Source organism: Doryrhamphus excisus, chromosome 1 (genome assembly GCF_030265055.1).
Source record: "Doryrhamphus excisus isolate RoL2022-K1 chromosome 1, RoL_Dexc_1.0, whole genome shotgun sequence".
NCBI lineage: Eukaryota > Metazoa > Chordata > Actinopteri > Syngnathiformes > Syngnathidae > Doryrhamphus > Doryrhamphus excisus.
The window spans coordinates 16,824,618-17,245,688 of record NC_080466.1 but is presented as its reverse complement, the minus strand read 5'-3'; the positions used below and the strand labels follow the sequence as shown (position 1 = coordinate 17,245,688).

The 421,071-nt window shown below is 44.1% G+C and overlaps 30 protein-coding genes and 1 non-coding gene across 63 annotated transcripts in view; 15 read left to right on the top strand and 16 right to left on the bottom strand.

Moving 5' to 3' along the window:
• The first annotated feature begins 28,850 nt into the window (after window positions 1–28,850).
• Window positions 28,851–65,317, top strand: myo15ab (myosin XVAb). The gene is given in 70 exon segments (XM_058086963.1): window positions 28,851–29,011; window positions 29,086–29,604; window positions 29,729–29,926; window positions 30,008–30,249; window positions 30,350–30,743; window positions 30,864–30,946; window positions 31,038–31,101; window positions 31,175–31,284; window positions 31,369–31,443; window positions 31,550–31,640; window positions 31,826–31,929; window positions 32,478–32,541; window positions 33,600–33,713; window positions 33,997–34,164; window positions 34,228–34,341; window positions 34,428–34,486; window positions 35,743–35,866; window positions 35,958–36,053; window positions 36,437–36,568; window positions 36,797–36,922; window positions 36,984–37,061; window positions 37,130–37,281; window positions 39,045–39,090; window positions 39,173–39,297; window positions 39,374–39,491; window positions 39,577–39,752; window positions 40,923–41,007; window positions 41,787–41,819; window positions 41,905–41,986; window positions 42,092–42,222; window positions 42,325–42,420; window positions 43,380–43,508; window positions 43,585–43,691; window positions 44,619–44,797; window positions 45,320–45,392; window positions 46,164–46,355; window positions 46,443–46,525; window positions 46,591–46,664; window positions 49,613–49,715; window positions 49,796–49,864; window positions 49,941–50,005; window positions 50,082–50,456; window positions 50,988–51,066; window positions 51,173–51,268; window positions 51,380–51,440; window positions 51,541–51,634; window positions 51,700–51,817; window positions 52,050–52,165; window positions 52,466–52,525; window positions 53,683–53,758; window positions 53,859–53,974; window positions 54,048–54,166; window positions 55,075–55,216; window positions 55,302–55,413; window positions 55,514–55,588; window positions 55,748–56,141; window positions 56,215–56,284; window positions 56,359–56,431; window positions 56,512–56,585; window positions 57,899–57,981; window positions 58,078–58,208; window positions 58,360–58,454; window positions 58,536–58,613; window positions 58,681–58,777; window positions 59,464–59,624; window positions 61,188–61,321; window positions 61,740–61,873; window positions 64,049–64,182; window positions 64,274–64,414; window positions 64,505–65,317. Coding segments are annotated over 70 exon segments (8,757 nt in total). The 5' UTR covers window positions 28,851–28,867; the 3' UTR covers window positions 64,607–65,317.
• Window positions 65,318–65,512: 195 nt separating this feature from the next.
• On the top strand, window positions 65,513–69,518 carry alkbh5 (alkB homolog 5, RNA demethylase). Of its 2 annotated transcripts, XM_058086919.1 has the most exons (6): window positions 65,513–65,667; window positions 65,890–65,963; window positions 66,130–66,826; window positions 66,887–66,967; window positions 68,669–68,791; window positions 68,893–69,518. In XM_058086919.1, the coding sequence occupies exons 1-6, from the start codon at window positions 65,639–65,641 to the stop codon at window positions 69,050–69,052; spliced, it is 1,164 nt and encodes a 387-aa protein (XP_057942902.1). In that variant the 5' UTR covers window positions 65,513–65,638; the 3' UTR covers window positions 69,053–69,518. The 2 variants fall into 2 exon arrangements, with proteins under 2 accessions (XP_057942902.1, XP_057942910.1); XM_058086927.1 differs by lacking the exon at window positions 65,890–65,963 and having other exon boundaries at window positions 65,551–65,667.
• A 732-nt stretch (window positions 69,519–70,250) lies between these two features.
• On the top strand, window positions 70,251–73,901 carry mief2 (mitochondrial elongation factor 2). 2 transcript variants are annotated; one of them, XM_058075929.1, is made up of 8 exons: window positions 70,251–70,431; window positions 71,263–71,420; window positions 71,489–71,654; window positions 71,714–71,805; window positions 71,874–72,050; window positions 72,122–72,285; window positions 72,961–73,113; window positions 73,185–73,901. In XM_058075929.1, exons 2-8 carry the CDS (start codon window positions 71,283–71,285, stop codon window positions 73,684–73,686), a joined length of 1,392 nt encoding a protein of 463 aa, XP_057931912.1. In that variant the 5' UTR covers window positions 70,251–70,431; window positions 71,263–71,282; the 3' UTR covers window positions 73,687–73,901. The 2 variants fall into 2 exon arrangements, with proteins under 2 accessions (XP_057931912.1, XP_057931919.1); XM_058075936.1 differs by having other exon boundaries at window positions 71,224–71,420.
• Window positions 73,902–74,709: 808 nt separating this feature from the next.
• Window positions 74,710–78,684, top strand: smcr8b (Smith-Magenis syndrome chromosome region, candidate 8b). The gene is made up of 4 exons (XM_058089710.1): window positions 74,710–75,160; window positions 76,039–76,451; window positions 76,516–77,931; window positions 78,003–78,684. The coding sequence occupies exons 1-4, from the start codon at window positions 74,975–74,977 to the stop codon at window positions 78,394–78,396; spliced, it is 2,409 nt and encodes an 802-aa protein (XP_057945693.1). The 5' UTR covers window positions 74,710–74,974; the 3' UTR covers window positions 78,397–78,684.
• zgc:112980 (uncharacterized protein LOC503706 homolog) lies at window positions 76,927–90,126 on the bottom strand. 3 transcript variants are annotated; one of them, XM_058089698.1, is made up of 32 exons: window positions 89,975–90,126; window positions 89,503–89,642; window positions 89,326–89,434; window positions 88,366–88,456; window positions 88,085–88,235; window positions 87,917–88,007; window positions 87,626–87,751; window positions 86,634–86,696; window positions 86,418–86,540; window positions 86,189–86,344; window positions 86,078–86,131; window positions 85,773–85,996; window positions 85,627–85,706; window positions 85,471–85,551; window positions 85,312–85,389; window positions 85,124–85,228; window positions 84,914–85,019; window positions 84,187–84,250; window positions 83,802–84,028; window positions 83,645–83,724; window positions 83,461–83,550; window positions 82,926–83,003; window positions 82,714–82,818; window positions 81,684–81,792; window positions 81,524–81,590; window positions 81,232–81,458; window positions 81,088–81,167; window positions 79,854–79,940; window positions 79,677–79,754; window positions 79,488–79,592; window positions 79,072–79,171; window positions 76,927–78,980 (listed from the first exon to the last, which is right to left on the bottom strand). In XM_058089698.1, the coding sequence occupies exons 2-32, from the start codon at window positions 89,630–89,632 to the stop codon at window positions 78,910–78,912; spliced, it is 3,336 nt and encodes a 1,111-aa protein (XP_057945681.1). In that variant the 5' UTR covers window positions 89,633–89,642; window positions 89,975–90,126; the 3' UTR covers window positions 76,927–78,909. The 3 variants fall into 3 exon arrangements, with proteins under 3 accessions (XP_057945681.1, XP_057945674.1, XP_057945665.1); XM_058089691.1 differs by lacking the exon at window positions 89,975–90,126 and adding an exon at window positions 89,899–89,927 and having other exon boundaries at window positions 76,929–78,980; window positions 81,524–81,593; XM_058089682.1 differs by having other exon boundaries at window positions 76,930–78,980; window positions 81,524–81,593.
• Window positions 90,127–90,678: 552 nt separating this feature from the next.
• On the bottom strand, window positions 90,679–95,224 carry ptcd1 (pentatricopeptide repeat domain 1). The gene is made up of 8 exons (XM_058074460.1): window positions 94,660–95,224; window positions 94,265–94,405; window positions 92,657–92,875; window positions 92,481–92,582; window positions 91,806–92,414; window positions 91,619–91,735; window positions 91,289–91,471; window positions 90,679–91,208 (listed from the first exon to the last, which is right to left on the bottom strand). Exons 1-8 carry the CDS (start codon window positions 95,077–95,079, stop codon window positions 91,008–91,010), a joined length of 1,992 nt encoding a protein of 663 aa, XP_057930443.1. The 5' UTR covers window positions 95,080–95,224; the 3' UTR covers window positions 90,679–91,007.
• A 731-nt stretch (window positions 95,225–95,955) lies between these two features.
• fbxl18 (F-box and leucine-rich repeat protein 18) lies at window positions 95,956–100,974 on the bottom strand. The gene is made up of 7 exons (XM_058073844.1): window positions 100,547–100,974; window positions 99,712–99,914; window positions 99,269–99,618; window positions 98,776–98,911; window positions 97,353–98,431; window positions 96,463–96,681; window positions 95,956–96,394 (listed from the first exon to the last, which is right to left on the bottom strand). Exons 1-7 carry the CDS (start codon window positions 100,611–100,613, stop codon window positions 96,238–96,240), a joined length of 2,211 nt encoding a protein of 736 aa, XP_057929827.1. The 5' UTR covers window positions 100,614–100,974; the 3' UTR covers window positions 95,956–96,237.
• A 581-nt stretch (window positions 100,975–101,555) lies between these two features.
• Window positions 101,556–104,708, bottom strand: actb1 (actin, beta 1). The gene is made up of 7 exons (XM_058072482.1): window positions 104,565–104,708; window positions 103,726–103,851; window positions 103,422–103,661; window positions 102,828–103,074; window positions 102,555–102,746; window positions 102,310–102,491; window positions 101,556–102,225 (listed from the first exon to the last, which is right to left on the bottom strand). The coding sequence occupies exons 2-7, from the start codon at window positions 103,846–103,848 to the stop codon at window positions 102,082–102,084; spliced, it is 1,128 nt and encodes a 375-aa protein (XP_057928465.1). The 5' UTR covers window positions 103,849–103,851; window positions 104,565–104,708; the 3' UTR covers window positions 101,556–102,081.
• A 3,710-nt stretch (window positions 104,709–108,418) lies between these two features.
• si:ch211-14k19.8 (interphotoreceptor matrix proteoglycan 2) lies at window positions 108,419–116,833 on the bottom strand. Of its 2 annotated transcripts, none has more exons than XM_058089116.1 (12): window positions 116,743–116,833; window positions 114,969–115,050; window positions 113,097–113,444; window positions 110,767–111,795; window positions 110,617–110,705; window positions 110,488–110,546; window positions 110,240–110,403; window positions 109,645–109,810; window positions 109,387–109,578; window positions 109,087–109,296; window positions 108,817–108,976; window positions 108,419–108,749 (listed from the first exon to the last, which is right to left on the bottom strand). In XM_058089116.1, the coding sequence occupies exons 2-12, from the start codon at window positions 115,009–115,011 to the stop codon at window positions 108,675–108,677; spliced, it is 2,535 nt and encodes an 844-aa protein (XP_057945099.1). In that variant the 5' UTR covers window positions 115,012–115,050; window positions 116,743–116,833; the 3' UTR covers window positions 108,419–108,674. The 2 variants fall into 2 exon arrangements, with proteins under 2 accessions (XP_057945099.1, XP_057945090.1); XM_058089107.1 differs by lacking the exon at window positions 116,743–116,833 and adding an exon at window positions 115,151–115,390.
• pin1 (peptidylprolyl cis/trans isomerase, NIMA-interacting 1) lies at window positions 116,769–119,848 on the bottom strand. The gene is made up of 5 exons (XM_058089128.1): window positions 119,678–119,848; window positions 119,130–119,212; window positions 118,927–119,035; window positions 118,712–118,822; window positions 116,769–117,206 (listed from the first exon to the last, which is right to left on the bottom strand). Exons 1-5 carry the CDS (start codon window positions 119,733–119,735, stop codon window positions 117,097–117,099), a joined length of 471 nt encoding a protein of 156 aa, XP_057945111.1. The 5' UTR covers window positions 119,736–119,848; the 3' UTR covers window positions 116,769–117,096.
• Window positions 119,849–119,881: 33 nt separating this feature from the next.
• On the top strand, window positions 119,882–121,023 carry ubl5 (ubiquitin like 5). Its single transcript, XM_058089141.1, has 5 exons — window positions 119,882–120,039; window positions 120,344–120,412; window positions 120,528–120,611; window positions 120,703–120,740; window positions 120,823–121,023. Exons 2-5 carry the CDS (start codon window positions 120,357–120,359, stop codon window positions 120,864–120,866), a joined length of 222 nt encoding a protein of 73 aa, XP_057945124.1. The 5' UTR covers window positions 119,882–120,039; window positions 120,344–120,356; the 3' UTR covers window positions 120,867–121,023.
• Window positions 121,024–121,131: 108 nt separating this feature from the next.
• LOC131138755 (proto-oncogene vav-like) lies at window positions 121,132–141,695 on the bottom strand. 7 transcript variants are annotated; one of them, XM_058087983.1, is made up of 33 exons: window positions 141,302–141,691; window positions 138,357–140,180; window positions 137,727–137,894; window positions 136,130–136,390; window positions 135,767–136,016; window positions 134,313–134,408; window positions 133,749–133,865; window positions 131,787–131,903; window positions 131,323–131,381; window positions 130,835–130,900; window positions 130,019–130,127; window positions 129,833–129,922; window positions 129,692–129,760; window positions 129,517–129,617; window positions 129,341–129,440; window positions 128,498–128,593; window positions 127,810–127,878; window positions 127,656–127,742; window positions 127,507–127,592; window positions 127,157–127,292; window positions 126,966–127,075; window positions 126,587–126,688; window positions 126,415–126,509; window positions 126,305–126,327; window positions 126,188–126,224; window positions 125,313–125,449; window positions 124,309–124,374; window positions 124,206–124,237; window positions 124,003–124,113; window positions 122,367–122,454; window positions 122,144–122,276; window positions 121,335–121,486; window positions 121,208–121,261 (listed from the first exon to the last, which is right to left on the bottom strand). In XM_058087983.1, exons 6-33 carry the CDS (start codon window positions 134,397–134,399, stop codon window positions 121,208–121,210), a joined length of 2,529 nt encoding a protein of 842 aa, XP_057943966.1. In that variant the 5' UTR covers window positions 134,400–134,408; window positions 135,767–136,016; window positions 136,130–136,390; window positions 137,727–137,894; window positions 138,357–140,180; window positions 141,302–141,691. The 7 variants fall into 7 exon arrangements, with proteins under 7 accessions (XP_057943950.1, XP_057943966.1, XP_057943973.1 ...); XM_058087990.1 differs by having other exon boundaries at window positions 135,767–136,390; window positions 138,357–138,489; window positions 138,569–140,180; XM_058087999.1 differs by having other exon boundaries at window positions 135,767–136,390; window positions 138,357–138,489; window positions 139,822–140,180.
• sh2d3a (SH2 domain containing 3A) lies at window positions 137,936–149,823 on the top strand. 3 transcript variants are annotated; one of them, XM_058088047.1, is made up of 19 exons: window positions 137,936–138,106; window positions 138,185–138,276; window positions 138,360–138,477; window positions 139,916–139,974; window positions 140,062–140,219; window positions 143,769–143,808; window positions 143,878–143,994; window positions 144,070–144,213; window positions 144,389–144,663; window positions 144,742–144,827; window positions 144,991–145,110; window positions 145,180–145,334; window positions 145,401–145,565; window positions 146,680–146,841; window positions 146,995–147,110; window positions 148,641–148,812; window positions 148,905–149,016; window positions 149,239–149,424; window positions 149,511–149,823. In XM_058088047.1, exons 2-19 carry the CDS (start codon window positions 138,187–138,189, stop codon window positions 149,699–149,701), a joined length of 2,466 nt encoding a protein of 821 aa, XP_057944030.1. In that variant the 5' UTR covers window positions 137,936–138,106; window positions 138,185–138,186; the 3' UTR covers window positions 149,702–149,823. The 3 variants fall into 3 exon arrangements, with proteins under 3 accessions (XP_057944030.1, XP_057944022.1, XP_057944013.1); XM_058088039.1 differs by lacking the exons at window positions 137,936–138,106; window positions 138,185–138,276; window positions 138,360–138,477; window positions 139,916–139,974; window positions 140,062–140,219 and adding an exon at window positions 141,315–141,609 and having other exon boundaries at window positions 143,769–143,815; XM_058088030.1 differs by lacking the exons at window positions 137,936–138,106; window positions 138,185–138,276; window positions 138,360–138,477; window positions 139,916–139,974; window positions 140,062–140,219 and adding an exon at window positions 141,318–141,609.
• A 1,814-nt stretch (window positions 149,824–151,637) lies between these two features.
• LOC131138809 (cdc42-interacting protein 4 homolog) lies at window positions 151,638–165,608 on the bottom strand. 2 transcript variants are annotated; one of them, XM_058088059.1, is made up of 15 exons: window positions 165,439–165,608; window positions 160,080–160,195; window positions 159,947–160,000; window positions 159,699–159,846; window positions 159,561–159,623; window positions 159,237–159,341; window positions 157,868–157,996; window positions 157,654–157,800; window positions 156,359–156,520; window positions 154,937–154,960; window positions 154,219–154,328; window positions 153,435–153,567; window positions 153,279–153,367; window positions 153,098–153,213; window positions 151,638–152,124 (listed from the first exon to the last, which is right to left on the bottom strand). In XM_058088059.1, exons 1-15 carry the CDS (start codon window positions 165,589–165,591, stop codon window positions 151,979–151,981), a joined length of 1,695 nt encoding a protein of 564 aa, XP_057944042.1. In that variant the 5' UTR covers window positions 165,592–165,608; the 3' UTR covers window positions 151,638–151,978. The 2 variants fall into 2 exon arrangements, with proteins under 2 accessions (XP_057944042.1, XP_057944051.1); XM_058088068.1 differs by lacking the exon at window positions 154,937–154,960 and having other exon boundaries at window positions 165,439–165,606.
• A 6,057-nt stretch (window positions 165,609–171,665) lies between these two features.
• Window positions 171,666–240,966, bottom strand: LOC131138728 (noelin-2-like). Of its 4 annotated transcripts, XM_058087921.1 has the most exons (72): window positions 240,824–240,966; window positions 238,503–238,626; window positions 236,429–236,471; window positions 233,292–233,440; window positions 232,789–233,168; window positions 230,920–231,073; window positions 224,338–224,505; window positions 224,168–224,259; window positions 222,888–223,009; window positions 222,653–222,815; window positions 221,133–221,258; window positions 217,985–218,104; window positions 217,773–217,910; window positions 216,178–216,225; window positions 215,696–215,737; window positions 215,563–215,625; window positions 215,411–215,485; window positions 214,642–214,725; window positions 214,491–214,547; window positions 214,366–214,419; window positions 214,163–214,216; window positions 214,037–214,090; window positions 213,922–213,975; window positions 213,808–213,861; window positions 213,682–213,726; window positions 211,755–211,808; window positions 211,638–211,682; window positions 211,483–211,536; window positions 211,366–211,410; window positions 211,254–211,307; window positions 211,006–211,050; window positions 210,306–210,359; window positions 209,672–209,716; window positions 208,878–209,039; window positions 208,754–208,807; window positions 208,627–208,680; window positions 208,507–208,551; window positions 208,381–208,434; window positions 208,262–208,306; window positions 208,145–208,198; window positions 208,017–208,070; window positions 207,851–207,904; window positions 207,656–207,763; window positions 207,495–207,584; window positions 207,358–207,411; window positions 207,176–207,283; window positions 206,959–207,066; window positions 205,908–205,961; window positions 205,183–205,236; window positions 204,827–204,934; window positions 204,705–204,758; window positions 204,593–204,646; window positions 204,472–204,525; window positions 204,280–204,333; window positions 204,089–204,196; window positions 203,957–204,010; window positions 200,794–200,847; window positions 200,667–200,720; window positions 200,532–200,585; window positions 200,336–200,443; window positions 200,208–200,261; window positions 200,084–200,137; window positions 199,913–200,020; window positions 199,785–199,838; window positions 199,670–199,705; window positions 199,527–199,580; window positions 199,142–199,463; window positions 197,631–197,743; window positions 197,491–197,559; window positions 197,189–197,422; window positions 195,279–197,060; window positions 192,120–192,262 (listed from the first exon to the last, which is right to left on the bottom strand). In XM_058087921.1, exons 6-71 carry the CDS (start codon window positions 231,002–231,004, stop codon window positions 196,914–196,916), a joined length of 5,247 nt encoding a protein of 1,748 aa, XP_057943904.1. In that variant the 5' UTR covers window positions 231,005–231,073; window positions 232,789–233,168; window positions 233,292–233,440; window positions 236,429–236,471; window positions 238,503–238,626; window positions 240,824–240,966; the 3' UTR covers window positions 192,120–192,262; window positions 195,279–196,913. The 4 variants fall into 4 exon arrangements, with proteins under 4 accessions (XP_057943919.1, XP_057943928.1, XP_057943911.1 ...); XM_058087936.1 differs by lacking the exons at window positions 195,279–197,060; window positions 197,189–197,422; window positions 197,491–197,559; ... (66 more) ...; window positions 238,503–238,626; window positions 240,824–240,966 and adding exons at window positions 171,666–172,575; window positions 172,650–173,221; window positions 174,553–174,726; ... (3 more) ...; window positions 190,924–191,079; window positions 194,190–194,722 and having other exon boundaries at window positions 192,113–192,262; XM_058087945.1 differs by lacking the exons at window positions 197,189–197,422; window positions 197,491–197,559; window positions 197,631–197,743; ... (65 more) ...; window positions 238,503–238,626; window positions 240,824–240,966 and adding exons at window positions 172,600–173,221; window positions 174,553–174,726; window positions 174,887–175,063; ... (1 more) ...; window positions 177,520–177,739; window positions 190,924–191,079 and having other exon boundaries at window positions 192,113–192,262; window positions 195,279–196,906.
• Window positions 234,843–240,247, top strand: LOC131138820 (retinol dehydrogenase 8-like). The gene is made up of 6 exons (XM_058088081.1): window positions 234,843–235,097; window positions 236,605–236,766; window positions 236,865–237,044; window positions 237,924–238,017; window positions 238,595–238,778; window positions 239,582–240,247. Exons 1-6 carry the CDS (start codon window positions 234,992–234,994, stop codon window positions 239,807–239,809), a joined length of 954 nt encoding a protein of 317 aa, XP_057944064.1. The 5' UTR covers window positions 234,843–234,991; the 3' UTR covers window positions 239,810–240,247.
• palb2 (partner and localizer of BRCA2) lies at window positions 240,436–247,132 on the top strand. Its single transcript, XM_058087958.1, has 13 exons — window positions 240,436–240,481; window positions 240,857–241,083; window positions 241,286–241,381; window positions 241,492–241,551; window positions 241,617–241,746; window positions 241,836–242,744; window positions 242,906–243,696; window positions 243,758–243,913; window positions 243,978–244,060; window positions 244,125–244,274; window positions 244,342–244,458; window positions 244,519–244,606; window positions 246,093–247,132. The coding sequence occupies exons 3-13, from the start codon at window positions 241,304–241,306 to the stop codon at window positions 246,516–246,518; spliced, it is 2,988 nt and encodes a 995-aa protein (XP_057943941.1). The 5' UTR covers window positions 240,436–240,481; window positions 240,857–241,083; window positions 241,286–241,303; the 3' UTR covers window positions 246,519–247,132.
• Window positions 247,133–247,718: 586 nt separating this feature from the next.
• plk1 (polo-like kinase 1 (Drosophila)) lies at window positions 247,719–252,153 on the bottom strand. The gene is made up of 11 exons (XM_058075561.1): window positions 251,458–252,153; window positions 251,101–251,269; window positions 250,833–250,977; window positions 250,586–250,679; window positions 250,282–250,507; window positions 250,156–250,198; window positions 249,788–249,882; window positions 249,641–249,718; window positions 248,463–248,617; window positions 248,212–248,394; window positions 247,719–248,144 (listed from the first exon to the last, which is right to left on the bottom strand). The coding sequence occupies exons 1-11, from the start codon at window positions 251,818–251,820 to the stop codon at window positions 247,956–247,958; spliced, it is 1,740 nt and encodes a 579-aa protein (XP_057931544.1). The 5' UTR covers window positions 251,821–252,153; the 3' UTR covers window positions 247,719–247,955.
• Window positions 252,154–253,856: 1,703 nt separating this feature from the next.
• fscn1b (fascin actin-bundling protein 1b) lies at window positions 253,857–260,628 on the bottom strand. 3 transcript variants are annotated; one of them, XM_058085414.1, is made up of 7 exons: window positions 259,973–260,628; window positions 257,511–258,388; window positions 256,746–256,902; window positions 256,537–256,658; window positions 255,237–255,407; window positions 254,661–254,767; window positions 253,857–254,158 (listed from the first exon to the last, which is right to left on the bottom strand). In XM_058085414.1, exons 1-7 carry the CDS (start codon window positions 259,978–259,980, stop codon window positions 254,153–254,155), a joined length of 1,449 nt encoding a protein of 482 aa, XP_057941397.1. In that variant the 5' UTR covers window positions 259,981–260,628; the 3' UTR covers window positions 253,857–254,152. The 3 variants fall into 3 exon arrangements, with proteins under 3 accessions (XP_057941397.1, XP_057941378.1, XP_057941387.1); XM_058085395.1 differs by having other exon boundaries at window positions 253,857–254,767; window positions 259,973–260,621; XM_058085404.1 differs by having other exon boundaries at window positions 253,857–254,767; window positions 257,511–258,526; window positions 259,973–260,620.
• Window positions 260,629–260,782: 154 nt separating this feature from the next.
• On the top strand, window positions 260,783–273,530 carry iqce (IQ motif containing E). Of its 5 annotated transcripts, XM_058085365.1 has the most exons (24): window positions 260,783–261,098; window positions 261,178–261,288; window positions 261,595–261,722; window positions 261,799–261,837; window positions 261,911–261,950; window positions 262,017–262,163; window positions 262,310–262,393; window positions 262,465–262,523; window positions 263,992–264,105; window positions 264,179–264,229; window positions 264,779–264,849; window positions 264,922–264,994; window positions 265,188–265,228; window positions 265,991–266,142; window positions 266,248–266,303; window positions 268,228–268,490; window positions 268,562–268,624; window positions 268,722–268,829; window positions 268,894–268,989; window positions 270,209–270,407; window positions 271,865–271,977; window positions 272,057–272,148; window positions 272,230–272,298; window positions 273,058–273,530. In XM_058085365.1, exons 3-24 carry the CDS (start codon window positions 261,672–261,674, stop codon window positions 273,189–273,191), a joined length of 2,115 nt encoding a protein of 704 aa, XP_057941348.1. In that variant the 5' UTR covers window positions 260,783–261,098; window positions 261,178–261,288; window positions 261,595–261,671; the 3' UTR covers window positions 273,192–273,530. The 5 variants fall into 5 exon arrangements, with proteins under 5 accessions (XP_057941348.1, XP_057941339.1, XP_057941356.1 ...); XM_058085356.1 differs by having other exon boundaries at window positions 260,783–261,288; XM_058085373.1 differs by lacking the exon at window positions 261,799–261,837 and having other exon boundaries at window positions 260,784–261,288.
• Window positions 273,531–275,989: 2,459 nt separating this feature from the next.
• On the top strand, window positions 275,990–297,418 carry LOC131130054 (protein tweety homolog 3-like). Of its 2 annotated transcripts, XM_058074128.1 has the most exons (15): window positions 275,990–276,277; window positions 277,892–278,044; window positions 283,496–283,692; window positions 285,142–285,253; window positions 285,329–285,549; window positions 285,615–285,710; window positions 286,802–286,874; window positions 286,962–287,037; window positions 289,127–289,182; window positions 289,282–289,374; window positions 289,440–289,532; window positions 289,599–289,735; window positions 292,178–292,354; window positions 293,489–293,564; window positions 295,301–297,418. In XM_058074128.1, exons 2-15 carry the CDS (start codon window positions 277,919–277,921, stop codon window positions 295,433–295,435), a joined length of 1,668 nt encoding a protein of 555 aa, XP_057930111.1. In that variant the 5' UTR covers window positions 275,990–276,277; window positions 277,892–277,918; the 3' UTR covers window positions 295,436–297,418. The 2 variants fall into 2 exon arrangements, with proteins under 2 accessions (XP_057930111.1, XP_057930120.1); XM_058074137.1 differs by lacking the exon at window positions 292,178–292,354.
• Window positions 291,117–291,188, top strand: trnad-guc (transfer RNA aspartic acid (anticodon GUC)). The gene has a single exon. It is a non-coding gene; the product is annotated as a tRNA-Asp (tRNA).
• Window positions 297,419–298,655: 1,237 nt separating the features above from the next.
• Window positions 298,656–308,075, top strand: LOC131130062 (prostaglandin D2 receptor 2). 2 transcript variants are annotated; one of them, XM_058074159.1, is made up of 3 exons: window positions 298,656–299,232; window positions 299,365–299,500; window positions 303,107–308,075. In XM_058074159.1, the coding sequence occupies exon 3, from the start codon at window positions 303,114–303,116 to the stop codon at window positions 304,461–304,463; it is 1,350 nt and encodes a 449-aa protein (XP_057930142.1). In that variant the 5' UTR covers window positions 298,656–299,232; window positions 299,365–299,500; window positions 303,107–303,113; the 3' UTR covers window positions 304,464–308,075. The 2 variants fall into 2 exon arrangements, with proteins under 2 accessions (XP_057930142.1, XP_057930133.1); XM_058074150.1 differs by having other exon boundaries at window positions 298,656–299,500.
• Window positions 308,076–309,766: 1,691 nt separating this feature from the next.
• On the top strand, window positions 309,767–327,157 carry LOC131135966 (calcium-binding protein 2-like). Of its 2 annotated transcripts, none has more exons than XM_058082406.1 (7): window positions 309,767–309,949; window positions 310,036–310,218; window positions 322,658–322,688; window positions 323,167–323,301; window positions 324,102–324,211; window positions 324,312–324,459; window positions 325,477–327,157. In XM_058082406.1, the coding sequence occupies exons 1-7, from the start codon at window positions 309,782–309,784 to the stop codon at window positions 325,500–325,502; spliced, it is 801 nt and encodes a 266-aa protein (XP_057938389.1). In that variant the 5' UTR covers window positions 309,767–309,781; the 3' UTR covers window positions 325,503–327,157. The 2 variants fall into 2 exon arrangements, with proteins under 2 accessions (XP_057938389.1, XP_057938396.1); XM_058082413.1 differs by lacking the exons at window positions 309,767–309,949; window positions 310,036–310,218 and adding exons at window positions 318,053–318,539; window positions 320,382–320,603.
• Window positions 327,158–328,055: 898 nt separating this feature from the next.
• On the bottom strand, window positions 328,056–333,722 carry LOC131135950 (CD209 antigen-like). Of its 2 annotated transcripts, none has more exons than XM_058082388.1 (7): window positions 333,602–333,722; window positions 333,417–333,511; window positions 332,082–332,180; window positions 331,215–332,006; window positions 328,809–328,954; window positions 328,587–328,696; window positions 328,056–328,496 (listed from the first exon to the last, which is right to left on the bottom strand). In XM_058082388.1, the coding sequence occupies exons 2-7, from the start codon at window positions 333,484–333,486 to the stop codon at window positions 328,361–328,363; spliced, it is 1,353 nt and encodes a 450-aa protein (XP_057938371.1). In that variant the 5' UTR covers window positions 333,487–333,511; window positions 333,602–333,722; the 3' UTR covers window positions 328,056–328,360. The 2 variants fall into 2 exon arrangements, with proteins under 2 accessions (XP_057938371.1, XP_057938378.1); XM_058082395.1 differs by having other exon boundaries at window positions 333,417–333,494; window positions 333,602–333,688.
• A 4,076-nt stretch (window positions 333,723–337,798) lies between these two features.
• LOC131136453 (CD209 antigen-like protein C) lies at window positions 337,799–344,628 on the bottom strand. Its single transcript, XM_058083274.1, has 11 exons — window positions 344,576–344,628; window positions 343,832–343,945; window positions 343,628–343,699; window positions 343,291–343,389; window positions 342,958–343,167; window positions 341,525–341,670; window positions 340,634–340,743; window positions 338,682–340,545; window positions 338,162–338,314; window positions 337,998–338,069; window positions 337,799–337,875 (listed from the first exon to the last, which is right to left on the bottom strand). Coding segments are annotated over exons 2-8 (774 nt in total). The 5' UTR covers window positions 343,833–343,945; window positions 344,576–344,628; the 3' UTR covers window positions 337,799–337,875; window positions 337,998–338,069; window positions 338,162–338,314; window positions 338,682–340,409.
• Window positions 344,629–345,012: 384 nt separating this feature from the next.
• LOC131136429 (CD209 antigen-like) lies at window positions 345,013–351,079 on the bottom strand. 3 transcript variants are annotated; one of them, XM_058083233.1, is made up of 7 exons: window positions 350,922–351,079; window positions 350,697–350,840; window positions 349,886–349,984; window positions 349,019–349,810; window positions 347,275–347,420; window positions 346,391–346,500; window positions 345,013–346,304 (listed from the first exon to the last, which is right to left on the bottom strand). In XM_058083233.1, exons 2-7 carry the CDS (start codon window positions 350,800–350,802, stop codon window positions 346,169–346,171), a joined length of 1,389 nt encoding a protein of 462 aa, XP_057939216.1. In that variant the 5' UTR covers window positions 350,803–350,840; window positions 350,922–351,079; the 3' UTR covers window positions 345,013–346,168. The 3 variants fall into 3 exon arrangements, with proteins under 3 accessions (XP_057939216.1, XP_057939233.1, XP_057939223.1); XM_058083250.1 differs by having other exon boundaries at window positions 350,697–350,774; XM_058083240.1 differs by having other exon boundaries at window positions 350,697–351,070.
• Window positions 351,080–352,576: 1,497 nt separating this feature from the next.
• On the bottom strand, window positions 352,577–357,180 carry LOC131136444 (N-acetylaspartate synthetase-like). The gene is made up of 4 exons (XM_058083262.1): window positions 356,920–357,180; window positions 355,711–356,008; window positions 354,227–354,391; window positions 352,577–353,586 (listed from the first exon to the last, which is right to left on the bottom strand). The coding sequence occupies exons 2-4, from the start codon at window positions 355,925–355,927 to the stop codon at window positions 353,171–353,173; spliced, it is 798 nt and encodes a 265-aa protein (XP_057939245.1). The 5' UTR covers window positions 355,928–356,008; window positions 356,920–357,180; the 3' UTR covers window positions 352,577–353,170.
• Window positions 357,181–377,699: 20,519 nt separating this feature from the next.
• On the bottom strand, window positions 377,700–383,821 carry rtn4rl2a (reticulon 4 receptor-like 2 a). The gene is made up of 4 exons (XM_058091671.1): window positions 383,668–383,821; window positions 383,091–383,317; window positions 382,767–383,000; window positions 377,700–381,365 (listed from the first exon to the last, which is right to left on the bottom strand). Exons 1-4 carry the CDS (start codon window positions 383,723–383,725, stop codon window positions 380,511–380,513), a joined length of 1,374 nt encoding a protein of 457 aa, XP_057947654.1. The 5' UTR covers window positions 383,726–383,821; the 3' UTR covers window positions 377,700–380,510.
• Window positions 383,822–395,797: 11,976 nt separating this feature from the next.
• On the top strand, window positions 395,798–411,513 carry abcc10 (ATP-binding cassette, sub-family C (CFTR/MRP), member 10). 4 transcript variants are annotated; one of them, XM_058073347.1, is made up of 23 exons: window positions 395,798–397,938; window positions 398,844–399,042; window positions 399,175–400,198; window positions 400,412–400,537; window positions 401,548–401,775; window positions 401,969–402,125; window positions 402,209–402,339; window positions 402,545–402,624; window positions 402,692–402,863; window positions 402,967–403,065; window positions 404,314–404,503; window positions 404,587–404,664; window positions 404,748–404,942; window positions 405,160–405,292; window positions 405,355–405,544; window positions 406,610–406,953; window positions 408,368–408,537; window positions 408,622–408,782; window positions 408,890–409,143; window positions 409,222–409,367; window positions 409,494–409,591; window positions 409,653–409,765; window positions 410,778–411,513. In XM_058073347.1, the coding sequence occupies exons 2-23, from the start codon at window positions 398,867–398,869 to the stop codon at window positions 410,911–410,913; spliced, it is 4,401 nt and encodes a 1,466-aa protein (XP_057929330.1). In that variant the 5' UTR covers window positions 395,798–397,938; window positions 398,844–398,866; the 3' UTR covers window positions 410,914–411,513. The 4 variants fall into 4 exon arrangements, with proteins under 4 accessions (XP_057929330.1, XP_057929322.1, XP_057929339.1 ...); XM_058073339.1 differs by having other exon boundaries at window positions 399,175–400,537; XM_058073356.1 differs by lacking the exons at window positions 398,844–399,042; window positions 399,175–400,198 and having other exon boundaries at window positions 395,803–397,938.
• A 159-nt stretch (window positions 411,514–411,672) lies between these two features.
• The window catches only part of LOC131129633 (neuroblast differentiation-associated protein AHNAK-like), a 9,745-nt gene continuing 346 nt past the window's right edge, over window positions 411,673–421,071 (top strand). Inside the window, exons 1-5 of the mRNA XM_058073377.1 lie at window positions 411,673–412,857; window positions 415,257–415,314; window positions 415,394–415,514; window positions 415,616–415,785; window positions 416,915–421,071. The exon at window positions 416,915–421,071 is cut by the window's right edge and continues 346 nt beyond it. Of these exons, the coding sequence (XP_057929360.1) occupies window positions 415,312–415,314; window positions 415,394–415,514; window positions 415,616–415,785; window positions 416,915–421,071 (4,451 nt within the window). The 5' untranslated portion in view covers window positions 411,673–412,857; window positions 415,257–415,311. The remainder of the gene's footprint in view (window positions 412,858–415,256; window positions 415,315–415,393; window positions 415,515–415,615; window positions 415,786–416,914) is intronic.

The following is a 421,071-nucleotide window of genomic DNA, read 5'->3' as shown; positions in this document are numbered from 1 at the left end:
TGTTCCCGGTTAGTGGCTCCGTTCGCCCGCAGCTCGCTCGCCCGCCCACGCACCGCTGCTGGGCTGAAGGCACTTCCACGGCAGACTGGTTAATTAAACATGGGGACACCGGGCCCCAATGAGAGCACCGTGAGGGGTGGGGTGGTTGCACAGGGGGGTGGCTTTATCTTTCATTTATAAAACTGTATTGTATGAAGCAGGGGCGGCACGGTGGTCTAGTGGTTAGAGCGCAGACCTCACAGCTAGGAGACCAGGGTTCAATTCCACCCTCGGCCATCTCTGTGTGGAGTTTGCATGTTCTCCCCGTGCATGCGTGGGTTTTCTCCGGGTACTCCGGATTTCCTCCCACATTCCAAAAACATGCTAGGTTAATTGGCGACTCCAAATTGTCCATAGGTATGAATGTGAGTGTGAATGGTTGTTTGTCTATAGGTGCCCTGTGATTGGCTGGCGACCAGTACACCGCCTCATGCCCGAAGACAGCTGGGATAGGCTCCAGCACCCCCACTACCTTTGTGAGGAAAAGCGGTAGAAAATGGATGAATGAATGAAGCAGAAAATGGGCATTGCCATAATTTACTAAAGGGAGAGTCATGAATCGTCATTTGGAAGCATGTGTGCGTGTTACAGTAAAATATAGACAGTGATAGAGTGTGATAACCTAAGAAAAATACTGTATATTAGTTTGAAAATATGGCCTTTATCACATAAATGCTGTCCAATATTTTACAAACGCCAATAGTGTATGCACTATAGGCTACGTGCGTTCACACTGCAAAGTAGCTTAAAAAAAGCTTAGAAGAGTTAAAATGCTGAGTGTGCGGTGCCGTACACTTCCCACAGCTTCATCTCCAAATTCCTTGAATAGATATGTGGAGGGAGAAAATAGGATTGATACAGGACGAGCCAAACGTTGGCAATCATGTGCTGTTGAGTGGTTGCAATTTCTCATTAGAAAGGAGAGAAGAAGAACCGGACCGGAAAAAAAAGTACACGTTGTACGCAGCATAAGAGCATCCCGACATCCAAGTGTATAAATAAGCTAACCCTTGTGAAGAATATGACAGATTGCATACTCACTGAATGCAGAGGGAGATCAGAGTGTGGCGAGTCTCTTCACATTAACCTGCCAGAAAGATGACAGCACGTCAGATGGTTACTTTCACAATTAGCGTTACCACTTCGCATTAGAAAGTAGCAAGCAAATTGATATGAACTATGAATGCTAAATATTGACAATTAATATGTAGGTAGTATGTGAACGTCCCTCCTTTGTGACTTCCCAGACAGTGCAATGGGTCTGTTAAGTTGTGTGTCACATATTTGTTGACTTGTGTTTGTTTGGCAACATGGCTGTCTAAATGGCTGCATTTGAAAAGCTACTTAAACCTTAAAACTTAAAGTTTGTCTCAGATTGACAGACTCTAACGACTACTAACTACTACCAAGTCATATTGCCAGTCTGTATGTTAAAAGTTTAAATTCAATAATTTGGGACTGGTTGATCGGGGGTGGGCTGCACGGTGTATGTGTGGTTAGTGCGCAGGCCTTACAGCTAGGAGACCCGAGTTCAATCCCAGCCTCGGCCATCTCTGTGTGGAGTTTGCATGTTCTCCCCGTGCATGTGTGGGTTTTCTCCGGGTACTCCGGTTTCCTCCCACATTCCAAAAACATGCTAGGTTAATTAGCGACTCCAAATTGTCCATAGGTGTGAGTGTGAATGGTTGTTTGTCTATATGTGCCCTGTGATTGGCTGGCCACCAGTCCAGGGTGTACCCCGCCTCTCGCCCGAACACAGCTGGGATAGGCTCCAGCATATATATGTTGAGTGTTAAGTTGCTGTGTGATGAGTTTGGTGGGTTTTTTTGAGATGGCATTGTGACTCCCACTTTCAGCTGGGATAGACTCCAGCATCCCAGCGACCCTCGTGAGGATAAGCGGTAGAAAATGAATAAATGAATGAATAGTTGGCGATGGGGTTGGCGATGGGGTTGGCGATGTGGCCCCCGGGCCATAGTTTGCCCACCCCCGAAGTAGGGACATCATGGAATTATTCCAGTCAGATAATGGACACTTTATACTTAACAAGCAGGACCAAAACTAGCTGTCAGTGCTACTCGAGCTCTTTCCAAAACGGTGCATTCGGGTGCATCACCAAACTCCCGGGACACAAGTTGCCGCTGCATTCAGGGACACTTGTAAATCACAGCAAACACACCCACACATGCACATGCGGGCCAAAGTAGGTGAAAAACCAAACACTTGTTGCTCATACAACAATAAGAAAATATTAGAAAATGTTCTACTTCTCATGATAAACTAAGCTTTGGACAGATACTGCTTTATCATGATGAGTCACTCTTTCCCTTTCTGTTTGCTATGAAATGAATATGCAGAGTTAAACCGTAGTCATCCTGAGTGGACAAAAAAAGTGAAGCTTAAATGGAGTCTATTCAAATGAAATGATTGAAAGGGAAGGTTGCCAACATCAGAGTGGAATCAAAGATACGGAGGATGATAACTTCATTCATTCATTCTTTTTCTACCGCTTTTCCTCACAAGGGTCGCGGGGGTGCTGGAGCCTATCCCAGCTGTCTTTGCACGAGAGGCGGGGTACACCCTGGACTGGTGGCGAGCCAATCACAGGGCACATATAAACAAACAACCATTCACACTCACATTCATACCTATGGACAATTTGGAGTCGCCAATTAACCTAGCATGTTTTTGGAATGTGGGAGGAAACCAGAGTACCCGGAGAAAACCCACACATGCACAAGGAGAACATGCAAACTCCACACAGAGATGGCCGAGGGTAGAATTGAACCCTGGTCTCCTAGCTGTGAGGTATGCGCGCTAACCACTCGACCGCCGTGCAGCCCGGATGATAACTTATCTATCTAAATCTCTGAAAGAGCACGTGACTGTAAAAAGTTTTCGGAACCACTGATCTACATTCTCACCCAAGAACATTGGATAGTGACCGAAAGGACAAGATTACGGGTACAAGCAGCTGATTGTCCGCATTGAGAGGTCCTGGAGAGATGTTCAGAGCACATCCGACCAGACGCAGGCCTCGGGGAAGACCCAGGACAGAGGGAGAGGCCTGGGAACGCCTCAGGATCCACCGGATTTTACTCCTGTCCTCTCTCTGCACTGCTCTCACAATCATGGAATTGATCAATTGGTCTCTCTATGCAATTGAAAAGATCTTGACAAGAAACTCGGGTTCAGGGGATTCTGTCTGCCCTGACAGAATGGTCAACGTGGGCTGTTTAATGTCAGTTGGAAGAAGTGTAAGGTCATGTGGCTGGCGATTCTCCCTTCCGTTGAGGACATCTACCTATTCGGAACCATGATAACAGGTCTGGTATTGTTTGTTGCGCAGTATTCATAAGGCGGCGCTTCAACCGCAACAGTTAACAGTCCGCGTTTTACCCACACCCATTCTGTGAGTCAGAGGTCATTTCCTCAGGGACTATTACTATTACTATTATCAAAATGTAAACCATTACAAGCATGAACACAAAATTCCAATTTCATTTAGGGCAAAATCTGAAATCTGTTCAGACAAGAGAAAGAATGGACTTTGTAATCAATATGTCAATTAGACTTTAGACAATTAAGAGTGGGTCTTAAGGGCAACACACAAAATGGACAGTATCAAAATCCCAGCATCAGAGACTGATACAACACTGTGTTGTATGTGTGTGTGTGTGTGTGTGCGGGAGCGGATATTGAAATGTTCTATCTGTGCGCACTGAGCGGATGGATGCAAGATGTGTGATGCTGAGTTGGTCGTCACAGCATGCACACACACACACACACACACACGTCAATGAAAATGCGTTTGCCTTTAGAATGAGCCCACTAGCAGCTGATGATGTGTCATGTTCTGTGTTTCGTTAAAAAGAGGCGAGATGAGGGGAATTGGAGAGGCTTGCGAGCCGCATAGCCTCAATTAGTTGTAATTAGCAGATCAAAACTGCAGCTGGAGGGGGTGCACGATGGGGGAGGGGGGTTGGGGTTGATGTGTTCCTCGGGGAGAGCCCTCCCTCCTTCCTCTTATAGCGCCATCCTCCGAGAATTGCCTTGGAAGTCCCAGCGCAGACAGATGGCGTGCACGGGGTCATGTTGGCAGGCCCGGGCCCTCGCTGGGTCTGGCTGTCACGGGCGAACTTTCACTGAGCATTAAAGCAGGCTGGAGGGCTCATTATCAAGCAGCGCGAACCTCCTCCTCCTCCTCCTCCTGCTGCATCCCTGGGATGATATTTTCTACCTGTTGAGGTCCTCTATCCTCCTCCATCAGAGCTGGAGCCCGCGAGGCTCGCAATGAAAGAAGCAGACGATTGCGTAACGTGCACATAAAAGACGAAGACCACAGGAAGAGTGGATGATGGTCTACTTTTCTTTTGAGGAAAGAAATTCCTGGGGTTCCAAATAGAAAAGCTTTGTTTTTCTGTCAGTAGCCTGCATGGTTTCTGCCTGCATTGTGTCCTGCTTCAAGGGATAACATTGGGACACTCGAGACATTATCTCTTGACTCAAGGCCATTTGGAGTGACTTGCTTTTCTTCGGCGAGCCAAAAATTGTCCCCAGTGGAATAATTACTAAGCTGCCCTTGAATATCTTTACATTCTGCAGTGTAATATACATTCCTTGGAGCTGCAGCCTTTAAAAAACGTCCTTCCGCAGACCTTTCTGTAAAGTCCCCCTTGGTCACATGTTATACTCATACTTATACAGTAAACCTCGGATATATCGGAAATTCGCTCACAACAGACAGATAAAAAAGAACCGATTTTTTTGTAATGCATTTCCAATAAAAATTCATTGCATATATGGGATTTTTTATAACGGATTTCGCCTATTTCGGACAAAATCTCGAGTCCCGTTCCAATGCATTTCCATTAAATTTCCCTCGCATATATCGGATGGCCGCATCGTGGCGCTCCGATTCGCCGAATTGTGACAGGCCGCTATACAACGTCATTTGCAGCGTTTGCAGCGTTGCCTGCGCGTCCAGGTACATTGGAAACATAGTCAAGGAAGTGCCTTTTTATAACGGATAAAATCCGATTTACGCATATACCGGATATAAATCCGATATATGCGTAAAACGGACATTTTCCAGTATACGCATATAACGGATTTCGCTTATATCGGACAAAACCAGTGGGAACAATTGAATCCGATATATCCGAGGTTTACTGTACAAACACGGGTCGATATTTCTCATCATCATTCCTGGGTAACGTGCATATTTTTGGAATGTGGGAGGAGTACGCCGGAGTACCCGGAGAAAACCCACACATACACACGGAGAACGTGCAAACTCCACACAGTGATGTCCAAACAGAGATTCGAACCCAGATCTCCTGTGTGGTCAGCATGGTAACTGCTAGGCCCGAATTGGCAGACCTCTTTGAACACCCTGGACTCTAAAATTTGGAAATAAAGAAGTCTTTTGGATAGAAGGTAAAATATCTTCAACAACCAAGAAGAGTCCTCACTCCTTGCTTCAGTTCAAACAGGGCCAGTTGTGGACGGTGGACGAGTGGTTAGCGTGCAGGCCTCACAGCTAGGAGACCCGAGTTCAATTGCACCCTCGGCCATCTCTGTGTGGAGTTTGCATGTTTTCCGGGTGCTCCGGTTTCCTCCAACATTCCAAAAACATGCTAGGTTAATTGCCGACTCCAAATTGTCCATAGGTATGAATGTGAGTGTGAATGGTTGTTTGTCTAAATGTGCCCTGTGATTGGCTGTCCACCAGTCCCCCACCTCTCGCCTAAAGACAGCTGGCATAGGCTCCAGCACCCCCTACGAGCAGGGGTCTCAAACTCAATTTACCTGGGGGCCACCAGAGCTAGGTTCTGGGTGAAGCCGGGCCGCATTAGGTTTTCAAAAAAACCCCAAAACGCATTTATTAAAAACTGGAAAAAAAATCAATTAAAAAAATCTTCAATGCTTTTGCTTCTGCTATACCCTACACTTTTTCAGTACTTTGGTTCCGGTTTTCCACACCAAAATATCTGATAAAACATTCCACTGTTCTCAAATATCTTAATTTTAATTTTTCTATACACAAAATAAGATTTAAAAAAATAAATAAACAAATTAAGAATAAAGACAATAAATCAATCAATCAGTAATAAATAAGTAAAATAATAATGAATCAGCAAATAAGAAAAACGTAAGAAACCACATACAGTTGGTAGAGAATTTTTTTCTTCAGATTCAAATGTACAGTATTAACAGTTATTTAACCTTTAACATGAACATTAATGAAACTTAATAATTTTACCCAATTAGCAAGTTAGCATCGTACTCAGTTCCATCCGGGAGCAGCGTCGTAACTTTAACAACATGTTTGACGAGATGCTTTATCTTGACGTGTATTTTCCGTTTTATTCCAAATCATTTCCTGCATTTATTTGTACCCAGCGACATAAGCCTTTAGCTTCGTTGCTAATCCAAAGCAAAACAGGGCGGGGTAACAGGGTAGGGTAACAGTATGGGCGGGGCAAAATCATGTTAATTGTGTCCGGTGTGCACACAGCTTTAAGCTGTCATTTCAACATTAAACTTTGGTATCACGGTGGGGGCCTCAAACTAGCGTCTCAAATGCGCGGGCCACAAGTTTGAGACCCCTGCTCTTGAGGATAAGCGGTAGAAAATGAATGAATAAATGTATCCAGAATACTGGTGCCAGCAACTCATACAGTGGTTTGTATAGTGTGACCATACAGTATGTTGACTATGTTGACAGATATTCAAATGACACTGCAGTTTACTCAAAGATTAGGGTTAACTGAATCACAGACAGAACTGGCCAATAAAAACAGAATCTACTGTCAAATGAGACATCTGGAGGAAATTGGCATGGTGTGAATGAAATGCTGTCATGGTGAGGAGAGGGGGAGAAATGGGGGAAATATTGACATTCTGCTTATTCATGGTGGCACTAACCAGCTCCCTCCCCAACTAAACATAGCTAGCACGTAGCTAGTGGGCAAAAAAAAAAAATTCCAACCTTTTACATGTCACCGAGCATGAGATCAAGTAGCTCAATGGCCAGTGTAAGCTGGCTGGGTTAGCTTAGTTTAGCAGAGAAGGCGAGGCTAGGCTGTGCCATCTCTTACCGCTTGTTAATATAAGCCAGCAGTTTAGAATGTGCACTGATGTGCAAGTTGTGTGTGAAATAAGGGCAGGAGCCAAGGCTGCAGGAGGCGCCCACCTGGCCTCACTTAGCAACAGTCAAAAGACATTCACAACACCATTTCGGCCCTTCAAAATAAAAGCACCGCACAGTCTGTCTAATTGTGCTAAGAGAATAAGGGTGTCATAAAATAATTTTTGTAGCGATGTGCGCTGACTTGTGGATTTTACAAATAAATGATGTTTTTTTTTTTCATTTCATTAATGGACATTTTATTCCCAGATAAAAAGCACACATTTCTTGGTTGTAAAATAAATGTGTAAGATTAAAAAAAATACAATTTAGGGCCCTAAATGGTGCCTTATAATTTCAACACATTTAAAGTGTGCCTCCTCTGTTTTAATAGTAACAATCTGTATGAATATAACGCTTAATCAAAGGAAAGAACATTCAAGACATCTGCACAAAAATGATTCAAAAACACAATATTGATATCGATGGACTGCCGTTCACAACAAACAACATTCATTCATTCATTCATTTTCTACTGCTTTTCCTCACGAGGGTCGCGGGGGTGCTGGAGCCTATCCCAGCTGTCTTTGGGCGAGAGGCGGGGTACACCCTGGACTGGTGGCCAGCCAATCACAGGGCACATACGTATAAACAAACAACCATTCACACTCACATTCATACCTATGGACAATTTTGGAGTCGCCAATTAACCTAGCATGTTTTTGGAATGTGGGAGGAAACCGGAGTACCCGGAGAAAACCCACGCATGCACGGGGAGAACATGCAAACTCCACACAGAGATGGCCGAGGGTGGAATTGAACCCTGGTCTCCTAGCTGTGAGGTCTGCGCGCTAACCACACGACCGCCGTGCCGCCCCAACCAACAACATGTACATGCAAAAACTATGGAATCTGTAACTATATTATTTATAAATAATATAAATAAAACAATGGCTGATCATTCCAAAATTGATATTCATTTTCACATAATTTGATGTAGTTATCGACAAATGTAAATATCATTTTTTAACCACTGCAGCTTGGCTTCTGGCAACCCTGCCCACGAACCAGATCTCTCAAAAGGAGAGAAGCCATGAATCAGCCAGTTTTGAACATTTTAAACCCAGTTCAAGAAAATCTTCACCAAGGTTGTAGTTTTTAGTCACCTCAAGTCCAGCTTGCACAAGGTCAAAAGGTCCAAATATATTAAAAAAAAAAGACAGACAACACTGTGGCCCGAGTGTTCTGCACAACACTGGAACGACACACTGCAGGTGGAGTCTGAACCCACGTCCCTGTTATTATAACTGATTTATAACCGCTGCTCTCCGGCCTCATACATCTTTCATAAGCCTGAGGCACGTTGAACAGAAGTAACCTGGCCGCACCGCACATTTCCGTATGCGACTCCCAGCGTGCCGCCACCTCTTCCTTTCTGCAGTCCGATTGCACGTGGCTAATAAGAGGTAATAACTCGTACAAGTGTGTGATTATGAAAAATGTGAACAAGGCCGGCTCATTATGACCGTGTGGTGCACACACCCAGAAAAGGATTTTCCTTTGTATAATTACTGAAGGTTAGTTCATTCTGCTAACTATGTTGGGCTAATAGTCCAATGTTCCAGGAATAAACGGGCGGAAATGAAAAGAGTCCAATTAAATCAAAGCGGTTGCCGGCAATATGAAAGCATCAGGCAGGCACACAAACCGATAAATATGAACATACATAAATAGATTAGAAGGTTGAGAGAAAACGATTACACAAGGCCTCTGACAAAAAAAAAAAAAAATGATGTGGGCAATTTCTGGTTACCATGGTAACTACTTTATCAGTGTCACCACTTTTGAGAAGGCAGGAGAGCATCCCAGTTTACTCGGAAGCGGCGATTTCACTAGCTGCACATGTGTCCCGTTCGTAGACGGCGGCCGACGCGCAGCACCTCGGGACGCCAGCCGCTCATTCACACCCACCAACATGAGCACGCTATAGCCCAAAGGCCAAAACAGCCACCGAACCCGAGACTGCTAATGTATAGTAAAAAAGGTTTCCATGACAACAAGACCAGACGGTGCAACGCAAACACAAAAAGTCCATGTTCTCGTTAACGTGTGAATGCCGAGAGGCGACCATTCACACTATTGACACTGTGCTTCAAATACGCTTCCTACTCAGGAGTGTCAGTCCACATAAAGGTTTTAAAAGTGTGTTACAGTCGTCTCTCGCCATATTGCATTTTTTCAAAAATATGCAGAATTAATAAATGACGGCTGATTGACTATTGAAAATTACCGAAAGACAAGTTATATGTTCATTCATCACACATTCATTCATTCATTTTCTACCGCTTATGCTCATGAAGGTTGCGGGGGTTGCTGGAGCCTATCCCAGCTGTCTTCTTCGGGCGAGAGGCGGGGTACACCCTGGACTGGTGGCCAGCCAATTACAGGGCACATATAGACAAACAACCATTCACACTCACATTCATACCTATGGACAATTTGGAGTCGCCAATTAACCTAGCATGTTTTTGGAATGTGGGAGGAAACCGGAGTACCCGGAGAAAAACGAATTTCGGTGGAGATCGAGATATAGGTGCAGATTCAGGAATCCATTATTGTTTATTATAAGCGTCCAATTGGCACATTTCTTACTGTTTCACCTCAAATGCTTCTGGTCCAAATGAGTGTGATGTGAAATGTAAATAAAAATTAACTTTTATTTTAACAACCATTCACACTCACATTCATACCTATGGACAATTTGGAGTCACCAAATAACCTAGCATGTTTTTGGAATGTGGGAGGAAACGGGAGTGGAATTGAATCCGGGTTTCCTAGCTGTGAGGTCTATTCTATTAGTTTTGAATGGTATCTTAAGCCCTGTATATATACTGTAGATGTGTATCCACTAAGAGGTTTACATGTCCAGTAGGTTCGTGGTTAGGTTTGTCGTAGGAGACGTTGACTGACAAATAGAAGAACTGAGCAAACAAAGACAAAAGTATGATTCACTTGTTGTGTTTCCATGCAACTGGAAGGAGAGTGGCAGTGAAGTCGGTAGGTGGGCCGCACTCACAGCTCATGACGCCGCCGTGAGCTCCGGCCCACAAGACAAATTTCTGAGCGGCACACAATGATCATCTATGCTCGTTTATTCTCCCTGCTCTGCTATAGCGAGGACATGGCATTGTGGAGAGAGCATGGCTTTATTTAGACGCAGGAAATGAATCACTCCATCAATATATGGCAACATAACATACATTTATTCAAGGCTCGGAGCGGCGCCGTGATAGCTGGCATTTAGTGAGTTTGAGATAATTCACTCCCTCTCTCTCTCTCTCTCTCTCTCTCTCTCAGTCTGTCTTTGTCTCCCTCCCTCTCTCGCCCACAGTGAGTGACCTGGAATGAGCTTTGCTATAGACGCCTCCAACGAGCAGCAGAAGCGGTGAGGGTATTTCCAGGAGATGGCACCGCCCGTTCAGGCACCTTTAAAAAGTGCTCATCAAACAAACTGACGGGCGATTACTTGGCGTCACACTGCTGATCACAGTGGAAAGTTCACCGGCATGTGAGCCAAATCAATTATCTGGAAGTGTTGAACCGCTGTGTCCTTTTCACTTGGCCACATCAGCAATTATGTCCGAGCAAGTCCGTCAATAAGTTATTGATTCATTAAAAGTTAATTTTTATTTACATTTCACATCACACTCATTTGGACCAGAAGTATTTGAGGTTAAACAGTAAGAAATGTGCCAATTGGACGCTTATAATAAACAATAATGGATTCCTGAATCTGCACCTAGTATATCTCGATCACCAAAATTCATTTTTCTCCGGGTACTCCGGTTTCCTCCCACATTCCAAAAACATGCTAGGTTAATTAGCGACTCCAAATTGTCCTTAGGTATGAATGTGAGTGTGAATGGTTGTTTGTCTATATGTGCCCTGTGATTGGTTGGCGACCAGTCCAGGGTGTACCCCCCCTCCCTCGCCCAAAGACACCCCCGTGACCCTCGTGAGGATAAGAGGTAGAAAATGAATGAATGAATTATTATTATGTTATTATTAGCGTGTCTGTTGTGAGATCATTTCAAACTGAAATAAATGCCTATTCTGGCGATCACCTCTGGTCCTTATCTCACCAAACAATTACTGACACCTAGTGGCCAGTGTAGAATAATACATTCACAATTTGAATGCTTCTTCTGCTTTCTATTTTAGTTTATTTTTTCACTTCATTTAGACATTATTATGCTTGACAATGCTTAATTCAGGCCAACATTTAGGGACAATTTGCTTCAATAAGCATACAATATTTGGTTTTACTAATAATAGGATTTAATCAATGACAAAAGAGCAATCATTTATTGAGTGAGGGTATGCTAATGATGTCCAAAAATAGAATTCGTTCATTAGATGTGTGGCACATGAACGCCTTCCTGCCTGAATGCCAGTTTTAGACAACATGTTCCACATCTATATGGACCGGTAACACATTCTATTTATTGCCACTTTTTAGTGAGCCAGTATAACAACACCATAAAATCAAGTGAAAAGATATAAAAATATATCCACGGAGATACTATACAGTATACAGTACATACACAATGGCTGATAAATGTCGTAGGACTATAAAACAAATATTTTGTGGCTCTGTATTTAGCTGGCTACACATACTAAGAGAACTGGACACATCTGGACAACACACTCTACTGGTAGTAGTAGTAAATACAATAACACCACCGATAGATCACTCTAATAAACCACAAGGATGCAGAACACAATGCACAATTCTTTGGGGTCGAGCTCAAGTGTGGATAGCGCCTAAGGCTAGGATTCACTAGCCAAGTTTACATGACGAGTTTTTCTCTTTCCGAAAACAATGGTATACATGGAAAGGAATATTCCAATCTCTTGTCTACATGCGGCGCTATAATCAACCAGAATAGTCAATGGGGCATGCGCAGAAAAACATCAACATCACGTGATACCGACTTCCCTGAGTTTTTCTTTCGCTTGTTGGAATAACTCCGTATTGCCAGTTTTTCGTTTAGTCCAGTCTTGAATTTAGTTTGGATCAAAAACAAACTTTCCGCAGCAGTCCAGTGCCGATTGCTCGCCACCATTTTTAAAACTGAAGAACGTCTACATTGTTAAGTCACATCTGAACATGCGCTGAAAAAACACACCCGGGATAAATTTAAACAGGATTAGATACAACTCAATCTTGATAATATTTTATAATTAAACTCGGCACATGTTTTATATAGATATATATATTTTTTTTTTTATAAAACTGGACTTGTGAATAAAGAAAGGTGTTAGATTCTGTTCCACAGATGGCGCTAATGCACACGAAAGCTGCTTACCAACTGCCAATAAACAACAGAAGAAGAAAAACACCACGAAGAAGAACGCACCCTGACAAATTTCCGTTTGAGCGGGTACAAGATACCTCAATCGGATCGGGGAAAGGAATATTCCACCCCCGTGAATCCGATTATATATTCATTCGGATTGGCAATTTTCTTTCGGAATGAAGTGTATACAAAGGTTACATTCTTTCCGTTTGAGCAAATAAACCGAATGCAATTGGAATATTTGGGTCCATGTATACGTGGCTACTGTTGAGAGGAGTGACTCCCTAAATCTACAATAAAAAAACATGCCATGAATACATCAAGATTGAAGATATAACGAAAGGCCCCCTGTGAAAATCTCAAGTACTGTTCCAAGCCTGATCCAAATAAGACAGAGAATGGTGCTGTGCTCACAAATAAATCTTTGAGCACCGACCACCATGAATCCATCGTCTCCCCCAATGCACATACAATTAAAGTAAAACAATATTCTCAATCCTCCAGAAAATAACCTGCAGATTTCACAGCCCAAAGCTGGATTGATCACCATGGAACCATGGGGGTCTGCCTTGTTGCTTCATGGTGGTTTGGGGGGGGGGGGGGGGGGGGTGTTTTTTCCACACATAGAGTATGCCTCCAATGCACAACAGATTGCATAAATAACATGTATAGCCAGTCTTAGTGCACATATCTGGCCTTTAAATTGCAGCAGAAGCACCAGGGAATACCCCAGCACTCGCTTTGCGACGACTATATGAATCCATACATGAGGAGTGCTAAATTGTTTGGGGTCCTCGGAGTGAACGTTGGAGCAGTAGAGCATTTAAAAAGTTTGAGGCGGTAGCATAATCCAGCTAATTGGTCCAGTGCACTGAACAATTTCAAATAGGTCCTCTTGAGGCTGTACATTTTTACGGCCTTTCTATTATCAGCGCAGCCAGTGGGTGCATTAAATATCTTCCTGGCTGTAAGTAAAGTCTGAAAGAAGATGAACGCGGATCTCTTGATAAAAGGAAAAGCCCAATGCGCCCCCCCCCCCACCATACAAGATTTATTACAGACAGTTAAGGCTCTGACACAACTTATGTGTTTAAAGCATTAGCGCTTCTGTGAGTACAGAACTGCGTTTTTTTTTTTTTTCCAAACCAGAGAGATGTTAGATGGAAGCAGGAACAAACACTTTGGCTGCCAAACTCTGACACTCCAACGATATTTTTAGGTGGCCCTTGAGCTCCAACACAGCCACAAGCACACTTGTTTTCCATTAAAGTAAAGCTCTCCAAAACTGGCACGCAGTCATTTCAATCAGTCATTTAGGAAATGTGCGCTGTTGATAACAGATGAAGCGCCCGGTGAAATTTTTTCAGGGATGAATTTGAAATTCAGTCCCTCTCAGCAGGGCCATCAGCTAAAACACTGATTGAGTCTTTAGGCTGGTGGCAGGGAAGCTTGTTGTTGTTATTGTTAGAGCTTGGCCTCGGCTAAGCAGGCTAATAAAGTCAAATGCCCGGTTATTAGCTCCACTGTGATCCACTAGTTTGCAATCCAAAAGTAACACAGAGGGAACAACATTGTTCCATTATGCAACACTGACATTTTGGGAGCTTGAAAACATGTCCAAAGGGTGAAGCTATTTTTTTTTTTTTTTACACTTTCCTTGTAAATGCTAAAATAGTCAAGCACTTCACAATTACTGACTACGCAAGATGAACAAATAAAGCAGAGTTGATGTAAGAGGAGTTTTTCCTCACCTCCAAGTGCTTGGCTAATTTGGTTTTCTTTAATGTATGAGAAGAATTAAACAAACCGTTTGGCCGGGAGGTAGGAAACACTGCAGGAAGATCTAGAAAGCTTTCTGTGCGGGTTACTGTGTCGAGCTGCTCAATAGGACTCCACAACTCAATACAAAGGCCCGAAAATCAGTATAATAGGTCTCCTTTATGGGTGTAAAGTTGTGCGGTTGAAGACCTGTTTCATTAATAAATTCCCATTAGATAATGTCTGTTGTCAGTTGGCTCAATAAAAATGCAAAAGGTTCATTCATTCATTCATTTTCTACCGCTTATCCAACGAGGGTCGCAGGGGTGCTGGAGCCTTTGTGAGTGGGTTAAATAAAAATGTTTTTTTGTCCAGTCATAGTGTTTCATTGTACTTCCTGGTTGAATATGGCCTATTATATAGAAAAAATATATAGGCATATTGAAGCAAATTGTACTTATCCTTGGCCTAAATTAAGCATTTTAAAGCATTCATTCATTCATTTTCTATCGCTTATCCTCACAAGGGTCGTGGGCATGCTGGAGCCTACCCCAGCTGTCTTCGGGCGAGAGGCGGGGTACACCCTGGACTGGTGGCCAGCCAATCACAGGGCACATATAGACAAACAACCATTCACACTCACATTCATACCTATGGACAATTTGGAGTCGCCAATTAACCTATCATGTTTTTGGAATGTGGGAGGAAACCGAAGTACCCGGATAAAAACTCACGCATGCACGGGGAGAACATGCAAACTCCAGATAGAGATAGCTGAGGGTGGAATTGAACCCGGGTCTCCTAGCTGTGAGGTCTGCGCGCTAACCACACGACCGCCGTGCAGCCCTGCAAAAGGTTTAAACATATGTAATATTTTCTGAATTGAAATGCTAATCACAAGGGTTATATTAACCTAGAATGTCGTGTGTTTTAGTTCATGCAACCTTTTCATTGTTCATCTGCTCGTTTTGTGTGTCTAAATTTGCCTAATTTTGTGACTTGATGCAAGCTGACGATAGCTTTGGCTCCATTTTTCTCCTAAATGGGAATTTGAGAATATTGTCCATCTGCTGCATCTCCTCCAGGACCGCTAGGGCAGAGAATAGCTGCGGCTACAATACGCAATCACGCACATACACACTCCTCGCTGTGATGGCGAGGTGACACTGTGGCTGTTCCTCGGCACGTATACGAGCGGGTCAATATGATCAAGGAATATCTCATTATCAGAGGTGCACTGTTTGTCACTGGTGAGCAGATTTATAGTCACGTGATGTCAGTGCTTATCCTCGTAAATGCCCACGTGAAGCTACAAACAGGCTGTCACAACAAGCTCACAGTGAGAACCATTCAAGCCTTTGGGGACGTGACTTGCTTAAAATGCTAAAAACACAGCTAGGAGGGCTAAATTTGTCATATATGCTCCCTGTGGACCACAGGATAAGTGGTGAAGAAAGGGTGCGAGTCTAGTCCTCCGTAACAAAGATGGATGATGTCACACGGGGTTACCTATTTAGCAGGGGGGGGGGGGGGGGGCGATGTGAACGACTCCGTGGGGGAGGTCCCTCAATGCTCATCCATCGTGAGGGGATTTCAAGTTGTCACAGTAATAGAGGATCCAGCTTCATCCTTTTCCGTGACTCTTTGGAGTAGCTCGCATCACTGAGGTCAAAGAAGGCACTCAAATGTACATATTAACAGATTACACACATATTTACTGCTACTTTGTATACAAAAACCCTTTGCTGGACTAGGTGGCTTTGTGCACATGTTCACTGCCAAGGAATAATGACTTAGCTACTGAAGTGTTGACCAAGTGTACCTGTTGATTTGTCCTAATCGAAAACTATGACGTGACTACTACCACATCAGGAGAACCAGACTAGACAGGGGGAGGAGCTGGGAGTGGCCCCAGCAAGGTTCACTGTATTCGGGCACACACTCTGAGCAGCCGGTGTGACGGCATGGAGGTTTCTGGTAAAACCTGTGCACTTTTCAAACACTGCGGTGCTGACGTTTTCAGGTGGCTGATAAGGTTTTTTGTGTGCTTATGTTTTTTTTTATCACAGAACATTTGGTACAATACCACATGACATGTCTTCCTCTGAAAGGGAATGTTTGATTACAAGTGAGGCAAAGGGGAAGTTACGACAGGCCGTTAAAAAAAGAGCTAGAGGCGGAGTGTCAAATTTGGGGGAAAACTTTATTTTTCTTGCAAACATTAACTTGTACTCTTCGCTACGTGAGACCTGAAAGCCGTCTCGCAACCACAACAGGAAGAGGAAAAACCCCCCGTCCTTTGCGCCCACCCCTCCGGGTGGCAACCCTTCCCCTATCGATCATTCCGGCGTGAATTATGTCCCAGTAACCTACCACTACAAGCGCTTGATTTGCTCAACTGCACAGTTTGGGTAATCTCGCCTCATTAATGCGTTTTGTTTTAAAGGGGACCAATATGCTCGTTTGTATCGAGTTGTGGACTCCTATAGAGCAGCTCCACATAGTAAGCAGCACAGAAAGCATTCTAGTTCTTCCAGAATCTGCACCTATTCAACCTATTCTTTGAATTTTGTGCTTCCTGCGAAAAGGGTCTGTTTTAATTTATTCCACTCAAGACCGTTTTGTTTTAAAGGGGACCAATATGCTCGTTTGTATCGAGTTGTGGACTCCTATAGAGCAGCTCCACATAGTAAGCAGCACAGAAAGCTTTCTAGTTCTTCCAGAATCTGCACCTATTCCACCTATTCTTTGAATTTCGTGCTTCCGGCAAAAAAGGCCTGTTTTAATTTATTCCACCCAAGACCTGCATCCAGGCACACCCACTTCCCTGTGGTTGGTCACACTCCCAAGTGCTCAGGAGGACTTCCGGGGCTGGTTGCCAAATCCAACTTTGATAAACAGTATAGGAGTTAATAATAAACGGTCATTCATCTTTCTATAATGTCGGCTTTTAACATACAGCCAAATGTGTTCGATCCTGACTCTGATCAAGAAGTAGAGACTGGACAGTCTGAAGTTTCTCAAGATAAAAGTTTACTCTCGATGGTAAATGTTAGGGATGAGCCGGATACTCGATACTAAACAAGTATCTGTTACGGATAATGCATTTCTGCCGGATACAAGTACATTTCGTCATTATCCGTATTCATGTTTAAAGAAAATGCTCATTATGTATTCACTCTTCACGCTCTGTGATTGGCCAGTCACACACAGCGACCGCCTCTCTCGAGACGGAGGCAGTGGCTCAGCTGTGCTTCACACGGTGCAATTGGGAAGTTGAAAACGGCGCGGCGTTTGTCACAACGCCTCCACTATATTAGATTTTCATCAGCTCGCCTCTATTTTGGTTTGTATTTAAAGTGACCTTGTAAACTTGTCCCGTAACATGAGCAACTATATATTGACTGGCCACAACATTAGGTACACTTGCACAGGAGCACAAGAGCTGTATGGCTCAATATTACTCCCCTCTCAATATGTTGCAGTATGCACCTTGCAATCTTAAACTTGTTTCTTAACTACACGGTGCATTTCTTTTAAGACAGGGGGCACGATTGTGCATCAGTCACTGACAAGATACAGATCCATAGTATCTGGCCTACAGTTCACGCCCATATAAGGAAGCCCGGCAATCACTGACATCACAGATGGCCAGTGTTAAAAAAAAAAAAAAAGTTATTCTTTAACGCTTGTTGAACGGAGCCCCAATGACGCACAATGGCAAGTCCAGTTTGTTTTTTCCCAACTATAGGTCCATTTCCAAATTGTCCAACCTTTGATGTGTTCCTATTGTACTGTATCCTTGCTGCTTGAGTGGAATTTATGCTCACAGTTAGTTCATCTCAGTGCTGGTTATAACATTCCCCCTGCAGAATAAGAAATGTTTTATTTCATTCCTGTTCATGTTATTCCAGAAAAGTAGCCTGCCACTGGAGGCACTTCTTGAATGATTTAAATGGCCCGGAACTGGACACACGCTCTGGAACATGGAGCATTTTAAATGTTTGCTGCTTCGGGGCCGTATGCTCAGTGCTGTCACGGGGGGGGGTGCAATTAGCAAAATATCATGGAGACTCAAAATCGAACCCACTCCAAAATATGCACCAATGCCGTTTTCTCTTACTTTTACACAAGAGAGCAAGCCAGTTGTGTAAATAATCAAATCTATTGGTTCTACGTAATTAAGTACATTGATTCCCTCTCATTGATTAAGAGTGGAGCATTTAACGCATGTGTAATAAAGCATTTGTTTAGCGCTACAGAAAACAAGCTGCACAGGATGTTTACACTAGTGGCGACACATTATCAACGCCGCAAAATGATGTGGCCACCAAAACACTGCAAATGTGTCTATTGGTTAAAAATTTATCTATGTCACTCCAGGAACGCTGCTAAAAATAGCTCAAATGTTGCCAAAAGGTTCAAGAAAGAAAAAGCCGATGACGTGTGGCATAAATCCTTTCCTCTGTGGGTTTTTATATCAAAAGCAGCTGCAAAACAGGAGGCTGCTGTGGGGGGAGAAAGCAAGCAAGGTCGTCTGGGTTGTGGAGAGAATCCGGAGGAGATGCTCACCAGCATCATCAGCTGCATCAGCACCAGCAGAGGTGTTTAGTGTTCAGCAGGCGGGGTCCCCCTGGCGGCTACAGGAGAAACTACCTGAGTGGAAACAAACACGTCCACCTTCATCTGGTATGCTCCATTTAGCCTTTAAGCCATCTCCTGACACACTTTTACAGACTGTGCAAGCCCAGACGAGAAGAAAGGGCCGATATATGACTAACCAGGCAGTAACTCCATAGTTCAAAGGCTCAAAGGCCAGTTTGTGGATGCTTAAATGTCATCAAGTTAACTTATTATACTCCAAGTTGCTAATCCACATTATAGCTAGTGTCATACATAACATAACGGCAATCTACTCACTGGAAACCTCATTAAATACACTTTGCAGCACAATCTAATGATATCCAGCTGTATCATAAATTCTGCCTCAACTAACAATGCTCACTTTTGATGCGTGTTTATTTTACAATACATTTATTATTAAAATTTGCAGTGGTTTAGAGGCACTCAAAACTCAGTGTAAAAGGCAGAACTAATCAAGTGTCGGTGAGTGTATTTGTTGTTATTATGGGGGGACATTTTGAATAGAAATTAAGAAAAACGCCAGCCAAATGTTAATTGTATCGTACAATTGTATTGTAATCGTCATGTATATCAATAAAGTTTTGTCTATATTGAATGAACATGTCCGCCGGGCAGTCTATACCAAACGATGTAAAAGTTAGCTATGGGAGTATTGACAGCATGTAAATATGTTCAAACTTTGCTTTGAAACAAACGTTTTATTAGAACTTACAATGTTTGCTCGACGTTGACCACCCACGGAGCTCCATTCTCCCCGGTGTGTGTGGAACTCAAGCCTCCAGGCAAGCCACCAAAGAAAGACGGTCGTTAAAAATTAATCCTCCGGTCCTGGCGGCCTAACTTTCAGCTTCATTTCCTCCACCCGGCCGGAGTAAACTTTTCATGTGGAAGCGTCGCCAGTGGGTTGAGAGGTACGACCAGTGCCGTTAAAGATTAGCAAAACCGACAACAATTGGATTTGACGTAATTTTGGCGCCCCCAGTCATTTGGATTCATCCCGGAAGAAGAATGACGGGTGTCACGTGATCAGGGAACTCCAGTGACGCTGACAAAAGGTGCGCACGTCAGGAAAGGTGGGTTTTCCCGAAGCTTCTTTTTGAATTTACTTTTGTTTTCAATCGTTTGATCAACTTTTACATATTCCCTTAATGTTTTTGATTTAAAAAAATATGAGTACACAACAAACTGGTATACTTTACAGCGCGCGCGTGTGTGTGTGTTCCTGCAGGTTAAATTCTAGACCACTAGATAGCAGCACTTTGCTTCACTTATGTGTATGTGTGCGTGTGATTGTGCGTGTGAATGCTTTTTGATGAACCCTCATGAAGTGTGGTTCTCTGCTGCGTGTTCCATTTCTTTCTTGTCCATCTTTTGATGAAGGTCTTCTGCTGCCATAGAGCAGGGCGTCTCCTCTCTGATTGGACCCTTTAATTCTCTTTCAAAGGCCAAAAATTTAAGCTAAAAATCAGACTCATTTCATGCCCCGCCATCTTACATGGTACACTGCCTCAAAGACACATGTGCTCTTTGCCGGCTGGCTCTCATCAGATAGACTTACGCCGAGGCCAAGAGCAAAAGATCACTATCTGGCAACCTAACACCTTGCTGGACAGATCTGGCAATCCGACCCCTTCCCCTCTGGAGGAGGAATAATTTGGTTGATGGCACTAATAATCACAGCCCTGACACCGATCCTTCTCAGGAGTCTGTGTGCCGCACAGAATCGTTCCCCTGATATTGATACCCGGCGGGAAGACGTCATGTGTGGGTGTTTCTCCCGCCTTCCGCCACTGATGTATGTGGAAGTGGGCAAGACGGATACCGGCTCGCATCGACTTCACTCTAATTTAAATACTTAAACAACATTCACTTATGCACATAAATGACTCAAGATGGCTCTTGCTGGGCCCACCAACCGATGGAAGGTCGGCTCCTATGAGCGATGCAGACGTATGTAGCATCTTTCTGTGCTGTCACTCAGCTTTATCTTTAGCATCCCGTGCCTCATTCTTTCTCTTCTTCCCCTGCGCTCTCTCTTCCTGCGCTGTCAACCTTTTGTATTATTTATGCCCCGCCCCCTCAGCAGGCCGGCTGCTCTCGAGTTTCACCTGTAGAGCCAGATGACAAATTAAGACTCCTTCTATGAGCTGCCGCAAGGAACTCCTCAAAAGGCATGCCTAAAGATACTGTACATATGCACATGGACACACACACACACACACACACACACTCGCACACACACAAGCCAGCGGCTCATCCAAGCCTCTCTTGTTCCATCTGACACACACACTGTCTCGCTAGCGAGCGTCCACAAACTCTGAGGAGGTCAATGTGGACAGGAGGCTGTGTTGAGTGATGGAATGTGCTGTCAATAGAAGACGGACTAGGCCTGACCTAAAGACTTCCTACTTTTTTTGGACAAGACGCTAACGATTAGGAATACTGCCAAGGTCCTGGCGACCGCTACGTTTGCCATCAATTTGGGAGGTGACTATGAAATGATGCCTGAGTTAGGGTATCATACTGTGTGTGTGTGTGTGTTTTTGGTTTGCCTCCAGCTTAACAGACAAGCAAATGCCACAGGGGTCATCCTGCAAGGGAATCAATAATACCATGAATCTGTTGTTGGAATGCACCCCGAGGTGAAGTTTCAAGAAGAATTTGATTTTTGGGAGGTAGCCAGACTTCAGTATTGACCTCAGTTTTGTACGGTGGGGATTAACTGTGTCAGTCGATCTCCCAGACAATCGTTGGAGACCTGTGCAGAGCTAACAAACAAGGGCAGTAGGTCTGGTGTGAGCTTCATTTTTATGAAAGGGATGACGTGGCCTCACATGTCATCAGGAGATGAGACAATACACGAGATTGGGTCTACCGTACGTGACAAGAAAATATTGTAACTTTACCTTTCAGAAAAGTACAGTAAACCTCGGATATATCGGACTCGGATATATCGGAAATTCGCTCTCAACGGACAGATAAAAAAGAACCGATTTTTCTGTAATGCATTTCCAATAAAAATTCATTGCATATATCAGATTTTTTGTAACGGATTTTGCCTATTTCGGACAAAATCTCCAGTCCCGTTCCAATGCATTTCCATTAAATTTCCCTCGCATATATCGGATGGCCGCATCGTGGCCAGATTTAGGACAAATATAAAAGTGAGTGACGTCAATAATACTAGCACAACAATGAATGAGATCTTAACCTCACTATTGGAAATAACGTAGGCCTGACGGGCGTAACAGGGCCTAGCTTAATTAACAATTTGTTATGCTCAGAGTCCAATAAAGTTAAATTCTCATTACCTTACGTCTCTTTTCATTGCCCAGTCCAGGTACATTGGAAACATAGTCAAGGAAGTGCCTTTTTATAACGGATAAAATCCGATTTACGCATATACCGGATATAAATCCGATATATGCGTAAAACTGACATTTTCCGGTATACGCATATAACGGATTTCGCTTATATCGGACAAAACCAGTGGGAACAATTGAATCCGATATATCCGAGGTTTACTGTACAATGAAGTGTTTGCTAGCGGCCCCTCCTCCACCCACCGAGACAAAAAGGCTCACACCGTTAATGCCGTTGTTCTATGGAGCAAAGGTGCTGAAAGCAGTGCACAAAGTGAACTCTCTTCCTTCCTGTTTGGAGACGGGAGACGAAGAAAACAGACACGTATGCACATGACAATATATTAAGGCAGTAAAAATTATCCAGTTAATTTTCATTTATTATGTGATTGATTAATAAATTAATTATGGTCCCAGGTCTGGTGCCTATGAGACAGTTTTCTTTCTTTATATTATTATTATATTATTATATTATTATTATTATACAAGAATAAAGCCGAAATATTAAGTTGTAATCTAACAACAAAAAGTATTATTTTATAAGCATAGCATAATATTCATTCATTCATTTTCTATCGCTTCTCTGTGTGGAGTTAGCATGTTCTCCCCGTGCATGCAGTTTCCTCCCACATTCCAAAAACATGCTAGGTTAATAAGTTATTGATTCATTAAAAGTTAATTTTTATTTACATTTCACATCACACTCATTTGGACCAGAAGTATTTGAGGTTAAACAGTAAGAAATGTGCCAATTGGACGCTTATAATAAACAATAATGGATTCCTGAATCTGCACCTAGTATATCTCGATCACCAAAATTCATTTTTCTCCGGGTACTCCGGTTTCCTCCCACATTCCAAAAACATGCTAGGTTAATTAGCGACTCCAAATTGTCCATAGGTATGAATGTGAGTGTGAATGGTTGTTTGTCTATATGTGCCCTGTGATTGGCTGGCCACCAGTCCAGGGTGTACCCCGCCTCTCGCCCGAAGAAGACAGCTGGGATAGGCTCCAGCACCCTTGCAACCCTCGTGAGGATAAAATGAAGAAAATGAATGAATGAACAAAACAAAATGTTTCTGTGGTTTAAAAAAAAAAACTCACATTTGGAGTCCTAAGACCAGAGGTTAGGTGGCCAGTGACAGATAGGCAAAGCGTATCAGCAAAGATGCAAAAATAAGAAACAACAATACATGTCAATAGACACGTCATTTTGTTGGAAACCATACATAACAAAGCGCGATTTGGTGCTGTTTTTAGTGATCAGCTTTGAAAGTCGTTAATGGGCATACACCAACCACATTCTTTATGTAAATCGGCCAATATTAATCAGTGGCCGATCGATCAGAGTATCTCAAGTATTTTGTTTTTTGTATTCTGATATGTGATATTTTCTTAGATTGGACGTATAATGCTCTAATGTATGTATCACGTTCTACCAGAAGGCTTCATGGCGACCAAGTTCAGCCAGTGTAGATGTGCCGTGGCAAGGCGCACGTGTCCTCACACAGATACAGCACCAGCAATGAGAGCCAGCACAAACTCACCCAAGCATATCTAAAGTCTATTCTAAAGGTCAGACTTCTGAGCTCTTTTTGTTTTTCTGAACATATCAGGTCATATTTGTCATCTTTTTTTTAACGTGAACCTGAAATACACCACAGCAACATTGTCAAAATGTCATGTATATGTGTTCCATTTCTTTACAGTATTTTGTCCCCCAGAAAGGGCATGGTGTGCTCCTATAGCTAACTTGTATAAACATGCCTGGAAAGAAAGACCCCAAAAAGGAAGCAAAAAAGGGTGGAAAACCAGAACCTGAGAAGAAGAAAGAGGAAGAAAAGAAAGGGAAGGATGACAAGAAAGGAGGCAAGGATGACAAGAAAACTGCCAAGGAGGATAAGAAAGCAGGAAAAGATGACAAGAAAGTAAGCAAAGATGATAAAAAAGGAGGCAAGGATGATAAGAAAGGAGGAAAGGATGATAAAAAGGGAGGGAAAGATGACAAAAAGGGAGGGAAGACCGATAAAAAAGGAGGGAAAGACGATGGAAAGAAGGGGAAAGACAAAGGAAAGGGAAAGAAAGTGGAATCAGAGGAGGAAGAGGATGTGCTTCTGAGTGAGGAAGAAGAGGAGTTCAGCGATGAAGAGGAGGAAGAAGATGAGGACTCTGAGGACTACATGAGAGGGAAGGGGCGAGGAGGCCGAGGGGCGAGAGGTAAGCAAGGGGGTAAGTCCAGACGGGGTGAAGACTCGGAAGAAGATGATGATGAGGACGAAGATGAAGATTACGAGGAGGACGAAGATGAGGATTATGAAAAGTCCAAAAAGAAATCCAAAGACCCCCACCGCCGTAAAGACGGGAGGTCCGATGCCGATCCCAAGAAGAAGGCAAAGAAGAGAGAGGAGGCGGAGCCAATCCCTATGAAGGACATCCCGAAGAAAGGCCTGAAGAACATGTCCAGGTTATTTATGAAGTTCTCAGGCTTCAAGAAGCGGCGAAACAGCAGGAAGAAGCTAAAAAGCACATCTCGCTTGTTCCTCGGCCTGGGGAAGAGAAGAAACCGACTGGCTAAGAAGAAACGACGCAAGTCCATGCTGAAGAACACGTCTCGCTTCATGATGCGGTTTAAGGCCAGCAAAAGGAGAAAAAAAGAGGCCAAGGAGAAGGCAACGCAGGAAAGCGGTGGAAAGAAGCCCACATACATGCTGCTCCGCCTGGGCGGTGGAGGGAATTCATCCGAGAAGAAGGGCGGCTTCTTCAAAGGCTTGTTCGGCAAGAAAAATGGCAACGGCGCTGCTGCCGGGTTCAAGCACAGAAGCGTGCTTCTTGGTAGGGTTGCTGCAGCAACTAATTGGCTGGCAAGACGTTTTCGGTCTACAAAAATGCGAGGGAATGCTGGACACAACGACTGGATCGGTCACAGAGAGCAAAGCTACCGACGTCGTCTACATGGTTACCATAACAACGGTTATGAGCACTGGGAGGAGGTGCAAGGTTATGATCAACAACATCCAATCCACCAAACAGGTTACGGACGTGGTGGTTATGGTGATGAGGTAGCTTACGCAGGCCAGGATCCATATGGTTACTATGACAACGCAGCAGCAGGAGACTATCAAGACTTGGGCTACTATGAAGAAGATGACCCCAATGCAGAATATTATGCGCAAGAGCTGTATGACGAGGACGCAGGGGTCTACTATGACCCCTATCTCGCTGCTCAAGGGTACTATGACAACCAGGGTTCAGATTACTATGACTACCAGCAACAACAAGCAATGCCTATGTATGAAGATGAAGGCCTTGACTACTACGCGCCAATGGGTGAGGATCCTGCATATGCGGTTGATGGAGTTCCTCAGGTTTATTATGATGAAACTGGGCAAGGGTTTTTTTATGGCAATGGACAAGTTGATCATTATGCGGCAAATATGGGAATGCTAGACGGAACGCTACCAAACTACCAACCTAGTTATAATGGTGCAGGTATGCCCTACCAAGACTCTCAGCAGATCATTGGTTATCCACCAGGAGGCCAGCAGTTCTTTAGCTTTGGAGGACAAGCAACGGACATGCAGGGTCTGTACGGAGACCAATTTGGAGACCAGATGGATCAATATGTGAGTGATGCTGTTGGAGTTCAGGGCGGAGAGACATTCCGAGTTCCCAGACCTCAAGTGCGCTTATTTGGGAAAGAGCGCCTAGATGTTCCGCTTCCGCCTCCACCTAATCTGCCACCAGATCCGGAATTTGAAGACATGTCAGATATCCAGTATGAAGACCAGATACCCCTCGCACCAGGTCACCCCACAACCATGATGCAACAAATGCCAATGCTACGTCAACAAATCATAATGTCTCCGCAGGAGCAGCTGAGAATGTCTTCCCAACAGCAAATGATGACGATGCCAGTGATGACACCACAGCAGCAGATGTTAGAAGAACAAAGTATGTTGCCCCAAATCATACCACCACAGATCATGTCGCCACAACAACAAATGCTAACTCCACAGCAACCGGGGATGGCACATGTAGAGCAGATGATGTCACAGCAGCCAGTGATGTCATCGCAAATGATGACTCCCCAAACAGTGATGTCAGCAGAACAGCAGATGATGTCACAGAAACTGGGAATGTCACCAAAAATGACAATTCCCCTATCAATGTCACCAGAACAGCAGATGATGTCACCGCAGCCAGTAATGTCACCGCAAATGATGATTCCCCAAACAATGATGTCACCAGAACAGCAGATGATGTCACAGCAGTCAGTGATGTCGCCGCAAATGATGATTCCCCAAACAATGACATCAGCAGAACAGCAGATGACGTCACCGCAGCCAGTGATGTCGCCGCAAATGATGATTCCCCAAACAATGATGTCACCAGAACAGCAGATGATGTCACCGCAGCCAGTGATGTTGCCGCAAATGATGATTCCCCAAGCAATGATGTCACCAGAACAGCAGATGATGTCAACGCAGCCAGTGATGTCGCCGCAAATGATGATTCCCCAAGCAATGATGTCAGCAGAACAGCAGATGATGTCACCGCAGACAGTAATAACAGACCCCTTGTCACAACAGCAGCAGGCTTACGGCCCTCCCTCGATCCCCACACCAACTGCAATGATTATAAAGCAAGCGAGCATGTCCCCCCTTCCTGTGCGTCGCCTACAACCCTCTCCAAGTCCATCCCGACGCTCCGTTATCATTCCCTCCCCTCAGGGACTACATCATCCAAATGCCCTGACTTCACCGGTCCCCTCCCCACTCCTACCACGGAGACAAATCCCAACTCTACATTCAGGCATGACAGGTGGCGGCATGAATGTCCAAAGACCCCCCTCTGTCATTTCAAGACAAATCTCACTTCCCACTTCCCCTTTTGTTCGTCAAAGGATGCATTCTCAGTCCCCCTCAATATCGCATTCTCCCCGCACCTCAGTGATTAGGCGAAGTCCTCCACCCTCACAGAGAGCCTCAATGATACAGCATTCTCCGCCCTCCTCACCCCGTGCCTCCATGAGAAGGCAAAGTCCCCCACCATCACCCACTCCTGCCCACAGTCCATTTGGTGGGAGAAGGATGAATGGTCATGTATCCCCCACTTTCTCTCCTCAACTCAACAGACGGCAATCTCCAACTCCATCTCGCCGAAGTTTGTCCCCTGAAGCTCCTCGAGCCTCTGCACCGTCCCCCACTCTCTCCCGTCGCTCCACTCGACTGCTCAGGGACCCCACACCATTAATCAGACCCAGAATGGGGGGAAGTGTTCCACTTGGCACTGTTAGACCCTCGCCTATGGGTCTTAGAGGGCGTCCAGTACCCCCACCTACCCAGAATGTTCGTCCATTCCGTGCCTCCTCTATAAGAAGCAATCGGTCCTCCGTTCTTACAATAGACTCCTCTCTTCACTCTTCTCCTTTCCAGTCACCTCACATGATCCACCGTGCTGCCCCTACGAGGAGTGAGTCTGGCCGTTTACCTCGACGTCCTGTAGCTCGTGGACGTCCACTCATGGTTCGGAATTCTTTGAGGAGAATTCCCCCTGCTTCACCACAGCCCTCGCTAAAGCACATGTCACATCCTGCATCCCCGCACCTCTCTCCTCGACATTCTCGTATCTCCTCCCCGCTCTTGCCGCCACAAGGCGTCAATCCACTTGCTCATGCGGTCAATCCGTACGCCTCAACCCCCTACTTGGATCCTTTTACAGACACAATTGCTGCCCCCTCGTCTCCCGTGCTATCTAGTGCATTGCAAAATCAGGCTATCAGACAGGCCTCTTTAGTTTCCCCTCTTGGCCCACAAGCAGTCCCAGTGGTTGGCATAGACGACATGGGGGCCCAGTATGCAGAGCCTTATCACGCCTCTTCCCCTTCACTTTCTGCTGCAATGCAAAACCAAGCCATCCGAGATGCCACCTTTGTTTCCACATTGGGCCCTCATGAGGCACTTATGCCCCCTTCCTCTCCTCTCCTGTCTGGAGCACTACAGAATCGAGCAGTCAGAGATGCATCTTATGTTTCTGCTCTGCAACGGCCAGTGTCACCTTATGGACAGTCCATGGCCCCTCCCTCCCCAATGGTGTCGAGAGCTTTACAAAACCGGGCAGTCAGAGAAGCCTCCTATGTGTCTCCCATTCCGAGGCCTCAGTCCCCTTATGCTACATCTGTACCGTCATCACCGCTGCTACCTGGGGCAATAAGGCATACTCAGGCACTCCAAGGTGTCGCTTCCTATCCAACTCCGCAGCTGCACTCACCATATGGACAGACATATGTTACTGCGTATGATTACATATCTGAACCTGGCCCAGCACCACTGCTCTACGATGCTTTGCAGAACCGGTCCAATTTGCAGAGTGTTGCTTCTCTAAGATCTCCAATGATGCAACGCCATAACGCTTACGCACCAGCTGGGCCAAAGCTCCATAGCGCACTACAGCAGAACCCAAATATCCGCCAAGCATCCTATCAGTCTCCTTTGCAACTGAAACGGTCCCCATACGGACCCCCGCCGCCTTCTTCACCGATGTTGGCCACTGCCCTTCACAATCCACAGTTGATGCAGGCATCATATCGGCTGCCGGATGGAACCTTGGTGTCGCCTTATGCAGAACCACATTCTTCACCACAGCTTGGTCAGGCCTTGCAAAACCAACAAATCCGAGGTGCTTCATACACTTTGCCAGATGGATCAGTTATTAGGGTGGGTATAAAAGAAACATGGAACTTCCATTTTAGTATGTCCATCTCATCATGTGGTCTGTCCCGCCAACACAGGACCCACGAATTCCCCAGAAGCCCATGTCTCCTAACCTTGCCAGAGCTCTTCAGAACCAGGATCTCAGGAATGCTACATATACTCTACCGGATGGCACAATTATAAATCAGAGACAGCAAGTAGGCAATTATTTATAATTCCTAAATCCACCTTTTATTGTCATTTTCCATTGTGTTTCTGTCTTTGCTCTTTTTCCACAGCAACCTGTTTCACCAGACTTGGCTAAAGCTCTAAAAAACCCAGCCCTCCGTGACGCTTCCTATTCGCTCCCTGATGGTACCATTGTCATTGACCCAAAGAAACCAAAATCCCCCAACCTTGCAGCTGCACTTCAGAACCCTTACTTGAAAAGCGCATCTTACACACTGCCTGACGGTACTATTATCATTGATCCACGGAAGCCCGTCTCTCCGAATCTTTTCAATGCCATTCAGAACTCCGCCCTCAAGAATGCCTCTTTTAACCTGCCGGAGGGAGTTCGTGACCCTAATACACCCATACCACCAGACTTGTTCAAGGTTTGTAAATGAATACAATAGTGGTGTGAGATCTTAATAATCCCAACTCTCAGGTACTAAAATGACACTTCTCAGCTAACCTTATCTACAACTTGTTCCCAACCTCATATAATACTGTACATAGGCACTTAATAACCCAGCCTTGAAAGGGGCAACTCTCACACTACCTGATGGAACCATGATAGTTGACCCGAGAAAACCAAAGAGTCCCACGCTTACGGCCGCCCTTCAGAACCCCTACCTGAAGGACGTATCCTACACCTTGCCTGATGGAACCATCATCATCGACCCTCGGAAACCACTCACTCCTGACTTGTCCAAAGTATCTATCAGCTTGTTTTCACTGCATGCCTTTTCAAACTTTTTCAGTTTTAAAAAGATCCCAACCTGTTTCCACTTCTAGGCTCTCGGGAATCTTGATATTCGCAAAGCTACATACCAGCTCCCGGATGGTTCCCTGATCATTCCCGGTCAGCAGCCTAAAACTCCAAACCTTTCTGCTGCCCTGAGGAACAACATGGGCCTTCGTTCTGTAGATCTCTTCCATCTTCCTCAAAACTCTGTCCTGTCAGGGGCACCTAAACCCTCCACTCCAAATCTCGCCTCTGCCCTTACCAATGAAGACCTGCGTGCTGTTCGTTACAGGTAGGGAAGTAGACCACAAAATCAATAAAAACCAAGACAGACAATGTGAAGCTGATTTAGTAGTTACCAAAATCTAGCTTTAGGTATGTTTGCCCCACAGGTTGCCTGATGGTTCCGTTCTGACGAGACGGTTCCATAATCCCAATCTGGTCGATGCAATCCAAAACCAGCAGCTCCGCTATGCTTCGTACAGGCCACCGACAGGACTACAGGGTGCAGATAATCGATACGCCGTGATTCCACCCTATGGGCCGTATTCAGGCCACTGGGCCAGGAATGCCAGAGGTGGTGGGGAAGCAGGGGAGGACGTTTGGGCTGCAGAGAGAGTTTTGCCTCACGGTACAGTCCAGAATCTGGCCAAGTGGTCCATGTACAGAGAAGCTGGAGTCTTGGATGGATATTTACCCACACCTAAAGTTGAAGATGATCAAATTCAAGATCCAGACTGGACTCCAGTCAGAGAGAGGGTGCCTGGGCAAAGCTGGTATGATAAGGTGCAAACAAAAAATAAAAAATGTTCCTGTCTAATCAGTTCCAGACTAAGATCTTTTAAGGTATGATGATGTTTCATGAAGTGTTGGACTAATTACATGCCATTGTGTGTGTGTGTTTAGATCTACTCTGTCTTAAGCATGCCAACGACTGGCCACAGGGTGAAACGCTGGGCCGAGGGTGCAGAAGACTTGACGCAGCTGCCGTAAGCCAAAACGGACGAATAACTACCCTCCGTTGCACTGAACATGCTGTAAATGAAAGTCATTGAGCAGTTTCTGTGTGCTTTGTTTCAGTGAACTGAACGAGACCACGGTTCTGATGAATCTCAAAAAACGCTTCGACCAGGAGCTCATTTATGTATTCCTTGTCTTTGTTTTATTTGCAGTTTTAAATAACAAGTGCAATGTACCTAACAGTTCCTTTCATACAGACCTACATCGGCAGTATCCTTGTGTCTGTTAACCCTTACAAGTTGCTAAACATTTACGGCACAGACATGGTGCTCCAGTATGAGGGCCACGGCTTGATCGACAACCCTCCGTAAGACCCAGATTTAAAGTAGACGTGTATTGTGCTGTTGTCCAAAAAATCCAAATCCAAAAAGTGCATGTTTTTATCTTGCAGTCATCTTTTTGCCCTTGCTAATCTCTCGTACACAACAATGATGGATGCCAAAAACAACCAGTGTATTGTGATCAGGTATGTCTACATTTGTCTCTTTCTCTGTCGAACCTAAAACCTGAATCAGTAAAATGTTGAATTATACCGATTTTAAAGATGCATGTTCCATGTGCACCAATTACAGCGGTGAAAGCGGGTCTGGGAAGACAGAAGCAACTAAACTGATCCTACGATACTTGACAGCCATACATCACAAACGCAATGTAACCCAACAGGTAGACCTTCTGTGTTTAACTATAGTCACCAACAAACAAACAGTAGTGTATCCAGTTTATGGGCATTATGTGGCTCATGTTGTTGTGTTTCTTTCTCTCTCCCAACAGATAGAGGTACACTCTCAGCCTTCATGGGAGTAACCCGCATCTCTGTTTGAAGATAACAGTTTTGTTTAACTTATCAGATCCTAGAAGCCACACCTTTGTTGGAGTCCTTTGGGAATGCCAAAACGGTGCGGAATGACAACTCTTCACGATTTGGCAAATTCACACAGATCTGCATGGAGGAGTGAGTAGTGACTTAGTAGTCTTCCGCAAGTTCGGTTTTTGGGGCTGCATGCAGGCGTCACAGCTAGGAGACCGGAGTTCAATTCCACCCTCGGCCATCTCTGTGTGGAGTTTGCATGTTCTCCCCGTGATAGTGTGGGTTTTCTCCGGGTACTCCGGTTTCCTCCCACATTCCAAAGACATGCTAGGTTAATTGGCGACTCCAAATTGTCCATAGGTATGAATGTGAGTGTGAATGGTTGTTTGTCTATATGTGCCCTGTGATTGGCTGGCAACCAGTCCAGGATGTGCACCAAAGTGTGTTGTGTTCTGTACACATACTGAAGTAACAATCTAGAGTGTTTTTACATAATGATGGCGTCATTGATCACCACAACACAGTCCCATGTTACACAAACACACTTAGATGACTAGCTGACCTGTGACAAAGCAGACCTGCACACATTACGCATGCATGATTCGTTACTTAACTCTCAACAATGTGCATGTGTGTGTGTGTGTGTGTGTGTGTGTGTGCGTGCATGTGTGCACTCCAACCTAATTAACCAGGGGTGTAATCAGCGGTGCCATAACATCTCAGTACCTGTTGGAGACGTCCCGCATTGTCTTTCAGGTAAGCTGGACACACACACACACACACATACAGGTCAGGTGGCATCCTCTTACAACAAGTGAGTCAATGTGAGAAAGAGGAGATTCATGACTCAGTCAGCATGAGGTGTCAAACATGATGCTCCTCTCTAACGTCGCCTCTTTAATCCTGGTGTCCATCAAACGGCCATTATAGCGTCTGTCTGCAGGACTGGCCTGACCTCTGTCGCTACTCACACACACGCGCACACACACACACACACACACTGCTGCCAAAACCCTAACAGACTTGTCAACCTGGAGTCTTGACATTTTCTTGCAGGGTCTAAACTGCACTGAGTCAGAACTCAATTTGAGATTAGCTTTAAATCTATAAGTATATTTGTGGGTTTTTTTCTCAATTAAAATGTTATCATTGTTTTGGATTAGATTAGATTAGATTAGATTAGATTCAACTTTATTGTTATTGCTCATGTCACTGGTACAGGGCAACAAAATGCAGTTAGCATCCAACCAGAAGTGCAATTTTATAAGTACCTTAGTAGTAAGTAAATGTAGAAAAAAAAATGGACAGATCTATGTAAAAAACTATAACAGGCTATGACTATAATACAGTGAGGATATGTACAGGGATATAAATGACTATAATATGACTATTGTAGATTATACAGATTATAAACAGTATGGATGTGACAATATATAATAACAGTAATATGTACAGTATTGCAATGAAGTGACTAGAGTATGGCTATTGCCGATTATATAAATTATAAACAGTATGATCTATGAATGTAACAAGATATTACAGTAATATGTACAATAGTGCAATATGTACAGTAACCTTTAACCTATATAAAGTGTGTTTACCATGAAAAGAAGTTTCAAATTATTATTATTAATGTAATATTGCCTTTTAGATCACCTTTCTCTAAATATTGTTTGGATTTTTCAAAGGTTTTCATGAATCTTGCGTTATAAAATAACGTATTCATCAAATGGATGCCGGATGTGGCCCCCAGGCCGTAGTTTGGCTACCTCTGACCTAGCTTTCTAGCCATTATTTCAAACATTCATCCACAGGCCAAATCGGAGAGAAACTACCACATCTTTTACGAGATGTTGGCCGGTCTTCCTCCGCACGAGAAGCGCTCGCTATATCTGCAGGATGCTGAGACCTACTATTATCTCAATCAGGTACACACACACACACACATGCATAGAGCACAGCTAATCCATTTCTCAGTCTCATGAACAAATGACTTGTCATCTGTGTGCCAAGGTGACATTCATTCCACAACGTGATTAATGGCACAAACGTTATGGTATCGAACTGACCTTTGCAGCTCAAATGCGTTTGAACTGTGTGTGTCAAGTTTTGCTTTCATTTTAGTAACCTTACCATCAGCTCGAATTGGGTAGGTGACACACACCTTCAAACACAGAAACAGACATGTCATGTGTGTGTTTGCGAACGCAGGGAGGCGACTGTAAGATCGACGGGAAGGACGACGCCGAGGACTTCAGACGGCTGCTGAATGCCATGGACATCTTGCGCTTCGCCCCCGAGGAGCAAACAGCCATCTACAGACTTTTGTCCTCCATCCTCCATCTAGGCAACGTCTACTTCCAGTCAAACCAGACCAAGGTCCAAACATCTCCTACACACTCAGAGATGGTGATGATGCTGACAGATGTGTGCCCTCTGCAGGCCGAAGGTCAAGAGGCAGCGTCAGTGGTGAGCGCTCAGGAGATTAGGGTGGTGGCAGAGCTGCTGCAGGTGTCTCCCGAAGGCTTGCAAAAGTGTGTCACCTTTAAAATGATGGTGAGCACGACACGACACGCTTTATCGTCAACTTGAGGCAGTGACGGACAATTTATTTGTATTTGTGTGTCTTTATTCCCACACAGGACACGGTCAGGGAAAAGATCTACACTCCCCTCACAGTGGAGAGTGCTGTGGATGCCAGGTCAGTTGGAGTGTTTATACAAGATAGTCAATAAGTCATTATGCAATGTATATTATTACAAAACAATGTTACTTACTGTTAGTGAATTTGTTTGGTTAGCCGTACAGCAAGCAAGGACCCGTTTTTCAGAATAAATGAATCCTAAATGAATCGTTCACTTTACTCACAGTCAACACAGTAAAAGGGTGCTGGTCAGAAACTACATTCATTCATTCATTTTCTGCCACTTTTCCACACGAGGGTCGCGGGGTGCTGGAGCCTATCCCAGCTGTCTTTGGTCGAGAGGCGGGGTATACCCTGGACTGGTCGCCAGCCAATCACAGGGCACCAAACTACATTCATTCATTAATTTTCTACCGCTTATCCTCACGAGGGTCGCAGGGGGTGCTGGAGCCTATCCCAGCTGTCTTCGGGCAAGAAGTGGGGTACACCCTGGACTGGTGGCCAGCCAATCACAGGGCACATATAGACAAACAACCATTCACACTCACATTCATACCTATGGACAATTTGGAGTCGCCACTTAAACTAGCATGTTTTTGGAATGTGGGAGGAAACCGGAGTACCCGGAGAAAACCCACGCATGCACGGGGAAAACATGCAAACTCCACACAGAGATGGCCGAGGGTGGAATCGAACACGAGTCTCCTAGCTTGTGTGGTCATTTCATTCATTTTCTACCACTTATCCTCACAATGGTTGCAGGGGGTGCTGGAGCCTATCCCAGCTGTCTTCAGACGAGAGGCGGGGTACACCCTGGACTGGTGGCCAGCCAATCACAGGGCACATATAGACAATCAACCATTCACACTCACATTCATACCTATGGACAATTTGGAGTCGCCAATTAACCTAGCATGTTTTTGGAATGTGGGAGGAAACCGGAGAAAACCCACGCATGGAGAACATGCAAACTCCACACTCGGGTCTCCTAGCTGTGAGGTCTGCGCGCTAACCACTGACTGATCTGACTGAAAAATGGTCTTCCAATACTATCACCATAACTACAGTAAACTACATGTTGCTCACATACTGTATACATACACAGAACATTGCTGAGGAGTGAAAGATGGCTGACATCTTATTCCCATCTTTGATGGAGGCAGGCAAGGACAAAGGATGTCAAGGCTTGGAGGTGTCGGGGTGGCCAAGGGTTGTATTTTTTTCAGATGCCCTCTGTTGCCATAGGAACCAGGAATCCTTGTTTCCATAGAAACCATGTTGTGTGTGTGTGTGTATATATATGTGTGTCGTAGAGACGCTGTTGCCAAGATCCTCTACTCGCTGCTCTTCAACTGGCTGACAGAGCGCATCAACGGACGCGTGTACCCCCGCAACGAAGCGCTCTCCATCTCTATACTGGATATTTATGGATTTGAGGTCACGCTGGGAAAACACTTGCACTTGCATATTTTTACTCCTCACTAACACGACCTGCCTGCTTTCAAAGCCTCCTATCTTTACCCCTCAGGAGCTCCAGGTGAACAGTTTTGAGCAGCTGTGCATCAACTACGCCAATGAAACTTTGCAGTTCTACTTTAACAAAGTCATCATCCAGCAGGAGCAGGTCAGAGGAAACTTTTGCTTTTCAATTTTTTTTATGCCGATACACTGTATTGGGACACTGACTGTGACAGCTCTTCTGGGTTAAGAGTTTAGGCGGGTCTGTTTGTGAGTTCAGAGGAAACTGGAGAGAACATATGCCTTCAAGGACCTTGGTGCACTGGAACGGAAAAAGTCTTGTTAAGATGAAAAATGTAACTTTTTGATTCATTCATGGATTGAGATAATCATGCCAATTAGGGATGTACCGATGAATCGGCCACCGATTAGTATCGGCTCACACGATTGGCCGATCTGCCTCATGGATGATCAGTATCAGTATTGGCAGCATCAAACCCTGATGGGAACATCGCTTACTGCCAGTGTTGTTTAACGGATCTCCTACAGGAGGAGTACATGCGGGAGCAGATTGAGTGGCAGCAGCAGCCCTTCAGCCACAACCAGGCCTGCATGGACCTCATTGCCGCAAAGCCTCATGGGATACTGCGCATACTGGACGATCAGTGTGGTTTCCCTCAGGTACGCCTGTCAGTGGCTATTTTTGCAATCGTAATTGTAATTCGCCAAATGGTAGAGTGGCATGTAATAAGGGGGCATGGTGTTGTTGCCATGGCAACCCCAGATAACCACTTCTTTGGACAAGCCTCTTGTCTTGTATTAGCACCAGCTTCTCCATGAGCATGACCTGGAGTGGTATCATTTCTTTCATCCCATAATCATCCCTTGACCTCCTCAATTTATTGCAAGGCAACAGACCACACCTTCCTTCAGAAGTGCCATTATCACCATGGTAACGACCCTCTCTACGCCAAGCCAAAGATGCCACTTCCACAGTTCACCCTCCAGCACTACGCTGGGAACGTCACCTATCAGGTATTTTGGCCGTTTGTTGCTTTGTTGCTTGAAATGTCGGCTAACGTTTTGGGTCCTCTAGGTGCACAAGTTCTTGGACAAGAACTTTGACACGGTCCGCCAGGATGTCCTGGACCTCTTCATCCAGAGCAAAAGCAGAGTGAGACCTCCTCTTAGTTTCCGAGCGTGTATTTAGTCCGCCTGGTCCTTACATGTGCGTGTCAACAGATGGTGTCCGATCTCTTCCTCAAACATTCCGAGGCCGTGTCCCTGCAGCGCTCCCATGCACGCCGCAGCAGCACGGCTCGCCGCTTCCAGGCCAACACGATCAGCGCAAAGTTCCAGAGCAGCTTACAGGAGCTGCTGGAGAAGATGGAGAGGTACAACAAAACGTCCCATATTGTAGCACTTTTCAAACATTTTAAATAAGTGTCAGATGTCCCACAATAGCGGTTAGCGTGCAGACCTCACAGACCAGGGTTCAATTCCACCCTCGGCCATCTCTGTGTGGAGTTTGCATGCATCTCCCCGTGCATGCGTGGGTTTTCTCCGGTTTCCTCCCACATTCCAAAAACATGCTAGGTTAATTGGCGACTCGAAATTGTCCATAGGTATGAATGTGAGTGTGAATGGTTGTTTGTCTATATGTGCCTTGTGATTGGCTGGCGACCAGTCCAGGGTGTACCCCGCCTCTCGCCCGAAGACAGCTGGGATAGGCTCCAGCACCCCCGCGACCCTCATGAGGAAAAGCGGTAGAAAATGAATGAATGAATGAATGTCCCACAATAGCATATTGGAATTATCATGGCATTGAATTATTCAGGTTGTTGTTATACAGGTTGTTTTAGAAGACACTATGCCTCTTATGGTGTGTTTTTAGGGCTGGGTTGTTCTTTACGCACTCACGAGCCACACAGAAAATCTGCTTGAGAGACCGTGTATGACTTTATACTCCGTGCTGGCAAACTGCAGGGGGCATCGGGGACACACTCCTAAACTAGAGCAGAAGAAGTTTACCATTGCTTACTCGACTTCCAGTATAGCGACACCTTTTCCGTCTTTGTCTTGAAGAAGAGGAATTGTTTTGTATTTATTTGCTGCTGCAACAGAAAAGAAAGAGAAGGTGGTCCACTCGCAGCACGCCATTCTTCCCACCACTGGGACTCGTACCCCGCCAGGAGGTATGTGCTATGTGCTTAGAAAAGACATGCTGAACCTGGCAAAAGAAAATAAGCAACAAACAACTTGACTTAAAACACAACTCGTTACAGTGTCTCTTTATGCTTAAACTACTGTACGTCAGGGTAGGAGGCTTCAGCTGCAAGGATGTCCTTCCTGCTCACCTGACACTGGTCGACTGGAACGCAAAATGGCTTTGTTAGCTCATTAAGCTTTGAATTTCATACATAGTTGCATCCAATCATCTAATTCGAGGTATTGAAGGTGGCCAGTTGCGGTTTTATGAATCTCCTGTGACGGAGGTCGTCAAACCGGCTGTCAAATGAGCTGAAAAGGAAGATTGTTCAACATCACGGTCATCACGCAAAGGCTACGAAAAGCTATCAGAGATTTCAGCAATCAGTTTCCACAGTTATAGTCACACAGTCTTCGAGACGCTCCCCTCTGGCAGGAGGCTGCGGTCCATCAGGACCAAAACCTCACGCCACAAGAACAGTTTCTTCCCGTCTGCTGTCAGCCTCATCAACAAGGCCCGGAACCCCACCTGACACTCTTCACACCCCACCTCTGCCTCATCCTGCCACTTTGACACTTTCACTGTATGCATTACATTAACGCCCAGTTTGGACTTTTAGGAAAAACAATCAGACTGCACTTCCGGAACAACAAACAAAAAACAGACTGTGTACTTATATTTATACTGTTATTCTGTATATTTTGTATTTTTCATTCTTTTTTAATAGATGTGTCTGCACCTACTATACCAAAACAAATTCCTAGTATGTGTTTGATCATACCTGGCAATAAACCTTTTCTGATTCTGATTCTGACACGGGCAAAGACGAAGGATGGTGGGAACTGTCAAACGGAATTGTCAACCAACATAGGGACATATTGCTGTTAGAACGTGACGGGAAAAGTCCATTCTGCCATTTATTCACTGTTATATCCTTCCGTGTTCTAGGTGCAACCCTTATTTTGTGCGATGCATCAAGCCAAACCACCATAAGGTATCTGACAGCATGTTTGTTTATAAAAAAGAAATCAAAACATAACCCAGTAAGCGAGTGCGAGTCTTTGTCACATGTGCAGGAGGCCGGAGTGTTTGACACGGAGCTGGTGTGCACGCAGCTGCGTTATTCCGGAATCATGGAGACCATCCGGATCCGCAAGGAGGGTTATCCAGTCAGACTTCCATTTCACAGCTTCCTCTCAAGGTGGGTCGGTCGGATTCTCACCGAAATCTGGTTGTCCTCCACGATGGCATAGGCTCAATAAGACCACCTCAAACAGATACAAAGCCCTGCTGTGTATGAAAGAGCCTCCGCCCGCCGTGGGAGAAAACTGCGCCATCATGCTGCGCAAACTGGGCCCCGTCAAGGTCGGGTCCTTTCAGCTGGGAGTCAGTAAGGTCAGCGTTCACTCAAGGTCAGAGAGGTCACAAAAGGAAGACGATGCAGGTGAATGTATGTCTCTGTGTGTGTGTGTGTGTGTAGATCTTTCTAAAAGAGGATCTGCATCAGCTGCTGGAGGGCAAGCGTGACCGCCTGCTCAACATTGCCGCCCTCACATTGCAGAGATATGTGCGCATGTACTTCATCCGCAAGAACTTTGTTAAGTTCCGACGCTGCATGACACTCTTTCGGGCTCGCTGCAAAGGCTACGTGATTAGGTAACACCATCAATGACAGCACCCACTCGTATTTTATAAAGTACACCCAGTATCGCCTCAAAGGTCAGCACAGCCCTCATATTCAACCCCATCTTGTCAAGGGCTGATACTTCAGACTAGTCAGTGTAGTGCTTCTTAGGGTATAGAAGTACCATCAACTGAGAATGAGCCAACACAAGTGACTAGCAAGATAATTGTGTCTTTCCAACAGTCAAGGAAGTTGGCAAGTAGGGATGGGTACCGGTAAGGGTACTTTTAAGGTCAGCGACCCGATTCTATCGGTACTGCTCGCCCCCATTCACCATGTACAATGTTTTAGTTCCTAATCCCCAGTCTCCATGGAGTGTCATGGCTCTGCTGCTAATCCTATTCACAAGCGAAGAAGATAAAGCCAGGAAAGGGGGTCACCAATTTGGATCTTTCATTCATTCACTTGATTCAGTTGAGGTGGCTCGGGCATCTAGTCCGGATGCCTCCCAGACGACTCCCTGGTGAGGTGTTCCGGGCATGCCCAGCCGGGAAAAGGCCCCGTGGCAGACCTAGGACACGCTGGAGGGATTATGTCTCACAGCTGGCCTGGGAACGCCTTGGTGTCCTCCCGGTGGAGCTGGAGGAGGTGGCCGGGGGCCGGGAAGTCTGGGCTTCCCTACTAAGACTGCTGCCCCCGCGACCCGGACCCAGATAAGCGGAGGAAAATGGATGGATGGATGGATGGATGGATGGCATTCATTCATTCATTCATTCATTTTCTACCGCTTTTCCTCATAAGGGTCGCGGGGGTGCTGGAGCCGATCCCAGCTGTCTTCGGGCGAGAGGCGGGGTACACCCTGGACTGGTGGCCAGCCAATCACAGGGCACATATAGACAAACAACCATTCACACTCACATTCATACCTATGGACAATTTGGAGTCACCAATTATAATCTAGCATGTTTTTGGAATGTGGGAGGAAACCGGAGTACCCGGAGAAAACCCACGCATGCACGGGGAGAACATGCAAACTCCACACAGAGATGGCCAAGGGTGGAATTGAACCCTGGTCTCCTAGCTGTGAGGTCTGCACGCTAACCACTCGACCGCCGTGCCGCCCCTATTTGGATCTTTTTATTAGAAAATTATTACATACTATTACATAATATTCACATTTTTTTTTTGTTTTATTTGTGCAGAAAAAAGTTTTCACTAAGGAGGAAATACCTCATCAAGCTCCGCTCCATTGTGCTGCTCATTGTCAACCGGCAGCGCTACATAAGAGTATGTATGGATACGTATGTGTGCTGAACACATACAGTCAACACTTGATTGACACAGACAGGAAAATATAATAATACTTGCATGACTCCTTCCTGTTATTAATCATTATTTATTTAGTCCTCATGTTCTGTCATATGATGTATTTTGCCTTAACGGGATCACCTAATTTAAATAGTCTTGGGTGTCCGGGCATGTGAGTCTGACCCTCACAGTTGGAGGAGATCACCCCTCCCTTTGCATAATGTATTTTATATTAGCATTTTACAGACATGATCCCATGATGGTGTCTGTCTAGGTTATATTAGTTTTATTAAATTGTACCTCGGATTATTTTCAAACAATTTTATTTAACTCTATTTTGGAGTCAGTAGCATTAGTAGTATTAGAGTCAGTAGTATTTTCTCTCAACAGACTTTCATGAGATCACAGACGTCTTAGCACCCAAAAAATCCTGATTTGGATCAACACCAAATTGTGCACTTTCACATATAGCTTCCATATACTGTATGTCAGGTCTCCATATATGTCTTATATATGTATTTTTGGTACCGAGGTATCTGCACCATAATTGTATATATTCTCCCTTTGCACTGGAGTAACCTCCCCAAAATTGTTCAGTAAAGCCAGTTAAAGTGTTTTCTTGTGTCATCCAGCTCGTTAAGCAACAAACAGTCATTAAATTATAGCTTCCTTGTTGACAAGTGATTATTAAATAAGAGCACAAATGTGTAATTATTTTCCGAGAAATGTGACATGTGATTGTGTTGTCTTTTTACCAGACGGTGGTGGAGCCCGCGAGGAAGGCTGAGGAGGTGTGTGAGGATGAAGAGGAGGGTCACATGTCAAGACACGAGCACTTGCGCACGCTAATGTGCGCTTACGCGTGTGTGTCTGCAGGATCGCGTCAATAGAGAAGTGGTGAATGTCACCACACTGCCCATCCCCGCTGAGCTGGCGGCCCTGCTGCAGGCGGCTTCAGGTGAGCGTAGTACGTGCACGTCTGCAGCCCACGGGACAGTGCATCAGCAATGCTTTAAATAATAGTTGCCACTATTTCTGTGTGTTTGTGTTTGTGTGTTTACAGGTGGAGCGGAGCTGCACTCGGACTGCTTGGCGCTCGTCCAGGCTCCAAAGGTTCAGGTGGACCCACAGCTGACCTTGCCTCTGGACATCAACAACTACCTCATGACTCATTACATCCGCGCCATATTTAGGGTGAGCACACACACACACACACAAACACACACTCAGTGGTGTGTAGGTGTGGACTTTAAAATTGTTCAGTCATTTTGTGTGTGTGTGTGTGTGTGTTTTTAGGAGCCGTTGTTTGGGATGCTGACAGCCCCACTGGAGAACTCTCTGACTCGATTGGATCAGGAGCTTACACATGGAGCCCTCAACGTTTTTGTGCTGGTACCTCAGCTGCTGAACAATGCTACGTCATATATTTAAGCACACGCAAGGTGGTCCACGGCGGTACACACCAACAGTAGATATCAATAAATGGCCCACAATCCTTCACGCAGCTTTCCATCAAGCACTTCTGTTCCGTTTAGGCTGGCTCACACTGAACTAAAATACACTTCACACAGAAATTAATGTAAATAGAAATGATATGTTCTACTATATTAAGTCTACAGTAATATGGCATCGCTTTATCTGCTGATATCTGCAAAGGTGATGAAGTGCTAGATAATATTGATATTGATATTGTGTTGGTAATGATGTGCTGGCTGGTATCGGTTGATATATGTATTGATAACAAAGTCCTGGATATTATTGGTATCGGTTGATATTGTATTGGTCATGATGTGCTGGCTGGTATCGGTTGATATATGTATTGATAACAAAGTCCTGGATATTATTGGTATCTGTTGATATTGTATTGGTAATGATGTGCTGGCTGCTATCGGTTGATATATGTATTGATAACAAAGTCCTGGTTATTATTGGTATCAGTTGATATCATATCAGTAATGAAGTGCTGATGGTATTGGTTGATATCAGTAATAGTAATGCAGTGCCAGACAAAATCTGTGTTGTTTGATATCGGTATTGGTAATGAAGTGCCGGACAACATCGGTATATTGGTATCGGTTAATATGATATCGGTAATGAAGGGCTGCTGGTATCAGTACATATTGGTAATAGTAACATCATATACTGTAACTTGGACTGTATTAAGAAATGTATAATTGTTTGAACGTACCTCATTGTCATGGCCATTTTATTAGCATGCTTATTGTTATGTTTACTATTTTACGACTTTATATATTTACTATTAATGGTGGATGCGGCTCAGCTGTCTGCCACCCCTGTGAAATCACTTCCTGTCTGTGTTCTTCATCCTGTGCGCTGGTGTCTTGTATCAGATACTTCGCTTCATGGGCGATCCCGACCTGAACGGGGCTCAGGAGAATCTCTTTGGTAACTACATCATCCAGAGAGGACTTGCCAATCCCGACCTCCGAGATGAGATCTTTGCTCAAGTTGCCAACCAGGTGCTCATTCCATCCCACAAAAGTCATCATCTCATTACGCCGTTGCGTCAGTTTTATCTGGATACTCCTCTTCTAGGTGTGGAGGAATCCCAACGTGCTGAATTCCGAGCGAGGTTGGCTCCTGTTGTCCTCGTGTTTGTCCACCTTCCTTCCTTCTCAAAGGCTGACCAAGCACCTGCTCAAGTAAATACAACTAGAATGGAAATAAACATTGGCAGGGCAGTGAATGCTAAATCCCGAATGTACATGTTAGCACACATAGCAGGACACTGATCCATCTGTTAGATTTGCTTGGTCACTTCCCCACTTGACCCCATGTGTAGTTCTTATATAATCCTGCTAAGTACAGTATGTGGTTAATATTAATACGGTTGTCCATTCATGCATTCTTGTCCAATAAATGATACTGCAGCTAAAAGTCAACTCCCCAACCTCACTTCCTGTCCACACATCCAGAAGAGCACAAGTCTTATCTATTCATTCATTTTCTACCGCTTATCCCCACAAGGGTTGTGGGGGTGCTGGAGCCTATCCCAGCTGTCTTCGGGCGAGAGGTGGCCAGCCAATCACAGGGCTCATATAGACAAACAACCATTCACACTCACATTCATACCTATGGACAATTTGGAGTTGCCAATTAACCTAGCATGTTTTTGGAATGTGGGAGGAAACCGGAGTACCTGGAGAAAATCCACGCATGCATGGGGAGAACATGCAAACGCCACACAGAGATGGCCGAGGGTGGGATTGAACTCGGGTCTCCTAGCTGTGAGACCTTTGCGCTAACCACTCGTCCGCCGTGCAGCCCCTCTTATTTATGTCTTGTGGTTTATGTTTACTATGTTGGGTAATAGGAGTGTAAAGTTGACCAGAAATGTGTCATTTCCTGTCTAGAGGGCTCTAATAATATAACAAAACATATTTAGAAGGATATATATAATAGAAATATATATAATACCAAGATATTCTATTTTGAATGATAAATGAAACCTACTTTGCAGGAATTCACTTCCACTATCACCAGTGAACTAGCATAAATGAGGGATTACTGTTATTGGCTACACTAATGTTTGTTTCATTGTACCTAATCTGCTTTGGGGATCATTGCAGGTTCGTGTCCGATTACGGCCCGGAGGGCTACGACTCAGTGTGTCAGCACCGTCTGCTCCAGGCTATGCAGCGGTGGAGCGTGGGGCCGGAGTGCGTGCGCACATACCCGCCCTGCCTGCTTGAGTGGACCGCCAACCGCAAGAGAGCGCACACGGTCCTGCACGTGCACTCCTTTGATGGTGAGAAGTGTATGAATAAGAGCAACCATCTAAATCTGTCCTGAGGCCCATCATGCATCACACATACCAAAGGTCGTTGTCGGTATTGGTTGAAATCATACTGGCAATGACCTGCTGGCCGGTAGCAGTTGGACAATATTGCTGGACAATATTGGCATTGATATTGGTTAATATCAATATTGCTGATGAAGTGCCGGACAATATGGGTATATTGTATTGGTTGATATTGGGTGAAGGAAGGAGACGATGCTAAAAGTGATGTTCATTTTTTACCATGCATGTTTTTGGAATGTGGGAGGAAATTGAAGTACACACGCACAGGGAGGTGCAAGAACTAAAAAGACCCATAATCAGTCACTTGTGAGCCTACAAATAGACAAAAAACATGGTCAAATCTTGCAGAAAGTATGTTGTGGCTCCAAAGAAAAAGAAAAGAACTCCTTGTTATCTGTACTTTTCACTTCCTGCCGTTTTCCTAATACTTTTGTTTGTATCATCTACTTACTTGTGTCCCGCCTCCAGCCGTGTCCGTCCTTTGTCCTGTGCACTCATGGACTACCGGGGAGGAGGTGGCCAAAGACATTCTAGCACACAGGTAACATGACTTTATGGCAAAAAAAATTCCATTATGTTTATTATTCATTCATTCATTCTCTACCGCTTATCCTCACGGGTCGCGGGGGTGCTGGAGCCTATCCCAGCTGTCTTCGAGTGAGAGGCGGGGTACACCTTGCACCGGTGCCCAGCCAATCACAGGGCACATATAGACAAACAACCATTCACACTCACATTCATACCTATGGACAATTTGGAGTTGCCAATTAACCTAGCATGTTTTTGGAATGTGGGAGGAAACCGGAGTACCCGGAGAAAACCCACGCATGCACGGGGAGAACATGCAAACTCCACACAGAAATGGCCGAGGGTGTATGTTTATTATTTTAAATGCATATTTTTTCGACAAAAATATATATTTTTTTCCACATACAATGTATCCCATTCACCATAAGTTAGTTATAATTTATGAGTATGTGAAAAATAACGGAGGGTGATATTTTCCTCCATAATATTAAGAGTGTATTTTTTTTCCTCATCCAATTTCAAATTTTACTTTTTTCCATAATACTTATTTTGTTTTATATCCCATATTACCGCTTTGTTAGATGACCTTATAATTTTCCTAATTGGCAAAGACTACATTTGGAATACATGAAGTGACTAAAGTACTGCAACTGATGTGAAACGGATAATAAGCTTTGCTTCTTCCTACTCCTTTGGGCAAGTGGAACTGCCATGTATTCCAATGTAACCCTTCAACATTGCGGTGAGTTCAGGCGTGCGTACGTGTGCATGTGTTTGTTGGCAGGGGTGTGACAGAGGGTCGTCGGGGGTGGTCCATTCTGTTGAAGGAGTCTGCCCAGTTAGTGGAGCTGGAGGGGTCAGACCACGTCCTGGACCTGATGTCAGACCTGGAGCTGCCGGCAGACTTCCCTAAACACAGCAGCTACTTCATCATCTCTGCACAGGAGCCAGGCAGAGTCAGGCCCAATGCCAGCATGTACGACACACACACACACACACCTGCGTTTTCCCCTCCGAGAATCAGTCCTGTTGGTTTTTCATTGACTTTATCACATTTCTGTAGAAGTCTTCTGGGTGGCGGTTTTGACGGCAACGATGACGTCATGTCGTCAGCCATCAGCGCCTGTGATGGATCGGCGAGCCAGGGTGAGCGCTCCAGCACACACACGCGTCTGTTCGATGGAATCAGGTGTTAATGCTCCTCTCCTCAGATGCAGAGCCTCAGCGAGGGATGGATCGTTACCTGGACAGCCTGTTTGAACCCGTGCTGTCTGACGGGACAGCGGTGAGTTGCGACTAACATGGAAACATAAGTAACTCCTTTTCTGTGGCAGCATGTCGGTCGTGTGGTTAGCGCGCAGACCTCACAGCTAGGAGAACCGGGTTCAATCCCACCCTCTGAGTTTGCGTGGATTTTCTCCGGGGACTTCGGTTTCCTCCCACATTCCAAAAACATGCTAGGTTAATTGGCGACTCCAAATTGTCCATAGGTATGAATGTGAGTGTGAATGGTTGTTTGCCTATATGTGCCCTGTGATTGGCTGGCCACCAGTCCAGGGTGTACCCCGCCTCTCGCCCGAAGACAGCTGGGATAGGCTCCAGCAACACCCGCGACCCTCGTGAGGATAAGCGGTAGAAAATTAATGAATTAATGATTTATTTTGCACTTGAGGAATAATTAGGGCTGTCAGAAAGAGCGAGGTAACGATGGTAGCTCATTGATTTCATGGATTACGTTAACATAACATCGCCACTAGGGTAGTGAACGATGCAAACCGATGTGACCGGATATCCGGGTTGAGGAGCAAGAGATACGGCTACATCTGTAGTAGTCTCCTGTATCAATAACCTCTCCTTGTTGGGAGAGGTTTGTTATTGAAATGCTCACCTGAAGACACACCTGATGTTCGTGTTCAGATGTGTGTCTTCCGGCCGTCCGCTCGGCCTCCGTCATTCCCCCGCCGATGTGTCGAATGTAAGCCGCGCTATCGGATGTGGCGGACAGGAATTAGCGTGTATCAGATGTGTCGGACAGACCTCTCCCTGGCCTATTACCTTACCCAGTTACCGTAACTGTCAGAGGCACCAGATCGCCACGCTGATTTGCCAGCCGGGGCAACGTGCAGATCTGCTTACCAGGAACTGACACGCTCTCCAAATGAAGGGCGGACTTTTCAACGAGACCATGACCTGCAAGAGCTCGCTTGTCTGCGAGATTTATGGAGCTGCAGCTAATTTCTCATCTTCCTGACAGCAGACGTTGATTCAGGATAAAGTAATACATCTTTCCCCACGGAGTGTAAACATCTTTCTTCTTCTTTCTCATCTTCTTCACATTATCTGTCCACACATACATTCACTCTTTTTCTGACTTTAGTTTATTTACTTAGTTCATTTAGTTCTTCTATGCTTGAAAATGGGGCTGCACGGCGGGGAGTGATTAGCATGCAGGCCTCACAGCTGGGAGACCCCAGTTCGATTCCACCCTCGGCCATCTCTGTATGGAGTTTGCATGTTTTCTCCGGGTACTCCGGTTTCCTCCCACATTCCAAAAACATGCTAGGTTAATTAGCGACTCCAAATTGTCCATAGGTATGAATGTGAGTGTGAATGGTTGTTTGTCTATATGTGACCCTGTGATTGGCTGGTGACCAGTCCAGGGTGTACCCCGCCTCTCGCCCGAAGACAGCTGTGATAGGCTCCAGCATGCCCACGACCCTTGTGAGGATAAGCGGTAGAAAATGAATGAATGGATGCTTGAAAATGCTTAAGTTAGACCAAGGATAAGTACAATTTGCTTAAATATGCCTATATTTTTTCCTAATAATAGGCCATATTCAACCATGAAGTACAATGCAACAGTATGACTGGACAAACAAACATTTATATTTAACCCACTCACAAAACAAGCAGGTGCTTAGGTGTGGCAGATTTAACCTCAAATCAATATCACGATAAATGTGCAAATGGAGGCTGCACGGCGGTTGATTGGTTAGCACGCAGACCTCACAGCAAGGAGACCAGGGTTCAATTCTACCCTCGGCCATCTCTGTGTGGAGTTTGCATGTTCTCCCCGTGCATGCGTGGGTTTTCTCCGGGTACTCCGGTTTCCTCCCACATTCCAAAAACATGCTAGGTTAATTGGCCACTCCAAATTGTCCATAGGTATGAATGTGAGTGTGAATGGTTGTTTGTCTATATGTGCCCTGTGATTGGCTGGCCACCAGTCCAGTGTACCCCGCCTCCTTGTGAGGATAAGCGGTAGAAAATGAGTGAATGTGCAAATGGTTTGTGTATAGGTTATGCCATGTGCTAATGCCTATATTTGTGTAGTATTTTTGTGAGGGTAATGTCTCTTGTAAACATATACTGTAAATATGCCATGTGCAAAGCAGGTAGTGTACCTTGATGATAAATAAAATGAAAAAATGCAACACTGCTGGCATTTTAACAAAGAAGAGGAAAAACACAATGGAATTCAAGAAACAGCTCATGAAGTGAAAAAGAGGAGTGGTCTTATATTGGCGTCAGTACGGTAAAAAAAAAAAAAAAGTATAAAACGTCGGTAAGAAAGGTTTGCATTTTCCACCACCCACTCCACATGCCCGGTGGACTCCCAGCAGCATTTCCAGATACACCACTTCCATTTTATCCTGCTTCATTATTTATCACCCTGGTGCTTTTCCAAAGCTTTCCCTCAAGGATATCTGACAATGTTTTATTCATAGCGTACGCTGGGAGACAGGACCGCATTCACAGGATTTGGCCTCTTGTGAGCGCTCTGACCGACCCACTTCCACGGCCACCTCTTCTTCCGACTCTCACTCGACGATTTGGCTCCGTCAGCAGGGCAAGATGTCTGTTGGTTTTGCATGAGTGCCAACTCGACAAAAGTGAACTTGAAAGGCAAATCTGCGCACTTTCAGGGGTTGTCAATCAATGGCAGACTTATGTTCATGTTCAATACTTATATTGCATCTTTCTATTTTCTGTGCATTGTAAAGATACACATAAAGATATACAAAAAAAGATGGCAAAAAGTTTTCTTGGTTATTATCAAAGTTTGCGCCATCCTCCAATTAACGCTTCTTGGTCTACAAAAGCAAATAACCACTCCTAATTAGTACATTTTGGCATTACCAGTCACGGCTGTAGGCAACATCCTGATGTAGTTTTGCAGAATCGGAAGTATCCATACTTCAATTTAACTTTAGTACACTTTATCCCTCACAGGAAGTGGACTCTGCCGCCGTTCTCTCCAGCAGGATGAAGGGTGCCGGGGGAGTTGGGTGGCGCGACCAGGACCAGTCCGGTGGCCCCCCACCTCCACCTGGAGGTCAGACTGGCAACACACACCTGGAAATTGTTAGAAAATGTGAGAAAGTGGCGAGAAATGTGACGTTTGTGTGTCTGCAGCCGTACGCGTCCTTCCTGTGGGGGGTGTGATGTCGCCCCCTGTTGTAGCAGTGGCCCCTGTGACACCTGGTGGGTGCAGAGTGAGGAGAAGGCTGGAAGAACTGCTCTGATGCAAACATCCTCCTCCTCTCCTCTCCTCCTACAGAGGCCCAGCAGGCGGTTCTGGCGCAGCAGCAGCAGACCATCGCCAACCAGCAGGCTGTCATCACGGTGATCTGATCCGCTCTGGTTCCGAGTCAGGGCGCCTCAGAAGAGACGACCTCACCGTGTCTGTGCTGCTCCTCAGGCCCAGCAGATGACCATGCAGGCCATGGCCATGGTCAGCCCCGTGTCCAGCCCCCCGACTTCACCCATCACGAGCCCTCCCACCAGTCCCCAGCTCCACCATCCCCCCAGCCCGTACGCCGCCGTCCCGCCAAGTCCGTACGCCAACATCCCACCCAGCCCGTACGCCAACTTCACGCCATCTCCCTACACCGCCGTCAGCCTCCCTTCCAGCCCGTACCCTCCTCCCTCGCATCACCCGGCGGCGCACACTCCATCGCAGCTCCCGGATCGACCCGTGCCAGAGGCTCCGACACAGCCCCAGAACCCTCAGACGAACCCTGCTGGAACCGACAGAACTGGGTCGACGCCGCCGGAGAGTAATTCGCCCGTGCAGGTCAGCGAGCGTGTGCGTTTCAGAGCATGTTGCATCATCGCTGTGCCAATCAGATTTTGAACGGTTGAGGATGTTTTTGCAAAGCAGAAAAAACACTTTTGCATCTTTTTAGCCATCACATGTATTTACATATTTACATGTATTGTGTAACATATATTTTGCTCTATTTTTAGCTTCAAAACTGAAAACGCTCAACGTAAAACTTCACATTTATTTGTTAAAAGTATTTTTGTGCCATGTTCTGTGCAAAACAACACAATGAAATGTATTATTTTATTCATTTTTAGCATTTTATTCTGCAGGGTGTCCTTCAAGTAGACATGGAATGGACTTTCAAAAAATATATATTTTTTACATTTTAATTATTTTATTATTAAACATGTTATTATTTTTATATTATATATTATTATGTAAAAATCATTCAAATTAAATAATTGAAACAATTCAAAATAATCCATTAAAAATTTGACCCACCAGTATAGGTAGATTAATACCAATTTTAGCATGTCTGTCCTTTGTATGTGTCCACAGTCAAATAAGAAGGACAGCATTCCTCGGAGAAGAGCCCCCACAATTCCCATCAACAAGAACAAACCTGCCAAAAAGTTTGGTAAGAGAGCAGCACCTTGAGTCCCTTCACTTTGAAATAACTGCTTGTGTTGCTAAATGTGTGTGTTTGCATGGTGTGTGTGTGTGTGTGTGTGGACAATGTGCAGCCCCAGTGGCCACGTCTCCTCCGCCCCCTGCTGGTGAGGTGGTGAAGTACTCGCCTTTGTCTACGGAGCACATTGTGCCCAGCCAAGACATTCAAGGTGGAATTTGCTTTTCAATTTGAATTCAATCAAAATGCTTCTGCAAAATAACATCAAAAGGCCAAAATATGAGAGACGTTTATTTTGCTTTTATCTGTTTACTTGTGACAGAAATTATCAAGAGGTACAACTCCCCACCGCCACCATTGGAGGCCCTTCCACCTGGCAAAAGGTGAAAAATGCATGAAATGTATTCCATATATTACATATATACATGTAACATGTGCACAAATCCTTCAACTGGACTGTTTGTGTTGGGCCAATGTGATCAGGAGACCAGAGGGTAAATTCAAGAAAAAGCAAACCCCTCGTGATGAAGCGCTGCAGATCCTAAAGCCTCAAATGGACAACCCTCCTGCTCCACAGGTAAGCACGCACGTACTGTATGTACACTTGCACACAGATAAATCACGCTAATGCCTGTGCATTAGCCTAAACGTCCGGTGGCCCCACCGCCTTCTGCTCCCGTGATGAAGGACACCACTTTAAAGCCCAGCAAGAGCACCAAGACCAGACCGCCGGCTCGTCCGGTTCCGGTACCTCCACCAGGTTGTGGCGCTGACACACACACACACACTCACATGACACACTTTTAAGCTAGTTTCTATGTAGTGTATGTCTGCACTGCGTCATCTAGGGAGCTCAGTTCCTTTAGCCACGTGGAAATACTCCAAGAAACGGGAGACACTTGTCCCAATTTTAGTCTGACCCAAAAACTTGTTTTAAGGAGGAAGTGTAAGATGAAGATGAATGTTAATGGTGTGGACGTTTTGCCATGCAGTGTCTCGAGAGCTGCCAGTGGAAGCAGAGAGCATCCAGACGCAACTGCAGCAGAGCAGCAACCAGGAATACTACACCTACACCAATGTACCCTGGAGACTTTACCTCAGGAAAGAGGTGCATGGCTGCTTTTATTCTGTCTTGTCCAGCTTTCTATTACAGTTGGGGAAGGAGGATGGCTTGTGCATCGATACTGATGCAGTATCAGTAGAAGTGTCAAATAGGAATTCCATTGCTTCTTTATGAGTCAATACTTTATGAGGGTGGCGCTCCTCCTCACAATTTTGGGAGTATTATATTTAGTACAATATTTAGTATTTAAATGATATTCAATGTATTGTTCTTTTTGTAGGAGTTTTTTTTCTTCTACATTGACACGTGGCGAAAGTTCATGCTCTGTTTATGTGTATTTTGCAGATTTTTTATCCCAAAGACAGCTTCAACGACCCACTGGTGCTGGACCTCATTTTTAAACAGGTGACTAAGAACAGTCAAGAATTCCCTGTAGGGAATACTAGAAATAATACTACAATAATCCCTTGCCACCGTGCACTTCAAATTACGCAGCTTCACTCTATCACGGTTTTTCAAATTAAATCAAAACCATCATTTATCATGCTGATAAATCAGATAACAGCAAAAATAGCTCCAATAATCGATAAAAAAAATTATAAATAATAAAATGAAGCAAGAAAATGCCCAAATGAGCTAAAATACAAATACTGTATAAGGCAGGAGTGGGCCACATTGTTTTTAACAAAATGTATGACTGGCCAGACTATATATTTTACACGTAACAGTCCACCTGGATGTATTGTATCTGTAAAAGTTCAGGAGCACTTTGTAAACAGCAGAAATTGCTAAAACAGCTACTTAAACCATCAAAAGATTGGCTCAAGCCATGATGCCAGGTTGTATGTTAAGTTTAAATTAAATAAATACAGGCGGGCCATATTCAAACACTTGGCGGGCCGGATGTGGCCCCCGGGCCGTAGTTTGCCCACCCCTGGTATAAGGCCTTCAGAAGACACATTCAACAAGCCTTTTATTTAGGGGAGCGTCCCAGCGTAGAGCCGGCACTGGTTGGAATCATACTTTCAGCTGCCGTCAGGTTGAGTTGTCATGATGCGTAGCGTCTTTGATCTGACCACAGATATGATGGGACAATGAATACAAGAATGTCCATGCTGGTTCAGAAATAGTGGTTTGCTGTGATTGTTTATTGCATTGAAATGTGTCTGACACTCTGAAAAACCTTTCTGTGAGGTTTTGGGGATGTTTCTGCACTGTGCGCCTGTCAACCACAGGGTGCGCTTTGCCTGCGCCAAGAATAGACCAGGTCGGAGCTGGTGATCTTTTGGGGCACGTTTGGCGCGCTGTTTTGTCACAAAATGTTCACTACACCAAGCTTAAAACATGGACACCTGCCCTGGTGTGCTGCAGGCCAATCAAAAACAGCCAGGAGCCACAAATGGACCGCACTTTGGACACCCCATGTCCAAAATGATATGTGCAATTGTTTTATCCACTCCATTACTTTTTTTTATTCCTTCCACCCCAAACACGTTTTGCAGATGACACAGCAGATGAAAGCTAACTCTCACCCGTGTGCTTAATTGTGTGCTCCCTTGCAGATAGTCAACGACACTCTGTCAGAGGCATGCGTCCGCATCAGGCGTGATGAAAGGCAGAAGATGAAAGCTCTCTTTGGTAGGCCCTCTCTTCTTCCTACACACGCTTTACACACTCCTTCAACAATGACACTCACCAGTGGATATGTACTGTGGATATGCATGTGTGTGACTCGCAGACGAGCATGGGGTCCAACAGAACATGGATCCAGTGGAGGAACATGTGAAGAAAACCATCGTCACGGCCGCTAGGGACACCTGGGAAATCTACTTTTCTCGACTCTTCCCAGCTTCGGTGAGTTTGGGACGCCTAATAAGAGAAATGGCTTTTCCTGTGTTACACTTGTGTTGTGTGTGTGTTTGTGCAGGGCAGCGTGGGAACCGGCGTGCAGGTCATGTCGGTGTCGCACAGCGGCATCAAGCTGCTGAAGACCGTGAGGAGCAGCGCTGCAGCTCCAGACTACTTCCGAGTCCTCAGAGCCTACACGTATGAACTTGAAATTTGTATTGCACAGCAGCACAGAGGACAGAACCAGTTAAACAGTAAAAACATAAATAAACCATCTAAAAATAAACAACCTATAAGTATTAACACATTTCCATAGGATTATATACAAATACAGAAATATGAAATGAAATATATGATGGCGGGCGGCACGGCGGTATAGTGGTTAGCGCGCAAACCTCACAGCTAGGAGACCAGGGTTCAATTCCACCCTCGGCCATCTCTGTGTGGAGTTTGCATGTTCTCCCAGTGCATGCGTGGGTTTTCCTCCGGTTTCTTCCCACATTCCAAAAATTGGAATTGGCGACTCCAAATTGTCCAATTTGAGTGTGAATGGTTGTTTGTCTATATGTGCCCTGTGATTGGCTGGCGACCAATCCAGTGTGTACCCCGCCTCTCGCCCAAAGACAACTGGAATAGGCTCCAGCACCCCCGCGACCCTCGTGAGGAAAAGCGGTAGAAAATGAATGAATGATGGCATTTCTTAATTGCAGTGTAGTTTGGATTGACATACGATGAAGCCTACCCAAGTTGGAGGTCATTATTGTCATTTTTCCTCATAAAATCATAGCCACTATCCAGCGCAGCTCTTAAGGTGTTAGAGAGTGATGTTTACACACTAGCTGCCATCCACTATACATACCTTTTTTTTTCTCGAAGTAGGAGGTGATATGAGCATCCAATGACATAATGGGTACCATAGTAAGTGTCAATATAGTGATATATATAGCACATCATGACTGGTTCAAGACTCTTCATCCTTGTATTTAGCAAACATCAACTGCTTGTATTGTTTCTTGAATTGGCTCATCGTTGTGCATTGTTTGAGGTCCTTACGCAATCCATTCCGTAGTTTGATTCCACATACTGAAATGCTATGGCTTTTTCAGTTTCGCAGACATCCTGTTTGTGACCATCCCGTCTGAGAACATGCTGGAGTTCAACTTGACCAACGAGAAGCTCATCCTGTTTTCGGCCAAGGCACCGCAGGTCAAACATCTGGTGGACACCTTCATCAACGAGATCAAGAAGGTACTATGCAAACACACGCACAATTCAAATCGATGTGCAAGTATGAAAAGTCATGACATATGCGTCCTCCTCCTCCTGCTCTCAGGATTCGGACTACGTGATCGCAGAACGGAACTTTGTGGCGGACGACCGCGCCATGCTCAACTTCCATAAAGGCGACATCATCAGGCTGCAAGTGCTGGATGGGCTGGAGAAAGGTGACACGCTGCTGCATGAAAAACACACACAGTATGTCCTCTCATCTTATATGTGTAATCTAATAGTGTGTGTGTGTATGTGTGTGTGTGTGTGTTGCAGGCTACAGCTACGGCTGTGTGGTGAGGAAGAAAGTGGTGTTTTTGGAAGAGCTCAAGAGGGACACGCAGGACTTTGGTGAGAGACATAGTCAACTTCCACCTGAGATCACCTCCAACTATCTGTACATGCATCTGTCCATCACTCCATCCTTATATACATCCATATATCATATATCATCCTTGCATCCTACCATCAATCCGTCCTACTAACTCTACATTCATCTGTGTGGGACAGGTTGGAAGTTCGGCGCTGTGTTTGGACGCTCTGGTGCCTTCCCGGCCGAATGCGTCCATCCGGTAGCACCTCCAGACTTCCTGACCCTGCCGCTGGACCGCAAGACCGAGCCTCGAGGAGGGGCGGGTCAGTTTGCCGTGTCGTCAGCGGTGGCGGTGGCTGTGGCGTCCACCATGGCAGCACATGAGATCGATCAAACCATCGAGGTGGGCTCCTCATATGTCCAGCCACATTGTGACTCGTGGAATGACGATGACGAGTCTGTGTTTGCTGCTCAGAGGGTTTCTCTGGACGGCTTCGATGGCGACGTGGACGAGAGGACCCTGCAGGACAGCAAATACGACATGCCAGAATTTGCCAAGAAGTACTTCAGACAGGCAGCCAGTGGGAGGGGGTGAGGCTGACACAAACAAGACACTATGAAGACGGATGACTTAGAAGCAACTGTGTTTGAACGATGCTTTCAGGGACTCCATGAAGAACAAAAGCAAGAGCCGAGACTCCAGGGTACCTGAAGAAATGGTCAAGTTCTCCAAGGTGCAGCCATTAATAACAAATATTGTGATTGTCGTGGTTGAAGTTTACATGAAGTGTGTTTATGTGGTCTACAGACTCCACTGAGCGAGTCTCTGATAGAATTCACTGACCCAACCATGAACAGAGTGGCGGCAGACCTCTTTCTCTGTAGGTCCTCCTGTGGTCTAATCACATCTTCTCACCATGACACCTTATCATCTCATCATGTTGTGTAATCATTTCTGTAGTGGTGATGCGCTTCATGGGCGACGCTCCGTTAAGGGGACTGACGGAACAGGAAGTGGTCAGCACGTTCCTCAAGGTGACACACACGTGTATAAAATAGGGTGCTCCGATCAATCGGCCACCGAAAAGTCACAATATCGATATTGGCCGATGCTTGCTTTAAAACGCAAAGTAGAGGGGGGGCAAACCTGCTTTTCATTCAGGTGTTCAGTGAATAATGTAAGAAGACTCAATATAAGTCATTTATTCATTTTCTACCGCTTATCCTCACGAGGGTCGCGGGGGTGCTGGAGCCTATCCCAGCTGTCTTTGCACGAGAGGCGGGGTACACCCTGGACTGGTGGCCAGCCAATCACAGGGCACATATAGACAAACAACCATTCACACTCACATTCATACCTATGGACAATTTGGAGTCGCTAATTAACCTAGCATGTTTTTGGAATGTGGGAGGAAACCGGAGTACCCGGAGAAAACCCACGCGTGCACGGGGAAAACATGCAAACTCCACACAGAGATGGCCAAGCAGGGAATCGAACCCGAGTCTCCTAGCTTGTGTGGTCATTTCATTCATTTTCTACCACTTATCCTCAAGGGTTGCAGCATGTTTTTGGAATGTCGGAGGAAACCAGAGTACCCATGTCCCATGTCTCCTAGCTGTTTGGTCTGCGCGCTAACCACTCTCCCACCGTGCAGCCCGACTCGATATAAGTGCATTGTGAAATACAAATGGTGAGTTGTGGACAGCTCGGAGATCGGAGTTCAATCCCACCCTCGGCCATCTCTGTGTGGAGTTTGCATGTTCTCCCCATGCATGCGTGGGTTTTCTCCGGGTACTCCGGTTTCCTCCCACATTCCAAAAACATGCTAGGTTAATTAGCGACTCCAAATTGTCCATAAGGTATGAATGTGAGTGTGAATGGTTGTTTGTCTATATGTGCCCTGTGATTGGCTGGCCACCAGGGTGTACCCCGCCTCTCACCCAAAGAAGACAGCTGGGATAGGCTCCAGCACATCCGCGACCCTCGTGAGGATAAGCAGTAGAAAATGAATGAGTTGTGGACAGCAGGATTTTGTTCATGTTCTGGTAAAACGAGCATATTTGGATTTGTTTGGCTTGAAATAAGCCATTAAAATAAATGTTACAAAAATTAGGAGCTTTTGGCCATTTTTATTTTATAAAAGTAGCAAGAAAAAAAACTAATATTGCTGATAGTACATTTAAATATACATTGCATGTATGTGATCGGTATTGGTATCAGCTGATTTCACTCATGGATTATCGGGATCGCCATCGGCAGCATCAAACCCTGATTGGATCATTCCTAGTATACACTGCAGTCAAGGTCCCTCTGTGTGTGTGTGTGTGTGTGTGTGTGTGCGCTGCAGCTGATAGGAGAGTTCACCTTGATGAGGGACGAGGCTTACTGTCAGGTGATCAAACAGATCACCACCAACACCAGCTCTAAACCGTACGTCTCTCTACATTACAGTGTATATTTGACAACACCTGTGGTGGACTGTGACCCGTGTGTGTGCACGTGTGTGTGTGTGTGTGTGTGATGTAGTGACAGCTGCCAGCGAGGGTGGAGGCTGCTCTACATCCTGACTGCTTTCAGTCGGTGCTCCGAGGTCCTCAAGCCCTTCTTGTTGAAATACCTGACACAGGCCTGTCTCGGCGCCGGCGTACAGTATCAGGGTAACGAAAAACACACAGTCACCTCGCTACATAGCGGTTTGAACTGTGTCGTACGTTTAAATGACCTGAACAGGAACAATAACAATAACATGATAATAATATATATGAGCAAAGCGACATCATCCTAACATCGTGCGATGCTGTGTCTTAGGTATCGCCAAAGCGTGTGAGCAAAACCTGAAGAAGACGTTCCAACATGGAGGCCGCAATGTTCCACCCGGCAACATGGAGCTAAAAGCAATGATGGTAAGTCCGTTTTTATGCTCATTGATCCATCATTCAGATGAACGACCGCTGTGACATGAGAATGAACGTGCACTTCCTCAGGCGGGCAGAAGCTCCAAACGTCAGCTCTTCCTCTTTCCGGGAGGCATCGAACGTCACGTGAAAATCAAAACATGCTCGGTAAGTGCTGAGCGAGATGCCACTCGCCGTGTACGCTTTGTGTTGATGTCTCTGTGTTGTTGTCAAGGTTTCCCTGGAGGTGATCGAGGAACTGTGTTACGAGATGGGCTTGCACAGACTGGAGGCCATCGAGGAATACGCCATATTTTTGGTCACCAGCAGAGGTAATTTCAAGGCAATACATCACAATGCTGTTTTGTCAACTAGGTCTCCAAATGGCTATGGCAGGGGGTGTTCAAAATGCGGCATGGGGCCATTTTCAGTCCACACCTCATTTTGTATGTCCTCTGAAAATTCCACAAATAAAATAGAAACTGTATGACAAATTAGGCTGCACGGCAGTCGAGTGGTTAGCTCGCAGACCTCACAGTTAGGACACCAGGGTTCAATTCCACCCTCGGCCAGCTCTGTGTGGAGTTTGCATGTTCTCCCCGTGCATGCGTGGGTTTTCTCCGGGTACTCCGGTTTCCTCCCACATTCCAAAAACATGCTAGGTTAATTAGCGACTCCAAATTGTCCATAGGTATGAATGTGAGTGTGAATGGTTGTTTGTCTATATGTGCCCTGTGATTGGCTGGCCACCAGTCCAGGGTGTACCCCGCCTCTCTCTCGCCCGAAGACAGCTGGGATAGGCTCCAGCACCGCACCCCCCGCGACCCTCATGAGGATAAGCAGTAGAAAATGAATGAATGTATGAAAAATTATTACATAATTATTAAATGATTAAAATAAATAAAAATTAGATATTGGATCATGGGGGTATTGTTTTTTCTTCCGATAATATCAACGGGAATTCTTGGTGAAAATGTTGGAAAGGGCGGTTTTGGGAATAAGCCCACCGTGTGCCCAGGTCAGAACGTGCGCCCTCTAAACAAGCACGAGTACATCCTGGATGTCGCCACGGAAGCCGAGGTCGTCGACAACAACTACAGCTTCTGGTTCCGAAGGGTGGTGTGGACTCAGCCTCTCAAGTTTGACAGTGAGCTCTACGTGGCCATGCACTACAACCAGGTACCGCAGACTCAGCACTCGGGAGCGAGGGATGTTCGACCAATATCGAACATCCAATACTAGCATAAAAGTGAGATATTGTTTTTTTTCTGCAATTAATACATTTCCCTTTGGATTGTAAATATACAATTTGCAATGAAATTGCTGCTCATGGGTAAAGGGTAAGACATCTTGCTTTAATACTTCTAGTCTGATATGTTTCCTTTATGCACCAATGAGCCTGTACTATCACTTCACTGATTGCATACGTTACGTTCTGGGCAAAACAACAGTAGGCACTGATATCAGTTGATACTGGTGTCGTAATGAAGTGTTGGACAGTATCGGTTTTGGTTGCTATTGTAACGGTATCATGCCCCCAAGTGTCAGTATCAGCCCGAGACCAAAGGTCGAGGGCTGATACTGGCACGCGGGGAATGATACTGGGCCTGATACCAGACAAACCATGTGATGAGCTTATTATCACATACTACAGTATTAATTGGCCCTGTACCCTACAAACGGCCCATGAATGATACGGGAAAATGCCGAAGTGATACTGTGTCAAAGCCCAGGGCAGTGATACTGATAAAATATAGAGTTTAACCATGTCCAGTATCAGCCCCCGTAGCTGTCCAATCAGAGCGCGCTGCTCTGGTATCGTGCCCGTGAAACAACCAATCAGAGAACAGCACACGAGTGCTTAGTGCCCAGTGCTTCTCCAGTCACCAAAAAAGTTTATTTGGCAGACATTCATAAGATAAGACTGTTGATAAAATATTATTGTTGAAATATTTTTGCAATTGTTGTGTTTACTCTGTTTAGATATAATACATGTCATAAACTGAACATTTAATCAAAAGACCATTTTGTTTCCAGAAAATGTTCAGTTTATGACATGTATAATATCTAAACAGTGTAAACACAATAATTGCAAAAATATTTCAACAATAATCAGGCTCGTATTCATCCCCATTTTCTTTTGTGATTGATAAAATAAACATAGACACGTATTTGTCTAACTCGGGGGGATACTTTCTACCAGTCTTCGTTCGTTCTTGCAGTTGATGAGCCTTTCAGAAAAAATCTTGAGGTCGCCCTTGGTTTTCCAACTTGTATTTGCATTTTTAGTTTTTTCTATCATTTCAAGAGTGTCCTCCTCATTAATGGTGATAAAACATTCCATTTCTAATATTCTCTTTACTATTTTCCCTATTTATCTTTCGCCGCGAGTGTCAACCGCTGACATGTTGACAGAGCACAGACGGCAGCAAAACAAACGCTGTGTGTTCACGCTCGTGCGCTCTTCTCTGATTGGTTGTTTCACGGGCACGATACCAGAACAGCGCGCTCCGAGTGGACAGCTACAGGGGCTGATACTGGACATGGTTAAACTCTATATTTTATCAGTATCACTGTACACAGTACAGTATCATTTCGTCATTTTCCCGTATCATTCATGGGCGGTTTCTAGGGTACAGGGCCAATTAATACTGTAGTATGTGATATGTGATATCGTTAAGAAAGCCAATATCGGGCATCTCTAATGAAAGCCTAACCTCGTTCTTTACGGTGTGTGTCTAGATCCTGCCGGACTACCGCAAAGGTCTCCTCAACGTTCTTCCACACGGAACAGTGAGTGATCAACAGTTCCATCAGATCTCCAAGCTGGCGGCCTTGCAGCACCGAGCCAAAGACATCCTCTTCATCCCCAGCATGTAAGGAAAATATCAACATTTATATTGCGGTACATAGCAAAATGATTCATGTCTCCGGTTTGTGGAAGTCTGCCTGGCAACAGGGGCATTAAAGTACTCCTACAATAAATGGATCAACACAAAATAATGAAAATAATGGGCGCTTGTGTTCTCACACATCCTGCTAAGATGAAGAAATAATAATGACTGCTACAGTATTGCACCATAGATTGAACATGCACCACTGTAATGTTCAACAAGCGTACAGGGGGAGAGACTTGTTGACAGGTCCAGGATCAGTTGTGGGTGCGGTTGTCTTCTCTTATCTCTGTGGCTCTCTTTCTCTGGAGTACATCAGCATCAGCGGAACGCCGCAGCTGGAGCAAAAAGAGATGAATGACAACGTGTTGATGTCAGCCTGTGATCTCGCTTCCTCCAGACACGAGCTGTCGGAGTACATCGCCGCGCCTCTCTTCAAAAAGCAGCCGCCCCAGCAGTGGGTTATGATGGCGACGCAGCACATGCAGCAAGTGCAGACCCTGAGTCCGCACCAGGCCCGAGCACAGTTCCTGGGTAAGATCGGTAGAGTCCGGTGGTTGTTCTTTCAACGTGATTATATTGTTCACCCGTGCCAGGGGTCCCGCAATAGCCTCCACGCTGAAACTAAGACAGTTTAAAAGTAATATATCAAATCAAATCAACTTTATTTGTATAGCACTTTTCCTGCAAGGACATGCAACACAAAGTGCTTTACAGAATTAAAACAATTACCACAATTAAAAGGAAAAAACAAAGAAACAAAAGAAAGCGCCTCCTTTCCACCCTCCATACTAGACCCACCCACACACACAATCACACAATCACACACAGTAGGGAGACATGGCATGGCACTGAGGAACAAGGAAACGCCACCTTTGGGGCCGTCCACACTGGGAGGAGCTGCAGGCTGTGCCAATGGAGGACCAGCACCCGGGCCCCCGACTCCGACAGACGGGCGGACCCCCACATTAAAGGGAGGAACCCCCAGCCGGCCGGGTCAAAGGGACCCAAGGATGGCACCCCCTCAGCAGACCCGACACAGCCCCCAGTGTGGAGGACCCCTCCTGGGGAAACACTGGAGTTAAAAGCTGAAGACTAAGAGCATAAAATAGGACGAAAAAGATAAAAACAGAACACTGGAGTTAAAAGCTGAAGACCAAGAGCAAAAGAAAATAGGACTAAAAAGATAAAAACAAAACACTGGAGTAAAAAGCTGAAGACTAAGAGCATAAAATAGGACTAAAAAGATAAAAACATAACACTGGAGTTAAAAGCTGAAGACCAAGAGCAAAAAAAATAGGACTAAAAAGATAAAAACAAAACACTGGAGTTAAAAGCTGAAGACTAAGAGCATAAAATAGGACTAAACAGATAAAAATAAAACACTGGAGTTAAAAGCTGAAGACCAAGAGCAAAAAAAAAATAGGACTAAAAAGATAAAAACAAAACACTGGAGTTAAAAGCTGAAGACTAAGAGCATTAAATAGGACTAAAAAGATAAAAACAAAACACTGGAGTTAAAAGCTGAAGACTAAGAGCATTAAATAGGACTAAAAAGATAAAAACAAAACACTGGACTTAAAAGCTGAAGACTAAGAGCATAAAATAGGACTAAAAAGATAAAAACATAACACTGGAGTTAAATGCTGAAGACCAAGAGCAAAAAAAATAGGACTAAAAAGATAAAAACAAAACACTGGAGTTAAAAGCTGAAGACTAAGAGCATAAAATAGGACTAAACAGATAAAAATAAAACACTGGAGTTAAAAGCTGAAGACCAAGAGCAAAAAAACAATAGGACTAAAAAGATAAAAACAAAACACTGGAGTTAAAAGCTGAAGACTAAGAGCATTAAATAGGACTAAAAAGATAAAAACAAAACACTGGAGTTAAAAGCTGAAGACTAAGAGCATTAAATAGGACTAAAAAGATAAAAACAAAACACTGGACTTAAAAGCTGAAGACTAAGAGCATAAAATAGGACTAAAAAGATAAAAACATAACACTGGAGTTAAATGCTGAAGACCAAGAGCAAAAAAAATAGGACTAAAAAGATAAAAACAAAACACTGGAGTTAAAAGCTGAAGACTAAGAGCATAAAATAGGACTAAACAGATAAAAATAAAACACTGGAGTTAAAAGCTGAAGACCAAGAGCAAAAAAACAATAGGACTAAAAAGATAAAAACAAAACACTGGAGTTAAAAGCTGAAGACTAAGAGCATTAAATAGGACTAAAAAGATAAAAACAAAACACTGGAGTTAAAAGCTGAAGACTAAGAGCATTAAATAGGACTAAAAAGATAAAAACAAAACACTGGACTTAAAAGCTGAAGACTAAGAGCATAAAATAGGACTAAAAAGATAAAAACATAACACTGGAGTTAAATGCTGAAGACCAAGAGCAAAAAAAATAGGACTAAAAAGATAAAAACAAAACACTGGAGTTAAAAGCTGAAGACTAAGAGCATAAAATAGCACTAAACAGATAAAAATAAAACACTGGAGTTAAAAGCTGAAGACTAAGAGCATAAAATAGGACTAAAAAGATAAAAACATAAGAAAAGTTTAAAAATATTAGTTAAAAGCCTGATTAAAAAGGTGTGTCTTTAATCTTTTGGTGCTTGTAGAGTTTGGTGCTTGTAAATTTGGTGATCAAATACCCTCAAGTTTGATTCCCCTCATTGTACATGTTACTGTGTGTATGCAGGTCTGATCAGTGCGTTCCCTATGTTTGGCTCGTCGTTCTTCTACATCCACAGCAGCAGCTCCACGTCATTTTACGCCCCTTGTATTGTTGCCGTTAATCAAAACGGTCTCCACTTCCTGCACAAAAGCACACACGTGAGGGGCACACTGTGCTGCGTTCACTGTACTTACATGCAGCTGCAATTCGGAGCTGAAGTGGTGTAATTGTAATTGTTTCCTGGAGCAGGAAGTGATGGCTACGGTCCCCCTGGTGGAGGTGCAGGCCAGCCGCACCCAGAGGCCCTCTGCTGGATCTAGTTACCCCTACGTGGACCTCACACTGGGTGACATGGACGCACAGCGGCTCATTCAGCTGCAGCTGGAGCAGGTAGCCCTGCGGGGGACGCCATCACACGTGACATTTGCTCAGTCCGTGTCTGCTTGTCCAGAGCTCTTACGCCCGCGTGTTTCTCCACAGGGCCTGGAGTTGTGTCGAGTCATCGCCATGCAGGTGGAAAACATGATGTTGGTGCGTGAAAAGAGGCTCACCCTGCCGCCCAGCGAAATCACCATGCTGTAGAGCGCGTGCATGCAATCACACTCACGTTTCTCAAACTAGCAGCAGATCAACACGCATTCTTGCTACCGCCACATGTTTACGCACTGGACACATTAGGCACACCTGCACGCAGATAGAGCAAATTACATCTTAGATACTGAGGCTGACTTTAAATATCAATTTAACAGTATTTGTATGTTTGATGGGACTTTGTCGATTAAGTAGCAGGATTACTCAAAAACAGCATCTTGAATTAGCGCCAATTGGAGCAATGACCCACTACATTAACCAGCAGGAGCTGGTTGTAATGCCAATTACTGCCACCTAAAGGACTGGAGTGGAAGCATCTTATTTAGCCATGAATTGACTATTTTCTAATGCTAAACTTATATTTTCTGTCATCTTTTTGTTTATAATCATTTATTTAAACTGCGCAAGTGTGCCTAATGTTATGGTCGGTGAGGGTATAACTATGCATATTTGTACCACTTGTATTGAATTGCTCAAATGTACTGTAAAGTAATATCAGGACAAATTGCAAACCAATGTACTTTTATTTGCTGATTCAATATGACAGATAGAGTGTATAAAAGTGGTTGAAGTATTTTGTATCTTTTTAAATTATTTTTTAAGTCCTTATTGACATTGTTTTCAGAAAAGTCTATTATATCTGCTCTGTTTTGTAAAATAGTGTTTTATGAAAATAAATTCAGTGGCAACACACTTATATAATATATACAAATATATGGTGTATTAATTGCCAAAAATGTGACTGATTGTTACAATGTACACATGCTTACTACAAAAATAAGTTGTTTTTTTATTTGATTTTATGGCCGCTAAATAGCTTCAGCTCAGGTTTAGAGTTCAATTTTCAGGGTTCCCAAAATGGACATGACGCTTTTGGGTGTCACGTGACAGTACCGCCCCAAGAAGGCGGCTCTGTTCACAACTGAGCATGCGCAGACCACTGGCAGGCTACACGAGTTTATTTTCAGCGTTTTCCTCCAAAGAGGCTCTCCGCCGCTAGCTAAAGCGGCCATTGCCGGAGGAATGACAAGGTTTTCCCTGGGTTCCTCAAGGTAAATCCGGGTGGGGACGCCGTTATTTGGAATTTAGCGGCGACTTGTGAGATGTTGCGGCGTGCTTTTGCTGCATTTCCAGGCGGCGACGGAGCGACCAAGCCAGGCTAGCTTGGCTAAGCTAGCTAGCGGTTAGCCGCTGTTAGCTCCGTTGGCTAACTACGTGACGACATCGAGTTTAACTTTGGCTTTCTTTGTTTGTTGGCTTCCATATCGCTCCAGGAATATCGACTGTTCTGCTGACGCGGACACTAAATCCCCGTGTCAAGTCACCGGCAGGACGAAAGGGGAAGAAGGTAGCTGTTGCTAGCTACTTTGCTCATGCTAGCTAACCGCTACACTATCACGGACTCCTTTTGACGTCGTGTCGGCTCGTAGCAACCCTGCCCAAGCGGATCCCGCTCCTCCGTACAGCGCTGACACATGATATCCGCCAGCTAACTTTGGAGTCAACTTCCACAGACATGGCCGCCAGCGGTTACTCCGACCTGAGGGAGAAGCTGAGGTCGATGCCTCCACACAGAGACGAGCACGAGACCAGCAACGGGAGGGGGCGGAAACGCCGGCACCGCGAGTCCGACGATGACGACTGCGAGCACAGCGACGACAGCGCCGAGCACCGGGAGCTGGAGGCCCATAGAGTGAAGAGCAGCATCCTTCAGAAGAGCATCTTCACGCCGGAGGAGTGCGTCCGAATCGAGGAAAAGATCGACCAAGTGGTGGCCAAAGGGGAAGCCGGACTGTACCGCGAGCACACAGTGGACCGGGCGCCCCTCCGCAACAAGTACTTCTTCGGGGAGGGCTACACGTACGGCGCCCAGCTGGAGAAGCGCGGTCCGGGGCAGGAGCGGCTGTACCGCAAGGGTGAGGTGGATGACATCCCGAGCTGGGTGCACGAGCTGGTCATCCAGCGGCTGGTGTCCAGCGGGGTGATACCGGAGGGCTTTGTCAACAGTGCCGTCATCAACGACTACCAGCCCGGGGGTTGCATCGTTTCGCACGTCGACCCCCTGCACATCTTTGCACGGCCCATCGTGTCCGTGTCCTTCTTCAGCGACAGCGCGCTCTGCTTCGGCTGCCGCTTCCAGTTCAAGCCCATCCGGGTGTCCGAGCCGGTTTTTGTGCTGCCGGTCAGGAGAGGCAGCGTCACGGTCCTCAGGTGAGTCTGAAAGTCTGAATAATCACATTATCACATTAAAAACATCAATTTTCTCCTTAGTGGTTATGCTGCGGATGACATCACCCACTGTATCAGACCCCAGGACATCAAGGAGAGGCGTGCTGTCATCATCCTTCGGAAGTGAGTAGATACATGAGTTTGATGTTTGTTATAGAGTAGATCCCGATATTTACTGGGGTTGTTACTCTCCAAGACCCCCCCGCCTCTTCCTGAATAGCAAGTCATTGAGACGCCCATGGAAATGTCTATTTCTGATACTCGAGCAAAGCTGAGTCGAATGCTATGCCGTTATGGCTCCTCCCTCTCAGATGGACGGAGGAAGCAAGCCGACTTGCTAGCCATCCACGTTTGTTTACATGTTTGAGAGGCGGTTTTCCTGTCGGAAAATATGGGAGCCCGTTTTTGCAGAGCTGCTGGAAATGTGTGCCATGGGAATCACTGTGATTCCCTGTCAGTGCCGCGGCTAAGATGAAAGTCAAACAAGGAAGTGGAGATTCTGGAGGTCAAACGTTAATTCAGTACCAAGTTGTCATGACCTTCATATTGTTATGTACTGAATGGCTAAGAGCTAGCGTCCCAGAGGCTGAGGTGAGGAGCTAGCCGACTTCAACGCAAAGGAGGTGGGCTAGCACTGTATGCAGGCCCACTGTGGGGGCATCCTGGCCACGTTAACATTCAAATGTCCATCTGGACAGCATTTTTAAATGACCGCTTTGCGGTTTGGGGGAAAATCTGATACCGATATCCACTGATATAGCATATTATTATGCTGATATGGGGCCAATATTACCGACTGTCCTTGCTACAAATTATTTTTTGTATGTGCAGTGGGCCCGAGTATGGACACGGCTGCTTTATTAAGAGTAATGAGCTGTGTTGTAATGAAAAGTTGTGTACTTGTGTTTTTTTAATAACAAAGCTGGCTCTTGTCAAGCGGTAAGCGCCTCAAATGTAATGGTTTAATTTCATTTGAACATGCATCAGATTACAATTGAATGCATCCCATAATCAGTTCACAGTTCCACATGTCCAAAAGGAGTAGGAAGAAGCAAAGCTTATTAAATCCTACCCCCCCATCTGGTACTTTTATAATCAGTAACTGTTACATTTGTTCACTTCCTGCTTTCCTAATATAATTTAAGTTTTTTTTATTTTAATTTTTTTAAATTAAAAATTCTATTTTTTATTTTGGGTCACATACCGAAGTACGAGGTGATATGACTTTTACAATCAGTAACTGTTACATTTGTTCACTTCCTGCTTTCCTAATATAATAAAAAATATTGTTTTTAAATAAAAAATGCTATTTATTTATTTGGTATTTATTTATTAAATTTATTTATTTATTTTGGGCCACGTACCGAAGTACGAGGTGATATGAGCATCCAATGACATAATGTGTATCATAGTAAGTGTCAATATAGTGATATATATATATAGCACATCATGACTGGCTCAAGACTCTTCATCCTTGTATTTAGCAAACATCAACTGCTTGTATTGTTTCTTGAATTGGCTCATCGTTGTGCATTGTTTGAGGTCCTTACTCAATCCATTCCATAGTTTGATTCCACATACTGAAATGCTATGGCTTTTTAACGTAGTCCTAGCATAGAAGTGTTTCAAATGTACTTCTTGCCTGAGATCATATTTCTCCTGTACGTCAAATGTATGTATAATATATTGCTGTCATCATTAAGAAGTCCATTCGATGTAATGAAATGTCGATGTTGCTTTTTGTGTTGATTTCACTCTGTGCTCTCTGACCACGATCTATACATGTGGGAGCATCCAGTGACCGTTTCTTTTCCACCCCGACAGGACCAGACCCGATGCCCCCAGACTTGACTCCGACAGCCCTTTAAGCTCCGCTCCCACAGAGAGACCCGCTCCCCTCAAAGCCAAACGCTCTCATCGGAAAGCGGACCCAGACGCCGCACACAGGCATGCAACCGTCGGACCTTTCCCTGCAACTCTACCTTATCCATCTCCTGTTTGGTTGTTAGACATCTTGTTTAAATGCACACCGTCTTTCCGCCCTGCAGGCCAAGAGTCCTAGAGATGGACAAGGAGGAGAACAGGCGTCCGTCGTCCTTCAGCCAGAGGCGTCACAGCATCACTTCGGACGACCACAGGAAGCGAGAGCACGACTATGACAAACACAGAGAGAGCTCCGCGCGCAAAGTAAAGATGAGACGCCACTGAGGATCGCACCCGACACGTTTCTTTTTAGGTGTTCTGATCTTCTCTCTCCGCTTCAGTTGTAGCCCAGCAGAAAGCACAGTACTCATTTCTTTGTTTCTGTCATCACTTCTACTTCTCATTCACCTTCAATTGAAACATTGTTTGAGAGAGGCACAGAGTTTGGCATGTTTTTGTTGATAAGGGAGGTGTAAATACCTTCCAAGCGAAAGTACTTGTAAATAATAAAGGAATCTGAGCTGTAATCTACCTTGTACAATAACGTTTGTGTAGCCTTTGAGTGAGGGAACTTTTATGATGAAAGACACCTTAGTTCTTTTCCACATCCTCAAACATTTATGACCTCTACCTTTTTCTTTTTCTTTCTCAGCAAACACCATTTTAGATTATGGAAAATGTGGGCCTTGTTTCTCGAAGCGTGTGAGAGGCCATGTTGCTTTTCTGTATTAAATCAGAATGTTCCTCATCACACTTGGACTGGTGTGTGTATCATTTTCATAGAAATTAAAAAAGTGCTCCGCCGAAAAACATCTGCTGTTGGAACTCAAACTGTTAATGACAAAATCTGATACATTTTTCAAATGATTTTAAGATTAATAAGATTAATTAAGATTATGTTATTAATAAGATTAATAACATTTTATACATTTGTATTAACAGCTCCAAATAAACTGCAAACTTAAATCAATCTATAAAAAATATCACATCTGCCAACTACTTCCTTAATAGTAAATCACACCAACAGTGTTATGAGCCTCAAGTGTTGCATTCAAAGACACCACGTAATATGAATTGATGTTTTGAGTGTGATGCATGTTCTGGGATTTCCATCGAATTGTACTTTAGTAAGTGATAAAAATATGCACGTTTTGTTTTTCTTTGTCTATTTGCGTAGACCACAAATACGTGTTACTTGAACGTGAATGTGGTTGTTTGTCTATATGTGCCCTGCCATTGGCTGGCCACCAGTACCCAGCCTCAGCCTCTCGCCCCAAGTCAGCCGGGATAGGCTCCAGGGTACCCGAGACCATAATGAGCATAAGCAGTATACAAAATAGATGGATGGGTTATTGTTTTACTACCTTATGCAGCACTTTGGAAACTGTAAAAAGTGGATTGGATTCCTTTGGATTGGTCAGTTCCTAGTAGTAGTAGTAGTAGTAGTTGCACATGAGTTCCTGCAGAGGGCGCTGCCGCCTCTTCTTGCCGCCTGACATTTATATTGAGGTCGAAGAAGATTTCCGACAACAGCTGTTAGCTAGCATGCTACAGTTATATGAATGTGAAGTTGAGCTATAGTACTTTAGTAGTTTCCTCAATTGTGTCTTTGACAAGACGAATGGTTTGGTGCCGCGCTGCTTTTGTTCACCATACACTGAGTGGTAAGTTATATTTAAAAGTTGACCGTAACGGACGAAATTAGCTGAGTGCTAGCAGTAGCAGCTGGCGTCTTCCTGGTCGCACTCAGTCAGACGGGAAAAAAACAACACTAAAGAAACAACAGAGTGGGCATATTTGCAGATAAATGTCTTTTCCACAGAACACGACGAGAGCTGCGGCCGCCAATCAGTGCTTTGAAACTAGCAAAGGTCTTAACTCTTAATCACATGACTGATTTGCATGTCGCATTCATGGACACTTTATGTCCGATTCGGGCTTTATTTAAGTGAAATGTTTCTGTCATGCTTGAAAAAATGACGGTGATGATTGACTCCGCCCACAAGAGGTCTTATAGACCGGTGATGTGCAATTCGATACTAAAATGTCGATACTTCCGATACCAGCCTGGATTTTTCTCAGTATTGGATGGGAATAATATCAGTGGTATCATTAATGGCACGTTCAAACGCCCTGAGAGAAAATGGAGTAAGGTTTAGTTCAGTGTAACCCGAAGAGGAAAGTTGTTAAATATTTCACCCCCACTGGTGTGACTCAGCCGGGTGTGCCTATAAATAGGACGCAATGCTCTGGAACTTTCTCTTTAAGCGATCACCTGTTGCCAATGTAGTTGCAAATAAAGTGGGTTTATATGTGTGGTGTACAATACTGACACCTAGTGGCCAATGTAGAATAGTAGCCTTTAATCTTCTTAATGGCTTTTATTTATTTTGCCATTTTTATGCTTGCGAATGCTTAATTCTGAAGTAACATGGCTTGTGTTTTTTTTTTTCTTGACCCTGAACACATCACATGACACGTTTGTTCCCGTGGAGGCTGACGGGGAGGAGCCACGATGAACTTCCAAGGCAGTCGGAGAAGAGGCGAGGACGGCATTGCCGTGGTGATCAACTTCCTGCTGTCCAACGCCCGCCTGGTGTTGGGAGTGGGCGGAGCCGCCATGCTGGGCATCGCCACGCTGGCGGTGAAGCGAGTGAGTACACGGAAGAACATCTGATGGCGTTCCTTATCAGACGTTGTGCACCGCTTGTGCTTGTCCAGCTGATTGAGCGTGCGGGCCGCGCCGCCGAGGAGGAGAAGGTGGAGCAAAAGATGTCCGAGAGCTGGGAGGAGCTGAGCTTGGTGTCGTCGTCGCCCACATTGATCAAGAAGGGTCTTGAGGGCATGGTCATGCAGCACGTCGCCAAGGCAACCGGATCACAGAAAGGTGAGGACACGTGTGTACGAAGCATCCTGCGTGACTCAGCGGCTTCTCTCGTCAATCAGCCGACCTCTGCGGACGAAGCCAAACATCTTCTGATGAACCCAAAGCTGAGCCAAAGTCCCACGGGGTCCACTCGTGTGTCCCCACACTGCAGGTAGGACCACACCGGGACCGAGACACCGAGCAGCGCAAGTCACGACGGTTCCACGTTTCTATGTGCAGGATCGTCTGCTGCAGTTCTACCACACCCGGGCGGCGCTCTCTCCGTCGGAGGTCCACCGGGCTCAGTCTCGGGCTCTGGACATCTGCACCGAGATCCAAGGCTTCCTGCACAGCCGTCTATCCGACATGCCGCTAGGAGAGATGAGCCTCGGCGGCTCTCTGCTGGACGACCTGCAGGTGAGCACCAACATCTGGTGTGTTTTTCCCAGCGTCCGTGCAACCGTTGTTTGATTCCCTGTGGTGTTCAGGTGGTCGGTGCAGACCATGCGTGTCTGCTGGTGCCTCTGCAGCTGGAGGCTTCTCTGTGGCGTCTCATCCCTGGAGAGGAGACGCTGCTCACACATCCTCTGCACTGGATGGTCCGACGTGTCAACATGGAATATTTTCCCAGAGGACAAAGCTACTGGGACAGGTGGGCCATTTTATGCTTTTAGTCACATTTTTCGAGTGGTTAGCGCGCAGACCTCACAGCTAGGAGACCAGGGTTCAATTCCACACTCGGGCATCTCTGTGTGGAGTTTGCATGTTCTCCCCGTACATGCGTGGGTTTTTACTCCGGGTACTCCGGTTTCCTCCCACATTCCAAAAACATGCTAGGTTAATTAGCGACTCCAAATTGTCCATAGGTATGAATGTGAGTGTGAATGGTTGTTTGTCTATATGTGCCCTGTGATTGGCTGGCCACCAGTCCAGGGTGTACCCCGCCTCTCGCCCGAAGAAGACAGCTGGGATAGGCTCCAGCACCTCCCACAACCCTCGTGAGGATAAGCGGTAAAAACTGAATGAATGTTTTTTTTTCTGTTGCCATTTTACACTTTGATTGGCAAGTTTTTTATCATCTTCCCAGACATTGTTTTATTAAATATTTTTATTATAATTTGTTGTTAATTTAATAACAGTAATACAAAGTTTTTAAGGACGTTTTTCTTGCCGTCTAATGTTTGAATGTATCTTTTGCCATATCATTTTGTGAATTTAATTAATGTTTTGCTGTCATTTTTATGATTTTTTTGTGTCATTTTTATGTTTTTATTATGTTTTGTACAGTAAAAGGGTAATATGCTAATATTTATTCCACTTCCTGCAGGTACCTGGTGGGCGGCTACTTGTCAGCAGAGGCTGTTGTTAACATGTTGAGCAAAGCGGTGATGGAAACCATGAACTGGCCGTCCATCAGCAGCACTTTGGACTGTCTGGTTCGACCGGTGCTGGGGGGCCCAGACCTGAGACTGGAGATTGGGTGTGTCTCTTCTCCACTCTCGCTGCAAAGTGTTGCTGATTATTTCTTAGTCGTCATTCCTTCGTTTCCAGGTGCACAAAAGAAAGCGGTTTAAGCGAACAGACGCTTTTTATCTCCGTGCTGCCTCTCCTGAGGGAGGGTGACGTGGTTCTGACCGGCCAGCCCGAGCTCACCGCCCCCTGGATGAACGCCTGGCATCTGTCCCTCTACCCCCTGGAGACGCGGCGCCTGGCTCAGTTGGACGCGGCCGACGACGGCTGCCGCAGACTGACCCTCAAGCTGCTCAAGGCGGTGTGCCGACTCAACCCCGCCCTGCGCCCTCTGGACTCCGCCCCCCTGGCCAACCTCGTTCTGCACCTGAGCGAGCGCGAGGGCAACTGGAGCGAGCGGAGTCTGCACCTTCGCTTCCGGCAGTGCGTCGCCGAGCTCATCGGCCACTTGGAGCAGGAGACCCTGCACAGCTACTTCAAGCCCACCGTCAACCTGCTGAGCGGACTGACGGACGACCAAGTGGACCAGATGGGCTTCATGCTGTACTGTGCCACCTCGGAGCCAGAAATACTGCTCATCTGACACGGTCCCATCCTGACAAGGCGTGCCCACAAATGGAATCATGAGGATGTGACGCAGGACAAAGATTAGGAAGTGTTCATCAGGTGGAATAGCTCTTTACATGCAAGTTGCCTCATTTTATTCTTCTTGCTTTTAAACGTGCAAATGTTTATTTCCTTGATGAGTGACATATTTTATGGGATGGAGTGAAAATGACAATAAAGCACTTGTTAATATTGTTGCCCTTTCCTTATTGCTAGCTATGTCTTCGGGCGAGTGGACTAGTGGCCAGCCAATCACAGGGCACATATAGACAAACAACCATTCACACTCACATTCATACCTATGGACAATTTGGAGTCGCTAATTAACCTAGCATGTTTTTGGAATCTGGTAGGAAACCGGAGTACCCGGAGAAAACCCACGCATGCAGGGGGAGAACATGCAAACTCCACACAGAGGTAGCCGAGGGTGGAATCGAACTCAGATCTCCTAGCAGTGGGGCCTGCGCGCTAACCACTTGTGCAGCCCCGGCCTGTTTTAACCACTGCAACAAAGGATAGTCAAAGATGACAGGAGTGCCCTGCTGTGTTGTTCTTAAGGAACTACTCCCTAAACACTTGTCAAAGATCCTCTATATCAAAGATGGTTTAGATACCAAGAGCTCACCAGTATTGGTCTGCTACCTTGTTCACTTACTCACTCCTCTGTGATGGGTGATTCAGGTCACTAGAATCCAGTACCAGACTCAAAACGTTCTTCACATATGTGAGAGAACATTTTAATTATGTGCCCCACCCCCGATATTATTTTTACTTTTTCTGTTTATATGCTCGTTTTAATGTAATTTGCTCACTCTTACTTTAGATAGTACAGTGACTTCTACAGAGCACTTCTAAATGAAATGTATTATTAAAGATAGTCTAAATAAGAAGAACGCTGTGCTGTTTTCTAAGAACATGATTCGATATCAGCGGATGTTACGTGTTCGTGTTTATTTTGAAAGCGTAGACCGGAAGTGGTTGCCTGTTCCCTATGTGGCTTCACGGTTAAAGTTGTTTTCGCAGATTTCGCAACAAGTCAGCTGCACTGGTGGTCGGTCACGTGTGTAAACATGCGCGGCCAAAGAAGTTTCATTTCACATTTTTTTAACGCCTTGGAATCTACAAAAATAGGAAGAAGGTATCCCAACTGGAACTAATCCGCGCTCACATGACTTGTTTGAGGAACCAACATGGTGGTCACAGTCCAAGTTTAGCTTCGCCGTCTCTCATGTCCAAATTGGACAGAGAAGTTCACCGCCGAGGAGATGATCTCATCGCCGGATTTGCTGCCCTTCACCGGGCCGGAGGGCTTCGGGGAGGACGCGGTGGAGGGTGACCCCGGGGGTCTCCCTGAGACACTCTCCGTACCGCTGTTTCCACCCAGACAGCCATGGAGCTCCACGGCCAGCTTCCACAAGGACTTTGTGCTGGTGGCAGAGTTCTCAGAGCAGGTCAGCCGCTTCAGTGCTAATATTTTAGATATATTATCTATATTTGAACATTTCAATGATTAAGCAAAGTGTTTTTTTTTTAACAAGTTAAAAGTATTAGGTGATTTAAAATGGTGGTGATTGTAAACTACGAAAAAATCTGCTGCGTTCAAAACATCAGCGCGGTGATTTATACAAGCCACCACAAGGTGGCAGTAGCATCCAAGGTGCTCAATTACCAGAAGGGTCAACGAAGTTGTAGAAATTGTTGAAAGTGTTTTCAAATGAGATCAGACTGGAGTATATTATATATACAAATAAACATTTATTCTAGTCTATCGGTTTTGACGGCTCAAATCCTGAATACGGTCTTTAAATAGATCTGGAAATTACGTGAGTGCCGTGAACGCACCACAGTGCTGAAACTGAACGAGAAGTCTGGTGACATCTCCATTAGATAGCATTCCAGACGCTATGTTTGGATCCGTTTTCATTATCCTCACTGCTGGAGCCTATCCCAGCTGTCTTCGGGCGAGAGGCGGGGTACACCCTGGACTGGTGGCCAGCCAATCACAGGGCACATATAGACAAACAACCATTCACACTCACATTCATACCTATGGACAATTTGGAGTCGCCAATTAACCTAGCATGTTTTTGGAATGCGGAAGGAAACCGGAGTACTCGGAGATGCACAGGGAGAACATGCAACTCCTCAGGTTCGAACCCAGTCAAAGCATTTACTATATTGTATTTATTATAATAAATATTTCCCATCCAGAAAAAATGTGACTTCCTGTAAGATCCAAGTACATAGCAGCGATGATAGCCTTCCTATGATTGTCATACCTCCCACAGCCACTAGGGGGCATCAGCATTTACTGTCATTGTGTGTCCAGGTGGGCCCGACGCCCGTGATGACCATCCCAGCTGACCCTGGGGTCATCGGTTCTTTTGACCTCAACCACTTCTCCGTTCGCATCATGTCGGTGGACTACCAGGCGTCAGGCCCCTGCCACGTTCCTCCCACCTCCCCGGGCCCCCGCCTCAGCTTCAGCGAGGACTCCAAGGTGGTCCTGGGTGACTCGGCGGAGGACGCCTTTGCGTATGTGCAGCATGTGACATTGTACGACCTGGAGGCACGCGGCATGGTGCGGCCGTTCTGCATGGCGTACGTGTGCTCGGAGGAGGCCAAGCTCATGGAGAACTTCTCCCGGCTGTCGTCGGGCTTCTCCCGGGCGTCCGACAGCCTCAAGACAGGAAACAGGCAGGCCTTTTCTTTGGAGCTGCAGAGGAAGCTACAAGAGCTCCAGTAAGATCTCACCATGCACCACTTAAGCTCCGCCCACAGAGCTGTGATCATGTGACTGTTTCAGGTATGCACGCTCGACGTTGCTGCGGGATGTTGCGGGAGGAAAGTCGGATGAGCTGGAAGCTCTGGAGCGCTCCATCTTCACTCACAAAGAACTTCTTCGCCAGGTGACTTCCTACCCAAACAGGAAGCTCCAACAGCCGGACTTCTTGCCGTACGACCCCGCCTTGACGGACACGACGGCAGTCCCGCCTCCTCACCTGTTACCACCCACTTCCTGCAGGTCAGAGCGCCACCTGAAGCCCTTAGAGGAGCTCTGCAACGCCTACTTCCTGTTGCTGATGCAAGAGCAGCTGGCTCACACAGAGCGCCGTCTCCGTGGCGACGCCAGCACCCTGCGGAGCGCTCACATCACACGCTCGCTTTCCAGGAAGCTACAAATCACCAACTTCCTCTTTGAGCTGTGGCGGCCTGACGACGAAGAGGAGGAGGAGGAGGAGGATGAGGAGAGCGCATCACAGAGAGCAACAGGAAGTCAAAGCGAGGAGCAGCCAATGAGTCCCGAGTCGTTCTGCTCCTGCGTGGAGGAGCTGCCAATCAAACTGGAGGCGGGAGAAGAGGTGACCCCTGACCCACAGGGCATCATGGAGATGACAGGAAGCGTCAGCAGCAGTGACAGCATCGAAGTGCTCGGGACGGAGCGCTCGTATCGCACGCAGCGGCAAGATGCCTCGGACTTTGAGGCGCCCACGGCGAGGAGAGGCGGGTCAGAGGCGGTCCCCCGGCGAGTGAGAGGATACACCAGACGAGCCAACAGCGAGGACAGCATCGAAGTCCTGAGCACCACCGAGTCAATCGTCCCCGAGGACCTCACCGCCATCACTGAGGAGGAGGCGGAGCCACAGCCTCTTAGTAACGGTTTCTCAGAGAAGTGGGAGGAGCCAAGAAATGAAGCAACGATGAAGACCTGTGATGATAAACTCGTTAGCAGTGACGTCACAGTGAAGGAGATTCTTTGGGGGAGGAGCCTGGGTGATGATGGAACAGGAAGTAGACCAAACCACCAGACGCTGCCTGACCTCCTGGTGAACTTTAGCACGCCGCCCTCCTCCCCACTCAGGGCGCATAGAGCAGCAGATGAGGCGTGGGACAGCGCCAGCTTAGCCGGCTCCTCGGACCCGCCCTCCCCGCACCAGAAGGTCCGAAGTGGCGTCCTCTCCGACAAACGGACACGAAAGAAGGCGGGGCGCCGAGCACTGCGCTTCCTCAAGCAAAACTCCTTTTCCCAGCATGCCGTGTTCTGTTTGTTTAGCGGGCGGCCGCTGGTGGTCGTCGGCGGCGATGAGGGTCTGCTGAGGAAGACTGTGGACGGTCTGAGCCTTTTCCTGCCTGCCCCCGGCGTTGGTGCGGTGATGCCGTGTTTGAGCACGCCGCTGCAGCTGAGCGACCTCCTCACCTGGAGGCTGATGGGCATCCACAGGTGACTTTAATTTTAATCCCATGAATGTTTTTTTTGTAGCGTGTCCTTGACATGTTCTTGTGGTCGCTAAGGTCGACATCATCATCTTCCGCCATGCTTCACTCCCTGAGCCGCTACAGTCGTTATCTGGGCCTGCTGGACTTGGACCAGAGGACATTACGCTGTCCGTCCTACGCCGGCTCGCTGGTCAAAGCGCTGGCCGACCGCTCCACCAACATCTCGCGTGGCGCCACCTATCTGCTGCACCTGGAGAGCGGTCTGACGGCGCTGGCCAACTGGGCTCTCCTGTTCACGTTCGGTTCCAAAGTGCCCGATCACGGAGAGGCTACCCCGTCCGTGCCGGGCGACTTGAGCGTGATGCGTTTCCTGTCCGACCTCATCAAACGGCACCACGCCGGACGTGGACCACCGGCGTTACGCTTCTCGTACGTGCCGCTGCACGTCCACAAAAACACCTCATCATAAAAACATTGAGACTGAGTGGTTAGCGCTAAGGCCTCACAGCTAGGAAACAAGTTCGATTCCACCCTCGGCTATCTGTGTGGAGCTTGCATGTTCTCCCCGTGCATGCGTGACTGAGGATCATCGCCTGTTTTAGTGGTTTAACGCTTGATTTTAATGTCAAGTCTTGATAAAAGATTTCAAAATAAGGCATCCTTTTGCAGGGGTGTTCTGAGGAACATAGCCACCCATAGCACTTTCAAAATAAAACAAACACCCAAGGCACATAATTAAACACATCTTGCATCAAAACATTCCATCTCAACTGTGTTATGTTTTTGATGTGGCAGTTATGGAAGCAGTGTCCGTCACTGAAGGGTATCAAATATCCCAATGCTAAGTTCACATTCATAGACATTCACTCTTAACAAAAGTCCAAAAATGGCAAGTGGTCTTCAAGAGGGGATCGAGGAAGGGGGCGTGGCTGCATAGCGAGAGGAAGAGCTGCAGGAGTCTCCTGCTAAAAAGCTACATAACTTACTGCTCCCAGTGTCTGCCGCGATGATCCAGAAGGTGTCTAATGGAGGTAAGAGAACTTGCAGGGTCCTCTGGGGAAGAAGAGGAGACAGAGGCAGACGTTTTCACGCACACACCGGTATTGAAGGGTTTGCTTTCAGAAGGGGAAAACAAAACACACACCAGTTGTGTCTTGCAGCTCCTGATAGATCTTCTGCATGATGGCGGCGTGGAGACTATCATCGCACAGATTCCAGAACCAGCAGAGAGCCCACATGTTCCTCTGGCATTGGGACAAAAAAACAATTATTTTGTATACTTAAGTCATTTTACCATCATTAAAAAACTTTTTTTTTTTTAATAATTTTTTTTCCATTCATTTTCTACCACTTTTTCCTTATGAGGGTCACGGGGGGCGCTGGAGCCCATCCCAGCTAAATAAATTTTTTTTAAGTAGTTTATTTTTCATTTGAGGACAATTTAATTAATATATTTTACACTTTTATTCAAGTTGCTTTCATATTTATTTATTACTTAATTTCTTTGATTTTGACTTTTCAGTCAACAGAGTGTGTGTGGGGGGGGGGGGGGGGGCGTACCTCAAAGGTCAATAGAATGGGTATGATTGGACTGAGATCAGGATGGCAGATGATCCGTCTCAAAGCTTCAGTGACCAGCAGCAACAGGGCTTGATCACAGTACATCTGGCAACCAACACAGACACACTGTTACTGTATGTGACCCATTAGTAAGCATGACATAATTAGCTCAGTTGCCGACGTTCGTACCAGCAGGAAGTGTCGCGGGATCTGCACGATGCCGCCAGAGTTAGTCTGCAGAATCACATTCACGACGCGTACGGCTTCCTGCTCAACGAGGATACAGACGGAACGCAGACCGCACGGAAAAAGTGGATTTTAAAAATGCAGACAGTTGGTAAAAAAAAAAAAAAGAAAAGAACTTACACGCAAGAAAACCTCACATGGTTGTGAGAGCCATTTGCGGTCGTACGCTCCACCCACGATGTTGAGCAGACTCACCCAACAATTAGACTGCAGGACACACAAGCAACAACAGTGCTGCTATTCATTGTCACATTACAATGATAACCGTCCAAGATAACGCTGGCAACTAATTTATTCTATTAATTATGTGACTTTTTTGTGTGTAAATAACAGAACAGATGGAAGCACAGTGGAGTGTCCCTTTCTTTTCTAACATTGGGAAATGAACACAATTTCAACACCGTATACGCTATGGATCTCTGACTCATGTCTCTAGTACCTTCATTCCTCACTCACAATAACCTGTGATGCCTTCAGGGGAGCTCTGAACATCACAAAAAGGGCTTTATAATGTGTGTGTATATAAACAAGATAAAATTAGAAAAAAAAACACACACACACAAAATGCTACATTTAAGTATCCTCGTACATTTACCTTGAATGACGTGATGTCCTTGAACACAACCCCTCATTGCTCATAATAACAGGGTTTAAAGTGTGATTCAAATGTTCTGCTATGAAAGAGTTGTCTTATCTTTTGGCTTGACTGACATATTTGGTGTATTAATACATACAAATACAGAATATATCATCCTGTCCTCTTCATTCAATACAGGCAAAAATGTTTCACACATATTTGCTACAGGGGATTAATCATCTTAAAATTGATTAATCTGATTGCGCTAATCACAGTGTCAAAATTTTGACCCATTTACGGGAAGGTGTGTGTGTGTGTGTGTATATGCCAGAGTAATTTGTTTTTTGCATTGTAAATAGGGCTGTCAATCGATTAAAATATTGAATTGTGATTAATAGAATTTTGTCTAGTTAACTCAATTAAGATAGAAAAATGTTAGAATAAGTAGGGATGTAAATCTCTGTGGTAGATTGGATACGCAACTAACTACATCAGATTTTATGTAACGGTATCAATTTACAAACCCTGTATGGCCCATACAGTATAGTAATCTCACTCTGTATACCGCCCTTGAACACACCTGACTTTGTCCCACCTTTTACTGATACTATACGATACTTTTATCTTCATATTTGCTCTCATATGCTGATGTGTGGGAGTTCAGTACACAACCCCTCTGTAGGCATTGTATTTTAATTTGATGATGTTCCTGTCCAACAATACATAAGATTTGTACCCAAAAAGAATGCATATGAAATCAAATAAAAGGTGACTTACATCGGTGTGGATGCGCGGGTTGCATCTATGGACTTGGAGTACAAAGCAGACCAGATGTGAAAGCGGCAACGGCGTCTCACCTGAAGCGGAAAGGGGTTAACTCATCTGAAAAAGACAGGTCGTTGCGGTCACGCTGATACCCACCTGAGATTTGCCCCCACGTCTTGTCAGAATAGCAGAGCTCCCTATTGTGGCCGATGGTCAGCTTCGGCGCCGTGTTGGTGCCGAGCATGTACAGGTAGACCCGGAACTTGTGTGGCAGGACACGCGAGACGAGCCCCGTCTCTGGCGGGAAGAAGCTCTGCAGTGCTGTTGTAAAGCGCCCCTCCAGGCAGAGGAGGAAAGGGAGGAGGTCGCTCAGCTGCATGTGGCTAGAAAAAGCAAAAGACATCAACAACACATTGATATCATTCACACAGGTAAAAGTGAAACTTACTGGTCCCAGATCTGGGCAGGTGGAAAAAGAACTTGTCTGGAGGACTGAAGACACACTGAAGCGTCTCCTACTGAATGAGTGAACAAAGAAGAAAGGATGGGAGCACACACGACCAGAGTAGCCAACCACAAAAGACTGGAAAACACTATTGGAATCACACCTGGCCGGTCTTCCAGCTCCTGGTAGATCTTCTCGATGATGCCGATGCGATAGTCATTGCTGGGCAGAAACTGGTTCCAGAACCAGTTGAGAGCCCACATTATATGTGGCTGTACAAAACATCAGAAGATGTGTTAAGACATATTTTAAAATTGGAATTCGAATTGGATGAGGAATGTCCAAACTTCTTCCAGCATAAAGAAAAGCTGAGCATTTTGTCATGAAGGATGTCAATACAAGCCATCTCTAGGTGTAATTAAAAATGGTGTAATATATACAGTGGTGTTAAAAAGTGTTTGCCCTAGGGATGCTCTGATTGATCGGCCACCCATCAGTATTGGCCGATATCAGTGAAAAAGAACTGTGGCGATATCGGCCAATACTTGCGTTCAAAGGCCGATCCAGAACGACCCTTGGCAGGGTGTGTTGACTTTGAGGCTGGCGATCCTCCGTCAGGCAGTGGCTATAAAGCCCCGGTCCCAACCGGCTGTACTTGCAAGTGTGGGCAAATTTTGGAGACGAGTACCGCCTCAGTGCGGATTTGGGAGCATGCAGACACTATATAGCACTTTCAGTGTAGGGGGACGAGTCGGACTACGGATGATGTGTGACGAGTGAGCGTTTGTGCACGCTGATATCGTATCTCCTCTCTGGGCTGCATCTTCAGAAGGCAGCGGATGCGGCTGGAGAGGCCCGGTAGAGGTGGATAAACCTGCTTGTCATTCGGGTTTTCAGTGAATAATGTGAGATGTGACCCTGTGATTGGCTGGCGACCAGTCCAAGGTGCACCCCACCTCTCGCCCGAAGACAGCTGGGAGAGGCTCGAGCACCTCCCACGACCCTCGTGAGGATAAGCGGTAGAAAATGAATATTGAATGTGAGAAGTGTAGAAAAGGTGAGTTGTGGATACCAGCATTTTTTTAAAACAAAATTTTGTGTTGTCATTGAATAATACTGTATTTACATTTGAAACATTTACGTGTGACAAACATGTCAATAAAAAAAGGAAAGGAGCAAACACTTTTACCTACCTTAAAGGTGCACAGAATGGGGATGATTGGACTCAGATCAGGATGGACGATGAGCTGATTCAAGGCCCCAACGACCAGCAGCAACATGGCCTGGTCTGGAAAAAGCTGCAAATCACACACACACACACACACACACACACACACACACAGGCGTAAACTATTCATGACACACACCAACAAGGAAGCTCGGTGTGGGATGGTCCCGTTCGTACCGACAGAAAGTAATGTGGGATTTTCATGTTAAAGTTGGACTTGCGCCACAGGATGGAGTTCACAATCTGGACAGCTTCCTGGATGTAAAGAAGGATGGGGGGGAAATTAGCAGTGTTATACCTAGATTTACAGCTAATGGGGTGCTAGTCTAAGGTTACATTACGCGTGTACCATTTCCCCATCCAATTCCCAACAATTAGATTTGCCATTACTACTCATACACAAATAGGAGCGTCTGTAAACTACACATCGACGTAGTCACAACGAGATTCTGCATCTGTTTAAATTGTAGGTGAAATTGGCCACAAGTAGTTTACGGTCCTGTGGGAAACACTGGTGTGTGTTTGCGAGGAATGTGCTGACAATATATTGACCTGTGCAATAGGAAATGTAGCCTTAAATGACTTTTCTTGTGATCCGACATTTAAAAAAATCAAATTAAATGATATTCACCTTCTATAGGGCAGAGCGGCCCCCTAACATTCAATACTGTTCATATTAAAGAAGGCGTGTAGAAAAAAAAAAAAAACCTACTTGCAGAAACACTCCACTTGGTTCTGAAAGACTGTTGCATTTCTTTTCAGGCGTGCTCAAGATTTCGAGCAGTTCAACCCAAGACTGTGACTGGTTGAAGAAAACGTGAGATCAGGCCACATTCTACTCATATTTAGCAAGTTGTTGCAACAGCAGGTCACATGTTGCAAAGTACCACACTTACATCCATGTGGACCATTGGGGAGCATCTATGTGCCATGATTGCAAAGCGGACCAGCTCCAAACGCGACAGCGGTACCGCACCTAAAACCAGAGATGATAAACTCTTGTGGGGCGGGGAGCGGGAAGATACACAAGATCACAATAAAAGCTTTCCTGACCATCGATTGGCTGCCGTTGGTGCACGACTGAACAAAGCCGGCCTTCATAACAAAGACTCAGCTTGGCCACCGTCGCCGTGTTGAACGTTTGGAGGTAAAACTGGAAGAGGTGTGGCGTGAGACGCGACACGGGCCCGTTCCCTTGCGGGAACAAAGTCTTGAGGGCCACTGGGAAGTTGCCCTCCAAGCTAATCAGAAAAGGGAGGAGGTCGTTCAGCTCCAGGCGACTAGAATAAAAGAACAAATGATTAGCAATTTGCCAGCAGACAAACATCTACCTCCTCGATCATGCAGTAAGGTCTGACGACGGGGGCAACACAAGCTGTGAGGCCCTAAAAGACGTCACGTGTCCTTGGCTAAGCTACTGGGATCCAACAGTACTTACTGGACCCAGTCTTTGGCAGCAGGGAACAGCAGTTTATCGATTGGAAAACACATCTGAGCAACTCCTGCAGAGAGGGAAGAGACAAAGACATCAGAGTTGTGGACTCCTATAGAACAGCTACGCACCATAATCCGCACAGAAAGCTTTCTAGATCTTCCAGAATCTGCATCTATCACAGCTGCATTTCTTTGGATTTCCAAAAGGGTCTGATTTCATTTATTCCACCCGCGGCCCGCCTCCACGCTGTTATTGGTCACACTCCCAAGCTCTCCCGAGGACTTCCTGTCTTTGTCGGGATAGGGGTTGATCAACGAATAAAGGCATTGGAGAGTTAAATGAAATGTGGCTAGGTGCTACTAGTAGCTCATAAGCTACTAGTTGGAGACCTGACTTACCACTATGAGTTCATAGACGGTAACGTGTGTCTACGTTTATAGAGTGCAGACAATTGTGACAAAATCGGTAGTGGAAATGTGGTTATTACATATTTTTTGCGGGACTACTAGACATGCCAATTGTAGTCAAAATGGCTATCAGCAACTCCGGTGAGCTCGTAGTTTGCATGCATGCAGGTAAGAAGCGCTGTAACACCACACACACACAACCGCTTACTTACACAAAATAAACACAGTTAGGACACTGATAAATGAAACCGTTACTGATAGCTAGCCTTTCTGACACACAATCCCTGATTCCAGCAGTCATCAAAACATTTATGCAATCATACCCGCATGGTTTTCCAGCTCCTGATAGATCTTCTTTATGAGGTCAATACGGTGTTCATGGCTGGGCAACAGGTAGTTCCAAAGCCAGCGGAGAGCCCACTGTTTTTTCTGCCATACAAGCAACATATCAGGTCTTACCACAAACTAACCGTTGGGATCATGATGCACAACACTTATGTATATTCCACTACCAATACAATAGTTGGACCAACCTGAAACGTGCACAGAATGGGATTGACTGGACTCAGATCAGGATGGAGGATTACTTGACCAAAAGCCCCAGTGGCCAGAAGCAACATGGCCCGATCCGGGAAATGCTGCACTTGGCACACACACACACACACACAGTTATGCAAACCACTATAAAAGTATCACGCACATGGGATGTTCATGTTCATACCGACACAAAGTGAGGCGGGATCTGTATCTTGCTGCTGGACTCGTTGTGCAGAATGGAATTGACAGGCTGGACAGCTTCCTGGATGAAAAGGAAGGAATAAATCCAATTGAAGCAGATGCGCGAGTAAATAAGGGCAGTAACTGTGGAGGACAAACCTACTTGTTGGCACGCCTGACTGGGATCCGGAAGAAAGGGGATGTCATCTTGCACGATTTGGAGCAGATAGATCCAACATTCAGACTGGACAATGAACATGTTGGTGCAATTTTTTTAAAGACAAAACTCAGAAGGTGATCATACGATAGGCACACTTACATTCACACGGACAGCCAAACAGCATCTATGCACCTCGAGTGTGAAGCGGACCAGTTCTAGAATGGTCAGTGGCGCCGCACCTGAATCAGAGAGGGGTCAACTTTTTTGGATACTAACCCGTGCATTGACACCAAACTCTTCCTAACCTTCTATTGGCGCCCACTCGTCCTGAAATGAGCAGAGCTCGCAGGTCTGGCTGATAGTCCACTTGGGCGCCATGGCTGTGCTCAACGTACGGAGGTACAACAGGAAGAGCTGTGGTGTGAGGCGAGAGGCAGGTCCGTTCGCTATCAGGAAGCTGCCTTGCGCCACAGTGAAGTCGCCGTCCAAGCACATGAAGAAAGGGATGAGGTCCTTCAACCGCAGCAAGCTAGGAGGGCAATGGAGAGGTGGAGGGGTGGGTGTCGACAAAGTGCTGCCATGTGGCGTTTATTTGCAACGAAAAACTTACCGTTTGGGCTGATCCGAGTGCACGGCTCTTAGGTAGCGACTTAACTCTCTGAACCTGCCCATAATTATAAGCCGCGATTATTATTATTCTAACTGAGAATGTGCTGTGTACCTTTTCTGTTCCAGGAGTCGTTCCACCCTCAGGAGAATCACCGCCATGTCTTCCAACATGGTGTCCTTCTTGCCTTTATTAGTGCGCACCCCCAGCACGTTTTGCCCCTTCAAGACTGACACTAGCAGGACGTCATCCCAAGGGCGCACGCTCAAGCTGCAGCACACACAGTTGCAGTGCAGTTACAGTTACAGTACACGCCATGCGAGAATGGAAAAGACACACGCACCTCAACCTCATGTTCTTCAGCTCAGGAGGGAAGTGCAACTTGCTGTAAAAATCCTGCAGTTTTTGTCTGAAGCATGGTAGGAAATCAGCCATCACCATCTGCCTCTGCAACGACCCCACCACCCTGAGAGAAAACACACACACACACACACACACACGGTTGAGGACACACATTTAAAAGTGACGCACAAGCCTGCTTTCAAGTAGGAGTCTCCACCTTTGCATCAGCGCCACTTTTGCGTTGTTGACATTAGCGAAGGGTGACTGAGATGCGGAAACCCTGCAAGACAAACAGAGGTATTATCAAGAAATATATATACCCACACACCAATGTATTAAGTTCATTGAAAGCGATCCAGTACAGTGTAATATTGTCATCTTCTAATGCAGCTAGATAAGGTCAAATATTAGAAATAGTTTGACGCAGTGCCAACTGCAACTACATTGGCACCCTTTGTTAACAGGGACCTATTATGCTCATTTTCAGTCCCTTGTGTGGATTCCTATAGAGCAGCTACACACGATAATCCGCACTTTCTGATGAATGAACACTTTCTAGAGCTTCCAGAATCTGTACCTATTCTAGTTGCTTTTCCAAAACAGTACGTTTTAATTTATTCCACAAACTGCTCGCCTCCAGCCACGGCCACTCCACTGTGATTGGTCACAATGTCAAGCTCTTACGAGGACTTCCGGACGACTGCCGAAGCCTCACTTTCCAATTTTGGCGGTATAGAAGTTGATAATAATGAATAAATCCTTTAGAGAACTACAGTACTTGAAAAGCGGTTCAGAGCTACTGGTACCAAACCCCTGACTGTATGAATTCAAAGAGTGGGAACGTAGGTCCACGTTTATAGAGTGCAGGCAATCTTGACACAACATCGGTAGTGGAACTGTGGTCATTACATGTTTTTGCGGGACTGACAACGATTGTGGTGAAAAAGTCTATTAGCAAGTCCCGACATGGAGTTACAGCTTGATCCTCTGACTCTTCAACATGACCAAAAAACATTTGAAAGGTGTCGGGCTGCGCAAAAACCTCATTATCTGACACTTTGGCATGGTTTAACACAACAATAAAACATTCAAAAGTTTCAGAAAAGTGGGAAAAAAAGCATAATAAATACCTCTCTGACAACATCAACCAAAATGGAGCAAGAACTTGTATTTGATTTAATTAAATTAAATGCGTGTGTGCTCATCTACCGTCCATCTCTGACATGTTGAATAAACGCCTCCGCTGCTGCCAGCCTCATGACGGCTGCAGCTCTGTCGTCTTCCTCGTCTGCTTGGTTCAAGAACGAAGAGACACACTCGTACACCGGCGTGTAGCTGTGAGGGAAGAAAAACAGCAGGTTGTGATTTAAACAAGTGGTTCTACCGGAGGAAGACAGACTAGCTCCTAATGAACATTATCTCATCGACTCGATGCAGCTCAAAGACGGTCCCGTCTAAAACGATTTTGAGGTAACATAGCATGTTAAGGGCATCACTTACTCGTAAACTAGGCTGTCGTTTACACTCTTGCCTTGGAGGAACAATGTGAAGTTATCTTTAAGCTGGAATTTGAAGATCTGCAACTGTGACTCTGTGGGAGGCATTCAGTGACATGAGGGACACACAAATGGTGAGCTTGTCGTGTAGGAGCAAGAGGAGTAAGCGTACCTGCGTGTCGGAGTTTGTCATCCATTTCAGACAAGGTGAACTGAAAGGCCTCCAGTTGACCCATCAGCAAACCATTTCGGAGTGCGTTCCAGAAGTCACTCTTCTTGTGGCTGTTGCAGTGGCACACCTGGCTCACAAGCCATTTTTCACACTGTAAACACACACACACACACACACACACAAAACCGCTAAGCAACTTCGACGAAACTTGCTATAGGAATTAAATATGTGGCATTTTGTCAACAATGTTGTTGATTCTGATTCTTCGATAGTTCACATACCGTGGATGCTAGCTTGTCACAGATATAGCAAAAGCACTGCTCGCATCGGTGCTCGTTCCCAGACACAGGATCGATACAGTTGTCTGTTGCACTGAGGATGACACAAGGCAGAGGACGTGTAGTGGGTAGAGATAGTGCATCAAACCAAATCAACTTTATTTGTAGAGCACTTTTCCTGCAAGGACATGCAACACAAAGTGCTTTACAGAATTAAAAACAATTACCACAATTAAAAAGAAAACAATTACAAAAAAAAGCCCCTCCCTCCCACTCTGCTTCATACTAGACACACACACACACACACACACACACACACACAGTAGGAAGACATGGCATGGCACTGAGGTCAAGGAAATGCCACCTTTGGGGCCGTCCACACTGGAATGAAGCCGCCGGCCGTGCCATCGGGGGACCAACACCCGGGCCCCCTGACTCCGACAGACGGACGGGCCCCCACATCAAAGGGAGGAACCCCCAGCCAGCCAGGTCGAAGGGACCCAAGGACAGTACCCCCATCAGCAGACCCGACACAGCCCCCAGTGTGGACGGCCCCCTCTGAGGAAACACTGGAGTTAAAAGCTAAAGACTAAAAACATAAAATAGGACTAAAAAGATAAAAAAGTAAGAAGAGTTTAAAATATTAGTCAAAAGCCTGATTAAAAAGGTGTGTCTTTAATCTTCTTTTAAAAATATCAAACAGTCTCTGCAGTCCTGAGGCTCTAGGCAGGCTGTTCCACAGGTGGGGGCCATAGTGGCTAAATGCTGCCTCACCATGGGTTTTTGTTCTGGGTTTTGGTATTGTTAAAAGGCCAGTGCCGGAGGACTACAGGGTCTGCGAGGGTTGATGTGGTAAAAGCAGATCAGATAAATAAGAAGGCACAAGGCCGTTAAGACATTTAAAAAATATAGTGTACTGGGTACACTACTCAAGTTATTATGTGGTGTGGAAAATGGCCTCACGTGAAAGGGTGTATGGGACAGTCGTAGCGCGCGTGCGGTAACAGCTCGGCAGGACGGGTGAAGGTGACGACTAAGTCTTCATTCATCTTGCTGGGAGACAGCGGGCAGTCTGCAACACAGAAGACAGATGATCTAAATACATTCAAGAGAAAAGACATTGATGGGAATGTAAATTACCCTTCCTGGGAACATCCTCCGTCTCCAAAATGACAACTGAAGATTCACAGCAGGATGCGTCCCGGTTGTCATCTTCGACGTCGTCATCACTAAGGATGATTATCTCTCCATTATCTACGGCTGTGCACATTACGAACGATCTGAAAAACAAGGACTATTCGTTAATTACGATATCCAATATCTTATATGTGACCGGAAGTAACAGCACAGATTAAAATAAGTATCAGTACTATAGCCTTACAGAACCGCAGCTATGTTAACATTAAATTCTTCCTTTTCTTTAAGTTGTTGAGGGAGTGTACCCTGACTGTTGACCACAATTTATTTTAACCCAGCTAAAGTCGTTAGCGAGTCGTGACTCGATAAATGAGTACCACAGGGTGAACATATACATACTCATATTTCTGTCACACTGCAGGGCAATTAGAGTGACTGATATTAAAAAATTGTCAACCAAAAGAACATTACTTACCGACGTTGTCAACGTTCTAATTTTTCGCGCCACTCTAACGTCACTTCCGCGTTTCTTCTTCGTGGGTTTTTTGTAGCGGTGGATAATCGATCTAATACGAGATCTAATAGCGAGATAGGGTCGTTATCATATCGATACTCATTTTTGCTTTTCTCTACTTACTTTGCACAATGGTAGCTAATAAAAGGGAACAATTGTGTATGATTTTTCTAATATTACTGTTTGGTGTGATGTATTGTTTGTGTTGCAAGGTGCTCATTTAAAAGGGTTACATCTATTTAAAATGCAATCGGAATCAGTTAATTGGGGATCGATTATCTATGTCTGCTCAGGCTTTCGGCTTTTAGGGGAAGCTCTTGGCGGCAGAGTTCCATTCTGGATGAGGCTTCGCGTCCGGCCATCCTTATTCATATATTTCCCCCTATGTCACGGGCAATTATATGTATTTTTACTGTACTGTAACATGTAAACATTTTGAGCATGTTTGGTGCATTTTGGGAACTTTTTAAAACAGAGTTTAGTACCACGTTTTAGATGCTACATGGTACTCTAAGCTAGCCAAACTGACGTCTGTTAGGAGGGTAATGGCACGTTTTATGTTTGATATATGTATTTGTTTATGTAGACATGTACAGTATATGTTCTTTTTTTAAGTAGGTGTGGAGCAGGTAAACAAATGATTCTTTAAAATAATAGCAGGCAACAATTTTTACATACATTTATTTCCATAAAAACAAGTTTATTTTTTATAATCTTTTAGTTGTATAATGTCATGGAGCTTATGTTTCATGTTAACTCAATTCCCTGAATTCCCAATGTTTATACACAAGCGGCCCCCAACACATTGTCACTGTTATTCATAGTTTCCCAGGAGTTAATAACTAATACATATCAAATAAATAAGAATAATCATGTATTGACAGTAATCATTAAAAATGAACTGTTTAAAGAATCACATTCAACGACTGAAGTGTCCATCTATGCCGGGTCACAGTCTGGTTCCGTGATGCTAATCTTGTTCAGAGGGTGATGTCTACTCGCCATTGCGCTTTGGTTCTTCGGGGGCCTCAATCAGCCCCCCCAGCGCATCAGCTCCCGTTGTCACATTTGCTACCAGCTGAGACTCAGAATGGAGCTCCGACCGCTCGTCCTGGGCCGGCATGGCACGCAACCACTGCTGGTAGTAACCGCGGAAACCATCGATCTGGACCAGGTAGTTGTTGCGGGACTTGTACTGGGGGGTGAGCGACAACTTAGCAGTTATTTACCCCACATGACGAGCGGCAACAGGTGACGTAGTGCGCCATTCCTTACCTGGTTGTAGTTGGGAGGGTACTGCGCGGCAAATTCCAGCTGTTTGACGATGACTTCATTAGGCCACACCTTCATGTTACGCATGCTTTTCAGGAGCGTTGTAAGGTAAATGTAATCCAGCCGGCGACTTGCCTGGCCAATCAGAGCGGAAAACACATGGACGTTGGGCCTTAATCCCGCCTCCTATGGGGAAGAAAAGATATTTTTTGAATGGGATACTTTATTTGTACATACTGTAGTTAGTAATAGCAACATCTTGAATAATTCTTATCAGTAGTACTTCAACACAAATTGTACATGTTATACGATATACTCGTCATCGTCACCTACCTCCATGTCTTTGAGCAGCTGAAGTCCGTCTTTCTGTCGCTGGCAGCCCATTGCGAGACTTCCAAACGTCTGCACATCCACGCCGACGTTGCACTTCCGCATCACACTCAACACATCCTGGAAGAGAGACAGTCGTATACAATTATCCAACATGTCCGCTAAGATGTGTGCGTGCCTGAGTGCCCACCTTAGCTCCATCAAGGTCACCAGTTCTGGCAGCCCTCCGAATGGCCGAGTTGTAAAATGCGGTGTCCAGCTTGATGCGATGCTGCTTGGCAACCTTCAAGAGCGTCTCCAAAGACTGGACGCCCGGCGCCATGGTGTCAGCCAGCAGGGTCAACGTCCGGATATCCGGCTTGAGACCGTTTGCCACCATCTTCCCCAGCAAACCTTCGCCTCCGCCGATGAGAGCAAGTCTATCAGCGGGTCCGTCCACGCTGCCGATGGAGATGGAGCCACCCCACTTTCCCTCCAGGAGGTCCAGCAGGTTGGGTGTGGAGATAGAAGGCAGCAGTCCAGCTTCATTTGGTCTGAATGGCACCAAAGAGTTTTGCATATCGTTCTCGTCAATGCCATGGAGATCAGGTTGGATAAACATCTCCCGCTCCAGGAGGTCAACATCGATGGGAGCTTTGCTTGACTTGACGCGGGACTCGCATTCTTCCATGTGTGACCGGAGCAGGATGCTGGAGGCTAGCGCTGGATCGCCCAACCCACAATCTCTTGCGGTCCTCAAAAGCAGGGTGTAGTTGTTGGAGTCTGGGAGAATCCCTGACTTCAGCATCTGGCGCCAAACCTGGAAAAATAATTTCCCATATAAGTTCAATTCAACCAAAAGAATTGAAGAAAATATGCTCCACACCTGCAAAGCCAACCGGAACCCAATGTCTTTGTCCTTCAGGCATCCCATCAGCAAGTAGTGAAACGTCTCCTGAGTGACAGCATGGCCGCTCTGCAGCATCTCCTGCAGGTGCAGACGCACACGTCAAATAAGTCCACACTGAAATGAACAACTTCACATTTCCACAAACGGCTAACCCTCAGCGTGTGCATGCAGGCCTGCAGGTGGTTACAGAGGGCGTGTGTCTTCAGGAGGGCGTGGTACGTGACGGTGCTCAGGGGGTAGCGTTTGCGCCGCAGTTCTTGCTCCAACTTGAGCGCCTGGTGGAGACCCACTTGCTTTTGGGGCGACTCGGCGCAGGCATTGAAGAGAGCCGTGTAGGTGGCGTCCGACGCCTCCAGACCTCGTTTCTTCATCTGAAAGTGTACACACGTCTATGTGACTGTACAGAATACAGTATCAGGGCATTGCAACCAGGACTGATCTCTTTTCAGGAATCTACAGCGAAAACACAAGTCAAAGATCCTCTACATAGCAGAAGTGGGCTGTTATTTTTAGGAATCTGCTGCAAAAATGCTCGTTAAAAATTGCCTATATTACTCGAGCTTGCTGCTGAGAACCTGATGTAAAAACAAACATCCTCTATATATCCTGCTGGTTTTAGGGATCTACTTCAAAAACACTAGTCAAAGATCCTCTATATGACAGGAGTGCCCTGCTGTTTTTCAGGGCCAACCGCAAAAATGCTAGCCAAAAATCCTCTATATGATGACACAAGTGATCTGTTATTTTGATGAGTCTACTTCAAAAATCCGAGCCAAAAATCCTCTATGACAGGAGTGCACCATTGCTTTTAAGAATCTGCAGCAAAAATGCTAGTAAAAAATCCTCTCTATGATGACACGAGTGCTCTGTTATTTTTATGAGTCTACTTCAAAAATCCTAGCCAAAAATCCTCTATATGATGACACAGGTGCTTTTATTTTGATGAGTCTACTTCAAAAATCCTAGCCAAAAATCCTCTATATGATGACACAAGTGCTCTGTTATTTTGATGAGTCAACTTCAAAAATCCGAGCAAAAAATCCTCTCTATGATGACACGAGTGCTCTGTTATTTTGATGAGTCTACTTCAAAAACCCTAGCCAAAAATCCTCTATGATGACACAAGTGCTCAGTTATTGTGATGAGTCTACTTAAAAAAATCCTAGCCAAAAATCCTCTATGACAGGAGCGCACCATTGCTTTTAAGAATCTGCAGCAAAAATGCTCGTCAAAAATCCTCTCTGATGACACGAGTGCTCTGTTATTTTGATGAGTCTACTTCAAAAATCCTTGCCAAAAATCCTCTATATGATGACACAAGTGCTCTGTTATTTTGACGAGTCTATTTAAAAAAATCCTAGCCCAAAATCCTCTATATGATGACACGAGTGCTTTGTTATTTTGATGAGTCTACTTCAAAAATCCCAGCCAAAAATCCTCTATGATGACACAAGTGCTCTGTTATTTTGATGAGTCTACTTCAAAAATCCTAGCCAAAAATCCTCTATATGATGACACAAGTGCTCTGTTATTTTGACGAGTCTATTTAAAAAATCCTAGCCAAAAATCCTTTATATGATGACACAAGTGCTTTGTTATTTTGATGAGTCTACTTCAAAAATCGGAGCCAAAAATCCTCAATGACAGGAGTGCACCATTGCTTTTAAGAATCTGCAGCAAAAATGCTAGTCAAAAATCCTCGATGATGACACAAGTGCTCTGTTATAGATGTGATGGGCGTGTGTGTGCTGTGTCCTCACGTCGTTGTAGAGCTTGAAGGCCTTCTTGAGATTTCCTGCTCGTCCACAGCCCCCGATGAGGACGCTGTAGTTGTACTCTTCAGGCTGGAGCCTCTCTGCCTGAAGCATGTCTGTGCTGAACATATCCAACGCCTCCTGAAGCTGAAAGCCGAATTCCCATTAGTTTTTATCATCCACATACTTTATTAAGATTATTTTTACGTACATCACTACTTATTATTGATAGAACTTCTATGTGATTAATTGTGAGTTAACTATGGACAATATGTGATTAGTTGCGATGATATATTTTCAGCAATGGACAACCCTACTCTCTACCTACAGTGGTGTTATTTATGGCTTCTGTGTTTGTATGTTATTGCAGTTTGTAGTAAGCTAACCTATATAACACTAACCTTTCCTGCTTTAATCAGCTTCTTGCATTGTAAGAAGTACCAATAGGTAGTATTTCTCCTCGCAGGCTTGCGGACAGGTTTCTCCGGCGTCTGGTCCTCGTCTTCTCGGTACCTCAAGTCAAACATTTCCGGGCTGCTTTTCTTGAAAATCTTCCGAGCGGATATGTCTGTGGAAAAAGAGCCGAAGTTCTCGTTTTCAACTGGGACTGAGGGCAAATCTTCACGCTGCCGTGATATGCACGACAATGACACCCATCGGACGTTTGGCTCCCGTGAAGCTGCTGGGAGGAAGAACATCACCGCGGGTGGCGAAGATAAACACCGCAAAGCTCCATTGTTGACCGCTGGTGAACGGAACGAAGCAAACCAAACCGAAATTGTGCCGTTTCGGGCGCAAAGCTTTGCTACGGATGGCAACATGATGAAATATTACAAATTAATTAACTAATCATATTGAAAGATCATATTTGCCCAACTTTTAATGACAAGCACTGCTTTGGTGCGTGTTTGTGGGCGCCGCCATGTTGTATGACGTAAACCACAGCAGACATGCATAGTCGATTTCGAACGAACACGAGCAAACACTCACCTGGCTGATTTATTGCATAAAAATGACAGCCTTTACGTAAAATTACGTTCAATAATAACCATCTGACCTCATTAAAAACCCTCATATAATCCAATTAACGTGTCCAAGCCGATCGACTACAGTGGTAATCGATCGATAAACCTGCTTGATGGCCACCAGCGCGAAATATGTGCTGAAAATGAACAATAATGAAAAACAAATGTAATAATTTTGAAGAAACAAAAAAGGTTATTAAATCTTGACATGACATGTTAACGGACAGGACCGTTTGGCAGACTTTTAATAGTAGTAGTATGTGTCACTACGCTATCCATAGCTGAAACACAATCGATAATGCGCATGTGCAGGAGGCACTACATCCGGTCACACGTCACATGGCATTTTTGTTTTGTTTTTTTTACATTTTAATTAAGGTCAACAACACTAAAATACAAGAAATGTAACAAGTAACAAATGAGAAAGAAATATAAAGATTAGAAACGTATAGGGAAAGAATGTATTAATAAATAAAATAAAAATATCCAAACAGTGGACGAGTGGTTAGTCAGCATGTAGGCCACACAGTCAAGACTGTGGGGAAGACCTGGGTTGGAATCTACGCTTGGGAATCTCTGTGTGGAATTTATGTATAGTAAATACATTAGACAGTGAATCCTGTATTTACTGTATAATGCTGAATATATATAAAAAAGAAAAAATACATTAAATGTGTAAAAAAAATCATTTATTGGAACTGTACATCTAATGTTTTAAACAAATATGTACTTTCATTTGGCACTTATGAGTCACAAAATTATTTTTGACCCCGCCCCAAAAATTGAAACGGTGGTTTTTGAAGCACAGTACTTGAACTCCACTACAACCTTTGACCTAACTGAAACCAGGTGAACCGAAGCTTGAAAGCAATCTGAAGGTAAACAACCCCATCAGCCTTTTGGACTGTAAACAAGTTTCAGCAGCACCAATCACACAGAGGTATTCTGTTGATGTCACCATGGTGATAAACGTGGCGGCTGGGCCACATGACTCTGGAACAAAGTGGTGCGATCCAGCAGCGTCAGTGGGATATCTCTGATGACAGAAGGCAGGTCTTCATGCTGAATTGGGTAAATGACCACTGACAAACCAGGGCGCGCTGAGGAAAACCTAAAAAACACGGTCACACTTATACCCAACAGCGTTCCTCATGTTGCCATGTTTACCGTGCCGCTCACCTATCATGGAGAGATTTCCGCAGATTGCGACACGCCACCAAAGTGCCACCCGTGAACATGTGGCACATGACCACGTGGACGCAGCGCTCCATGAACGCCTCGGCGGCCGGCGACTCAAAGGAGCCGTTACGAGAGATGAGGCAGAACCGTTGCAGGCAGGAGCAGCAGGAGAGGGCGTCGAAGAAGGATGAGTTGGCGTTCAAGTATGGCTGCTCTAACCTGAACATATTCAGACGTTAAATTCTACATTACAGAGCAGAGCTCCACCAAGAACAAACAATCATAAACAATGAAAACATAGTTGGAGGTGATGTTATGGAAGAGAACATGTACTGAGCATAATAATCCATTGTTAATTCATTGCATCTTGAATTGTGGCATATGGAGTGCATTACTTGCTGCAACCAGTGAAGGCGCTGTTGTGTAGAATAAAGAAGTACACATCAGCATGTCGGTTTCAGGGCTGCACGGCGATCGAGTGGTTAGCACACAGACCTCACAGCTAGGAGACCAGGGTTCAATTCCACCCTCGGCCATCTCTGTGTGGAGTTTGTTCTCTCATGTTTTCCCCGGGTACTCCGGTTTCCTCCCACATTCCAAAAACATGCTAAGTTAATTGGCGACTCCAAATTGTCCATAGGTATGAATGTGAGTGTGAATGGTTGTTTGTCTATGTGTGCCTTGTGATTGGCTGGCGACCAAAGACAGCTGGGATAGGCTCCAGCACCCCCAAGACCCTCGTGAGGATAGCGATAGCGGTAGAAAATGAATGAATGAATGTCGGTTTCTGTCGGAATGTCGGAGTTCAGCATCACATTAAGAAAAGAAAAATGATGCATTCTCCCCGTGCGTGTCAGTTACGGAAATGTAGAATAATGAAAAAGCGTCACCTGAGTTCTCGTAGCTGTGAGCACTGCCGGAGCACATCCAGCAGGGCGGAATTGTAGTTCATGATCTTAAGCGAGCCGATGTTGGCGAGCGACAGCACCTGCAGGTCCTTGCACTGCAAGGCAAGCCGTACCAGGCCCGTACCCGCCAGGACGCCAGGAAGCCCAGCCAGAGTCAGCCGTCTCAAACGAGGCAAACCTCCTAGCGCTGCCAAGTGGTGGTCGCCGATCCCCCGGGCCCACGCGCACATGCCACGCGGCTCCACGCTGGCACGGGTGCAAGGCTCCAGCCGTGGAAGAGCCGAGACGAAACCAGGACCGATGAGCTCGAAAGTTTCCAAAAAGAGGCAGCCGGCTGAGAGCTGAGCGAGTCCCGAGGTGCTGTCTTTTAAGAGACTCGGCTCAGAGTCGGCTTTGTAGTTCTGGACGCCCACGCGTGGAAGCTTCTTCAAGCCGCGCAGCGGAAAAGATGGAGAGGAGTTCGGTGCGGTGCTGTGATGCGCCTTCACGCCATCCGACAAGGCGCATGCCGGCAAAGTGAGCGAGCGCAGGTGCTTCAGTTGAGCCAGGCTGGCGCACAGGTGTATCTGAGGCGCCATTCCAGGTGTGTGCTCGTGGTGGTAGTGCGTGTGCATCAGGTTTAAGTGTTGCAGGTTAGAGCAGCTAGACGCCAGCCGCCCCATCGTGGCAGGAAGCAGCTGGTCCTCCACGCCCCGGCACTCCGAATACGGAACATTGTTGATCCCGCTGAGGTTGAGGCTGAGCAGCCGCGACGCGTCTCGGACGCCGCCCTCCAGCAGGGACTGGAACACTTGCGGCCACAAGGCGGGGCAGCGGCTGAAACTCAGGTGCTTGGGACTGTTGCCCTCCAGGGCGTGCTTTAAGGAGAAGGGGTCCAGCCAGGAGCGGGGGAGCTGCAGGGCCTCCAGGTCGCCGCGACAACCCAGACTCTGTGCCAGTGACGGGGCAGCGGGCCAGTGAGCCGGGTTGGGTCCAGGGATAGACACCAGGAAGATTCTGAGACGCTCCGGGACGTGAACGCTGAAGACCGCTAGGTAGAGCAGGAGCAAGGTCTGGTTCACCTGAGGTCATTTGCAGATGATATTATGATGATGTCTTTATTCATTACCGCATTATCATTTATCTGCACAGCCATTTTCTATGCATTGCATTATGAACTCATTCTATCCCGGCCATTTTTGTAAAGACATTCCTCTCATTATCGGCCATTTTTGACAGTTTTTACAGATTTTTTTAAGGCACACACAAGGCTATATACCAAAAGACTAATCTTTCGTTCGATAAACAAACAACCTGTTTCCGCTCTTTAGTAATCAGCAGTAGAACTACTATGAACGATTTACAATTTTCACATTTGGAACTGAACATGTATGAAGAAAATACATACAAACATCGGCTCACTCACCTCTCCAGGAGCCAGTCTGGCAGTGAACTCCTCCAACTGCTCATAATGCGGCACGCTGCTCTGACCCACCATCAGGTGGCAGCTGATGCCGAAACCCTCCCTGGTGACGTCAGAGATGTCAAACTGCAGCATTAGCCTGGAGCACACAAAAACACAGGAAGTTAAGCAGGAAGACTCCAGCGTCACCATGCCCGTCCTCACTTGTTAGCAACTTGTACCGCTTGTAGTGGATTCAGTCAACATTTACTTTTTACACTTGAAAATTAAAATGTGACACTAAGCATTACCTGTACAGTTAATAAAGCTTTGATGATGACCACAAAATGAAGATTTTTCTGATGTGATTTGTGTGGGGGTTTTTTTAATACCTTTATTTACCCAGGCAAGCAATTTAAGAACAAATTCTTATTTACAAATGCAGCCTGAACGGGAGAGGGGAGTGCTAAAAATAAGAACAACGTTATATAAAATTACAAAAATTACTACTGCTTACTTGCGTAGTTGGGCGCAGCACGGCACCACGCCATAACTGGGCGTCAGCAGCGTCTGCCGCAGCTCTGACAGACAGCTGAGTCGGTCCACGGCCTCGGAGCTGAGCTTGCTGGCGTCAAAACCCGACTGCACGTCGAAAGCGAGCGATCGGAGAAGCGTAAGCGAGGACAGGAGGCGGGAGAGACGCAGGGAGGTGAGGCGGCACCCGGTGACGTCAAGGTGCGTAACCGCCTTGCAGCGGGCTACTGTATCCATGATGGAACCGCTTAGCCAGTACACGCCATTGAGACTGAGAGACTGCACGTGATTGGCCAGCTGCATCAATGTGTGGCGGACTGTGTGGTCGTCCATCTGGAGTCGAGGAAAAAGACAAATATAAGGAGAGTTAATTTGTGGAGGTGTGCCTAATGTTGTGACAATAAAAGCTCATCAAGATGGCAGCACCGTATACTCCTCGGACAGGCTGACGTGTGCAAGCAGGGTCTTGTCCCTGCACAGCGTCTGCAGCCTCTGGCAGGCAGGCGCCACATTGGTCAGCAGGTCGCACACGGGAACGTGGCGGAGGATGCAGAGCAGGATCTCATCCGACAAGTCTGACATTCCCACCCAAGTGGACGCCATGGTATGGTCCTCAGGCAGGTCCTGGCCTGATAGAACAATGTGATGCCATTGTAAGGTAATGAGACGTCAACAACACGTAGTATCCTCTGTGCAAATTACGCCTGTCCAAAACCATTAACACAGCTAATAGCAAACATCTTGATTCATATTTGTACAGGAGATCTAAGAAAGAAAAGAGGGTTTTTCTCTTATAAATCATTTTGGCAAAATTTTAAATCCACAAATGCAAATTTTGCAGTAAAAAATCAATTTGTATTTTTCAATGAAAAATGTTGAACAATGTATTCAACTTACAAACAAATCTGCTAATGAAAAGGCTCTCAAAACATTAACAATTTGATCAGATTTAAATGTTTTTATTAATGTGGGGTGTTCTTTGTTTTTTGTACACTTGTTTGTTGTTAATAAAGATTATTTTTAAAAAAAACGAACACCTTGAAAGTCATTTTATTCACCCCTAACGTTTGGGAAAATTGACAAATACAATGTCGTTCACTTAAGAAGGCATATAATTTGATTTCTGATGTTATATACAAGTAGATATACAACGATATACAACAATATATACAACGTAGTAGGACACATTCCAGCATTAGCAATGGAGCTATTAGCAACAAGCTATACATGCAGCATATTCAAAAGCACTGGCGATCCCTACCTGGCCTTCCTTTGACATCTGATATCTCAGCGCCGCTCGCCATTGCCACCACTGAAACCATGGACATTTGTCAGGTGTCCATCACCCACCGGCGAGGCATGTTTCCTTTCCAGCTTCCACTTCTCGCCGTCGCCTTGTCTCCTGCACGGAAAGACTTGTTGCGCTGCACAATGGCGGAATCATTTGTGTTGCACACACTTCCTTTCCCAGCGAAGCCTGTCGCTTTCGCGTCTGGGATGTACAATCTAAATTACTCATCTTATGTTAACTTTTATTGGTAATGCTGACATCTGGTACCTACGTTTTTATATTAATATAATAATGGACGAAATTAAAATTTCTGAAGTTAGCGGAATGCAACTGGCTTGTGTTGAACGTCCGGTGTGTGACGCAAACACGCACGCATGCGCACACAGGCACAGAGTCAAATGTTGCGTTATATTATATTAGAATCCGTCTAACTGACGTGACCCACGGAGACCAAATATCCAACATGTCAACAACCTACAACAGCAAATGAACACGGGAGGAACTGGCTAGCTTGGAAAAACACCGGTGTTGCATGTGCGTGTCCCAGGGCTAGCGCACAAAGAGTGACAGCTGGATTGGCCAATGACACGCTAGCTAAAAATCGTCTGAGCCAATCAATGAGTTGTAGGCGGTCTAAAAGCTTCAGTTTGAACGATGTTTGGTCCCAATGACTGAGAAGTCAACTTTAAATAGCGTAACTTCTCGGTTCCCACGGTCGGGTCCGCCAATAATACAATTATCGCCTATAGTCACAATTATGAGCGCAGTCAGAGCGGAGAGGAGAGAGCATAAGGTTCTTGCTGAGTTATAGGTTTGACTATGTTGTGTCTAGTGTTTGTTCTGCTTGTACAGGATTCCAATTTGGCTAAAATAAAATGTCAAACTCACAAAACTTGACCATGCAAAATAGAAATTGAGCCAGAATCACCCACAGTACACTATATAAGTAACCGATCATAATAAAGAGGACAACCAAAAATCTCAGACATGTGCGCTTTATTGAGTTGTTGTGGAACCGGAGGCATGTTGCCTCATGCACAAACCTTCATAAACACCACCATTCAAGGTCTTTTTTGCATCTTGGAAAAAAAAAAACTGGACCAATACTTTAAGGCTGAAAGTACAAAAACAAAGTTTCAGATTACATAATTTACATATTAAGCAATACTACAGGTCTGTTGGGCGAAGGGGCCCAGCAGCAATTAACCTTCATAGAGGCAAATAAGGTGGTGAACAGACAAGACATTTTGAATGAACGACCGAAACAAATAAAGACAATGGACATGTTTCCTCACATTCACACTGCCAGGGACGCACTGTGCTTCACGCAGCGCTCCCTCCGCATCAGGGGGGCATGCTGCCATAGCCATCGTGATGAGGTGAGGGAAAGACGGGTGTTGCAGGCTCAGCATGTAGTGATGATGTTGGGAGTCATGTACGCAGAGCCACTTGTTTGGGTTTGTAGCAGTGTGTTTGGGAGGGTGGGGGCGGGTCCAACAGTCTCTTTAGAAGCACTTCCTGTGGACAATGCTGGGGCCGGACTCGTCATACTCTTGCTTGCTGATCCACATCTGTTGGAAGGTGGACAGGGAGGCCAGGATGGAGCCTCCGATCCATACAGAGTACTTCCTCTCAGGGGGAGCGATGATCTGCAGACATTTCATCCCAATTAATGCGCGATGCCGTAGCAAAAGACCTTTCTGGAAAATGTTAATCCAGTAGTTGAGGTTTACCTTGATCTTCATGGTGGTGGGAGCCAGGGAAGTGATTTCCTTCTGCATACGATCGGCAATTCCAGGGTACATGGTGGTACCACCGGACAACACGGTGTTAGCGTACAGGTCCTTACGGATGTCAACGTCGCACTTCATGATGCTGTTGAATGTGGTCTCGTGGATGCCGCAAGACTCCATTCCTGTGAAGTAGAGATGTATTCAAGTACTAGTCCACTACTTGAAGGGAAGCAGATGAGTCTTACCCAGGAATGAAGGCTGGAAGAGGGCCTCTGGGCAACGGAACCTCTCGTTTCCAATAGTGATGACCTGGCCATCAGGCAGCTCGTAGCTCTTCTCCAGGGAGGAAGAGGAAGCAGCAGTGCCCATTTCTTGCTCAAAGTCCAATGCGACGTAACACAACTTCTCCTTGATGTCACGCACAATCTCACGCTCGGCTGGAACAAAAACATGGCTTACCTCAGCCGTTCAAACTTAAAAAAAAAAAAATACAAAGTGCTGTAATTCGGCTTGCTCACCCGTGGTGGTGAAGCTGTAGCCTCTCTCAGTCAGAATCTTCATGAGGTAGTCAGTGAGGTCCCTGCCGGCCAGGTCCAACCTGAGGATTGCGTGGGGCAGCGCGTAACCCTCGTAGATGGGCACAGTGTGGGTGACACCATCACCGGAGTCCATGACAATGCCGGTGGTACGACCAGAGGCATACAGGGACAGCACAGCCTGGATGGCCACGTACATTGCGGGGGTGTTGAAAGTCTCAAACATGATCTGGGGAAGAAAAAAAAAAAACATTGTTAGACATATCACACCAACTAATCAGGTCAATTAGTCAAAAAATACGTCACAAGTCAGGTCAATTAGTCAAAAGTAGAGCACGCCTCATTAGAAATGGTCAACATGTCCTTTAATGTTGCATCATGCAGCAACCAACCATGTTAGGACTCTTCAAAAAGCATTGACCATGATGCAGTGCAGACTGAAATAAACCTAAGTACCCGCAGAGATGAAACGAGAGCTCAGGAGAGACACCTGGAGGTTCAAGGAGGAAACAGACTGAGCAAGAAAAAAAAAGCCCCACATGTTAAGAGGGAGGATTGCTTTGAACACAGCCCTACCTGGGTCATCTTTTCCCTGTTAGCCTTAGGATTAAGGGGGGCCTCGGTGAGGAGGACTGGGTGCTCCTCAGGGGCCACTCTCAGCTCATTGTAGAAGGTGTGGTGCCAGATCTTCTCCATGTCATCCCAGTTTGTCACGATGCCATGCTCGATGGGGTACTTGAGGGTGAGGATTCCTCTTTTGCTCTGTGCCTCATCGCCGACATAGCTGTCCTTCTGGCCCATGCCAACCATCACACCCTACAGAGACATGACAGGTCGTTAGAATAAAAAAATCGCACAAGGCTGCTTTTAAGTATTATACCTGATGTCTGGGACGCCCCACAATGGAGGGGAACACTGCACGTGGAGCATCATCTCCTGCAAAGCCAGCTTTGCACATACCGGATCCATTGTCAACAACGAGGGCAGCAATTTCATCTTCCATTTTCTGGAAAAAAAAGGATGTAAAAAAAAAGGCAGACATTGTTTTTAGTACAGACAGGCAGTTGGGACACATCTGCTTCAAAGAGTGCAGTCATTAAAGCCTTTGTCATGACGTGGACCGGACACTGGGGGTCGCAATGGCGAGAGACAAAAATGCCAGGAGGCTCCCAGGGTCCGGTCATGTCCATATAAGGCAAAAATGGGACCGCGGCGGCAGCACTGGGTCCATGAAGCCGCCCCTTGTATGCCAATGAGGCTGGAAAATGACCACTCCCTTCTACACCATCCTTGCCGATAACTTACATCTCAAAAATGGCAAAGCAATTCTCGCTTATCTATACAAGATACGGTACGGTTAACCTGCACGTCCTGTAACTCCCTACTAATTCCAAATCAAGCAGTCAGGGATCTAATAGTAGTAATAGTCTTCCAGGAGGTGTAATCCGCCTAATCCGTCTGGTGTGGCCGACCTCGGAGAAGCAGGTGGAGGCGATGGCGTGATAAAGGCAGGGGCGGGTGAGGGTCGACGGTATAATACGTTTGCTCTTTTAACGTCAGGCAAACGCCACGGCCACCTATCTTTGATTAACGGCTTCTGCCAAGCTAGCATGCGAAACGCCGGCAAACGATTTTACACGTCCCCAAACATCAATTCATATACGTTATATCTTCTATGAGGATTAATGTAATTGTGGCCAGAAATGGCAGCTTTCTTACCTTTGTGTAATGGAGTGTGAAGTCGTTTGAATGACAGCGAAGAAGCAGCGTTTGAAGTATCTGACCGTGACTGCGACGCAGAGCCGGCGACCCGCTTGCTTTTTAAGTACCCTCGTGCTGCGGCCCCTCTCCATATAAGGAAAACTTTCCTCACGGCGGCCCCTGATTGGTTCCTTATTGCCCAGGGGGCGTGGTAACATTTGGGATCGCCACAATCCCACTTTGTGGCGCAAACAAAACCTGCACAAAATTAGTAATTTGTGGTTTAATGTGGCACATTTAGAGCTTCAAGTAGTACTAATAGTCTTCAGTCGTGTTTTTTATGTATTTATTGTTTATTTATTCATGACATTAATGTGATGAATGGCAACCATTGATAAGTAAATGTAGGCTTTGGAGATAAAGTGACATGAAATGACACCGTGGCCGAGGGGGCAGGTTGTTGATCTCAGGGTCATTGACAGCAGTGTTAACACCCGCCATGCCAGTGCCCCCCCCACACACACACAGATTTAGAGTGCTGTTAACACTGTGGTATGCTTACAGCAAACACTTGTAAATCTCATCACTCATCACTTGCACACATGAGTGCCCGAGGAAGGCGGCGGGAATGGCGGTTTGGATCTTAGCCAATAGTTCTCTACAGGAATGTCCAATTTGTCGATGCAACACTGAACCGTTACCTGTGACACACCTGATTGGTGTCACACCCTCCCGTGATGATGAACGTTCTAAGCGGGTGGGTTCGGTTCTGGGTCAGCGGACAATGACCGTAAAGAATTCTCACAGGCTCTTGTGTTCCTAATAAGGATATATAGCAGCACGATCATACAGAAGTGAGACAGGAAGTGGCTTTTTCTGCACCTATCTACACATCATGCAGGAAGTCGCACCGAAGACACACAAAGGTGAAAGGTCAACAAGCTGATGAGGGAATTGACTCCTAGCAGACGGGATTTAGGCTCCCTCCAGACACACGCACACACAGCAGGGCAGCCATCTCTTTAAGAGTTCCTTTGGATGGCGTCCATATAAGGAGATATTGGAGGGCGTCACATGGTGGGGAAGAATGCACTGCTGCGAGTCATGTGATCAAGGAGCGGAAATGAATGAATCTCCCTTTAAGTGTGTGTGTGTGTGTACGAGAACACGTGTGATGCTACATTCTGATTTATATTAAAAAAAAAAAACACATGTACTTTTCCATTGTGTGCGTTTCATGCAATCTAAAGCTTAGTGTGTGAGTCATGTATGTTACAACACACACACTCAAGTCACACACAGGTCCCGGTTTAGTTTCTGGTGAAGACCCTATAAGGAAGAAGCTAACAGGTAGCTATGTTTCATGCTTCTTCCACTTCCTGTTCTTTATTCTGCGTGATTCATCCACTCAAGAGGGGTCATGACATCAAAAAGTTTGCAAAAAAAACTCACTAAATGAAAGTTGTCACTTTGATCAGGCAATTCTAAGAAATACAATACTAGATCAGTCCGTTCATTTTTGTCCCCCGTCTTTGTCTTTTGTGCTTTTATGGTCTCACAATCCAGCAGCCGCCACATGGAAAAGGGGGCGTGGCTGAGACGAAAGGTTAAAAGTCATAAAAGCATCACAGGTGTTGTGACATCATCAAGGGCGGGTCCAAAACAATTGCTTTATTTTAAAAACAATTTCAATGAAAGAGATGAAGTTGCACATCAGCACATCGGCAATGTAGCGCATCAACAGTGACCACACGCACCATTTCGTCCTTTGTTCAGATTTCGGTGATGAGAGTGGCGCCACTTAGTCAAGAGTTTAGCTTCTCACAACAATATGCGTTCAAAAGAGTAATGATATATTTGCATTACAAAAATGCATCCTGGAATAAATCTTGATATCGGACATCCTAATAATTGATATATCATATATCAATTTAATATCCCTGAAGTCCCCTGTACACTCCAATGACCCAGTATAAGACATTAATACACAAATAAGCGTTCAATTAGTAACACCTAGTAACCAGTGTAAAACTGTAGCACTACTACAGATCACATCTTTGAATGCGTCTTCTGAATGCCTTATATTTGTATTTTACTCACATTTGGGCATTTTTAATGCTTGAAAATTCTTGTTTGGCAAAAAAAAGTAAATTTTTTTGAAATATGCATCTGTTTTGTTAAATAAAAGACCGCATTCAACCACAAAATAGCATTATTTATTTATTATTGTCTTTCAAAACTTGTGCAGCAAGGTGTATTTATGTATTAAGTTTCATTTAGTAAAAGGTAAATTGTTGGTAAATATTGATGACTTTGTTGCATCATTCTTTATGTGTTCATATCTTTCATTTCCCTTGAAGGAGAGATGATGTCAAAACGTTTCGTGATGTTTTTGACAACAAACATTAAAGTTCCAAGCTCTTGCTCAAAGGAGGGTGTTGTGTGTGAGCGCCCCGGAAGCGAGCTGATGGTTCATCAAAGTGGTTGAATTAGATAACGACATAATTCTCATATAAACTCACATATAAAAACATTCTGAAAAAGGAGACTGAGTTGGAGTATTAAAACAAGTACTTCTACTAAAAGCATATTTGTAGCCTTTCTTTACAATTTTTATACAAAAAAAATATGAAAATCTTTTGAAAAGTGTGGACTTCACTTAGAGTAGTGGTCCTCAATTGTTTTCTGTCAGGCCTCCACTGGGGGACATGAATATGTTCACAACCCCCCAGGGGTGCTCGCCCCATTATTTGGGAAGCACTGACTTAGAGCAGCATGAACATTGATAGCAAGTGCAGTGTTGTGTGTGTGTGTGTGTGTGTGTGGTAATGGCGTCCTCTGCTGGCGAATTGTTACAACTGCACCTACAATAAATCATCGGTGCTATGACTTGACACACGGCATTCCCACGGATTGACCAACATTGGGGGTGATGAGAAGCAGTGGCGTCATTAGGCCTATTTTAGGGGGGCTTCAGTCCAATACACGAACTACAAATCAAAACCCATGGCTCTAAAAACCCACCAGAACAAAGACTGCCTTTTTAAAGTTCTTTGGTATATATGTAAATACATAATAACTCTAAACAAATATGCTCATTACCAGATAAAGTGTGTATTGACTTTTTATTCTATTTACAATCGTTTTAGTGGCAACCACGTTCATCTGCAATGCATTAAATGATAAACTACTACACGCTAACGTACTAAATGCTAAAGTGCTACATACTAAAGCATTAAATGCTAAACTACTACATATACGTATTCCATCTTATTTTCGTTGCGTTTAACTGCAGTAATGTCATATCTACAGCAGAGGTCACTGTTGTTTACTTTGTCAATTGTATTTCTATTGATTTATTTAAACGATTTTTTTACACTTCAAGTCGTTTTTTAAAGTTATTTTTTATTATTTTTACGCTTTCATTGCAATCATTAAAAAAATACTTATTTTTTATTGAAGTCATTTGTTTTTATTTTGTCATTTTTACACTTTGAAGTAATTTGTAATTATAAGTACTTATAATTGTATTTTTGTTTTGTTTTTTCCTGATTATTATTAATTATGAATTACATTTATATTTTCCACTTATGTAGTTCATTTAAACGATTTTTTACACTTCAAGTCGTTTTTTAAAGTTACTTTTATTATTTTTACGCTTTTATTGCAGTCATTTTTAAAAATCCTTATTTTTTTATTGAAGTCATTTGTTTTTATTTGGTCATTTGTAATTATATTTACTTATAATTGTATTTTTTTGTTTTTCCTGATTATTAGATAAGAATTTAATTTATATTTTCCAATTTAGTTCATTTTTTGTATTTTTTTTATTAATGATACTTTTATTGGAGTCATTTGATATTTATATTTTACACTGTAGTCATTTTTCATGTGCTTTAACATGAAAGTCATAAAAGACATTAAAGATAGAATTGTATTGACATGTATTATAAATATAAATGTATCATAATCATCATAAATGTATTGACAGATGAATCCACATAGTGACATGATGAATGCAGGTATCGTTTATGGGATGGTGATTTATTCTATTTACAATCATGTGACTTGAAATGAGTTGAATCGCTGTTGACGTGACGTTTTAGTAGCTACCACGTTCGTCTGCCATCAGGCGGTCCAGCTCCGGTTCAGGTCCGTCAGCTCCATCCCCTCACAGTATGAGCGCGGCCTGGACGGCCGAACCTGCGTGGACATCGACACTCGACCAATCATCACCGCTCTTGCTGGGTGCATCTTCACCGAGACTCACCGGGGCCGTCCTTTGCGAGGCCAGCTGGCGCAGGAGCGGGAAGGGGGTCCAGTGGATGGGTTCTACGGGCCAGCTGCACACCGAGAGGTCGCTGGCTTTACCCGAGTCCAGCACGCCGTCGCCCACGCTCATCTCGCTGCCTCGCCAAGCGTACTGGGAGCTGTACAAACAGCACTCAAGGAATATGGCCGACAATAGGGCTCACTGCATTCATGCCGTTGTTCTATGTTCTAACCCTCTTCCTGCTGGTGCTGAGTGAGACCTGTTCACCTGTTGGGGTAGATGGTGTTGAGTCGCGTGGCGTGGCTGGGGCAGGTGGAGGCCAGCGATAGTGTGTCGTCATGGTAACAGCAGGTCCGGTCCAGGGCCCGGAGGTGCAGGAGCTCGTCTGAGCGCGTGAAGGCGGGATTGTCCACAGAGTCTGCCGAGCGCTCCCAGAAGCGAGCCGACAGCTCGTCAAAGTGGTTGAACCTGCGGTAGCTGTTGGATCGGATCCACATCATCATAGCGTGCTAATGTGCGCTAATGTGGCAACACGTGACAACCGCATCAACAATAAATCACGGCTACCTGCTCCTGGTCTGGTCCACTTTGGCCTGGATCAGAGCGGCCCGGTAGCGTCTCACAGCCACCAAGGCCAGAGCGGCGATGAGCGCCACCGTGACGAGCAGGATGGCCGCGCACGTCCCCACCAGCCGTGCCCTCGTCATCCTCACATCGCATCTCGCTCCCATGAACCAGAAGTCTTCACCTGTCAGGCAGCTAAAGACACGCTAACGTGGAAGCGTGTAACGACCGCCGATGGGGCGTCCATCTACCTCTTCTTACCGACAAACAGGAAGTTGGCCGGGGTGGTGCGTGCACACGCCGTGGTGACGGCACAACTCGAAGTGGCAGGACGACGAGCAGCTGAAGTTGGAAGAACCCGGCCGAGACGTACACTGGAAGCCCGCTGGACACTCAAGCAACCAATCACAGACGTCCGCCTGCACGCCTGCAAGGACACGCGGGACACCGTTTCACGTACTTTCACTGTTGTTTACTTTGTCAATTGTATTTCTATTGATTTATTTAAACATTTTTTTTTACACTTCAAGTCGTTTTTAAAGTTATTTTTTATTTTTATTTTTATTGCAGTCATTTTAAAAAATACTTTTTATTGAAGTCACTTGTTTTTATTTGGTATTTTTTACACTTTGAAGTCATTTGTAATTATAGTTACTTATAATTGTATATATATTTTTTTGTTTTTTTTCCAGATTATTATTAATTATGAATAAAATTTATATTTTCCACTTATTTAGTTCATTTTTATTTGTATTTTTTCAGAGTCATTTGATATTTCTATTTTACATTGTAGTCATTTTTCTTGTACTTTTCATGTGCTTGCACAAATATTATTAGGATATAAAAAGGCCCTCACCTCCAAGCGTGATGTTGACCACCTTGGACCACCTGAAGCTCCGCCCCTCGCGAGTGGCCTGAGCCAATCGAGTGTTCTCCAGTAGCGAGGAGGCTCCCTGGGAGGCGAGCCACTGCAGAGCGCCTCTGGTATCGAACTCCAGTAGGATCTGCACGGCGTGACCGCTGCAACGATGACACCGTTGACGTTTATTCTGTGCGCTACATGTGTCACATGACACCTACAAAAAAAAAAAACACCACCCTCACCTGCCCCATACTCCTTGCAGCCTGGTGAACCCCGACGCCCTCTGAAGGTAGGGCTCCATCTGAAACATGGCATTTGGGTTTCCTGTGTGTGTGTGTGTGTGTTTAGGTGTGTGTGTGTGTGTGTCCCACCCAAGCAATGGTGTCCTCCTCCAAGCCAGGACCTGAAGCAGAAGCGGGCTCCTCCACGATGATCTGCAGCAGCAGTTGGATGGACTCCACTGGTAAGAAAAGAAGATCATGAGAACATCGTGAGGACATCATCAGGACATGCTCACACACCTCTAATGGCGGCAGGCTGGTCCGGCACCACGTAGACTTTGGGGGGCAGGACAGTGGCAGGGCTGAAGGTACTTTGTGTAGATGCAGACTGGACCTCCAGGCTTGGACCTGGTGCTGTTTGGGAGGTGGTGCCACTGTGGGACATAGCGGGGGTTCTGGTGGTGTGGTCCAGCGTGGAAGAGGGTGCTGAAGGCTGGAGTGTTGTTTCCAGACCTGTGGCGCGGTGGTCTGTGCTTGCTCGGAGGGTGTGTCCAGGTGTCTCCTGGGGAACCCGTTCCGAGCCTGCTGACATCAGGACATCTCCAGAAGCTACCATGCCGTCTCTTGTGGTCCAAAGAGAACCTGATGTCCACTGTGTGGCATCCGGGGAGCGTGTGTTCATGTTCCTTTGTGTTTTTGTTGCGTGTGAGGGTGTGAAAGGAATTTGGGTCAGCGGGTCTATCCCACCGGGGACACGGGATGAGTCAGTCTGGCTGAGGTTCTGGTGAGAACATGTGATAAGCGGGTGCAGCTTTGTCACGGGGGCCGAGGGGGGTTGTGTCCCCATGGAAGTGGGCAGAGTGAAGCCTAACGAGGAGGCCGGATCAGCACTCGGGTCATCAGTACTGGGAGGGGACCCGCTGGTAGCTTCCCCGTGGGTGCTTCTGTAGCCCCTGCTGGCGGGGGAAGATGTGATCGGTGGAAAAGTGGAGTTGTGGTCGCCACCGGAGCTGCTCAGGGTCTGACTTGTTGGAGCGCTTTGGGTCAGAACCGGCGTTTGAGGGCTACCAGATGCTTCCTCTCCATTGTTCCCGACTTCCTCAGGAAGAGGGAGCATTTCCCTATCGGTGCTCCCAGCCACAGTGATTCCCGTCCGGGGCGCGGTGGGCAGCAGCAGCCAACCTCCATGGAGGTGACCTCTGACCTGTTCTGTCACCCCCACAGACGTGGTTCTTGTGTCGCTGGACCCTGTCTGGGACGGAGCAGTGAGGTCCGGGAGAGAATGTGGGCTGGTGTGCTCCTCGGTGGAATTCTGCTGCTCTTCCTGAACTGGAAGACCAGGAAGACAAGACAGAAACACAAAGGGGCGGGGCCAGAAGGACACACATGCATGGTGATAAAAACATTCCAAGTGGACGATGCTCTCTCTGATCATCCACTGACTGAAAACAATTCCAACACAAATGTTATTAGGACCATTCCACCCTTGTGATGCCAGTTGGTCACACTGACTCAATTACTGGCTCATAACAACACTCACTCACTGGCCATGTTAGCGGGGGAGGGGGGCAGGGCAACCGAATGTTGCGCCAGGGGATGGCGCTGTGCTAAAGGTATGTATTACATTGTAAATAAACCCGTCTCTACATCATATTAAAAGCTGGTAAACAGGTTTTCTGTCTTATTATGTCTACTATATTAGGTAATTGTAGTGTAAAGGTGACTATAGGGGTGTTATTTCATGTCTATAGGGCTCTAAAAATGTTCAAAAGCGTATTAGAAGCTGGTAAACAGGTTTTCTCTGTATTATTTTATCTACTATATTGGGTAATAGTAGTGTAATAGTGACTATAGGGGTGTTATTTCATGTCTAGAGGGCTCTAAAGATGTTCAAAAGTGTATTAGAAGCTGGTAAACATGTTTTCTGTCTTATTATGTCTACTATATTGGGTAATAGAAGTGTAATGGTGACTATAGGGGTGTTATTTCATGTCTAGAGGGCTCTAAAAATGTTCAAAAGCGTATTAGAAGCTGGTAAACAGGTTTTCTCTGTATTATTTTATCTACTATATTGGGTAATAGTAGTGTAATAGTGACTATAGGGGTGTTATTTCATGTCTAGAGGGCTCTAAAAATGTTCAAAAGCGTTTTAGAAGCTGGCAAACAGGTTTTCTCTGTCTTATTTTGTCTTATTGTGTGACTATAGGGGTATTATTTCATGTCTAGAGGGCTCTAAAAATGTTCAAAAGCGTGTTAGAAGCTGGTAAACAGGTTTTCTCTGTCTTGTTTTGTCTTATTATGTCTACTATATTGGGTAATAGTAGTGTAAAGGTGACTATAGGGGTGTTATTTTATGTCTAGAGGGCTCTAAAAATGTTCAAAAGCGTGTTAGAAGCTGGTAAACAGGTTTTCTCTGTCTTGTTTTGTCTTATTATGGTGACTATAGGGGTGTTATTTCATGCCTAGAGGGCTCTAATCATGTTAAAGTGTATTTAGAAGGTGGTTAACAGGTTTCCAACTACCAAAATAATGCATTGATTGAAAGACAACTGGTTAACTGTGATAATAACGGTGCTGAATGAGACTTAGTGTAAATGCTTTGCGTTGTTCTGTCTTTAAAAAGACCTTACCGTAATAGAAGAGCTGCAGGGCCTGTAAAGAGCGTCCACTTCCTGTCCAAGTCAGGTTAGCATGCTCACAGTTGGAGAGTTGGACAGTCTTGCCGCTTGCCAGAACTTGAGTGTCTTCTCTCCAGAAGCACCGAAGGGAAACGCTCGCCCCAACGTCGGTCCACACTGGCTTTAAGAGAAGTGTCCTACCGGGCGGGATGTCCAGGGTCCAGGTGCAAATGGTGGCCTGTGGGGTTTGAGGGACGTCGAGGGCAAGTTCTGGCGTGGTGAGATTGAGGTGGTCTGCAGGCTCTTGGTCCAGGATGATGATTCCATCACATCGGTGCTGCCATGAGGCCAATGTTTTATCTGAAAAGGTAGAAACAGGAACAGATAAGCGGGGGAAAAACATATTAAATAAAAAACTGAATGCAAACAAGAGCAACAAAGGCTTAAACTTGGCAAATGAAGTCCTTTGTCAAGTGTTGGGAAAGCCATTCATTACCACACAGACCAGAGCCTTCAGTCATGAGCTACTACATCTCTGCCGTTTGACGCCCCCGCACCACCTGAATCTCCATTGTTCCATTGAAGGATGACGATGGTGGAAAACATCTCAGGTTATCATGCCAGTAATGTTGGAAGCCATCAGAACCATCAAGAGAGAAGAAAACTTTCTTCCACCTTTCAGTGTCCAAAGTTTGTTCATTCCAGACCAGGCCTTAGAACAGGGGTCTCAAACACGTGGCCCGCGAGCCAAATGTGGCCCGCAGGACACTAGTTTAAGGCCCCCGCCTTGATATGAAAGTTTAATGTTAGTGCGGCCCGTGCAAGTTTGATATGGATGCTGTATGGTATCATGTACCCAGAAAAAATTATTACGTTTGATTAATGTTCATGTTAAAGGTTAAATAACTGTTAATAGTTATCCTCCCTATCCATGTGGAAGCGGTAAGTTTTTGGCTATTTAAGTTTAAAGGAAATAACTTGAAGGCTACCGTTTAGGTCGCTAGCTCTCTAGTTTGCGAGCTAGCATGTGTCTCAAGACCCTGCAGTTGCGCAATACGCTGTAAATAAAAAGAGTATAAATGTGACTATAGTCATGTTTTGTCATGTCTACAGGGCTCTAATAATACTTTGTTAATTTTAATCTGAAAAAAATAATTTGTCTACCCACCAACTATATGTGGTTTCTTAAGTTTTTATTATTTGCCGTTTTATTATTATTATTATATTTATTTATTTATTACTGATTGATTGATTTTCTTTATTCTTGATTTGTTTATTTATTTTTCATCTTATTTTGTGTAGAAAAATAAAAAGAAATATATTTGAAAACAATGGAATGTTTTATCAAAGCTTTTATTGTAGAAAATTGGAACCAAAGCGAAGTTTAAAAAAAAAAAATTGTTTTTAATAATTTTTTTTGGAAAACCTGATGCGGCCCAGTCTCACCCAGACCCGAGCTCCAGTGGCCCCCAAGTAAATAGAGTTTGAGACCCCTGCCTTAGAAGATGTTTTGATGGTCTCTGATGGTTCTGGGACCGCACACTACATCGGTACCAACCTTCGTTTGGGCTCAGTATGGATGGATTTTTTAGTTCCATGAGCTTCAGGATGTTTGTGAGAAGAGTTCATGTCTTATTACGTCCAAGCTCAGCAGCAATGGACAGAGATGTTGCGTTTGCAGCCCAACAAAACAGACAAAAACGGAATCAGACCTGATCATAAAAAAAATCGGGGCGGTTTTCCTCCCATCTTCCACCACGTCAAGACCAAAATGGACATGATCCAGCTTAACTGGCGTCTCTAATTTCCCTATTAAAAAAATCCGTGTCGCTTTAACACGTCACGGTGTACAAATAGCATTTTATCCAGGTGTGACATTCCTACCTGTTGTGACGACCAGGAGCAGCAAACACGCGTGGAGATGCATTTCCAGTCCTTTTCAGACATTTCAGCATCCAGGAGTCTCCTGAAATGACAAACGTTGGTCCAACCTCAGCTGGCGTCTCCAAAAACTTTACTCCTCCATCGTAAAAGGACACTTCACCCCCCCACCCACACACACACACCTTAAATGAGATGCACGTGTGTCCATGTAAAGTGGACCGAGGGAGGACCGCCGCACCCCCTAGCCAGGGGCCGCTGTCTGCGGGGGTCGGAGATGAGAGGCGAGGAGCCGCCTGGATGCTTCGGGCAGCGGATAAAAAAAAAGCAAACAGGAAGGTTTCACGGCGGGAGGTGTCCAAAAACGACAGCGTCAGGGAACAGCCAGACACTGCAGACGCCCACCGGCAGACATCAACACCCAGTCTTGTTTTTCTGTCTCTTTTGCACCCCTCTCAGGCTGCACTCGGAACTGCACTGTGCATGACTGCCGTATCTTGGCTTCAAAACAAAACTTTAAAGCTAAAAAAATATCAGCTTCCCAAAAGTGTTCAAAAACGAAAGAAATAAAAAACTAATCCCTTTAAATTTGGCACTTCCTATTTGATTTCAGCATTAAAAATGTCTCAATAAAGTAAAATGGATATGTAAGAAATGATGTACTAAAAGAGGTGCTGATATGTGTACTATTATATTCTGGTCACTAGGTAACAGTAATGTTGCATTGATGACACAATAGCCACCACAGGATGTAATGTACACAGCAGGAAGTACAAAAAGAACATCTATATTTTCTCTTATTATGGCCACTATGGGCAGCACGGCGGTTGAGTGGTTAGTGCACAGACCTCACAGCTAGGAGACCAGGGTTCAATTCCACCCTCGGCCATCTCTGTGTGGAGTTTGCATGTTCTCCCCGTGCACACGTGGGTTTTCTCCGGGTACTCCGGTTTCCTCTCACATTCCAAAAACATGCTAGGTTAATTGGCGACTCCAAATTGTCCATAGGTATGAATGTGAGTGTGAATGGTTGTTTGTCTACATGTGCCCTGTGATTGGCTGGCCACGAGTCCAGGGTGTACACCGCCTCTCGCCCGAAGATAGGGATAGGGTCCAGCACCCCCCCGACCCTGAAAAAAATGAATGAATGGCTACTATGTTTGGGTAACAGAGTGCAACATCGACCATAGGGGTGCTGTTTTATGTCTAGAGGTCTCTAAACATGTTAGAGACCAGGTAGTAAACAGAGTTTCTATGTCATATTTTCTCATATGAGTGTAAAGGTGACTATAGGGGTATTATTGCAGATCTTGAGGGCTCTAATCATGTTAAAAAAATGTTCTAACTAATAAATTATTCTATTTATAAATAAGGAGCACAATAAAATGTCAAAGGAGATTCAAACAATAATCTCTTATTCACCTGCTGTGATTAGTGAAGTATTTTATCCTCCAGAGTTCATATTGGATTTCATACATCCTTTAGTGTGTCCGACCACAGTGCACCTTGCTGGGCCACACCAGGTGGCTCCACCCGTTCTCTACCCTGGTTCCGTGACCTCCAGGGCGCTTGCAGAGTGTGTCTGACCACAGTGTACCTTGCGGGGCCACACCAGTTGGCAAAAGTTGTGTTTTTTTTTTTTAGCCAGTCATGCAAGGACCAAATGAACCTTTCCATTCTGTTGGAAGACCTAGTCTGTTCTCAGTTTCCAAAGCAGCAGAAGAGCGACGGTGCTTGTAGATCTACCTTCCAACAGAAGACAAAACAAGAGACTTACAAAAAAAGGACTTTTATTTTGATTGAAGGAGGGGCCTCGAGGGGCGGACAGTTCCTGTGGCTGGTTGGTGAAATCAGCACGAGCTTCAATGTGTCAAGTCTTGCCACTGACATGATGCTAGGCTTGAGAAGTGAAAAGAACACGCTGCTAAAGCTCACACAAGGAATGAAAGAGGAAGACATGCACCTTTAACTCTTATGTACGGATCTCATCAAACATTTGCAGGATGCTCTGTTGAAATCATTCTGGATTATTTATCGTTTCATTCGTGTGATATAAAGCTTTGTTGTTACGCATTGGAGATTGCAGGCTCATTTGTGTGTGTGTGTGTGTGTGTGGACCGTGGCGCTTGCTTCAGCCGGTGCGCTTGATGATGTGCACTCCAGACTCGGTAAAAACGGGGCCGCTCATGTCTCCAATCTTGAGCGCAAAGGAGGCGTCTTCGAAAGGTTTCTGCATTTCACCTGAAGCACAAACACACCGTGTGCTTGACTAGCATACACACCTTGTCTACCGCATCCTGCCGATAGCTCACATACGCTAATCATCATATTTACATATGACATATGTATAGTACATGTACTATAGTACATTTTGACATGAGACATAGTCAACATTTTATTGTATAGTTCTATATTAATAACATACACGTAAAATTAACACCAAATAATATACCATATTTTCTGGACTATAAGTCGCATTAGGTAAAAAAAATAAAAAACATACATAAGTCGCAGTGGAGTATAAGTCGCATTTTTGCGAGTAATTTATTTTACAAACTACTTGACCAAAACAGACATTACGTCCTCTTGGAAGGCAAGTTCTAACAATAATAAAAGAATAGAGAACAGGCTGAATAGGTGTAAGATATGCTAACACAATGGTTATTCAGCTACATAGAAAATAAACATGAACAGAAAAGGTGTCCAGTGTTTATGTAACAAACAGTTTTTTCCTTTATAAGTCGCTCTGGAGTATAAGTCGCAGGAACAGCCAACCTATGAAAAATAGTGCGACTTATAGTCCGGAAAATACAGTAAATCTAACTACATGATATAAGAACATTAATATATTAATGTATCATTTTAATCATGAATACATTTCACATACACACACGTTTAACGACTGCATATACACACATATAATTAATGTAATAAATATTATATATATAGAAAATGTTATAATACATTCGGATCAAGCATGCCCAAACCCATTTTTGAAGTGATGAACAAGAACGGCGAAGCTACTGATTACCAAGTCCTACTGAGACATTTTGTTCTTCTGGTTTGGAGAGTTTTTTGTCATTTTTTGAGCAATCGTCTTAAACCTTTGATCAGCTAATACCTCCCTTTAATTATTCATTTTCTACCGCTTTTCCTCACGAGGGTCGCGGAGGGTGCTGGAGCCTATCCCAGCTGTCTTCGGGTGAGATGCAGGGTACACCCTGGACTGGTGGCCAGCCAATCACAGGGCACATATAGACAAACAACCATTCACACTCACATTCATACCTATGGACAATTTGGAGTTGCCAATTAACCTAGCATGTTTTTGGAATGTGGGAGGAAACCGGAGTACCCGGAGAAAACCCACGTGTGCACGGGGAGAACATGCAAACTCTACACAGAGATGGCCGTGGATGGAATTGAACCCTGGTCTCCTTGCTGTGAGATCTGCAAGCTAACCACTCCACCACCGTGCCGCCCCTTTTTGATAAATTACTTTTCTAAATGTGCAAAAAGTCAATTCTAGTTATTTTTACACTGGTCTTAAGATCTGTTTAAAATGTAGAAAGGAATACAGTCTTCTGTGTCAAAACGAGCAGGAAGAATGCTGATGTGATTTGACCATCATACTAGGACAGTGTTTTGCAGTGTTTAACAACTTCCAAAGAGTATACTTATACTTGTGTTCTATATTAATCAAGTAATGGAAAAAAAAGGAACATAAAAATAAACAAGGTCCTGACCTTTGCCAAAGAGTCCCAGGTCCCCACCGTTCTTTGCTGAACTGCAGTCGCTGAACAGGGAAGCCAAGACGTCAAACTTCTCTTCTCCGGACTTAATCTGCTCAATATATTCTGAAGAACATAAAAAAGCCAACCAATAAGCTGAATAGCTCGTGAACAACATAAAAAGCATCTCCAGTGTAATGCTAAAAGCTTCCTTGTGTGTACTAGCTTACTCTGAATAAGATCCACAGCCTCATCTTTGGATCTCGTTATGTTCGGTTCCCGCCAGGAGGATGGACGACGTGATTGGTTGTGTTTGACCAGGAGGTGGGAGCAGCGTACCTGAGGAATAACCACATTATAATAATAATAAGAGCCTCCATGGTGTACTAGGAGAGCATCTTGAGGAAAAAAATCATTGTGGAGACATATTTACCTTATCTGGCTCTCCAAGGCAGTCTCCTACTGGCCGCTCCCATTGGCTGGCATTGGTGGTGTGGTTGAAGTAATACACCTTGCCTGCATGGCACCATAAAGAGTGAATCCTTTCATATCTGTTATACTCAACTTGATTTATTTTTGATTATAGAACAATCTACGCAATCATTAGCTGGGAACTTTGCTTACCGAGCATTCACCATCACTAAACCGCTTTGGAAAAGACTATTATTGTGATGCAGGTGAGCTTTAGCGGCACAATGACGTCATATAGGCCCCATGGTGGAGCCTCTCGAGCCCCAACGTGACTTAGCAACTTATTCAACAAACAATGCAGACTAACAAACACAATATATGGCCCAGGTTGCCACAAACACCAACTTCGGTCTTTTTTCCCCTCGAAACTGTATAAAGTTTAATCGGCATGCTAGGCGTAATTAATCCGCAATACTGCGGCTGTTAGCATCGTACCCAATCGTACCTCGAACACGCCTCTTAGTGCACTAGAAACCTCTATTAGTCTTTCGTGGGTGCTTATTTAATCACCTGAGTTGCGGCTCATTCTTTTCTCCCAACCCGATGGTAAATTCTCTTCGTCTGCCATTATATTCCCGTAGCTGGTTTCACGCTAAAATATTTTCAAATTCAATCCAGCAGCGGCCGTGTGCCTGTCACTGTCATTGAAGCCCGACAGTTTGCGACAGCTGCCGACAGGTTTACGGCTAGCTTGTGTTCACCACTGAACCCGCCTTCCTTGGCCCAAGCGTTCCTTCAATTGGCTAATGTGCGAGTCAAGTCATCTTTACGCTGATTTGATTGGTTCACAGGCAGATCTGGCTTTGAAGCAAGCTTCACAGACAACAATTGCGGCCAAAGCAATATCTTGTAACTCCGCTGCCAATTCCCAGGTAATGTTGACGAAGACACGCAATATATCTAACTTATCAGGAATTATTGTCACGATGTTTAACTCCAGCTCGTACTTTTAGGATGCAAACGTAGATTTTACCGTGTGTTCGAACACCAAACACATGATAGCATCTTAGCTAGCGTTAAACGATACCCTTATGTTGAGTTAATAACCGACTTTTGCTTGTTATCATGCACCAACAAAGCACAATGGGAAGTTACATCATTGTTTAAATGTCATCCTGGTGGCTCTCACATAAACACGGGAGCGAATTAACACTTTTAGCACGTTCTCTTTGACAGACATTACTAGAAGATGATCGAGGTGGTGTGCAACGATCGTCTGGGGAAAAAAGTCCGAGTGAAGTGCAAGTATCCTTCAGCCTGCTTTGTTGAATGAATACTCGTTATACTTCAACGTGATGATTTTTTTTGCTAAGAATTGTTATCAAATACTCGTTTGTGTTACCTAACACCAACACTGTAGCTCTGAGGACACCATCGGAGACCTGAAGAAGCTCATTGCAGCCCAGACAGGAACGCGATATGACAAAATAGTCTTAAAGAAATGGTAAACACCTTCTCCTCCACCCCATCTGGATTAAGCATTAGCCTTTGAGTACCGGTCCGTCTTCTAAATGTTCCTCCTCTCTGTGCTGCAGGTACACCATCTTCAAGGACCATGTGTCACTGGGTGACTGTATCCTTTCCACTTAGCAAGACCTTGACATGGTCATTTTGTCAGCTTTGTCATGGCTTTGACTTGACCGTGAGCTTTGCAGATGAGATCCACGATGGGATGAACCTGGAGTTGTACTACCAGTGAACCAGATCAAGACCGACCAAACAGCAGACCACCACGCAAACACGACTTCTGTTGCCGTTTTAAAAGGGGGGGAAAAAAAACAAGTTGATGATGCGAGAAACTTGATGTCATGTGATTTTTGTTTTGCTATCATGGGATTAAAGTTGATTGATTTCCATCACATTGTACTTCTTTACTTCTACACCAAATGTGGTTCCTTACCGGATAAAAGCCTGGAAGTGGTGTTCACCCTTCCAGGTAGGTTAATAATAATAATGCTATCATGGTCACACAAACACAATTCTTTATTCACATCATGAGATGGCCAGCTTCTCATGGTGGCTCTACAATGGTCCACTTGGTCAGCTGTACTCGGAGAAGTCCTCTTCTACATAGTTGGCAGGGAAGAATCCCACCTGGCAACAGCACACACGTGAGTCTGTGGAAGTTGTTTTTGTGTGGTGTTTTTTTTTTTGTGTGTGTGCTCACCCTGCCGTACACCTCCCCTTTCCACCAGCCGCTGTGACCTTTCTTGGATAGGATCTTGATGGTGTCTCCCTCATGAAGCGACAGCTCTGAGCGGTCGCGAGCTGAGAAGTCATATCTGGCCTTGGCCACTCTGAAGCAGCGTGTGATGCCTCCTGCCAGGTGATCAATTACATTGGATGAGCATAGAGGTGAGCAGGTTCAAACAACTTTATATGTCACCTTGACATGGCAATTACCCAATATAGTAGAAATCAGAAGCAGAAATAAGACAGAAAACCAGTTTACCACCTCAATACACCTTTTAACATTAGAGCCATATAGACGTGGCATAACACCCCTATATTCACCTTTACACTACTATTACCCAATATAGTAGACACAAGAGAAAATAAGACAGAAAACCCGTTTACCACCTTGTAAATACACTTAAGATTAGAGCCCTCTAGACATGAAATAACACCCCTATAGTCACCTTTACACTCCTATTACCCGATATAGTAGACATAAGAGAAAATAACACAGAAAACCTGTTTACACCTTGTAAATACACTTAACTAGATTAGCGCCCTCTAGACATGAAATAACACCCCTATAGTCACCTTTACACTGCTATTACCCAATATAGTACACATAATAAGAGAATATAAGCATAAAATGTTATGATTGCAGGCATGTGCCTTCCTATGAAGGCACCATGACCAAAAATATGCTTATAAAAATGAGCAAGGCACTAATGCCATGTAGGTTCAATATTTAATGTGTGACTTACAGCCACGTTGTAGACTCTCAAAGAAGAATGAAAGGCAAACCTTTGGCGGTGTCGTTGGGCGTGTGATGAGGCCAGTTGCTCTGTTCAGCCTGCTTGTGAGGCGTGTGCAGCGCCATGTCCACGTCCTTCACGCACTCCTTCAGAGAGTTGTGCTGGTAGAACTCGATCATCTCCTAAAAAAATAAACCAAAACGCCAGGATGGATGAAAACATGGCTGAATGGTGATGGGTACAGAATGTTACTGATAGCCAGCGAAACTGACCACTAAACTCTTGAATGCTTTCTTGTCGTTGATGCGGAACAGGCCGTCACTGGAGGTGATTTTAATATGTTTGATGTCCATGTTGAACCTGACACAGTGGAGACGTGACTGACGTTAGCACATCTTAGTCCTTTCATTCAATCATAGGCCTGTAATAGTATTTACAGTAAACCCTCCTCTTGCACCTGACCATCCATTCATTTTCTATGCCACTTATCCCAGATGTCTTTGGGCGAGAGGCAGGGTACACCCTGGATTGGTCGCCAGCCAATCACAGGGCACATGTTCACACTCATTCACACTCACATTCATACCTATGGACAATTTGGAGTCTCCAGTTAACCTAACATGCATATTTTTTGAAATGTAAGAGGAAACTGGAGTACCCGGAGCAAAAACCCACACACGCACAGAGAGAACATGCAAACTCCACACAGAGATACCCAAGGTTTCCTCAAGTCTTCTGACTGTGTGGTCTATAATGCTGTTCATTGTCAGAGCATAGAAAACCTGTTCTTCTAAATATGCTTTGAACCTGATTAAAGCCCTCCAGATATGAAATAACAACCCTATAGTCACATTTACACTACTATTACCCAATATAGTAGACATAATAAGATAAAATAAGAAAGAGAAAACCTGTTTACCAGCTTCTAATACACTTTCGAGTATTTTTAGAGCCCTCTAGACATGAAATAATACCCCTATAGTCACCTTTACACTACTATTACCCAATATAGTAGACATAATAAGACAGAGAAAACTTGTTTACCAGCTTCTAATCCACTTTTGAACATTTTAGAGCCCTCTAGACATGAAATAATACCCCTATAGTCACCTTTACACTACTATTAACCAATATAGTAGACATAATAAGACAGAAAACCTGTTTACCAGCTTCTAATGCACTTTTGAACAGTTTTAGAGCTCCCTAGACATGAAATAATACCCCTATAGTCACCTTTACATTACTATTAACCAATATAGTAGACATAATAAGACAGAAAACCTGTTTACCAGCTTCTAATACACTTTTGAACAGTTTTAGAGCTCCCTAGACATGAAATAATACCCCTATAGTCACCTTTACACTTCTATTACCCAATATAGTAGACATAATAAGACAGAGAAAACTTGTTTACCAGCTTCTAATCCACTTTTGAACAGTTTTAGAGCTCCCTAGACATGAAATAATACCCCTATAGTCACCTTTACACAACTATTACCCAATATAGTAGACATAATAAGACAGAAAACCTGTTTACCAGCTTCTAATACACTTTTGAACATTTTTAGAGCCCTCTAGACATGAAATAATACCCCTATTCACTACTATTACCCATATCGTAGACATTATATGAGAAAATAAGACATAAGTCTCGTGTGTCATGTGTTTTGTTTGTAGGGGAGCGGCATGTGGCGCGTACAGGAAGTGATGACAGCCAACATGAGTGCCATCTCTTATGCATCTCTTATGCATCTCTTATCTCTTATGCATTTAGGAATAAATTGGGCATAAACGTGCTTAGCTGCCTACTGTTGTACAAATAGCAGGCTGCATTAAACCACATACGCCCCCTTGTAGTTGTGAGCACTTCAGGATTAGAAGAACAAGATGGACGGTGTAGAATCGTACTTGATGCTGATTGCAAACTCTCCTGCATCCTTCTGTCGGACCAGGTAGGTTCCGTCTGAGCGGGACATGAGTAGAGTCTTTGCGGCCGATCTGTCCATGTTCCCTGCAAACCTTGGAGCGCATTGCCAAGTTAGCATTTTGCTAAATGTCAGTCTTTCCAAATGTGCACCGAGCATCAAAGCTGTGGTCAGTGTTGAACTCACCAGCTGTAGGCGGACAGGTCAGGGGTGGGCCTCTGGGAAAAGGGTGGTTAGCTGAGGTGAGTTTGGGCACGTGCACACGTTGGCTGTTCCAGATTATACTCACACTCAAATAGGGCTGAACTTTGCTGCAGGGGAACCATCCCGTCTGACCTCCAGCCAGGTTCCTTCCCTGAGGGTTGCACACAGCACACCACGTCATCTTTTCACTTCCTGATCAGCCTGCTAGTAAATACTCGAAAACAATACAGCCAAATAATAGCAGCACGTTATCATCTCAATCACAACTTAGCATCAAATTATTTTATTTAGGGCAGGGGTCTCAAACTGGCCACTGGAGCTAGGGTCTGGACGAGGTTGGGTCGCATCAGGTTTTCCAAAAAAACCCAACAAAAAACACATTAAAAACAGAAAAATGAATAAACTTTGCTTTTGTTTCGATTTTCTACAAGAAAAGCGCTGATAAAACATTCCACTGTTCTCAAATATCTTAATTTTTATTTTTCTACACAAAATAAGATGAAAAATAAATAAACAAATAAAGAATAAAGAAAATCAAGCAATCAGTAATAAATAAATATAATAGTAATAATAAAGCACCAAATAATAAAAAACACATATAGTTGGTGGGTAGACAAATTATTTTTTTCAGATTAAAATGAACAAAGCATTATTAGAGCCCTGTAGACATGACAAAACACGACTATAGTCACATTTATACTCTTTTTATTTACAACATATTGCGCAACTGCAGGGTCTTGAGACACATGCTAACTCGCAAACTAGAGAGCTAGCGACCTAAACGGTAGCCTTCAAGTTATTTCCTTTAAACTTAAATAGCCAAAAACTTACCACTTCCACACGGATAGGGAGGATAACTATTAACAGTTACTTAACCTTTAACATGAACAGGTGGCTCCTCCCCCTCTATACTCTGCTTCTCCGGATAGTAGTCATATCAAAAGTCTCAATATTTATCAAAGTAGGCTTGAAGATGAAAAGTTGAAGAACGAAGTCAGCTTGTGCGTGGAGTGGAGGCTACAGGGGTGAAAAAGAAGGCAGGCGTCGCGCCGCCACACGAACCACAGGAAAGAAGAATCAACACTTTACCTCCCACCACGACAGATCCACTTCTGCCCGCGTCAGCTCCACGACGTCACCTTTGTTGAAGTGAAGCGGTCGACCGAACCCTGCAGGGGGCGGCGGCAAGCCGAAGTACTCCTGACACGCCTCCATCTTGGGAAACCCTGTGCGACGAGAGACCATTTTGAGCATAATTTTCAACAATTTAAGATTTTTCCTGAAATGATGAAATGCAATTGGTGACTCCATATTGTCCATAGGTATGAATGTGAGTGTGAATGGTTGTTTGTCTATATGTGCCCTGTGATTGGCTGGCCACCACTCCAGGGTGTACCCCGCTTCTCACCCAAAGAGCGCTGGGATAGGCTCCAGCGCCCCCCCCCCCCCCCCCCCCCCGACCCTTGTGAGGATAAGCGGTAGAAAATGAATGAAATGAATGATTAAATGCGGGCTGCACGGCGCTATAGTGGTTGGCACGTAGACCTCACAGCTAGGAGACCCAAGTTCAATCCCACCCTCGGCCATCTCTGTGTGGAGTTTGCATGTTCTCCCCGTGCATGCATGGGGTTTCTCCGGGTACTCCGGTTTCCTCCCACATTCCAAAAACATGCTAGGTTAATTGGCAACTCCAAATTGTCCATAGGTATGAATGTGAGTGTGAATGGTTGTTTGTCTATATGTGCCCTGTGATTGGCTGGCCACCATTCCAGGGCGTACCTCGCCTCTCGCCCGAAGACAGCTGGGATAGGCTCCAGCACCCCATTGTGAGGATAAGCGGTCGAGACTGGGTGGTAAATGAAAGGTATGGCTGCTGAGCCTTGAGGGGCGTTCACATTACTAAGTACTAAGTAAAACTAATGACTATTGGTTATCTTGCTAGCTAAGGAGGTGTCATTTCTTACCCAAGCCTGCGTTCCCAGAGGACCTGTGCGTCCTGCTCTACGGGGCAAAGACAAAAAGGATGATACAAAGCAGCACATTGCCATGAATGGATATTAAAGTCCTGATGTGATGCTAACCTTCCTTGCAGTGCTTCCATGCTCTGACATTGGGAGAGAGAAACAGAGCGCGGTCGTCATCCCAGTGATGAATCGAGGAAAGCTAATGACGCTGATGACAGGTGACTCACCTGAAGTGCGCCCACAGGCCGGGACTCTGGCCAAACACTCTTTATGCGCCGCCGCCTTGCAGCGAGTGCAGCGGTAGCCCTGGAAGAAAGTCCCTCTGAGGAAGAGACGCAGCGTTACGCCCACGCAGGAGAGGAGGAGAAAGGAAGATGAGGAGGACATAGCGTATCCTACCTCAGCATCATGGAGCACGCCTTGCAACACGCCGTCTCCTCAAAGCTGTGCATCTGGAAGTCGTGGCTGTTGGCCGTGGCGTTCTCTGGGCACAAGTTGGACCTGCCAGGAACACAAGACTGCTCAGTGGAGCAGAGAAGTTGGGAGCACACAATCGCTGTATCTTAACTGGGTCATATTTTTATTGCAAATGTTGATCCAACATGAGAGCAAGTGTTAGCTGTACATACATTAGTGTAATATCTAATAATAGATCTCATTAATCAATTAATTCATTCTATTTTGACCACATGCTGGAGGCCAGTTCTAATGCAAAAAAAGAACTGCGGGACAAAAACGGCCCCAGTGGCAGACTTTGGACACCCCTGGATGAACTCACAAAGCCATCTCAAACTGCTCCAGCCACTTCTTCTTCAGTTCTGGAGTTTTGAAGAACAAGTCGTAGCCGATCCTGCCGTGGGGATCCAGCAGAAGGAACAAGGAGGACCACTGTGGACACAAGCCCAGATCATCATCATCATCATCATCCTCAGCATTGTGTTAACACAGCGCCACAGGAACATGAAGCACCTTCTTCTTGTCCTTCTCCCCGCCCGTCTCGTCCCGTATTTGGTAGCGCTGAAGTTCGATGATCTCCTTCAGCTCAAAGGTCTCGCCGCTCTTCTTCTTGCACACAAAGACGGCCTTGTCGAAGAGGAAGGCGTACCTGCCCACAGGACGGACACAAAGCTGCCTGAAAGCAGCTGCTGCAAAAAGATTGGCCAAAGATCCTCTATATGACAGAAGCATTTAAGCAGCTACTGCAAAAAGACTGATCCAATGTCACAATGACAATGTCAAACCGATGACTCCGGACTTGACTCACCCGGTCTTGCCTGGACCTGCATGTCTTTACTCAAGACTTGACTGCAAAAACCTACCTTTCCTGCTTGGACCTTTTCTCAGAGCTGCAGATCTTCAGCTCTCCATCCATCTTGGGTCGCCCAAACAGGGCCAAGGACTGTGTCTGAGGATTAGTGAGGTGACATGAGGTCAAGTGAGAAGAAGTGAGGGTGAGGTGTGAGCTCACCATGTTCTCCATGGACAGCTGGAAGGTGGTGATCTGTCTGAGGATCTCGTTGTCTCGCTTCACCTCATTAACGCACTGCGCCAGATCCTGGCAGACCTCATGTTAATAACGCATACACACATGCGCACACATACACACGTGCACACACACTCACTCTCATGGCGTCAAGAGCCGCTCTCAGGTTGTCCTTGTCTGAAGGATCGGTGGTATGTTTGAGCAGCTCCTGAAGACCCAAACATTACTTTATTTCATTGTGTCTACACCTTGTACTTCACTGTCTACTTAGATAGATATCTAATACTTAGTTATTAGATAGAATAGATTGCCTTTATTGTCACTATACACATGCAATGGTAATGGGAATGGCTTCATTTCATTTGAACATGCATCAGATTACAATTGAATGCATCACATAATCAGTTCACAGTTCCACATGTCCAAAAGGAGTAGGCAGAAGCAAAGCTTATGAAATCCTACCCATCCATATAGTACTTTTACAATCAGTAACTGTTACATTTGTTCACTTCCTGCCTTTCTAATATAATTTCAGTTTTTTGTTGTTATTATTTTTAAAATTTGAATTTTGAATTTTTTGTTTTAAATTTTGAATTTTAAGTTTTAAAGTTAAATTTTCAGTTTTAAATTTAAATTAAAACAAATGTTTAATTTAGAAATTTCGAAATTTAAAAATAATAATTAAAAACAACAACAAAAAAAAATGTAATTAATAATTTAATTAATTTAAATTTAATTTTTTTTTAAAAAAATTAAATTTAAATTAAAAAAAAATAATAATACATTTAAATTTTAATTTTAATTTGAGATGTCAGTTTGTGTCCTACCTGTAAGAGCAGCGGGTACTTGAGGACCCTCTGCATGGGGACCATGAGTAGATCCCTGAGGGAGAATCTCCCGCTGTTCGCTCTCTTGGAACACTCCTGACAAATACAACAGCGGCTTTTATTTTGACACTGCTATGTACTGGCGCTCAGGGGGAGGGGCTTGTCGCATAGCATTATTATTATTATCATTATTATTATTTTGTACCATCAGTGCAAGGCTCTACTAGGTCGCATCTACTAAAGCATGTTTACGCTTTTCAAAAATCCTGTTCATCAGTGGTTCCCAAACTTAAACAGTCATCTACCCCTTCAGACATTTGAGTGTTAGCTTTTGGAAATACTGTGATTTACAAGTGTCCCTGAATGCAGCGGCAACTTGTGTCTCAAGATTTATGTGATGAACCTGAATGCACCGTTTTAGAAAAAGCTGAAGCAGCACTAGCACTTTGCTAGTTTTATCTGACTGCATAAACTTTCCATGGTGTCCCAACTCTAAAAGAAAAACATACATAATACAACCATCAATAGAGTCTCATTTTTGGGTCATTTTTGGGTCCACTCAGGCTTTCACCGCTGGGGCCGTGTGGGGATGAATTGGAACACCAATATAGAGGATATCTTCAAGATGAAACACCCTTAATGCACAAAGTCATCATTCGGACTTATTTGTTGATATGATCAAGGACCTGAGGAGCAAGGAACAACCGCTCTGTCTCCTTCCTGTTACAGTCCTCTCACACTGTGAGGCATTCAGGCGCACTCGTAATTTTGAGTCACTAATTTTCATTTTTATTCACGTACCTCGATGGCAATTGACATACTCATGGGTTCCCAGTTTCTTACCTCCAGCTTCATCCTGATGTCCTCCCTCGTACTCCACAGCTTGTCCAGATGTTTGCTTGCCGTTTCCACTTGACTACAGTAACGGCCGTACAGAAGGAACCTAAAACAAGAAAACAATTTCACAGAAAGCTCTCACATTTCTTATGTGTGTGTGTGTGTGTGTGTGTGTTCCACACCTCTCCTTATAGTTGACAAACACCTGGTGGAGGTTCTTGGCTCCATTTAGCATGGAACTCTGGATCTCCTCCAGAAATTCCCGGTGTGTTTTGGCCAAATCCTACACACACACCATGTATACAGTTGTGGTCCACATGTTGTGTAGATAGAATGGAGTAGAACAGAATACCATACATGGATGTTGATGAAGATGATCTCAATGTCTGGAGCTTGGAGAAACCTTTCCAGAGGCTTCTTAAAGTGCTGATTCAAGGAGAAGATTTTTGTTTGTATACTTTCACAGTACGTGTGTGTATAAGTGTGTGTGTTGCACACCTGTAAAATAGATTCCAAGGTATCCGAGTACTTTCCTTCTGTCTGTTTGATCTCCTGCAGGCAGCACTCTCGTTTGTCCACACCAGGCTTCTACCACACACACACACACACACACACACACACACGTATGTTGGAATACAGCCGGGTAGGGAGGGTACTGGAGGTAGCGGCATAGCTTCCACTGACAGGTTCAGGTTGTTCCAACATTCTCATCAAGTCTTCATAGATTTCATCCCCTTCGTCGTCCTCTTCATCCACACAGTCGTACAGATCCTCATCGTCATCCAATGTGTCACTAAAGAACAGGGCACATATGATGGTAATGGTAATGGTTTTATTTCATTTGAACATGCATCAGATTACAATTGAATGCATCACATAATCAGTTCACAGTTCCACATGTCCAAAAGGAGTAGGAAGAAGCAAAGCTTATTAAATCCTACCCCTCCATCTGGTACTTTTACAATCAGTAACTGTTACATTTGTTCACTTCCTGTTTTCCGAATAAAACTTTTCATTTTTTATTTTCATTTTGTTTTAATTACAAATTTTATTTATTTATTTATTTTTATTTCTTTTTTTTAATTATTTTTTATTTTCTATATTTTGTATTTTATATTTTATTTTTGTATTTTTTTTGGGGTGGGGGTCACATACCGAAGTACAAGGTGAACGTAGTCCTTGTAGAGAAGTATTGGATGACATTTTTAGCTAATTGGTTATTTTTAGCCTTATGCATTATTTTAGCTGTTTGAAAGTATTTGTCATTTTAGAAATAAGGAGTTAGTATGTTCTCTGTAGGCGGCATTATGAATTATCCTTACTACCCTTTTTTGCAGTACATTTAGCGAGTGAAGATTGCTTTTATAGATGATGAAATCATGGCTGACGTGTCATAGAAGGTACATGACGTTAGCGGCGTAGCATCTCAGCATCGGTACTAATGATGCCTCACCAGGCATCATGAGTCTGACATGATTGATATTTTAAAAAAAGGCCTACTCTATCTTGTCCGACAAGCCGTTGTAGATCTCCTCATCCGGAATGTTTCCTCCTAAAGGGAAAGGCCTGGAGAGGTGACAGGAAAAGAGAAACATATGAGAAGATAACATGAATAGAACTACAATTACAGATCTATCATATTGTTTTTTTCATACCCATAATGATGATGTTTGCTTCTCAGGACCGATATCAGACCAAGAACTTTTTTATACCATTTTTTTTATTTACATGTAACTGTACTTAAAATGCTTATGAAACATCATCTATATTACATTTTTAAGACCCTACTTCAAAAGCACTCATCAAAGATCCTCTATATGACGGAAGTGTTTTTAAGACCCTACTGCAAAAACAATAATGAAACTGAATGGTTGTTTCCAAGGGGAAGTTATGACAGGTCGATATATTATGGGATTTATTGGTATGATACAGTATCAGCGCACTCCCAACTATCATCTTTATTATCATTATTTATTATTATTACTCACTGGAGTCCTCTTTGAGTAGAAATTGAGGAGTGAGAGAGGATGGACAAGGTGCTGAGGACCTGTTAAGACACACAAGTAAACATCACGCTGTAGAACAATTCATCATATGCCAGATTCATAAAAAACATTCCATTCCATTCTATTTTCCTCCACTTATCCACTTGAGGGGGCAGCAGTCTCAGTAGGAAAGTATTCTGAACCCCTTAACAATTTGAACCCCCCGCCCGCATGGTAGACCCAAAGTTACGCCCTATGTCAAAGGGCCATCACTGGGTCTGCCATTGGGTTGCACAAATGAAACATAACACTGAGTGTGAACTAGCATGCTTGTGCTCGGCCGCCTCGCTGACACACATCATCGCAGCACTTCCTGTTTGGGCCAGTGTGGTTATGTATATGCAAGCAGGTGTGTGTGTGTGTGTTGTTCAGCCTTTAGTGAGTGTGAGACTGCAGCTAGAGGCTACCTTGGCAAAGTCGCGAACGTCAAACAGGTCAAAGGCCTCAAAGAGATCACTCTTCTTCAGGTGGAACTTCTCCTGGCAGACACCCAGGAAGGTCCGAATGTTCTTCAGGCACAGGAACTAGACACAAAGTACACACACACAATCCTTTGGATCATCTCCTGTTGTCTAACAAAAAAACATTTTTATTTAAATTCATGCAAAACATTTTGTCTTGGTTTGTGTTAGCGTGCAATATATGAGTGTGACTATAGGGGTGTTATTTCATGTCTAGAGGGCTCTAGTCATGTTACCAAGTTTATTTACAAGGTCGTAAACAGGTTTTCTATGTCTTATATTCTCTCATCATGTCCACTATATTGGCAAATAAGAGTGTGAAGGTGACTATAGGGGTGTTACTTTATGTGTGGAGGGCTCTAATCATGTTACCATGGGTATTTAGAAGGTGGTAAACACATTTTCTATGTCTTATATTCTCTAATTATGTCTACTATATTGGCTAATAAGAGGGTAAAGGCGACTATAGGGGTGTTATTTCATGTGTAGAGGGCTCCAATATGTATTTAGAAGGTGGCAAACAGGTTTTCCATGTCTTATATTCTCTAATTATGTCTACTATATTGGCTAATAAGAGTGTGAAGGTGACCATAGGGGTGTTATTTCATGTGTAGAGGGCTCTAATCATGTTACCACGTGTATTTAGAAGCTTGTAAACAGGTTTTCTATGCCATATATTCTCTTATTATGTCTACTAAATTGGCTAATAAGAGTGTAAAGGTGACTATAGGGGTGTTATTTCATGTGTAGAGGGCTCTAATCATATTACCACATGTATTTAGAAGGTGGTAAACACATTTTCTATTCTCTTATTATGTCTACTGTATTGGCTAATAAGAGTGTAAAGGTCGCTGGTGGTGAGTGCATCATGGCGCTCCGTCTCACCATATATCAATACCTCAATATCAATCTACCTGCCCATACGCTGGCAGACATGACAGTTGACATCACTTCCTCAAGCAGCAGCAGTGTCTGTGTCCGTTTGTGTATATGTGGGCATGTCTGTGTCCGCGTCTGTGTGTGTTGAGCAAAGTGGGAAGTGTCATTTGAGAAAAAGAAGAAACGCTGCGTTGTGACTGACACACATCATGGCCTTGTTTACGCTGGCAAAATGAATCGTGAACACACACACGCAAACACACAAGCTGTCAGCATCTGGAAGATCCTCCACTTGTGTAACACAATGAGTGTGTGTCATTGTGAGTGTCGTGCATTCCAGGGTATGATAGTCTGTTATGAAGCAGGAAGTGTGCTAAGCACTGTTAGCCACATAGGATTTCCCACAGTTACACATGTTGGTGACACACACACACACAATATGATGATGGTATTGCCACAGCATATCGGTCCGATTTTATTTTATTATACATGATATGAATGAAAGTCTGTCATCGTGAGGAGAAGGAACGTTTGTGTGTGGAATTATTTCTTCGGTGGTCCACTGAATCGCGCCTCCTCCCAAATTAAAGAGGTTGAAATGGCGATAAAAACGGGCGTTATAGTTTAACCTTTATTTTTAATTGTTGTTAGTTATTAGTTGTCTAACGGGTCACTTTCTCTGCTTCCTCTAAGCCTGCTCCGTCCTGAAACCTGACACCACATCGCTGCTCCTGGCTCATTTGCATACTAACAGTGACTGGATGTTTTCTGAGGGGATGGAGGGGGGGGGCTACCTGGGCCGTGGAAACACATGTAGCACCGCCACCGAGATGGGTGGAGCTGTCCTTTTCTGGCGGAGTTTTCACTTCTAAAATTTTGATTTGGGGGGGGTAAGCCATTTATTTACTGGGGCGATGCCCACCTCCCTAGACTCACTGTAGAGCTGTAAGTCTTTCATTGTCTTTCCAAACAAGTCATGCTGCTCTTGTCCAGGTGGATTAGAATAGAAGGTGTGTGTGTGTGTGTTACCTGGGACATCTGGGGACGCAGGTTGATCTCTCTCAGGTTGACGGCCTGCGGCAGCAGGTTGTTTAGCAACTGGCACAGCAGCACGCCGTCTCTCAGCGCTTGAGCCAGTTCACACACCTTCACACACACACACACAATTCAAATTAGGAGAATGCTTATCTATAAGCATGGGATAGGCTGTGGAAAATAGGAGATAAAAAGTATAACAAATTATTTAAAAAAAAGTTAAATAAATAAATACAATAAAATACATAAAAAAAATAAATAAAAAAGTATAAAGATAAAAATTTTGGAATAAAACGTCAAAATTAGGAGAGAAAAGTCAATTAACAGGAATAAGTCAAAATTATAACATAAAAAGTCATAATTGTGAAATAAAAAGTCAAAATTATGTGGCAAAAATATCAAACTTCGAAGTAAAAAGTCCTAACGATGAGATAAAAAGTCCAAAAAGTTCTGATGAAATTAAAATTCCTAATGATGACATAAAATCACGAGTTAAAAGGTCATGATGATGACATAAGTTGAAGGTGTAAAGGATACGAGTGTGAGCGATGCTTTGACCTGCGCTCCTTCCCATGTGACTCGGTGGGTCTCGGGTAGGACCCGGCACTCGATCAGCCATTTTGCACACTGACGCCACAGCTCCATCTTTCTTTGCTGGATGGACACAAATATTGGGACACAGCTCTTCACTCAGGGGTCATGCCAATGCTAATGCTAATGATTTCATTTTCTTTGTTCTGGTTCTCTCTTCCAGTGTAAATATTGTGATTGAGATATGTATACTGTATTCATCATACAGTAGAGGCAGCACGGCGGTCGAGTGGTTAGCGCGCAGACCTCACAGCTAGAAGACCAGGGTTCAATTCCACCCTCGGCCATCTCTGTGTGGAGTTTGCATGTTCTCCCCGTGCATGCGTGGGTTTTCTCCGGGTACTCTGGTTTCCTCCCACATTCCAAAAACATGCCAGGTTAATAATAAATAATTCCACACTGATCAGTCATTTCTTGAGTGTGTTGCGATGTTAAAAAAAACGAAGCTAAAATGTTTTTGTTTGACAATTACAATTGGCAATTCGACAATTGGTGACTCCAAATTGTCCATAGGTATGAATGTGAGTATGAATGGTTGTTTGTCTATATGTGCCCTGTGATTGGCTGGCCACCAGTCCAGGGTGTACCCCGCCTCTCGCCCCAAAACAGCTGGGCTAGGCTCCAGCACCCCCACGACCCTCGTGAGGAAAAAGCGGTAGAAAATGAATGAATGAATCATACAGTATGGATGGACAGGAAGTGAGCTCAAATGATGTAAACAACATGGCCATATGTGGACAGCACACCACATGATCTAACTTTATTATACACAAGTTCCAGACAGTGAAGCCATCTTTTTTTAGCTATGGACTTAAACCCTTTATCAGTTGATAAACAGCCCTTTTCACTTGAATGTTCCTTTGAAGTTCATCCATCCATTTTCTATGCCCCTTATCCTCACTAGGGTAGCGGTATGTGTGCTGGAGCCTATCCCAGCTGACTTCAGGCGAGAGGCGGGGCACACCCTGGACTGGTCATCAGCCAATCGCAGGTCACACATAGACAAACAACCATTCACACTCATATGCACAGCGAGAACATGCAAACTCCACACAGAGATTCGAACCCAGGTCTTTCAGATCTCCTGACTGTGTGGCCAACATGCTACCCACTCTCCACCGAGCGGCCCCGAGCATTTTTCCTATTTCTTTTTTTTTGCATTTAGAATCTCTACAACCTCCTTAATATCCAGAACAGTTCTTGTAATTTTTCAAGTGGTGAGAAACATGTGGCTCAAGAGTGGATGACTATGTTACATTGGTTTTAGCCATTTTCTTCTACTTTCACTTCCTGTCGGTAGTCCCAGAGCTTTAGTCTGTATCATACAAAGTCAGCCTTGTTCAATGTTAAACCACACTGATGAGAAACACACCCCAAAGAAGTCCATCCAGACCCAAAAGTAGGAAACTCAAGGAGCTCACCTTTGGATGGTTCTTCAGTCTTCAGCCCGCTTTTGTCGTCTCTTCATGACTTCATTGTCACACTCTACCGTTCCGCCTCTCTTCCGTGGTGGGTGTTGTTTTTTCGTGCTGTCGACGGCTTCGAGCAACTTCCTTTTTCCTTACACATGCAGTTGGGTAGACACGGGCACAGCCGTTGCTATGGTGAGCCCGGCCGGCTGAGTAAGGTCAAATCGTGTGTGGCTTTTCCAGGCTTTTGGACTCTGGTGACCTTGTGGAGGCGTAAGGATCACGATCACCAAGAACAGCCACATGCCAAAAGGTTACCAAAGTATCTGGAAATTAAAATTACACACAAAGCAAATGTAAAAAAAAGCAAGGTACCAGTTCTTGAACACTGAAGATTGTCGGCGCCTTTAGAGGTCACTGTGGTTCCTTACATCATGGTTCACTCTCACAAACAAACAGACACGGAGTACCGACCTCCTTGAGGGGAATACCATGTTGGAAAAGGGGTGGGAATCTGCAGCATCCTGACTGCACATGTACAGGTATGAAGTCATACTGTAAATACAGCAACAAGTTGTCAATTCCATCATGGATATTTGGCTCCACTTTTCTGGTGTTGCTCTTAGAGTACTGGTACTGGAAAGGAAATACATTAATTAGCCATACATGGTAATCTTGTGTACTGCCTTATCACAAACCAACCAATCAACGTAAAATACAGCCTATTATTGTTATTTCATGTCTAGCAGGCTCTAATCATATAAAAAGGTATATTTAGAAGGTGAACAGGTTTTCTATGTCTTATTGTCCCTTATTATGTTTGCTATACTGGGTAATAGGAGTGTATAGGTGACTATAGGGGTGTTATTTCATAACTAGAGGGCTCTAATCATCTATGTCTTATTTTCTTTTACTATGTCTACTATATTGGGTAATAGAAATGTAAAGGTAATTATAGGGGTGTTATTTCATGTCTAGAGGGCTCTAATCATGTTAAAAGGTGTATTTAGAAGGTGGTAAACGGGTTTTCTATGTCTTATTTTCTTTTACCATGTCTACTATATTGGGTAATAGGAGTGTAAAGGTGACTATAGGGGTGTTATTTCATGTCTAGAGGGCTCTAATCATGTTAAAAGGTGTATTTAGAAACTGGTAAACAGGTTTTCTATGTCTTATTTTCTTTTACTATGTCTACTATATTGGGTAATAGGAATGTAAATGTGACTATAGGGGTGTTATTTCATGTCTAGAGGGCTCTAATCATGTTAAAAAGTGTATTTTGAAGATCATAAGCATGTTTTCTGTGGAAAAGCTATGAAGATTTATTAATTTATTAATATTTAATCAAGTTTAAACAGGTTCATTTATTTGCAGATAGGTAGCAATGTGAAATAGTCCATTGCATGAGAAGTTGTTTGCACATGAGCACATGAATTAGACGCGTTTGTGTTAAAAATTTCCCTCCTCCGAGCAACACAGAGACGCCTGGAGTTCAACAGGAGGGATGGAGGCCCGGCTCTTATCAATAAACTACTGCCATCTTGTGCCCATTTTTTCTGCTGAAAATGGAACCGAGTGTGCTCTCTCCCATTGTGGAGTTGCATCATCACCTCTTAAAAGACGTATCAATATGTCTTTGGCCGCGAATAAGTGACATATAGAATGCCACTCAGCACAGCGCAGACCTCCACCAAGGCTGAACTGTTAAGCTAACGTTGTTCATAGTTGTGTTTGTTCATCAGCTGGCGACTTCCTGGTTCATGCACCTTTATACAGATGCTCATCATAGTTGAATGACTTCCTTTGTGGCATGGTTTTGTATTGTTGGCGCCATTTTGCTAACTGTATTAATTTACTCTGTCACTAAATAAAAATATAATTCAATTTATTTAAGAAATGTATTTATAAAAGGTACGTATGACGTACGACACATCAAGAGCTGCCTGACAGCCTCACATTTTCACACACCCACCTTCTCGTCTTCCTGGCCTCTGCTCTACCACATGCCGGGATCCTGCCCGGACCTGCTTCCCCTCTCCACCTCCCGGGGGCTCACGCTAACTCCTGTGCTCCAGTTGGCTGTCATGGTCTACCACGGTGCCACCCGATTGGCTGTCCCTGCAGGTCTGAGGCTTCGCCGCTAAGAGAAGGTTGACAGACAGACTTTGTAGGAGACATGACAACGTCTAGGTAGGGAAGCCGGGAGAAAGTGCAACATCTCCAGAAAGCGGGAGCGGCATCGGAGATTCCAGAATTCCTTTGGTGGATCCTGGTCACAGGTTGGTGCGACATTCTGGAGCATTTGGAGTGTAAACAACAGAGCTTGCTCAACCAAACCCAAACTTGCTGGAGGTCAAGACTTATTTCATTTTGCATACAGAATCGTGTGCTAGCATGCTTTGTGCTATCTTCATCTTCTTTGTTACTCAGACATGAACAATCGCTCCATCGCTTGGTGGCTGAAGCAGATTGGCCTGCCCCAGTACACAAAGACCTTGGAGAGGGAATATTATGGACTGGAGGTATGTCCATGACCTGTGTGTGTGTGTGTGTGTGTGTGCAAGTTTAGGACGTGGGTTGTTGACCCCATCTTAATCCATACCAGGGTTTGTTGAATGTGGATGACAACGAGCTGAAGGAAGCGGGGATAGAGGACGCCGCACACAGAGAAACCATCCTCTGTCAGCTTTTAAGACATCGGCAGAAACTGGACCCCCATTCTGGTAACGTTCAGCCTTAAACAAGCAAAAGTATTGTTGTTACGTGCACTTGTATAGTTTTGCATGCAAGCAATTCTCTGCAGGGGTTACTTACTGTGACACCTTCATGATTTATGTTACACAATGGAGCAGAGAAAAATGCATACTCTATATCATGGATGACTCACACAATACTTTTAGGTTAGGGTGAGAGGGCTAGGGTTAGAGGGTAAGGGTGAGGGTTAGGAGGTTAGGGTGACTAGGGTTAGAAGGTTAGAGTGAGAGGGCTAAGGTTAGAAGGTTAGAAGGTTAGAGTGAGAGGGCCAGGGTTAGAAGGTTAGGGTGAGAGGGCCAGGGTTAGAAGATTAGAGTGAGAGGGCTAGGGTTAGGAGGTTAGAATGAGAGGGCTAGGGTTAGGAGGTTAGAGTGAGAGGGCTAGGGTTAGAAGGTTAGAGTGAGAGGGCTAGGGTTAGAAGGTTAGGATGAGAGGGTTAGCGTTAGAAGGTTAGAGTGAGAGGGCTAGGGTTGGAAGGTTAGCGTAAGACGGCTAGGGTTAGAAGGTTAGGGTGCAAGTTAGGGTTAGAAGGTTAGAGTGAGAGGGCTAGAGTTAGAAGGTTAGGGTGAGAGGGCTAGGGTTAGAAGGTTAGGGTGAGAGGGCTAGGGTTAGAAGGTTAGAGTGAGAGGGCTAGGGTTAGAAGGTTAGAGTGAGAGGGCTAGGGTAAGAAGGTTAGGGTGCGAGTTAGGGTTAGAAGGTTAGAGTGAGAGGGCTAGGGTTAGAAGGTTAGGGTGAGAGGGCTAGGGTTAGAAGGTTAGGGTGAGAGGGCTAGGGTTAGAAGGTTAGGGTGAGAGGGCTAGGGTTAGAAGGTTAGGGTGAGAGGGCTAGGGTTAGAATGTTAGAGTGAGAGGGTTAGCGTTAGAAGGTTAGAGTGAGAGGGTTAGCGTTAGAAGGTTAGAGTGAGAGGGTTAGCGTTAGAAGGTTAGAGTAGGAGGGGTAGGGTTAGAAGGTTAATTTGAGGAATAAGGTTAAAAGATTAATGTGAGGGCTAGTGTTAGAAGGTTAGCGTAAGACGGCTAGGGTAGGGGTTAGGGTGAGAGTTGGGGTTAGGAGGTTAGAGTGAGAGGGCCAGGGTTAGAAGGTTAGGGTGAGAGGGCTAGGGTTAGAATGTTATTTTTTGTGCTCAGTTTGTGCTGTTTTTTGCAGTTAAAATGATTTTTTTTCTGCTTTGGTTTTTGAGTTATTTCAAAATTATTCCAGTGTTATTGCATAGGTCAACCAAAGGTCACCCAGCCCCCCAACATGCTCTGAATTGAACCAAAGTAGTGTCATTTGGATTTAGGAACCTTCTGGAAGGGTTCTATGATGCTAACCAAGGCATTATTGCACTTTGACCTTTGTGTTGAGCTTTAAATCAGAGCAGTTCATCGACTTTTCATGCAATTGAAATTCCCGCTGTTCTCTCAGGTATGCAAATGGAGCGTAGGGTGAGCCGAAAGTACTCTCTGGGATCCTCGATGGACTTGGTAAGACCATAAACTGTTCCAAACACACCATTACAAAGACGGATACAGGTGCAAAAAAACAAAAACAAAAGACCACTTCCTGCTAAGGTGAAGCCAAGGAAGGATCTGTTTCGCCAAAGCGTCCTGCCCCGCCTCCATCGCGCTGACAAAAAGCACCGCCTCTCCGCATCCTGCTCGCAGCTCCGCCCCCTGGATGAGGAACAGGCCTGCGGTGGGGTGGACGGCTGTCAGCTGAGCAAGCGCAGGTAAACTCACACACACACCTATGGCAGTTTCTCCACCATGCTTAATCATTAACAGTGAGCTGGTAAAATCCAAGTTGGTATTTGTCAAGACAAATGAGAACGATCACGCCATGACCGATGAAGGCCTTCTGCTTTTTCAGGAGAGAAAACAAGGCGTTTGAATGTTAACAATTTACTATTTCTATAAATGAAATGGGCCGATACCAATAGGCATAACATAGATGCAGTGTACATGTTTAAATGTACAACTGTTACTGGTACTATATACTATTTTCATAGCGTATTTCAAGCCAAACAAAGCCAGCTAATATGCTTGTTTTACCAGAACAGGAACAAAATACTGCCGTCCACAACTGTGGTTCCGATGGATCGGAACACGCCTGCTATTGTAGATTTATTCTAGATTTTTTTTTTTGAGTTTCACATAAAACAGTTACACACAAGCTTTTTTCAACACAGCTCCACCTGCTGGATCAGGTGAGTCACTGCCTCATCTGGTTGCATCCTTGCCCGACTTTCAAAAAAAAAAACAACTCACGGCCAACTCTAAAAGAAAAACACTCCACGGGAAATATTAGGTTTTGCTGTAGCGTTGTAAAATAAGGTCTTAAACTGGCAACAATGTGCACGAAATCCAACAGTGGCTCTCAGTGAGCGCTAACAACAGAAATGTCCATTTGGTCTAAAGTACACTTTCCTACAAAGTGCCTGTTCCTGTCATATTAATGATTTAGATGAATTATTAATATTAACCATAATGTAGAAACAGACTGACAGACAGCTACTAAACTAAACGAGGTTTTCAAGTTAGCGTATAGTGGCTGGTGAAGCTGCGATGCATGCTGGAATTGTCAATATAAAACAAAACACGCTTGGTACTTCCGCGTTTCTCGACTCTGATTGGCCCAGCACGCCTCACATCAGGGCTAATTTACATATTAATGAGCCACTCGGTAAATCCTCCAATAAAAGGCAACCATTGACTCAAAATGTTGACATTTTCTGGAATAGTTTGACTTCTCCTTTAAGAGTTATTTAACAGAAATGTCAAAGGTAGGTTGAGACACCAGGTGGCGGTCTACCTGATGAGAGAGGTGATGAGGCGGCTCGGCTTGTGTCGGTATCCGAGGAATGTGTCCAGATAGCGGCTTCAGGCCACCCGGCCCGGGGCGGGGGAGTGGGAGTGCCCGGGAAGGCCTGTGGGAACACGCCGGGAAGGAGGAGGAGGAGTAGGAGGGCGAAGAGAGAGAGAGAGAGGGGAGGGAAAAGGACGGCTGGTTGTGAGGGAGGGACCCGGACGGGTCCAAGGTTCGTCTCGGTGTTCCCTTTTTGGACCACAGACCGTCAACATGACCGGAACTAGGGCGCAGTGAACAGGGCTGTCAACCAGGTAAGAACATGACCGCCATTGCGTCTTGTTTTCTTAGTTGTCGAACCTCGCAAGTTCACGCGAGATGTTAAAAGGTTTGCTATTTACTGATTTGACAATTTGAGCATAAATTATATTTGTATGTAAGGTTTATATAAACAGTATTTGACATTCAGGCATTTAAAGGCGTTTAAAACCAGGAAGTACCGCCCCCACTCACGTCGTCCTCCTTTTTCCCTCAACTATTACACAATTTATGCTCCCAAATCAGTGTTGCGCTGTAGTAAGAAAAAAAAAAAGAGTACTTTCATGACATTTAGTTTACATTTGTTGTACAATAACAATAAGCGCCTATTCTAGTTTGGCTTCCTGCAGATAGGTGTTGCTAGGCAGACTTCTACCTCGTGTGCAGGTGTTTCAGGTGTACTGGACCAACGCCCTTCAGCATGAATGTTGCTCACAATTTTAGTTCAACATTGAGAATCACACTTTATCTATGCTCTTAACACTGAAGACACATCCAAGACATAAAAGGACAGCGTTACTGCAAACAGGGGCGTAGCTAAATTGCTGGGGAGTTCGGGCCACCACTGTTTGTCTGTTGGCATGATATTCTCATAAGGAGGTATTATAATTCATAACTTATTACTCTCTATAAAAGATATTTGTTCAAACTTTCGTCTTCTCGAGAATGATGTGGTACTGATGTTTTTATTTAAATTTTTCCCAATGAAATATCGAGTTTGCATGTTCTCCCCATGCATGCGTGGCTTTTCTCCGGGTACTCCGGTTTCCTCCCACATTCCAAAAAACATGCTAGGTTAATTGGCGACTCCAAATTGTCCATAGGTATGAATGTGAGTGTGAATGGTTGTTTGTCTATATGTGCCCTGTGATTGGCTGGCCACCAGTCCAGGATGTACCCGCCTCTTGCCCGATGACAGCTGGGATAGGCTCCAGCACCCCCACGACCCTCGTGAGGAAAAAGCGGTAGAAAATGAATGAATGACTACTATCAGGAGAAGCAAGAGTGGTGGCCCAGCAAGGTGCTCTGTATTCGGGCACACGCTCCGAGCAGCCGCTGTGACTCCACAAGGTCTCTGGAAAAGATTTATCATAGAAAAACTGCATTGTTGTAGCGGTAAAAGTGAAATGACTCATCAAAGCACAAGAAATTGAAAGTTATTTGTAAACTTTTTTTTAAGCTTGTTGGATGTTGCTGTGCTGGACTGCAACCAAAACGCCACATCCAAGGTCATGTTGGCGACCCTAACCTCCAGCATCCTGCACACATGATGTGTTCCACGTTGTGTTGACACGTGGCTTTCCACTTCCTGATAGCTGCGAGCTGTTTTGTTCACAAAGCCTGGCATGCATCGGACAGCCTGGTGCTAGCACGGGCGGGAGCGGGAGGAAGGAAAGAGGGGAAAAGTGGGGGGGCTGTTTGTCTGCTGTGGATGTTCCTGCTGCGTAATAAACATGGTCATTTCTCTACCACGGCAACAAGACATGCAAACATGCAGCATTATTTTGCAGGAAAATGCCCTGACATTTCGGTGCAATGTAAAGTTGAAATATTAATTTAAAAAATACATCTTGTTAAGTCACATGAAAAACAAACAAATTAAGTTCTAGTTTTTGGAAAAGTGGTTTATGAAAAATGTTATGTGAAAAAAAAGACACTTGATGTTATCCATCCATCCATTTTCTACCGCTTTTTCCTCACGAGGGTCGCGAGTGTGCTGGAGCCTATCCCAGCTGTCTTCGGGCGAGAGGCAGGGTACACCCTGGACTGGTGGCCAGCCAATCACAGGGCACATACCATTCACCAACCATTCACACTCACATTCATACCGATGGACAATTTGGAGTCGCCAATTAACCTAGCATGTTTTTGGAATGTGGGAGGAAACCGGAGTACCCGGAGAAAACCCACGCATGCACGGGGAGAACATGCAAACTCCACACAGAGATGGCCGAGGGTGGGATTGAACCCTGGTCTCCTAGCTGTGAGGTCTGTGCGCTAACCACTAGACCGCCGTGCAGCCCCACTTATGTTATATTATTAAATAATAGAAATAATAATATAAATAATATATTATGGGAATAATATGAGGAGAAAAGATGAGTAAAGTTGTAATATTCTCTGAGGGTCTTGTTTTTTTCAAATTTTTTTACAGCAAGAGGAGGAGCGTCGCCGCATACCTGAGCCAGCTGAAGGTAAAAGGTCAGCAACCAAGCCGGCTTTTGTCCAAATCCAGCTTTGATGCGAGCCGCTCTGCCGTGCAGGTGTTTGGCGCTCGCAAGGAGATGGACGTCCTGAAAAAGGAGCTGGAGGAGGAGCTGAAACTCAGCACCGAGGACCCCAGGAGCCACGCTTGGTACCACGGACCCCTGAGCCGAGAGGTGCCAAACGCAAAGAGGATGTCAGGTTTGGGAGCCGGACAGACGTGTCATGATGAGTTCCCGTGTGATTGTCAGGCTGCAGAGACTCTCTTCGAAAGGGACGGAGACTTCCTGGTCCGAGACTCGAGCTCGTCGCCCAGTGACTACGTCCTCAGCTGTTTTTGGAGGAACGAGCCCATGCACTTTAAGATCATACGTGTGGTGCTGCGGCCCAAAAAGGTGCGTTTTTATGCCTTCACCAGGTTTCGCCATCCATCCTGCCATATAGTATTGTATATATTTTATAAAGAGATGTTATATATTGTATATATTTCATAAAGAGACATTATATACCAGGGGTTTCAAACGTCTGGACATTACCCTGATGGCGGTGTTGCTCATGTGACTGTGGCAGGGTTACTCCCGTGAGCTGTTCCAGTTCGAGGAGGACCGCTTTGACAACGTGCCCGCCCTCATCCGCTTCTACGTGGGCGGGCGTCGGCCCATCTCTCAGGCCTCAGGCGCCGTCATTTTCCACCCACTGACCAGGACGCTTCCTCTGCGCATCATCGCCGAGCGGCATCGACCCCAGAACGACGGCCACGGTGCCGACGGCAAGAAGTCCCAACCGGAGCGCGGCAAGCGTCTGAGCTTCAGCGGCGACTCCCTGATGGTCAATCCTCTGCTGAGGTTAGGAGGGGCGCGGCGTGCATCGTGTCGGAACGCGGCCTGAATCCCAAATAAGGCCTTTCATTTCCTGTGTGGCAGGAGCGGAAGTCACCCCGCCAACCTGGAGAATGTCGGTTGCAGGCCTTGGCTCCAGTCGGCCCAGTCCGACAGCAACCTGAGAACCGGTACTGTACCTATGACGATTGACAAAAGTATTGGGACGAAAGGGCTCGCACTGGTCTGATGACATGGTCAAGTCGATCCTCCGCCTGTGTCCCAATACTTTTGCTAAGCAGGTGAGCATCATCCACAGGAGTGAGGAATGACGTCACTCCTCCTGCCATGCAGGTGCACCTCAGATCACAAAACCGGAGGCTACAGGCCCCGCCCCTATATCCCCGGTGTTCCGCACCGGGAGCGAACCACTGCTCAGTCCGGGTCCACGGCAAACACGAGGCTGTTATCCAGGTAACATGGCCACCTTTAAACATCCTCCGTTTACGTCCTCCATTATGTCATCAGACAACATCCTCACAGGCGGTGGCGCAACTTTACGAGGCTCAGACGGCCAGCTTCACCCCAGGGCACCTCCTAAACCTCTCAGGGTCTCTGCCCTCTTCCCCCGAGGCCCCCCTGTGCCATCGGACCAGGACCAGGACCCGTCTGCTTTCTATGACGAGCTAGTGGTTCAGGTAAAAACATCAAATCGATCAATCAAGGCTGAAAGTCCTCCTTCAATGCGGCGTGGTTATGTTCAGGTGCCTCAGTCACGGCGGAAAGGTCACGTGGACCGACTGAAAGCCGAGGAGAAGTGGCAGAGCCGTGCCAGGATCACAGAGACCTCCTTTGGCTTCCTGGAGGCCGACAACAATGACGCTGCCTCACGTCTGCTCCATGACAGGGACCACTTTCTACGGCCACACGTTTGTTGGAAGCCCCTTTTACACAGGAGCATTGTTATTATTCCCTGTTATAATATATTTACTATTACCATCATTTGGACTTATCACGGGCGGCACGGTGGTCGAGTGGTTAGACCTCACAGCTAGGAGACCAGGGTTCAATTTCACCCTTTTTGTTTGCATGTTCTCTCCGAGTTTTCTCCGGGTACTCCGGTTTCCTCCCACATTCCAAAAACATGCTTGGTTAATTGGCGACTCCAAATTGTCCGTAGGTATGAATGTGAGTGTGAATGGTTGTTTGTCTATATGTGCCCTGTGATTGGCTGGCCACCAGTCCAGGGTGTACCCCGCCTCTCGCCCCGAGACAGCTGGGATAGGCTCCAGCACCCCCACAACCCTCGTGAGGAATGAATGAATGAATGGACTTATCACCTTTAATTTCTTAAAATTCCACATTGTAACAAAAGAAACAAAAAATCTGAATTTTGACTTTGGATCTCATAATATAGACTTTCAACTTTTTATCTCAGAATTATGACTTTTATGTAAATGTATGTTTTTTTAATAATTTCTACTTAACCTTGTTTCCTTAAAAGGGAAAGAGGTGCAGCATCTGAAAGATCTAGAAAGCTTTGTGTAGCTGCTCTATAGGAGTCCACAACTCACAACAAACCAAAATCAGCATAATACGGCCTCTTTAATTTCCTTAAACTTAAATAAATATCATTCATTCATTCATTTTCTTCCACTTATCCTCACGAGGGTCGCGGGGGTGCTGGAGCCTATCCCAGCTGTCTTGGGGCGAGAGGTGGGGTACACCCTGGACTGGTGACCAGCCAACCACAGGGCACATATAGACAAACAACCATTCACACTCACATTCATACCTATGGTCAATTTGGAGTCGCCAATTAACCTAGCATGTTTTTGGAATGTAGGAGGAAACTGGAGTACCCGGAGAAAATCCACGCATGCATGGGGAGAACATGCAAACTACACACAGAGATGGGCCGAGGGTGGAATTGAACTCATACGTTAATCATACGTGAAAAAGAATAGTGACGTTTGCTCAGCAGCAAAATGATCAAATCACGTCTGATATGATTCCACTATCTCCAATCTCCCATCATCACAGGTGGAGACCAGCTCATGCTTCCAGTTGGAGCACTTTGAGTCCCAGCTGTTGCCAGACAACAACCGGCCGCTGGATCCCAGCGTCCTGCTGGCGCTGAAAGAACTCTTCAACCGCTCGGAGCCCAAAAGCACCGCCCTGCACATGCTCAGTGTGGACTGCCAGGTGAGAGTGTCATGTCTAAACATGAAGTTGTATGACATCCCCTCGCACTCTGACTCAAAGCCATTATTGGACAGAGGCAGCAGGAGGTTGTCTACAGCCAAAGCTGGCAGTGCTCATGTTTTTAGACATGGTTGTGTTGTTGGCTTCCCGAAGGTGGCACGCATGGTGGGAGTGACGGAGGAGCAGAGGAGGACAATGGGAGTGGGATCAGGCCTTGAGCTCGTCACCCTGCCTCACGGGCAACAGTTGCGCCAAGACCTGCTGGAGAGGTACATGCTGGACTTGGCATCCATCTTGGCCTCGCTGAGGCGATCCCGGCCAGCTTCACACTGCTCAAAACAACACTGGGATGGAAACATTCTCCCATCCCACAAAACACTGATTGATAGGATTGTAAAGGTGACTATAGGGGTGTTATTTCATGTCTAGAGGGCTCTAATCGTGTTAATAAGCGTATTTAAACAACCTATTTACCACCTTCTATGTCCTATTTTACCTTAGTATGTCTACCATATTGGGTAATAGTAGTGTAAAGGTGATTATAGGGGTGTTATTTCATGTCTAGAGGGCTCTAATCATGTTAAAAAGCGTATTTAGAAGATGGTAAACAGGTTGTCTATGTCCTATTTTACCTTAGTATGTCTAACATATTGGCTAATAGGAGTGTAAAGGTGATTATAGGGGTGTTACTTCATGTCTAGAGGGCTCTAATCATGTTAAAAAGCGTATTTAGAAGGTGGTAAACAGATTTTTTTATGCTCTAACTACCAAAATATTCTATTTCTAAATAAGGAACACGATCAATGAAGGATTACTGTACAATGATTGTAATGATACTAATGTTCGGTTCTTTATTTTCTTCCCACCGAAAGGGATCGCTAGGAGGACGGGTTGTTATAACTCAATATAGAAATTTTATTGATTTATTTTATTTATTTTTCTTCTCCGACAGACTTGTCTACAAATGATCAAAATACATTGGTGTAACAACAACAACAACACTGCTCATTGTACGTAGCACACAAATACAAAAATATATATACATATATACACACAAACATGCAGATATACTGTATGCATTTGTATAAATATACATCAATAAACCGCAGCATTTTTATAACTGTTATAGTTACAAGTAAGATAAGTGAGGGTTAATCTAGGTAGTCAAGATAAGCCCATCAAATAGTAGTGTGAAGTATTGTTGTGTACTGTAGTTTTATGTAGTAACACCGCACATTGAAATCCACCAACGATGACAACTAAACGACTACATTACCCAGCAGGAAGGCAACCAATCAAAAGTTACAACTAGCACCACAAACAGGAAGTATCCTTGTCTCAGTGAAAGCGCTACTAACTCTACGTGGCTTCCATTAACCCAACATCAATACACAAGGTTAAACACAACGGCGCATATACGCAATAGCGGTACAGCGGCACCACAAATGGACATAACTTAGCATTTGTTAGCTTACCGGTGGCGTGTCCTTTCGACGAGTCGACCTGCCGACTCGTGCTCGTTCCCGCCTAAAGCCCGTGCTCATTCATTTCCGCTCCAGTTTGTGAACCAATGAACTATCGAATCAGGCAAGTGAACCGCCCACCGTCAATCACCCAGACGTAACACCCCTACAGTCACCTTTACACTCCTATTGGCCTATATAGTCGATATAATGAGAATAAATAAATACCAAAATAAACTAAATACGGCTCATGCTGGTGTGGGCTACAGTACTGTAGTGTTATAGTTCATGTCTGAGGCTAATGAGGCTAACAACTAAAGTTTGTTTACGTGTCAGGCATCATCTCATGGCGCTGGGCGTGGCCGTGGACATCCTGGGCTGCACCGGCACCGTGAGCCAGAGGGCCACCGTGCTCCACAAGTTCATCCTGCAGGCTCAGGCTCTGAAAGACCACGCCCACGACCTCTACGCATTCTCTGCCTTCATGAAGGGCCTGGAGATGCCTCAGGTGGGCTCACAGTACCAGAAGTTTGCCTTCTAATTTAACATCAACACGGTGCGTTTGTGCGTATGTGTGTTTGTTTATGTTTGTGTGTGTAGGTGCTGCGACTGGAGATGACATGGCGAGCGCTCAGGAGGAACCACACGGAGAGCGCCATCTTGTTTGAGAAGACCCTCAAGCCCTTCATGAACTCTCTAAACGACGGGGACGGTGAGTGGAAACATATTCCGCTTTGGAAAGAAAGGGAAGAAGACAAGCAAGGAGAGGAAAGTTGTTGATGACAGTGCGGCCATCTTGGCTTTCACCAGTAGAGGGCAGCGCTTGGCGCTTAGTGACGTCGGTCATTTTGGCGAGGGTCTGAATTAGACGGCGGTCATCCATCGCACTTGGTCGCCGCCTTTCCGAAGTTGACGCATATTTGTCTTCGCTCAGACTCTGCGATTGATGGTCTCGTGGCCGTTCCTCATCTGGTTCCTCTGCTGATGCTGATGGAGGGCGACGACCCCGTGGAGAACAGCGAGCGAGGTTGCGAGCTCCTCTACGACGTCCTCCAGATGGCTCGCCGTGCCGCTCTGCACGCTCCCGACCACCAGCGACATGCAAACGCTCTGCTCACAGGTACGTGGCGCACAAGCTACCCAACACGACAACAAAACATTCCGAAGTACGCTCACCTGCTCCTCGCGCTCCTCCTCCGCTTGCAGGCTTGACGCCGATCCCTGAGATGCTGGAGGCGTTCCGTACCGAGTTTGCCCTGCGTCTCTTCTGGGGTCGGTCGGGGGCGGAGGCCGACAGGAAGGAGCGCTACGAGAAGTTTGACAAGATTCTTTGTGTGCTCTCCGACAAACTGGAACCTGTTGAGATCAGCCCCACGCAGCCCGGACAACTTTCCTGATCAAAAAACACGACGGCCATCTTAAATTATGCTGACTACATCTCGGCTCTTCCTGTTTGTATCTTTTATTCATGTGTGTAAATATGAACAACACTGTATTAAATCTTTATTTTTCTTTTGCATTCCTCTAATTCATTTTGTCCCGAGTGGCTTTCCAAGTTTCAGGTGTGCCCCGCCTCTCAGCTCCTTCTACTGATAAGATGATTCCTGCCCCAAGTGGAGGAGCTGAAGTACCTCGGGGGGAGGATGGGGTGAAGAGAGAGCTGAACCAATTTACTGGTCAACCTACGTTCTTACCCTCAACTCATGGTCATGAGCTTTGGTAGGACAAGATGGCGGGTGGCGGGAAAACAATTTCTCTGTATGCCAAGAGCTAAGGTGAGAGGCTGAGTAGAAACGCTGCTCCTCCACTTTGAGAGAAATACAGCTGAATAGGTGCAGATTCTGGAAGAACTAGAAAGTTTTGTGTGCTGGTTATGGTGTGTAGCTGCTCTATAGGAGTCCACAACTCAATACAAAGGGCCCACAAATGGATGGATGGGTGGACGGATGGATGGAGGGAGTGGGTGGTTGGGTGGCTGGTGGATTGGGTGTGTGGATGGATGGATGGATGGGTGGGTGGATGGATGGGTGGCTGGTGGATTGGGTGTGTGGATGGTTGAATGGATGGATGGGTGGGTGGCTGGATGGATGGTTGAATGGATGGATGACTGACTGGGTGGATGGGTGGGTGTATGGATGGTTGAATGGGTGGATGGATGGGTGAATAGATGGATGGATGGGTGGGTGGATGGATGGATGGGTAGGTGGATAGATAAATGGGTGGATGGATGGGTGGATGAATGTTGGATGGATGGGTAGGTGGATAGATAGACGGTGGCTGGATGGATGGAAGGGTGGGTGGATGGTTGAATGGGTGGATGGATGGTTGAATGGATGGATGGGTGAATAGATGGATGGATGGGTGGGTGGATGGATGGGTAGGTGGATAGATAAATGGGTGGATGGATGAATGTTGGATGGATGGGTAGGTGGATAGATAGACGGTGGATGGATGGATGGAAGGGTGGGTGGATGGTTGAATGGGTGGATGGATGGTTGAATGGATGGATGGGTGAATAGATGGATGGATGGGTGGGTGGATGGATGGATGGGTAGGTGGATAGATAAATGGGTGGATGGATGGGTGGATGAATGTTGGATGGATGGGTAGGTGGATAGATAGACGGTGGATGGATGGATGGAAGGGTGGGTGGATGGTTGAATGGGTGGATGGATGGTTGAATGGATGGATGGGTGAATAGATGGATGGATGGGTGGGTGGATGGGTAGGTGGATAGATAAATGGGTGGATGGATGGGTGGATGAATGTTGGATGGATGGGTAGGTGGATAGATAGACGGTGGATGGATGGATGGATGGATGGATGGAAGGGTGGGTGGATGGTTGAATGGGTGGATGGATGGTTGAATGGATGGATGGGTGGGTGGATGGTCGAATGGGTGGATGAATGTTGGATGGATGGATAGTTGGGTGGATGGATGGATGAGTGAATGGATGGGTGGGTGGATGGTTGGATCGATGATGGATGGATGGGTGAATGGATGAGTGGGTGGGTGAATGGATGGGTGGGTGGATGGATGGATGTGTGAATGGATGGGTGAATGGATGGGTGGGTGTGTGGATGGATGGAGGAGTGGATGGGTGGGTGAATGGATGGATGGTTGAATGGATGGATGGGTGGGTGAATGGATGGATGGGTGAATGGATGGGGATGTGGATATGATGTGCTTTTAAATATTTGAAAATACTGTAAGAATGACACTTGACTTGTATCCAATGGGATACTATGGTTGGTACACAGCTTGAGTTTTTGAAAACACAGTATTTGAATAGCATGGTTACCTGTGATCCCTATGGAATGGTCTACCCCGAATAGACTTACATATAGTATGCTTTAATGTACTTTGATCTCACAGATATACGTATGATACATAGATTTCAAACTCCAGTGTCAGTCAGGCTCTAGCTAGCTAACGCTGCACTGTGACTGTGACTTTTTAACAGCGAATAAAACAATCAAATGACACGGCGTGTATTTTCATATACAAAGGTCATGGGGTCAAGCGTGGAGTGGTGGTTTCCTTTAAAGTCTAATCAGCAAGGAGGGGTGGGGGTGTCTTCAGCAGGTTGTTTAAAAAAAAAAGGCACTGACTGCGCTGATGAACGCTTTTATCCATTCACAAGTTCCTTCCACACTCCGCCGATGTCAGGACGTTACGAGGAGCGCTTGATGTACGATGACGGGATGAAGCCCTCATCCCCGTTGGCCCTGAGGACCCTCATCCAGCCGTCTCCTTTGTCCTCCTCCATGATGCTCAGCAGCTCGCCCTCTGTGATGGAGATGGTGCCCTCGCTGTTGCCTGCATGGAAATCACAAACGCAAGAGATGTTGAAATGGAAGTAGGCAGGTGCATACATTTGCCCCCCTACCCCCAGGGTCCAGGGGTCTGGATTCTGGTTGAAGGTATTTGTGATCTTCTTTCCAAAACATCCCAACTTCAACTTTGTCACCGATTCTTAAAGAGGAACTGCACTTTTTGGGGGAATTTTGCCCATTATTCCCAATCCTGGGCTTCACGGTGGTCGGGTGGTTAGCGCGCAGACCTCACAGCTAGGAGACCAGGGTTCAATTCCACCCTTGGCCATCTCTGTGTGGAGTTTGCATGTTCTCCCCGTGCATGTGTGGGTTTTTACTCCGGGTACTCCGGTTTCCTCCCACATTCCAAAAACATGCTAGGTTAATTGGCCACTCCAAATTGTCCATAGGTATGAATGTGAGTGTGAATGGTTGTTTGTCTATATGTGCCCTGTGATTGGCTGGCCACCAGTCCAGGGTGTACCCCGCCTCTTGCCCCAAGACAGCTGGGATAGGCTCCAGCACCCCCGCGACCTACGTGAGGATAAGTGGCAGAAAATGAACGAACGATTCCCAATCCTTGTATGAAACATGAACACATATTTCGTTCCCATTTCTGTGGATGATAACAGGATTAAGGAAGTTAATATGAGCTAGCTAACAATGCTGTAATTGGGATACACCTATTTCCACTATGAAGCCCTTTAATATCCATGCTGTGATCCTGCATTAACGCTGCGTTCCTGGGGTCATGTTGGTTGGCCGGCTTATCCTGGGAATGTTCACCACTGTTCCATGTTTTGTCCGTTTGTGGATAATGGCTCTCACTGTGGTTGGCTGAAGTCCAATGCTTTTCCAGTCCTTCATGTTAGTGTGTTGTATGGACATGATACATGGCATGTATTACGTTGAACAAGTGTAGAGTTACGGTGCATACAGAGTACACAACACGGTACTTCACAAAGTATAAAGTGTACCTTCAAAGGTGTACAAAGCCGTGCATTGACCGATGGGCGTCTCAACGTCCTCAAACTCGTAGTCAAACTCCGTGTAGATGTTCTGGATGTGGTGGTTTTTGTCGTCGGTGACGAGTCTGCGGGATGATATAGTTGATGAGATGGTGTACCTAATAAAGCGGCTCTAGCCTGATGCTCTTACGTGTGCTGCGTGTCGTCCTCCTCGTTGTTGTTGTTGTTGTTGTTGACCACGGCACATTCGTCTCCTCCCACCGCCTCCGACAACCACGTCTGCGGGTCAACAAGCCACAGTGAAGAAGAAGAAGACGCTTGGAAAAGACGAAAGGGTGGATCTGACTTCGTATTTGGCCAGCTCGCCCCTCAGGTGTCCCATGCTGTGAGCCGTCTGGGCCATCTGAGGCTCCAACGTGGACGGGTCACCCAGCTCAGGGTTGTGCTCGTACACGCCCTTCATCTTCTCCAGAGCTTCACTGGAAACACACACACACATACCTTGTATCAGTTCTATCAGTTGTATCAGTATAGATGGTTGCGTGTCAGTATAGGCAGTTGTGTGTCAGTATAAAGGGTTGCATGTCACTATAATCGGTTGCGTGTCAGTATAGGCAGTTGTGTGTCAGTATAAAGGGTTGCGTGTCAGTATAGACGGTTGCGTGTCAGTATAGGCGGTTGCGTGTCAGTATAGGCGGTTGCGTGTCAGTGTTGTGTGTCAGTATAGACGGTTGCATGTCAGTGTTGTGTGTCAGTATAGACGGTTGCGTGTCACTATAGACGGTTGCGTGTCAGTATAGGCGGTTGCGTGTCAGTGTTGTGTGTCAGTATAGACGGTTGCGTGTCAGTATAGGCGGTTGCGTGTCAGTGTTGTGTGTCAGTATAGATGGTTGCGTGTCAGTATAGACGGTTGCATGTCAGTGTTGTGTGTCAGTATAGACGGTTGCGTTTCAGTATAGACGGTTGCGTGTCAGTATAGACGGTTGCGTGTCATTATAGACGGTTGCGTGTCAGTATAGACGGTTGCGTGTCAGTGTTGTGTGTCAATATAGATGGTTGTGTGTCAGTATAGGCGGTTGCGTGTCAGTATAGACGGTTCTGTGTTAGTATAGACGGTTGTGTGCTGTCACCTTTCCTCTTGTGCCCTGTTGAGTTTTCTGGTGATGTCATCAATCTTGGCCTGCAGACTCTTCTTCCTCTGCTCAGGAGGAAGGTGGGAGAAGTCCTCGGCAGCGAGCGGCTGCACAGACACACGTACACGCACACGCACACCAACCAAGGACATGACGTGAGTTGAACACCAGTAGCGTTGTTGCGTCAAAGCAAGGAGTCAAACATTTGAGTCGTCCCAGAAGGAAGACAACTCCTGAAAGTCTTTCTAGCGAGTCTTTCTGTGACGTCACACGTTTGGCCCAAGTCAATTTGAAATCAAAAGAAGACAATAAGCTCCAACAAGCACACACCATGTTGCCTGATATTGATGACAATGATTTGCTATTCTGTACACTTCATGAGGTCCACCGTGTCATGGCCTCTGCCTCCATGCAGTCCACCATTTATGATCAATAATTGGATTATTATGCCGTGTGCCAAAAGATTAGTAACAGGCCCACAGCAATAAAAGCTGAAAGCCAGCATGACCATCTTACATAACGGCAGGTGACTGGGTGTACCTAATGAAGTGACGTCACAGAGGAGGAGGCGTGTTCCCAAAGTGAGCACCGGTCGCACCAGCGTATGAACACCCGTCTTTGAAGCGGTGTTCCAGAACCTTCCGGTGCGAGCGGACGTCCGCCCAAAGCACCGACACATCTGGACGGCAGGCTGAATGCTAAATGCTAACCTTACCCTCTGCTTCTCAGCGTGCAACGTCTGGACACACACAAAGATCAGCATCAGCAAGGAGAACAGAATCCTTACGTCTTGGAAAGGAATCCGGTTCAGGTCCAGATTGGATTCAGGCTTGGATTCACACGAGACACCATATACAGTACTATATGCTATGTAGTAGTACATATATAGTACTATATGCTATGGAGTATATATATATATATAGTACTATATGCGATGGAGTATATATAGTTCTATACACTATGGAGTATATACAGTACTATATGCTATGGAGTATATACGGTACTATATGCTATGGAGTATATACGTATACAGTACTATATGCTATGGAGTATATATGTACAGTACTATATGCTATGGAGTATATGTTCAGTACTATTTGCTATAGAGTATATACAGTAGTATACGCTATGGAGTATATACAGTACTATACACTATAGAGTATATATAGTAGTTTAAGCAAAGGAGTATATATACTACTATATATTATGGAGTATACACGTACAGTACTATCTGCTATGGAGTATATTCAGTACTACATGCTATGAAGTATATATATAGTACTATACGCTATGGAGTATATACAGTACTATACGCTATGGAGTATATACAGTACTATACGTTATGGAGTATATACGTACAGTACTATCTGCTATTGAGTATATACGTACAGTACTATCTGCTATGGAGTATATACGTACAGTACTATCTGTTATGGAGTATATACATACAGTACTATCTGCTATGGAGTATATACAGTACTATATGTTAAGGAGTGTATATACAGTACTATATGCTATGGACTATATACAATAGTACATGCTATGGAGTATATGAAAGAAGTATTACTAGTATACACTATGGAGTATATACAGTAGTACATGCTATGGAGTATATGAAAGAAGTATTACTAGTATACACTATGGAATATATACAGTAGTACATGCTATAGAGTATATGAAAGAAGTATTACTAGTATACACTATGGAGTATATACAGTAGTACATGCTATGGAGTATATGAAAGAAGTATTACGAGTATACACTATGGAGTATATACAGTTGTACATGATATGGAGTATATGAAAGAAGTATGACTAGTATACACTATGGCGTATATGAAAGAAGTATTACTAGTATACACAATGGAGTACACTGTATGGTATCAGACAGGAGGGTTTTCCGCGGACAAGTCTGTGCAGGAGTTTCCACGGGAAGAAAACAGGAGAGGAATTTTATGCGTTCACTCGACAACATTCTTTCTAAGCTGGTAAACTGGTCCAGCGCTGTCGTCATGGCGACTGTTCAATAGCAGGCGCCACTCAGCCGGTGGCGTTTAGGCGGCAAAGGAGAAGTAGAAGCCGAGGTTGGTGTACGGGTGTGGGCGTGGGTGGGGTTGATTCGGGGCGTGAACGTTCACCTTGTGCTTCCTGCTGAAGGGCCACAGCTTGGCGCGCACTTTGGGGGGGTTGAGGCTGGAGTCGGAGCTGGCGGCTTTGATTCCTTGCGTGTAATCCTCAAACTCCACGTCGCCCGGACGCTCGAAGCCCGACTTGTGCTGCTCGATGAACAGCAGGGAGTCCTGGGAAAGAAAGAGCCAGAAAAAAAAACTCTTTACCTGCCAGACAAACACAGGAAGATCATCTTCTCATCTTCTACTGCTTTTAACTCATGAAGGTTCAACTTCTTCAACTACTAGCTAAGGTATTGGGGGCGTTCACGCCCCTGGTAGGGTCACCCATGGCAAACATCAGCATCAGACCCTAATAATGAAGAATAATAACAATGGACCATCCGTTCTGGAGCCACTCCTGGAGATGGGGCACCATGGTAAGCGTCCGGGGCCTTCACCAACAGGGCCCGGTGGGGCACAGCCTGAAAAGGTAACATGGGTCTCCCCTTCCATGAGGGGCGCTAATCCCAGAATTCATTGGTGGACACCGGCGTTAAGCGTTGCCGTCAAGATGAAGGAAGAGTCTAATCAGACAGGTTCTTGCAGGTCAAGCGGTTGGCGGTCTCGGAGGCAAAAACCTGGACATGGGAGGAGTTCGGAGAGGCCATGGAAAATGACTTCTGGAGGGCTTTAAAGAGATTCTGGACCACCATCCACCATCTCGGGGGGAGCAAAACCATGTCATGGTGTTCTGCTGACCTTGACACAAGACCTTCCAAGACCTCCTTGATCCCACCCACACCAATGAGGAAGCAGTGCCTGGGGACTCCATGGTGGGTTCTTCTATCTCCGGGCCTGATGTTGCCGATTTTGTCAAAAATCTCCTCTGTCCGGAGTTCCTCAAGGCCCTGGATGCTGTGGGTGTGTCTTGTAGAACCTCTGCTCCTCCACATTGAGAGGAACCAGATGAGGTGGCTTGGGCATCTGGTCAGGATGGCCCTCAAATGCCTTGTGGGGAGGCGTTCAGGGCACGTCCGAGTGGTAGGAGGCCTTGAGGAAGAACCATGACACCTTGGAGGAGACTACAGTATGTCTCTCAAGTGGCCTGGGAACGCCTCGGGATCTACTGGAAGAGCTGGATGAAGTGACCAGGGAGAGGGAAGTCGGGACTTCCCTGTTTAAGCCCCTGTGATCTGATCTCAGATAAGCGGAAGAAGATGGATGGATGTTTCAAATGATATCTAGCATGCTTGCGGCATAATAACAACATTTATATCATGTTTTAGCCTGGCTTTGGGGTTTTTGCCGTTTGTGTGACCGACCTGCTTCCCATCGATTTTTTCTCCTGCGGCAGAGATTCCGTCCAAACATTTGGCAATGATGACCTGCACCTTCTTCTCGATGTCCGAGAACTGGCAGTAAGCCTCGGCTAAGCGCCGGATCCTCCGCTCGTCCATGTCCTGCAGCTTCTGCTGGGCACACGCACACATGAGAAACAAAGCTGCACGTGTACCACCAATGCACTGAGGGCCTCACGTTGAAGATCTGCGGTATCTCCGCGTAGTAGTGCGCCTTCTGCTCCTTGTTGAAGTTCTGCAGCTGAGCGGCATAGTCGTTCCTGCACTCCTCGGCCGCGTGCGTGCGGGCATGCAAATGCTGCTTGGCCTTCCAGGTGGACATGGAACACGAGCGAGAGGGAGACGACTGAAACCACAGCACGCCATACCGACACCGGCATGTCATGCAAATGTGCCCCCTAGTGGCTGGGGGCTAAGTAAGTGCTATGATCTTCTGCTGCCTGGTCATATCACCTCGTACTTTGATGCATGACCCAAAAAATATAAATAAATAAATAAATATTTTTTTTTAAATTAAAAATGTATAATTAAAAAAAAAAATAATAAAAAAAATTAAAAATACCACCCTCGGCCATCTTTGTGTGGAGTTTGCATGTTCTCCCCATGCATGCGTGGGTTTTCTCCGGGTACTCTGGTTTCCTCCCACATTCCAAAAACATGCTAGGTTAATTGGTGACTCCAAATTGTCCATAGGTATGAATGTGAGTGTGAATGGTTGTTTGTCTATATGTGCCCTCCCCGCGACCCTCGTGAGGAAAAGTGGTAGAAAATGAATGAATAAATACATTTTTTCATAAAAAAAATAAAAATAAATAAATACTTAAATTATATTAGGAAAGCAGAAAGTGAACAAATGTAACAGTTACTGATTGTAAAAGTACCAGATGGAGGGGTAGGATTTAATAAGCTTTGCTTCTTCCTACTCCTTTTGGACATGTGGAACTGTGAACTGATTATGGGATGCATTCAATTGTAATCTGATGCATGTTCAAATGAAATAAAACCATTACCATTACCACTACCATAAGATCAGTTGTTATTGCGACTGTAAATTTGATGATGGATGCCTCTTTCACATGTTTTAAACGTAAAAAAATATAAGTGTGAATGCTTTCATTCATTCATTTTCTACCGCTTATCCTCACAAGGGTTGTGGGCGTGCTGGAGCCTATCGCAGCTGTCTTCAGGCGAGAGGTGGGGTACACCCTGGACTGGTGGCCAGCCAATCACAGGGCACATATAGACAAACAACCATTCACACTCACATTCATACGTACCTATGGACAATTTGGAGTCGCTAATTAACCTAGCATGTTTTTGGAATGTGGGAGGAAACCGCAGTACCCGGAGAAAACCCACACATGCACGGGGAGAACACAGCCCAGGGTGGAATCGAACTCGGGTCCCCTAGCTGTGTGCCCTGTGTGCTAACCACTTGCTAACCGTGCAAGTGTGAATGCGTCTTTCCCAGAATTCACTTTAATCCTTGTTTGCTAGCATTGGTGCATTCTTGGCACTGCCACAATAGAAAGTTGTTGTGTGTTTACTTTGTCCACATCGATCTTTGAGGCGTTGACATCGTTCTCTATCTTCTCTGCTTGCTGTGAGGCTTTTTCAGCTTCCGCCCACTCCTTGGCAAAGCGCTTCTTAGTCTAGAGACACACACACACACACACACACACACACACACACAAAGGTCAGAGTCCCTGATGACACAACAATAAAGACGTCATGTAGCTGGCTACATCTTAAAGGGACGTGCTCATCGTCTGAGGTCAGCATGGGTGGAGTGATGATGTTATGAAGTAATAACAGCACGTGAATAAAAGGAGATGAAATCCTCCAGAAGTCATCCATAAAAAGCTTCTTACACTTTCCAGGTGTTTAAAGCCGCTCTCCAGGTTCTGCTGGGCCTTCTTGGCGTCATAAAGATGCTGTGGAAACAAACACATCTCACTGACGCCATTCTTTTTCAAGCGGCCCCTCCCGCTTATGGACCCCTCCCTCACTGATTTGCGCTCCTGCTTAATGTCCTGCAAGTACTTGGCGAGCTCCCCGCACACGTTGGTCAACAAGTTCTCCGCTATCACTTCCCTCTGGCCCGCGTAGTCGTTCAGCTCCTTAACGATATCCTGGAACGCCGCGTGGTTGCTGAACCTGCACGTGCACACAAACACACAACACAAGCTGAATGTCCACACAACAAGGGACAACACAGATTGTGTAGAGAAGAAGGCATGTTGTGTAGTCATGTGACCTGCACTCCTGCTCTTCTTTGCTGCCTCGCTTGGTGTATTTCTTTGACAGGCTCCTGCCACACACAAACACACCATGATACACATGCACGCATATTGACAGCAGTGCACACACACACACACACACACACACACCTGAGCTGCTTGGCGTAGCTCTGTTCGATCTCTGTGCGCTCCTTAACAAACTTGATGTAGCGCTCCACCAAGTCCAGACCCGCCTGCGTGTGTTTGTCGATCACGTCGCATTGATCCTACAGGGGAATATGAACCATCACACAGAGGTGGGAGAGACGAGGGTTTGGGGTCTTATGATATTATTTTTCTCCTTTTAATATTTGTTTTTCTCTTAATATCTGGACTTTATTGTTGTAAAATTATTCCTGATTTGTTCTGTTTTTTAAAAGCCATTATTTTCCTGTTTCCTGTTTATTCACCCACAGACAGCTGCGTGGTTTTCATGTTGTCATTCATTTTCTACCGCTTATCTACCGCTGGAGCCTATCCCAGCTGTCTTCGGGCGAGAGGCGGGGTACATCCTGGACTGGTGGCCAGCCAATCACAGGGCACATATAGACAAACAACCATTCACACTCACATTCATACCTATGGACAATTTGGAGTCGCCAATTAACCTAGCATGTTTTTGGAGGAAACCGGAGAAAACCCACGCATTCACGAGGAGGACATGTAAACTCCACACAGAAATGGCAGAGGGTGGTATTTATTAATTTATTAATTTATTAATTTATTAATTTATTAATTTATTAATTTATTAATTTATTAATTTATTAATTTATTAATTTATTAATTTATTAATTTATTTTGGGTCACGTACCGAGGTACGAGGACATATGACCATACAATCACATAATGGTTACCATAGTAACTGTCAATATAGTGCTATATATATCACATGAAGTCCACATAGAGATAGCCGAGGGTGGGATTGAACTCGGGTCTCCGAGCTGTGAGGTCTGCGCGCTAACCACTCGACCACCATGCATGTTTTTCATGTTGTTTTTACCTCTAATTCTGCCAATAAAGCAAGTTAATGCCTGATGAGCGGCGACTTTCTTTACACATGCTAACAATAAAGATGATGTCCTACCAACACGCCCACAGACATCAATAATAATAATGATGATGACAAATGGCTGTTGGCTGTGTATGACCTTTCACCCTGTGATGTCATACTTTGATAGTGAGGGAGTGGTGTTTGTTTGTAATTTCAAAGCCTACATGAAAACATCAGGAAGCAAAAGCCAACCCGTCGGACCGGTCCCGCTTGTCTGCTTCCTGCGGAGTGCGGTGACGGACAGCACTCGTGCAGCCCAAGAGACAAAGAGGAAAATAGTTTGAGCGCACTCCCAGTAAGTGTCTTGTTGCGGAAGACAAAGAGTGACTCCTCCCACTCGCCTCCAGCACTCAGAAGGAAAAGGAAGGAAAAGCGTAAGACAATGGAGAGGAAGGGATGTTTATCCCGGAGAAGCTCAGGCAGGGCAAGCAGGAGAGCCAAGATGACACAAGAAGTCTTGCTGCATGTTAGCTCAGCCCGATCTCATCAACGCTGAGCTCATCTCACCCGCCGCCCAGTGGCTGACAGTCCCAGGAGCTCCTGGAACCGGTCTGACTCGTCCCACCCCTGGAGCTCACCCTGCCATCAATCCGGCCCCCGTCCGACTGTCAGCAATCTCAGTCGGGTCTGAGTCTCTGGAGGGGGGTTTGTCGTCATGACAGTAACACACTCAACACAAACGCACACACATTCACTCGTCATGATGCAACACCAAACCTCGCAAGGTCTCTCCACAATAAGGCTCCGTTCTGTTCCTTGTCACACGGTCAACTAGAGGGCCGTGTCAGGAACTAAGTACTGATCCAGGGACTCCCTCAGGCCAAGGGGTGTGGTGCAGCCTGAATTCACCACCGTCAACATCTTCTCTATCCCAACTGCAAAAACTCCATGACTGACTGACTGACTGACTAACTAACTAACTAACTACTGACTGCAGAAATCAACCCATTAATTAACAGGAGGATGGATGGATGGACAGACTGAATCGCCAATGACATAACTAAGTAACTAACTAACCAACTAACTATGGACTGCAGAAATCAACTCATTAATTAACAGGAGGATGGATGGATGGACTGACTGAATCACCAATGACATACGTAACTAAGTGACTAACTAACTAACTACTGACTGCAGAAATCAACTCATTAATTAACAGGAGGGTGGATGGATGGATGGATGGACTGACTGAATCACCAATGCAATAACTAAGTGACTAACCAACTAACTAACTAACTACTGACTGCAGAAACCAACCCATTAGTTAACAGGATGATGGATGGATGGACTGACTCACCAATTACACAACTAAGTCACTAACTAACTACTGACTGCAGAAATCAACCCATTAATTAACAGCAGGATGAATGGATGGACTGACTGACTCACCAATGACATAACTAAGTAACTAACTAACTGCAGAAATCAATCCATTAGTTAACAGGATGATGGGTGGATGGACTGACTGACTCACCAATGACATAACTAAGTAACTAACTAACTGCAGAAATCAATCCATTAGTTAACAGGATGATGGGTGGATGGACTGACTGACTCACCAATGACATAACTAAGTAACTAACTAACTGCAGAAATCAATCAATTAGTTAACAGGATGATGGATGGATGGACTGACTGACTCACCAATGACATAACTGAGTAACTAACTAACTGCAGAAATCAACCCATTAATTAACAGGAGGATGAATGGATGGACTGACTGACTCACCAATGACATAACTAAGTAACAAACTAACTGCAGACATCAACCCATTAACAGGAGGATGGATGGATGGATGGATGGACAGGCTGACTCACCAATGACATAACTAACTAACTAACTAACTAACTAACTAACTACTGACTGCAGAAATCAACTATTTATCTAACAATGAATTAACAGGAGGATGGATGGATGGACTGACTGACTGAATCACCAATTGCATAACTAAGTAACTAACTAACCCAACTAACTAACAATTTCCACCTGCAATCGCTTCAACTTTCTGGTCTACTACTACTACGACTACTACTACTACTATGACTACTACTACTTCTCACTGCACTGAGGAGCTCCATTCGTGGCAGGCTGTGCAATAACTGTACAATAAAGCGTGCAATAAAGCTGTGACTTGCTCAACATGTGTACAGTCTAGAGAAGTAGATAGAGTAGTCCTACATATCATACGACCACTTTATCCACTCTTGTACTTTCACTGCCATGAACCTGAAATTTCCCCTTGTGGGACTAATAAAGATATATCTTATCTTTTCTTACCTTCCACTACAGGATATAGTACACCCATGTTGTACGGGTATTACAACACCATGCTACTTTTTTCATGAAAGTTAAAATACAGGAAACTATTACAACTCAGAAAGAAGGGAAAATAAGTGAATTCCCCAGTGAAAATGGGAAGGTTGACAGGTATGGACCGGACTAATCCAGCTAACTAATCCACTGACAAACAACTGAATGTACTAACTAGGACAAAGTGCGCCACGGGATGTTGGGCATTGGCAGCCTGCCTTTCTATTTCTAATCTCACACCTTCTACATATATCAGGAAAACTACAATCAGCAGGCATTTCACAAGAATAAGATCTAAATATGAAGAGGAAAAAAGTAATTTATGAGAATAATAATATCAATTTCAAATTTAGTTTAAGTCACAATAATATTAGAAAACACCCAAACAGTTAGCTTGGGTTAGGTTGCAGAAAATGCAGTCAGAATTAGAAAAACAAAATGCAGAAGAAAGATGAAAAATTGTAAAATAAAAAACAGCACAAAATTGTGTAATTTCCCAAGAATTTAGTGAAAATATTAAACAGAAAAAAGTTGTCATTTCACAAGAAAAAGTCATAATTTGATGTGAATAATGTAATTTTATTAGCATAAGTTTGAGGAAATTAGATGATGGAAAAAACTATCATGTTATGAGAATAAAGTCAATATACTATGGAAATTAAATCATAATATCACTGAAATTGGAAGTTGATATAGTTGGAAAATTGTAAAAAAAAACAAAACAAAACAAGAACACATGTGGAAAAACTGCCGAAATATTACGGGAATAAAACTTCAAGGGAAAAACTTTTTTTTGTAGCATAGAGTTGAAATATAGTATATAAATATAAAGTTGTCATCAGGGTAATATTAGGGTAAGGGGAAAAGTCTCTCAAAACTCTCTCATACTGCACATAAGAGACAAAAAATTGAGCAATGTTCCAAGAATATAGTCAAATTAGCAAGAGAAAAACATTGCAATCTAACCAGAAAAAGTCGTCGTTTTACAAGAATAACACTGTAATATTAAAAGGACAGTACTGTTACTTTGCTAGCAAACATTCAACTCAGAAAATACTTAAAGTTGTAATTTTGAGAGAAATGAATAAAACAACAATAAAGTGAAAAAAATAAACTTTTATATGACTTTTGACGGCGCTCCTAAAAAGTAGTTAGTCTTCTAGACGACTTACATACACAGTACACACACAGCTGAATACTACCTAATGCATATACAGAAATGTTCAGTTTAAACCACGCCCACTTCCTGTATATGCCCCGCCCAGTCCGAGTACAGATACGGATGATTTAGATGAGTGGACAGATACACATACACATACTAGGATGTCCAATCTCATTAGAGCAATTCCCAAAAGATAAAAGCAACACTGTTGCCACCAATAAAGCGAGGAAGGACCACTGACCGATAATATGTACAATTAGATAGATACAAACTAGCAAACACCTGACAGTCCGTCTCTTAAACAAGCTAACTTTGGCAAAACTGAAGACCACAACAGATATACCTAGCGTTAGCAGCGCTAGCTAGCAACCGGGAAAAATTGTCAACACTTCAGCAAAAGAAGCTACACTGTAGCCATATAATTTATCTTATTTATTGTGTATTGCGTCAAAGTAAGAACTCAATCAACCACAATGAGGTCGAGGTCTCAAAGTGGACCAGGTGCCCTTCTACCATTTTAACAAATCCAGTACTGGGTGTCAGCTAAAGACAACCTAGCTAAAATGTTTTGACACAAAAAAGAGGCCATGAGAACAAAGACTGGCACTGCTAATTACGTCAAAAACACCTTCCATTTACCCTCAAGCGCCAACCTCACCATGGAAACCTTCAGCAACTTCTCACATATAACAAGTACTTTACGACATGTACTGCAAGAGTATTCATAGTGAGCAGTAAGTAGTGTACCTCCGTGATAGGCCAGGACTTCCTGTCAGGTTTCCACAGGTAAAGGTGAAGTTACACCTTAAAGGGACACCAACATTCGAAGGTATGCAGAAGGGATTGCGAAACACTTTTCACGCACGCGCACGGTGCTGCGTCACGTGACTGAACCTCAACTTTCTTGACAATCAGTAGATGTGAATGATTTTAATGAAAAACTCACCCATAAATCAGTCCCCCAGTCCATGTCTGCACCTCTCACACGTCCGCACCGTGGAAGCCCGTGTGGGACAGCTCGCAGGAGGAGGAAGGAGGGAGGGAGGGAATGTTTGCAGGAAGTTGACGCCTTCTCCTCCTCCTGCCTGCTGAAACTCATTTAGGTCCCAAGAGAAGAGAAGAGAAGGAGGGGAGGAGCTTCTGGAAGAAAACAAAGCAGCTCACTTGGTTTTTATTTTCAAGAACAAGCAGGACAAACCTTGAAGAAGAAAAATACTCATTAGCTACACACACGACATACACAATACACAACAATACACACACTTTGTAGTAGTCACAGCTTTACTCATCAATATCAACATGTTTACTGCTTCCCAACCCACAGAATAGAAACGCCCAATAAGGTGCAGTGCAAACCCACCACCACCAGCTGTCGCTGTTTAATAGAAAAAATAAAATTTTTATTTAAAAAAAAATACAAAACTGTAATGTTGTATTGAATAAACAAATCATTAAATATAAATACATAAAAATGTAATGTTATATTTAATAAATAAACAATAATGACAAAATAGCTAAAAAAACATATTGTGTGGCTGCATGGTGTCAAGTGGTTAGCGCGCAGACCTCACAGCTAGGAGACTAGGGTTCAATTCCACCCTCGGCCATCTCTGTGTGGAGTTTGCATGTTCTCCCCGTACATGCGTGGGTTTTCTCCGGGTACTCCGGTTTCCTCCCACATTCCAAAAAACATGCTAGGTTAATTGGCCACTCCAAATTGTCCATAGGTATGAATGTGAGTATGAATGGTTGTTTGTCTATATGTGCCCTGTGATTGGCTGGCTACCAGTCCAGGATGTACCCCGCCTCTCGCCCAAAGAAGACAGCTGGGATAGGCTCTAGCACCCCCGCAACCCTTGTGAGGATAAGCGGTAGAAAATGAATGAATGAATGAAAAAAGAAATACAAAACTGTAAAAATAAATACTAAATACTGAATAACAGAAAGTTGACAGATGAAGTCATTAATAACGGCAACTGGGGGTTCTGGTTTTGATGGTCGGCCAGTTAGAATGTACGTAGCGTACAGCCGATTCCGAACATAACCTTTAGCTTTGGATGGGGGTGACCTTTGGCCTCACTTCACAGGGAAAGTATGGAGGTCATGACACAAGCATGACTACTCCTGCATGTGTTTGGCCTTGTTACCATGGCAACACTGATGTCTGGGAGGGAACTAAAAGCTTCTTTTTTGGGAATATTTGAATTATTATTATTATTAAAAAATAATAGAGTAAAAATTTAAATTAAAATTCATTGATTATATATTAATAATAATCTACTAACATTAGTATATTAATACTAATACAATATAGTAATATTAATATAATGAATCATATTATTACTAATAAAATTATATAATAAATATTGTATAATAAATATTAATATTATTTATTTTTATTTATTTGATTTTATTTATTATTAACATGTCGAGGCTCCATGTGAGGAGGACCCAAATCCAGAGTTGGCAGCCATATTTGTTATTTTGGATGATTCAGCATTGAAAATGGTATTCTATTTATGATTGATTGATGATCTGTGGCTAATCCCTAATCCCTAATAATCCCCATGGGACGGCACCTGTTCATATCCAGACTAGGAAATACTCATCTACACGGCTGTGCTATAATTGTGGCCACTAGATGGAACTGCAGCTCTCTTCATCCATCACACCTTCTAGCCTCTCTCCATCCCAGCACAGGGAGATTCAAATCTGTCCACAGTGAGGATTATAGCAGATCGATAGCGGAGACAATCTTCTTCCCCCAAGCAAGTGTGCTTTGAAACAGGAAGAGCTGTGATTGCTCTCACTGTCCACTCCACACCTCCTCATCATCGTCTTCACACTCACGTATGAGCACAGCAGGACAAGGAAAGGACACAAAGGTTATAGCAGAGGAGAAAGGGTGGAAAAAAGACGGAGGGATGAGAGAGGGGGATTGAAGATGCTAGGAAAGGTGAGGAAGGAAAGACGTGAAAAAACAAAGAAGAAAAGAGTAGAGGAAAACAGAATGAAAGGAAGAAAATGCAAAAAGGAAGGCCACAGGGAAGGAAACAACGTCAAAGAAAGAGGGGAAAGAAGGGAAAAAAAGATAAGAAAGTCAAGGGAAGGAAAACAAGATAGGAGGAAACAAGAAAGGGAAAGGAAAGAGGAAAAGGGGACAGGGAAGGACAAGCGGAGAAATGTGAGGAAAGAAGGATGCAACAAAAGGAAGGGAAGGAAAGAATATGAGTGACTAGGAAAGGAGAGCAAATGTGCAAAGGTAAGGAAAGGAGCGAGGATGAGGAGATTAGAAGAGCACGAGGAGGTGAGTAGATAAGGAGAGTATAGATGAGGAGGTGAGGAGGAGAATAAGAAAAGAGGATGGGGAGGTGAGTAGATGAGAAGGTGAAAAGAGGAGGAGAATAAGAAAATGATGAGGAGGTGGGTAGATGAGGAGGTGAGGAGGAGAATAACAAAAGGATGAGGAGGTGAGTAGTCGAGGAGAATAACAAAAGGAAGAGGTGAGTAGATGAGGAGGTGAGCAGAATAAGATGAAAAGAGGATGAGGAGGTGAGTAGATGAGGAGATGAAAAGAGTTGGAGAATAAGAAAAGGATGAGGAGGTGAGTAGAGGAGGAGAATAAGAAAAGGATGAGGAGGTGAGTAGAGGAGGAGAATAAGAAAAGGATCAGGAGTTGAGTGGATGAAGAAGTGAGGAGGAGAATAAGAAAATGATGAGGTGAGGAGACTAAGAAAAGAATGAGGAGGTGAGTAGAGGAGGAGAATAAGAATAAGGATGAGGAGGTGAGTAGATGAGGAGGTGAGTAGAGGAGGAGAATAAGTAAAGGATGAGGAGGTGAGTAGAGGAGAATAAGAAAAGGATGAGGAGATGAGTAGAGGAGGAGAATAAGAAAAGGATGAGGAGATGAGTAGAGGAGGAGAATAAGAAAAGGATGAGGAGGTGAGTAGATGAGGAGGTGAGTAGATGAGGAGGTGAGTAGAGGAGAATAAGAAAAGCCGAGGAGATGAGTAGATGAGGTGAGTAGAGGAGGTGAAGAGAATAAGAAAAAGATGGGGAGGTGAGTAGAGAAGGAGAATAAGAAAAGGATGAGGAGGTGAGTAGATGAGGAGGTGAGTAGAGGAGGAGAATAAGTAAAGGATGAGGAGGTGAGTAGATGGGGAGGTGAGTAGAGGAGAATAAGAAAAAGATGAGGAGATGAGTAGAGGAGGAGAATAAGAAAAGGATGAGGAGATGAGTAGAGGAGGAGAATAAGAAAAGGATGAGGAGTTGAGTAGATGAGTAAGTGAGGAGCAGAATAGGAAAAGGATGAGGAGGTGAGTAGAGGAGGAGAATAAGAAAAGGACGAGGAGGTGGGTAGATGAGGTGAGTAGAGGAAAATAAGAAAAGGAAGAGGTGAGTAGATGAGGAAGTGAGGAGAATAAGAAAAGGATGAGGAAGTGAGTAGAGGAGGAGAATAAGAAAAGGCTGAGGAGGAGAGTAAGAGTAGAGATGTAAACAGGTTCCAACTAACAACACTGTCACGTCTAATAAACACTCCCTGCTGATAATAAAAGTGTGTGTGTGTGTTCATCTTTTATGTATGAGTGTTTGTGTGTTACTGCACCTCTACTGCACGTGCACACACACACACACACACACACACACACACACACACGCTCTAGTTCACACAGAAAGCTGCTACCATGGCAAACAAAGTCAGAAGCTTTTCAATGTGAATGCACATGAATGGACCTGCATTAGGGTGTGTGTGTTTGTGTGCGTGTGTGTGTGTGTGTGTGTGTACATAGTTCAGAGCGGGACAGTGTGCGTCTCTTCCTGACCAAATGTCCGTTTCCTGCGTGTCCAGCTGAGACACAAGCTGCCTACACACACACACACACATGCACAGCGGAGGAAGAGTATGGAGTCTGCGTGTTATTGGCCAGTCTACTTTGTGATGATCACATGACATCAGGATGGAGGATGCTTTACCGTGTGGTGATTTCCTCCTAAAGCGAGCGTGCCGTGCGCTTTTTCTTTGGCTTTTGTTGTTCCTTCAGGAGGAGGATGTGCATGAAGGAGGCGGTGACATGGACAGGAAGTCACAGGAAGTAAGCCCTCACAAAAGCAGTAGCTGGTGCCCCGCCTCTCCCCACTGGCTCAAAGAGAGCAAATAACTGACAGGAGGGTTCACTCACGCCGTTCATTGTGCTATAGAACCAACATGCCGAGTTCTTTAGACAGGCTGAGAGCAAATAACTGACTGTAGGGTTCACTCACACCGTTCATTGTGCTATAGAACCAACACGCCCAGGTGTTGAGACAGGCTGAGAGCAAATAACTGACAGGAGGGTTCACTCACGCCGTTCATTGTGCTATAGAACCAACACGCCCTGGTGTTGAGACAGGCTGAGAGCAAATAACTAACAGGAGAGTTCACTCATGCCGGTCATTTTGCTATAGAACCAACACGCCCAGGTGTTGAGACAGGCTGAGAGCAAATAACTGACTGTAGGGTTCACTCACACCGTTCATTGTGCTATAGAACCAACACGCCCAGGTGTTGAGACAGGCTGAGAGCAAATAACTGACAGGAGGGTTCACTCACGCCGTTCATTGTGCTATAGAACCAACACGCCCTGGTGTTGAGACAGGCTGAGAGCAAATAACTAACAGGAGAGTTCACTCATGCCGGTCATTTTGCTATAGAACCAACACGCCCAGGTGTTGAGACAGGCTGAGAGCAAATAACTGACTGTAGGGTTCACTCACACCGTTCATTGTGCTATAGAACCAACACGCCCAGGTGTTGAGACAGGCTGAGAGCAAATAACTGACAGGAGGGTTCAGTCATGCCGTTCATTGTGCTATAGAACCAACACGCCCTGGTGTTGAGACAGGCTGAGAGCAAATGACTGACAGTCGGGTTCACTCATGCCATTCACTGTGCTATAGAACCATCACTCCCAGGTGTTAAGACAGGCTGAGAGCAAATGACTGACAGGAGGGTTCACTCACGCTGTTCATTGTGCTATAGAACCAACACGCCCTGGTGTTGAGACAGAGTGAAGCCTCTCCTGTCATCCAGCCTGCTTGGAAGAGAGCGAGGTGGAAAAGAAACCACACATGCATGACAAGTTATCCAAATAATTAAGGTTTGATCATTTTGTGGGTTGGGGAGCAGGAGTTCTTCCAAATTTTTCCTATAATTAGGATTCGCCAGTGACGGATGGCACTGTCCTGGCCACGTTCCTGGAATGAAACGACCAGGCGTTGCTGTGTCAACGTGTGTGTTGGCCGCTGACTCCATGAATGCTAGGAATAGCGCTGACCAGCATTACCTGTGTATGCTCAACAAGGTGGACCCTCGGTCTTCAATCCTTCATGAATGAAACATCAGCACACCTCTTCCCCCCCCAGGTGGTCTCTTTAACGTAGATCTATTATTTATCACGCTGATATCCCAGGAGCAGGAGACAGAATGTGGAGGATGAGCTAACAGGAAGACATAAATAAATCACAGAGGTGGAAGGGATACTTTTTAAAGCCAAGCAGTCTCATCCACATCACTTTGGAAGGCTAAAGTGTCCGTGTATGTGTGGTGTGTGTGTGTGTGTGTGTAGCATGGTGTGAAAAGGGATTGCATTGGATCGATTGAATTACAAATTGTACACCTTAAGGGACATTCCACATAATATAACACACAACATGCATTGATTGAATTCCCAATGTATTCATTTTTTTTAATCGCTGTTAAAAAAATGAATTCATTATATCATATTTATATATTAAATTTAAAAATGTCATGTATATAATATGATTATAGTATACGTATATACCGTTGTTTAAAACAATTAATTATATTATTAATTGGCTGAGATGGTGGTCGAGTGGTTAGCATGCTGGTCTCACAGCGCGGAGACCCGAGTTCAATTCCACCCTCGGCCATATCTGTGTGGAATTTGCATGTTCTCCCTGTGCATGTGTGGATTTTCTTCAGGGATTCCGGTTTCCTCCCACATTCCAAAAACATGCTAGGTTAATTGGCGACTCCAAATTGTCCATAGGTATGAATGTGAGTGTGAATCGTTGTTTGAATATATATGCCCAGTGATTGGCTGGACACCAGTACACCAGGGTGTACCCCGCCTCTCACCCCCCCCCCCAGCACCCCTGTGAGGATAAGCGATAAAAAAATGAATGAATGAATGAATAATTGGCTGAGTGGTTAGCATGTAGGGTTGTTTGTTACAATCAGTGGTTAGCTGTTAATGCTAACGTTAACAGTCAGCTTGTGAGTACAATCCGGCAACGGGCAGCTCTGATGCTAACTCAACAATGCATAGATAACGGTTCCAATGATTCCTACAGGTGCTAGCTAACTTTAACAAATGCTAACTCATTTAGTAACCTTTGCCAGTTATAATTTCTAACGAAGGACAATGATGTGCGCTAACATTAGCCATTTAGGACAATCTGACATAACAGTTCCAATGCTAACCGACACTAACTCAACAGCGCCATTGCTAACGTTGGCTGATTATGTTCCGCTAACATTTCAGATGAATTTTACACTTTAACCAAATATAATCAACTGATAAAACAGCTTTTTATGAATTACTAACAACCTGGATCAATGCTAATGTTGGCCAGTTATGACAATGCTCGCTAACATAACCGTTTTATATGGTGTGCCACATAATGATGAACATTATTTAGCGGCTAGTAACTTGCTAGTAACAATTCTGAAGAATGCTAATGACAGTCAATCATGGTAATTAACAGCCCTGGCGCTATCTTAATATCTACTTTTGATCTGTGTGATCATTATTCTGAGAACTATCAAGTCTGATGAATGCTAACATTAGCTTGTTACTTAATGCTATTTTTTAAGCATGAGTAGCAGTAGTTACAACAAAAAACATCTAGCTAAAGTTAGCTTGCATGTATGGCCAACAACAGGGATGAATATTCCACCTAACCAGCAACAATCTGGTCACATGAATGCTAATGCTAATCCTACCTGAAGTCTTTCACTCACTTCCAAAAAGGGCGGCCATTTTCTTCAGACTGACTGGGGCTTTTTTAGTGAGCTGAAAATCTGTGAAAAAAGGAGAAGCGGTGGTAAAGTTTGGTGAGGTTTATTGAAAGAAAACAACCATGCTGACTGCACACCATCACACCACAAACCCAGAGAAGATCCTTCAGAGACTTGAAATGCCGTTTATCCGCTTTGTTGCAGCACAACGCTCAGACACGAGGGGGGGGAAACGGGGATGGAGGGGGTGGGGGGCAAACAGATGAGCTCAAGCAGGCCGTCTTTCTTCCCGAGGTGTCCTCAAGACGGCGGCGGCGCTCTGCGGTGACTCGTCAGAGCTGCCACCCAGTCGGCAGATGGCGCTCCAGCGGAGCAGGAAGCAGGTCGCCTACCCGTCAGTGCGTATGACGTGAAAAAGCGTGACATTGTAGAGAACCTGGTGTCCGTTGTTCCAGGTGTAGAGCGCCCTCTCACGGGGGTTGTAGTCCATCATGCTGATGTGAGAGTAGAGGTTGTGGAAGGGCACGTCCGTGTACTCGTACGTGGACGTGTTGGTGTTGTAGGCGAAGTGCACCTTGGCGCCAGCGAGGTGGGAGTTGGTGACGTAGAGGACGCCGCAGATCATGAAGGCCTCGCCGGCGCTGCGCTTGGGGAAGCCTGTGTCCCAGCTGCGGAGGACGTCCAGCGAGCGGGGGTCCAAGCGACTCACCTGCAGGACCCACAGCTCTTCTTTAGTCCGGCGAGCATATCATACAGCACTTTATTGCCGTTTTACATCAACGTTTTCCACTAACAACTTTGACCTCAGCTAGCTGGTGCCCTGCCTCTCCCCACTGGCTCAAAGATAGCAAATAACTGACAGGGGGGTCACTCATGGCGTTCATTGTGCTATAGAACCAACACGTCCAGGTGTTTAGACAGGCTGAGAGCAAATAACTGACAGGGGGGTTCACTCACGCTGTTCATTGTGCTATAGAACCAACACGCCCAGGTGTTCAGACAGGCTGAGAGCAAATAACATAGCATGGGATAGGCTCCAGCACCCCCCCATGACCCTCGTGAGCGTAAGCGGTAGAAAATGAATGAATATAAATATAGGGGTGTTATTTCATGTCTAGAGGGCTCTAATCATGTTTAAAGATGGTAAACAGCGACCATCGTGAGGATAAGCGTAGAAAATTAATGATTTAATTAATATTGTGTTAGCAATACCATGAGTGGTTAGCACGCAGGCCTCACAGCTAGAAGACCTGAGTTCAATTCCACCCTCGGCCATCTCTGTGTGAAGTTTGCATGTTCTCCCTGTGCATGCGTGGGTTTTCTCCAGGTACTCCGGTTTCCTCCCACATTCCAAAAACATGCTAGGTTAATTGGCGACTCCAAATTGTCCATAGGTATGAATGTAAGTGTGAATGGTTGTTTGTCTATATGTGCCCTGTGATTGGCTGGCCACCAGTCCAGGGTGTACCCTGCCTCTCGCCCGAAGACAGCTGTGATAGGGTCACCCCCCATGACCCTCGTGAGTGTAAGCGGTAGAAAATGAATGAATGAATATAACTATAGGGATGTTATTTCATGTCGGAGGGCTCTAATCATGTTTGAAGGTGGTAAACAACGACCCTCGTGAGGATAAGCGGTAGAAAATTAATGAATTAATAAATATTGTGTTTGCAATACCATGAGTGGTTAGCACGTAGACCTCACAGCTAGGAGACCTGAGTTCAATTCCACTCTCGGCCATCTCTGTGTGGAGTTTGCATGTTCTCCCCGTGCATGCGTGGGTTTTCTCCGGGTACTCCGGTTTCCTCCCACATTCCAAAAACATGCTAGGTTAATTGGCGACTCCAAATTGTTCATAGGTATGAATGTGAGTGTGAATGGTTGTTTGTCTATATGTGCCCTGTGATTGGCTGGCGACATCTTCTACTCTTCTCTCTCCTTTTCCTCATTCATCAACTCAACTGTGGTAAGTATAAGTAATAAATATAACCAAATACTTTAGAGTCATGCTAATAAGCAATTAATAATATGGTGTGTTACCAGTATGTTCCCAGCGTTGGGGATGGATGTGTAGACGGCCCACAGGCCCGTCTCGTCGGCCATGAGGTCGATGTCGGAAGACCCCCCCCAGCTGTAGGGGAAGGTGTTGTTGTAGCCTGCGCCGCTCAAGCTGCGCTGCAGCATCACGCTGCGTGAGCGGAAGTGGTATTGCACCTGATACACGACAAAAAACGCATGTCCATCACTGTAGTCCGATTTGGAAAAACACAAGGAATATTTTCACATACACTCGTATTCCCATTCAAATGTTAAGGACAGCTGAAAAAGAGATAAAACATCTTCATATATAAAATATCTTCATATTGCAGCCTACCAGGATGTTGCTCTGGTGCTTGTTGTAGTACAGAGAGCCGTTGTAGACCACATGGCCCGTCCCGGCCCACGGGTGCGGCAGCAGGTGCTGAACGAAGTTCTGGCCCTTGGTGAAGTCGGCCATGGTCCTGTACTCCAGCACACGCCTGCCCTTGTAGTAGCCGTCCATGGACCACACCTAGCAAGACACAAGGGACGCCCTCGTCTCAAGTTCCAATAGTTTTGGTGTAACAGGGTTATAATGTTATTGTAAACATTGTATATATGTTCATGTTAGAATTACACACATTTCTGTTTAATTTAAGTAATACCTGATGTGTTTGTGTTGTCATGTTTATGTGGAACGCTAAGAACGTCACTGTGTACCCCCTAATGAACTCCCAAACTGGATAAACATACTGAGCTTGTTGCTACGTGACACACATCCTCACTCACTCACTCATTCCACTCATCAGCCGTTTGTGTGGAAATGTTACAAATATGTCAAAGAAATCAATAATGGCACCTGGCATCCTTTGATTATTCAGTATGCAGCCCACCCTCGTGGTCTCTACTCCATTACTCCATACTCCATTCTAAAGGCCGTGTGGAGTGATTCTTTGTCAGACAAAAGACGCTACAAGAGGAGAGACTGCTCCATTATGACCTCATTATGCCAACAACAGCTGCAACTGGGAGTGACTGGGAATAAGCAGGAACAGCCCGGATGCCGCTGTGCACCACTACTTCACCTCTGCAGGGAGGCGCTCCAACAGGCAACAGGGTCACCATGGCGATGTAAATCACACCTTGCAACTGGGAGACAGTTGCCTTGACAACGGTCTTAAAGTGCACCCTGTACATAAAAAAACACGTGTGTGTGTGTGGAAATGATTCTTACAACGGCTGTTTTGTGTAATGCAACCAAATGGCTGTTAAATACTTGATAGTACACGCCGGGAATTGCTGAAATGGCAGAAAAAATACATTTGGAGAAGAGAGCGTGCATGCGTTCACACTTTCTTGACTTGTCAGACACACACACACACACACACAGTCTATGCACCTACCCTGCTGTCAGAGCTGGGAATCATGGCGTCTGTCATCCAGGAGCCAAAACGGGAGCCGGACGCCCTCACAGTGACAGGACCACTGACGGCTGTCAGACGGCCGCAGCCTGCTCACAAACGTGACAAAAAAAACAATACAAGAAAAAAAAAACAAGAACGTTGTGTTAACAATAATGCTAACGCTAACTTTCTTCCTATTTTCATTCATTCATTTTCTACCGCTTAGCCCCACGAGGGTTGAGGGGGGTGCTGGAGCCTATCCCAGCTGTCTTCTTTGGGCGAGAGGCGGGGTACACCCTGGACTGGTGGCCAGCCAATCACAGGGCACATATAGACAAACAACCATTCACACTCACATTCATACTTATGGACAATTTGGAGTCGCCAATTAATGTTTTTGGAATGTGGGAGGAAACCGGAGTACCCGGAGAAAACCCACGCATGCACGGGGAGAACATGCAAACTCCACACAGAGTTGGCTGAGGGTGGAACTGAACCCTAGTCTCCTAGCTGTGAGGTCTGCGTGCTAACCACTCATGGTATTGCTAACACAATATTTATTCATTCATTAATTTTCTACCGCTTATCCTCACGAGGGTCACTGTTTACCACCTTCAAACATGATTAGAGCCCTCAAGATATGAAATAACACCCCTATATTTATATTCATTCATTCATTTTCCACCGCTTACGCTCACGAGGGTCATGGAGGGTGCTGGAGCCTATCCCATGCCATGTTATTTGCTCTCAGCCTATCTGAACACCTGGGCGTGTTGGTTCTATAGCACAATGAACGGCGTGAGTGAACCCTCCTGTCAGTTATTTGCTCTCAGCCTGTCTAAACCCACGCATGCACGGGGAGAACATGCAAACTCCACACAGAGGGTGGGATTGAACTCAGGTCTCCTAGCTGTGGGGTCTTCACGCTAACCACTCGACCGCTGTGCAGCCCTCTTCCCATTTTGATTTTATTATTTTAACTGACTTCAAACTATCATTACATTGAATTGTATGTCGGGCTGCACGGCGGTCGAGTGGTTAGCGCGCAGACCTCACAGTTAGGAGACCTGAGTTTAATCCCACACTCCCCGGGTTTTCTCCGGTTTCCTCCCACATTCAAAAAACATGCTAGGTTAATTGGCGACTCCAAATTGTCCATAGGTATGAATGTGAGTGTGAATGGTTGTTTGTCTATATGTGCTCTGTGATTGGCTGGCGACCCCGCCTCTCGCCCGAAGACAGCTGGGATAGGCTCCAGCAACCCCCGCGACCCTCGTGAGGAAAAGCGGTAGAGAATGAATGAATGAATGTCAGGTTGCACGGCAATCGAGCGGTTAGCGCGCAGACCTCACAGTTAGGAGACTTGAGTTCAATCCCACACTCCCCGGGTTTTCTCCGGTTTCCTTCCACATTCCAAAAACATGCTATAGCGACTCCAAATTGTCCATAGGTATGAATGTGAGTGTGAATGGTTGTTTGTCTATATGTGCTCTGTGATTGGCTGGCGACCCCGCCTCTGGCCTGAAGACAGCTGGGATAGGCTCCAGCACCCCCCAGTATTGAATAACATTTTCGGTGTTGTTACCCAGTTTGTTCATGCAGCTGTGCAGCCTGGTCTCCAGCAGCATCACCCTCTGCTGAAGCTCCTCGTAGTCATACGCGCCAATCTCCTCCTGAATGGCCGTCAGGATGACGGACAGGTTGAGCAGCTCTGCGCGCAGGCCGGCCAGCGTCTGCAAGTCGGACCGGTACTGCTCCGCCGTGGACAGCAAAGGCTGCAGCTGAGTCACCTGACCCTTTAACTCCTGAGAAAACCAGAGGTTTAAGTCCACTTGTCACAGCTGCCATTAGAGAATGTGCAAAGAGCAGTGTGGAGGCAATAAACTAGAAAAAAAGAGGGTCTTTGTAAACACCTCAAAACTAGCTGCTGCTGATGTGATGTGAATTCATGTGACGGGAATCGGTATCGGTATTTAAAACGCCGATCCCCTCCACTGATCTATGATCTAATATGTAACATACGTCTAATGTAACTGGTAAACTTTGAAATAAATGAATGATTACTGTTGCACACAACTTCCTGTCTGTATTCTTCCTCTTTTCTCACCTTCTTCTTCACTTGATGAGGCTTCCTGCGGAATATGTGTCAGGGGAAAAAAAAAAACAAAAAAAAACGAGTGCGGCCTCTTAATTATTTAAGCATCTTCCGAGGGCATACTCAACAAAGTGAGACTCCGAAGGAGACTTGAGTGCCTTTCCCATCCGGCCAATTACTCTCCTGCTCTTTAGCTTGTGACCTGTGAATTCATAATAAATGTCAACCGCTCAGCTTGGAGCGCCGTGACGCCGCTCGGGAGGGGAACAGCCCTCCGGTCAAAATATGTCAGGTGGCAGCACAGAAAAACAAAAATAAAAAAAAATAAAACAGGCGTTCTAAGACCCGAGTAACACGGCCGAAGCTAAAAGGAACGTCAAAGAAATCGTTTGAGCACGGATCATGTGCTCACACTCGACATTTGATGAGCTAAAAGGCTTATTTTCCGTCCCAATTCCTCCATGTTGAGGCAAAGAGGCTGTTCAATCACAGCCGCACACTCTGGATGATGAGAATAGCATTTAGCATGTGCTCCCTTGAACACACACTCATGCAGATGTTGAGAACCTGTTATAAAATGCCAAGAATGCACATTTGGCATGAATATGGAACCAATAGAAGACTATAATTAATACACTAATACATTAATACACTTACAACTACCATGTACTAGTGGTTGCGTGTTGGCCGTCACAGTCCAAAAACAGCATATACTGCCACTGATGTTTGAATGGCAGGAGGGAATGTGATGGGTTGTCAAACGCCGCTAATGGTGATGGGGGAAATGCGGGAATGTTGGCAGCATAGCTCGTTATATCCATGGGAGAGTCCTCTGCAAAAAATGCACTGCTAATTGATATTTTTATAGGTTATCACATGGTTTGTCTGGTATCAGGCCAGGTATCATGCCCCCAAGTGTCAGTATCAGCCTGAGACCGAAGGTCAAGGGCTCATACTGGCACGCGGGGGCATGATACTGGGCCTGATACCAGACAAACCATGTGATGATGTTATTATCACATACTATTTAATCATGAGCTTATTATCACATACTATTTTTTTTCCTTTATTTGGGCAAATATATGAATCATTACAGTGCATTTCTTACATCAATCAAAATATAACTTTCCATTATTTACATTTTTACATTTGTATTCAACTATCTGATCCCAAGCCCAAAAGGAGTAGGCTGAAGCAAAAGCTTATAAATGCCTACCCCTTTTTGCAAGATATAATCATGTTCATGCCACTGTCTTGTTTCCCCTGTTATTATTATCGTTGTAATATTATTAATATCATTATCATTGTTGTTATAATCTTTATCATTATTACCATCATTATAATCATCATTAATATTACCATTTTCATCATTATAGTTAAAAATTTTGTGATTTTTTTACATTTTATTTTTAATTATTTAATTTACAGACTTCATTGCTTCTTGTAGAGTGCTGTATCATTTCATCTGTTATTTTCTGAAATCCGCAGACTTTGTGTGTCAATTTATTAGCCCACTTTTTTGCGACATTTACTTATTTTCTGGATTACATGTGTCTAATCTTATGCATTAAAAAACAAGAACTTGAGACTGTGTCTGGACAGGTGACCAACCCAAACATCAGTATCTTCTTGTTAAACCCTACCTGAGGTTTTTAGACGTGTTTATTAGTTTGTGTGTGTCTAGTCTTGTGCATTAGGAAGCAAGGTTTTAGGTCTGTGCTCAAACCAATTTTTGAAGCAATGATGTCTTGCTGTCCATTATTACTATTTTTTGTAAAGTAATAATTAATAATAATTAATGATAATAATAATGATAATCACTACCTCTATATTTATGTATGTTAGCCTAGGTACCTCTAACAATTTATAGTTACAAAGGAATTAAGGTAATATTTAATCAAAAGACCATTTTGTTTCCAGAAAATGTTCAGTTTATGACATGTATTATATCTAAACAGTGTAAACACAACAATTGCAAAAATATTTCAACAATAATATTTTATCAACAGTCTTATCTTATCAATGTCCGACAATTAAAGTTCCATTAATCAAGTTTGGGTTTTTTGATGACTGGAGAAGCACTAGGCACTAATCACTCGTGCGCTGTTCTCTGATTGGTTGTTTCACGGGCACGATACCGAGTGGACAGCTACGGGGGCTGATACTGGATATGGTTAAACTCTATATTTTATCAGTATCACTGCCCTGGGCTTTGACACAGTATCATTTCGGCCTTTTCCCGTATCATTCATGGGCGGTTTCTAGGGTACAGGGCCAATCAATACTGTAGTATGTGATAATGACAGAGTATACATTCATTCATTCATTCATTTTCTACCGCTTTTTCCTCACGAGGGTCGCGGGGGGTGCTGGAGCCCATCCCAGCTGTCTTCGGGCGTGAGGCGGGGCACACCCTGGACTGGTCGCCAGCCAATCACAGGGCACACATAGACAAACAACCATTCACACTCACATAACTGATTTGGCGCCGCTCTGGTGGCAGCCTGCTACAGCAGCTCTCGCTCTTCGTTGAGTTCTTTTCTTCTTTATTCTGTCTTTTTCATTCTTTTTCTAGGTTATTCTTAAAAGAACGGCTTCGTAAATGCTCAGTTCAACTGTCCACCATAGTGATAGTGTTGAGCTGGCATTTCTCATAATTTTTCGACGATGTTTTCGACCGCACGCCGAAACTCTATTGTTTACAGTAGGGACCAGCTGTTGGCGCTCCGCAACACAGCGGCGCTGCCCCCCGGGGAACCCCTCGAGGTTCCCCGGGAGGTAAAGAGGAGAAGACGGGGAAGCCGTGCCGGAGCCCAATGCCGCGACAAGAGGAGGAGATACAGACCAGTTCTCCCGTCCATCATCATGGGGAACGTAAGATCTCTCCCCAATAAGATGGACGAACTAGCGGCGCTGACCCGGCATCAGAGGCAGTTCCGGGAGTGTAGCGTCATGTTGTTTACGGAAACGTGGCTGGATACACGGACCCCAGACACGATCGCTACACTACACGGATTCACACTACTGCGGGCGGACAGGACAAAGGAGAGCGGTAAGAGGAAAGGAGGCGGGCTGGCAGTGTTTGTGAATGATAGATGGTGTAACTCTGGGCACATCACTATTAAAGAGCAACTCTGCTGCAAAGACATTGAACTGTTAGCCGTTAGCATGAGACCGTACTATCTGCCGCGGGAATTCTCGCACGTTATCGCGATAGCGGCGTACATTCCCCCCTCTGCTAACGCCGACGCGGCCTGTGACCACATCCACTCTGCCGTGGGCCGGCTACAGACACAACATCCGCAGGCTCTCCTTCTTCTCTCAGGTGATTTCAACCACGCTTCTCCATCCTCCACCCTGCCCACCTTCACCCAGTATGTCACCTGCTGCACTAGAGACAATAAAACACTGGACTTGTGTTATGCCAACACCAAGGAGGCATACAATTCAACAGCACTTCCTCCCCTGGGAAGATCAGACCACAACCTGGTACATCTCCAGCCTGTGTACAAACCTCTGGTACGCAGGCTGCCAGCTGTGTCCCGCACAGTGAAGAGATGGTCTGATGAAGCCGACGAGGCTCTGAAGGACTGTTTCAACACAACAGTGTGGGAGGAACTCTGCCATCCTCATGGGGACGATATAGACAGTCTCACTGACTGCATCACAGACTACATAAACTTCTGTGTGGAAAACACTGTACCCACCAGGACTGTACGGTGTTTCTCCAACAACAAACCGTGGATTAATCCGGACATAAAGGCTCTCCTAAAGGAGAAGAAGAGGGTCTTTAAGTCAGGAAATAGGGAAGAGCTGAAGGCTGTGCAGAAGGAGCTGAGGAGGAAAATCAGGGAGGGGAAGGACTGCTACAGGAAAAAGATGGAGGAACAGCTGCAGCAGAACAACGTCAGAGGAGTCTGGAGAGGCCTGAAAACCATCTCTGGCCACAAGGGGCCCGACTCCCAGGCTGCTGGGGACCAGGTAAAGGCTAACGATCTGAATCTATTTTTCAACAGGTTTGATCAACCATCTGCCCATCCCCCGGCCCAGCACCTCCTGCCGAAACTTCTGCCGAAACTCCCCCCATCGACACCTCGAGTGGACAGCCCTACCCCCACCTCCCCCTCCTGCACACAGCCATCCCCCACCACTTCTCACCTAATCAGCTCAACCTCCTCACTAACCTCCCCCCGCACACAGCCCCACTGCTCCAACCTGACCCTCACAACATCCCAGGTGAGAAACCAGCTCCGGAAAACCAAGGCGAGGAAGGCGGCGGGACCAGACGGCATCAGCTCCAGGCTCCTGAAGTCCTGCGCGGACGAGCTGTGCGGGATTGTTGAGCACATCTTCAACCTGAGCCTGAAGCTGGGGAGGGTGCCACAGCTGTGGAAGACATCCTGCGTGGTTCCTGTCCCCAAGACGCCGCACCCCAAGGACCTCAGCAGCTACAGGCCGGTGGCACTTACATCACACCTGATGAAGACCTTGGAGCGGCTGATCCTTGACCATCTCCGCCCCCTGGTGGGTCCTTCGATGGACCCGCTCCAGTTCGCCTATCAACCTGGCACTGGGGTGGACGACGCTGTCATCTTCCTCCAGCACAGAGCGCTCTCTCACCTGGAGAAACCTGGGAGCACGGTGAGAATCATGTTCTTTGATTTTTCCAGTGCGTTCAACACCATCCAGCCAGCACTTCTGAGGGACAAGCTGGAGAACACAGGGGTGGACCTGCACCTCACATCGTGGATACTGGATTACCTCACCAACCGTCCACAGTATGTGAGGACACGGGACTGTGTGTCCGACACAGTTGTCTGCAGTACGGGGGCTCCGCAGGGAACGGTCCTGGCTCCGTTCCTTTTCACCCTCTACACAGCAGACTTCTCCTACAACACACCAACCTGCCACCTGCAGAAGTTCTCTGACGACTCTGCAATTGTTGGCCTCATCACAGATGGGGACGACTTGGAGTACAGAGGACTGACACAGGACTTTGTGGACTGGTGCCAGCGGAACTGCCTCCAGATCAACACGGGGAAAACCAGAGAGCTGGTGGTGGATTTCCGCAGGCGCATCCACTCTCCTCCAACACCAGTGAACATTCAGGGAATGGACATTGAGATGGTGACATCTTACAAGTACCTGGGTGTTCATCTCAACAATAGACTGGACTGGACTCATCACACAGAAGCACTTTACAGGAAGGGCATGAGCAGACTCTATCTGCTCAGGAGACTGAGGTCTTTTGGAGTGCAAGGGGCACTCCTCAAGACGTTCTATGACTCTGTTGTGGCTTCAGCCATTTTCCAGGGAGTGGTCTGCTGGGGCAGCAGCATTTCGGCTGCGGATAGGAAGAGACTGGATAAGATCATCAGGAAGGCCAGCTCTGCACTGGGTTGCCCCCTTGACCCAGTGGAGGTGGTGGGAGAGAGGAGGATGTTGGCTAAGCTATCATCCATGTTGGAGAACAACTCCCACCCCCTGCAGGACACCTTGACAGCACTTGAAAGCTCCTTCAGCGATAGACTGCTTCACCCCAAGTGTGTGAAGGAGCGATATCGCAGGTCTTTTCTTCCTGCAGCTGTCAGGCTGTACAACCAGCACTGCTCCCAATAGACTTCTACACTGCTATGTACATCTGTGTAATACTTTGCTTTTTACATTCAGTATAGTTACTCCAGACCCCATTCACTGTGCAATATCTGATCAACCTCCATGTGCAATATTAAGGCTCTAAATGCAATATATTAAGTTCTATGTGAAGTATTTCTATAATGCCTCATATTAACTCACTAGCAAGATCTCAGTGTATAGACTGGTCATATATATCATCTCGTCTCATATTATCTACATACTGTATTGTATATAACTCTGGGAAAAACTGTTGATTTTTGTTAATACTTGAGTCGTTATATTGCTTATTTTTCTATATTGTGTATTTTGTACTGCTTAACTGATTCTGTACTCTTGCTGCTGTGCAATACAAATTTCCCCACTGAGGGACGAATAAAGGCATATCTTAATCTTAATCTTAATTCATACCTATGGACAATTTGGAGTCGCCAATTAACCTAGCATGTTTTTGGAATGTGGGAGGAAACCGGAGTACCCGGAGAAAACCCACGCATGCACGGGGAGAACATGCAAACCCCACACAGAGATGGCCGAGGGTGGAATTGAACTCTGCTGAACAGACTGTGGGGTCTGCGCGCTAACCACTCGACCGCCGTGCAGCCCTCTTCCCATTTTGATTTCATTATTTTAACTAAAAACTATCATTACATTGAATTGAATGTCAGGCTGCACGGCGGTCGAGTGGTTAGCGCGCAGACATCACAGTTAGGAGACCTGAGTTCAATCTCATCTTTGGCCATTTTTGGAATGTGGGAGGAAACCGGAGTTGAAAATGTGTTTTTCTTTGGAAAACAAAGAAATTTGCAAGTGATCCCAAACTTTTGTTTGGTAGTGTACCTCAGAATAGAATCACCCAGATGATTGACTGATTGACTGATTGACTGACAAGACTGAACCTGGTGACATCACAATATCTATCTCTAAGCATTTTCAATCTACAACCTTTCAAAATAGAAATATCAAAACTGAAAAAAAAACTGCTCCAAGGATTAAGGATGTTCTTGAGATTGAAAATGCAAAAAGAAGAAATGGGAGTGAGACAAAAAAGCAATTCATTACAAAGAAGCATTCAAGCGAAATAGGCTGTTAGACCATAGCTGAACCCCCCCCCCAAAAGAAATAAGAAGTATGAAAAGAGTGAGTGACGAGTTGCTGAAAAATGGGCTTTGCTTTGGGCAAGCTTGATGCCAGTGTTTCCAGGAGGCTACTGGGAACGATGTTCCAGGTGCTGAAGATGGCTTCACTGTCTGGAACTCCCATCCCCAAATGTTCGATGTTAGATGAGGGGAAGATGCAGAATGGTCCCGAAGTGGGATCTTATTCCTCTGGAAGTGTTGAAAAGGCCAGTCATTACCACACAGACCAGGGCCTTCAATCAGGACCAACATCTCCACATACCATACCATTCTGTGCTGGGAGGTGTGAAAAACACCCAAGCAGGGATGGGAAATACCGGAATACCCGCCGGAGGGATGGTGCATCCCATCTGCTCTGGATGGGATAATCCCACAGGAGGAGGTGAAAGAAAGCGGCAGCGAGGACTACTCAGGATATGACTTATGAGAGAAGATGCTGCAAGCCGGCCTCCCTCGAGCAATAAAACGTCTCGCTTTTTTTTGGGGAACGACTACACACAACTTGGCTGTGAAGAGTCTCTTAAGCGGGGCGGAATGGAGGCCAAGTGGAAGTGGTTGAAGATGCTTGAAGACGTGCCTGAGTGGAGTCCTTATGGAGGTCTTTTGTTGGCACTCTTACTTGCTGAGTCATTGTAGGGTTCCTGGGAGGGAAGTCAAGTGCATCCTCAAGCGATACGCTTTGCTTGACACTTTTCTGGAATGTTCTGTTTTCAAGGGTAGAACACTTTCTGCATCCTTGTGTTGATTTACGATGTGCAGTGATTTCTGACTAAAGGGGCGGCACTGCACACGGTGCAGTGTGTTGATTGGCCGACAGAAAATGGTCTTTATTTTGGTGGTTAGAGCATAGAAACCCTGTTTCAAACATGATTAGAGCCCTCTAGGCATAAAATAACACCCCTATATTTATATTCAGTCATTCATTTTCTACTGCTTAGGCTCACGAGGGTCGCAGGGGTGCTGGAGCCTATCCTGGACTGGTGGCCAGCCAATCACAGGGCACATATAGACAGACAACCATTCACACTCACATTCATACCTATGGACAATTTGGAGTCGCCAACTAACCTAGCATGTTTTTGGAATGTGAGAGGAAACCGGAGTACCCGGATAAAACCCACGCATGCACGGGGAGAACATGCAAACTCCAGGGTGGAATTGAACTTGGGTCTCCTAGCTGTGAGGCCTGCGTGGTAACCACTCGGCCGGAAAATAAGACATTCATTCATTCATTCATTTTCTGCCGCTTATCCTCACGAGGGTGGCAGGGGGTGCTGGAGCCTATCCCAGCTGTATTCATGCAAGAGGCGGGGTACACCCTGGTGTACTGGTTGGCAGCCAATCACAGGGCACATATAGACAAACAACCATTCACACTCACATTCATACCTATGGACAATTTGGAGTTGCTAATTAACCTAGCATGTTTTTGGAATGTGGGTGGAAACCGGAATACCCGGAGAAAACCCACGCATGCACGTGGAGAACATGCAAACTCCAGGGTGGAATTGAACTCGGGCATCCTAGCTGTGAGGCCTGCATGGTAACCACTCGGCCGAAAAATAAGACATTCATTAATTCATTTTCTACCGCTTATCCTCACAAGGGTGGCGGGGGTGCTGGAGCCTATCCCAGGTGTCTTCATGCGAGAGGCGGGGTACACCCTGGACTGGTGGCCAGTCAATCAGAGGGCACATATAGACAAACAACCATTCACACTCACATTCGGTATGAATGTGAGTGGAAGAACATGCACGGGAAGAACATGCAAATTCCATACAGAGATGGCCGAGGATGGGATTGAACTTGGGTCTCCTAGCTGGGTCTCTGCGCACTAACCACTCAACCGCCGTGCAGCCCCCATATATTTATATTTACAGTTAAATGATATTATATCTATATCTGCAAAACCTCTCTAATATTTACATTTATTTGATGATCCAAATGTGGTAAACATGCAATAAAGAAGAAACATGACATAGAAAGATATCTGCTGAATTATAAACGTTTTACTTGCTAATGCCTTCCTCTCATCCGGCACCCCCGCAGAGAAAAGCCCCTGCCCCCCCCCCCCCCCCATGTTGCTAAAAATAGCAGGTGGTTATTGATTATTGAAGTTAAGGAACATCAATATTCAGCAGCTGTGCTTCTCCGGGTGGATGGCAGGGTGGCGTATGCTGCATGCAGTGTATATCGCCATCAGAACTATGATTTCATGCTGGATCAATAAGTGTGAAGTATGTCCATAGCCACATGTTTTCCTCACATACAAAGCTACTATATGAGGTATTATAAATGCAATTATGTCACAGAACATACTGTCCTATCCTATCACTGCAACCTATCCACCAATCAGGGGCGAGGGTTGAATGGCGAAGACAGAAAACTCTACAAGCACGACCACTACCTTTTACATAAAGCCTATTCTCAAGAGGAAGTGATGACTTTTTATGCCTTTATTAGATGGAACATTTCTTGTCCTAATATTTCTTGCTGTGGGGTTTTCTGTTTTGGTTATTATTTTTGGTTTTGTGCCCCTGTTGTGTATGCTTGCTTTGTGTGTTACGGTGGAGTGGGCTGGGAAAAAGGAGGCTTTGAGTGAGAACAATAGTGGAATGTAGGTGGCAATGTGCCTGGCCATGGTACACAATGTGCAAGTGAGTGTTCCCTTGCAGGTTCACCATGATTCCAGGCGTCCATGCTTCCAAGCTTCCATACTTCCAGGCTTCCAACCTTCCATGCTTCCAGGCTTGCATGTTTCCAGGCTCCCATGCTTCCAGGTTTGCATGTTTCCAGTATTTCATACTTCCAGGCTTGCATGTTTCCAGGCTTCCATGCTTCCAACCTTCCATGCTTCCAGCTTTGCATGTTTCCAGGATCCCATGCTTCCATGCTTCCGGGTTTTGCATGTTTCCGGTCTTGCATACTTCCAGGCTTCCAACCTTCCGTGCTTCCAGGTTTGCATGTTTCCAGGCTCCCATGCTTCCAGGTTTGCATGTTTCCAGTATTTCATACTTCCAGGCTTGCATGTTTCCAGGCTTCCATGCTTCCAGGTTTGCATGTTTCCAGTATTTCATACTTCCATGCTTGCATGTTTCCAGGCCTCCATGCTTCCAGGCTTGCATGTTTCCAGGCTTCCATGCTTCCAACCTTCCATGCGTCCAGGTTTGCATGATCCAGGCTCCCATGCTTCCATGCTTCCAGGTTTGCATGTTTCCGGTCTTGCATACTTCCAGGCTTCCAACCTTCCGTGCTTCCAGGTTTGCATGTTTCCAGTCTTGCATACTTCCAGGCTTGCATGTTTCCAGGCTCCCATGCTTGCATGCTTCCAGGTTTGCATGTTTCCAGTATTTCATACTTCCAGGCTTGCATGTTTCCAGGCTTCCAACCTTCCATGCTTCCAGGTTTGCATGTTTCCAGGATCCCATGCTTCCAGGTTTGCATGTTTCCGGTCTTGCATACTTCCAGGCTTCCAACCTTCCGTGCTTCCAGGTTTGCATGTTTCCAGTCTTGCATACTTCCAGGCTTGCATGTTTCCAGGCTCCCATGCTCCCATGCTTCCAGTTTGCATGTTTCCAGTATTTCATACTTCCAGGCTTGCATGTTTCCAGGCTTCCATGCTTCCAGGTTTGCATGTTTCCAGTATTTCATACTTCCAGGCTTGCATGTTTCCAGGCTTCCATGCTTCCAACCTTCCATGTGTCCAGGTTTGCATGATCCAGGCTCCCATGCTTCCATGCTTCCAGGTTTGCATGTTTCCAGTCTTGCCTACTTCCAGGCTTGCAGGCTTCCAACCTTCTGTGCTTCCAGGTTTGCATGTTTCCAGGATCCCATGCTTCCATGCTTCCAGGTTTGCATGTTTCCGGTCTTGCATACTTCCAGGCTTCCAACCTTCCGTGCTTCCAGGTTTGCATGTTTCCAGTCTTGCATACTTCCAGGCTTGCATGTTTCCAGGCTCCCATGCTTCCAGGTTTGCATGTTTCCAGTATTTCATACTTCCAGGCTTCCAGGTTTGCATGTTCCAGGCTCCCATGCTCCCATGCTTCCAGGTTTGCATGTTTCCAGTATTTCATACTTCCAGGCTTCCATGCTTCCAACCTTCCATGCTTCCAGGTTTGCATGTTCCAGGCTCCCATGCTTCCAGGTTTGCATGTTTCCAGTCTTGCCTACTTCCAGGCTTGCAGGCTTGCAGGCTTCCAGGTTTGCATGTTTCCAGGCTCCCATGCTTCCATGCTTGCATGTTTCCAGTATTGCATACTTCCAGGCTTCCAACCTTCCAGGCTTCCATGCTTCCAAGCTTCCGACCTTCCATGCTTCCAGGCTTGCATGTTTCCATGCTTCCAGGCTTCCATGCTTTCAACCTTCCATGCTTCCAGGTTTGGATGTTTCCAGTCTTGCATGTTTCCAGGCGTCCATGCTTCCAAGCTTCAACCTTCCATGCTTCCAGGTTTGCATGTTTCCAGGCTTCCATGCCTCCATGCTTCCAGGTTTGCATGTTTCCAGGCTCCCATGCTTCCAGACTCTGTGCAGTGACTTTGGCAGTTTCACAGTTTATTGAAGATTTTTTTTTTTACCAATGTTCTCCCTTCAGACTTGAGCCTGCAGCTGGAATGCAGCCTCCCCGCTGAGTGTAAACCTCTTAAATTAGGACAAATACACACACACACTCAGTAAATTAGGCAAGAGAGCCAAGTCTCCTCCTGCCGCCGTTTCATAACTCAACATTAATAATACATTCTCACATTTATTCCCAAATGATTCCTGTTTTTTCCTTATTCTCCTTCCATCCACAGCTCAATGTTGTACTTAGTGCAGTGATGCAGGCGCCAGGCTTCCATGCTTCCAACCTTCCATGTGTCCAGGTTTGCATGATCCAGGCTCCCATGCTTCCATGCTTCCAGGTTTGCATGTTTCCAGTCTTGCCTACTTCCAGGCTTGCAGGCTTCCAACCTTCTGTGCTTCCAGGTTTGCATGTTTCCAGGATCCCATGCTTCCATGCTTCCAGGTTTGCATGTTTCCGGTCTTGCATACTTCCAGGCTTCCAACCTTCCGTGCTTCCAGGTTTGCATGTTTCCAGTCTTGCATACTTCCAGGCTTGCATGTTTCCAGGCTCCCATGCTTCCAGGTTTGCATGTTTCCAGTATTTCATACTTCCAGGCTTCCAGGTTTGCATGTTCCAGGCTCCCATGCTCCCATGCTTCCAGGTTTGCATGTTTCCAGTATTTCATACTTCCAGGCTTCCATGCTTCCAACCTTCCATGCTTCCAGGTTTGCATGTTCCAGGCTCCCATGCTTCCAGGTTTGCATGTTTCCAGTCTTGCCTACTTCCAGGCTTGCAGGCTTGCAGGCTTCCAGGTTTGCATGTTTCCAGGCTCCCATGCTTCCATGCTTGCATGTTTCCAGTATTGCATACTTCCAGGCTTCCAACCTTCCAGGCTTCCATGCTTCCAAGCTTCCGACCTTCCATGCTTCCAGGCTTGCATGTTTCCATGCTTCCAGGCTTCCATGCTTTCAACCTTCCATGCTTCCAGGTTTGGATGTTTCCAGTCTTGCATGTTTCCAGGCGTCCATGCTTCCAAGCTTCAACCTTCCATGCTTCCAGGTTTGCATGTTTCCAGGCTTCCATGCCTCCATGCTTCCAGGTTTGCATGTTTCCAGGCTCCCATGCTTCCAGACTCTGTGCAGTGACTTTGGCAGTTTCACAGTTTATTGAAGATTTTTTTTTTTACCAATGTTCTCCCTTCAGACTTGAGCCTGCAGCTGGAATGCAGCCTCCCCGCTGAGTGTAAACCTCTTAAATTAGGACAAATACACACACACACTCAGTAAATTAGGCAAGAGAGCCAAGTCTCCTCCTGCCGCCGTTTCATAACTCAACATTAATAATACATTCTCACATTTATTCCCAAATGATTCCTGTTTTTTCCTTATTCTCCTTCCATCCACAGCTCAATGTTGTACTTAGTGCAGTGATGCAGGCGCCAGCAGGCCCGCCCGATCTAAACACGTTTCCGTCCCCCTCCACAAAAGATGTCACGTGTCGCATGGCATGCGTGAAATCAACGTATGCCGCCAACATCAGCTGCCTCTGATGCGTGCGTGCGTGTGTGCGTGCACGTACCTGCAGACCCTTGGATGTCAGCGTGCGGGGGGTGCCCACATACGTATGCAGACGTCCATCCACCCCCCTGAGGAGCGGCTCAGACTCTCGGAAGTGCCGCAGGTCTCTGGAAGTCCGCAGGTGGAGTCCCTCCATGGACTGACTCAAGTTGTGGACCTGCATGGCAGACATGGTTCTTCATCATCATCATCATCATCATTATTGTGCCGTCAACGTCCTCTTCTGAAAGCCAAGGGGCGCTGCTGGAGCCTACCCCAGCCAATAGAACACCTCGTACACAGTCGTACACAAGGTCATTGCAAGTATTGTACACAATGGCGGGTAGAATGATTTCATACCATCATTCCATAAAACATCAAACCTGGAAGATCAGAACATCAAATTCCATCAGATGAAAAATTCATGAAAAATTATAGAAAAAAATTATAGAGGTGTTCTTCTGGCACCTCGAGCACGGCCTATGAGAGCTGGAGAAGGCGGGCCCTCCTCAGAAGGCTGGACATCCGTCCCTTTGATGGCCTTGGGAATGACATAGTAGCTCTCCATGGTTCTGAAGCTTGTTGCTGGCGTAAAATTATGTAATCATTCATTCATTTTCTACGGCTTTTCCTCACAAGGGTCGCGAGAATGCTGGAGCCTATCCCAGCTGTCTTCGGGCGAGAGGCGGGGTACACGCTGGACTGGTGGCCAGCCAATCACAGGGCACATATAGACAAACAACCATTCACACTCACATTCATACCTATGGACAATTTGGAGTCGCCAATTAACCTAGCATGTTTTTGGAATGTGGGAGGAAACCGGAGTACCCGGAGAAAACCCACGCATGCACGGGGAGAACATGCAAACTCCAGGGTGGAATTCAACTCGGGTCTCCGAGCTGTCAGGCCCATGATGTAATCAGGGTCATTTCCCCCGGCCCAGCTCTGATTTGTTCCATGAGTGGTTGTCATAAATGACTCCTGTGTGGAGTCCACTGTGTCTCAAATTTTGTGTGCTGTCCAAATCCACGTTTCGTTGACGCTTGTAATATTTAGCCGCTTCCTCGTCTTTTTCTCCACTTCTCAAGTTAGTCCCTCCTCTTCCACTTGGCAGCCACTGAGGCTGATCAGGGTCAGGTGAGCGCACCCACTGAGACAGCCTTCCACTCAGGATGTTCAATTGTATTAAAGAGTTCTGAAGCACTCACCTGTTGGGTCAGCAGGTGCAGTTGCCGACTGCGAGGATCTCGTTTGCAGAGGTTTCTCGCGGGGGCGACCACGGCGCAGACGCACCTGCCGTCTGGGTCGGAGGCGGTGCTGTAGACTTGCCACGCCTCATCTGAGTCTGGGTAGAAACCCTGCACACAATAACAGAACATCATGGAACAATGTTTAGGATTTTGGGCTGGGAATTAAAAATGTTTGAGCCTAATTGTGCTCCTGGTTGCAGAGCTGCATTGTCAGCATGGCTCTCACGCGTGCACTGGGAATCTCTCACGGCTAAAATAAGCTCTCACTCATGCCCAAATGCCGCTAATGCGCCTCTTGTGGCGTTCAGAGAAAGCTAGTCTGAAATCCCGGCCAGCAGCGCAGCACAACTTCCACTAACATGACCCAATGGATTTGATTTCATTTATTTTGGCTGACATTTCAACGTAAAACATGACGGAAATTACAGTGTTGAAAATAATGTTCATAAGAAAAACCCAGGGGTCAGCAACCCGCGGCTCAAGAGCCGCATGTGGCTCTTCAGCCTCTTTGTTGTGGCTCCCTTTTGCAATGCTTGAATATTATTTAGTTATATAGTATAGTTTTAAAAAATCCAACTTTGTGTGAGACCATGAATGCATCTTGACTTCTGACTGGTGATTGGATGAGCACAATGATGAGCAGACAGGATGCTATTCAGTTCTCTCTCACACAGGTAAACATGAGGGAAAATAAGTAATATTTGACAATTCTAAAAAATAAATTAAAGATCATTCCATGGGAACTTAAAAATCAGGTAAGTTTGCAGTAGTTTACACATACATTTATGTAATTTCATCACCAATACTAGCAAGAGTACTCCAACTCGTTTTTTCTTATCTGAACTACTTTGATACCCCAAATTCCCTCCAATGTTGTTTTAAACATACTATGTTTTGCGGCTATCCAGGCTATTTTTCTTCAGTGGGCAAGGGGGTAAAATGGCTCTATCCATAGTAAAGGTTGCCAACCCCTGGTCTAGCCGGTGGGCAGAGCCAATGCTAGCCCTCCTTCCCATTTTTTTCCTGCTCTCCAAACCTTGATCATCCATGGATAATGTGATAGCCTCATTGAGAGGTCAAGAAGTAAACTACCCTCCTTTTGTCAGCCAACCCTTTTGACGAAGTAAACGTCACTCGAGGGCAGGGTGGCCTCGAACCCCATGATGCAGAGACGAGACTCGTAACTCCAATCAGCAGGTGTGACTAACTAGCAACGTAAAAGCGACGCGGCAACACAGGAAGTCGTCTATGAACCCAAGATTCATTACAACCGTGCATGACTATTGCTAGCAGCTCGCCATCATACAACAGGAAATGTACTATACTCTTTCTTTTGGTAGCTTCCATGTTGATATAGCCATAAATCACAATATTCTGTGTCCCTTGAAAGTTTAAAAAAAAATTAAAAAATTAACTTAATTTGGGAGTTGTTTTGGAAAAATTACACACAACACAACAAGTCGAGTCAGGTTTATTTATAGCAATAGACAATAATAATAATAACAACAAACACCGGTTGCTATCAAAACTAGCCCTCTGACAACTACTGTCCTTTGTGTGTGTGTGTGTGTGTGAGAGAGAGAGCGAGAGCTCGGACAATCTTGGGCGTGTGACTTTGCTGACCTGGGAGCAGCAGCACTCCGCCTCTCCAGAACAGGAAGTTAAGCCCAAATATGAGCAGAAGGGAAATGTATGTACACTGTATGTGTTTGTCGTTGCTACGATAATCGATTTTGGTGCAAATAAAAACATCTCTAATCCACAATACAGTAGTTGATAGGGGGAGTGTGGGGGGGGTAATTTTTGAAGAATGTTACTCCACTTTGCTGCAAATACTCTCCTTGGCCACCTCATTAGGTACACCTGCACAGCCTGAAATGACCTAATACAATATACTGTATGCTAACAATAGGAAGAATTGCGGTTGCTATAAAAGAATCACTTCCTGCCATTGGCACACGTGACAACTTCAATTGATATAATACTGCAAAATAATGAGCTTGTGTGTGTGTGTGCGCGCGTGCGTCCTACGTACACTGACGATGCGCTCGCGCGTGCCCTCAGGGGAGATGATGGTTCCATTGAGTCCGACCAGTGAAGGCAGCGTCTGGGACATCCAGTTGGTGACCATGGCCATGGTGCTGAGCACGGCGCCGATCTTTAACATGGGCACGCTCATCTTCACACACAAGGATCTCTGAGCTATTTCACATCTAATATGCCACTTTCCGGGAAGATCTGCTAAATCCTCACGTGAAGGTGGTCCCGCCCCCCCCGGCCCCTACCGAGCAGGATGCGCGTCCCGTGTCTGGCAGGAGGAGGATGCGAAGATGCTCTCATGTGTTCTCCCTCTCTCAGACACACCGGCCCATCCCTCGCTCTCCTCCTCCCAAACCGTCCCCGTCAACCTGAGATGTGACGTCAAAAAGACAACGTGCCCTCTTTTCCTTGTCTTATCTCTCTAATGCTAATATCCTAGCTCCGTTTGTCCCGTCCGCCTCCTTTCTCTTCCTGTCCTTCCCTCTGTCCTCGCATATCGATTAATGCACGCCAGAGAGCACGATGATGTGAATTGATCAGCTGCTGCTCTGTTATTCTGCTGTGTGTGTGTGTTTTGCAGCAAAGGGTCGTCTCTGACTGGCGAAACACTGCCCCCGTGTGGACACAAAAATAAAGTGGGACATGATGGATTACATGCACTGGAGCAGTGCAGGTATAGTTTTTATTGTCCTAAACAGTGATACCTTGGTATAAGAGCGGCCCAACTAACTAGTGGTTTGTTTTTTTATTAATTTTTTACATCTTTGTTGATTTTGACATTGAACTACCAGCTAAAGTTGGAGTTCGAGCCGTGGCGGAAGTCCAGTGTTGTGCTAGCATTAGCACATTTAGCATGGAACTAGCTAGGGGAACATTTTCAACATCTGGTTAAAACATACGTACATTATCGCGATGTGATTAATCCTATTTATGATATATTGTATAAAACTATGGCAGGAACAACATTAAATAAAAGGCACTAAATGAATACAGAGCCACCATATTCCGCTTGGTGTACTTTGTTTTTCAGAGAGGTTGTGTGCCACAATAATGCACATTAGCACTCAAAGTTATCAAATCTTACCTTTATGCATTCCCACATAGTATCAGCATTTGGGAGCAAATATGAAGTGAAAGAAAAAGGGGGAAAATACATCCAAATACACCCGTACAACCCTCTGGGCATCGGAGAACTGTAAATGGTGCGTTCAACGACCGTCAAACAAAGTAGGACAAATCGCAGCTCGCATCAAACATTCAAAAACTGTGGGATTTCTTATTAATTGTTACGGTATTTTATTTAAAAAATAATTACTGTAATATAATGATTGATTTCTATGTATTTTAATACATTGAGAAATAAAATGACATTGAGTTTGCAATTTGGATGAAATGTTTTATGACTGTTGCCATGTGTTTTAGGTATTTTCATTTGTACATTTTATGAATGAAAGGTGAATTGAGGCAAATCTTTAATAAAAATCCTTTCTGAATGTTCCTAAATTGGGTTTTTGTTACTCACAAACATTTAGAATTAAAAACCAGCATCATAAATAAACTAATCTTATTTTGAGCTAACACTATCTGTGTCAGTGTGAGAGGTCTCACTCGCTCACATTTTGTATTTGCTGAACATTTTGGGGCGAATTTATGAGCTAATATGCCAATAATAAAGAAAAATAGGAATACAAAAATATGCTTTCTGATTGTATTGTTTTAAATAATGGCCCATAGTGCCGAAAATGATCCCCCATTACGTAAAATTTGATGTAATTATCGTTGTAATTGCACATCGACTCATTTACCACAAAGACCCCGACTTATTATAGATAAAAATGTATTTCTATCTGCGATTAAATGCAATTAATTCTGAGTTAACTATATATTCATCAAATATTTCAATCAATTGACAGCCCTAATATATATATATATATATATATACACACATAGAAACAGTATATATCTATATAATTGATGTCTACCATTAAACATGTGCTGCCTTTACATTAAAGTGGGTTGCTGTTTTTTTTTTTACTGCCTACAATAATTCACTAAATTTGTGACACAGTTACATAGGCACACAAATTAAATGATATGGAGAATACCGCATAATAAATGCTATGTGTCTGTAAGTAATGTGCAACTATGATTATATCCTGTGTGGATTGAGAAATGTAGTATTATGTTAGACAGCAGCGTTATTAAAAAGTGTCTTCTTCCACCATCTTCTGACATTTATGACACAAGCACGCTTTTGATTGTATGTGACTTATTTCAGCTTGTGTAGCTTTAATTTGTCTCTTTGTTGATGTAAACATTGCCGCATTACTGCTCTTCTTCTCATGGCGTCATAACACACCTACTAAACAAAGCCCGCTCTAATAATAGCGCCATTATAAATACTAAATGTCGCTTATATTTGTGACACATTGTTTGACTGACGGAGTACCTTATAGTCGTGAAGATGTATCACAAATCTGACTAGTCCAACAACATAGCTAATAATAACTGAGGTGGGGGTATTGAGCTCATTCAAGTGTTCCGAGGCGTTTACGTGGCGACTTGAGTGACGGGCATGCAGTGTGTGAACAACAGAAACAAATCAATATGCTTAAATATGAGGCAAGTAGTTTGTTTTTCCCTGCACATTAAAAAAAAAAAAAAAAAAAGAGTCCATTTTGCTCTTTCGTATGACACCGCTCCTCCTTCCAGTGGCCGATTAACCGCCATAACAGACCGGCCCCACCTGGAAGCCAAATTTTTGGCCTCCGTTCCCGAAATCGGCCACCGCCACATCCGTGATGGGGAGCGTGTGGGACACGGGGGCGTCAATCTCCAGCACCGTCCTCTCCTGTCCCGAGCGAGTCTGCGGCAGAGATGCAGAGATTGAACCTGAAACCTAATACTGTCATAGCACCAACTAACAACCGTGTTCCATTTAGTTCAAACTCTCCGGTTAAGCAAATTGTCAAAAAAATTGATTGAGCCGCTCACCTGACAGCCGTCGTACAGCGCTCTGATGTAATGCGCGCTCTCATGCGTTAGCTCCTCGCCGCCGTTACCTCGGAAGCGCAGCGCCAGCTCGTATCCGCTAGTGGCGCCGTGAAGCCAGGCGGCCGAGTTGAGGCAGTGATAGGTGAAGGTCTGCTTGGCCGTGACGCTGACCAGCTTCAGGAAATTCAGCTGGACGACGTGGATGGGAACGCCGTCTGATCCGGAGTAGGAAAACTGGAGGACCAACGCGTCATATTCCAAGGGGGCAACACAAACAACAAAAAAGAACGAAAACGGCCTACCTCCTTTCCTTTCCTAAATGTACTGTACCAGGTGCCAGGCTGCTCCCCTTTCCAGGCAGCCAGCTTCACCTAATGGTCAACAGACGCAGCCAATCAGCATCATTCAATTGTAACGTGGTCCTGTTAGCATGTGCACTGACCGACTGGAACTTCTTATCAGGGTACAAACACGTCTCGCCCTGAGCTGTGAAGTTGCAAAACACCTTGAAGGAGTCGCGATGGCAGCCCTGGTTGGGGTCGATCCAATACTCACCTAAGGGGCAGACAGTCAGAGCAGGACGCTAAACCATGAAGACTCGTTTGGTTCACCAAAACCCAATGAGTGTGCTGGCTGTTATGTAGGAACAGGGAATGAAGCCGTCCCACCAACCTTGGGTCCCCTTCTGCATGCATGAATGCTAAGCACGCCCGTTTCTCCCACCCTGGTTCGTGTCCGGAATAACGGTTGCTGGCATGACAATATTCCCACCCTCACCTATGGTCGTGAGCTTTGGGTCATAACCGAAAGAACGACATTGCGGACACTCAGTCATCCAGGACTGGTCCTTCAAATGGAGAGGAGCCAGTAAAAGTGGTGTCCTGGTGAGGTGTTCCGGGCATGCCCAGTCGGGGGAAGGCCCCAGGGCAGAAGACCCAGGACACTGGGTCGCTGGAGGGATTATGTGGTCAGAGACTGGGAAGTCTGGGCTTTCCCGACTGAGACTGCTGTCCCTGTCACCCGGATAAGCCGAAATAAATAACTAAATACATAAATAAATAAGGGCTGCACGGCGGTCAAGTGGTTAGCATGCAGACCTCACAGCTAGGAGACCGGGGTTCAATTCCATCCTCAGCCATCCATGTTTTTCCATGTTCTGTGTGGGTTTTTATCCGGGTACTCCGGTTTCCTCCCACATTCCAAAAACATGCTAGGTTAATTGGCGACTCCAAATTGTCCATAGGTATGGATGTGAATGTGAATGGTTGTTTGTCTATATGTGCCCTGTGATTGGCTGGCCACAGTCCAGGGTGTACCTCGCCTCTCGACAGCTGGGATCGGCTCCAGCAGCGACCCTTGTGAGGAAAAGCGGTAGAAAATGAATGAATGAATATAACTATAGGGGTGTTATTTCATGTCTAGAGGGCTCTAATCATGTTTGAAGGTGGTAAACTGCGACAGCTGGGATAGGCTCCAGCACCCCCGCGACCCTTGTGAGGATAAACGGTAGAAAATGAATGAATTAATATAAATATAGGGGTGTTATTTCATGTCCAGAGGGCTCTAATCATTTTTGAAGGTGGTAAACTGCGACAGCTGGGATAGGCTCCAGCACCCCCCGCGACCCTTGTGAGGATAAACGGTAGAAAATGTATGAATTAATATAAATATAGGGGTGTTATTTCATGTCTAGAGGGCTCTAATCATGTTTGAAGGTGGTAAACAGCGACAGCTGGGACCCCTGCAACCCTTGTGAGGAAAAGCGGTAGAAAATGAATGAATAAATAAATAAATAGATGGATAGAGGATTGATGGATGGATGGATCCATCCGTCCATCACCCTGAACTGGTTCCAGAGTCGTGATGTACTTCTGTGCTGTACTGGTACTGACTGTACTTCTTGGTCTAAAAAAGGCTAATGCAATGAACAGATGAGCAGGTAGAGTGATATACCATTGGTAAGTTCTGGATTGAGGAGCCAGAGCTCCTTGCAGGAGCGTGCAGGGCTGTGGTAGGTCCCCTGCGGTGTGCGCAGACCCTCCACCTCCACTTTCATGGAGGACAGCGAGGCAAAGAGCTCATCCACCCCCTTTCCCTCCTTCTCATCCTCCTCATCATTCATGGCTGGCTCCGCCTGATCCCCCTGAATCCACTCCTCCTGCCCACCATCCACCAGCTCATCCTCCTCTCCCTCCAGCGTGGCGCCGTCCAAGACATGGGTTCTCCTGCGCCGTCCCCGCTCCAACATCGGGGCCATGCCGACCGCGGGCAAGCCCTGATGAAAGAGATCATGTAAAGGTGCGAAAAAGTCCAGTGTGGATGGTGAAACAGAACTCACCGGAGGTCCTGGAGGTCCTGCAGGTCCACTGTCCCCTATGGAACCTGTTGGACCCTACGTTCACACACACAGAATGAGTCATCATTCATCAATCATCATCAATCAGGTCAGTCCTGGGGTCTTTTTGTCCAACAAAGACTTACTGGATTTCCTTTGGAACCCTTTATGCCAATAGGACCCTACAGGACAAAGATAAAGGCTGAATGGTGTCGCAGAGTTCTGCACAGAAGCAACATCTGGATTGTTCACTGTACTCACAGATAGACCTGTTGGACCAGGGGGACCGGGAGGACCTGGGGGCCCCACAGGACCCTACCATGAAAGACAAAAAACCAGCAAAGTCAATCACTAACAAGGAAGTCGTTGTGGTGGTGTTTTTTCTGCACCTCCTCCCCCTTTGAACCCAGCACTCCTTGGTTCCCCGGCAGTCCTCGGTCGCCCTTCTCCCCAATGTCCCCAGGTGGTCCGATCAAACCTATGAGGCCACCATGACCCTGTAGGAGTCACATAAGTCGTGTTGAGTTCACATTGACTGTTTCTGTTCACGGTGAACCCACCTTGTCCCCCTTTTTGCCGTGGTCACCCTTTAGTCCTGCTAGTCCCGGTGGACCCTGAGTGTGACAATCCATTGATTCTCTTCAGTTCTTGGACAAAGGACCCTATCTATCCAAGCAATCTTACCATTGGACCTGGTGGTCCCGTCTGACCAGGTGGTCCATGTAAGCCCTGCTCACCCTGAAAAAGTAGAAAGACACATAAATGACTTCTCCACCAGCACAACTATGGTTCCTCTTCCTCAGCTGACTTACAGCAGGACCCGGAATCCCTCTAAGACCCTGAGGACCAGGCTTTCCAGAGTGCCCCTGACGACCGACTGGCCCTGTTTTCCCGATGGGACCCTCCAATCCAGCGGCACCCTGACATCAACACAAAACAGGAAGACTTTAAGAGGATGCGAACTTTGGGGATCAAAGTTGGGGGATCGGAGTGGTTTGTTTTGCTCACCTTGACTCCTTTCAGGCCGTCCTTTCCTTCCTTCCCTGCTTTGCCCAGATGCCCCTGGGGAAGAAACAGAACAGTGATATAAACGAATACGACAAAGAACACCCTAGCATAAGCAAGTCATAAGTTAAAACGTACCCTTCGCCCTGGAGGTCCAGGTGGTCCGGGTTCTCCCGTAGCGCCTGGCGGTCCCTGTGAAGTGACAACCAGGCGGGTCTTTAACAGTGTTCTAGGTGTGACAGGATGTTGCGTGTGATTCACTCACAGATTTGCCCGGATCTCCCATGTCTCCTTTAGACCCGGGAAGACCGTCCACACCCTGAAAGACAAAAGATGCATGGACATCTCATAACACGACCGTGTCCGAACTGCAGAGACCGTATCTTGCCTAAAGCACGCGCCCATATAAGGAAGCCCGCCCTTCTGTGACATCACAAATGTATAGTTTTACAATGCCCTCTGAAACCGAGCGTTTCGAGCCATCCCAAACTTCTTTCAGCGCTCACTTTCAAATGCGCAAACCTCAGTATCTGAACCTTTGGCATGGTTTAACACCAGAACACAACTTTCTAACTACATTTGTAGGTCAGAAAAGTGGAAGAAGCATCATAGGTCCCTTTTATGGGAAGAAAATTTACAAAAGGAAAATAAAAATTTTTTTTTTTTTATTATTTTTTTTTCTTAATCATTTTATTAAAAATCAAATCAAATTAAATCAAATCAAAATAAATTACATTTAATTTAAAATTAAATTATTTTCCGTATATTATAACTTTTCCCCAACCTAATTTAATTTCATTTGTTTTTTTTTAAATCCTTTTTTTCTCTTAATATTTTGAGTCAATTATTTTGAAATGATTAAATTAAATTTAATTTAAATTATTTTAAATTTTATTAAAATTAAATGAAAATTTAATTTAAATTTCATTCAACAAAATTATTAAATTAAATTATTAAATTAATTAAATTCATTTAAATTAAAATTTAATTGAATTTAATAATTTCAAAATAATTGACTCAAAATATTAAGAGAAAAAAGGGTTTAAAAAAATAATAAAACAAATGAAATTAAATTAGGTTGGGGAAAAGTTATAATATACGTATATACAATATATACAATTACACTGGGGAACAATATTTTTTCAACTTTCTGTTGCATTGGATTTTTTAACTGATTCTGAATGATTTTTAGGTGCTGATTTCAAATCTGAAATTAGTTTTTCTCCATAAGCTCTAGTTTTCATGCAATTTGAGATAGATGAAATAGTCTAAATATATGAACTTACGTAACCCAAATCTATGCGTTTTGAGATTATATACATAGATTCCATTCCTGTTCCAGTTTTCAAAGGTTTGCCTTCATTAAACGATAAAGACATTGGACATGATACGAACGAGGAAGACAGTTGTGACAATGAATTGCCAGAAACTGAGTGGGAACAATCCGAGGAATGTTCTTCAGAGACTGAATCTCCCCCAGTCCCCAAGCCTCTTCACCAAACTGAACTGAATGACTTCGTTCGGGATTTAGGTCTTTCAAAGAAAGCAGCTGAGCTTTTGGCATCAAGATTACAAGGCAAAAATCTTGTTGATCACACAGTTAAAGTGTCATATTACAGAAAGCGCGACCAGCTTTTTGTGACCTTCTTTTCTGAAGACAGACAGTTTGTTTACTGCCATGATATCCCAGGTCTTCTCAAAGAACTGGGTGTTCCTCACTGTGATCCAACTGAATGGCGGCTCTTTATAGACAGTTCTAAACGCAGTCTCAAGTGTGTTCTTTTGCATAATGGCAATGTTTACAGGGCAGTGCCTGTAGGTCATTCAGTTCATCTGCGGGAAGACTATGATGACATCAGAATGGTCATGGAATTCTTAAAATATCGTGAGCACAACTGGATCATTTGTGTAGACTTGAAAATGGTAAACTTCCTTCTTGGTCAACAGAAAGGTTTCACCAAGTTTCCATGTTTCCTCTGCATGTGGGACAGTCGAGCACGAGACAGACACTGGGTCCAGAAGGACTGGCCTGTTCGTGAAACCCTTGAAGCAGGCATGCCAAATATCACACATGACCCAATTGTTGACAGAGATAGGATCATCTTTCCTCCTCTGCACATCAAACTAGGTTTGATGAAACAATTTGTCAAGGCACTGGATACCGAAGGTGAATGTTTCCAACACATATTCAAAGCTATAACAGGGTTGTCGTTCGAGAAGATCAAAGCGGGTGTGTTTGATGGCCCACAGATTCGAACCGTCATTCGTGATGATCAGTTTGTTGCCAAGATGACCGCCTTGGAGAGGGCAGCATGGTTATCCTTTGTGGCAGTCGCTTAGAACTTCCTTGGAAACAACAAGGCAGAGAACTACAATGAACTTATGAACAGAATGCTCCTCGCTTTTCGTGCTCTCAGGTGCAACATGAGCATCAAGCTCCATTTCTTGAACAGCCACCTTGACCAGTTCCCTGAAAACCTGGGGGCTGTGAGTGACGAACAAGGAGAGCGGTTCCACCAAGACCTAAAGATCATGGAAGAACGCTACCAAGGTCGCTGGGACAAAAGTATGATGGCCGACTACTGCTGGAGTATTAAACGAGATTGCCCAGATGAAGTGTACAAACGCAAAAGTTACAAACGCAAATTCCTGCCTGACTAAAATACTGTACTGACAGAAAGTGATAAGCGTTATTAGCTGTGATTGACTCTTATCTGAAGAACGTTGTAAATTATGCTTATCTCACGTTGCGATAAAGACTGTTTTCTGAGAAACGCTTCCAGAAAAACATATGGCACTTCTAACAATGGTGTACTTTAATCTAAAATCACATTTTAATGTTCTGTTTCTTTTGCCTTGTTAAATATACTGATTTGTGGCTGACATTGCAATATCCTATAATAATGCTCGATTTTTTTCTATTTTTAATAAAAATTAAAGATTGCATAAAATCTGTAGCTTGCAGAAAAAAACTAACTTCAGATTTGAACTCAGCACACTTAAATTGACTAAAAACAAGTCTTACTTTAAATGCAACATTTTGAGTGTTCCCCAGTGTTATTATTTAAGAAAAAAGGTGAAATGTTTTGAAAATTACAAAAAAGTGCAAAGAGTGAAGTTTATATTAATAAATAAATAATATAATTATTAACAATACAAACCTGAGATGCACTTGTTTCTTGAAGTATACACAGTAGAACTTCTTAGCATATCTTACAAAATAGCAAAGTGGCAAAGCCTTGAGTTTTCCACCGTGTCCCTCACCCCTGACACCCCCGTCATAGCTCATCAACAATAAGTTTAGAGATGGGGCCGATATGATCCAGTATCGGTATCAGGTAATGGGAAATGTCCAATATAATGTGATCAGCTATTCTGAGGATGGCAGTCATTGGTTAGGAGCAAGTAAAAAGACACGGTAGACTCACATTGGGTCCAGTTTCTCCTTGTTGTCCAATGTCCCCGGTGACGCCAATGGGGCCCTGCGGCAAAGACCCAGTTGCTGTAAGATGGCAACGTGACTACATTACTAAAACATGATGCTTTCTGGCAGAGTTTACAGCGTTGCCCTTGGCGCCGTCCTCCCCTGGGGTGCCCCGGGCACCTGGCGGACCAGCTGCTCCTGGAAGACCGGTGTCTCCCTTCTCCCCTTGGTCACCCATCTCTCCCTGAAGCAGCAACGAAGAAAAAGATGGCATCAAAGAAGTCGGGAGGCGTTTTTTTTTTTTTTACTGATTGGGTGCAAACTCACCATTTTTCCCGAAAGACCGACTGGACCAGGATCACCTGCCTCACCGTCCTCCCCCTAGGAGAAGAAATAAAAACTCTTCATGAATGAATGAGCGCCTCCATCTAGAGTTCTTCCTATGCTTCCAACTTTGGAGAAGACCCCGAAGCAAGGCGTGCTTGGAGGACTTCGGTGTGGAAGATGCCACCATGTTACCTTTTCTCCAACAACACCCGGCTGGCCCACCATGCCCGGTCGACCCGTCGGACCCTGTGCGACACAAAAGGCTTCAGAATGCGGAGCAGCGGCTCGAATAAAGATGTACTACAGGACGTACCTGCCCCCCAATTGGCCCTTGAGCACCGTTGGGCCCTTGCTGCCCAGGTGGACCCTGAAACCAGACACCATCAGCTGATGTGCAAAATGATAGAAGATGGATGCCAGCTCACCATCAGTCCAACATGTCCACTCTCGCCCTTTTCCCCTGGGAGGCCGGGCATGCCCTTGGGGTGGACGACACATCAAGGATTAGACGGTCACATCTTACCTGACACCTTTCTTCACATCTCACCTGTAAACCTATCGGCCCTGCCAAACCCTTGAAACCGCGGAGTCCTTCGTCTCCTTTGGGGCCATACATGCCCTGCTGGCCCCGGGGTCCTACCACTCCATCCACACCCTAAAATACGCACATACACACCACACATTATGCTTCTTTTATCCTCATTGAAAGGACATTTGGCTTCACAAAACACTTGGCTCTTATTCTGTGGAGCCAAAATGAACTGTGACCTCATTTTGTACTTTATTGCCATTTTTTTCATTGGAACATCTCAACAAAAAATTTGATCTTCACTGAAGACAATGCATGATATGCTGCTTGATGGCTGTACATGTGAAGAAGAGGAGAAAAACAATCTGACTCACAGGAAGTCCCGGCTGTCCGATGGGCCCCTGAGTGCCAGTGGGGCCTGGAGGGCCCTGTGGGGGAAAAAAAAAACACTCCTGACCTTTTCAACATCCTATCTTATCTTAAAGGGGAACTGAACTTTTTTGGAATTGTGCCCATCATTACCCCCCAAAAGATAAAAAAAATAAAAAAAAATAAAAATAAAACATAAAAAAATAATAATAATATATATTATATATATGTGAAACTAATATTTCCTTCCCTTTTCTGTGCATTCTAGAGTGAGAAACCATGAGCTAGCTAACAACGGACGTCATGGGAAATACCTAGCCCTAAAAGCCCTAAAAAAAAAAAAACTAAAAAAAAATAAACGGTGTTCCATTTCCATAGGTGACTTGTATATTAACCAAGCTACAGCCATATTGTTATTGTAGCAGCTAACATGGAAAACAACGATGGGCAAAATTCCCCCAAAAAGTGCAGTCCCCCTGCCCCCCCCCCCAACATCCCATCTCAAAATCTCATTTTATTATATATAATCTCATCTCAAGATTTCATCCTACCATCTCATCTCATCATCCAATCTCAACATCTCATCATGCCATGTCATTTCATATCTACATCTCACATCATATCATCACATCTCACTATACCATCATCTTATCTCATTTCATCATGTCATCATCTTATCTCAACACATCATTTCATCATGTCATCATCTCATCTCATAATATACACTCACAGATTCCCCTTTGTCTCCTTTACTGCCTTTCTGACCAGATCCTCCTTGCTCTCCCTGTGGACACACACACACAATTACACACACTTTTTTAATGGAAATAATACAATGTATACACCCATGCACGCACACACGCACACACACACACACACACACACACACATAGACACACAGTCCTTTCATGTGTGTTTTCCGAGAACAGGGGTTCCCAAACTTTACCAACTCAGGGCCCACTTGAAAATCTAAAAAATATCAGGACCCACCTTTGTCCTATAAACAGTACATAGACGAAATGCTGTGTTCTCAGAGCACTTAAATAATAATCATAATAATAATAGGGGGTGCCATCCTTGGGTCCCTTCGACCCGGCTAGCTGGGGGTTCCTCCCTTTAATGTGGGGGTCCGCCTGTCTGTCGGAGTCGGGGGGCCCGGGTGCTGGTTCCCTGATGGCACGGCCTGCGGCTCCTCCCAGTGTGGACGGCCCCAAAGGTGGCGTTTCCTTGATCCTCAGTGCCATGCCATGTCTCCCTACTGTGTGTGATTGTGTGATTGTGCGATTGTGTGTGGGTGTGTGTGTGTGTGTGTGTCTAGTATGGAGGGTGGGAAGGAGGGGCTTTCTTTTGTTTCTTTGTCTTTTTCCTTTTAATTGTGGTAATTGTTTTAATTCTGTAAAGCACTTTGTGTTGCATGTCTTTGCAGGAAAAGTGCTATACAAATAAAGTTTTCAAATTTGATTTGATTTGATTTGAATAATAATAATAATAATAATAATAATAATAATAATAATAATAATAATAATTATTATTATTATTATTATTATTATTAGGCTCCAGCACCCCCTGCGACCCTCGTGAGGAAAAAGCGGTAGAAAATGAATGAATGAATTATTATTATTATTATTATTATTATTATTATTATTATGGAATTGTGCCCATCACTCCCAATTAATTTATTTATAATTAATTAATTATAATTAATTAATATAAGGAACAATAACTTTATTATTATTATAATTATTGTTATTGTTATAATAAGAAGAAAACAGACAAATGACCTTATCGCCGTCGTCTCCTGCTGGTCCTGGAGGGCCTGTACCTCCAAGCATGCCTGCTGGTCCCTGTTCTCCATCCTGGCCTGAAGGTCCAATCGGACCCTTGTCCCCCTGGAACCCACACAAAGACACACACGCACATGTCACAGCAATTCATGCAAGTGCATTAGCATTGGTAGCAACAAGGTTGTATTCCGACAAACAGGTTTGTTTCCATTACCGGCTCGCCCTTCTCTCCCGTAGGTCCTGGTCCTCCAACGGCCCCGGAGCGTCCCGGCTGTCCAATGGCTCCAGCTGGTCCAGGAGCACCTCTCTCACCGGTTGGTCCCTACAAACACAAAGTCCTGGTAATCTATTGTGTTTGTTGGTCTGTATTCATTTGGAGGGAATTGTGGAACTTACAATGGCACCTGGGGCTCCAGAAGGTCCTGAACCTCCTTTCAGACCAGGAGGCCCCTGTGACACATGAAACAACTGTGATGTAGGACACAACTCCAATTGTTTAGTCGTTTGTTTGCTGTGTGTATTAATGAGGTTACCATGACTCCAGGAGCTCCTCTGCTCCCCCTGAAGCCTTTCAGGCCTGGGGGACCGTTCTTACCCGATGTTCCAGGTGAACCCGGATCACCCTGAGGACCGATGAGACCTTATAAGACTACTAAGCGATGATCGTTCTGTGTGAGTAGATTTTAGAACCCACCTTTCCACCTTCCTTGCCCGCTGATCCAGGCAAGCCGTGCTCTCCGGGTACACCTGGCGCCCCTGGGTGGCCTCGGTCCCCTGTGGGGCCGGGTTCACCTGATTTACCCTGGAACACACAAATAAGCATTGACGTAAAAGCAAGCAAAAGTCACCACAAAGACGTTGTGGTGCAGATCTGAGTTTTTGCATTCACCTGAGGGCCCACCACCCCCGAGGGTCCTGGGGGTCCAGTCTTCCCTTGGAACCCCTTTATTCAAAAACAAGATGGTGAGTATCGTGCCGTGGCCGCAGTCATCATTTCCTCGCTATCACTTCCGCTAAACGGCTTTGGTCATCTGGTATCATCTGTCCCCACTTACCGCCTCTCCTCTTTGACCCGGGTGTCCCGGAAGACCGTTTTTCCCGCCTGGGCCCTGCACAGGTCAGGTTAAAGAACGGTCCAAGCGATCACGTTTCTATGAACAAGTCACACAAGATGGGAACTCACAGTCGCTCCTTTGGGTCCAGGCTCTCCACTCCTGCCTAACGGCCCTTGTGGTCCCTTCACAACATATTCCGATCAATCAATACGCCAACCAGGTAATCAATTCCCCCAAATTCTTACCCTCTCGCCTGGTGATCCTGGGGGTCCATCGTTTCCAGAAGTACCCTGACAAATTGTGGACAAACAGAGTAAGTAAGTGAAGTTATAGTTTCAAAAGCTCGCAAGGTGGGTCAGCTGACCTTTTCACCAGATTTCCCCGTAGGTCCCCGGGCCCCCCTGCCCCCACGTGCACCCTGAAAGGACAGTTTGAATGCGCGTTTACTGTATAATCTCAACAGGAGTGATTAAATGGGCAAAGCACTCACGTTTGGACCCCTCAGGCCCGCACTTCCTGCTTGTCCCAAAGGACCCTGGGTAAGGACACATAAAATGGAATAGCAGGAATATTCGTCTAGACTCAAATCAAGTTAGTGTTTTGGACTCACTTTTTTGCCTTTCTCTCCAGGTGCTCCCACTGGACCAGGGAAGCCAGCAGAACCCTGAAACAGGACCTCTCATTAGATCCCATTAACAACAAATCCTAAATATTTTATAGCAATTAAATGTTTTTACTTTTGGTCCCAGTCGTCCAGGATATCCCGGTAGTCCAGGCACTCCCAGTTTTCCCTGAAAAACAGCAATAGTTAGCAATAGCAAGAGTTTTTTCCTGTCACTTTCTTAGCCTTTCACTCTGTACCTTCTCCCCAGGAGTGCCCACGGGGCCGGCCTCTCCTTGAGGCCCCATCTGTCCTTTGGGTCCCTCGGGTCCATCTTCCCCACGCCCTCCTGTGACACCGTTGTCTCCCATGTCCCCTTTGCCTCCCATCTCACCCTTGGCGCCGGGGAACCCGTCCTCCCCCTGCAGGCGAACGTAATGTTAGCAGCCATGCCGTCCAGTCCAATAAATTGAAAATATTATATATATATTATAAAAAACGTTGGAATTTAACGAGAACAAGTCAGAAATTTATGAGAATAATGTCCCTTTAGTAGCATAAGGTTGAAGTATTCAAGAAAAAAGATTATTTCCAAAAAAGTTGTACTATTATGACAATCAAAAAAATTCTATTGACATGAGAATAAAGTCAACATCTTATGGGAATAAAGTCATAATATCACAATAAGAATATTTACAAGAAAACAAAATGCTTTTATTTTAAAAACAGCAGAAATTGAAAAAAAAGTGCTTTAATTTTAAGAGAATAAAGTCAAATCTTAGCAGAAAAAAAATCATATTCTAACACGAAAAAGTTGAGTTTATTTTATGAAAATAAACTTGGAATAAATAATGTCACTTTAGTAGCATCAAGTAAAAATAAAATAAAAAAAGACAAAAAGTAGTAATATGAGATTAAAATGAAGACAAAAATTAGTAATATGAGATTAAAATGAAGCTCCTGGAATGCTAGCAGCGATGGCAACCAACCCAGACGGCGGCTTGGATGTGCACGTGTTTGTGCATGGAGAGTGCTAGCCTTGAGGATAGCTCACCTTCTCACCTTTGCTGCCCTTTAGTCCCCGGACTCCATCTGCTCCCTGTCACACAGAAAGCCACACAGAAGACGTGACAAGCTTAGCCACTGTTCCTGAGGCAGCTAACCCCATCCCAACAAACCTTTGAAAAGTAGACATGCATGCTTGAAGACGACTAACATGTATCCCACTGGCACAGTGACCCTATCTTCACTAGCAAAACCTTTTTTTTGCTTACTTTATTGACATCAATTGCATATTATCTTTTGGGGGTATTTTGCCCATCACTCACAATCCACAATCCTCTTTTCTGTGCATTCTAAAGATATAAAAACAGCTAAAAAAATAATAAAAAAAAAGATTGATACACTTAATGGGACGCAGCCTTTTTGGTGTTTTTTTCAGAAGGCTTTTTAGACAGAATTGGAGTGTCCTGCTGTGTGCATTAATTTGCTGCCTCTTTTTATATCTTTAGAACATCATGTCTCACATAAGGATTGCCGATGATCAATTCCAATTCAGAGCATTAAAAAAGGGGCCTGCTGCTGATGGGAGAAACGTGACACATTAAGACATATTTTGGGGTCAATAAAAACCTAGCAAGGTCATTGGTGTTATTTTCTAAACAAAAAAAAAACAGGGCATTCCCAACCTTAACTCCCCGTTGTCCGGGGTATCCAACGGGCCCCTGCACCCCCATGGGACCCTACAAGCAAACACACACATTTAGGACATCACTCAAATGTTATGCTTGACTCACAAAAAAGCATCTTTTCTCCCTCTTCTAGACAGGAACTGATATTTTCCTGAAACTTTCCTGTGTTCTCCTGCTGATTACTAAAAAACGCAAAAAGGTAGAAACTAACTTTTTTTCTCTGGTGAAAGACAGGAGTCTAATCTTTCAATCGATAGGTTCCATGTTTATTAATACATAATATTCTGTGAGATAACAGCTACTGAAGGGGTTGTCTTTTGAAAAATGGCTGGGCTGGAATGAGTTAAAAATAGCTCTGATAACCCATAATGAGGCGAGATGACCTGTAGTCTATGGATGAGCAAATCAAGCGCTCCTTTTTTCTCCTTTTTGTCGTAACTTTTCCCTGTACAAAAGTACAAAATGTTTGCCAGAGACCTCCGCGGCGTCACATCGGGTGCTTGAAGCGTGTGCCCAAATACAGTGCACCTTGCTGGGCCACAGGAGGTGGCTCCTCCCCCTCTATACTCTGGTTCTCCTGCTAGTAGTCATGTGTTATTAGTTATGTTATAATATTTCATTACGACAAATCAAGAGGTACAGTTAGCTGGTTAATGGACTCTTAAACAAAGACGGGGTAAAATGAGGCTCATCTTACCGGCAGTCCTTTCTCCCCTGGAGTACCTTCCCTTCCTGGATGGCCCTGTTGACATAAGGACACGCTCATATTGTTGGGAGCAGAACGGTTCCTGCCATCAATGCAGTCTCATTTCACCAATATGGGACCACTTTTTGGCACCCTACTAAAGAGGTGATACTTTTATATACCATGTGACCTTCCGCTTCATCATGTGGGGACTTGAGGTGGACTGCTAGGTTGGAAACATGAGAAAAATGTGTACTTACTGGAGGCCCGTCATTTCCAGCTAAGCCCTGCATCCCTTTCTTTCCTTGTGGTCCCTATGGGAACAAAAACTGGTTAATTCCTGACTCCCAATCCTCGCTTCTTCTCTCGTACCTTGTCTCCAGGCATCCCGACTAACCCCTGAGGACCAGGAAAGCCCTGAGGGAGATTTTGGAGCTTTTTTAGTCTTTTTTTCGTCTGACTTGAGGTGTGTGTGGGTGTGTCTTGTACCTGAATTCCAGGGTTGCCTTGCTGTCCAGGTGCTCCGATGTCTCCCGGCCCCCCCTAAGACACACAATAAAACCACAACAACAACAACAACAAAACAATGACAGGGCATCATGTCGCCATCGGGCTTGTTTTCCCACTGCAGTCAAAATACTCACAATGTTCCCCTTTGAACCCTGGACCCCATCCACTCCCCGAATGCCCTGCAAGGAGAAACTAGGAGATGAGTATTTCAAAGTGTGTGTGTGTGTGTGTGTGTGTAGAAGAATACTCACTGCCTGACCAGGGGGCCCGGGACGACCTCTGGGGCCATTCATCCCCCTTGGACCCTGTAATACATATTATATCCAGTTGTTTTTTTCATTCGGCATTGATAGAAATTGGGTGAAGACACTTAAAACATAACAAAACATTCAAATAGTCCTCTGTCAATCACCACTTTAGCGTGGTGGAGTGTGGTTTGAGTGCCCGAGTGATCCTAGCAGCTATGTTGTCTATGGGGCTATATGCCCCTGGTGGGGTCTACCAAGGCAAACAGGTCCAGAATCAAGAGTGATTCAGAAGACCTTTAGAAAGAAAGGTAAGGGGAGCAAGGATGTGGGATATCGGGGGCCTCACCCTAGATCCAGGCCCCGAGCACCTCGTGGTCGGTATCTAGTACCTAGTCATACTGGAGTCCATCAGAGGGATGCTGGAGAGCACCCCATCTAGTGACTCCGTTGTTCTACTGGGAGATTTCAACACCCATGTGGGCAATGACAGTGTGACCCGGAGGGGCGTGATTGGGAGGACCCGATCTGAACCCATGCAGGGGGGTGTTACTGGACTTTTCCATACAAGTACACTTGGTACCAGGACACCATGATGGTTGTGAGACAACAATTATGAGATTACATCGTTTGTACCTCATAGTTATGACTTTTTATCTTGTGTTTATGATTTATGATTCTGGTATTTCTTTTCTTTGAGTGGCAGAAACGGGCTTCCATTGTGGTTCAATTCCAAATAAAATCAAAAGAGAGATTTTAAGATTCTCTTACTGGTTTTTAAATGTCTCTTCGAGACGCTCCCCTCTGGCAGGAGGCTGCGGTCCATCAGGACCAAAACCTCACGCCACAATAACAGTTTCTTCCCGTCTGCTGTCAGCCTCATCAACAAGGCCCGGAACCCCACCTGACACTCTTCACACCCCACCTCTGCCTCATCCTGCCACTTTGACACTTTGACACTTTCATTGTATACGTTACATTAACGCTCAGTTTGGACTCTTAGGAAAAACAATCAGACTGCACTTCCGGAATAACAAACAAAAACAGACTGTGTACATATATTTATACTGTTATTCTGTATATTTTGTATTTTCATATTTTGTATTTCATATTTTGTATCCTCATTCTTTTTAATAGATGTGTATGCACCTACTACACCAAAACAAATTCCTAGTATGTGTTTGATCATACATGGCAATAAACCTTTTCTGATTCTGATTCTGAATCTGATTCTGATTCTGATGTCTTTAAAATTCATTCATTCATTTTCTACCGCTTATCCTCACAAGGGTCGCGGGGGTGCTGGAGCCTATCTCAGCTGTCTTCGGGCGAGAGGCAGGGTCGCCAGCCAATCACAGGGCACATATAGACAAACAACCATTCACACTCACATTCATATCTATGGACAATTTGGAGTTGCTAATTAACCTAGCATGTTTTTGGAATGTGGGAGGAAACCGGAGTACATGCATGCGTGGGTTTTCTCCGGGTACTCCGGTTTCCTCCCACATTCTAAAAACATGCTAGGTTAATTAGCGACTCCAAATTGTCCATACGTATGAATGTGAGTGTGAATGGTTGTTTGTCTATATGTGCCCTGTGATTGGCTGGCGACCAGTCCAGGGCCCGAAGACAGCTGGGATAGGCTCCAGCACCCCCGCGACCCTTGTGAGGAAAAGCGGTAGAAAATGAATGAATGATTTGATTTGTTTCACCTTTTTGGCATAACGTTTGTATTTTTGTCACGGAAGCAAAGGCTAGCGAGTAGAAAACATATCCATCATGTGGATACTTTGTGACACATGACTAAAGCTGTGTGCTTCCTTTATGTGGTGTCCACTTGCCAGTGGGCCGAGACCCGCCTCTTCAAGCCGTCCTAGCTCTTCAGCGCTCATTAGGATTCACAAACAAACCACACTAGCAGAACACTCACAGCATCGCCTGGTTGGCCTCTCGGTCCGGGCGGCCCCTCGGAACCCTGAAAACATCAAAAAGGTCAAAAAGGGGCAACAAATCCCACACTTTGCCACCCCCCCCAAAAAAACGCCCCAATTTCTACCTTTTCTCCAAGATCTCCTGCAGCACCCACCGACCCCGGCTTCCCCCTGTCGCCCTGCAAAGATGGCAGTTAGTGAACTGTCCTTCTGAGCGTAGCCTTCCTCCATGGGCTTACTTTATGTCCTTGGTCTCCGGGAAGACCAGGCAAGCCGTCGAATCCCCTGTCCCCCTGAGACGACAGTCGGTTTTAGCCAGAGCCTGAAACGTGGTGACCACCGAGTCTTCCTCACCTTTGCGCCTGTCTCTCCGATAGCCCCGCGTCCGCCGTCCGCCCCCGCTCGACCCTAACACGCACACAAACATTAGCGGCAGTCTTGGATGGGCACTAAAATCTTTTTGTCCGGTCAAGGTCACACCCTTTTCCCAAGACGTCCGTTCTGTCCTAGCGCTCCTGTCGCTCCAGGCAAACCCTGTGGAGGGGACACAATGTTGACATTATTATATTTAGGATTATATATATTAATTTGATTATATGCTCACGGAAATATATGTATGATATTAGTATCATTTGAAACTATTTACAAAAAAAGTGTGTTGCCATGGCAACCGTCTTGCTTACAGGTGGTCCCATTTCTCCGCTGTTCCCCTTCAGGCCTGGTGGACCCGGTCTGCCCTGGGAGAGATGACGGGTACTTTTATCCTCACGTCGAGTATGAATGCTCGTGTCTGATTGCAGCAACTCACCAGTGGACCAGGTCGTCCTCTGAGGCCCAGCGGACCAGGAGGACCCTTCATAGACAACTTGTAAGAAACAGGAAACAAAGAACAGATGATGATTCAATATGTAACTTCATTTAATGTAAGCTATTTTGTTTTGCGTGAGGTATTTTGGCACCTTGGTTTGCTGCAGGATAGCCTGAGCCTGAGCCTCCTGCGCCGAAACGATACCACCTGATTTTTGATCCCCGCCTGACCGAAACTGCACAAATGAACACACGTAAAAGACTCAAGACGCTGCCCTAGTGGCCAGAACACAGCACTGCCGAGTTCTTTAAATGATGCGTTCAATAAATCCAGGAGTTTGGAAAACACTTTCTGCTGGGGCAAAAAGCTGGTCGCCAATTAGCCCTAGCATGTTTTTGGAATGTGATAGGACACCAGAGTCCCCAGAAAAAACCCATGCATGCACCGGGAGAACATGCAAACTCCACACAAAGATGGCCGAGCAGGGTATCGAACCCGGGTCTCCTAGCTTGTGTGGTAATTTCATTCATTCATTTTCTACCGCTTATCCTCACAAGGGTTGCAGGGGGTGCTGGAGCCTATCCCAGCTGTCTTCAGGCGAGAGAGAGGCGGGGTACACCCTGGACTGGTGGCCAGCCAATCACAGGGCACATATAGACAAACAACCATTCACACTCACATTCATACCTATGGACAATTTGGAGTCGCTAATTAACCTAGCATGTTTTGGGAATGTGGGAGGAAACCAGAGTACCCGGAGAAAACCCACGCATGCACGGGGAGAACATGCAAACTCCACACAAAAATGGCCGAGGGTGCGTTTCCGCCATATGAATGTAAAATGTCGCCCTTTCAGCAAACATGTATTTTCCAAACTTTTCTATGGACTGACAACATATTCTCAATTCATTTCCTGTTACCGGTAAGACCATGATGTTCCCTGGCGGTCCCGGTATGCCGTCAGCGCCGTTCAGGCCGGGCAGCCCCGGGGGGCCCTAAGGGGGCCCACACAGACAAGAACATTTAGGGTGCAATGGCGGCACTTTAACAACAAAGACAGTACAATCCTGACCAGTTCCCCGGGGTCTCCTCGAGGTCCCACCGGCCCCGCCATTCCGGAAGGGCCCGCCAGTCCCTGCACATCCAAAGTAATGTTAGCCATCACTATTGGTGGAACAGGTTTAATGCTCGAAAAAGAAACCAACCTGAGGTCCCAGAGGCCCGTGTGGACCAACTATTTGTGTTCCCTAAAAGCATAAAACACACAAATGAACCTTGAAGTGACACATTAAAAGCCAAGAATAAAAGTACAGTACATTCCCATTTGTAGACTTTTAGTCCAAAAATATTATTGTTCATTTCTATTCTCTGGGAATATGAAGTTTTTCCCACAGAAGTACCACTGTACCATGAGGTACTGTGGTTAAAAAACTCCTCAGTGGCAAAACTCCTGGGGTGGGCTGCTCAGAGCGTGTGCCCGAATACAGTGCACCTTGCTGGGCCACAGCAGGTGGCTCCCCCACCCCCCTATACTCTGCTTCTCATGATAGTAGCCATGTCATTATATTTCATTAAGACTAATCTTCATTTATTCCACTCCTTCTTACCCCCTGGTGTGCACACACAAACTACACAGCCATCGACATTTAAAAAGTAGTGTGTGTGTGTGTCTGTGTGTCATTCTTACCACTCCCAAATAAGCTGGCTCTCCTTTTTCACCTTTCTCTGGTACATACTGATAGAAAAACAAGGACAGGTTTCATATGGATATTTTGTATGGAAAACTCATCCTTATCGAGGACCCCCCCCCCGAGGCCACAACATTAGGTACACCTGCACAGTCTAATGAGGTCCAGTGGAAGACTTTCATCCAAAAGGTTCTTCTTCACTTTTATCTAAAGCCTACTTTTGTCATTTTGTGTTTACAAAGATGCATTCAAGGACATCTTGTTGATATGTACTATACTTGTCACATCCATCCATCCATCCATTTTCCTCCGCTTATCCGGGTCCGGGTCCGGGTCGCGGGGGCAGCAGTCTTAGAAGGGAAGCCCAGACTTCCCGGTCCCCGGCCACCTCCTCCAGCTCCACCGGGAGGACACCAAGGCGTTCCCAGGCCAGCTGTGAGACATAGTCCCTCCAGCGTGTCCTAGGTCTGCCCCGGGGCCTTTTCCCGGCTGGGCATGCCCGGAACACCTCCCCAGGGAGGCGTCCGGGAGGCATCCGGACTAGATGCCCGAGCCACCTCAACTGACTCCTCTCGATGTGAAGGAGAAGCGGCTCTACTCTGAGCCCCTCCCGGATGGCTGAGCTCCTCACCCTACTTGTCACAAGGTTTCAGTAATGTTACTCTATTGAGATAATGACCACCACAAGAAGTAAAAAAGAAGTAACTCTCCCTATGAGTCTGTACTATGTCCCATTTTCACTTATTATCTCGACCATATTGGGTCATATGGGTGTAAAGGTGACTATAGGGGTATTATTTCATGACTAGAGGGCTCTATTCATCTTATAAAGTGGATTTAGAAAGTGGTGAACAGGTTTTCTATGTCTTATTTTCTTTTATTATATCTACTATGTTGGGTGATATGAGTTTAAATGTGACTGTAGGGGTGTTATTTCATGACTAGAGGGCTCTATTCATCTTATAAAGTGGATTTAGAAAGTGGTGAACAGGTTTTCTATGTCTTATTTTCTTTTATTATATCTACTATGTTGGGTGATATGAGTTTAAATGTGACTGTAGGGGTGTTATTTCATGTTTAGAGGGCTCTAATCATGTTATTAAGATGTGTATTTAGGAAGTGCTAAGGTTTTCTATGAATATACTGCCTATTATTAGCCAAGATATATGCATAATTAAAGGGGACCTATGTGCCTTTGGAAGTGAGCCATGAAAAAATAAATGAAAAGGTGCAGATTCTGAAAGATCTAGAAAGCTTTCTGTGCGGGTTATGGTGTGTAGCTGCTCTATAGGAGTCCACAACCCAATACAACAGGCCTAAAATGAGCATAATAGGTCCCCTTTAAGCAAATGTAATGTACTTTGAAGGTGGTAGGTGGCTTTCCATGCTCTTAACTATGTCGGGATTCACATATTATTGTCAAGTCAACAACCAGTTGACCACAATAAACGAGGGACGACTGTCATTTTTAAATGGGAAAATTGTTTGGAAACTAGAACACTTTGGAAGTCAACCAGCGTCACATTGCGCTGCACACTTCCATTGGATCTTATCAGAGTGAGTACCTAATATAGTGGCCACTGATAGCTGATACCTGCGCGTTCACACCATATCCTCCTTCCCTCTCAGCCGGCCTGTAGCGCTCATCCATTTCTTCGTCTTCGTCTTCGTACTCGTACTCGTTCACCTGGTTGTAATCTGTCGAGTTGTCGTAGTCCTCATACTCGAAAATCTGCTCCAACACACGGCAACAGTGATTGACACGAGGCAAACTAAAGGAGGCAACGCCGTCGCGCGACATCTCACCTCGTACTCTGTGGCGTTGGGGCCGGCGGCCACCGTGGAGACGGACATGTCGTCGTAGAGGTCGCTGAAGTCGTAGTCCTCCAACTCCGCTACCTCGTGTTTCTTTGGCGCTCGCTCCTCCTGGGAACAACGTGAGGTCATTTGTGACCTTATTTTACTCTGGTCCAATCTGCGCTACTGTATAATAATCCCTCCTTTATACTGGTTAATTGGTTCCAGACCCAAGTGTGATGAGTCAATATCCACCAAGTAGGATTCCTTATTTATAATAATAATAATAATATAATATTATAAATAATAATAATAATAGAATAATATTTGGTCAAATGCACTTTTTAACATGATATGACCCAATATAATAGACATAATCAGAGAAATAAGACATATAGAACATACAAAACATGTTTACAACCTTCTAAATTTTTTAAAAGATGATTAGAGCCCAGTAGAGATTAAATAACATCCCCATAGTGACCTTCACACTCCTCTTACTCGATATGGTCACACATAATACATAATAAGAGAAAGTAAGACATGAATAAGAGATCATTTGTTGTTCTGTCCATCAAGTCTGGTGCTTGTGTGTCACAGCCGACATTACAGTAGCATTACTGACACCTAGTGACCAGTGTACAATACTACATATCATCATCACAGCCTTATATTTCTATTGAACAGAATCTAACCATTTTAGTGCTTGAAAATACTTCATTTAGGCATATGCATGTATATGCAAGTCATAGGCCATATTCAACTACAAAACAGGATGATTTAGTAATATGCCCCGCCCCACTTTTACTCATGTTTTAACTGTGTATTAACCAATGAATGTTGTATTTTGGTGTGTCTTCTATTCTGTTTACTTGCTTTATTCAACTTCATTCTTCTGTAAAGTGTCTTTGAGTATTTTGAAAAGCGCTATACAAATAAAATGTATTATTATTATTAATATATCTATTTGAAAAACCATGATCCAGCAGAGCTGCAAAATTAGCGGTGGGGGATTACTGTAAATTTTTTCCCTCCTTCCTTTCATTGTCTCTTTGCTCTCACCCTTCCCACAAGTCCCAGTGGCGTTCCCACTGGTGTGAGCACAACAATAAACTGAGAAGGCATCCTGCAGCGCTTTTGAGCTGAGAGCCAGCCCGTAAATCACACAGCAGTCAGCGGAAGAGTATGTGTAATCTTTGGAAGTGTAAGGATGAAAAAACAGCTTTGGGTGTTTTTACAGTAAGAGGGAACGAATAGCAATAATGGGGAGGGGCTCTTGGAAAAATAATATGCCATTCTATGTAGTTTATGTATATTGATCCGTATTTACCTGCGTGATTGGGACAAAATGCGGCCGACAGCTGGTAAATGTGTTTTTATGCAGACATGCAGTTTTTTACACTTCATTCGTGTGGATGGACATTTTATTTACATCGGAGTGGATTTTTCGTATCTATTCATTCTCCATTCATTTCTGATCATCTGTGGATACACGACTATGGTTGTTTGTTTCAGTGAAGTCGTTGTTGATCAACCACCTCTCCGGCATTCTCTCAATGTTTGGGTAAAAGCTACACTATTTTATATCAACACAAAAACATCACAACGTGTGAGCTGATGATTTGCAGCTGTGGAATGGGCAGATGACGCACTTCCAGGCATGCTTTGCTGCAGTTAAAATGATGACTGTATTATGCCTCTTTAAGATGTTAGGGTATAGAGGAAATAGAGGGCATAGAGGAAGTAGAGGGCATAGAGGAAGTAGAGGCCATAGTGAGAATAAAGGGCATACATGAAGTACAGGGCATACAAGAAGCAGAGGGCATATTGAGAATAGAGGGCATATTGAGAATAGAAGGCATACAGGAAGTAGAGGGCATATTGAGAATAGAGGGCATACAGGAAGTAGAGGGCATAGAGGAAGTAGAGGCCATAGTGAGAATAGAGGGCGTACAGGAAGTAGAGGGCATATTGAGAATAGAGGGCATACAGGAAGTAGAGGGCGTACAGGAAGTAGAGGGCATATTGAGAATAGAGGGCATACAGGAAGTAGAGGGCATATTGAGAATAGAGGGCATACAGGAAGTAGAGGGTGTAGAGGAAGTAGAGGGTATACAGGAAGTAGAAGGCATAGTGAGAATAGAGGGCATACAGGAAGTAGACGCATAGAGGAAGTAGACGCCATTGAGGAAGTAGAGGGCATAGAGGAAGTAGAGGGCAAACAGGAAGTAGAGAGCATAAAGGAAGTAGAGGGCATTGAGGAAATAGACGGCATTGAGGAAGTAGAGGGTATTGAGGAAGTAGAGGACATACAGGAAGTAGAGGGCATTGAAGAAGTAGGGAGCATAGAGGAAGTAGGGAGCATAGAGGAAGTAGGGAGCATACAAGAAGTAGAGGGCATAGAGGAAATAGAGGGCATACAGGAAGCAGAGGGCATACAGGAAATAGAGGGCATAGAGGAGGTAGAGGGCATCGTGAGACTAGAGGGCATACAGGAAGTAGAGGGCATACAGGAAATAGAGGACAAAAAGGAGGTAGAGGGCATAGTGATAATAGAGGGCATGCATCTATCTCCAAGGTGCCAACATGTAAATGTACCGCAAGCATGACATCTAATGATAGCAATTCAGCAAAGTGTAGCTGCTAATGTGAGCTATCATCATGTGAATGTATTTCCTATCATAACAACAACATGACTGCAAATTATTTCTCAGGAATGTGTGTGTGTGTGTGGGGGGGGGTAATAGCAGCTTAGCAAACAGCCATGCATTGTACTAAAGAACAGAGGGTCATCAACTCCAACCACTATCTCATTCACAGACACAAGGCATGCTGGGAAGCCCTTACACGCTGCAATATGTTGTTTTGCCATGAAAGTTCGAATGAATAAGAAAAACAAAGGCGGCCATTATAGCTAGAAGCGCTACTGTCAATGAGTATTTGACTAATAAAGGTTATGGTGTATAAATCATTGTGGATTAGTCTGGGTTGAAATACTCAATCTTTTTGTCAAAGCTGCCTCTGAAATATTTCGTTTTTTTTTTTTAAGTGACGCTTTAGATTTACGACATCCAACACCTGTGAGAGCCTCACGTTGTCAAGCTGTGTGAGATGATTAGACCCTTTCGCCTCAGACCTGACACCGCGTTCAACTCACCTCAGCGCCGGCGTCCATCAGGATGCTGTCGTAAGGCAACGCAGCGTCGCAGTCGGGGATGAAGTCTTGGCAGTAGGTCTCGGCCGCAGAGGGGTCATCCGTCAACAGCAGCTGCTGGATGTCGCCCTGCGTCGCAACAACACACACAAGCAGCTTCGTGTGAGAACAAGACGTCGGTAGCTGAAAGTTCAAGAAGGAGTTGAGCGTGCAAGTCCTTGCTCGCTCTTGCACCGCTGTTTTCAACTATGGACATGAATCCAAGGCAAACGCCATCTGAAAGCTGCCCGCCTCAACACGCAACACAAAGGAGGGCAACTGATACCAAACTCTTCTTTTCATACTGCGTCTTATCAGTTAATCAAATTAATACATGAAGTCTTTCAGGCTGAGAAGAGGCGCAGTATATGGACTCTACCACACGGGGGCGGTGTGTGGAGGGGTGGTCACTGTCACCATCAATCAAACACGCAGCAACAAGCAGACTTCGATTGAAGCCCATTTCAACCACTCAAAGACAAACAATATTTCTATCTCATCATTTTCACTTTCTATCTCATAATGTTGACTTTTTAATCTCAAAATGTTGACCTTTTATCTCATAACGTTGAATTTTTGTCTAATAATGTAATGTTGACCTTTTATCTCATAATGTTGACCTTTTACCTCATAATGTTGACATTTTATCTCATAATGTTGACTTTTTATCTCATAATTATGACTTATAATCTCATAATGATGACCTTTTATCGCATAATGTTAACTTTTTATCTCATAATGTTGAATTAGTATCTCATAATTATGATAATTATGATTAATTATGACTTTTTAATGTCATAATTATGACCTTTTATCACATAATGTTGACTTTTTATCTCATAATGTTGGATTTGTATGTCATAATTATGCCTTTTTATTTCATAATGCTGACCTTTTGTCTCATTTTATCTCCTAATGTTGACGTACTTTTCACATTATCTAATAATGTTGACCTTTTATCTCATAATGTTGACTTTTAACTCATAATTATGCCTTTTAGCTCATAATTATGACTTTTTATCTCATAATTATGACCTTTTATCACAATATATTGACTTTTTATCAAATAATTATGCCTTATCTCATAATTATGACCTTTTATCTCATAATGTTGACCTTTTATCTCATAATATTGACTTTTAACTCATAATTATGCCTTTTAGATCATAATTATGATTTTTTTATCTCATAATTATGACCTTTTATCGCATAATGTTGACTTTTTATCTCATAATGTTAACTTTTTATTTCATAATGTTGAATTTGTATCTCATAATTATGCCTTTTTATTTCATAATGCTGACCTTTTGTCTCATAATGTTGACCTTAGGCTGCCTGTAGATGTGTTGCTGTAGCCGTGCTAGAATGAGCACATATTGAGCATATAGTAAACATGTAACTTACAGTAGAGAGACGGTATCTGTCCATATGCTCCTTCTTATTGCAGAAAGAAGAAGACACAGTATACACGGGATGGAACCCACCTCAAAGACGTCCTCCTCCAGCAGACGTGTTCCAAACACTGTGACGCCGTCGGTGCTGACATGGGGGTCGTGACCTCTGAGCAGCTCCAGGGTCTCCAGCTTGACGCAGTCCAGGTAGAGAGTGACCCGCTGACCCTTGACACTGTAGGCCACTCGGTGCCACCTGGTGGGAAGCAAAGCTGACTTCCATGGCCAGCGGGGACGCTTCTGTTGATAAAGTCTCCTTGTTACCTACTTGCCATCAGCCAGGTTGATCCTTCGAAAAGTGGGGTACAGTTCCGGGGCGGGCTGACCCTGGTGGTCCTCGTACAGAAACACGGGAGAGCGTCCGATCTCTAAACCCAGCTGCTGCGTACCCTGGAGATGACGGGAATTTATTTCAAAATTAGTTTTGAAACTGCACTGCACCAGCTTAGCATGTTTTCAATGGTGGTGCAAACTATTAGTATAGTCTAGCAGCACATTTAGTATACATGATATTATATTTCTCATATTGTATATTTCATTACCAAGCAACATGGACAATAAATACATAAAAAGAAGAGAACGTAAATAATTTAGTACTAGCTCTATCTTTTTATTCATTGATTCATTCATTTTCTACCACTTATTATTCACCTTCAAACATGATTAGAGCCCTCTAGACATGAAATAACACCCCTATATTTGTATTCATTCATTCATTCTCTACCGCTTATGCTCACAAGGGTCGTGGGGGTGCTGGAGCCTATCCCAGCTGTCTTCGGGCGAGAGGCGGTGTACACCCTGGACTGGTGGCCAGCCAATCACAGGGCACATATAGACAAACAACCATTCACACTCACATTCATACCTACGGACAATTTGGAGTCGCCAATTAACCTAGCATGTTTTTGGAATGCGGGAGGAAACTGGAGTACCCGGAGAAAACCCACGCATGCATGGAGAGAACATGCAAACTCCACACAGAGATGGCTGAGCAGGGAATCGAACCCGGGTCTCCTAGCTTGTGTTGTAATTTCATTCATTCATTCATTCATTTTCTACTGCTTATCCTCACTAGGGTCGCGGGGGTGCTGGAGCCTATCCCAGCTTTCTTCAAGCGAGAGGCGGGGTACACAGCTGGACTGGAGGACAGCCAATTACAGGGCACATATAGACAAACAACCATTCACACTCACATTCATACCTATGGACAATTTGGAGTCGCCAATTAACCTAGCATGTTTTTGGAATGTGGGAGGAAACCGGAGTACCCGGAGAAAACCCACGCCTGCACGGGGAGAACATGCACAAACTCCACACAGGTGGTATTGAACTCGGGTCTCCTAGCTGTGAGGTCTGTGCGCTAACCACGCGATCTTTTTTATTATACTGTATATATGTTATACATAAAAGTGTTCTCAGGGCAGTGAAGTGGTCCAGCAGGCCCACCAGCTCAGCGACTAGGTATGACAAATGCTAGTTTGACTAGATAGGATAGTTCTCCTCCACAGGAGGAGGCAAGTGTGCGTGTGCTTGCGTTGTGGTACACACCTGTGGGTCATAAAGCGAGAGGAGAAAGACCTGCGAGTCCTTCAAGGCTCGAACAGTCGTCATCAGTGAGAAGTCCTCGGGGAAGGGAGAATCTGGGGGTTACACAAGAAAAAGCTGAGAAAGATGGAGGACATAAGCAGTCCAGTCATAAGGGCGGGGTTGTCCCCTACCAGGGAACAACTGCTTGGTGGGGGTGCTCAGTTGAATTTTCTTGTTGATCTTAAAGGAGAGGTCCGTCTCTTCTCTGCCCTTCCTGCTGGTGCACAGCCCCGCCTCCAACGACACGCCCTCCATGTCCTCCGACAGCCCCAGGACCTTCAGGACATCGATGGGATAGGCTGCAAGACCACACAAACAATATTTTCAAATTTCTTGGAATTCTTAGCAACAACAGGAAGAAAAAAATGGAGGTTTGTCAAATGAAAATTGCTTCAATGAGGATTCAAATTTGGCTTCCATGTTGGTGACCAATCCTTGCCCAGCCAGTCTACACGTACTCCGGGAATATGGGGTACCGGACCACCTAATACAGGCGGTTGGCCCCCTACAGGAAACGAGTCAGACTTTGGTTGGCATTGGTGGAAATAAGCCAGACTCCATTCGTGAAAAATCGTGATAAAGTGAAGACGCAAAATTCAGAGCGTCAAGCTGCGAGGGGGGGGGGGGGGGGGGGCACGGCGGTCGAGTGGTTAGCGCGCAGACCTAATAAAGGTCAAAGGTGAAGGTATAAGAAGAGTACTTTGGAAAATGACTTTAAAATGAATGATGCCTATAGTATGATGCAGATCAGTGTCTGATATGCTAATACTATAGTCATAAAGATGGCAAAAATGCTACTATGCTAACTTTAGCAAGCTAGCGCTAACATGCTAACACCTAACACAGGGGTGGGCAAACTTTTTGACTCGTGGGCCACGTTGAGTGAACATATATTTAATATATATATATATTTAACATAGGGCGGCACGGTGATCAAGTAGTTAGCGCGCAGACCTCACAGCTAGGAGACCAGGGTTCAATTCCACCCTCGGCCATCTCTGTGTGGAGTTTGCATGTTCTCCCCGTGCATGCGTGGGTTTTCTCCGGGTACTCCGGTGTCCTCCCACATTCCAAAAACATGCTAGTTTAATTAGCGACTCCAAATTATCCATAGGTATGAATGTGAGTGTGAATGGTTGTTTGTTTATATGTGCCCTGTGATTAGCTGGCGACCAGTCCAGGGTGTACCCCGCCTCTCGCCCAAAGACAGCTGGGATAGGCTCCACCACCCCCCGTGACCCTCGTGAGTAAAAAAAGCGGTAGAAAATGACTGAATGAATGAAGCGGCGAGGGATTGGTGGACGCTTGTTTTGCCGTCTCTCTCGTAATTGTCGACTGTGCTGATAAACCGAACCTTGAACTAAACTTTTTCCTTCAGTAATCCAGACTTCATCTGAATGATATTTTTAGAAGACTAAGTGCTTATCAAACATCATGGCTGCACTAACAGCAACGGCACCACAAAGGCCGCATCACTGGGAATCCGTCCGGCAACAGGAAGAAACCACACGCGTGCACGTAGGCTGCGCGTTGAGCAGAAGACGACGAGAAAAGTGGTGAAAGACGAAAAGGAAAACGGAGAACTAATAAGTGGAAGACGTGCCCGGACTGGTGTGGATCATCTTCATGCGTGTTTGTGAGCATTACGTAAAGCCTACATGCATGCTGATGTCCAAGTCTGGTTGCCAGATGTGCATGTGTGTGTGTGTGTGTGTGTGTGTGTGTGTGTTTCTTCCCTTTATGTGGTTGCCATTGTGTTACTTTTTACTGCTTTGCTGGCTGACACACTTGTGTTGAAGTGTGTGTCTGTTTTGCTTTGCTCATCGTGTACAGTACCTTATTCCCCAAACTACCTTCAGCTGTAGTCAGGAAAATAGGATATTTTGCAGTAATACTACAGATAGATACTTTATACTTTAGTTAAAAAAAGACTAAATAAAATGAAAACGTACATGAATAAGAAACAGATGAAAAAAAGATGACATGCACAGTAAATATGATATCACTCCGCTGCATGCTAACATGCTAACATGCTAATCCAAATGCTAAATTGGCCTTCTTTTTCAGGGTAAAGGTTTGCTCGCCGAGCTGCATAAAGTCACGTCTGGCGCTCGCCGTTTATCTTTCACTCACACGTGACGACAGACACGGGCAAGACGAGACACGGGCAGTTCTCTCAAAGCGTTAAAACACACAAGCAACCGTTTGCACGTCACCTGCATAATATCCGCGTACACGCGCTGTGCTGTCACTACAAATACTGTACAACTAAAAAAAAATAAAAAATAACACCGACATGCTGACTGTATCTCATGTAGCCCCGCCTATGAACACCTTTACTAACGACTGACATGTAGACCCACCAAAGCACACCTTTACTAACGACTGACATGTTGACCCATCAATGAACACTTTTACTAATGACTGACATGTTGACCCATCAATGAACACCTGTACCAACGACTGACATGTAGACCAACAGATGAACACCTTTACTAACGACTGACATGTAGACCCATCAATGACCACCTTTACCAATGACTGATAGGTAGACCCGCCGATGAACACCTTTACCAATGACTGACATGTAGACCCATCAATGAACACCTTTACCAACGACTGACATGTTGACCCATCAATGAACACCTTTACTAAGGACTGACATGTAGACCCGCCGATGAACACCTTTACCAATGACTGACATGTAGACCCGCCTATGAACACCTTTACTAACTACTGACATGTTGACCCATCAATGAACACCTTTATCAACGACTGACATGTAGACCCGCCTATGAATACCTTTACTAACGACTGACATATAGACCCGCCGATGAACACCTTTACGAATGACTGACATGTTGACCCATCAATGAACACCTTTACTAACAACTGACATGTAGCCCTGCCAATGAACACCTTTACTAATGACTGACATGTTGACCTATCAATGTACACCTTTACTAACGACTGACATGTAGACCGACCGATGAACACCTTTACTCACAACTGACATGTTGACCCATCAATGAACACCTTTACTAACGACTGACCAACCAATGCAGAGTGCAATGAGTGGCCAATCCGCGGTGTAGTAGACCAACCAATGAGCGTGTAGCATCTGTGCACTCAAACAGGGTGTTACACTGTAAGTGGTGAGCTCCTTGAGAGATTCAACTATCTGAGGTCAGGAACTGAAGGACAAGTTCACACTGACGTTACCAGGTCCCCAAAGAGAGGGAGCTTGTCCTGGTTAAAGAGGACATGCGGCAAGACTAGCGTCAGACAGCATGACTCTGTATGATGCATTCCTGCAGGTGTCCTGCATGGATGCCTTGGGGGGGGGGGGGGGGGGGGGGGTTAGCTTGAAAATAGCTCAAGTGAGAATGAAGGTGCAGTGCATTGTTGATCATGTGACTGCATGTCTTTCCAAGTGTTGTGGTGCGGCTGACATGTTTACACTCTTTCTACATTTCATCCGTGATTCCACAAACTTGAGTTCAGTAAACACACACAGAAAGAGTAGAGCTGCAGCTGCAGTGCTTGAGGAGCAATTGGAAGAGAAAGACCTAATCTGTCAATCATCTCTAACCACTTCAACCAGGGGTGTCCAACGTATGGCCCGGGGGACATTTGCAGCCTGTGGCTGTTTTTTTCATTGGCCCACAGTTCCCACGTTCCAGTAGTATCATTTTGTATGAAAAGAGAAAAAATGTATAGCAACAGCAGCAAAAATTGAATTTTTTTTAATAAAGTCAAAATATAGTATAAAAAAAAAGCTGTACTTTTGTGAGAAGAATGTTATATTGTTGGAAAATGAAATGTACTAATGTTACAAAAATAAAGCAAAAAATATCATGGCATTAAAGTCATACTATTAGACAAAGAACGTTAAAAATAATGTCGTTTCACTAATATAGAGTTGAAATATGAAAGAAAATAGACTTTTTTTAGTTGTAATATGAGAAACAAGAAAACTAAATCCATTCATTTTCTACTGCTTATCCTTAAGAGGGTCGCGGGCGTGCTGGAGCCTATCCCAGCTGTCTCCGGGCGAGAGGCGGGGTACACCCAGGACTGGTCGCTAGGCAATCAATTAACCTACGCATGGCATGCGTGGGGAGAGAGAACATGCAAACTCACACAGAGCCCGGAATCAAACCCAGGTCTCCTAAATGTGTGGCCTTTGCGCTAACCAATCAACCACCGTGCAGCCATGTGGACAGCAGATGTGTGTGTGTGTTAGCTTCGTTGTGCTGCTGTTTGTGATGAGTCAGTCATTATGTCAACAAGAGTGTTTGCTGTTTTAGGACAAAACAACGCTGGGCCGCCGTCCTCCCACGTGTCCAAAGCACACATGGCAAGGACAAAGGAGGGATGAAGGATGAAGGGAACGTGTGTTTCCTTTTCCTCCGTGTTCAGCTGCCTCCCATCAAACGCGATAAAGACTTTCCCCCTGCTGTCTGGCACATTGTGGACCCAGTGTTAGCATTAGCATGTGGTGTTGGAATCCCGGTTCATCTCGGGTCTAGCCGTGGTGGCTCGTCTACGTCAACGCTTCAGGAGTGCGTATCTGTGTTCCATTACTGCTGTCTGCATTGCTGCAACATCACATTTATTCGCTCATATTCCTTTACGGCTATGTCAATAACATTTCATTAGTTTTAGAGGCCCTGGCATTAACATCTGTGGCTGTAGACAACCTCCGGGGTCATTTCTTTTCAATCATCTGGTCTGCTTCTGTCAATGGTGACTCAGCACCTGTGCTCCTAATATATCGGTTGTGTCACTGCTACTGTCAGTTCTACCTCCTTTTCCAATCCCACAGCTTCATTAATAATTAATCACTGCTTATGAATATGGCTTATTGTAATATGCATATTTCAGCAAATGTTTTGTATTTTTTTTCCAAATTATGAATGAACACCACAACAAATATCCGCCAAACCGTTGCGGAAGTCAATTGTGCAGTGGGAATTGAGAAGAGCCTTCCCCAAAGTGTTCCCACAAGGCTGGAAGCTTTGTGTGGAATATTCCAAATATTTTGGAACCATGAATGTCCAGCTACCTGAGCGTACCTGTCCAACATGAAGACCCCAGGCCACGCTTCCTGCCGACAACCTGGTGTGTGTGAGCGTGACCCCCAACACCGAGGCCGGCTAAACTGTGACGGACGCAACCGTAGACCGTGAACAACACAACAACATGAACGCTACTCTGCGACACCACAACATATCTGCTAACGTTACATGTGAGAGGAATATCAAGCAAATGATTGGCAGGGTTATTGGTGCTCATAATTACAAGTCATTGTTATTGCAAATGTTGAGCTGAAATGAGATAGTCCTGCGAGCAGGCAGCCGACGGTGACTTTCACTCAGCAGCTTTACGGCTTAAGTATCCACTAAAAGCAGGGGGGCCCGTGCCGCAGGTATGGAGGAACAAGTCCAGACTTCTAGACCACGTGTGTCGACTAAATGTGCACCGAGGGCCGAGCGGCTCACATTAATGAGACAGCTCACTTCAACAGGACTCACTCCTGCATCACCTGGCACGACCAAATCACCTGTCAGAGGACGGCAGACCTTTCTTTTACATTTTTATTTGAAACATATATTTATTAGTCTCTCCTCGGGAGGCCTATCTTTTATTGAATAAGGATTTGTACTTGAACTGCAAGCATAAACAAACATGTCTCATAGTCTTTATACTTCTGGTTTTAGCCCTCTTGCTTTTAGTGGGCGTGGCTAATGTGTGCCGATTTCTGTCATTGGCCAGTTATGACTGAGCCTCGTCAAGTCCACCTTGCAACAGTTCTGATTGAGACCTTTAAACTCCGCCTAGCAACGCATAGCCCCATTTATTTCATTGGTCAACGACTGAGACCAATCAAGTTCGCCTAGCAACACACAACCCCTTCCCCCAACATTAACGTTGCTATCATGCTAATGCTAGCATAACAGATTTTCAGCCATTTTTAATTTAAAAAAGTAATACAAATAGAAACAGTTAGCATAGCATTAACATTAGCATAGTGACATTGTTTTGTTATTTTTAGTGGTAACACTGGCAGACACATAGCACCATCACGCTAGCTTTAGCATGCTAATGTTAGCATCGCTGACATGCTAACATTAGCAAAGTGGCATTTCCTGCAATTTAAGAAAGACGGTTTGTCAGCCATTAAATATTTTTAAAATACAAATAATATATAATAATAATATAATAATAATAATATATTTTAATATATATATATACATATTTATATTTTTTTTAATCGTAAAAGTCATGTTGAAATCTCGTCTGGTTTCGTTCCCATAGACCAGGGGTCGGCAACCTTTACTGTCAAGGAGCTATCATGCCCACTCTTATAGACAGAAACACTAACAGAAACACAAACAAACAAACATGTTTGTGGATGTGAGTCATATTTCCACGGACTAATGACAACATTGACGTTCAACTTTCCCTTAGAAGTCCAAGATATAAAAAAATGTGAGTGTGTTGTCGAAGCGGACATTGAAAAACGGCGAGTGTTCTGCATACCGGGACAGCAACGAGCATGTGTGCATGCATGCTAGACAAAAGGTGGGCAGGAACAGTTCAACAAGGTGCCCATCAGCTCCTGGATAGGGCTTCAGGTGGAGGTGATGACACAAACCGGACTCACAAAATTAGGAAGCCACAAAACGAGACAGGAGTTGCCCGCCTACCTGCTCTTGAGGTGCGAAGCGCGGTGAAGAAGAGAATCAGCGTGCACGCCTCACGCGCTGAGCTCCAGCCGTCCATCCCGAGCATCCTTTCCCGTCGTGTCAGGGTGTCGCGTCTTCTGCTCCTCTCCCAGTCAGGATGGTGCGGACAGTCGGCCTGATGAATCAAAGTGGTCGGATAAAGGAAAGGACAACAGCGAAGGAGAGAAAAAAAATTCCCCAAATATAGAGATGGAGAACTTTCTTCACTTTCTCCTCCCTCGGTAGGTGGGACCCCCCCTCCTTCGCCGTCCTCCCTCCCTCTCGCCCTACCTCCAACATGTGCTTTGACTTCATTAGTCACTCCGTCTGCATTAGCTACATTACACACGTCATGTATTGAAAATAACACACAAGTACAATCATTCACGACTTGGGCTATATTTCCTTTAAACTCACACACACACACACACAAAAGCATGCTACGACAGGACAAAGCTGCTGCCCAACTAATAAAAATATGCTGCTGCAGATTCCTGTCTGACTTTGCCCACACCGGCCTACACACACACGCAGACACTCACTCACTCACTTGAACGCATCACCTCAAAGCCTTTCTTCTCCTCCAAATTGGGCCGAAGGACTCCAATAAAAGACCAAAGAAGCCATTTGCATGCAGGAAGACTTTTTAGGAGACATTTACAGGGAGGCAGCGCGGATTAGAGCTGCGTTCATGCGGACTCGCACACTGCAAACACCCGTACAGTTTCTTCCAAACTTACTCAAGTACAATATTCCCATTGCAGATCATGCAGCAACTACAGGATGGAAATGTCTCAAGACAAATGACAGATGAAGCAGGAAAAGCAGTGATCCCAGGAAAGAAAAGCAGAACGACTACATGAGGATGAAGGACACAAGAGGGTGGGGGGGGGCAAGTGATGGCAAAGCATGATTGAACGTAATAAAGGTCAAAGGTGAAGGTCTAAGAAGAGTACTTTGGAAAATTACTTTAAAATGAATGATGCCTAGTATGATAGTGTCTGATATGCTAATACTATACTCATAAAGATGGCAAAAATGCTACTATGCTAACTTTAGCATGCTAGCGCTAACATGCTAACACAGGGGTGGGCAAACTTTTTGACTCGTGGGCCACGTTGAGTGAACAAGTATTTAATATATATATATTTAGCATAGGGCGGCACGGTGACCAAGTGGTTAGCGCACAGATCTCACAGCTAGGACACCAGGGTTCAATTCCACCCTCGGCCATCTCTGTGTGGAGTTTGCATGTTCTACCCGGTTTTCTCCGGGTACTCCGGTTTCCTCCCACATTCCAAAAACATGCTAGGTTAATTAGCAACTCCAAATTGTCCATAGGTATGAATGTGAGTGTGAATGGTTGTTTGTCTATATGTGCCCTGTGATTGGCTGGCGACCAGTCAAGGGTGTACCCCACCTCTTGCCCAAAGACAGCTGGGATAGGCTCCAGCAGTGTTATACTATCAGCTATATGTTTTCATGTCAACTTTTTCAGGAGCACTTTAACCATCAGACCACATCAAACTATGAAATTGAATTTTCCAGTTTTGTTGGCGTTTTTTTTTTCTGAATACGACATCCGACTTACAAGTCATATTGCCAGCGTGTATGTTAAAAGTTGAAATACTTAAAAAGCAACTGGCGGGCCGGATTCAAACACTTGGTGGGCCGCATGTGGCCCCCGGGCCGTAGTTTGCCCACCTAACACGAGCACAGACCTGATCAAAATCTTAAGACCAATGTAAAAATGGCTAAAATATGCATTTCGGACGCAGGAAGACAGCCATTCTACATTTTTGGAAATATCCTGAGCATTACGAAATAAAAAAAGACCCCAAAAAATGACACCTGTGCTGAGCCGGAGTATCCGATGGGCTGTCCGTCAAGACACAGGGCGGTCCTGGACCCAAATGAAGGCCCTTACTGGTGCCGACTGCAGCCCAATAACCTTCAGACGGCATCTGTGGGAAAAGGCTTCCAAAGACTTTGCCAGGGAGCATCAAACATGGGACATTGAAACGTGGAAAAAAGTTTGATTCCCTGATGAGAATAAAATGTAACTTGTTACCAGATGTTGTGGCGGGCATCCCTCATGACCGAGGGCCCTGGTCTCTGTGGTAACAGCTGGGTTCTTCAACAGGACAACGCTGCAGTTCACAATGCTGGCTTGACCAAGGACTTCTTCATGGAGAAGAACATCACTCTTTGGGACCATCCCGCATCTTCCCCTGATTGACATACCATAAAGAACATTTGGGGATGGATGGCAAGGGAAGGATGCCAAGTGGTGAAGCCATCATCAAAACATTAGCTGATACAAAATAGCATATTGTCTTTTTTCAGTAACTTACACTTTGAATCTTCAGTGCAATCATACTGCAGTGACCGTCGTCTCTGCAGCCGGGCTAGCGCCGTTAGCGCTTCCATGTCACGTTCCCCCGAGGTCGGGTCTAAGGGTCGAGTCCGGTCTATAAATCTAAACGCCATTCTACACAGGAGGCTACAAGGGAAAAATGTTGCTGTGGACGATGAAACAAGTAAATTCTTGTCGTTGTAAAGCACCCTGCTCATCATTTATCACCGGAAAGCAACTTCATGCTACACCAGAACTTCATGCTATGATTCATAGAGAAGCAGCTTGCTATTCATTCATAAAGGGACACAAATGTTTGTTTGCTTTGTTAGAAAAGTGGACAGTGCTGAATTCTTCAGCAGAATGAAGAGACGGATGGAAAAACAGAAAGCACCAGGAAAGGCGGGAGTGCGGAATGATATTTTTTTGGGTCAAATTAAAATGTCATGTGACAAATAGGTAGTGAGGTTGTGAGGTTGGTTGGTTGGTAGGCAGGTAGGTAGGTAGGTAGATAGGAAGAGAGGGTGAGAGTGAGAGAGATCGATAGATAGGGAGAGAGAGAGAGAGAGAGAAAGAAAGGGAGATAGGTAGGTAGGATAGGTAGAGAGAGTGAGCGAGAGTGAGACAGTGAGTGAGTGAGTGAGTGAGTGAGTGAGTGAGTGAGTGAGTGAGTGAGTGAGTGAGTGAGTGAGTGAGTGAGTGAGTGGGTGAGTGGGTGAGAGAGTGAGACAGAGAGACAGAGAGACAGAGGTAGGTAGATAGAGTGAGAGAGTGAGAGAGACAGAGAGAGAGTGAATGTGAGAGAGAGTGAGTGAGTGTGAGAGTGAGTGGGAGAGTGGGAGAGACAGGGAGTGAGAGAGACAGGGAGTGAGAGAGACAGGGAGTGAGAGAGATAGTGAGTGAGTGAGTGAGTGAGTGAGTGAGTGAGTGACAGACAGACAGAAAATAAGGGAATGGAACTATGTAAAGTAGTAAAATAAAATAAAATAAAATATGATTTTTTTTGAATGAAAAGTTGTCATTTTGAAGTCCTGAATGAGTGGAATGGTTAGCCAGGAATCGCTCACCCTGAAGTATAGTTGATGGCACCTGCCATGACAAACTATGGATTATAACACCAGAAAACGAGTTAATTTCAGCTAGCTTACAATGCTGTCATTGGGATACACCTATTTCCACTATGAATCCCTCTACAAAAAACTCTACCAACGTTGCATGGTTTGTTATCCATGCTGTGATCATGCATTAACACGTACACTGATGATAACATGTAATAGTTGCGGTAAAATTCCCCACAATTTCCCTAAAATAAAAGGTATACCTAATCTAATCTAATCTATTTGGATGATTTAAAACACTACCCAAATTCTTTCCTAGCCGCATTGATACACTTGCTTATGCTGGTTCTGTCAACAACAGCAGCATAGATACATGACATCACATATGAACACCAGGTGGCGCCAGTTTACAAACACGACAGAGGCCTCGGGACTCCAGGTTCCGTCGAGTATCGTCATGAAAGGTCTGAATTGAAAAAAACACGACAAGCGCGACGGCGGGTGAGTCCCCGATAGTTAATCCCCGTCTTGCTAAGCGTCATGTGACTTTGATCCTCTTAGCGATGCTCTCCCTTGGGACGACGCTCATCCTGCAGAGTACTGTTTGTATACGCGCATCATCTGGACTGGTCCTACAGACATGGCGAGTCCTGGGCAGAAAGTGGTGCTGATCACCGGCTGCTCCTCGGGCATCGGCTTGAGGATGGCCGTGATGCTAGCCAAAGATGAACAGAAGCGCTACCATGGTAGGCTCCTTTTTGTTATGCTCTACTTTTCCCAACCAAATAAACTTTGGCTTGTAGTCAACATTCTTTGTAAGACGTACTAGCGCAGATAGAAATGGAATTAGTCCTCTCTCCAGATGTGGTTTCTTGTGTGATACGACAGCAGCATCACTTCTTGCTAACCCCTGCTTGACCTTTCCTTGCTATCTTTAGGACGTGTGTAGCAGCAGACAGTAGCTAATATGGCGCTCCAGCCTCGCCAAGGCTGCTTATCCTGGATGAGGGTGAGCTATTCCTGGCTAACGCTAAGATTTAAGGCCGTAGGAAATGTGCCCAGGTGACTTGAAGTCACATTTAACCACACACAATCTTTAGCATCAGCCAGGCGAGCGTGGACGCACGTGAAAAAGTGGAACTTCTGCTCTCTGTTGACAGATTAAAAAGTAGGGAATCAGGAACTCAAACCACTTGTGCCTGATGGTGGCACACTTTTTAGCAGCCATTGCTAGCAACGTAAACACAGAAGCAGAGCTTGGGGGAGGGCACAGAGTATATCTGGCCTACAGCCACGCCCATAAGGAAGCCCACTCCTCTGTGACACAGCAATAAGCTTCTTTCAAGGTTCACTTCCAAATGTGCAAACCTCATTATCTGAAACTTTGGCATTGTTTAACACCACAATGCAACATTCTAACGACATTTATAGGTCAGAAAAAGTGGATAAAGTGTACCCCACCTCTTACCCAAAGACAGCTGGGATAGACTCCAGCACTGCCCATGATCCTTGTGAGGATAAGGGGTAGAAAATGAATAAATGAATGTTTGCATGACTGTTTACTTTCTGTCAATGTTAATATAAAAATATGCTACTATGCTAAAGTTAGCACACTAATAATGCCAATATGATTACATTAGCATGCTAACACTCAACATGATAGTACAAAATGTTTGTATGAATTCTACTAATAAAAAGGACAAAAGATGCTACTATGCTAATCCTAGCAGGCTAACACATGCCAACATGCTAACACGCTAACGCCTAACATAATAGCACAAAGTGTTTCTATCAATTCTACTCCTAAAAACGGCAAAAATGCCACTATGCTATTAGCATGTTAGCATGCAATAGAGAGAGAGATAGACAGACAGACAGACGGACAGATAGCAGCTTCCAGATTTTGAAAACACGGGGGCATGCAGGGTTCAAGAAAATAAGGGTTCCATTCCTTTATTTTCTTGAACGTAAAGTAGTATAGTCAAATAAAATATAAAAATTTTTTTAAATTTGGAATGAAAAATTGTCATTTTGAAGTCCTGAATGAGTCCGGAATGGTTAGCCAGGAATAGCTCACCCTGAAGTATAGTTGATGGCACCAGCTATGCATCATAGGTCCCCTTAAAAAAAAAACAACAGCACAAAATGATGCACTGTTTTCTTGAAATGCTGTATGTACTCTAGAACTTCTTAGCAAGTTTCATTCCAAAACATGGACACGGCAAAGTTACATCCTTTCATCTGTGTCCACAGTCATAGCTACCATGCGAGACTTGAAGCGCAAAGACAAGCTTGTGGAGGCGGCCGGCGATGCCTACGAGAAGACGCTCTCTCTGGCTGTGCTGGACGTGTGCGACGATGCATCCGTCAAACAGTGCATCAACGGCATCAAAGATCGCCATGTTGACGTCCTCAGTGAGGCCACAGCGATGATATGAATGTGTGAGGCTACGCTGTCTAAGACCATGTTGGCTAAGATGTTTTTATACTCCCCCCCCCCCCAAAAAAAACAGTCAACAACGCGGGCATCGGCCTGGTGGGCCCCTTGGAGAGCATCCCTATAGAGGAGATGAAGAAAGTGTTTGAGACCAACTTCTTTGGCGTGATCAGGATGATCAAGGAGGTGATGCCTGATATGAAGAAAAGGAAAGCAGGGCACATCATTGTGGTCAGCAGTGTCATGGGACTCCAAGGTGGGTGCTGCATTCTGGAAGGCTGGGACCATAGATTTATCCAACAAGCGCATGGGAACACAAATTATGTACTTGATTGCATGATGCATGTACTTTATAATACTTCTAATATATGAGATAAGATATGCCTTCACATTCACACATTCCAAAAACATGCTAGGTTAATTGGCGACTCCAAATTGTCCATGTGAGTGTGAATGCTTGTTTGTCTATACATATGTGCCCTGTGATTGGCTGGCCACCAGTCCAGGGTGTACCCCGCCTCTCGCCCGAAGACAGCTGGGATAGGCTCCAGCACCCCCCGCGACCCTCGTGAGGATAAGCGGTAAAAAATGAATGAATGAATGTTAGCATGACTGTGTTTACTTTCTGTCAAAGTTAATACAAAAAATGCTACTACGCTAAAGTTAGTACACTAACAATGCCAATATGATAACGTTAGCATGCTAACACTCAACATGATAGTACAAAGTGTTTGTATGAATTGACAAAATGACAAAATGACAAAAGATGCTACTATGCTAATACTAGCATGTTAGCAATGCTAACATGTTAACACCTAACATAATAGTACAAAGTGTTTCTATCAATTCTACTCCTAAAAACAGCAAAAATGCCACTATGCTATTAGCATGTTAGCATGCAACACCTTGTATGGTAGCGCTAAATGTCTGTGTACATTAATACAAATGGCGCGAATGTTAACATGCTAACTGCTAGCATGCCACCACATAGCATAGCATAGCATAGCATAGCATAGCATAGCATAGCATAACTGCAGCATATGCTGAGAGCGTAAATTGTGATATCATCTCCACACAAACATATTTGGTTGCATGTTGAAGTACGAGTACAAATAAATATTATTTTCTTATGCAGGAGTGGTGTTCAACGACGTCTATGCAGCTTCTAAGTTTGCCATGGAAGGTTTCTGTGAGAGTTTGGCAGTGCAGCTGTTGAAGTTTAACGTCACGTGAGTGTCCGACCCCTGCGACCCTAGTGAGGATAAGCGGCATAGAAAATGGATGGATGGAGTGTCACAGACTGTTGAACTCTAGGCTTCTCAATTCCCACTCCTCTGAAATGAATACTAGACAATACAATGTCAGTGGATACTGCTGAATGCTGAAGCTAAATTTAAATGCTTTGGAAAAAGTACAAAAGTTGAAATGAAGAATGAATGTAGGAATTTTTTGGAAGCTGAAGCTGGACTGAAATGCTGTGGAAATATGCCGGAACATAGAATGAATCTAAGAACAGCTGGAAGCTGAGCTGAAGCTGGACTAAAATGCCGTTAAAATATATAAATGTTGGCATGCAGAACCTACAGGGGTAGGTGGTAGGCCACACGGTTGGGAGATGGGGAAGACCTGGGTTCGATTCCCTGCTTGGGCATCTCTGTGTGGAGTTTCCATGTTTACATGCCTAGCAACAGGGCCATTGTGTTGATGTACACACCTTTACTTGCTGACGCTTGTTGGCCGTCCATCACGTTGATAGAACCGCCTTCCTCGTGTGCAGCGTTTCTATTTTGTGGTCTTCTTCCTCAGGTTATCAATGATCGAACCTGGCCCGGTCCACACTGAGTTTGAAGCGAAAATGATTCAAGACGTGAGGCAGAAAGAGTATCCCGGAGCCGACTCGGACACGGTGCATTACTTCAAGAACGTCTACCTCCCGTCTTCTGTGGACATCTTTGAGACGCTGGGACAAACGCCAGATGACATTGCGAGAGTAAGTTCCCCAAAACGTCCCCACGGTGTCTTACCGTGTTGGCTAAGGTTAAGGCTGGGCGATATATCGATGTTTTTAAAATGTCGATATGTACTTTAAGCACAATATCAAAATCAACCATATTGTTGATATCAATATAGACAGGATTTGAGCTGTATCAGGGAGAAGGGGCGGAGCAGAAGCCCGGAGGCTCAGTTGAAGCTAACAGGCTAACTCGCAAACTAGAGAGCTAGCGACCTAAACGGTAGCCTTCAAGTTATTTCCTTTAAACTTAAATAGCTAAAAACTTACCACTTCCACACGGATAGGGAGGATAACTATTAACAGTTATTTAACCTTTAACATGAACATTAATCAAACGTAATAATTTTTTTCTGGGTACATGATACCATATAGCATCCATATCAAACTTGCACGGGCCACACTAACATTAAACTTTCATATCAAGGCGGGGGCCTCAAACTAGTGTCCTTCGGGCCACATTTGGCCCGCAGGCCACGTGTTTGAGACCCCTGGTTTAAAGGATATTTAACAACAATTAACCTAGCCTTAATTAACCTTTTTGGAATGTGGGAGGAAACCGGAGTACCCGGAGAAAACCCACGCATGCACGGGGAGAACATGCAAACTCCACAAAGAGATGGCCGAGGTTGGAATTGAACCTTGCTCTCCGCGCACTAACCACATGACCGCCATGCAGCCCCATGATATATCGATATTCAACCTAAATATATCAGGATATGAGTTTTTGGTCCATATCGTCCAACCCTAGCTGAGGTGATTGTCCCTCTCTCGTCTTGCAGTGCACCAAGAAGGTGATTGAAGCCAGCAGCCCGCGTTTCCGCAACCTGACCAACCCCTTGTACACGCCCATCGTGGCATTAAAATACGCCGACGAAACAGGAGGCCTGTCGGTCCATGCCTTCTACCACATGCTCTTCAACCTGGGCCCGCTCATGCACGTTAGCATGACCGCCATGAAGTACCTCACCTGTGGATGTCTGAGGAGCCGCACTGTTTCGCCAAACTAAGGAACTGGAGCACGGACTGGACTGAATAAATATACGACATGGCCACATCACACCTGCTCAGGGTAGTCAAGTCACTAGCTGGGATGAATAGTAAATACAACCACCTCAGGACATCTGTGTCGATTCATTAAGTGCTAACACATTTTCCATTTGCACACACACCACTGCTGTTCATTCATTTTGGGTGAGCAAGGAAACGAGACCAAAGAATCACGCAATATAATGGCGCCATCTGGTGGACTAAATGTTCCAGACTGGGTATTCCTCATTATACATTTCAACTTTTTCCTCAACGTCATTTTGCAAAAATTACAACTTGATTTTTTTCTTGTTTAGGACTTACAAATATGACATATTTTTTCTTTAATATTTCAACTCTATGTTAATAAAATGACATTATGTTTGCCTCGTATTACAAAATGGCGTCCTTTTCTTTCTCTTAATTTTTTTACTTTATTCTTTGAAAATTACAACTGTTTTTTACCCAACTATTTCAACTCACCTCTCGCAATGTTATGACGTTATTCCTATTATAACCTTTTTACCAAAATTAGTGACATGCTAACTAGTTTCCTTTGTTTAATTGGTGGTGAGTAAGTGAACGAATCAACACAGACGAGTGCCCATGAGTCAATTCAGTAAAACACTTGCAGGTTTTGAACGGCATTTAAGGTATGGTATGGTATTTAAGAATGTTCTAACAGCTAACAAACAACAAAACTAATGCTAACTAATATTAATTAATGTCGACATAAAATAAAAGAAACGCATTGTCACCAGGATCTAACAGCAGCATTATTGTAATTCTGGCTCATGTTATCATTAGCAGCTTTAGCGTGCTAGCTAATTCATTTCACCCCAAAATGGCCGCTTCAGCAAACATTAGCGTCCTATGTTTTATTAAATAACTTTATTACCGAACAGAATGGCATTAGTGCAATCAAGTAAAGAACATATTAACATAGAAACTGTTAGCTTCCCATGTTATGCGAATGACACTACTTCAGTAATTACCGTTTTTCGTGTGGCCTTTTCAACCGAACACAGGTTCCAAACTCCAGTTGATGTTGACTGTAGTTAAAGTCGCAGTGACCTTAACCCACTTCCTTTGTTAAAACTCACTCATCACCGAGTGATGACCGGCCGGCGATGGAGTTATCGGCGTTCCAGTGCTTTTGCCTGCGTTGCAAGGCAGTCGCGGGAATTTGGAACTGAATCGATGCCAGGCGTCATCGATCTTCACAACAACACAGCGGCAACTGCATGGAGTTGGTGTAAGTCTTTCGCTCACTTTGACTGCTTTAATTGACAACTAGTGGAAATTAGACATTTAATATTCTACCCTTTACCGATTACACCCAACGACAGACTTTTAAGTGTAGCCATTAGCCACAGAGCCGGCTGTTATGAACCTGATGTAGCCTACTGTAGTTTAGCATGGCGGCATGTCCTTTACTGAAGTGTTTTGTTTGTTAGCTACTGACAGCGGGCAGGATGCAGAGCAATGTTGGAGATGTCCTTCACTGTGAGGAGCTGCTGAGGTCCACACTCCACTGCGATGACAAGGACAAGGTAGGTAGTGTACTACAATGAAGGTGGAAACAAACACACCCACTCAAGACGCACAGCATGGCTGGCTTCTTTGCATGGTGCTCCATTTGTAGCATTTTTATTCTCCACAGCTACGCAAGAAGTTGGCCCAGCTTCGGAGGGAGTATCTCAAGACCGCCCAGAAACTACAAGTGAGGGTGACACTGTTGTAGTGATGTGTTGTTTTCATACTTCTAACACAAGTGTGTGTTTGCAGCGTGCCGAACGCCTGGAAGCCGTGCGGAACAACGTCCTGAAATATCAGGCAGATCGGGACCAAAGAGAACCGGAGGGGACGTCTAAGCATAGTCCCATCCCTTCATCGCCGCCACTGGACACAAGTAGCGGTAATGGGAATTTTTAATCCAACCCTTGTGTCCTATCATGAGGCGGTGCAGGTGTTCCTAATGTTGTGGCTGCTTCCCTGCGCCATCAGGTCCCACAGATGCCACCATCAGCAGTCATGTGACCAGAGACCTACAATGCCACAACGCCTCCAGAGGTTTTACTTCCAGTTCGGACATGCGCCTCCGGACCCGCCGCAGCCGCCTTCGCTGGCAGAGGCGGCGTGCTGATGATAACAAGGACGGAGCGCATTCTGAGGTAGCTGCGGAAGAGGCGGTAAGGTCTGGGAATGAAAGTCAGGTGTCTCCTCCAGAGTCTGGGTCGCCTTCGCTGTTGCTTTCACACTGGAGCACTCCTGATGAGGAGGGAAAAGAGGACAAGGAAACAGAGAAGACAGAACACGCTGAAAAAGGACTGTGTGAAGGGAAGCCTGATGAAGACATCAAGCTGTGCGATGGACACCAAACAGGACAAACCACTGCGGAGACGGCTGAAGCAGAAGTGAAGAACAAGGGCCTGCTGGATTCCTGCACCCTGGTGGAGGGACTGCTTTTCCCTGCGGAGTACTACGTCCGCACCACAAGGCGCATGAGCCTTTCTCAGAGCCAACCCGACATGAGAGCCGTCATTCTCTCCCAGCTGAACTCGGGGAGGAGACCCCGCGGGGGCCGAGGTCGGCGCTCTGACGCACAAGTGCGGCAAAGTTCTACCGACCTCAGCAGCAAGAGCGAGCATTCAGATCCGAAGTATGTCAGCAAGACCCCCACGGGGGCCGTTTCACCCTCTTTGGTTGGTTCCGCCCATCCAGGGAGGGGTCAAAGGAAGAGAAGAGGGCGTGGTAGGGGGAAGAACATGGCCCGGAGACGCACCCCAGCCTCAGCTGGCCCGTCCCAGCCTCCAGAGCAGCAAGCCACACCCCCTGAGACCCCTGGATCTCAGAGGGTCTTTCCCATCTTTCTGAAGAGCAGTCAGACTGTCACGCCCACTCCCACACATTCAGGTAAGACATACCAGTCATGTATGTATTTGTGGCGGCACGCCACAGACACATTTGGAGCGCCACAAATACAGTATATTGAATTTCTGTCCCAATCGCCAGCCGTTCTGCTTTCAGCTACATGCTAATTAGGTTATGTTTATTCAAAAAATGTGTCTGTTCAGGAGCCCCGAACTGGCGCTCCCTCCTCCTGCCCTCCCCAAGACCCGCCTCCACTCCATCACTGCCAGTCCACAGGCCGCTGCTCAGCAACCTGGTGAACTTTGAACTCCACCAGGACTTCCACTTGCCTGATGACCAGTTTGCCTTACTGAAGCTAAACAAATTGCGGCAGGTGCCCGCCAGGGAATCGGGAGTGGAACCTTTTGGGTCATCGTCCTGCGACACACCCGTTTGTGCCCCGCGGCACTCTGGCACGCCGGTGACGCCCCTTGTGCTGCCGCTTAGCTTCACGCCCACAGCTGTAGAATCACCTCCATTAAGAAACGCAGACCTGGACTTGGCTGGGGCCTCATGTTTGGGTCGAGAGCCTTTGTTCCAAAAGGAAACAGACGACGTCCGACAGGAAGTTCCTCCCGCCTGTGATCACCCCCTACATGGTGCCACGCCCGATCTTCAAAGCCTCCAGCTGTCCCCAAAAACGATGAAAATGGAGCACAGCGTCCACTCTCAACTGCGACTGAGCCCCCCAGAGACCTCGGCCCCACTGCACCTTCCCTCCCCCGGTCCGGCGCTGCCCTCGCTGGGCGTTACACCCATCGCCACAGTCGCTGCCCTCCCGCTCGCCTGCGACGCCCCCTCTCTCAGCCTTCCTCCCCCGCACAGCCCCTCCACCCAGGCCCTCGACCCGCCAACGCTGTCCCCACACCCCAAAGCGGAGGGGGCGTCCTCACATATGGCCTCGGCACCCAGAGCCCAAAAAACAGCAGAGAACCCCAGGAGGTGCACCATCAAGGTAATAAACATTGACAATGTGGTGGGCGGTTCCAATCCCAAATTGTCTGCCGTGTGTCCAGGCGCCAGCAGGAGGTCATCTGGTGGACGCGTGCTGCCTGCTCGACACGGACGGCGGTTTGTGCGTGGCAGCGGCCGGAAAGTGGGCGGTATGTCTTTGGAGTCGGGATACGTTGTCGCACGCTTGGACGCCACGGCACACATGGACTTTCACCGAGGTTGGCGCTGCCATCTTTTCTTATGTCTTCTTCCTCATGTTTTGATTTTGTTCAATGCCCACAGCCCGTGATCGGCGTGTTTCCTGTCTCAGACGCTTGCGGCCTGGTGTGCGTCACTCTGGGTCAGCTGGAAATCAGACAAGTCAGGTAAAAAAAAACAAAAAACAAAGAAATATTGTGTGGAATATGATGAAGACAAAGCGTACCACAGGGCGCTGTCGTGCTGTGGCTTTCGGTCCGCTTTGCTGTGTGACGGTGCCCTGCAGGTGGCGGTGGGCGTGCCCGGGTCCAGGGTGGTGACCTGCCGACGCTCGGCAACAGGCAGTACGCTGGAGGCGCTCACACTGTCTGACGACGGCAGGTAAGTCAGAAGACGTCTCATTCTCCTCATCCGTTTTGTTCACCGACGCCGTCACGTGTCCCACCAGCGCGTCCAGCTGCCGCCCGCTGGGGTCACCCGGCGTTTGCCTCGGGGCTCTTGCCCCCGTGGACGGACTCCCAGACGCTTTGATCGGCACCAATGAGGGGGGCCACCTCTTTGTGTGGTGAGATGACGCTCTATCTTTTCTACAGACGGACGCTATTTTTCAATCTTGTCTTTTTAGGAACGTCAAAACGGGACAGCTGCTGCGAAGAATGGACCTCAGTGACACTTTGTCTCACACGTCTTGTCTCAGAGGGTTCTCCGATGGGGTAAGTGGACGTACACGCGCCGGTGTCACTGTGGAAGGTTGAAAATCAAACCACTGAAAATCCCGAGGGGCTGCACGGCGGTCGAGTGGTTAGCGCGCACACCTCACAGCTCGGAGACCAGGGTTCCACCCACGGCCATCTCTGTGTGGAGTTTGCATGTTCTCCCCCTGTGCATGCGTGGGTTTTCTCCGGTTTCCTCCCACATTCCAAAAACATGCTAGGTTAATTGGCGACTCCAAATTGTCCATAGGTATGAATGTGAGTGTGAATGGTTGTTTGTCTATATGTGCCCTGTGATTGGCTGGCCACCAGTCCGGGGTGTACCCCGCCTCTCGCCCGAAGACAGTTGGGATAGGCTCCAGCAACCCCCGCAACCCTTGTGAGGAAAAGCGGTAGAAAATGAATGAATGAGTGAAAATCCCAAGCATTTTTTTGAAAGATAACGGAGCGTTTCCTGTCCAGATGCTTGGTTGCTAAAGTGCCAACACAAGGTTGCAAAGCTATGTGAGCTAAAGTGCTAACATTACATTCATTCATTCACGGGGGTGGTGGTGGGGGGGTTGGCGGTTTGGAGCCCATCCCAGCTGTCTTCGGGTGCATATAGACAAACAACCATTCACACTCACATTCATACCTATGGACAATTTGGAGTCACCAATTAACCTAGCATGTTTTTGGAATGTGGGAGGGAACCGGAATCCCCGGAGAAAACCCACGCATGCACAGGGAGAACATGCAAACTCCACACAGAGATGGCCGAGGGTGGGATTGAACTCAAGTCTCCTAGCTGTGAGGTCTGCGCAGTAACCACTCGACCACCGTGCAGCCATCTCAGTGACGTATTTCAGTTAATTTTGCCATTTTTTTTCATTCATTCATTCATTTTCTACCGCTTATCCTCACAAGGGTCGTGGGGGTGCTGGAGCCTATCCCAGCTGTCTTCTCCGGCGAGAGGCGGGTGTACACCCTGGACTGGTGGCCAGCCAATCACAGGGCACATATAGACAAACAACCATTCACACTCACATTCATACCGATGGACAATTTGGAGTCGCCAATTAACCTAGCATGTTTTTGGAATGTGGGAGGGAACCGGAATCCCCGGAGAAAACCCACGCATGCACGGGGAGAACATGCAAACTCCACACAGAGATGACCGAGGGTGGGATTGAACTCGGGTCTCCTAGCTGTGAGGTCTGCGCGCTAACCACTTGATCGCCGTGCAGCGCTAACATTACATTTTAACAGCAAACATGCTAGGTTAGCCTCTTTCATACTACAAAGAAAAACAACATAAACATACAGTTCTTATGTCTGTAGCTGACTTATGGAATGTGACTTATGACTTATAGATGTAATTTTAAGATGTGCAGCGAAGCCTGGAATTGGTGGGCGGTCTGATATCTAGGGGCGGGTCTCTCAAAAGGAAAGCCAACAAGTGAGGGAGATGATGGGTTTCTATCACTGCAGTGTGTTTGTGTTCCAGGGGGTGCTGTTGGTCCTGGTGCAGCATCTGTCTCTCTGCGTCCCCCAGCAGGAAGACAAGAGCCAGCACGGAAAGTTCCTCAAGGAAGAAGAGAAGAAGTCGTGCTTCTTCTCCTTGGTGGCGGTGAACCCTCTCAATGCTAAAAGCGCATCGACGGCACGTCTGGACCCACCCGCGTCCTGGTCCGGAGGTGTATGCGAGGTGGACGCCAGCAGGGCGGCGGTGGCCGGTCTGAGTCCGAGCGGCTGCGTGTGCGTGTGGGAGCTGCAGGGGCTGCAGCGGGGCGCTGTGATGTTGGCGTCCCCCGAGAGCGAGGGCTGGCAGCTGGCCCGCTGGGCAGAGGGCGGGGCCACGCTGGTCACGGGCCATCACAGCGGAGACATCACTTTGCACTTTGACCTGGTCACTCGGGATGGTTTTACCTGATTTTAAGTTTTAGGATAAAATGTCTCTTCAAACAAACATCTATCCTGGGACGTCAACACACTCAGAAAATTTTAAGTCCGATCACTCGTCGGATTTTATTACTCCTGTCCTGACTTCAACTGGGAGAAAATATGTTTGCTTATTTCTATTAAACTTTATGGCTTCTTAATTTCATTCATTTTCTACCACTTTTCCTCACGAGGTTGCTGGAGCATATCCCAGCTGTCTTCGGGCGAGAGGCGGGGTACACCCTGGACTGGTGGCCAGCCAATCACAGGGCACATATAGACAAACAACCATTCACACTCACATTCATACTTATGGACAATTTGGAATTGCTAATTAACCTAGCATGTTTTTGGAATGTGGGAGGAAACCGGAGTAAACCCACGCATGCACAGGGAGAACATGCAAACTCCACACAGAGTTGGCTGAGGGTGGAATTGAACCCTGGTCTCCTAGCAGTGAGGTCTGCGTGCTAACCACTTATATTCATATATTCTGGACTGTATTCTGTACAAAAAGCAACTTTGCTTGTCTTTCATTGGCGCTTGTTTCTTTTGTGCCAAAATGACATCAATATAAATGAAATATTTAAATATGGAATTAAATTAACAAAGTCCCATTAACACATTGGTGAAATAAAATCACTGCAAACCTGATAGTTGCTAATATCTATATCGTGTCTATATCTACTTTATTTGTGTGAAGTAAGGAGTGGAAGAAATTAGTAATCCTAATGAAAAATCATGACATGACTACCAACCGGAGAAGCAGAGTATAGAGGGGGAGGAGCCACCTGCTGTGGCCCAGCAAGGTGCACTGCATTCGGGCACACACACAAGTGCAGCCGCCGTGACGCCACGGAGGTCTCCGATTGTCAAACCTTATGTACTTTTCAATTAACGTGGTGCTTGATTTGCTCACCCTCACAGTCCGAGTAACCTCGCCTCATTGAAGCGGTTTTTAAAGATGGCTGTCAGAATAATATTTAAAGGGGACGTATTTTACTGTTATTGGATTTACGGGTATGACATAATACCCGGATAATCGTGCATCCCTACTCTAAATCTATAAAGTATATACTCTAGATTTCATGCCAAGTATATTAAATGAACCAATTAAATATTTTAGTCGACATCCTACTGATACTACTAGCAACATTGATAAATAATTGATGTAAAATGTATTAACCAGAAAAACTTTATTTAAACTCTGGTAGAAATTAATTTTACAACATACATTCAGTATGTAGAGTTCATACATCTGAATAGAAAACATGAAACATTTAAAATATAGGAATTTAAAAAGTGAAGTAGAGAGAATGAGTAGAGGGAATGTACAGAAATGAGAGATGAAAGGCTGCAATGTGGTTCCAAAACAGCGAAGAACAGGCAGAAAGGAGATAAAAGGCGAGGTTTGGAGAGGCGCCCCCCCCTAGTGGGCGGCGGGGATGCTGTCCATCAGCTTCTCCACCATCAGCTTGGCGTAGTGCATGCGGCTGGCCAGCTCCTTGCTGCAGCCAAACTCCTCCAGCAGGGACAGCTTGTACGTGCGGAAGTCCCGCTTCTGGTCGATGTAGGTCACGGCCCCCATCAGCGGGCACAGGATCAGCTTGGTGTGGTCCTGCAACACGCGGGCGTTTATGGTTTATGTCAGCGTAGGAAGCTTACGATGGTGCTTGACATCCCACCTGGAAGAAGTTGATCTGCACGGTTCCGTTGCTGAGGTGCAGCACGATGGCGCTCTTTGTGCGGAACCACAGGGACAGGTAGGGCAGACGCGCCAGCTCGTCGCCTTCCCGCCGCGCCATGTTGGCGCCGGCCTTCAGCAGGTGCTCGCTCATGTAGTTGCGGAAGTACTTGAGCAACGTTATCTGCAACGGCGACAAGGTGGCGGTGAGCATCGGGACCACGAGGAGGAGCCAAAAGTCAAAACACTCACCTTCTTGTTGAGCGCGGGCGGGTACGAGCGCATGCTCATGTACGACTCTGCCGTGGCTTTATCGATGTACTGCAGGCTGTCGCCGTCGGCGTACATGATGAGGCGCGTGTAGTCGTTGAAGAGCACACCCACGCTGTTGTCACACAGCTGGTATCCTGGGGGGGGGAAGAGACTCAAGTTTCACCGACTCAATGTTCGACCAGGGTTCAAGTTTCTGATTCACAAGTGCTCTATGAAGATTTGAGATTCACCGGTTCATCAGTGGTTCACGAGTTAACCGGTGCGAGACAAAGACTTGAGTTTCTCCGATTCACGGGTGCTCGAGGTGGACCGACTCACGGATGTTCCAAAGTTTGAGTTTCACCAACTTGCGGGCGCTCCGAGATTTGAGACCGACTGCGCCATCTTGAAAAGACTTGCGCTCAACACAGAACCCCGTTTCACCGAGTCATGGGATGATCAACACTTCTGTTCGACCGACTCAGGAGGTTGACAAACACTCGAGTCTTGCCGATTCCGGGTTGCTCAGCAAAGACTGTGGGTTCGCAAAGATTCAGATCAACAGGAGCTTGTCCTAAACTGACTCAGGAGTGCCTGACAAAGTACCCGGACTTGAGTTTTACTGACTCACGAGTGCTTGACAAAGTACCCGGACCTGAGTTTTACCGCCTCACGAGTGCTTGACAAAGTACCCGGACTTGAGTTTTGCTGACTCACGAGTGCCTGACAAAGTACCCGGACTTGAGTTTTGCTGACTCACAAGTGCCTGACAAAGTACCCGGACTTGAGTGCTTGACAAAGTATCCGGACTTGAGTTTTACCGACTGACGAGTGCTTGACAAAGTATCCGGACTTGAGTTTTAGTGACGCACGAGTGCTTGGCAAAGATTTGAGCGATTTTCGGGTGCTGGACGAAGGCTAGCGTGTCATCGACTAACAGGCGCGCCCCGCTGCACGTGCTTTGTGACGAGTGAGCGGAGTAGCCGCCTGCCTTGATTCAGCGAGCGATGATACACCATTCTACACGTAGCACCGTCAACACTTTCCATTCGAGTTGTCATCAAATCAACAAAAAAAAGACAAATTGACAGTTGGAAGCGGGTGTGGTTCCGCAGCAACGCCCACTAGATGTCATGCAATGCAGGCCAAGATGGCGCTCTGTGCCAAAGGCTTCCTACCTAATCCATATTTGTCCGAGTAGTCCACCCACTTGCTGATCCAGAAGATGGGGATGCAGGCGGGATCCTCCGCTTCCTCTGCGGGGACAAAAAACGTTGTCAGTCAGCCACCTCAGGGAAGAGCCGGTGAGACGGGGAGGCGCTCACCTTGGCGAACGAGGGGTCTCTCTGAGGGTTTGGCGGCCATGATGCTTTTCAGCTGCTGTAGCATGTCCTTCAGGTGTTCTGAAGGCGCCGCGTCCCTAAGAAGATCATCATGCATTTTAGATCCTACATTGATGGAAGCACTTCCTGTACAGCCAAACTACTGCTTAGATTATTATTATAATATTAGATTATACTCAACTAACATTTACACCCTTTACTACACAGAAAAGACATGATATTCCTGTCAATCAATGCTGTACAAATATAATAAAAACAGATCTTCAGGCCCCTGAGAATGACTTTGGGAAAACCTGTGTTAGGTTGTGTGATTCGTGTGTGTGTGTGTGAAGAAGTGAGCAGCGCCTCACCTTGGAAGCTGCTCATCCTTGGCTTCCACCTTCTCTGATCCGCCTAGCAACAACACAAGTGGTGAGCACAGCAGGAGGGGGGGGGAAAAAGAGGGGGGGACATGCCGTGAGGGGCGGTGGTCTGACCTTTGTTGTTGATGGCGCTCAGAGGTCGCCTCTGGGCGGGGTCGACGGCGGTGGAGGGTGCTATGGAGAAGCGTGGCGGCACGGTGAGGCAGGTGGTGGGCAGGCGCTGCGGGATGTAGCCGGTGGCGAAGAACTCGTCCGCGAGCATCTCGCCGATGGTGGGGCGCTGGCCGGGGTCGGCGTGTAGCATCCGCTTGATGAGAGACGTGGCCGCTGGGTTGATGTGCTGACGGTTGGCGGAAGAGGTGGAAACGTGAGGCGGGAGAAGGCGTGCTGCAGATAAAAGGTGGCGGTGGCGGCTTACCCATGGGATGGTGTAGCTGTTCTTCTTGATGCGGTTGTATGTCTCCTTCAAGCACGACGTCTCAAACGGCGGCTTGCCCACCAACAACGTGTACCTGGAATTACATAACACTTCCTCATATGACTCGGCAAGGGTCCCTGTGGAACATGAAGCTAATAAGGACGGCTATTAGCTGTCAGAGATCATGTATACGAGGAGCACTGTGCTGGTGAAGGATGTGATGTTGCCATCATGACAGTGTACCTACAGTATACATCCGAGGGACCAGACGTCCACCTCAAAGCTGTGCCCCTTCTTGCAGAGAACCTCGGGGGCGATGTAGTTGGGCGTCCCGCACAGAGTCTTCTTCCGCTCGCCGTCAAACTCGATCTTGGTTGCCAATCCGAAGTCACCTGCAGGAAACAGAGACGCCATGTTTTGGTCTTAATAGGTGGAAAGTGATCCGTGTGTGTTTCCTGTCGACACAATAAAAGTCTTGTATGACATTGGGGGTGAATGGGGGGGCCCTCACTCACCGATCTTGACGTCCATGTCGTCGTTGAGGAAGACGTTTCCCAGTTTGAGGTCTCTGTGGATGACTTTGTTGTCGTGCAGGTACTGCACGCCTTTGAGCAGCTGCATCATGTAGTAGCGCGCCTCGGGCTCCGTCACCGCCTTGCGACGTTTGTGCAGCTCCAGCAACGACTGCAGAGCAACAAAAACACATTTGATGGGAGGGGACTACTTCATCACCCATCTCGTTTGTCCAAATCATGAAAGAGGAGTCACGTAGGTATGAAAAGGAAACCTTTACAATAAACAACCTTCAGCTGTTTGCCTATTTATATTATTTTAATATAAATGTTTTAATGTGAATAATGAAGGCCACTCACTCTTCTCCTGCAGATCTCCAGCACCACAAAGACAAAGTCGTCGTCCTCGAAGAAGCCGTGGAAGCCGACGATGTTGGCATGGTGGAGGCTCTTGTGGATGGTGATCTCCGAGGTCATCTTCTCCCGCTGGTGCTGCTTGAGGATCAGCGATTTAGGAACTATCTTGCCGGCGAACACCTGCTTGCTTTCCACGTCGGTTATCTCGTAGCACTTGGCGAAGCCTCCCTTGCCGAGGAAGCGGCCCCGCGTGTAGCGTCTCATGGTTCTCTGGTCGACCAGGACTTCGGGGATCTCCTTGAGGGGAGCAGTCTTGGGGTCGACGTGTGTCGACGGGTTCGCCGGCTTCCCGGTTCCGGCGCTCATTTTGAACGAAAGTGCTTGTTTTAAAAAAATGGGGGAGGGTTGGTTTAAAACCGATAAGCTAGCTAAAGCGGCAGAGGGGAAACTGCTAGCTAAGCTACGAGGTACAATCACCACCAATTGTTTGCGTTGCCTTCAAATGTAACCGCACTAAAGTTACTCCGACACTTAATTAGACGATAAAATTGTCGTTTGAAGATTTAAAATGAAACCTGAGGTAGAACACGACACTCGGTATTCGGGCCTTCCACCACCACGACGTCGTTCCGTTTACTGCTGCTTTTTGACAACAGTCTCGCTAACAAAATTTAAAAAGCGGCATCTGGCGGATTGGAAGCCTCTGATTGGTCCGCTGGATTTGAATTCCAAGGGTTGCGGCAAAGCATCATGGGACAACTACGGCCAGCCAATGGGACACCGCGAAGGGGAAAACCGTGGAGTGTGATTGGTTGTATTAGTGGTGGGCAAAACTGTTCATTTCAGTGAACCGGATCATTCAGATCCGGTTCATACAGTAAAAAGATCAGTTCATTTCGGCCTGTGATCTCCCACTGTTGCATAAGCCCGGTCAGCCTTGTCGAGTCAGTTCGTTCAACTCATGTTCACGTTCGTTCCGACTCAACAGCGCAATCACGCAGCCGGCTCGACGCTGCGATTGTGTTGGACTGAACGGGTATTTTAGGGGCTGTGACTTCGTTCATTCCTTTCACAAAAAAGAACTAGTTCTTTTGACCCGTTCGTTCATGACAGACACACCACTAGGTTGTATGGGTTTCCTTTTAAGCGGTGATCATTGGGAATGTAGATGAAGGTTGCCGCTGTCATGACTGCCATGCTTTAACAAAGATTATAGTGACTTTGGTCATTTATACATACATATTTTATACATTTATGCATTTTTACATTATTGTGGCTGTAATTAACATACATACCACGTTGTACTTTTTTGTGATTAAATTCAATAATGTCTTTTTCACTTTTTATGTATTAAAACATGCATGCTTTTAACATGTAGGTCAGAGGTAGGGAACCTATGGCTCGGGAGCCAGGTAGGGCTCTTTTGATTACTGTATCTGGCTCTCAAGCGTTTCTTACCACAATAAAAATGTATTTTTGCTAACATTTTAAAGTAAACATCACAGAAATGACTGTTAAAAATAATCAACAACTTTCTTATGCATTTTAATCCGTCCATCTCTTTTCTACTGCAATACGGCCAACCATATCCATCTTTCCTGATGATATTTTCCAGGTCAAACACCAAAACTCGATTATTACTGGGTAATGCAGTAGTCTACCTGTCAACATGTAAATGCAAACGTTCCTCCTTTAGTCAAATAGTCACCTAGCTAAAGCTGCAGAACCAAGCCTTCTGACGAAGATGGCCAAAAGAATGAAATATGTGTACGGAGTACGGTGCAAAACCATGCAGCAGCAGAAGTTGCATTAATGGCAGCAAGTATTTGATTTATTGCTCACGAAAGTGTGCTGGCCACACCCCATTGGCGTGGGGTAGTGTGCCTGGTCTACGTAATTAGAGCCCATTATATCTAAAACTGTTGGTCTTACATAAAAATGCACACATTTTATTGCATTCAATGTTTAAAAAATGTATATGGCTCTCACAGATACACATTTTAAAATATCTGGCCTTCATGGCTCTCTTAGCCAAAAAGGTTCCCGACCCCTGATGTAGGTTAATTGGTGAGTCTAAACTGTCTAAATTGTACCCCGCCTCTCGCCTGAAATCAGCTGGGATAGGCTCCAGCATACCCCATCCACCCGAGTGAGGATCAGCAGCATAGAAAAAGAATGCCCATTGGATTTCATCATATGCTGTACTTATTGAAGTGTCCTGTGTGAGAACACATGAATAAGAGGTTTATTTTTTATATATGAATGTGTATCTTTGTACTCCCACACTTCATGTGTGCCTGGAGTTACCATGGCAACAAGCAGAGATGCTGCAGCCAGTAGGCGCCTTCCCATTAAAAAAAAAGAAAAGAAAAAGTTTGCACGCACACTTTTGCAATGACTGGAGTGTTTTATTCTGAGGAAGTGGAGCAGGTCATCTCCTTTTTTTTATCTTCCAACCCTCCTCCTCCCACACATAAGCTGTACTCAACCATGACAATCAAAAGTACTTCCTTGTTTTGTTTTTACTGATTTCAGTTGCAGGCTGACATCAAAAAATACATAAAAGGCACGTCCACAATGACTTTGATACTTAGATGCTGTCCCGGTTTTATTTGCAGCATCTTTTTGATGTGCTTATCACGTTTTTCTAACAGTTTTGTGCAAAAAGCTTGCTTCCTCCCCTTGGCTGGCCACGACATTAAGTCTAGTAAGCAAAAATAAGACATATTAGGCATAGAAAACCTGTTATCACCTTCTTAATACATTTTTTAACATGATTAGAGCCCCCTAGACATGAAATAACACCCCTATAGTCATCTTTACATTCCTACTATTCATTGTTTACACTGGATTGCACAACTATTATGTTCCAGGGACTCTCGGCACCAGGCAAAATAGCTAACAAGCTAACCAGTTATCCTCAAATGGATCTCTTCTAAGCTTATGAAAGGGGTTCAAACAAAGTGTATTATTTCCTATGGGAAACACGTTTTAGCGTGCAAGCAAAGTAGCAATACGTGTGGCATTGAACCTAAAGAGCATAGTGATAAGAGATTAAACTAGAGGAAAAAGAATTAGTCCGATACGAAATATGTGCTGTGTATTCCTCAGTATTCCCACAAGGTGGCGCCATCCAGGGAGTCGGCACTCGCCTTGAGCCCCCCGGCGTGGTCTCCTTTGAGATACTTCCCCCCCGAGACACGCACCGCCATCTTGTTCAGGTCGCAGAACTCAAAGAGGAAGTTCGCCGGAGCGCTATCGCCGCACGACACCGCCGAGTCGCTGCCGACACACCAGCGCCTCCCTTGGCAGTCTGCAAAAGCCACATTAGCGTACTTAGCGTTCTCTCTGGGAGAGAATTTAGCGTTTTTTTCTGTAACCAAGAAACAGCTCATGCAAAGACAGGATTAGCGACACATTCAATGACCAATATTTGCTAATGCTAGAAAATTTCAGCAGAAATTTTGATGGACATGTCACATGTTGTGTGAACACCTGGTTGCTAGCATGCCGTCGGCATTTTATACTGTACGTCCTCTAAGCTAAGCTAAGATGCTAAATGATGCTGAGCTAAAATAAGATAAGCAATGTTACAAGACAGCAAAAATAAGATAAGCTATGCTAGGCTAGGCTAAAATAAGCTAAACAAGGCTAAGCTATATAAAAGGTACCCTAAAAGGTAAGCCTAGGTCACATCAACAAGGCTACGCGAAGGTCAAATAAAACAACACCCTCATAGCTCATAGTAACCAAGGTCAGGCCCATTCAACATGGCCGCCTACCTTTGAGGGCGTACGCGCTGTTGAGGAACTCCAGCTGGAAAACATCGTAGGATGCACGGTTGGAGTCCAAGGTGGCCCCGCCCGCCTTACGTGCGCCGATGAAACCGTGCTCGCCACGGAGGACTATGATTGGACGGTTGATGAGTTTCATCAGGAAGTGCTCTGCCTCTCCTGAGGGCAGACGCTGGTTAGCGTACATCAATAATATCGATTGCTATCACTTCCTTACCATGTAGCACATCCAGCGTTTTTTTAATGTTACGCTGACATAAACACTTTGATGACATCACTATGTTTGCATTACAGGGAAACCTCGGTTAGCGTATGTTTTGGTTAACATTTACAGCACAAATATGCCTTGGTTTGTGTGCATTCTGTAGTTACTCCATAATGTATTTTTGTATGGATGCGAGTGTGAATGGTTGTTTGTCTATATGTGCCCTGTGATTGGCTGGCCACCAGCCCAGGGTGTACCCCGCCTCTTGCCCAAAGACAGCTGGGATAGGCTCCAGCACCCCTGCGACCCTTGTATAAGGATAAGCCGTAGAAAATGAATGAATGAATGAATGAATGAAAACATCCTTCCTTGTTAGCATCCTATAGCTAGCCAACAAAATGGCAACCGGAACTGGGAGTTACACCGTCTATAATGTCATCAGTAGTTGACTCACACAAAATATGCTTTTTTCGTTTTACAATGATAGTTTTCCATGGCCAAAACATTTCTAAATGAATAGAAAAGAACACTTGAACGTACTTTTACCTTAATTGAAAACATGAGATGATGTGCAATGAACGAATCGTTCGAAACTCATGAGTTTTATAACGAATCAGAACTTGTTCATGTACTCTCCCCCGCCACTAGCCAGGTAACATGTCAGGACGCGATTAAATGTGAGACAACTCCTGAGACGGGTAGGGTGGTAACTTGTGACTCTTTGATTCAAGTGAGTACCCGATTCCCTTCAGTGTGTGACTCATAAGAAGGAATCGGAATCATATATGATTTTCTGAGGCTTTGCAAGGTTCCAGTGTATTCGCTAATACTCGGTTTATAGTTAGCAGATGGCAAGTATCCGGTTTAGAGGGTTATTTGTTAGGTTTACGGCCCAACAAAGATGGCGGTCACAGGTTGTTTACGTACGGCTGTCTTGGATGTGATGTGGTCATATGGTTGGGTTAGTAGCTAACTAGCTAAAAAAAATGTTCTGCATGATGCATGAATTCTACAAAAGACAAAAACATTTTGAAATGTTATTTGTGGAAAGCGTGCGTGATGCCTTCAAAGACTTGGACAAACCTTGGTTGTCGACGGTTGCGGCTAACTGGCCGTTCCTCTTAGCCGTCACGTACTTGCCGTTGGCCGCACGCACGCAAACGCGACCGTCACGCCACTCCAGGTCAAAGTAGGAGTCGCCGCACCTTACGGACACACAAAGAAAGACGTAGCCACTTAGCATGAGGCTAACGTATGACGCTTAGCCGGTCAAATGCATGTTTTCCGTGTACTTGGCGGCGGCAGTGCACTGCAGTCCGCCGGCGGGCGTCAAGGTCCAGTATTTGCCGGCAGAGGTCCTAAAAGCACACTTCCTGTCCTCGGGGCTCATCTCCAGTTGGAAGACTTCCTGGTCTCCTTCCTCGTCCTGATTGGCTGATAGGTCCACACCTGGAGAAGCGGACAATTACGCATGTCATTATGTCAGCTGGTGACATCAGGTGGGCGACCCAATTGAAACAAAGATGATGTACATTTGGAAAAAAACAGCAGACAGACAGGCTCCATCCATCACAGTGGTGTGCTGTCTCCATGGCAACCAGACCTCTGCTTTACAGTCTCCTGGGATGGAAAAGAAAAAATCCTGGAGGTGCACGTGTAGAATTACTGCGGCAAAAGTGGCAAAGGAGACGCGGCAAGAAGAGGAAGAGGAGGGGTGGGATGATGAATACCGCATGGTGGAGACCAGGGCGTATCACCATGACCTTATTTATTACTCTATTCTTTGCCAGGATCAATCAATCAATCAATCAATCAATCAATCGATCAAGTACCCACTTGACGACAACATCTTTGACAAGCTTTGATGTAGAACATTGCTAAAACAGCAGCACGCTCCTGTCAATTAGAGGATCTTTGACGATCAATGTTTTTGTCCTGTAAGTGGACCATTTGGGGACGGATTGTGTTTGACTCTATAGGCTCCAGTTGATCCTATAAAAACAAAGAGACACCAAACAAAAGGGGGTGGGTCTGTGCCCCCCCATCCCTCGTCTCACCTTGCCGAGTGGATACGTTCCTGTCGTTGGCAGCAGTGAGGACAACTTGCGCATGACTCCTCTCCAGGCCAAACAGCTCATCCTTCCCCACCCTGGTCACCTTCCCGGCCTTGACCGTCCCCGTGGGCCCCGTCGGCGCCAGGTAACGACCGCTGCAGTCTCGGAAGGCCACTTTTCCGGAGCGGAACTCCAGCACGTAGCCGGTGTCCCTCTCGGTGGCCGGGACCAGGCCGCCGTCACTGCGCAGGAAGCGGTTGTCCGAGGTCTCCAGGTGGTAGCGTTGGTCTCGGTAGACCAGGGTGACGAGCGAGTCCACCCCCCAAGGGGCGTCCCGGTCCGCGGACACCTCCCCGCGTGAGCTGAGGTGGAGGAAGCGTTTACGCGCCACGCTGTAGAGGTTGACCTGAGGGTGCACGGCAAGGTGTACGCTCCACCTCTCCGCCGCGGACGCCGTCTGCGCGAAGCAAGTGATGCGGTCCTGGCTGCCGCCCAGATATCGGCCGTGCGGCTCCGACTGCAGCGACCAGCGGCCGTCTTCGTGCGCCGCGATGAGGAAGCGGCAGTCCGGGGAGCGCACCTCGCTGTCCGCCGTCACGTTGCCGTCCTTGTCCGCCCCCAGGTAGCGGCCCAGGTGGGACAGGAGGAAGACGACGCTGCCGTCCTCGCCGGTCTGCTCCAGCGTCCACGTCTGCTTCTTCTTCAGGCTGCCGGCTGAGGCGTTGATCTTAAAGCCGAACGTCTCGGCGGTCAGGTACTTGGCCTCGCTGTTGATGAGTCCCAGGGGGACCCGCAGCAGGTCTCCGCCGGCCCAGTTGGCGGACATGATTGAGAAGCAGAGGACGGGCTGGGTTCGGGACGGAGACGAGCTCTGCTGACTGCTGCTGAGGAGGAGGAAGATGATGAGGAGTAGGACGGGTGTCCCCTAACGGAAGAGAAGCTGTACCCGCCCCTGTAGGCAGGCAGGAGCGGACTGGAGCAGACCACTACAGTTCGGACACCTCCTCTTTATCCTCAGGCTGTTGGAAGAATGAGAGTAGCTTCCTAAAAACAGCAGACCATCTCAGTCGTATAGACAATCTTTGACTGGCTTTGTTGCAGTAGCTTCCTAAAAACAGCAGACCATCCCTGTCACGTAGACAATCTTTGACTGGCGTTATTGCAGTAGCTTCCTAAAAACAGCAGACCATCTCTGTCACATAGACAATCTTTGACTGGCGTTGTTGCAGTGGCTTCTGAAAAACAGCAGACCATTCCTGCCATATAGACAATCTTTGACTGGCGTTGTTGCAGTAGCTTCCGAAAAACAGAAGATCTCTGCCACATAGACAATCTTTGACTGACGTTGTTGCAGTAGCTTCCTAAAAACAGCAGACCATCCCTGTTGCGTAGACAATCTTTGACTGGCCTTGTTGCAGTAGCTTCCTAAAACAGCAGACCATCACTGCCTCATAGACAATCTTTGATTGCCGTTGTTGCAGTAGCTTCCTAAAAACAGCAGACCATCCCTGTTACATAGACAATCTTTGACTGGCATTGTTGCAGTAGCTTCTGAAAAACAGCAGACCATCTCTGCCATATAGACAATCTTTGACTGGCGCTGTTGCAGTAGCTTCCTAAAACAGCAGACCATCCCTGTCGCATACACAATCTTTGACTGCCATTGTTGCAGTAGCTTCCGAAAAACAGAAGAACATCCCTGCCACATAGACAATCTTTGACTGGCTTTGTTGCAGTAGCTTCTGAAAAACAGCAGACCATCTCTGCCATATAGACAATCTTTGACTGGCGTTGTTGCAGTAGCTTCCTAAAAACAGCAGAACATCCCTGTTACATAGACAATCTTTGACTGGCGTTGTTGCAGTAGCTTCCTAAAAACAGCAGACCATCCCCGTCGCATAGACAATCTTTGATTGCCGTTGTTGCAGTAGCTTCCTAAAAACAACAGACCATCTCTGTCGTATAGACAATCTTTGACTGGCTTTGTTGCAGTAGTTTCCTAAAAACAGCAGACCATCCCTGTCGCATAGACAATCTTTGACTGCCGTTGTTGCAGTAGCTTCCTAAAAACAGCAGACCATTCCTGTTACATAGACAATCTTTGACTGGCGTTGTTGCAGTAGCTTCCTAAAAACAGAAGACCATCCCATCGAAATGATCGTAATAATATAAAGTTTCACTTCAAAACCCAAGTGTTGACTTGTGTTGCCATTGACTAGTATTTACATTTGCTTGATCATCTCAAACATGGAAGTGTGACAAAAAAAGAAGAAATCAGGAAGGCGGCATTTGCAGAAAATAGTATTGTTTGTATTGTACAGTGGTCCCTCGCTACATCAGTTTTTCAAATTATCATGAATAGCTCCACTGACACGTGATTCATATTACGTTTGTGTTTTTTTACATAAAAGGTGCAATTTCATACTTCAGTCTGAGAGAGACACAAGAAGTGCGAGTTTACTCACCAAAACATCTTCTTGGGATCATGCAGACCTGGAAAAAGTCACTGAGCACTTGTACTCCCAAATCCACACTTGTTCATTGCAGCATACTATTAGAACATCATTGCAGCGTTGTACTTTTTTTTAATCCAGTTTTGCAGTAAAGTGACATTTGAGCTGTAATGGATTAGTTTCATTTAGCTTAGTGTAGTTTTATGGGGCCAACACCTGTGTGTTTAACCACGTGACCCAGAGGCAGTTCCGGTGGACAAGCCCACACACTCTGCGTGTTTATGCAATATTTTGAAGATGAGAGCAAGTAAAGGTGCATGTGGTTGAAATGATTTACTCCAATCAATACATTCTTGTATATGTCCTTCATCGTTTCGCTGCATTGTTTGAGCTCCATAGCCAATTTTCATCCAGATTTTACCCACTATTTCCGGGCTGCTATAAGCTAGCTAGACTCCCAAGACCCCCATATAGCGTCGCTGGACATTCTTCCAGGTGGCTATTTCACATTTTAGAGTTCCAACGATGTATTTCAATAACACTTTTCATGAACACTTTTCCCGTTATAAGGGACTATCTTAGTAAAAGCCAGTCTATACGGTTTTGGACATGACGGTTCCCTCCAATGTCTTTGAGCCGGGACTAAAAACGACCAGATATGACATAAGTAACTGGACGTCCATCTACTGTTTTCCCTCGCACTTTTCTCTCTTTGTATTGGAAGAAAACTCTGTAAGGCCCGCCTTTATTATTTTAGTAGCCAATAGGAAAACAGAAAGTGAACGGAAGTAAGTTTTAGACGCGAAACACAATACTTTGCCAAAATATTACATTTGGCTCCATATAATTACAACAGGTGTGGTTGTAATGATTTAGAATGAAAGCTCCACAATGAAGCAAAATCAATCAGAAAATACGTGACACGACGCAGGAGTTGCCCACGGTATTTCAGGCTCGAGCTTTTACTTTGTAGGCACGATTATAGTTTCCGGTAACCATTAACAGAAATTTAAGGTTTCTGTGCAGCGGTGCAGTCACAAACAAACGGTTGCTTGGTTGCCAGAAGACTCGAATCTCCTCGCTGAAGAGAAAACATGTTGACGTAGCTTTTGTGACACGTCGCTGAGAACCACCACCGGTAGAACCTCCGTAGAGAACGTGAAATGAGCAGCCGATGCTAATGCTAATGCTAACGCGAGTTCCATTTAAATTAAAAGGGACGACGGAGTGAGAGGATGGGCGGTAGTAGCGATGCTACTGTTTTATGAGCCTCCTCGTCTTCAAAATGATTTGATGGACATCGTGGCTGATGAGAAACGGGAAATAAGGTACAGTCGTGTTTTTAAAAAATCCTAGTTTGACAGCATACTTAAGCCTTCACCATTTGGACACAAAACGGACAACACTGTGACGTCACACAGACGTCCACAACAAACTAGTGACGCCATGTTCGCCCTCACGTTTCTACCTTAAATGTCATTGAATGATTTCTGAATATCTCTGGTTTGACCTTTGGTTAAAATGACTCCCCCACCGGTATATGGGTTGTTTTTTTAGGGGAGGGTGGCCAGGGAGTCAGGCCTTGTTACCAGTGGATACTGATGCTTCATTGTCATGGTGTGTGTCCCTGGCAGCCTCCTCATGTCTCCACTCCATGCCAGCACCAGAAGCTGACATGTCCGCCTAACACGCTCCCTCGTCGGCTGCCAACATGTCCGCGGGGGCCAGTGATGTTCTCACGGACGAAGACTGCGAGGTGCTGGTAAGTAATTTGACGCTGCTCTCAGTCAAAAGTACTACAAGTTCATGTGTGTTGTCGTTTTCTGTATACGCCTCAGCCCGAGGATGGCTCCTTATACTCTAGCGATTTGAAAAAGGTATTCCAACAAATACCTGTAAGTCATCTCTCAATGTCAATACTTCATATCATACCCTTTTGTTTTCCCTCAGACACCAAAGAAGAGATCAGGAAAGCCTCCTCCGCCCTTCAGTAAGTATCCTTCCATTCTGAATATTCATCAAGAAATGGCTAACTCCTGCCTCATTCTCCTTTCAGGGTCTCCGTACTTTTCCAGCCTGAATATGAATGCCAGGAGAGGACCACCGGCGGCAGTGACAGCCTGGAGGCTCCCGAGGGCGTCTATGTGCGACACCCCTGGGGAGACTGGCTCAGCTCGCCTGACGTCCCTCAGCAACCACCACGGTAGGAACAAAACACAAAGGTCCCGGGGCGCAGTCTATTAATGATGGTAATGATGGTGTTGCGCACAACAATGATGACACGAGGAGACACCACCTTGCAAAGTCAAGTACTGTAACATTTGACTATACTGTGTTTTTCTTGCGTAGATCAGATATCAGACTGGACTTTGACTCCGGATTTTCCCAGACATGCATTACCCCCGAAGAAACATCTTCATTCTTCCTCCAACGGTATGTCAAGAAGCGGGGCCTGGTTGGGAGACCATGAGTGTCCATCTTCATTTGTCCCTGCTCATTTTTAGGCGTCTGTGACTACAGAGAGAAGGAGGACATCCAAAGTGAGCTTATGCTCCTCAAGAAGGTACGTGTATGAGTATTACGCGCTAACGATGGATCTGCGCGATCGGTCGATAGCGCTGCGCCCGAGATCGAGATCGATTTCTGCGCTCACGATGGATATAACTGCCTTGCGCTGGAGACCGATGCTTTGACATTGCGCTGACGATATAATGACGATCGCTGATCTGCTAATTGCATACAATGACAGGGTTAGGGTTAGGCTTAGGGGTTCGGGTTCACCCCCCCCCCCCCCCCCCCCCCCCGCCGAGAACGGTAACAAAGTGAACTGCTTGACAATTAATCAAAGATTTGAAATTTGCATGCATCGACTTCTTGTTGATTCTCGTAAGTAACAACGCTCAGCTCTGCCATCTGTTGGCATCTAAACAAACTACACACATCCATCCCGGGCGCAGTAATATACCATCGATCGTGAGTGCAGAAATCGAACAATTTGTGCGCTAACGATGGATCCATCTCGGGCGTAGCGTTATCGATCGATCGCGCAGATCCATCGTTAGCGCATAACATGAGCAAGACAAGGCATAGCTTCGGAAAAATGCTTGGGATTATCTTTTCATGTTTGTGTTGTAGCTTGTTGCTAAGCAGAACATCTGTGGCACTTTAATGGCCTCTTCCGACCAATACTGATAAGAAAGGACAGGGAGACCTGACGGTATATGCTGTAATCGTAGCTGGTGTGTTTATTTAGCTAAACCGCTAAGAACAAGGTGTTCATTGGAATCACACAATCATTGGAGAGTCCTAAATGTAAAAACAAATGTAATCCCTCGTTTATGGTGGTTAATTACTTCCAGACCCAACCGTGATCGGTGAATCAGTGGAGTCACCAGCTGGGATGCTCTCCAGCAACCCCGCCTGGTAGACTCCAAGAAGGCCGGGTGATGCAGAGCCTTCATCCTGACACCCAACACTCACTGAGGCGTTTGGTCGGAACTGTGCAAAATGGTGCCCAAAATCATGGCTGAAGAAATGCTGCTCTTTAATACAGTTGAAAAGCCAGCGTTTCAAGAAATGCTGCAAGCGTTTGACAGAAAATGCATGTCCCAAACACCAGAAATTGACAGAGTGAAAGCTTGCATATGAAAGAAAATATTGCGTTATTGTGATATTATCATAATATTAGTGCTTTATTTGCTTTCCAAAAATGTTGACAATATCGTTTGTTTCAAAATGCACCAGCACTGTTTTGTTACTCGGTTAAATAAAGTTTGTTTGTCCAGACATAGTTTTTCATTGTAGTTTTTCTTAAATTCTCAAAATTTCGTATCGCCTGGTTCCCGTAGTCCCAGCCTGTGCCATCTTGTAATACGGTAATTATAAAAACACATGACACCAGGAGGTTGCCTCCAGCCACAGCAGCCCACACCAGTGGTTTTTGACTAGGTCCTAATTGGAGACCCTGGCGGTTGTTAGAGGTGTTCCTTGGAGCCTTTGTGTGTCATCAATGGCCGCTGCTGTCTGTGCAGAGTCTCCACGAGCAGAAGTCTGACAACCACAAATTGAAAGCCAAAATTCGCCGCCTTGAGGAAGACAATGCCAAACGAGAGAAGCAGCTGGAAGAGCTCCTGGATCCCACCAATGTAGGATTGTTCAGCATTCCACTTTTTTTTTTCATATGTGGTTTTTCCTCCTATCTATCACATCTCTTGACAGAAGTCGGAGTACACTCGCAGCTTGGTGGACAAGAAACATGAAGGCAGTGTGGTAAGGCAGTTTTCATCTGAATGTGCATCGTGAATTCCGAAGCGCACTTTCTTCTGAATTTTGCACATGATCCACATGCGTGAATTTTTTTTGTGCATTCTAAAGATATAAAAACAGCTAAAAAGAGGCATAATGGGACGCACAAATTCCCCCCAAAAATATGGGGGCAGTGCTCCAGTACCTTCTCACCTCTCTGTGGCACTCCATATACTCCCTAAGAAGTCAACTCACAGCAACAGCTAGTAGAAATAACTTTGGTTTTCCCGCACTAAGGCGTGGGCCGAGGGCCAAAACGGGACCAGTGCATGTTAACCAAATGTCCAAAAAAATAGTGCCGTTAAAGGAAATTTCCTTAAATGTGTTACTAACATGTTTTCCTTATTAGCCCTAATATAAACCAATGAGAGGTTTTTTGGTGGAATAGGGGTGTCCCATTACGCCCGTTAGCTACCTGCCTCGTTTTTATACCTTTAGAACCCACAGAAAAGAGAGAGGCATGTGTGTTCATCTCTGACCATAACATAGCATGTATACATCTGTCCGTTAAAGGTTGCCAACGGGCTGAAGCAGAGAATCCTGAAGCTGGAGCAGCAGTGTCGAGAGAAGGAGAACACCATCGGGTAAAATATGATCATCAGGATCTTGTCATACTATCGGATCATGACCTCTCTGTTTTTTTTCCCATTCCACAGAAAACTACAGAGCCAGCTGAGGGCCACCAACCTGGAGGAGATGAGGATGACCTTGAAAAACTATTGTGGAGAGGTGAGACAACTCAGACATAAATCGTGTCTCTCCATCCATCACAAGATTAGACTGGACTGCTTTTTATGAATTACGAATTCTTTATTGTTGCAAGACATTTTGGAGAATTTTTTTTTGTAATTTTCCTATTTTGTCATAGCTGGATATACAGCTTCACTAAGATGCTGTGTGTGTGTGTGTGTGTATCTTTCAGATCCAAAGACTGAGGTTGCTTCTCGAAGCTTCAGAGAAAAGGTTGGCTCAAGTTCTAATCTTCCTTTCAGGGCCTGTCTTATGTGTTTTTTAATGATATGCTGATGTTTTTTCCACAATACTGTACTGTTTGTGGTTTTCCTCACTGTACAGTAATCCCTTGTCACTTTGCGATCACGGTTTTTCAAAAATACACTGACGGTCAATAGAAACACCATATTTTTCAACATCATTTTCATTTTGAAGTCCTAAACTTGATATTCCTCCTATGAAATATTAGTTTAGGACAGTGGTTCTCAAAGTCTGGGCTGTGGTGGTACTGCAGGGCCATGAGAGGTCATGTAAAATATGATTCATTCATTCATTTTCTACCGCCTTTCCTCACGAGGGTCGCGGGAGGGGTGCTGGAGCCTATCCCAGCTGTCTTCGGGCGAGAGGCGGTGTACACCCTGGACTGGTGGCCAGCCAATCACAGGGCACATATAGACAAACAACCATTCACACTCACATTCATACCTATAGACAATTTGGAGTCGCCAATTAACCTAGCATGTTTTTGGAATGTGGGAGGAAACCGGAGTACCCGGAGAAAACCCACGCATGCACGGGGGGAACATGCATACTCCACACAGAGATGGCCGAGGGCTCTAACCACACGACCGTCCCAGCTCTAATCATGCTAAATTGTATTTCTAAGGTGGTTCTGTATGTGTTTCTAGTGTTTTGTATGCTCCCAAGTACAAAAATATTCCACTGATAAAAAATCCTATTTTGTGGAACACTCCCCCCCCCCTGTGTCCACAGCGGTATATCAGACAATAAAGTCTTCCGGAGGCAGCAGAAGGCGCTGAGTTCCACAGTTCTTCGTCTATCAGAGAACCTCAAACAAATTCAGCTGGAGAACGCCACGCTGAGGGAGGAGCTCGACACGGAGAGCCCTGCCGTCGGACTCAAAGGTCTCGAATTGCACTACGACAGTGGAAGACTCGTGTGCGCGTGCACACACACATGCACAAATGAAGACTGTCAACTTGTAGATGGTGTGTGTGTGTGTGTCCTAGGTTACAAGGAATGGAGCAAGTACAGGCTGTTGAGAAGACTGCTGGAACTGGAGAGGGTGAGTGGAAACTGCACACTTAAGGCTCTCATCTAATTGTGCACCCGTGAGAGGGGCCAGGATAGTGAATTGGAAGGAGAGATGCAAAAGTCCCATGTGTTTGTCCGTGCCTCCAAGGAACGCTATTGTGCTTTCATCCACTTTTCACATACAGTCCTCCCTCACCACGTCACAGTTTATTCAAAAAGATCTCATGAAAAAATAATGGTAATAACGAGGTTGACTAGGCATCAGTAATTTCATTAGACATTAGATTACATTACCTTTCACGCTGCACGGATGCTGGCTACTGAACCAGCAAAGACCCAACCCACTTGCCGCAGCTGGGGGCGGACGTGCCGCGGCTGAGATTGAGTCGAAAAACGGGTTCTCCTCTCATTCTGTGTGTAAGTGATAAGGTTTTGGCTTCTTTGTCCTTCTTTTCCACTCCGTTTGAAACACTAAGTTGATTGGAGAGGTTAACCGGATAGCTCGCCAGCAGGCTGTGACATGTTGGTGGCCATGTTTATGTCCCTACAGTGATCTTGTAGCCTGCATGTGATGTACACAAAGAATAGTCGGGGTTTAATGATGACTATAGGTGTGTCAATACCTGTCTACAGGGCTCTAATAATGATATAATCCTATATAACTGAAATGTGCTTATTAGGTTGGGTTTGGAACCAATTAACATAAATGAAGGATGACTGTATTGTAACTCTGCATAATGGATGCCATACAGTATATATAACATACACAAACGTAACATTAAGATGTAGGACAGGAGGACACAAATATGAGGATCTTGGGCATGTAAGTTGAAAAGTGCAAAGTTTTGCCAGAGAACTCCGCAGTGTCACAGTGGCTGCTCTGAGCGTGTGCCCGAATACAGTGCACCTTGACATTTAATAACGTTAGATTATCAGTACCGTATCCATATTAGCCTTAAAGAACAAAGTTTGAAAACAAAGAGTGCGCATCTCTACTACTATATTTGTGTGAACCAAAAGTAAGCTTCTGATTCTCTTCAGTCATGGAAGTCTTTGGACATCCAGATTGTGGAGCTCCACACTGGACCCAGAGTTTGAAATGTATCCTTTATGTGATAAATTGCCTTGCGTGAAGGTGGGGTATGAAAGGCTTCTTGCTCTGTGTTTTCCAACTTTCCAATACTGCTTCATTGTCCGCTTTATTTGGACTGTATTGTAATCGTTCGCAGTTCAGGCTTCCTTATTTCCTCTCATTCAACAGTGACTGATAATTATAGGTTATCACATGGTTTGTTTGGTATCAGGGTCTCGGGCTGATACTGACACTTGGGGGCATGATACTGGGCCTGATACCAGACAAACCATGTGATGATATTATTATCACATACTATTTAATCATGAGCTTATTATCACGTACTATTTAATCAAAAGACCATTTTGTTTCCAGAAAATGTTCAGTTTATTACATGTATTATATCTAAACAGTGTAAACACAGCAATTGCAAAAAATATTTCAACAATAATATTTTATCAACAGTCTTATCTTATCAATGTCTGACAATTAAAGTTCCATTAATCAAGTTTGGGTTTTTTTGGTGACTGGAGAAGCACTAGGAATATTTATAGTGTGTGTTCACGCTTGTGCGCTGTTCTCTGATTGGTTGTTTCACGGGCACGATACCAGAGCAGCGCACTCTGAGTGGACCGCTACGGGGGCTGATACTGGACATGGTTAAACTCTATATTTTATCAGCCCTGGGCTTTGACACAGTATCATTTCGGCCTTTTCCTGTATCATTCATGGGCGGTTTCTAGGGTACAGGACCAATTAATACTCTAGTATGTGATAAGGTGAAAGATCATGTAACCATACTTTCGAGCCCACATTTGCGTTATAGTGAACCTTTTTGAAGGGTCTCGTTGACATCATCATCACGTCCAGTTTGTCCTACTAGAGGCTGGAAGAGAGCACCAGAAATGCCAACAGGACCATACAACAGTGGGACCAGGAGTGTCAGACCACGCCCCCTGCCGTTCTGCACCAGGCATCTCAGACCACGGCCGCGAGGACCCTGGACCTGGCTGTTCAGACTACGCCCACCAAGACCATCACCACGGGGACGACGACGGAAGCGGACGAGGCGCCCGATCTGAGGGGATGCGTCACCCAATTGGAGGCGGAGAGGGCGGGGCTTCAGGAGTCGCTGTCAAGTAAAGAGTGAGTGGAAGGTTTTATAAGCCACGTAGAGGTTTGCTAATTAAAAATAACCTGTAAAACTATCTTTCCAGAGACGAGGTGCGACAGCTGAGGACTGAAAGAGTAGGGTGGGAAGATGAACGGCAGCTGCACACGTACGTGGAATCACACATTCACACTGACGAGATAACAACATCAACATCCAGCCATGTTTAGCACAGAAGCAGTAATTGCTGATTGTGGTGTCTGCAGTGAGGTAGTTGAACAACTGAAGATGGAAAAAGAAGAGCTGGAGCAGATGTTGGAACGCTGGAAAGCAGAGCAGACGAGCCAACGGGAATTGGACCGACGGCGGCACGAGTATGTGGGAGTGTTTTGCAGCTTTTGCTAGCGTTTAGCCAACCTTGTGCGTCTGTGTTTCCAGAGAGGAAGTGCAACAGCTGAGGACGGAAAGAGAACGACTGGAGAAAGAGTGCCAACAACAACGGCAGCAGCAGGACGAGTACCAGAGTTTGCTTGGGTACTCCACTATATTCCATCACACCTCGCCACGTCACACTTCCAATTACACACCTTCACTCTATTATTACACTAAACTATAGCATATTAAAGCAAAGTGTCCTTAATGGCCATAATGTCCAGAAACTGGAGAAACACAAAAGGAACAAGGAACTCTCCCGATGCTAACATGATTGAGTCCATACTGTGTTCTATTCATTCATTCATTTTCTACCGCTTATCCTCACAAGGGTCGCGGGGTGTGCTGGAGCCTATCCCAGCTGTCTGGGTACACCCTGGACTGGTGGCCAGCCAATCACAGGGCACATATAGACAAACAACCATTCACACTCACATTCATACCTATGGACAATTTGGAGTCGCCAATTAACCTAGCATGTTTTTGGAATGTGGGAGGAAACCGGAGTACCCGGAGAAAACCTGCGTAGAACATGCAAACTCCACACAGAGATGGCCGAGGGTGGGATTGAACTCGGGTCACCTAACTGTGAGGTCTGCGCGCTAACCACTCGACCGCCGTGTTTAATTTATTTATTAATTTATTTTTTAAGATCTTATGTATTTATTCAATTTTGGGGGGGGGGGATTTTGCCCATTATTCGCAATCCTTATGTGAAACATGAACACATATTTCTTTCCCATTGTTTGTGCATTCCAGTGCAAGAAAACGAGTTAATGAGCTAGCTAACAATGGAAATACCTAATTTAACGCTAAAGCCCTCACATTCATTCATTCACTCATTCATTTTCTACTGCTTATCCTCCCAGCTGTCTTCGGGCGAGATGCGGGGTACACCCTGGACTGGTGGCCAGCCAATCACAGGGCACATATAGACAAACAACCATTCACACTCACATTCATACCTATGGACAATTTGAAGTCGCCAATTAACCTAGCATGTTTTTGGAATGTGGGAGGAAACCATGCAAACTCCACACAGAGATGGCCGAGGGTGAACCCGGGTCTCCTAGCTGTGAGGTCTGTGCACTAACCACACAACTATACTATGTTCTATTTAGGTCTTATTTCCTCATTATGTCTACTATATTAGGTCATAGGAGTGTAAAGGTGACCATAGGGGTGTTACTTCATGTGTAGCAGGCTCTAATCATGTTAAAAAGCATAATTAAAAAGGCGATAAAGAGGTTTTGTACTTGGAATGACTCTCCGTACATACTAGTTCACACATTCATGCATGATATGTGTTGGTGTTTCTTAGGCAGGAACCGAGGCAGCTAAGGGTCCAGGCGCTGGAGGAAAAACACGAGCCGTCTGACCCCGCCTTGGCTGCTGCCTCTCAGGAGGACGACGCCGACGACGAGGTGGAGGAAGAAGATGAGGAGGAGGAGGAGGAGGGTGGATGTGAGCGTCCGAGGTGGGATGTAAACGTGATCAACAGGAGGAAGTACAGAAGTGAGGTATGTACACCTAGCATGTCTGTTCAATGAAGTGGCCCAAAGTCTATATATTCTTCTTTACATACATAATATTTAGTCTACTTCCTGCTTCCGTTTAGAGCAGGGCTGTCCAAGGTGTGGCCTGTGGCTCTTTTATTGGCCTTCAGGACATTACAAAAAATATCATTTAGGATAAAAAAAAGTAGTAATTAACAAGAAAGATGAGTAATTTTCTGCCAATTACCGTATTTTCTGGACTATAAGTCGCACAAGGCCAAAAATGCATATTTAGGTAGAAAAGTCGCACTGGAGTATAAGTCACATTTTTTGCGAGTATTTTATTTTACAAACTACTTGACCAAAACAGACATTACATCCTCTTGGAAGGCAAGTGCTAACAATAAAACAATAGAGAACAGGCTGAATAGGTGTAAGATATGCTAACACAATGGTTATTCAGCTACACAAAAAAAATAAACATGAACAGAAAAAAGGTAAACAGTTTTTTCATTTATAAGTCGCTCCGGAGTATAATTCGCAGGAACAGCCAAACTATGAAAAAAAAGTGTGAATTGTTGTCCGGAAAATACGGTAAATATCAGAATAAAATGGCGTTTTAGTGACAGAGTTGAAATATTAAAAAAAGAGGTCGCCATATGAGAAAGAAACAAAACAAAATAAAGTTGTAATTTTTGGAAAATTAGCTTAATTCTAATATTGTGGGAATAAAGTCATAATATTAGGAGAATCACATTTACTGGAAGACGGAAGGAAAAACAGTCATTTTACCAGATAAAGTCAAGATATTGTATTGTACAGAGTAAAAGTCAATAAAAAATAATGAACTCTGAATACTCTGATGCTGTCAAACTGTCAAAACAAACCAAAAAAAATCCTTCATTGTTTCCTACATTTTTGCTGCTGTTTTTATTTTCCAAATATTTCTTCTTCAATAATCTTCATCCATGTTATGGATAACACATGGTAAATATTAATAATACTATTTCTACTCTGTGCTATTACAATCAAATAATTGTTTAAATTCCTTTTACCCCTCATAAGATTTGGACTTTGGAGTCCCATAATGCGTTTACCCCAAGCTCATTTTCCCATTTTATGACACATGAGGAAAAATCTCATCTTAGTAGCAGAGTTGAAATATGAAGTAAGATTTCAAATATTCATAACATAAGAACCAAATGACAAGCTTATTCTCATCATATGTTGACGTTATTCTCATAACATTCTATCCTTTTCCCCAAAGATATCAACTGTTTGACTGCTAAAATGAGATTATTCCTCATATGTCATAATATTATGGGTAAGTTGATGGGAACAATGGAGACTTTGCTTTGACATAGGATGAAGCAGCAAAGTTTGACGGGGGGCGGTGATGGAGCGCTAGGGTGGCGGCGCAGGTGTAAAGAAGGCGGGGGGGAGGTGTTTGTGTTTCTAACATCTAACATGCGGTCTTTCAGGCGGGGGATTCCACACCACCGTGCCACAGCCAAGCGCTGGACGAGCTTTCCTTGACCGCCATCCAATCAGCATTCAGGGGCCATCTGGCTCGCAGTCAGCATATGACACACAGGTGACTGACCGGGACGCCGGCTGCTCTTGAAACAATGTCCAAAGGTGCGCATCTGTGAAGGCGTGTGCTTGTGCCACAGCTTGGGGTCCTTTGACTCGTCCGCATCTGGAAACGTTCCGACGGAGCTCGCACCCAGAGGACATCTGTCTGCGTCGGGACCAAACCCAGCAGGTGTGTGTCCAAGTTTTTCTCTGATTTCTCCTTAGCAGGGTAAGGTGTGCTCATCCTGTCCTGATGTCGTGCTGCACCTAGGACCCGCACCCCATACACACCAGACAGACACCCAAGACCCGTGGCCCGTCTCCGGGACGCCCCCTAAAGGTCCATCCATGCCATCCATCCATACATGGGGATACACATCTATAATATCCATATCAACGATTCATTCTTTTTCTTCTCATATTATGGCTCACAGTATTCATTCATCATCTCAATATTTTCACTTTATTGTCATATCACTTTTATGTTATTCCTGTCTCATACACATCTTTTTCACAACCTACATACGTAGTCTTCAACTTTTAAAAAAGCAACCACCACAATGAAAATGCTAAATAGGTAATTAATAATAATAGTCACAAATATGTAGCCTTTATGATATATATTAATAATATTATGATATATAATATGATATATTTATGTAGGCGGCATGGCGGTCAAGTGGTTAGCACGCAGACCTCGCAGCTAGGAGACCTGGGTTCAATTCCACCCTCGGCCATCTCTGTGTGGAGTTTGCATGTTCTCCCTGTGCATGCGTGGGTTTTCTCCGGGTACTCCGGTTTCCTCCCACAGTCCAAAAACATGCTAGGTTAATTGGCGACTAAATTGTCCATAGGTATGAATGTGAGTGTGAATGGTTGTTTGTCTATATGTGCCCTGTGATTGGCTGGCCACCAGTCCAGGGTGTCTGGACTGGGCAGGGTGCCCCGCCTCTCGCCCGAAGAGGAAAAGCGGTAGAAAATGAATGAATGAATGTAGTATTTATTATATATGATATTTCCATGTTTGTGGTAGAGATGAGGCCTTAGGCTGCATCTATGTGACAGACTCTGAGATGCGGTGCTGGTGTGTTTCCAACAGCGCAAGCAGAACTCCTGTGCACCGGCGAGCTGGACGCGGGAGACGACATCCATTCACAGGACTCGGATGATTCGGATGACATCATTGTAGCCGAGTCCTACCCTCGGAGGAACAGAGAGACCAGGATCTTGTGATGGTGACGGGACTGGGAGCAGCACCATGTTCCAACTTTGGACCTGAAGCTGCAGGACTTCCTGTCACGTTGGATTTCTTTTTTTTTCTTTTTCTGCCGTATCTTTTACCAAAGTGCCTATAAGCTAGGTATTGGAGTAGCTAGTACCGTACTACCGAACTGCTACCGCTACTTCGACTACTATAGCAATAATGCACAGAGTGAGTGAGAGTGAGAAGATGAGGGCGTCATGGTGAGTCATGTGACTTAGCCCGCTCTATTGAAGGAAGTCCTCCTTGTCAATGGTGGCTCTGCTCTACCATCACAACAATAAAAACACATTTGCTGTGCTTAGTTTTTACCCGACGCCTCATATGTCTTGATGATGATACTAGCTGCTTAGCAGCAGTCCATTGGAATTCCATTAGCATTCCTTAAGGATATACTTCTGTACTAATAATACTACTACTAAAGTGTTCTATTACATCCTGATATCCTAGCTTTAGTTCCACTTAGAAACCTTATATTGCTAGCATGAACACGGGACTCTCCCAATGCTAATAATAATTGTTTCATTCATCTTGAACATGCTCACAATCACAGTGAACACATCACACAAAACAATTCACTATTCTGCATGCCCAAAAAGGAGTAGGAAGAAGCAAAGCTTATTCATGCGACCCCTCATTCATTTTGCATCAATTAGCATTAGCATTTGTTCAATGTTCAACAGACTGGATGATGGTAATACATCATATAAAGTATAATGATAAACTCAGTACCTGATGAAGTAGTTTTCAGAGGTACAGTTTGATAATGAGTACAAACAGTGTAATTGGTAAGAGTGATGGATTAGTCAATGTAAGACTGGTTAGCCATAACGTTATTTTTTTCCTCACACATTGTTGTTGTTCTTATACTTTGTAAACATCAAATGTTTGTGGTGTTCATTCTTTGATTTCCTTTCTCGGTCCATCCCACAACTTCATTCCACACACACAAATTGCTGAGAACCTCTTTTTGATAACTGAGGTCGGAAAACTGCTCTGGAGTTTGGTAATTGATATTTATATCCATTATTTTAAACTGGAGCTACTTTAACTATTTTAATTTTGTGAGGGAATTTGCCAGTTTGGAATGATAAGTCACTGATGTAGGTCAGCGGTTCCGTAATAAGAGTTTTTATCATATCCATTCAGTTGTTTTTGTTTTACACTTATTAACGATATCAATTATTTCCTTTTTTGTTCAGTTGAGAAACATGGAATTAAGATTCCTGTGTATCCTTTCATTCCTTTTGTCTACCGACATGAGATTTTGGGTCTTTTCTTCCAATATCGGTCCAATATATACAAAGTATGTATTGAACCTTTCAACAACCTCGTTCGTGTTATCATATGTCACAAAATCATTGGTGAAAATATTATCAATTAATGTTGCACAATGATCTTTAATTCTGTATTACTATAAATCCTACTATTTAGTACATTCTTGCTTTTTTTCTTGACTAGTTTCTATGGTTATGCATTCTAAATGTTATCGATAACAAGTGAAAGGTATACAAAACTGTGGGGAGACCAGCCATGTTTGGCCTAGAGACAGGAGGCAGAACTGGAGGTAGTAGAGATGAGGATGCTGAGGTTATATGACTGTTAGAAGGCACACTGCAATTGTTGCATCCTGCAGAAAACCGTACAAAGTCATCCATTATTTTCTGCACGCTTTGAATGGGGGTCCCCCTATGGGGGCCCTCTATTGGACAAACATTAAAATGAACGTTTGAAAGCCACTACTGATGCATTATACATGATTGCATTACTTTACATACCCAAAGTGTTTTTTATTTTTAGGCTAGCTTCTCTCCAACAACCAGCCCCAATTCCCATGTCTAGTTATCGTATAAATACTGTATTGATTATATACTGCATATGTTTCACTTTATATCAACATCTTCATTGCGCTTCCGTGCCGCAAGAGTGCAGTACCAAGACTTGGGCGCCAGAGGGCGTCATATCTAAAGCTTTTCTCTGTCCCTTTCTCCCCCCCTTCACGTGCCACGGCACACACACACACACACACACACACACACACACGACATGGACGATACTGCACAAATCAAGTATCGACAGTGAATTCAGGATACTAATGTTTTTGGAACATTTTTCATTTGTTGGTCATCGTTATAATGATAATAATAGTAATAGAAAAAAACACACGACAGGTCTGCTTCCGGGGCTGCACCGTGAACGACTGGTTAGCATGTTTGGAAAAACCTGGGTTCGATTCTCCGCTTGGGATCTCAGTGGGCTGTCACATTCCGAAAACATGCACATTTTATTTAACGACGACTCCAAATTGTCGATAGGTATGAATGGGATAGGTTCCAGCTTAACCCAGGGGAGGATACCACCAGCGAGTAAGGATAGAGCGGTATAGAAAAGAATGTATGGACAGTCTGCTTCCGGACTTTGTAAGACCCCATGTCACGTGACATGCGCTTTGTACCTGATTGGCTGGCTCGGAGACACAATCCATTGGTCATATTTGAGCCAATTTTCTAACATGTATTTTTATTTGGACTCAATTTTATATCAAAACACCGTTTTATTGTTATTTTAGCAAACTGTCTGGATTTTTTTTATTTTTATTCAGAGACACTTTTGGCATAAAATTATGTAAATAAAATTCAGTTACATAAATTGTGTCGTGTCAACCAAAAGAAAGAAACAAATGAATCTTCATAATAACCGAACATCGACCCGATCGCCACAGTATCGATCCCATGCGGATACTTATTTCGGTACGATACTATCGACACTTGGATCGTTGAGCACCCCTAACCCCCCCGCGCGTGCACGCAGGCTTTTAAGTGTGATGTGTGTCCGGCGAGGAGGCGTCGGCGCCGTTTGACGTTCGAAGAAGCAAACATCCGTACACTCATTGCGACCAATCCCCGGACGTTAGGTCGGAGGCAGCCGGGCTGAAATGTGAACACAGGACCGCCGGTGGAGCGTCTCGGATGGATGAGACCACAGCGCCGCGTTGATGCGGCAGCGACCCCGGAGCGCCTTGAAACACACCGCAGGAGACAGCTCGTTTGCTCGCTTGGTAGGTGGGGGGCTTTGACGGAGTTTTGGGGCGAGTGGGGTGCTTTTTTCTCCTCCTGGTTTTGGTTGCCGTGGCGACTCGGCGAGACTGCGGTACTCGTCACGGACAAAGCGGGATGAAGCTAGCCAGCTAGCTAATGAGGATAGCTAATCCGAGGTTAGCTAACAATGAATGTGAGGTAAACAACATGATAGCAGCGACTGGGGTGACCTACTTGTGTGTGTGTGTGTGTGTGTGTGGGGGGGGGGGGGGGTGCGCGCGCGCGCGCTTGTGTGATGAGTGACAATGCGGTTAAATAGACAAAGGCTTGGTTTGCTATTGTCACGACTGAAGTTGCGTGTTGTGTGCATCTTTGTGCGGATCTTCCACCACCGCCATCACTGTGTGCTGTTCTTCGCACAAGAGCTGCTCACATGAATCTATGTGAGAGTCAACGGGTGTTCATGCAACACAGGTGATAAGAGATCAATCATCCACTCCATGCCCACGTTAGGCCAAAATAGATGTTCTATTAGTAAAATGGTAGAAATCAGCCATCATGCTTGGTCAACGTTTGTTTGCAGGAGAGCACAGGGGAAGTTAAAGTCATGGACAGGAGAAAAAGGCACTCTTGATTGGCTCACATTTTCTACCGCTTATCCTCACAAGGGTCACGGGCGTGCTGGAGCCTATCCCAGCTGTCTTCGGGGTACACCCTGGACTGGTGGCCAGCCAATCACAGGTCACATATAGACAAAGAACCATTCACACTCGCATTCATACCTATGGACAATTTGGAGTCGCCAATTAACCTAGCATGTTTTTGGATTGTGGGAGGAAACCGGAGTACCCGGAGAAAAAAAACGTGCATGCACGGGGAGAACATGCAAACTTCACACAGAGATGCTCGTGGGTGGAATCGAACTCAGGTCTCCTAGCTGTGTGGCCTGCAAACCAACCACCGTACCACCATGCAGCAGGGATTAATATGTATGATTTCACAATAGTGTTTATTACTGTGATTGTAATGAGGAAATGAAGTGATTGTGTTGGTTGTGTGGTATTATGGATAGGATATGGAATAATAGGAGATGCAGACAGTAAGAGGTGTGTGCATATATTATTATTATTATTATTATTATTATTATACGGGAGCCAGGCAATGACATTTCATTGACAATTTCACTGCTGTGTTATTGTGCAATAACAGTAAAGGAAGTCCATCCCATCCATCCATCCAAATATTCACAGAGGATAGCTATGGAAAACAAAAAGGCTTCACTACACATCTTAAAATACAGCTATGCCAAGAGCTACAGATGTGGGCACTATAAGTTTTTTTTCCAGCCAATTTATGCTAGGATGGCATGATGTTGTTGCGATGTTAGCATAGCATAACATCGTAGCTATGCTAGTGTGTCCTTGCTATACATGCTATACGTGATATACTGTATATCATGTCTCACATTGGACAGACCTGGACAGTGTCTTACGTGGAACAAAACACTTTACAGCACATAGTATACATGTAGACAGTAGACTTGTAGAGTATGCACTAGGAAAGGTGTATTGTGTACATTCTTAAGCCACATAATCCACATAAGTCATGGATGTTTGGTGTTTATTTCTTTGTAGGAATCGTGTGTTTTGTGAGGAGTAAGAATGGCAGCCGTGGTCAACTACTCGCCCCCCTGGTGGGTCAACCTGCTTCACCGTTTGCCTCATTTCAACCTGGAATTCCAGATGGTCAGCAGTGACTTCCGACCTCAAGACCCCGAATATCAGAAGGTCAGATCTTCATCCTCATCTTCATTTGAGAGTAGTCAGTGTGCAGCTTGTATGGATGCTCGCGTATCATCTGGCGACACGACAAGTCAGCTCAGATGTCATTGGAATTTCTGTCAAGTTTTTCTTCATTTGACATATTCAGACATGCTCCTCTTGGGACATGTTCATATCATAAACTTTGCCCCAAGGTTTTTTTCCGAAAATGACAACTATCATGTCTTTATTTTGGACCCCATTTCTGTCATACTTCCACTCGATGGTACCAAAAGGACATCTTTCCTCATATTAGGACTTAATTTGTTTTTATTTATTGTTATTTGTCTTGTTAGAATGCCATATTTGGACTTTATTCTTGTCAAATTATTTAAACTATTTCCTCAGCCTAATTTAACAAGGTGACAGGTTAGTTATGTTTAGCCTGTGTTCCATATTGCTCCTTATCGGTGTGATGTGATGGTCACGTGGGCCCTGGTGGGCCCTGGTGGGCCCTGGTGGGCCCTGGTGGGCCCTGGTGGTCCCTGGTGGGCCCTGGTGGGCCCTGCTGGGCACTGGTAGGCCCTGCTGTGCCCTGCTGGGCACTGGTAGGCCCTGCTGGGCACTGGTAGGCCCTGCTGTGCCCTGGTAGGCCCTGCTGTGCCCTGGTAGGCCCTGCTGTGCCCTGGTAGGCCCTGCTGTGCCCTGGTAGGCCCTGCTGTGCCCTGGTAGGCCCTGCTGTGCCCTGGTAGGCCCTGCTGTGCCCTGGTAGGCCCTGCTATGCCCTGGTAGGCCCTGCTATGCCCTGGTAGGCCCTGCTATGCCCTGGTAGGCCCTGGTAGGCCCTGGTAGGCTGTTCACTGACACAAGCTGGAGTTGTGCTTTACCCTCTTGTGTGTGTGTGTGTGTGTCTCCTTGATGGAGACATTGAACCTGCCTGGTTGTTGTTGATGAAGGCATGGTCGCCATCAGCTTGGGGGAGACATTGAACCTGCCTGGTTGTTGTTGATGAAAGCACGGCAGCCATCAGCTTGGCATCGAGCTGCAAACCTTGTGCGATAAATCTAACAAAGTGAGTCCAAGTACGTGAGAGTAGTCCGTGTACAGCTTGTGTTGCAGTACAGACGACATCTGGCAACAAAAAATATCGCCATCGCGATATCTGCACGTGTGATATCCATATCGGAAAGACGCGTGATAAATTCAACTTAATGCATAAGCAACACATTTCTTCTACGCTCACTTTGGCCAATCCGGTGTTACTTTATACGGGGGCAACCTTAAGATGCCGCTTTGCTATTCTCTCGTTCTCGGCGGAGGACCTGAAGGTTTAACAGAGATATGGATGGACACCAAAGCAGAGAGCAGCTTGTTCCTAAAAGACACTACACCACCGGAATTTGGGACTACTTTGGTTTTACAACACAGGACGAATCACAGACAAGTTATTTGCAAGACAACAACAAGGACCTTTTATGCTGTGTATATGCAATCTAAAACCGCACAGTCAGGTAAAACAAAGGCAAATTCTCAAACGAGCATTACTGAAAGTTGGAGAACAAGTTTTGACAGATGATCGTTTGTGACAACCTCGGAGACGGACAGAGAGCCAATCTAAAGATGGCCCCGTGTGAAAAAAGTGAAAGAAAGAAAGTCTTCTTTTCATCACTGCCTCCTCCTCCTCCTTGTCATTCTCACCCACTTTCCCTCCCCCGTCTAGCCACAATTAATGATTGCACCCTGGAAAGCAACCCCACACACACACACACACACATAGAAAGCCCTGAGGCAGGGCTGTGACCTTACCTCCACACACAGTATAGTGCTAAATAGGCACTGACACAGAAGTGGCAGCACACTACACTACATGCAACACACACACACACACACACACACACACGATGGACACCACCACATCGAAACACACTATTCACTACACACACACACACAAAGGGCCTCACTGAATGGCTGACAGGAAGTAGCTGTTTGGTCAAAGAAGAAGATCAGCCTCCTCCTCCTCCTCCTCCTCCTCCTCCTGGTCTCCACCATCATCATCATTCTCTCGCTCTCCCTCCCTCTCCTTCACTTCTGAGGGTGCCTTCCCACGCTTGCCTCTTCAACTCACATCCCGAATAAAGTAATCATGTATCCACCCATCCAATCACTTGTCCACCCATTGGCTCCCCACCAGTACAGAGTGTACCCAAAATCAGCTGGGATAGGCTCCAGCATACAGCTTAAATATTGCTAACGCAGGTCCCTCTTGCTACATCTTCTTATTCTGTGGCATGCTAGGCACGTATGAGGTGTGTTAACCAGGAAGTGCCATTATAATGTCTGTTTGTGGCCGTCCAAATGAATGTAGGGCAGACTCTGAAACTGCTTGTTCTCGTCTTCTCACTGGCCTCTTCTCCCTCCTTTCCTCCCTCCCTCACTCCCCCCTCCCTCACTCGCCAGCGTCCTCACGCTCTGCATTTTTTTTTTACCCCCAAAAGCTGCAATTGGAGAGAATGAGAATAGCGTGTGTGTGTGTGTGTGTGTGTGTGTGTGTGTGAGGTGCTGGAAGTGCAGAGTCAGCTAGCAGCAGCACAGCTGCAGAACATTACATGGGAGTCACATGACCTGTAATTGCACACACACTGCGGCTTAAAGCGGCTCTTTAATTGGCGTCCTACGCGGCACGTTTACAGTGTTGTCTCGCCCAGGCGCTTGAAACGCGATTGTGCCGTGTTTGCTTCCATTTAGAGAGCGAGCGAGAAAGAGAGGGAGGTGCGCTTGGGCAGCACTTTGACCGCATGACTCGGGTCAAACGTGAGGTGGATGAACTGGAGGTCAGTGAACGCCTCGGGTAAGAAGCTGGCGGGGTGGTTGTTGGCAAGGACATAAAAAAAAAATCCATAGAACCCTGGCAGGGAGAGTGCAAGGACAAGCCAGTGCAGTGGAAGTGATTGATCCTGGCAGCACACACACACACACACACACACACACACACACACACACACACACACACACACACACACACACACACACACACACACATTTAAAAGGACAGATTGAAAGTAGATCACGGTGCTTGGCCCTTTAGCCCCTCCCCCACTCGACAGTCAATCTGAAGGTAGCCAACATACACACACACGCAGAGTCATGGCTGTGCTTATTACAAGCTAATTGGCCCAGCCTTAATCTGCCCTGACTGTTTGTTGGCTTGACACGTAATCTCACGGTCGTCGTACGGTGAGCAGGAGACTCATTTGGGCGCCACAGTTCGACTTTTTGTTTTGGAAGACACGAGCGCAGGGGATAGTTGTGAGGAAAAAGTGACATGCCGCAAACGAGAAGAAGGAAAACAAACTCATTTTGACATAAAAGGAGATTGTTTGTCAATGAGAGTCATGATAGGGATTGCATGAGAAAGTGGACTACTCATTTGAAGAAGTACGGTGGTGCCTTGGTGAGCATCATTAAGCCGTCCCAAAAGTTCTCAATCAAACCCAGGCCAGCCTTCCCACAGTAAAGAATCCAATCCTGACATTTTTCCCTGCATAATTTTTATCTTAAAATTCCAGCTGTTTTTCCCTGGTCTGTTATCGTGTATTTTTCCAAATATTTCCAAATATTTTCCAAATATGTCAACTTTTTTCTTAAATAATGTGTCATGTATTTTTGGTACGATTTAAGACATTCATTCATTTTATACCGCTTTTCCTCACGAGGGTCGCAGGGGTGCTGGAGCCTATCCCAGCTGTCTTCGGGCGAGAGGCAGGGTACACCCTGGACTGGTGGCCAGCCAATCACAGGGCACATATAGACAAACAACCATTCACACTCACATTCATACCTATGGACAATTTGGAGTCGCCAATTAACCTAGCATGTTTTTGGAATGTGGGAGGAAACCGGAATACCCGGAGAAAACCCACGCATGCACGGGGAGAACATGCAAACTCCACACAGAGATGCCCGAGGGTGGAATTGAACCCTGGTCTTCTCGCTGCGAGGTGTGCACGCTAACCACTCCTCCACCGTGCAGCCCGATTTAAGACTTTATTCCCATGATATTGTTAGTTTTCCCAACCTAATTTTGAACATCAGGAAGTTGTCTACAGCCACAGCCGTTGTGTGACGCAATAGACGCACAAAAAAGCCCAAAGAAATCATACCAAGAAGGCAGGAAGTGAACAACTGTAACAGTAACATATTGTAACAGAAGTACCAGATGGAGGGGTGGGGTTTAATAAGCTTTGCTTCTTCCTACTCCTTTTGGACATATGGAACTGTGATTGTTATGTGATGCATTCCGTTCCCGGTGCGATTTCCAATAAAATGAAACCATTACCATTACCAAGAATGTATAAAATTAGTTTCAATATGTGTCTTTTTGGAGCAGTAGCAGGCCATATTGATTTATGAATGAATGTGTTTTTGAAGCAACGCTGAAATTGGCGAGGGATTACTGCAGTTGTAAGGAAGGAAGTTGTTGTTTACAGCATGTTTGTGAATGCAACACGAGCCCTGGCGTGTGTGTGGTGTCATGTCATGAAGTTCTTCCTGCGTTTAACAGTAAAAAGCCCAGTGAAATTCCTTGCGCTGTAATGCACGTTCCGCTATTCAGCTGCTGATGTTTGAAATGTGAAAGTCCAAGGGGATGAAAGAATCCCATCAGCAGCGCCGTGCAAGGCCTTCCGTGCTAAGCCTACAGATAATGGTCTGGGGATAATGCCAGGCCAGGATTCTGTGGCGTCTCCCATCAGGATCACCTCCGCCCATCCTCCACTTGTTGACTCTGTGAGGGCTCCGCTTTAGCAGCTTCCATTAGAAAGTGGGAATGGCAGCACCATTCCTGACTATGATGACAGTCTTGCTGGGGGTGGCAGGGGGGGTGGATGCATTGGGGATTCCTGCTCCTTTGTCTCAACTCGGCCACTGCAGAACCGGAACCTTTTTCTGGAACACGATGGTGTTGCATGGTGCTGCCTAACAATTACTTTTCCAGATGGTCCCACGGGGAGGGGGGCCGGAGGGTTGTTGGGGGGGGGGGGGGTTGTGGGGGGGCAAAGCAGTGTCTGCTTGCTGTACAAACATATTTCATCTCCCTTTTATGTGTTTTAAATCTGCTAAAAATGGAATGGATCGGTGGTTGCTAGTTCAATCCTCAGCCCACATGGCTCAATGTGTGAACATGAAGGTTTCTCGTTTAGAAAATGAGCCAATCCCGTGCCTCGTCTCATCTCGTGACATTCCTAGGCTAACCATCAGGACCCTCTTAAAGAAACCCCCCATTTTCCTAATTCAATATGTTAAATGACATTTTCCCATTTAAAATGAATGAATGAATGTCCATGTCGGCCCCCTATTGGTGGAAATAGATTTGACATTTGACTTTCCTGTGCTCCGTATGCGCTCCCCATGGGTTTTGTGTGTGCGCTTATTGTCGTGTGGAAGCCCACAACCTGAATCTGTCTTTGTCTGTCTTCCTAGTCGGTGCTGCTGCTCGGCGCCGTGGCCCTGCTGTGCTTGGGCCTGGATCTCCTCTTCCTCCTTTTCTACTCCTTCTGGCTTTGCTGCCGCCGCCGCAAGAGTGACGAGTCCTCGCACTCCCACACGCACTCCCGGCAGCCCAGCGCCGACTGCTGCTGCACCGCCTGGTGCGTCATCATCGCCACCCTCGTGTGCAGGTGAGACTTTTTCCTCCACCTCCCACCCCCGTGCACACACACGCACACACACACACACACTCAAAAGAGTCAAAGATGACAGCATGATGTGCATGTAATATGGTACTGAGACATTTGCTGAGTCATGAATATAGAATGATGAGAAGCATGCGACCCTGAGGTACTCCAGGCTGGCAGCCCACATATCGGGATTGGTACCACTCAGTTGATTGACACATGACAAACTTCCTCTTTGGCACCCCCACCCCCTTTCCAAGCCTCCTTGCTTCCTTTTCAGCCCCCTTGCTTGTTTTTTCTTCTATTTATTCTTCCTTCCTCTCTTTGGCCCTCTTGCTGGCCTAGAAAGGTTGCCATGGAGACAGAAGCAGATTGGATGTGGAGAGGAGCATGAATTATACAGTCAGGGACTCTGTGCTTAGTGTATTTCTTTCTGTAGGTTTTAATATTTCATTATTTGCTATAATATACGTATCATATTTATTATGCACGACTGGTGTGTCTGTGTGTGTCTTTGTCAGCCATCAAACATGAGGTCATCTTTGTATTTTTGGCACAAGACTGACTTGACTAACATGTGGTTTGATGGAATATGCTGGTAAAGGTAGCCCATAGAGACACGTTTCTGGTAAAGGTAGCCCACAGAGACACGATGCTGGTAAAGGTAGCCCACAGAGACACGATGCTGGTAAAGGTAGCCCACAGAGACACGATGCTGGTAAAGGTAGCCCACAGAGACACGATGCTGGTAAAGGTAGCCCACAGAGACACGATGCTGGTAAAGGTAGCCCACAGAGACACGATGCTGGTAAAGGTAGCCCACAGAGACACGATGCTGGTAAAGGTAGCCCACAGAGACACGATGCTGGTAAAGGTAGCCCACAGAGACACGATGCTGGTAAAGGTAGCCCACAGAGACACGATGCTGGTAAAGGTAGCCCACAGAGACACGATGCTGGTAAAGGTAGCCCACAGAGACACGATGCTGGTAAAGGTAGCCCACAGAGACAAGATGCTGGTAAAGGTAGCCCACAGAGACACGATGCTGGTAAATGTAGCCCACAGAGACACGGTGCTGCTAAAGGTAGCCCATAGACACGATGCTGCTAAAGGTAGCCCATAATCACGATTCTGGTAAAAGTAGCCCATAATCACGATTCTGGTAAAGGTAGCCCATAGAGAGACGATTCTGGTAAAGAGTACGGTAAGAAAAAGGGGTGGCCATGTTGTTTAGCTAGCATAGTGTGTGAATGCAGATGGAACATATTCCACCTGATTAGTTGACCTAGTGATTATTTCCACCCTGATTCATTCCTGGTAGTCATCCCGTACTCGCCCCAGGCTTGATATCAGGTCATACGTGTCTTGTGATGTCCTCTCCTGACCGTATGTGTTGTCGGTTTGAAGTGAACCACACACCGGTTTGCCTACATTTCTGTTTTTCTCTCTTAGTGCTGGCATCGCTGTGGGGTTCTATGGAAACGGGGAATCGAGTGATGGCGCCAGTCGCTTGGCCTACTCCCTACGCCATGCCAACCGCACCGTGTCCGGGATCGAGAAACTGGTGCGTGACGGACACAAAGCGGTCAGGTGGTCCACGTAATGGGACAGTAAAAGTCCACCGTTTCTTTTCCCGCAGGTGTCAGACAGCGCTCTGGCCCTCAACCAGACGGTGGAAGAGAACCTGGTCCAGTTGGAGACGGTCTACAAGGAGCAGACGGACTACGTGTCCATCGTCCAGAAGCTGCAGGGACAGCTGGACGAGCTGGTGAGGCTGATGGTGGATGTTCCCTTCTGGTCCAACACTGAGGTTTCTCTGGAGGACATGGCCCGTCAGACGGAAGCCTTTGACTTCTACAGGTTTGTGCCAACATTGGATCACGTGTGTGTTGATTTGCTCGAAACATGTTCACGTGTTCTCACAGGTGGTTGGGCTACCTCGGGCTGCTGCTCTTTGACGTCCTCATTTGTCTCCTGGTGCTCTTTGGTCTCATCCGAAACTCTCGGGGAACTCTGATTGGGTATGTGTCCACACCAACACGATGTTGTCTTTCTTCATGTGTTTGGGCCTAGAATGACTTGAAAGTTATGATTCCTGCACGACCTTGACATTAGTGGCGCCCCCTACGGGTTGGTGTACATGGCATATGTGTGGTACACGCATATCCTCCAAGTTTTATCACCATCATACATGCCAGTCCCCTGATGGTGTGGCAGAAGGTCCATAGCACTTATGGGGTTTAATGAGAGCGTGTGTGTGTGCGCATGTATGAGTGGTGTCCAAAGTGTGGCTGGGGGCCCATTGCTTTTTTTTTTTGTTATTTTGTTTGGCCTGTGGCACATTTTAGAAATATAATTTTAACAAGAAAACAAAAAATAAATGAAAACAAGAAAGGATAAAGTCAAAATATGAAGAAAGAAAGTATAATGTAAAGAGAAAAAGTAATCATTTAACAAAAGTAATGTAGTATAAGGGCTGCACGGTGGTCGAGTGGTTAGCAAATTGTCCAACCGCTGTGGCTGTAGACAACCTCCTGATGTTCAAAATTAGGTTGGTAAAGCAGTAACAATATCATGGGAATAAAGTCTTAAATCGGGCTGCACAGCGATCGAGTGGTTAGACCTCACAGCTAGGAGACCAGGGTTCAATTCCACCCTCGGCCATCTCTGTGTGGAGTTTGCATGTTCTCCCTGTGCATGCGTGGGTTTTCTCCGGGTACTCCGGTTTCCTCCCACATTCCAAAAACATGCTAGGTTAATTGGCGACTCCAAATTGTCCATAGGTATGAATGTGAGTGTGAATGGTTGTTTGTCTATATGTGTCCTGTGATTGGCTGGCAATGAGTCCAGGGTGTACCCCGCCTCTCGCCCGAAGACAGCTGGGATAGGCTCCAGCACCCCCCGCGACCCTCGTGAGGATAAGTGGTAGAAAATGAATGAATGAATGTAGTATAAGACAAAATAAGGTGACTTTAGTAGCATAAAGATGAAATATTCACATCTATAAGATGAAATGAAATTCCAAAATATGAACTTAGCATCCTGTCATTGTTCCCCACGTGGGCGTTAGGACACCCATATGTGTTGAGTTCATGAGTGTTTTCTCCTCCAGAGTGTGTCTGCTGGGCGTTCTGACGCTTGTCATCAGCTGGGGGTCTCTGGGCTTGGAACTGGCTGTCGCTGCGGTAAGTGTAACCATGGCAACGTCGCAGCGCCGCCTGGCTCTGCAGTGATGTCATCTCCTTCTCTCTGGTGTGTGTGTGCTCCATCAGTCCACCAGTGACTTCTGCGATTCGCCTGACACCTACATCGTCCGGGCGACCCAGGAGAACGCCGTCATCGATCAAGGTAGCAGCCAAGATGCTGAATGATGAGCGATAAACCGATTCCAATCTGACAAAACACGCCGCTTCTATTTTAGGAAACGTGTGCGCGCGACTGAGGGGATTGTTTTTGATTGACATCCTGGTATCCCCCTCAGTCTGGTGGCTGACTGCAATGCATCAGCCCGCACCGCCCTCGCAACAGCCCCCTCCTTTTTTCCTTTTTTTTTTTTTTTAGAGCATCATGTGGCTTTTTATTGCTTTCATATCACATGAAGCACACCTTTTTACCCCCTCCCTCATCTTTTAATGACATCTGTTGTCTCTCGCTCGTTTTCACTCTGACTGTCTGCTGCAGAGAGCAAATGTTTCCTGTGCGCGCACACACACACACATACGCAAACACGCATTGCCTCCAGTAGAAGAAACCTGAAATAAGCCTCTGAAGTCACCCAAAGTCAGTTTTTGACTTGAATGGTGTGCTTTGCTTTTTCTTTCTGTGATGCTGCCATAGGGCTCTTATTTTGTGGTGCAAAATGGCGGCGCCTGGTGGCAGAGCTTGGCACAGTCCATGCAGTGGTAATTTGGTCCGCTACTGTGAGCAGCCAATTTGGTAATTTGGTACACTGGGCTGCACCCAGATGGGCGTGGCAGCCCACCAATGGAGGTGTCCACATTTTCCGCTTGCCGCAGTGACAATTTTGTGACAAAACAGCTCGCCAAAGGTGCGCTGAAAGCTCACCAGCACTGACCAGGCACGTCACCAAAACCTCACAGGCAGGTTTTTCAGAGTGTCAGGCACATTTCAATGCAACCAGAAACCACTAGTTAATGTAACACTGTGCACACATGGAACACACTTCTGTGACCGTCCTTCAAAATAAGAGCACCCATGTCTGTGTAAATAAAACAAGGGTGTATATGGCATATCTTCATTCATTCATTCATTTTCTACCGCTTTTCCTCACGAGGGTCGCGGGGGGTGCTGGAGCCTATCCCAGCTGTCTTCGGGCGAGAGGCGGGGTACACCCTGGACTGGTTGCCAGCCAATCACAGGGCACATATAGACAAACAACCATTCACACTCGCATTCACACCTATGGACAATTTGGAGTGGCCAATTAACCTAGCATGTTTTTGGAATGTGGGAGGAAACCGGAGTACCCGGAGAAAACCCACGCATGCACGGGGAGAACATGCAAACTCCACACAGAGATGCCCGAGGGTGGAACTGAACCCTGGTCTCCTAGCTGTGAGGTCATGGCATATCTTCTATATGAAAAATGACATATTCCTTAATGACAAGCACAGGCATTATAAATACATTACATATACATATATATACATATACACATATAAAAATAATAAAAATAAAATAAAAATACCAATAAATACATACAATTTCAGATAAGTGCATTTCATCATATGGCTTAGGGCTTGTAGTTTTTATACAAGACTGTGCTGAATTTACATTTTATGGTCCTTTTTATATGGTCATATGGTGGTATATCCTTATATATGCTAAGGTCCATATCACCCAACCCTAGTTCTATCCTTTTATATGGCCGTATGGTATGGCAGGGGTCAGCAACCCACGATTCCAGAGCCGCATGTGGCTCTTCAGCCTTTGTTGTGGCTCCCTTTGCTATGCTCAATTATTTTTTTTTCCAACACTCGAATGAGGAAAATACGCATCTTTGTACTGAGTTTTGAAAAAAATCTGACTTTCGGTGAGACCGTATACTAGCAAGAGTACTTGTGGTGGTCGTGGACATCACAGAACACTGTCATTAGTGCATGCTTGTTAGTTTGTTGTTGTGACTTTCTTTAGGTTCGTGGATACGCCAACAAGTGCTATGCAAATGCTAAGGTCCATATCACCCAACCCTCGTTCTATATTTTTATATGACCATATGGTGATACATCCTAAAGATATTCTGATGTATGCTAAGGTCCATATCACCCAACCCTATTCTATAATTTTATATGGCCATATGGTGATACATCCTAAAGATATCCTGATGTATGCTAAGGTCCATATCTCCCAACCCTAGTGGCTAGCTTCTTTCTACACTTGTAAGATGTGATGTGATGCTGTTTTGCATGTTTTCCAGACGTCCTGCAGTACTACCTGCGGTGCAGCCCGGGCCAAGTCAACCCCTTCCAGCAGGTAGAAGGAAGTGCCTGCTGGTTTTGCTAGCATGTGTGATGTAGAAGATGCGGCATACGTCTGTGTGATGTCTTGTACGGTGTCCCTGCGTGCTTGCAGAGGCTGTCGGGGAGCCACAAGGCGTTGGTGGAGATGCAGGATGACGTGGCCGAGCTCCTGCGATCTGCCACGCGTGACTACGCCAACACCAAGGTGTGTGTGTTTTTATACCCCCCCCACACATATGTGCACGTGTGAGCTCTGCTTTGTGCACGCAGGGGAGCCTGGAGCAGATCCAGTTTGTTCTGAACTCCACCGAAGTGAGCCTCCACCAGCTGACGGCACTGGTGGACTGCCGCAGCCTGCACATGGTGAGTCAGTTGCCGAGGAACGCTCCAGGAACGTCAGCGTCATTATCCTCCTGTTCTTCCTGTTAGGATTACGTGCAGGCGTTGACGGGTCTGTGCTACGATGGCGTGGAGGGCCTCATCTACTTGGTGCTCTTCTCCTTCGTCACCGCCCTCATGTTCTCCTCCATTGTGTGCAGCGTGCCGCACACCTGGCCCGGCAAGAGGTGACACACACACACATGCGCGCTCACACACACACACACACACACACACACACAAACACACACACACACAGTAGTGTAATGAAGAGCTAACATGCCACTAACTCCACCCCTGTAAGCGTCCATGCATGTTTGTGTCCTTCCATGCATCCATCGCCACACTCCGGCTGAGGCACCTCATCTTCTTTTCCTCGCCACAAAAAGCCCAGCACCACATTTTCTCTTTTTTTTCCCTCCACATGCCCCACTTCCTCCTTCTGTTCCTTCCTCTCCTCCCCCCACAATGATTTGGAGTCGCTTTGTGCTTCAAGCAAATGCTGCTGGATCCTGAGGTGCAATTTTAAAGACTTTTATGCTCACATAAACGCCTTCTTCCAAGAACCTGGGGGTTGGGGGGTGGGGGACACACACACGACGTGACATGAGCACTGGAGCGTTCTGTGTTGTTGTTATTGTTGTTGTTATTGTTTGGTCAGCAGCAGCAATGCTAGCATATGACCTCCCAGCACTAATCCATATCGTGTCTGAATTGTTGGTGGGTTGCTTGCTTATCATTCCCATGTGATGGGCCTCTCAGCTTCACCTGGTGGCCATGCAGAGCAACAACTTCCTGTGTGGCCTTGGTTCTTCCTCTTCCACAAAATACACTTTTCACTTTGCATACTCGGTTGCTCAATTAGAACTCATGAATAAAAAGCATACGCCTTTTCTGTTTGCATATGCAGTTCTTCAATCAAAAACAAACATATTTTTATAAAAATTACTTTTGCAGTACCACCCTCGGCCATTTCTGTGTGGAGTTTGCATGTTCTCCCCGTGCATGCGTACTCCGGTTTTCTCCCACATTCCAAAAACATGCTAGGTTAATTGGCGACTCCAAATTGTCCATAGGTATGAATGTGAGTGTGAATGGTTGTTTGTCTATATGTGCCCTGTGATTGGCTGGCCACCAGTCCAGGGTGTACCCCGCCTCTCTCTCAAAAGACAGCTGGGATAGGCTCCAGCACCACCCGCGACCCTCGTGAGGATAAGCGGTAGAAAATGAATGAATGCAGTTTCTTTTGCAGTGTCAGCAAAATAAAAATTATTATTAATACTAAAATTAATACAATATAGACAAAAGCTTGTTAAACCATGACTTCTTCTTTTTGGGTATTCTGGTCAGTCACAACAAAAATACAATCAGTTCAACAAGCATTGTTTGTATATGCACGTGTGCAATAAAAGAACTAAAATCTTCTATATTCTCAATACAAATATACATACAAAATATTCATAAACACATACACACTTTTGTCTTTGTCTTCCATGAAAACAAGAAATGAAATGTTTTAAAAAGCTGGAAAGATTTATAGTATAAGCAGTTTGGCTGAAGCCCAAGGAGTCCTCGTTAGTATAGTGGACAGTATCTCCGCCTGTCACGCGGAAGACTGGGGTTCGATTCCCCGACGGGGAGGTGCTATTTAATTTTCCCCACTGAGGGACGAATAAAGGCATATCTTATCTTATTTTATCTTAAAAACATATACTGTAGTTTCAGCAAAGATAAAATTATCCTCATCAAAAGAGCACCGTGTGTGTGTGTGTGTGTGTGAGGGAGGGGGGTGGGGGTGTCAATCTAAATAAAAAGCTGGTGAAAGTCGTGCTTTGTTTTTCAGTGGTTGAACAAGCGTGAGAGATTGAAGAGCGAATGACACGAATGAAGAAGAGATGTTTGCGGCGTGGAGCCGTGATGTGATTGACGCACGGCTGAGTCGTGTAGTCACGTGACGTGCTGAGGTCTTGTGCGGCGGGAAAGCCCCCCCCAAAAAGGCCAACGTGGGCAGAATGAGTACCGGGGGGGGGCGCGGCGTAGGTCTTTGGCTCTGTTGCCAGAGGTGGGCGTTCCAAATCATCATTCCTGGGAAGAACTGGAAGCCTCATCTACCCTCTTACGTTGCCGGCTGCTTTTACATTTTTGACCATTTTTGTGTTTGGAAAATGGTTTGCACCCAACCAGCCATGTTCTCTCCTTGATTTCCTTCCTTCTTTCTTTTGTTTGCTTGGCGTTCCATAGAGCACTGAGAGATGCATGAGTGCTGACGTGAGAGATGTGGTTGTGCGGTGGGAAGGGAAGGAAGGGAGGTAGTGAGGGAGGGAGGGAGGAAGGGAGGGTGAAGAGGTTGCATGCACAGTGAGCGCCTGCATGATTCTAGATAGCTTGTGTCCTCTATGAGTCCCCATCAGGAAGGTTAGCGCGGAGTCGTGAGGCGCATGAATGCTGCTTTCCTGCTTCTTTTGGTGCTGGAGGCATGTCCTGACCCGGTCTGTGGACCCCATCTCGTCCACCCGGCCCTGTCCTGAACTCCTGTTTACAATCTGTTGTCTCCTCCCCCGTTCCTCCTGCCTCCCTCCCCCCCCCTCTGCCTCTCTCCCGCCGCGCCCTCACCCCCCCGTGACCCGAAGGACGGATGAGGAGGACGGAGAGGATGAGTCGGGCACCTCGCGGGGCGGCGGCGTACACGATAACCTGTACCGCGTTCACATGCCCAGTCTCTACAGCTGTGGCTCCAGCTACGGTAGTGAAGCTAGCCTGCCCGCCACCGCCCACACCGTCAGCAACGCCCCCGTCACTGAATACATGTGAGTCAGCAAGCACAGCTTCCTGTCGGGCCACGCCTTTCCACCAAGCGCTGCAGTACCACTTGATGGCCTCCCTCCGCTGGGCTGCTAAGGGGGCGGAGCTAGAGACAGCTACCGTGCGGGTATTCAACGGCGCCGCCCACAAACACAGACGATCCTTCATTGGACCCCTTTTCACCGGTCTTACTGTAAGTCCGTGTCGGTCCCAACCTTAGCAACACTAGCACGGCCAGCTGAAGTGCTAACGTTACGTTTAAGAGTTAGCATGTAGCCTGTAGCCTACTGACAGATATACATGGCAGAGCTTCATTTTAAGACGTGGTGCGAAGCCTGCTTTACATCACAGCTAACATTAGCGTTCGGCGAGCCTCTAAATGCCCTCGAGTCCAAACCACCACCATCCCCCAAGACATCATGTCAAACCTGACACTGATACATCATTTAAGATGTGTGGCGAAGCCTGCTTTTACAGACTCTCAGCATAATATTGCTCTTAATAATACATAATCATTATTTATTGTGTTTATTATTTATCAACAAATGATTAAAATTAGCATTTTTAATTGGATTTGATAACCAAAATAAAAACGTTTTTGTCACATTCAGCAAGAAATGCGAAGTAACATATATATTAAATATATATTATATATTGAAATAACAGTACCGTAATTATTTTGACAATAACATTGAAACTAGTAAATATAGAATTGGAAAAAGGATGACTTTAAATTGGATTTGACAAGAAAAATAGGAACAACAAATACATTCAACAAGAAATGATTTTTAAAATATGAAATAATATTGAGACTAGTAAATTATACTAAATATAAAAATAAAGCAACAGAATGACCGTGTCGCCATGACAAGCTACGGAACTGGACGCCTTGGTGGAAACGTGGCGTCAACGTGCTAGTAGCCTCAAAGCTAGCTTTGAGCTTTGCGTCTGCCAGAAAGAATGACGGGAAAGACCCGTATGATACTTTTGTCTATCACATCACATGGAGCCGTGCCTGCCGCTCTCTGCAGTTGAGCAGGCAATGGCCACTATAGGAGGGGTGAGAAGTACCAGGCGCTGTGCGAAGGCAAAGCTTTCTGATCGGATTGCAGTAAGTAACCTCTTATTCTACAATGCAGGAACCAGAATGCAAACTTTCAGAACCCCCGCTGTGAGAACACCCCCTTGATTGGCAGGGAGTCCCCTCCACCCTCTGTAAGTGCACACTTTCTAGCCCCCCCACCCCACTCCTTTTCCCATGCCCCCCCCTTCCCCTCCCTCCGTCCCTCGGGTCATTTTGTCAGCCTGGGGAAACAGGAAGTGGTGGATGATGTCTATTTCTGATGTCTGCTTGGATGCTCACAGGCCAGGGTTGTATTGGGGTGGGGGGCGTGGGGGTGCTGTGGTTGTCGGGGCTTGTGTAGCGAGACACGTCTAAGAATACCGTCAGTCCCCCCCCCCCCCCTCCCACCCTCTTTCCCCTCTCCACACTTGCCCCGCAGTGTCTCGTGCGTCCATTGAGGTGTATTGTCTCCTCTCTTCTTTATGTGACACCCCCACACCCCCCCACCATGCACCACTGGTGGGCGCCCTTCAACACCTCTTGCTGGAACTACTCGACCACTAACCTCAACCAACCAGGCTAGCATCAGAACTAGAATGCTAAGCTAACTCTTTAACCCCAATAATAATCATAATAACATCTCCACCCTATCTAATATGCTCATTCACTCTGTTTGATTGATTGATTGATTGGCTTTACCAAACCCCGGCTGTCCAAATGACTCTATATATACATCTATATCGACATATATACACTAGCTATCTATCTATATATACAGTATACTGTATCTATATACAGTAATCTCTCCTTTATGGTGTTTCATTGCTTCCAGGAAGTAGGATTCCTTATGAATAATTTTCATAGAAAGCCTGTTTACATGATTAGAGCCCTGTAGACATGAACTAACACCCCTGTAGTCACCTTTAGACTTAGCTACAATAGCTAGCGTAAAGCTAAAGCTAGCTGAAATCAGAATTGCCAGATCAAGGAATTGGTGATGGTCCAGCATATCCACCCTACTTCCTGTAGCGTACCGTACTTGTAGTGGCGGCTATGGTGTCGTCAGTGTAGCATGACGCCACCTTGTGGCCATTGTTCAACACTACATATCACAACCTCTTTCAATGCGTCTTGTCATATTGACATCATGGAAATGAAGGCAGCATAGGTGAATCCTTAGTGAGGTGTTGAGGAAGTGAAGCTGTAGAATTCGCCAGTGTGATGTGTTGAAGGATGACTTTATATGCCTCACTAGACAGGAAATGCTCCTGTTGGTTGTCACATCACCGCCGGGCTGTGTCTAAATCACATCTGTGGCTGTAGGCAACCCCCCACAAACTCCTCAAGGTGGCATTAACTGCATCAGGAGTCTCGCTCGACATGTGCTTTAAAATGCGGTGCGTGTCACACGAGTATCGGCGGCGTTCCAACATTGGTTGAGCATGCGCTGCACTCAGCAGAGTCGGCTGACCCAAAAAGGTGCAGGGGTGCCCCGCTGAATCAAAGTCACATTGGGCACCCCCGAGGCAGCTGCTGTTTTACCATCTCACCACACATTCTAAAAAATAGGCCATTGGCTGCATTGATTAGTATTACTGTTAAATGATTAGAGTCCTCTAGACGTGACATAACACCCCTAGAGTCACCTTGACACCTTTCCTGTTACCCAATATAGTAGACATCATAAGAAAAATTAAAAAACTGATCATTTCAGAAAAAAACTTCAACGAGGCCAGATTCATCAGCGTTTGTGCTTTTAGGAAACAAAATGGCGGCATGAAGGGCATTTAAGGTGTCAACTTACAGTAGTACACTCTCTAAACTTTTTCTCTTTTTTTTTTTTTTTTTGCCGAATGGATGACTCTTTGGCCCCCCACCCTCTCCTCAGTACACCTCCAGTATGAGAGCCAAGTACCTGGCCACCAACCGCCCGGACCAGAACCGCCGCTCCGTCCCCAACGACCAACTGGACCCAGCCAGCCGGCCGCACGCCACCACACGACCTCAATCCTCGGTCCACTAGGGACCAGAACCGCCCCCCCCCCCCCCCCCCCCCCACTTCCGCCACCTCAAGAAGCGAGGAAGAAGCACACACACACACGTTTGTCCACTTGACTTAAAAGCGCCTTGGCTCCTCCCCCTTTCTGCTCAATCCACTAGGGTCTGTACACTGCCCCCTAGTGGACACACACACATATGATGTAGAAAATGTAAATATCAAGCAGAGCATCATTTCATGAGCCATGCATCATTGGTGGTGACGTGCTGTGCCGTGCACTCCATCTAGCGCATCCACACACACACACACACACTGTAGAAATAATCATCATCCTCAGCTAGAATGCCAGCCATGCAACCACGCCGCACCAGGACTTTTACCAGGAATTCTTGAAAAAAAAGGTGCCAAAAGAAAGAAAAAAAAAAGCTTACAAGGGTGCCTGATTCTGTTCATGGACATATGGGAGGACAGACGCTTACGTTGAGATGGGACACAAAAGACGAGTAACAATAACGTCATAATGAGGGACGATAAGCTTGGGTGCTAACGTGAGGCCCACGTCTTTCCATTTTCTCGTGGGACTGACTGGATTTAATGCAAGCGATACTGTGACTAACTTTGACCAACTTGGCTCCCGACATCCTCACAAGCACAAAAGTTTTTTTCACGACGCTGCCCCGCCGTCTCCCGCTAACGTACAGCCTGTAGAAACCATGCTAGCCCGCTTGAGAAGCTAATTTCTGTTTACATACGTGCGCTAAAGGCGTCTTTATGCATCAATGTGCTGTCAAAGCTTTCACGTCGTGACAAAACTAGACCCATTCAAAAAGAAATAAAGGCTGCGGTGTGCATGCCAGGCCAGCAGGGGGCAATGTTCCTCTGGTAAAAAAAAACACCCACCTGGATAAAAGTGTTCTTTTTAAAGTAGCACAAATGCTCGCCCCGCACTGTGTTTCACCGTTTTTAGAATTTTTACGACAACTGGTGTTAAAATTTCCTCTAAATGCGCCAAAAGGGGAGCGGTTTTTTTTTTTTTTATGTCATAGCTGCCAGCGACTAAGAAGAATTTAGCCGCCATTTCCCGTAATTAGCGCAACATTCTCCTGCAGTTTCCTCAGAACGCCAGCATTGTGTTTGTTTCTTGACTTGAAAACCCTGACTAGCCTTTGCGTCATCGTCGTTGGCAGCTACGATGTTTTACGCTAACAATGCTACAATACGAGCCAAGTTCCAAGTGACAAATGTGCTTCGGAAATTTTGCAGTCGTGTAAATAAAAACCAGCGTTTTTATTAGTTTGGATTTGTTTTAGTTAAAGCTAATTAGCTTTTTTTTGTGTGGTGCAACATTTTCGATAACCCCACGGCCACTTCTCGTATTAGCGAGACAATCTTGTGTCATGACTTTGGAACATTTTTAACGCTAACAATGCGATTAACTCAGTTCTTGCACTTTGGATGCTAACATTTAACGTCTTAAAGGCGTCCCAATGAAAGGCCTTTCATAATCTTTTTTAAAATCGCCCTTTCCACCCTCATATTCATATCACCGACATCTTTTTTAAAATAACAACAATAAAGATAGCTTCCCTGTCTTGTAACAATGGACGTTAAAAGATAAAAATAGATGTTTTTGTAGGAGAACAATGTTCTTTTTTCCTCTGTAATTAAGATCAGTGGTGAGTGTTTTTCATTTTTTTGAATCATCATAAAATGATTCCAGTGACACACTCATGTCTTTCAAGTCCTGCCGTGTGTGTGTGTGTGTGTGTGTGTGTGTGAGAGAGAGAGAGACTGCCGGGACTTGAAATACACACGTGTCCAAATGTTAGCAGTGTTTTTCTATGGCTGTTTTTATTTTATGGTTGAAGTAAAACAACTACTATTATTAATAATAATGCTGTAAATGTCTAAAGTGTGTCATGATATCATTCAAGATGGAATCATTGTTTAAAAAAATGGAATTAAAGCAACTTTAACATCAAACTAATCGATGTGTGAATTTTAGCACCATCTAGTGGTCACACGTATATCCATGGCGGGGTTTTTTCAGTAGCGACATCTAGTGGTCATACCCGGTTACATCTCAGCAGAAATGACAGAGTTGTTAGCGCGACCGCCACACAGCTAGGAGAACCGGAGAGACACCGGTAGTGACGACATAAGTTACCATTGCTGTAGAAAAGCTAACGTTAAATGCTAAAGCTACTTACCATTGAGAGACATAAGGAAGTAACCTATTTTCTTGAGAAACTTGGTACTGTCCAGTCTCTACTTCCGGTCGGATCCGGGTTCCAACACAAATGGCTGTATGTTAAAAGCCCACATCAGAAAAAAAAACTCCCAAAATATATACAGTATATATTAAATATTTGTTCTAAGTAATTTCACTTCAAATCTCATCCCGTTCTCGTAGACCCAATCTTGTTTATGTGGAAGTTATACTGTAATATACGTGCTGAACGTGAACTTTTCTGACCATTCTATCCATCGGAAATGTAGCATCAAAACATATTTCAGTTTGTTTGTAATTAACTTTATTTTCATGATTAACAAGTTAAGTTACTTTTACAACAAGTATAACAACATTCCATACACATACGCCCACAGACTGTAGTCCCACGCCAAGAAAACAAAACTAAAAAAAAATAGAACCCTCCCTTTTCGATCACACTAGGTAACTTCCAACAGGAAGTGTTTGTATTCTCTTCCTGTAATTCTAACTAAAGCCAAGGATCTAAAAATAGATATCCCATAAAAGGAAGTTCCTTAAAGCATTAATATAATTCTCAGAACCCCCTCACGTGTCAATAATTTATTTTCAGTTTGTTAGTGACGTTCACAGTGTGGAATCCTACTTCACGGAAATTCACTTAGCGTGGTCTGGGAACAATGAACTGTATTTGCCTACACCGGTCTCTTTTTAATGGTAACACAACATTTGAATTACACTTTAACTGCGGAATTGCCAGCCATGATGAAGAGTTGCGTTCAAAGATACCGAAAATTTGAAGTTTGAGTCACATGTTTTGAGTGTAGATGTAGTTTTGTGGATTTCCGAGCATATTTAAATGCAGCAAAATGTATTTCTACAGTAATAGTTAGTGAATGACTAACTTATTGTTTTGCATCTATTTAGACAGCACTTACTGGGCATGCGTGGTAAAGACATTGGTACTGGTACATAATTCACTCCGGAACCCGGAACTATTGATGCGGGGGAAGTTGCCACCCGGATGGGTGAGGGGGATGGACGAGTTCGCTGTTGTGGTGTTTAGTATGCTGTTGTGTCTCACGGAGTTACGAGTTTATGTTCCACAAAAGAATAACGTTTGCTCCCGAGTTCGACACCCCACTTCAGACTTTACGCGAATAATGTCGCAAATTTATGTTATTCCTGTACATTTAAGAGATGACAGTCAGAATATTACGAGAATGAAGTAGTAAGGTAGTAAAGGAAGGAAAATTTCCTCTTGCTTCAGGGCAAGCTTTCATTTAAAAACGTGGCACAAAACAGCAAGTTTACGGTTTAGAAAGTTTTGTGATGCATTTATTTTTTGTTTTTGTCCGTGACAGGTAAAGCCGAAGTCTTTGTTTATGCTGTAGATGTGGTTTGTGTTCACCACCAGATGGCGACAGAGATGCTGTAGTCGAACTTTTTATGGCGCATTCTTGGACCGCCACGTTACTGTTGACCTTTTTTTGTTTTGAACACTCTAAAAAGTGAAAAGTAGATATAATTGTTAACCCTATTAGTGTTGGTATACAAATATTTCGTGCCAATGCAATGCATCGTCATTGTGGTCACGCAAACGTTTATGCAGGTATGAAGATCAGTTAAAAGACACATACAGCAAAGCAGTTCCTTGTCCAGGTCTACACTTTCGATAAGGACCTGGCTAAAAAGAGATGTCAGTCAAATTTGCATCTGTGTTCCCCACCCTGTTTCCTGTCAGTGTTTAGGGTGGAGCCAGCAAGATATGTGTACTAAAGTCACACAGTCGGAGACGAACACTCGCTCCCCGTCAGGCAACCTGACAACAGGAAGTAGCAATGGAAAAGTGGACCTCCTCACTCGTCTGTCAAGTTTAGGTGAGTTTTACATAAACTGCCAAACAAACTCCATCACCTTGACACCTCGCATGTGATTTTTTTTAAATTGTTGCATTCATTGAAAAACATTGCAGTGATGAGTACAAACTCATTCTGATTACATTCATTTGGAATAAAATGACACAGGGGTGTCCAAAGTGTGGCCCCTTTTCGGCCCGTAATACATTCTAAAAAATTAAAATTTAGCAAGATACCTAAAAAAAACCCAGCAGTAATTATCCAAGAATGTAGTCAAAACATTTTGAGGAAAATGTCGTCTAACAAGAAAAGTTATTATTTGTCAAGAATAAGGTTCTATTGCATAAAACATAACATTGTAATGTTATAAGGAAAAATAACATCATTTTAGTAGCACAGAGTTGAAGTATTAAAGAAAAAGGAAATGTTCAAAACAATGAACGACGTTTAATTAAAAAAAAAAGAGAATAAAGTATGTATGTTCAATATTGGCATTTTTGCTCAACTCTAAATTTCCGATACTGATATCACCCAATACCGACATGTGGAAAACGGCATATCTCCTGTGGTGGAATCAACACATACGTTTTTTTAATATTGGTTTCATGATCGGGAAAAAATCCGATACCACATTTTCATGCTGACATCCCCAGAATAAAGAATAATAATTACAGGGAAAATAATGAAATTGTTGAAATTGCAGCAAAAATAGGGGGGAAGCTGTAATTTTACTAGAATAAAGTCAAAATATAAAAAAAAGTTTTATTCTAACAAGTAGTATTTGTATTATCATGAGGAAAAAATACGTTAAACAAAATAAAGTTGTAATTTTGTAGAATATATAAGTTGGGGGGGGGGCAAAATGTATAATATTATAAGAATAATTTAACAAGAAAAAGTCCAAAATAGGAAAAATAATTTATTGGCATAGAGTTAAAATATTTTTTAAAAAGCACAAGTTATAATATGAAAAACAAAATAACAACTGAGGTTGTAATAATAATAAAACATTATGGAATTAAAGTAATAATTACAACAATAAAGTTGAAATAGTTGGGAAAAAAACAGCATAATAAATAACAAATATTATGGGAATAAAGTCATAATATTCCGAAAAGAAAATGTACAAAATAGAGAATAAATATTTGGAAAAAGAACCCCCAATTCATAATAATAATAATAATATGTGTTTATCTAGCTGATTCATCTAGATGTTTACAAAGCTGAGATGCAGTTTGTTTCTTTAAATATTGACATGTAACATCTTAGCATTGATTTAGAGAAGGTGTGGACACCCCCGCTTTAGGCAGACCCCCCTCCCCCTTACCTTACGTGCAGCACACGTAAGGTAGATGTCAGAATTACTTGGCAGTGAATGCATCAGTCAGCTATGCCAAAGTGAAAGCGGGGTCCCCGTTTGGCCTGCAACTAACAATTATTTACTTAGTCAGTTCATCTGAAGCTTGTTCTTCCCATTCAGTTAGTCAATTAATCTAATTAATCAGCAACTGTTTTTTTTTGTTTTTACTTTGATTAATAATTTTTTTAAATGTGAAAAATGTAAACACGGAAATATCCTGCGATTTCAACCCGGCCCATATTGATAAAGTCCCTGTCTCATTCCAATTCCGACTGACACAATACAAAGATCCTAAGTTCCTGCTAATGCTCTATTGAACAGCATTCCAGGTTGATCACATAGGTGTGGAATGTGGTTAGTCCACATGAACAGGCCTTATATATGTGGGTCATGTCTGAAAGGGATGAGAGAGGAAAAAAAAAAGCTTCCTGTTGGCTATGTAGAGCATTTGGAATGTCTCGGCTTTGCATGAAACAAAGGACAGATTGTAATATCACAAATATCATATTTGAAGTCATTTTTTTTACAGTCTTGACTTCTACTGTTAGATGGGGCTAACATCAGAGAAAGTAAAATAGTTTCAAATCATAAAATGATGTCATCAACTGATCTATCCAATCAGATAGCAGATGAATCAAACCTAGAAAGCTAGCCAGCTAACTAGTTTGCCTTTAATTTGTTTACTAAATTCAAGAAAGGGCTTAGGACAGAGCAGGAAGAAGTACAAAGGCGTTACCACTTCCACACTGAATAGGAGAACTTCTTTTTCACTCTATCATATCGGACATGCTATGAGACCGACTCCGTGCGGTGTTATGCTACATACACCTTTCGATATTTTTTACGAGTAAAATCACGAAAGATAACCGTGATGTAGCGAGGGACGACCGTACACGTCCAACGATGTGTCCCACGTTTATCGTAGAATGACTGGGAATGATGTCATGGATAGATTTGCTCACATGTCTGGATTGACATGTTGGGGCTTGTTCATCACATCACGCTTCTCCTTGCCGCTTGAGTGATGTCCATGGAGGATTCCTTATCCAGGCACATCTTGAACTCTTTATCACCACCCAATCTCCTGGTTCCAGAAGACGGCATGTATAAGATGGTTTCGTGTTGCATTTTCTTTCTCAACTCCATTCATCCATCTTCTTCAGTTGGGTCGGATCGGGTCGAATGGGCATCAACCTAAGGCGGAGAAGGCTAGGCTTCCCTCTCCCCAGCTTCTTCATCCAGCTCGTCCCTGTGGATCCCAAGGCGTTCCCAGGCAGACTAGTCTTCGCAACGTGTCCTGGGTCTACCTCGAGGCCTCCTAAGCAGTTGGACGTGCCCTGAACACCTCCCTATTTTGGCCACTTGTACCCGCCATGTTGTCCTTCCAGTCACTAGTCAAAGCTGGTGACCATAGGCGAGGGTAGGAACCTACTGAAGATTCATTCATTCATTTTCTACCGCTTTTCCTCACGAGGGTCGCAGGGGGTGCTGGAGCCTATCCCAGCTGTCGTCGGGCAAGAGGCGGGGTACACCCTGGACTGGTGGCCAGCCAATCACAGGGCACATATAGACAAACAACCATTCACACTCACATTCATACCTCTGCACAATTTGGAGTCGCTAATTAACCTAGCATGTTTTTGGAATGTGGGAGGAAACCGGAGTACCCGGAGAAAACCCACACATGCACGGGGAGAACATGCAAACTCCACACAGAGATGGCCGAGGGTGGAATTGAACTCGGGTCTCCTAGCTGTTAGGCCTGCGCGCTAACCACTTTGTCACCATGCAGCCGTTATTCATGTCTTAAACGGCTTATTTGCTCTGATTATGAATCTATATTTGGTAGTAGAAGTAGAAATGTAACTATAGGGGTGTTATTTCATGTCTAAGGAGCTCTAATTGTGTTAAAAAAACATATTCAGAAGGTCAGAAATTGATTTTCTCTGTTTTTGGAATGTGGGAGGAAACTGGAGTACCCGGAGAAAACCCACGCATGCACGAGGAGAACATGCAAACTCCACACAGAGATGGTGGAATTGAACCCTGGTCTCCTAGCTGTGAGGTCTGTGCGCTAACCACTCGTCCACCGTGCAGCAAATTGGGAGCTTTTCTCTTCGGCTCAGCTCCCTCTTCCCCATATGGGAACGATGTAGAGTCCGTATCACTGCGGAAAAATCATCATTGTCATCATTCCCAGCCAAACCAAAGCGTGTGTGAACATGCCAGTCCTGGATTTGAACCATTGTCTTTGTTCTTCCTTTCAGAGCACCGATGGCAAACGCAAACTTCACTGCCAATCCCTCGGAGGAAGAGCGGTTTTGTCCGCTGCTGCAGCTCATGCAGGGACACGCCCTGAACAACAACAACACCAAGACCAACTGGATTGTGGTCTGCTTTCACGGTCTGGTCTCCTGCCTTGGGATTTTGGAGAACGCCCTGATCCTATGGGTGGTCGGTTACCGCCTGCAGCGCCGCACCGTGGCCTCGGTTTGGGTGCTCAACCTGGCCATGTCTGACTTCCTCGCCACGTTGACACTCCCCCTTTTCACGCTCTACCTTAGCTCCTCCCACAGCTGGGAGCTCGGGAACCCTCTCTGCAAAATACAAGCCTCCATATTTTTCTTGAACATGTTCGTGTCCGCGTTCCTGTTAGCGGCCATTTCACTCGACCGCTGCCTTCTGGTGGTCAAGCCGGTGTGGTGCCAGAATCATCGATCGGTTCCACGGGCGTGGAGAGTGTGTATGCTGGCGTGGCTTTGGGCGGCAATCAACACATTTCCGTACTTCCTGTTTCGTTCTGTGACTGACACGGTGGATCAACGGAAGCTATGCTATCATAATTTTGCCTTGTATCAATGGTCCGAAGCCACGCTCGAGAGAGACTGCGAAGTAAGGCAAACGGCGACGACTATTTCCAAGATGTTGCTGGCGTTCCTGATTCCGCTTGTGGTCATCGCCGGAAGTTACATCACAATCGGGCTCAGCTTGAGGAACAGGAATCGTAGGAGGCTGCGGAGTACAAGGGTACATACGGCGTTAATTGCTTCGGATAATAACAACGGATCGGGAGCTACGAGTCCATCATCACGGAACGGCACTTTCAAGCCTACGTTGTTTGGCCGATCTTTATCCCTTTCGGCCGCTTCCTCGTCATCCTTCAACAGCCACAGCCAACTTTCCCAGAGCTTCACCAAAATGGTGACGTTTGTGATTGCGGCGTTTGCGATGTGCTGGGCTCCCTATCACATCTTTTGTATGATCGAGGTATCGGCGCTGTACTACGGGGACTACCTCAAAGCGGTGGAGGTGGGATTGCCTCTCGCCACGACCATCGCGTTTCTGAATCCGGTGTTGAATCCGATTCTTTACGCCTTCAGCTGCCCGCACTTTTGCGTGAGAATACGACAAAGTCTCGGAGCAGTCTTTGACGGACTTGTCGAAGAGGGAGGAGGGAAACTGTTGTCCCCCGGAAGGAGCATACGAGCTCATATCAGACAAAAAAGCGGACGAGCTTCACCGAGTCCGACTTTGCCGAAGACTCAGCCTGGAACCCTGCCCGTCTACGCCCCATCTCACAATCCAGGCACCCCCTCCTTCTACGCTCCATCTCACAATCAGTAAGAGGACTGAGATTCAGATAAAAACCGAAATTATGACACTTTTGATACTTTGTTGTAAAAGTCCAATTCCCTCCTGGTGAGCTTGGGTATATGATCAAATCCAATCATGGGACCGCATTCATCCACAGTTATGAATACTTTACAACAGGGGTCTCAAACTCAATTTACTTGGGGGCCACTGGAGCTAGGGTCTGGGAGAGACTGGGCCGCATCAGGTCCCCCCCCCCCCCAAAAAAAAACAAAAAAACACATTTATTAAAAACAGAAAAATGAATAAACTTTGCTTTGGTTTCGATTTTCTACAAGAAAAGCTCTGATAAAACATTCCACTGTTCTCAAATATCTTAATTTTTATTTTTCTGCACAAAATAAGATGAAAATAAATAAACAAATCAAGAATAAAGAAAATCGATCAATCAGTAATAAATAAGTATAATAATAATAATAAAACGGCAAATAATAAAAACTTAAGAAACCACATATAGTTGGTAGGTAGACAATTTTTTTTCAGATTAAAATGAACAAAGCATTATTAGAGCCCTGTAGACATGATAAAACACGACTATAGTCACATTTATACTCTTTTTATTTACAACATATTGCGCAACTGCAGGGTCTTGAGACACATGCTAACTCGCGAACTAGAGAGCTAGCGACCTAAACGGTAGCCTTCAAGTTATTTCTTTTCAACTTAAATAGCCAAAAACTTACCACTTCCACACTGATAGGGAGGTTTAACTATTAATAATAATTAATACAGTTATTTAACCTTTAACATGAACATTAATCAAACGTAATAATTTTTTCTGGGTACATGATACCATACAGCATCCATATCAAACTTGCGCGGGCCGCACTAATATTAAACTTTCATATCAAGGCGGGGGCCTCAAACTAGTGTCCTGCGTGCCACATTTGGCCCGCGGACCGCGTGTTTGAGACCCCTGCTTTACAATAACGTACACAATGACAGTAGTTAGTGAGGAACCAACCTACCTCACCCTAACCACTACTCGTTAGTTCTTCATGAGTTCCTCAGTAACTACACTATTTTGGTAGCTAGCTAGGTACATACTTTATTCAACCCCATGTTCCAGCATACTTGGTGTATACTTCATACTTCATTTTGTGTACCTTACTGCAAAGTGAGATGGCTTTTTTTTCTGTGGAAAGACGGCAGCGACAAGGACATTCCCGCTCACATTCGTCCCCCATCCCTTTAGGATGGAGCGGTACTACAAGTGTCTCCCGTATGACATTTCTATATTCATGTTATTGTTTCCGCAACATTATACGTATGGCGCCATGAGCCAACGCGGTGTGCACTCAGATAGTAGGCGGGGCTTGTCCACTAATGGTGGTCCCAACTGAGGTTTATTCCCTGTATTTACTCCGTAAATATCCACATTCCATGACTTTTTACTTCAGAAAATGCTCAAAGCGATTAGAACCGTACAGAAAACACATTTATAATAAAGTTCAATGGACAAATATTAATATCTATTTTGTTTTTATTTCTTTTGGGGTATTTTTCATCACCTGACTACTCAAAGCGCTTTGTAATGGCAATGGTTTTATTTCATTTGAACATGCATCAGATTACAATTGAGTGCATCACATAATCAGTTCACAGTTCCTTATTTTTATTTTTATTTTTATTTTTATTTTTATTTTTATTTTTATTTTTATTTTTATTTTTATTTTTATTTTTATTTTTATTTTTATTTTTATTTTTATTTTTATTTTTATTTTTATTTTTATTTTTATTTTTATTTTTATTTTTATTTTTATTTTTATTTTTATTTATTTTTTACTTGAATTAGCTTGAGTCTGTTTGCAAAGAATATGCTTCATATTTACCTCCATTTTCACACAACAAAGAACACTCACAGTGCAACTAAAACAGACTGATTCATAACCCGCAAGGCATGCTGGGAAGCACTTGCCCAATAGAAAGTTACCTAGCATGCCTTGCGGCTGATAAAATAGTATTTTTTGCATGTATATGAGTGTGTTCACATTTACCTTCATTTTCACACACCAAAAAACACCACTCACAGTGCAACTAAAACAGACTGATTTATAACCCGCAAGGCATGCTGGGATACCTTGCGGATTATAAAAGAGTATTTTTTGCATGTATATTCGTGTGTTCACATTTACCTCCATTTTCACACATCAAGAACATTCACCGCTCACAGTGCAACTAAAACAGACTGATTTATAACCTGCAAGGTATGCTGGGATACCTTGCGTATTTTTTGCATGTATATTAGTGTGTTCACAGTTACCTCCATTTTCACACACCAAAAAACACCACTCACAGTGCAACTAAAACAGACTGATTTATAACCCGCAAGGCATGCTGGGATACCTTGCGGATTATTAAAGAGTATTTTTTGCATGTATATTAGTGTGTTCACATTTACCTCCTTTTTCACACACCAAAAACACTCACCACTGACAGTGCAACTAAAACAGACTGATTTATAACCCGCAAGGCATGCTGGGAAGCACTTCCCCAATAGAAAGTTACCTAGCATGCCTTGTGGATTATAAAATAGTATTTTTGCATGTATATTAGTGCCTACTTGGGTCCACATACACTGCTAATAGACTTTCCATTTTCCATCACTAGAGGGCGGTCTACTGCCCCACCCCTCGCCTCATCCAAGGCATTAGCATAAAACATGATAAAGAAGGATTATGCTTTTCAGGTCCCGTAATCCAAGAGCACTATAAATCCGCACCGCTGAACATTTGACCACTTTTCAGAAAGACTGGATTTGATTGATTCCTATCAGATCCTCATTGTGATTGACGGTCTCATCGCCGCCGCCGCCGTCCAAATGGTCTGGTTACGCCAAACTCAGACGTACGCAGGCGGGGAGGTGTAATGTGGGTCACGCTGACGTGGGATTACCACGGAGGTGGTTGTAATTTGGAGAGAATATTAAAGAGAGAAGATGAGAAATATAAAAAAAAACGGAACAGGATTAAGAGGAAAGACTCCGACCCGCATCCAGTATGGTACACCACTCCCTTTTCATCCCTAGCCATTCCGTCCTGGCAGATTATCTGCCTGCAGTTGGGACATTTGTGACCCATTGTTCTCCTCTGGAGACCACGATGGGGCATGTAGAGGAACAGTATGTTGCATTAAAAATGTTTCTCTATCTTGACATTAACTGGTTAACTATTCACGTTACAGTTGCTAAAATTATTGTTCAAGTTGGATTTGAGCTAAAGAAGAATAGGACATTTAAAGCATTGCTTGAAAGGATTTCATGGACTAATACCGTGCTTATAGTTGACAGATGCTGCGTACATGTGTTGCATGTAAGCCATTTTCTTTTGACCACTGAGCACTCATGCAAGCGATGCTATATATATATATATATATATTTTAGTATTGTTGCTGTGTGTTAAATATTGGAATGTACACAGCTGAACAAAATCTTAAATTTAAGTTACCATATTTTCCTCACTATAAGTCGCACTTTTTTTCATCGGTTGGCTGTTCCTGCGACTTATACTCTAGAGCAGGGGTCTCAAACATGCGGCCCGTGGGCCCAATGTGGCCCGCAGGACACTAGTTTGAGGCCCCCGCCTTGATATGAAAGTTTAATGTTAGTTCGGCCTGCGCAAGTTTGATATGGATGCTGTATGGTATCATGTACCCAGAAAAAATTTATTACGTTTGATTAATGTTCATGTTAAAGGTTAAATAACTGTTAATAGTTATCCTCCCTATCCGTGTGGAAGTGGTAAGTTTTTGGCTTTTTTTAAATTTAAAGGAAATAACTTGGAGGCTACCGTTTAGGTCGCTAGCTCTCTAGTTTGCGAGTTAGCATGTGTCTTAAGACCCTGCAGTTGCGCAATACGTTGTAAATAAAAAGAGTATAAATGTGACTATAGTCGTGTTTTGTCATGTCTACAGGGCTCTAATAATGCTTTGTTCATTTTAATCTGGAAAAAATAATTTGTCTACCCACCAACTATATGTGGTTTCTTAAGTTTTTATTATTTGGTGTTTTATTATTATTATAATATTTATTTATTACTGATTGATTGATTTTCTTTATTCTTGATTTGTTTATTTTTCATCTTATTTTGTGTAGAAAAATAAAAATTAAGATCTTTGAGAAAAGTGGAATGTTTTATCAGAGCTTTTATTGTAGAAAATCAGAATCAAAGCATTGAAATGTTTGTATATTTTTCTGTTTTTAATAAATGCATTTTTTTTTTTTTTTTGGAAAACCTGATGTGGCCCAGTCTCACCCAGACCCTAGCTCCAGTGGCCCCCAAGTAAATTGAGTTTGAGACCCCTACTCCAGAGCGACTTATAAATGAAAAAAACTGTTTATGTTACATAAACACTGGACACCTTTTCTGTTCATGTTTATATTTTTTGTGTAGCTGAATAACCATTGTGTTAGCATATCTTACACCTATTCAACCTGTTCTCTATTCTTTTATTGTTAGAACTTGCCTTCCAAGAGGATGTAATGTCTGTTTTGGTCAAGTAGTTTGTAAAATAAATTACCCGCAAAAAATGCGACTTATACTCCGGAGCAACTTATAGTCCAGAAAATATGGTAATCTTTAAATTTAATCTTAAATTTAGAATTTCATGGCTTCACCTCCTATGTTTTTTTTTTTTTTTTCAAAAATATGTTATTATTAAATCATCACTGTTTTGTGGTTTCATTCAACGATTGCTGCAATGATGTCAGCCTCCCTTTGGTGCAGATTTAAACCTGGATAGTTTTGGCATGAACAATGGCAATAGAAGAGAAAAGGGGAGGGTTCTGGATTGGTCATTTGATACAAAATCGGAGAACGCCAACATCAAGCTAACTTTGGATAAAGCTTGTAGGGAGATGTGTGAGGTGTGTGTCCAAAATACGTCATTTTTATGGGCGTGTTTTTATCGTTTATTGTATTGACTGATGATAGTATAGATTCATGCTTGCTATGGCCATGGTAGCAGCTCCAAGAGAGAGCAAGAGAGAGAGCGAGAGAGAGATGGGATTATTGGAGATTGAACATGGCCAAAAATGCGTGTGTGGAATTTCTCTGACACACTTCTTCTCAACGTTTAAATTGTCCCGACATACATTATGATGTGCTCTCATCATAAACACGCATCCCGTACGAGCACGTCAGGTTATGTTAGCGTGTGTGTGGTTTGAACTGTTGGGTTGCGAGTTCAACACGAGATGCCCTGAAGCGGCACAAATGAAAACATGACGCGTGGAGCTGAGTGGATGAAAGTGAGGCAGGGATAACAGAAGAAGGAGGAGCGAACCATCAGGAATGAGATGCCCCTCAGATTATCAAGCGGTGTGCGATGCTCTACAGACAGATCAAAAGGACCGCCTGGACACAGCAGACGTCTCTGTGCGCCACGTTGGGGCTGCGAGGATGTCCGGCGGGAAGAGTACGTCATCCATGGATGTACCCGAGGGGAAGTTGGTGAAAAAGGTCCGTTGCCAATCTCATCCCAAGTGTTCCTCGGTTGTGATATCTCTAAACATCTTCGGTGGTTGAAACTTCATCTATCTCCACAGGGTTCCATCAAAAAGAAGATTGAGTCTCTCAGGCGCTGGAGTTCAGCGAGCATCAAGAGACCGCCAAAACCAAAGGCCAAAACCTTAAGCCTATCCTCCCCCGTGGGAGACCCCGATGAGCTTTGGCTGCAGGAGGGAGACAGGAGGAAGTTGAGACCCATCGTGGATTCCGTCTTCGGTCAGGTAGGACTGAAGGACCACAAAAAGTGTGGCCCGGGTGCCAATGGTTGCCAGCAAGAAACAAAAACAAAGAAAACAAAACAAATCAGCAGCCATTTTACAAGAATACAACACTAAAAGTTTCTATTCATTAGTATATTGCACCTTTTGTCACCTTTCTGAGGATGGCTTTCCTTTTCCTTTGCTCACCGCTGCTCAGGAGGACCGCCTGTGTTCCACTGAACTGTGTGATTTGTGTCACTTGTCGTGGATTTGAAAGGAAACATACTTTTCATGCTTTCTGATGTTGAAGATCTGTGGTGTGAAGTAGTCAGTGTGTGTGTGGGGGGGGGGGGGGGGGGGTGTGGGTGGGCGTTTTTTTTTCAACATCAAAGTTTGAGTCCAGGTCTTGAGCTGAACGGGTCATGAAAGTCTCATGAGGCTTTGGTTTCTTACCTGAGGACCCTTCATGACCTTATAATTCTTGTATTTGTAATGCAGAATAATTTGAGGCCTTCAACGGTCGGGGGCGGGGGGGCGTCTTAATAGCCAGGTGGGGATATGAATTGGATGTCCAGACCTCAGCATGATAAGTTTCCTTCTTTAGAAATGAAATAGTTTTTTAGTTATGGCAGAGAAAATCAATTTCTGACCTTCTGAATATGTTTTTTTAACACAATTAGAGCTCCTTAGACATGAAATAACACCCCTATAGTTACATTTCTACTTCTACTACCAAATATAGGAGATTTATAATCAGAGCAAATAAGCCGTTTAAGACATGAATAACTGCTGCATGGTGACAAAGTGGTTAGCGCGCAGGCCTCACAGCTAGGAGACCCGAGTTCAATTCCACCCTCGGCCATCTCTGTGTGGAATTTGCATGTTCTCCCCATGCATGCGCGGGTTTTCTCCGGGTACTCCGGTTTCCTCCCACATTCCAAAAACATGCTAGGTTAATTAGCGATTCCAAATTGTCCATAGGTATGAATGTGAGTGTGAATGGTTGTTTGTATATATATGTGCCCTGTGATTGGCTGGCTACCAGTACACCAGGGTGTACCCCGCCTCTTGCACAAAGACAACTGGGATAGGCTCCAGCAACCCCCGCTGCAACCTTTGTGATATTCATTTATATAAATGTCTTCCGGATGTATAGACAGGAAGTGGCGTCGGGGTTCAGAGTTGAATTTTAGCTGGATTTATTATTGGGATATTTACGGTATTATTATTACGGTGCCTGCTGTGAGATGGTTCGACTTGAAATTGTATTTCAATAGCATTGATAGCATGAGAAAAGTGTAACATAGCATGCGGCAGACAAGAGTAGTCGACTTCTATCAGGCATTTGTAGTTGCTCAAATGAGTCATCAATGCGCTCATCAACAGATGGAGCAGATGATGAGAAAATGAAAGGGGGAGGAGGGGGGGGGGGTCTGGGATGAGGGCCAGAGGGTGATTGATGTCACGGAGGAAGAAAAACAGAAGAGATTGATTGCGACTGAACAGGGATTAGCGGTTCAATGAGCGAGACAGCGAGACGGCAGGTTGAGACGTGGAGGCGGCCATGATGTGCTCTTGGTAGGAACGGATGAGCCACCCTTTCAGCTATAAACGACGCTAATTAGACGTACGTATGTCGCCACATCTGCCTGGCAGCCTGGCGGGGCTACTTTCGAATCAAAGCACCGATGCCTCTGATCTCCCCGTAATCGCGTGACTTTTTGTCCATTTGCGGTTGAAAGGCTGGCATGTTCCTTCGCAGGAGGAACGTCTATGCTGTACAAGCCTTTCCGTGGGGAATATCGATATGGACATGGATACTTCTTCAACATTTTGACATGTTTTTTCCATTTTCCGTGCTTTCTAAAGAGAAAAAGACGGTTAGCATCAGGAAGCTCACAATGCACCCAATCGGACACACCTATTTTGATCCTTCTGAAAAACAAAATTTTACGGGTTTTTAACATATTATGCCGTGACCATGCAGTAATTCAGTACATTCATGATACTGTGTAATAATATTGCAGTATTTTGTAATAGTTTAAACATTTTAAACATTAACTACTTTCCCGAGCGTATTGATTTCACATAGCGACATAGGAAGGAACGCTACACTGACACCTTTATGTCTTGTTTTCTTTGGTTCTCATACTTAACTTTTTTTGTTAATATATAACATTTATGCCACTAAAAGTAACATTTTTTTTGTAAAATTACAATGTATTTTTCTGAATATTTTGACTTTATTCTTGGAAAATAATTGTAATTAAAAAAAATTTTTTTCCATTATTTTGTTAAATTATAGCTACATAATTTGATTTTGGACACACGCCTCACACATCTCCCTGCAAACCCTATCCAAAGTTAGCTTGATGTTGGCGTTCTCCTCTGATTTTGTATCAAATGACCTCCCCAGAACCCTCCCCTTTTCTCTTCTATTGCCATTGTTCATGCCAAAACTATCCAGGTTTAACGGAAATCTGCACCAAAGGGAGGCTGACATCATTGCAGCAACCATTGAATGAAACCACAAAACAGTGATGATTTAATGATGACATATTTTTGAAAAGGGCTGCACGGCGGTCGAGTGGTTAGCGCGCAGACCTCACAGCGAGGAGACCAGGGTTCAATTCCACCCTCGGCCATCTCTGTGTGGAGTTTGCATGTTCTCCCCGTGCATGCGTGGGTTTTCTCCGGGTACTCCAGTTTTCTCCCACTTTCCAAAAACATGCTAGGTTAATTGGCGACTCCAAATTGTCCATAGGTATGAATGTGAGTGTGAATGGTTGTTTGTCTATATGTGCCCTGTGATTGGCTGGCCACCAGTCCAGGGTGTACCCCACCTCTCGTCCCAAGACAGCTGGGATAGGCTCCAGCACCCCTGCGACCCTTGTGAGGAAAAAGCGGTAGAAAATGAATGAATGAATGAATTTGAAATGTGGAGAAAAATGGAGAATGATGTGAGGATCAAACCAGCATCCAGTAATAAAAATTGTGTAAAAATATATTTTTTTACCAGTAGGGGGCGCTGTTTAATTTGTCTACTTGTCTTTAGCATACACACAGACACCTTTATGTCTTGTTTTCTTTGTTTGTCATACTTAACTTTTTTTCGTTAATATATGACATTTATGCTACTAAAAGTAACAATTTTTTCCTCAGAATATTCCAATTATTGTTGTAAAATTACAATGTATTTTCTCAGAATATTTTAACTTTATTCTTGGGAAATAATTGCAATTTTTAAATTTTTTTTCCATTATTTTGTTAAGTTAGAGCTATATAATTTGAAGAATGAGAAATGTGGAGAAAAATGGAGAATGATGTGATTACACGAGGACTGAGGATCGAACCAGCATCCAGTCATAAAAATTGTGTAAAAATATTTTTTTATCAGTAGGGGGCGCTTTTTAATTTGTCTACTTATTTTTAGCATGTTGGAAAGTAAACACAGCAACAGTTTTGTGTCCCTTAGCCTCGGATAGAAAGCAAGAACACACAGTTTTATCCTGCAGTATTTACAATGTTACACTATACGCTATTAATGTAGAAAACATTTAATCCACTGGATGTCCCAGACTGCGGAGAAAACATAAATCCCACTTTTAGGTCACTTGGAATACATAAATAAAACATAGCCAGGTGCAACAGGCATCAAACTGAAATGAGAGCAGGGGATATGGGACAACTCGGATAACCGTATGTGCTTGCAGTCTGTACAATGACGTCACATTAGACAAAATCCTATTTCTCTTTTAAAAAAATACAAAAATGTTTTTTTACATTTTCCAGCAAATGTCCCCTTTGAGTTCATGTTTTAGGTCGGCAATTGTTCCTCCAGTTTAATAGTCACAACCATGTAAGCCAGGTCTCTCCATTTCTTATGGATAAAACCTTCATTCATTCATTCATTTTCTACCGCTTATCCTCACGAGGATCGTGGGAGGTGCTGGAGCCTATCCCACCTGTCTTTGGGCGAGAGGCGGGGTACACCCTGGACTGGTGGCCAGCCAATCACAGGGCACATATAGACAAACAACCATTCACACTCACATTCATACCTATGGACAATTTGGAGTGGCCCATTAACCTAGCATGTTTTGGATAAAACCTATGAAATGCAAAATAAAATAATGAACTTTCTTCTGTCACTTTTTAAAAACTCTTTGAATACGTTTTTATCAACCCAAACACCCGCTCCCAACAATGTATTTAAGTGTCTTTTTTGTTATTTTTGCACCGGAGGCAAAAAGAGGTGACAACGCATTACAATTTTTAAGCCATAAAAACGACCACAAGATGGTAGAAGTCATTCATTCATTCATTCAGTTTCTACCGCTTATCCTCACAAGGGTCGTGGGGATGTCTTCTTCGGGTGAGAGGCTACCAGCCAATCACAGGGCACATATAGACAAACAACCATTCACACTCACATTCATACCTATGGACAATTTGGAGTCGCCAATTAACCTAGCATGTTTTTGGAATGTGGGAGGAAACCGGAGTACCCGGAGAAAACCCACGCATGCACAGGGAGAACATGCAAACTCCACACAGAGATGGCCGAGGGTGGAATTGAACCCTGGTCTCTTAGCTGTGAGGTCTGCACGCTAACCACTCGATCGCCGTGCAGCCCGATTTAAGACTTTATTCCCATGATATTGTTACTGTTTTCCCAACCTAATTTTGAACATCAGGAGGTTGTCTACAGCCACAACTGTTGGTGCAAGTGTGCCAATCAGAGACCACGCACCCGTTGAGGCAATAGATGCAAAAAAAAAAGCCCAAACAAATCATACCAGGAAGGCAGGAAGTGAACAACTGTAACAGTAGAACATGCAAACTCCACACAGAGATGCCCGAGAGTGGAATTTAACTCCTAGCTGTGAGATCTGCGCGCTAACCACTCATCCGTCGTGCAGCCGCAGTCCAAATGTGAAAAGTGTAAATACTTCATGCTGTTATGTTTGTCGATAAATTGTTATTTTTATGTAAATTTTAGTCGGGAACTGATATTTTCCTGAAACCTACCTACGTATGTTCTCCTGCTGATTACTAAAGAACAGAAAAAGATAGAAACAAACTTTTTTGTCCTGATGAAAGACGAGGGTGTAGTCTTTCTTTTGGTAGCTTCCAATTTGATACAGCCATCGAACACGACAGTCTGCGTGCATTGAAAGATTGCTCATTATCGTCTAAAATGGAGGGATTGTCTGGCTGGGATCGAATGACTTATTATTATCACAAGTCGGGCCACTTCCGACAATTCACGGCAATGGGTATCAAACTTGCCATGCCCCACCCCCTCCCATGATGATGGGGTATCTTTAGTTTAGCAGGCCAAGCTGCTGCACCAGAGACTATCTCACGTCGGAGGTCAGAAGGTGTTTCATGTCCGTGTATGACACTGAATGTAAAGAAAAAGAGTTCATGAGACTATGTACTATTTTCCCTAATTCAATGGAGTGATGTGCGTAGGTCGGAGTAATCACTAGCTACCGAAGTACTTTGTTTGTATGCATGAACACGGCAGCACAGCAACCAGGCCAACACAGGGATTAGAGTGTAAAATTATTTTGCAATCAGTCAATCAATTTTCTTCTGTGCTTGTTGTTGTTCTGGGATTGTTGTGTTCCGTTCTGGAATTTGTTAGGAAAAACAATGTGTTCTATTATTTGGATGAGTTTCTGCAACGCGAGCCTGCTACTAAATCATAGACTTCATCTAAACCTCATGTGCATGTGTGTGACAGTGTGTGACATGAACAATGCAGGAAGAAAAGCCCATTCCGCAGCCGACGGTTCCATTTATTAATCTGGATCAGTCAACTAAGACGCATGTTATATAACCGAGACAATGTTGGACATTTGTTTGTCATTGTGCTTCTTCTATGTATTTCTATGTATTTTATCTGTACTTTGTACTACTCAGAAAGGTCAGGAGAATCCTGATAGAGGAGAGAAAATGTATTTTTAAAAGTGTTTTCTAGCCTTTGAGCTGGTTGCTGCTTTTGTTGAAGCTCTCTTTTGATGACCTCTACTGGTGGTTGTATGGTATTGCAGCTAAAAGCAGATGAGCTTCCCAAAAGAATTCGATTTGCTGCACCCTGGTGGTGAGTTTTGACAGTGCAATATGGACAGGACAAATGCGTTCACACTTTTTCACTGAAACATCAAATATTATTATAAATATAATATATTTATGTAATATATAATATTTATACAAAATATAAATTTGATATTACTGAACATGTTTATTATATTATAACAATATACAATAGCACCTGTTCTTGATGAAATACCCTCTGCACCATCTTCACATAGCCAGCTGTCCTTTGACGCCCCTGCACAACCTGAAGCTCCACGCTTCCATCCTCGGCCCAAATGGAGTTTCCCATGTCCATGTCGGATCCCCCTGAATATTTTGGGGTGTCTGACACTTGTAGTTCAACAATCCCACTGTTTTCAAATAGAGAAGCTTTTTTCCTTTTTGCCATCAAACGATCTTAACCATGTGAATACCTGATGGAAAAGGCATAAGGATTGGATGGATGGATGGTTGGATGGGTGGGTTTGGATGGGTGGGTGGATGGGTGGGTGGATGGATGGATGGTTGGATGGGTGGGTTTGGATGGGTGGGTTTGGATGGATGGATGGATGGATGGCTGGATGGCTGGATGGGGGATGGATGGGTGGATGGATGGAAACATGGGTGGGTGGATGGATGGATGGTTGGATGGGTGGGTTTGGATGGGTGGGTTTGGATGGATGGATGGATGGATGGCTGGATGGGGGATGGATGGATGGGTGGATGGATGGATGGGTGGGTGGGTGGATGGATGGAAACATGGATGGGTGGGTGGATGGGTTGGTGGATGGATGGAAACATGGATGGGTGGGTGGATGGATGGATGGATGGGTGGGTGGAAGGGTGGTAACATGGATGGATGGATGAAAACATAGATGGATGACTGGATGGGGATGGATGGTTGGAAACATGGGTGGGTGGATGGAAACATGGATGGATGGATGGGTGGGTGGATGAAAACGGCGGTGGGTGGATGGATGGAAACACGGATGGATGGATGAAAACATGGGTGGGAGCATTGATGGATGAAAACATGGGTGGATGGATTGATGGATGGGTGGGTGCATGGATGGATGAAAACATGAGTGGGTGGATGGATGAAAACATGGGTGGATGGATGGATGTATGAATGAAAACATGGATGGATGGGTAGGTGGATGGATGGATGGACATCCAGTTATAATTAAGATGTCACTCTGATGATTGGAGCGGAGTGTCCGTGAATGCATCTTCCGGTTCAAGTGACATCGAGGAAGTGTCATTCCAAGGAGGATAGAGACGTGTTTGTGGGTTGGCGATACATGGGTGGATGGAATATGGAATATGGAATATGGAATATGGAATATGGAATATGGAATATGGAATATGGAATATGGTATAAAAAGTAAAGAGCGTCAGACTCCGTGTGACTGTGAGGATCTGTTCCATCGTCTTGCCATGAGTTCATTTAACGTAATTAAAAGTAATGAATTAGTCAATGCCATTAATGTGCCATTAATATTTGACAGCCCTAATGAATAAACACCAATGGATAAATAAACCTTATGATATATTACGTATATGATATATTTCTCTTCCACGGCCTCTGAATGTCCTGCTTCCAGAGGCCCGAGGATCCCAATTGAAGCCTTCACTCTCATGTCCAACATAACTCTTCCCTCTAATCTGAAACGCAGGGATTAACCAGACAGCCAACTCCCCATCCATAATTCTGTCCACCCCCCCCCCCCCCCCCTCGTGGAAGAGTAGTGCCAGACTCGTCATTTTGAGACTATAAACATGATGTTGGTAGGGGCCGAGAGAGGAAGGTGGGTGGGGTGGATTAGATTAAGTTGGTCCAAATTCAAGGGATCACTCGCGGGAGGCTGGGGTGACAGATCAAAAAATGTGTTGGTGTGAGCGAGCGAGCGAGAGAGCGAGAGAGAGAGAGAGAGATGTTCATGGTCATGCAATCAGAAATGCAGGTTGTTTCAGCCGCTGGTCATAATATTACCCTTAATTCTCCGTAACCCAGCCTCCAATAAGCCATTGGGGTTCTGGATCGGTTGCTGCGCCGTTCGGCTGCTTTGGCTTTTTTTTTTTTGGACCGACTGCAGTTTGGATTGTAACTTGACCACAAAGATTGCGTTCAAAGACATGCACTGGAAGTCGGACTTTGGACTTTAATGTGACGACTGAGCAGGGACGGGACTCAGAGAAAGGGGCGGGTGGTGATGGGAAACATCAACAAAACGTCTGGGAAAAAAAGTAACAAGGTAAGAAAGCATGTGTAAAAGACGAGTATACTTCAGTGTACTTCAAATACACAGTAGATCTCTGCTTTCCGTAGCGAACCCAGAACAAATACAGTTTTGAAGTCGACGCTCCCGTGCAATTTCGGATTTGCTATTTGATTGTTATGTAATCATTCATTTAGATTCAACTCCGGAACCCTACCCTTCTCTCTTCGATTGCCGCTGTCCCCTCGCCACAATGTCCGTGTTGAATTCAAATGTATGGCTCCTCACCACGATCCATGGAATCGGAGTCATGGTGTAGTCTGGTCGTCAGGCTAGGCGCAAGGGGCTGGACAAGGTGTCTCCATAATCCACAGCGCCCGCCTGCTGTAAATCCAGTAAGGATTTTCCAGCGATGGAAGCGAGTCAGCGTTTTACAGGTCTCAAGTCCGGTCTTGTCTACAGATGAGTCAATAGTTTCATCCGGATGGGAACGGATCATTTAGTGAACCAACGCTGTAAACGGACACACAGACAATAGATTTTTGTCTATTCAGTTCTACTACGCTACACTCTGTGTGTATGCTAGCTGCCCCGCCTCCACCCACAGAGAAAGAGACTGTATGAAAAGGTTTCATTCTGTTCATGTCATTTTTCCATGGAACAAACTTGCAATGCACAGCGTGAACTCTCTTCCTGTCTGTTTGGAGGCGGGACACGAAGGAAATGGACACAACGAAAAAGAACGAGAATTTGTAATCTCTTAAGAGCTTATGAATAAATATATTTTTTTTAATGTAACAATCTATTATTCCATTTGACAAATACTATGAAGACATATTCATTACATTTTCATGAATGAATGGTTTGAATGATTTGGTCAATTCGAGTCCAAAGTCCTCAAAATATTATTATCATTATTGATTATTATTAATATTAACATCATATATTAATTATTATATAAAATTATATAAAATATTAGTATATTTTATCATATTATATTATAATATTACTATTATGTCAAATAATATGAATTTGAATATGGATATGAATATGAATATTATGTTAAATAATATTAATTTATTTTATTGTATTAAAAATACAATATTTTATTTTATTTTATTATTATGTTAAATAATATACATTTTATGTTATTTTTGTATTATATGAATGTGAATATGAATATGAATATTGATATCAACATCGTATGTATTAATATGGATATGAATATGAACATTATTAATATTAATATTATATTAATGTTAATGTTAACATTAATATTAATAATGTTAATATTCATATTCATATTCATATTAATACATACGATACGATGCATACGATCTGGCTCTGTGCAAAGCCTTGTTTGAGGCCATTCATGTTCATGTTCATGTTCATGTTCATGTTCATGTTCATGTTCATGTTCATGTTCATGTTCATGTTCATATTCATATTCATATTCAATTCATATTCATATTCATATTCATATTCATAAGAGAATGGATTTACCATCAACATCACTGCACGTTTCGACGGCTTGTCTCTCACACCAAACCCGACTATGGTGAGTTCAGGGGCTGCCAAATCACAACGATTATCCATGAAAGACATAAACAAAATAAAAATTGTTGGCGTTTTTTGGTGCATGTATGCTGTACATTTTAACTGTGTTATTGCATATTTATCAATTATCATCCAATAACGGTGAATGCGGAAAAAGCGGGGATCCACTGTGTACATTTCAGACTCTTGAGTACTTGTGTATATCGGATGCGACATGTACTTTTACTGCAACTTAGACAAATATAGTAAATCCCAAGTCAATAACAACCAACCTGTTCTACAACCGCCTTTAGTTATTTCAACTGGTTCCCCTCTTCCAAGGGGGCGTCGCCTGTAGAGAGGAGCGGGGCCCCGCTGGCTGCGGCCATGCTGGGGGACCTGAAAGATGCAGGTGAGATGGACACCGAAGAAGATGAAGACAGAGGAAGCGAGCCGGAGTTCGACGAGCCGCTGTGTGCTCTGGTTAAGAACTGCAACATGCTGCACAACATTGTGGGGCCCGCTTGCATCTTCCTCAAGCAAGGCTTTGCACAGAGCCAGATCGTATGTATGACCTGACCGCACACACCTTCTTCCTCTGCCGTGGATTCATTTGGGGAATCTCAGGACGCAGCAAACCGGAATTCTAAGTTATTTTTCGCCAGTAGAGCGAACCACCCAATCAATTTCCATAACTAAACTATGTGACTCGTATATGTTGTTGTTTTGTTTTCATTGGCCCATGAAGAATTGCTATGAAAGGGCGGGCTGCACGGCGGTTGAGTGGTTAGCGTGCAGACCTCACAGCTCGGAGACCTGAGTTCAATTCCGCTATCTCTGTGTGGAGTTTGCACGTTCTCTCGTGCATTTCTCCGGGTACTCCGGTTTCCTCCCACATTCCAAAAACATGCTAGGTTAATTGGCGACTCCAAATTGTCCATAGGTATGAATGTGAGTGTGAATGGTTGTTTGTCTATATGTGCCCTGTGATTGGCTGGCCACCAGTCCAGGGTGTACCCCGCCTCTGGCCCGAAGACAGCTGGGATAGGCTCCAGCACCCCCACGACCCTCATGAGGATAAGCGGTAGAAAATGAAAGAATGAATGAATGAAATTACCACACAAGCGAGGAGACCGGGGTTCGATTCCTGGCTCTGTGTGGAGTTTGCAGTGCTCCCCTTGCATGCGTGGGTTTTCTCCGGGTACTCTGGTTTCCTCCCACATTCCAAAAACATGCTAGGTTAATTAGCAACTCCAAATTGTCCATAGGTATGAATGTGAGTGTGAATTTTTTGTGCTTGATGTGCAGCTGACAGTTTTGGCTGGAATAAAATCATTTTGCTTTTTTACTGTATGAAAGCTGAGAAGCGTTCACACATAAAAAAAATGTCCACCATTTTTCAACATGTCAAAATGTCAAAACAGGTCTTTAAAACTCCCATATTGTAATTCCATATTTTCTGTGACAGTTTTCCCATTGAAAAAGTGTGACATTCAACTTATTCTACAGGGTGACCCGGCTCGGGTGGTAGATGGGTTGCTGGTTGGATCCTCATGTGATCATTTGACATATTATAACAGTTTTTGGTCCTGTCACTACTCCACGTCTCAACCGTTTCAAACCAATTCCGACATCTAAATATCATTCAGGCCATTCAGTACAGGTCGGCTATTTATCAGAACTTTGCAAAAAAAACTCCCACATTTCCCATAGATTGATATTTTTGATTGATATCTGGTTGGTTGGCTGGTTCAGTCCTCAACAAGTTAGTCTGATGTTTGAGCGTTCTACTAACTGGCTGTTTTTGTATCATAGTGTTGCAGTACAGTTGATTTTTTTTAGGGTGGAGCCACCTAGACATAGTAGGTTCTGGATATGTTCTGGATTCTAATCAGACTTGGGTCTCCTTGGGTTTGCTTGCTCCGGTTTTCCTCCCAGAGTTCCAAACTAATATTTGGTTCATACTAGGTTTATATGAAAGTATACTATATTAGGTTAACAGGAGATATTTGCATGTAGGTCAATGTCAATGGTACTTCAGTATTTGTGGTATTATTGTATTGTGCTTAATTCAGCATATACACAGGTATATGAATGTTGACCAAAATGCAGATGAAAAAAAAACAGCTTGAGATGAAAAAATGAAAAAGCGATAATCCTTCGTGATTTGTAATACAATTTGCAAGCGTAATCCCCTTGTGTTGTCCCCTCAGCAACCTCTAATCCAACGCTGTATTATTTCGGCTGATGATGTCACAACAGTCTCCCAAAACATATCGTGGACACACATAGCCGGGTCTCACCTCCGTATCGAAACTTCAGACTCTTTTTCACGTGTTCTTTTACTTGCTGGGTGTACTTGTGTGTGAGTGTTACACTAATGTACCCCCAAAACAATGCTATATCATATTCATTTCTAACCCGCAAGTCATGCTGGGTAACTTCATGTTAGGGAAATGCGTGTGCAGGCTATATACGGGAATCCGCTGTATGTACAATCAAATGACTGCTGTTGTCAAGGCAACAATACTGTCTGTGTGATATGTGTATGCTTTAACCCGACATCTTCTTTCCGCCATCTTTTCATGCATCGCTCCGACGCAATCTACACCCTGCAGGACCGAGACCTGCGGCCTGAAGAGATGGAAGGTATGGAAGATCCCTTGAAGGCATCACTTGTTTTGGAAAAGAGTCACCTGACTTGCTAAATGTAGCAATAATCCTAAGTTGGCAACAATGATCCCTCCTGCTACATCTTCTTATTCTTTTTCATATGAGGTGTTTTAATATGTAACAAATGTGTCATAATTAGGGCTGTCAAATGATGAAAAAAGTTTAATCAAATTAGTCGCAGTTTGATTAATTAATTCATCATAATTAATCACCATTTGTAACTTTGTGTGAAATATTCCATTTCCCAGCAGCACAAGTACTCTAAATATCATTTTTTGTGGCTGAAATTTTTTCTGTAGTAACGTAAAATACAAAAATACAAAAACGGTGCATCACTGACAAGCTGGCAACAATCAGGCACGTCTAAGCCCTGGGTTGGGAAACGATTTTCTCCAAAAAGAGATCAAAAATTGTGACATTTTAACATGAGATTCCCGCACGTTTCCCCACACAGAGCTCCGTGAGGCGTTCAGGGAGTTCGACAAAGACAAGGATGGCTTCATCAGTTGCAAGGATCTTGGCGAGTGCATGAGGACGATGGGGTACATGCCGACAGAGATGGAACTGATCGAGCTCAGCCAGCAGATCTGTAAGTCCTGTCGTACAGCTCAGTGAAAAGCTGGAAAAGGGAGAGCGAGACGGGATTCCAAAATCATCCAAAAATCCATTATCCCAACAGGATGCGTGGGGGATAAAGTACGTCATTTCATTTCTCTTTTAAAACATTAAAATACACAGAAATTCCGAATTATATTACAGTACATATATTTTTGAATGTTTAATGTCAGCTGATACTTTGTTTGACAGTGATTGAACGCACCATCTACCGTTCTCCGATGCCCAGAGGGATGTATGGATATATTTGGATGTATTTTCCCCCTTTTTCTTCCACCTCATATTATGCTGACACTATGTGGGAATGTATAAAGATAAGATTTGACGACTTTGAGTGCTAATGTGCATCACTGTGGAACACAACAGCCCAAATTATTATTATTATTATTATTATTATTATTATACATTTCCACCACCTAATAGTCTAAAATTATAACCTTATTTTGGTTAAAAAATATTGAATATTTCGACATTTCATACAGCTAAAATCACATTATCTTTCTTGATAATATTTTACATTTATTATCATAAAATGGCTAATTTCTGCAGTGTTTTTTAAAAATGATTTTACTTCTTTTTTATATTTTCCTTTTGTAATTATGACTTTATACCCTTTATTCCCAATTTTTGACTCGATCCACCCCTGTCCAAGTGTGTTAATACAAAATAAAAAATAAAAATGCTGCAAAACTGGATAAAAAGGCAAGATAAATACCCTATACCTTACCCTGGACTCTTAAGTGTTGGATGCAAAATATGTTTCTTGCTCACTAGGTGGCGGCAGAGTAGACTTTGAAGATTTTGTCGAGTTGATGGGTCCGAAGATGTTGGCTGAAACCGCAGACATGATCGGAGTCAAAGAGCTTCGGGATGCCTTTAAAGAGGTCTGCATCATCATCCCATCAGGATAGCATCTGAGGTCCTTCACCCCCCCCCCCCCCCCCCCACACACACACTCTAATTTCTTCTTTCTCACTTTGCTAGTTTGACTCGGATGGAGATGGCCAGATCAGCCTCGGGGAGCTGAGAGAAGCCATGAAGAAGTTGATGGGCGAGCAACTAAACCACCGTGAGATCGATGAGATTCTACGTGACGTCGACCTCAACGGGGACGGCGAGGTGGACTTTGAAGGTGAGTGGGGCCGGCGGGGGGGTTGGACTTCAGTTAATAAAGCCAATAATAGGTAATTTGTAGGTACACAACATTAAGTACAACTACACACACACACACACATATATATATATATACACTTTGCGCTATCATGCTAGGTGTTAGCATGCTAACATTAGCATTGCTTGCATGTTAACATTAGCATACTAACATTTTTTACTATTTTCACATATATAGACACGTATGTAAATACTTGCCGCTATCGTGCTAGGTGTTAGCATGCTAATGTTAGCATGTTAACATCGCTATCATGCTAGTATTAGCTTAGTAGCATTTGTAGCCATTTTGATAGTTATATGTTTTTATGCTAGGTGTTAACATGCTAATGTTAGCATTGCTAGCATGTCATGCTAACAGTAGCATGTTAACATTGCTATCATGATAGCATTAGCATAGTAGCATTTGTAGCCATTTTAATAGTTATACATTTTTATGCTAGGTGTTAACATGCTAATGTTAGCATTGCTAGCATGTCATGCTAACATTAGCATGTTAACATTGCTACCATGATAGTATTAGCATAGTAGCATTTGTAGCCATTTTGATAGTTATACGTTTTTATGCTAGGTGTTAACATGCTAATGTTAGCATTGCTAGCATGTCATGCTAACATTAGCATAGCATTTTTGCTATTTTCACATATATGGACACCGCTATTGTGCTCGGTGTTTGCCTGCTAACGGTACCATGCATCATATCTACATAGAGAGAATGATTATTAATACACCGTAGCTAAAACAACAAACCGCTAATGTATGTTTAGAATTGTGTAGTATTGTAGTATGCAGTGGAGTCAAAGTAAAAAGTGAAATAGTTTCCTCCTGTAGGCCCATGACAACAATAACATGGTACAGCTGTGCCTAATGTTGTGCTCAATGAGTGTACATTACTTTTAGCAGTATGTCAGTGTCCGAATCCATAAATATATATATAGCATACATCTTCATGATGTTTGATAAGAATGTTTTGTTTTTGCAGAGTTTGTGCGGATGATGTCTCGCTAAACAAAACCATCTTCGCTGCACTGAATGGGGGCTGCATACCACCTTCTTGTCGTTCTCCTCCATATAGTACACATTTCCTTTTTATCCATCCTTCCATTCTCTACATGTTTTACTGTCATGTGAGTATTAACTGTGCTACTGTTGTAACATTAAAGGCAGGATAGAATGAGGTTAGGGTTCGGAGGGTGCGTAGGGAGAGAGATGACTTTGAATGTAACAAACCAGCAGTACAATTATGGGGTGTAGTATATGCTGCTATCTCATACATGTGTAGTTATTTCAAATAGCAAACAGACCAAAAATACATTGTGTAGAGGTAAATTCCCAGTTGCATGTGGTGAGGCAAAACATTTGTGTTATTACCTTTTGTGTGTATGAAGTACATACATGTACCCTATCCTTCTCCTGGGAAATCACACACAAAACGATGGCTCTTCCTTTCTATGGAAGGACGGCAGTGACAAGCACCTTCCAGCTAATGCACACAGGATGAGAAGAGTACTGCAATGCCTCCACGTATGACATTTCTATGTATTTTATTGTCTGATTATGGTAATGGTTTTATTTCATTTGAACATGCATCAGATTACAATTGAATGCATCCCATAATCAGTTCACAGTTCCACATGTCCAAAAGGAGTAGGAAGAAGCAAAGCTTATTAAATCCTACCTCTCCATCTGGTACTTTTACAATCAGTAAATTTAATTTAATTTAATTTAATTTAATTTAATTTAATTTAATTTAATTTAACAAAATATAACATTTATATAATTTAATTTCTTTTGTTAAACTGTTACATTTGTTCACTTCCTGCTTTCCTAATATAATTTAAGTGTTTTTAAATTTATAATTTTATTTTTTTATTAAAAATTATATTAATTTTAAATTTTAAATTTATATAATTAAAAAAAAAATAAAATTACAAATTTTAAATTTTTAAGATGCATTCATGGCCTCATACGTGGCCTAACACAAAATTGGATTTTTTAAAACTCATTACAAAAGGCGTGCATTTTCCCCACTCGGGTGTTAAAAAATATTCAAGCATTGCAAAGGGAGCCACAACAAAGAGACTGAAGAGCCACATGCAGCTCTACAGTCGTGGGTTGCTGACCCCTGGGTTAGAATGTTTTAAATGCACTTGGGATTTTTATTCCGGCTCCTTAGAGACATTGCACAGCCTGTACACAGTCATGGTCTATAATAAATGTTTTATTCTAAATTAATTCTATTAATACCAGTTATGAATTAATACCAATACCACAGAGATGACAACATAGCAATATTTCCATCCCAGTGGCTGTTGTTGAACGGTAATATCACCCTTGTGTTTTTTTTCCATCAAGTAGCCTCTTTTCACAAGCATGTTCAGTTCTACTGCTGTATCATACATACATTCTACTAGTACACAATATGTATGAAATATGCTTTTCATACAAACTAAATAACACAAATGTGTCTCCTTTATACCTCAGTGTAAAAGCTATACCTCTGTAAATACATGGAATACCTCTCTTTTCCTTGATCAGGTGGGAATGTACTCAGATGGTTTCAAATAAATATATTTGAAGTGTTTGAGGAAATAAATCTATTTTTACATGTTGTGCATCAGCTTAGTATGATAGGTCATTTGAAATAAATATGAATAGCATTGAAGATATGTGCTGTCCAAGTCATTCATGTGGGATACTTTGATGAGCTTCCGTCATTCATTTGCTTCTTTGAAGTATCGAAGTCTACTCAAAGATCCCTTTGAATTGTTCCATCCATCTTCCTCCGCTTATCCGCAGTCTCAGTAAGGAAGCCCAGACTTCCCGGTCCCCAACCACCTCCTCCAGCTCCATCGGGAGGACACCAAGGCATTCCCAGGCCAGCTGTGAGACATATTCCCTCAGGGCTTTTTCCCGGCTGGGTATGCCAGGAACACCTCACCAGGGAGGCATCCGGGGACTCACCCTGGAGCCAGGCCCGGGGGAGGGGCTCGCAGGCGAGCGCCTGGTGGTTGGGCCTTCACCCGTGGCCACATGGGATCCCCCCCTCATAGATCCACCACTTATGGGGGCAATCATAAGGGTCCGGTGCATTGTGTGTTGGGTGGCGGTCAAGGGCGGCTGCCTGGGCGACCTGGTCTTCGGCTGCCAAATCTGGTTCGTTTGAATTGTTAGATTTCGAAACACTATCTATAACCATACACCCAAATTCCAAAGTAAGAACGTTGAAAAAATGGCATGAAAATCTTAGTTATCGGAATTTGACCAATTTGTTCAGGGTAAATCCAAATCCAAACCAAATCCTCTAAAGTCACAAGAACTTGGTTGGGATTTTGAACCTGAATGACATCCCCAGTTTTACCAGACTTCAACTGGGCCAGCTTCAGATGTTTTGCTCTAAGCGGGAACACATGGCAGCCTCTCAGGGATTCCGCCCTAATGCCTCTGAATTTAATGTCCCAATGACATGAGAGGAAGACTTTGGTCAATCCAGTCTATATTCCATGCAGACTTCAGAAGTGTTGACACAATGAATGAACACAGTCTTGTTTTTTTTTAATAAAAAAAAAATGAAGACATTGTAAGTGTATACATCCGTGATTAACACAAAGATCTAGAGAACAAATTAACTCACCATTAACTGCAGTGAAAGAAAATCCAGTGTTATTTATGAATATAGCTGTGGGTGATTAGCAAATCCCCATTGTTTGAGGTTTTCTCAGGTTGAGTAGATTTAAAATTATTATTTTTTTTTTTTCGAATTTTTTTCGAACAAACCAAAAGAGCTACCGTATTTTCCGGAGTATAAGTCGCACTTTTTTCATAGTTTGGCCGAAAAATCCCGTACTCCTTAAATGTAAGCGTTGCTACATCTCACACACCCAATTTTTCTTTGAACTACATTTCTCATCGTTCCATTCAGCCTTTCCTGATGAGCGGTACCAAAACTCCACGCAGTCTTGGTCTCCATTGTAACTGTTGGGCTGGTCGTCAGCCCAGAACCTGCATCGGAAACAAACAAACAAACAAACAAACAAACACTGTCAGACCCAATCATGGCCAATGTAAGAAATTCATGGTTTTGTCACTCACGATATGGTCAGAGAAGTCCCATCCACCCACTTCCACTGGCCCTCTACACCCTGATCAGTCAGTCCCATCCAGACCTCCTTGCTACTTGAAAACAAGCCATTCACAAATTCCTAATAAGGAAGAAAAAATTTATATCAATGCTTAGAAGTCAGTATTTTACAGTACTGAGTAGTAGTAGTCGTCATAGAGAAGCCATAACAACAAATCAAAGGACCAACCCACCATTTCCTCTTTGCTGTTTATGATGACCAGGTCAGCTCCTTTTGCTTGACAGTTGCTTCTACTCAGGTACCAGGTCTTCTTGGTTGTAGAAGAATAATAATAACAGCTGGTCTCAAACTTCCTCCAGCCACTCGGACAGTTCTTAGCTGTAAAGGATATAAGGGTGTACTTTTTAAGCCCCACTCCATTCAAACTATCGTATTTTCCGGACTATAAGTTGCACTTTTTTTCATAGGTTGGCTCTTCTTGCGACTTATAAATGAAAAAAATTGTTTATGTTACATAAACACTGGACACCTTTTCTGTTCATGTTTATTTTTTGTGTAGCTGAATAACCATTGTGTTAGCATATCTTACACCTATTCAGCCTGTTCTCTATTCTTTTATTGTTAGAACTTGCCTTCCAAGATGGTGTAATGTCTGTTTTGGGCAAGTAATGGTAATGGTAATGTTTTTATTTATTTGAACATGCATCAGATTACAAGTGAATGCATCACATAATCAGTGTACAGTTCCACATGTCCAAAAGGAGTAGGAAGAAGCAAAGCTTCTTTTAATTTAATTTAATTTAATTTAATTTAATTTAATTTAATTTAATTTAATTTAATTTAATTTAATTTAATTTAATTTAATTTAATTTAATTTAATTTAATTTAATTTAATTTAATTTAATTTAATTTAATTTAATTTAATTTAATTTAATTTAATTTAATTTAATTTAATTTAATTTAATTTAATTTAATTTAATTTAATTTAATTTAATTTAATTTAATTTAATTTAATTTAATTTAATTTAACAAAATAAAAAACTTATTAATACCTTATTAATTATTACAATCAGTAACTGTTACATTTGTTCACTTCCTGCTTTCTTAATTTAATTTAATTTAATTTAATTTAATTTAATTTAATTTAATTTAATTTAATTTAATTTAATTTAATTTAATTTAATTTAATTTAATTTAATTTAATTTAATTTAATTTAATTTAATTTAATTTAATTTAATTTAATTTAACAAAATAAAAAACTTATTAATACCTTATTAATTATTACAATCAGTAACTGTTACATTTGTTCACTTCCTGCTTTCTTAATTTAATTTAATTTAATTTAATTTAATTTAATTTAATTTAATTTAATTTAATTTAATTTAATTTAATTTAATTTAATTTAATTTAATTTAATTTAATTTAATTTAATTTAATTTAATTTAATTTAATTTAATTTAATTTAATTTAATTTAACAAAATAAAAAAAAAACGTATTAAATCCTACCCCTCCATCTGGTACTTTTACAATCAGTAACTGTTAGATTTGTTCACTTCCTGCTTTTTTAATTTAATTTAATTTAATTTAATTTAATTTAATTTAATTTAATTTAATTTAATTTAATTTAATTTAATTTAATTTAATTTAATTTAATTTAATTTAATTTAATTTAATTTAATTTAATTTAATTTAATTTAATTTAATTTAATTTAAGTTAATTTAATTTAAGTTAATTTAATTTAAGTTAAGTTAAGTTAAGTTAAGTTAAGTTAAGTTAAGTTAATTTAATTTAATTTAAGTTAATTTAAGTAAGTAAGAAATAAGGAGTTAGTATGTTCTCTGTAGGCAGCATTATGAATTATCCTTACTTAATTATCCTTATTATCCTTTTTTGCAGTACATTTAGCAAGTGAAGATTGCTTTTATAGTTATTAAGTAGTTTGTAAAATAAATTACCCGCAAAAAATGCGACTCATGCTCCAGTGCGACTTATGTATGTTTTTTTTCTACCTAATTATGCATTTTTGGCCTTGTGTGACTTATAATCCGGAGCGACTTATAGTCCAGAAAATACTGTAGAACCACCTGCTTGGCTCTTCCCTGCTCTTGTCATGTTTTTCTACTTGTATCACGGTTTTACAGTAATGTTTTATGGTAGACGGTGGTCTATTATTAGTCAAAACATTGAAATACAAGTAATATGTAGTATTCTTGTCACTAGTCAGCAGTAATTATGCCAAACATTGAGACATTACCTTACGTTACATTACATTACCTTAACGGCCATGGCATGTCAAACAAGGTAAAAATGAAAAAAAGTTCCCATTGTGTGTACATATAAGTGGTGTGTTTATATACATTGATTAGCTGACTAGCTAGCGGCTGTGTCTAGTCCCTGCAGCGTGTGGTAAACAATGAATAATAGGAGCGTAAAGGTGTGTTATTTCATGTCTGCGGGGATTTTTATAATGTAAAAAAACATATTTAGAAAGTCATAAGCAATTTTCCTCTGCTCTAACTACTAAGATATTCCATTTATTAATATTGAAACCTTATAAATTAATTTATTGTGGTTTGGTCTAGAACCAATTAACCGCCATAAACGAGGGACGACTGCATGTGTTTTCGCGTCTTACCTTTAGTTGCGTTCAGTACGGTGATGGTCGCCTTCAGCTGTTCCACCTCAGCAGTCAGGTTGGTGATGACTATTCTCTGCAGGTCTCTGTCTGCCGTCACGTTTCTCAACGTCTTTTCAAGTTCTTGTTTGTCTTCAACGGTGGAATTGTAGGAGGCCATTAATTCATCCGTGGCTTTGCTGAGTGTCGTGTATGTGGCCTGCAAATTAGCGTTCTCCAAGGTCAGATTTTGGTGACTGTCGGTAAGGTGGTCCTTCTCTTTGGAGGAGGACTTGTAGCGCTCCTGTAGGTGTTCCACGTCCTTTACCAGGCTGATGTAACTCACTTGTAGTTTCTCCTTGGACCGTGTGGCGATATTGAACTGGTTCTGCAAGTGGTCCCTCTCTTTGGTCGCGGTGTCATAGTTAGCCTGCAATGTGGTTTTGCTCTTGATCAGTGAATCGTACTTTTGCTGTAGCAGGTCTCTGCCAGTAGACAAGGCGTCATTATTACTCTGCAACTGCTCCTTGTTGGCCTTCAGCTGCTCAAGCTCTTTATTTAAAGCGACGTTACTGACTTCCAGTTGGCTTTGACTCTCTTTCAGTTTCTTGGCTTCCGCAGTAAGTAGATTGTTGTTGGTTTCTATTTGGGTTTTCATTTTAGATAGGTAGTCATAATTGTGTTGCAACTGCTCCTGGCTGGAGGCAAGATTCCTCTTCTCGTTCTGTACAGTCTTCAGGTTCTCTTGTAAGTTGTCTTTCTCCATTCTCGTGGCTTCCAACTTATTCTCCGTGTCTTTTCTTACTCCCCAGTCTGCCACGGAAGAAATGAAAACATGTATGGTCCATTGTAGGAGTTTTTGATAAAGATGGCAAAAGAGGTACTCACAATGGACCGATTGACCGATGAGCCCGGTCACCAGGACAACACACAGCAAGCCAAGGAAGAGCGTAGCAGCCCTGAAAGGACTGTTTTTCAATGCATAAACTAAATGACAAACATGAACCGAGATTTAATATTGCATATTTTAGTTAGAGAACAATAATGACTGCAGTAAAGACAGCAGTTGACAGCAGCATGATATTTTTTTGTCTTATACTGATTGAGGCAACTGGAAGCTTGGAAGCTGGAAGATGTTTCACCTTTCATTTCAATTTTCATTGACAATGATGCCCAGTGGTGTCATTATACTGCTCACATTGTTAATTATTTCATTTAGTTTAGCTATTGCAAATTTATGATTTATTACTTTCTGCACCTGGGGTCCGAGAGGACGGAAATTTCATGTATGCTCTATGTCGAGCATGTATAGCATATTTCACAATAAATTTGACTTTGATATTTTTTCATTGATTTAAAAAAAATATATATATTTTTTTTACATTTCATGTTCTTAAGTCCCCCTAAATAATTAGATATTTGTAATATTTTTTTAAATAGATTTGTTTTACAAAAAATCTCTGACAAATTTCATGTTCTTAAGCCCCCCTAAATAATTTGATATTTTTTATTGATTTTTCTAAATTGATTTTTTAAACCAAAAAATCTCTGACAAATTTCATGTTCTTAAGCCCCCTAAATAATTTGATATTTTTTATTGATTTTTCAAAATTGATTTTTTAAACCAAAAAATTTCTGACAAATTTCATGTTCTTAAGCCTCCCTAAATAATTTGATATTTCTTATTGATTTTTTTTTTTACAAAAAAATCTCTGACAAATTTCATGTTCTTAAGCCACCCTAAATAATTTCATATTTTTTATAGATTTTTTTTTTAAACAAAAAAATCTCTGACAAATTTCATGTTCTTAAATCCCCCTAAATAATTTGATGATATAGTATAAAATGATGATATAGTGTAAGTGTTTTGCCACCAGGAAGGCAACAATAATTTATTGTCCTTCTCGCAGGACGGCCATTCTATTGTGATCTCACCTAGGGCAGACACACACCAGGGGCATAAATAGGAATACTCCATGTGTCAAATGAAGAACTAAAGAAACCTTTTGGACTAAAGGTCTTCCATAATTGAGAAGCATCCAGGTGCCCCCATTTGTGGATGACCTTGACCGGTATGACTGACGATGAGGAGATTGAATTCTACCAACAGTAGCTTTACATATACACACCCCTCATTTTGTCATTTTAGGTGTTTTTTTTCCATCCATATAACTTGATTGGAAATTAATATACATATGTCAAAGCAGTTTGGTGTTCCGTTACCTGAATGTCGAAGCTTGGCGCCATCCATTAGAAGATGCTTGTAGCCACCATTCCCATCCTGGACGTCCATTGTTGTCGCTGCACAACTTTTGGAACTTAGTTTTATTTTTGAAGCAAATAGTTGATAAGTGGCGCTTGGGCATTAATATTTGAGGCAATTACAGATATAAGGGATGAAAACTTACCGCTACTCGAGGAGAAGTCAGAAGTGTTTCTGGTTCAAAGTTTGAAGTGGAGTCAGATGCACAGATCTTTTTCCGCGCTTGTGATCCTGACAAATGAAGCAGTTTACTTTGGAGAAGAAATGTATGCAAACCGCAGCTGCTTATTTCGCAACATGAAACAACATCAGGAAGAAGCGATTTCACAAACCAAAGATGCTGAATGGGCAGTTTTTATACCGTCTTTCTATGAAAAAAATACTATGTATAGCTGACAGTGGGAAATCGTACCGGAGGCTGGAAATGGCTGGACTGAAAGAGGAAGCCAGAGTACCCGGAGATGGATGGAAGACACATCCCGACAGCCAGACCAATATCCTGTTGGACTTCCAGATCCAACTTCAAGGTAAAATAGTTCTCTGCTTGGTCCATGACGTTAATATTGTGGTTTATTCATTCATTCATTCATTTTCTACCGCTTTTCCCCACGAGTGTCGCGAGAGGTGCTGGAGCCTATCCCAGCTGTCTTTGGGCGAGAGGCGGGGTACACCCTGGACTGGTGGCCAGCCAATCACAGGGCACATATAGACAAACAACCATTCACACTCACATTCATACCTATGGACAATTTGGAGTCGCCGATTAACCTAGCATGTTTTTGGAATGTGGGAGGAAACCGGAGTACCCGGAGAAAACCCAAGCTAGCAGAGTGTTAGCATGACATGTCCCTCTATTCAACCAACATTTAATCAATGCACTTTTAAATGTTTATCATGTGTTTATCATGTGTTATAAAAAAAATACAATTACAGTGAGCTGCACGGTGGTCAAGTGGTTAGCGCGCAGACCTCACAGCTCGGAGCTAGGAGCATGTTCTCCCCGTGCATGCGTGGGTTTTCTCCGGGTACTCCTGTTTCCTCCCACATTCCAAAAACATGCTAGGTTAATTGGCGACTCCAAATTGTCCATAGGTATGAATGTGAGTGTGAATGGTTGTTTGACTATATGTGCCCTGTGATTGGCTGGCCTCTTGCCTGAAGACAGCTGGGATAGGCTCCAGCACCCCCCGCGACCCTCGTGATGAACAATCACAGTGAGACTGTAAAAGATGGCCTGTGGTAAAACTCCCATTAATCCTGTTATTATTATTATGGACCAGTGACGCTGCTTATTTGCAGCCATGGCAACCATAGCCAATGAAGTAATTTGATAGGAAGCACTGGATAATGGGAAGTCAAAAGTTCAAATTTGTTAAAAAAATAGTTGTTGTTTTCTATTTTTAACTCATGTTGGTATATATTTTATTTACTTACCTTGTGAGTGTTAAGTTGCTGTGTGGTGATTTTCGAGTTGACGCCTTGAGTCAGACAGTTATATTGAGTCATGAGTCTGTTGAGTTTTCTCACAGCTCATGATGGGCTCCCGTCAACGACCTGATCCTCCGAGACTCATGCGCTTCACAATATTTTTTTTATGACGTGGACATCTGTGGCTTATATTCCGGTGTGGTTTATATATGTACAAATCTTTTTTTCTCTCTAAATGTAGTGGGTGCGTCTTATACGTTGGAAATTATAGTATTAGTACTAGTACTGCAAACTAGCAGTGGATATTACACTCTTAGTACTGAAGATTCAGAAGCAAGAAATTGACATGCACGCTCACACCTCTCAGGGATTACGCACGAATGCCACTCAGTTTAATGTACCAATGAAAAACCAATGACAACTTCATGATTTTAAAATGGCTAGGACCTAGGACCCCAATGTATATATCATGCAGATTTCATAAGTGTTGACACAATGAATGAGAATCCACAGTTTTTTTTTATTTAAAAAATGCATACATCCATCATAACACAAAAATCTGGAGGAATAAAAGCAAGAAAATCTAACTCAACATTAACCGTACTGTGACATTTTTTTTAATGTTATCTGTGATTCAAGCTGTGGGTGATTTGCAAGGTTTTCTCAGGTTGTTAATAAATTTTGAATGTTAAAAAAAGTAGAAGAATTTCCCTTTTGAACAAGCCAAAACAACTACAGTGGTGCCTTGGTTAACATCACTCATCTGTTTCAGAAGGTCCGACTCAAACCAAAACTGACTCTAACCAAAGCTATTTTTCCCATAGAAAACAATGGGAATCCACTTAATCCATTCCAGACACCCACAAATGTTAACAAATAACACAGTTTAGAGATGCAAAAATAATTAGAAACGACAAATAAACATTGAATGTCACTTTTACAAAAATGTTGTTGGGAAAAATGTAAATGTAAAACGAGACGGGCAGAAAGACAGAGTGACATTCTGTCACATTTATTTGCCCCTGAAAAGATGGCAGATTTATTTTTAAGTCATTGCACCGTTGTCTCGGTACAGCCCATCGCCCATGCTCGATAACGCTGAACGAACGCAAATATTTAGCTGTGCTAATCGTAGCGGATGTTAACCAAGGTACCACTGTATTCTTTTAATGTAAGCTTTTCTGAACTTGAACTTTGAACTGCTTACATAGCTACATCTCACAAACCCAATATTTTGCCATATGACATTCATCGTCGTACCATTCAGCCTTGTCTGATGAGAAAAACTCCACGCAGTCTTGGTTTTCTGTGAACCCGTCGGGCTGGCCAGGAGCCCAATACCTGAATTGAAAAACAAAACAAAACACTGCAACACCTAATCTTGGTGGATTCATGTCCAAATAATACATTCATTGTTTTGTCACTTACGCTGTGGTCAGAGGAGTTCCATCCACCCACTTCCATTTGTCCTTTACACCGTGATTAGTCATTCCCAGCCAGACCTCGTTGTAACTTGTAAACAGGCCATTGACAAATTCCTAATCCGGAAGAAAAAACAGTAGCTCACCTAAATCACCTAACCCAGCAATCCCACAGATTGCTACTGGATACACGGAGTATCGAGGAATTACTGTTTTTCGGTTTAAAATACTTTTAAAGACACATTGTGACTTACTCTATGAAAGTTATGATCTTATGATCAGGTAACCCGCCTGTTTCGGGTTTCGAGAACCAACTCACCTTTTCTTCTGGGCTGTTTATGATGACCAGGTCAGCTCCTTTTGCTTGACAGTTGCTTCTACTCTGGGTCCAGGTCTTCTTGGTTGTAGTAGAATAATAATAGCAGCTGGTCTCAAACTTCTTCCAGCCACTCGGACAGGTCTTAACTATAATGTATAATAATTGCAGAGATGTGAGGGCTGTCCCATTTAAAGGACTTGCTTGGTTCTTCATGCTCTTGTCATATTTTTCTGATATAATACAGTCGTCCCTTGCAATATTGTGATTGGATTATTGCTCCGTCGCTATGAGTTTTTTTCAGAAATTGCTGTTTTTTGGTAGACTATTACACGAATGATATGTAGTATTTTTGTCACTCGACGGCAGTAATGATACATATACATAGCATTGGGATATTACCTTACATTGTATTACCTCAACACATGCCATGTCCGACATGATAGAGTGAAAAAATCCCATGTGGAAGTGGTTCGTTTTTGGGGTCTTGACTTTAGAAGAAATACATTTTAGGCTAACTGGTTAGCTCACGAGCTAGCATCCGTCTGAAGTCCCTGCAGCATAAGGGTTGCACAATGTGTTGTAAACAATGAATAATGCATTTATAAAGGTGACTACAGGCATATTATTTCATGTCTACAGGGATTCTATAATTTTAAAAACATTTTTAGAAAGTCTTCAACAAGTTTTCTATGTTCTAACTATGACAATATTCAATTTGTTAACATTGAACGTAATACGAAAATTCATTTATTGCAGTTGGTTATGGAATTAATGAACCACAATAAACGAGGGACAACTGTATGTGTTTTCCGATCTCACGTTTGATTCCTCTCAGTACAGTGATGGCAGCCCTGAGCTGTTCTACTTCAGCAGTCAGATTGGCGATAATGGTTCTCTGGAGGTCTCTCTCCGCAGTCACACTTTTTAAATTCCTTTCACATTCTTGTTCCTCTTCAACGGTAGAATTGTAGGAGGCCAGTAATTCATCTGTGGCTTCGCTGAGTGTTGCGTCTGTGGCCTGCAAATTTTCTTTTTCCAAAAATCAGATTTTGAGTGTTTTTATTTACTCTCCAGTCTGCTAAAGAAGCAAGTAAAGACATGATTGTACGACTTTGGACAACTTTTTACAAAAATAACAAAAGATTTCCTCACCATGGTCTGATTGACCGAGGTGCCCAGTCACCGGGACAACACACAGCAATACAAGGTAGAGCGTAGCAGCCCTGAAAGGACTGTTTTTCAATGCATAAACTGAAGGAAAAATATGAACCTAGATTTAATATTGCATATTTTAGTTAGAGAACAATGGTGTTTCATGATTATAATCATGAGGGGATCCGCTGTAATATGAAAAAAATTTTTTTTACAGTTACCTGAACGTCGACGCTTGGTGCCATCCATGAAAAGTCGCTCGTCATTCCCATCCTCTGTGTCCATTGTTGTCACTGCAGACGTTTAGTACTTAGTAATGTTATGCAGCTTTAGCAGTATTGGCATTACCATTTCATATTACAGATATTAGATGTTATAAACTTACCACTACTTGAGACAATTTTATGAAAAAAAAAAGAGTTACTTAGTTGGTGAAGTTTTCCTGGTTCAAAGTTTGAACTGGAGTCCGACGGATCTTTTCTGCACTTGTGGTCTTCAGAAATGAAACAGTTTACTTTGGAGAAGAAACCGCAGCTACCTATTTCGCAACATGTAACAACATCAGGAAGAAGCAATTTCACAACCACAAAGATGCTGAATGGGCAGTTTTTATATGGTTTTCTATGAAAAAAACTACGGGCAAATATTGGGAAATCATAATGGATGACTATCCGGAGATGGATAGAAGACAACCAGGCCAAGAATCTTCCAGATCCAACTTCTTTTCCCATTTCACACCCTCTTCGGGGTAGAATTGTTCAGTACAAGGTGACATGCTATTGTATTACTGTTACATTGTTTTCAGAAACCTTCGATATTATTTCTCAGAAATGTCTTTGAATGGAAACAAAACAAAAGTGTACAGAAATGCATTAACGTATTTTATTTTGGTAAACCAGAAGTACCTTATAATGAAGAGCACCCAACAGGATGTTAAACGTGTGTTCACCGTTCGCCACGTTAACTAAGGTAAAAACGTCGAAGTGTACGTTGCCGCTGCGTTGTACAATTCAATAAAAAATGTGAACATTTATTTCCAGCAAAGACATCCACCTCTGTCTTCTCTAAGAAGCTTTGGCTCCGCAATATTTGGGTGTGAAAGCCCTGGAAATATTGCGGAGTACGTTAGTAAGGCGCCTAGGAAAGAAGTAATCTACCCGGAAGTACCTGACCTGAAAAGAAGCTGCACGTGCCCCTGAATCCTGACACAGCATTGCAGTCATCACCCACTTCTTTAGATCTACCAGCAGGGGGCACTACAGGCAAGCATACGTTTTTAAGTTGAAAAGCTTGTGAACGGCATGTGCAGAATGCAGTTGGTGCTTAAGTGTTCTTTTTTTCTACGTTTGTATTCTGTCGCCCATATTAACACATTAGAATTATTCATCAGCAGGTGACACATTTAAGGACAGCATGAACACACACTGTCAAACATTCCACCACCATAGATTTTAATCCTGTAATTGCTATTTGGATTATGCGATACATTTTTTATTTAACGTATTTTTGGAATTTGTAATCATTTGACAGCTCTGATATAATCTCTTATTTACCTCCTAAATTGTCATGGGATGGGGCTTTTCAATGAAGAGTTGCTTTATATTGCTAATTATGGTCCAGACACGTGTTGTGTAGCTATATTAACAAAACAGAGTATTTATTTGATCTTTCAGAGGAACATAGTGTCAATGTCAGCTAGCTGCCCCCACACAGCAGCAGCATCAAACTCAGCTAGCTGCCTACCTGTTAGCGAGGGCGAAATGACAGACAGATACAAATCCACGTGCACAAATATTTTTGTGGTGATTATTCACTCGCTACACAATCCAGGTTTAACATCTAATTATGCCTCACACATTTATTGAACACAAATATATGTTAAATAAATCAATAAATCAATCGGAGGCTAACTAGTTGCTAACTCAGTAGCTTGCTATACGTCTAGCATGAGCATCTCTTATGGTGTAATTTCAATTATTTTCCAACAAAGACGTCTTGTAGCTCAAGTACATCAGACATGAATGTAAAAAGAGTCAACATTTATTTATTTAAAAATTGTTGTGGTCAGTTTATTTTACAGTGTGATTGGGTGAAGCAAATTTATACTCTTTTGGGCGGCCATTTTGGGAAGGGAGCCATCAGGTGGCACTGCGGCTCCTTTCTCGTCTTATTTCCTTGCTCTCTTATGAAGTCATCTTATCTTCCTTTTTGGTTTTTCCTTCCCAAGTTGTGTTTTCCGGTCGTAAATACCTCTTAGAATCCTGGGGTTATCGTGTCAGACTAGCAGGCCAGAAATTGTATCCTATGCGTCTGATATAATAGTTAGCATGCAGCAGGGGTGGGCTAATATTTTGATTTGCGGGCCATATTGAGTTAACAAAATTGTTTGGGGGTGGGGGGGTGGAGTAGAACATATATTTAACACACACATTATTTTATGCTTATAATTTTCCTTGAATTATTTGTCTAATTTTATCTGTAAAAGTTTGTATGTTAAAAGTTGAAATACTTAGAAAGCAACTGGCGGGCCGCCGGGCCGTAGTTTGCCCACCCCTGGCATGCAGAAATATGGTGGGGAAAAAACAATATCTTTATTTTATCAAGTGTATTGTATGTTGCCCTAGCTTACAGAGCTACATCTCACACACCCAGTATCTATGTGAACTACATTTTTCATCGTTCCATTCGGCTTTTCCTGATGAGCGGTGCCAAAACTCTGCGCAGTCTTGGTTGCCGTTATAACTGTTGGGCTGGCTATCTGCCCAATACCTAAATTTAAAAAAAAAAACAAAAAAACACTGTTGATAAAGCTTTACAGGATTGGCTGATTGAAGAAATCAACTGTTGTATTTCTTACGCTGTGGTCAGAGAGGTCCCATCCACCCACTTCCATTGGCCCTCCACTCCCTCATCAGTCAGTCCCATCCAGACCTCCTTGTTATTTGTAAACAAGCCATTCACAAATTCCTAGTAAAGACGAACAATCAGTTATGTTGGTTGCGAAAGTAATTTAACACCGAAATAACCCCAATCGCCCGATCCCAACAATGTACACTACCGCTCAACAGGTTGGGATCACTTGCAAATTTTTTTGTTTTCCAAAAAAAACACATTTTCATTCATTTCACAAACAATTTTTGCCATTTCACAATTTTTTTTTATCAATTTCACAAACAATTAAAATGAATGAGATGATTTTGAAAGAAGGATGTACATTTTTGCATAGAGGCCTACTATCAACAACTGTCAGTCGTCTGCATCAATCTCCTAGTATGGCTGCTAATCCAAGTTCATCATTTTATAAGGCTAATAGATTATTTGAAAACCCATCTAAAAAAATCTAAACCAAAACTAAAATCTCTTACCATGCTGATAACGACTCCCTTCAGAGAGCAGCACAAACTGGGTCTAACAAGGACAGAAAAATGCTGCACAACTGTGCAAGAAGACAAATATCTGAGAGTGTGTAGTTTAAGACAAAGACGCCTCACAGGTCGTCACCTGGCAGCTGCACTAAATAGTAGCCGTCAATCACCAGGGTCGGTATCAACAGTGGATGCTGGACTTCATGGCAGGACTGCCAAGTAAAAGCCATATCTCAGATTGGCCCAAAAAAAATTCCAAGTGATCCCAAACTTTTGAGCGGTAGTGTATTTATTTTTACGTTTTTTTGCGCAAAAGACAAAAAGACGTGATGATGCAACTCTGCACAAATGCATTTACTAATGAACATCCAACATCAACCCACCATTTCCTCTTTGCTGTTTATGATGACCAGGTCAGCTCCGTTTCCTTGACAGTAGTTTCTACTCAGGTACCAGGTCTTCTTGGCCAAAGACGAAGAATAATAGCAGCTGGTCTCAAACTTCTTCCAGTTACTGGGACAAGTCTTAACTGTAACGGAAAACTCTTGGTTAATTGATGCAAGCGTTATTTAGGGGAAAGAGCACACCTAAGAAGAGAGCGACGCATAGAAGTTTGCGTTGGTTTGTTTGTTAAAAAATAGGATTACACAAAAGATTGTTTAACCCTTAGATGCACGGGTGGACTGGACCCTACACTCTTCCATAAGTGGGTCAAAATATTAGATCCATACTAGAATCAATGCGTTTTTATGCAAATTTTGCCATTTTGATTAGGAATAATCACTTGTATGATATTTAGTATTATATTTAGGAGTTGATAAGTTGATAAGAATCAATGGATTCCATAGAAAATGCATGCACGTCTTTTTGACCCACTTATGGAAGGTTGGGGTAGTAACACAAAAACAAAAATGTCTTAAATTGTATAAAAGGTAAGTTAAAAATGTGAATGGCATGATATCAAAAACATGTTTTTTGAGGAATACCTGGAATATGAATTGATTAAAAAAAATGTAATTACAAAGATATTTCAAGAAAACAACCTGACCGGGTCATTTTTGACCCACTTATGGAAGGTTGGGGTAGTAACACAAAAACAAAAATGTCTTAAAATGTATAAAAGGTAAGTTAAAAATGTGAATGGCATGATATCAAAAATGTGTTTTTTTAGGAATACCTGGAATATGAATTGATAAAACATTTTCATTACAAAGATATTTCGAGAAAACAACCTGACTGGGTCATTTTTGACGAAACTTATCGGAGGTTGGGGTAGTAACACAAAAACAAAAAATTCTTAAAATGTATAAAAGGTAAGTTAAAAATGTGATTGGCATGATATCAAAAACATGTTTTTTGAGGAATACCTGGAATATGAATTTAAGCTAGCCGAAGTGAGCAACGCACTTATGGTTATTTTCACAAAATAAAACACCCTCTTACTTTTCCTCATACAACAAAAAAAAACATAGTGATAAATCACTGCTTTTACTCTGAAAAAAGGAAGCGAACCAACTCGCAATATATCCTGCTTGACACCGCCGATTGGTTCATCCTGCTGCTCGGTGTTCAGTCAACGTTTTTTTTCCCGCGGTGACGTCATGTCGCGTTGCATCCTGGGTAATTTGGGTATGAGTAGTAAGCTGATGATACATACTCAACATTTCTCACATACTTAAAAATCGCATACTGCGATCAAAGAGTTAGTATGAGTACTAAGTTAAGTACTCAGCCCATGACCCGGATGACTCGGCACTCCTGTTCTACTTTTCAATTTCCCTCATAAAAAATCTTCAATTGTGTTTTCCCGTCTTACCTTTAGTTGCGTTCAGTACGGTGATGGCCGCCCTCAGCTGTTCCACCTCAGCAGTCAGGTTGGTGATGACTATTCTCTGCAGGTCTCTGTCTGCAGTCACGTTTCTCAACGTCTTTTCAAGTTCTTGTTTGTCTTCAACGGTGGAATTGTAGGAGGCCAGTAATTTATCCGTGGATTTGCTGAGTGTTGCGTCTGTGGCCTGCAAATTTTCTTTTTCCAAAAATCAGATTTTGAGTGTTTTTATTTACTCTCCAGTCTTCTAAAGAAGCAAGTAAAGACATGATTGTATGACTTTGGACAACTTTTTACAAAAATAACAAAAGATTTCCTCACCATGGTCTGATTGACCGAGGTGCCCAGTCACCGGGACAACACACAGCAATACAAGGTAGAGCGTAGCAGCCCTGAAAGGACTGTTTTTCAATGCATAAACTGAAGGAAAAATATGAACCTAGATTTAATATTGCATATTTTAGTTAGAGAACAATGGTGTTTCATGATTATAATCATGAGGGGATCCGCTGTAATATGAAAAAAAAATATTAGTCACTTGTACATGACTGGATTCTATCAACAGTAGGTTTACACGTACACTCTCCTCATTATGTCATTTTAGTGTTTTTTTTTCTATTAGTAATTTAATTTACACATATCAATGGATTACAGTTACCTGAACGTCGACGCTTGGTGCCATCCATGAAAAGTCGCTCGTCATTCCCATCCTCTGTGTCCATTGTTGTCACTGCAGACGTTTAGTACTTAGTAATGTTATGCAGCTTTAGCAGTATTGGCATTACTATTTCATATTACAGATATTAGATGTTATAAACTTACCACTACTTGAGACAATTTTATGAAAAAAAAAAAGAGTTACTTAGTTGGTGAAGTTTTCCTGGTTCAAAGTTTGAACTGGAGTCCGACGGATCTTTTCTGCACTTGTGGTCTTCAGAAATGAAACAGTTTACTTTGGAGAAGAAACCGCAGCTACCTATTTCGCAACATGTAACAACATCAGGAAGAAGCAATTTCACAACCAGAAAGATGCTGAATGGGCAGTTTTTATATGGTTTTCTATGAAAAAAACTACGGGCAAATATTGGGAAATCATAATGGATGACTACCCGGAGATGGATAGAAGACAACCAGGCCAAGAATCTTCCAGATCCAACTTCTTTTCCCATTTCACACCCTCTTCGGGGTAGAATTGTTCAGTACAATGTGACATGCTATTGTATTACTTTTACATTGTTTTCAGAAACCTTCGATATTATTTCTCAGAAATTTGTTTGAAAACAAAACAAAAGTGTACAGAAACGTATTAATGTATTTTATTTTGGTAAACCGGAAGTACCTTATTAAGAAGGACACCCAACAGGATGTTAAACGTGTGTTCACCGTTCGCCACGTTAACTAAGGTAAAAACACCGAAGTGTACGTTGCCGCTGCGTTGTACAATTCAATAAAAAATGTGAACATTTATTTCCAGCAAAGACATCCACCTCTGTCTTCTCTAAGAAGCTTTGGCTCCGCAATATTTGGGTGTGAAAGCCCTGGAAATATTGCGGAGTACGTTAGTAAGGCGCCTAGCAAAGAAGTAATCTACCCGGAAGTACCTGACCTGAAAAGAAGCTGCACGTGCCCCTGAATCCTGACACAGCATTGCAGTCATCACCCACTTCTGAAGATCTACCAGCAGGGGGCACTACAGGCAAGCATACGTTTTTAAGTTGAAAAGCTTGTGAACGGCATGTGCAGAATGCAGTTGGTGCTTAAGTGTTCTTTTTTTTTTCTACGTTTGTATTCTGTCTCCCATATTAACACATTAGAATTCATCAGCAGGTGACACATTTAAGGACAGCATGTCACTAAAAATTGAGTCACTTGCTGGCTCGATGTTTCCATTGATTGACTTTTAGTCATTAGCTTATCGCAGAAAGCACAGTACAAATGACTGTATGCAACCCTGGCTTTAGAATAAGAACACCACCATATGTTACTAATAGCGGTTTAAATGAACACACACTGTCAAACATTCCACCACCATAGATTTTAATCCTGTAATTGCTAATTGGATTATGCGATACATTTTTATTTAACATATTTTTGGAATTTGTAATCATTTGACAGCTCTGATATAATCTCTTATTTACCTCCTAAATTGTCATGGGATGGGGCTTTTCAATGAAGAGTTGCTTTATATTGCTAATTATGGTCCAGACACGTGTTGTGTAGCTATAATAACAAAACAGAGTCTTTATTTGAACTTTCAGAGGAACATAGTGTCAATGTCAGCTAGCTGCCCCCACACAGCAGTGGCATCAAACTCAGCTAGCTGCCTACCTGTTAGCGTGGGCGAAATGACAGACAGATACAAATCCACGTGCACAAATATTTTTGTGGTGATTATTCTACACAATCCAGGTTTAACATCTAATTATGCCTCACACATTTATTGAACACAAATATATGTTAAATAAATCAATAAATCAATCGGAGGCTAACTAGTTGCTAACTCAGTAGCTTGCTATACGTCTAGCATGGGCATCTCTTATGGTGTAATTTCAATTCTTTTTCAACAAAGACGTCTTGTAGCTCAAGTACATCAGACATGAATATAAAAAGAGTCAACATTTATTTATTTAAAAATTGTTGTGGTCAGTTTATTTTACAGTGTGATTGGGTGAAGCAAAATTATACTCTTGGGCGGCCATTTTGGGAAGGGAGCCATCAGGTGGCACTGCGGCTCCTTTCTCGTCTTATTTCCTTGCTCTCTTATGAAGTCATCTTATCTTCCTTTTTGTTTTTTCCTTCCCAAGTTGTGTTTTCCGGTCGTAAATACCTCTTAGCATCCTGGGGTTATCGTGTCAGACTAGCAGGCCAGAAATTGTATCCTATGCGTCTGATATAATAGTTAGCATGCAGCAGGGGTGGGCTAATATTTTGATTCACGGGCCATATTGAGTTCACAAAATTGTTTGGGGGGGTAAAACATATATTTAACACACACATTATTTTATGCTTATAATTTTCCTTGAATTATTTGTCTAATTTTATCTGTAAAAGTTTGTATGTTAAAAGTTGAAATACTTAGAAAGCAACTGGCGGGCTGCCGGGCCGTAGTTTGCCCACCCCTGGCACGCAGAAATATGGTGGGGAAAAAACAATATCTTTATTTTATCAAGTGTATTGTATGTTGCCCTAGCTTACAGAGCTACATCTCACACACCCAGTATCTCTGTGAACTACATTTTTCATCGTTCCATTCGGCTTTTCCTGATGAGCGGTGCCAAAACTCTGCGCAGTCTTGGTTGCCGTTATAACTGTTGGGCTGGCTATCTGCCCAATACCTAAATTGCAAAAAAAAACAAAAAACACTGTTGATAAAGCTTTACAGGATTGGCTGATTGAAGAAATCAACTGTTGTATTTCTTACGCTGTGGTCAGAGAGGTCCCATCCACCCACTTCCATTGGCCCTCCACTCCCTCATCAGTCAGTCCCATCCAGACCTCCTTGTTATTTGTAAACAAGCCATTCACAAATTCCTAGTAAAGACGAACAATCAGTTATGTTGGTTGCGAAAGTAATTTAACACCGAAATAACCCCAATCGCCCGATCCCAACAATGTACACTACTGCTCAAAAATTTGGGATCACATGCAAATTTCTTTGTTTTCCAAAAAAAACACATTTTCATTCATTTCACAAACAATTTTTGCCATTTCACAAATTTTTTTAAATCAATTTCATAAACAATTAAAATGAATGAGATGATTTTGAAAGAAGGATGTACATTTTTGCATAGAGGCCTACTATCAACAACTGTCAGTCCTCTGCATCAATCTCCTAGTATGGCTGCTAATCCAAGTTCATCATTTTATAAGGCTAATAGATTATTTGAAAACCCATCTAAAAAAAATCTAAACCAAAACTAAAATCTCTTACCATGCTGTTAACTACTCCCTTCAGAGAGCAGCACAAACTGGGTCTAACAAGGACAGAAAAACGCTGCACAACTGTGCAAGAAGACAAATATCTGAGAGTGTGTAGTTTAAGACAAAGACGCCTCACAGGTCGTCACCTGGCAGCTGCACTAAATAGTAGCCGTCAATCACCAGGGTCGGTATCAACAGTGGATGCTGGACTTCATGGCAGGACTGCCAAGTAAAAGCCATATCTCAGATTGGCCCAAAAAAATTCCAAGTGATCCCAAACTTTTGAGCGGTAGTGTATTTATTTTTACGTTTTTATGCGCAAAAGACGTGATGATGCAACTCTGCACAAATGCATTTACTAATGAACATCCAACATCAACCCACCATTTCCTCTTTGCTGTTTATGATGACCAGGTCAGCTCCGTTTCCTTGACAGTAGTTTCTACTCAGGTACCAGGTCTTCTTGGCCAAAGACGAAGAATAATAGCAGCTGGTCTCAAACTTCTTCCAGTTACTGGGACAAGTCTTAACTGTAACGGAAAACTCTTGGTTAATTGATGCAAGCGTTATTTAGGGGAAAGAGCACACCTAAGAAGAGAGCGACGCATAGAAGTTTGCGTTGGTTTGTTTGTTAAAAAATAGGATTACACAAAAGATTGTTTAACCCTTAGATGCACGGGTGGACTGGACCCTACACTCTTCCATAAGTGGGTCAAAATATTAGATCCATACTAGAATCAATGCGTTTTTATGCAAATTTTGCCATTTTGATTAGGAATAATCACTTGTATGATATTTAGTATTATATTTAGGAGTTGATAAGTTGATAAGAATCAATGGATTCCATAGAAAATGCATGCACGTCATTTTTGACCCACTTATGGAAGGTTGAGGTAGTAACACAAAAACAACAAATTTCTTAAATTGAATAAAAGGTAAGTTAAAAATGTGAATGGCATGATATCAAAAACATGTTTTTTGAGGAATACCTGGAATATGAAATGATAAAAAAAAAATTCATTACGAAGATATTTCAAGAAAACAACTTGGCCGGGTCATTTTTGACCCACTTATGGAAGGATGGGGTAGTACAGTAAACCTCGGATATATCGGACTCGGATATATCGGAAATTCGCTCACAACGGACAGATAAAAAAGAACCAGTTTTTCTGTAATGCATTTCCAATAAAAATTCATTGCATATATCAGATTTTTTATAACGGATTTCGCCTATTTCGGACAAAATCTCCAGTCCCGTTCCAATGCATTTCCATTAAATTTCCCTCGCATATATCAGATGGCGGCATCGTGGCCGGTATATACGCATATAACGGATTTCGCTTATATCGGACAAAACCAGTGGGAACAATTGAATCCGATATATCCGAGGTTTACTGTAACACAAAAACAAAAATGTCTTAAAATGTATAAAAGGTAAGTTAAAAATGTGAATGACATGATATCAAAAATGTGTTTTTTTAGGAATACCTGGAATATGAATTGATAAAAAAATGTTCATTACAAAGATATTTCAAGAAAACAACCTGACTGGGTCATTTTTGACGAAACTTATTGGAGGTTGGGGTAGTAACACAAAAACAAAAAATTCTTAAAATGTATAAAAGGTAAGTTAAAAATGTGATTGGCATGATATCAAAAACATGTTTTTTGAGGAATACCTGGAATATGAATTTAAGCTAGCCGAAGTGAGCAACGCACTTATGGTTATTTTCACAAAATAAAACACCCTCTTACTTTTCCTCATACAACAAAAAAAACCATAGTGATAAATCACTGCTTTTACTTTGAAAACAGGAAGCGAACCAACTCGCAATATATCCTGCTTGACACCGCCGATTGGTTCATCCTGCTGCTCGGTGTTCAGTCAACGTTTTTTTTCCTGCGGTGACGTCATGTCGCGTTGCATCCTGGGTAATTTGGGTATGAGTAGTAAGCTGATGATACATACTCAACATTTCTCACATACTTAAAAATCGCATACTGGGATCAAAGAGTTAGTATGAGTACTAAGTTAAGTACTCAGCCCATGACCCGGATGACTCGGCACTCCTGTTCTACTTTTCAATTTCCCTCATAAAAAATCTTCAATTGTGTTTTCCCGTCTTACCTTTAGTTGCGTTCAGTACGGTGATGGCCGCCCTCAGCTGTTCCACCTCAGCAGTCAGGTTGGTGATGACTATTCTCTGCAGGTCTCTGTCTGCAGTCACGTTTCTCAACGTCTTTTCAAGTTCTTGTTTGTCTTCAACGGTGGAATTGTAGGAGGCCAGTAATTTATCCGTGGCTTTGCTGAGTGTCGTGTATGTGGCCTGCAAATTAGCGTTCTCCAAGGTCAGATTTTGGTGACTGTCGGCAATGTGGTCCTTCTCTTTGGAGGAGGTCTTGTAGCGCTCCTGTAGGTGTTCCACGTCCTTTATCAGGCTGTTGAAATTTATTTGCAGCTTCTCCTTGGACCGTGTGGCGTTATTGAACTTGTTCTGCAAGTGGTCCCTCTCTTTGGTCGCGGTGTCATAGTTAGCCTGCAAGGCGGTTTTGCTCTTGATCAGTGAATCGTACTTTTGCTGTAGCAGGTCTCTGCCAGTAGACAAGGCGTCATTATTAGTCTGCAACTGCTCCTTGCTGGCCTTCAGCTGCTCAAGCTCTTTGTTTAAAGCAGCCTTTCTGGCTTCCAGTTGGCTTTGACTCTCTTTCAGTTTCTTGGATTCGGCAGTAAGTAGATTGTTGTTGGTTTCTATTTGGGTTTTCATTTTAGATAGGTAGTCATAATTGTGTTGCAACTGCTCCTGGCTGGAGGCAAGATTCCTCTTCTCGTTCTGTACGGTCTTCAGGTTCTCTTGTAAGTTGTCTTTCTCCATTCTCGTGGCTTCCAACTTATTCTCCGTGTCTTTTCTTACGCCCCAGTCTGCCACGGAAGAAATGAAAACATGTATGGTCCATTGTAGGACTTTTGGACAAAGATGGCAAAAGAGGTACTCACAATGGACCGATTGACCGATGAGCCCGGTCACCAGGACAACACACAGCAAGCCAAGGAAGAGCGTAGCAGCCCTGAAAGGACTGTTTTTCAATGCATAAACTAAATGACAAACATGAACCGAGATTTAATATTGCATATTTTAGTTAGAGAACAATCATGACAATAATAAAGTCAATAATGAAAGAAGGAACACAGTGGTAAGAACCACATTTTAGTCACTCGCGCCAAATAAACAGAGATGATTTGGTATAGTCCTGTTTATTGCACAACGATGACTAAATTAATCAGTTCCTTTGAGAGTGTTGGTGCGTGTCATCAAGTTGTATGTACGCATGGCGAATGTGGAGTCCATTGTCCAGGTGAGCCTACATATGTGGCCTGAGGGGTAAAAACCATGTGACCTCCCGTCAACCACACCCGTGCCCTGTCACTTCGGCACTTAAATAGTATGCCAATAGAACCAAAATAAGCCAAATAAAATCGAGTAAATCAAAGCATAATTGGCTCCTACAATGGTATTTTTTTCATTATGTAAAAAATAAATAAAAAAAATTAAAATTAATTAAAAAAAACTTAAATTATATTAGGAAAGCAGGAAGTGAACAAATGTAACAGTTACTGATTGTAAAAGTAAACTGTATTATGGAAAGCAGGAAGTGAACAAATGTAACAGTTACTGATTGTAAAAGTACCAGATGGGGGGGTAGGATTTAATAAGCTTTGCCTGTTCCTACTCCTTTTGGACATGTGGAACTGTGAACTGATTTAATATTTTCTATATCTACATAATCAGAAAGTGTTGTTCAGTTACCTGAATGTCGAAGCTTGGTGCCGTCCATTAAAAGATGCTTGAAGCCACCACTGTCATCCTCTATTTCCATGGTGGTCACTGCAGAGGTTTGGTACTTAACAGTCATTTTTGCATCTGCTTCCGCTTTGTTTTGGAAGTAAACACCTGACCCAGTTTTGGCGGTATGAATATTTGCATTAATATGTGACTACATGCGAATGGCAGACACAAAGAAATAAAACTTACCACTCTTGGTGGAGGATGGTTTTACAAATCCGTCAAAATAGCTCTCTCAACAGATTGTGGAATAGTTCCTGGTCAGAAGTTTGAATTCCAGTCACGCCTCGTACACGGATATCTATACCGCGGTCATGATCGTGAGAAATGAACCAGTTTACTCTGGAGAAGAAATGTATGCAAACTGCAGCTGACTGTTTCACAACATGAAAGAATATACGGAAGAAGCGATTTCACAAACCGCAAAGATGCTGATTGAGCAGTTTTTATACCGTCTTTCGATGGAAAAAAAATGTTTGAGTCAGTTCTTTAACTTCTTTATTACACAAACAATGTGAAATATGCTGCTTAAATGCGTTCATCAAGGTGACTAAACATCCTGATTTCCCAGCGCATGTCCTGTGTTCTTTAGAAAGTGAAGAAAGCAGAGCCGAAACGTTGCATACGTAGTTTTCCATGCAAAGTTTGAGAATATGTGAACCAGTGTCGGCCTGCAGGAAGCTTTCAAGTGCAACGATGAAAATAAATACATGTAAAAAATACCAGTTGAGTTTGCTAACCTCCATATAGACTTCTGTACTGTATTGTTACCGTTTGGGCTAGAATGCTGATACCATGTGGGAATGCATCAAGCTAAGATTTAGATCAATATTTTATATTATTTATGCACAACCTCAAGTTAATTCATGCCAGTACTCTGTTTTCACCGCCACGCACATCAAACAGTGACATGATAATCTTTCTGGGTCTGTAATCATTTTCTGCTTTTATTTGTTGTAGTTCCTGTCTAATTTTTTACAAAATAGGACACATTAGATCATTATAATGTTGCCCCTCCCCCTCACCCATCATTTTGCCCATCATCCACAATCCTTATGTGAAAATGAAAACATGCTTTTCTCTTTTCTGTGTGGTCTAAAAATATACAAACAGATTAAAAAAAAAGTAATGGGGCGCACCTACGCCGCTGAAAAATTCATTCATTCATATAGACAAACAACCATTCACACTCACATTCATACCTATGGACAATTTGGAGTCGCTAATTAACCTAGCATGTTTTTGGAATGTGGGAGGAAACCGGAGTACCCGGAGAAAACCCGCGCATGCACAGGGAGAACATGCAAACTCCACACAGAGATGGCCGAGCAGGGAATCGAACCCTGGTCTCCTAGCTTGTGTGGTAATTTCATTCATTCATTCATTCATTTTCTACCGCTTATCCTCACAAGGGTCGCGGGGGTGCTGAAGCCTATCCCAGCTGTCTTCGGGCGAGAGGCGGGGTACACCCTGGACTGGTGGCCAGCCAATCACAGGGCACATATAGACAAACAACCATTCACACTCACATTCATACCTATGGACAATTTGGAGTCGCTAATTAACCTAGCATGTTTTTAGAATATGGGAGGAAACCGGAGTATCAGGAACAGGCAAACTCAACACAGAGATGGCAGAGGGTGGGATTGAACTCAGGTCTCCTAGCTGTGAGGCCTGCGTGCTAACCGCTCGTCCGCCGTGCGGATGTCCCATATTGGCTTTTTTGCCTGTATACCGAAATACGTGCCGATACTGATATCAGCCAATCCCGATATGTGTACCATGACATGTCCCCAGTGGTGGAATGAACACATACAGTATGTGTTGTAAACACATTATCACATCGCTTTTCATGATCTCGAAAAAAATCCAACTCCGATATAATATCACATATTTATGCTGATATCAGGCCAATAATTATCGGGCATGCCTAATAATTGCCCATTTAAGGAGATGTGTTTTCTGTCAGCCCACAAACACTCAGATACACCCAAATGCCTTGCTAGCACCATGCATGTTATTTTGTGGATGTTCTATGAACAAATAAACCACAACCACACATCATAAATACAATTAAAGGATTCCCTGGCTGGAATCTGACTATAGTGTCCCAACTCTAAAAGAACCACTATCCATTCTTCGGAGACTGAGTCACTGATGTGTGGGTGGGTGCTTTGTTTGTCGACACACTAGTTTGTTGGCCGTGCGATAACCGAGACTGTTTACGAAAACTGAAATTTCTCGAAAATCGTGGTGTAAGGAAACGTTTGAACTTTTGACAAAGTTTGTAGCCCTTATGTATCATCCAATGGACTAAAAGAACATTGTATTCAGACACATGAATCCCCATCATCCACGACGGCGCATACACTGCTCAGACTGCTATTATTCGTCCGGTCACATGATGTTGGCTATCCCGTGAATTTCAATAATGATGACTATGTTGTCAGCACTCCTACAGAAGTCTGTGGGTGGCGATGTATGGCTATATTTTTCACTTCCAGGCTGTAGTAATGGTGGCAGACCCTGTAAAATATTCTCTCGAAAAGAGACGACGTTGCACCGGGGGTGATATACCCATTTGTGACGCCAGTACATTGAAATCCCAGTCGTCGGTAGAGCTGGTGGGCGGAGGGTGAGTAGGCTGTGGTTCCCAGGACAACAGTCGAGTATCCCCGAGTGATGGCAAATTCCAGAACTTTCCACCCAAGGACCAAACCCACTCCACGCCTACGAAACCTGCCGTCAACTGACATGCGCTTCAGCTCGACGGAACTTCTTGCCTCCTGCTGGCCGACTGCTGCTACAACACCCACCACCTGGTCTTCTAGAACTGCAACCCACAGGCGGGAGTCTGAGGTGGGGTTCAAGAACACAAGAACAGTTCATGAGTGAAGGACAAGGAAAGAAGATGACATTATTCCGATGTTCACGCAGTCGGATCGTTGAGCTGCATAAGCAAGGCCTCTCACAGCGCACCGTTGTTGCAGAGGTTGGACGCCGTAAGAAACTTCTTCAAATATCTCAGCCCCGCAAAAATTTCACCAGCCATCAGCTGGCGTTTCAGATTGTGCAGGGGTGTCAAATGGTAGGTGCCAATGTGGATGCTGGGGTCATCCCTCGTAACTGAAGGCCCCCTCCATCTGGTACCTTTACAATCAGTAACTGTTACATTTGTTCACTTCCTGCTTTCCTAATATAATTTAAGTTTTTTTTTAATTTATTTTTATATTTAAAAAATTAAGAAAAATGTAAAACATTTTTAATGGCTGGTGACAATTTAAAATTTTTAAATAAAAAAAAATAATTTATTGTTTTTTGTCATCCCTCATGACTGAAGGCCCTCGTCTGTGTGGTCTATTTTAACAAGACAATTCACTGCACTTCACTAAGGACTTCTTTCAGAGGATAAGATCAAGTCTTTTGGACCATCCTGCATGTATCCATGATCTACATTGAGAACATTTGGAAATGGATGGAAGAACGGGACTTACTTGGTGATTTCATGTAAAATTCTTCAATGTGACCCATGTCTTTCTTCATGGCTTGCTTCAGGTAAGCATGAATCACACGCCTGCTGCAGAAGTAACGGCCACACAGCACAACGGCAGGGAGGAGTCCTATCACCCACCAACACGCCGTGACCACAAAGCCTACAACTGACCGTGGAAAGATAAGTGCATATTTTTCAGTATAAATAATACACACATCAGAGGAACCATGTTTTCCAACTATGCCCTTGAAACCCCTGACACAGACGAGCTAAAGGAAATAGAAGAATGCAAACATAGTATTCATGAACACAATATATTTATATTTTTATATTTTAAACATGAATTGCTTGCCATGGCAATTAAAGAGAGAAGGGTAAAGTAACAGAGCTGAATCTAAGTGAGTAATTCAAACAATCACTTTCAATGCTGAAATTAGAGGAGAAGGTCAACATCTCATAAAACCAACTTATTGGGCTGAACAAGAATGTTCTAGACCAGTGATTCCCAAAGTGTGGGCTGCAGCCCCCTGGTGGCCCGTGGTGGGACTGCAGGTGGACCATGAGAGATTAAAAATGAAAAATTACATTAAAAATGTAATTCATTTTTGCAAATATTATTTAAAAAAAAATTTTTTATTGTAAAATATTTATTGCACGATTAAAAACAATATTTATAGGCCTAAGTAATAACCAATTGAGTGTTATTGACCTGTCACAATATTTTAGGAACCTTATACAGTTTATGATTGGAACGTAGCTCTCATCATGCCAGTCTTGAATGTAGTTATGAAAAGTATGAAAATTAATTCTGTCTTGTGTGTACACCACATATTAAAAATTTGGGTTTGCTTTATCCCTCTGCTTTCATTTAAATTCTGAATAATAATAATAATTATTATTATTATTTATAATAATTATTATATATTTATTTAATTTATGTTAATATATGCTAATATATATTTATATATAGTATATTAATATATTGTATATATTGTATGTTAATTGTCACTGTAATTAATATATCTATATTAATTGTCAGTATGTATTCATGAATATATTATATATTAATACTTAATAATAATAAAAATTATTATTAATAATATACATTATATATTAATATATAATAAATGTAAATCATATAAAGTAATACTATATATTAATAATAATAATTATTATTATTAATATATAATATATTAATATACACTGACAATATAGATATATTAATTAGAGTGAGAATTAATACACAATATATATTAATATATTGTATATTAATATATTAATACTAATTATTAATATAATAATAATAATAATAATAAGTTAAGTGCTCTGAGAATGCAGCATTTCATCTATGTACTGTTTATAGGACAAAGGTGGGCCACAGACATTTTTTTAGATTTTCAAGTGGGCCCTGATTTGGTACAGTTTGGGAACCCCTGTCTTAGACTATAAATGCTGTAACGTGTATACAATGTATGTGTCTAGTACCTGCCATAGCTGAATAGAGCAGGAGACTCTCGGGATGACATCTCAGGCCTCTGAAGGCCGTGTCAGATATCATCTCCATCAGCCCCTCGTAAAAGATGCGTTGTACGTGCACTTGGTCCTTGGGTTCGAACTCGCGTACGACCACACTTGGCAGCTCAGCTTCTATTCCAGTTTGTGTTGTTGTCGTTGTTGTTGCGTCCAAGGATTTGTCCGCCATAGCAATGTTTCAAGTGCTCGCTGACGCTTGTAGAAGGTGTTTGATTGTGCCTCTGATTGATTGACAAGACGGCCAGGATCTCTGCAAGCAAAGTAAACATATTATTATTATTGTAGTAGATATTATAGTATTTTATAGTAGATTCATACATTCTGCGACCTCCAGTGAATGGTGAAAAAACATATGTATCTGATACGCCCGTGAATGCATTTGTTGGATCTAACTAATAACCAGTCATAGCACATCACAGTGGTGCTTTCAAGGATCGCCAGACAAAATTGGAACTCTCAACGCTTGAGGAAAACAGCAGTAAACCATTTAGTCATAAACACATAAAATCTGACAGCTTTTTTTAGACAATGGTACTTGGTATGGTAACAGCCTCGATTTTGTTAACTGGTAGGGTGAAGTCATGCTTTTATAGATGGATGGATAATAATTTAGATGGCATGCAGTTGGCGTAGAAGAAGTTATCCGATAAATTTAGGCAGAGATGGTAATGGTTTTATTTCATTTGAACATGCATCAGATTACAATTGAGTGCATCCCATAATCAGTTCACAGTTGCACTTGTCCAAAAGGAGTAGGAAGAAGCAAAGCTTATTAAATCCTACCCCTCCATCTGGTACTTTTACAATCAGTAACTGTTACATTTGTTCACTTCCTGCTTTCCTAATATAATTTAAGTATTTTTTAAATACATATTTTTTAATTTTAATTTTAATTTTAATTTTAATTTTAATTTTAATTTTAATTTTAATTTTAATTTTAATTTTAATTTTAATTTTAATTTTAATTTTAATTTTAATTTTAATTTTAATTTTAATTTTAATTTTAATTTTTTGTCACACACCGAAGTACTAGGTGATATGACCATCCAATGACATAATGGGTACCATAGTAGCTGTCAATATAGTAATATATATAGCACATCATGATTGTGATGAATAAACGTGAGCGATATTAGCCAAAAGTAAATAATTGGTACTTACCAGAAGCAACCATTTAAAACGTAAACGACGCCTTAGCTACTGGTGAGCACTCTTGAAGTCGGTTTCGGTTTGAAAGAAAATACACCAGCGATGGCTTCCATCCTGACTTCAGTGGAATGTCAGAGACACCTGCAAATGTTTGACTCGTCTTTTGTGTTCTCTGAGGACCCAACCAATCACCTCAACTCATCCCTCAACACCGGCCTGGCTTTAGTTTGGACTGGTTCACTTAAGAAGCACTTTATACACTGACATTTCAGAAAAAACACATTTGCGTTTACATTTGCGTACAAGCTAGACGTTTCCTGTAGATGGAGGTCTTGCCTGGTGGGGTGGGGTGGTGTCACGTTTCCTAGATAGCTCTTATCTCTTTGCATGCACATGTCTGACAAAAGCTTTCAGAGTCAAGACGACTAAGTCACTTGCAGCATTTAACCACTTTTCAGGTCATGGAAGCTTGTATTCGGATTAGTAGTCTTCACAGTAGAGGATCCAGACAAATTATTACTTATATCATTAATTATTATTCTGCCTTAACTGGTTGCTAGTTGGATCTCCAGTCCTCCAGTAATTGTCTTCAATCTTCAACATCACGGGGAGAACATGCAAACTCCACACAGAGATGCCAAGCGCAGAATCGAACCCAGCTCTTCCCGATCCCCTGATTGTGTGGCCTACATGCTAACCACTCGAACATCGTGCAATGATCACATTCATTCATTCATTCATTCATTCATTTTCTATGGCTTATTCTCACGAGGGCCGCGGGGGGTGCTGGAGCCTATCCCAACTGTCTTCAGGCGAGAGGCGGTTTACACCCTGGACTGGTGGCCAGCTAATCACAGGGCACATTTAGACAAACAACCATTCACACTCACATCCATGCATGTTATTTTGTGGATGTTCTACAAACAAATAAACCACAACCACATAAATCATAAATACGATTAAAGGATTCCCTGGCTGGAATCTGACTGTAGTGTCCAAAGTCTTAAAGAACCACTATCCATTCTTCGGACACTGACTCACCGATGTGTGGGTGCTTTGTTTGGACGCTTTGTTCGACATACTAGTTCGTTGGCCGTGCGATAACCGAGACCGTTAACGAAAACTGATATATCACATATTTATGCTGATATCAGGCGGATAATTATCGGACATGCCTAAATATTACCTAATAATTGTTTTCTGTGAGAAAGCAACCTATTTCAGAGAGGAAAAAAAATATATACTATATTATCAAAAATCTTCAAATTTGCAATGCTATGAAGGCTAAATGGTTGATGTGGTGCTGTGGTGTATTTAGTGAGAGGCTTTGAATAAATGCACTCCCTCCACCGACGGCAAACACCAACTGTTCCTCTGTTGGCACAAGGCTTGTACGGGGGCTCAGCGACATCATCCACACGCAGATACACATTATCCATGAGTGATACAATAGGAAGTCACTAATGCACTGAAGTCTTTTCATGATGTGAAAATAGACATCGCGGCAGTGACGACAGAAAAAAGTGGGGGGGGGGGGGGGGCAGGACGGGTGTCGAGAGTGACTCAGATGGGAAAACTCCATAAAAGTCTGTTGAGATGAAAAAGAAACACCAGCCCAAACACGCCTGTGACATGAGAGTGGGATCAGTTGGATTCTATATTTACCCGCTATGACGCGTGTTGGTTGTGATGCATGGAAAGTGATACAGGAGGGAATGTGAGAGTGGAGGAACGGATGCGTGGATAAAAAGAGGAGGAGATGAATATTAGAAAGAAATGATTGATCATTCCCAATTATTATTCAGTCTACGTAAAATGTGTCTCACTCATTATTCACGTTTCTTCTCTGTACGTCAAGATATGCTAACGCAGATACAGTGGTGTGAAAAATCCCCCCCCCCCTCTTTTCTGATTTCTTATTTTTTGCACGTTTGCCACACTTAAATTTCTCGTCCTTTGAGGTGGGTGTTTCCTGACAGTCAATAAAAGTCAATAAAAAACAGAAACAATAACACACACATCTACTATTCAAATAGCTGCCACCAGTGCATTTATTGGTCACTTACCCTTATTACATAATGCTACACCAGTAGCCACGTTTACATAGGAGTTTTTCTCTTTCCGAATGACCTTTCCGAAAACAATAGTATCCATGTAAAGGAATATTCCAATCTCTTGTCTACATGCGGCACTATAATCAACCAGAATAGTCAATGGGGCATGCGCAGTAAAACGTAAACATCAACATCACGTGATACCGATATCCTCGAGTTTTTCTTTCACTTGTCGGAATAACTCCGTATTGCCAGTTTTTCCTTCGTTCCAGTCTTGAAATTTAGTTTGGATCAAAAACAAACAAACTTTCCACAGCAGTCCAGTGCCGATTGCCTCAATTTTTTTAAAACTGAAGCTCCAGCAGACCATCACACTACCACCACCATATTTTACTGTTGGTACTAGATGTTCTTTTTATGAAGTGATACATTATTTTTATGCCAGAAGTAATGAGACACACACCATCCAAAATGGTAAACTTTTGTATTGTCAAACTTTTGGGAGTATTTTCCCAAAGGTCTTGGAGATCATCAAGATCTTTCCTGGCAGAATAGAGACAAGCGTTAATGTCAATTAGCCATGCAGGCCATTGCTCGCCTCCATTTTTAAAACTGAAGAACGTCTGGAGCTGCGTGTTACGTCATATCTGAGCATGCACTGCTAATATTTTATAATAAAACTCGGGACATGTTTTATATAGATATATATTTTCTTCTCTGCATGGGGAGAACATGCAAACTCCACACAGAGATGGCCGAGTGTGGGATTGAACTTGTGTCTTAGCTGTGAGGTCTGCACGCTAACCACTCACTGCCGTGCAGCCTGGCTGGACATTCTTCTTCAGCAGAATTCATGCTTCCATTTATCACAGCAAGTCTTCCAATTCCTGAAACAGCAAAACAGCTCCAGACCATCACACTACTACCACCATATTTTACTGTTGGTACTAGATGTTCTTTTTATGAAGTGCTACATTATTTTTTATGCCAGAAGTAATGAGACACACACCTTCCAAAATGGAAAACTTTTGTCTCGTCAGACCACAGACTATTTTCCCAAAGGTCTTGGAGATCATCAAGATCTTTCCTGGCAGAATAGAGACAAGCGTTAATGTCAATCTGCCGTGCAGGCCATTGCTCGCCTCCATTTTTAAAATGGAGCTGCCTGTTACGTCATATCTGAGCATGTGCTGCTAATATTTTATAATTGAATATGTTTTACATAGATTTATATTTTCGTTTTTAATAAAACTGGACTTGTGAATGGCGTATAGAAGGGTTTAGATTCTGTTCCACAGATGGCGCTAATGCACACAAAAGCTGCTTGCCAACCGCCAATAAACAACAGAAGAAGAAAAACACCACGAAGAAGAACGCACCTTTCCGTTTGAGCGGGTACAAGATACCTCAATCAGATTGGGGAAAGGAATATTCCACCCCCGGGAATCCGCATATATATTCATTCGGATTGGCACTTTTCTTTGGGAATGAGGTGTATACAAAGGTTACATTCTTTCCGTTTGAGCAAATAAACCAAATGCAATTGGAGTATTTGTGTCCTAAGAAAGCAACAACTGTCCTTGTTAGGGAGTGCTACAGTGAGTCAGACACCCGAGGTGGCCCAGCCAGCTAAACTGGCGAGTGGGCTATTGTGTGAAGATCCCAGTTCCCCCACCGAGCCTGTGGTCAGGTTGCATTTGCTGTTGTTTTTCCACCTATGGTAATCACCACCACAACCGTATGATGATAAGAAAATACATAGATACTGCCTTCACTGGAAACACATTTGAGTGGGATGTTGTGTTGAACCGACAAACTATGTCAATGCTTGTGGTGCCGGGAAAGGATCTGCACAGTTTCCATGAAAGCATTTCAATAAGGTGACTTACAAAGGTTGGAACTATCATTTTTCTTCATTCCTGCAGAATGTCAACGGGCAGCACACGGACATCCCGTCCATCCGACAGGACCGTCATCTGTCTCCAAGTGTTGGGAAAAAGAACATCTTTCAGTGGTGGCACTATCTGAGATGCGTAGGCCTGAGATCTCTGTGGGTGGCTCACAAAGGGGTTTGTGTCAGGTTTAAACCCCGACACTTGTAGAAAAACACTGCCTGTACAAAGGAAGACGCAGAGAGATGAGTTTCTTTTTACTTGCAAGGAGAGTGATCAGGAACCGTTCAGTAACAATTCGCCACCTCACTCTGAAGCAGTTCCTGCCCTCTTGCCTTTTTATTGAAGGAAGGCCCTGTACAATCAACTAGCTGAGGGAAGGGGGGTTTAATCATTCTAGTTAAAACCAGTTTCTTTGCACAACATGTTATCCATATGTGTAGATATCTCATCCTTGGCATGCGATTCTCCGGGGACACACACACACATACCCTTTGAGGTCATATCTACTTCTGACCCGTGCCTATGTCCCCTGAGGGTGTTAAAACTATCTGCTAAGGAATGTTCTGTCATGTTCTGTTTTCCCTTAATCATGATGTACACCACAAGTGCAGGCGTCACAGCATTAATCTTACATTGTTATGTGAGTGATATGAAACACATGTACAGAGTTAATCTTACTTTGTTATGTGGGTGATACGAAATGTTTGTAGGTCATAAGAAAAATAGGTCATAAGAATATAGTAAAAATAGGTCATAAGAATATAGTAAGAAATAGAATAACTTTATGTACAATTATTCCAACATTTCCCTCCTGTTTATTCATTTTGCACTATATTCTACCATCCTCCGTTGACCTCTTCTTTTTCAGTCCCATAGCGCAAAAGGTACACTCAGAGGTCAGCTGCATAATCTCCTGGATCGGAAAACAAGTCCTGAAAATGCCATGATGTTTTGTCATGTATCTCTTCAGTTTCGGTGTCTTCATCGTAGCTGTCTTCTTGGGGCTCCCCTTTTGTAGTAAGGAGGGCATACATTTTTGACACCTCTTGCTTAATTGGTTGGATAGCAGTGGTGATTAGCCTGGTGCACAAAACTCTAATGCAGGGAATGCAACAACATCCACATAAGGTGAGAATAGCTGCAAATACAGCGATTAACATTAAAACTGACATTATCAGTTGTTTATATTTGCCAAATACGTCTCCAAAACCATCCCACATTGACGTGTCAACTCCAGAATGGTCTTTCATCTTGCTGTTAGGGGACCTTAGACTTTCTAAGGCCTTGGTGAGACTCCCGTCCGCTGCCGTGTTGTTCGGAATGAACGTGCAGCACTGATCACCAAAAATGGCACATACTCCGCCCTTCTCCGCCAAGAGCATGTCAACAGCAATTATGTTTTGGAAAGCCATGAGGGAGGTAGCTGACAGTTGTTCATGGATGGCGGAGAACCCTCTTTCGGTGTTTCCTAATTTCTGCACGTTATAGTGGATGTAGTTGATTTGTCTACATTTTTGTTAATTGTGCACCACCAGCAAATCGATGAGTCAAAACCTGCTGCTATCTGGTTGACTAATTTGTATTCATCAGGGACTCCTCTCGGTACTCCAATACTGTCTATGTAGGTGGGATCATTTTTATCCCACCCTGACACTGATCGCTTTGATTCTAGGTTTAAATATTATGTCTACCATCTCTATTGATTTACACTGAGTATCATTCAATCTTCCTAATTTGATTCCAACACCTGTTCTGTTTATGCATGAGAAGTTTCCTGCAGCTACCTTTTTAGAAAATACTGTTTTTTGTTTTTTTTAGTGGAAGTAAGAGGATAGACCTTATCCCATTGTGAACAAATTATTTATTTTATTTATTTATTTATTTTCCCTTATGCAATGGTTTTATTCATTACTTCGATCAAACAATCTATTCCCATAGTTGAAGGCACTACTTGTAACAGTGGTCTGGCTCCCATACATACTACACAATCTCCTTGATTTGACATATTTGCTGCCTGTTCCACTAGCAGCAGACAGTTATTACTTTGTTGTGAGATGCCCGTAGTGACCTGAAACCAATCATCTACATTTCGAATTACGGCTATTTTAACTCCGGCGTGACGTGTGTAGTTATTTGTGATTGGCATTTCAGCAGGGGTCATGGTTTGATTTTCACAAATAATTATAGGAAAGTAGGGATCTGCCCCAGAAGAGTAGGCCCATAAAAGGAAACCCCAACACGGGGTATTTAAAATAGTGCTCAATGGTTGGTTATGTGGGTTGAGTTTAGCTGAGCTAAAAGCAAATGTCATACTTAATATGGCCCCATGTTTCTTTAACATAATTTTATTATGGAAATACTTGGCTTCTAATGTGGTACCAGGTGCCCAGTAATCACCTTCCTGTGTGGTAATCAATGTGTCCCAACTTAAATCTAACACGTGTCCAGTAACATACCACCAGTAACTAGCATATGTCTTCCCTGACACCTGATGTCTATTTGTAAATCCTTTCAACGATGATATGGGTATTTGGAGTTCGGTAGTCGAATTTGGGGCTATGGTCATACATATGGAGTTGTTGTATGCCCACTTAATTATCCAAGGTTTTTGTTGACCTGTGCTTGTGATTGGTTAGGGTCCCCCACCCTTCTTTTCTGCATGCTAAGATTCTTTTCCCATAGCAATGTTGACATTACTATTATTATTCCGATCAGTCCTCCTACTGCTGCTAATTAATTATTATTATTATTATTATTATTTTTATGCGTCTGAGTGATCATCTTACCTGCAGACCTGCAACCCCTCCTAATGACGCAACAGAGTTGTGGACAATCTTCACCGGTTTGAGACGACTGCAAACTAGAATTACAGCCCCCTTTGTAGCCGGACTTCCTCTGAAGGTCGTTGAGCAGCTACAAATCTACAGCAGATACCACAATGCTATTATCATGACGCAAATAGGTACAGTTAGGGTAAAAACTAAGATGGAGATGCATAATTTAGTCATAGTTTATCACTGTAAATTTTTTCTCGAATATCATAGCGTGGAATTATGTATTTGCATAGAGTTTTAGCTACTGTTAGTGCATCTGGATGTTTTGTAGGAAACAGTTCTATCCATTTTGAAAATGAGTCTATTATCACGAAACAGAATTTTTCCCCTTCACTGTTGTTGAGTTCAATGAAGTCCATGTGTATTTCTTGAAATAAGTATTGTGGTTTTTGAAATTGGCCACACCGAGGTCGCAAGCTGCCCTGGGCATTGTGTTTTGCACACGCTAAACATGCTCTACAAAATTTTTTAAATAAGAATTAAATCCTACAAAAATACAAAAATCCATACGTAGTAAAGTGGGTGTTAATAGTGTGGCATGGCACATATCACATATCCCTCCTGTTGAGACATGTGTAAAACCATGGCTCAAAATAGCGTCCCACTTATGCAAAAAAAAAATTTTTTCTTCAAGATTGTTTTATTATCTGTCGACATATTAACATTTTTGTCCAGGGTTGCTTTATTCCTTAGCCAGTGGTCAATTTCTTGCTTTGGACTCTGTTGTTACATGTCTGCCAGGATCTCACAGTCTACTTGTAATTTTTCTGTGTTAAGATGGTTCAGTTCCTTTAGTGCCGCTTGTTTTACCATTTTATCAGCGAACATATTTCCTAAAGATATTGGATCCGAATTATTAGTACGTGCCGTGCATTTACATACAGCAATTTGTTTTGGCAATTTGCACTGCTTCTAGTAAAGTTGTTAATAATAATGCATGAGTTACTGGTTTTCTCGTTGATATTGTCATACCTCTGTTTTGCCAATATTGTGCAAAGATATGTACTGTTGAATATACATATTGGCTATCAGTATAAATTGTCACCTTTTGACCTTTCATTAATTTGCATGCTTCTGTAAGCTCTAAGACTGCATAGCCTGTTATTGTTTTTCCCAAATAATTTTTCTTTGAGGAACCATCTACCAAATCACCCCTTTATGTTAGTGTCTGATCTAATAGGTCTGGTGTACACTTTGCAGTTTGTGTTGTTAGCTCATAACAATCATGTGGTTGGCCTTCCTCAGGGAATGGTAGAAGGGTAGCTGGGTTGAGCGTGGTGCATCGCTCAAGTGTTAAATGTGGTTTAGCTTCATTTAAGATTGCTTGTTTTCTGTCTGTTAGAATGGTTCACCCTTGTCCTGTCAACTGATGGCCTAAATACTTCACTGATTGCTTACAAAATTGTAGTTTGTCTTTACTCACTTTATGGCCTTCTTTCGCTAAATGGTGCAATAAGGCTATTGTCTTCTTCACATGACTTCCTATCTTGTGACGCTAGTAGGATGTCATCTACATATAATAATTTCTGGCTTCCATTTGGGGGTTCAAACGTGGACATACTGGCCATCATTGCTTGTGAATAAATTATATATATATTTATTTGTTTTTTATTCTTTCTGCAAACATAAATGCGAACCTGAACTTTCTTTCTCTATTTGAATGGAGAAGAATGCCTGATGCCTACTACGGTGAACCATGTGACATCTGTTGGTAAAGAATTTAACAATGTGTGTGGGTCAGGCACACAAGGTGCTCTCGCCACCACAGCTTGATTTACAACTTGTCCTTTATCATTCTCCATCCCACAGAGAGTGGCACTTTTCTCACTGGGAAAATAGGGATATTACGTGGTGGGTTATCGCATTCTACTAAGACAAATCTTCTATTGCTGGTTTTATTCCTTCATATGAATTTAGTTTTATTTGGTTGTACTTGTAATTATACTACTGGTTCATCATTTGGTTCTGGTTGTATTTGTTAAGACAAGTCTAGTCGTGCTGAATATCGCTTTTGGTTCCTTTTGTACTGGCCTTTGACACAATCACGGGAGAAGTGACCTTCTTCACCGCAATTCCAACATCCAGCATTGTTGGGATAGTTTTGTATATTCTGTCTACCTGTTCCTCTACCTCTTCCTCCAAATCTTCTCCGAGTTGGCATAACCCTTCTTTCGTTACCTTCCTTTTGTGTATAAAATGTGTCTGAGTCTTTCTCTTTCATTACTTTTGCTTCATCTTTCTGATATTCATGAAGTAAAACTTCCCTTACTATCTTATATAACTCTTCCTTTTTACAACCTTCACTTTCTGCTCTATCTCTCGCTTTTCTTCCTTCCTTCATTTTCGCCTCGCCTTTTTGCTTTCTTTCTGCCACCTCCTTCCAATATGATAGGTCATCATACCCATCCTTTTGTATTTTATTGTATCTATTTTTATTCCTTTTGTCAATGTTTTGGACCAGTTTCCTACGTCTCCTTGAGAACGGGTATACGTTATTTCGTGGTGCGTTCGTTATTTGAGGTGTATACTGCGGGGGTTGCTCTCCTAATTCTTCATTTGGTGCTGAGGCTCCCACTGGCTGTTCCAATTGTTGCCTCAACACGTTGTAAGGACCTGAATATTCATTATCTTCCTTCCTGTGAAACATTACGGGTTTTTCTTTATTTTCTTTTTCTTTCTGCTGTCTCTCCTTTTCCTGCTTTGCCCTTCTTTCACCTTCCTCTCGCTGTCCTGCTATTTTCATCCAGACTCGTGTCTGCTCATAACCTTCCTTTTTCATTTTCTTCTCGTTCTGCTTACATTTCTTTTTTTATGTTTTGTTGTAACTCCCTAATACATGCCGTGGATAATTTTCCGTTGAATTTGTGCTTTTTTATCCAATAATATAGGGGTTCTACTGCTAGACTATCCTCTTTTACAACTATCTTCCAGTCTTTGCATGGGAGTTCTTCAAGGACCTTTTGTTTTTCTTTACTTTGTCCCTTCCCCATTTTGAACTAAATTTGTACCCAGTGGTTCTTAACACCTGTCGTGTTCTAACACTGGGGTTATTTTCAACAAGATGGTGATCAACAACCTTTTGTGGTAAAATTCTCTTCAACCTTTTCAGGTGGAATTTTCTTGCCTACAAGCATCCACAAAGGCTCACCATTTACTTCTTGTTGGTTTGGTATAAAACACAGTTACCTAGTGGTAATTGTATTTTCATTCACACATTCACACATTCACACTGCGCGCGCCTTTTATTTTTACCGCCCAGAGGACTCCGCCATCCTATGTAGAATTTAACTAGTCTGTTTCAACTAGGGGCGTCTACTCCACCTACGGAATTTAACTGTCGGACCTGATAGAGTCTAGAATTGTCAGGGTTTGGTACACTTATTTTTTTATTCTTTTCTCTGTTTTCTTCAGAACCCTCTCTTTAAAGTTCTTTTATTGTCTATTTTACTTTTTTGACCTGCAGGGTTTGTCTTCAGAACCCTCTATTTTACTTTTTCTGACCTGCAGGGTTTGTCTTCAGAACCCTCTATTTTACTTTTTCTGACCTGCAGGGTTTGTCTATTTTACTTTTTCACACATTCATTCCTTTTAAACAAAATTTGTACTCACAATCTCTGCGTCTCTGGATTTCCTTCAACCTTCGGATCCCAGCCCGCAAGAGAGGGACCAGTCCCGGAAAGGGTCTTAATGCTGTGGCCACAGTCTTGCCTGGATCTCGCTTGCCCGCTGGGATCGTCAGGTGTCTTGGAAATCCGGCTCGAAGGACCAATAAAATGTCAGGTTTAAACCCCGACACTTGTAGAAAAACACTGCCTGTACAAAGGAAGACGCAGAGAGATGAGTTTCTTTTTACTTGCAAGGAGAGTGATCAGGAACCGTTCAGTAACAATTCGCCACCTCACTCTGAAGCAGTTCCTGCCCTCTTGCCTTTTTATTGAAGGAAGGCCCTGTACAATCAACTAGCTGAGGGAAGGGGGGTTTAATCATTCTAGTTAAAACCAGTTTCTTTGCACAACATGTTATCCATATGTGTAGATATCTCATCCTTGGCATGCGATTCTCCGGGGACACACACACACATACCCTTTGAGGTCATATCTACTTCTGACCCGTGCCTATGTCCCCTGAGGGTGTTAAAACTATCTGCTAAGGAATGTTCTGTCATGTTCTGTTTTCCCTTAATCATGATGTACACCACAAGTGCAGGCGTCACAGCATTAATCTTACATTGTTATGTGAGTGATATGAAACACATGTACAGAGTTAATCTTACTTTGTTATGTGGGTGATACGAAATGTTTGTAGGTCATAAGAATATAGTAAAAATAGGTCATAAGAATATAGTAAGAAATAGAATAACTTTATGTACAATTATTCCAACAGTTTGCCATTGCCGTTGTGGACTAGCGCCTTGTAGCATGTGATGAGGCTTTGGTGGGTGTTTTCTTGACGCCCTGTTTGGAAGTGTAGTGTTGTTATTGACGACTGAAAGCGGGAACTTATTGAAGAAAGGCAATCACCAGTAACAGTGCTCTCAGTCTGGAGGATAGTATTTGCATGTGTGATCCGCTTGTTGGCTTCCCAGCGGGTAACTGGATAACTCCCAGGAAGTCGATCACGGATTGCAACCTTGATACTTACGGAGCACACAATGTACATTTTGACAAAGGTTCATCATTCTGTGACGGTAAAGGATGAATATTCTTCAGGGTCTACTTTAAACCCGACATACTAGCCACGTATACATGGACCCAAATACTCCAATTGAATTCGGTTTATTTGCTCAAATGGAAAAAAATTCATCTTTGTATACACCTCATTCCGAAAGAAAAGTGCCAATCCGAATGAATATATAATCGGATTTACATGGGTGGAATATTCCTTTCCCCAATCCGATTGAGGTATCTTGTACCCACTCAATCGGAAAGTTGTCGAACTGCGTTCTTCTTCGTGGTGTTTTTCTTCTTCTGTTGTTTATTGGCGGTTGGCAAGCAGCTTTCGTGTGCATTAGCGCCATCTGTGGAACAGAATCTCAACCCTTCTATATGCCATTCACAAGTCCAGTTTTATTCAAAAAGAAAATATATATCTATATAAAATATATCCCGAGTTTAATTATAAAATATTAGCAAGATAGAATTGTATGCTGAGATATGACGTTACACGCAGCTCCAGATGTTTTTCAGTTTTAAAAATGGAGGCGAGCAATGGCCTGCATGACATTAACGCTTGTCTCTATTCTGCCAGGAAAGATCTTGATGATTTCCAAGACCTTTGGGAAAATACTCTGTGGTCTGACGAGGCAAAAGTTTACCATTTTGGAAGGTGTGTGTCTCATTACTTCTGGCGTAAAAATAATGTAGCACATCATAAAAAGAACATCTAGTATCAACAGTAAAATATGGTGGTAGTAGCGTGATGGTCTGGAGCTGTTTTGCTGTTTCAGGACTTGGAAGACTTGCTGTGATAAATAGAAGAATGAATTCTGCTGAAGGAGAATGTCCAGCTGGGCTGCACAGTGTGTGAGTGGTTAGTACGCAGACCTCACAGCTAAGAGACCCGAGTTCAATCCCACCCTTGGCCATCTCTGTGTGGAGTTTTCATGTTCTCCCCATGCAGAGAAGAAAATATATATCTATATAAAACATGTCTCAGTTTAATTATAAAATATTAGCAGCTCATGCTCAGTTTGTTTGTTCTTGAGCCAAACTAAGTTATTCCGACAAGTGAAAGAAAAACACAGGGAAGTCGGTATCACGTGATGTTGATGTTTACGTTTTACTGCACATGCCCCATTGACTATTCTGGTTGATTATAGCGCCGCATCTAGACAAGAGATTGGAATATTCCTTTCCATGTATACCATTGTTTTCGGAAAGGTCATTCGGAAAGAGAAAAACTCCTCATGTAAACGTGGCTAATGTAGCATGTTTGTCACATGCCGCCTTTAATCTTTTTCACAACGTAAATGTCCTTGATTTCTTCTTTCTGGACCAGGATGGAACTTGTTGATGCAGACTTTTTATACATGGTAGCACGACCGGGCCGCATAGACACCATCTTCATACTTTGCAATCGGTTTTCTCTTGAATTCAATAATTTCTCAACTTTGTGATCATGTTGCAGGCGCTGACAAATTTCCATGTCGAGCTATTCGGCATTCTCGCTCAATAAATAAAATGTACAGACGGTGAGTCAGCACTGCGAAGGGTGCCTTGTTGCTACAAAAATGCCATATTATGTTGAAGTCCTTAAATGGAAGCTGTGGGAAGTCCACACTTCAGATCTAATTAGATATGATTAGATATTTGTAATAATACGCAATAACTTTACTTTGTTATATTTGAGATTTAACACAGTATTCGAAGAAACAAGAGTGTGGTTGAAGGTTGAATTACTGTGGTGACGCCAGAGTGAGTGGGCACTGGCTTGCAGGCCTCAGTCAACATAACGAGGAGGAAGGTTCAAACACAGTGAGTGGATTACCAGTAGCAGCACCAGGACCGGACACAGAGGCAAATGACACAAGAAAGGAATTTAAGCTTGAGGTCATCCTTTTTTCCACCACGCGCATTGTCCACGTGTACATTCACACACACACACACACACTCTTTCTTATTCTGTGGGCCACGTCACATCTGTTAGTCACAAAGTGAGCGCGCAAGTCAGGCGTAACATTCATTGTTAAAAGCAGCTCCGGTTTTATTCATGAATAAAATAAAATCATTTTTTTATTAATGAGATGCTGTATGGTATTATATATGGCACTAAGTTGCTTTGTCTTTGAGGTGGATGTTTCCTTCAGAAAGCTGGGCATGAAAAATCCAAACCTACATGACCCCCCATCATAACCAAACATCATAACCAAACATCTATCAATCTGGAAAAGGTTATAAAGCCATTACTACAGCTTTGGGACCCCAGCAAACCACAGTGAGAGTCATTATCCACAAATTACCACGACAACAGTGGTGAACCTTCCCAGGAGTGTGTTGGCCAACTCATCCAGGAGGTCGCAAAAGACCCCACAACAACATCCAAAGAAATGCAGGCCTCACTTTCAGTTAAAGTCAGTGTTCATGACTCCGCAATAAGAAAGACACTGAGCAAAAATGGCCTGCATGGCAGATTGACAATAATGTATCACTTCATAAAAAGAACATGTAGTATCAACAGTAAAATATGGTGGTGGTAGTGTGATGGTCTGGAGCTGTTTTGCTGCTTCAGGACTTGGAAGACTTGCTGTGATAAATGGAAGCATGAATTCTGCTGAAGGAGAATGTTCAGTCTGGCTGCATGGCGGTCGAGTGGTTGGTGTGCAGACCTCACAGCTAAGAGACCTGAGTTCAATCTCATCTCTGTGTGGAGTTTGCAGCCATTCACAGGGCACATATAGACAAACAACCATTCACACTCACATTCATACCTATGGACAATTTGGAGTCGCCAATTAACTTAGCATGTTTTTGGAATGTGGGAGGAAACCGGAATACCCGGAGAAAACCCACGCATGCACGGAGGAACATGCAAACTCCACACAGACATGGCAGAGGGTGGAATTGAACTCGGGTCTCCTAGCTGTGAAGTTTGCACGCTAACCACTTGTCCACCGTGCAGGCCTTACAAGTTATTGTAAATGCTTGATTGCAGTTGTTGCTGCCAACCAGTTATTAGCTTTAGAGGGAATGACTTTTTCACACAGGGACATGTAGCATGTAGCTTTGGATGTTTTTTTCTCTTAATAATAAAAGGTTTCATTTAAAAACAGCATTTGGACTTTGGATTTGTTTGTTTGTTTGTTTCGGCTTTTTTCCATCAAAATGAATCAAAGTGACGCCCTTGTCCACATTCTCCTGTTCCCATCCTTTTGTCCATTATTGCAAATGGCAGATGTCACATGATGCAAGAACCCGTCACGGGACACGTGTATGTGTCCATGTGATTAAGTATTGGCGGTAGTACACCTTGGCAAATCCCAAAGATTACGACATACTTCTTTTTCTCAAAGGCACTAAATCAGCCACCCAAATGCGCACGTGTGCGACCGATGCGTTGTTTAATTTTCTACTCTTTCCAAATGTAGATTTCTTTTCATATTCGGAGGTGTGTATTCTACGCGTGTAGGCTTGCGTGTGTGCGTGGATTCTGCTTGTGTGAGGCGAAGAGCGTCTGTCTCCCAGTGGGCCTCTTTCAAGGCGTATCAGTAGCGCCAAATGCCACCGGCGAGCCCGCACGTGCACAGTTAAGCCTTCCAAATGTTCTCCGATGCAAAAGAATCCAAGTACATGACTCAAACCTCACGCCTCTTTTGTTGCTAGCTATCTGTCGCCACCTCACACATCCCTCCTTTTGTTCAATCGGTCCTGTTTGGCACGGCCATGTTTGCATTTTAATGCAAATGTGGATTATTCTGACAGTTATTCTTCTTGGCGTATGGCTGGAAGAGAAACAAAGACGTGTCAAACATTGGCGCACAAAGATTTTAAGGTTCTCTTAATAGTTTTAAAATGTCTTAGGGGTTGTGGGATTGCTTTTAAGTTATGAGCCCTCACAGACCCTCAGTTCTTCCGACACCGGCCTGTTATGTATTCCCAGAGTTCAAACACAAACACACGGTGAGGCATCTTTTCAGTTTTATGGCCCCCGTTTGTGGATCAGCCTGCCGAAGGACATGAGGGCCGTAGAGAACGCTGAGATTTTTAAAAATAAGCTCAAGACCCCCCACCTATTTAATATGGCTTTTAACTCATGCTTTTAGTATACTCTTTTTTTAACCTTTGAACTTGACTTTTATCTAATAGTTATTTTATACCCTATACCTGGTGTTTTGGATCTGTTTTTTGGGGGTTTTTTTTTTGTTTTTTTGTTTTTTTCCTTGTTTTGGATCTTAACCAAATGTCTTTATATCATTCATTCATTCATTCATTTTCTACCGCTTCCTCACGAGGGTTGCGGGGGTGCTGGAGCCTATCCCAGCTGTCTTCGGGCGAGAGGCGGGGTACACCCCGGACTGGTGGCCAGCCAATCACAGGGCACATATAGACAAACAACCATTCACACTCACATTCATACCTATAGACAATTTGGAGTCGCTAATTAACCTAGCATGTTTTTGGAATGTGGGAGGAAACCGGAGTACCCGGAGAAAACCCACACATGCACGGGGAGAAAATGCAAACTCCACACAGAGATGGCCGAGGGTGGAATTGAACCGTGGTCTCCTAGCTTTGAGGTCTGCGTGCTAACCACTCGACCACCGTGCTGCCTTCTTTATATTTTTATACATGCTTATTTTAGTTTTTATTAATGTTCTCATATATTTTACTTTTTATGTCATTATTTCTAAGCTGTACTCGTAAGCGTAAATTTATAGGAATATTTTTGCAAAAACAGTGATTACTACAATATAATTATGAGAACGGAGGAAGAAAAAGCGCTGAGAATGCCAGTGAAAAATGAGGATGTTCAAAGGCGCTTGTTAGCTCCTGTCGGAGGTTCCATGTTTGTGGGGAAAATGAGCAGTGTGGAAATAGAAGGCAATTAGAGAAAGAAAGCTGGTGAGGGGGGGGGGCAAATGTGTAGGTAGCATTATCTTCACGTCATTAGACAGTACGCTGATGGTTGGTGTCGTCTCCAATCCATCCCTTCACTGCTCTAATCAACCCGCAAGCCATGGCCACCTGTGGTATGTCACGGTTTATTTCTGTCAGACATGTCTCATAAGTAACACGTGGCTATATTTGCACCATTCAACATGTCTGGAAAGGAGTAAGAAGAAGCAAATACCATACATTCAGGTGTATTAGTCACACCCACGAAAGTCGGAGAAAAAAACAGATTTGTACATATTTGGACAAGCCACACATGTCTAAGTCATAAAAGGACGTAATGGATCTTTATTTGACAGGAGCTAAACATGAGCTACAAACAAACTCAATATCATCTTACTAAACTCATCACACAGCAGCTTAACACTCAGAATGTTCATTTAGCAATATTCATTCATTCATTTTCTACCGCTTATCCTCACGAGGGTCGCCGGGAGTGCTAGAGCCTATCAGTCTTCTTTGGGCGAAAGGCGGGGTACACCCTGGACTGGTGGCCAGCCAATCACAGGGCACATATAGACAAACAACCATTCACACTCACATTCATACCTATGGACAATTTGGAGTCGCCAATTAACCTAGCATGTTTTTGGAATGTGGGAGGAAACCGAAGTACCCAGAGAAACAAAAACTGCAAACTCCACACAGAGATGGCCGAGGGTGGGATTGAACTCTGGTCCGCACCAATAACATTTTCCCATAACACATCGCATCTTAGCGAAACATTTCATTGGAGAACAAGCAGCATAGAAGGCTCATATATTCCTGGGGGGGGGGCAACCTGGTGCCAGTGGGCACTGGGTTGGTGGCACCTGATTTGGAGCGTCAAGTTATTATACAAATATGCTAATTTCTATATGTATATCTGGCAATGCAGCCTGTGACCCTAATGTTCTAAGCATTATGTTCTATAGAAAATAAATGAATTAATGTATTTTCTACCAGGCTGCACGGCGGTCGAGTGGTTAGCGCGCAGACCTAACAGCTAGGAGGCCGGAGTTCAATCCCACCCTCAGTCATCTCTGTGTGGAGTTTGCATGTTCTCCAGGTACTCCGGTTTCCTCCCACATTCCAAAAACATGCTAGGTTAATTGGCGACTCCAAATTGTCCATAGGTATCAATGTGAGTGTAAATGGTTGTTTGTCTATATGTGCCCTGTGATTGGCTGGCCACCAGTCCAGGGTGTACCCCGCCTCTCGCCCGAAGACAGCTGGGATAGGCTCCAGCACCTTCCCTACCCTCGTGAGGATAAGCGGTAGAAAATGAATGAATGAATATTGCTACACGTTGGTATATTTCCCAGGTCTACATTTTGAGTGTTAAGCTGCTGTGTGATGAGTTTAGCTTTCTTTGTAAGATGATACTGAGTTTGAAAATGAATGAATGAATGAACAAGTATATCCTTCAGGTGCATGCTGAGTGTGTACAAATCCATTTTTAAAATAAAACCACTTTAAAAACTAAAGAAAAAAATCTCTCATCTCTAAATAGCTTTGAGTTCTGCAGTAGATTTCGAACATCCATCCTTTTATACGCTCCATCTCTCCCTCTCTCACGGCATGGGAGTGTATCTCTGCTGACTGACATTAACTGACGTCCAGTCAAACCCACACAAGTTTTATGAACTCTGTCAGGATGCGTCATGGGAATATTTTGCCAAGACCAATCAGAACGTGGAGGATGAGCTGTCTCATGCACTTGTTATACATCCTTATATAGGCATCACAAGCTCCATCCCGGTGTCCACGTGCCGCCTGGGACATTTGCACACAGTGTGTTTACACAACATCCACAAGCACACACACTTGTACTGTTGAACAAATGAATCTTTTACAATCATTTGATCTGTCGCTACACAACGTGACACACAATGTAAACTCCCTACTGCACCATATGGGCTTACAAGTCTGTGCACAACACCCATGCCAAAATTACACCCATATATTTATGCCGCAAGGCATGCTGGGTAGCTTGTGGTACTCTCTATCCCAACATTAGCCACGTATACATGGATCCAAATATTCCAAACGGAATATTTGCTCAAACGGAAAGAATGTAACCTTTGTATACACCTCATTCCCAAAGAAAAGTGCCAATCCGAATGAATATATACGGGGGTTCCACGGGGGGTGGACTATTCCTTTCCCCAATCCGATTGAGGTATCTTGTGCCCGCTCAAACAAAAAGTTGTCAGACTGCGTTCTTCTTCGTGGTGTTTTTCTTCTTCTGTTGTATATTGGCGGTGGGCAAGCAGCTTTCGTGTGCATTAGCGCCATCTGTGGAACAGAATCTAAACCCTTCTATACGCCATTCACAAGTCCAGTTTTATTAAAAAAGAAAATATATATCTATATAAAACATGTCCCGAGTTTAATTATAAAATATTAGCAAGATTGAATTTGATCTTTTCCTGTTTAAGTTCTTTCAACGCATGCTCAGGTATGACGTAACACGCAGCTCGAGATGTTCTTCAGTTTTAAAAATGGAGGCGAGCAATCGGCACTGGACTGCTGCGGAAAGTTTGTTTATGATCCGAACTAAATTTCAAGACTGGACGAAGGAAAAACTGGCAATACGGAGTTATTCCAACAAGTGAAAGAAAAACTCGGGGAAGTCAGTATCACGTGATGTTGGTGTTTACGTTTTACTGCGCATGCCCCATTGACTATTCTGTTGGATTATAGCGGCGCATGTAGACAAGCGATTGGAATATTCCTTTCCATGGATACCATTGTTTTCGGAAAGGTTATTCGGAAAGACGCCATTCGGAAAGAGAAAAACTCCTCATGTAAACGTGGCTATTGACAGCTTGATTGCCGAACACGTTGGGGAGGTCGTCAGGGAAGTTAGGATGGACGTTCCCGTCCTCCTAATAGCTAATGTTTCAGTTGAAATGACATGTTACGTACTGGTAGTAGTAGTAGTAGATTTACAGCATGTGATGTGTGTGTACTTTGTTGCTCCGTGAGTAAGGATGTTCTTCTGTTTTTATATTTTTTTTAACTATTTTTTTTTCTCAAAAATACCTAATCCTATTAGTGACAAATTTAGGGAATAGTAAAACACAATTTGTGAATGAATATGTGTAATTTGGTACCACTTTCTATGAAGGTCTACTGTATACCTTTTAGTTTTACCAAGGAAATGTATTTGGATGATTGTAAGATATCCTACAAAAAATAGATATGCATGGATTTCACCCTTGAGCTTCTTTATTAGTGTGTGTGTGTTTAAGTCCTTTTTTTTAATATGCTCATATGTGAAGCATATTGCTAAAACAGATTTCCTCTATGGTATGCATCGTATGCCAGAGACATAATAGTACTCAAGTTGCACAGTTTGAGCTCAGTTATTTCATCTTCACACGTCCTTTACTGCATTGAGCAGCATTGATTCGGGTTTGTTGTTTACTTGAGGAGGCTGGAAAACTGCCTGGAGGACTTACACAATAGTGTGTATATGTGTGTGTGTGTATGAACATGAGCCAACGAAAAATGATCTGCCCACTCGTGACATCAAGTTAAAACATGTAAAAATTTATTCTGTATCTTTTACCGACATTGTTTCTTCTTTTGACAGTAAAAATGGCTAACAAATATATTCTCTGTATTCCTCAGTTGAACATTCACAAAGAAACGACCGAATGAAAAAACGCAACAATTGATGAATTCAACGTTTCTCTCAGCTTTTGATATCGAATGAGAAAAAAAAAAAAACAGACTTTTAAGCAGCATGACGTTTGGCTTGCTTGTTTTGCAAGACCAAGGACACCTTGCTTGGTGAAAGTCAGTGTCTGCACACCCACTCCTCCACTCCTCCTACAAGTATATGTTGATCTTGATTCACTCACTGTGGTGCAGCCTCTGACAAACAAAAGACCGTTTTTAGGTTTGCTAATTCAACCTAGGGAGCTTTTAATCATTCCTTCATCCGTATCATCCTGCTTCACTATCTATCTATCTATCTATCTATCTATCTATCTATCTATCTATCTATCTATCTATCTATCTATCTATCTATCTATCTATCTATCTATCTATCTATCTATCTATCTATCTATCTATCTATCTATCTATCTATCTATCTATCTATCTATCTATCTATCTATCTATCTATCTATCTATCTATCTATCTATCTATCTATCTATCTATCTATCTATCTATCTATCTATCTATCTATCTATCTATCTATCTATCTATCTATCTATCTATCTATCTATCTATCTATCTATCTATCTATCTATCTATCTATCTATCTATCTATCTATCTATCTATCTATCTATCTATCTATCTATCTATCTATCTATCTATCTATCTATCTATCTATCTATCTATCTATCTATCTATCTATCTATCTATCTATCTATCTATCTAATCTATCTAATCTATCTATCTTCTACCAGCCTTCTGCACATACATGACCTTTTGTCTGTCTTCATCAAGATGTCCTCATGAAGACACCCATTGCCAATTGTCGCTTCTTCGCTCCATCTGGCATCTCCGATAGATGAATCACTGGAGTGAAAAAGCGACTGACGTAATTGCCTTTTGCAGCGCTGCCAGCTTGTGAATCCATTCAAGCTTATTTATCCACACCACGACAGATGCCCTTCACAGCCAGACCCCCGACGGGCCAGCCTAATTCCGTCCGAATGAGTGGTCCGACCTTTTGCTGCGCGTTTTAGTCACATTTAGTCACACGGCAACAATCTGCTACTTTGTGTCACAAAAAGTAGGATGCTGAGCACCTTCGATGATTAGCATATATTCAAAGTATTGGAACGAACCAATCGGACTGCTTGGGTTGTCTTGAAAGACGTTTGGTCTCTCATTTGAGCAGGCTTGTTGAGTTCATGCTCCAAGACTAGATAGGACCGGATAGGACTCTTTGAGCGTGAAGTGAAGAAGTCTGTTGAAAAGCTTGATAGGACCGGATAGGACTCTTTGAGCATGAAGTGAAGAAGTCTGTTGAAAGACTTGATAGGACCGGACAGGACTCTTTTAGCATGAAGTGCTGAAGTCTGGTGAAAAACTAGATAGGACTCTTTGAGCTTGCACTGATGAAGTCTGGTGAAAGACTTGATAGAACTGGATAGGACTCTTTGAGCATGAAGTGATGAAGTCTGGTGAAAGACTCGATAGGACTCTTTGAGCATGAAGTAAAGACTCGATAGGACCGGATAGGACTCTTTGAGCATGAAGTGAAGAAGTCTGGTGAAAGACTAGATAAGACTCTTTGATCTGGCACTGATGAAGTCTGGTGAAAGACTCGATAGGACCGGATAGGACTCTGAGCATGAAGTGAAGAAGTCTGGTGAAAGACTCAATAGGACCGGATAGGACTCTGAGCATGAAGTGAAGAAGTCTGGTGAAAGACTAGATAGGACTCTTTGAGCATGAAGTGAAGAAGTCTGTTGAAAGACTTGATAGGACCGGACAGGACTCTTTGAGCATGAAGTGATGAAGTCTGGTGAAAGACTCGATAGGACCGGATAGGACTCTTTGAGCATGAAGTAAAGACTCAATAGGACCGGATAGAACTCTTTGAGCATGAAGTGAAGAAGTCGGGTGAAAGACTAGATAGGACTCTTTGAGCATGAGGTGATGAAGTCTGGTGAAAGACCGGATAGGACTCTTTGAGCATGAAGTGAAGAAGTCTGTTGAAAGACTCGATAGGACCAGATAGGACTCTTTGAGCATGAACTGATGAAGTCTGGCGAAAGACTAGATAGGACTCTTTGAGCATGCACTGATGTAGTCTGTTGAAAGACTCGATAGGACCGCATAGGACTCTTTGAGCATGAAGTAAAGACTCGATAGGACCGGATAGGACTCTGAGCATAAAGTGAAGAAGTCTGGTGAAAGACTAGATAGGACTTTTTGAGTTTGCATAGATGAAGTCTGGTGAAAGACTAGATAGGACCGGATAGGACTCTTTGAGCATGAAGTGAAGAAGTCTGTTGAAAGACTCGATAGGACTCTTTGAGCTTGAACTGATGAAGTCTGGTGAAAGACTCGATAGGACCGGATAGGACTCTTTGAGTCTGGTGAAAGACTTGATAGGACCGGATAGGACTTTTTGACCATGAAGTGAAGAAGTCCATTGAAAGACTCGATAGGACCGGACAGGGCTCTTTGAGCATGAAGTAAAGACTCGATTGGACCGGATAGGACACTTTGAGCATGAAGTGATGAAGTCTGGTGAAAGACCAGATAGGACACTTTGAGCAACTTCATGAGGCCTGGTGAAAGGCTCAGAGATGGTCTAAGACAACCCGAACAGTCCAGTTGCGATGGATTCAATGCCCTGAGAATACAATGAACGAATAAGAAAACTCCCAGGCGTCTCTTCAAAGAAAACCCTGATGCAAATATTCATCATATCTTTTTATAAATACGTTCATCTTTTCACATGATATCAATGTGTCACAAAAAGACATCCAATCTCAAGCTTCCTGACAGGAAGAATTCTTTCCCTAATGCAAAAACATTCCAGTACAAATGAACATAGCTGCTAATCAGAGGGTGTTTGACTTTCCGACTGCTGCTGGCTGCTTTTACTGTCCCATGTCTTCTCCAATTTCGGTTCCTCGCTAGATGGGTCTCTTCGCGGGTGTCTCCTCGCCACACGTCTCTTCGCCTTCGTCACATTCCATTTTACTCCCTGAGCACATTCACAGCATAAGCGATCCGTCTTTTGCCTGGTAAGCCTTTCACATTCACACTTTCCCTGCATCGAGAGAACCTGGACAACAACATCGATTCCAACACCCACGACAAACATACATAGTATTTACATGACACTGTAAGTGGTTACGATACCGTTGTTACTGCGCACTGTTCTCTAACAGTAGTTATTGACTACGAGCCAGGGTGCAATAATTGCACCATTGGTTTTGACTCAGTGGAGTTGATAAAGTAATGACATCATTTACTGCTGTCGAAACCTCGCCGATGTTCATGACGGACTCGGCCCTCAAAGCTGGAGGCACAGACCACCTGATCTGAGGATCACCTAGCAGCACCTGAAAAATGTAAAGCCCTGTAGGTGGTAGACTTAGAACCGTACCATGCCTCCATTTCCATCGCTGTGCACTGAGCATGAGCATACAGCAGAGCGGGCCAAGAGGGTATAGAGAGTCGAACAGGGATCTTCGCAGCCTTTAAAACAGGCTGGAAGTTAAGGGGATGGGGGGATCGGGGGTCAGATTCAGCCTAATAGCCAGTGGAGGTTGAATGTAAACACGGAGAAGGTTAGTAGCAAGAGGAATGAGGGAAAGGAGGGTGAAGTAGAGGAGGAAAACGGAGGCAGGTCGAACTCAGGTGGGCATTCAAGCTCAAAGCATCGCAGGGTGACACCTGAGTCCTCGTTGCCGTAGTTTGCCCAGTACTCTTCCTGATCAAGTTTGGGCAGCGCCAGTTCTTCCTCCCCCAGCTCATACTTGACCACCGATGTGGTCGTGGATGGGCCTTTGCCATACAAACCGGCCTTGACGGTCTCGGATGCTTTTTCAAAGACACCTTTGGTTGACGACTGGGGCTTGTTTTTGTGGAACCACCACCTGGTTTTTGTACTGAAGGTGGTCGTGGTCGAACCGGCGATGGAGCCAGGATCGGGCAGGGGACACAGGGCGAAGTCCATTTCACGAAGAAAGCGAAGATCCTGACCACGCCTTGTGGAGGGAGATGCACAGATGACCTCCGATGAGGAGACGCGGGCCTCGCGGAACCACTCCCACAGGGCACGGGCTTCGCAGCCACAAGACCAGGGGTTGGAGTTGAGGCGGAGGAACTCGATGCCTTGAGTGTCCCTCAGGGTCTGACTGGGCAGCTCAGGCAGTGAATTGTTGAAGAGGAATAGCATGGTCAGGCGGCCGAGGTCTCGGAAGGCCCGGCGGTTGACCTGCCTGATGCGGTTGTCGTGCAGGAGCAAGCGGTCGAGGTTGACCAGGCCATGAAAGACGTTTTCTGAGATGGTGCGAATGCGGTTCCCATGTAGGAAAAGTTGACTCAGGTTGATCAGGTCAGAAAAGATGTCATCCTGCAGGAAGTGAAGATTGTTTTCCTACAAAAAAAAGAATATCAAAATGGAACATCACAGTTGGACTCAATGTAATGACATTTGATGCAGGGAGGTTATAAGACTGTCTGTACTTGAGGCTCTCTTGCTAGGTAGTGGCATGATAACCATTAGCATGTTAGCATTTTAGCTAATTTACTCATGTACAAAGCCACACAGATGACATGACACTTTTGAGACTCGGTGCTTTCTTGTTAGCTGCTACCATGCTAACTGTTAGCATTTTACCATGTCGGCTTTGTTGCTAAATTCCTCATGTATTGTACGCAAGGCATTGCTCCTCAACGTTGCACAGCAGACACCGGGCCCGAGGTTCACAGCACATGTTGCAAGCCCATCAAAATTTCCGCAGGAAACGTGTAGTTGCCATTAGAATTAAAAAAAAATTAGCTTCAATGCTAACATGTTAACGGCTACAATGCTACCACCTAGCAAGTCACCCTCAAGTCCCAAAAGTGTTCAGGCAGACCCATAGTGTTCCTACATCATGCCATGTGTGTATTTGCCTTTAGACATGAGTAAATTAGCTAAAATGCGAATATGCTAATGGTCATCATGCTAGCACCTAGCAAGAGAGCCTCAAGTCCCAAAAGTGTTAAGGTCGTCCCATATTGTCCCTACATCATGCTATGTGTGTATTTGCATTTAGACATGCGTATATTAGCTAAAATGCTAATGGCCATCATGCTAGCACCTAGCAAAAGAGCCTCAAGTTCCAAAAGTGTTAAGGTAGTCCCATAGTGTCCCTACATCATGCCATGAGTGTATTTGCCTTTAAACATGAATCAATTAACTAAAATGCTAATACGCTAATGGTCATCATGCTAGCACCTAGCAAGAGAGCCTCAAGTCCCAAAAGTGTTAAGGTAGTCCCATAGTGTTCAGTTCAAGACAGAACTAAGACTTGTGCTTGTGTGTGTGTCGCTGTAAATGTGTTCCAGTGGTTAGGGAAGCTGGAGTGTGGGCGGACAGGAAGTGACGTCAGAGGTTCAGAGTTGAGTTTGGCTTACCGTGAGTTACAGCCGTGTTAGGGATTATTGTGTCTGTGGTGAGATCATTCAAACCTGCAATAAAAGCCTGGTGCTTGTGTGTCTCACGCAACAATACAATGACATTATACCGACCACCTACCATCACGTCTATGAATGCGTCTTTTACATTTAGATGAAATATTTTGTATTACTTGGCTGAATTGGAAGCAAAGCGCACTTTAGGGGTACTTTAAGGGTACCTTAAAGTACTTTAAGGGTGACCAGATATTTGGGAGTATTACAATTTGATCCACTCTTGTGGTCTCACTCAAAAAATATTCCAATATTTCCTGCAACATTCAACTGTCCTGGTGGGAATTACATTAATTACCGGTTTGAGCCCAGCGCCCCCTACCTGTAGGTAGAGATAATGCAGGCTGTAGAGCTTGTGGAAAATGTCGTGCGGCAGGGCGGTGAGTCTGCAGCGGTGCATGTGGAGGCTCTGGAGCTTCTCCAGACCGCGGAAGGCTCCTCCTTCCAGCCTGTGAAGGTTCGGGTTGTCCCCCAGGTCCAACTCCTCCAAGTCCCTCAGCTCACTGAAAGCGCCCGCCTCGATCCATGTGATGTTGTTGGAAAACAACCACAGGACCTAACAATTACAATTACATTGTTACATATGGGAAATAATTTCAATATATATATTTTAAAATATGTTCCATATCCTTGGAACACACTTTACCTGAGTTCCGAAGCCAAATGAGCCAACTCTGAGCTCCGTGATCCGGTTGTTCTGGAGGAAAACGCGCTGCGACTCGTAAGGCACTCCAACCGGGACGGTGGTGAAGTTTTGCGCCTGGCAGCTCACGGTCATCGGGGTCGGGTAGCACACGCACGAGTGCGGGCACCCTGACGCCGGACTTGGCTCGCCAAGGAGCATCCACACCGCCAACCAGAGGGAGATGCCGGCTGGAGGACAGCGGAGAGAGCGAAAGTGAGTCGGAGCTGTCCGGTGCTGAAATCAACCTCACGATGACGTCAATTTGATTTCAGCCTGATGTATAGTTCATATTACATTTAGCGTGTATGTGGTTTTTCGTGAAATGGCCACTTTGAGGTAACATAAGCACCTTAAAACAAACGTAGACGTCCGCGTTTGCGGCTTTTACGCACAGAAATTGAACCAAATTAAATGAATTAAACGCGAATTCAACTTCATGCACATTATTTGGAATGCATGCTTTCAAAATGCACTTCCTATAATTTTACATTCATGAGAAGCATTAATCTTTCATACACAAAACCATGCACGAACTTACTTTTGCAGTTGCGCACGATGGAGCATCGTCGGTTCCGAGAAATCGAGTAGGTTTCCATCCTAAAACCAAAGCCCAAAGCGAGTTAGCCTAGTGGGGCGAAGTAATGCCTGCTATCTCCGCTGCTGATGCTCTGGTTCCCGAGTCGGAGCGACTGAGAGAGTGCCGGCTGGTGTGAACCAAGCCTCATATATAGTCCCAGCATCCAGTTCTTGCCTACTGAGGTGCTCACCGTGGAATCTCCTACGTCACAGATGAGGGGTCATGTCGGAATGAGGGCGGTAAAAAGCGGAAAAGGGCGGGGCGTAGTGCTGGGGATTCTCTTGGGGAAGTTGACGCGCGTAAAGGCTGGTTGGATGCGTGCGCCCGCGCTGAGGGGAGGAGGAGACTCTGAGAGCGCACGTAGCAGAAAGACAGAGGAGGGAGGAGGAGACAAGTCGGCATGAATGGAAGGAGGAGGGAGATGGTGATGACTGAGCTTTGTGGAGGAGCGGAGGACGGGTAGGAGAAGAGCGCACAAGTCGTTTCCTGGATGCGGCATTGTAGACTCTTATGGTCTGCTTCCGGCGCCGTACATGCCAGACGAGAAAGCTACAAGAAGAAGCTCGGATGTCTGTGAGCGAAGGAAGCCGGATGACCCCAAATTATGATTCAGACGCCGGGGAAGACTCGGTGCCAGAATGTGTCATGTTCGTATTTATTACATCAGCTGCAGTTTCTGGAATAATCCACAATTGGAGGAATGACATGAAAGTCCATTAACTTTCTATACAAGGCCATGCTCGGGTGTTTTTCCCACTGTGTTACTGGCATTCATTGTGGAAAATAATGTGTGCATATAACAATAATCCGTATCATACACTAAAAAATTCAAAGATTTATTTGATTTGAACACTTTCATATGTTTCATTTGGTAAAAAAAAAGGCTGTAGAAAAACAAGTACATATGTATATTTACAAAGAGCATCTCTAATATATGTATGTATTAGCTGATTATTAGTTATCATTTGGGTATTGTTATTATTATCAACATAGAAAACCTTGTAAACCTTCCAAATATTAATTCATTCATTCGTTTTCTACCGCTTTTCCTCACAAGGGTCGCAAGGTGTGCTGGAGCCTATCCCAGCTGTCTTCTTCGGCCGAGAGGCGGGGTACACCCAGGACTGGTGGCCAGCCAATCACAGGGCACATATAGACAAACAACCATTCACACTCACATTCATACCTATGGACAATTTGGAGTCGCTAATTAACCTAGCATGTTTTTGGAATGTGGGAGGAAACCGGAGTACACGGAGAAAAACCAACGCATGCACGGGGAGAACATACAAACTCCACACAGAGATGGCCGAGGGTGGGATTGACTCCGGTCTCCGAGCTGTGAGGTCTGCGCGCTAACCACACGACCGCCGTGCAGCCCGGTAAAAAATCATTAATTAATTCATTTTCTACCGCTTATCCTCACAAGGGTCGCGGGGGTGCTGGAGCCTATCCCAGCTGTCTTCGGGCGAGAGGCGGGGTACACCCTGGACTGGTGGCCAGCCAATCACAGGGCACATATAGACAAACAACCATTCACACTCACTCACATTCATACCTATGGACAATTTGGAGTCGCCAATTAACCTAGCATGTTTTTGGAATGTGGGAGGAAACCGGAGTACCCGGAGAAAACCCACGCATGCACAGGGAGAACATGCAAACTCCACACAGAGATGGCCGAGGCTGGGATTGAACTCGGGTCTCCTCGCTCCACTCGACCGCCGTGCAGCTGTTATTATATATTATATGTTGGAATTTTTCATGACAAATTTCAATGCATGCCAAACACGGATCTCACAGGAATTGAACTCGGGGCTCCAAGCTGTGAGGTTTGCATGCTAACCACTCGACTGTATTATTATTATTGTTGTTGTTGTTGTTATTAAGTTCGGTCTGTACAATACAGATAAATGAATAGATTATCAGTTTCGCTATATTTCAAATTGGGGGGTGGGGGGGGCTACTATGTTCAACATTGCATATTCTCATACAGCATATGATATATTTTCCCATACAATAAGATGACAAAGTGTCTCCAAACGTGTATATCCAAAGAAGAATGAATTGTAATATGTATTGGTGTTCTTGGTGTGACTTGTCAGGCGAGGCCTTGGGTTGGATTTAATGCTGCTGTCAATGGAAGACATTTGACGTTAGCATGTGTAGCATGTGACTCCTGTTCAGAGTCAGAGCTTTGAGGAGGTAGAAATGGAAGCATGACAACTAAAGATGAGGTAAATCCTTAACCAAAACAACCGATGAGTAAAGTGTTGTTTGTCCTCGGCCTTGGACGTCCTTTTAGTGCCCACTGACCAGCCGTTGGCTTTGTGAACGCACAGGCTTCCCTTTCACACAATCCTACATTCCCAGCTGCACCGGTGTGTGTCAGTGTTTCACAGCGTGTGAAAAACACTTGAGTGGCAGAACTTTTTTCCGAGATGCCACCTCAGAGTGTCAGTCTCTCAGTGTTGTGTTGCCCACGCCGTTTTTGTGGGCGCCGTCCCTTTGCGTCGTATGCTACGTGCTGTTTGTGTCAGTCCCACGCGGCACAAAGAGGCTTCCCCGGTGCACACGTCCGTCTGTCTGTCCGTCAGCTCGTCCTCTTCTTCTGCTCCCCAGCATCACCAACGATGCGTCACGGCACCTCGGCAACATCTCGTTGTTCTCCTGCACCCTGCGGCGTGAGACGCAAAGCAACATCACACACTTTCAATCAACTTCTAAACCCCCCAGGGGGTTGTCGCTGACTGTGTCATTGTTTCCAGTGACGTCAGCTCAAGCGGCTGCTGAGATGGAGGTGTGGTCGTTGCCCCGGTAACCCCACACATCCTTTGACGTTAAAAACACATCAACACACCTCATGAAGAAACTCTTATTGCACGTAACAAACTCTTGTATTTTACTCGGTGGTGTGCAGTCAAAGCCAGATAGGCCTTCTCTGCAGGCCTAACCACTACAATAGCCACGGAACTACAGTGTATTCATTTACAGTAATCCCTAGCAACATTGCAGTTCGATTACCACTCCCTCCCCCTAATTAACAAAGACGTATTTATGTGTTTTTTCAACCCACTTTTCACACATCTTTCATATTTATTTGCACAAGAGGTAAAAAGGAGGTGATGATGCAACTGCATACCAAAATAGATCATGTTTGGTGCAGTTTTAAGCAGTCTTAAGCAATCTTAAGCAAAGTTTTAAGCAATCTTTCCCATTGAAATACACTGCTGTGGACCAGTTACCAAGCGTTCGATACTCTTTATGAGGAGTTTTTATTTGTCTGTTGACAAATTCCTTCATTCATTCATTCATTCATTTTCGACTGCTTTTCCTCACGAGGGTTGCGAGGGGTGCTGGAGCCTATCCCAGCTGTCGGGCGAGAGGCGGGGTACACCCTGGACTGGTGGCCAGCCAATCACAGGGCACATATAGACAAACAACCATTCACACTCACATTCATACCTATGGACAATTTGGAGTCGCCAATTAACCTAGCATGTTTTTGGAATGTGGGAGGAAACCGGAGTACCCGGAGAAAACCCACGCATGCACGGTGAGAACAATGAAACTCGAGGGTGGGATTGAACTCGGGTCTCCTAACTGTGAGGTCTGCGTGCGAACCACTCGACCATTGTGCAGCCGTTATTATATATTATATCTTGGAATATTTCATGACAAATTTGAATGCTGGCCAAACACGGATCTCACAGTCTCTGCATAATCTGTCGGTGTCAATCAGTGCCAATCAAACAGCGTACCTGTTGTGGCTGATGTTTACGTGCGTTACATCAGATGCTCAGTGATCGACTGTGTCAACAAGCGGAGGCAGTTCTGGCTTCCGAAACTGAAAGTGATATAGTGCCAGACGACAGCGCTTGTTCTGTAAATGTTTATACAAAAAAAGGTGTGTTTATGGTGCTTTAACTAGCATAGGCTACACAGTTCCAAAAATGCCAGATGAATTTGTCAACAAGCGGCACGGTGGTCGAGTGGTTAATGCGCAGACCTCACAGCTAGGAGACCAGGGTTCAATTCCACCCTCGAGTTTGCATGTTCTCCCCGTGCATGCATGGGTTTTTTCCGGGTACTCCGGTTTCCTCCCACATTCCAAAGACAGCTGGGATAGGCTCCAGCACCCCCCGCGACCCTCATGAGGATAAGCGGTAGAAAATGAATGAATGAATAATAATACATTTTACTTGTATAGCGCTTTTCAGAGTACACAAAGATGCTTTACAGCAGGGGTAGGCAAACTACGGCCCGGGGGCCACATGCGGCCCACCAAGTGTTTGAATCCGGCCCGCCAGTTGCTTTCTAAAATGAATGAATGAATATATAATAACATATTTGTGGAAAAAATGTGGATTATGTTTATTTGTTCCATCTGCATCAATGCTTGGTGTTTCCCAGTTTAGAGTATAGTGGTGCGTTCAAGGACCATAGAACAAGCATGTATATTGCAGCCTTTCAGATGTTTTTGGAAGACCTGTGTAACTGGGATTTCCTGCAACACCAAAACACAATCCAGTTTTGACTGCATCACAGTCAGGAAAAAAACATACCTGCGCCCCTTCAAGCCCCGCCTCCTTATCTTATCTTACCCCCCCAAACTTTCAACCATTGATTCTGTCATTCTTCATAGCGTCATGGAATTTGACTTCTGACTTGCAATACTTTTCCGTTTTTTGTCCCAGTTTTCCTGTGTCATGCATCTTCTGTGATAAATAGTCCACAAAGACGCTTGTGCCTCGTCAAAGACGTCTCATTCGCCTCCTCTCGCTTTGCTCTTTGTTTTGTAATAGCCCCCCCCCCCCCTGCCTTTTGTCTTTCAATTGTTCTGCTCCTCTGTGTCATCACTTCCGAAAACATGTGCCGCTGCTTTGACACAATGCTTGCCGGAGTGACGTCCAACCAGTCACATTGTCACATTTGTTAATGTTACATTTTTTTTTAAAGGGGTGGTCAAATATGGACTCTCTGGCGGAACAGTGAACGTTGTAGAAGGGTACGAATCAACGTCTTATTATTAGAACACCAGCCAGGTGGCCGGGAGCCACGATTGGCTTTTGGGGGGGTCAATTAGGCTTTGAAATATGATAAATAATTATTGAATATAATTAGACTAGCATGGCAGAATCCCTTTGGTGCTTATCTGTGTAGTTGGCATGTGTTCTCCCGCATGACCAAATCAAGCATGCTAGGCTAATTTTAGACTCTAAATTGTCTTTTGCCGTTAATGTGAATGATTGCTTGTTTGAGTGTATATGCTCTGTGATTGGCCTGGGGTAGACTCCATCTTATCCAAGGGATCACTTTGAGCCAAAAATTATATCTAAGTTCTCAGTCTTCATTAAAGGTAAAAAACATGCAATATTTATTGGGTAGGGCTGTACCCCCGCAACCCTAGTGAGGATAAGTAGCATAAAAAATGGATGGATGGATTAGGGTTAGAGTTAGGGTCAGGGTTAGTAGGGATAGGGGTTAAGGTAAGGGTTACGTAGAGTAAGGGTAAGGGTCAGGGTGAGTAGGGATAGGGGTTAAGGTAAGGGTTTGGGTTAGAGTAATTGTAAGGGTAAGGTTCAGGGTATGGGTAAGGGTAAGGGTAAGGGCAAGGGTAATGGTCAGGGTTTTATGATGGCTATGAACGCTAGGTTTCAGAGCGTCCGACTCACTGTGACGTCACATCAAGTCGGACTTCCTTATATGGGCGTGCCCGGTAAAGGCTGTCCAAACCCAGTGGAACCAATCACAGCGGAGTGGGCGTGCCCGGAGGAAGGGTATGGGTGGAATAAATGAAAACAGACCGTTTGGGAAAGTCAAGGAAATACAGCTGGAATAGGTGCAGATTCTGGAAGATCTAAACAGTTTTCTATGCGGGTTATTGTGTGTCGCTGCTCTATAGGAGTCCACGACTCAATGGATGGATGGATGGATTAGGGTTAGAGTTAGGGTCAGGGTTAGTAGGGATAAGGGTAAAGGTAAGGGTCAGGGTCAGGGTAAGGGTTAGGGTTTTATGATGACTATGAACGCTAGGTTTCAGAGTGTCCGACTCACTGTGACGTCACATCAAGTCGGACTTCCTTATATGGGCGTGCCCGGTAAAGGCTGTCCAAGCCCAGTGGAACCAATCACAGCAGAGTGGGCATGCCCGGAGGCAGGGTATGGGTGGAATAAATGAAAACAGACCGTTTGGGAAAGTCAAGGAAATACAGCTGGAATAGGTGCAGATTCTGGAAGATCTAGACAGCTTTCTGTGCGGGTTATTGTGTGTCACTGCTTTATAGGAGTCCACAACTCGATGGATGGATGGATGGATTAGGGTTAGAGTTAGGGTCAAGGTTAGTAGGGATAACGGTAATGGTAAGGGTCAGGGTAAGGGTTAGGGTTTTATGATGGCTATGAACGCTAAGGTTTCAGAGCGTCCGACTCACTGTGACATCACATCGAGTCAGACTTCCTTATATGGGCATGCCCGTTACAAGTCGTACAAGCCCAGTGGAACCAATCACAGCAGAGTGGGCGTGCCCGGAGGCAGGGTGTGGGTGGAATAAATGAAAGCAGACCAAATACAGCTGGAATAGGTGCAGATTCTGTAAGATCTAAACAGCTTTCTCTGCGGGTTATTGTGTGTCGCTGCTCTATAGGAGTCCACGACTCAATACAAATGGCTGAAAAAGAGCATAATAGGTCCCGTTCAAGTACTTGCGCAATAAGAAAAGGTAAACAACAGGCATGAACTAGCAACTAAAAACAGCCCTAAGTCTTCCCGTAGACTCCTTCTCCTGGTATGTATCCTCAACCCCGAATGACAATTCAGTCCCGTCTTTATTACCAACCCTGAGCCAAGCCTCATGCGTGACACAGATGAACACGTCATGTGACGAAGGAAGTAAACGTCTGTGTGGAAGACAGGCTGAAGTGTGAGGGAGGAAATATCACATGCAGACACACATACGTGTATAGTCTTAGTCTTGCTTGTCAAAATGAATGAAACACCTCTCCACGGCTGTTTTTCCACCCATAGACCAACTATGTCCAAAAAAGAAGTAAAAGCACAATCATCTTCTCCTTGTCCTGTTCCCTGCCATCCATCATCCCGGCCGCTCACGCCTACTTGCTTGTATGAGCAGAGAGACGAGGCGGCACACATCAATCTTACGTCACTCATCAGTCAGTCTCTGACTTTTCATAGCATGAACATCAACAGGGTTTGACGCACAGCAGCCGTCAGGAAAAGGGAAGGCCAACCAGTGCAGGACAGAACCAATATATGTCTGACGTCCTTCCACGTTGGACGTATGTTTTCAGACATCTTTCCTCCAACGTACTTTACATTCATTACCCTAAAGTTGTGACTAGAAGTCCCGACTCCCACTACAGTTGCTTAAAAATTATGGCTATTTTGTGTTGGAATGTATAACATACCAGAATACAAGTGATATGTAGTATTCTGGTCACTAGGTGGCAGTAATGGCACAAAACATTGAGACATTACATTACATTACATTAACATAATAGTTTTTTTAGACAATTTCCTCCCATTCCATGTGGAAGTGGTAAGTGTTTGACTTGTTAAATTTAGAATGAATAAATTTGAGTCTAACATACTAGCTTGCTAGCTAAGGGCCATCTTTTTGTAGTTAAATACAATTTTTATATTGAAATAAGAGACGATAAGTCGTTCATTAATTTTCTACCGCTTATCCTCATAAGGGTTGCAGGCATGCTGGAGCCTATCCCAGACTGGTGGCCAGCCATTCACTAAAATTAAAATTAAAATTAAAATTAAAATTAAAATTAAAATTAAAATTAAAATTAAAATTAAAATTAAAATTAAAATTAAAATTAAAATTAAAATTAAAATTAAAATTAAAATTAAAATTAAAATTAAAATTATTAATGTAATAATATTAATATTATAATATTCATTCATTCATTTTCTACCGCTTTTCGTCACGAGGGTCGCGGGGGTGCTGGAGCCTATCCCAGCTATCTTCAGGAGAAAGGCGGGATACACCCTGGACTGGTGGCCAGCCTATAGACAATTTGGAGTCGCTAATTAACCTAGCATGTTTTTGGAATGTGGGAGGAAACCGGAGTACCTGGAGAAAACCCACGCATGCACGAGGAGAACATGCAAAATCCACACAGAGATGCCCAAAGATGGAATCGAACCCAGGTCTCCTAGCTGTGTGGCCCGTGTGCTAACCACTCTTTCACCGTGCAGCCACAAGACAAGACACATAGATTCCCTTGTTGTTGTGCTCAGGTTCTGGAGAGTAATGTAATGTAGTAGAAATTATATTAGTAGATGCCGATAGTTTTTGTTTATATAAAAATGGTTTCACTTCAATAACAAGTAGTACCTTACGTCTTACATAAAGGAATGAACTGATTAATCATATCGATTTTTATTGTAAAACACACAAACATACAAGTGAGTATCATTGGTTTCACTCAATCAATACGTATAAACCTCCTCCAATCAAGTCGCTCCTGCTCTGATTGAGCCTCCTCTATCTTATTATCACCGTAATTGCTTCTTTCTTTCTGCAACCACGCTTCCAGTGGCGCTTGAGTGACCCGATACCCCCCCCCCCCACACACACACACTCATAATCAGCAAACATTGGAAGTGAGAGTGCCGTGGATACTCCGGCATCCATTGGTCTTTCTAAGATATCCCACTTTTCCCAGTGTGGTGACATCAGATCCAAGTCTAGAAATAAGAGCAGCCATGTTGCTGTCCTCCACTCATGTTCCATCCATATGTATACCGGTCTGCTGTGTGTGTGTGTGTGTGTGTGTGTGTGTGTGTGTGTGTGTGTGTGTGTGTGTGTGCGCGTCCTCAGTGCTGACGTCAATGCTCCTCCACTCCAGATTTAACCGCATAGAGAAGATCTCAGTTCCCCGTAGGAGTCTTTGAGGTCTATTTATAGAATGAAATGAACTAGGAACGGGGAATGGAAGGTGAGGTTCTTCTTTATTACTGGGAAGATGGGGAGCATGACACTTTTTGATCAGTCCAGTGGTCCGTTGAGTCAAAGCTGAAGACATAAGATAAGATATGCCTTTATTCGTCCCTCAGTGGGGAAATTTGCAAGAGAACAGAATCAGTTAAGCAGTACAAAATACACAATATAAAAAATAAGCAATATAAACAACCCAAGTATTAACAAAATCAACAGTTTTACAAATACAGTATGCAGATAATATGAAACGAGATGAAATATATGACCAGTCTATACACTATGAAATCTTGCTAGTGAGTTAATATGAGGCATTATAGAAATACTTTTTTTCTAATATAATTAGAATATATATATAATCAGTACTAATTAGTATATATGTTTTAATATATTGCATTTAGAGCCTTATTTATTGATTTTAGAACCTTAATATTGCACATGGAGGCTGATCAGATATTGCACAGTGAATGGAGTCTGGAGTAACGATACTGAATATAAAAAACAAAGTATTACACAGATGTACATAGTGTAATACTGTATACTGTATAGCAGGGGTCTCAAACTCAATTTATTTGGGGGCCACTGGAGCTAGGGAAATCAAAAGAAAATCAAGAATAAAGAAAATCAATCAATCAGTAATAAATAAATAAATATAGTAATAATAATAAAACGGCAAATGATAAAAACTTAAGAAACCACATATAATTGGTGAGTAGACAAATTATTTTTTTCAGATTAAAATTAACAAAGCATTATTAGAGCCCTGTAGACATGACTAAACACGACTATAGTCACATTTATACTATTTTTATTTACAACATATTGTGCAACTGCAGGGTCTTGAGACACATGCTAACTCGCAAACTAGAGAGCTAGCGACCTAAACGGTAGCCTTCAAGTTATTTCCTTTAAACTTAAATAGCCAAAAACTTACCACTTCCACACGGATAGGGAGGATAACTATTAACAGTTATTTAACCTTTAACATGAACATTAATCAAACGTAATCATTTTTTCTGGGTACATGATACCATACAGCATCCATATCAAACTTGCGCGGGCCGCACTAACATTAAACTTTCATATCAAGGCGGGGGCCTCAAACTAGTGTCCTGCGGGCCACATTTGGCACGCGGGCCGCGTGTTTGAGACCCCTGCCATACAGTATCCATATCAAACTTGCGCGGGCCGCACTAACATTAAACTTTCATATTAAGACGGGGGCCTCAAACTAGTGTCCTGCGGGCTACATTTGGCCCGCGGGCCGCGTGTTTGAGACTCCTGCTGTATAGTATACATAGTACATATAGAATACATAGATGGATGGATAGATGGATGGCGATATATTGAGGCAGGCAAAATTACTGAGTTCATTTGCATTTATTGTGTGATTCATTGAATAATTTAATTTATGATTTTTTTTTCTGGAAAGTTTTTCATCTCACCAGACCTTGTGACACCCCTACTTCATTTTGATTTGGACCGTCTCGGGCCTGGTTAAATAATCAAAACGAGAACAAATTCCAATACTCGCATAATGAAGCGGTGTGGCCTTTGCTTTCACCTCTCAACGCCAACAATCCAAGCGCTGACGTTCTTCACACCCTGAAATTCACCTCCAACACTTCCAGCAGCTGTGCTCGTGCAGCTGCGTTTCTCACTCGGAGAATGACGTCGTTAAAGTTCTACATCCTGAGTTTGTGATGATTTCATCCTGGCAGGGTGTTCAGTCGTGTCTATTGGAAGCGTATCAGACACTTTTGGAAGGAATCGTTATCATGTTGCTCGTCAACCAACGCATCAAGTTCTGGTCTACTGTGTTATTATTCTTATTATTCTTAGTGCGTCTTTGAATACTCTGAAAAACACTATACAAATAAAATGTATTATTATTATTATTATTAATTTCTACTATAAGAAAAAGGGTTCATTTAAATCAGACTGGTCTCTCGCTTGTCCCAGCGGTCGTCATGTTGCAATTACAAATAATGACCATCAGCCTCACTTTTAAACAGCACATATAATTGTTCGCTGCTGCAGTTGTGGCGTCACCAGGACACTCATTGAGAAGAAAAGCAATAAACCAGGAGAAGCAATAACACGGCCGCTCCACCCCGGGAGATTCGGATTGTTTGCAGGAATTACGTTGGCGTCATCTGTCATTGTTGGGCGAAATGTTGCGGTCGGTGTTGCAAGAAAGGGAGATAAGAGCAGTACCAACATACAAATCATTCACTTTGGATTTTCATGGCAAGCAAAGGTTCGGTCACTTTTTATGGGAAGAGAAAATTCATGAATATTGTTGTGTTTTGGTTTATCGTTTTTCCCAAAAAGACTTCAATTGAGGTCCAGTTGGAAGCTATAATAACTTTATTCATTTGTTCATTTTCTACCGCTTCTCCTCACGAGGGTTGCTGGGGGTGCTGGAGCCTGTCCCAGCTGTCTTCTTCGGGCGAGAGGCGGGGTACACCCTGGACTGGTGGCCAGCCAATCACAGGGCACATATAGACAAACAACCATTCACACTCACATTCATACCTATGGACAATTTGGAGTCGCTAATTAACCTAGCATGTTTTTGGAATGTGGGAGGAAACCGGAGTACCCAGAGAAAACCCACGCATGCGCAGGGAAAACATGCTATAATAACTTTATTTTCACAAAACACTCCATAAACATCAAGTTGTGTACATCACAGTTAAAATTTCACTCTACCACTGTTTTTTGCAATTTTAATATCCAATTAATAACCGATACTGTTTTGTTGCACAGCGGTCTAGTGGTTAGCGCGCAGCCCTCACAGCTAGGAGACCCTGTGTGGAGTTTGTATGTTCTCCCTGTGCATGCGTGGGTTTTTTCTCCAGGTACTCCGGTTTCCTCCCACATTCCAAAAACATGCTAGGTTAATTAGCGACTCCAAATTGTCCATATGTATGAATGTGAGTGTGAATGGTTGTTTGTCTATATGTGCCCTGTGATTGGCTGGCCACCAGTCCAGGGTGTACCTCGCCTCTCGCCCGAAGAACACAGCTGGGATAGGCTCCAGCAGCCCCCGCGACCCTTGAATGTTTTTTGGGAATACCACCTGCTAGTTAAATTAGCAAATTGGACGTACTTTTTACGGAGCATAAAAACGGTTGAATGAACTCAAATATAAATACAGTCATTCCTTGTTTATTGTGGCTAATCGGTTACAGACCCTCTGGAGCCCTCAGGGAATGAAATAACACCCCTATAGTCACTTAGTGCATGAGCAAAGCCTACAGTCTGACGTCCTTGTTTGTGAGCATGTTGCCAGTAATATCATTCATTGACTTTCTACAACCTGCATGATGTCTTTCATGTGATGCTTGTCATTGCCGTACTTCCATAGACGAAAAGCCAGCGCTCTCCTAAAGATGATAGTAACAGGATTCATCAGACTCTAATTGTGAGAGTCCAGACCTGAACTCCATTAAGACATTTTTGTCGTATTTGTTGTTTATTTGCTGACATCCATTTGAGGGAAGAGCTGTCAGTCTCGGTAACGGACATCCGTGAGAAAGCCTCGCTGGCCTTGAGTGACTTGGTTTTCATTTCTCCTGACCTGGTAAACTTGCTCAACTTCCTCACCTGACGGCTGAAAGTCACATGAGTGAAGCAAAACAGGAAGTGGACAAGAATAAGAGGAAGTGATGAAAAGCAGCACAGGACTCAGAGACGGTGAGCGGATCACGTTCGCTCATGGATCGCTACGCTGAGACCGTGTCGCTGACCCTGTGTCGCTGACCCAGAGTCACTTAGAGGACACAAATGCAACCAAACGCGTGACAATGGCCCGATGCACTTTTTTTTAAGAATAAAGGCAAAATATTGATTAAAAAAGGTTGCAAGAGACTTAATATAATAAAAAGACAGCCTCATGCTCTAGATGACCTGAAAGAAGAAAGCTTTTTAGTCATCATGGCTGCCATACTTGACAAAATCACCCTGTGAGCACATAATGATGCAGCTACTGTGCTCACCCACAGACCAAATGAACACTTTCTGAAATGTCTGCTACCTAGCATCCCGTTTCACAATTCATATTAGCTTCTCCCACCCGGACCGTTCAACCTTCACAATCACAGCGACGGATGGTTCAGCTTCTCAAATAAAAGGAAACAGAAAGGTGACCCAAGCGCACGGAGGACACTCAAACGCCACACGGCGATGTAGGGTTGCTCCTTGAAAAATGGAATTGCCCCAAAGAAGAGTAGTTCTAATGCATCCCCTATTGAGTTGATAAGTACGACGACTAGGGACACATTGGAAAAAAAGAACTGAAATTTTGACATTTTCATATTATTACTTACCATAAATATTTTCCTAAAAATAATGCTGATTTGAAATTGTTGCTGTTTTAGTAAAATTATATTTTTGCGAGCCAATACAGGCTCTTCATTAAGGATTTAACTCATAAACATTTGATATCATATATTTACAACTAACTGCTGTATACTTTGATTTGAACGCTGTGGAGAATTGGGATTTCCTTTCTTGGTATGTACTGCCATCTAGTGGTCACTTTAATGTACTTCTATTTGTACTTCGTTCCAACAATGCAATCTCAAAGGACGAGGTTTTTCAGAAGGTCATATCGACTTGAAACCAACTTCCGCCTCCCATTATTCGGCCATCAATCTTTCGATTACCACCCTTGACTCTTTACGACTTCCAGTTTCGGAGATACGGTCGTTTTTGGCAAAATACGACCACTTCCGGTGGTCGCAGGAAGTCGGCCAACCCCTAAGCCTAACACCAACCCCAATTATCTGAATTCTCAGTTAAGAATATAATTTTTGGTGCATTAAGGACAAAAACATGAAAATGTATTGAATGTGATCATTATTCTGGGAAAATTTTATATTCACAAATGCCGATTTCTAAGAATCACTCCAGCTATAACAAACGTCACTTCCTTCTACAGCACCAAAGCACAAAATAAGAGCCCATATAGAACAAGTTAACGGCGTCCTCTTACAATGTTTAACTAAAATATTATGAAAATGTTTGAGAAATGTTTGTAAGTCTAAAAAACAGTGAAAATGTGATTTTTGACACTCCTAATCTAAGATATGCTGTGCTGCATTTTATCTTTAAGTGACTTTTATTTTGACAAGCTGCTGGCTTACGTCATCAACAATCGACACTTGTTCGCTGTTCTTTCAAAGGAACACCGATCCGACTTCAGGTTCCGTGGGAACCGGTTTGTCTCGGTTGGCGGTCTTAAATCTCCAATGTAAGTGACAAACATTTCATTGACGTACGATGTTAGCAAGTTTTTGTCGTTTATAGTTAGATAGTAGATAAACACAAGTAGATAAGCATGTTGGTAATGCCAAGCTAGTTAGCTACCTGCTTTTGTTTACATAAGCTACCTGTCATCTGTCAATGTTTAAACCCCACAGATAGTTGTCTTTTAAGGTCAGTGTCACTCAGCAATGTTTGTGTCAATTAAATACAGAATGTGACAATGTGGTGTTGGCTTAAAACGTTGATACAATGTTCTTACTACTGATTTTTAAGTATCAGTGTACGTTTATATCAGACATGTTTAACAGTAAGGAACACATTTCATGTCTGAATAGGTGTAGGAAGAAGCAGAGCTCATTTTTCCTTGTCTGTTACTGATATTTCATTCACACCGTAACTTTTGCATGTTGACACTTAATAATAAAAATATTTCACTGGCTTACATTCGTCATTTATATTCTTCACTTCCTACATGCAAATAAGGGGAGGTCAAGAAAATTCAAATTATTAAAAATAGCAAGCAAAGATGAGTGAAAATAATGGCAGTACATGAAATAAGACAAATAAGACAACTTAAAGGATTTTGTCATCAAGTTTTTGTGAGTTAATTAACTTGTAGTCAACATGATGTCAACTTCAGTATTTGTCCAGTTCCTTGATGTGTTTGACAGCAAGTACTTTGGCTTCCTCCGGTCAGCCATTTTGTAATTAGCACTCCACCAAGTGCCTTGAATTCGCCCCTGCTTCGTTAAAGTTGCCTGCTTTCTTGGCCATACCATGACGGTCTTCACAAGTTGTTGACGCACCGTCGCTCGTTTACGCATTCAACTTCTATGAGCACCGAGCTTCTAGATCTCTTCTAACTGCCATGAATCTTCTAATTCCTGAAAGATGGCGGTCAATTAGAAGAAGGGATGGGGGGCTTTTGGCCAACGGAGCTGGTTTCTGAGCTCTGTCATGGGGATGAAGGGAATCCTTTCCCGGTGTGGCAGGATGGACACGTCGGCATCTGTTTCAACCAGCTGCTTCTTGGAGTCTTGCCTCACGTCGTCATGGCCACGCTCAGCGCCTTCTACTTCGGCAGGGCCAAGTAAGAGTCTAACCTTCTTCTTCTCCTTTTGATGCACTAATGAGATAATAGAATAGCTAAAAGCTGAAATAATGTGTATATATATTAATGTGAAGTTAGGTTTATTGTTATTAATTATTTTTCATTTTGCAGGAGCGCTCCTCCCCTGACGGTCGTCTCTGGCGGCTGGACTCTTCGTCTGGTATCGACTCTGCTGACAGCGCTGCTCTTCGCTGCTGATGTCATCGTGGTGGGCACTGCCCGGCAGACGGACATGTACCTGGATGTCCTTGCCAGCAGCAGCAGCGCTCTGGCCTGGCTGGTTCATGCGGGCGCCATAGTGACTCTCCGGCGGACAGCCGCTTTCAGGAGGACGCATGGACCCTCGCTGTTGCCTCTGTCGGTCCTTCTCTGTGTTCCAAACATGGTAGTCACCTTGATGTTCTACCTTGCCAAAAAGGAGGACTATCTGACCCCATCCAAACCTTTCCATTTCACACGTTTTGTGTTGGCTTGCACCCGGATGCTTCCCATTTTTCTCTACCTGCTGGGCGTGGCTTGTCCCTTCATCCGTGAGACTGCGTACGCTCTTCACATCCAAGATGTGGACCGATCGCCTCTCATTGCAGAGGATTCCGAGCTGGACACTGGCGAGATGGTGGCAGAGGAAGGGAGCAGTTGTGTCTCCCGCCTTTTTTACCTGTGGCTGACCCCCCTCTTCAGGCGAGGGCGAAGAGGAGAGCTGGAGCGACCATCTGATGTTTATCACCTCCCCCGCAGCCTCCGCACCAGCGTGATTCGCAGACACTTCCACCAGAGCTGGGCAGCATGTCGCAGAGGGGCAGCGGTGCGGGCCGTGCAGGATCAGTGGCCCCGCCCGATTCAAAATAGCAGCGGGGGTCACTATAAGGAGGAACCACTGGAGCTGGAAGGCGATGTGAGCCTGCTCCGGGTTCTGCACACGGCCTTCGGAGCACGCTTTTATGTTCTGGGATTGCTGAAACTGATGGTGAACTTGCTGAGGCTCTCCGGGCCGCTCCTCCTCAACATCCTGGTTAGCTTCATGGAAGAAGAGGACGCTCCAGCCAGCAGGGGGGCCTGGTGCGCTGCCGCCCTCTTTGCCAGCACCCTCCTGTGTTCCTTCCTCCAGAATATGTTAGGCTTCAGAATCTCCAAGGTGGAGCTGTCCGCCCGAGCCGCTCTTGTGTCGGCCATCTATCACAAATCTCTGAGGGTCGGTGGTGCCGGACTGGCCCGCTTTACCCTCGGGGAGGTGGTGAACCTGATGAGCACCGACACGGACCGCGTGGTCAACTTCTTCAACGTCTTCCATGATCTGTGGAGCATGCCCTTCCGGCTGGCCGTCACCCTTTATCTGCTCTACCTGCAGGTGGGCGTCGCCTTTCTGGGTGGGCTGGGTGTGACGCTACTGCTGGTCCCCTTCAACAAGTTCCTGGCCTCTCGTATACTCAGCAACAACCAGGACATGCTCAGGTACAAGGACAGTCGAGTTAAGGTGAGTCAGCTTTGTTTTTAGTAGTAATAATATTATTTTTAGTAGTATTAATAATATTAATATTATAGTATTATATATAATTTTAATTTAAAAAACATAGTGAGTCAGCTTCGTTTTTAGTAGTAATAATATTATTTTTAGTAGTATTAATAATATTATAGTATTATATATTATATGTTTTAATTTAAAAAACATAGTTACTGTACATACATATTGTATTTGTTCTACAAGCAGTGAATGAAAGAGAATGCGATGCTGAAGAGTTTGTTATTCCAGCCGATGTTTTTAGTAGTAATAATAATAGTAATATTATATATTAATAATTATATATTATTTATATTAATAATAATTTTATTGTATATTTATTTAATTAATAAAAAACATAGTTACTGTACATACATATTGTGTTTATGTTCTACAAGCAGTGAATGAAAGAGAATGCAATGCTGAAGCTGATGTTTCTAGTAGTAATAATAATATTAATATTATATATTAATTAGATAATATTTATATTAATCATAATTTTAATGTTAGTTATTTAATTAATAAAAAACATAGTTACTGTACATACATATTGTGTTTATGTTCTACAAGCAGTGAATGAAAGAGAATGCGATGCTGAAGAGTTTGTTATTCCAGCTGATTTTTTTAGTAGTATTAATATTGTAGTATTATATATTAATAATTATATAATATTTATATTAATAATAATTTTAATTTTATATTTATTTAATTAATAAAAACATAGTTACTGTACATACATATTGTGTTTATGTTCTACAAGCAGTGAATGAAAGAGAATGCGATGCTAAAGAGTTTGTTATTCCAGCTGATGTTTTTAGTAGTAATAATAATATTAATATTATATATTAATAATTATATAATATTTATATTAATAATTATAAAATATTTAATTAATAAAAACATAGTTACTGTACATACATGTTGTGTTTATGTTCTACAAGCAGTGAATGAAAGAGAATGCGATGCTGAAGAGTTTGTTATTCCAGCTGATGACAGAAATCCTCTTCGGGATTCGGGTCATCAAATTCTACAGCTGGGAGGCCCACTTTACTCAGAAGGTGTCAGAATGCCGCCAGGGGGAGCTGACTCATCTCAAAGCCATTAAGTACCTGGACGCCATGTGTGTGTACACCTGGGCCGCCCTGCCCGTAGTCATCTCCATCCTCACCTTCGTCACTTACGTGCTGCTGGGACACCAGCTGTCCGCCGCCAAGGTAGCCACTAGTTGTTTTTATTTGTGTAACGTAGTAGAAATTAAATTAACACTCTTCCGGGTCACTCCCTTCATGCCGTTGTTCTATGGAACAATGTGCCGAAACTTTTAGTAGTCACACTTTTGTGTGTGCTGACCTCCAGGCGGGGCTTTAAGCTTTAAATGACGTCAGTGTGACAACTCAACCCCTCCAGGTGTTCACCACGCTGGCTCTGGTGGGAATGCTGATCATTCCGATCAACACCTTTCCGTGGGTGTTCAACTGCATCCTGGAAGCCAAGGTATCACTGCAGAGAATCCAGCGCTTCTTCAAACTGACCAATCAGGATCTTCAGGTGTACTATGCTTTGGGTATGCTATCATATTGCAAAAAGAGGCATGTCCATGATCATATTTAGACATCATTTTAATATCATATGCTTTGGTTTTAACAGTGACACCTGAAGATGACCACACGGTGGTGCTGTTGAGCCAAGGCACATTCAGCTGGCAGCAGGACACAGAAGAACACAGCAGATCTTCTGGTAGTCTGCTGTTGCACAATCTCAATCTACAAATAAGAAAGGTGCAAAAGACACAGTCAACATTTATACTGTTTTTTATTAGTGTTGGAATTCATCATTTTAAGCAGGGGTGTCCAAAGTGTGGCCAGGGTGCACTTCATTTGCATCTTTTTTTTAATTGTCCCTCAGCATATTCTGGATATGAAATGAAACACTGCAAGCAAGATTCACATGTTCTGTAACCATTGCGATATTTATGCGCTTCAGGGTTCTCTGACTGTGGTGGTTGGCAAGGTGGGATGTGGGAAGAGTTCCCTGCTGGCTGCCCTCACAGGAGAACTCATCAGGTTAGCGTTTGTCATATTTAGCCGGAAACTGCAAAACAAGAGTCAACGTAAATGAAACACGTTGCAGGCACAGTGGCGTGGTGTACGTCGCAGGCCGCGAGTCCGGTTTCGGTCTGGCGTCACAGGAGCCTTGGATCCAGCATGCATCTGTGCGGGACAACATCCTGTTTGGGAAAGAGCACGACGCCTCTTTCTACCAGGCTGTGATTGAAGCCTGTGCATTGTCAGATGACCTCAGCGTATGTCGGCTACGTCAACACCACATGTGTGGTTACTTTTGTTTCATGTTATTTCTGATCATTGACATCAGTTGCTTTGCTGCCTCTTTTTTTTTTGTGGTAGATTTTGCCCGATGGCGATCGCACAGAAGTGGGAGAGAACGGCATCACTCTGAGCGGAGGTCAGAAGGCTCGACTGGCCCTTGCCAGAGCTGTTTACATGGTGAGGGCTTCTCATCCATTTATAAAGAAATGCACTGATTAATGAATTGTCAGCTACAGTAATCCCTCGTTTATTGCTGTTAATTGCTTCTAGATTTGACTGTGATAACTGAATTTCTGCAAAATAGGATTCTTCATAAGTGAATGAAATATTTTCACTCTTCGGGCGTAGAAGACCTGTTTGCAACCTGCATTATTACAGCCCTTTAGACTTGAAATAACAGCCATGTAGTTACCTGAAAAACTCATATTACCCAATATACAGCAGTATAATTTTAGAAAAATATCTTACACATTACACAAAATGTACAAGAAGAAAGTTGAACTTTAAACAAAACAAAAGCTGTAATTTTACAAGAATAAAGTCAAAACATAACAAGAAAAAATATCGTTGCAATTTTACGATGTAATATGAGGAAAAAAAGGTCATTTTAGTAGCGTAAACTTGAAATATTACAGAAAATAATCAATTTTTATTTAAAAGGTGCAGTATGAGAAACAAACTAAAAGTAAAGTTATAATTTTTGGAACATCAGTTAGGGAAAAAGTTGTATTATGAGAATTAAGTCTATTACAAAAATAGCATTTACAAAAATAGTTTGAGGAGAAAGTTTAAATATTTGGAAAATATGTGAAAAAAACAACTTAAAACAACAAAAAAAACACAAAAAAACGAATATAATAATTTGAATGCTGAAATAAATATTATGCAATTAATTGGCGACTTCAAATTGTCCATAGGTATGAATGTGAGTGTGAATGGTTGTTTGTCTATATGTGCCCTGTGATTGGCTGGCCACCAGTCTCTCGCCCGAAGACAGCTGGGATAGGCTCCAGCACCCACCGCGACCTTCGTGAGGATAAGCGTTAGAAAATGAATGAATGAATGTGTTATGTACTTTTTGCTTTTTTTATTTGCATCAACCCACCAGAACAAATTATCATATTTATGTGAACTACACTTAGCAATAAACCTGATTCCGATTCTTGGGATTGCTGCTGAGGTTGGACGCAGTAAGACAGTCATTTGAAACTTCTTCAAAGATCTCGAGGGTTATGTTACAAAAACTTGGTAGACATGACAAGAGGATCCTTTTAATTTTACCTTGTAATTACTAAGTCCTTTCTGAGCATTTTTCCATTTTTATCACTGATTTTAAGATGATGCCGTGACCTCATTACTTCACACACACCTACACCTCCACACAATAATTAGCTTGTGCTTATTTGTGTGTTCACCCCCAACAAGGATAAAGACATCTACTTCCTGGACGACCCTCTAGCGGCCGTAGACGCGCATGTGGCCCAGCACCTCATGCACAAATGCATCATGGAGCTGCTTGCCGGAAAGACCAGAATCCTTTGCACGCACCGCATAGAGCTGGTGGACCAAGCTGACATGGTGGTCCTCATGGACAACGGGACCATCATCAAGACGGGTATATTTAGATTTTTCGATCTAGTATAGTCAACTTGGAATCAATCAACAAAGGTGACATCTTGAGTTGTTCTTCCCCTCAAGGATCACCAACGGAGATCCTTCCTTTGATAGAAGCTTCGCCAAAACTACACAAGAATGAGCAAAACGCCAAAGAAAATGGTGCGTTCACTGACTTGCCATGTTTTATTTTTAACTGAATAAGAACACGCAATCAGCTTATTGTGTATGTTTTATTTATGCAGAAAGCGAAGAGGAGGAAGAAGAAGAACAGGTTTCCTCCATTAATCTGTGTGTGGATGACGCAGATGACGCCGAGCTTTCAGGGGCGGAGAAGAAGCAGGCGGGCAGCCTAGCGTGGAAAGTCTACGGGACCTACTGGGCTGCAGTGGGCGGAGCCTTGGCCACGTCTATTTTGTTGTCTCTGCTGGCCATGCAAGGTTTGTATTAACTTATTTATGCACACGGTCTTAGTCCAGGTTCAATCAGTTATTTTACTCTGGAATGTCACTGTGCAGTGAACCACCTGTCCAGCAGATGGAGCTGTGGTTAAGCATAGCCTGCTGTATGTGGTTGATTATTAGTTCAGACATGTTTAGGATTGCCTTGGCGGAGCTCTGTGACATTCTAGTTTACAGCAATGCTTCTCTTATTCAGCCTCCAAGAACATGTCCGACTGGTGGTTGTCTCACTGGATCTCCGAGCTGAAGAACACCTCTGGGGTGAACAACTCCTCCTGGGGTGTCCTCACCGCCCCCCACCTGCTGCTCTTTTCATCTGGAGGCCTCATGTGAGTAGAGCACATGGAGAGAATTATTAACCGCTTGAAAAGCATCAACTCGCCGCTTGCAGGTCATCTCTGTCGTTGCCTCAAGCGTCCTCGGCCAACCTGAGCAGCGAGGTCCGGTTTTACCTGACGGTGTATGGCTGCTTCGCTACGGCTAACACGGTCTTCACCGCCATCAGAGCCTTCCTCTTCGCCTACGGCACCATCTGTGCCGCCACCGTCATCCACAAGAGACTCCTCAACCGGGTTCTCAAGGTTAGGGGTGCAATGATACCCACAATTCACGTTTGTGTTATAGTTGGATACTTACTCACCTTTTTTAATTTGAATTTTATTGAAATTCTCACCTTAGATCCATGTGCTCTATCCATTCTTAGCAGCTGAGCAAATACAAATACAAATAAATATTAGACATTTTCTTAGTCAAATCAAATTCAGATCAATTCATGCTACATTTTGTACACCATTACCAATATGACTGTATTCAATATGAGTGTGTTTTATGGTAATGGTAATGGTTTTATTTCATTTGAACATGCATCAGATTACAATTGAATGCATCACATAATCAGTTCACAGTTCCACATGTCCAAAAGGAGTAGGAAGAAGCAAAGCTTATTAAATCCTACCCCTCCATCTGGTACTTTTACAATCAGTAACTGTTACATTTGTTCACTTCCTGCTTTCCTAATATAATTTAAGTTTTTTAAATTTTATTAATTTTAATTTACATATTTTTATTTTTATTTTTTACATAATGAGAAAATCACATTGTAGGAGTCATTTACGCTTAATAAGCAAAGCTTATTAAATCCTACCCCTCCATCTGGTACTTTTACAATCAGTAACTGTTACATTTGGTCACTTCCTGCTTTCCTAAAATAGTTTAAGCAATTATTAAATGTTTTTAATTTGATTAATTAAATTTTTTTAATTGAATTTTTTTTGTTATTTAATTTATTTTATTTATTTATTTTGTCACGTACCGAAGTACGAGGTGATATGACCATGCAATGACATAATGGGGACCATAGTAACTGTCAATATATTTAAGTATCAATATCATTCAATAAACACTGAAGGCTAATATCAAAGTTTCAGTTCAACGCTACAATTTCATTCCAACTTAAACTGCATTGCGACTTGGGCGGACACATCAAAAAAGTAACATAAAAGTACCATAGAATAGGAAAAACCAACAAACTAAAGGTTATCTTAACTCAGTCTTACAGCAACATGTTTGACCGATTATAAACGTTTTAATACTACGGCCATTAAATGGATCATGGTGGCTCAGAACTCTTACGGACTTGCCTCCAGGCTACAATGACCTTCTTCGACACCACGCCGCTGGGTCGCATCCTCAACCGCTTCTCCTCGGACTTGTACAGCGTGGACGACAGCCTGCCCTTCATCCTGAACATCCTGCTGGCCAACGTGTTCAACCTGCTGGGCATGCTGGTGATGATGAGCTACGGCCTGCCGTGGCTCCTCCTGGCCCTGCCTCCTCTGGCGCTGATGTACTACCGCACGCAACGCTTCTACCGGCACACTTCCAGGGAGCTCAAGCGCCTGTGCAGCGTCACGCTTTCGCCCGTCTACTCGCACTTCTCAGAGACGGTGAGCGGCCTCGGCACCATCCGGGCCAGCCGCAGCTGCGCCAGGTAAAAGACACAAGAATTCGATATTTATTGAAATTAGGGATGCACCGATCAGTATGGGATTATTTCTGTGATCGGCATGCACCGGTATGCACAAGGGAATCAAACTAGTCTGTAAAACCTCACTGGATTCAGTTTGACAGCTTGATGCAGGCTACAACAATTTATGCCAGCGTGTTTGATTTCTCCTATCAAAGCTTTTGCCCTTTGACTTGTCCAACATCGTGCTTTACACACTTTGCCGAGCTGTCACTGGTGGCAGCTAACATGTTGACAAAAGTTAATCTACAGTTAAATAACAGTTAATCTACGTGATCGATATCCGTATCGGCTTATCTCACTTATGGATGACCGGATTCGGAATGGGCAGCATCAAACCCTGATCGGAGCATCTCTAATTGAAAGGAAGTCAAGTCAAGTTTATTTATGTAGCCTTTAATCACATGACTTCACTGGATAAATGTACTGCAAAAAAGGTCAGTAAGGATAATTCATAATGCCGCCTACAGAGAACATACTAACTCCTTATTTCTAAAATCACAAATACTTCAACTTGCTGATATAGTTCATCTTCAAACAGCTAAAATAATGCATAAGGCTAACAATAACCAATTAGCTAAAAATGTCATCCAATACTTCTCTACAAGAGAGGAGAAATATGATCTCAGGGAAGAAGTACATTTGAAACACTTCTATGCTAGGACTACGTTAAAAAGCCATAGCATTTCAGTATGTGGAATCAAACTATGGAATGGATTGAGTAAGGACCTCAAACAATGCACAACGATGAGCCAATTCAAGAAACAATACAAGCAGTTGATGTTTGCTAAATACAAGGATGAAGAGTCTTGAACCAGTCATGATGTGCTATATATATCACTATATTGACACGTACTATGGTACCCATTATGTCATTGGATGCTCATATCACCTCCTACTTCGGTACGAGGTACATTATTTAAAAAAAAAAAAACTTAAACTGTATTATGAAAAGCAGGAAGTGAACAAATGAAACAGTTACTGATTGTGAAAGTAAACTGTATTATGGAAAGCAGGAAGTGAACAAATGTAACTTTACTGAAAAATATGAAAATATTTACTGAAATTTTAAACTCACGATAACATTAACACCATAGCATTGTGTGGTCATATCACCTCGTACTTCGGTACGTGACAAAAAATAAAAAAAAAATTAAACTATATTAGGAAAGCAAGAAGTGAACAAATGAAACAGTTACTGATTGTAAAAGTACCAGATTGAGGGGTAGGAGTTAATAAGCTTTGCTTCTTCCTACTCCTTTTGGACATGTGGAACTGTGAACTGATTATGGGATGCATTCAATTGTAATCTGATGCATGTTCAAATGAAATAAAACCATTACCATAACTTAATGACTGCCTGGACTTGTATTTGTAGATTTGAGGAGGAGAGCCTCCAACGGTTGGAACAGAACCAACGCTGCCTGTTCCTCAGCAAAGCCGCCATGCAGTGGCTGGACATCCGCCTGCAGCTGATTGGTGTTGCCGTGGTGACGAGCCTCAGCATCATTGCTGTCATTCAGCACCAGTTTCATGCGGTGGAGCCAGGTGAGAAACATACATCGACATCAGTGTGATGTGTTTGTGGTGACCTTTAACTTGAGTGTGTGTGTGTGTGTGTGTGTGTGTCAGGCCTGGTGGGTCTGTCTCTGTCCTACGCTCTGTCCATCACCACGCTGCTGTCAGGCCTCATCTTCAGCTTCACTCAAACTGAGATGCAGCTGGTGAGTGTGGAGCGAGCTGAAGAGTATTCCAGCGAGCTTCCGATGGAACCTCAGCCGGAGAACCCGCAGGTAATTCATCGTCCTAAAGCCACACACAGTCCTCTGCAGGACGAGAACCAGAACCACACACAGAAGGAGGCAAATCTTTTATTGTATTTGCTTTGACTGTCTTTCAGTTGGTGCCATTATGGCCAGAACTGGGTCGGGTGGAGTTCCGCCATGTGGTTTTGGTGTACAGGGAGGGTCTTCCCAACGCCGTGGATGGCGTGAGTCTGCTGGTGCGACCCGGTGAGAAAGTGGGCATTGTGGGTCGCACAGGTTCTGGAAAGTCCACTTTATTTCTGGCCCTGTTCCGCATGATGGAGGTTAGTCAGGGTCAAATCCTCCTGGACGGGCGGGATGTCAGCAGTGTGGATGTGGCTCAGCTCAGGTAGGCAGAAAATGCATTTGGACCTTTAATACGTTACATTATAGCTTTTTTTCTTATTTATATTCTTTGTATCTTCAGGTCTAGGCTGGCCATCATTCCCCAGGATCCTTTTCTGTTCAGCGGGACCATTAGAGAGAATCTGGACCCCTGTGGGAAACACCAGGACCAGCAACTTCTGGAGGTCTTGGACCAGTGTCACCTCATGACTGTGGTCAGCAGGATGGGTGAGTTACGTGGTCGGGGGGGGGGGGGGGGATCAATAAATGAGAGGACGCGATGGTTCTGGTCCAGACGATGTCCACCTCAATGTTTGACCTAATTTTTCAACATGTGTGTGTTCGTGTCCAAAGGTGGTCTGGATGCTCAGGTGGAGGACAGAGGCAAGTCCTTCTCAGTGGGACAGAGACAACTGCTCTGCTTGTCCAGAGCACTGCTGACTCAGGCCAAAGTGAGACCCACACCATCTGTGTCAGGTTCAGGTTCAGGTCTAACAATCCAGCGTCTTGCAGGTCCTGTGTGTGGATGAAGCCACGGCCAGCGTGGACCAAAAGACGGACAAACTGCTACAGAAGACCATCAGAGAGAGGTTCCAGGACAAGACTGTCCTCACCATAGCACACAGGTCGGTGTCTTGTTTAGTTCTTTTTGATCTGTGCTGCAGGACACATCAGCTTGTCTGTTTGTATTCCGAATGGACAAAGGTATTGGGACACCCACAGGAAGTGAGAGGTGACATCAATAGCCACGTTTACATGAGGAGTTTTTCTCTTTCCGAATGGAATCTTTCCGAATGACCTTTCCGAAAGTAATAGTATACATGGAAAGGAATATTCCAATCACTTGTCTACATGCGGCGCTATAATCAACCAGAATAGTCAATGGGGCATGCGCAGTAAAACGTAAACACCAACATCACGTGATTCCGACTTCCGACAGTTTTTCTTTCACTTGTTGGAATAACTCCGTATTGCCAGTTTTTCCTTCGTTCCAGTCTTGAAATTTAGTTTGAATCAAAAACAAACTTTCCTTAGCAGTCCAGTGCCGATTGCTCGCCTCCATTTTTAAAACTGAAGAACGTCTCAATCTGCGTGTTACGTCATATCTCAGCATTCGCTGACAGAACGCAATCGGGAACAGGAAAAGATAAAGTTAAATTTTGCTAATATTTTATAATTAAGCTTGGCACATGTTTTATATAGATATGTATTTTCTTTTTGAATAAAACTGGACTTGTGAATGGCGTATAGAAGGGTTTAGATTCTGTTCCACAGATGGCGCGAATGCACACGAAAGCTGCTTGCCAACCGCCAATAAACAACAGAAGAAAAACACCACGAAGAAGAAGAACGCAGTCTGACAACTTTCCGATTGAGCGGGTACAAGATACCTCAATCGGATTGGGGAAAGGAATCTTCATTATATTATATATAATATTCTGATATATTCATTCGGATTGGCATTTTTCTTTGGGAATGAGGTGTAAACAAAGGTTACATTCCATTTACAATGGAATTGGAATATTTGGGTCCATGTAAACGTGGCTACTATGTGACTTTCTACAAGAACACAGAGCGTAACTGCAGATTCCTCTCTGATGAAGAATCACATAATGTGTGTGTGTGTGTCGCCACCAGGTTGAACACCATCATGGACTGCGAGCGTGTGCTGGTGATGCACGCTGGGAAGGTAGTGGACTTTGACACCCCAGCAGCTCTTTGCCAGAAGGAAGACTCCATCTTTGGCCGACTCCTCAGTGAGGTGACAAAATGACAACAAAGACTCAGGAAGGAGACAATCTTTTTTGTAACTTGATTTTTTTCTTCTTGGAAAAACGTTTCCTTGATGAACACTAAATCTATATATTCTACCATCCGATGAACATGTGCCTGACATGTTCCGCAGAATGCTGCTACTGCACACGTGCAGGTGTTTTTGTTTTTGGGCCGCCATGGTGACATTGGAACGCTAAATGACTTCCTGTCGCAACCATGAAGTACAAAGAAGGAGTGGTTCGTGGAGAAATGCCCAAATATTTCAATGTGGTGACTTGTGAACGCAGTGAACATTTAAATGTAGACAGGAAGTGAGGGCCGGGTGGTGAAAAGTGAAACGATTGATGGCCATCTCAGCTTTGTGACGTAGGTGAAAAAGCCTATTAACTCACTTAAGTTTTTATCACTGTTGGATCTTTTTGCATTTTGCAAATATTCCACCTTTCCTCTGGTAATTTTTATATTTGATATGTGTTTGCCTGCATTTATCTATTTGTGTAGTTCTGAATAGATTTGGATGACATTTTCATAAATTGTCAAACAGGATATGGAGGAACTGATTAAACTTTGGGGGTGATCTGGATCACCGTCTTTTTTTTTTTTTAAATGTAAGGATTCTAAAGGCATGTCAGCATAATAACAGCATAAGTGGAAACAGCTGTAGAAATTAGGGATGTTCCGATTAGGGTTTCATGCTGCCGATACTAATCCCGATAATCTATGAGTGATATCGGCCGATACCAATACCGATCACATAGGTGTAGTGTAAATGTTTAAATGTACTGCTATATTAGGGCTCACATTTTTACTTTAAAATGAATGAACCAGGCTGCACGGTGGTCGAGTGGTTAGCGCGCAGACCTCACAGCTAGGAGACCAGGGTTCAATTCCAATTCTAGGCCATCTCTGTGTGGAGTTTGCATGTTCTCCCCATGCATGCGTGGGTTTTCTCCGGGTACTCCGGTTTCTTCCCACATTCCAAAAACATGCTAGGTTAATTAGCGACTCCAAATTGTCCATAGGTATGAATGTGAGTGTGAATGGTTGTTTGTCTATATGTGCCCTGTGATTGGCTGGCCACCAGTCCAGGGTGTACCCCGCCTCTCGCCCGAAGACAGCTGGGATAGGCTCCAGCAGCAGGATAAGCGGTAGAAAATGAATGAATAAGTTAATATAATATAAGTTAATTAACATAATAAGGTTTATGTTTTTTAAGTGTGCAGGAGTAGGAGATCCATGGCTTCAGGTCAAACATCTGAAGAGGTACGTGACTCCAAAAAGTTTGGGAACCATTGTTCTTGATGGTGTGTGGTTTTTAAAAAAAAAAAAAAAAAAAGTGCAAGAACAACTCGTTATTTTGTACACACGGCGCTTCTTCGCCTGACGTCATGTTTAGAATAAAAGTCTTGCAATGAAGTCATGTTTGTCTTTCTGCTTTGACGCAAAAGGTAAAGGCGACAGTGGATCTCCAGCGGATGCCGACAATGGGATTACTGGGAATGCTGGGAGTACATGTGCTGCACCTTTCAGGGCGTCGTCTTCTATAAGTGCTGTCTGTTCTCCGTGCATCCAGCAGCTCATAATGGCAGTGACTCAGCGTCAGTGCCCGCCGACAATTGGGGTGTGGCGGTTTCACACGTTTGTGCTCAGCGTCACCTGTGTGTGTGTGTGTTTCTCATCAGCTGACCTGAAAGTGACTAAAGGCATTAAGATCCTTCATTGTTGTGATTAAGTGTGTGTTTGTCATGTTGAGTTTACACGTGTTTGTGCATCGTCAAGGTGTGTGAGGGTGTGTCTGTGGGTGGAGCTTGTATTTGTGTGTGTGTGTGTCGTGGTGGGGTGGGGGCAGACCTGTTTGTCTACTTTCAGGTGGTGAAGTCGTACACCCGTCGCTCCTGCGAGACACACACACACACACACTACCTGGCTGATGGTGCCTCAGGTCAGTTTGCTTTCTTATCCTTTTTGTTGTTGTTGAGTTTGAAAGGAAACGCTTCCTTTTTAGATCAGCTGCGCTTTCTTTGAAGTTTGAGCTGAGCTGCACTTTGGGCCCAGCTGTAAAAGATTTAATGTGTAACTGCTGCCTGATGTCATTCAAGAATGTATTGTTCGTACTGTACATATGGTCATACTTTGTATGGGACAAACATGATAGTCATTCTTAATAGCCACACGTATGACACCATATGATAAATGATATGCAACTCAATTAAGATTTTATATTTTGACGTGCAGGGGGTTGTCACTGCTCCATGTGTGAAGGAGGGCTTGTGCATGGGGACAGAGATGTCCACAGTACGGCCCTAGGGCCATTTCTGTCATGCAGCTTATTGTTTTTTCCCCAATATGTCCCTTAGCATATTGTAAGAAAATTCTTAGCAATATATGATATATTATCGATGTTTTCTGCCAATAGCATACAATGACCTGCATCGGACTGCTTTTAGCATAGCAAAAAATGTGACTATTTTGTGTCTGCAGCCCTCTGTGGAAACAGTATTAAGTTGCAGGATGCTTCTTTAGGTACCCGTCTAATGAGGTCCCGTACAAACATTGTTTTGCTCTGTGTGCAGCATCAGGGGCGCCGTATAAAGTTAGGACTATCCCAGGGGGCCCCGAAAATTGGTATAAATAAAAAGGGGGGCCCCAATGGAATTTTTGGTAACACTTTACAATAAGGTACACAAAATTGTAGTAGTTACTGAAGAACGAACCTACCCAATTCCTACCACTACTCATTAGTTCCTCAGTAACTACTCTAAATATGTGCCTTAGTTCCTCATTAGTTATTTATTAGTTCCTCACTAACTACTCTACCCAGTTCCTCATTAGTTACTGCATATATTTGCCCCTCAGTAACTACTCTAAATGTATGTGCCTAAGTTCCTCAGTGACTATTGTAGTCAGTTCCTTGTTGGTTCTTCCTTAGTTCCTCAGTAACTACTCAAAATGTATGTGCCTAAGTTCCTCGGTGACTATTGTAGTCAGTTCCTTGTTGGTTCTTCCTTAGTTCCTCAGTAACTACTCAAAATGTATGTGCCTAAGTTCCTCTGTGACTATTGTAGTCAGTTCCTTGTTGGTTCTTCCTTAGTTCCTCAGTAACTACTCTAAATGTATGTGCATTAGTTCCTCGGTCACTGCTCATTAGTTAATAGTTAAGTAACTACTCTATTTGGTTCCTTATTGGTCCTTCCTTAGTTCATCAATAACTACTCTAAATGTATGTGCCTTAGTTTCTCAGTCACTGCTCATTAGTTATTCTCTTGCTCCTCGGTAACTACTGTAAATGTGTCCATGTTCCTCAGTAACTACTCTACCCAGTTCCTCATTAGTAGTTCATTAGTTCCTAAGTAACTACTCTAATTGGTTCCTTACTGGTTCTTCCTTAGTTCCTCAATAACTACTCTAAATGTATGTGCCTTAGTTCCTCGGTCACTGCTCATTAGTTCCTCATTAGTTATTCACTTGCTCCTCTGTAACTACTGTAAATGTGTCCTTGTTCCTCAGTAACTACTCTACCCAGTTCCTCATTAGTAGTTCATTAGTTCCTAAGTAACTACTCTACTTGGTTCCTTATTGGTTCTTCCTTAGTTCCTCACTAAACTACTCTAAATGCATGTGCCTTCGTTCGCCTGTAACTAGTAATTTTGCTCATAGGTAACTACTCTAACATCAATAACTACTCTAAATGTATGTGCCTTAGTCATTTAGTTCATTATTTCTTGCTTAGTTCCTCAGTATTTACTGTACCCAGCTCCTCATTAGTAGTTCTTCAGTAACTACTCTAAATGTATGTACCTTAGTCATTAGTTCTTCCTTAGTTTTATGTATTTCTGTGTATTGTAAAGTGAGACAGGTTTTTATTTTCATGGGGCCCAGAGTTCCTGGCAGCACTCGTGCGCGGCATAGTGAACATACTGAAGCCGACTTAAATCACTTGATTGTGTGACAAAACCTCAAAGTGGAGCTCGCTGTGTGCTTCCAAAATGGGAAACGCCCCCAAAAAACAAAAACTCCCGATAAACTTGTTTGCGGTTTCCTGAAAGACATTCCAGCGCAACATTCCAGCAAGATGCCGACTTTCCCTCATGTCTGATTCACCTGAACGCAACCAGCTCTCACACCCTGTTTGCTTTAATTTGTGTTCCCATGCAAATATTTCTTTTTGTTTTTTTTTTCCTTGTCATTTTTTCCCTTTCCTCTTTTTTTGGTTACCCGTTTGTTTGTGTTCAGAATAACTTGAAAAGTGCTGAATGGATTCGGATGACATTTTCAGGAATTGTCGGAAATGTCTGGGTGGATCTTGACTTGATGGTTCTAACCTACGTGTCTGTCCTGCAGGTTTGAATCCACATCGAGGTTTCACCGCCACTCTGACAGGATTACAGGAAGACAAATGGTAAAAACATTCCCATTGTCAAAAAGTAACATTTCAAGCATTCCAGAGTCTTTAAGACTAATGTCCTCCTCGCCACCAGGCGTCCCACTTCAATAGGCGGAGCCTATCTGATGTCCTGACCTTGGAGCGATCGGAGCAGGGAGCGTTGGTCATTTCCAGTATCGATGACACTGATGGCACCAATCAGAGGCTGAGGGAAGGTGTGGACTTTGAATTCCTGACGATGTTCCGAACACACACACACATATTGGTTGGTAGTTCTGACATTTTGACAGATAAACAACATTTTGTTGTCTCACAGGGGATGAAATTGTGGGGGCCACCATCAACTTTGACCATCTGTCCAAAGAGGAGGTGCTGGGGGTGCTGAAGCTGATGTCCCCGTATGATGACAAAATCCAAGTCCTCACAAAGAATGACATGAGCAAGAGTCTCGGACATCTGGACCAGGTTGCAGTCAGTCCGGAAATGGTAAATCAGCCACGACTTAAATCTGAAGGGGGGGAGGGGTCTATATATAGGCGGCATCAAGCGGAAAGACATACTTGGTCACAGTGCAACAAAACAAAAACGCAACACATCCATAGCAAATCAACACATCACATAAATCGAAGTGCTAAACATAACATGACACATAACATAGCGCGCAGACCTCACAGCTAGGAGACCAGGGTTCAATTCCACCCATGGCCATCTCTGTGTGAAGTTTGCATGTTCTTCCCGTGCATGCGTGGGTTTTCTCCGGGTACTCCGGTTTCCTCCCACATTCCAAAAACATGCTAGGTTAATTGGTGACTCCAAATTGTGAGTGTGAATGGTTGTTTGTCTATATGTGCCCCATGATTGGCTGGCCACCAGTCCAGGGTGTACCCCGCCTCTCGCCCGAAGAAGACAGCTGGGATCGGCTCCAGCACCCCCGCGACCCGTGGGGATAAGCGGTAGAAAATGAATGAATGAAAGACATCCGACTTACAAGTCATGTTGCCAGTTTGTATGTTAAAAGTTGAAATACATAGAAAGCAACTGGCGGGCCCGATTCAAACGCTTGGTGGGCCGCATGTGGCCCCCGGGCCGTAGTTTGCCTACCCCTGATATAAACTCATTCATTCATTTTCTACCGCTTATCCTCACGAGGGTCGCGGGTGTGCTGGAGCCTATCCCAGCTGTTTACTGATGTGGCGACCGGCATCAAACACGGCAAAATGTTGGGAGAAAGCACCAGAAAGTTACCCAGCATACTTTGCGGCATCGTGTATAGGTGTTTTTTTTTTAATGACTAGCAACAAGATAAAAGTCTACCCTACAGTCAAGCGTGTGTACGAGTGCTTCTGGCACTGGGGAGCCGTGGATCAATGAATTCCAACTTGTACCGTGACACACTTCCAAGAAGGCAAGTTCCTTCCGAGGAAGAGGAATGTGATGGAGTGGAGTGAAGTTAATATGTTAATATCCACCAGCTCCTTCAGTGATGGAGGAGAGGAAGAAGATTCCAGAAGATTCCATCTGGAATGCCCAAGAGGATTAAGGCATTGCTAGATATACTTTGTATAGTATTGTCATAAAAATGATATGAAATATGATTTGTACCCTGTCGTCTTAGATGCTGCATGATTCTTACAACAAACTCTACAACGCCAAGATCAGGAGGTTCATGCGTAAGGACCTTCCCGACGCCGAGGGTCTGAGAGACTTTGTTCAAACGCTCCCACGCTCCACCAAAGTCAGGACCAAACAAGACACGGATTTGCCTCGTCTCGGAGTCGACTTCGGGCGCATCGAGCCCAAGACACTCAACAGACGTTTTAGCGCAGAATCAGACGTTGACTTTTCTTCTGGAAAGTTCTCCCAGGGCGCTAATCTCAATCTCCCTCCTCTGGGCGTGGCCTCCAACGGCGCCCAGGTGAAAGGAGGCCGTGGAGTTCAGGTGTCACAGCTTCTAAACGCCAGAGGACGCTTCGTCAACGTGCCAAGTGTGGACCAACGGTCCAGATTTGATATCAATGGAGGACATATCAGCGGACCGTCGTTTGATGACTTGAAAATGCCAGACTACAGCATGGGGGGTCCCAGTGGGGACGCGGAATGGAATGTGGACACTTCGCCCACAATGCACCTGGCAGGAGTGTCTCTCGAATCATCCACGCCGCACTTGGATTTGAACGGTCCTGGCTATGGGCCTGCAGAGCTCGGAGTCCAAACACCCAGGATGCGAGGTGACTTCAGTACGCCGGACGTCGACCTTCCATCCGCCCAGCTCCACGGCATCGGCATGCCTACTCCGGTAGCCCGCACCAAGGTTCCGGCTGCTAAGTACAAGGCCCCCAAGTTCACGATGCCAAAATTCGATTTACCGACTGTAGACGTTCCTAACTTTGAGGGTCCGGACTTTGACATGAATGCCCCCAAATTAAACCTCAACGGTCCCAATGCTGACTTCGACTTCGACAGAAAATTCAAAAAGCCAAACATGAAGTTGCCTAATTTGGAACTCAATCCTCCAAAGATAGATGGCCCTAACCTGGACCTCAAGACTCCTGGCCTAGATCTCAATGGTGGACTAAATGCACCAGATCTGAAAATACCCAAATTTAAGACCCCTAAACTGAACATGCCGGATCTTCATGGTCCAGACCTGAAACTGAAAACTCCGAAGATAAAAGGTGGCATCGATGCCCCCGATTTGGATTTACCCAACGTGGATCTTAACGCTCCCAGGCTGGATCTTAACGCTCCTAGGCTGGATCTGAACGCTCCGGATATCAACATTGGATCACCAGATGCCAAATTCAATATGCCCAAATTTAAGACTAAATTTGGTCGTCCGAGTCTTAAAGGACCTGACATTGACGCAGACCAGGGGATGGACATCAATGCACCCAAGTTCAACGGTCCTAATCTGGACCTCAAGACTCCTGGCCTAGATCTCAATGGTGGACTAAGTGCACCAGATCTGAAAATACCCAAATTTAAGACCCCTAAACTGAACATGCCGGATCTTCATGGTCCAGACCTGAAACTGAAAACTCCAAAGATGAAAGGTGGCATCGACGCCCCCGATTTGGATTTACCCAACGTGGATCTTAACGCTCCCAGACTGGATCTGAACGCTCCAGATATCAACATTGGATCACCAGATGCCAAATTCAATATGCCCAAATTTAAGACTAAATTTGGTCGTCCGAGTCTTAAAGGACCTGACATTGACGCAGACCTGGGGATGGACATCAATGCACCCAAGTTCAACGGTCCTAACCTGGACCTCAAGACTCCTGGCCTAGATCTCAACGGTCCTAATCTCAGTGGTGGAATAAACACACCAGATTTGAAATTGCCCAAATTTAAGACTCCTAAAATGAATCTCAAAGGTCCTAATTTGGACTTGCCAGATCTTCATGGTCCAGACCTGAAACTGAAAACTCCTAAGATTAAAAGTGGCATCGACGCCCCTGACTTTGATTTACCCAAAGCGGACCTTCAAGCTCCTAAGTTGGATATAAAAACTCCAGACCTCAACATCGGATCACCAAAAACTAAATTTAAATTTCCTAAGTTCAAGTTGCCTAAACTGAGACGTCCAAGCCTTAAAGCCCCTGAACTTGATGCGGATCTGGATGGTCCGGACTTGGACATCAACGCACCGCAATTAGACCTCAAAGGTCCCAATGCTGACTTTGACATTGGTGGAAAATTAAAAAAGCCGAACTTGAAGATGCCTAATTTTGACCTCAATGGTCCAAATATAGATGGCCCTGACCTAGATCTGAAAGGTCCGAATCTCAGTGGTGGACTAAACGCACCAGATCTTAAACTGCCCAAATTTAAGACCCCTAACATGGACCTAAAAGGTCCAAATTTTGCCTTGCCATCAGTGGACATGCCGGATCTTCATAGTCCAGACCTGAAACTCAAAACTCCAAAGATAAAAGGTGGCATCGACGCACCGGACTTGGATTTACCCAACATGGACTATAAAACTCCCAAGTTGGATCTGAATGCTCCAGACATCAACATTGGATCGCCAAATGCCAAAATAAATAAGCCCAAATTTAAGCTGCCGAAATTCCGTCGTCCAACCCTTAAAGGACCTGACTTTGATGCAGACCTGAATGGTCTAAACATGGACATCAATGCACCCAAATTAAATGGTCCCAACCTGGACCTTAACACTCCTGACCTAGATCTTCAAGGTCCTAATCTTGGTGGTGGAATAAACATACCCAAATTAAAGACCCCAAATTTGGACTTGCCAGATCTTCATGGTCCGGACGTGAACATGGACCTTAAAGATCCTAAGTTGAATCTGAAAACTCCAGACCTCAACATCGGATCACCAAAAACTAAATTTAAATTTCCCAAGCTGAAGTTGCCTAAATTGAGGCGTCCGAGTCTCAAAGCTCCTGACTTTGATGCAGACCTGGATGGTCCAGACTTGGACATCAAAGCACCTGAATTAGATTTGAAAAGTCCAAACATTGACTTAGATATTGATGGAAAATTAAAAAAGCCAAAGATTAATGTGCCAAAGTTAGATGGTCCTAATCTGGACCTGAAGTCCCCAGATCTAAAAATGCCCAAACTGGACCTGAAAACCCCCAAACTGGATCTGAACGCACCAAAGGTGGATTTAAACATGCCGTCAGGGAAGGTGAAAATACCAAAGCCGGATCTCAGTCCTCCAGAATGGGACGTTAAAGTTCCGTCAGCCAACATCGGTTCTCCCAAAGCCAAACTGAAGATGCCAAAATTCAAAGTTCCAAAAGTGAACCTCCCGAGCCTGAACGGTCCCGATGTAGACGCTCCAGGTTTTGACATCAACGCACCAAAAATGAACCTCAGAGGTCCAAAGGTTCCAGATGTGGATTTTAAGACAAAATACAAAAAGCCTCACCTGAGCATTCCGGATGTGGAGCTGTCTAGACCCGACTTAAATGGTCCGGACTTTAACGTGAAGACACCGAATCTTCATGGCAAATTGCCGAAAGGAAACGTCGACCTGAACGTCGGCGCACCCAAAATGAAAGGGTCATTTGATCCCCCCAGGGTGGACCTCCCAAACATGGACCTCAAGGCTCCTCAGGTGGACTGGGACACTCCAGAAGCACATCTCAGAAAGCCTCACATAAGAGCGCCCAATATGGACCTCAGCGGAGGCCTGCATGGACCTGACCTCCGTGTCCCGGGTGTGGACATCAGAGGTCCGAATTTCAAACCCAAAATGCCAAGTTTAGACATCGACGACATTAACGATGTGAACTTTCCAGACCATAACATGAAGTTCAGAGCTCCGGATCTCGATGTCGACGATCCTTCGCTGAACTTCAAGAAGTCTTTAATTGGAAGTTCGGCTATCAAGCTGCCTGGCATGGGCCTGGACCTGGACCAGGACTTACCACATCCTCACATGAAGGGCAACATGGCGTCTTTCGACGACATCGACTTCACCCGCTCGGACCTCAACATCGATGACTTCACAGGGAAGCACCATGTCCCCATGAGCAGAGGTTCCAAGCTGGACGTCAAGCTACCGGCACCGTCTGGTGACCTGAGGACACACGGGCGCGGTGGACTCCAGCTGGACGCAGATGCCAACCTCCACGCCTTAAATGCTTCCCGAATAAGAGCTCCTGATACTTCCGCTGAATACTTAGTGACTTCTTTCCCGACACATCAGCAAATTCCAAACACAGTCACCCACAAATACAGCACTCTCGGGGGGCTGCACTTTAACTCAGGCGACGTCAGTCTGGACGTTCCCGA

Excerpts from the sequence above, each read along its gene's own strand:
- alkbh5 (XM_058086919.1), top strand. The coding sequence starts at position 65,639 with ATGACAAGGTTTTCCCTGGGTTCCTCAAG. Across the intron at positions 65,964-66,129 it reads CAGGACGAAAGGGGAAGAAG|ACATGGCCGCCAGCGGTTAC; the intron begins GTAGCTGTTGCT and ends CAACTTCCACAG. Across the intron at positions 66,968-68,668 it reads GCTGTCATCATCCTTCGGAA|GACCAGACCCGATGCCCCCA; the intron begins GTGAGTAGATAC and ends CCACCCCGACAG.
- mief2 (XM_058075929.1), top strand. The coding sequence starts at position 71,283 with ATGAACTTCCAAGGCAGTCGGAGAAGAGGCGAGGACGGCATTGCCGTG. Across the intron at positions 71,806-71,873 it reads CGTGTGTCCCCACACTGCAG|GATCGTCTGCTGCAGTTCTA; the intron begins GTAGGACCACAC and ends TTCTATGTGCAG. Across the intron at positions 72,286-72,960 it reads GGACAAAGCTACTGGGACAG|GTACCTGGTGGGCGGCTACT; the intron begins GTGGGCCATTTT and ends CACTTCCTGCAG.
- smcr8b (XM_058089710.1), top strand. The coding sequence starts at position 74,975 with ATGATCTCATCGCCGGATTTGCTGCCCTTCACCGGGCCGGAGGGCTTC. Across the intron at positions 76,452-76,515 it reads AGGAAGCTACAAGAGCTCCA|GTATGCACGCTCGACGTTGC; the intron begins GTAAGATCTCAC and ends TGACTGTTTCAG. Across the intron at positions 77,932-78,002 it reads AGGCTGATGGGCATCCACAG|GTCGACATCATCATCTTCCG; the intron begins GTGACTTTAATT and ends GTGGTCGCTAAG.
- zgc:112980 (XM_058089682.1), bottom strand. The coding sequence starts at position 89,632 with ATGTGCACAGCCGTAGATAATGGAGAGATAATCATCCTTAGTGATGAC. Across the intron at positions 88,236-88,365 it reads GTGACAAGCTAGCATCCACG|TGTGAAAAATGGCTTGTGAG; the intron begins GTATGTGAACTA and ends GTGTGTTTACAG. Across the intron at positions 85,229-85,311 it reads TCCCGCCTCACTTTGTGTCG|CATTTCCCGGATCGGGCCAT; the intron begins GTATGAACATGA and ends TGCCAAGTGCAG.
- ptcd1 (XM_058074460.1), bottom strand. The coding sequence starts at position 95,079 with ATGTTGCCATCCGTAGCAAAGCTTTGCGCCCGAAACGGCACAATTTCG. Across the intron at positions 92,583-92,656 it reads CCTGCATGCACACGCTGAGG|GAGATGCTGCAGAGCGGCCA; the intron begins GTTAGCCGTTTG and ends CTGCACCTGCAG. Across the intron at positions 91,209-91,288 it reads ACCCTCCCAACTACAACCAG|TACAAGTCCCGCAACAACTA; the intron begins GTAAGGAATGGC and ends CTCACCCCCCAG.
- fbxl18 (XM_058073844.1), bottom strand. The coding sequence starts at position 100,613 with ATGTCCATGGTTTCAGTGGTGGCAATGGCGAGCGGCGCTGAGATATCA. Across the intron at positions 98,912-99,268 it reads TGCTGCGCCCAACTACGCAA|GCTAATGCTGCAGTTTGACA; the intron begins GTAAGCAGTAGT and ends TGTGTGCTCCAG. Across the intron at positions 96,682-97,352 it reads TCACAGCTACGAGAACTCAG|GTTAGAGCAGCCATACTTGA; the intron begins GTGACGCTTTTT and ends GAATATGTTCAG.
- actb1 (XM_058072482.1), bottom strand. The coding sequence starts at position 103,848 with ATGGAAGATGAAATTGCTGCCCTCGTTGTTGACAATGGATCCGGTATG. Across the intron at positions 103,662-103,725 it reads TGGGGCGTCCCAGACATCAG|GGTGTGATGGTTGGCATGGG; the intron begins GTATAATACTTA and ends ATGTCTCTGTAG. Across the intron at positions 102,492-102,554 it reads CTTCCAGCCTTCATTCCTGG|GAATGGAGTCTTGCGGCATC; the intron begins GTAAGACTCATC and ends TCTACTTCACAG.
- si:ch211-14k19.8 (XM_058089116.1), bottom strand. The coding sequence starts at position 115,011 with ATGCATCTCCACGCGTGTTTGCTGCTCCTGGTCGTCACAACAG. Across the intron at positions 111,796-113,096 it reads CCTGCAGCTCTTCTATTACG|TTCAGGAAGAGCAGCAGAAT; the intron begins GTAAGGTCTTTT and ends CTGGTCTTCCAG. Across the intron at positions 109,579-109,644 it reads GGCCAACTTCCTGTTTGTCG|CTGCCTGACAGGTGAAGACT; the intron begins GTAAGAAGAGGT and ends GCGTGTCTTTAG.
- pin1 (XM_058089128.1), bottom strand. The coding sequence starts at position 119,735 with ATGGCAGACGAAGAGAATTTACCATCGGGTTGGGAGAAAAGAATGAGC. Across the intron at positions 119,036-119,129 it reads GCCTTGGAGAGCCAGATAAG|GTACGCTGCTCCCACCTCCT; the intron begins GTAAATATGTCT and ends GTTATTCCTCAG. Across the intron at positions 117,207-118,711 it reads CCTGGGACTCTTTGGCAAAG|GTGAAATGCAGAAACCTTTC; the intron begins GTCAGGACCTTG and ends TTTGTGCTTCAG.
- ubl5 (XM_058089141.1), top strand. The coding sequence starts at position 120,357 with ATGATCGAGGTGGTGTGCAACGATCGTCTGGGGAAAAAAGTCCGAGTG. Across the intron at positions 120,413-120,527 it reads AAAGTCCGAGTGAAGTGCAA|CTCTGAGGACACCATCGGAG; the intron begins GTATCCTTCAGC and ends CCAACACTGTAG. Across the intron at positions 120,741-120,822 it reads CCATGTGTCACTGGGTGACT|ATGAGATCCACGATGGGATG; the intron begins GTATCCTTTCCA and ends TGAGCTTTGCAG.
- LOC131138755 (XM_058087983.1), bottom strand. The coding sequence starts at position 134,399 with ATGGAGCTGTGGCGTCAGTGTGCAAAATGGCTGATCGAGTGCCGGGTC. Across the intron at positions 127,076-127,156 it reads GGGAGAAGGACAAGAAGAAG|TGGTCCTCCTTGTTCCTTCT; the intron begins GTGCTTCATGTT and ends TTGTGTCCACAG. Across the intron at positions 121,262-121,334 it reads AAGGGGAGGTGTACGGCAGG|GTGGGATTCTTCCCTGCCAA; the intron begins GTGAGCACACAC and ends TGCTGTTGCCAG.
- sh2d3a (XM_058088047.1), top strand. The coding sequence starts at position 138,187 with ATGAACAATCGCTCCATCGCTTGGTGGCTGAAGCAGATTGGCCTGCCC. Across the intron at positions 140,220-143,768 it reads TGTCAGCTGAGCAAGCGCAG|CAAGAGGAGGAGCGTCGCCG; the intron begins GTAAACTCACAC and ends ATTTTTTTACAG. Across the intron at positions 147,111-148,640 it reads CGCCAAGACCTGCTGGAGAG|GCATCATCTCATGGCGCTGG; the intron begins GTACATGCTGGA and ends TTTACGTGTCAG.
- LOC131138809 (XM_058088059.1), bottom strand. The coding sequence starts at position 165,591 with ATGAGTTTCAGCAGGCAGGAGGAGGAGAAGGCGTCAACTTCCTGCAAA. Across the intron at positions 159,847-159,946 it reads AAAGAAGAGCAGGAGTGCAG|GTTCAGCAACCACGCGGCGT; the intron begins GTCACATGACTA and ends GTGCACGTGCAG. Across the intron at positions 152,125-153,097 it reads GGCTTTGTACACCTTTGAAG|GCAACAGCGAGGGCACCATC; the intron begins GTACACTTTATA and ends ATTTCCATGCAG.
- LOC131138728 (XM_058087921.1), bottom strand. The coding sequence starts at position 231,004 with ATGCTCGGGATGGACGGCTGGAGCTCAGCGCGTGAGGCGTGCACGCTG. Across the intron at positions 217,911-217,984 it reads CCAACGCCACAGAGTACGAG|ATTTTCGAGTATGAGGACTA; the intron begins GTGAGATGTCGC and ends GTGTTGGAGCAG. Across the intron at positions 207,905-208,016 it reads CGGGTCAAAGAGGAGAGGCG|GGGTTCCAAGGGAAGACTGG; the intron begins GTAAGTGGGGAC and ends TTTTGAATAAAG.
- LOC131138820 (XM_058088081.1), top strand. The coding sequence starts at position 234,992 with ATGGCGAGTCCTGGGCAGAAAGTGGTGCTGATCACCGGCTGCTCCTCG. Across the intron at positions 238,018-238,594 it reads CTGTTGAAGTTTAACGTCAC|GTTATCAATGATCGAACCTG; the intron begins GTGAGTGTCCGA and ends CTTCTTCCTCAG. Across the intron at positions 238,779-239,581 it reads CGCCAGATGACATTGCGAGA|TGCACCAAGAAGGTGATTGA; the intron begins GTAAGTTCCCCA and ends CTCGTCTTGCAG.
- palb2 (XM_058087958.1), top strand. The coding sequence starts at position 241,304 with ATGCAGAGCAATGTTGGAGATGTCCTTCACTGTGAGGAGCTGCTGAGG. Across the intron at positions 241,747-241,835 it reads GCCACTGGACACAAGTAGCG|GTCCCACAGATGCCACCATC; the intron begins GTAATGGGAATT and ends CTGCGCCATCAG. Across the intron at positions 244,061-244,124 it reads CTGGAAATCAGACAAGTCAG|GGCGCTGTCGTGCTGTGGCT; the intron begins GTAAAAAAAAAC and ends AGCGTACCACAG.
- plk1 (XM_058075561.1), bottom strand. The coding sequence starts at position 251,820 with ATGAGCGCCGGAACCGGGAAGCCGGCGAACCCGTCGACACACGTCGAC. Across the intron at positions 249,883-250,155 it reads AAGGATGAGCAGCTTCCAAG|GGACGCGGCGCCTTCAGAAC; the intron begins GTGAGGCGCTGC and ends TGATCTTCTTAG. Across the intron at positions 248,145-248,211 it reads TGCAGATCAACTTCTTCCAG|GACCACACCAAGCTGATCCT; the intron begins GTGGGATGTCAA and ends CGCGTGTTGCAG.
- fscn1b (XM_058085395.1), bottom strand. Across the intron at positions 256,659-256,745 it reads CAGTGCACTGCCGCCGCCAA|GTGCGGCGACTCCTACTTTG; the intron begins GTACACGGAAAA and ends TGTGTCCGTAAG. Across the intron at positions 255,408-256,536 it reads CGCAACCGTCGACAACCAAG|GAGAGGCAGAGCACTTCCTG; the intron begins GTTTGTCCAAGT and ends GTCTGCCCTCAG.
- iqce (XM_058085365.1), top strand. The coding sequence starts at position 261,672 with ATGTCCGCGGGGGCCAGTGATGTTCTCACGGACGAAGACTGCGAGGTG. Across the intron at positions 261,951-262,016 it reads AAAGCCTCCTCCGCCCTTCA|GGTCTCCGTACTTTTCCAGC; the intron begins GTAAGTATCCTT and ends TTCTCCTTTCAG. Across the intron at positions 272,149-272,229 it reads GTCGGGACCAAACCCAGCAG|GACCCGCACCCCATACACAC; the intron begins GTGTGTGTCCAA and ends TGCTGCACCTAG.
- LOC131130054 (XM_058074128.1), top strand. The coding sequence starts at position 277,919 with ATGGCAGCCGTGGTCAACTACTCGCCCCCCTGGTGGGTCAACCTGCTT. Across the intron at positions 285,254-285,328 it reads TGTCCGGGATCGAGAAACTG|GTGTCAGACAGCGCTCTGGC; the intron begins GTGCGTGACGGA and ends CTTTTCCCGCAG. Across the intron at positions 286,875-286,961 it reads TGGAACTGGCTGTCGCTGCG|TCCACCAGTGACTTCTGCGA; the intron begins GTAAGTGTAACC and ends GTGCTCCATCAG.
- LOC131130062 (XM_058074159.1), top strand. The coding sequence starts at position 303,114 with ATGGCAAACGCAAACTTCACTGCCAATCCCTCGGAGGAAGAGCGGTTT.
- LOC131135966 (XM_058082406.1), top strand. The coding sequence starts at position 309,782 with ATGAGATGCCCCTCAGATTATCAAGCGGTGTGCGATGCTCTACAGACA. Across the intron at positions 309,950-310,035 it reads AGGGGAAGTTGGTGAAAAAG|GGTTCCATCAAAAAGAAGAT; the intron begins GTCCGTTGCCAA and ends CTATCTCCACAG. Across the intron at positions 310,219-322,657 it reads TGGATTCCGTCTTCGGTCAG|GACCGAGACCTGCGGCCTGA; the intron begins GTAGGACTGAAG and ends TACACCCTGCAG.
- LOC131135950 (XM_058082388.1), bottom strand. The coding sequence starts at position 333,486 with ATGGACGTCCAGGATGGGAATGGTGGCTACAAGCATCTTCTAATGGAT. Across the intron at positions 332,181-333,416 it reads CGCCAAGCTTCGACATTCAG|TTTATGCATTGAAAAACAGT; the intron begins GTAACGGAACAC and ends TTTGTCATTTAG. Across the intron at positions 332,007-332,081 it reads CATCGGTCAATCGGTCCATT|ACTGGGGAGTAAGAAAAGAC; the intron begins GTGAGTACCTCT and ends CTTCCGTGGCAG.
- LOC131136453 (XM_058083274.1), bottom strand. Across the intron at positions 343,390-343,627 it reads CACCAAGCGTCGACGTTCAG|TTTATGCATTGAAAAACAGT; the intron begins GTAACTGTAATC and ends TTTTTCCTTCAG. Across the intron at positions 340,546-340,633 it reads GGGACCTCTCTGACCACAGC|GTATTGGGCAGATAGCCAGC; the intron begins GTAAGAAATACA and ends TTTTAAATTTAG.
- LOC131136429 (XM_058083233.1), bottom strand. The coding sequence starts at position 350,802 with ATGACTGTTAAGTACCAAACCTCTGCAGTGACCACCATGGAAATAGAG. Across the intron at positions 349,985-350,696 it reads CACCAAGCTTCGACATTCAG|TTTATGCATTGAAAAACAGT; the intron begins GTAACTGAACAA and ends TTTGTCATTTAG. Across the intron at positions 346,305-346,390 it reads GGGACCTCTCTGACCACAGC|GTATTGGGCAGATAGCCAGC; the intron begins GTAAGAAATACA and ends TTTGCAATTTAG.
- LOC131136444 (XM_058083262.1), bottom strand. The coding sequence starts at position 355,927 with ATGGCGGACAAATCCTTGGACGCAACAACAACGACAACAACACAAACT. Across the intron at positions 354,392-355,710 it reads GCTCTATTCAGCTATGGCAG|TTGTAGGCTTTGTGGTCACG; the intron begins GTACTAGACACA and ends TTCCACGGTCAG. Across the intron at positions 353,587-354,226 it reads ATTTTACATGAAATCACCAA|ACTCCCGCCTGTGGGTTGCA; the intron begins GTAAGTCCCGTT and ends ACCCCACCTCAG.
- rtn4rl2a (XM_058091671.1), bottom strand. The coding sequence starts at position 383,725 with ATGGAAACCTACTCGATTTCTCGGAACCGACGATGCTCCATCGTGCGC. Across the intron at positions 383,001-383,090 it reads CATTTGGCTTCGGAACTCAG|GTCCTGTGGTTGTTTTCCAA; the intron begins GTAAAGTGTGTT and ends TGTAATTGTTAG. Across the intron at positions 381,366-382,766 it reads TGCATTATCTCTACCTACAG|GAAAACAATCTTCACTTCCT; the intron begins GTAGGGGGCGCT and ends TTTTTTTTGTAG.
- abcc10 (XM_058073339.1), top strand. The coding sequence starts at position 398,867 with ATGGGGGGCTTTTGGCCAACGGAGCTGGTTTCTGAGCTCTGTCATGGG. Across the intron at positions 402,126-402,208 it reads TCAGGTGTACTATGCTTTGG|TGACACCTGAAGATGACCAC; the intron begins GTATGCTATCAT and ends TGGTTTTAACAG. Across the intron at positions 402,340-402,544 it reads TCAATCTACAAATAAGAAAG|GGTTCTCTGACTGTGGTGGT; the intron begins GTGCAAAAGACA and ends TATGCGCTTCAG.